General features: G+C 39.4%; 6 protein-coding genes and 1 non-coding gene across 20 annotated transcripts; 3 read left to right on the top strand and 4 right to left on the bottom strand.

The window, feature by feature from the left end:
• Positions 1–34,306: 34,306 nt before the first annotated feature.
• On the bottom strand, positions 34,307–64,813 carry LOC134542796 (cytochrome b5 reductase 4). 2 transcript variants are annotated; one of them, XM_063387328.1, is made up of 9 exons: positions 64,562–64,813; positions 55,806–55,976; positions 54,721–54,821; positions 51,827–52,004; positions 50,525–51,001; positions 48,483–48,789; positions 41,089–41,178; positions 39,069–39,233; positions 34,307–38,374 (listed from the first exon to the last, which is right to left on the bottom strand). In XM_063387328.1, exons 1-9 carry the CDS (start codon positions 64,701–64,703, stop codon positions 38,320–38,322), a joined length of 1,686 nt encoding a protein of 561 aa, XP_063243398.1. In that variant the 5' UTR covers positions 64,704–64,813; the 3' UTR covers positions 34,307–38,319. The 2 variants fall into 2 exon arrangements, with proteins under 2 accessions (XP_063243398.1, XP_063243399.1); XM_063387329.1 differs by lacking the exon at positions 34,307–38,374 and having other exon boundaries at positions 39,149–39,233; positions 48,483–48,869; positions 50,544–51,001.
• On the top strand, positions 35,537–37,543 carry LOC134542898 (uncharacterized). The gene is made up of 3 exons (XM_063387483.1): positions 35,537–35,727; positions 35,908–36,893; positions 37,485–37,543. Exons 1-3 carry the CDS (start codon positions 35,537–35,539, stop codon positions 37,541–37,543), a joined length of 1,236 nt encoding a protein of 411 aa, XP_063243553.1.
• Positions 64,814–68,009: 3,196 nt separating the features above from the next.
• LOC134542851 (protein aveugle) lies at positions 68,010–82,796 on the top strand. Of its 2 annotated transcripts, none has more exons than XM_063387421.1 (3): positions 68,010–68,150; positions 78,687–78,800; positions 81,070–82,796. In XM_063387421.1, the coding sequence occupies exons 1-3, from the start codon at positions 68,115–68,117 to the stop codon at positions 81,241–81,243; spliced, it is 324 nt and encodes a 107-aa protein (XP_063243491.1). In that variant the 5' UTR covers positions 68,010–68,114; the 3' UTR covers positions 81,244–82,796. The 2 variants fall into 2 exon arrangements, with proteins under 2 accessions (XP_063243491.1, XP_063243490.1); XM_063387420.1 differs by having other exon boundaries at positions 68,016–68,150; positions 81,043–82,796.
• Positions 82,797–90,143: 7,347 nt separating this feature from the next.
• Positions 90,144–349,526, bottom strand: LOC134542931 (sushi, von Willebrand factor type A, EGF and pentraxin domain-containing protein 1). 3 transcript variants are annotated; one of them, XM_063387537.1, is made up of 63 exons: positions 349,120–349,526; positions 278,250–278,342; positions 267,644–267,677; positions 223,454–223,535; positions 206,682–206,872; positions 203,461–203,601; positions 201,392–201,621; positions 194,322–194,515; positions 193,624–193,783; positions 192,780–192,984; positions 191,752–191,921; positions 190,364–190,532; positions 189,680–189,859; positions 188,110–188,292; positions 185,538–185,720; positions 183,618–183,794; positions 182,843–183,045; positions 178,569–178,736; positions 177,586–177,729; positions 176,933–177,051; positions 175,713–175,905; positions 175,106–175,229; positions 172,538–172,719; positions 166,474–166,664; positions 165,401–165,670; positions 163,703–164,016; positions 163,112–163,222; positions 156,463–156,714; positions 155,306–155,544; positions 154,231–154,352; positions 153,222–153,313; positions 151,706–151,923; positions 150,851–151,103; positions 149,486–149,620; positions 147,766–147,963; positions 146,231–146,446; positions 143,975–144,118; positions 142,947–143,095; positions 141,861–141,987; positions 140,102–140,302; positions 139,219–139,446; positions 137,809–137,942; positions 136,402–136,595; positions 135,647–135,894; positions 133,357–133,488; positions 132,625–132,790; positions 131,585–131,836; positions 130,572–130,704; positions 128,414–128,584; positions 127,026–127,263; positions 124,799–125,011; positions 110,648–110,803; positions 109,666–109,786; positions 108,864–108,932; positions 107,705–107,895; positions 106,500–106,673; positions 105,005–105,156; positions 101,479–101,790; positions 99,603–99,753; positions 97,233–97,431; positions 95,712–95,914; positions 91,963–92,079; positions 90,144–91,660 (listed from the first exon to the last, which is right to left on the bottom strand). In XM_063387537.1, exons 2-63 carry the CDS (start codon positions 278,319–278,321, stop codon positions 91,629–91,631), a joined length of 10,722 nt encoding a protein of 3,573 aa, XP_063243607.1. In that variant the 5' UTR covers positions 278,322–278,342; positions 349,120–349,526; the 3' UTR covers positions 90,144–91,628. The 3 variants fall into 3 exon arrangements, with proteins under 3 accessions (XP_063243607.1, XP_063243610.1, XP_063243609.1); XM_063387539.1 differs by lacking the exon at positions 90,144–91,660 and having other exon boundaries at positions 91,963–92,077; positions 349,120–349,497; XM_063387540.1 differs by lacking the exons at positions 201,392–201,621; positions 203,461–203,601; positions 206,682–206,872; ... (2 more) ...; positions 278,250–278,342; positions 349,120–349,526 and adding an exon at positions 200,217–200,871.
• On the top strand, positions 113,345–119,541 carry LOC134542933 (uncharacterized). Its single transcript, XM_063387541.1, has one exon. It carries the CDS (start codon positions 114,039–114,041, stop codon positions 119,223–119,225), a length of 5,187 nt encoding a protein of 1,728 aa, XP_063243611.1. The 5' UTR covers positions 113,345–114,038; the 3' UTR covers positions 119,226–119,541.
• On the bottom strand, positions 339,529–339,600 carry Trnad-guc (transfer RNA aspartic acid (anticodon GUC)). Its single transcript has one exon. It is a non-coding gene; the product is annotated as a tRNA-Asp (tRNA).
• Positions 349,527–375,448: 25,922 nt separating the features above from the next.
• LOC134542929 (phosphoinositide 3-kinase adapter protein 1) lies at positions 375,449–476,898 on the bottom strand. Of its 10 annotated transcripts, none has more exons than XM_063387531.1 (20): positions 476,630–476,898; positions 475,090–475,306; positions 447,963–448,083; positions 444,117–444,349; positions 440,761–440,930; positions 439,561–439,705; positions 435,464–435,615; positions 434,443–434,581; positions 430,154–430,344; positions 427,983–428,052; positions 425,074–425,274; positions 424,522–424,773; positions 422,660–422,829; positions 414,953–415,070; positions 414,055–414,183; positions 412,045–412,139; positions 409,058–409,243; positions 384,700–384,817; positions 378,928–379,224; positions 375,449–375,889 (listed from the first exon to the last, which is right to left on the bottom strand). In XM_063387531.1, the coding sequence occupies exons 2-20, from the start codon at positions 475,265–475,267 to the stop codon at positions 375,867–375,869; spliced, it is 2,988 nt and encodes a 995-aa protein (XP_063243601.1). In that variant the 5' UTR covers positions 475,268–475,306; positions 476,630–476,898; the 3' UTR covers positions 375,449–375,866. The 10 variants fall into 10 exon arrangements, with proteins under 10 accessions (XP_063243601.1, XP_063243602.1, XP_063243603.1 ...); XM_063387532.1 differs by having other exon boundaries at positions 476,745–476,898; XM_063387533.1 differs by lacking the exon at positions 476,630–476,898 and adding an exon at positions 476,570–476,587.
• Positions 476,899–492,754: the final 15,856 nt, after the last annotated feature.

The following is a 492,754-nucleotide window of genomic DNA, read 5'->3' as shown; positions in this document are numbered from 1 at the left end:
TTCAAATTCTCAAGTTCTTAATCGAAATGTCTGCTTCTTGTAATTCGTGACAATATTATTAGACAGGCATAGAAAGTAGTCATCTTTTAGAATGTATTGCTCAAATAACATTAAAAATTTTACGTAACACTCATCCATAGATGCTATTTTCAGTTATAGTTATTTTATTGTATTTAAATGTAAGCAGAGTATAGAAAGGTGAAGAGATCGTATGTATTTGTTTGCTACTTATGAGAACTATTATTTTACAGTTACATAATGCAATCTACTCTGTCTCTTCTTTTACACTTGCAGATATTCAGTATCTTTATTGCAACTCTTCATATTGAAAATAATTGTCATTTTGCTTATTGAGTCATTAGATTTTGGAATATTGCATTTTGCAAGTTAAAAGTTTTGTAAAGGAATTTGTACATAAAATATTGAAAGATTGGTTATATCTTACTATGGTTTTACCTGTAAAGAGAATTGTCAGAGCTCTTATGTGAAGAGTTCTAAAATTATTTAATAAAAACGACGCAAATGTTTTTATAAAGCCATGTGTTCTTTATTTCGCAAATGTTTTGCTAATACTGAGAGATGTCAACCTTAGAAGAACAAAAAAAAATTACTTTAAGAAATAATTTTTGAAAAGCCTATTGAACCACAAGGTTTAAAATAGTCACTCAAAATTCAAAATACCATATGTATAAAAGCTGCATATGATCTTTTGCAGCAATGCCACTTAGCTACAAAAATATAGAACCTTTTTGCATTTGATTGGACTTTGTATTGGAACAGGTGATGACATAAAAGATTTCGCCACCAAATAGAAATCACAAATGCCACTTGTAGCAGTAATACAAAGGTGAGGGAGGAAATGTAATTTTAGACGCACACGAATATCAAACCCACTCGAGTTCTACAGTCCAGACTGCAGTGCAAACAGTTTTATTTACGTGGGCTCTTATCAGAGGTCGCTGCGGTGTGAACGATAAGAGCATTCGCCTACCAATCAGGTGATCCTCAGTCGATCCCTGGCAGGATCAAGTCCGAAAATAATTCACAAGTGGGAAACATGGCGGACTTTACCGTCAGGCACGTGGGTTTTCTTGGGGCACTCCCGTTTCCTCCACCAGCGCATTCCGTCTCCCCCCCCCCCTCCTCGATGTCTCGAACGACCTCGATGTCACAAGACGTCGAAGCACCATTTTGGTCAGTCCATTCACTCCACGCACGGTCGGCAACAAAGTCACTGGAGATTTGAAGCACACGTTTCAAGAGTTGCCAGAAAAAACTACATCCAGCACTGTGATGAATTATTAAATTTCAAAATGTTTAATGTTTGGGAAAGCTCGGACCTTAAATAAACTTTGAAGGTGTGACATAATTTGAAACATGTTCGAGTTTATCTCTAAAACAACATTTGATGTAGAAAATGTCTGATTTTACCCTTCCAACTCTTGTCGAGCATAATTGGAGACAAAAATTTGACAGTGTGGCATGGTCTCTAGGAGCACGTTTTCACAACCTCGATCTGTAAAAGTACAAAATTAATAAAATTTTCAGTACTCACCAGTGATGTAAACATCTAACCTCGGTAACGAGCAAAATGTGTTTTCATGTTACCAATAAAATTATAATATGAAAATCGGACACGGGATTTAACGAAGATGCCTTTAAAATAATGCATTTAATACGTATAATTTACGAGCCAGGAAAAATTTGTTAGAACAAACATGACGTCAAAGAACAACATATTGTTGGTTCTCTAAAGCATTACAAACGCGGTGCTATCTTTTAAAGTATTTTTCAAACTAAAAGCTGCAGTTCAGTAGATATAATAAAACAAATTTAACCTGAAACATTTTAAAACAAATATTATAACATTTAGTTTAAGTATGTATGTTTATTTTTGCTTAATCGACTGAAAAAAGTCTGTAAATACTTCCTACAAACAAACCTTAACTAATTGAGCTGATACGACAGTTAATATCTAACAGTTAACATTAATTAAGAAATTATTTATCAAACATGGTGTCGAGCATATGAAGGCTAACAATTTGTTGTGTCTAAAGTATGATGAACGCTGTGCTATCTCTACCTACAATGAATACCTAAATCAAGATGTTTGAAACGGGATTCACCCGAGTTCGTAATACGAGTGAAACACCGCACCCACTGCAGCTACCAGGAGAGCGACAATAATATCTTAACAAATATGCTTGCTCGTATCGTACGCTATTATATTTCTTACAAGTGTCTAGAATTGCGAGAAATAGGGATGAGCCAATCAAGATCCTCAAAAAAAAAATACCCTTAAATATTTAGTACTCGAAGGTTTCGATGTTCGAGGAAAAATACTGGAAGAAAAATATTAGAGAAAATACAGTAAATTAAAAAAATTTCTGATGTTTAAAATTTTTCTTCGTATCTATCCCAATACCATTCACCAAGAAAGTGTACTTTTAACATTTAATTAGCTATATAAAAAATTATAATTAGTATAAATTCTGGAAGCTTAGTTTGTGAAACAAATTTTTAAAAGGTGAAATGTTTCAATACCATAGTTAATATTATTTTTTTTTCATTTATTGTACATTATTTTATTTTTGATCCTTTGGGAGACATAGATTCGGATTTAATGGGTATATTCGAGGTACTGTTTGGGATTAGAATTCGAGATTCAGATTAGATGAAGATGTTTTTACCCCATCACTAATTACTAACTACGGTTAAACGAGCGTACAAATAGATGGTGCATGTTTCCGTTGAAATATTAAATGCTTCATAAACATAGCTGGTTCATTATGATGACTATTTAAGAAGTCAGTAATGTGTCTGGAGTATACAACTCATCGTTATTTCATAGAAAGCCATACAAACCTTATTTCAATTATTTTTTATGTTCTAATTATGCTTTTTGTATGTTTAAATCATTGATTTCAGAAGTTATTTTCACACAATTCACTTTTTACATAAAAAATATTTTCATACGATATTCACATCAAAATTATTTTAGTTATTTCGCCCATGTGTTCTTCGCCATTTTGAAGATTAGTTGTGGCGGAAGCGGACTCTTTATTTTCATTTTCTCTGGGCGCGATTCTGATTGGCTGATTGCGAAATATCTTGGAACCCGTTCTACGCGCAGAGCATGAGACGGCCACCCGAGCCATCCAACTTGTTGTACGTAACATGGCTGCGCTGGTGACGTCACAACGCGCCGACGTCATCCGACCGAGCGTGTTGGAAGGTGCTGGAGGCGAATGTTCCACGGCGTGTGGCGGGATCTCGCGGCACTGAGAAGTGTGCGTGGGCGGATCAGCCGTCGACGTCATAGGAATTCGCGTCAGACGCTCGAAATTCCGCGTAGCTTTGATTTGCTGTTGTAAAAGTAAAGGGTAGGTTAGGTTAGGTGGGTTACATAAAAAAAAATTCTCACAAAATTCCAGAGGGTGGGTTTTTTTTTTTTTTTTTTTGGTTGCAAGTCTAGGTAATCGTAACTAAAATTAAATGTCGGTGTTGAAATTATTTCAAAAATTAGGGTAGGTTGAAGTAGCTCGGCTTCTGGGTTGTAGCCGCGTCCAAGGCGAATACATCACCTACGTTTCGATCGACATTGCGGTCGTAATCATGATGATGCAGATAACTCCACCCTGATGATGGCGACTGCAATGTCGACCGTAACGTCGGTTTGGACGCGGCTACAACCCAGAAGCGAAGCTACTTCAGAAAATGGCCGCGAAAGCCTGCGATCTTTATTAGCAGGGGCGCAACAACTAAATTTCCAAAATGGTGGGGGGGGGGGGGCAATATACCTTTTTATAAAGAATCATCGATCCCCCCTATTGAAGTGGGGGGTACGAAAGTCCTCCCCCGGGAAAAATTTGTATTTCAAGGTGGAAAATGGTGCTATTTAAGCAGTTTTATTATCTAAAAATTGATTACACAGCACTTTCTTTGCCCCAGTTTGCCCCTACTTCAAGGTGTCAGAAGGGAAGGGAGGGGGGGGGGCAAAATACCATTGCCCCCCCCCCCCTGTTGTTGCGCCCCTGTTTATTAGGGTAAGTTGTTAAGGTTATGTGAGCAACATTTAAGATACTCTGAAATCGTTAAAACTAATTTTAAAAATCTCGCCAGATGGTGTTTATTTCGGCCGAGAAGTCGCGCGGACTGACCAGGGGCAGGTGAGTGCTAGGCTGGGGAGCCGGCTGGAGGGCCTTGCCAGCTGCAGAAAGAGAGAGAGAGAGAGAGAGCTGGAGTTATCTCGGCGATAAGGCCGCGCGCGCCCAGGTGTGGAAAGAGAGCGATAAGGGGCGCGGCGCACCTGTGCTTGCCGGCAGATAGGCCAGCCGGGTGCTCCCAGGGCGGCTGCACCGGTCGCCTCTGCGGGCGCCAGCACCGAGATAACCACGCGCCGCAGTACCGCCTGCGAGTACCGCCATGCAGCCGACCGAGTCGAGTCATTTCAATTCCGTACGAACGATTCGTTCATTCCGTTCTTTCGGCCCTGACCACCGACAACGGGATCCGTCACATCTCAAGATTCATAACTAGAGACCGGAAAAATTCGCGGATTCATTTCGCGATAGTCTAGAATCCAAAAAAAAAAAAACGTTTGCCCATTTGCTGCATCAGTGATTGGGCCACAGTTTATCTGAATGATACTCGGCCAATGAAAAACCTTTAAGAAAAGAAGTATCGAATCGCTAGCGTCCCAGTTAACAGGTGTCACGAGTCAGTAGCCAATGAGCAAATGTAATTTTCCCGCGTGCATAGAGGATCATGCAGTATATGCTACAGGTCATTGAAATCGCGAATTTTTCCGGTCTCTAGTCATAACTCGTTCACCCATTCAAGTATTCGTAGGAACATGAAGATTTCGAGACTAGATTAAAGTTAAAACACTATAGCATCGTCCGTGTGTCGTGATTGGGTGACTTTCTCCCAGGTACATATCGATTGCAACAACACCAATCACAGTAATTTAATGCGTAAGCAAACGCGTCCTGAGTGGCTCGGTCGAAACAAGGCAACGACTTCTCTCGCAGACGGCCGCCAATGGTGCGGGTATACCTTGTTGCAGTCCAATATGCGTTCAGATCTTTTCACGAAAAATGCCTGCCCCTAAGTATTCGTTACGTCATCTAGGCGGCTGGTCTTGTCAGCTCGGGCAGTTGGAATTCCAGACGTCTAGTTGTATAGGTACTGTTAGAGAAAAATGTGCGTGGAAACATTTCGAAACCTTGACGATACATGGGTAATAACTAGGGGCAGGCATTTTTCCCGAAAAGATCTGAAAACATATTCGACTGCAACAAGGTATACCCGCACTTGTGGTTTCTTCCTTGTGATTGGCGGCCGTCTGCGAGAGAAGTCGTTGCCTTATTTGACCGAGCCACTCAAGACGCGTTTACTTCCGCACTGGATTACTGTGATTGGTGCTGTTACAATCGATATGTACCTGGGAGAATCTCACCCAATCACGAAACACAGACGATGCTACAGTATTTTAACTTTCATCTAGTCTCGAAATCTTTTCGCGAAATCTGCATGCCCATAGTAACAACTGTAGCGCTAACCCCATCTCCCACCCTTTTTTTTTTTTCCTCCGATCAGTTATCGTTCGCTCTTGCGAACACGCGCACGCTGCGGTCACTGATGGCTCTGGCTGCCGAGACGACACGGGTCATTTTTACGAACGAACGAATCAGACCGGCCGATTCACTTCTCTCGTTCCAACGTCTCGTTCTCTCCGCGTTTTACATTCTCCGCGATACATCACTGCGAAATAAGTGTTCGCAGTAACGCTGTGTTCGGATTCTTACCCGGGCATTTATGCTTTGCGCTGTCTTAGTATACATACCTGCAGTAGTTAAAAGTTATTTGCAAACCGTTCTCAGAATAGCTTGCCAGCATTAACTGCGCGCGTTAATAAGCATGATAAAACAAAAATAAAGTCCAAGAATTGAATTTTAGATTGTATTTTACATGGTTTTAAAAAATATATATGCTTGAATGAAACTCCAATTAAAATATAAAATTATTGCGCCAATTTTCGTGAGAAATTCTGAATATCATAACAAAAAAAAACGTAGTTCATAAACGTAGGGACCGGGAAAATTCGTGGGTTCAATGACCTGCAGGATGAACTCCATAGTTCTACGTACACTCGGTCAAATGCCACCCACTCATTGACTGCTGTCTTGTGAGACGTTCCAGCGTAGCAGCCTGTTATTCGATACAGCTTTGGTGGGGTGTTTCTCATTGGCCCAGAGTCATCTAGGTGAGTTGTGAGCCAATAACAGAGGCTGCATTGAGGTATAACTATTTGTATTTTAGCCTATCGCGAAATGAACTCGCGAATTTTTCCAGTCTCTACATATACGTAAAAGTAACCATAGCCATGAGTTGTACAAAGTTAATATATTTCTTTTAGTATTACAAACTTATTTCTTGGCAACTGGTTTCCAAAGGACTATTTTGTTAAAGAACAGAATTTTTTTTGTATATAGCGAACAATTTATACGCTTTCGTTCGCTCATTGTCTCACGCCTAGATTGCATACAGAATAAATGGCGCACACTGTTGTCAGATTGGTACTACCCAGCTAGCTAACACTAAGTATATTATTTTGTACATTTTTATTTTTAGTTTAAATATTTGTTAACAGTGTTTTTGCAGTTGGTCATTCGGAAAGAAAAAAAAAACTATTTCAGTGCTAAACAGCAAATATTTCACAGAAGAACTATCTGTACCAGCCCGATACTATTAAAAGCAAGTAATTGCATAAAATTATTTGCTAAGATCAAAAGGAGCAATTAAAAGTTATAACATATGTATTGACAAAACCGATTGAAACAAAGATGGCGTCTTTCAGTGGCGTATTTTTGTAAGTAAATATTGAATATCATTAGTTTATGCTACAGGTGAAATTCAAGAAAACGTATTTCCAATATTCTCAAAATTTTCTTTACAGAATACAATGTTTCAGATATATTTTAATTAATTTTTATTTCATAATTAATTTTTTCTGAAACATTTTTTTTTCTGTGGTGTACATTTGGCAAGAGAGCACGCCAAAACAAATGACAGAAATTGTGTATTGGAAAGAGAGAGTAAAGTCTCATTAAAATTACACTGCAAGCTAAGGATGAGCCTCACTATATCATGACTTGCAATGGTATCACCAGGTGGACGTATTTGAAGGCAAGATGACTGTCACGATTCTCAGCCGGGAATGTATTTAGTGTGGCCGTTCACCACCAGGAGCGCTTGCGTCGGTGGTTATAAAATAAATATCAAAGGATAAAACTAAAGCTGGCCCCGTGTCTATACAGGTATTACCTGGGCCCAACTAAGAATAGTTTTAAGCTAGTTAGGGGAGTTAGTCATGGCGCCAGTCGCTGCCCTGGCTGGCCAATCCCCGCACAAAGCATGCGACCCTTTCCCTGCATGGTTGATCCCAGCATGACTAGGCGAATAGGCTTCACCTAGGTCCCTCCCTAACCTGGAACCCTCCTACAAATAATTTATTTAGTTGTTGGCAACTTTTGTTTTTTGGCGTGGCAAAACCCATAAGCCATAGAAACACCGCACAACCGTGCAGTCAAATTATGTTTCGTAATGCCCGCCACAATCATGCAGTCGCGTACCGGGTGGGGATGGGAAATTCCGAGTTAGACAGTTTTTACAAGTTTAGACATGTTGGATCGAACCTTAGGTAAACCAAACTTCAGAAGCCCTTCTATGTTACTTATATTTCGACATTGCACACTATTATTACAACTTTTTTTTACATTTTTTATCATGTGTAGCACACCCTGAGTTTTAATCGAAAGGAAGACGTTATGGCTTGATGGTATTGGCTGACGTTATTCCTGGAATTCATCTAATTACGTGATCGTTATTTTTTTAGTGAAACGTCAGGGAATTGGGAATGCACTGCGCAAATACCACAAGTAGAGAAAGAATAACACTGACATGTGTTCCCTCGATCTTCCATCTTTGTACTACCAGTTATTGAAATGTTACATAGCCCAAGATGTAAATCACAGGCAGGGCCGGCGCGTCCATACAGGCGAACTAGGCAACCGCCTAGGGCGCCAAGTAGCTGGGGGCGGCGCAGCACGACACATAACAGCTGATATAATATGTTTAACGATTATTGAAACTAGATGAAAATGGATTTTTGTAACAGTTTGGAATGTTTATATTGATATAAGTAATTATTTAAAGTCCACGGTGACCTGTTTATGATTTGTAATAAGTAAAACAGTAAAAAAAACACAAGCCTGCTTACATTTGATTGTTGACAAAATCTTAGGCTTACGTGATGTATTTTGAGGCAAGGAAAATTTTTATTGTGGTGTCCGGGGGGTGGGGGGGGGGTGGGATTAAGGTTTTTCGCCTAGGGCGCCAATTTACCTTGCACCGGCCCTGATCACAGGGACGCTGCTATGACGTTTGTCGAGTCTGCGATCTCGTGAAGCGACTGCGAACGAGGAACGCGAAGATGCAGACCGCAGCCAGACGGGCCACAGTCGCCGACTTCCGCCCCCGCGCCGTCGTTTCAAAACTCGTAACAATCTGTTTTTAAAATACTGTTGTGGGATATTTTTTTTCTATTATACCAGCTGCAGTTCCCGGCGTTGCCCGGGCTGAACACAGGGAGAGATACATTGCCCGCGGGTCAAAGCGAAATGGATAGCGCTATATGGCAGTTTGGTGGACATAGAGAAATGACACACAGTTGCTGTTTGTATGTCTATGACATATGATTTTCTGTTTACCCATGGTGATTGGTTGAACTAAAATTTAGAAGTTGATGCGCTGCACAGCCATCTAGCGGCGACTTACAAAAAAAAATGGTTAGCATAAAAACCTTCTCCATGCCAACTTTCATGGCGATCGGGAAAAAAAAAGTGTCCTAGTTTATAGATTACGGATTAGCTCCACAATGCTCTTCCCTGACACGTTGCTCGGAGTACTTGGCTGCGGTGGTAGCCATGTTTATTTATATTCTAAATACGTTAAAAATTGCTCCAATTACAAGAATATCTAATGTTCTATTAACATTTTGTCGTTTATTTTTGTTATACATCTAAATTCTGCTCGTGCTGTTATCTCAAAAAATTTTAAAATTAAATTATTATTTCGTTACATTGAAATTCCTATCAATGTGTTACGTTTACGTGCACTGTGGAAGAAGCAGACGCGATAGTTAATTGTTCCGGGAAATCCGTCTCCGTTTCCGTGCCATTGTGGAACAGGGCTAATATGTAGTGAAGTTTGGGTTGCTGTTACGTATCAAAACTGTTACCGGAGTATTCTGTTGTTCCTTTTCGTGCTCATGCTACCGTGCGCGGCGAGTGTAAGGGCCTACTCGTGGAGTCCACAAGACGAGACCTCGGATAATCAACTAGGGCGTGGAGGCGGGGTGCCGCCAGCTGTCCCCGGGGGCCCAAGGCGGATGTAATAACGGCGGAAGGGGTAGGGGACCAAGCAGGCGCGGGGACCGCTGTTTCCGCGCGGGCAGGTGGCTGGCTCGCGCCACGGGCGCGCCGCTGTCGCAGCAGGCACACCCGGTCCGCCGCAGCAGGAGGTACATCAGTCCGCCATCACAACACTCTCATCCTGTACGCCGTCATAGCAGGTACACTCGGTCCGCCATCACAACACTCTCCCCCGGTACGCCGTCATAGCAGGTACACCTGATCTGTCGTCGCAGCAGGCACACCCGGTCCGCCGCAGCAGGATATACACTCAGTCCGCCGTCGCAGCAGGCACACCCAATCCGCCGTCATAGCAAGTACACTCGGTCCTCCGTCGCAGGAGATACACTCAGTCCGCCATCACAACACTCTCCCCCGGTACGCTGTCATAGCAGGTATACTCGGTCCGCCGTCGCAGCAGGTACACTCAGTCCGCCATCACAACACTCCCCCTGTACGCCGTCATAGAAGGTACACTTAGTCCGCCATCGCAGCAGGTACATTCAATCCGCCATCACAACACTCTCCCCCGGTACGCTGTCATAGCAGGTACACCTGATCTGCCGTCGCAGCAGGTACACTCAGTCCGCCATCACAACACTCTCACCCGGTACGCCGTTGCAGCAGGTACATTCGGTCCGCCGTCGCAGCAGGTACATCCAGACCGCCATCACAACACTCTCACCCGGTACGCCGTTATAGCAGGTACACCTGATCTGCCGTCACAGCAGGTACACTCAGTCCGCCATCACAACACTTTCCCCCAATACGCCGTCATATTTAACAAGTACACATGATCTGCCGTCGCAGCAGGTACACCCAGTCCGTCGTCGCAGGAGGTGCTCTTGGTCCACCACAAGTAAACCGCGCATGAATCCACCATGTTGGGCTATCCCATTTTTAAGGCATCAGTGTTGGTTTAGGACAATCCCTATGGATGCTTCACCTATCACAATGAACCTGGACGTCACTCAAATCACATAGTGGAAAATGACGTAGAAAAACATAATTATTTTGACTTATAGCCTAACTTGAATACTATTAGTGAATTAATAATATTAAATACTGTTATAACAACAGACCTCAGTCGCTAATCGTCCTTGATCATGACTGCAACAAAACACGCCGAAAGGTCAGGCACTTCATAATTTACAAGGACGTAGCTTTAAAACACAAACCAAAAAGTAGTAAGGCATGCGTATTGTTTTATATCATGCACATGACCATTCCATACGCTCTCCTAAAAAAATTCCAGAAACGTATGCAGTGTGTTTGCACAGGATCTTCACTCGTAATTTCCTGTAATGATACTTGGTACGAAGATGATAATTTTTTTGTTAACGACTTTAAAGTCATGGCCTTTCTCTGAATACTCAACTATTTAATTCGCGCGCTATGTTTAAGTTACATTGTAAAACCATTTACTTCATGGGAAAGAAAAAAAATATATAAAAATAATGTTTTACATTAACGACAATTATTATTTCTAGTAAATTTTCTTTAATATGGTTGGTTTATTAGGACATTAATATTTACTTGAGGTCACAATGATTTGGCATATTACGAAAACTTTAATGTGTAGCATTAGTGTGTAATTTTATTTCCAATAAACTTCCTTGTACTTGTGCTATTGTTAAAACTCTGTTCCGTGAGATCCATCTCAGTTTACGTGATCCGTCTCCGTTTACGTGTCATTGCAGAACGGGCCTTGGCAAAGAAATCGGCTTTCGTCCACGCAACGTATCCGAGGTCGTTGTTTGTTACGAGTTAGGGCAGAGTCACGCTGCTTACCATCTGGCCCCTCTCGTTTATCTGCACTTCGCTAGCTGATGCCTTATCTAAGGCTTCTCGGCAGCTTTCCCGTAAAGCCTAAATTGTGATACTATCTCACCACGGGGCAACGTGTCATGTGATTCGTTCCCATTGCAAAAAAAAATAAAAGCGCTTTTCATCACAAACAATTTCATCTAATGTAGGACTTACGCACCTACACTCCAGAATTAATTCACGTAACGTAAATAATGAAATTTTGGATCACTCTCGTGCTAATTATACAATTAATAATTTTAACTTTGTTCGAATTCTTGAAGGCTTTAAGCTGCGAATAGGGACAGACAATTTCCCTCAACATATCCATTTCGTCAAAGATCCATCTGCATCTCACTTCCTTACACAGATGGTGAAGATTGCGACGGAATGTTAAGCTCATTCCATTGCTACTTTCGAAGTCCATCTTCATAAAAATCTGAAATCAGAAGAATCAATATAAATAAATAATTTAAATGGTGGCATTTAACTTGGTTCCACACTTCATGTTAAATTATTGTGTTTTTATGCCGTTATGGTTTTTTTACATAGGACAATTTCTCCGGATGTTCCAACATGAAAGCATTGCATTTGCAATATTTGCTCCATATTATATGCTGGTATTTGCACAAAGTTAAACGAAAATTCATATCAATATTTTTATTAAAACCTTTTTTTTGTACATACGCCATTGCTGGGTTATACTGCATGTCATAGAGAAACCTCAAGAAAGGACAAAGAAATGAACCTGTTGGGATAATTATCAACTATTGGGAATAGCAATGCAGAGGATAAATGGCACAATAACAATAATTTAACTGATAACTAAATATTTATTATATAAATGTACAAATGATTATATGCATGGCTCAACGTAATGTTGACTTTACACTGCGTACATAATCGTCTCGCTCCATGCTCCCAAATATAGACACAGTGAGCCTCACATAGATATTTACCATACCGCAACTAATATAACAATTACTATTAAGGCCATGGTTCACGATTTTTGCAAAACAGTGTGTTACGTTATCAAAGTTTGATCGAAAATGATATAAAATTACACACTTTAAAGAGGAAAGCCAAACCTATTTGATGCGATATCGTTGTACGCAATACAATTTTCACAAAATTTTTATTAAATGTTTGAAATCAGACCCGTTTAAAAATTTAGTTCCTTCAGCATTAAGGAATATCTTCTTGCAATTTAAGTACCTAAACAAAAAGTGCATTTAAAATATCTTCAGTAATTTCACCACCGACCTGTCTAATTAAACTTATGATTACTTTGATAGATTATTTTGAATTAAAAAATTTTAATATGTGACATGAAAAATTTACTAGTAAAAATATTTATCTTTCAGGCGTTTTGATGTATAAATATGCGGATAATCGTGTATCTTACCGAAGGAATAAGGTTATCTCTTGACTTTGGTGTGACAAAAATTTAAGTCAAAGCACCAGACGCGCTGAGTAAACTAAAACAAACGTGACCTCGTGTATCTACCATGCTTACGGCCGCACTGCGGTCCTAAATCGATTGCCGTAAAACTAAGCGTAGCGAGTCCCTCAGGAAAAAAAAAACACGTTGTCGACTCGCTGCCTCGTTCCTCGAGCTTAAAAAAAATTAGTTGTCTGTAAAGTCGGTTTACGGACGATAGTTTAACGTGGCAACGTCATAACAAAACATTGGTGAAATGATTGCATACTTTTATGAATATAATTGCATAATTTTTATTGAATTATCACTATTTTGTATGGATACAAAGAAGGTGTGAAATAAAATCTACAATTTAATTGTTAAATTTACTTTTATTTGCACTCATTAATTCAAATGTGTTTATTACTTTACCTAAGAGATTATTTTAACTATAACTTTTATACATGTTTGCTATTTAACTTCTTCCAATCTGTGTTATTCTGTTAAGGATAGGACGATGATAGGAAAATAAGGAAACGAATGGGAGTGTTTCAAGTTTAATGTGCCTCGAAAAAAGTCAAATCGATGGTTTGTTCCAATCGAGTGGAAGAGAGACAGATGCGGCGCAAGCGTACAATGAGCGTAACGGGACAGCGCGTAACGGGACAATGTGCGTAACGGGACACTTTTTCGTGCGTGCAGCCGGCGTTCATCGATTTATTAGACGTTGTCACGTCAAAAAAAAAAAAAAGCAGTTGTGGAGGTTATCTCGGTCGCGGTGACGGAGATGGGCTTCGATCCGCCTGTTCCCGCCCGCGCGCGACGCGAGGGACTCTTGAGCTGAGCGGCGACTCCGCGGGAACCTCGGCGCCGACTCTCTGCTCGTGAGCGTGAGCGTGAGCGTGCACCCGCGCCGCTCACTCGCTCGCCGCCAGCGCAGCGCCTCCCCGTGCCGACATGCCGAGCCACACTGACCCCCCGCCCTTCTCAATTCTACAGTCACGTGCCACATGTATAATTTCGTGGTTATTTCTTACCTACACTCTTTTTACAATGTTATTTAACCTGAGAATATAGTGTATAATTATGGTTACTATTTCATAAGTACAAACTAAGCTTTATTTATAAAATATTCAATATGTTTTTTTTCTAGTTTGTAAAAAAAATAATAAAAGTCAAACATTTAAAAATAAACATGGCCGGGCCCTGGACCCAGGGGTCCACCCAGCCCCGCCCTTGTGGGGGCCATGGCCGAACCAATAAAAACACGTCTAATGAAAAAAAAAAAAATTAGGATTCTGCAAATCAAAATGGACAATGAACTTAAAAAAAAAGATGATCGATAAACTTCATACAAACACACACCCAATAACAAATAAATTATTATTTTTGACGTGACAACGTCTAATAAATCAATGAACACCGGCTGCACGCACGAAAAAGTGTCCCGTTACACACATTGTCCCGTTACGATGTGTCCCGTTACGCTCATTGTACGCTTGTGCCGCATCTATCTCTCTTCCACTCGATTGGGACAACCATCGATTTGACTTTTTTCGAGGCACATTAAACTTGAAACACTCCCATTCGTTTCCTTATTTTCCTATCATCGTCCTATCCTTAACAGAATAACACAGATTGGAAGAAGTTAAATAGCAAACATGCATTAAAAGTTATAGTTAAAATAATCTGTTCGTTGAAGTAATAAACATATTTGAATTAATGAGTGCAAATAAAAGTAAATTTATCAAATTGTAGATTTAATTTCACTTCTTCTTTGTATCCATACAAAATAGTGGTAATTCAATAAAAATGATTCAATTTTATTCATAAAAGTATTCAATAATTTCATCAATGTTTTGTTATGACGTTGTCACGTTTAACTATCGTCCGTAAACCGACTTTACAGACAACCAATTTTACTAAAGTTTTTATTGCTAGTTGTAGAGTGTGGCAATCCGCAGACAAGCTAACCAAACAAAGCGTCTTCGCAAGCAGCTTCACTCGCTGTGGGCGCACGAGTCTCGCCCCCCGCCGCTGTGGTCGCTTGTCGACGTGAGTGTCGCTCCCCCCGTCGTGTTCGACCCGCCTGCACTCGCTCCCCTGGGCGCTGTCACCAACCACTCGTCCGTGCCGATGTCAGAATGTCATTCACGTTATTAGTCATTTTTTAATAACGTGACCTGTGAAAAATGAAACCTGTAATTTTATTTCTTAACATGATTATTTCGACACGTAAAATAACTGTCCGAAATTATTAGCACATTCATAAGTCCACAGTTCACTCTCCCACTGTAGCTCGGCTCGACAGTGGTGATCTCTACTGATGGTCTCTCACCGCGCACCTCGGTCCCAACACACTGCCTCGCGCTGCTCACTCGTCCGCCGCGCACACAACACAGTCCCGCCACTTCACGCGACAGGGCTCCGGGAACCTGTCGAACCTTCTAGAGAAGCAGAGAGGCAACTGGGCTCTTTTGGAAGGTCGCTAGTGGGATTTACGCGTAGCGTCAGGGAAAGGGGAAGGGGAAGGTTCCAGCGCTACCTATGTCCAGGAGGAGGTGGGGGTGATCCTAGGAGTAGGCGGGGAGGGGGGGAGGGAGGTTAGATTTTCCAGGAGGGAGGGGGTAAGGGGAGCGAATGACCAGAACGTTTTGGATGGTAAGTTGATATACCTGCTAGTTAGATGGGGAGTCAGCAACTAGAAATTTTGAAAAGTAATAGCCAATATTTTAACGGATTTATGAAATTTTTGAAAGTTTTTATACCCCCAATTACTTTCGTTATGGTGGTATTTTTTGGGGTGGGTGAAATTGCTCTCATGTCCCTCCCATAGGACCACCACTGTGTGAGGAAATTTCGCAACGCGGGCAGCTAGAAAAGGTAACCAGTTTATACCGCACTCTTATATTCCAAGAGTGCTTGAGGGGAAAAAAAATGTTTCATCGGGACTATCTATAACCACTCGAGCGTTCCTAGAAAAGCATTGGGCCTGTTATCAGGCAGGCCCCGCCCATGCGCCGGAAGAGTGGCGCGGGCCGCTCCGTGATTCGCAGACCGTCCTGCCTGCCACTTCACTCGGCGCAAAGTGCGACAGCATCTCTTTCGAAACAGCACAAGCTTTGATTGCGTAATGCCGATGCTGATTCACGGCCAGCCGCTTCAGGTATCCGTCAGGCACTGCGATAGAAACCACTGTTTTTTTTTTTTCCCCTCGCTAGATGGGCCTTGCCGTGTGATGCCGATGACAAATTTGCTCCGAAGAAATGTTCCCTTCAAAAAATTGGATTATGCTTTTTTTTTTAATGCGGATATCTCGTGTAAATAGGAAATTTAAAAAAAAAGTTTATGCTGCGGGTGATCATTATCAGTGATGGCTGCACTCGTTGCGGGTATTTCGTCGTGTGGACGTCACGGCGACCTGAGCGCGTCGGACTCGACGTGGCGTTGAGACTCCAGCCGAAGTCAGCATGTGGAACTTGCCAGTTGTCCGAACGGAGATCTGGAGACATGAAGGGAGGGGGAGGATCGAAGAGGGGAAGCGACGCGGACGAAGGGCTCTCGCCCAAGACCGTCACACGGCCCGCAAGGCGGTGACAAGTGAAGGCAGACACGGGCCATAGTCCGTCCTACTCTAAAGATTGCAGTAGAGAGCAAACTCCACCCACATTCACACCACCCAGCCTGTTAAACATTAACATAGTTATATCGTATACTATCGATAATTATGATAAGTTATTAGTAGGTATATTTCAAATTTTACCAAATTTGTTGATTTTTTTAACGACCATAAAATATTTTCCTTTTATAGTTATTGCAGTTGTATAGGTACATTATGAAAGAAATAAATATCAATTCTAAACATCAATTTATGGAATTCCATTCATAGTCGACCAGGGTTCATATCTTTTTTAATATTTAAAGTAGTATAATAGTATCGATTTTTTCGATACATCAGTCTATTTTAAATTTAAATTTTTACTCAGGCTTTACTTATTATAAAATTATTATTTAATATAATTTGATATATACAATCTAACATGAATATAAACTCGGTTACTAGACATACGTCCACGTATCTACTTCCACGTCACCGGCTACTGCCCTTGTCCAACAGTCACCTGTCACTGCACTGAAAAATCTTCAACTAACCAACCTGTGAAATTCCTACTTTGAATTCTAATATTTACCCCCTTCCCCCCCCCCCTTATTTTAAATAATAATTTGTTCTTCCCGAAGCCTTTGGATCACAATTTCATTTTCTTTTTTCACAAAAAAATTTATTTACAGCTATTTTTAATGAAATTTTTTTATTTAAGTGAAAATATCGATATAAAAATAATCGATATTTTGGAACTTAAAAATTGATTTTTCAGATGTATCGATGTATCGCTGGTATTCCTAGCTGGGGGCGGGGAGTGTCCCCACACCGCCGTCAGTCGGCGCGCGCCTGGCCCGGGGGGCGCAGCAGGTCTACGCTCCGGTAATAAGCGAGGCGGTCCCTCCCCCAGGTGGCCGGGACGACCAGCAGAGAGCAGGTGTGTGTGTGTGTGTGTGTATGAGAGAGAGAGCGCCCCTCCCCCCTCCTCCAGCAGGAAACTACCATAATGACAGTATTCTGCCCGGCCTCTTCGAAAAAAGGCGGAAAAAGTACCATAACGGAAAACTGCCATAATTTTCAAAGGACGAGGCGGAACTCTGCCATATTTTCTTATACACTACATGGAATGAGTAGGTACAGCTGCTTTCCTCTCGAAGTAGTGTGAAGAATACATCGCTAGGTAGCGCTGTTAACCCCCTAGCTGTTTCTTAGGTTAACTTAAAAAGTTTAAAGATAGCGCTTCTGACGGTGACTTTCTGTAGTTCCAGTCATAAATCAACTCAACAGATCGCGCACTAATAGAAACAAATGCATCCAAAAATGGGTTATAGGAAGCAACACTGTATACTTATAACTACGATCTGTAAAAATAAAAATATGGTAGTTTTCCATTATAGCACATTTCCTCCTGTTTTGACGGGGGTCGACGGAAGACTGCCATACTGGAAGACTGCCATACTGGAAGACTACCATAATGGAAGACTGCCATACTGGAAGACTACTATAATTGAAGAATTCCGCAGGGGGCGACGGAAAAGTGCCATAATATAAAACTATAATAACGCAACCATACAGTCCTAATACTCGAAAGACATGATTAAATTATTTATATTATCTTAGAAATAATTTGTATAAATAAGTAGCATACAAAGTCTTGTGATTCTAATTGATGTTACAACTCCAGGTCACTAGTTAAAAATAAATGCAATCTAGTGACCGAAAATCACAATTACCTGACAACCGACGGTTAAGTTAGTAAAATATTGCATGATTTAAATCATGTTTGTAATTCCACGACAGATTATCACCATCAGGTGTATAGTCATCTATAGTACTGAGGTGGCAATTCAAATGAGTTTATTTTACGTCATGTCTATCAAAACTAAACTTAAGCAAGAATTATTTCACAAAAAAAAATTGGTTGTCTGTAAAGTCGGTTTACGGACGATAGTTTAACGTGACGTCATAACAAAATATTGATGAAATGATTGCGTACTTTTATAAATAAAAATGAATCATTTTTATTTTAATAATAAAAGAATAAATACTTGAAATTATACTAGAAATAAGATTTTTTAAATGCAAGAATAATTAACCTTTATTGCCGAAATTGTTGTTTTAATAAGCAATGAAAACCACATTAACTTTTCACTTCACTTTGTAAACAGTCGACGAAACAGGTCACGTGTAGATGACTTGTAATTAATTTTAAAAACTGGCATTTAGCTATAAAATTTAAATATAATTATGAACAAGTTTTCATATAAATAAACTGTAATCAAATATCTGTCATCAATTATATGAATCACCATAATTTTTTAGTCAATTGTAACATAACCTATTATTACTGCACTCGCCGACAGATGCTACTTTTTTAATAATAAAAGAATAAATAAATGAAATTATACTAGTAATCAGATTTTAAAATGCAAGAGTAATTAAATTTTATTGCCGAATTTGTTGTTGTAATAAGCAATGAAAACCACAGATTAAAATTCGTCGAGAATATTTTACGTTTTTATGTCTTCCAGTGCTCAAAATGATATGCAATTGTGGCCCCGGGCACGAAATTTTATTTATAATTCATTAATAATAACGCCCCTCGCGATAGACAAAGGAAAATATGTATTAACGAGTGCCTGATTGCCGCGAAAGGTGATAGATAGCACGATTCGTTCGGTTCGCTTCCGTCATCGTAGATGGCGACACCGTAGGGGAATAATATTATTTCCTTTTTTATAATACGTTTTTATAACAAATACGCATCCCAAATACACCAAACTTATTTATAATGTGTTACAATATTTTTTAAAACATTGTGCAAAAAATCCCGGGTGAATTTGAATTATTATGTGTAACTGTAAAACACCATTGTTCGTACAAAAAATAGTGTTAGAAAATTCAACATTACTTTTAAATAACCGTACCGATTGTGCTGAAAATCGGTGGACGATCGTTAAATTACATAATATTTATAATTCAAAAGACGAAAACATGATTGAAAAGTCAAATCGATGGTTGTTCCAATCGAGTGGAAGAAAGATACGGCGCATGCGTACAATGATCGTAACGGGACACATCCGTAGTGGGACAATGTGCGTTACGGGACACTTTTTCGTGCGTGCAGCCGGCGTTCATCGATTTATTAGACGTTGTCACGTCAAAAAGTTATTTTTTCTGTGGCTTTAAAACCAAATAAATAAAATGTATATACAATAACTTCATGCTTGTAACCTTTATTTCAAAATAACTTTATCATCGACACATATTTTTTTTTTTACTTTCTGTATAATTATTGTACAGCGGGACTGTAAGTTTGTTTTCAGATAATTAACTAAAAATTTGCCAGACTAGTTATACTGTTATTAAATTACATAATTTATGCTGAACGAAGAACATAAGAATACATAAATTTGTTCGTTACCGAAGTTAGATGTTACTGCACGTACTGCACGTGTTAATGACACACGAAACTACAGTAAACTCGTGGAATAACATCATGTCAGTGTTAAGAAGCCTGCAAGTATCAGCTCTACCACTCTGGTTCTGGGGTAGAGCGCCTGTCTTGTGACTTGTAGGACCCGGGTTCGCGCCCCGGCTCCTCCAAGGCGGATTGCCCAGACAAAATGGTGGCATTTTCTCTGGTAGGAATACAAAAGAGATCTTGGGAAGCTCAACGAAAAACAGAATAACTAGTTGCAGTGATTTTTCGCGATAAGATTTCCAGACCAGTTGTCTGTTAAAACACTGTAGTGTCTCCTGTGTTTCGTCATAGGTGTACCCACTAACGGCACACAAATCACGGCAATTATGCGCGGAAGCAACTGCTTTCTGATTGGCCTGGCCAAATAAGACAATGATTTGTGCTGCAGAAGGCTGTCAATCATAAGGCTTGGTTCGCCTTTACGTCTCTATGTTATGTTGTCCATTTAATCTTTTTTAGTATCATCGTTGGGCTATTCTGTTTGAGATTGTGATGTCCAAGAGGTTTTTTTAAATTTTTATTTAGGCCTACTGTTCTTTTATCGAAATGCTGTACGTCTTGTTAAAATTCACTAAAAAGTTAGTAATATAAAGTTTCCAAAACTCGTTAGAAGTTATAATTCTATAGAATTACTAAAATATTAACCTGAAATATTAAAAAAAAACACATTATAACACTAGGTATAAGTTTGTACGTTTGTTTTTTTTACGTAAACGTCTGAAATCTGTCTGTGAATACTTCCTACAAAAAACAAACCTGAACTTTACTGAGCTGATTCAAAATTAACATTATACCTACGATATCATATTTTAATGCTGTTAAAAAATAAAACACATTTTTTCCGGTGACGAAACTTGAACCACGTACCTTGAGGTCAACAAACGCTAGCTATGTGGCTGTGCTAATAAGCCTATTGGGAAATTAAGGACAATACGTTTTATCATCAGTGTAATGCCAGTTTTCTTTTTAAAACGTGTAATTACTTTTCACTACCATAAAGTTACATTTGGCACACCAAAGTCACGAAAAGGACTACCTATATACGGGTTTATGTCGCTACACTTGGGTCCGCCATCTTTGTGTCACAATTCCGTTCATCGACTTCCCTTCCAGTTTCAAGAAATTACTAATATCAAATGCCGTATACTGAGAGCTACGATATTAACAAAAAAAAACATTAATACAAATACAAAAATAAATATAGGATCAGACACAAACATTAAGGAGTAGTACGTGTAAATATAAATACGTGATAAAATAAGTATACAACGATAATATAATAAGATAAAAATTAAGATCTAGGGGATGTCAAGCAGCCATAAGTTCTTATGGTTGATAATGTTAATGTAAAATCCTAAATGGTTTATGTTATCATTGTCGATTTCACAAGGTGAATTCTTATCCGTGATGAATCTCTTAGGCAAAGTTTATGGAGCAGATGAAGGAGTCCAAGCGCGCCAGGAGACGCCGGGGTGGCAGCCGCGACGGACTCGAAGTGATCCTGCGATGGTCGGGCGTTGCCTTCCGCAGCACGGAGGTGGAAGGATGGCGCTACGCCCAGTCCTGGACCTAGGAGGGCCACTCCACACGCGCGCGCGCGGGAAATCCTTGAACCAGCCGAGAATCCAACCCGGAATCTTTTGGCTTACCACTCATACGTTTCGCTTGGATGAATGAACAAATTGTGTCTTAGAGTCTAAGTCAACATCTGGGTCATTAGTGACGATGAGGGGTGATCAGAATATGATAATGGATAATCGAAAGGAATGCATGGGCGTAATGCCCGAACAGGAGGAGGGGGGGGGGAATTAAGAAGCCCTCACAATGGAGACCCTCTTGCGCTTGCAAAATCGTGCTAAATCGTAACAATCGATGATAAAAGTAATTCCGTTGCCTCCCCTCCTTCTGGGAATTCTACAGATTTTCGCCCCTGACGGAATGAATGGTCGCAGCAACGTTGCTGCGAAAATTCCGGGTCTGGCCTTGTCATCGTGGGAGGCGAGAGGTCGGACAACAGTATTTCCCCCCCCCCCCCTTTTTTAATACAAAATTTTATTTGGCAGTTAACTGACTGTGTGGCAAGAGTCGCGACCGAATAAGTCGAATGCTAATCTGCACGTACGCCCTGGCCGGGACTCGAACCCAGAACCCCAGGAGCCACTGCGCTACGCCCGACCACAACTGCTGTCTCCACGAATGTTACAGAAACACTGACGTGTTTCAGTAAGTCGATGTCACGTTTACGTAAGGCATCAGACGACACGTCGTGTGACGCACGGACAGGACATCTCGACTTCTGGATGTGTTTGGAATTGTGTATGATTGGACTTGTGATGTTTTTATATTTGTGTAAATATGTTGGGACTTTGAGACATTCCTTATATCAAGACTGTGTTTGAACTTCCCGCGCTACTGGCTGCGGTAGCGCCACTAGCTGGCAGTGCCGGCAACTAGTCAGTCTTTGTTATCGCGTCGCCGCGGTAAGTCGTTCCGTCAGGAAGATGGTGTTATCAGTCCACAGTCAAAACAGGATGAAACTGCCAGACCATTCAAATGTAACCTAATTGTGGGCTAAATCAAAACATTTTTTTATAGAACCTTACTATATAAATTTTACTTGATGTCATAGAGAGCATGTATGCACTATCATATATTTCAGGTTTAAATTGTGGGAGGAAAAAAAATGTGTTCTCGTAGTAGTTGTGTCGTGTTAAGTACGAGATGAAGGTAAATAGTAAATTGAAAAGCTTTAAATGTATTTATTGACGCTGTTTTTTTCCACATGTGAGAAAAAATATTTTTTTTTTGTGTCTGGGCAAAGCCTTGTGGGATATTGTCGCCTAACGAGAAGTATAATTCTCGTGATTATACATTTCTGCAAAAACGTGTATTAATTTATTTACTTGTGACGTGTCCCGAGAGATGCCGGGCATGTGTCGTTTTGCCTAAAGGCGTTTTGCCTAATTTTAGGCAAAACGCCGTTAGGCAAAACGCCGTTAGGCATAACGCCGTTGGGGAAAACGCCGTTACGCTAATCGCCATTAGGCAATTCGCCGTTAGGCAAAACGCTTTTTCCTCTATTAGGCAAAACGCCATTAGACAAAACGCCGTTAGGCAAAACGCCGTTAGGCAAATCGCCGTTAGTCAAATCGCCATTAGGCAAAACGCCGTTAGGCAATTCGCCGTTAGGCAAACCGCCTGTTACTCGAGATGCCGACCACGCTGTAGTCCGCTCTGTGGTGGAGCGGGGAGAGGGGAGAGGTCAAGAAGACACACGGACCCCAGATGTGTCAGTCCCCGGGGAGCGTAGGGGAAAGGGGGGGGGGGCCCGGTGCTGCGTGGCGCCTGTTATGTGGCGCAGTGCGGGAGTCCGGGCGCCATAAAGCCAGATTGGACGGTCGGGCTTCATCCCCCTCTCCCCTCTCCTTCCCCTCCAACATCATCGCCCTGACCAACAACCCCCCCCCCCCAACCCCATCCCCGGTTCCACTTCTCTCTTCGGCGATGCACCCAGTCCGAGAGGTCGCGACGGCCAGTCGATGACGTGAGGGTTAAGCCTGTACCACACGTTGGACGGCTTCATACAGGCTCCGCTACTAGCTTCCAGCAAGACTGCTAGCCGAGCCGCCATGGCAGCAGGTTTCTAAGGGAGAAACTCTCACACGTGGAATTTTGACTGGTGTGGGCCCAGCTTGTGTGAATGGTTTTTTTATGATAGTTAATACATTTTTTTTGTACTGTATAAACATGGATTGTTCTCATAACTGTGTTCAAGATGGCAGACCCACGTGTTGCAACATGCACCCACACTTTCACGAACATCGGTGGATGTACTAAGCGTATTGGTGTGCCAAAGTAAACTTTATGGTAGTGAAACTATCCTGGAATACACTTTATAAACTTGAATAATCATAACAAAATATTAATAGCAAATTAAAAATACCTATAATTTACTAGCCAGGAAAATTGTTTTGGGACGAACATAGCGTCACAGATAATTAATGTTTTGTTGGTTCTGTAAAGCCTTACAATCGCGGCGTTATATTTTATGTATTTTTGCAGTCCAGCAGATATATTAAAACAAACTTAACCTGTAACATTTTAAAACACACATTTTATAAGTAGGTATGCATGTATGCATGTATTTATGTATATCAGTCTACATACTTCCTACAAACAAACCTTAACCTTATTGAGATGATTCAACATATAATATTTAACAGTAAAAATTTAATCACGAAATTCTTTTATTCAACATGGCGTTGAATATATGTTGGATAATAATTTCTTGTGTCTCTACAGTATGATGAACGCTGCGCTTGCCAGCATTTTGACGTGTTTTTAAAGTTGTTATTATATATTTTTTATGACTCTAAATCATAACACAGTATTAAAAGATAGTAGAACTATTTTAAAGTTTTATTTTTAATACATATGTGCGTTGTAAATTCTGCGTTGTTTACGAAAGCACTATATACGGATAAACCACGCAGGACCACAATATTTTCGAGATTTTTGAGACTTCCACAGTTGGCAGCACCGTGTTTACACACAGTGCTGGATGGATGATTTGAACTTATGATTTGTATGTAATTATTAACTTTTAAAGCAGTTATATATTTAAATTTTATTAATACTCGTAGCAGAGTGAAGCGAATGTTATGAATTTTTTTAAAACTTATAAAAACATTTTTTTCTAATAAATTAATATAAATACGACTATTCCACCCAAGGGGTGGCCACGTCTGCACGATTAATTACATTGTAAGTGTGCGGAGCCTTTCAGTCTTCGGGTAGGTAATTGGGGCGCGATATTGGTTAGAGCCCAAAACATTGACTGAAGTATAGTGTTTGCATTGTTTAAACAGTTTTTAATTATTTTTAATGTTTTTTAACGACGGTGGTTGTAATTCATCATCTGTCGCTATGCAAAGTTTTGTGCGGAACAATATTCCGAAGGCGGTCACAACATGCCTTTTACCTGACAGTTGCTAACACCAGCAAAGGTGTTGGAAGCGAAAGTTTGACAGTAAGACAGGGTCTTAAAATATGCAAGAAAGCAAGTCACGAGAAGTTCAATACCGGCGTTTTCAAATCTCCGTTTATAATTTGATCAAGACGTAAAAAATGCAACTCAAGCATCGGCCAACTTTCAAGTTCTTGCGTTTCGTCGTGCGTTTGTTTGCCTTCCATTTTTGAAGTGAAGTGATCCGAACACGTTTAAAGACGCACACGTTTTATGCACATTAAGAAACAATTGTGTTCGTATTATAGGCCAATGCATGAAGTTTTTTCTTGTTAAACATTTGCACAGTAAAGAAATTTACACTTTTTAATCAAAAAACTATAATTGAATATGTTTTCATGTAAAGCACGGATTATCAAAGGAATACCGGCGAATAAATTATTTTCTACGGTTTTATAGAATTTCAATTTGTAGGGTTGGTACCGTCTTGCGACTTTCGTGAACGGCCTAGGTTTTCTAGCGTTGGTTACGTGTTGCGTCGTTGCGTAGTTAAAACACGGCATAGTGCTCGTATCATGTGAACACACGCAATACATCAGTCTCTTGTTCTGCGCGTAACAATTGATGGATGTAATCCATACCGACACTGTGCGGATCATGTTCTATTTTGGCGTAAAATCACACAAGTGACCCATTAATAAAACTGAAAGCAACTTTATTAATGGGTCCATAACACGTGTTGCTTTTAGTTTAATTAATTACCGGGGGAAAAAAAAAGGACGGCAAAAGTGATGTCACGTCACAGCTAAAATGTCATTAATGTTGACCATTTTGTTTAAGGTTGAAATTACATCTTCACAGCGTACATACAAACAGCAATTATGTTTTTTGTATGCAGGTATTGGTAATTACATTGAACAATTTTCAAACTTATTATTGTTGTTATTAGCAAAAATATTAGCGAATCAAAAAATTAAAATCACAATACAAAATATTTACAACAGCTCTACTGAAAGAGTAACTACATCCTATGAAAATTCGGGCGTACTAAAAAATACATAAATAAGAGAGTGTGGTGTTAAATATGTGATCGGATAACTGGAATCAAAACTTTTACTAACATATGTATGTTACAGAAATGAAATATTCGAAATTTAATGGTATAATGTTGCATTGATCACTAAACGTTGGCAAAAAAAATTGAAGCTTAAAAGTAAAGATCAGACTTGGAGTAGGGGTCATAATTTTGTAAATTTAATTGTGGGGCTCGCTTCACTATAAACTCTTTTGACATTTCGAGAATTTTGATAAAGACACATTACTCATGTGGATCGATAGATGACAGAAGCCATTGAAAGCTTTTTGTGTGGTCCGAACATTGTTTTATGATAGTAGATATGGAGAAGACTCATTTCAAATATTTTTTTAAATAATTATAAGATAAAATTTTTTTGTTGAGAAACAGTAATTGAAAAGTGATGAAAAATAGCCAGTTATTATGTGTCATTTATAATAATAATAATGAAGTTGTGAAAATGGAATCTAAAAGTGTTGTTATTTACTCTGTCCCTAGGCAACAACTTGTGACTATTTTCCTGAATTCCTCATTTAAGGGGCAGTGTTGGGTGAGTACGAGGCTCGGATTCGAACGTCCCGGTATCTAGTGAACCTCTGTGTAAGCACGTCGGTTGGTGCAAGTAGTTCACTCAATGGCCGAAGAGCTGCGTTGTGGTTGCGCTCCGGCGTTTACGAGGCGTGTTCGGAAAGTAAAAGTTTGGTAATATAAAAATAATAAACCCATTAAAAAAAGGTTTCATTGAAAGTGTTCGTTTACTACATAGTATCTACATCACATTTTCACATATTCGCCATTCAGTTCCAAGCACTTTTCATTAATTCAACCAAAATGAAGCCCTTTTAGTCCAAAAAAAATGGTAGCCATAATTTTCCGACTCGAGTACGGAGTTCCCTTAAACATTTTCCGGAGATGTTTACTGAGCGCTTGTACTTAAGCTACACGCATTACGTATTGGAAGTCCATGATGCCTATGGCCAAGGCGTCCGTTCCATTCGCAGGCGGCGAACTTCTATGCAGAGAGGTTAAATAAACTGGTTGCGAAAAGTGCTTGGAAGAGAATGGCGACTATGCGAAAAAGTGATGTAGATATGTAGCAATATAAAACTTCCAATAAAACTTTTTTTTCTACGAGTATATTATTTTTAATGACCAAACGGTACTTACTTTCCGGACACGCCTCGTATATCTGCCGGCTTCGGCGGTGGTTTAAATTACACACTACATTGATAAAGATATGGTTGAGCTCCACTTGAACAGGCAGCGTCGCGCGCACAATATTAGTCGCAGTGCTGTCTCGGGGCTTGCTATTTTTAATGCTATGTAAGAGGTGTATTTGAACTGAAAGTAAATATGGCAGCACTGTTCAACCTGCTTAAAACTGTGCAACACTAAAAAATATTTTACTTATATTTTTAATATGTATGTACTTGACACAGCGGACTTTAGAGTAGCGGACCTCACCATATCATACACACGACATTACAACGACTGTTCTTAACATCTGCCAACCAATATATTTTAAAGTATATAAATACTTTCCTACGGTGCGATTCAGGATGTGCCACAGCGGCACGCGTGAGCGCTTGTAAACATAAAACGTGTAATCCAGGCCGCGGCTTTAACACACACATCTATACACACACACACACACACACACGCACACACACACAGATATATCCCAACTGTAGCCTCCAAAATTTATAAGCTTTCAAATTTCTATGAACAATGACGATTGTTGTGAAATCTGTTGTCAATTGTGGTATAGCTTTGCACAGTCACCAATTGTGTATATGTATTCTGAAACACTTTGGGTTTGGTGTAGAAAACATGTTGCAAGACAACTCGCTGTTCCGATCCATGACATTAATGTAGGTAAAATATGATTTATTTATTTTTTTAATGTTATCCACTGCTGCTGATGAATTTGATTTTACCTTACACTCACGAACACCTTATTTAGTAAGTACATACATGAAATTATAGGAAAACTTTTTCCAAGCTTCAGAACTAAGGTGGCGGTCGACAGCAGACTATGAAATGGTGGGTGAAGCCAAAATCTAATTTTAAACATAAAATTTGAAAGAAAAAAAAATTCGAAAAGCTAAATTTGGGTAGGTTAAGGTCATACAAGATAGCCGTTGGGCAAGGTAACGGTGATCCAAGATGTCAGCCATTATGTCAAAATCCAAGATGGTGGACATGTGCCTGCCGCAGAATCAGCTATTCATAACTACTTTCACTAGCTGCAACTTGATCCCAGTGCTGTTTCTGTTCCATCCCGTCACCCCTCCAGGCCTTTAGCACCTGGCACATTTCACTATGCATGTCTACCTTACTAGGCATACTATAGAATTCGTTAAGACATTCAATGCTGGATGCAGTATGTTAAAAAAATATTCAAAATAGTTTCACTGCATGGAATATGAGAAAATGTTAAATAAATCTTTTCTGAATATTGACAAACATATAGCAAGTTATATCGGCTACATTAAGTTCTTAAAATGTTCCAGGAGTTTATAGAAGTTTCAAAAATATTAAAAAAAAAAAAAAGTAATTTGATATCAACCATGCCTCTAGGCTGTGCCAAAAATTTTTTTTCTTATTTACGGTGTAACAAAAGTTAACAATGTTAAAATTACACCGTTTCTCCACCTACTCATAATGAAATTAATTAATACCTCAGATAAGATCATTTTAATTTCATCAAACATTTCTGCATATTTTAAAGAGTTTTATGTTGAGAGTCATCAGATATGCCTACCCTAATAAACTGTGGGGAAAAAACTAAAAAAAAATGAACATCAAACATTTTGGTAAATTGGGAAATATCACATCAATTACTGGTTTTTTAAAATCATTCCTGTACTAGTCCTGATACTGCTGTCAAACACTGGTGCAATGAGTTATGTTAATAAATAAATCATAAATTTAGCTACTAATTGATACAATGATGTGGGTTCAGTATTTGAAAGGGTATGAATAACTAGAGCATTACCTTTTCGAAGACTGGTGCTTATACGATTCAGGTAGTTATGTCGGTGAAACATAATATACTCCGGAGCAAATAGCCAATGTCATTCTTGAAGTGCAGCATGGATGTCCATTTGCTGCTGTTACCAGAAAATATTCTGTTCCAAGAGCTACCTTACTCTAAAAATGTTCAGGGAATAGCTTAAAATAATGCAAAATGAGTTCACCTACTATACTGTCTTCTTCAGAGGAGCAATTATTGTTGACTGGATATGTCTTTGGCTTCAAAACAATTTTCAGTTACAAAAGAACAGTTGCTTGATAGTGTTCAGAAAATAATGAGTGACCCTATAATAAACTCTATTTGCTGATGGAAACCAGGAAGATAGTGGTATGAAATATTGCATAAAGGTTTCACAGAACTAGAAAAATTAAAAAGTAACATGAGTGGACAACAAATTAGGCCAGGGTTTGAAGAAATATTAAAATATTTAGTTTTAAATGATCTTGAAAATAGTGTCGATAAACCTAACAGCGTATTGACTGAGGATGAATGTGATTTTTATCTTCTTCCCAAACGTGAAAAAGTTTTTACAGGAAAAAGTGATAAAATTGTATATTCTGAAGGGCACAATAATGAAAAAAAAAAAATTATATATATAATGTTGACAACGGCCAGTACAGGTGGGCAGTTAGTCCATCTTTAGTGGTTTGTGCCTATGAACGGATTTAAAGTTCAATATCTGAAAAGATTTCCTGAACATTTTGGCACAAGATAACTATAAGTCAAGTTGGGTGTGAAGATCCACCAACATTTTATGGGTATATTATATATTACTAATGCTTACAATTAATGGTTGACTGAAGTAAAGATTCAACACCCCATTGTAAATTTATTTGATGGTTATGCTTCACAATGACTTTGCACCTGTCTGAGTTTTGTTCTGAAAATGGATTACATCTAATAGCATTGTATCCAAACTCCACTCGTTCGTTCGTTCACTCACTCACTCACTCACTCAATGCAAACAATCGACATAGCTGTTTGTCACAATCTTAAGGCTTACTGGAAGAAAAGTGGCGTTTGGCATAATATCTATACTAATATTATAAAGCTGAAGAGTTTGTTTGTTTGAACGCGCTAATCTCAGGAACCACTGGTCCGATTTGAAAAATTCTTTCAGTGTTGGATAGTACATTTATCGAGGAAGGCTATAGGCTATATTATATTATCAATAACATTAGGGATCCTTACTAAAAGTCCAATTTAGAATCAAATGCGTTGGAGGGGGGTTAGATACAACATGCAGTACAAGTATGAAGTGTGTGTTAATGCAGCAGGCGCTATTGCCTATTAACATTGTTGCCACGCACTAGATGCCTTATCATTCTTAATTTTCCCATACAAGCAAAAAACACCCGTGTGATATTAACAACGAAGCAATCAGTACCCTCATAAGAGTACAATTAGTATTTAAATACTTTTTATCACTTTAAATCGCAAACCTAAACTATTTTTTTTTCCTCTCTCTGTGTTTAATTTGTTTTTTTATTGCCCTTTTTTTTCAAGTATATATATTTTACAGACTTGAAACTTCACAGTAATGTTCCTTATGTTACTCAGGATGACATTTTCTGAAAATTATATCCCATGGGTGGTTAAAATCAGGCAACAGTGGGTACTTTGTCTGCATGAGAACAGGATTTGCATTGTTCATGCCTTCTGCGTCTCCATGGCAACGGGCATCATGCGGCAGTGGCGTACCCACAAGGAGGGGCATGTATAATGAACGGCGCAAAAGTGATCTGCCTGTAGACTGCCGTAGCGAAGTACCGGTACATCAGTTGTACGTTGCGTTCACGAGTCGGGAAACCATCGGTGCTATTCATTTTCTCTCCGGTACATTATACAGCATTGTAATAAATTTTCACTGAATTTTTTTTAATTTACCATTACTGTAAATGGGAGATGTGGCTTAATTTTTTTCCATTAGTATAGCCGTGCGAAGCCGGGTCGGGCAGCTAATATGGTTATAAAAGGTCTGAACAGGTCTTTTTTAAGTCTAGGCCCTTAGCTAGGTTTTATCTGATTTTATATCAAAGGAAATTATTTGAATTTATTCAGAATATTAAGATTGAGTAGTAAGCATTTTACATCACACTATTGTGCTTAAGACGTAAGATGTTGGGACTTCCCAATATCACAGCCAGCTTTGTATCAACTGCATACTGAAACAATGATCACCTACTTCCCAGCGGTTGGTATCATACCTGTGGACACCACCCGCCCGTTAAGTGTACGGAGCACAGCTAACACGCATGTGCTCCACACACAGGCGCGGATCCAAGGGGCGATAGGGGCAATCGCCCCCCCCCCCCCCCTTCACCCAGGGAAGCAAAATCGATGATGTAGCCAAATACATAAAGACCCGCGGATTGTCTTACATGAAACCAAAATATTGATAGCTGTGTGCCACATTGACACAGAGTAACTTCACTCAGGGCATGTTTCCTTCATCCTTCAACTTTTCAGCTGCCCTGAGCTCAAGAGAAAAGCGTGGCTTGGAATGTTGGTAAGGGGTGGCGGGCGACAAGCTGGGCTGTCCTGTTACTGGAGTGGAGGGTGGAGTGAGGAGAGTTGCAGTGCGACCACAACCAACCCCCCTCCCCAACTATACGCCGCGCCAACAGACGACTGCCTTGCCTTCTCGTCAGTAACCTACTGTATAGTCAGTGAAAGGACAGTGTTCAGTAAAAGTAGCATCATGTTCGACAAAACTACTAATGCTTCACGAGTCCCAGTTGACACTTGTTTTGAGGTATGTACACATAGATTCAGTGCACGAAGATGTTTTACAATTTTTAAATGTTCGACAATTTGTGAACAGTGAGGACAAGGACCAATATGAAGTATATGAACCAACTGTAAGTGGCAAAGATATTGGGCAAGTAGTACTATCTGCTCTAAAGCATCACTGTCTTGACCTAAGCCACTGTGTTAGCATATCCACAGATGGGTGCAGTGTCATGGTGTCAGAAATTCGTGGTGCTGTGGCTGAAGTCAGGCGAGAAGCTGTGAATGCTGTTCACTGTCCATGACACAATGGTGATCTTAATTTGGGCATATCAAAATCTTCCAGCATCCAAGCAATTTGAAATACTATTGCAACAATGAAAACGATAATCTCGTTCTTCACTGCATCATCAAAACGCTCAGCTTTACTCAAGAAAGTTTTATGTCACTAACTCTCTGGACTGTGTGAAACTCGTTGGATCGAAAGACACGATGGTATTTTGCAGTTCCGAACATCTTTTCTGAAAGTAACTCAGACTTTAGAGTGTGCCGCATCTTGGAAAGATGCTGAAAGTGCTGCAAAAGCAAAGACTTTTTTGACTGCACTTTGTGAGAGTGAATTTATTGTCACAGTCATCTGCTTATCTAATATGCTGGGAGACACTCTTCCTTTTAGTAGACTATATCAGAAGACTTCAATAGACCTTAAGGTTTCCCAAGTTATTCTGGCAGATATGCTTTCTGTTCTAAATACAAAACATACACAGTGCGAAGAGCTATTTTCTCAACTTTTCAACAAAGCTGATGGTCTTGCTCAGGAGCTTGGTGTAGATTTAACTATACCTCGACTTGTGAGAAGGCAAACACACAGACAAAATTACCCATCAACGAACCCTGTTGAATATTTCCGAAGAGCTGTATTCATTCCCGTTCTGGAGCACATTGTCGAAGATTTAAAACATCGGTTTTCGGAAGAAACGCAACAGCTTCACAGCCTGTCAGCTTTGTTACCAACTTCCTCTTCTAGTCAAGTAAATGTCAAAAAAATTTCTACAAAGTATGGCTCTCTCCTTGGAGTGAATGGGCTAGAACAGGGGTCGGCAACCTTTTGAGTCGGAAGAGCCAAAAATTACAATTTACAAAATTCCAAAGTTCTTAAAGAGCCACAAAATTTTTTCTTGCCAACAATAAATAGTACTTGCATAAATAAAGATTTTTGATAAAAAAAATAATCTATTTTTTATTCATAAGAAAAATTTATTCATATATAAGTAGTGTTTTTTCACAACAAAATAGATAATATATATGGTTTTATTAGATAATCACTTATTATATTAGTAAAAAATTAAAACAATTAAACACTTACAGCACAGCCCGTAAGTACTAGTAAAACGAAAACCTCGGGCGGATGGATAGCTTTAAATTGATAATTTAACTGCTTGATGACATATTGTTTAGTAAAATATAATAAGCGTGGAAAAAAACGGGGCTTACTAATGGTTTGTAATAAAAAAGTATTTTCTGTATAAATGACCTGGTGATGCAGTATTTCTGGTACGGAACTAAAAAGCCGCAGCTTCACATCCAAAGAGCCGCATGTGGCTCGCGAGCCGCAGGTTGCCGACCCCTGGGCTAGAATATGTGGAAAGACAACTTAATGCCGAGGTTCGATCATGGGAGGCGAAGTGGACCCGTGAGAAAGAAATCAACAATACAATACCCTCCACAGCTCTCGATGTTCTCGCTTCGTGTGACGAGGAGCTGTATCCAGGCATCAACATTCTCCTGAAAATCTTAGTCACCTTACCTGTAAGTGTCACTTCGGCAGCGAGAACATTTTCGACATTGAGAAGACTTAAGATGTGGTTGAGATCTACCACAAAGGAAGACAGACTGACCGGACTTGCATTATTGCATATCCATTATGGCTGCGAGATTGATAAAGAAAAAGTCATTGATCGCTTTGCAAGCAAGAGAACCCGCAGGATGGAATTCATTCTATGATGGAGAAAAACTGTTGTTTTGCAACTTCTATTTATGCACAATCATTATATGTATAAGACATTTTAATTTTAGTTATTACTACAAATGTTATGCCCATTCTTTAGTTATTGTATTTTATTTATTATTTTCTGACAACTTTATAATTTACCAAAACTCATTTTCTGTGAAAAATTTTACCGACTATACCAAAAGTGTATTTGACAATTTAAGCACAAAATTGCTATAAAAAAACACCATTTTGCATGCGAAAATCTATAATCTTTCCGTGGGGTGGACCCCCGGAATCTCCCATTTTAATTACTTTTGAAACCTACATTCGCCTCCCCTGACATCAAACGCTGGATCTGCCCCTGTCCACACATGGCACTTAACTGACTGACTTGCCTTCCTTGTTCAGTTGTTTGTTTAACCCAGGTGTCTTTACATGGGGTAAGGCCACTAAAGTATAAACACAGGCGAGATAAGGTAAACAATCAAGTATGAATACAAGTCAGATACTAACAATACAATGCAGACAGGTGAGTTTGGAGTTGAGTTCTTTCACCATCTCATTATGAGTGTTTCTGCTGCAGTGGAAATACCATAAGACATAATGTGAAGGGTAGTTTTGATGCTTTCCTTGCTGTCATAGATAGATAATATCAGATAGAACACACAGCAAAGTAAAAACTGCATGATGTCTTTGCTAGAGGAATTTCCAACAAAAATGAGGTAGAGTTTGTATTAATCAACAAATGATACAATAAATTTAATCTTAAAATTAAATAAACATTTCAAAAACAAAACACTATGCAACAGTACAAACACAAAATACTCACATTTTTACTTTCATACAAAATGTATTTGTGAAGTACTTGGTACAACCTTTACAAGATGCAAATTTCCTTTAAGCACATAATACTTGATATAGGCAACCCCTATTTAATAAAGCCTTTAAGATTGTCAGAATTAAGTTGTATAATACTTACAAAAAATTCAAATTTCTTAAAGCTTGAAACAGACAGTAAAATTTTGTACTCTTCCATGATACATTCACAATAAAATTGCTGTGAAATAGGCCGAGCACATAAATCTTATTGGCGTGAATAACAAAGCTTTTGAGGGCTTTATCCTAAATTATTATGCTTCTACAACTATGAGTTGTTCTCATGAACTTAAATAAATTCATAATATAACAATCAAAAAATAAATTTATTAAGTGTCTATTTAATGGTTGTGAGAAAGTTCAAGACCTATCTACATTTTGATACTAGCATGAACAAAAAACATGTAATCGTTGGTAAGTTTTTAAATTAATGTTTTTATGTAGCCTTTTTTTGCAAATCCATTCATAAAACAATAAAAATTGACTCTCCCAAAAGCCTATGAACCTAAAATTTTCAATGTTTTGGAAAAACTGAACTTTTATTTATTTATTAATGATATCTTAACAAAGAGTTTTGCAATGAAGGTAACATACAAATGGTTAATTCAAAATTAAGAAGAGAAAAACTAGTTCATGCTCTCAATTCATGCAAGGATCTAAGAATAAATTGAATCGCTTATTTATGAAAGGGCATAAGTCAACTTTTTTGAAGAAATGAGTTACATACAGGATGCCAATCTGTGGGTGTATACGCATCGTTTAGTTACTAAAAGGCACTAGTCTGATGCATGGAAGTGGGTTTACCGACCGCCAGAAAATTTAGTTTAGTTATGAAAAGGAATTAGTCAGTGGACTTATGTCCTTTCATAACCAAATGATTACAGCTATTAATCAGTGGACTTATGTCCTTTCATAACCATATAATTGCAGCTAGTTACAAAGAGAAAACAAATAGCAGTATACTCTTCCGACCTCTTTGGCAGTATCATGCAGTGTTGCATGCTGGTATATTCTGCTATCATTTGTTTTGTTGTGTACTTTCAGTTACTTTTGGTTTGTTTACTAGTAGAAAATGAGTGAAATGGAGTCTAATAAGACTTGTGTGGAAAATGATTGTAACCATTCCATGAAACGTAAAAAAGGTGTGCGAAATGTGGAAGAATACAAATGTCAAAGAATTAAACGAGCTCGTCTGCAAGGAAAGGAGTATGCAAACTACAGAGGGAATGTTGTGAAAACTAAAAGTACTACCGAGTCGTGCAGGTAACCTAATTCTTCATATTATTTTCTTTTAAGATTTATATTCATTCATCTTTCAGATTTCACTCACGTAAACATAATTCAGTTTGTAGAAATGTATTAGTTAACTACCTATTATTGATAATTTGGAAATATTTAAAATAGCTCGCACGACTCATAAAAAAATTATTTTTATTGTTTTAGATGTGCAAGAAAATGCTATGACAAGATTGACATTGCACAGAGAGGGAAATTACTTGATGCTATACATTCCTTTTCATGCAAGAATGAGCAAGACATCTATCTTCAAGGTTTGCTTGACGCTGTGCCAATTAAACATCGCCGACCAAGGAATGGTGACAAGTCTGGAAAAAGGTCATCCTCCTTCACTTTCCATGTAGTTATTCAAGAACGAAGAGTGAAAGTGTGCAAGAAAGCATTCATTCAGTTATATGGAGTATCTGCCAAGAGGGTAAGGAGACTGCAAACATTGTTACTATGTGGACAAACTCCAAAAGACATGCGAGGCCAACAAAACAATAGGAAGTCGGTGCCTGTTGGTGATGTTCAGGCCATCAAAGACCACATATCTTCATTTCCTGTCAAGATAAGCCACCATGCATCCAAAGAATATAAATATCTTGATGCGCAGTTGGATATAAAGAAGATGCATACACTGTTCAAAGAGAATTTTCCTGATTGTAAAGTTAAGTATTCTTTCTATTACAAGATTTTCAGGGAAAATTTCAATCTCCACTTTGGGAGACCACAGATAGACACCTGTGGAGAATGTGAACAACTGAAGGTCAAGATAAAAAATCCTAATCTTAATGAATGTGCTAAGCGAGTTGCCATGGCCGAGCTGGCCATTCATGAAAGAAGGAGTAACAAGTTTTACACAAGCATGAAAGACACGAAACACATTTGCAAAAACAATGATAGTGTGTTAGGGTTAACGTTTGATTATATGCAGAACATTTCACTGCCCTGCATTCCAGTACAAGAGCTTTTTTACTATCGCCAGCTTTCGGTGTTTCCCTTTGCCATACATAACCTGAAAACAGATGAGGCGAGTTTATTTTTATATCACGAAGGGCAGGCAAATAAAGGGCCAAATGAAACATGCTCTTTTCTCCACAAATACATAAGTGACAACGTACCTCCATGTGTTAAAGAACTGCACCTTTACAGTGATGCTTGCGGAGGGCAGAATAAGAACAATTGCATGGTAAGATTCTTGTTATCACTTACTGACACCAACAGATTTGACATTATTATCCATCGGTTTCCGATACGTGGTCATTCATATCTTGCTTGCGATCGTGATTTTGCACTGGTGAAACGTGTTCTTAAAAAGACTGATAGATACTATGTACCCATGGAGGTCTGCCAACTTATTACATCTGCAGGAGTTCCTGGAAAATTCACAGTCAACATGGTAACATCTGATGACGTGTTGGACTTCAAGAATTGGTGGCCCAGCCATTACAAAAAGACATGCTTATCATTGGAAAGCCAGAGTAAAGCAGTTCCGCGAAGCCAGAAGCAAGACTTTGCTGTATCAAGGTTTGTAGAGTTCCAGTACAACAGTCGCCATAAAGGTACTGTAGTTGCTTCCGAATTCATTGGCGGCCTTGTGTCACATACTTTTGTGCTTCGTCAATCATCCGACAAAAGTTTGAATCCTACTATTCCTGTTCAAAAGGCGTATCCTGCGAAAAATGTGCCAATTAATGCAAAGAAGATTATTGACTTAAAGAAGGTTCTCCGTTATGTTCCAGGTGAACACAGAGACTTCTACGATGAGATTATCCAGTGGCCTACCAAGCAAACAGACTGAGCTACCATGCCATTGTAACAGGCATTGTTACATAATAACATACAAAGTGTGAAGTTATATTAACACCTTTTGTACATGTTTTCAAAACAATGTGTAGTCTTACATCACTGTTGTTTAAAGTGAAATGATGCTTTAGTACATAACTTTTGTGGTGTTGTTTAAAGAGGGTATGCCTGTGATGTTATGCATTATAAGGTCAGTGAAAATGGCGTAAAGTGTTCAATAATATGGTGTACACGTTTACTGAACTATATCTAGGTTGAATTACATCATTGTATTTCAATTGGAATATTTTATTACATAAGTTTTGTTGACTTGCAAGGTTAAGTTATAAAAGGGCCTAAGTCTGTGATATTTAACAATTTTTTTCTCGCAGGTAATGAAACACTTGCAAAGCATGCACTTGTCAATGTAGTGACATTTAGGTACAGAGTAGTAAAAAAATATTAATTTTGATGTATGAAACTTATAACAGATATGATATAGTTTTTTGCATATTCCCACAACTTTTAGTGAATTGACTTATACCTTTTCATAAATAAGCGATTCAATTAGTCTTTAAGGTTCTTTAAAACAATAACACTTATTGAAGTGATAAAACCATTATAAATTATAAACTATCCACCATATAGTCAAATTAAATCACTAGCTTAACAGCCAAATTAAAGATTCAAAATAATTTAGGAAAACTACCCCCCTAGCATTGGCATAAACGTGTGCAGTAATAATGCACACTTCATATTTGAACAACTCAGTTTCTGCCGATGTAGGAATGTTCAGCCATGAAAGCAGTGGTACTGGTTTCTCGGACACCCAAGTTCATCAAGCAACCTGGAAAAAAACAAAACAAATAAAATAAGAAATCAAGCAGTTTTGCTGCTGGAGAAAACTCATCCTAATTTTATAATTTAAAATGTGTGAGTAAAATAGTAAAATATTAAATTTTTATATGTACAGACATGATAATACTATCCAAAAATAATATTTTCTCAAAATCACAACACTGATCTTAGCAGTAAAGAATTATGCCATCACAACAATAAACTAAAAAAAAATATATAATATATATATATATATTTATTAATTTTTACAAGACATATTATTTTACTACATAAAAAAAATTCCCTAGGCACAGGCCAGTACATGTTTCTTGGCAGCCATTCAAATATGTCAGGGTTTTTAATAGTATAGTACCTTGAGAAACTTCTTAACAGAATTTAACTGTATATTCTACACAAATATGGGCAGTATGTAAGTTTGTATTTATGTAGGTGTTTACCACCTCTAGTTGTCTATCTATGTGGACAACTCATAAGGAAAGTTGCGTAACTTATTGGAGACCGTTTAGTGTTTTTCCAGTCCCTTCCCCCCCCCCCCCCCAACCGGTTATAACCAACAGCAGTTTGCGCTAGGTAAAAATTTTTTTTTATATTTTGTTTAAGATATATTATTTTTAATTTAATAACTGGGATACAGCCCTTTCTTGGGCAGGCTTGGTGCACACACAAGTGTAAACACAACTCACCGTCCCGTAAGTTCCGTGAATGCATCCGGACCGCAGATGCAGACGAACAGTTCCTTGTTAGCAGAAATGTTTGGCACAAAGCTTTCGAGGCACGCCTTATCCACTCGGCCTCTCTGGCCCGACCAACTGTCGTCTGGTTCCGACAGCCTGTACACAACTGTAAACCTGTGAACAATCACATTTCAATCATTTCACCTGTTTACGTGTTTCAAATTTTTTGAAACCTTCCAAACCAATGAAGGGGATCTGGTAGGGGAAATCTCTACAACAACATAATTCAAATCCGGACCTAACGAAATGTCTTGTAAGACAGATACGCCAGCATTCGCTCAAAGAAAATGGGCACACATTAAAAGACACATGGCAAACAAACCTCACGAAAAAATAAAATCCCATCTAAACTGGAAATTCACAAAATTTTTTTTTACAGAATTGGTCAAAAAGAAAAAAGAGAATCTCTCCTGCTCATAAAGTCAACACTTGATAGGTAAGTAAAATGCACTCACTGCAACATAAAAATTTAATATATGTGCCATCAAAGAAATTGTGGAAACATCTAAACTACTATGAGGAACAAGACAGGCAACATGAGTTCATGAGTTGTTAGCAGTAACATAAAACTGCCTGTTTTAAATTATTAGTACACTAGTTATTTAATTAAAAATGATTTCTATTAATTAATTTAAAAGTAAATCAATTTTTTACTCAAACCCATGGTAAATCTGTTTAGAATAATTACATGACTATCTAGGTACATCACAATTTTGTGGACACGATAACTGTCACAATTTTTTTACAAATCACTTCCAAACTGTGATAATTTAAATCTAGTGGTGGAAAATCTTGGTCACGTTCGTTAGTGGGCAATTTCCAACCAAAGGGGTAGAAATGAGAATATTTTTTGAAAAACAGAAAAATTGTTGTAACTTCCATAGTATAGAAAAAAATAATACAAACCTGAAGGTACCATAATTTTTTCACTTTGCAATAATGAGGTTTATAATAACCAAACTATTACAAAATTGAATCACAATTTTTATATAATTTCTAATTTAATTTCAAATAAAGTAACAAATTTTTTTCACATTTAGTATATGCATAATACACTTTTAATATTGATACAGCACCAAATGTTCTTTCTTTAGGGATTGTAAAATTACATTTTAAGATGGCTACATCCGTGACTCAAATTTTTTTTTATTGTACAACATTTTAAAGAATTCAAGACAGAAGAACAAAGAAAAGGTTTAGAAACTACCCACAAAAAGACATACCATCATTTTGGAAAAATATGTAATATGTAAGCTTTTCCTCCCCAAACCAAAATTAACCAAAGAAATGTCATCAGTATTATTTTTAATGAAACTTTACATTGTTTCTTTACATTGATCTGGGATATTTGTATTAACTATCCTTTTCTACATTGTACTTGTTCACCCTTGGAACAAAAACAACTTTGTACTAGGTACATAATAAACATACTTTTGCATTAAACAAATTACTTAGCACAATAAAGAATATGTAATTTTTAGGGACTGTGAAAAGCACTTGTATTTATGAGATTTTCTATTAAAATGGTTTTTATTAATGAGGTTTCACTATACTTGTAATTAATAACTTCCCAACACTGGAAATATAATATCAAATAAGGGTAGCAGAAATATAACCTCTTAATTAAAATTTATTCTCCGTTATTTAGTAAATATAATTTCAATAAATTTTTATTGCCATTTTTCACATTTTTTACTGGGAAATGTTGGGAATTAAAAAGTTTATTCTGTAGTTTTATTGATGGCATAAATAATCTTAGAGTAACTATGGTTGATAAGATTCTACTCAGTGAGTAAGTACTTAGTCGTTATAACTGAGACATTTTTTATATTGAATCCATGAGGTTTAGAAACTGAAAGAAATTTTATATTTTAAAATCCTATTGCTATGATACATGCACATTAAGCCAACTGAAATTAGCAGGAGAACACGAACAATATAATGACACTATACAATCACAAAATATTACCTATCATCCATTTCTTGTAGTTTATCAAGCTGATCTCGCCACAAGATGTCTTTCTGAGTGCGATTGAAGAACATCAGATTGATTCTCCGACTGAAATATACAAAACATAACACTGGAATCGCCACAGAGCTAAATATTCAACAAACACATGTTTTACATATACATAAACATGTACATAGCCTATTTAAAGGTTTTATCAATTGCCACTAGGCAATTCTATCTTCAAACAAAACACGTTAATGCAATAATCCCAATGTCTTATGACACCACCATGTTCCTATTTGGAATAGAAATATGTTTTATTAAATATTACTAATAGTCCAGTAAAAATTACAACAGATTTGAAATTTAGCACATGTACTAAAAGTGTCTAGTGATGAATTACACTAGTCCTGAGGAGTGAGCTCTAGTGGCAGTGATGTGAAACATGTCACTTTTTTTTTTCTTCCAGTTATTTGCTTTTTTCATGGAAATTCTTTGGCCAATTAAAAATATAGTCATACACAAAAATAAAGGTCATAACATTGATTACAAAATTGATACCTACTACGTATAAATATTTATTGTATCTGTAATTTATGGTTTTATTTTTAGGTCAGTTTAATTTTTAAAACAGCACAGTTCTGTGTTATTGAATGTATTATTCAACAAATATGAAACTAAAATACTTATTAGTACTTATTTCACCAAAATGGTCTTATTTTGAACTAGTCAGTCAAGATGCACTTGTACAACAAAATCATTAGTAATAACAATAAGCATGTTTAGAACTACTCAGAAAAATTTATCTGAAATCTGCCAACATCATTAATGTAAAAACATTTTACTAATAAAAGAGATGCAAGATAAAAAATATAATATTTTTCTCCGATCTCTTTAGTTGATATACTTTGGTATAAAATTCAGGCTAAAAAAATAACATCCAATGAATTAACCATAATAAAAAAAATGGTAATTTGAGTTAGTTTTGTCAGATTGTTGATTTTTTCATACATTTAGTTACCTTTTTGGAACTAAACTGTTTTTTAACTAGCATTTTGGTGTTATATGGTGTACTGTATTGACATGCTTTACGAAGTTATTCCCGTTAAATCACAACTCACCATCATATAATATTATTCCTAGTAATAATTAAATAATCATCTTGCACTGAAAATAGGTCTTCCTTTATGACTGCCAAACTAGTGGTGGTTTGCATGCATAGGCTATAAAAAAAAATAGTAACATGTTTTACATCATCACTGCCACTAGAGTTCACTGATTCATCAGAAAAAATCATATAATTCAACATTAGACACCACTAAGCAAAATGCCAAGTATAAAAATGGTTGGAATTATTTTTAAGCAGGGCCATTTTTTTTGCTTTGTATTTTCAGTCAAGAGCAATTAAATATGGCTATTCTAGGTATCATTCTCAAACTGTTTGGCAAACAATTCTAGTTTAACCATGCGTGAATTTTCAGCTTTGCCGCAAAATCGCAGTACCAGACTTGCCAACTTTTGAAACCCTCAATTAGTAAAATACATAAAAAATAATATAACACGCGTAAACTGCTCGCGGCAATTGAAAAATTAATAAACTTTGATGATATCACATTTTTTTCTAGTAATCGAAATTATGTAATCGTTTTAACATTCATTAACATTGCAGACCAACAATCATGCTCATTATTTACTATTATGGAAACATTTTTGCTTAGTATCACATAAAAGAAATAACTTCGTTCCTTGTGGTACCCTACAAATCAACTGAGTGTACCTTCGTTAGAATATACACTGATATCAGTTAACTTCCATGCTCCATATACACAAAGGATTTGATTAGAACTACTTGCCAGAAAAATATTAACTTTTTAAAATACAGTAAACAAAATTCCTAATTTGCAATGAATTAAATATAGGATATAACAGATATGTATAAATACACTCACCAATTGAGTCAGGAATGTTTTCTTCAAATATGACTGAGTAAGTATAAGTAAGCACAAATAAACAAAAGTAATAAAAAACACACAAAAATGAAAAAAACTATAAGTCTGCACACACACAATTGCCTAGATTATTCTTTTTTTAAAGACGCTGCAGTTGCTTTTTTGGCCTTTCTTAAGAATTCTTCAGAAAACTGCTGTTCATAACAGACTTCTGTTTGGCTGCACTTAATGACAAGCATGCTTTCCAAGGACTGGACTGAAAGCTATGACCTGAATTTTGTCTTATTTTTTGTCACAAGACTAAACACGCGCTCACACTCCGCATTGCTGTGCGGGATAGTCAGTATTGAAAGCATTATTTTGGCTACTCTGTCAAACTTTGGGAGTGTATCCAAGCCCACAATACCAGCTATTGTGGCCCATTTCACATCAACACGCTCATCTGTACTCACAAGAGAAGAGATGTCTTCTAGCTGGAGAGCAGTAAACTGTTTGTGCAGCTCATCCATTGCAGCGTCAACCGTCTCATTCCCTTTCACTGGCAATATAAAAGGAAACATATCTATGAAATACCTAACATTAGCAAAGGCAGCATTTTCAATATCATCAATATTTGCAATTTCTGCTTTTTCAACAACTTCATTCTTCAACGGAAATTTGTGATGGATGTAATCACAGGCAGTTGTGAAATACTTCCTTACTGCAGTGTAAAATTCAAGCTTCTCAGTATCAGCCAGTGAGTCAACAATTCTGGAAGTAGAGCAACCAATAACTAACTCTGAATCTTGTCTCTGATTTTCAAGTTGTTGATACCCAACTTCAAGTAGTGGCTTATTCTTGATTGCCACCGGTTTTACAAATTTTGAATACAGTTTCTGCAACAGGCCGCAAAGCAACTTTCTCAAAATATGTATTTGTGGTGATGCTGACTGCAAAAATACATTAACTTTGTCGAAAGTAGGTGTAACATTAACTAAAAACAAACAGAATGCTTTATTTGATGGTGTAGACAAAAACATGAACAATTTTTCCTCGCGTGAAAGAGTGCTGCATTTGTTTTTTAATGTTGATTTTGCTGATGAAACACTATTATTGAAGTTAGTGCACTTTTTTTGTACAGTCCCATCCAGTTTCTGCTTCTTTGCAGCAGCTTGTGAGCTACCAAAGCTTGCTTGCTTCACTTCACGTTTTTTTAAAAACAGTTGAGTACCTGATACAGATTTTCCACTCTCAGATGAATCACTAGAAGTTGCACACTTAGATTTCACTGGAACAATTTGTGTCGATATAGTACTCTTTCCTGAATCACAACTTGGAATTTTGTAAGTCATCAGTGATGACTGCTGTTTCTGGACAGATACTTCATCATTAAAAAAAACTCAACAGTGGCTCCCATTGCTCAAGTAAGCGAACTAAGCTTTTGCCAAGTGACAACCATCTTGTACATATGTGTTTCAATATCTTTCTTGCTTCTTTGCCGTGCAATACTTGGAACTTCTGCAATTTGTCTTTTCTTTTCACACTTTTTTCCAGAAAATAATAGATATCAACCAGAACATCTTCAATTTGACACGGGAGAGTAGCTGCTGCTTTCTCTGCGGCGAGATTGATAAGGTGGCATGGACAACCTACAACAACAAGTTCTGCCAGACACTCTTTTAAAACTGCTGCAACACCGTTTTTGTGTCCCAACATTGCAGGGGCATTATCAGCAGAAAACGCAATTAGATTTTCCAATGGAATATTCAAACGTCGCAATTCTGAAATAACTAACCCCCCAATATTTCTTCCAGTAGATTCTCCCTGGAGTACTGGTAATGAAAGCAACCTTGACACTATCATTTCCAAATTTGCATCAAAAAATGTTACTACTAGTGGATATATTTGGATTCAGAGTCATTGCTGCCATCGGTCGCGACTGAAAATGCCACAGTTTGTAAATTACTAACAATTTTATCAGTTGCATCTGTTGCCATTTCTTTCACAATAGCCGTCGACTTTGTTCTTGCGCAACCAAATTTTTTTGCTTCTTCAGAATTTGGAAACATTTTTCTGAATAACGGGCCGGCGTGATCCGAAACATTCAAAGGAATATTATGTTCAACCAAAAAGTTTGTAAACATACATTCTGCTCGTATTACAGCATTGTCTGTGCTGTTATTTTTAGCGAAATAATCACTAACCTTTGAACTAACTGCGACACTTTTAACATTTGCGAGATGTTTTGAAAAGTTCACGTGGAGATTGATGTCATATCTTCCGCCATGCCCAATGTTTATGTCGCATCTACACACTGAACAAAATGCGAACTGTGTTCCCTTGCTTGATTTAAGAATACACGGAAAATCCCATGTGTATGTATCACGAAATGCTTGAGAATAATGCGTATCACGTTTCGGGGGCATTTTCTTAATTTGATTCCACTTCCGTTAATTGTGCACATAACACGTTTTTAGTAAAAACATGCAATAAATTTGTTTCCTAACCTGTAATAAACAAATTCAAAATCGGCTCAACTTTAACTGAAGAATAGCATACGCTAATGCACGACACCATCTTGCCAAACTAAAAATGCTCTTTAAACTGGTTCGTGATTGGTTGTAAGCGCATCAATGTAACTCAGGCGGCCAATAAGGAAATAGATACAATAGAACAACAAATTACGTGGTTCGCTCGCCTTCGACCAATAATATAACTCAATTACCGCACTCGTTTCCACAGCAACAACACATGGCAACAGCTTTCACAAACCATACAATAAAACATTTAAGGCGGACGGTAAATACATGTTTTAATAAACGTCTCGTACTTAAAATTCGTAAAAAATGCAGACATCCTCGTACAATCGTAAAACGGACGTGATTTTCGTACATTTTACGAAAAATTCGTAAAGGTTGGCAAGTCTGCTGCTGATGTGATATCTTTTTGTGCAACCATTTGTAGTAAAAAAAATTTGACCCCTGGTTTTAAATATTATTATACAGTGAAGTTGCACCCATTATGCTTAAAATTGTGCTCGTTATGTATGTATGCAAGTAAGAATCTCCTTCCACATACTCCATGGGTATTTCAAGGTCACCAACGAAAACTATGCACATCTTAGCTGGAGATGTGACAGCTAACAGGTCCTGTCCAGCTGGTTGTTGAGTTGTTATAGTTTACACATTACAAGTAGTACTGTGAAACCCCATTAATAAGTACCTTCTTAACAAGAATTTCTCACTTTAAAATATATATTTTCAGATCCCTACAAGATGTTTTACATTATTAAGTACAAGAATTTGAGGGGTTTTTCATGTAGGTACATTGTAATAAGATTTCACTGTAAAACTTAAGAAAACTGTTGTTTACATTAAAGTGTAAGTTTGGAATTTAGAAATTATGAAAGGATTAAGTGAGTACTATAGATTTTTACAGTGAAATACCATGTACTCAAAATCTGTTTCATTCATTGGAAATTACATAGATGTGTTACTCATGTCATGCATGTAAAATGATACAGTTACAGATTGTGTTAATTTAGGAACTACATGTAAATTATGTCAAAACCTACACTCACTATTTAAAAAAAAAAGTATCAATTACATGCAAATAATTCTCACAACCTCTCTCATAACAACAAAGTACCGTGTTTTATCGCATAATTGTCGCACGTGCATAATCGTCACAACCATATTTTAGGCTGTCAAAATTGGGATAAAAAACTTCTCACGTAAACGTTGCATGATGTTTTTGGTCCCGCTAGTAGATGCCGAGCGCTTTGTGTAGGTATATTTTCCGTATAAAAAGATGTATTTTAAAGTATAAATCTAATATTTATTCGGTTATTACCACTTACTTAGTAAATTACCTAATGAAAAAATACGAAGTTGTTTGACGAGTAAATTTTCTTATAAAGACGTTTTTAAACGTTATTTCCTTTATCTGATCGTCTGCGTCGCCACGGTGTAGGTATAATCTAAAATTTAATTTCGGTCATTACCACTTATTTATCTAATTAACGGAAATACAAAGTTGTCTGAAGTGTAAATTTTCTTTTAAAGATGTTTTTAAACGGTATTTCCTTTATCTGATTGTCTGCGTTACCGCGGCGTACCGCTTATAAAAATGTAGCCAGCGCATCATTCATGTTTGGTTATGTTGCTTCCCATATAGAGCGTGCACACGTAGTCGAATATCGATATCTCGCCGATTGGATGCAACGCACGCTCTCTGTCAGGTGCCGAGTTAACTACATTTGATAGCCCGCATTCTTTCGTGGCAAGTGTGTACTATGACACGTTAGTTCATGTCAGATTCAAGTGGCTTGCGTTCGCGTTAGAGTTTTGGTTTTTCTATTTCAAGTTCAAGAAAGGTTTTTGTTTAAGGAATTATTAATATAGATTGTTTGGCATGCTCTTGTATACTCCACCTTTTTTAAAATAAACGTACTTTCCATGAACGGGTTTTGTTTTTATGAATAACTTTACCTAACAAAAGTTTTTTTTTTCTGCATAATCGTCGCACCCCTACTTTTCAAACTTAATTTTAGAATAAAATGTGCGACGATAATCCGAGAAAACATGGTATGACCATCTCCTAACACTTGTGTGAAATTAGTTTTAAGGCCAACACTGTTAAGTTGAATTTAAAAAAAAAGTGAAATTACACTGCTTTCAAACCTTTTTAAGGAGCTATAAAAAACAAAGTGTTTTGTTCAAGCCTTATTCACACACACCTTATCCCACCTCACATATTCCCCAGGCTAGCCGAAACAACAGAACTGTTCTCTTGGTAGGACAGACACATGTGGGAAACGTGTGGATCCATTGGTAAATCCATTAGCTCGTGAATGGATGATGCTAGTGTGTTCGGAAGCTCTCTCCTAAAAACTCAATTTATTCTGTGCTATTTCAGGAGAAAGGGGACTAACTAAAAAGCAAAATTCAAAAACACAATTCAAGAAATTTAGTTAATAACTTTTTCTTTGAAAGTACCGTGTGTTAAGACTACATACACATCATAATACATATTCGCTTATTCAAGTTCACGTAATTTATTTGTTCTATTAAAATTAATACGGATGTTTCACTCTAAAAGAACTGCAAATTACATTGTGTAGTTAATTTTTGGTCCAAGTAGGTCTGGCAAATATTCATAAAAAAAAAATTTATTCACTATGATCTGGAATAAAAAAAAAAAAAACACGAGCCTTAAGGTGGACTTCTATTTCTGTACCCTAGAGGTAAAGGAAACTATGTATGTCTATTTTCGTATGAAATAGAGTTAGCACGACTAACGTATCAAACTATATTATTTTTAAAATAGTACTTTTGTCAAACAAAGAATACCAAGAATAATGTGTTTTAAGATCCGTAAAGCAATTGCTATTACTGGCAAAGAATGCTCTCCTGGGACACTTGTGTCCTTTACCGCCGGAGCACATATTTTCAATTGCGAGCTGGGCGGGGCCGGGGCACGCACCACATGTTCCCCCTGGCGCGGAGGGCCCAGGCGATGAGTCCCAGCATGGGCGTGACGCCCGTGCCGGCGGCGACCAGGCACAGCTGCGCGGCGCCGCGCAGCAGGCACGCGCTGAAGGAGCCCGCGGGGCCCGACAGCTCCAGGGAGTCCCCGGGCGCCCGGCCGCACAGCCAGGGGGACAGCGCCCCGCCGCTGTACTCCTTCACCATCAGGCACAGGCAGTCGTCGGCCCAGCAGGCGGGAGGGGGCGGGGCGCGGCACGGCAGGCAAGGCGGCACCGGCGTGTAGCTGCGCACCACCTCCGTGCCTGGCCGGACATCCACACATCCGCGCATGCACGCACTTCGCCGACGCTACAGGCACCACCGAGCGATGCCGGAAAACAAACTGGTGCGTTTGAAGAAGAAAAAATGATACATCCTGAGGTCATCTTACATGCAACATTGACGATTTGATTTTTTGTTACATATATATTTTTCTTACTTCAGCTCTTTCCCTGCTTTATCTGTCACATTTAATATTTTTTTTTCTCTGACTCATCTGTCAATCCAGCAAAACAGCTATACTACTATACAGGAGCGCAACAACAGGGGGGAGGGGGGGGGGTTAGGGTATTTTGCCCCCCCTCTGAAACCTTGAAGTGGGGGCAAACGAGGGCAAAGAAATTGCTGTGTAATCAATTTTTAGATAATAAAACTGCTTAAATAGCACCATTTTCCACCTTGAAATACAAATTTTCCCGGGGGAGGACCCCCGTACCCGCCACTTCAATAGAGGGGATCGATGATTCTTTATAAAAAGGTATATTGCCCCCCCTTTGGAAATTTATTTGTTGCACCCCTGCTACTATACAAATTACTATAAAAAAACATTCCAACAAATGTACATAACATGCAAAATTGAGTATAGAATGTTTTCCTGAAAAAATATACAATTTTCATCAACACTATGTAACCAACACAGGCAGCTTTAAAAAGATATATTTTTTTCTTTTCATTTTGCCCATGTCGCAGTTTGTGACGACCCTGCGAATAATGATTTCCTGCCTATAACGTCATATTTTCCAAGTCCCGACATTTTTCCCATGAGGAAATTGTATATACTTACTTTGTATAGTAATACACAAAATATGTATTACCTGCTTATAATGTTTGTTTTCTAAATTTCAAGGAAAAAAAAACACTTTAAAACTTCTTTGTATTCTATATATCAAAGGTACAGGGTTCTACCGTAATAACTAAGTTATTGTGATACAAAAGAATAAGAAAGTAAAAAGATGTATAGCCTAACTATGGAGGTATTAGTTTTTAGAGTGGGGATATTTTGTAAAGGTGAAGCCACTCTGCTTAGCAAAATAAACTGTAGCTGCACAAGGCTAAATAATACTAGAAGTTTACAAAAATCTGTCTTAGATGGAGAACTTAGGAAGTTCATACAAAACCTAATTCTTACAGAAAAATGTACAGACTTTATATTGCCAACTGTGCAAGACACCTGTTGACACATATTTCGCTGCATGGCATGACTCATTGTTACAACCTGTAATGTCCCAGCAAACACACACTCGCTACTCAGATAAGTAACAACTTCGCAAACCCACAAAAAAACAATACTAAATCTTAATGCAATTCTTGCACGAAACTGGTTTATACAATACAAAATGTTTATTCGAACTTTTTAGCTCTATTAAAGATGGAGATTTGAGTTGGAAGGGGCAGAGTTAATGAATAAATTAATGAACTTTTGCTCAATATTTTAGAGAATATGAAGGAAAATGAGTAGAGAATAAAGCTGACGTAATGTAAGGATGGGGGAAAAGGAAGTATCCAAGAAATCCCAACGGCCCACTGGGAATTAAAACCAGTCGGGAATTAAACATGGATCACCGTGGTAACAGGCCAGTAACTCAACCACCAAAGGCCCCTTCAGGCGGCCACCTTAATAAGGTTCAACTTCAGGCTGTTTTCAAGACCGAGAGTTAATAATCCCCTGCTTATGAATTTACGACTGAAGCATCTTCCAGAGAGCCGCATTGTCGCTACCTTGTATATTTGAACGCACCCGTACGTGATGCCCGACGGGAACCACTCTGTGCACGTTGTCCGGGTGGCGCAGCACTATCAGTCTGGTGTCGTGCGTGACCGGGAGCACTTCCACCACTCGCCACGCCGCGAACAACCCTGCCGCGCTCGGCGCGCTGTCGTCCGTGCACACCGACCCCAGTCCCCGCCACAGCCTCGCGCACTTCTTCCGCAGTCGCACGTCAACCTTCCCCGTGTCGGCGTTCGCGACCACCCCGCACGGCCATGACACCTCCCCCTCCAGCCGGACGCGCGACAGGAGACGGTCCTCCCCCGCGGCGACGGACACAGTCAGGTCCGCGGAGTCCTTCAACTGCACGTCGACCCAGGGACACGGCGACCTGGTGTAGTACACCAGCGTCAACGAGTCCGTCGTCTGGAACCAGTCGAGTGGCACCGAAGCACGCCCGGAACTGCTCTTCTCCGCTGAAGGATTACCTGCGTATCACACGAATACATCTCACTAACTTCACAAATGCACGAACAACGGATTAACAAACACCGCCCACTCAACAGCTGAAAGCGATTTTGTAAACTTGATAACCCTCGCCGGAAATTTACACCCAATCTCTCTCTAACTGTACCATCTACAGGTACAGATACAAATTTCAATAGAAATAGAAAAATAGCTGTAACTCCTTTTCCCCCACCCCTAATTCGCACAAAATAATATATCTAGCTATACTCCTGGTGGTTTGTAATCAACACCTGTAATGATAGTTTTGTTCTTTAAAATATTTATTTGAAAACGTTTTTGTGATATAGTTTCAAAATAAATCCAACAAAATAAAAACAAAGATCTGTTACAACCATCTTGGCGCACTTGAGTAGTAGAGTCTGCCTGCTAAAAATTTGTAAAAGAAAGACTGTAATTATTTTAGACCAGTTGTTTTAAATTGGCAGCCTAAAATATACTATTTTACACCAAAACAAACCACATAGATTACAAAAATTAAGTAGCAGTTCAAAGTGCAACTACAGAAGCACGAAGGACTTTATACTAAGATTTACAGGATACTCTGACACTGGCTTCACCCCTGCCTTGAAACATGGCACACAACATCTACATATCAAGAAGACATTTGGTTTTGCCACATACCTATATCTCTCAAGACAGCGTACTTTTACAAAACTTTATGTGATTTGAAAAATTCAAATATACTACCGCCACCAAATCTTCACTGCAATAAATTATTGCACAGCTATATTGCAGGTTCAATTAATGGCCAGGCTAGGCAAAAGACATCTAGCATGTATGCTGACCTGCCGATGCGGTGTTGTCTGAGGAATAGTTTGGTTTGTTGTTCAGTGTCTCCTTGCTGTTCTTCTTGCTCTTGAAGAGCAGCAACCCGAGGTCTGGCAGGCGACTGCTCTCGCTCTTGCGAAGGTGGCCGACCTGGCACTTCTGCAGCAGCGACTCAAAGTTCACCCAAGCGTGCACCTTCAGAAAAGATTCAAACAAGAAATTTACGGTATTAAACTCCTCAAACCAAACACACTATAGCAGTGCATTAATTACTTTATTTAGGAAGATACATGAGTAGGGGCCATGCATTTTTCACGAAAAGATTTCCAGACCAATTGTGTGTTAAAACTTTGTAGCAGTGTCTGTGTTTCGTGGTTGGCTATGGGTTTATTTCTGGTACATGTCTACTGTCAGCACACCAATCACAGCCATCCAGTGCGGAAGCACACGCGTCCTAAATGGCCCGGCCAATTACAAGGGAACAATCGTTAGCACGGGCACACCGCATTGCAGTCTAATGAGCAACCAGATTATTTTAGCAAAATACATGCCCCTACACATGTGTTTCATCTCTCTCATACGTAAAAAAAAATTAAGCACAAATGTATAATTTTGAATATAGTACATTTAATAGTTATAAATAATGTGTGAATTTATTGCATGTGCTGCATTTATTAATTGGTTAATGTGATATGATTTAAAAATATTTATAGATATTGTTATAATGGCAGTTATAATAGAATATATTGTAAAATATATTATTCATAATGTTTCTCTAATTAAAATTGTTGCTATGATTCATCCATTATTTCTGATTCAAGAATACGCTATAACTTTACGAATTGAGGTTTGATTTAATCCTCCAATAGCTCCAAAAATAATTGATATTACTATTAAAGGGATTACTTTTAGTCATGTTATTTAAATAAGACATTTATTTCATCCCATCCTATTATTTAAGGTATTCAGAAATGGAAAGGTAAAATACCTCTTTTTATTAGTACTACTCTTAACAATATATACAATATTTATCTTATGGTTAAATTTTTTGTAATTTTTATTATTATTGTGATAATAGACATTATTAGGATTACTGATGCAATGGTTTCAAAAATTAAGTAAGTTAGTGCTGATTCTTTTAAAGTTATAAACATCTTGGTTCTCAGTACACGGGATTTGGTAGGAGTAATTTCGTGAAAATGGATAGGACACAAAGATGACGGAGCCACATGTAGCAATATAAACCTGTTTATAGTAACTTTTGTTAACATTAGGGTGCATACCAATAGTATTATTGTGTCAAATGAAACTTTATGATAGTGAAAATTCCCCAGAATATATTTTGATAAACTAAAATAGTCATAGTAAAAAGGGATCTCAAGTTTTAAAATACCTAAGAAAACTGGCATTAAAATGATTATAAGACAGATGCTCCTTGCAATATGTAAACAGGCTGGGTAGCATGGCAGTAAAGCACGCACTTGTTAACCTTAAGGGTAGTGGCTCAAATCTTTTACTGAAAAACTTTTTAATTTTATTTTAATAATAATAATAATAATAATAATAATGAATCAGCTCAATAGGTTAAGGTTTGTTTGTAGTAATTATTTACAGACTGATCTCAAGTTGTTTAAGATAAAACCCAAAGATACAAAGTGATGTCATAGAAGCATAACTTCTGTGTACAGAAACTTTTGAAGTATTAACTGTTTAGTGAATTTTAACAAGGTGGAAGGTATTTTAATAAAATCCATTGTCAATAATTTTATTTGCAACATGAACAACATGAGAACACATAAATTTGCTCATTGCCGAGGTTAGATGTTCACACATCACTGGTGAGAACTGAAAAACTCGCTCAATTTTTTTTTAACCAAATGATTTCTTAGGTATTATCTATCATCAATTGATTCCACAACTCCATAGTTATAAATGAGGTACACTGACTCTTATTAACTATTCAAACATCATATCACTACTAAATAAACCAAAATCAAATTATTGCACAGTTTTTTTTCCACTCTGATAGCTGGCACTGCCTACCATAAATTTCCATTCATGTAATTTTATTTCTCTATGCTACAAAACCAATTAGCACCATGTGTATATAACTTAATAATAAAAAACTTGCTTAGTTTTTTTAAAAACTGTACTACATTTGTAACATGTAAGTACATACATAAACCATTAGAGATGTAAGTGGGAACATTTTTTTGGAAAAATGTAATCATATATATTTTTCCAGAAAATTTTCCTTTTTCCATCATCAACATAAATGTACACAATTTAAGAGAGGTTGATATGCATTACATAAAATTTATGTTATGCAGATTGATAGATATGGTTTAAAACAACAATTTTTTGTTCCACCAGTTGGTAGAGGGTAGCAAGGGTCCTATTGAACTCTCAAATGTTAAGTAAGCCATTATGTGATAAAGAAATACAAAAGGTATATTTTATTTGGTTCTGTTTGCATTAAAAAGTTTATGAAATTTATTTGCGTGTTTCTCTGGAAATATAATCAGTTGGAAAATTTTCCAGTTCTGCAAAATATTTTACGGAAAATATCTCTAAATACCATGAATTTTAGCTAATCTGATTGTTTCAGAATAAACATATAACATTCAGTCAAAATTCAAACTGCAGAAAAATGCAATTTTTTACCTAGCCCACCTTAATGTTTTTCTAACTGATAACACAACGTACGAGGACAAACAGTTTGAAATTTTAGTACATTCTTGACTAAAATGAAGCACTCAACAAGAGTTAAAACGCGTTTACATAAGTTTAAAAGCACTCATTCTCCGAAAGTACTTTAATATAAAAATACTCCATGTATGATCGCAGTTCTGCATGCTGCTCACCGGCTGGAATAGCAACGAAGAAGAGAACTGATGCCTGCCGCGCTCACCTGGTTGAACAACTGTGTGGCATCCCGCCCCACTCCCTTCATCAGTTCCTCGGCCCCGCCGGGATGGAAGTCCATGTAGCGAGTCACGTTGTACACGCGCCCTGAACACACCCACGCACAACTCACAATCGTTATGGGTGACACAGGAAGCACAAACAGGTGATTATCACGAGGGAAAGAAAAAAAAAATGGGTGTGTGGGAGGCCATGCACATTATAACTACAACTTCACATGTAGAGGAATAGGAAATTTGTAAGGTACAACATATATTTGAAACACATGTAAGGTGTAAAAGCAATACAGGGGAGTGTACACGTAAATTATTGTATAGGAATTACAGAAGTATATATGCAAGTGTGATATACTTAATGCAAACAAAACATCAAGCTTGGTGCTGCTGCCATATCAGTTTTTGGCAAGTAATTTTGTACCTAAAATATGATAAATAAAGTTTGCATTTCACTTTTTGTTATCCTCTGAATGTTACACTTTTTAAAATTACACTCAACTTACCCAAAAATCTCCATGCAGCTAAGAATAAATTTGTAATTTTACTTCACTGGATTAAAATCGTGAACTTGATTCCTGTCTACCTAGTGCTTGCAACACGTTTGAAATATTTTTTGACGTATTAATAGTTGATATTTATTTGTACAATTTTAATTAGTTTATCGAAGATCAAGAATGTGATATTCATTACTACACTAATTTGAAGCACTAAAGTTTATCCCTCATGGAGTCAGAAATGACTTTTTAAGACTACTTAATCTTGAAACATACTTCCCAGATAGGTACATAAAAAATTTCACTGAACTTTTCTGCAGACTTTCCAGCTTCAAAATGTTAAGTTGACCGTTGGAAGTTCTGAAGCTGAACAATGTATGACAGTTCAGTAAACTGCATGCAGAGGTAACACGGTGATAGATACACCTGCAAGCGTAACCCTTCTTAGCTTATTGAGAATGTGGCCAACTCACACAAACACACCTTTCAGGCATGCTGGAACTATTGCCTGAACCCAGGCACTGGACAGTGCTCGATGTCGAAACTCAAGGTAGGGTTGGGAGCGGGGGACCATCACCCACCTCTTATCGCCAGCCAAGCATCGCTCCTCTTGTTGTGCCTCGCCAGCTGCGAAGGAGTCACCTCTTGCAACACGCCTTTCACCCCGGTCAGATCGATTCCCGACTGGCCCAGTCGAATCCAGTCCATCAAAGAGTGGCCTGGCTTCAGCGACACTTTGTTTCTGACATTGCCTGCACACACACACACAAAGAGCACGAGAGAGTCAACACTAACTGAAATTAATATATATATATATATATATATATATATATATATATATATATATATTAACGGAAAATATAAATCATTTGCTAAACAAACACTATTGAACCTAGATGGCTTTAAAAAAAAAAAAAAAAAAACTGGTTGTTTGTAAAGTCGGTTTACAGACGATAGTTTAACGTGACAACAACATAACAAAACATTGATGAAATGTTTGCATACTTTTATGAATAAAATTGAATCATTTTTATTGAATTATCACTATTTTGTATGGATACAAAGAAGGAGTGAAATGAAATCTACAATTTAATTGATAAATTTACTTTTATTTGCAATCATTAATTCAAAAATGTTTATTACTTTAACGAAGAGATGATTTTAACTATAACTTTTATACATGTTTGCTATTTAACTTCTTCCAATCTGTGTTATTCTGTTAAGGATAGGACGATGATAGGAAAAAGTAGGAAACGAATGGGAGTGTTTCAAGTTTAACGTGCCTCGAAAAAAGTCAAATCGATGGTTGTTCCAATCGAGTGGAAGAGAGACAGATGCGGCGCGAGCGTACAATGAGCGTAACGGGACAATGTGCGTTACGGGGCACTTTTTTCGTGCGTGCAGCCGGCGTTTCATCGATTAATTAGACGTTGTTACATCAAAAATAACTAAAACAAATATAACTTTAAATGATATAATTGGATGAGCTTAGTTTGACTTGATGGTGGCAGACCATCAACAGGAGGAAGGTCTGGTCAGTAGGTGTCGCAGCACGGACCACCGAGGGCGGACAGTGGAGTACCTTCTCCCCGGTCCAGCGACGGGCTGTTGGGCGCCGCGCGCAGGCAGTTCAGCGACGGCGGTCTCCAGGACATCGCGCACCCGCGCCACACGCCGCGTCTCCTGACGGCGGGAGACTGCGGGCTCTTCCCGTGCGCGGGAGAGGAGGCGCGCGTCACGACGGAGGGATCGATACAGCCCCCCTCCTTCAACCCACCCCCCTCGCGAGCCGGCACCGAGCAATCCATTTATAAGTCCGCCGACGCCCCGGGAGATAATTTACACCACCTGCCGGGGCCGCAAGGTTTACCCCGCGGCCGTGCAAAATAAAGAAATACGACCGGGGCGAAGAAGTACGAAGTGAGGTCTTGAAAATACCGCACAGGTACACAAACAACGTCTCTGCCCAGACGGCTGGGGCCCGTGCCGGTCCATATAAACCCGGGCCCTTTCCCCCCCCCCCCCCTCAGTTGGCAGACGTGGCGGACGTCGCCGGGAGCCCAGGGGAGAGGAAAGGGGAGGGATTCTCGGGATGGCCCCCCTTCCCACCGCTAGGCATTCAATCACTGCTGTATCTTACTGTTCCGTCTATAACGACCCCGACGTCGATGAGACGTCTAACTCCATTTCTTCCATACATCCATCCATCCATCCATCCATCCATCCATCCTTCATTCATTCTTTCATTCATTCCAATCCATCATCCCACCAGTCGAGACGGCATGACTGTTGACTACGTGATTGGAACGCGCAATCCCTTGCACCGAAGTTAGCGCTTCAACCAACTGTTGCTACCCTGGTCGGCACATTCGGAAAAATTCACGTACGGAAAGCAGATGAACAATGTCCATCACCCTATAGCCATTATTATAAAATCATAGAATATATTGACGTTTTATGATTTTGGTCTACTGCGTATAGATCCAACATTAGCTCAAATTTTTTTGCTAATATATCCACGGAAGTGTTTGACAATGGGGTGTCTGTTATCTGAAGTTTAAACCAGTCTGGTTTATAATTGGTTAGCAAAACAAATCATAGCTAAGTACAGGCCCAGACAGGGGCGTAGCCAGGGGGGGGGGGTTAGGGGTTCAAACCCCCCCCCCCCCCCTTAGCAACAAATCTTTAATTAATTTCTTATTCATCACTCAAACAAATTTCATATTAAAATTAATAAAATTTTTACCATTACAATATTTAAATTTAAGAACCGAAAACTGCTAAAATAGCACTATTTTACACCTTAAAATCCAAATTTTCCCGGGGGAGGACCCCCGGACCCCCCGCTTTAATACGGAGGAGCCATGCTTCTAACACCCCCCATACACAAATCCTGGCTACGCCACTGGGCCCAGATTCACAAACGGGCCAACCAGGCATTCGCCCAGAGCGCCAGTTTTCGAGGGGCGGGAGAATTTGAGTGCGAAAAACCTTACAACAAAAAAAATTTTAAGGGACGGGAATTATAAGTTTTTAACGTACGGTAATGATTTGATTTTAAAAAAATACATGTCAAGGGAAAATGATTGTTTGTACTAACTATTAGCTATTACAGTGCACTTTAAAATATTAAGCCTTAAACCAAATACTTGAGAAATATATTTAAAACTTGGTTAGCAATATACAGTATACATAAACTCATACTTTATATTTCAGTAGTTATAACAGCCGTAACTGCAACAACAATTTATTAAATTTAAATAAGGAAAAAAGACTAACAGCCCATGTCTTTGAAAAACCAGTTAGTTGCACCATGTTCTGTTTTAAAACCGATAATATATAAGCTTGATTTTGTAACTAGTAAAGGAAGGGGCGGCGGCTAAATATTACCTGAAATCGGGGCCTGGCTGTGTAAAGACTAATGCTAGAAGTGTGTTTAATTGCTTGGAAAGAAACTAGCTAGGGCTAATCTTAAAAATTACCACCATGAAGTGAGTGTTACACAGAGATGTTAACAACACATCAGAATCACTTCATTTTAACCATAAAACGTTGTGCTATCGAGATGAGAAACGGTTGTGGGAGGTCGTTCTTGACCCGACTTCAATAATTAACAAGGCAAAGCGTTCAATACCGGGCCCATGTGTTTTTTTTTGTTTATGCTCAATTATGTGTACACTAGTAAGTACATCGTCATAAGACTATGATTCCGTTCCCATTACAACCGCGGAGTCAGTGTGGAATTCACGTACACCTGCGTTTTATTTCTTCGAAAACTTAAATTTACCACCTGTATTATTCGCGTTATTTATGAGACAGGCTGGAATGCATAAAATTATACTGCGTTCTCATAGCTGTAGTTTTGACACGCACCGAAGAACACGAAACTAATAACATGAAAAAAAGTTTCATATGACCCAATGGCATCCTGTCCGGTCGGAAGGTGAAGCGAGGCAGGAGAAAACATGGCGCAAACACAACACGGCAGACACTCGATTAGGCTGGATCGACCCGCGGCCCAGGGCGACCCAGTGCCTCGTCTACGTTACCGTCGCGCTATAATTAGCCCGCGGTGGCGGCGGCAAAGACAGGTCGTCTCTGTACTTCGACGGCGAGTGCTGGGAGCGGTACTCGTGAGCGACGGCTCACGCACTTTGGAGGGGTCGTTACCACAACGCCGAACGTACAATAACGCCGAATGCCATAACGCCGAATGCCAAATTGACCGCAACGCCGACAGCTAGAAAACTGCTGTGTACCACAACGCCGAAATACAGTAACGCCGAAAAATGTTGCTGCGGGGAGGGGGGGGGGGGGGGGGCACAGGAGCAAAATGAAAAACAACTGAATGAATTTGTGTGCTAACCTTACCTAACCTAACCTTTGTGGCAGTCCTGCAATGCCATTTTTCGGCGTTAATGTATTTCGGCGTTGTGGTAAATCGGCGTTGTGGTACACAGCAGTTTTCTAGCTGTCGGCGTTGTAGTCAATTTGGCATTCGGCGTTAAGGTTTTCAGCGTTATTGTACGTTCGGCGTTGTGGTATTTCGGCGTTGTGGTATTTCGGCGTTGTGGTATATCGGCGTTGTGGTATTTCGGCGTTGTGGTGCGTCCCCGACGAAACCTATACGCCTGCCTAATAATGCAGAAAGGGTAGCTCTGTTCGGGGATTGGCCAGCCATGGCAACGAATGATGCCATGACTAACTCCCCTATCTTAGATATAGACCATAGCTAGTTAAGTTGGGTCCAGGGGAAACAAAAACTCATTTAATGTTTCTTGGCTGTCAAAATCGTAACAAATTTCAGAATTTTGAAATGCCAGGGAAAATTAATAAATATTTTCTGAAAGAAATTCAAACCATTTCTTGAAGTAGCCAGTGGTATTGCAGTTAAACCTAAAAAGTTTCATTTTTTCAATAAATTAAATTATCCTTATTTGTACAACCCAAAATCGTTACAAATGTAACTTTGGAGGCTAATTATGCAACAAGTATGCGCTGTATATATTTTTCATTTCGTGAAAGTTAAACAATTGAAAAAGTCTACAAGTTTATCTGTAATTACTGTAAATATAACATCTGGACCTGAAATGGGTTCAGTGCCTACAGGACAAGAAGGATGGTCCAGGAATAAGAGCTGGTCGGGGCAGAAAGTTCCAACCATGCTGGGGTCGGGAGCTTGTCGAATCCTGACGATTGATGTTTCAGGGGTGGTGAAAGGGGGAGAACGCAGCGGAAACTTCACCGCTGCAAGTTGTCCGTGAGAATCAGCCATTGTTTTCCGTGTCACGAGTGCACTAACGACACCCACACCAGAGAGAAACCACGCTCGTCGTTGTCGGGTGACGTCCCTTGGGGCCTTGGCAGACTGACCCAGGGGAGGTACCACAACAGCTCCCCAGCGGCGAAAACTGGTGCTGCAAATGCATGATGCGCAACATTACGATTCCCGTCATTTCCCTCCCTCCCAACCCCCGGGCCCTGCCTTTTCTGTAGTTCGGCCAGCCGTGGCCGATAAAAATTTGTTCCGCCTGGTTAATCCAGTGGTGTTTATTTTAGCTAGCTGCCAGGGAACTTGCCCAGGTTATTTTCGCGTGTCTTTTAGCTTATGAAAGTAAAAAGTAAAGGTTTATGAAAAACCTTGCGTTAAAAAAATAAATCAATAAAAATCCTTCATAACGCTTTTACTCATGCCCGAACACTAGGCTAGTAAACATCATGCTTTCTTCCAGACGAGTTTTTTTAGATTCAAATACAGTAAAACAAAACGGTAAATCGTGTACAAAATTAGACTGCCGCATTTTCGAACCTACTGATTCACAGAAAACCCAGGATAAGGAACCTAAATCAGGCACACATACAGTATGCACAATATTAAAAAGAACAAAAAAAAACTACGCGATTATAAAACTGCTCAAGATATCAATAAATAAAAATAAAATATCTAAGAATACGCTGAGAGCGGATGAGCAGATCTGTTTCCGAATTTCGTTTTTAAACTGTATTTTTAGACATGAAATACAGGTACAGATTCTTGAAAAAAACTCAAGAGACTTTCATAAAGCTTTTATCTTCATTTCTCCGCCATATAATTTTACGGTTACCGCTAAAATCTCATAGTTATCCTGTGCACGACGAGACGACTGCGCGCCAGTTCAGAGCCTTGCGCTTAGAGGCGATACCGCGCTAGAAGCACCAGCGAACGTCGCATTTATCATCCCTCCTCACTAACCCAAATACACCCCTGACTAGACGGACCCCGCCTACCAGGGCACACACACGGTGCGCAAAACTTCAGGAAAAATCAACGCGATTTGAAAAATACTAATGATGTCCGAGTGGGGTCTGATTACGAAAAAGTATTTTAAGAATTTTCTGAGGGCCGAAAAGTACTTTTTATTTCGGATCAAGTTTTTAAACTGTATTTTTAGTAGAAGAGTAAAAATGGCTAAAGGGCATGTTTTCAGAGTAATTTTTAGGCATAAAACAACCGGTACAGTTTCTTGAAAGCACTTAAGGGACTTGCATTACACATTCACCTTCATTTCTATGCCATATCATGTTACGGTTACCGCTTCTCATAGCTGCCTTATGTACGATGAGAAGACTGAGCGCATGTTCAGAGCCTTGTGCTTAGAGGCGACACCGCGCTAGAAGCACCAGCGAGCGTCGCGCTTATCATCCCGCCTCACTAACACATACATTCCTGACTAGCTAGACGGGCCCCTTAAAGGATCCTTGGTTATGGCTGCATCAGTAAAGGATGAAGTTAATTTGTTACTTTGGCAGTTCCAGCATAAAAAAAAAAAAATATTTAGTGTTATTTTTGAGCTAATGTTTCTTAAATGTCTCACAAAACAACATTTATTAGTTTAATGAGTAAATATCTATGAGTGTATTGAATACCAATAACAAGAAAATGTGTGTACTTATGTACGTGCGTTAGAAATAAACTTATTTTTTTAATTAATACACTAAACTATTTTGAAATAAACTGTTACAAAAATTATACAAATTTGGTGAAATAACTTTCGTAACAAAATATATTTTACAGCACAAAGAATATAGAGTTAACCATATGTATATGTTACCCGGGCTTCACGCAGAGAAAAATCATACTTCATTTAGGGGAAAGGGGATAGAATTATTTTTAATAATATGTGGACATTAATTTCCCTTTTGAACGTAAAGTGTGCAAAATCCCAAGAAGTAGCAAAATTTTGATTTAAAAGGGTGGGATGGATTGAGTTTTTTTCCCTTTAAAATCATGAATAAACAGTCATTTTCCCCCATATTTTGAACATCAAGTATGAAAAATTTTATCAAATAGTACCAAAATTTTGCTTTAAAACGTGGGAAAGGGTTGGGGGTTTATTTTACAAATTCAGTGTGAACAGGAGATAGTAGTTAGTTTTTTTAATTCATATGAAGACTATTATCTTATTATTTTGAATAAGGGTACAATAATACTTCAATTAGTACATAAAACTTGTTTTAAGATGTGGTAAAGTTGGATGAGGATGGCTTTTCGAAATATTGTATGGCCATGGAAATGTCTAGTTTATAATTTTTTTTTATAATCAGAAATTTTCTACAATAATGATGAAGTCATCAAACAAGGTAGCGTTGAAGTAATTACCTACTAGTTTTACATTTTTTTGTGACAAGTGTATGAATGTGGAAGTTTTAGGTGGTCAAAATTTACATCCTTGTTTAACACAAAATTGATTTCTTAAGGAAATGACATTAGGTACATGGTACTCTAAATAACATTTCAAATGAATATTGACCAATATCCATTTAAAATGGATAACCAATAAGGGTGAAAACAGTCTTGGCTCCGGCCTTAATGACCTGAAACATTAAAAATCCCTGTCTTTTTAAGAACAGCCTCTGCTTTGCTATATCCATAAGGATCTCTGGAGAACCATAGGTTAAGTTGCAGATAGTATTAAGTAAATTGTAGGGAGGCGACAACAGGATCAAGGATACCTCTCGTGGAAAACAGTCTAGGCTATGCTATTAAAGCACAACACAAACTATAATAAGGCCTACATTACAGGGTATGATTGTAATAAATTTTATACCAACCGATAAACACGTTTTAATTGTTTTAACTAACCTAATCATTATAACTGTCATTTCCTCTTGACTACTTAAATTATCTAATGTTGTTTTACACAGGTAAAGATATATAAAAAAATTTCAAATTTTTGATTGCCTTTGTTTGGATACACCCATATGCTGAATATTGGTAACTGTTCTGTAGCACTTAACAGAGTTTATCCCTTGATCCTGATGGCATGATCATGTATATATTGATCATGTGGTACTTACATGATGCTTACTGTTTCAATTTAGAATGATGAAAGATCCTGGACAAACAAATTAACTCAAATATCACAATACTAACAAATTATGTCAGGTCTTTCGTATTCTAATTATGATCATAATTTATATCATATCACAAGTTTTTGTTACGTCCAGGGATAAATTGTAAGGATCGCTGCTTTTCTGAAAGAAAAAAATGTTAATGTTTTTTTTGAACATTACAAAGGTTCCTCTATTTACCCTTTAAACTTTGTTAGAAAATGGGGTGTTATTTTGTGAGGTGAAGTGCGACAAATATGAAGCAGTTATTGAGTTGGCCAAGGAATTCATGTTCCATCAAAGGCATTTAGACGAAAGCGAACATCTAAATTTCCTCATCACAGCAAAGAAAATGTACCCGCCTCCTACCTATGTGAGTGTTCTTTCTTTCTTGAAGTTTTATTACATTGTCATCAACCTTTTTAACATATGTCTGCTGTGCATTATGTGTTTAAATAGCGTAGCAGAGAATGTTTTTTTCACAAGAGATTAACCTGATAGTTGTTGCCAGCTTACTGTTTATTTGGTACTAGCTGCAACTTGATCGTTCTCAAAGATCCTTCGGAATGTAGTGTAGCCAAGGCGTTTTCAAAAATATAGGGATGGGTAAAAGTTCCGTATCACATATCCAATTTTATCCCTTCATCCTGATGGCATGATCCTGTACATTTTGATCCTGTGGTACATGATGCTTGCTGTTTTAATTTAATATGTCGAAAGATTCTGCACATAACAAAAACTTTTGATATAACTATAAATTATGATTTTAAGTTGAATAAAAAGAAAATCTATTTTGTGTTTAACTCACGATCATTCATTGTTGGACATGTTTTTTGTCAGGCCAGAATCTTTCGGCGTACTATATTAAAATAGCAAGACTCATGTTTCACTGGAGCAATGCATACAGGATCGAGAGATTAATTTGGATACGTGATACGAGACTTTTACAAACACCGCCTTAACTAACCTGTTGCAGAGGAAGAACTTGTTGGGAGACTCTCTGAGGTTCCTTGGAGCTTTAGGCTGCTGACAGTTTCAGTAATATTTTTTGAAGAGGCAAAAATGTCACGTTGAGTATCCTCAGACTGTTTCAAATCACTCGGCTCCATTTCAATTAAAAATAAATAACAATAGTCTGATATAATTCTATTTGAATTAGAATGAATGAACACGTCATTTGTTTACAACTTTAAATAACAATAGGGAATTAATAACTGATTACCACAGAGAAAATGTTGAATGTGTATGCAGCGCTCCACGTGCCTAGGAAAATGTACTAATAAAATTATTGTTCCAAAGGTAGAGGTTGTAGTCAAGTATTGTTTCTTAGTTCGTATCCAGTTGTATTTTAACATAAAAGTTTCAAATGAAGAAAGGTATTGGATGTATTTGTAATGCAAAGTTGTATAAGCACCTAATTTTTTTATTTAAAAAATTTACGTAAAAAAACTTTGATGGACATTATTCCCGGGAGAAATTGTTTTGTGCAACATATCCAATTGTATTAATTATTAAAATGTAATAAACAGTTTATATGTGTTTGTGATTTGAAACTTTACAGTAAGCAAAATATTTTTATTTTATTTTGAATATATGTATTAAGAAGCTTTGATATAAACTGGATACGTGAAGAGGAAAATTGTCCATGGGCGAGCTTCAAACTTCTATAAACTTCCTAACTCTTCGAGCACCCATGATACATATAGGATTGGCCTAAGTAGAAAATGTTTTAAATAATAATAAAAAAATGTGTGGACGCAACGCGCGTCAGAAGAGTAAATTCACACATAGAAAGATGGCATGGCCTATGTAGTATACTGGCTTGTCAGATATGTAAAGGTTTTTTAATGTTCTGCGCACATTCATCACGTTGGAGGTACTGCAGACGATATTAGTGATAATCTAGCAGGGGTTTTAATGTTAATTTAATAATATGAAATGAGCAAATGCTTAATTGTGTATAATATGATGGCCCAAATGACAGTAAACGAATAAAGTGGATTAAATAAAGCATTACACTTTCTTTTAAAACTATAACTGGTAGAATTCAGTGTATTCGCGTTAAGACTATTTATAACAATAGTTAATCACAAAGCAAGCTATGTAGAGTTTGTTTTGAGAAAATACTTTTTCTTTTGTGTGGTAAACTAACAAATAAAATAATATTTGTTCAGCATTTAAAATTACAGTTATTTTCCCAGGAAGTAGTTTTTGCTACAGACAGTTTTTTTGTAAAATCATTTGATGTCGACCCAAGTGTCTCCTCGGCTCCTTCAGGCCGTTATGCCTCGTCAACGTCCTCCCTTGTTTCCCCAGTGAACCCTCAGTGCAGTGCATCGGCCAGGGACGCACCCGCGTGCGCCCTAGCATGCCAGTGGCTTCTTTTGTGCAATAATAATTCTGTGTTTGTATATTTTCCCAAATGGTCACGGGCCTCAACAAGTATGTAAATAATGTAATCGTAATTTATTAATTCTGTAAATTTGCTTGTGATTAATGTTTTCGTTTAGCTGTGTAAATATTCTGTGTTTTCTCAAGTGTGCTAGTATGTAATTGCAGCCTGACACGCCACGGGGCGGGACCTCTCCCACGCCGGCCGATTTCTCCTCACCTCCCCCGCAGCCCGAGGGCTCCGGCCCGCTGGCAGGCGGGGAGAGTCAGTCGTGTTCAGGGCTCGAACCGAGACAGTCGTGTACGCCGCTCCGTGCTGCTCGCGAGGCGCGTACCTTGAGCTCGTGGCCAGTCGTACGTTTTAGTTCACGGATTGTCGCGGCAGCCGAGCTGCCTCCGCGAGTCATTCGTCGTCTTACTGAATTTACGAGTCTTTCGAGGGACGTTACCAGTCGAGAGTTCCAGAACGCGGACGTGCAATTATGGGTCTCTGAACTTACGTCGTCTTTACAAAACGTTACGTAACGGGCCGCGCACGCATTGCGCTTCTTCGCGGAGTAACCTTAAACGGGGTCAGTATTACGTTGGAAAATTCCCAATCCGTGTCAGGATGTCTTAACGGACAGTACGGTCTTACGGGAGTCCGGGTCGCCGCGGGAGGGGCGCTTGTTCCGCGGCGGTTCCGCCAGGCTGCGGCAGGCTCTAAAACGTCAATAAAAGAGGCTCGTGAAATCGTCAACGCCGAGTTATCCTTGGAACAGCCTACTACTATCCCTCCTCACCTAACTCTCCCTCCAGGTCCCGTATTTCCCGGTCCCGGCCACGTCGGCCTGGACCCACACATAACCGACGAGAGCAGAACGGGCACAACAGGACTTTTACGTAAACGGGGAATCAGGGACCAGAAGCCGTGGGATGTCACATTAAACGATTTTATTACTATGTATTCATCGATGATTGGCACTAGCCATGGTTAAATGCAGTCAATGCTACAAATGTATGGTTTATTTTAGCCAAACTTGTGTATTATTTGTATTTTACTTAAAAAAAAAAAAACCTTCCAACTATATTAACAATTGGGAAAACTTAAATGCTCTTATTATTTTTAAACCTAGATCGGATGTAGAAAGAGAAAACCACCAAAAAATTTATTTAGATATAAATTAGGCAATTTAACTAATTAAGGTTATCAAATATATCTCATAATTTACTTATACAGATATTAAACTGCTATAAATTTCAACATTGCTGATGATTACCGTACAACATGTCAACATAGGGAATTAGTAGTAATAGTAGTAGTAGTAGTAGTAGTAGTAGTAGTAGTAGTAGTAGTAGTAGTAGTAGTAGGAGGTTTATTGTCCAAGTCGACTACAAAAATATACAATTATATTGTACATGTGTAGTATTATAGGACTCGGCTAGAATATTAAACACTATGAATACACATTTAAGTACAATCATATACACATAAACAAAAATAATAGAAAAAAATATACATCATATAATAATAATAATAATAATAATAATAATAATAAACTTTTAGCATAGTTTTGCTTCTATAAAATCATTAATAGAACAAAAACTGAATTCCAACAGCAATTTCACGGGTGTTCTTCAGGCCAAAACGCTAAGATCGCTTTCTGTCGGGTGTTGCCAGTTTTCGCCATGTTAAAAGGTCTGATTTTTCTATATTGTCCTATTAATAATTGTTTTTAAGTTAACGTTTCACAATTTTCACAAACGAGAGAGCCTAACGCCCGATTGTGCATCTTCGGTTTTTTTTTTTGTTCATTGTAAATGTGTTGGTAAAAGGATACTAATGGTCAATTAGGTTAGGTTAGCTACATTATAAATACTTTAAAACATTGTGGACGGTTGATTTGGTTGGGATCACGATTGTTGGGATAGCTACATTAAAGATATGGGGAAAAAAAGCGAGCATGAACTTCGGAAAACTTCGAGTAACTTCGGGTGTGGCTCTCTCGTCTGTGGAAAGACGGCTTCCTTTTCACAATCCACGGGGGTAAATAATTGTGCATGTCGAAAAGTCTATGTGCTCTTTGGCTTAACCTTTTTGCTGTCGAACGAAAAATAATAAAGTAATCATAAAAATATTGACATGAGAAATGGTGGAAGAAGTTGTGACTTATAGCAAACCTAAGGTAAGTTACTGTCTGTATTTAAATACTCCAATTTGCTCGTTTACGCTACAGGGTTATTAAGTGATTAAGGCCCTGTCACACTAAACAAAGGTAACATGGATAGTTTTAGCGATAAGCATTTTACAATTTTACAATACAAAACTAAGGCAGCGGTTTGGCTTTACAACGGGCATAAACTTAACGCCATTAGTTTGTTTATTTTGGTTGCTAATGCTACGGTATTGGGTAACTTAGTAGTGCGTAATTATATGGATAAAATTAGAACTAGTAGAATAGAAATCCATAGTAGCTCAGCAATTGTAAGTTACCTGCAGGGTAAATATGTAGAGTAGCGGTATTTGCGAAAAAAAATTGCTAAAAACCCGAAAATACTTTTATTATATGCTCTTTCACTTCCTCTTTTCAAAACAACCGGCGGAGATAAGAAATTCCAAATACTTTAGGAGATATCGAATTTTTAAATTTTGCAATACAAGACCTGTGCAACCATTCGACCGTTGAAATTTTTGTTATTTTGCCTGTGTTCGTGAATGCGTAATTAATAAAATGGTCGATTAAGTCAGGTCAGTTACATTATTAATACTTTCCAACTAAGCCGACATTAAAAATAATGTGAATTATTTTAATGGCTGTTTAGTTTTAAAATATTTATAATGTAACTGACCTGACCAAACAAACCGGGACAAAGGATGAACAGTAGGAATTAAAATGGTCGATTAGGTCAGGTCAGTTACATTATAAATACTTTCAAACTAAGCGGACATTAAAAATAATATGAATTAATTTAAATGGTTGTTTATTTAAAAGTATGGTAAATATGTAGTGTACGGATTAGCACCAAAAAAAATCGTACAAATATAAAATAACTTTCATTATATGCTCTTTTACGTCTTCTTTTCATAACCGCCTGCGGAGATAAAAAATTCCAATTACTTTTGGAGATATCGCCGTTCTTATTTTGCAATACAAGCCCTGTGTAATCATTCAACAGACGCCATTTTATATTTTGCCGTGTGCGCGTGAATGCCTAAATAACAGAAATTTTCCATTATGTAAGGTTAGTTACATTATAAATACTTCAAAATAAACGGAAATTAAAAATAATATCAATTAATTTTACTTGTATAGTTTTAAGTATTTATAATGTAACTGACGTGACCTAACAAAACGGGACAAAGGTAGATTAGGTCAGGTCAGCTACAGTATAAATACTTTGAAACTGAACGGACATTAAAAATAATAAAAATTAACTTTAATGGTTGTTTAGTTTTAAAGTATTTATAATGTAGCTGACCTGACCTAACAAACCGGGAAAAAGGATGAACAGTAGGAACTCATGTAATTTTCTTTTTACGTGATGTAGTCGTTCAACTACGACGCGAAAAAAAAAAAATCATACTTGTAAACAAGCAACAATGGTGAACGCGGGAAGCCTACGATTCACTCATCCTTCTGGACATACCCGAATACTCACGTTGGCAAGCCTTCTTTCAACAGACGAGAGGCAAATGCCCAATCGTGCATCTTTGGTTTTTTTTTTATTTTAAATAAATATGCAACTCATGAAAACTAATGGTCAATTAGGTTATGTTAGCTACATTATAAATACTTTAAAACATTGTGGATGGTTGATTTGGTTAGGATAGCTACATTAAAAATACTGTGAAATCATGTAAACGGTTTCCTAGCGCTGGATAGCTACATATTAAAAAGTTATTTGCTAAGCAACCATAAAATGATTTTACAGTTTTTTTTAATGTAGCTAATATAACCAACCATCCACAATGTTTTAAAGTATTTTTAATTACTTCTTGCTAATTTTAAGAAAAGAAGGCTTGCGAACGTGAGTATTTGGGTATGTCCAGAAGGATGAGTGAATCGTACGCTTCCCGCTGAACGCCGCGTCAGTGCACAGCATGAAAATTAAAAAATTCCATATCTGCTAAAGTATTTGGAATTTATGATCTCCGCCGGGTTTAATGAAAAGAGGAAGTTAAAGAGCACAGAATAAAGGTATTTTTGGAATTTTAAATTTTTTTTTAACAAATATTGCCCAAATATGAAAATTAAAAAAATTCGATATCTCCTAAAGTATTTGGAATTTCTTATCTCCGCAGGCGGTTATGAAAAGAGGACGTAAAAGAGCATATAATGAAAGTTATTTTAACCATGCTGTTTGGTTTCAAAATTTAAGTCACAATTTATTGAAATAAGTCAGAATTTCAGGTAAAAATCAAAACAAAGAAATGCTTTGATTAGATTGGTGTGCTGTGACATCACCATTTCGTTCATTACAATTCTTTATGATACACAACATTTTTTGTTTTGTGGTCTGGGGTTTAAACAACCAAAGCTGATTGTTTTCTGACACGGGAACAGGCGTCATACAATTGACCATGCGAGAAGCATGGATTTTAAAGGGTAATACTGCAAACATTCAATGACTGCCCTTGTGATTTGTTTATAGTCATTGCGAATGCAAGCCACACCAAAAATTGCAAGCATTTAAAGAAGAATGGCATGTCGGTTGGAATCATTGGAATTCCATGTATCAAAAGTCTTCTCTTTTATGAATTATTGCTTCGATGTTGGTGTTCATCAGGTTCGTCAACACAAGCTGGGTGCCATTGCAAAAAGTGGTTGGTTGATATTTGTGGAATGTGTGGAATGTTCCTTTTCCAGCAACCAATGAGTGCAATTACTCTAGTTGTGGGACCAATGGTGCCAATTTGACTTTGCCACTTGTGCAAAACAATCCAGGAGTTTCATTTATGTATTTCAATGCTTTGCAATGTGGGCACACACCGCGCATCAATGCAATAGCAGCGTATTGGTCTGCACTGTAATGAGTTATCACATTATAACAGAATGCAGCTCGATGAGTATGCAATGCAACATTTAATCGTCTTCTTCCACAACTACAAATTCATTGTCGAGAGATTGGTTTCTAATGGCATATGGTCACGTTTGATGCATATCATCTTCGGATGCATTTTCCCTTTCTTCTTGTGTACAAGCTGAACGTGTTTGTGATAATCAATTCCATTCAATTTCATTTCATTCTTCACTTTGCTCTGCAGTCAATTGTCTTTTTGAGCACTGCCAATGTCACTTGATTATCTTAGCAAAAAGGAATGTTTGTCAATTTACACTAGGTATTAGGGAGGGAATAAAGTTCAGAAGGTAATTCTGAAGGAATGCCTCTTTTCTTCAAAATAAAATTGAAATTTTTTTTTTTAAATTTCCATACATGTTTTTCAATAATTCTCTATGTAATATTCCATTAGTTTACCAGTTTGACGTGTCCCGGCAACAGCGTCCAGTGCTGGAGTGGCTTGAAGTGGGTTGAACACCCTCCTGGTTTTCAATAATTCTCTATGTAATATTCCATTAGTTTACCAGTTTGACGTGTCCCGGCAACAGCGTCCAGTGCTGGAGTGGCTTGAAGTGGGTTGAACACCCTCCTGGGGTGTGATGTCCTCAGTCGTCACTGTCAAACAGCTCCTGAAGGCGGGCAGTCTGCCAGGCAGAGCAGGGCTGCAGCTTTCCCTCTTGCTGGGCAACAAGGAGGAGGAGGGAGGGTAAAGTCCTAGAGCGTAATCCTCGAAAGGCCGCTCCAGAGGAAGAGGGATGCTAGAGCGTAATCCCAAGGTCCGCTCCAGCAAAGGATTTCAGAGCGTAATTCCGAAGGCCGCTCTGGAGGAAGGAGAGAGAGAAAGAATGAGAGGGGAGAACAGGAGAGCAGAAAGTAATACACCCAATTTTAGATTTCTGCTGTATTTCCCCAGATTTCTCTGGGGTAAGGATCTCTGACTGGTACAGTACAAGCCAAGCTTATATACAAGTCGTTTACATTATAATTACAGTCAATATTTACAGATTTAGCCTTTGCAGCATGTTCTATAAGATGTCACTAACTGTACTGATCATATGCTAATTTCTGACTCTCGGGATGCTCCCAACACGAGCCGAAGGCCGCTTCTTCCCTGAGTAATGACACAATGAATCCCACTTATTTACATTCTGCAGCAGGCACCATCTATTGGCATCAGGTGCATCATCATCTTACAGGATGACTAGCTTAGGCATAGAGATTAGGTAAAAAATACCTTGCGGTGTCCAGGCAGCCATGTTTGTTTCAGGGATGAGCATGTAGCACTCGCACAGGGGGCGCCGAGGCCAATTGCAGGACATGACAAGTTGTTTATAGTTTTAACTAGTGGTTATGTTAGCAGTGGCGTAGCGTGGGTGGGGCGGAGGGGGCGGCCCGCCCCGGGCGGCAGCCCGCGGGGGCGGGTCGCCAGTGAAGTGGATTGAGATCTGATCTATGATTCATTCATGACATGTGTCAGACACACTATAATGTTCCATTTTTATCTAAAATTTTGCGCACCAACTATTTTTTAATATTTATTTAAAAGAAAAACTGCGAAATCACTTACAGAGCTCTTTATAACGTTTGTTTGTTTACATACGAACGGCAACATCGCATCACGCCGCGCCGCCCGGCGCACGTGAGCCGAGTTGAGCGGCACTCCTTATTGTGTTCATTACTCATACAAAATCTTTTGTTTCACGCGTCGGCCCGTGTCGATGCCTCCCTTTCGCACTCATTGAATTTAGTACTACGCATTGTACTGTAAAGTTTGACCTTAACCCAGGGCAAACCAAACAACTTCCGCAAACCGGGACACAGTAAAACTCCTATATTGCCCCGTACCGCGAGCGCAGGTAAACCCAAAAAAATATTAAAAACCAAACTAATAGCAGGCTTAAAAAATACTAATAAGGTTGCGAACAGTGAGAGGAGGCAGCAACTTAAAAAGACGCAAAATTTATATGACAACATTTAATATATATATATATATATATATATATATATATATATATATATATATATACACATATATATATATATCATAAAATCGTTTCATCACAAATCGGCGCATCCATCATAAAATACATACCCTATTACTACTTATAAAAAATAGCTATATAATAATACTAAAAAATACTTTAACAATTCCCCCAAAAAATTATAATTTTATCATATACTTCGGAGCTCCGAAAATTAAATATAATTACCAAAAAGGCATTTAAAATATATAAGAACATACTAATACAAATACAAATACAGATACGCACCGGGCGTATCACCGCTGTAAATACCAATTAACATAGGCGAAATCTAGCAAAAAATTGACACACCTTAACATGCAAATAAATATACCAAAAATTTAGCAAATTAGAAATTATGGTTTTACAAGCCCTTCTCAGTTAAGTCATTTTCTAACGGTCGACGTCTTTTTTCTTCTAGGTCTGGCAGGGATTGGGTGAAACACGCTGAACGTAAAATCCCAGTGTCAGTTTTATTAGTCCGTTAATTTAAATCCCAAAAATCCACAAATTATAGTTTCGCGCCAGGGGCAAAGGGGTCAACGGGGCAGTGGCACGGCTGGCACTTACTTGCTTTTTGACGTCGTGATGTCCGGTCACCAAATACACTCGTTTGCTCACGAGTGTTTTTAATGGCAAACCCTTGCCATTATACGTTACCGTAGCTGCAGGTAATTGTACGGATATGACGAATCCTTCGCCATACCGTCTTGGAGTTTATTTCGGCGCACATAATTCATCCTTGGAAAATCCTCGCGATATTCACACACGCCTCACCAACCACTCGCGTTCATTGTACCAAAGCGTTCTAAATTATATAAATGAACCCCGTTCATATTCAAAAAGGAACACTCGTATACAGTTACTTCGATGAGGAACCATCACCATGGCCAACCCGCGTTTTACTTCACGTGCGCGCCCGCCTGGGCCTACCAGGCGACTCCGCTCGCCCGTCTCACCTGACGTCACACAATCAGCTGTTCTGCTCGCGCGCCGTCTAGCGCAGCGATTACCAACATATTCGGTATAGAGTCCTCGAACTTTCCAGACCAATTTTATAACTTAAAATCTTAAACTTAAAAATAATTAGACTAAATAATAATTACAAATTTCTTTTTTAAAACAACATATAACCAACTTAAATCTAAAATAACTCTTATTACCAGGGCATCCGAAAGATTAATAAAATACGTTAACCATTTCTGCCAACATAAACATTATCAAAGGTAGCAGCTGTAGCACACATGCTACAGTACTGATCTTTGTTTGTTTTAGTGCATCGTGAAGTACCGTTACGCAATCACGCTTTACTCGTATGTTTGTTTCGCGAGAGTTTCGGATAGGGAACGAAAGTCATTTTGATTGTGTTTCGATCTTTTAAATACTGTTGAATCTTCTAAAACTAAACATTTAGAACTTTACCCAATCTTTGAACTAGTTTTTGAAAATGAAAAGAGTCAAAGAAAGCGGTGCGGGATTCCGCAAAAAAAAAAAAAGGCTAAGAAAGAAGCAGATGCGAAGAAGTCTCAAGGTGCATTACTGAAATATTTTAGTTCCAGTTCTGGTTCGAAAGCCACGTTAACGTCTTCGGTGGCATCCTGCAGCAGCGGAAGTGATTCAAGTGTAAGTAGGTATATGATTCCTCCATCTAGAATCATGCATGGCCTAGAATTACTCCAGTTATTTATTATTATTATTATTTATTTATTGTTTACAGAAGTTACAATATTTCTTACATTAGTCTCGCAAACCCTATTCTCCTAGGTTTGTCTGCGAGTACGGAGTCACGCTCGTTCATTAAATCTTATTTTATAATACACTTAAAATTTCTCTAATAGCTGTTTGAACATTGATTATTGTTTAAAAAGTATGGAGTATATTAACATAAATTACATTGAGTTAAGGTACATCTTTTTAAGTTTACGACTGAATTTTGTCCTGCTACTTGAATTTAAAACTTCAATAGGGGATGTTTTGTAAATCTAGTAGTAATCAAGGAATATTTTTTTTTTGTTTTTGGATAACTTGATTATTTATGGTACCTGTCATACAAAGAAAACATAATTTTTCATTTAGCTCAAAAATGGCGCCAACGATTTTTCTCAAATTTCTCGTAATTTTATCTTTTAATAACATCTATAACATGGCTTACTCAGTCAGTTTTTACCGGGAAACTCTAAAAAAGGTAGCTGCCATACAAAATCAATTTTGTTCGAAAATTTTCCTATAAGCCCGGCAAACCGCGCCATCACCAAAACCACTTTTGTTTTGTGATAGATAAAATACTTATTTTAAATTCGAACGTGTCCTCCAGCCAATATTCATGGGAATACATAACTTATTTTACAGGTACAAGAAGAAGACGTACCTGCCGTCGCAGTTGGAAGTAGTTCTGGTCCCACCACAGAGCAGGGTCAAGACAAAGTCGACTCATCAAAAGGACCTCAAGCATCTAGTCATAAGCCTGCAGAAAAAGTGAATGTTGCCAAAGAAGACATAATTGAAATCGTGCCTTCTGCTCCTGCCGAAATCAAAGATGTGAATCTCGACGATGTAGGTTGCTAGCCTTCTCCTATGACCGAGGAAGTAAGAACGCTTCTAGTATGTCGCGGATCTGACTCAGTACAGCACATCAATTCCAAATTTGCCGATGTTGTTCGCTCGGGGACTTCAACGAAAGGCGGTACCCGAAAACTAACCAAAGAGCGGTTCTACAAACCATTATCTAATGGCGAAAAGGTTCTCCGAACATGGATGGTGTACTCGCCTTTGAAGCAATCCTTGTATTGTTTTTCTTGCAAGCTGTTTGGCAATTCCGGCTCTAACTTCGCATCTGAAGAAGGATTCAACAAATGGTGGAATCTAAATCCAAGAATAGGAGACTATGAAAATAGCCTGGGCCATGAACAGAGCTTCTTGAAATGGAAGGAGTTGGAAGTTCGCCTGAACTGTAAAGCAACCATCGATCAGAAACAACAAGAAGTTTTCGAAAGTGAGGAGAAGAAGTGGAGAGATGTACTGTACAGGTTGCTGAATATTATCCAGTTCTTAGCCAAACAGAATCTGGCCTTCAGAGGACATCGAGAAGACATTCGAGGAGATGATAGTGGCAATCGCGGGAACATTCTGGAGTTAGTGCACCTCCTAGCTAAATACGACCCTCTTCTAATGGAACACCTGACAAAGATAAAGCTGGGAGCAAGTGTCTCAGTTTCGTATCTATCTCCAGAAACCCAGAATAAATTTATAAACTTACTGGGACAGCAAGTTCGATCCACCATCATCCGTCGTATTCAAGAAGCTAAATATTATTACGTAATCTTCGAAAGTACACCAGACATCTCCCACAATGACCAAATGAGCCAAGTTCTGCGATACGTATATCGAAGGAGAAAAAGTCGCCGTGGTAGAATCTTTCATTGACTTCTTCGAACCAAAAGGAAAAAATGCAGAAGATCTCAGCAACGATATAATCGCGAAGATAACATCAGACGGACTGGACATACAGAATCTGAGAGGACAGGCTTATGACAATGCTGCCACAATGTCAGGGATCCACAATGGAGTTCAAGCCCGGATTAAAGCACTGAATCCGAAAGCTATATTCGTTGCATGCACAAACCACTCACTAAACTTGGCTGGGGTACACGCTGCTTCTGAATCAGTGGATTCCGTGACGTTTTTTGGAACTCTGGAGAAGCTGTTTGCCTTCTTTTCCGCATCAACTGTTCGATGGAACGCTTTGGTTGCCATCACAGGTCAAGCAGTAAAACGAGTCACTGAAACGCGCTGGAGCGCTAGACATGTAGCTGTCAAGATGCTTAAAAATAAGTTTTAGGTAGTTATTGAGGTACTGGAACAATTAACAGATTCATCTCAAACTTCCGAAACAAGATCGGGAGCCAGTCTTCTCCTGACAGCCATGCAGTCATTTAACTTCCTAACTTTTCATGGCTTTTGGGCTGCAGTGCTACCTGAAGTAGATGACGCACAGATTTACCTGCAGCAACGAGGACTAAGTGTGGATAAGTGTGCTCAGAAACTCTGCGCTTTGAAAACCCTCTTAGTGGAAAGTAGAGACCGTTTCGTGCAAGAAGCAATTGACTTTGCTAAGACTCTCTGCGAAAAACTCGGAATCGAACTCAAAACGAGAAGAATTCGTAGGAAAAAACGCATGCATGGCGATGAATCTTCTGAAGATGCAGCTTTGTCTCACGAACAGGAAATCCGTCGAGAGACTATCGCATCATTCGACAAGATCATTCAAGAAATGACGACTCGATTCCAGCAAATTCAAGAAATATCGGACAAGTTTGGATTTTTGATGCCAGCGAAACTTTTGGACAGCAAGTTCGAGTGTGATCTTTCCCATGTATTAGAAGACATCGACAAGGACGAGTTTCAGATGGAGCGGAAGCGTCTTCAGCAGTTTGTTGTTGTTGCCTGTTCTGAATCAGAGGAAGATATAAGTGGTAAAGGACCACTGGAGCTCCTCCAGTTCATTCAAAAACTGAATCTCGGAATTTCGGTTCCAAATATAGTCATCTTGATTCGTATATATTTGACTTTGGCGATTAGTGTTGCAAGTTGTGAGAGAAGTTTTTCGAAGTTGAAGCTAATAAAAAATTACCTCAGATCTACTATGAGCTCCGCTAGACTATCAAACTTGGCTATATTGTCGATTGAACAAGAATTGGCTGCTAATATTGATTTTGACAAAGTTATTTCTGACTTCGCTGCTCATAAGGCCCGAAGAATCCGCTTATAAAACCGCTCATCCTATTTTAACTTCAATAAAAGATACCTCATTGCATGTGAAATTTAATTTTAACTAAGCACCTATAGAATGGGGGCGGCAAAATGGGTCTCCCGCCCCAGGCGCCGAGATGGCACGCTACGCCACTGTATGTTAGCTAGGTATTTTTAAAATACTTTAAAGTAGTTAAGTGTGTCCACATTCTAGAGAGTCAGGGAAAAGTTTGGGAAGATTAAATTAGTCAGGGAAAATCAGGGAATTTACGTTAAAATTTGATAAGTCGTGGAAATCCTCGGTCATAGAATTTTGAGGTGGAAATGTCATGTTCCTGTTTCCCATCACCCAGACTTTGAACACATTATTTCCCAGATGGTGTTTTTGTGCAGTCATACACAATGTAAAGTGACGTATGCAAGGTTCTGTTTGAACTGGTACAGCTATAGGAATGGTGGAGGCTGGATTGTCTTTATTTCTTTCAGAAGATTGCAAGTTAGGTAAATTATTTTTAAAATTTCGCCAGTGAAATTTGTAATTATTGACATGGCAATGAGATAAATTTTTTTTCCCGATTTGAGTGACATCCTGGTAGCTGCATTTAAATTACTGTAAAAAGTAAGGACTATTGGTTAGGTTAAGTTAGCTACATTTTAACTAGGCCTACTGAAAAATCATTTAATGGGTTGGTTATGAATTAATTTTAAATTCAGCTATTTAGTGTAGCTTAACTAACCCTGTCTAACCTATCGTTAATAAGAGTTCAAAATTTTTTTATGTAGTTAACCTAACCAACATTCACACAATTTTTTTTTACTTACCTAAAACATTACAAAAATGTGTCCGAATCCTGTTCTGTGCGTAAGTTAAAGCTCTGTTGATTATTGCAGAGCAAGTCTGCAAGACCCAGGCCGGTGTACCTGTGGACTGTTTCTGAGGTGCAGAAGTGGTTGAGACGTCACTGCAGTGATTATTATCCTCTCTACGCAGACAATTTCCTTCAGGTAACTTGCTGAGTATGTTGGTTTTTTTTTAAGTTTAATTTTCATAATTTTTGGAGTTACCGGTATTGAAAATTTACTGAACACATAATAAAAATAACTGCCCTCATATGTAGTATGATCTCGTCAACACACATTCAGTATTTATATGACAAGTTCTCACATGATCAGTTTCTGTTTGGCCAAAAATGGAATTAGTAATTGCTAACAAGAAATCCATCTTACATTTTTAAATATTGGTTAAACTGACAAACATAGAAACATATAAAACAGTTTAACATACATGAAAACTATATATTAGTTATGTCTGATTAACATTTCTCACAATTTTGTAAACTTAAACTTTATATTAATTTATTTTTATTTTTGGTACAATGTTAAAATGCTTGAAAGTTGTTTTTTGCAGTCATATTAAAAAAAAACCCTATCAGAATAGTGTGTTTATGTATTCAATGCGGCCCCATATGTTCTTAAGATAAATAAAAGTTGCTGCCTGTATAACATACAAGTGCCAACTGGCTGGCAGACTGCTATTCAAGCTCACCTGCATGTGTACAGAGATGAGGAGGGAGATGGGACACAGGGCTGAAGTGGGCATAGTCCTGGACGATATCAAGATATTGATTAAATCAGAAAATTAGTTGTTTGTTTCAAAAATTGACTCAAGCCAGTCTATGAGTCTGTACAGATTCAGTATGTAGATGTTGTATTTAACTCTAATCAGGGTGTCCAAACAAATCAGTGATAAATTTCCCTGACTATTTTTTCTATTTACCTATATTGCATTTTCTGAAAGAAATAAAGATTATACTACCCTCACTCCCCCCCCCCCCCTTTTTTTTTTCCATCACCAAATCGCACCAAGTTCTTGCTCTACTTTATTTATTTACTAGCGACCCGCCCCCGGCTTCGCACAGGTGCAATGCTGATACTAAATATACTACAGAATGTCTATATACAACTTTTACACAGCTTTTTTGTCATTAGACAATACACATGTTTTCTTTAGAGGTTACTATTGAAAGAGCGACATATAATTGGCCATATGAAAAACACTCAACGCTCAAATCTAAGCCTGCAAAATTGAAAGTTTGACCCTGCGATTTATTAATTGTCATTGCGAAAGATATCTTTATCGGAAATTGTAGGCGTTAAAATTGGAATGGTAAATCCAATGGTATCAGAGGAATTCGGGGAACCAATACATCTTCTCCGGTACCACATCCGGTGAGTATTGTTTATAGGCATGCACCGCCTACCCTTGGCCGGTACCGCCGCAACCACTATGTTCTATGTCCCTGCATTTTAAATCTGTAATATCTTCGAAAATATTCATTTAAATTACATGCTGTAAAGGGGCATATTGATGTATATTAAATGCACAATGTATTTAAGGTACTTAATTGGAAAAGGATTAATGCTGTATTGTTTAAAATCACTTCGTAAATAAGCCATTATTTCTCATAAAAATTAAAGGATAAAAAATAATTATTGTATATTATCCCTAAGAGATTGACTTTTTTGTATACCTTTTTAAGGTGTACAATACTGTAGTACATTATTTAGATCTATCTCGCAGGGTTCAGCCAGCGTTTGCAATGTAAGCGCAAAAAAATGTGTTTATTTACGACATCACATTAGAAACCTCTAAAATTATCAGTGTTTCTCTACTATATTATGCACGTATTATACATGTAAACCTTCATCTTGAATCACTCTATCCATTAAAAAAAAACCGCATCAAAATCCGTTGCGTAGTTTTAAAGATCTAAGTGTACATAGGGACAGACATACAGCGGGAAGCGACTTTGTTTTATACTATGCAGTGATTTATTTTTTAACAGAGCTTTTGCTTTAGCTATTTTACAGTTGGTTTGACTGCACTAAAATACCATCTCTAACAAAAGCTTTCAAGTCTTGGGTGATAACGGACTGGAGCATCGCGTCGTCGAACTGATAACTTTTCCAGGATTTCAAGTAAATTAGTGTAAATTTTCCAACTTAATCGGACCTACAGGGATAAAACTCTGAGAGATTCTTCTTTTGGGGTAGGGGGGGAGGGTAATGTTTATCATACCCCCCACAGTTATGATTTTGCAAGGACAAGGAGGCCCCCTCATTGAGGAGTTGTTTATTTTTGGCTTTTCTGTCCCCATGCCTTTAAGGATTCACGCCCATGCCTGACCAGTTCCAACTTCGCTGTCTATTCAAAGTTGGGACATCCCGTGTGCTCCTTGTTTGAAAGCGAGACGACCGGCCCCTTGCCTTGCAGCACGAGATCACGGGCCGGACGCTCATCCGGTTCAGCGACACGACGCTGGCGCGACTGGGGGTGGAGGACCCGCGGCACAGGCAGGAGATATGGCGGGAGATCACCAAGCTGCGGCTGAAGACGGACATCATCGAGATCCGCGACCTGCAGCGTCGGAACAACAATGAGCCGTGAGCGGGGGCCTGGCGTCCGGCCGGCCATGAAGCTGGAGGACGAGGACGTGCTGGTGCTGTCGACCTTCCTGTCCGTGCTCTGGCTGTACGAGCGCAACCGCCGCGTCACCGCGACGCGCCTGTTCAGGCTGCGCAGGCGGCGACGTCTCCTGCGCTTCGCCATCTTGAAGTACTTCCAGCAACAGGTGTGACGCATCGCCAGGGTGCACTCCTTTTGGGAGTAACATATATTTTTATATTTCACGTGACACGTTTTAGGTGAACAGAAATGGTTTGAAGTACATACATACCAGTTTCACTCGTGAAGTGTATGCCGTTTCAAAGCTTCTTAAGTGTTTGACTGAGTGGTTTAAAGTTGGCCGGGGACTACGATTTCACTCTGGAGTTAAGTTGCCAGACACTTAGAGAGTGGCAAAATTTTGGTCTGTGAAATCATCTAGCTCTCTGTGCAGTAGCATTGTATGGAGGGCAACTTGTGGGTAGACTGGTCTTGAGTGTAGTTAGCCATCAAGTGGGGATTAATTTATTTTAAACTTTTTTTTTTTAATTTTATAATTTTTAAAAATTAAAAAAAAAAATGAATAATGAAATTGTTACGAAACTCAGAAATTTTGAATTGTAACTAGGATTTTACATCATGATATTTATTTTTTGAAATATATCATCTTTAATTGATATTTCATACTGGTTATTAATTGATCACTGTAAAGTAGGGTTGGCAGATATGTTATAAAGAAGGAACGTTTGTTGGAAACAAAGCATTTTCAACTTACCCAATTTTTTAAATGTGCCATAGTAAGTATTTTTTGACTGAAAGCACCTTTATGTTAAAAATACATGATTTTACATTGTTATTATTTAAATTAAAAACTAAACCGTCAAATAACTGATTTTATGTTCCCGTATTTTCATATTTTGATGTTAAAATTTATCTGTGTAAAAACAGTTGAATTGATAACACCTTGTACAAATCTTAGTAGTATTATCGCAAAAGTGCAAAGGAAGAATGCAGTTTTATTTAGTTATTATTGTAGTTATTAATTTTTTTTAGTTGGATTTATTTATAATATTTGTAGTAGAACAGAGAAAGATATGAGAGCAGACATAACAAAAAAGCACAAAAATGATCTTATTATAAATTTTTTTTTTTTAGACTGATGATTGCATGAGAGTTGTATAAATCATACATATTTCTTATTTAGAATTAATTTTTTATATTCTTTTAAAAAAAGTATTGGACTGTTACATAGTTATGTATAATTTTGTGTATTAAAAGCATAAATGCAGAATGACTGAATAGTAGGTATTGCCTGTATTCATCTGAAAATTCAAAATATTTATGTTTGAATTATGTATTTATTTATGTTTTCTGAAATACAAATGGTCACTTCTAGAGCTTCGGTTTTACTGCCAGGACTTATATTAATTGGTTAATTGAATCTATGACGTGTCTTTGTTATAAGCATCAAAGGTATGTATGTATTTTAGAGCTGGGCAAGAAAAGAATTTTGGTTCTATAAAATTTTAGACTGAAAAAATAAATTCTCAATTTTATTTTCATTTTTATTATGTTGGCCCAAATAGCGGCAGGTAATTTTCATGAACCGAAAAATACCTCAAAGTGTGTACAGAATTATTTTCTTTTACTCATTTACAATTCCACATTTCTAGTTCGGCACTATACAAAACCCATTTACAGCAAATTTCCACTTAAATGTGGCTTTTATACGTATGTTTATTTTGCTTTAGAGTTGCAGGTTGCAATGTCAGTTTCTGGTGCTATCACATCTGTAAGTCATTTACAGAAACACGGGGCAAGAATTAAGAAACAGTTGAACCATTCTCCATAGGATGGCACTACGGTCGCATGCCTGAGGCTACGTCTTTTTTCTTTTATTTTGTTGCCGCCTCAAGTCTTTTCTACCCCAACCCCAATAGCACGTGCTCATGCTCAATTCTCAGGTTCGCCCCTCTCTGTTTTCACGGAACTGCAGAATGAGCAAAAGAGTTTGGCGTATGGCCCAAATATACATGCCTGTCCGTTCTGCTGTCAAATTCACCTCATTCTGCACGTATACCTATTGTTTGAGCTACTGCAGAAAACATTGTCACTAATCGAGAATGGGTATTAATGGCAGTTTGATAATGTGAAATGACATTAGGTTAAACTTTGTGATGCATGTTTGGACAAACATCAAAGACAACGTTAAAGAACAAAAAAGTGGATAAAATAAAGCAATACAGTTCCTTTAAAAATTATTACTTGGAAGAATTGAGTGTATTAACACTAGCAAAGATATATTTAAACAATGGTTAGTGCACAAAGGCAAGGTTAAGTATATAAGGTAAGCATTCCTGTGCACTGCATTCATTGGCTGCAGGCTTCTGATGTAATGAGGAGATTGTAGAGCCGGGGGAGGGGGGGGGGGGTGAGTTGTCCGGCCACCGTCAAAGTCATTTAGAAACCTTTCAGAAAAATGCCAGCTCTAGAAACTAGCTGAAAACTTAACCAAATCAAAAACTAAGAACTTTTATTATGACGAATACCCATTTTTTCTGAATCCCACACATTGAAATACAGATTTCCCTTTACCACGGCACTCGCGTGCAAAATATCTGACCTTTCCTCTTTTGAAACAGGAGAGACCCTTACCAGATTTCTGCAAAGATCCTGCCTTCTCACCACATTGCCCCACCACGTTTATCTCTAAATGCAGTTGAAATTGAAAACTAGCAAGCTGACATTCTCCACCTTGACGTCGACTGGGGCTATGCCCTCCCTAAGCCTAATGTACTTCACCCCGCTGCAGGCCCCCTAACCTCCCGCCAACGAGTGTGTGTGCATGCGTGTGTTTGTCCGCCCCACAGGAGGCCAGTAGTGTCTGTGCCACACACCCCTCAAATAATACATACTTTAATTAATATACATTTCTATCCCCCTAGTGTCTTGTTTTATTTCAGCCTTAATAAGGATGGAGCAATGCAATGCACAGACATGGATTGAAGCCACAATGGCCTGCCATCCTTATTATAATTATAATTATAATTTATCGCAGTATGCTTCAAACAACCATATTTTGTTTGGATAACCATAACAGTAATAATTTATAATAAAAAAAGGATATTAGCACATTGTTTGGTAGGAATAAATAAGATACATATCTTCTTTTGTAAATGCATTTTTTTAATGAACAAAACTAATAACCAAGGCAACGAATGCAATAAGTGATAAAAAAAAAATTGACTTAATTAATTTTTTGGGATATGTTAGTCTATTATGACATCTTCTCATCACCCATTGCGAATTACAACCTGACTTAAGATTAGTAAAAATTATTTTAACACACTCAATACCCTGTATTGCTGGAGATTGCCTCGCCTCCAGTTGTCTAGGCCTTGTTCTGATACAAGTGCATCTGCAGGGACTATTTACTAACTTTTAAAGGTGACCTTATCTCAAGTTACCGTCAGACCTTAAATATTTTTGGATTGATTCTGTATATCTGTAAGCTTTATGGTGACCTTATCACGCATCGTACTGACCTTAACTTAATGACCCTGTTGAAGGTGTCATTAACTCAAAATGACCTAAAATGGCAGATGGATGAAATAAAATGTTCTCAAGTGAGGTAAAACATGTAAAATACAAATACTGTATAAGTAAATATTACTGAAAAATCTTTCAGAAGTTATATATATTGTTCATAAACATTGAATTCAGTGTTAACGTATTACAATATTTATTAACTGTACATGTTTTATTACATGAGAAATTTCACTAACATGTTTAATTATTTAATGCGCTAAGTTTTAATGGCTATATAGAGGTTAGAAAAACATGTTAACTAAAATTACTTTCAATTATTGTTGACAAAAGTAGTTCATAGTTCTCTATATGTATTTAACAATAACTAGCAAAATAAGTGTAAATGATAACGTATTAACTGAAAGAAACCTTTTGAAGTTTTTGCCAAAAATTTTTTTAACATCAGTGAACTAAGAAGATGCAGTAATTACTGCGGAAAAAAAAAGACAAAGTTCCCAAAAATAAAGAAAAAAAAAATATATGTTACTTCCATGATTACCAGAATTTTTTTAAACCTATGGTGGTTTTGATACAATGGTTGTGTGACAAGGAAGCCGAAATACTGTGTTGCCATTAACAACAGTGGTTAGAGAATATTGTTCTGGATAGTGTCGTCAGCTGGCGAATGTTAGTGAGGAGTAGCCCCCATGCAGCGCTGGCCTGAGCTCTCCGTACCAGCCCCTACACCACCTCCGGAGAACAGACCACGTGATTCACCGTCGCAGCTGAATACACTCCCCCCTGTCCACACAACCAGGGGAGGGGGAGGGAGAAGTGTGTGGCTGGTCCGAAAAGTGTCTCTTTGCCGCAAGGGAGCTGCACTGGACGGTCTCTGAACGTTAAATCTGTTTGAAGACTGCAAACTTTCATCTGAAGCTTCACCAGCGAGTAATGCGCAATCAAACTACAACATGGTTGAAGATATGCATTATTTAAATGTTCAAAAATGCCGTGATTAATCATTTCTACACCGTTTTGATACATAGCTCATTTTAATTTAGTGTTGAAAGTTGACGCTCAACTTGCAAAAAGTGTAATTGCATCATAATTTAAAACTCAATATTTTGCATTTTTAAAACACTGTTTAAAGAAACTTTATATGACGTAGCATTCAAGATACTTTATTATTATTATTATTTTACGTTTTGTTTTGTGAAGAAAATTTTGCATTTGCTTCATGCTGGAGTTTCTGCAAAACATTATTAGTCAAAATTAAATAACACATTTAAAAAATTGCATTGATAAAATGTTAATTTTTTAAAGTTATACTTCTTTAAATATGTTGTGAAAAAATTATTATAAGAGTGAAATTTTAAGATGTGTGCGCATCACTGTAACTCAAAATTAACAGGTTGAAGCTGCCTGCTGAACCGCTCATTAAGTCTCGAAAAAAAGCTACCAACAAAACAGAAATAGAACCTCTATTAGTCGCACATGTTGGCACGCTCGTCGCCTCTGATCACTGTTTTCATATTTACAATATTTATCCACATGTTTATAGTTTCTACATTCACAACACGTGTTTTAGTTTCGTACAAGTGCAAATTATGTATGTGCTAATAAATTATATTCAGTAGTGATTTAAATTGGATATTTTGATTAATATTATTTACTATACGTAAATATTAGTAAAAAAATTGTGCCTTTATACTTATTCAAGTGCTCCAATATAATTGAGGTTAACTATCCGTATGTATTATTTATTGATATAAATTAAAATATTATTTAATTTAATTAATACTAAATATTATAAAATTATTAATAATAAATATATATTATTGGTTATTTAATATTTACAAAATAAAAAAATAAATTTAACAAAAAATTTAATAAAAAATTAAAATTGAACATCAAATTAAAATATTATTTTTAATATTTATTATTAAATTGAATAAATAATAAAAATTTATAAAAATAAATGAACAAATTTAATGAATTTTTTTTTTGATAAAAATGAAAAGTGGATATAAAATTAAGAAAATAATAAATATTTAATTAGGTTACCAGTGTGCCAATATATGTCAGAACTAGTTAAAAAACCCAGCAACTAAATTAGCGATTTTATTTCCATTCTATCAGGGAGTCATAAAAAGGGAGGTGGTGTTATTAGGTTACCAGTGCGCTAATAGATGGCAGCACTAGTTCAAAAACGCAGCAACTAATCCAGCGATTTTATTTCCATTCTACCAGGCAGTCATAAAAAGGGAGGTGGTGTTATTAGGTTACCAGTGCGCCAATAGATGGCAGCACTAGTTCAAAAACCCAGCAACTAAAACAGCTATTTTATTTCCATTCTATCAGGGAGTCATAAAAAGGGAGGTGGTGTTATTAGGTTACCAGTGCGCCAATAGATGGCAGAACTAGTTTAAAAAACGCAGCAACTAATCCAGCGATTTTATTTCCATTCTATCAGGGAGTCATAAAGGAGGAGGTGTTATTAGGTTACCAGTGCGCCAATAGATGGCAGCACTAGTTCAAAACCCAGCAACTAATCCAGAGATTTTATTTCCATTCTATCAGGGAGTCATAAATAAAGAGGTGGTGTTATTATGTTACCAGTGTGCCAATAGATGGCAGCACTAGTTAAAAAAAACCCAGCAACTAGCCAGCATTTTTATTTCCTTTCTATCAGGGAGTCATAAACAAAGAGGTGTTATGTTACCAGTACGCCAATAGATGGCAGCACTAGTTTAAAAAAAAACAGCATCTAGCCAGCGATTTTATTTCCATTCTACCAGGGAGTCATAAACAAGGTGTTACTAGGTTACCAGTGCGCCAATAGATGGCAGAACTAGTTTAAAAACCCAGCAACTAATCCAGCTATTTTATTTCCATTCTACCAGGGAGTCATGAAGGAGGTGGTGTTATGAAAGATGGCAGTATTGCCAATAACAAGCATCTGACCTGGAAGTTATAAATGTAGAAGAGGTAGTATAACTTTAAATTACTCATTCCAAACATGTGCTAAACCCATTTTATGAATTTTATTAATACCTACTTGCTTGAATGAATGGTTTTTATTTCTAGTATTTCTATTTATTTTACTATGGAGTCATAATCAGAGGAGATGTTTACCAATTAATTTACTATAAAATTAAAGATTGTACCTGCAGGAATTCCAGCCAGTTTTACACATTAAGCAACCAGGCAGTTTCTTGCCAGTATAGGCTGCATTCTTCTAATGTGTGTTTAAATGTGGGTAAAATATGATTGACATGCCTCCTAGATTAACGATGAGGTCCTGGACGCTATGGACAAGGCCATGGAGACCCCACTGACGTCTCAGGGTGTGATACGTACGCAGAGTCTAGATCATTACCAGGGTGTCATTTAGGTTCAGTACGACCATCGATGCCCCACACGCGTGCTGCCAGAAGAGCTTCGCCCACTGGTAGTCTTGGCGTAAAGCATACATAGAATATCATTTGGGGAGGGGGGGGGGGGGAGGGGAGAATAGAACCACTTTTCTCACGGTTTGCTTCCAAATTCTCTCCATTTGTCTGGAGGAAACAATGTTTTGAGGATTTGTGGAGAAAAAGGGGGGGAGGGGATATATATTCCCTCCATGTCTCCCCTGCGTACATACCTTGTTCTGGACACTGTACGCACTCTTTGCCATGATCTTTTGCATGGTCAGTGTAGTTGCCATGCTTGACTGGTAGCGACTCACTCAGTGCTTGAACTACTGGATAGGGATGATGAACATGATTCACAATAAGTTAATTACATCTTACTTGAGTCACTTGGGCTCCTCATAGTTCAGGCTCATGTAAATAACTATGAAAGATAAATTTTTACATTTTATTACTGCAAGTAAGATATTTAATTTTCTGTGCCAAGTTTAATTATTCATATTTCAGAAAATTCAGCATAAAAAAAAATGAAAAATTCCACACTTTTCACTGAGGAATCATTTGTGTTTGTACAGCGTTGACTTTTGTAATTTGTATAATTTGTTTTGCATTAAAAGTTATAAATTATTACATAATATTTAATAAATATTTTAAATTAATGAACTAGGATAAACATTCTGCATACTTATTGATTTTCAGTGTGAATTAAAATTTAACTCGATTATATTACTAAATTAAATAATACATTTAATGCACGTGTTCATCTTAAAATTGAATACAGAGTATTTATTTAAATTTTTGACTTGACGTCTAATAAATCGATGAACGCTGGCTGCACGCACGAAAAAGTGTCCCGTTACGCACATTGTCCCATAACATTGCGTCTGTTACGCTCATTGTACGCTTGCGCCGCATCCAGTGGCATAGCCAGGATTTGTGTATGGGGGGTAATAAGAAGCATGCTCTCCCCCCACCCCACCCCCGTATTAAAGCGGGGGTTCCGGGGGTCCTCCCCCGGGAAAATTTGGATTTTAAGGTGTAAAATAGTGCTATTTTAGCAGTTTTCGGTACTTAAATTTAAATATTGTAATGGTAAAATTTTTATTAATTTTTAATATGAAATTTGTTAGAGTGATGAATAAGAAATTTAATTAAAATTTGGGGCTAAGGAAGGGGGGGGGTTGAACCCCTAACCCCCCCCCCCCCCCTGCCCACGCCCCTGACCGCATCTATCTCTCTTCCACTCAATTGGAACAACCATCGATTTGACTTTTTCGAGGCACATTAAACTTGAAACACTCCCATTCGTTTCCTACTTTTCCTATCATCGTCCTATCCTTAACAGAATAACACAGATTGGAAGAAGTTAAATAGCAAACATGTATAAAAGTTATAGTTAAAATAATCTCTTTGTTAAAGTAATTAACATATTTGAATTAATGAATGCAAACAAACGTAAATTTTTCAATTAAATTGTAGATTTCATTTCACTTCTTCTTTGTATCCATACAAAATAGTGATACTGTAATTCAATAAAAATGATTCAATTTTATTCATAAAAGTTATGACATCACGTTAAACTATCGTCCGTAAACCGACTTTACAGACAACCAATTTTTTTTTAAATTGAAGAGAAATCTAAACACTTTACTAGAAATTACAATGTGAAATTTTGTTTGAAGGTACCTAAACAACACTACAGTTTTGTTACTTAATAGTGCAATTGCTCTGTACCAAAGCTACTAAATACGTATAAAATATTTTGTTTGAATTTTTAAATGTATGCTTTAAAGAGATAAATCCTTTCTAATGGGGTCCCACTTAGAACATCACAGAGCATTAGGAGCTCCTAGATTTTTCTTCTTTATGATACGGATCTTGGAATATCAGTACACACATGGTTATATATATAAATAAAAAAAATAAATAAATAAATAAAAAAAAAAAAAAAAAAAAAAACCATCAATCACACAGCTTTGTATATAGCAAATACATACAACATGTTTACAGTCTCAGCATTACACACACACACATAATACACAATTATTTTAATTACACACTTTTACAGTTCATGCCACCTCACACATTTTTATCAATATGACTTTGTGAACTGACATAAAAATTCAGCATCTGTAAAACTATAGTATCACTAAAAAAAAGTACACTAATTATTACATGAAGTTTTTGTGCTGAATTACAATGAAAAATTATTGTAATTTTTAAATTCATCATGTTTTTATGTCTATTTTAAACTAAATGAACATGTTTGAACTAAAATAATTCTAGAAGTCAAAGATTTTCAATTACTGAATCTGTCCCTTGTTTTATTGCATGACAAAAGAGCAGTAAAATAATTTAAATTAACTTAAACATTTCAATTTTAGTGGATCTATATAGAGACTTTTTTATGGTATCTACTCTGTTATGTACATCTTTAATACAATAATACTTATACTACGTATTTACTATTTTTCATTGACATATTTTTTCCAGTTACAATGTAATGTGTGTAAATCAAACAAGATTGTCTGAAATTATCACGTCTAATGGTAATGGACAGATGGCACTAGGGTTTTGTGCATAAATAAAATTGATAAAATTATGAATAAATGTCAGTGTTTATTTGTTAACTCCTTTTAATTTTGTATTTAAATTATTAACTAAATCAACAGCAAATATTTACCTGAGTTTTTGTGAAGTGTTACGATTCATCAAATAAATTACTTCTTGATTCTACTAATAAATTGTTTGACATTGTAAATTAACATGATAACGTAGATCAAACATTTTTTGGCTGCCCCAAATTTTTTTTGCAAGTATGTATGGGGTTCATTGTAAATAATAATTGGAACTTCAAATTGTCATTGTCATTAACAAAATGTAAAAAATTAAGTTCAATAAATATGAAAATAATCTGTTCTATAGTCTGAATACTTAATTTTGCAAGATGCTTGTCAACTTCAAACTGATTTATGAGTATAAAATTAGAATTGAGCTCAAACATTTCAACAGAACTGTACAGTTATTAACTACAAACATCATTAACATTCACATACATCAACAAAATACATATTTTAATACTACATTTTATAAAAACAATAAAAAAAATCTTACAAATGTTTACAACTACACCTTCCCAGTCTGTTCGTTGTGATGTCATTGACTGGTTGCAAAGACAGAGTTTGACAATGATTTGTCACTAGCGTCCATAAATATTGTTCCAAACATGATCTATTCTACACCTAAACTCTATTTTAGCAACCAGCCTGTTAATAATAAACAATTCAGTTTTTTGGGAAACACTTTTGAACAACAAAGTTTTCCTTGGTTGATTTGTTCTAAGAATAGTTTTTATAGATTTAGTTATTTTTACAAAGTAAAAAACTGGTTTGAGCATTTTGTAGCAATGACCAGAAATATAACAATTCACGTGTTCTTCATTTGTTTTCACTGGCCTTCACTGTCACTGTCACTTTTGTCTGAAATCAGAAAGAAAATAATTTTGGTAATAAATTACAGAAAGATGATACAAAAGTTGTTAGATCATTTCCAAAAATTATCTTAATTAAAAAAAAAAAGATTAGTTGATGAGGTGGTGAAATATAGAATTTTTAAATATGTTTTCATAAAAAATGCTGTTCAGTATTTATTTCAACACATCTGTGTTAGTTCTAACTCAAGCAGCATATGATTTATTTCATATTAATAGAGTGAAATCATTAATTTGGTACAGGATTTTAATTAGCTACTACGAGTATTTTCACGAATGCAGCAAACATACCTTTCTTGCCAGAGTACGCGTGTCTCTTCAAACGGTCGTACAAGTCATCCTTGTTGCCATAGATGCTAGCGTTTGATCGTGCCAGGCTGTTCATTTTGCCTCCATTGTGCAGGCTCTCTAGAACACAACAATACTTGCCTATAGCATTTACCGAACTATTCACAGTATTCTGTGGCCACAGCAGCATTCAGCCAGTTGCAATAGCTAAAGATAGGGGATGAAGCTGGAGTCACAATGCCATGATGAATACGACACTGACATCGTACGGCCGAAGGCCACCCCAAAGCCCGACCTGCACCCGCCAGTACTCGGCTCCGCTAACGGAAAGCACCCCTAGCCATGGTCCACCTGAGTCAAGTGAGCGGACCGCAGCCCAAGGTAGAGAATAGCGAACCATTTTAATTACGCATGCAACGCACTCCCCGTGCCTACAAAATTCCCCACACAATAATAAAGTAATCAAAAACAAACAAAAGCCCCTAATTAATAGAGTGCGACGTAGGAGTGCCCGGGTCACTCACGTGTAGTTTTCTACTAAAACAGCTGTGAGTGCAACCCTTGCGGCCTTCAGCCTAAATTCAGTTGTGAAACGTGTGACGTAACGCAAACCGCCCCAAATTAGCATTATCATTCGCCACTGGAGTAGTTATCAAGAAACAGACAGTCTCCAGCTTGACTCTAATATTCAAACTTATTTTAGACAAACTTATTAAATGTCAATTCTAAAACATATATAGATATTAAGTTAATCGTTAAGTTTTATTGTATGAATTTAGAGCCACTTGCTTTTTATTATTATTGTAATTTTTTACGAATAACGGAACTTTAGAAACTCTGGCGCGACAGGGAGCTCACCCCTCCCCTCGCGCCAGGGCTGCACGCCAGTACAGCGCGACTCGCGGACCGGGACGGACGCACGTTCCACGGGGAGCCATCATTTCTTTGTGTTCATCGAACGTCCATCTGGTAATTATAGTCACAACCAAAACCTTTTTTAAATACTCCCCGTGTGCGCCCGGTCCTTTTCCGGTGTAGGGCCTATCCCAGCCGCGTCAATTTAACACGCCCCACACAAAGCATTACGTGGGGCCGTGCAGTATACGGTACGGGCCGTCTCCCGCCACCCCAGAACTTTAGTTAATCGCCCAGTGCACAGGCACAGGCTACATTCAAGCTTAAACGTGTTTTTAATTTAGTAGCGAGCCGCGGTCCACACAGGTGGGCCCGCGCGTCGCAAGTTACCGACTACGAGATTAGTCGATGCTAATCGAACGCTCTCCCTCGACTGCGACTGGCATGAGGACTTAATAAGTAAACACACGTAGAGGCACGCAGGTGGCCCTCTCAGATAACGTGTGCAGTGTAATCGTGTACGTAAAAGCACCACAGAGTGCCGTTTTATCAAGTGTAATTGTAATAATAGTGTAATCAAAACTTCTACGTGTTCCAACGCCCCATTGGCAGTCATGTACCGCCGAGTAAACCTCGCGCCCAATGTAATGAACCAGTGTCAATCGTGAACAATAAAAAGTCCACCCCGCACCTCCCGTGCACGACGTGCGACCCGTAGAACAACCAGAACAGTGTATGTAAATTAACCTAAACAACCCAACCTAATCAGGAAACAAATTCCATCACCGCCGACGGTTCTAGCGGACCACGCTGGGGCAACAAACCCACGACCATCACACGGTTAGACACCGAGCTAGCCTGGCGCCCCCCCGGAACAGAAATCTCTAAGAAAGCCAGCCACCCCGCTAGGACTTGCGCCCGACCTCGAACACGAGACCGCGGCGGACGGCAACACAACAATCTCGGAACTGTCATGCAGCATTCCAGCACGACAGATTTAATAGCGTTGGGTCACAATACCACAACAACATTAGCCTGACATGATAATTTCTGATTTATCAGTCGGCAAATGTTCCAAGCCAAATACTTCCATAAAATGCAGTGTAGAATGTACTAAAAATAGCATGGAAAAGAAAAAGAACATGCTATCTCAGCCCATGTTTTTTTTCTCTTTTTTTTGGCTGATTTCTGTATACCTTCAACCCAACGTCATACAAAACACCATGAGCCTGGGCTTTATTTATTAATTAAAAGTGCTATGCTGAACTCATCCATCCTTAAATTAAATCTTCACCTTCTACAATAACAACATTGACCATAAACACGATGATATCAATTTATATAAACAGAACAGATGAAGGCAATCTACAAATATTAATGTGTACCCACAAGTAAAAAGAAATTTCATTTTTCAGCATAAAGGTTTACTAAGTAGGAAAATGTTTTTGAAGTTTGGTTCTGTAAGGTTTCCATTTCTATTTGCTTTCTGTCGGGCAGCACGACTCGACAAAATTAGAAATATAATCTATTCCTTGCGAGCTGTCGGGGCGCATATTTTGTCAAGGTGACGTCACGGCAACCTTGTATTTCATTGGCTACTGAGGGTGTCGGGCCTGTAGTGTCATATCTGTCGTGGCATTGTGACTTCAGCTTAAGAGAGACTCTTACAGTGGGACAAAGCTCAACGTACAACGTAACAAAGTATAAGTCAGCAATCAGTTTGATTAGAGAAAGTACAAGGAATCCCTTAATATAGAGTTAACTTTTAATTTGGAGATTACCCATTTTTAGCCAGTCACCATGTAACTTGCAATATGGCAGAACCAAACCACCTTGATAAGGCTAAATATTTACTTTATTATATATTATAGTTTTTATTTATCTACACTACATAATGTTTAAGTATTTGGAACCATAATGGATTTTCAGAACTGGGAATTTCGGTACTAGTCCTAAACGGAACCGAGAATTCCCAGTACTTTCGATTCTAGATTTTTTTTTTATAAATGGTGCAGCAGTCTGTGATTTAAGTAGTAATGGTTAGTTTTGAACGATTGAATAAGTTTTAGTGACCAAAAGTAAAAATATATAAACATTTGTGTTACAATTTTTTATTACAAAAAGTATCTACTAATGTGAACAAATCACTATATTTTCAGCGTTACTCTCTATCTTAAACTTATGGAGATGGGGGGGAGGGGGGGAAGAACAATTTAAACAAATAATTGTTTGAAGGCATGCAAAATCACAGAACTTTTAATTTAAAATACCATTTATTCTTTTCATAACAAACTTAAAAGAAAAAATACCATTATTTAAATAATATCGGTGCAACAACCACAGGCACACACACACACAGCAGTCCTAACACCAACAGCCAACTATTGAGCGCCCGCCTGCCGCGGCAGACTCACTCCCCTCACTCCATCCACATTGATCGCCTCGTCAGAGGAGAGTATCAAATTAAAGTAACTTAAGCACGCAATAAAAAAAAAATTATGCTGTCAGTGTCAATTACAGAAAGAATCCAGAATCAGTTTTAAATTCTCGGTTCCTTTACTATAACAAGATTACTGGGAATTCCTGGTACCTTTGGAATGGGGATCTCCCGGTTATGAACTCTAATAATGCTGTATTTGATGCTGCTATATTTACGTTGTGCAGAAACTCTCAAGTCATAACGGCAGTGTTCACACTAGCCCAAAGTTGCATAAAAGAAATTACTTAGGCCTTTTCTACCAATGTTACTACATCATAAAAAAAAAATGGCCTGGATATGTTATTAATATTTTCAAGATGACTAGACTTATAATTTTGACACTGCAATATTTACCTATGTGAATGCAGCTGACAAGTAATTTATTTTTCCTGACTCAACAATGTTGATAAGTTTTTACCTTTCATGTAGGTTTCATTGTAGAAATTGGGCATCTCCCAGCCGTCCTCCTCGTCATCGTAGTAATGTGCGTACGTGGAGTGGTGCGAGGGGGCAATGGACTCTGCGTACGGTGTCTGAGCCCCGTAGTAGAAGTTGACCTGGGATCCGTTCTGATCTGTTGCCGCGGTGAGAATCTTCTTTGGTTCCTTCTTGCGAGATGATCTGTATCATGACGGAACACAATTGTTTTAATAATACACACAATCCGAAGTGTGCTTGCCCAACAAATGTTTTGCTTAGAGATAAATTTAAGGTTATTAACTTTCTATGGCATAATATATCCATGCTAGCAGTGCAAATTACTAACTTATTGAAATGTTAAACCTTAAACAATTTGTGATTTAATTCAAAGTTTAATTTTTTAAATTAAAAGTAAAAATGGAAATATTTAAACCATAAATGTCCATTTATATGATAGATTCACTCAAAAGTATTGCCAATAAAAGTGTCAGCTGTGTATAAATAATTCCATTTTATGGAATAATTACTTATGATAATTTCTGGGAAATGGCAAATTAGAAGCTGCATTATAAACAAAAATAATTAATTTGGATACATTAGCATCATACAACTACTCTAAGCTCATTAATTTTTTTAAAAATAAAATTGTGCATTGGTTATAAATTGTTAACCAGCATACCACATGAAAAACAGGTATTTTACTGAACTGTGGATAAATTACAATTACAATTTTTTTTTGGCAACATTAGTAGTAAACAAATAGTGTTAGTATTTCAAAGATCTTTATCAGTGTTAATATGTGTAAGTGTAAATTCTATACACATTCTTCAGTGCACACGTCTGTAGTTAAAAATGAAAGGTGAAAATAAAAAACTACTTTAAAATTTTACTGAACAGGCACAGATTTTGTTTTATGTTTGTGTAATAAGTGCAGTTTTATCAAGAATTACTTCTCAGATAGAACACATATTTTAATAAAATCCAGAATACACTTTTTTTTTTACTTAAAAAATTAAGGAAACATATTAACTAGGAGAGTCTGAATTAACCAAGTTAATGTGGATCGCAACAACCTCAAATAGGTAAAATCTTGGATGGCCGGATATGATACGAAAATGGGTGTTGGTTTTCATTTGGCCCAGTGGTATAATTTTTCCAGGTGATGTTATACAACTTTTCTTCAGTGTAGAATCTTACGTGTCACTTCACAAGTCAGCCCCCCAGTAAATTACATCTATGAGGTTAATTATTTTTAGGTTTCCGACAATAGTAATGTCATTTTTAGGTCAGCTTGGATAATACGAAACCTCGATTAATCGAAGCTCGGTTATTAGAGACTCCAATATGTAATTAAAAAAATATTAATGTGCAAGGTTTACAAAATAAATTTGTCTAATGAATAAATGAAGGCATTTTACTGTCAATATTCATGCTTATCTTCTGGTGAATTATTGCAAAATAGGCAAAAAAAAAAATATATGGAATAAATGCGTATTGTTTTACGAGACTGCATGCTTACCGCGCGCAGATCATCCAGATGAGGAGAACAGTGATGATGATGATCAGCACAGCGCCTGCGATGCCGCCGGCGATGTACGCGAACTCTGACTTGTCCGTGCAGTGCTTGCCGATGAAGCTGCCGATGCAGCGGCAGGATGGCAGGCCTCGAGAGTCCTTCACGCAGACGCCTTCGTTGTCGCAGTAGTTGAGGCACACGTCTGCAACGCCCACCACGGTTCTTTGGTGACAATACACAAGGCGACTGCGCTTGATAGGGTTTCATAACTGCAGTGGAACGGGCCATCTTTCTCTCACCAGCTTCTGCTGTTTGATTTTCGAAATTCAGTTTCTTTAAAGCTTCGTACGCGATCCAGTGGACTGCATGAAGTTAACCATGAATGGCTGCTCAAACAGTTTTCCTTGAGAAGTAAATTGGCATTTAGTTTTTAACCCATTTTAGGAAATGACTAATAGGCCTGTGCGAAGCTTCAATTAAGTGAATCAATCAAAGCTCTTTTTATATGTTTGATTTTACTTTGCCAGGAAATTTGCTATTAATTTAATTTGAAGCTTCGGTTGTCAAGCAAAGCTCCGCATATGATGTGAATCTTCACGTTTGTTGCAAAGCATTAAAACGTTGGAAGCCTAACATTTGCTTAAGAAATTATTTAGTTTTTTTTTATGGTATATATATGTTTTGCGTACATAAAGTTGGATACATAAAAAAAAATCAAAAGGTGGAACTCCGTTAGCTTTCATTATTGCTTAATATTATGCAGTGCAATATTATAATTTTTATTAAATGGTGCTATATATTTATGGTTCATTGGTTAATCACTTAATTAGTTCAAACATTACAAAAGTTAAACCATTATTTTTTTTGCTTCAATCCTGTATTTCATAAAATAATACAGCTTTACTGAGAACAATATTTGCAATTCAATTTGACTTTGCAAATGTTTTAAATACGTATCCAATTTGATATTTGCTTCGCATCAAAAAACTAACATTTGCACAGAACAAATGACTAAAACTGAAATAATAGAGGCAACAGACATATCATACTACATATATGAAAATCTCTTGATGTATGATCATGGCTTTAAATTTTTTATATAAAATTTTTTTTTACGAAATGTTAAAAAAATTGTTGTGACATTAAAACCTTATGGCATGGGATCTTTTAGTTTATATCTCTCCCCCCTTAAGGTTTCTCACCTGAAGGTATATTTTATTTTCCTTCATGTCCATACAAGAGTTTTATATTTAGTAACCATTCAGTATTAAGTACTTTCATTATTAAGTACAAAAAATGTTAGGTTTTTTAGGTACATTCTAAATAGACTCTCAGTGGAATCATTATTTATGCAGTAAGTGCCTAAAAATTAATGATTTAAAATAATTAAAACAAATTTAATAATAAAGTTTTTTTTCACTATAGGTAAAATCTCCTGACAATGAATTTTTAAATAACTATATTTAACCGCAAAAACATTAGCCAATTTCTGCTTCTACAGTTTTTAAAAATTTGTGTTAGATCTTTCTGTTTGGATTAGACTTTGAAAGTTTATATCCTAAACTCTCACTAATATAGGTAAAATCATTGGAGAATCAGTCAAGACTATGAATTTATAACACCACTTAAAAATTATTTTGGGACACACACAAACACTGATTTAAAACACTATGTTGGACGTATACACAATTGCTAGTTCATACTGTGTATCATAGAGAAAACCTGAAGAATGTACAAACAAAAAATTAATATGCAAACACACACAGAACATCAAGCCAAAATCAGCCAATGTCAAAGGTTAAATGACTTAACTTAAAAAAAAAAAAAAAAAGACACATAAAAATAATTTTTTTACTTACTACATAGTATTATATATTTAAATAAAAGTTCAAACTAAATAATTATGAAATGAGCTGTATATTTTAATAGAAAAAATTAGGTATAATTGAGGTGAATTTTTCTGCACTTAGTGTTCCGCTTTGCATTTCGGTTTAATGCGGAGTATTGTCTTCTGTTTATGTGATTGCCAGTGTATTCACTTAAATTTTGCTGTTAAGTATTTTTGTCTTATCGCTATTCAACATATAATCTTGCCTCCAGCAATGGCATATGTCCAAATTGTTTTAAATAAATCTTTATAATTGCAAAAATCACTGAAAGAACACACACAAACACTGTTGACAATTTACTTAAGTAATATTATTTTTATGTGTGTGTGTGTGTGTCTCTATATATCTATATCTGTGTGTGCGTGTGTGTGTGTGTGTACTTTTTTTCACGTCTGGCAAAATAACCAGAAAACATGCAGCTGAGACTGGAGGTGTCGCAACTGAAGGCGACCTTGAAATTGCCCCCGCGAGATTGAGGCCTCACCTGTGCAGACTTTGCCGGTCCCATTGTAGCCGGGCTTGCACATGCAGTCGAACTCATTGGTATCCTGCTGCAGCAGGCAGTGTGCGTAGGGGCTGCAGTGCATCTCCGGGCCGTTCATCTCGCAAGGGTTGGAGCACTCCGCCTTGCTCACCTGGGGGAAGGGGGGGACATCAACCGTCAACCTCCTGTGCTTTCCACTCTTACATTTTCTAGCACTTAAATTTGTTAAAAATTAAAAATAAATAAAAAATTCTGTAAAATAAATTCAATCCATCACTTTATGTTTTGACATAGTTCCAAACTGTCGAGAACTTACTCGTCTGTTTGGCTGGTTCAGTACATGAAATATATAAGTTTACTGAAAAATCTGGTACAAAAAATAAACTGTTGAAGTAGGTAGAGTATTTTTTTTTTTTGTACTTTAATGAATATTCTAGTTTTTCCAATATTTTCAAGTTTATCATGGCTCTTATTTAAGGGGTGTTAATCCTAGCCTTGTTTTGTTTTTCAATTTTTTTTTCCAATTAAAATTTTTAATTATTCATCCCATGTTATCTAAAAAAAAAAAAAAACCTAGCCAAATATTTGTCTACACAACACTTTCATGATTATGAACTAATTTATGGATTTGTACTTGATCTATAAAAACATTGTTTAACTATCCAAAATCGTAAAGGTCCTAATAGGGTGAATTTTTTAGGATTTTTACAGCCTTTTGAAACAATTTTCCTGTCTGATAAGCTTAAACTACGAGGGTTATTTTTTTTTTCAACCTCCGATCGGCTGTAATAAAAAAAACGTTTTAACAGTGCCCTGCAGTGTGATTACAGTTTCATTTCTCCATGGCATGCCCATTAATCGATACCCTAATCGCTTGTATACAAATCGACACGTCTCGTAGTGTTTACCCCCTTCCACCAACCATGTGGAGCGGCCAACTCACACCTCAGTTGAAGCTTGGTTATGGGAATGTCAACATGGCTGCAACGATAAACTGTACGGCGAAATGCGAGCTGCATGGAGTCATCCGTTTCTTACAGGCAGAAGGGCACACTGCAGCAGAAATCCATGAACTGCAGAGCACTGTTAAAACGTGGCTGAATAGGCAGGAGGCATCATTTTATGCAGAGGGTATTGGAAAGCTCGTGCATCGGTACGACAAATGCCTCAATCTGCATGGTGATTATGTGGAAAAATAGAGTAAAGATGTACGTTTCTTTTGACATTAAAATAATTTCCCAATTTATTCCCGTTTTTCTATTACAGCCGATCGGAGGTTGAAAAAAAAAATAACCCTCGTATTTAAGCCACTTGAGCAACTTTCTGACAAGAGTTTTACAGTATGTATTTGAAAAATTCAAGGTGGTGGAAACTTATCAATTTGACATTGTTAGTTGGTAATATTTATCAACACCATGTTGTTAACACACAAATATTTAAACATAACACAATAAAATAAAAAAAGACAGCAATATATAAATGGTAGTCACAGATTGTTTGCAACCTATAAAAAAAAATGTATGTAATATGTTGCAGAAAAAAAAATTCTAATAAATCTTTACGACTTTCTACACAATACATACGATAGTTTCCTTTGATTATTTTTGGCGAATGAATCCCACAAGCTGTATCCATCTACACTGAAGGAATCAGCGTGTCCTCCTAAACCCGAAAGGGGCCGGGTAACCCGTTGAACCTCCTTCGTGCTAGGGATCGGGGCTTGTAATTGTTCCCCCATGAACGAGGAATCCCCAGTAAGCGTGAGTCGTAAGCTCGCGTTGATTACGTCCCTGCCCTTTTGTGCACACCGCCCGTTGTAGTGAATAATTCGAAAAAATCAATTGTTTTGAAACTGTGGATGTTGGATTGTACTGACGGCGGCGGTGTAGTTGGTGCTGGTGTCGGGCGGGCAGGCCAGGCAGGAGGTCTGCTGGGGCTCCGGCTGGTACGTGCCCTTGCCGCAGGGCACGCAGCTGTTCTGCGAGCCGTTCAGGAAGGTGCCCGGGGGGCAGACGGGCAGGGAGCACTCCTCCACGCTGGCCGCGCCCACCCGGGGAGTGGTGCGCCCCAGCGGACAGGCCTGGCACGCTGCCTGCACGCCCTGCATGCGGTACGTGCCCCGAGGACACGGCTCGCACCTGCCCTCCACCGCCAGCTGCATGCCCGAGCCGCACTCGTCCCGGCACTCCTGGAGGACAGAGACGGAGGCGATCACGGCTAGCAGTGGCCGGGATGCTCTTAAATGCCAGCGCCGTTCTCACATCGACCCCTGCCCCAAGATCAGCGAGTAGCGCCGATGCGGCGGGCCCGCGCGAATACGGTACGCTCCCGATTACCCGGGGGATAGTGACCGGCCATCATTTAAAAATTCCACATACAGCAAAAAACCCCCTTATTTGCACTTTTCACGGGGACAAAGTAAAAAAAAAGCGTAAAACGCGGGGGAAAGTGTAAATAAGGAGAAAACCTAAGAAATACATTAAAGTTAATTAAAATACAGTCGCATCCTGCAGCGTTCATAACAAATATCGGGCTACATTATACGTACGCATTGCACCACAGTAAAAAAATTAAAAAAAAAAAAAGGGCCGCAAATTGAGTTCCCAGATTTTTTTAATGCTGATAGGACGAAAGTTACAATCCTATTTCTGATAGAATCCATAGGTATGCTTGCAAATAATGTGATGATGCACAAATCACACAGTAACATTTAAAATCTTTATACAAAAAGTGAGGTTTGAAAAGGTGTACATTATATAACGGAGATGGAGGCTCAACATAGATATTTTTCCCCTCAGACCTTGGTTTCTCTCAACTTATCATAAAAATTTGTTTTGAGTGACTTTTTATAGTTAGATGTGCAAAAAATACTAATGCACACTTTTATGAACACTCCTGTGAACAGCTATTATATTGCCTTCATTATATATATTAAGTGTATAGGTATGGTGTTTTTGCAGGTGTCTTTACCTACACATATGCCTTTGCTTAGAGCAATACGTTACCCACAAAGAGGAGGCTTACATATTTTGAACAACTGTCATTTTCTAGGAGGTTGTCATGGTTGTAAATCTTTCACCATAACTTTCTTGTTCTGGGTCGCAGAACTTAACTCTGGAACTGGCGCTTGGTGGCAGCCCACCCGCTACTTTCTCAGTGCCACGCGGGCATACCTCATTCATCCCTGAAAGAGGTAGGCTGCCTGCCAGGCATGACGTCATTGCCACATGGCCGGAAGTCCACCACAGTAGCGATCACAGAGGAGAGCAAATGTTCGTTACTCTCTGGGGTGTATATATAGGGGACCCAGTAAGGGAATGAGGAAGAAGTCATCCAGCTAGTACCACGCCATCGACGTTGAATAGCTGCATTTACACTGCCCCGACCGCCACCCCTCTGCCGCCAAGAACGTCCCGCTGCCCAATGGTACGCTTCCACGGCCACTACGGACTTGAACTTTGATCTGGTAACGCCATTTCAATATTCAAGAGAAGGACTTAGTTTGCCATCCACATTGGAGGACTGCAAAGCTCAGGACACAAGAGTGAAAAGAGTGAAGAGGTAACAGGCAAGTGTGGAGTACAGATCACTCGCTGAACGCGAAAAAGGTCCAACCCATTTGTCAGCAAAGCAACATAACTACCAGCTGACACCTATGGTATGGACTCATGGGAGCTGCGATCTGATGACACGAGTGACGTCAGGTTGAGACATCACTGCCGAAGACGGAGACGCCGAACACTGGGGCATTTACATCAAGCATGGGCTGGCTAGCAAAGGGGCAGGCAGCTATTATGGTGATATTTTGTTCGTCATGGAAATGGACAATGATAAATAGGAAGTTCCCAGTAGTCATGTTCAAAGAGTTGGTTTAGTTGTATGTATGCTGGCCGACTGCAGTTGTAAGCTCTCCAAGAAGACACCGGACAAGTTGGCAGCAAGAGCGCTGAGCGAGCCACCGGGGTTTTCGTCTAAGTGTCTGGAGCGAAGAGGAGGTTTTGCCAGCGAGGTCTGCGCGGAACAAGAGCTCGAGGCGAGCGACTGCCCTACTCGCTACACCATACAGTGGGGTGCAGACTACCAGCTGGGGTGAGCGTCAGCAGCGAGAGCGATGAGTGTGAAGGCGAGTGATATTTTATTTAGACCCTGAGGACCGAAGAGGTGTACACCTGAATTGAGTTTTAAGTGCTGCTACATGTCTCAGAAATAACATATTAACAGATAAAAACATTGCAAAGTTCTGTGCACAACCAAAAACTTGGAATGAAATACAGTCAAGACTTATTAACAAAAACTTGAAGGGAAAATAATTTTGATACTTTTTAATAACGAGATTTGTAGTAACAAAACTATTACATAATTACTTTAATTACTACACCAGACAATTTTTTTTTAAAAATACCCAAAATGAGTCATATTACTTTGGAAGTAGTAATTGATTTATAAGCCTTTTTTCCAAAAAGATGGCATCAACTGTTGCTTTTCATTTTGGGATGTTAATGTACTAACCATCCTTTAGTAGTTAAATGTTAGGTATATGTTATTGTTTACCTTCGGGACTTAAACAATTTGTATTATATAACAATCATGTTTTTGACGTGAAAACGTCTAATAAATCTATGAATGCCAGCTGCACGCAGGAAAAAGTGTCCCGTTACACACATTGTCCCGTTACGCTCATTGTACACTTGCGCTGCATCTATCTCTCTTCCACTCGATTGGAACAACCATCGATTTGACTTTTTCGAGGCACATTAAACTTGAAACACTCCCATTCGTTTCCTACTTTTCCTATCATCGTCCTATCCTTAACAGAATAACACAGATTGGAAAAAGTTAAATAGCAAACATGTATAAAAGTTATAGTTGAAATAATCTCTTTGTTAAAGTAATAAACATATTTGAATTAATGAGTGCAAATAAAAGTAAATTTATCAATTAAATTGTAGATTTCATTTCACTCCTTCTTTGTATCCATACAAAATAGTGATAATTCAATAAAAATGATTCAATTTTATTCATATAAGTATGCAATCATTTCATCAATGTTTTGTTATGACGTCACAAACTATCGTCCGTAAACTGACTATACAGACAACCAATTTTTATTTAAGTTATTATGTTTCAGAAATTTCTGTGTGTTCTTTGTATTTTAAAACTTAATTTTTGGTGCTGGCATTTCTCAACCACACTGATATTTTTTTTAATCAAACAAATAGATTTGCATTTATAACTCCTTATTTCTAGGGACTGTGAAAACCGTTTGTATTAACGAGGGTTTCGTTTCAACGAATGTTTCACTGTATTTCATATCCTCTTGATCAGGGTAACGAAGTATTGGCTGTGGTACTGCTGTTAAGGAGATGTGGCGAGTGGGGGTAGGGGGGGAGTGTTGGGCTCACCTCGACGGAGACGGCCTCGCTCGTCCGGGTGGTCTTGCCCAGACCGCACAGCAGGCAGCTGAAGCTGCCCTCGCTGGGCTGGTAGAAGCCGTGCCCACAGCTCCTGCAGAGGCCTGCCTCGTCATCGAAGTACTTCCCCGCCGGGCAGCGCTCTGCAGCAACCAACCATCATCTCCATCAGTTCGCAAGCTACTGCGACATCATCGTGTGTTTTTTATGCAGAAATTTGAAACACGAGCTTAAAATTAATAATAAAAAAAAACTTGCCATCTAAAAAAAATATTTATGCTGAACTTTATTTCCTCAACACGTAACTCTTAAAATTTTTATTTTGACATAGAAACAGCTGTTTATTTTTATCTTTTACATCATACTATTTATAAGCAAATCGCAGATATTTATAAACAATTGTCTGTTTACCATAATTATAATGAAAAAAAATTCAAGAGCAACATTATTGTATCTCCCAAATTTACAATATGACGCTAGTAGATGGATTCAAAAAATTTATGGATATAATAATTTAAGAATATGTATTGTAAAATAAGTGTAATACCATGATTAATAAAATAATAACCCTTTAAGATACTATGTAGTGTTGGTGAAATGAACAAGCTAAATTCATCATCAGCCAGTTAACATGTGCAGCACGGTGACTAATGTTTACAAGTTTGTTAATCATTTTTTACTAAAATATAAAATCTAGGTACACATATATTATAACGAATAAAGATTATATTGTAGATATGTAAATGATAAAAAAAAAAAAATTCTTTTCCCTCCTTTTAACATTCAGTTTTTCCATTTCAATCTTGACAAGTGTTTACAACAGTAAACGCTCAGTATAAAGTACCTCACTATAAATGATTTATCACTTATATATTTTCAGGTCCCAACAAAATGTTTTACATTTAGTAACAGTTCAGTATAAATTATTTTTATTACTAAGTACTAAAAAGATAGGTTTAACACACAATGGTTATGCAATTTTTTTTGTTTTGGTGTGACCCACTGAAAAAATGTGTGTGTCACTGAAGTACATTTAATGCAGGGGCGTAGCCAGGGGGGGGGGGGGGGTGTGGAGTTAAACCCCCCCCCCCCCCTTAGCACCAAATCCTTAATTAATTTCTTATTCATCACTCAAATAAATTTCATATTAAAATTAATAAAATTTTTACCATTACAATATTTAAATTTAAGTACCGAAAACTGCTAAAATAGCACTATTTTACACTTTAAAATCCAAATTTTCCCGGGGGAGGACCCCCGGACACCCTGCTTTAATACGGGGGGCCATGCTTCTTAACACCCCCCCATACACAAATCCTGGCTACGCCACTGATTTAATGTAAATTGATTGATTTTGTTATTACAAATTACTTACGTATGTGTAAATTGTTCAGAAACACAAAATTACATAACCAATCCAGAAAAATTCACGATCGCTCAGGTGGTGACTTCGGAGCGCTCACAGCCACACCTCCGAGGGTCGTACCTTTGCAGTCAGCCGCGCTGCGTGCGCCAGGGGCAACGGTGACGCCCTGCCGGCCCGCGATGACGGGACACTGACTGCACTGCAGCTGTCCGTACTCGCTCTGGTAGCTGCCCACGGGACACGGCACACAGGACCGGGTCGCCCCGTCGAAGAACGTCCCCACCGCGCACGGCACTGCGCACGCAAACACATCACTGCTTTGAATGGCACAGGGGATGCGGTCTTTGAACAGGTGGTCGAATGAAAAATTGTGTAAACATAGAAGCCATGGCAAAGCTGTGTAGTAGTCAAGGCTATCCTCCAAAAGCCACGTTATGGAAACGGAAATTATGTAATTTATGATAATTTCCCTCATATTTTCTCTCCTGTCTCACACAAAAGTTTTCTCTGTTATTTTATGAATATGAAAGCGAGAGTGCTGATATTTAAGTTATTTTATAATTTGATTAAATGACTTTTCAAATGTTAAAAAATATATTTTTTTCATAAATATTTAAGAAATATGATAAAGAAACCATAGCCTTTTCAATAAATTTGTCTTTTCTCAACATTGGGATAGCTATCATTATTTTCAGCCTAGAAACATACAAATTTCCTAGGTGGCAATCAATGATCCACTAACATTGAAACTCACTTTGTGGTGAAGGCTTGTGCAAGCTTATGAATAAGTCTATAATATACAATTTGAGCAAACAGGTTCTAACCTGTTTGTTTTTTTATAATATTGGAACCGAAGTATTACGCTTTTAACTAATTTTTAGCTTTACTTTGATAGATAAACAATATATAATTTTTTTAATTCACATCTTCTAGTTGTTTTACTTTGAGTTGTAGGCCCATGCCATTTCTTGGGTTTGTCGTGACCCAGGGGGGTGAAAATTTAAGGCACTGCATCTGTCGGTCCGGTTTCTAAGTGATTAGCATTTTCTGTACAAACAGTGATTTACTGAAAGGCAGTGTTGAGCTGTTAAGCAAGTTCCATTTATACTGTTTATGTTGAAGGGTGAGTTCAGGCAGAGTTGCAAAGTAAAACATACATTAACATCATTAATGCCACACGGTTGTGCACAGATGGCAAAGGAACCTCCAAGTTTATTGTGGACTCCAAACCACAAGTGCCACAGAGGACCCAAGTGTATGAGATGTGTTGGTGATGAAGCGATAGAGGTTTGTGGTGCTGGTGGCTGGCGCGGGACTCCACTCACCGCAGTCAGGAGCCACGACCACCTGGCCGGTGGGGCAGGCGTAGTTCGAGTCCAGCTGCAGGGAGGCCGGGTCGGGCACCGTGTTGGGCAGGATCTCCCGCACGTCGAACTGGTCCTCCTCCAGGATCAGCTTCTGCAGCAGCCGCTCGACCGTCGAGCGCTCGTTCGTGTTGGCGTTGATCACCGGGTCGCTGAAACGCACGCACGTCACGTCACGCGCCGGATACTAGAGCACGGTAGCACCTCATTAAGGCCAGACCGATTGGGACTGGAGCCATAAAAAAGGCCAAGTTCGAAGCAAGGCACGCACGTTACGTTACACACTGGATACTAGAGCACGGTAGTACCTCATTAAGCCAGACCGATTAGGACTGGAGCCATAAAAAAGGTCAAGTTCGAAGCAAGGCACACACGTTACGTTACGCAATGGATACTAGAGCACGGTAGTACCTCATTAAGCCAGACCAATTGGGACTGGAGCCATTAAAAAGGTCAAAGTACCTAACAGGAAATATCCTCTGTTTCCATCTGTGTAGTCACTAGTCACCTGACAACTCTGTCTTGCTGTGGCATGGACTCATTGCATGTTCGTGTACAGTCTCAGCAAACACGCTGTTTGCTCTGAATTACAGTTACGATTGTACACACCAATCAAAGCAGTAACCTTGCCTGCTATTATCGCACGTAATGCATTTTTACTTTCCAAAATGTTTAATTGTATGATTGAGCGCTCTCTTATTATTATGCAAGGCTTCATAATTATTTTATTTGTTTGTTTCTTTAAATTATTCTACCTTTAAATAATTCTGTGTTGGCCGGAGATCCGAGCTGAAAGGAGGTTGACTTGATGAGGTTCTACTGTAAAGAAATCCTTCTTAAAAATATCACACTGCAAGAAAAAAGCTACGTGAAGAACAACAAACAAGCTAGAGGAAAAGGAACAACAATCAACACCAGAAATTGAAGAACTTAGTTGTAATAGAGTACAAGAAGAGACAAATACCTGCACCAAAAATTGACCCAATCAAGATTTGTAGAAACACAGAGCTGATGTAGGAATCATCTCACCTTTCACAACAATATTCTCCCACAAAAAAAAAACAAAACAAAAAAAACACACAGTACAATGCATTGATTTATTTTGTGTAGGCCTACTTACTTAACAGCTGGGAAGGAAATCTCCAAGTTGTACATGTCGTTGTTGGCTTGGCGAGCTTGCCTTCCAGCCCTATGGACACAATACAACATGCATTCTAACTACGCTACCAAAAAAAAAAAAAAAGTAGAAAACTACAACAAATACTGCATGTCATCACAATGCGGCAGTAGTTCTGTCTCCAACTGAGAAAGGATACTGTTCGATCTCTTTACCACATGCAGAGACAAAGCAGTAGTACGGCTCCATGCATGACTTATACTCACACAGAAGCTAAGAAGCTAAGAACAAGCTACCCATAATCGCTTCACAGGAGCAAGAGATAACAGGACAAAGTTAACATGCATGAACATGTTTCTGTTGAAATTACTACTCAAAATATAACTATGAAAATCACCTGTATTAAAAAATTAACATGAGTTAGAATTTTTACGTATGTGCAAAACATTTTTTAATATTTTAAAAATATTTATGTCTAATAATTTAAGTACTTAAAGTGGTGCAGTAACAAATTTTCTAAAGTTAAAAATTACCACTTCAAAGTGCCAATGAACATGCTGAAAAATTTGTATCATTAGCAGCAACAAAATTCCCCACAAAAATTACTTCCAGTTTTTTAAAGTCACATATATTTTTTAAACACTTTTTCTTATTTAGTTTTGTACATGTAATGTTTATACTGCACAATACTAATGCTTACATTGTTTGTAAAATTTCATAGTTTCCTTACCACGTTTCAAGGAAGTTTGTATTGTTCAGACTGACACCAGACAAAAGCGAAAGTGGCTGTGAAAACACTGCTTACCGTTCTGCGGGGAACGAAGCTGCTACTACGTAGCTTCCAGCCTCCTCGCTGGCACTTCTCGTCGGTCGTGACCTGTGGTCGCACTTCACTTCGATGTTCAGATCTTTGCATTCTCGCGTTCCTGTGATGGCACGTTACAGCTTCAGTAAAACTTTTAGTTTCACCACAGAAATGATACACTGCAACTTCATTTTAACTGCTTGGTTTATATTAGTTTTCAACAAATTATAAATTGTATTCTTAATGGTATCTTTATAAAAAAAAAAGTGTTGGTTTTGAAGAACATTATTCTTTTCCCAGACCTATTTGAATAGTTTTGCCAGTATGTTAAATATCTTCTTTCCTATTCAAAAAATCAAAATCAATAAATTGGTCTTCAGAGAAGTCAATCTGTATCTGATGGCATCAGACAATATTTTTTTTATAATATGTTTTGTTGCTTAAGGAAATAGTACATTTATATACATATATAAAGTAAGACAATATATATAAACATTGATTTAAATTTTTTATAAGTTTTTTTTTTATGTTATGTCATATTTTGAAATGTGGTTTAAGTTTCTGAGCATGGAGAATACTTTAGATCACATATCAACATGTTTCTGTATATGTTATTCATAAATTGAATCAAATTTACTATAGCATTTTTGTTTGGATGATTCATAATGAATGACTAGTGAAGCAAAAAAAAGGGCAACTTTAGGTATGTTCCACGACATGTAATCTCACTAAATTGTAAACTTAATACACGCCATATATTGTTTTGATTTATATCTTATGTTAACTGCCACTTTGAATGAGTTTATAGTGCATGCCAGATATTTTTTAATATGTAGGTGTTTTTGGTATCATTTTTAATATTAATGGTGATAATATGAATTATTATAATTGATGCAATATTCTGTATTGTGAACATAGACCAAATCTGCCACTGCAGGACTGATAACCGTGAAATGTGGTAGCGGAACAGCGCGACACCGACCTTCCACGGAGTACGAGCAGAAGTTCCAGTCGCGGTTGACGGAGTTGACAGCCCCGCGCACCTTCTGTCGCAGCACCCCTTGGCCCGCGCTGTTGCACAGCACCGACGTGGGGAACATCATGCTGATCCTGAACACCCTCTGCGCGGGCTTGGCCGCTGCAACACAGACGGGCAAAATGACAACACTCAAGTGTCGTCACTCACCTGAAACAATGCGTCTACTTGAAAACACACTGGTGAATGATTATGACTACCTTGCGAGGAGACAACCGAACAAAAATGATACAGTTTTTCTCTTTATTTAATATTAACAAAAAAAAAATCCTAAACAGGACTCCTTTCTATCATAGTTTTAATCTATTATTTGCTATTCCCCCCCCCCCCCCCACCCCACAACTTATGATCAATAAACAACAGTTGACTCTCACTGTTAAACCAGAAAAGTATTTTACAATGAAATAATCCATTACAGTAAGTCCTCTATTTACGTCGTACCGATTTACGTCGTTTCGGATTAACGTCGCTAATGTTTGAGTACTCATGTTTCAATTTAAGTTGTCGCCGATTCACAATAACGTCGTTTACAATGACCGTAAATCTTTATTTTAACCAAAACACCGTATATAATTCGTTTATAATTCTGTTTCCTTCGGTAGTTAATTTATGCTATGTAGCGTAAGCTACACGTTCACCGCCTTCTCTTATCATACATCATGAGGGACGCTTCCTGCTCTCCGCTGCTCTCCGCGCGGTGATGCAATACTACCAGCCCGCCCGCTCGGCCACCCACGTATCTCGCACGTAGAAGTGTTATCTACTTCCCGCAACAACACAGCATTTTCTCCTACCCCTTTTCGTCCAACTCCTTGGCACTTCAGTAGAGGTGTAAAAGTAACTAAAAAAAGTGTACCCGTATGTATTCGTTACTATAACAATTAGTACTAGTTACTTTCGTATCGTTACTTCTGATACCGCATAACATGCTATCTTATGTAACAGCAACGAATCGAGTCGTATTTCGTACGCGTACAGTATGACGTCGCGTAAATAATAATAAATCGAATATAAACAATTAAAAGTATTTGATAATTAACAGCTTTTGTTAACCAAGAAACAATAAAATCTCATTATAGCAGCTTTATTATAATATATCTTTTAAGATAAGAACAAAAAACGTGAAAATACGTGATAATAAAAAACAAAAACATACATATTTATAATTTGTAAAAAATACTTTCTTACGTTGTTTCTGTTCCAATCCCAAACTTTGTCTACACACACAATACCTTTAATAAACAGTAAAAAACTTGGACGACGAATTTCCAAATTATACTTTTCTTAATAAACAAACATCGTTCTTTGTAACGAATAAGCGCGCGCATGCGTAAAACATACGAAAAATGCGAGTAACGAAATGCATTCGTGCGTAACGTTTCGTCACTCGTTACTAGATGCCGCACCCGTTACTCAGTAACGAATACATACGGATTGCTACAGCTCTACACTTCAGTCGCTATATCATTGAGTTGGCCGGAGTTTTAAACGTGCCGTTGTTAACTTTATCGTGATTAAATGCGTTTGTAGTAGGCCTACAGTATCAGCTCACTGCAATTTATGATTTTTTCTTCATAAGATGTCTTCCAAACGACTATATATCTGTTTTTATATTTCAATCAATAAAGGTAATAAAGCAGCTGGTTAAATAACCATTCTATAAAGCTGAGAAGTACTAGTTGGACTTGTTTCCCACGCTGTCGGTTGTAATTTGCTGATAAAATTGCCCGTTGTCACGTCTGTATGCCAGCGCTTCCGGTCGACCTTGGGCCGTGGTCGGCCGGTGGCATGAAACATGGCTCATTTTGCGTCGTTTCTATTTACGTCGCGGTTTTCAGGAACGTAACCCCGACGTAAACCGAGGACTTACTGTATAATGATGGAACATTAGTGTGCACTAAGAAAGTCAGTCACAAGAAGCACTGCTGCTTTTAGCACCTAGCAAGCCAAGCAAGATTATTCAAGTGTCAATACACATACAATGCGTTCTGTGAGGTTGAAGTGTCAGAAATTGTGAGCGTTGAAACCCAATACAAGGTGCTGTTGTAAGTTTCAATAAATGATGTAACCAACCTTTTGCTTTTAACTCAATCTCTATTTACTAGTATCGCACAGTACACACAGAGCTGACATGGCTGCAACGATAACTACATTCGTACACATACAAAAAACAAGATGGCACCTAAACAAAGGAAGTCAAATCAAAGTCTATGTAGCAAATACAAATAAAACATTATTACTTTCGTGACTTATGTGTCTCACAAAACATATCCAACACTTCCCCTTGAGACACTTAAGGTTAGAGAAACTAAGATTTCCTTCAGCACAGTATGTGTTCGTTGAATAAAACCTTCGGTGTGAACTTACAAAAAAAAACCATCAAACACTATTTGACTTAACTTCAGAACATATCCCCGTTCAAGTCATTCATAGCTCCTAGTTAAATCTCAAAATTTAACAATCATGACAGACACTCAAGGAACACGTGCAAGATTCAGTTTTTCACACAGGTACTTGATGCGCGCACCGTTCACTGCCTTGGTGAACAAATCAGCAGGGTTCTCCCTGCCAGTGATGTGCTTAACCTGTATCTTCCCCTTTTCCGTCATGTCCCTCACAAAATGTGTTTGGACTTGTAAATATTGTGTGTAATTTAGTGTATAGTGTTTGAAACATTTGAATTTTGAACTTCCCGCGCTGCTTGCTAGCAGCGCCAAGTTTTTCAAGTTGGCTGCCTGCCAAGGCAGGTAGCCCTGCAGCTTCCGGCAACGAAGCAACAGTTGTTGTTGAACCATCATGGCGGTAAGTTGTGCTATCGTGCACGCTTGCTGCCAATCGAGTTGTTCGCGAGTGAATCGTTATTAATTGTTTCGTTTTGTTTTATGGATTTTACAGTCTCGTACGTCTCTAGACAAAACATTTGGTCCTCCGGGCCGGATAGTTCCGGTTTTTTCTGGTGTTGTTTTAAACGTGATTCGTGTGCACGTGGTAAACAATTACACTTCGTTTTCACGTTATTTCGTGCGCTATACTCTCGTTAATTAGAGTATTTTCATGGTCAAGATTTCTTCGGCAACGTGTTTTAGAAGAAATTCGCAGAGATTTGGCGATCTAAGAAACTGTTATATCTTCTTTGTTTTTCGTGGAATATATTTCGTGTTGGGGTTATGTTGTATTATTTATCGGCGTCTGCTCATGTTTTTCGTTGCGTTAGGTGTTTTTTGCTGGATATAAATTTTGATTTGCTGTGTCTTACCTTGGTTATATTGGTCTTCGTTGTGTTTATTTCTTTGTTGTGTCTTTTTGGTTATTTCGTCCTTTGCGTCTGTGTGTGACCATGGCAGATATAGGCTCGGCACTCGTGCGTATCCGACTAGCAGAGGCTCGGCTCAAACGTGCTGTCGACCTGTCTCAAAGTGTTGTTGACGATGTTTCTAAGCAAGGATTGTTTCGTGCCACAGTTCGTGATCTACCCCAAGTTCGTGATAAGTTCGAGGCGGATTTTGTGGTTCTTGGGGCAACGCAAAATTCTGACATCGATCTCTCAGAACTGACTGCACGAATGGACGATTTCGAAGAGAAATATTTTGAAGTCATGGCGACGGTAAGTGCCCTGGAGGGTTGTTCGATGGAGAGCTCAACATCGTCAAGGCCCAAGGTGAGCAATTCTAGGGTAGCTTTACCAAAAATTACGCTTCCAAGTTTTGAGGGTAGCATTAAAAATTGGCCTAACTTCTCCAACCTATTTTGCACTCTCGTTGCTAACAATAGTGACCTTTCATCTGTTGAGAAACTGGCTTATCTGAAGACTGCTCTCAGTGGTGAACCCCTCAGCATGATTCAGGCCTTGCCCATGTCTGAAGTAAACTTTGATGTGGCTTGGAAACTACTTGTTGGTAGGTACGAGAACAAGAGGCTCATTGTGTCTGTGCATGTGGAGGCTTTACTTCAAGCACCCTCTGCATCAGCTGACTCTCCCAAGACATTGCGCCAACTGTTGAACACTGTTACAGAGAATGTGTCTGCTCTTAAGGCCTTGTCTGTCCCTGTAGACCAGTGGGATCTGATGCTGCTGCCCATTCTATGCAAACGGTTGGATGCTGCCTTACAAACACAATGGGAAATGACATTAACAGACGAGTTTCCCACTCTTAGTAGTTTCACTTCGTTTCTTGAAAAACATTGTCGTGCGCATGAGGCTGTGATAGCTTCCCGTTCTAGGAGTTCAGGAAATCAGGTTCCCAAACAGACGGCTCAAGGGCACCAAAACAGCTGGAGGCAGTCTCGAGGTCAGTCTGTAAACACATTAGTAAGTTCTCCACAGTCACAAAGTTGTCTCTTGTGTAGTGACATTCATGTGCTTAGGTCATGCCCTATCTTCTCGCAGGGTAGCCCCAAGGAACGATATGCAATAGTAAAGGAGCATAAGTTGTGTCTGAATTGTCTTTCCCCATCACATCGATCAAATTGGTGTCCATCTAAGTCCTCATGTCACCATTGTAAGGCACGTCACCATTCCATGCTGCATTTTGGGGGTCAGCGATCAGAGGAAGACTCCATCCCATCCAACTCAGACAAGGAACCACCATCATCTGACTCTAATCCTGCCACTGTTGCAGTAACTGCTGCTAAACCTACCTCAACAACAACAATATTGTTGTCAACTGCTCAAGTACAGATTTTTGATCGTTCTGGTGTGCCTTGTGTTGTACGTGCTTTACTAGACACTGCCAGTCAAGCCAGCTTTATCACCGAACAGTGCCTACAAAGGCTCCGACTGGTTCGCAGACAGGCTCATCTTCCGATACATGGTTTGTCCAGTACACCTGTGAATGTGGCTAAGTCCTACACATCAGTTGTCATCTCCCCAGTGGGCAATCCAGATAATCAGTTTGCCCTGGATGTATTTGTGTTACCACGCATTACCAATAACTTGCCGAGTGCCAAACTCTCATCGGATGTGCGGCGATCAGTGGCTCATCTGAAGCTTGCTGATCCTTCTTTCGACACCCCTGGTCCTGTTGACCTCCTTATTGGTGCTGACCTATTTCCTCTTCTCGTAACTGGAGGCAAGATTGAAGGGTCTCCAGTGGCTCTCGACTCTGTTTTGGGATGGATTCTCATGGGAAGGGTGGACACCAAACTTCCACCATCCTGCCTGTCATCGCATTGTGTCACACTGTTCACTTCTTACCCTCCATTAGATGATGTTGTACGAAAGTTCTGGGAAATTGAAGAATTCCCACGGGTAGAACACAAGTCTCCTGAGGATGTTTTTTGCGAAACCATGTTTGCCGAAACTCACGTCCGAAATGAAGAAGGCCGATATAGTGTGTCCCTGCCATTTCGCCACTCGAGACATGAGTTGGGCACCTCCAGACCCCAAGCTATAAATAGGTTGATGCGCCTAGAGAGACGCTTGAAAGGTGACTCAAAGCTCAAAATAATGTACTCAGAGTTCATGGAAGACTATCTTGCCATGGGTCACATGGAAAAGATTCCTGATGATCAGATTGATGTGACGCCAGCTTATTATATCCCCCACCATTGTGTCGTGAAGCCAGAGAGTTCAACCACAAAGCTGCGGGTAGTGTTTGATGGGTCTGCTAAGAGCTCATCTGGTGTCTCATTGAATGACACACTGCTAACTGGCCCCAAGTTGCAAAGAGACATTTTTGATCTACTGTTGAACTTTCGGCTACATGCCTTTGTGTTTACGGCAGATGTTAAACAAATGTACCGTCAAATATCTGTTCTGCCCCAGCACCAGGACTACCAACGCATTGTTTGGCGCTTTTGTGATTCGGAACCTGTGCAGGATTATCGATTGAAGACGGTGACGTATGGCGTCTCCTCAGCTCCGTTCTTGGCCCTTCGAACTCTTCAACAACTGGCGGTCGATGAGAAAGACCACTTTCCAGTTGCCTCAAGAGTTTTGCAATCCGATGTGTATGTTGATGATGTGGTTACCGGTTCTGACACTCTTGAATCTGCTCTGGCCATCCAAAAGGACCTTCGAGCTCTTCTTGCCAAAGGGGGCTTCAAGTTGAGGAAGTTCATGAGCAACCATACAGCTCTCATAGACTGGCTTCCGCCTGAAGATGTTGATATGCCCCAATCATTTGATCTGGATCCTGAGAGTCAAGTTGTGGTCAAGGTCTTAGGACTTCAATGGAACCCAGTCTCTGACACCTTCTCCTATGTAATCCGAGGCCACTCAAGTCTTGTTACGAAGAGGAGCATCCTTGCCAATGTAGCCAGAATATTTGATCCTCTAGGATGGCTTACTCCACTGTTAATGTTTGCAAAGCATCTATTGCAACTAATGTGGGTCCGGTCCATTGACTGGGATGATCACCTCCCCCCTGATCTTGCTTCTCAGTGGGATCATTTTAGCCGGGAGCTCCCTCAGTTGTCCTCTATTGCTGTCGCTCGGTTCATTAAAGGTCCAGAAGGCTCTACCTATCAACTGCATGGTTTCTGTGATAGTTCTGAGATTGGTTACGCGGCCGTGGTGTACCTGCGCATAGTGTGCCCGGATGATCGAACCATCATTCGTCTGCTGATCAGTAAGTCCAAGGTTGCACCAGTCAAAAGCCAAACCTTACCTCGTCTGGAGCTTTGTGGAGCACTACTGTTGGCTCGTGTGCTCAATCATGTGATTGAGACTTACCAAGAAGTTTTGCCCGTATCTTCCATCACAGCCTGGACAGACTCACAAGTGGTTTTAGCATGGATTAACTCATCTCCTCATCAGTTGAAGACTTTTGTAGCTAACCGGGTAAGCGAACTCCAAGAGCTTACCCGTCCCAGTTGGTGGAAACACGTACCGTCTGAGTTCAATCCTGCTGACTGTGCCTCTCGTGGTCTCTTCCCTCTTCAACTATTGGATCATCACTTGTGGTGGACTGGCCCACCGTGGTTAATAGAGTCACCTGGACAGTGGCCTTCCCAGTCACCAGATGCAGTGGAAGTGGATCCTGCCGTGATGGAGAAGAAGACTGTCACCTTGACCACTGTAACGTCCTCTGATGATCTTGGCCAGTTGGCAACGCGATTCAGTCGACTAACCAGGCTTCTGCGTGTCACATGCTGTTTATTGCGGTTTGCCCACAATTGTCGCGTGTCACTGAAAGAGCGCAAGACTGACAATATGTCTCCTGATGAGTTGAATAAGGCTTTACATTTTTGGCTCTTCTGGGTACAATCACATCATTTCAAAGAGGATATAAGTGCTCTGAAGAAGGGACAGTGCATTTCCCCTCAGATTCGCAAACTAGTACCCTTTCTTGATGACAGTGGCCTGATAAGGGTAGGTGGTCGTTTAGCTCACTCCAGTGTTCCGTTTGAGCAGAAGCACCCAGTGCTGCTTCCAAAATCTCACCATCTGACTGATCTCATTATTAACCATTATCATGAAAAGAATCATCATCCTGGAGTTCAGACTCTTAGAGGAATTCTTAGAGAACAATTCTGGATTCTTGCAGATAAGGATGCCATCTCTCGCTGCTTGCGTCACTGTGTTCCATGTTTCAAGCAAAGACCCGTAGCAAGTGCACCTCTCATGGGCGATCTTCCCTCTATGAGAGTGCAACAGGTTAAACCATTTGCCAAAGTAGGAGTTGACTATGCTGGTCCTTTTATGGTTAAGCTTGGTCGGGTCCGTGGGGCAAAGGTCTTGAAGGCTTACCTTTGTATTTTTGTCTGCTGCGCGACAAAGGCCGTTCATGCAGAACTAGCTTCAGACCTGTCCACAGATACATTTATTGGAGCCTACAAACGTTTTCTTGCCAGGCGTGGGAGAACATCTGATATCTACAGTGATTGCGGGACCAACTTTGTCGGAACTCACAATCGTCTTAAGGAACTTCAGCAACTTATGTCGTCGGCACCACACCAGCAGGCTGTCACTGATGCGTTGTCCCAGCTCGGTGTCATGTGGCACTTTAACCCTCCTGCTGCTCCCCATTTTGGTGGTTTGTGGGAGGCCGGGGTAAAGTCATTCAAGACTCACTTAAGTAAAGTTATTGGTGAACAAGTGCTCACATTTGAAGAACTTTACACCCTTCTAGTACAGGTGGAAGCTACGTTAAACTCGAGACCCCTGTGCCCTTTGAGCTCTGATCCCAATGACATCAGTGCTCTAACCCCTGGCCATTTCTTAACCCTGGAGCCACTGGTCACATTACCAGAGCCTAACTTGAGGGATGTACGGCTGAACCGCCTTCAACGTTGGCAACTTGTGGAACGCCTCCAACAGGACTTTTGGCATCGTTGGCACAGGGATTATTTACACACGCTCCAGCAGCGGCAGAAATGGAACGAGCAGGGAGTTAGTCCCACTGCCAACCAACTTGTGCTCCTGAAAGACGACAGACTCCCACCTCTACAGTGGCGCTTGGGGCGCATCGTGGAGCTCTATCCTGGGAAAGATGGTGTTGCCAGAGTGGCTACTATCCGGACTTCTAGTGGAACTTTGAAGCGTCCTGTGGTGAAGCTCTGCCCGCTACCATATGATTGTTGAAATGGGACATTTCAAGGCGGGCGGTAATGTTTGGACTTGTAAATATTGTGTGTAATTTAGTGTATAGTGTTTGAAACATTTGAATTTTGAACTTCCCGCGCTGCTTGCTAGCAGCGCCAAGTTTTTCAAGTTGGCTGCCTGCCAAGGCAGGTAGCCCTGCAGCTTCCGGCAACGAAGCAACAGTTGTTGTTGAACCATCATGGCGGTAAGTTGTGCTATCGTGCACGCTTGCTGCCAATCGAGTTGTTCGCGAGTGAATCGTTATTAATTGTTTCGTTTTGTTTTATGGATTTTACAGTCTCGTACGTCTCTAGACAAAACAAAATGATATTTGATATCTATATGTTTCGTCCTTTCAGACACTTCCCATGTCTTACACATGGCTATGGCCGTCTCGTTGTCAGAGAGTATCATGGAAGGGCTGGGCGCAGAGCCATCTTGCCCCAATTCAGACATGAACTGCGATAACCATCTTGCTTCCTTTGTTGCTTCGTAGATTGCATAATATTCCGCAACTGCTGTGGAATCAGCAACACAGGTCTGTTTTCTCGAAACCCAGATAACAGGACCTCCCGCTAAGGTTGCCACAACTCCTGTTATAGACTTTCTGTCACGCCTATCATTGGCTAGGTCTGCATCACAGTAGAATATGGCAGCACCATTTTGTTTGGTAAATTTCAACCTCCAGTCTTTGGTTTGTCTCAGGTATCTGAGCACATGTACAATATCTTGCCAGTCCCGAAGGGTTGGGGTCTCACATTTTTGACTAGACCTGCACACTGCAAAGCTAATGTCCGGTCTTGTTGTTTGCGACAAATGTAGTAGGCTCCCAATCGCTTTGCGGTATAAGTGCTTGTCAAAAGCTTTGTTTCCAGCATCTGTTCCATCATCACGGTTGATCTCTATGGGGGAACGCTTTTCCTCTTGCATTTGTCATTTGAAAAGTACGCAGCAGTTGCTCGATGTAGTGAGACTGATCCAGTAATACAGAGTCACCTGTGGAAATGATGTTCACTGAAAGAAAATTGGTCATCTCCCCCATGGCTCTCACTTCGATAGTCCCAGACAGCTTCTTTTTCATATACTCCACTTTCTCACGCGTCCCGAATATGCCCAGGTCATCAACGTAGACAAATACCACTAGTTCCTTGTGGTCATCTATATATACGCAAGGGTCTTTCTTCAACCTTCTCAAATCCCAGCCAGTTAGGATACCGTCAAGGGTGTCATGCCACTCCTTACCACTCTGTTTCAGGCCGTAAATACTTTTTAGCAGTTTACAGACCTTGTCACTCCCTTTTTGGTACATCGGCGGTTGCTCCATGTAAATTTCCTCGGTGAGGACCCCGTTCAGATACGCAGCCAAGACGTCCAGGTATTCCCTGACCCAGCCCAACTTCACTGATAAAGCTAGGAGGACACGAACTGTCTTTTTCTTCACCACTGGAGAGTAAGTTTCAGTAAAATCTATCCCCAGTATTTGGGAAAACCCACGTGCTACCAGTCTTGCTCTATACCGTACGGAGCTTCCATCCGAGCTCTCCTTTAATTTTAAGACCCACTTGCACCCTAAAACATTTTTTCCTTTGGGCCTGTCAACAATTTCATAAGTGTTTTTGCTTGTCAAATTTTCAATTTCTTCATCCATCGCTCTTTTCCAATTTATCGCATCACTGCCCCCTAAAGCTTCTTCAACACTCTTTGGTTCGTGGGAGCAAGACTCTGTAGACATAGTAATGCACCCGTATGGACAAGAAGGTGCTTCCGAGTGTCTTGACAGGAGTCGAGCAGACCTCCTGATTTCCACTACCGGTTCCTCTTCCCATCCCAAGAAGGGTTCTTCGTCTTCCGACAGGGTGTCATTGGAGTTTGGCTCATCGTTTGTTCTTGGTTCAGTGCCTTCTCTTACCTCCTCGTTCTCATGATGTTTCTCAGTTTCCAGCATGCCCTCGCAGTTTTCTTCCAGTACCACAATGGTTTTGTTCTCTGTTGACATACCACACGCATTGTACGGAAATTTGCTCTCCTGGAAAATAACGTTGTGGGCAATTTTGACCTTCTTAGCTTCTAATTGCCACAGTCGGTAACCCTTAATGTTTGTTTCATAGCCTATGAAAACGCACTCGACACCTTTGCTATCCAACTTATCTCTCCCATTCACATACATCCAGGCTCTGCAACCGAACACCCTCAGAAAATTGAATGTCTTCAGTTTCACCGTTTCCCCTCGCCACAGCTCCAAGGGTATCTGAAAATTTATGGCACGGGAAGGGCTTAGATTTTTCACGAATGCCACAGTATTTGCCGCCTCAGCCCAAAATTCCTTTGGTAGGCCTGATTCTGCAAGCATACACCTGGTGGAATTTATAATTGTTCTATTCGCTCTTTCTGCGACACCGTTTTGTTGCGGTGACGCAGCAACGGTTTTCCTGTGCACTATCCCACATTTTTTGAGATGCGCCTCGAATTCCTTGTTGCAATACTCTCCTCCTCCATCTGTCTGAAGTCCCTTTATCCGGATATCATGCTGCAGTTCAACTTCATTTTGGTATTCCTTGAATGCAGCAAACACATCACTCTTCTTCGCCAAGAATTTCACAGTAAGGTGCCTAGAGTAGTCATCTATGAAGGTTAGTAAATATTGAGCCTTTCCCAAGGACATAGGCAGTTTTCCCATTAAGTCAGAGTGTATTAGCTCCAGTGGTCCTTTAGATTTCCTTTCGCTCATTTGGGGAAAGCCCATTCTTGTCATTTTTCCTTTTATGCAAGTGTCACAAGCATTAAGCATCTTCCCCTCAATCTCCAGTTCAGGTATTTTTCTGATACTTTCTTCATTTAGGTGGCCAAGCCTTTGGTGCCACACCATTACACTCTTCAACGCTGTAGCATCCCTAATTTCACCGTCATGGTTTGGCATATTTACTACATTTGCGATACTGTCCAATTTCTTTTCAGAGTGTAGGACATATAAGCCATTTGAAACTGGAGCCTTGAAAAACATTTCGTCATGATCGTAAGCTATGGCTTCTCTGACATTCATTTCCAGACGAATACCCTTTTTTGCCATCTTGCTTACCGAGAGCAGATTGAAGTTAAATTCTGGCACGTACAGTACATCCGATACAGTGAGAGTCCACCCCCCACATTCATCAGTGATTTTTATCTCTACCATACCACATCCACTGACCTTCGCTGTACCTTTACCCATCGTTATTTCCCCTTTGCAGTCTTTCATGTTGAGGAACAGTTCCCTTTGATTTGATATGTGGTCAGTTGCAGCGGAATCTACAACCCAGTCCACAGTGTTTTTCATGGGTGAAACCAAGCCACATGCACTCACTAATGCCTTGTGTTTTAGCTTCCTATCCTGTTCTTTGCCAGTTGTGTTGTTATAAGGCTTTGACTGGTCATCCTCATTGCAGTCACTTGCCCAATGTCCATTATTTCCGCATCTGTAGCACTTTACTTTGTCACAAGTCTTAGCCATGTGACCCCACTCGTTACACCTGTAGCACTTTCTATCAGTGGGGGTACCAAATAACCTATCACTTCCTTGAGTATTTCTTTCAACATACCTGTTCTTCCAATACTCCGTTCCTTCATTTCCTTGTCTTCCTCCTCTTCCACGCCCTCTGAACGCTTGAGCACCTCTTAGATGACCATCGCCTTTTGCTGCAAGTGCTGAAACTTCATTTTCTTCCCGATCTTCATTACCTTCTTCTAAAAGTCTTGCTTTTACCAACCTGATCGATAGGTTAGGTTCCTTTCCCAACTCTTCCACCAGTCCGCCATATTTATCCCACTGGAGTCCAAGGAGGATGATACCCGCAATCTGTTTGTTCGTGTACACCCAACCAGCCGATTTCACTTTCTGGTATTGTGTTTGTACACGAGCCACATATTCATGCAGTTCCTCCCCTTCACCTTTAGAGATCAAAAACATAACTTTTAGTGATCTCAATCCCTGCAAAAAACTAACCTTCGTATGTATGTCCGCCAGTATTTCCCACGCTTCTTTCGCCAGTACACATTCCGCAATATCGTTAAGATATGAATCGGACACGTTTTTGTACATAAATGCCAAAGTCTTCCTGTTAACCCTTTCTTGATCCGCATTCATTGGTGGTACAAATCCTTGTTCTATAGCATTCCAACTGTTAATTTGTATAAGTTCGGCCTTTGCCCGTAACTTCCATGCAAAGTAATTTTTGGAATCCAGCCGCGGGATGTTGCTTCTATATTCTGTATTTTCGTGCAAAGCCATCTTGAACCACAGTTTGCCACGCGCGCCGATCGGCAACTTTACCGACTCACTGCCAATCACAGTCACAATCTCATCACTCGCAAAAAACGTCCTGGGCCCATAACCTGTTGTAAGTTTCAATAAATGATGTAACCAACCTTTTGCTTTTAACTCAATCTCTATTTACTAGTATCGCACAGTACACACAGAGCCGACATGGCTGCAACGATAACTACATTCGTACACATACAAAAAACAAGATGGCACCTAAACAAAGGAAGTCAAATCAGTCTATGTAGCAAATACAAATAAAACATTATTACTTTCGTGACTTATGTGTCTCACAAAACATATCCAACAGGTGTAAGTCGAGAGGTACCAAGGTCCTACTGCGTTGTGCATTCTTTGGTTCGTCATGACTCACAACACAGTGAAGGGTCAGAACAGTACCCCAGATGTGTATCAACACACTCAAACACCTCAAGAGTGACGACACAGTACATAGACTCGCAGACACACCGGCCAACTCTAAGCTGTAACTGTCTAGACCCCCAGCTGGCTCAATGGTCCGACTGTTACTTACATTGAACACTTGGAGAAATTTTGTGGGTGCCGAAAATACAGTTCAAGTTTCATTAAATGTTATTTTCAAAAATTTTTGAAGAATATTCTTTGTTTTTCATCAATCAATGAACGTGGCCGCCATTCCACGACGAAAAAACATTTACATGAAGACAAAACTTGCAGCACAAACAACTGCACTTGCACAAATATTCAGTTCATCGCTTCTAAACAAATTTTACTAACTGTCCAATGTTACTTCTTATGATAATGCAAAAATCCTGTGGTCGCTGGCAACACAAAGTATAAATGGCAGAGAGACCATTGTTTTCTCAGTGTGGCCACCAATTATTTAAAAGCCTCCACCAAGGCCTACGCTGCTGCTTGTGGTTGAATCTTCTAATTAAAAAAAAATATCCATAATAAACATTGAAACAGCAGGCGCAGGTCTATCGACATCCTAGAGGTAAATAATTTTGTCAAGCCCCCACCCTATTATTTAATGTATAACTATTTGAACACCCCAATTAAAAAAAATATATATATATTAAAGTGGCCCGTAAACACATTTTGCATTAATTTTAAATTGTAAGGTTTCCTATGAGTTCTTTTAAGATACTTGTTAATTTCATCCTATCAGGTACACCTAAGCATTATAAAAATCCTTAAACACAATGGGGCCTCCCTGATACCCACACCCCTTGGTAGGCTAATCACAGGCTACCTTCAAGCAAGCGACCTCACTGCTAGTGCGAGACGTGTCAGGTACCTGAGCAGGCGGGGTACTCCATGGGCAACTTGGGGTCGGCGGTGGGCCTCCAGAAGCCCTCGGCGCCGCACGTGTAGAACTTGGGTATGGGCTGCGAGAACTTCATGCCGGGGTTGCAGGCGATCTCGCACACTTTGAACTGTCCGCCGGAGCCCCAGTCCTTGCACATCTGCGTGCCTCCGATGGGGTCGGGCAGCTCCGGGCAGAATTCAGCTGTAGCATTTACACACAGTGCATGGAGACGGACCGTCTCAGGTAGCAAGATTGCTACATGTCAAGTTCCAGAAGAATGCTATTGGGTTAACAGAAAAAAACCTTAAAGGCGATTATATCAGAAGTTTGAATAATTACCAAAGACCTAAATAGACATCTAATAGAAACTTGAAATATGGTCACAAGTTCCATTTTAAAAGTTTGTTTGCGAGGCTTATTCTAGACTACAAATATGTTTGGTAATGGTCAAAATACATATTAGGGGTGCAGACTTATTCAAGGGTGCGACTTATTTGGCTAAATATAGTACTTGTAAAAAGTAGGGATGGGCTGGTTTAATCATTATACCCTCGAATACCATTTGAAAAATTTGAAATTCAAGAAAAATTTTAAAGAAATGTAAATTCAAGAATCCTACACTGTCAACTGTTAGTTTATTAGGTCTGTTTTTTTCCTTCTACATAACCTATTTCTGTTCCCTAATATAATGTAAGTACCTTTAATTTATAATTACGTAAAAAAAAAATATGATACAGGAAAACCCTTATTGATACTTTTCAGGGGGAACAAAGAAAAAAAGTATAAATTGCGGGAAAGGATAAATTGAGGGCAAACTCTAAAACTGTACTAATACATATGTACCTCATTTCTTGTATGTATTCCTTCTTCAACAAAAACCTTAACATTACATTAAAAAAAATATAGTTTGATACTACTAATATACCATCAATACTCAAGCCATGCCTAAAATACATCACATAAAAAATAACAAAAAGTTTAAATTTATTAGTGAATAAATTAATTATTACTTGATATAAGGTTAAATAAATATGCACAAAAAATTAATGTGTTTTAGAAGTTTCTGAAAGAGAATATGCACATGAACCAAATATTCCAGTTTTCTGTTTAAATAACCATGAAAGAGTGCAGGCTATCAAATATAGTTTACTTGGCATAAAACAGAGTACGTGCATTGAATGCAATTATCAAGATATCATTGTACCTTTACTTGCATGTACTATATACAGGTATCAACGTAAACAAACATAATGCCAACCCGTACTGGGTACACAGTGATGACATAACAGAAAACATGTCTGAAAGAGATTTTCATTTATACATCACACTAAGTTTTCAGGCAACTTCAACATGGCAAATAATGTAAATCGTACTTCTTATAGAGAAAAGAACGGGACCGAAACATTTGATTGTATTTTAAGGGAAATTGTACTGTGTGAGAATGTCTTCAATGAGTTGTTTTTTTTAAAAATAAAAACCAGTTTTACGTCGTATACGAGAAGAATAGCAAAGCTCCAGGGATGGATGAGCTGACTGTAGAAATGATAAGAGCAGCAGGAGAAGTAGGAAAACATTGGCTGTATGGAGTGATGAGGTGTATTTGGAAAGAAAAAAAACATACCAGAGGACTGGAGTAAAGGGGTAATAGTGCCAATGTCTAAGAAAGGAAACAGGAAAAGATGTGAGAATTATAGGGGGATCACTTTGTGCCACTGTGCAAAGGTGTATGAGAATATCTTGGAAAAAAAGTTATGGAAGGGCATGGCAGTCAAATGACGTGAGGAGTGGCATGGATTTAGAGAAGGAAGGTCTACCATAGATCTGATATTTGCCATACGACAACTGATGGGGAGAAGATACAAATTTGGGAAGGATCTAGTAATGATATTCCTGGATGTGGAGAAGGGATACGACAGCGTGAAAAGACAGTGTTTTGGCAGGCTATGGAAGAAGCTGGGATTAAGAAAGAGTTAATACGTAGAGTGAAGAGTATGTATAAGGGAAACAGTAGCAGTGTGAGAACTGGAAGAAGGATGACAAAGTGGTTTAAACAAGCCAATGGAGTGAAGCAGGGTAATGCATTGTCTCCATTTTTAGTTATTATAGTGATGGAGAGAATAATGAAGAGAGTGGAAGATAAAATTGGAGAAAGAAACCCTGAAGCAAAACTCTACTGTGATTAGCAACGCTGGCAGTCTCAACAGTTGTTACCTACCCAGCACGTAAACCTTGAACGAGCACGTGGCAGCGTTTCCTGCCTGGTCGAACGCCACGTACGCGATGGTGTAGCTGCCCCACAGGAGGGTCTGGCCCGGACGATGCCCGCTTCGCTCCTCGATCTTCACCACACCCACGTTGTCCGTGAAGTGGGGCTCGTCCCAGGACACGGTCGCCGAGCCATTCTTTGCGATCACCCACAAGTCCCCAGGGCAGTGCTCAACTTGTGGTGCGACCTACGAGCAAGGCAACAACGAAGCACAATGATCTCACAGCTTGTACTTAAAAATATTTTGGCTATTTTTAAACATAAGTTTTAGTGAAGATTTCAATTTTTTGCTATTGGGCCTTTTTGAAATGACGTAGTAAGATGAAATGCCACACCATTACCCCTAGTACATCACAACTAAGGACTCTGTTTAATTTGCATCCATGTTACAAATATTTGTTTTAAGTTTTAAATGTAGTGCAGAATAATCGGACAAGCATTTGTAGATAATCTTCAGGAATTAATAAAATATACATACACATATACCTACTAGTTTTTTTTTTACAGGCATAGATAACTTTAAAGTGTGATGATTATCTCTTGACACTAATGAATTCATTGCCTGCCCAAATTGGTTGTTTGTAAATTATATTTGTATTATCATTATGCAAATTATTTATTTCTGGCCTTGCCATCTTATAAATAATTAATGATGATGCAAATATCTTACAACAAACATGTAAAAAAAAAGTCCTTTTATTTATTGCCACATCTTAATACTGTGATTACTGTATTTCATTTAATAATATTAATATTTATTTGTCAAAGCATTAAATTTATATACTTTTATGATTATTGTGAATCTTAATTTAATGTTCGGAATATAATTTTTTTTAAACGAATATTTTTCTTATGTACTGAATTTATATTTGTACAGTATAATATAGGTAATATATTAAATCATATAAAAGAAAATTTTACCGACACCCAGAATCAACTATTAGTCCAATAAACATGATATTTGGAGGATCCCCTATGATGGTATCATTCAAAATCCATACCTTACAGGAGTCAAATTTGAGGTTTACAATTTTTTTTGGACTATGGAGAGAAAAAAAAACATTAGATGATCATATTTACTTTTAATTTCATGAATTACCTACTATAAAAAAATAAATAATTAACTACGTATGTGTCTCACAGATATTTAAAATTAACCCTTAAAGGGGTTAAACTGAGTTTCAGATATTGTTCGGAGAAGTAATATAAGGTGGTCCAATTAAAACGAAAATTTGTGAAAGCACTGTAAAAAAATTAATATAATTGTAGGGTTTTTGTTGATAATTCAGGCCAAAAAAAGAAGGTGCGAAGCCGCAACGCTGCGCAAGTGTACCAACCTTGTCGACCTGCAGCTGCTGGCAGCGGGTGCCACCGTAGCCCGGCGGGCAGATGCGCTGGCCGCAGTGGGACGGGACCACGCGCTCCACGCCGCCCGCAGTGTCCTCGTAGCCGGCCCACGTGAGGGCCAGGCCCCGGTGCAGCACAGGCTCCGTGCGGCAGTCTCGCACCTGCGGGGTCGCACGCATCACCCACCGGTCAGACAGCCGGCTACATCGTACATTGTTCCATATTGCATGTTTAAGAAATTTCGTTTTTCTAACTTCTGTGGGTGTGGCCACCCTGGTCTGAAGTAAAAAAAAAAAAAAAACTAGCGTGTGTTGTCAGTGCATCAAGATGGTCGGCAGTTGGCGGTGTGTGCGCGCGCGTGGTCCTCCGGAACTTTTTTGCCTCGTGGAACATGAATTTGTATAACATACATACTGCAACATTTCTCATCCATAGTGCGTTTTAATGGGCACTTACTCTCTCTCTTTTCAATGCACGACATCTGCTAACAGCGCTGTCCTTGTTTCGGTGCTCTCTGTTGCCAGATACATGCCATAGAGCACAAAAGTTGTACACACAACTTTGTAATGTAAAAGAAAATGTTTTAAAATGCACCTGAAATATTGCTATTTTCAAAAGGAAAATTTGAAATGAGAATTTCGGGAATTTCAATTTCATCAAGAGCGTCACCTGATAACATTCAATTTTAGCCTTAAAGGAGATGTAGCTGATGGACGCCATCTTGGTTTCACCTTTTTATTATTATATTTATAGTGACCGACTGCTACAAATAGTTTCTCCTGTAAAATTATAATTTGTATTTATTTTGAATTATTATTTTTTATTCAGAATGACTACAGCAGTAATTAATTATCGATCATCATTATTTTATGGTCTTAAAAAAAATCAAGAAAGAGTAAAATAAAAAATTCTGAAACTTATAATTAACAATGGTTACAAAATTTAATATTTTATGTTAACAAGCCGGGTAGCAACAGGCTGGCAACATTGTATACAATTTACTATGTACAGCAGTCTAAAAGTGAGACTCTCTACACATCAGGGTGTCTACAGATCCACCAAGGCACCTAAGTCTTGAAAAAGTGTCAGAACTAAACTAGTCACGAAAATCTCGAAAAAGTACAGAAACAAAAAATAATGGTGGTAGAAAGTAAAAAAATTTAATTTCCAGCAGTCTTTTGCTAGTTGCATTTTTTTTCCCTCATGCCTTATTTCAGTTTTTAGTTGCACATTAAATATAAATAAAGTGGAAAGTATCTCTGAAAATGTTTTAGCTTTCCAGTATAAAAATCTGTACCTTCCTGAAAATAGTACATCTATTTAATATTTTGTTGGCTTTTTCCTTATTTTTATATAAAAATTACCCTGTGATATAAATTTGTAAGAAAATTTTATAAAAAAGTCCTTACAAAGTCCTGAAATCGGTTCACTAGGTGGTATTTGTAGAAACCCACTATATGAAGTTACGTAGAAACAGACAAGACATTACACTTACAAAGGTATGAAAAGTTGGAAGATCAGTTATCATCTAAAAGCAAATTTCCTCATGTATGTTTAGTGTGAAGTTGGGTACACAGGAGAAAATTGGCAGATAAGGTTTGCATACTTCGTATGAATGCCTGAGATGCTTTGGTTACAAACTGAAGTTGTTGCTTTTGAATTACACTGGTTTTGTTCAAAAAGAATATCAAATTGCCAAACATTAGATTTTTCTCAGATTAATAAACATTGTAGTGATGAAGTTTTCATCCAAGATAAAGACAGGATGTATGCAGGACTACCAACTCTGACAAATGTTCACAGTATGTAAAAATAGCTACACTTGAATGTGATATATGTAAGCTTTTATGTTGCAGTCCTTTGAGAATCTGTGTACAGTACAATGTATTTGAATGCTACCTCATGGTACACAACCTAATGAGAAGAGACCATGTTTTAACATAAATAGCTAGAATCACCACCCATTCCCATTAGGTATGATTTAAATAATTAGTATATATGTAAATATATAAACATAGTACACATACAATTGTTTGAACCAGCAATGCACTGTAGGTAAAGAGTATGCAGGCCAAGTTAGTGAATTTCATGCTAAGGTGACATGTGGTGATAATGCTCACAGTGAAGCTAAAATATTTCCAGTCTTACCTGTTTCTGAATTTCGTTTGTGACATCAAGAGATCGTCCCCACACCTGCACTTTAGTCAAATGCCCTTGGAAGCCAGACTCCGTGTAAGCCTTAGGATTGTCCATTCTTGGTTTGCCGAGGGTAACCCATGCACTGAAATCATACATATTGAAGTTTCATAGCTGTAGAATAAATTTGTGTAACATGCACGTCGCAATGTTTGAACATTGTAATCAAACACTTGATGCTTCTGACTGCTTTTACTTTACATTTACTTTCAGTCTTAATACATCTTTCTTAGCCCCTGCATGTTTACAAATTGAAAGGTCAGCAAGTTTGGACCACCATTTAAAGTGGTACTCATTAAGTTCACTATTGGATGCAAAAGAATAATTTTTTTTAAGTTAAAAACTGCTTCTAGGTATTGTTGTTCATTTAGTAGACCTTTGATTAACAGAATAACTCATGTTTCTGTACACGAATCAATATCACAAATTTTCAGTTAAGAAGTCAGAATTTAAGGACTAAGATTATTAATCAATTCTACGTGCATAATCAAGTGCATCAGGCAAGACAAGAAAAGCAGGCAGCTGCGATTTGCTGGCCAAAGTAAACATAAATGCTAGCAAAACAGGAAGTGTTCAAGCTGCCATTGGTGCAGTACAGTTATATCCTTTCTACCACCTCGTGCTATTTATTCAAAAAACAACTTAATTAATAACAATTGCTAAAGTAAAATTTAAATTTAAAAAATAATAAAAATTAAATTTAGTCATTATAGTTTGTGGGTTTGTGCTATAAAATTTGTTTTAAAGATTTTTGGGATGAACCTTGAATCAGTTTCTCTTGGGGGCGTTGCTTGTAATAAGCAGTAGATTAAGGTAGCTGCGGGTCTAAAACATTTGAGAACCCATGAAGAAGTCAGGTTCCATCCTAGCATTTACTTGTTGTAATTTTGGGAAACTATGCAAAACTGTAATCAGAATAGTTGGACCGGGAATCGGGCTGGCCCCGTAAATGACGTAAGACTCACTGCTGCGGCAACTGCCGGCCCCCGCCGTAGCCTTCCAGCTTGCTCGCGATAAGTCCCTCGGTGATGAGCGTGAGCTCCCCGCCCTTCTCCCCGTCCCACACGACCGCCACGTGGTGCCACTGGCCGTCGTTGATGGTGGCGTACTCCTGGAAGCTGAGGTAGACGTCCTGCAGGTCGGAGAACAGCGACACCTGGACCCCGTTGCTGTGCGCCTGCAGCATCACTCTCCGCTCCACGGGCACCGTGGGCGACCTGCGGCACGATGCTTGGGCCTGAGGTCTCGTCGCCGGTTAGGTCGTTAGATTTGACAACACACGGAAACACACATCTGGGATATCGGGGAAATAATCAGCCACGGCCTACGGTATTCTAAAGCATAAATTTAATAAAATTTAAAAAAAATTTAAATAAATATATACTCAGTATTCAATATTAACATAAACATGTGCATAAAATTATTTATTTAATTTAGTAAAATAATTGAGATGAATTTTAATTAATAATGAAAATCAATAGAAATTTCAATTTTTTGATTTTAATAATTTATTAAATCATAAATTTATAATTTATAATGAATAAATTATTTATAATGAAAATAAATTATATATACGAGAACATAACCTAAGTTAATATAAATACACTTGAAAAAGTTTAGACCTTAACTTGACTCTAGTGGTGTATCTCCACTCCTGTTTTTTTTTCCTTTATCCGGTTAGTGTGTGAATGTCGCGGCCATTGACAATTTGCACTTATTGACCTATACCTTATTATCTAAACTGCATATACCCAATATTTAGTTATATGGACTAGTATTCAATATCAATCACTAAAGTATAAGATTTAAAAGCACATATGTAGTTTTTATTTGTATGTAGCTTTTTTTTCTACATAGCCTTTTCTTCATCCTGTGAAAATTTCTCTGTGTGGTTGTAAAAAATCTCTCATAATTTTTTTTATTACGCGTCTAAAGAAGTATAACTCCAAATAATTATATAATTTAGCTACCTCTAACTGGCTGAACTGCATGATGTTTTACGTACGAGACACTGTAGAGGGTGAAGAAGATCCCGCCCTCATCCTTCTGCGTGAACTGGACCCACATAGCAATGGTCAGACTCTTCCTGGAGCCCAGGAAGAACGGCACCACGAGCGCAGCGCTGCTCCTCGTGGGGTCGCTGAAGTACAGGTCGTAATCCACCTGAATGGCTAGAAACGACAACATGTTCGCCTTGCTGTGCGGTTTGCGTTACTGAGAATACATAAGAAATACACATTGGTAGAGCTATTCTGGTTATTTAAGTAATATTTGTACCACTAATAACAAGTACCCTTAAAGGAAACACAGGGGAGACTAACAGCGAATTGAAACACTGTGTATCTCAAGCTATTTTTAAATTTGTAACAGGGTGTCAAGCAAAACCTGCAACAGAATTCCTTGACTTTTTGCTCAGATTCGCAGATTTTTTTTACTGTTTTATTCTTTTTTACTGATCAAAACATGTTATGATTTAATAGAAAACAACAATATAAATGTTCCGCTCCTTCCTAAAACTGCCATGGTCGCCTTTTTATTCTGAACTGTGAAATGACTGTTTACTAGGTCACACCATGTTTGTAAAATAAAATAAAATAAAATAAAATAAAATACACACACACAAACACACACACACACACACACACACACACACACACACAGTGTGCCATTTGCCATTTATACATTTGATAAATAGTTCAGGCCTGGGCTTTGAATAGTTACCACTGCTAGTACTCACTCTTTCTGCAGTCATCTCCGGTGAGGTTGAAAGGACACTGGCAGTAGAATTTGCCTGTCAAGTCGATACACGTAGCAGCAGGGGGGCACGAGTTTTCTTTACAGTCCACGATATCCTCCTCACAATTCTTTCCTGGAAACAAAATTTAAACAAAACTTTACAAGAGCTGTTTTTATAATAGAGTAATTCTTGTTTATGGATATTAAATAGCAAGTAAGGCCTTCGGGCAGTTACATTTGGTCTCACGTCTCATGGACATGGTAGTTGTTAAAAACGGAAACATACAAGTAAGAGAAACTGAGGGCGGAATTGGCTATGATCAGTGGCGAGGCGTGAGGTTTACATGAGGGAAAGCAACAACTCCGTTCACCCCAAAACAAGGTGTAGGGGAGGGGGGGGGGGGGCGGTTCCGGGGGCCCTCCCCCGGGAAAATACGGATTTAAAGGTACAAAAGGGTGCTATTTAAGTAGTTTTCTTAACTGAACATTGACTATTCCACAGGTAGAAAAATTGACAAATTTTTTTTCAATTATAAACTATTTTTGAAAAATAATAATGTTTGGCATACATTATTCTGATAATAAAATACCTACTCTACATTATTTATATACTAAGTGGGAGTGTAGTATCATCGATATATGGTACAAAATATATAAACAGACAACACATGGCAAAGTAAGTACTTAAAATAAAGAGAAGAAGCTCATAAAAATGTACTAGAATAGTAAAAATTAAATGTTGGTATTTTTTGTACCAACACAAAAGAAACTATCTTCATGCGTGATCAGAAACTCTGTTAAATGGTACGTGGTTATTCACAGTCACTCCAGCGAGATTGCAACTCTCGAGCTGGGATCCCGTATCCGCCACCCGCGGGACGCAGTCGGTAGCAGTTGGCACTGCTAGGCCGCCTCCCGTACGCCCACAAATCCCCCACGCACTGCCAGCCTTTGGTTACCCAATAGGGCGCAGGGAACTCCCAGCCAACAGCCCGCGAGAGAGATGTGCGCGCCCCGAGAGACGACCGCCGACTGAAACGCCACCTCGCCACCTGCCCTGCCGAAATGTAGCGGACATAGCCGAAGCAGTCGGCGGAAGAATTCCACCGTCTGCTTCGGCCATGTTCGCTTGAGTTCGGCAAGAAAGCGCTACCTTTGTAGCTTCTATCACGTGGTTTTACAGCCAATCCCCTCCTCGAACCTTTGTACCATGCCACCCCCCTTCCGAAAGGAAACTAATGCGACAGCCTTCCTGCTGAAAGCGGTCCTTCCAGCGCTTCTAAACCTAGCAACGCTTCTAAAACAGCATGTTTTGTGTGTCAACGAGTTCTTTTCTTATAGCGCACAGCGCACAGTATTGGGTCCCAAGAAGATAATATAAAAAATACATACACCTAACTGCACGAGCCAAAGTAAATTACTATTCTGAATAAAATATTTCTTTAAAAAATACAATGTCTGGAAACTGCCTGGGCAAGCACTGCTTGCCTTGCTTGCCCTGACGAGACGCCACTGGCTATGATCCATGGTATGGAAGGAACCATGCCATCATTTTGAGTGGTTTTGGAAAATCGTGACAAACCAAAACCAGGATGGACGTAATGGGATTTGAATCTGGATCATCACATACAGGAATCCAAAACTTAACAGTTGTGATGGCTCTCTCAGTATGAACAGTAATTTTACATAAGATAAATTTTTGATTAGTTTCTTCTCGCTGTGGTGAGGGAAAGTTAGCATTAAGGGTAGGATGTACCAATGTATTTGTTTTAGAATCAGTACCAGCCGATATTACCAATTTTATGGATTTCCGATGTAATAGTTTCCAACCCATACAAACAAAAACCTGATACACATGGAAAAAGTACAGTTTCATCCATACAGATGTCATTCATCTTCTCTATTCACCTGCTTATAGTCCCGCAGGCATCTCTTACTCCCAATTTTTCTGTATTATATGTTTTTTGTTTGTTTATTATTTATTAGTTAAAGGCATAATGCGTATTGTGCTATGCACAAATTTTATACAGTAAAATACTTTTTTTAATCTCCAAAAAATCCTTTCAAGACTTAATACTAACAAATATTGAATCACACTTGCAATGTGATTATTTACAAAAAGTATTAAATCTGTTTTGAAGCGGTTATAGGATGTGTTAAAGAAATGTATCAGTAATTGGATCAGTATCTTTTTTATCCGTATTGCCCATCACTAATTAGGAGGGCAAGCTAGACCTATCAATACGCTTGAACAGCGTACGAGAAGAGAGGGTACGGAGTCTCTCGCTCACCGGTGTACCCGTGCGGACACACGCAGGTGTAGCCGGGGCCGTTGTCGATGCACGTCGCCCCATTCTGGCACGCCCGCGCCGCACAAGCGTCGTACTCATACTGGCAGCCGACGCCGGTGAAGTCGGTGGGGCAGGAGCAGTTGAGGCCGGAGCCGAAGTCCTGGCACCGCCCGCCGTGCATGCACGGCTCCCCGATGCAGCGCTCAGGCGCCGTCTCACAGTGCTTGCCGTCCGTGCCTGACGGACACCTGCACACACGCACGCATCCAGGCACATGAGCGCAAGGGTGTTTCGGTAGATCCTTGTTAACGGGCCGCATGGCCGGGCACTAAAAGTGACGCCGGCCTTGTGTAACTACTGCGATGAAATTACGGGGTTATAAACACAAACTTCAATTTCAATCAGCTGATCAGCCAATTAAACAATAACATGGTATAAAAACCACACATCCTTGTGATGAAATCAAATTTACTATTGTGAGCATTTGGTGTAAGTTGGGAAACCAGACAAATGATGTAGTGTGATTAAGTAGAAAGTGTAAATGAGTGGAATGTGAAACAGAGGTTATAGTATATTTACGAAAGAAGGCCTTAAAAAAAAAAATGTGTGGGCGTTTTATTGGAACCATGGGTCAGAGCAGTCTTATATTCATAACCAACTATAATAACTATTTATTTTTTTAATGCGCCATTTGTGAAACAGGAAGACTACTTATCATGGGCGTCTCATGTTTGCAGAGAGGGTGGGCAACTCACACGCAGAAGAAGTCGAGGAACAGGTCGATGCAGGTGGCGTCGTTCCGGCAGGGCACGGTCTGGCAGGTGCCTACGTCCGCCTCACAGCGGGCGCCCGCCCAGCCCGGCGGGCACTTGCACTGGAACCCTCCCACCTGGTCCTTGCACTCGGCACCGTTCAGGCACGGCCGGCCGGCGCAGTCGTCGATGTTCACCTGCGCAAGAGCGTGCCACTCTGCACCCCCCATCCCCCACGCTGTGCCCGATCGACCAGAGGACAGCTAACTGGCCAATTCAACGTGTCTACAAATACCTGATAAAGACCTTTAAAAATATATATATATATTTTTAAAAGTTTTTTGTGTTGCAGGGTAATTTTTAATATAAGCAACATTAAAAAAATACTGCTACACTACTATTTGCAGGAACGTACTAATATTTATGTCAGAAAGCTAAAATCTTTTCAGAGATGATTTCTACATGATTCAAGTGGACAGTCTCCAACTATGTATTTATATTTAATTTTAATGTGCAACAAACTGAAGTGAGGTGTCAAAACACAAAATGAAAATTAGCAAAAGGTTGCTGTAAATTAAAGTTTCATGACCTCACAACTTTTTTGTGTATTTCGTGATGGGTCCTTCTTTTTCATTTTTTCTCTAATGTCTCTGCTGACCTGTTAACACACTAAATTAAGCCATTTTGTCAATAAACAACTTTTTTTTTATAATAATTAATACATTAAAAATTAAAAAGAAAACTACTATTCTCTTGTATGGCATGGAAATACACCATACGCAATTAATCATCAGATTTGACTAAAACTAGAATTTGATGGGGGGAGTGTCTATAAAGCATGGTTCCATGGAAAACATATACACTAATTATGTGCCATATCCATACAGCTTAATTGAGGTGCATTCTTCAATTTATTAAAAATACTACATATGGTTTTGTGAAAGGTGACCACATCATCTTCTAGAATGTAAAAAAAAAAAAATTCTAGGAGAAAGTTATTAACAAATTCTCTATGGACCATTCATGCACTTAATTTTGAAGGAAACAAAACCAACTCAAATCCACAGGATGCTATCATTTTCACAGAAAGACAAGTGTAAATCTTGTTTCCAAAACAACTTAGTGGCTGTTGATGGTTTTTTTCTTCAGAGACTAAATGGGCTTATAATGTGACTAAATACCTATGTTTATGAAAATTCTTTGTCGCCAAAATTAGTTTATTAAAAAAAATTCATTCTCGCCGACCACAGTTTTGAAAGAGTAAATCACAAAGCTACGCACACCCATAAACCATCGCCATCCTTATCTAGGATTGTTTCTAGCCCGAATGCTGAATAGCACGCATGGAACACTAGAAGCTCCAACGTTGTTTTGCAATATCTTCTTGCCACCACGACGTCAGACACACACCTCGCACATGCTTCCCGTGAAGCCCTCCCTGCACTGGCAGTAGAACTTGTTGTCGAGGTCGACGCACTTCTCCGTGCCCTCGGCGCTGCACGGGTCGCTCAGGCACTCGTCTATCTCCGCCTCGCACTGCAGACCTGCGGTCAAAACACCACGAGGATTAAATCATATAAAACTACACTGAATTAAGTTACTTAACTATTCTGTAAAATATAAAAACCCATCTGAAATAAAGATTATTAAAAAAAAAAAAATCCAACACTACTAGCAATTTACACATATTGAATGGTGCTGGTAGCACTGTTACGTAACTTGTAATGTTGTAATGTTGGGTAAAATGAACAGTAAATTTTGAGTCACCAAAAAATTTAAGTGTTACTTTCAGCGGCAGATGCAAAGGTGGGTTGGAGATTATGAAAATACATGCTAGAGCTTGGTAAATGCAGTGTGTTATTTTTGATTATGAAAGGTGAGCTATTTCAAGACTTGGAACTTCAAACCACACAGGATGTGATGCACGTTGAGAATGATGATATAACTGTCCAAACCCCTTGGTGTAGACATAAATTTTTTAAACACATTGTTTTTAAATTTTTGTTGAATTTCCATTTCTAAAAATAATTCTGTATCTGCCACTTGTTATTATGAAATATGTATTTAATTCTAACTGGTAAAAATATAATGCATACTTTTGATGGAAATAAATTTTGTTTCCTAATATTCATTTAGTAAATACACATGGAAAACATTACAAATGTTTTACTGTAAAAACTGCCAACAGATTTTTTTTGTCAACCTCTTCAAAATGGTAAACTCACCACTTGAAATAAAGTGTAAAGCCCGCCGCACACGGTACAATATTCCTTACAATATTGTAAGCTAGGAGTCGTACTGGCTCTACAACTAGTTTCTTCACTCGAATTCAAACTGGATACTAGTAGCTGTACGAGCTGGGCTACTGGTTTTGCGTAATAGACAGCGTCCTATTTTCGTTGCTTGGTGTGTTCCAATATTTAAGGAGTGGCCAATCAGAACTCACGAAGACAGCACGAGGGGTTGTTTACACTTTAAAGCGCGCATGTCGTGATAAACATGGACGGAAAGAAGTGAACTGGTGACCAACTCCTCGTTTTGATAAATGCATACAAAGAAGAGCCTTGTTTTTATGCAGTAAGAAATGTGAATTATTATACTAAAAATTTGTTGTGGAGAATATTCTCTTAACAAAACTAGTAAGGCAGCTAGAATCATGTGCAGCAGAAACTTGTAGCGCACCTAGTGTTTCAGCTTGTAACCTACACAGTACAGAAACCAGTAGGCATTCTAGTAAGCAAACTAGTAGAAAATATTGAACCGTGTGCGGTGGGCTTAATAGAGTGTTAAGTGAAACTTGAGACGAGGAGCGACACTCACCCACGAATCCTGGGCGGCACTTGCACACGAAGCCGTCCAGCGTGTCGACGCACGACGCCCCGTTCTGGCACGGGCGGGACGAGCAGTCGTCCACCGTGTGCTGGCACCTGCTGCCCGTGTAGCCCGGCTCGCAGTTGCAGGCGTAGCCGTCCACCTTGTCCACGCACTGGCCGCCGTTCTCGCAAGGGCCGCTCGAGCAGTCGTTGATGTTCGTCTCGCAGAACCGGCCTGCACACGTCCAAGTGCAACGCTTCGGGGAACGACCAAGCATTCGTTTTATAATCAAATGGCGTTTGGTGTCTTTGGGGTAGTTTTAAACAACGAAAGTGAACAAATGTGAATCAAGCAGTGATGAAATGTGTTCGCCATTCACTAATATTGTATATATTACTGTAAACACAGAGTTGTTAGATTATATTGATGAACAAAAATTTAAAATTGTATTTTTGTTGCCAAGGTAGATTAGTGATTAGTGAGCAAATTGTTTTTACAGTGTCTTGTTCAGTAGATATTTAAAAAAATAAATAAAATATATACACACATATTTTATTATAAAAATGGATTATTAAATTTCCTTGTTGTTGCCTCCTACCACCATCAAAATACAAAATATTGATCAATGCTGTTCCTCCGACTGTCTAGCTCACTAAAAAAATACACAAACAGTCAACAATGGGGGCATTTTCCTGGTATATATGCTTATGCTCACTCTCATCAGACTTGCCAACATATAGAGAGAAATATTATTAAAAAATTTTAAACTTACATTAAATTCATTCCCAAGTTTCAACAAATAAGAATTTTCCATATTTTAATTAGTTTGGAAATACATGATTTACTGTTCTACACACTAGAGCGATCCCAGCGAAAAAGCAATACATACCTGACCATCCAGGGTGGCAAACACACTCGTGGCGGAAGAGTTTGTCCACGCAGACTCCGTGCTGGCAAGGGTTGGTGGCACAGAGATCAATCTTAGTGTGGCACCTCTTCCCCGTGAAGCCAGCAGGACACGAGCAACTGAAGTCTGCGACCTGGTCCGTGCAGTTAGCTCCCAGCAGGCAGGGCCGCTCCGCGCAGTCGTCTGAACATATTCAGTGCACACACTCCGAACTGAGATCACTTGTAAAAAATCTGTAAATATTGATGTAAACACAAAATGAACTAAGAATGATGTTGAAAAAATGTAGGTCATTTTTGAGAAAAATTTAAGAATGCCTACTCTTATTAAAGATTTTATTTAAAGAAGTATATTTCCATATCTCATATGTAATGAAAACAACTCTAGCAAATTTTTTATAAAGGTAAAATTTCTCTTCATACAATATATTTCTTTAAAATGTTTTAATAATATTATATTTTATATATTATTTATAATTATATATTATTTAAGTTTATTATTATTAAAAAAATTATTAATATTTATTTCAGAAATAGATGATACTGATACATATTTAATTAAATGCATACAGGGAAGAAATTTATGTGTATTTTAGGGATAGGATAAGCAATAAAATTCTCAAATATCATAAAATCCATAGTATTCAAAGGATTTGATATCTGAGGAAAAATATTTAAAGAAAAATATTAGCAGAAATAAAGTAAACTACAAAATTCAACACTCATATGTTCTCAAGTTTATAAGGTAAATTTTTTTCTTCACATCTATCTTGTTACTATTCCCCAAGATATTGTACTTTTAGTATGTAATATATAAATAAATTTACAATATGTACATTTTCTGGAAACATAGTTTGTAAAATAAAAAATTTAAAGGTTTCAAATCTTTAACACCATAAATAATATTCTTATTTATTGTATATTATTTTATTTTTGACCCTTGATACCTAGATTCAGATTCGAAAGGTACATTCGGTACTGTTTGGAAGTCGAATTCAAAATTTGTGTTCGAGAAAATTGGGACTTGACCCATCACTAATATATTCATATAACTTATATAATATATGATTCCATAATTAAATAATAGCAGCAAAACACAAAACTTCGCATACACATAACTAATTGTGGCATTGTCATGCCACTGGCATATTTTTTTCTTTTGTTTGTGGCATGTGAGTCGAGAGATAGAGATAGTGAGATAAAGAGAGATAGATACAGAGAAAGTGAGAGAAAGAAAGAGAGGCAGAGAGTGATGGAGTGAGAAAGAGAGTGATAGAGATAAAGAGTGACAGAGAAATACAGAGAGATGGAGAGAAATTTTGATATATAGATATACAGAGAGGTGTAGAGCTAGAAAGCTATATAGATAATGATATATAGATCAAGAGCAATAAAAATATATATGTACATAGAGGAGATAGATATTTAAAAAAATTAAAATAAAGGGTTAGAGGTATAGAGAATTATACAGCTATATTTATATACAGAAAGACAAATATATAGAGATATAAGATGATGCATATAGAGATATAGATACACATACACACACATATATATGGATAGATGGATAGATGGAGAGAGATGCTTTGTATTTGTGTACAAACTTAAAAAAAAATTACAAAATAGTACCAAGAGGCACTGCAACATTTGTTATAAATATAAAATAACCACAAATAAAAGAGCATATATGCATGTTTGGCAGAAGCATTTTCGCAATGGAGGGCAGCTGCAGCGTAGCTAACCTGTGTTCACTTCGCAGTTCTGCCCCTCCCAGCCCGGCAGACACTCGCACGTGAAGCGACCCTGCTGCAAGGCCACGCACGTCGCTCCGTTCGCACACGGGTTGCCGTTCGAGGTGCACGGGTTGATCTGCCAACACAACAGCCAGCTTTTAGTTTCATAATCCTACAGTGTAAACCAGGCCGATGCAAAAACTCTCATTAATACATGGTCCCTAGCACAAAATGTTATAAAGTAATACAAAGTTTCTTTCGTCCAACAAGAATACAATTACATGTATTAAAATTAAAACTCAAAGAATGGTTTATACAAACATTACAGAATAATGAAACAAAATATTATTAAGCTTCAACTAAAAATAATATTGATGCATTCACCTTTGTTTCAGTAGGATGAAAAAAATAGCAGAGAAAGTAAATATTTATCCTAAATGATATTATATCCACCATTTAGCTGATTTCTGAAATTTTGGTGTCTTTTGAACCAAGAAAGCACCTAAACTAAAATGTATTTTATCATTCCTGAGAGATATCTACATTTGGACCTGTAATAAAATTATGAGCATGTTTAATTAGAACAAATTAAATTTACGAATTTTATTTATAAATTACATAAAATTAGTGCATAAATTAAGTTTGCAATAGTTCAGGTAGAACCAACATTGTTATTACAAAATGATGCAAATATGTGTTAACAAAATTTGATCATATATTTATTTTATATAAAATAAGCTTGTAAACTGAAATATATATTAATTGGTAAATGAGTTATAATATACAGTGATAATCCAACATTATATGTAGTACTTGCATGAAAGATTATGCTTGTATGTTAGGTGTAACTTCCAGTCTTATCTAGATAGATGATTTGTATGCCTTAGCGATCACAGCCATCAAGGATACATCAGTACGAACTACAAAAGTTAGATTCCAAGATTAGCTTTCCTATGCCAGCGTTAGTATTGACCATAAGTATACAGTGAAAGAGGACCAAGGTTAAAGATTCCTATGACCTGAGGTAGTTCCTGAAAAAGAACTCTTAGACATCCCCACTTTAAAAAACAAACTAAAAAGGAAAAACCTCCTCACCGTAACATCACAGTTCAGCCCAGTGTAGCCCGAGCGACACAGGCAGGTGAAATTATTCAAGCCAGGCTCATCTTTGCACATGGCCCTTTCAGGACACGTGTCGTTTCGGCAGTCTGACTTTTCCTCCTGACAATTGACACCACTGTAACCTGGAAAACCACACAAAGATAATAACTCTGGTGTATCATCTCAAATGTGCATTCATTTGTATCATCTGATATAGTCAGATCATTAAAAAATCAATGCTGGCAAAATATGAGCAAGATACCAAATATTTATATGTATAAAGTGTCTCTGTGGGTTTATTTGTTTGTTTTACTCCAAGCTTGATGCAATTTTGCACAATTGACTTTCAAAACAAGAGGAAGAGCAGTATCTGCATGATTTAATAATAATAATAATAATAATAATAATAATAATAATAATAATAATAATAAAAATAAAATAGCCATTTTTTTTCTCAACCCTTAATGCTTTCAGTGCCTGAGCCCATTTCATGCTTCTTCCCTGTAGCCATAATTTATTTTTTCTTCATTCTGCGTAAAGCCCAAGCAACTCCAAGTGCTTCAGCTAGTTAACCACAATATCTCATATCTATGTGATAAAACAGTTCATATAAATTTATCTATATGTAGGTGCTTTAGCTAGTTAAGCACAATATGTATCTCATATTAATGTGAAATACAGTACATAATTTATCTAGATGTTAAAAACAAAACATGGAAGAAAAAAAACTTTTTCAGCATAAGTTTAAAGCTAATAATGATAGGCTCTGATGTACAGAACTAAGTGATACTTTTCCTAAAACAATTTATAATATTTTTAACTATGAATTCTCGGTAACTTATTTTTGATTTCCCAAATCATTATTTTAAATTATTAAAAAATTTGATAATCTGCAGAAACAGTTGCTTGCTTCAAAGGGAAACTAGATTACTGGTAGCTGTACTCAGTAATATTGGTACAGCCCTGATAATTACAGAGGTTATTCAGAGCAAGCGTCAGAGGAGAGGCTGTGAGCAGCTCACCGGGGGGACACTGGCAGCGGTAGCCTTGAGGGGAATCCTTGCACGTGGCCCCGTTGTAGCACGGCTGCGACAGGCACTCGTCTATGTCCACCTCGCACCTGCGGCCCGAGAACCCGGCCGGGCAGATGCACTGCACGCCGTGACCTGCGGTGGGAACAAAGGGTTGCAGCGCACCGGGTGTCGCATGCTTGACGGGCAGAGACCCGGAAACTTCGCTGATTCGTTTGATGACAGTCTGAATTGCTAACACTTGTGTATGCCATCTGCAATTGGTCCACAGTTGTTCTGACACGCCCCCAAGGTAGTCCAAACCAATAACAAACCAACAGCACGTGAACGGTCGAATCACATTCAAGTCATTCAAGAGTAAAATTTTTCCTTTCTTGAGTACATCTGCCAATGAACACCTGATTTAAGACTTGATAAAGCACAGCAACATCAAATCTATAGCTCGCAGTTCACTGAACCAGCAAATTTTCCGGGTCTCTAATGATAAGAGTCAAAATTGAAATATGTAATAATTTATTGTGGTTTATTATTTTTTTGTTTTCATATTTTTATCCAGCCAACAAGTTTGTGTAATTTACTGCCAATTACATTTTTCGACCATTATTTATACCTAGACCAGGAAATATGTTTCTGTAGGTATTATGTTGTTTAGAAAGTCAAATATTTTCATGCAATACAGTAAATACTTAAGAGTTTTAGAACCAAGGCTGCTGTCTAGAAGACTACATGAGAACCTCAGTATTTTACTATTAAAATTTGGAGGTACAGTGCACTAAAAATACAATCAAAGGTCAAAAAACAATGCCCTTGCTAGAGAGTAGATGATGCACCAATAAACCTGATACAGCCATCATATATTTATGAGGACAATTTACTACCCATTTAAAGAATTTTTTGTAGCTGTCAAATTTGTCATGATGTGGCTCTGCCTTTTCTATCAGTATGTATTTTTGTAATTCATATTTTTTATTTGCAGCAGTTAATAGGTAACGTATTTATTGAAGAACTGAAATAAAAAATAAGTTATGGACATCTGAGATTAATAATGAAGCTGATGCATCCAAGAATTATAAATATTATACATCTATGATTGAGTGCAAAACATAAGTGGCATTTTCATATCATAGTTTGTTGTGTATTGGATGCCATGTCACAAAACTCCTCATATTTGAGGCCATACTGCAATTAGTTGCATGTGGCACTTAAAATTTTTAGAACACAAATTTTTAACTGATGGAAAAAAAAGAATGTGAAGTAATCGTCACTCACTTACAAAGTGGCTTTTTAGTGATCTTTCCGAGACTGTTTGTACTAAAATTTAAACTGATGCAGACGTTGCAAATATCTGGCCTCAAATTTACATTACTTACCTTGGAAAACTTTGTTTTAAAACGGAGGGCAGTTCAAACTGCATTGGTATAAATCAATCACATCAACATTTAAACATTTTGTCTCTATAAGATAATCAAGAAGGCTCAACCAAGAGCAACCATTTTTATGACTCACTCTCTCTCTCTCTCTCTCTCCATATATACACATATGTATACACACACACAAACACATTTTAAGTGATTTAATATATATAAAAAATATAACTTCCACAACTGCCACTGATTGTTTCAGAACTTTGTTGTAACTTTTGCGGCATACAGACTGTTCTTTGTTTCAATGAATTTCTTCCGGAGGACCATAAATATATATTAAGAGTCTGATTTAGTGAATACAACTCTGACACCATCTTGCCGAACTGTTTATAAACAAAAGCCAAAAGGGGCACAAGTAACACTTCACACAACAAGGACATAAGTCACAAAGTCCGAACACAGACACCCTGACTAGTTAAAGGTTATTCTGGTGTGAGATAATGAGGTTTCACAATTCTGCGGCATGCAGACACCCTGCCTGGTTAAAGGTTATTCTGGTGTGAGGTAATGAGGCTTGACGGAGCCAATGCGAGGAATGCGAACCCACCGAGCGGCAAGCAGACACCCTGCCTGGTTAAAGGTTATTCTGGTGTGAGGTAATGGGGTTTGACGGAGCCAATGCGAGGAATGCGAACCCACCGAGCGGCAAGCAGACACCCTGCCTGGTTAAAGGTTATTCTGGTGTGAGGTAATGGGGTTTGACGGAGCCAATGCGAGGAATGCGAACCCACCGAGCGGCAAGCAGACACCCTGCCTGGTTAAAGGTTATTCTGGTGTGAGGTAATGGGGTTTGACGGAGCCGATGCGAGGAATGCGAACCCACCGAGCGGCACGCAGAGGCCGCCGTGCTGGCAGGCGTTGCTCGTGCACTGCACCAGCTCGCACTCCTCCCGGCCGGCTGCCCCCGCGTCCTTGGTCCTCATGCTGGTGGGGCACTCGGAGCAGGTGGTCTGGCCCGCGCTCGGCTGGTAGAAGTTGCGCGGGCACTGGGCGCAGGGAGCCAGCCCCGTGTCCGAGTACTGCCCCGGCGAGCACTTGGCTGCGGCACAGGTGAACACAGTCAGTCGTCGGTGGAAGCCTCCGTGGATTTTTTCTTTTTCAAATACTGTGTTTTTCAAAAGAGGGAGGGATAAGGAGGGGGGAGGCAAAATTTCCGTGACCCAGGCTAAGTTAAGTTTCCAGGTTATTTTTAATACTCGTGTTTTAAGTAATAGAATTCATATGAAACATTGCAAGTTATCCAAAGTAAAGATCACGTTAAAATTTATAGCCACGGTAATGTTTACAGTCCATAGATATACTTTTTTAAACTTGCACAATAAAAATTAAGTAGAGGGCCCGAAAAAATTATTTTCCCCAAGGTGTTTAAATTCTCTCAACGGCCTTGGTGCCAATACCATTCCTCATCACCTTAAAACTAGGAAATATTTTATAATCCCAACTTTAACAGTAAGTAACAACCTACTCTGAGATTTTTCAAAAAATACAATTTGTTGAAGAATTTTACCACTTATAAAATGTTGTATCCCTGGTTGACAATCTACACCACCACACAGAAACAATAAAACTGAAGTATGAACCTGACCCACCAATTTTGTGCATCATAAAAATAAATTCTTAAACATTTTTCAAAAGTTCCCACTTAAGAAAGTTTCCTGCCAAGAGAATTTAGATAATTTTGCACTTGACCTAAAAACGTAATGCAATTCAACCCTTAAAAGGAATTTTACTACTATCTAATAAGTCTAATTTATTTCAATCACTTGAGAAAATTCTGAACCATTTTACTAATATTGTTTCTTTTATTCACAGCATAGTGAATGTTTATATCAATATTACTCTACTTTTTTTTTTAAATTACAGGTTACAAGTATTGGCTGACACTAGATTAAAAAAAAAAGTGTGGGGGGGGGGGGGGGGGTATGTCCATATTATTCATCATCTAACTCTTGCAGCCAACAAACAGAGTTGATACTAAGAATATACTTTTCGTGATTTGTAATATGGTTGAAATTTTTTTTTTATTTCATGAATGGACCAGCATTTTGGTTGTTAATGGAGTATTTGGGTTATGTTTCATACTGAAACTGTTACCAGATAACACGAAAGTCAAAACCGATAGCCGAACGTCCGATGACGCCGGTACCAGACGAACCACTGAGTCTTTCCTGGTGGCCACCAGGATCGCTTGAGTTAATGGCAGCAAAATGGTGCCATATTTGAATTTTGAAGCGTCCAACACTTGGATTAGTTAATGTAAATCTAGGGTAAGCACTATTTACAAATCCAACAGTGTACACGGTGTACAAGTGCGGAACTCAGCTCGTGGAACCGGGCTGAGCCAAGGGGGGCACCCACCTCGGCAGTGCTCCTTGCCCGGGGGGGCCGGCTGGTAGGTGAAGGTGCTGGCGGGGCAGGCCTGGCACTCCTTGAAGCCCCCCGTGGGCGGCTCATCCGTGTAGCTGTTCCTGGGACACTCGAGGCACGGCACCAGCCCCGTCGGGGAGTACGTGCCGTAGCCGCACACCGGCACGCAGTCGCCCACGCTCTTCGACCCTGGCGGGGGAGGGAGGCGCCACTGTGACGCTTGCACGTATTTTTCAAAAGAGGGAGGGACAAGGAGGGGGGGAGGCAAAATTTCTGTGGCCCAGGCTAAGTTAAGTTTCCAGGTTATTATTAATGCTCGTGTTTACCCTGATAGGATGAAAGTATATTTTTAAGTAATAGAATTCATATGAAACGTTGCAAATTATCCAAAACGTAAAGATCACGTTAAAATTTATAGCCACAGTAATGTTTACAGTCCATAGATATACTTTTTTAAACTTGTACAATAAAAATTATGTAGAGGGCCCGAAAAAATTGCTTGCATGGCCAACTTCACTCTTTTTCAGGGCCACCAATCGTTTTTGGGAACAATCAGAGGGCCAAACATGTTTCAATAAATATTAATATTAAGTTTTTTTTCAAACATATATCTTTTAAGTGTCGTATTATTCTGTAGGATAACTAATGTATACAAAATATGGGATGTGATGAAAACCCCTCAAAAAAGTTACTTTTAAAAATTATATTTATAAAAAAATTAAACTTTAAATCTAGGAAGTAATACCATTGAACAATGTTTAGATTACCAAAATGTAAATAATTATTTTCAATATTTATGAGAGGACATCACTGCTTTACATCAGTGTCTGCTGACATATTATTAGTCTACAAATGCATAAAAAAGTTGATACATTACAGTTTACCTGATAATATTTGCTTGTTCAAAAAATTCTTTAAACAGGCCGTGCAAAAAAGATGCCGGAGCTCGGATGTGGCCGACGAGCCACTGATCTAGACATTTGTTGTCCAAAGGCATTTGACTGAATACGGTACATTTCCGCTCAGTTTCCATATTTAGGTAGCGTATTTACACTGAGTTTGTGTTCAGTGTGCTCAATATTCCTGCAAACTATTGCTAACAATAACATCACTTCACAAAATTGGTACACTACCTATCATTCAAATAATGTAAAAAGTAAATAAAATAATGGAGTAAATTATCAGTACTTCATTAGCAATTAATTCTATTAGATGATTCAGAAATAATGTCTCTTTCTTCTAAGACGAACCTTTCTGTGGTGGTTTGAAAAACTTAGTGAGATTATTATCTACATTCCTACTAAAATTCATACTGGTGCACAAAAAAATAAAAGCAAGTTTAAGAAGATGCAATTAGCAAACTAACCAATATCTAAATTCTACTGCAATAAAGTTAAAAAAAAAAAATCAAAAGCGGCATTTATATGCTTAACTTCAACTTAGTTTCACTGCTATTCAAGGGCGTATGTAGGAGAGGGGAAATACGAAGAAATCTATCACACCCCTTCCATTAAAACTCTGCGTAAGCTCCTGCTGCTATGTTCTTACATGCACTGAAAAAAAAAAATTATATCAAGTAATAACAGCGTTTACAAGTAGTATTAATTTTAAATATTGACATCATATTATGTTGATTGTCAGTGTTCAAAGCGAAAGTGTCTGCATTCGGTTTTGAACATTTTTTGATGATGACGTGGTTGTTTCACAGTACCTTCCTCGCGCGTGTATGTGCCGAGAGGGCAGCGCTGGCACGAGCCCTGCCGATCTCTGTTCTGGTAGAAGCCCTTGGGGCATGGCGTGCAGGTTCTCTGCTTCTCCCCGGCGAACGTGCCGGCGGGGCAGTGCACTGGAAAACAAGCACAGCATGTGCTTGTAACGACACAAAGGGATCACGTGCATCTCTGCAAGAAACGGTGAAGCTGCTTTTTTCCATGCAGCCAGAATTTTGGTACACAGACTGTACTGCCAAGTGGAATGAAATCCCATAAGCTCCGGTCAACTTGCGGCAAAAAAACTGTATGCATTCAGCGTTTGCTTATGGCGTCCTTGAAAATTATCTTTTGCCATTCTAAAAACACGAATTCTACAGCATCTGGGAAACTGCTAATTTTATTCCATATTTAAAAATAATCTCTTTCTCAATGTGCAAACATACTGCCATACTGTTTGGGGTTCTTAAGTTTTTGATAGTATAATAAAGACAATGTACAAGATTGTTTGCAAATAAATTTCTGATAGTATAATAACAAAAATAATAGATCAACTGATTATAAATTTTTGGTATTAAGTAATTGATAAGATGAACTCAACATCATTTAACATTTTAAGAGCTACCTTTGAGACATCAGTATGTTTATTTATTTATTATTTTATTTTAAGTTGTAACAGTTTTCATCTACATACTACAGTTTAGTTTATTATAGGACCATATTCTAATTTGGATCTCACCAAGGAAATTTAAACACCTACAGTATTATTAAAACTAAATTTGAAAAGAAATACGAACACATCAGTGAATCTATATTTCAAGCATTATAGGTAACATATCTTCGATAAGGGCACGTGTTCTATTGGCATTAGATATAATGGAATCAAAGTGATAAAGGAAAAAAAAATTTTTAGAATCAAGTGTAAGGGCAAAATATTTTTATGAAACTGTTTTTTACGTTTGTTTGGTGTTCTAATTTATATTCAAAAGCAATGGGTACCTAGCAGTGGCGTGCCCAGGATTTTGCTCTGGGGGGGGGAGGGGGGGTGTCAGGCAGAAGGCTAGGGCCTTTGCGGGGGGCCCGGGGGCCCTCCCCTGGGAAAATTTTGAAAAATACGTGTTCAATATTGCTGATTTAGGCTATCTAAAAATACTGTTTAATTAAACATTTATGCTTGTGTCATTGAACTTATTTTAATACCATACTAAATATTTATTTTTTTCATTTTATGAATTTAATATTAAAATATTTTTAGCCCTGGGGAGGGAGGGGGGAGTCCGGTCCCGTTCGTCCCCCCCCCGTAGGCACGCCCCTGGTACCTAGTGGAGGTTATCGCGAGGTTCGCCACGGAAGGGGACGGCACTCACGGCATCGGGGAACGTCGTTGGTGTCCATGTTGAGCACCTCGCCGACCTTGCAGTCGAAGCCGCGCGAGATGTTGGACTTGAGGGCGCGCAGGGGCGGGCACTGGTTGCCGATGGCCGACACGTTCAGGAGCGGCTCGATGACGGCGCTGGCGTACGGCACCGACAGGTCGAAGATGAGGTTCAGCGTGGAGCCGCAGAGGTCGTAGAGCTGCGGCTGCCTCACCGCCGGCACGATCACCAGCACAAAGTCCATCTGCCGACGGGGCGAGGGTCAGTTCCGACTCCACCGTTACAGACCCTGAGTACGTTTTACTGGAGAGCATGATGTTACCACTCAGAAGTAAATCAAGGCATGGGAAAGCCCACTAACACAGTAAAAAAATCTGTAGATCAGTCAATATTTGTATTAAAAAAATACTATTTTTTTCTATTTAAAAAGACTAATAATCAATGAGGCTGTAAAACATTTATTTATAACTTTTATTTATAAGAAATAATTAAAACAAAACAAAGTGTCATAATACTGTAATTGTGTTTAATTTGTTCCTTGAATTGTGTGTTAAGCATAATATAGGCAATAATATACTACATTATGTAGTAAATAAGTTTGTGTAGTATGGTGCAATTCTGTAGTAATGATGATTTTGCTTGGACATTTAGGTAGTATGCTTTATATCATTTACTGAACTGTGTCAGAAATGAATGAGCAGAAATGTAACAAATAAATTTATAAACTTTATTTGCAAACATAGTTTTTTTCTGTAAGTAGTCTTGTAAATCTTTAGTAATGCAAGTTGTCTTCCATACGGTAAAAAAAAAATCAGCAAGGAACATGATGCATGTGGATTGACTTACGACGACGACATTCTCGGCCATCATCTTAGGTCTGGCGTCCACGAAAGACACGTTCATGTTGACGTTGACGGCGGAGCACCGCTGGGTCAGCACGTTGTTCAGGCTGGAGTAGTACTGAGCCATCAGGTCTCGGTACTGGCTCAGGCACAGCTGGGCCACGGCTCCGTTGGCTCGGTACATGATGGAGGAGACGAAGTGGTAGTCTGCCTGCTGCGTGTCTGAAAAAAAAAACAAATCCATGCATTTGTTCAGCAGGTGCACAGATTTCCACACCCCATTCTTGCATTTTATTACATTTCCTTGAGGACAATTATAGTGCAATTTCTCTCAATTTTACATTTTCCATGTACTTTTTTACAACTTTTTTTCTGGTTTTGCAAAGACTACAAAAAGGAAATGGACTGAGTTTAACGCCTCGTCTACATTAAAAAAAAACAATGAAAGGAGATGAGATGCTAATGAAGCATTGATGGAATGAATGGGTGGGGTAGCAGAAGTACATCAAGAAAACCCAATGACTGACTGCAAAGTTTCCCACATGAGAAAAATCCGGGTTCAACCCAGCCAGAAATCAAATCCACATCACTTTGTTGGGAAGAGAGTCATTTGATGTTTTACTGTATGTATTTCTGTATCACTAAAAGATGTGATAAAAACATTTCTTTTTTACAGAAACTTATGTGCCAGCCAAATGGACCAGAAAATCCTTTATAAACATAAAAAGTACCTTAAACTGTATGATACAATTTTATTTCCACACAGACAATCTATTTGCACATGCAACTGGATGGCCCTAATTCGTGAAAAAAGACCTCCAGGCAGATATCTTAGATAGTATAGGTTCAGAAGTGGCGTAGGAAACAAGACATATGCGAGCAGAAGACGAAATCATAGGTATGAGTTCCTAAGGATGTTGGCCAAATGATTCTGCTTTCCTTTCAACTGCATTACTGCACTACCAACATGATCTGCTCTTTGTGCTACCAGGCAACTTTGTGTATCTGAAAACCAGATACAGTTTATTTCTTCTGTTCCAATTTTACTCTTGTGAACAGGATAGTTCCTCATCAATAAAACTGATTGCCGTAGAATAAACAAGAAGTGCCTGCACTGTGAGAATGATTGGAAATTTTTTTTTACATTTAAATTTTAAATGGATATGTTTGTGACAAAAGAATTTTAATTGTGAGTGTAGCCTGCTTAAATTCAGCTCTGTAGCTGATATTATGGAGAAAATTAATTTTTCTGCCAAGATTACTTAAACAATTGTAAATAAGCTAAAAAAGATTCAAATCATCAAAAATAGTTTTTCTCGCTTCTCAGTAATCACTTAGAAAAAGCTTACGGGCATGGAAAAAAAATAGTGCAACGAACTGCTAGTAAACACATTATTGGTTTGAATATTTTTCAGTACAATTCTGGTGGAGTCAAAACACATATTATCAATGTTAGTGTGTATTGCATTTCTTCCAGTACTTCGAATAGACAACCAAACTGCTTCAGGGCCGAAACTCACTCTCTGAAACACAGTCGGGAACCACAGAAGTTGGGGTCCATGGACTCTTCTCTTCGCAGCTGAATGTTTTCACAGGTTCTCCATCAGTGAATCTGCAACAACATGAACAACGCAATAGAACAAATGGTCAACAAAAAATATGGTAATTTTATTGCTGAAGATGAAAAAGACACCTTCAATTAAAAATTAATTTGTATAAAAGAGTATCTGATATTTGTGTGGAAATTTAGGTTCATTATCAGTATGAGAGTATTATTCCAATGATTAGTCTACTAAAGCCATATATTTATGACTTTACTAATAAAAATCATTAAAACAATATTAGCAATATTCAAGTTTACCATTCATTTTCTGTTAAAAATAAACTAAAATTTTATTCTAATAGAATAAAGCTGAGTACATATATTCAGTTCATTAAATGTTTTTTCTGTGACTAGTCTCATAGCGTTATATGTACACAATTCACAATTATAATTGATTGAGGTTCCACAACAAAAGGACCGAAGAGGAAACTTGCCCTTAACATACTGACAGGCTTATTGCACGCATGTAACATGAAGGTCTGATCATACAAACTAGTCTCCAGAATGATTTATAACTGATGAAACACTGAATTGGTAAATTATTTGTTTGAAGCTATCCATAATTTTAGAAGGCCCATCTCTTAACACTATCAGAACCATAAAAATTGCAATATCAAGTAAAAATTTCAAATACATTATAATGTCCCATGTTTGAATGCATCAATTTAAATTTGCCTACATGAAGCCTCTCCTAATAAGAGATGTTAGACAAGCTACTGGTCTTCAGGGTTACAACAAGAAGCTATGCCTTTCTCAGTGTTCCTGAACATTCACCCGGCTCCCACAAGCAGTAGGGTCTCATGCCTACAGCACCGCAACTTTCGAAACCAGACACACATTAGTTCGTGACCTGCTTCAATGTGTTGCGATGAAAATTTGCAAAAAATCTCTTGCTATTTAAAAAATAATATTTTCATGTGCCCCACCTGTAGCCTGGGTTGCACGTGGCGATGCACTGCAGCCCCTTGTCTCCCGGGAGGCAGTTGAGGGCCCCGTTGGCCGGCGGCGACAGCTCCCAGTCCACGCACGGGGTCGCTTGCACAGCCACCTGCGACAACACGTGGGCAACGTTCAGTGCTCTGTACGGTGAACAGACCAGCCGCACCTCACTCCTGCGTGAGAGGGCTCACTCATTTGAAACACTATCATATACACCACTACGTTCATCACACCACGCCCGGATGTTTCCCAGATTTACTGGGTTGCACACGTGTTTTTGATTGGACTACAGTTAATAAAGTCATGTACTTCAGGACCCGAGCATGTGATAAACATTTAGCGGTAAAGAAGCAAAATCATTCAGCCTAGCTGAAAATGCAAAAAAAGTTAAGCACAGAAAAAAAAATCTATCAGTGAGAAAGATAAAGTGGCTATCGAAGGTTTACAGAAAACAAAACAGCTCTGAGTTCACTTAGCCCTTCCCCCTGTAACGCCAACCTTTCAAACCTTTTGTTCCAACATAGCAATGAAGGAATGCAGAGAGAGTGATAATTTTATGAGCCCAGACATTGATGAGCAAAATAATTTTGTGATAAGTGGCATTTTAATCAGCAAATCATTGACAGAAGTTTTTGACAAAGTAATTCATTATTTTATTACAGCTGTAGTAAGATAAACCAAAATAATAGTTATATGTATTTTGTTCAAAACTTATCTCTTTATGAAAATCAAGCTATACATATATTTTTTTTTATTTTTGAGTAATTAAAAATGCTTGGCTTTCTGGAAGTTGGTTTCATTGTATAAAAAAATTTTTTTACACAATAATTTCTACAAAAATTTTTGCACTTTACAATTGAAGACTGATAAAATTAAATGATTATAATTATAATAAATTTAAACAGGAGTGTATTGTATTTACTATAAATTGCACACATGCAGATAAAAAGATATTTTGTTGTTTACTACATGAGCACATTACAACGTGGTGCACATAGACTGACTAGCAAGAATATATTTAAATGCTTCACGAATAATAAGTAGTCAACAAGACTGACTAACCTGGAAGTGACAGCTAGCCTGATTGCCAAACTTGTCCGTCGCCACCACCGTCACATTTTCAAACCCTCCAATCGGTATGGTCGCTCGCTCGGGTATGAAGGCAACCCTGACGTCTCCGGACGCATCGGACGTGTTGACTCGCCGACGAGTGTCGTTGAAGTTCACCACGTAGCTCTCTTGACGATCGACCAGCTCGATGACGTAGCTTTGCGGGCAGCTCAACAGAGGCGGGGTGTCATCTGCAATTGTGATGAGACACTCGACATGAAATACTAATCATTCATTTTGTTGCTGCAAAAATTTTAACTCACTGCTTATAATTAAATAAATTTTTTTCAGTATCATTAGCTAATTTTACTCAGTAAACAGAAGCCTTGCATCCAAAATATTATAGATTGAAAAATTATGGACATAGGCATTTCCACTCTAAACACCACCCATCATGAATCTTGAGACAAATTTACAGAAATGTGGCAGTGTGTATATAAAGACAAAGAAAACAGAAGCTGAAAACATGACAAAAAAAAAAATTGATTTAAGCAAATTCAAGCATTGAGTTAACCCATCAGTGGTTTTAACATGAAATTTGTTGACATAGCTAGATGAGTATATTGGTAAAATTTCAAATACTGTAAAGTGCTAATTTGACATTTCCTGCTTTTAAAGTTTTTCTTTTCCTCCTTGAGAAATAATATAACAGGGTTTTACACAATTAAGAAATATTTTAGTTTCATATTTGTTAAATAATACAATTATTTAAAAACAAAATTGACCTACAAACAATGCCATAAAGTCTTGTCCCTATAGACTAAATTGAGCAGTTTTACACAGGGGCGTAGCCAGGGGGGGGGGGGGGGTTTAGGGGTTCAAACACCCCCCCCCCCCCTTAGCACCAAATCTTTAATTAATTTCTTATTCTTCACTCAAACAAATTTCATATTAAAATTAATACAATTTTTACCATTACAATATTTAAATTTAAGTACCGAAAACTGCTAAAATAGCACTATTTTACACCTTAAAATCCAAATTTTCCCGGACCCCCCGCTTTAATACGGGGGTGGGGGGCCATGCTTCTTAACACCCCCCATACACAAATCCTGGCTACGCCACTAGTTTTACACATTAAAACTGCGAAAGAGGTTTATGTGCCCCACCTGGCACGGTGATGTTGATCTCGCAGATGGCCACATTGCCGTCGTAGTCGAACGCCACGTACTTGACGACCATGTCCTCAAACACCTGGATGGGGGTCCGGAAGCTCTGTGGCTTCACCTCGAGGCGAGCGATGCTGCCGCTGTTGTCGACGGCGACGGGCTCCGCGAAGGCGACCGGCTCCAGGCCGTTGGCGCCCTTCTGCACGACGATGGGCTGCTGCGGGCAGTTCTGGAAGACCGGGGGCTCGTTGTCTGCGACAGAGATTCAACCTCGACTTCAAACTTACCGTGGTGTGTGTCTAAAACATGCCTCACAGCTTCATACAGTAATAAAACCTGCAGCCCCTTTGTTTCCACTTGTAAATATTGTGTGTAATTTAGTGTATAGTGTTTGGAAACATTTGAATTTTGAACATTCCCGCGCTGCTCGCCAGCAGCGCCAAGTTTTTTTCAAGTTGGCTGCCTGCCAAGGTGGGTAGCCCTGCAGCTTCCGGCAACGAAGCAACAGTTGTTGTTGAACCATCATGAGCGGGGTAAGTTGTGCTATCGTGCACGCTTGCTGCCAATCGAGTTGTTTGCGAGTGCATCATAATTAATTATGTAATTTTTATCTGGATTTTACAGTCTCGTATGTCTCTAGACAAAACACCCTTAATGACATTGATAATGATGACTTTGGGTTTACACAGATATCAATTAATTTTTTCTTTACTTCATACTTCACAATAATTAAAATTATTACTAGCCCAACATCAAACTTAAAAATTTCCTCCGCTTCAACACTGACTAGAAATGCCGGCACAAAGAGTATTTTAGGAGCCAAACGTCATTGTGGAACACTCACAAAGTGCACGAGCGAAAATACTGCTTGAGACATGGTTTAAAATAAAATAATAAAGATCAACACAACAGTGTGTGTTTATGCAAGTGGAGTTTGACAGGACCCATAATAATATGTAGGAACATTTATGAGCCCCTCAAGCAATAATATAAAATTAAGAATTTGTGAAAGGATATTAAAGGCGCACGAACCCTGTACCCCTGTACATGGATTAAACAGTGCGCAGTACTGGTGGGTCCAGAAGCTGATGTATGAAAGTGAAGAGGGGAAGGTTTGAATTTCCCCCCCCCCCCCCCAGAAAATGTTATCTTATTCTGTGTAATTTGGGGTAAGCAAACTTCAGCCTCTAAAAGGCAACCCCCTCACATTGGTTCCATCACTGTATCATGATGTAAATAGTGAAATGATTTAATGTTTGGTGAGTTGGTGCATGTTATGTCTGTTCATTGTACTTCGCCCGATGGGCTGCCATTCTGGTTGCCCGACCTAACATACATCGGCCATTCGGTCCTGCACCAACAACAACAACCTAATCTATCTACACTTCCGGCCTCCACACTTCTTGGCATGGCTGCCAACCTAGAACTATTTTACACATACACTACACTCCTTCCCTCCAAGAATCATTCACCCTACTACATTAACAATTTGGTTCCTTCTGTAGACACAGAACATAGTCATTGAATTTCTTTGGCTTCTCTCTGACACGTGATGGCATCTGCTTCGCTGCTACTGGTGCTGTTCCCAGCTCTGGGTCCTGTTCCCTTGAGACAGGAACATCCTGTAGGGTGAACTGCAGACTCCTGTGCAGTTCGTCTTCTGGAGGCCCCAGCCACCCCTGGTCCTGTTCACGGGGTGTAGAAGCCCCCTGTATGACGGCTTGGGAATGGCTCTGCCTCTCCCTTGCCCACGGCCTGCTGGGAAAAACTACCTCTCTTGGATGTTTTTGATCATCCAATGCAAAACCCAAAAAAGGCTCCGCACTGTCTCCTTGCGAGACCAGCTGGGCTTCTTGTTGTAAGGGCGGCGTTATCGCCAACCCTAGGGTTCCTTCTTGTCCAGGCCTGCTACACCCTCTGCTGCTTCTGGATGCACCCCTGACTGAAGTGCGCCGCAGTAACTGGTCAATATGTCGTCTGGTGATCAGCCCTCTGTCCTCTCGAACCTGGTAAGTCACTGGGCCTTCCCTCCGCAACACAACCCCTGGGACCCACTTAGGGCCGGTAACATAGCTGCGAATTAGTACCGAGTCACCTTCTCGGAAGTAACGTCCAACGTTAACCCCCTTCTCCCTGGCTCCCCCATCCATCTCTTGACCTAATGAATGGGGAGACAACTTGTACAAACATGTACGCAGTAAACGGCCCATTAAGAGCTCTGCTGGTGTTTTCCCTGTCACCATACTGGGAGTTGTGCGCACCACAAATAACATTCTCTGTAGTCTAGTAGTCCAATCCCCTGATTTTAACTTCCTCAGCTTATCCTTGACCGTCTGGACCGTCCGTTCTGCTAGCCCATTACTTGCTGGATGATATGGAGGTGCGTAACGGAAGGTGATGCCGTTCCTATGCAAGAATGCCTTCATTTCACCCGATGTAAAGGCCGTTCCATTATGACACCACCATGTCCGGGATTCCATGGGTGCTAAAGATGCCTCGCAGCTCCTGTATCACGGCTGCTGATGATACTGTTGGCACCAGCTTCACCTCCGGCCATTTTGAAAACGCGTCCATCACAATAAGGAATGTTTTCCCTTGAAACGGGCCAGCAAAATCCACGTGCAGACGAGACCATGGTTTCTGAGGCACACTCCAAGCTGCATATGTCTTTGCCGGGGCTCTCCGTTCTGACTGACCGGTCTCGCAGATACTGACAACATGCTCTATTTTACTGTCAATTTTCGGCCACCAGAAGTAACTCCGTGCTACAGCCTTAGATCGCACTACACCATCATGTGATGCATGTAACCTTTGTAGCAGATCTGCTTGTAATTTGTGTGGAATCACCACCCGTGTCCCCCACAGCAAACAGTCTTGATAAACTGTGATTTCCACCCTTCTATTCCAATACGGTCGAAACTGCTCCTGTGGTAACTCCTGAGGCCAGCCCTGTAACACAAACTGTTTAACCTGTTTGAGGACTGGATCTTCCATTGTGGCCTGTTCGACTGCATGAGCGTCTAAGAGTGCTTCTGGCATTTCCTCCAACATAAGTACTTCTGCCACTCTTGGAATGGGCTGGTCTTGTCGAGATTGCGTAACCCTACTTAAGGCATCTGCATGTCCAATCTGTACCCCCGGCCGGTATGTGATTGTATAGTCGTACATGCCTAACAGCAAGCTCCAGCGTAGCATACGCGGTGACAAAATATCTGGAGTCGGGCGCCGTGGATCTAACAATCGCAGTAATGGTTTGTGGTCTGTTATAACTGTAAAGGACCTGCCTGCCAAATACTGCCGAAATTTTGTCACCCCAAATATCACGGCCAAAGCTTCTTTATCGATTTGAGCATAGTTACATTCACATTTTTGTAATGTGCGAGACCCAAATGCTACTGGCCGTTCCTCTCCATTGTCCATGACGTGTGCCAAAACCGCACCAACTCCATATTGTGATGCATCGCAGGTTAGCACCAAAGGCCGTGAAGGATCGTAATGCACCAATACACTGTCTGCCTGTAAGAGCTCCTTGGCCTTGGTAAATGCACTAACATGTTGTTCTCCCCACTCCCACGCAGCATTCTTTTCGAGGAGCCGGTGTAGTGGCTCCAGTACATTTGCCTTGTTTCCCAAAAATCTCTCATAAAAATTCAGTAACCCTAAAAATGCCTGCAGTTCTTTTACATTACAGGGCTCTGGCACATTGGAAATAGCTTTCACTTTGTCTTGCGTAGGGTGAATACCCTCAGCATCTATCTTGTATCCCAAAAAGTTTACTACTGTTGATGCAAACACACATTTAGCTTTCTTTAATCGCAATCCAGCTTTTTCAATTCGAGAGACCACCTCTGTTACTCTAGCCCAATGTTCCTCTTCATTTGGACCCGCTATCAACACATCATCCAGCAGTACCACAACACCACTTACCCCGGCTAATAGGGTTTCCATCAATCTTTGAAATACTGCTGGGCCACTACTCACTCCAAACTGCAACCTATGAACCCTAAACAGGCCCTTAATCGTGTTGACCGTTAGCAAATCCGCTGTTGAGTCGTCAACTCGTACCTGAAGATAGGCCTCCTCCAAATCTAATTTTGTGAAGTATTTTCCTCCTGCCAATGATGCCAGTGCTTCGTTGATCATCGGCATGGGATAACTCTCTGTCCTGCATACAGTGTTTACTGTACCCTTGTAGTCTGCACAAATTCGTATGGACCCATCTGCCTTCATTATTGGCACAATTGGGGTTGCCCATGCAGAGTAAGGGACAGGCTCATAAACTCCTCTTGCCACGAGTTTGTCAATTGCCACTCCTACCTTTTCTCTGATCGCAAATGGCACTGATCGACTTTTCCTAAAAATAGGCTTGGCTTCGTCTTGAAGGGTGATAGTTACTGGTGGACCATTGTACTGTCCCAGATCACCATTGTCGAACACACTAGGATATCGTAATAGTAGTTCCCGGACCCACCTGTTTTCACTTTGCACTGACTTTGACCCATTTACATCGACCTCATTCATGTTCCCTCTGCCCTCTGCCACTGTAAATATACCTTCAACTGAAATACCCAAGGGCTGAAACCAATTTCTCCCCAATAAACTGGGCCCATTACCCGCAGCTACCAACAAGGGAAGCGTCGCATTTCTGCCACTGCTCAATCTCACCTCAACCTTCTTAGTCCCTTTTACCGTCAACTGTTCTTGTGACCACGCGCACAAAGCAATGTTACATCTGTCCAAGACTGGCAGCTCCGGCCACACCAACTTGTAGGTTTCCCAGCTGATGACTGAAAAACTGGCCCCCGTATCAACTTCCATGCTGTGATTATGGCCATCAAGCCACAGGTTTACAACCATTGGTGCTCTAGTCTTTAACTCCTGGAGGTTGTACAAACTATACATTGCCAACATGCCCTCTTGCTCTTGCTCCTGTAGGCCCATTGCCGTATCAGAAAGCACATGTGTCGTACCATTATGAACTGTTCCTCCCGTCTTTTTGTGTATGTTCCTGTCTGTGTTTATCTTCTTTTTCTTTATGCATGCTCTTTCTAAGTGACCCCATCGTGAACAGTAACGGCATACTGTTGTTACATGTCTACACGATTCTGCTGAATGGGGCCCTGAACATTGCCAACATGGCTGCTTAAGGGGAAATTCTGGAAATTGTGTCTTTGTAACTACATGCTCCATACGCTTGCTCCGGTCTGTACCTCTTTCCCCTGCCACGACATGCACCGCATTGTGGTCACCATCAAGTGGACTTACCTCTGTGCTTGCATCACTTCTTACTTGCGAGACATTCCTCCCTGCTGCCTCTGCCACCATGGCAATGTCGACCGCCTCCTTGAAACTGAGCTTCTCCTTAGCCAACAAAGTATGCTGTACTGCCCTGTCACGCACCCCACACACCAGCCGGTCCCGTAACATTCTTTCCAAATTCAGGAAGTTACAATGCGCACTGAAACATCTCAACTCTGCTACATACACTGCTATACTTTCTCCCTCATTTTGATCTCGTTTGAGAAACTAGTAGGTCTCCACGATCTCGCTGGGCTTCGGCTCAAAGTGCGCCGTGAGCTTCGTAAACACTTCACTCAGTTGCACCGCATCAGTTCCATTAGGCGCGATTAAACACGTGACCAAGTCATAAAGCTCTGAACCACAAACTGTAAAAAACACCGCATGCTTTGCGTCGTCAGTTCCAATTTTATTTGCAATGAAATAAAACTGAATTCGTTCTCGATATGACTTCCACGTGTCCCGACCCGCCACGAATTCCCCAATCACTCCGATGGTAGCCATACTTGCTACAGCTCCAGTATTATTATTCTCACCCGCACACCTACAAAATATCCTCGTCGCCACTGTTATGTCTGTTCATTGTACTTCGCCCGATGGGCTGCGATTCTGGTTGCCCGACCAAACACACATCGGCCATTCGGTTCTGCACCAACAACAACAACCTAATCTATCTACACTTCCGGCCTCCACACTTCTTGGCATGGCTGCCAACCTAGAACTATTTCACACATACACTACAGTGCAGTTGGGTGAGACTTTGTGGAGTGCCAGATGCAAGACATCAAGTATTGTAAGTACGACCAGGTGTTCAAAGTGGTTCATAGTGGCTATTTGCATCACAAAAGATGCCGGACCAAGTGACATTGATATAAAATAAGAAAAATATAATTTTTTTTTTTAAATCTATACGTATTCTATATGCAGATGGCCATGAAATATCCTAAACATAGCCTTACCTCATTAGTGTAAATATATAGCCTTTTAGTTGTTAAAATTTTTCAATATTAATACAGCAAGAATGTGCCATGTTTCAAGGCTCAAAAAAGGAAAACGAATATCAGGTGTTTTGGGTGAATTGAAATTTTGTCCAGTGAACACGTATTTGCTTTGACCACTTGTCTTTTGGTTGACAGAGCAAAATAATTAGCTGTTTCCATTCTAAAACTACATCCTCATACATTTATTAACAGATTCATCAAATTACATAACTTCTGTATCACTTCCATCATCACACATTCACAAGTCAGTGAACCTGCTAACTTACCATAGATCTATGAGAGTTTACACGCAGGGTACAGAACACAACATGTTACGGTCTGCTTGGGTGGAACTACACAACAGTACTGACCTACACACGGAGAGTAACCATAGTCGTAGCCAAGCAGAGCTTCTGATGCAGGTTCCTCGCAGCCCATGAGCTCGAATTTGAGACAGGCGTTGTCCATATAACTGACGATACCTAAAACACAACATCATTATAAATTCCTTAAGCCTGCTGTATAATTGCTAGTAAAGCAATAACAAGAAAAACTTGAGGGAAAAAAAATCAGCATAGTACTTACATTTGAATGTTTGAAATATGACACAACAACATAAAATTGTCATGATTACCTGTGGCCTGTTCAGAATCAATTCCCGAAAAAGTACACACAATTTTTAATAAAGCTATTTTCTTTCTCGACTTTTAGCGAGCTGTCAAAAACCCTAGAAGTCAGATTAACTGCCCACTCTAAAATGGTTTATTTTGAAGGTTCCTTCAAATGTTACAGTTTAGTCCAGGGCATGTATAATTTTAAAACTTGTAGTAGTTACAATTCTTAAAATGAAGTTGCTTCTTGGTTTAGGCTGACGTGGGTGAAACAAGAATTTCCAATTTTATTTGGGAAGGACGGGGCATGAGGCCGCTGTGCTCTTGAAGATCACACAGTGAGACACTCACCCAAAATGACAAATCTGGCTTGCACGTATTTCGGCAGGGTGATCATCGCCAGCTCGCCGTAGTTCCCCGGGTCCCGCATGGTCAGGTTGAAGTTGGGGAAGTAGACGACGTAGTTCTCACTCTCGGCCTGCTTGTAGAAGAACCGTATCTCCGTGGGGCGCCCCACGATGTCGTTGGTCACCACCCCCTTCACCAGTATCGCCTTCACCCGGAACACCTGGCCCAGGTCGACGCTCACGTACGTGAACGCCTCCTGCTTCCCACACCAGCCGGTCACAGAGTTCAGGCGGATGTTGCGAGCCTCGTAGTTTGGCCTGGGAAAAATAGCATCAAATGTAGAGCAAAGTTAACCACGTGATTTCTCGACAAATCAAAATGTATAATGGAAATTTATAGATTTCATATTTTTAAATTGATGTATGATAAAAATACATAGTATTAATAATAATTATTAAATATTCATTAATTTTTTTTACATTATGGAATACTTATAAAATCTCCAATTGAAAAAAGACAAAGTTCTGCAGTTAAAAATTGTGTTTCTTTCCCTTAAAAACAGTACTTGGGAGTGAATGATAAGAGCTGTACCTATTGTCTAGACTCTCAAATGCCAACTTTTATTCATACCAATTATTCAACCAATAAAATAAAGGAGCATCACAATTTTTTGTAAATCAATTACAATGAAAACTTTAAAACAACATAAATTCTGTTTTAAGAAAAAAATTACACTCATATTCAGTACTTCAAATATTACAATTATCAGTACCAAAAAAAACTTCAAATCAGTGGCGGATGTGGAGAGGTTGATTGGGGATATATCCCCCCTTCCCAAAGTTATGAAAAAAATTTACAAAATATAAGTGAAGACAGATTGTCACTACTACTGTAGGCCCATATGTCAGTGAGTTAGTGTCAATAGAAATGTAAGTATTTATACACATGATCAAATTTTTTTTTCTTTTTTTTTTTTTTTCTTTCAAAATTACTATCCAAAAAATATTGTATCACCCACTGCCCAAAATAAAGCATTTTACCCCCCAACATCTACATTACTATTTCAGATACTTGTTTTCTACCAATAACAGCTATACTGGCCTACATAAATGTATGCATTTTTATGAACAAACATTCAAGTTCAAATATCTCATTGGCATCGTGGTGACATAGCGATGAGCGGAGCAACAGTGTGATGAGCAGCGGCGGAATGCTTTGGTAGTGAAAAAGCATGTAACAGACGAAACCCAACGACTCACTGCAATGTCTGTTACATTTCCCAATTGCTAACACCCCGAGTTTGACCCTGCTGGTGCCGAACCAGGTGGTGTAATGGTTAAATGCTGGATTTTCATTCGGGAGTACTTGAGTTCAATTTCTGGTTCACCCAACCTGATTTCGGTTTTCCAAGGTTTCTCTAAATTGTTCTAGACAAATGCTGGTATGGTATGGTATGGTGTGGTGTGGTGTGGTATGGTATGGTATGGTATGGTATGGTTAAGCCATGTTTGATTCCTACCTTGATTACCCTGATAGTAAAGTGGATGTGTATCTCTAATGATCTGTTTCTGATGAGATGTAAAATAAATAAATAAATTTACCCTGTCTGGAATAGAACAAATTGGAAGTGAGGGTCTCCGTGACCCCTGGTACTTGTGAGTTGCGTGGCAGTAAGCGGGACGCAGTGGAAAGTGGCATCACCTCTCTGACGTGGCGTTGATGGCAGAGTCGGGTATCCTCCCCGAGGTCAGCCCGAGGGGCTTAACCACCTTGCACTCCGGCTCCCTGACGCAGGTGATGGGCCGGGGGTTGATGAGGATGTAGCCCGGCCGGTTGCAGCCGAACTCCACCTCCGAGCCCTGCTCGTAGCTGCGGGCGACCTGGAAGCCGTCCGTCGGCCGCCCCGGATCCACGCACACCGGCCCCTCACACCGCAGGTCGCCGAAGTCCCATACGCCGTTCGCCTGGCATCTGAGGGGAAAACCATGCCATGATCAGGTTTCAAAACTCACGTTTAAGTTCCATGTCTGGACTAAATACCTACTAACAAAGGAAAAAATATATAAACGAAGAACCATTAGGCTTGGATATAATCTACATATATAGAAAAGATCAAGTTGTAGCAAATTTGCGCTTTTGCGGACAGAAAATGCACAATAAGTAGATGGACTATGAATGTTTGTAGTTGTAAATTTGTTTTAGCGACTTCAATCAGCTTCTTTAAGTGAAGGCATCTTGTCTGACAGATAAAGTAGTGCTTAGGCCACTGCCTACATGTAGCTGCTGTATTTTGGAAAAAAAATACTTTTGTTTTATACAAAAAACTACTCTTAACTGTACCATGCATATTTCCTATGCATTCTCCTTCACATATAACGGTTTCTTTGATATGACGGGTTTAACACGCCATTTACATAATAATATTGTTTGTAACTACTAAATTTGTAAATGATGTCTAAAGGATTAGTACTGTAACTAAACACCACGAAACTAAAGCATGTTGTGTGTATAGATGGATTCTTTCGTTTGATAATTATAAAATTTTAACGATAGTGTTTTAAAATGCTAGTCATTATTTTAAAAGAATTTGGGGGTTCATTAAGTACTGAGATATGTAGTTTATCACATAAATATGTAGAACATAATTATTTAGGATAGGAAGTGATACAGAGAAGTGTCAAACAACTTGCCAAAGAGACATTTAAAATAATGATTATTATAATTTGTGGAAGCTCAGCTGCATGGGCCAGCGCTTCGAGTGGCGGCGCACTCACCTGACGACGTTGTCGTGGCGGTTGGTCTGGCCGGCGAGCTTGAAGGTGTCCTGGCAGCCGAAGAAGAACGACGACTTGTACTTGGTGTCCTGGTACGTGCCGTACTCGGCGCCCGGGGTCGGCAGCGGCTCACCGCAGTCGACTCTCGGGCAGGCGGGTTGGAGTCCCGACAGCCAGTAGTCTGGCAAACCCTGGACGGACAAACGCTCGCTTCTGTTAACCCATTTGCATCTACAAGCATACTAGCACGCAGCTGTTTTTCTGGCCGATAACACCATAGGCGTACTGGTACGCAAAATGGCTAATCTGCCCGAAAAACTTGAAAAAATCCCTTTAGAATGAAAATAACCCCTCAGAGTAGCTAGTATTGTTATAACAAAGGTATATTATCGTGAAACTTAAACTATTTTTAAAATTTTATTTAAAGAATAAAAATACTTTAGGGTCTCGATAATCCGAGCTCCGATAATCCGAGTTCCCAATAATCCGAGTCAGTTTCGGGGGTTATGAGAAAGAAAAAAATATGAATTTTGCAAACACACATACATGTAGGGACGGCCAGGGCTACGTTGAGGAGCAATGCCTGATGGGGTGAGTTGGGTAAGTGACTGTACATAGCAGATAGCGGCCCACCCCTGTCAGAAGTCGCAAGAATATATTTTTAGAACATTGGGGGAAACCCCTTTTCTCCGTCGGCCTAGATCCTCCGCCCCCTCGTCACTTCCCCGCGTTCCCTCCAGAGGGCAATTTTTAGTTCCCATAAGTTCTTCGCCGTGAGCACATCTATGTAGTTACGTCCCAGTTATATTACGAACCAGTATGAGTAAAAGAAAACATACTGAAATATCATTAAGTGATAAATTAGAAGCGCTGACGCGGGTTGATAAAGGTGAGCCGCTAAAAACAATTGCGCGTGATTTAGGAGTGAGTGCTGTTACTGTGGGTGACTGGAGGCGCAACAGACAGAAATTGGAGTTATGGCAAACTCAAAAAAATCTTTCTCAGGCTACAACATCCAGATCTCGTATGAAAAAAAGTGAGTACGAAAAAACAAGTGAAGCTTTGTTTTCATGGTTTTTAGCACAGCGGCAAAAAGGTGTCCCTCTTTCTGGGCCTATATTACAAGAAAAAGCGCAGTATTTTCGTAATAAATTACAAGAAGGTGAAAGCAATTTTAATGCCAGTAAAGGATGGCTGGATAAATGGAAAAAAAGATACGGTGTGCGACAATTGCATATCACAGGAGAAAAGCTTTCAGCTGATGCTGCTGGTGCTGAAAACTATGTTCAAAAATTTCAAAGCATGATCGAAGAAGGGGTCTACACACATGATCAATTATATAACTGTGACGAGACTGGGTTAAATTTTAAAATGCTACCTGACAAGAGTCTAGCATCCAAAGACGAGATTTCCGCTCCTGGGCATAAAAAGAGCAAGGAACGAATTACTGTTATGCCATGTTCCAATGCCTCTGGGACACATAAGCTTCGTCCCTTGGTGATAGGAAAATCAAAAAAACCTAGAGCTTTTAAAAATGTAAATATGAACGCACTACCTGTCGCATACAAAAATCAAAAGAACTCGTGGATGAATACGACCATTTTTAAAAATTGGTTCTTCGAGGAATTTGTTCCTTCAGTAGAAACTTTTTTAAAAGAACGACAATTACCGAGAAAAGCACTGTTGGTTATTGACAACGCTCCATCCCATCCAAACGTAGAAGAGCTTTCAAGTGATGAAATTAAAACTGTTTTCCTGCCCCCAAATGTGACTAGCCTCATTCAACCTATGGACCAAGGCGTCATTGCGACAATAAAGAAAAAGTACAGACGCATGCTTCTGACATATATTTTGCAAGAAGAAGAAATTTCATTAGTAGATATGCTAAAAACAGTTAATATAAAAGACGTTATCTATTGGTTAGTTGATGCGTGGTCAGAAATTAAACAGGAAACTATACAGAAATCCTGGTCAAAACTTATAAAACCGAGAGTTTCACAAAGTTGTGCCGTTAATTAGTAATTTCGACACGATATATTTTAAATTTTTATTATGATTTTAAATTTTTTTGTGTGGAAATTTTATTTGCTCTACTATAGTGTGATTTTACTTTGTTAGTCTGGTGTACTCCTCTGAGTTAAACTTTGTCTCAGTGCTCTGAAGCCCCTTTCCCATCGGCGTATCAGATATTTTGCTGGCCTAATCCCTGACTGGCAGACAGTTTACCATTTACCCCGCCTTCAGTCACGCCTCAAGCCTGTAATATCATTTCTCTTCGTGACCCTAACTGCATAGACAAGCCTGTAGCTTGCAGGCGACCAGTTCTCAGAGACGAGCTGAGATTGGCCTTTTTCATCACGTATTAGTGTTAAGTTCGCTCCTCTGCAGCCACGACGGGACGTAGTTTCCCAGCAGCGTTGCATTTTACCCCCCCCCCCCCCCTTCTCAGTCCCAAGTAAGACCAATGACCGGTCGTAACCCCCTGGACAACAGTGACCGTCCCCAAGGTCTACTCGCAAAAACGAGTGCGCCAGAACTGATAGCAAGCGCTACCTAGCGACCAAGTCGCGAACTTCTCCGCTAGCCTACCCTCTAGGGCGCCAGAGAGCAGCACCTGCTTTCCCTTGAGTTATATGGACGCCGTGGGCGAGTCGATTGTTTTCAACTCAGACCCCTCCGACAGAGTTCTCTACTGTCGCCCAGTGGTGCCAACTTCAAAACTCCTGCCAGAGTTTTTTCCGCCCGCACTCGGGCAAGTTCGGAATCTTTCGGCGGCCCAGACCCCCCTCCACCTGTAAGAGCCGGCGCACACTTTTAATTACGAGACGCGGTTTGCCGCGACACAGATCAACTCGCGTCGCGTCTGCAGACAGATCTCCAGCGAGTATCGGCGAATCGGCAGACTCTGCAAGACTTAATCCGACCGCTAACGACTATGTAGTCGCTTTGCATAAGGGATGCTATCCCTCAAGTCAATCCTAGTAGATTAGTCTGTCTGCATAGTTTAATTATTTGCCTTCGAAATTTTTCTCTTTTAAATGTTATCATGAAGAAATCATCCGCGTCCTGCCGCGCAATTCGCGAGCTCCAGACCCTGGCTGACTCCACGACTGCAGCGTGCTGGGCAACCCCCCTGTTTTGGTGAGTGATAATTCGCGACCCCCCTTTTTTTTTTCCCTTAAATTTTTTTGGGCATTTTCTGCCCCATAGACTGCCTGTATACAAGTTCTAATCAGTTTTGATTTGGACTTTTGCAGACAGGGTCGATGACAGGGAGAGACTGATTGCTCCCATCTCGTGGCCCCCCCCCTCCTGTTCCGTGGATCACATTAGAAGAAACGTTTCTACTACCCGACGTGATCGTTTGAAGACCCCGGGTGGTAATGTAAATTCAACATTTCCCCCTTACCTAGCTACGAACTATCTTAAGCGGATGACCAACCCACCAGCGACCAGTGTTTTCCTCAAGAACATGTAGAACGAATAGAACTAATTATCAATGTAATCATCGGATCCATCCAATTTTGGGTGTGAAACTCATAATGCAAATGTTTATATTTCAAACTAAGAATGTAAATTGTTTTAAATAATCGCGGGCCGGCCCCTTTTCGTTTCTTTTTTTTTTTTTAATCTTTGAAACTTGTTAAAACCTTTTGTATGTAAAGTAATGGAAACAAGATAATTCATCAGGGCAAATAAAACAGGGAAACTATAGATCAAGTTAATCGTGTAGTTTTTATTTATTGATTTTAACTATCCACCAACTTCCTCCTTGCCTGTTACAGGAAGTTCCTAAATTTTGTTTGTTCCCCACCTCGTGTCGCCTCTGGTAAATCAATTTATTTAACTTATTTTTTTTTTATCCAGCAAGTTTCCAAGGCTCTTTTTAATTAATTCAAAATAATTCAATTTTGAGGCACCAGGGGTGTGACAAAGTGAAGAAGAAGAAACAGTTGAAGATGACTGTGATAATATGACTCTATTGAATTTAATGGTGGCAATCCCTGGCTGCGAAATGGAATCCAGTGCTGAAGAGGTTAAGAAGTGGTTAGACAGTGATGAAATTGAAGAATTGACGGATGAGAAAATTATTGAAATGGTCAACAACCGGGATGAGGACACCGAAAAAGACGAACAAGGGGAAGAAGAAACCAACAAAAAAATTAGCCATGCAGATGGGTTTCTACGCTTAGAAAAGGCACTCGAATACGTGGAGCAGCTAGATGACGTCACGCCAAATGACGTAATGTTTTTTAAGAAGTGGAGCACACGAGCAGCTGAGAAGCGAGGAGCATTAAAAAAACAAAAAAACAATAATAGATTATTTTAAAAAATAATAATTATGTATATATTTCTAATCTGCCTTTCAATATGTTTGTATTTTATTTTTATTAAAACATCGACATATGTATTAGAAATTGATTTTGCGTGTTTTTATTCGTATTTCCAATAATCCGAGGTTCTGATAATCCGAGTTGGCCCCGGTCCCATCCAGCTCGGATTATCGAGGTTCTAGTGTATAATGAAAATAGAAAATAACTTTAATAATAGTAATATATAAAAAAGTTTATGGATTCCATGGTATGTCTAACATTAAAGTGAGTGGATGCAAATGGGTTTAAGATGGTGCCTACGTCATTGTAAAACTGGGAGCTGGGAATTTGAAATATCTCAAGTCAGTGGAGCAGAAAATAGTTAGGTCTGATTAATTTGGACTGGAATAAATCCGGATTAGCGAAAATATGGTTCAGCTAAATAACCTGGGAAAAATAAATGTACAACTTACTTACAAAAAAATGCCTTTTATATTAGGATAGAAAAGAAAAATGTTTGATACACATTTCAGATTACAAGCCCGTTAATTTAGTAAACGTGATAAATACATGTGTACAAACAGTGGCGTCTCGTCAGGGCAAGCAAGGCAAGCAGTGCTTGCCCAGGCAGTTTCCAGACATTGTATTTTTTAAATAAATATTTTATTCAGAATAGTATTTAACTTTGGCTCGTGCAGTTAGGTGTATGTATTTTTTACACTATCTTCTTGGGACCCAATACTGTGCGCTGTGCGCTATAAAAAAAGAACTCGTTGACACAAAAACATGCTGTTTTAGAAGCGTTGCTAGGTTTAGAAGCGCTGGCAGGACCGCTTTCAGCAGGAAGGCTGCCGCAGTAGTTTCCTTTCGGGAGGGGGGGTGGCGTGGTACAAAGGTTCAGGGAGGGGATTGGCTGGAAAAATACGCGGTAGAAGCTACGAAGGTAACGCTTTCTTGCCGAACTGGAGCGAACATGGCCGAAGCAGACTGTGGAATTTTTCCGCCGACTGCTTCGGCTATGTCCGCCACAGTTCGGCAGGGCAGGTGGCGATGTCGCGTTTCAGTCGGCGGTCGTCTCTCGGGGCGCGCGCATCTCTCCCGCGGGCTGTTGGCTGGCAGTGCGTGGGGGATTTGTGGGCGTACGATGATACTACACTCCCACTTAGTATATAAGTAATGTAGAGTAGGTATTTTACTATCAGAATAATGTAAGTCAATCATTATTTTTCAAAAATAATGTATTTAAAAAAAATGTCAATTTTTCTACCTGTGGAATAGTCAATGTTCAGTTAAGAAAACTACTTAAATAGCACCATTTTGTACCTTGAAATCCATATTTTCCCGGCGGAGGGCCCCCAGACCCCCCCCCCCCCCAACCTCATCATGTTTTGGTGTGAATGGAGTTATTGCTTCCCCTCATGTAAACCTCACGCCTCGCCACTGTGTACAAAAAAGTCTACTTCTTGGAAAAGTAACTCGTAAGCTTCTACTGCAATAGTGAGGAGTACCGCTTGTGCTTCACATGATCATATACTTTTAAAAATTTGTCATAATTTTTTAATTTGTTTCTTTAAATTTGTCTAGGTTATCAGGAGATCCAATCTAAAGGGGGCACAGGAAATTAAATTCAAAAACCTACATGGAAGAAAAATTAAATTTTTGTGCAAAGATGATTTAACACTAAAAGAAAGAATTGAAAGTCAAAACAATTCTTATTCCTTACACTATTTAGACAGAAGACGACTGCTTACCGGTTTTGGATCATAGACACACTGCCGGAACCCAGAAGTAACAGTCTTTCTGAGGACCCTGCCGGTATTACCACAGGTGAGCGTCACATTCTCTCGGAACGGCACCAAAACACTTTCTGGGTCCTGGCGTATCACTTTCAACCCATCGTTCTTGTCATCTGGCAGTGATACACACTTTGCATCTGCAGGGACAAATAATTCTCAACATTAATTTGATATTGTTTTCTGTCATTTAATTTGCAAACCATACTATTAAGATAATTTATTTACTAATACTGAATGATTGACTGTATCAAAAGCTTTGGCTATATCAAAGTAACAAGCATCGATTTAGCCTCTGTTAATTGCTTCTTTGTAAATAGGATTTAAGAAAGTGATTAAGTTTGTGGTTGTGGATTTTCCAGCTGTAAAGCCACGTTGGTTGATGGATAATGTATTTGTCATTTGAAAATTTAATATTTAATATTTCAAAATTGTTTTGAATTAAGAAGCAATCTGATGTGATAGTTAGAGACCTTTAGTTTGGTACATACCACCTTTGTGAATAGTTATAACATTGGAAATTTCACATTTTTCAGGAAAAACATTGGTTTGAAGACTTGAATTAAATAGATTCTCAAGTAAAAGAACCAATACAGCAAAACCCCTTATTTGCACTTTTCATGGGGACAAAGTAAAAAAGTGTAAAAAGCGGGAAAGTGTAAATAAAGGGAAAAGTATAAAAAGGAGTACAGTTTACCTTATTTAGAATTTTTTTCCTTTTGTTTAATAGCACATACTACAATGCAGGTACAAACACACTAACAACAAATTTTACTTTAGTATTTAATCAATTATTAATTTACCACATTTGACAAAAATAAAAAAAGAATGAAAGCCAAAATGTTTTTCTGATTACTTCCTAAAAAATAAATTTGAAATTTTCTTCTGCTTGCTTTTTTGGCTGTTCAAGGAGATTATTTGCCTCTCCAAATTATAAATACAGTTGCAACCGGCAGGGTTTATAACAAATACGGGCTACATACACATTGCTCACAGTAAAAAAATTTTTAAGAAAAGGCCGCAAATTGATGAATGTTTACCGTCAATAGCGCGCCAAACGCGGAGAAAGGTCATTGTACTCGGTCAGCTGCTGTAACGACGCGGCGGCGCATGCGCACTCTATGCTCCGCCCAGACTCATGACGCCATCAGCCGCCAACCAATAGATGCGAGCTTAGCGGAAAAAAATATAAGCTCCACCTCCCGTGTACCAATTTTATCCAGTTCTAATACCAGTTTATTGGTATACGCACCAGTTTTCTCGCTGCCGTGACATGTTCAAGTTTATGTTTATATTATCATGATGTCTTGGTACCAATAATTAATTATTTACGATCCCCAGAAATAAATGGTTAGTTTAAAAAATATGGCGTCAACTGTACAATACTTCCCAAATTATAAAAGACGTATAAAACAGTTACCAAGACACCGCTCATTTTATCTTGTGAAGTTTATGTCTCGTACCAGTATTTCGGCTAAGTTGTGACATAAATACAGTATCAGAACTTACAAGCAGCCATGTTTGTACATTCATGAGTTTACGTTTTTCCCTCGTGCATTTTAGATTGTCTCCTGCTATAATTACTCGTACTTTTACACGCCTAGGCTTAAATTATTACATGTTTAGAAATAAAAGCAACTTTTCATGTTATAAAATATGTATATTTTGCTATTTAAAATGTTCATTGCCTACTAGCTCCACGGTATTTTCTGGTTGTTTATGGTTGTTACGTGACGTAAATAGCGGGATTGATTCGATTTTTGAGACGTAATTCGCGGGAAAGTATTGTATTGGACTATATGGGAACCAAACGGGACCTGAAGAATATAGTGCAAATAACGGGAAAACGTAAATAACGGTAACGTAAATAAGGGGTTTCGCTGTATATGCGAACAGCCTTTTAAAATAAATTTTTGGATCCCATCAGGTCCTGTACACATATATGATTTTAGTGGTTTAATTCCCCAAAGCACAAGGGATTTCGAGATGTGAGTGACAGATATTATATTATATATCAATGGTAGATAGGTGAGTTAGAGACTGGATTGATATAAGAATCTGGAACATAAACACTAGCAAAGTACTGAGCAAAGACATTTGACAATAAAGTTGGATCACAGGATACAGAACCATTAACATTGTGAATTGTTCATTACAACCATTTTTCATAATTTTTCACTTGATGTTAATGTTTCATATATTTACGAAACACAAATTGTGTTCATGTTCACCTGTAAATTGTTGATGGCTGCATGCACATTGTGTACAGAGGTTTTTTCAGGGTGCTTTGTTGGGATGCAAGTTAGCACAGAATAAATACTATTGATTGTTTTGAGATGGATTACTGCATAAAATAGGGGTGGTTCCTTATCCTTTCTACAGGCCGTGACTGATTCCTTCCAAGTTTCCCTGATATGAGTCATGTGTTACTGCCTATGATGACCTAGCTGACAAAATGTAAAGCATTTCAAGAAAAAAATTAAAATGATAATATCTCTTCTGAAAATAGTTGGAGCTTATACTTACACTGGCACTCGGGCACTGAGCCGTTCCAGATGCCACCGGAGGTACACAAAAGAGACGCTGAACCCGCCATGACGTAGCCGAAATTGCACTGGAAACTCACGAGATCTCCGAAGTGAAACTGCTCCTGTTGGACAACAAGTTCTTACATCAGAGGTATGAAAAAAAATCACCTGTTCGCAGTTACATGTAAGATTTGTGAAACAGCCATATAAATTTCTCAACAGAGAAGGCTTAAAAGTAAAAAAAATACTGACTGCTTTATGAACATTCAAACTTGTGATTTTGTTATGTCTTCTTGTAGTGGGTATTAATTAAAATCAATATTCTATACAAAAAGTACAAAATCATAAGAAAAATAAAGGTACCTACGAGTCAAATGTCTATAAAATTATAGCTTGCTATGTTTACTTAAAAAGCCGAAATAAGTAAGACGTAAATATAATTTTTATTTGTCAGCCTCTTACTAAAACATACATGTAGTACTATCTTTTGGGGTTTAACGTAATACGTCTGGTATATTTTCAATATCTAAAGCTAATCTTGTGTTTTAGCCTCAGTGACAAAAAAGAAGTCCTCCTCTATCTGCCATATTTAGGAGTCTGCTTACTTTGGTGGCCAGGATGAGTCCGTTCTCTGGAGCCTCCAGTCCTGGACACATTATGGGGACACATGTTTTGTTTCTCTGGAAGATATCACCATCTCGCTCGCCCGTCTCTGACTTATCGATGTAGAACCCGGCGGTTCCATTCCCCAGGAAAAGTTCGTAGCCAATATTACATGTGCACGAGAAGTTCCCAGGGCTGTGAACAATAAAAGATAAATGTAGCAATAAATCTTTTACAGTAGTACTGTGCTGTATGTATGCTTTAAATATTATTAGTAAAATATTGCTGTAGATATGGTTAAGTAAAGCATGTTTCATAACTTACCTAGGGAGAGTTACAAAAAATATTTTATATTTTGTATCCGTCAATCCTCCAACTAAACATGATAAAATCAATATATCCTGTAAAATGCCTCTCCTATTGTCTGCCCTATTGTTTAAATGTACTGTAACTAATCAAGAGACAAGAGTATATGGTGAATTGCAATAAAACTAAAATAACAAAGCAAAGCATGTCTATACAACATATAACTATGAAATGCAATTTGATACACCATTTAGCTATAAAATATAATTAAAAACATGAAATTAATCAATTTGAAAGAACTTAACTAAAAATTACAAAAATGTATTTTTTATTATTGTCATTGAAGGTAATTTATATACATATTAAAAAGCATGTTTTTGCAACAAAATTTATGAACTGTATTGATCGTAAAAATTAATATAATATTATGTTGTTTGGTCTTGCATTTCATTCATAATACATTTTTCAATACACTTTTCAAGCACACAAAAATTTGCAGATTTATTGACATTTTTCTAAGTAGTTCTGGAAATGCTTATTACTAGGGACATATGCAAGGGGGGATGGAGAAGAAAGAGATATATAACCAATAGCCCCCCACAAATCCTAAAATAAAATATCAATATCAATCATTCCCACCACCTCCTGTTTTGCAAAATTAATTTATCTAAAAATAAAACAATTATATCTTGTCCCTACAAATCAAGGATAGAATAATTTATATTTTATAATGTGTAAGTCAACCATATTTGAAACATTTTACCATTTTGTGATATTAATTTTTTAAGTTAATTTTTATTTTAACAATGTAATAAGAATTACTTTTAAGTGCATGTTATTTTTTAAGCCTACTATTTTGTGTTTATGCTTCTGTTTAATAAAGCCTTAAAATATGACCCAAAACATTTCCTCTCACCTATTTATGCATTTCTGATCGCATCCACCGTTGTTAACAGCACACTCATTAATGTCGTTACACTCCAGCCTCGTACATCCCATCACCTCCAGCCTCAGACACGGAGCTCCAACGTAATCCTGGGAATACCAGCACAAAGTTCACATTACAGTCATTGAATGGCTTTCATTAAAAATTAGGCTACATTTGCAATAGCACGCTAACAGCATACGTATAGCGCAGTTGCACACACACACAGGAAAAAAAGACAAAAAGCTATATTCTCTCACAACACAGAAGTTTCAATCACTTACTTCATTCAAAATTTTTAGTTTCAAATGTTTCAGTACTTTCAGTGATTATTTACAGATGCATTTGTTTACTTAAATCCAAGAATTTAATATCACTGTTTTATTTTTAATGTTTAGGAACAATAAACTAGAAAGAATTCCATGCAAAAAACTACATATTAATATTAATTACACACTTTATTTTGGAATGCACCGACACTTATTCTATGCCATGGCAGCAAACAGAAATCGGCGCACAGCACAAATAAAGAGATAAGTTAGAAGTTGGAAAACTTGCAGTGCACATGCTGTTGCAAATGTAGCCCAGCCGTAACCGGCTGAACGCAGTATGTACGTTGACGAGAGCATCGCCCAGCAGCATACCTGGATCTTGAAACGGACGTACTGGGCCTCAATGGACATGGGCAGATTCAAGACGGACAGGGTCGGCTCCAAGATTCGGAACTCCACCGGCGTGCCGTCTGGGTTGGTGTAGTCTTTGAACACGTCCGACAGGTCGTCCGTGTACTGCAACACATTGTTTTGGTTACGTACACAAAGTCTAAATCCATCTTCCTTATTACATAAAGTACTTTTACAATGCAACACACATAATAAACTCTGGTTTAAATTATTTTGGAGGTGTAAATAGTGACTTTGACATGTATGTAAATATAGTGCAGTCCTGTTAATCCATAAATCCAGCTAATCTGAATAAGTTTTGGGAAAATTATATATTTCAAAAAATTTATTCTTTGGTATTTCAAAAACTATTTTTGATGTCTTGGCTAAATTATCAACATGCTTAGTGATTTTGTGCTTGTAAAAATGTTCAAGTTTGTGTTACGTGACAACTAAACACTTACAGAGATATATTTTACTACACGCTGTTGCATTGCAGCAATTATTTGGCTAATCAGAATATGTGGTAATCCCCACATGTCTTGACCACAATTACCTAGTTCTGATTACCAGGACTCCACAACAGTACCATGAGTCAAGCTAAATTGGCACATCAAATTTCAACATGATGCCATTTTGGTGCCTTTACTCAGGCGTTCTTGGCGGCCACCAGGAAAGAAACCGAGATTGGCTAGACGCCGATGTCATCAGACACTGGGCGAACATCGTTGAATGATCATGCTACCTATAATAAGTTTCGGAACGAAACAAAGATATTTATACATAAACGCATATACACCACACAATGTTTCAGATATGTTACTGCAAACACAGTGATGTTAACTGCAACACTCCGTGATGTTTCTGCAACATGATAGTAAGGCATCCGAAACATTTGTATGAAATGGGAATTGCAATGAAAGACTAGAAGTGCACTTGTTTGCGAGGAGAGGTGGGTGACTCACCTGTATCCTGACCGCCGAAGTGAAGGCGAGGTTGCCGTCGGGCCGGGGAACGCTCTGGGTTCTGAAGCCCCGGATGATGGTGGGGGCCTTCAGGTCAAGGAGCACCCAGTTGACTCCAGGCTCGAGGCTGGTGCCGCACCAGCCGGAGCCGCTGTTCAGCCTCACCAGCTGGACAACCAATCAGCGCGGTCAACTTGCTGATACACGATAATACACCCTGTACATGACTTCCTCAAAAAAAAAAAAAAATAAGTGCCCTTTTCTACACAGGCAGTTTCTTTTCATTGTGCAGTGGCGTAGCCAGGATTTGTGTATGGGGGGTGTTAAGAAGCATGCCCCCCCCCCCGGTATTAAGGGGGGGCGGGGTCCGCGGGTCCTCCCCCGGTAAAATTTGGATTTTAAGGTGTAAAATAGTGCTATTTTAGCAGTTTTCGGTACATAATTTAAATATTGTAATGGTAAAAATTTTATTAATTTTTAATATGAAGTTTGTTTGAGTGATGAATAAGAAATTTAATTAAAGATTTGGTGCTAAGAGGGGGGGGGGGGGGGTTGAACCCCTAAAACCCCCCCCTGGCTTCGCCCCTGATTGTGACAAAATAGAGATGTTTAAATAAAAGCACAAAAAGTAAACCAGTAATGGTACTCCTATTTAGTTAAAAACATCACTTGCCACCCTTACAGAAATTATTAAAAATATATACATTTTTTAACATTAATATATAAAAGTTTTATACGTGATTATTTATTGAAAACCAAACAGTTATGCAAAAACAATGACAAATTTTTACATGCATATAAATATGTTTCTATAAGCAGGGCCGCAACTAGAGTCTCTCGCACCCGGGGCATGAATGGATTCATGCGCCCCCCCCCCCCCCTCTTTTTTTTTGCACATACCACACCAATAAAGCGGGGGGTCCGGGGGCCCTCCCCTCGCAAAAATGGTGCTATTTAAGCATTTTCCATACCTACATGTAACAGTTTCTGTGCTACTGTAACTTCCATGCATGAACCCACTATGTCCATAAAGTAGTCCGTATAATCACTAGACTTTTTCATTAAATTGTTGTCATAAATGTTTTTTAAAGATTCAAATTCAATTTTCGAGACCTTTTTGCAGCAAAGATTTTAATGACATCATCATAGCAAATAGATGATGCTCTTCCTCACTGCCAGTGGTACCACCCTCTCTGACAACATTGTACTGTATTCGTATAGAGAACGCATTAAAACTTTCTAACTTCTCCCTTTACATTTTTTTATGTTAATGATGAACTCAACATTTTTCTCAGAGTATTTTAAAATAAATATGTTGAGACGTTATATTATAATCAGATTAGACATTACTGGCATGCAAGTTAAAAAACTTTCTACCAGTTATCAGTTGTAGTAGGAATTACAATGCAAGCGATTTCGGCGCCCCCACAGCTTTGCGCCCGGGGCGTATGCCCCGCTTGCTCCCCCCTAGTTGCGGCCCTGTCTATAAGAGTCACATAATGCTAGTCAACAGGAATAAAGACTGTGTGCACTGTTTTAATGCATAGTCTACCTTGTCAGCTAATGTATGAAAACTACTAATTTATTGTACCAGTCTGTATACACATTTTATTGGCAAGTAATAAAATAATGAACTATTGACTGAGAGTTGGAAGGAATGAAAAAATCATGCTTATCCAAGAAATATGAGTTCTAAAAATACCAATCGCATACACATTAACGGTGACTTCCTGCATAAAATACTCTGATTGGTCTATACTAACTACTACACACAATCCTCCACAGTAGCATCTACTGCTAAGATTAGCTTGTATCCACAGCTGGTCCGACCAAACCAAGTTATAAGAATAGTTAGCATTTTCTTTTGCACTTCTGACCTTACCTAGACCTACTTACTCTCCAATACAGTAGTGGCCAACCTTGAAATAGCGAGGACCAAATGAACAAAATTATGCAATACAGAACCTACTGTCATTTCATAAATCTGGGATATCGAAGTAACACCTATTTGTCAACTACCTACTTTGAAAATAAATAAATAAATGTGGAAAAAAATTATGCCTAATTATGCAGCAGTGATATGAATGTTAAATTTTGTTCGTAAAGCTTTATGGAAATGATGACCATAAAGAAAGAAAATTATTTTACTTTGATTGGTTCCTTATTGCATAACTGCGTTCAAATATATCAACACTTAAAATCATAACTTTTACAGTTGACTTATTCCTAACCTCTCCCCCTCCTTTTGCTTTTATAACAATTTTGTTTGTGATAAAACATAAGCACAAGCATATCAGACGTATCAAAAACATTACAGCTCCCAAAAGCAATTTAAAAGTGTGGTATATTTGCGTACAGAAAATTGGCACACCAGCTGAGATGAGCCACAAACAGACACCAAGACTCCCTGAGAATGTACGGGAGTGTTGCTGGTTGTAAGAGTAATGTACCAAGGGAAACAAAGGAAGAGTTAAGACAAAAATTGTGGGATCTAAAATTTGAAAATTATTTTTGCAAGAACGAGTTATCATTCAGCATTCATGAAGTTGTTTCCTGTTAATGTGGCGGGCTACTGCACGAGTCTTGGCAAGCAAGAAATTGCTTGCTGGCCGCGGGCTGGCTGCCACTACTATAATATAATATATAAAATACTAGCTGATGCACTTGTGCTTCGCTACGGCAGTCAACAGGTAGAAAACTCTCACACTGCTCATTACGCATGCCCCTCCTCGTGGGTACGCCACTGCCGTGCCTCAAAAGAAAAGAAAAATAAAACTAAATAAAACTGTGAAAATCAACTTATGAAACAAAAGAAAATTGTTACAACTAATATAACCATGAAGAAATACCAAAGATGATTACAGAATGACTGGATTAATAAACGAAAGTGAATGAGGCATCAACAATGCAGTAGCTATTGCCAGGAGACGAAGAAAGCATCACCAGCAATGCAACGGCCGTTGCCTCAGGGTCAGACATTAAATTAAAAAAAAAAACTTTAGATGAATTTCCGCACTACGGTGACATCGTCCGGGTCTGCGACCCCTTTTAAGTCCGATATACCACCGCCCAAACACCACACACCCTCCATTCAAACCTCCCGCTTACCCGTGCGTACGTGTGCGTGCGTGTGTGTTCGCCCGGCAAGAGGGCGCTGTCGAGCCAGTGCGCCGCACCCCTACAATATAATTAAATGTAATTGTGTAATTTGTTTTAATGGTTCCTGAGTGTAACGTGACGGCAGATCGGCCGGGAGAGTTTTTTATGTACTTTTAATTAAAATTGTGTATTAAAATATAAGAGCGTTTCCGGACATTCCTGACGGAAGCTGACGCCAGACAATATTTAAATGTAATTCTTAATAATTGTAATTTGTATTATCCTTTTTCATTATTCAGAAAATGTCACGTAATTTTTCAATCATCCTTTTCATGTTACTTTAGTTTCCCGTGGCACGAATTCAGAAATATCTTTAACCGCAATTGTTTCGGCGGGAGGACGCCATGTTAGTCTAGCCGAGCCATGAGCTCAGCCCAGTCTTCCGCCATCAACGACCGAGAGCAGACGCTTCAGCACTCCGGGGACCTCACCGCTTGTTTTCACCGCTAAGTAATTCTGTTTAACTTTAATTCCTTTCCAAATCTTTTTCGCTTAGTCCTCGGAGCTCCTCTCGGTCGGAGAACTGCTTAATTAATTATCTTGCGACCAGTATCTGTCTTTATCAAATGTAATACGTAAGTCGAGGTGTCACCACGTGGGTGGTCACTAAACTTAAACAGATTCGTGCCGCGGGCATTTTATGCAGTTTAATCGTGTACGTGTATGATCGGAGTTGGCCGAATAAATCAGGTTTGTAAATATAACCGTATTATTTCATTCTTTAAATATGTGTGACCACGTGGAATGTGACGGCGTGTGGGACACCTAAGAGCCCACTGCGTAGGGGACAGCGTGCCCGACGCTGAGAGCGGGCAGGAATCAGTGCTAGGTTGTTTTCAAGGGGGGAATTAAAATCACGCCTCACATGGGCGACGTCACGACCCTGGTAAAGAGTCTCACATAGGTCCGTGCCCATGGCACGGTGGCGCCCATAAAATCCGAGCACGTGTCGAAAACCCAGTATTAAAGATCAGAGACTACGGCCCCCGTAACAACGGGAACTAAAGACAGACAGACAACTAACTCACTCCTTTATTAATGTATATAGTGCACACTACTAATTTAACACCCGAATCAGGGTCACACTAGGACGTTCCAGAGTCAGGCCCACTCACGGACTTCCTGAAGCCCGGCTCCTCGCTGGACACCGTGATGGACTCGTCAGGGATGCCGGCGGAGGTCAGCCCCAGGTCCCCGACGGGCCGGCACTCCAGGTTGGGGGCGAAGCCCTCGCGACAGCGGCAGTGGAACGACCCGGGGGTGTTGGCGCACTCGCTGGACGCCACGTCGCACTGGCTGCTGGCGCACTCGTTGATGTCTGCACGGGGGCAACGCGTGCGGTCGTTAGGGACTGAACACTGGCGACGGCTGAGAGCTACTGCCAAACACTTCCGAACTCAAAACTTTGAGTGAGATCAGTGACCATGATGACATAAATATTTCCTATTGCCTTGTATGCACAGTCACAGTTGTCTCTGAAAATTATATATATATATATATTTCCATGAATTATAATATTATAAAAGTTAATTTTTTAAAATGGTGACCAGTGTAGCTGGCTTGTGATTAATGAACTGTATTTTAATTAGTGGCATAATGGCCATTTGTGTAAGATTATCTGTTAAGATGAGACTACTTTGGTGAAATAAGTATTAGGAAATATTTTAGCTTCATATTTGTTGAAATATTCATCATTTTTTTATGAATAATATCTTAATAACCATGTAAAATAATGAAAACAATAACATACATATGGCTGTTTTAAAAATGAAATGTAGGTACTTAAAAATAAAACCATAAAATCTTGTCCCTATTTAATTCCTAATCCACAAATGGCGCTTCGCAGAAGGGGGCCCCAGCGACTAGTTTCTGTGGAGACGTGGAACCCACCTTCGCACTTGGGGACGTTGAGGAACCGCTGGTCCGCGCCGCACTTGACGACCGCCGAGCCGGCGAGCTTGAAGCCCTTGTGGCACTGGACTCGCGCCTCGTCCCCGAAGTAGTACTCGCGGGCCGTGTCCGTCACGAAACCGTTCTTCACGGTCGGGAACTGCATGCACTGAGCTCCTGCGCAGGAACAAAAGAAATGTTTTTTTTTACCCTGAACGTGGAAATGAGGATTCTTGCACACAGTTTAAAATACCAGTAAGGAACTTTCCAAAATTAAATTAACTTCTCACTTGTGCCAATTCGATTAGATAGTGATACGTCTATAAAACTTCAGTCAATGTAACAAATGTATACAATACAACAAAATCTCCTTACTTAAATGGCTCAGTTTTACATTTTGCTTACACTAGAAGACCACAGCAGTGCGTTTCTTCACAAAAAAATGTTTTTAATTGTCTATCCAAAATTTTAGTAAGATGGGGTATGTATAAACAACACCTTGCTAAGCTTTCATAAGTAGTTACAGAATAATAATAATAATAATAATAATAATAATGATGATGATGATGATGATGATGATGATGATGATGATGATGATGATGATAATAATAATAATAATAATAATAATGATTGTGTATATTTCAAATGATAAGAGAAAATAATTAAATAGTTCTTATATTCTTATGTGGGTGACTTCAAAATTTGTTCCTAGTTCTACTAGGCCGTAAATTTTGACTTTGTAAGCATTAAAATATTCATTCTATGTATGTGTATAACTCAACTACGAGATCTGTGGGAAATATGAGAAATGCATGGTTAGTTCTAACCTACTTTTCTCTTTCCAACACCTGCTTTGACCTACCTTTGCAGTGATAATGGAAAAATAGTGCTTCGCTTAAAGCGAATATAGAGATGTGACTATAACTGGTGGCCTCTCTGGATGTATGTATCTCGTGGTCAAATAAAGGGGTCGACTCTTTAAAAGATTCTGCAACGGGTATTGTGAAGTGGTCAAGCCATGAAATATGATACCATATTTGCAGAGAAAATCCTGTGTTTTTAAATTTGAATCAAATTTCAAATTGAATATCAAATTATTCTCTAATATAAAATATTTTTCAAATAATATTTACACATAGGGTGAAATTTGCTTTTCACACTTCAAAGGTGACCAAAAAAATCTATTCAAAATACAGTAAAATGAAAAAGAGAAAAAAAAATACTGGCTAAATCTTACAAGGAATCATAACATAGTGGTTAAAGTGCAAGAAAATAAAAAAAAAAACCTGACAATAGATTTTCTTAATACGTAATAGAGTATTTAAATCATTTCAACTTAATCACAGATTATTTCTTACAAATAAAAAGCATGTAAGTTTGTGTTAAGTTGCAGGTTGTAGAAGACACATTGAAATTTATGATTGAATCTTCTTGGCTTCATACATGTTACACACTTTTCAACTAAATTTCTTGTGAACGAGTACCACTTGCTGTATATATATATATATATATTGGTAACGATTGGTTCAAAATATTAATCACATTAAACTAGAAATTTTGAAATACGTACTCACAAAACACCTACTACACAACTACACATTAAAACACAAACAAAACAAATTGAGTCGTGTATTTTTCGAAAACTGGCCATCTCCCTCATAACAGTTTTGCGATAAATCAAGGAAAACTGTTTACTCAATGATTTGTAGGACTTATACTAAATATTGTTTGCATTTTTTTTTAACACACTTCTACATCACAACATCCTTGAATGCCACATCATGGAATTGAGTAAACAGTTTTCCCTCGATTTCTCGCAAAACTGTTCTGAGGGAGATGGCCCGAGTTTCGGAAATACACGACTCATAATATGCCTTGGGCTGCGTCGTCCGCGACCCGGGGCACGAGGGGCACACTCACGCGTGCAGGAGGGCACGTCGCCGGACCACGTGCCGTTGCTCATGCAGAGGATGACGGGGTGGCCGGATCGCACGTAGCCCACCTCGCACTCGTAGCGCACGATGGTGCCGTAGCTCCGCCCGCCCCCGTTCAGCACCGTCAGGTTCGTGTGGGGCGACTCGGCCAGCGGCGGGCACTGCGAGGCTGCAACACAACCATCGCTCTCCTCACTCTCCTCGTCGCCGTCACGTCGGCCCAACTCTCACGCAGGCAGGGCCGGTGCAAGGTAAATTGGGGCGCCCCAGGCGAAAAACCTTAATGCACCCCCCCCCCCCCCATCCGGCCGGACACACCAAAAATTTTTTTTCCTTGCCTCAAAATACATCACATAAGCCTAAGATTTTGTCAACAATCAAATGTAAGCAGGCTTGTGTTTTTTTTTTTACTTTTTTACTTATTGCAAATCATAAACAGGTCACCGCGGACTTTAAATAATTACTTATATCAATGTAAACATTCCAAACTGTTTCAAAAATCCCATTTTCATCTAGTTTCAATAATCGTTAAATATGTTATATCAGCTGATATGTGTCGTCGCCGCCCCCAGCTACTTGGCGCCCTAGGCGGTTGCCTAGTTCGCCTATACGGACGCGCCGGCCCTGCACGCAGGCTATCCCAATTTACATTCAGTGTTCCAGAAACATGCAAAGGCAAAGTCATTGAGTAAGTCACAAATTGTTATAGCCATATCTAGAGACAGGAAAAAAATTCGCGAAATTATCTCGCGATAGGCTAAAATACAAATATAGTAGTTATACCTCAGTGTCGCCTCTGCTATCGGCTCACAACTCACCCTGGATGACTCTGGGCCAATGAGAAACACCCGACCAAAGCTTTATCGAATCACAGGCTGCTGCTATGTTGGGACGTCTCACAAGACAGCAGCCAACGAGTGGGTGACATTTGACCGCAGTGTACGCAGAACTGTGGAGTTCATCCTGGAGGTCATTGAACCCGCCAGATTTTTCCGGTCCCTAGCTATATCTTAAAGTACAGTAGAATCACGATCAAACCAAGTTAATGTGGACCACAAAATCGTCTTTGTTTTCGTTTTAAGTTGGCCCGGAGGTATCATTTCTCAGGGTGATGTTTTTTTCCAGCTTTCCTTCGGTGCAGATTCTTTCACGTCATTCCATAACTAGCCCAACGAGGAAATTACATCTTTGAGGTTAAATTTATTTAGGCTTTCCAACAACAGTTAGAACACTTCTAGGTTCTCAAGCAAAAGTTTCAAAACATGGCTCAGGTAACACAGAAACTAGGTTATTCAAACTCTGCTGTAGTAAGAAGAACTTTTCAAGAAAGTTGATAGATGGCAGCATCATCCAAATTTATGATATTCATTTGATGTTCAATAGGAATGCCTTATTCAATTTTTGATATAGTGATGGTACTCCATGATTGTACGATGAAATAGCAGCATGTCCTAATGTGGCACAACAACACAAATAATTGTATACTGCTAGTATTAAGACACTGATAAAACGATGGGATGGGTGTATTAATTTTGGTGGAGGATATGTTGAAAAATAAAAATAGTTATGAAGTGATTATTCCTATTAAGTTCATTTTTAATTATCTTTTGTGACTTTCTTATTGACCTACCCTCATATATTGTAATTCATATGACCACATTGATTATAAAAAAAATTAATAATGTACAGTACATATTTTTACCTTCCTAGCATTAAAGTTTAAGTTTACTAATGGTTTATGTATTTTTTTTACAGAAGCAATGCATATTTAATGTGTATCTTTACTGTAGAAATTCCTCTATGTAAATATGCTATTTTATGAATAAGCAAATTATGTGCATAAGTATTTTTGAATTAAATATATTCTGTAGCTTACAAGCTTTTATTAATGGTTATAAATGTAAATTATTTAACAAAACAAATTATTTTAAGAAATTTTGGCTTTTAAGGATGAACTGCGTCACAGTGGTAGTGATTACCGATGTTTCGCTCTGCATTGTAGCAGGCATCTTCAGGGTTCAAAATCAATCTGTTGACTCTCAAATGAAGATGCGTACTGCAATGCGGAAGTGAAAACATGGTGGTGCCAAAATAGCTCATCAGACAATGCCACGAAAGCCTGCAATCTACTTTAAATAAATTACTGAAATGCATTTACTCTATTCTAAATGAATGTCAAGATCATTTTGCGTGAGGTAGATAGTGCTTACCTGCCATACTAAACTATCAAGTTGTTTTGAAAGATTTATTTATTTTTATTATATACATGCAGTACTTCAAACATAAAAACTGTGGTTCAACGAGCTGTTTCAATATGTTTTGTGAACATGGTTGAAGTACATCTATAATATATACCAGGGGCATACACCAGATGAGGGAGAAGGAAAAGGGAATGTATCCCCTCTGAAATCCTAAAAAAAATATATATATATCATTACCACCAAACAAATGGAAAGAATTTGAAAGTAAACAGCGAGCAAAGTGGTTTTATCCTTCCCCCCTCCCCCTGGGAGAATAAATTCTGCATATGCTTCTTAAGAACTGTTCGCAGCGCTCACCCAGACACGTCGGCAGTCTCTCCCAGCGACCGTCGGCGAGGCAGGAGACCCTCTCTATCGGCTGGCCGGTGGGGAAGGCGAAGCCGGCGTAACACTGGTACATGGCCTGGCCGCGGTACGTCACGTTGGAGGAGCCGATGGAGAAGCCGTTGTCGATCTGGGGCACCGGGCCGCAGTACACCTCTGAAGAAAAAAAAATTGTTACAATCTAGCAAAAAAAAAAAAAATTAGGGTAGGGTCAATAAATTCCTCAAATGCCTTTAAACCTTTATAATTCAAAATATTTGATAATATTAAGGAAAAGATTCAAAGAAAAAATTTCAGGAAGGAAAATTCATAAATTCAAACACTAACAGTTGTGTTTTGTGTAGTTGCAAAGGACATTTTTATTAACTCTACAGAAAAGAAGAAATTAATTTTTTGTATCTATCCCCAGCTACACTGCTCTGGAATTTTTTTTAAACACTTAATGGAACATTTTATATACAAAAATAATTTTTTTTCACCCCAAATATATATTTTTTTCAAATTGAGGGTTAAATTTTTTTCTAAAATTATATTTCTGTGGTTTTGGTTATATATTATTATATACTATATCTAGTTTTGGATTTGAGGTTACCCTTTTAAGATTCGAATCCTAGATTTGGATTTGAAAAAAACAAAAAAAACTGATAGACCTATTACTACTACAAACTCACTGTATACTTTACTGGTGTTTTAAAATGAATAAAATTGTTTACACTTCTGGAATGAAACACAGTAATTGCTCTATGTTTTATTAATACTTTATGTTTCACTTTATAATGGATAAGCATGAATAATATTTGAAACAACTGGATCCCTGATGTTTTTAATTATATGATACATACGTAGTTAGATTTTGTAAAAAATGTATTTGATTGCTTCATAATTATATTTTATGAATGTTTACATTGAAATAATTTTTTAATTAACACAGTTGTAAATACATTACAAAGCTAAATTACAGGAAGTAAACACCATACAGGGATATAATTTTAACTTGAACTTCTGGGAGACGTCCTGTGTATGAAAAAGTGGACGTAGCACACAGGGGGTGGCCACATCTGCATGATTACATGGTACCAGAGTGATCTACACAACGTTGGTTTAAGGCCCGAAACACTGGCCAAAGTATTGTGCTTGCATTTGTGGGAAAAAAGATACCAAATTACTTTCTATTCTATGGAAGTGACTGTTTAACGACTCTAATTCATACTCACTTACCATCCTCAAAACGTGGTCAAGCATAGTTTCCGCAATGTTTTGGGCGGAAAAATACGGAGATCGCGTGGTAAAAAAAGTGATGACTACACTATATCTTCTGTTAAGAAGTTTTTTTTAAGGTACTTAGAAATTTAGACCTATTTACCAGCAAAAATTCTATGAAAGGGGTAAAATTGTATTAATTAATAGATCCAATGTTAATTTTTTTAAATTATTAGACATGAAATATTCTTAAATTGGATTTTCTTAAAATGGTTTTATTGTACATCACAGTGTGCTGCCTCCTTGATAACTCGTGGCACGCTCCCCCCTCGCGACGACTGACCTTGGCAGGCGGGAATATACGTGATGGACCAGTTCCCGCCCATCATGCACTCCGTGGTGATGCGGGGCCGCCCGGTGGCGAACTCCTGCCCCACGGGACAGGTGAAGGTGACGGCGGTGCCGAACGCGGTGTCGCGGCTGGACGCGAGGGCGCCGGCGCCGGGCAGAAGCGGCGGGCAGTCTGCGCAAGGGGAAACACACACGTGTGAACAAAGCCCGTGGCAATTGAGGTGTGCTGTATTTTTTTTAAAATTTATTTAATTTACCATATACATACCTGAATAAAAGAAAGAAGGCAATTTTGGTTTTTAATAACTAATGTATTTTTAAACATCTGGTTTGGATTTGATAATGTAGAATGTATTAAAAAGTGAGTAATACACAGTCAAGTGCTTTACGATAACTTTCCACTGTAACTCATATTAGTTACACACTTATAAAAAAATAATATATATTTTTACAGTATGTTATAAGAATTTTACGACACATAAAAACCATGTTTTAAGTAAATTTATTATTTATTATATTTGTATATTCAAACACACTGCTGTGAAAAATCACAGGACTACAGGCATAATGCTTACTCTTAGAAGTAAGTGTCAACAAGCTGTTTGATAATATCAACAGTTACCTACATGTTCAGCGTAAGAGCAGTATTAATAATCGACAGAAGAGAGCATCTCACCGGCGGAGAACGTGGCCCTCCACCCCTTGCCGTTGTGGAGGGCGTCGGTAAGGAAGCGCACCAACATCTCGCCGCTGGAGGCGGTCAGCGTGATCTTCGGCACGGTGGTCCCGGTGAAGCCGTCCCCGGGGTGAAGCCGCAGGCCGCTCACGCTCGCCCCATCGTACACCTGGGACAGTGGCGTGGCGCACTCAGAGCCCGCTCCAGGGAGGGGCACGCAATGTCTATAATCCTAACAAACAAACTACCTGCCCACTCCTAATTACATTACTGCAGTGTATGCACCTACGTATTTGGCAGTATTTGGCAACAGAGCGTACTGTTGGTAATGGAATAGGTTGGCAGGGTGTGAAGGCAGAAACAATGGAGGTTTCTGGCGGCGAGGTCAGTGTGTAAGAATGTTGCATGTAGTACTTTGATATAGATCCAAATGTGTCTTAGTCACATTTATGGAATATATAGCAATCCGCAATCATCATTCATGCAGGCGAAAAATGGGCGGGATAAAACCTCTACAAATCTCTTAAAAGTTTAGATGTTCGAACCTTTAAAACGAGTACTAATATCTTTACGATTCAATACGCTTTAACCGTTATCAATGTGATAAACAATGAGATTTTTTCCCACATCATATGTTTTGATGCCGATAGAAAACTGACTCAGTCTTTCAATATACTAAGACCAAAGATCTTCATTGTTTGGGTCATATATGCCAGTGCATTTAAGAAGTCCCATCTTATACCAAAAAACATACAATCATTCACTACAGTAACCATTTTATTGGTTGCTTCAAAATTTACTCAATTATCTCATAGAATGTTTGTCTATTTTTTTTATTCACTAATAATTTCCAAACTGTTTATCATAGGTAAAATTCTTAGAATACAGTTTTAATTTACACTGGTTTGATAAGGAATCAAGTGAATGAATATTTTAGTTGGTAAAACAAGAGCACATGTCTCCTTTGCCACCTCCTTAAATAAGCAGTTGCACGTGGAAAAGTGGTGCATGAAGTATCAAGTCGCTTATGTCCAAGTTAAAAATTAAAGATTTTCAGGAAGAGCCTCAGTTTTTCTTGATTAATTTATTGCAGTAGGTACAGGCATACTGAAAATGTCAAAAAAATTAAATATCTACCTTCCTTTGCCAGGCGTTACCTACTAAAGCATTTGCTATACTCACTAAAAAATATTTATTCGTAAATACAAAACTTTAAACTTAGGTATGTAATTAGTAATATAGTTGATTTATGATTTTTTGACATAAAATTCATGATTTATCTAAAACCGCACAAACTATTTCAACTGTATCTTAAAAATAATAGTGATATTTTTTTTTCTATTGCTTTTATAGAAAGAAGGAATTTGGTAAATATTGTGTGCGTTTACCTGGACGAAATCTGAAGGATGCACACTGAATTCATTGAACTTGAGCGACAAGGCACCGCTTTTCGGCCTCCTTATCTTGTAGAGGCACTCCTGGTTGGCAGGATATTCCGCCAGCCCCAAAGCTGGGGATGTGAAAGTTCCGTTTGTGGCCGTGAGAGTAGCTTGGCATCCTGAAACACAACATGCAATGATACACTTTTATCAAATGTAATGTTCAGTGAGGAAAAATCATTTTTTTTTCTTCAAAAAATTTTGTTTTTCTTTACTGCGCTGATGATGCTTAAGTCACTATATATAATTAATTAACATTTTCACTGGCTTACGAGATGTTTAATTATTTTTACATCACAAATTTTAAAATTTAGTTTTGAAAATGCAGGCTTATTACAGAACAGTACTGATCAAGACTAAACATAATTTCATAATTTACAACAGTTAACTATGTTTGAAATAAAATTTAAAAATTATAATCAAAAAAACTGAAACACATCTGTTAACAATTTGAATCTTGTTCATATTCGCATAAAATGTTAAATAAATGTTTTAGATGTAAAATAAAGTACATCATGCATGATGACAGGCAACAACTGTAAACAAAAAAAAAACTCCATACCTCAGCATAAACTCCACAAAATGTGTTTTATATAAATATATAAAATATGTATTATATATTTATATATAAACCCCAACAATTTTAAATTTATTTTCCTTTTTATTTCATAGTTAATAATCACTACCCAGCTTTTAATCTTGCCTTTTAAAATTTAAGTGACATAATTTTGGGCAGAAACAGAGTCAGTAGCTTGTGTTTTTAAAAAAACCAAGCCATATATCTTTATATTTCTTCATCTCATAAAATCTTTAAGGATAATCAATTTATTGTTTTTTCTTTCTTATCTGGAAAATATCATCCAAATTGATTAAATTTCAGGGTTAAAATTGTTTGAAAGATATGTTGTAGTTTCTATTGAAGAATAAGATAAAACCAGCAGCTCTGACGCCGAGATGTGAGTGCCGCGGCAGTTCACCTTGGGAGTATTTAATCTTGAACCCCCGCCGCGAGTCTCCCAAGCTGGTCTTGAAGTATAGGTAGAGCTGGCTGCCCGTAGACATCACGATGGGCGGGTTGTCAGACGCGGCGCCCGTCAGCCGAGCCAGCGGCTTGCTCATGGGGTTGTCGCCGTTCCTTATCAGGATGGAGTCCCTGTTCGTCTCCAAGTCCAGGTCTTCAATCTGCGGAGAAAATCTTCCATTAGTGTTCAGAAGACATGTGACAGTTCTATCACCCCTTACCCTGTGACATACAGCATATCTATTTTTAACACCATGTCATTATGGTTGGTATTGATAATTACATGAGTGGTGGATGCAGGCGAGGGAATAAGGGAGATATATCCACCCCCTGAAGTTATGAAAAAACTATACGAGATCTCGGTGAAGACGGTATGTTATTTTGGGCGATACAATATATTGAAGCATGTTGAGAACGATAATGTAACTGTCCAAACCCCCTTTTTTTTTACATAATTTTTTTTTGGGTACAAAATAATTTTTTTTTTAATCGCCCATTGATATAAATTCAAGTGTCCGCCACTGATTACACGTACTTATCTTACCGGTGTTATCCAAATTTTAAATAATACATTAATGTACTTGAAATTATGTAAGATACCAAATTTTTCTTTTCTGTATTTGTGTTTCACATGTTATGGAAACTTATTGACTAGTTTACTACCCCTGGAAAAGTTTTGTTTTCAGTGAATATATATCTCATTGGTGACTGAAGAGAGTACAAAAAAAAACCACATACACTTGTTTTCAGTTTTACTGTTCTTGTCACATTCATGATAGTTTTCTGGTTGCGCACACTACCTGCAGAGTGATGATCCTCCCAATCTGTGCCGTGATGATGTAGAGACACTCCAGACCGCCGGGGTAGTCCTGGGGGTATCCGGGAGACGTCAGCATTTGACCTTGCGGAGTGGCTCGCAGGGTTCCCCCACAAGTCTGAGGCTCCGTCTTCCACGACGCTCTGCGGTGACAGGAAAGGTGTTATTAATATTTATTATGTAGCTTGGTTTGCTCTTTGCAGCCTTAGTCTTGTTTCTGTAACTGACTTAATTTCCAAGCAAAAGTTTTAAAATTTACAAAAGTAGATTTCTTAATACCGTAGGTATAGCACTGCGCAAGGGTGTAGCCAAGAGGGGTGATATTGAGATACATCCTTTCCCAAAATACAGGGAAGCAAGTAATTTTAGCTTTTACAGCCAAACTTCAAATATTTAATTTTAATGCTTAACATTAATATTATTTCTATAAAAAAAAGTAGTGTTTAGGCAATCAAAAAAAAATTTCATAAAACTTTAGCAGACAATGTAATGTGCACAGTGGCAATAACTACGTGTATATGTAGTGTTAATAATGGAACTATGATTACTAAACTTATTACCTAAAAAACTTTACTGCTAGTGGCTTCTAGGTTGTTGACAGGAAAACAAAAATTAGTTTTAAGTTTGTTTCATAAAAAGTGTGAGAAAATAATTTTAATGAATTATTTCCGAAATGCCTACCTGAATCCTTTCCTCTCGACTGTGGCGTCCGTACTGAACTTGATAATCATGAAATTTGATGCAGACACGAACAGCCTGCTGCTTAAATCCTGTTTTCCAGACAAAGTTGCTAGATTGACCGATTTGTCTTCTGTGCGGCCACCAACCAGAATTTGAACGGTGTCGAATGACTTCTCAGTCTCAAATTCTTGGAACTGAAAGAAAATTGTAGAAGCCACAGTTCATCATAATAATACTGCATGAGAAGTACATCTCATTAAACAGTATGATGTACTGTAGGGTAGGAAATGTACATTAAACATTTTAAATCTAAAAACTAAATTTATAATGTGTAATCAAGGGTCCTAAATACAAATGGGAAGTGTAGCTGATGTTGCTTTCAGCCTGTGTGTTTTCTCGGGTTGCTCCTGTTCTCCTCACTAATTAATCCCATCTCATTTCACCCTTCATCCATTTCTAATTACCTCTAAATCAATGTGACTTTAAACCTTAATTAATTCATTTGTGTAACTCAAACTAGAGCAAAATATCAACTAACCTTTAGCGGGTTCATGCTTAACTGAACATTTTCTGAAGAACTACATTAGTATCTACTTTCAGTGTGTTTCCTCCACATGCCATGTTGTAAGTCTAAATGACCTGTAGGTATATGTCAAGCAATTTTGAAACTGTTACATGTTGCATTTGAGCTAAATCCTTTTCCGCTGTACACAAATGAAAATAAACCAAATTAAGAACCTATAAATTTCAAATGTAGAACATTTATAAGATGTAAGGTTGAGGGACTTCTTCCTATTGATGCACTAACAACCCAACTCATGTGTACACCAGAGTGTGAAAATGAACTCTCATCCCCAGTTTATGAGCAGTAAAAGTTTTTTTACAATGGCTGATTTAAAAAAAAAAATATGTGAACGAGTCTTTCAGTTCTCACCATAGATGTGTAAAATCTAACTTTGGTAACAAACAAATTCAAGTGTTCTCATGTTGCAAATGAAATTATAATATGAAATGTGGCTATGAAATTTAACATTGAATCCTTTCAAAAAATAATGCCGAGTGTGATAAATATATGAATATTGTGTTTTCAAGTACATTTCTTGACACATATCCAATGTAGTGTCCACACCCGCTGTTAAAATTCGCTGTCAGAGCAGCTTTATCAACTACTGACTCATTCAATTTGCAGAGCAAAATGTTAAACTATATAATGAAATGGCAAAATGTTAAACTATATAATGAAATGGCACCGATAAAAACAAAATTGACTTAAAAAAATACTAAACCCTGGTGTTAGACTTTATTTTCAACAAGGAATTTTATTAAAATACTGCCCATCTTGTTAAAATTCTTTAAACATTTAATACTACATTGTTTCCCTTTCGCATTGTGAACTTTGATTAGCACCATCATTACAGTTGGCAGCACTGTGGTTACACATTTCCTTTTCCATGCGACTTCAGTTCCATTCACTAAGTTACTCCTACCAAATGCCATATACAAGAGCTAAGATGTTACACATAAAAAAAAAGTTCAAATAAGCTTGAATGTTGTGTGTGCATGGATATTTTGTCCTTGTAGAAACTGTTAAATAGCGTTATTTTCTTTGAATTTTGTTGATAACAAAGCTTTAATCATAGTATGAACCAGCGACATTACATTTTGGTTGCAACTCTATTGTGTTGGTTTTTAGTTCAGATCTAATGTCTCGTCAGAAGTGAGATCATCAGAGACAGCAAACAAACACAGACCAGGGATGTTAGGGGAGGAGTCGGCCATGACCTGTAGTCAGGTGCCATCACAGCATTTACCTGGAGCGACTTTGAGAAACTACGTCAAATTCAAGTCAGGATGGCCAGACCAGGATTCAAACCCAGGTCCTCTAGAATTCGAGTCCGTTGTTTTTGTTGTTATTATTTCACAAAAAAACGACACGCCATCATGCTGATAACCATATCCTTTTATTCACATAACAGTCATTTCTTCCACACTTCTTTTCCTCCATTTACTCACTCTCCAAACTAAAGCAGTGCTACCAACTCGGTAGCTACAACTATACCTACGACACAAAATATCTTTATTGCCGATAACACCTCCCCTCAATAAAATATTTTTATGAAACAAACAATCTTTTCCTAAATTTGTCAAACAGTACACCACCAAGAGGCTTAGTAAAAATATCACCTAGTTGGTCACTGGTATTAACATAGTCCAACCTAATGATGTTTTCAAACAGTTTCTCTTTTACAAAACACTTCTTAATCTTTAGATGTTTGACTCTAGAGTTGTCAGTGGCCATATGTGCCAGCTTTATAGTAGACTGATTATCCTCTAACAGAGTGATGGGACCAACTTCTATTTTAAAATCATGCAACAAGTCTTTTAACCAACAAGCCTCACTGGCAGCTTGACTAAGAGCAACAAATTCTGCTTCAGTGGATGACAGAGCCACTGATTGTTGTTTTTTTGAAAACCAGATAACAGTACAGCCAAAAACCTTAAAGCAACAACCAGTTGTAGACTTACAGTCATCACTGCCTCCCCAGTCACTGTCCACATAGCCTACTACATCATCATTCCTGTTTCCATAGTAATTTAAACACATATTTAAAGTACCCTTGATATATCTAAGAACATTTTGCAGAAGTTTGTAAAGTAAAGTGCTTGCACAGTTCTGATATCTACTTAAGATTGTAACAACAGCACACAAATCAGGTCTTGATCCCATTGCAGCATACATTAAGGATCCAACTAATTTTCTACACTTTGACTCTATTTCCTCATTTTCTGAGCATTCCTTTTTCAATAACTCAAACTTGAAGTTTCTGTCGATGGGCAAGGACAAAGGTTTGCATTCTGACATACCATACAACTCAAGTAAGTTCTGCAGATACTGTTTCTGACTTATGGTTGTACGATTACTAGCTAAATCCTGCTCAACATCAATACCTAGAAACCTTTTTACACAACCCAGCTCTTTCATTTTGAAGGTGTTACATAGTGCATCTCTAAGATGACTGAGCTCATTTTTACAATTTCCAAAATATAGAATATCATCAACATACACCAACAAAAACGTTTTGGTGTTGCCTTTACATTTAGAATAAACACATGCATCTTTGTCAGAACGTACAAAACCCAGTGATGACATTACTTTATCAAATTTTGAGTTCCACAATTTGGGAGCATTTTTAAGGCCATAAATAGACTTATTTAGTTTACCAACAGGATACTCTGAATTTACACCCTCTGGTAATTTCAAATAGAGTTCCTCATCAATTTCACTGTTCAGGAATGCACTGCATACATCCATTTGCTGTACTGGTAAGTTCAGTTTGGTGGCCACACTCATAAACACTCTGAAAGTTTTAAGTTTTGCCACAGGAGCGTACAAGTTATACACATCACATTCTTGCTCGAAACCTCTTGCCACTAGTCTTGCCTTGTATTTAGTTTCCCCAGTTTCAGTCCCCTTTTTTGTGAACACCCATTTTGAACTAACTACTTCTTTTCCTTCTGGCACCTGTGGTAAGGTCGTCCAAGTGTTGTTTTCATGTAACTGCTGAAGCTCGGCCTTAATTGCCTCCTTCCAACATTGTGAGTCTTCCCTATTCATTGCCTCTTTGTAACTCTTCGGTACCGCATCAGTTGCTACGAGTCCTAGATCGTACTCTGAGCACCACGCTGGCTTTCTTACACTCCGTCCACTTGCTGTTTTAGGTGGCTTATCTTTGGAGGTTTCTCTGCTTGACACTTCAACTGGTCTCCCCTTTCTTTGGTCTCCTTCAGTCACTGCATCCTCAAAACCTTTAAAGGGAGAAGACATTCCTTCACTTTGTACGTCTTCCTCATCAGTACTGGAATTTGATTTTATTTGTTCATCTTCTTGAGTCAGGTCTAAGCCAATCATTTCAATGTCTTCTACTTCAGTTTCAGTCCTTGTTTCACGTCCCTTTAGTCTCACAAACACCACATCCCTTTTTATTTCAACTTTCTTCTTGTCTTTGAAGTAAATTCGATACCCTTTGGAATCTTCGTAACCAACAAAAACACCTTTCTCTCCTTTTGGGTCCCACTTCAGTCTCTTTTCTTTCGGTATATGGACAAATACCTCTGTTCCAAACACATGAATTAGTTTTGTCAAATCAACATTTTTCCTTTCCCAGACTTGATATGGTGTCTTATTATTTTCTCGAGCCTTTGAGGTCCTATTTAACACATACACAGCTGTATTTACTGCCTCTGCCCATAGCTGTTTGTTAAGCCCTTTCCCACTGAGCATTGACCTAGCAGCTTCCACTAAGGTGCGAATGTCCCATTCTGCTCTTCCGTTTTGCTCTGGTGTATAAGGTATTGTTGTCTGGTGTTGTATCCCATGGTCCTCAAGCAGCGCTTTCACTTCCTGATTCACAAATTCTCCCCCATTATCACTTCTAAGCACTTTCACAGGCAGACCTGTAGCTTTTTCCGAAAACTGTATGTAGTATTTCAGCTTCTGGGACACCTCAGATTTACTCTTGAGAAAGTACACTTGCCGGTAATTTGAGTAGTCATCTTTCAGTAGCAGAAAGTATCGAGACCCTCCCACAGACTCTACCTCCATTGGTCCACACACATCAGCATGTACCAATTGCATTGGAGCATCAGTGTGTTGTTTGCTTTCACCAAATGGTAATTTCTTCATTTTTCCCTCCAGACATGCTTCACATGACTCACTGTTGTCTGAGTACTTAATATTGTTTTGATTCAAGACACTTTTCACATAGTCCAGGTTTTGATGACATAAACTTTCATGCCACTCTCTCAACGAGCGTACCACCACTAAGCAGTCTTGTTCCATGATTACGTCCAGAATATACAAATTTCCCTCCTTATTTGCCACCGCACGAATCTGGCTGTCTTTATATACATAGCAATGATCGCCAGCCATTTTAACAGTATGACCCTTTTCAATTGCACTTGATACTGAGAATAGGTTCATTTTCAGCTCAGGGACCCACAATACATGGTTCAAGGTACTTTGCACATAATTCTGTCCATTGTAGACTTTCACATTAACTTGTCCGATACCTTGCACCTGAAGACTACGTCCATCACCAACGAGAACACATTTATTCGATACTGGTGTAAAGTTCATGAGGAGGCCACGTTCGAATGTCATATGTTCACTTGCTCCACTGTCCATGATCCAAGAGGTGGATCTTTTATGGTCCTCCAAATCACTTACACTACGCAATACACTTTCTGACATTACAAAGGCATTTTCATGTTTAGGCCTATACCTTTGCTTGCACTGAAACTTCAGATGTCCTTTCTTGCCACATTCAAAACACTTTCGTAAGTCTTTATCCTCTCTGCATTGGTTTGCCACATGTCCCAAGAATCCACACTTGAAACACTTTAATCCCCCTGTCTTCTTGACAGTGTTCCCTTTATATGATCCTGCCACCATAGCCACATCCTCATCCTTGATTTTAGACTTTAACCTCTCTTCTTCCACTAGTAGTCGTGCCACCAGGTCATCAAGTTTTTGTTTACTAGTTTCTACAGATTCCCATGCTGTCACAAAGTGACCAAATCTCTCTGGCAATGACATTAATATTTTTGTAATCGTGAACTGTTCCGACACTTCTTCTCCTGCCTGTTTAAGCAAGTGACACAATTCTTGTATTTTTGACAAATATGTAGACATGTCAGAACCCTGCTCATACTTAAACTGAAAAAAACGTTGTTGCAGTAAGTGTACACTTATACTCGACTGCTGCTCATACACACTAAGAAGCTTCCTCCACATCTCGTTTGCAGTGGTGCAAGTAAGTATGTGCATCATTGCATCCTCACTCAAACGCATTACAATAATACTCTGAGCCTTTGCATCTTTTTTTTGCCACTCACCTTGATCTTTTTCCGGTTTAATGTCTGTTCCATCCACAACTGAAAAAAGATTCATTCCCCGCAACAACACCGACACCTGGAACTTCCACACGTTCCAATTCTTCTGCCCCTCCAACTTTATCGCTCCCACGGTATTCATCCCTAGCTGCTCCATTTTTCCGGAGTCAACAAGCACCGACGATAAATTGTTGACGACGAAAGCGACTGAATGTGTACCACACCCCGGTACCGCTACTCCACAGAAGCTTCCCACGCCGCCATTACCACTCTGCAGAGAAACACGTTGCCGGCCTACACAATTTAAACATCTCTGGTGCGAAGATCACTCATGACTGTTATAAGCATTCTGGGCCCATAACCTGTTGTTATTATTTCACAAAAAAACGACACGCCATCATGCTGATAACCATATCCTTTTATTCACATAACAGTCATTTCTTCCACACTTCTTTTCCTCCATTTACTCACTCTCCAAACTAAAGCAGTGCTACCAACTCGGTAGCTACAACTATACCTACGACACAAAATATCTTTATTGCCGATAACAGTTTTACCACTGCACCAATTCGCTCTTTGAGTGTTCTTTGAATGATTCTGGCAATGGGGAAGAATGGTCTAAAGCATTTTTATGGACAAAAGCCATTGCTGGTTTTCACGGTATGTCATAGAGTAACCACAGTAATGGACAATAAATATGAATACACAAACACACAGAAAAACAAGTCAAAAATCAGCTGATGCTAAATGTTAAAACGAATAGACACCACAGAGAATTTTGTGGAAGGAATCAGTCAGAAAAAAATATCAGAGCACAGATAAACACAGTGGGCTGATGAGACAGACAAACCACAACCTTAAACAACACAGCGACAAACAGATAAACCCAACGATGACACAAAACAGATAACAAGGACAACACAGAAGCACACTAGGCTTCCTAACACAAATCAGTTGCAATGTTTCGGGAATTGTTTTAAATCGCTCTATGTGTATTGTTATTCACGGTTGTTGGGAGTGTAGCCCTTCTATACCATGTTGGTGTCAAGTATAAACAGATGTATGTAAGGAAGTCATCATTTATACATGTGATCAAAACATGTTACAAATGCTACCCGTGAGCAACCGCACGACACAAGAATCGGAACCCAACCTTCGCCACCAGCGCAGGCACCCACCTGCAGCAGGATGTTGTGGCCCTGGGGGCCTTCGAGCGTCCACTTGCAGTTGGCCAGCGACGTGTACTTGTGCGGGTAGTTGGGGCTCTCCACCACATCCCCGCTGCTCGCCATGTAGTAGTGGCAGTTCCCGGGGCAGTCCAGCTCGTCCGACCAGTCCTCGCAGTCGTCCTGCTGGTCGCACCGGAACTTCTCGTTCACGCACCGCCCGTTCGAGCAGTGGAACGAACCTTCGCACCAGGACAACCCTTTTTTACTCGGCTGGGCTAGCTTCACACAGTCGTCTGCGAACTTCTCTGACTGCGCAGAACTTGGCACTCTTTCATAAAAACCTTATTTACAACCAGGTATTTTTAATTTCTTGCATTTTGGACAAAGATTCCAAGGTTCCTTATAATGAACACTAATTTTCCTCTGGTCAACAAAAAAATATAAAAAAAATGGTTCTGAAAATGCTTTAGTGTCCTATTGCCCAACTGAGTTTGTACTTTGTAACCACGAAAATTAAATTGTTGAAAACCATGAATTACCTTTCAATATCACAGTAAATGATGGTATATGGTATTTATGTATATGGTATGTATATTGTAAATGGTTCTCGACAGTAGTACCAGTGGCACCCGTTTTACCAACAGTCACTTGCAAACCATCACTGACAACCTAACACTGACAACCATATAAATTGTTTAAAAAAACTGTTGTCAGAACAACAGTGGAGGAAGGATAATTATCGAGAATTGTCAAATTGAGACAAATTACATAAAACACAGACTATTCAAGTATCATTAGTGTAGAAAAACATATTTTTATAGCTGAGGGTCCATCTGATGATACAACAGTCGGTAACTATGAAAAAAGACTGCAACCAAATTGATCAGTTTTCAAAAGAACATCATCATGATTCCAGTGGGGGAGTTCACATTGCACCAGTGAGGGACTGACCTCCATGACATCTACATTCATGATAAGTATATTAGATAAATTTGATTGAGTAAATGAGTTAAATCTCCATATCAAGTAAAACTACGAGTACACAGTACCGGTATCTACAAATAAGGAAAACAAATTTCACGACTCTTTCTCGCCTTTTAATAAAATATTTTACAATATTTAATATGATAGAGGTGCTTATTTACACAATAAGCAAAATAAAACATAATACAAAATAAATATAGCAGGCTTTCGCGGCCATTGTCTGGAGTTGCTTGGCTTCTGGGTAGTAGCTGCGTTGACGGCATTGCTCTGAAGATGGCGACAGCAATGTCGACCGAAACGTCAATGAAATCTTCGCCTTCGACACGGCTACAACGCAGAAGCCAAGCAACTCTATAACACAAAATAGACCTACGATACTGTTCACAGGAATGTGCAATATTTTTATTTTATTTTGAGAGCTAAAACATTTTTACAGATAATTTCCTCCTGATTTAAATGGACACTCCCCAAATATTTACATTTTAGACTGGGTCTCACAAGTTGTGTTAATTTTTCCACATTCTTGTCATTCCTATTTGTGAAGGGCTATTTCTGAAAATTTAACACCATAACTATCTTTCATTTTTTGTTCTGTCACAAATATTTCCATCCTGATTTCATTAATTGTAATATATGGGTGTAAAAAATGTGTGCAAGTCTTGATAATTATTATCACTTGTACTATCTTTTACATCCATTATATGAGACTTAGAAAACATCAGATGAAAATATTTGTAACAGAACAACAACTGCAAGCGAGGTATGGTGTTAAATTTACAGAAATAGCCCCTAACGTTAGTTAACACCATACCTCACTTGCAATGACGAGGAAATGAATAAAATGAACACGGAGTGAGAGATTGCGATTTGACAAGCGACTGTAAGTGGAAATGAATTGTTGTAAAAAAAAATCGCAAGTTAACAAAAGGCTGTTGAAAATAAAGTTTTGTGACTTGCAAACACCTCTACTGCTTAATTCGCAATTTTTTTTTTTTTTATATAATGGTTCTGTTGCCCAGCAGGCGCTGTGGAGCAATGTGAGGCGGCACTGACACCGGGCCGCTCGGTGCCAAGGCGTGCTTCTTGGCCCTGACCTGTGGGGCAGGCGGCAGCCTTGCAGAGGAAGGGCAGGAGGCTCTCGCACGTCGTCAGCTCCCACGACTGGTGCTCGTCCGTGAGTCGCACGTCCACGCACTCCCCCGCCTTGGGGTCGGGCTGCGTCAGCGCCCAGAAACCTACAAGCAGAACATGCACCCCAATGTTAGCCCTTTTTACTTTGGGTGCAGCCACTTATTTGAAAATGTGCATTGTTGACTGTTGCGATTCAAAATTATTTTTTTGTAAAAACACACAGAAAATAATGTCATTAGAACACTGTGTGCCATTATATGTGTATAATGTGTATATGTGTGTGTGTGTATGTGTGTGTGTATGTATGTATGTATGTAATGTATGTATGTATGTATATATGTATGTATGTATGTATGTGTGTATATATATATATATACACACACACACACATACATACATACATACATGAATGAGGCATGCATGCAAATACTACCCTAGTTAATATCAAATATCATTAAGTTGGATTGGAAACTATTCATACCATTTTAAGATACATGTCAATTTGTGACTTAATTAATTACTTCCTTTGCATTTAGAAACATTTTTTCCTTGTATCATGTATTCTTTCTGGTATTATTTGTGTTTTTAGTTTAATTCTATGTGGACATTTATTTCAGATTTAAATATTAAACTGTTATTTGCAAGTTCCTGTTAGTCCTTTTTGCTATCATAATTAGACATGCAATTGTATCAATGAAAAAGCATTTATTTTTGATTATTATTTATTATTGATGAATGCATTCTTTTTTATCCAAGTGAGATGAGACCTATTTAAATAGTGTATGGGTTTAATGCGTGAATCCTACATGTGATGAAACCAAACTGTTTGGTACCCTCCCCTGGTACCGGGTGGACCAGAAGCTACGTCCCTTAATACGGGGTTGTTACTTTTTCTGTTTCCAGGAAACTACTTGCTAGATAAAAAAAACAATATCGATCTCAACAGGTCTAACAAAAGAAAAATCGCTTGAATGTACATTTTTAATATTAAAATATGTAAACACAACCAGTACTCACAATGACAGTTACAACAATGGTCATATAGATAGATCTGGCAACTTACCTTCATTCTCCATTGGCTTAGTAAAGCTCGTTTCAGCCTGCGAACTAACGGTGCTAGTAGTAGGTGTCCCCTTTATTAAGGCCATTATTCAAGGTTTTTATAAATCAGTGTGTTGCATTATCAAAATTTGAGCAAAAAGGTATAAAGATATCCAATTACTCACCTTTAAGAGGAGAGTCCAACCTATTATATGCGATACCATTGGACAAAATACAAATTTTACAAAATTTAAGAAAAATGTTTAAAATAGCCTTTTTTAAAAATGTTATTTCTTCAGTATTAATACATATATTTGTGCAATTAATTTCTAACATATCCTCAGTAATTTCACCACCTACCTGTCTAGTTAAAATTATGATTACTTTAATAGGTTATTTTAAATTAAAAATTTTAATATGACAAGATAATTTACCAGTAAAAATATTTCTTTTTAAGACATTTTAATGTGTGTGTGTGTGTATATATATATATATATATATATATATATATATATATATATATATAAATTTATTCCAACATTTAAAAATGTGGTATTTTATTGGAAAATGTAAAAATGTTGTTTCTTCTGAAAATAAATAAAAAGCAGAGTAAATAATTACTTGCTAGAATTTTCGTAAATGTTTATTTTATTCAAAAGCTCACCTGATGACCATTTAATTTAACTACTTAAACATATTTAATTTCTGTAATTAATAGTTTAATTTTTCAAGAAATATTAAAATGAAATTGTGAAAAAAAAAATTGTAGCAGGTATCGAACCTGACAACAATGGAAGAAAAAATTTGTTAAATATATTCTTTGTTAAATTAAAATTTTAACTGACAATAACGGCAGAGTTACAAGTTATAGCTAGGTATGTATTAAAACCCTACAATAAATTGAAAACCCTAAACTTAACTCAACGTTTTAAACGAAAAAAAATCTTTAATTTTTTTAAATATGGAACTCCCATTTAACACAATGTGAATGATGGGTTCAACTTCTACTAGCGCCATTAGTTCACAAGCCGCCGCGAGCTTCACCATGCCGACGGAGAATGAAGGTAAGTTGCCAGATCTTATATGACCGTGGTTACAAAATGGGAAGCCTACGATTCACTCATCCTTCTGGACATACCCGAATACTCACGTTGGCAAGCCTTCTTTCAACAGACGAGAGAGCCAAACATCCGATCGTGCATCTTCGGGGTTATTTTTTTGTTCATTGTAAATAAATATACAACTCATGATAACTAATGGTCAATTAGGTTAGGTTAGCTACATTATAAATACTTTAAAACATTGTGGACGGTTGATTTGGTTAGGATAGCTACATTAAAAATACTGTGAAATCATGTAAACGGTTTCCTAGCGCTGGATAGCTACATATTAAAAAGTTATTTGCTAAGCAACCATAAAATGATTTTACAGTATTTTTTATGTAGCTATACTTACCTAATATAACCAACCATCCACAATGTTTTAAAGTCTTTTATAATTAATTCTTGCTAATTTTAAGAATGACATCTTATAAGTTAAACCCACGCATTTGGAGAATAAATGCTCGCGAATTCCCCCCCCCCCCTCCAAATAAATACACCTGTTGTGGTACGGAAAAAAAAAAGCATGAACTTCGGGGAATTTCGGGTTTGGCTCTCTCATCTGTGAAAAGAAGGCTTGCCAACGTGAGTATTCGGGTATGTCCAGAAGGATTAGGCTTCCCCAACAAAGATAGTTGGGAAGCCTATGATGTACATTCTATATTGCACATACCCGAACAAGCCCGAATATTTAACTTCGGCCAACGTCGGCATTAAAATGATTTGACAGTATTTTTAATGTAGCTATACTAACCTAACATAACCAACCAACAAAAAGACTGAGGAAGTTGGCCGAAGGTAGATATTCGGGCTTTTTCGGGTCTGTGCAATAAAGAATGTACATCATAGGCTCTTCAAGATAAATAAATTTATCTTGTGGATGTATACATTATAAAAAGAACCGAAGAACAGATAGCAGATACTAAATCATAGAGTTACGTATATTGGGGAATATGTACGGGTGTACATAATGCTTGTTTCACATTAACCACAGGGTCGAAATACATACGTAATTATGGAAGCCGTGTTAACTGCGCTCTCACCGGCGTACTGAGAGACTAGAATCCCGGCGGCGGACTCGAGCGTGTTGGTCCTGAGATCGTCGAGCGAGGCGAAGCCCAGCCAGTAGTGGTGCTGGTTCTGGCGCTCGAGCGGACCCATGCTGCGCACGGCCAGCGACGCCGTGAAGTTGTTCTCCGCGTACGTTTCGACGAGCACCATCTCGCTGCCGTACCTGCGTCACGCACGCACGCCGCTTCGCTCAGACAAAACCAGTGTTACGGCAAGTAATCTGTGTTTGCCACCTTTATGCATTAATAACAGCAGTGACCCCGAACAGAGATCTAACTCACCGCAATGTGAAAACTGTTTTCTACGGAATAGTGATCTATTATTAATAGGTAATACTTTAACTAATGTACAAAGTCCAATTTTCTACATAAGTTTTTTGTTGTTGTTGAAAAGTTGGCATTCCAGCGAAATCAGATCTGAGCTTTAGCAAAGGGTTATTATTACTTTTTTTAACATTGTGAATTTGTGGGTTGGATCCATATTCCAAGTATTCATATTAACGATTATTTAAGTAGTCTTTTTTTTTAAGAATTTTAATTACATTATAGTTTAAATAAGTTATAAATGCATTACCTACCATACCTATGAAAATTAAACTTTCGAAATCTTCTGCTTTACCAGAGACAAAAGAAATACAGGAACGAAGAACATTCAGTGCCTACACTTAAAGCATTGTGGAACACTTGCTGTTTACATGTCACGAAACATTGCTTGCTACTAGACTCCTAAAAAAACAAGAGAACGTTTACTAAAGAGTTTTATAGGAACTATAGTAACATTTAAGGACATTTAAAGGCCCTCAAGCAATACAAATCAAATAAGGAACTTTTTGATTATCCATTCGAATCCCGTCTATTCACCAGGCAGCATAGCTAAAATTGATTTTCACGTGGATTCTAACCCACACTCTCGAATATCATTCATTTAATTTCCATCCCGTTTCCGACATTCAGAGTAATATTATTTGCAACACATGTCGCAATACCGTTACAACTAAACAATTTCAGATTAGAGTTACACCAGTTTTAATGTCAAGAAGTTGTCTCCTACCTTACGAAAAACATTTTTTTGCTGAATTTAATATATTATCCATGCTACTTGACACGTATCACTTTTGCATTTTTTTTTTTAAAGATCTGCAGAAGAAGCAGAACAACAATACTACATTATGTATTATAGTTCTATTGCACGCAGGCTGCCACATGTGGAGAAATTACAGTTTTGCTTTGTTCAAGATGTTTCACAACAGACCACATATAGAAACGCGGCATTTTTACGTAGTTATAAATGCTAAGCAATAATGCCATATATTAAATTATGAGACCTTTTCTAGAAAATTATTACCGTACCTATGCCAGAATCATTAATGTGACAGTTTTTCATTTAAATTTATATGCATTTAACTGTCACAACAATGAAATTTCAGCTCCCAATAACAAAACGATAAGCACTATTGTCTGCAATTATAAATGATACAATAACACACACTTCCATAAAATTTTTAAGTGTTTCCATCATAGAAATAAGTAAAAAAGCTGATAATTACAATTTTGACAGGTCATTATCTCAAAACTAGCTGTTTGTGGGTTGTGGCAGTATTGTTTTAGATGTGCGACGTAGCGTGGGTTCGAGCTACGAGTGCTACCCCGCTAAACAAAACTGAAATGAATAATAACATCTCATGAACTCCTCTTTTCGCCATAATTATAACGTAAATTGTACACTTTTCGATACAGGTAAAGGGCGGCAACCTATAGCCTGGAACACTATGCACGCCCACTGTTCGATGGATCCGGCAGATTGACCACAAGGCACTGTTTGCGGAATGCCCTGCTGCGGAACTGTCTTACAAGCAACCGGTTAGAGCCGATATATATCTAAGTACATACAGTTTGCTGCTCAAGTCTCGTAGTAGAGGTGTGTCAATTCGATAACCTGCGAGATATGTACCTACTTAACTAATTAAAATGTATAAATTTCTAGAGCTCTTTACGAATCTTAGAATGGTTTAGGGTTAAAAGTCTTGTCGACTACGAATTCATTAGATGCAGAATACGATGAGAGGTAATGTGACAAGAATGGAGCATCCATGTAGTTCATTGGCTCACGACAATATCCCACTTACAGAAGAAAAAAAAATTCAAATTTAAGCTTACCGAGAATCGAACCTTGTATGTTGTTTCATGAGAAGCCACCTAGTCGGAACCCAAGTCGTTCGAAACCCACTGTAATCTTGGAGCTCGTCTTTCAAAAGAGATGTTTTCAATGGAACATAAAATAGAACCTAATGATCTAAGGGTGCTTAAATTTTTTCTCATTCTTTCCGAACCCACGTATTTCCCCCAAATTCATATCAATCACCATTGAACAGATCAAAAATTGTAACCTATCAAGAATATAGTGTTTTAAATCATATTAAAAAAAAAGACTAGATATATCGATCACACGAAAAATATCATTTCATATCATAATGCTGATACTTTCTTCACAAAATAAGACGAGGTAAAAAAACGTTCCTGCACCAAGATGCATGATGTAGTGATGTACTTCTGTTCTTAAAATTTAAAATCATTGTATACCACAATTAAAATAGGGAATGAGCTGCCACGGTTGTATTTCCAGTATCCAGGTATACCACTTCAAATCCTCTGTTTTGGAAACATCCACCATGTTCATTTTGATTTTCTTTGAAACATTTACATCCTAGTCACCTAGCGACCCGAGTTGCCTGTAGTTAAAGAGGGGAAGCCTACAATTCACACTGCACAGGGATGAGAGCCCTACCTGAACAGTTCTGAAGTTCTCCAAAGTTTTCCGATCGCTCGTGAAAAAAAAAGAAGAAACATATTGGCAAGGATTTATATATTTTAAAGTCATGGAGTGTTTAAATAATGCTAACCTAAACAAACTTTCATTATACATAGTTACAATAACCTAACCTAACCAATATTTCATTTTAGTCACGATAACATAACCTAACCACCTTTAATTTTAGTTACGACAACCTAACCTAACCAACCTTTCATTATAGTTACGATAATCTAATCTAATCTATCCTTCCGAAAAAAAAAATAAAGAACTGTTATTTATTACAGTGACCATATCTAATCTAACATTTTACTTCCGTGAACTTCGAAACTGTTCGGGTTGTGGTTGTGGCTTCCATCCCTGTGTGAGCGCTCCTGGTCATAATTCCGTCATTGGATAAAAATATGAAAGCGGACCACACGTCCAAAGTTACCAACCTCCCCGCATGGTAGACTCTTTTTTACTCTTTAACTTTTCATCTATACCAACCTCTGTATCTTGTACACCCTTAGGCAAATCAATGCATGCCCTTGCACATGGCCGGTCCTAGGGCGGTGCGAGCGGTGCGACCGCACCGGGCGCCATCAAGGGAGGGGGCGCCGAAATCAACCGACACATGAGACGAACGACGGTGACGATCGGTCTCACGGGAAAATGGACGAATTGAGGTACCCGCCCTCCGAAGTCACGGTGTCAGATCTCCAAATTGAATGAATCCAAATTAATAATGATTATGTGTACGACAGCTCTTTTAACGTGGCTCATTCGTATTACATTACTAGCAATTGTTTATTTACATCCTGTGTCCCACAGCTTACAGTGGCGCTTCATCCGGCCGTTACTTGAACTGCTTGGCGCCTGAGTCTTCCAATTTCCAGTCGTTCATTAGGGGCAAGTGGGGCGCGGGGTTAGATTTCGTCCGTCACTTGTTTCGCTAGGCAAGAATTGTCTTTTGAATTGCCAAGTCGTTCAAACATGCGCGAGTGTATATCTGTGTTGTACAGTGTGTGTGTGTGTGTGTCGTTAGATTATTGCAGAAGAATTCTTAATAGAAAACAGAAGTAGGTAAGTATTGTTTATATAAGTTCCTTTCTAGTAGTGGAGCACAGATGCGGATACCGATTAATCGCATATAAACAGCAACGTATCCAAAGTTTTGTAAATATGGCGTCTTCGTGCATGTTCGGCGATGTTTGTTTTAACGAATAAGAAATACATCATTATTGCGACAAGACGTTGGCGACACTTAATTTCCATACATATACATTGCATTGAAATGTTATTAACGTTTACTTGTTCTAAACGTTCACAATCGTTCTGAAATTATCTCCGTTATTTTAGTACAGTTATTTTCCGATAAGAATGTTAACTTATTTAAATGTTAACATATGATTATACACAAAGGCCAAACATGAATAGCGTAATAATTTATTACCATATAAAGCGGACGTTTCAAGAATCGGTAGGTAATCGGTAAAGTCATATCAGTGCACCACTACTTTCTAGTGTATTCTGTGGTACTGCGATAAGACATATCCACTTATCAACGAACGAAACCGCACGGCGAGATTAAACACGGTGTCTTAGGCATTTAATGATTACGCGCGTTTGTCGAGTACGTTTCTCCTTGCAGCCCGATGTACTGCGCTTTTGTAGTGTATTTATTATAGTGTATGTATGGTAGCTTTTGTATGGAAGTTATGTACCTGTTACGTAATAACTATTATTTAATCTTTGCCTATGCTGCGTTTTATAAATAAGGTGGTAAAGGTGTAGGTACTAGTTTGTTTTAACAAATTTGTATAGGCCTACTATATATTATATATCACTCTTGTTAAAGTTATTTATTTTTTGTCCAATAAATATTAAAAATCGTATTGTCAAAGGGCCTGTTTTACTGCCTTTATTTAAGTGACAATTAGCGTAACTGAGTTTTTACGTATTTTTAATGGAAAATAAATGAAAAATCAATCAGTTATACTAACTGCCAGTTAAATAAAGGTGGTTAAAAACAGGTCCGTAATTAATTAAAAGTGCAAAAAACGGGTTTTTTAAATAGTCCCTGAACTTAAATAAAGGAAAAAAACTTAATTGAATTATTTTATAACTGGCTACTGCCGGCGATTTCGATCGCGTGGGTCCGTGGTAATAGATTATCGCTCATCAGAATTTAAATCTTTAACTCAAGTATGTCCTATTCTATGTCACTGATTTCCTGATATCATGTATGTAACGAGTGATGGTTAAATGTGTCTTTTACAGATTAAAAAACATGTCACAGTCTTCAAAAAAATTGTCTGGTGCACAAAACTTAAAAAGGAAACGGATAAAGCAAACCGAAACTGAAAAATCTGCAAATATGCTATCAAAATTTTTGAGAGTCGAAAAGTTATCTGACCCTTCATCACCAGAACTTCTATATCAACAAGCAATAGAAGAAGACCCGCTTGAAAAAAGTTCTGATCTTGAAGATGCACAGCACCATTTTCAAGAAGATTTAGCTGTTCCTGGAACCTCATCTGCATCTCAAAATATTACAGAAGAAGTTGTAACAGATGAATCGTCATCATTCATCTTTTAAAGAGAGAAAACTAGATGATATTTCAAAATGGCCGCTTATTATTGACTCTGCAACAAAAGATGAAATACTTATTCGAGGCCCTGTTTGTAATGAAATGAACAACAAAAATTACCCAAAGAATTGTGACGGCCGTCATTTTTCAAATTCGCATTTTGAAAAAGTAATGCCAAGTGGGGAGATTTTTAAAAGAAGATGGCTCGTGTACTCTAAATCTGCAGATAAAGTATATTGTTTTTGCTGTCGTTTACTCAACACAAACCCCAACTATAATTTGGGAAAAGAAGGATTTGACGACTGGCGGCACTTATCAACGCGTCTCAAAACACACGAAACATCCTCAGATCACCGACGTGCTTTGAACAGTTGGATGCAAGCATCGATTAGGTTGAAGAACTGTAGCGGGATAGACAAACAATTACAAAAACAGATTGAAGATGAGAAATCGAGATGGGTTGCTATCCTCGAAAGAATGATGTCGATAGTGTTCTTTTTGGCAGGCAATAATTTGGTGTTTAGATGGAGCTCTGAAACATTATACACCCCTAATAATGGCAACTTCTTGGGTTTGGTGCAATTATTAGGAAAATTTGACAATGTGATGATGGAGCACCTCCGCCGTGTTGTAAATAAAGAGACTAATGTCCACTATTTCAGTAAACGCATTCAAAACGAATTAATTGGCTTACTTGGAAGTGAAGTTCGAAATAATATAGTGAATATGGTAAATTCAGCTAAATACTTCTCCATCATTATGGACTGCACTCCTGATGTAAGCCACATTGAAAAAATGTCACTAACATTCCGGTTCGTTGACGTTAATGAAAAAGAAGTGGAAGTGCGAGAGTGTTTTGTTGCTTACAAGCCAGTAAGTGACTCGTTGGGAGCAGGACTCACTGGCCTCTTTCTTGATTCGATTGTACAAGAATATGATAGGAGTGAACAAAGGTGTACAAACCAGAATTTTAAACCTATATCCTCGGGCATTTTTTAATCCATGTGGCTGCCACGGCTTGAATTTGGTGATAGCAGATGCAGCCAAAAGTTCCAATAAATCTGTTTCTTTATTTGGATTTCTCCAAAGACTATTTGTTTTATTCTCTGGATCAACCAAACGATGAGAAGTGATATCCAAGCACATAGACGGATTATCATTAAAAAAAGTTTGCGAAACTCGCTGGGAGAGTAGAGTTTCTAGTCTTGCTGCTGTTCGCTTTAACTACACTTCAGTTCGTGAAGCCCTTCAAAATCTTCATGAAGAAACTAATGACTCAGTTGCAGCATCAGAGGCATTGTCGCTTATTCAGAATATGGAGCAATTTGAGTTCATAATTACAATGGTGGCTTGGTATGATATATTGTTTCAAGTAAACATTGTAAGTAAAGCTATGCAGTCTGAAACTATGGACTTACCAAATGCATCGCAATTACTGAAAAAACTGTTCGGAATTCGTGAAAGAGTACCGTAGCTTTTCCTCAACTCTAATTACAGCTAAACAAATAGCGTCTCTAGCCGAAATAAACCAAGTTTTTAAGGCAGTCCGATCGCGAAGAAAAAAACTTTTTTGAATACGAAGCCTTAGATGAAACACCAACTGATCCGGAGGAATTATATAAAATGAACGTTTTTTACTACACGTTTTCAACAACTGTCAAAATTCAATGATACATGGTCATTTTTATACGACATTAAAATAATTCCAGAAAAATCCATGTTGGAAAAAGCCTGTGCTGAATTGCAAATCACTTTAACCGATGGAGAAAAATGTGACATATCTGGTCATGAATTAGTTGAAGAACTTGTGAGCCTGAACCCATTACTAAGAGATCTTCAGTCAGGAGAGCCAATAAAAGTACTTCGACTTATAAAAAAAATGATTGGCAAGATATTTTCCCGAATGTATGGACAGTGCTTCGTATCTTGCTAACTGTGCCTATAACTGTTGCCAAAGGAGAACGAAGTTTCAGTAAATTAAAACTTATAAAAACCTACCTACGGTCTACTATGTGTCAGGAAAGACTGTCCGATCTTGGAATTTTGTCTATAGAAAATGCTATTGCCCAAAAGTTGAATTATTCTGACTTGATAAAAAAAATTGCAAGTGCTAAAGCTAGAAAAGTGATTATCTAGGTATTTTTTTAATATTTTTACTACATGTCTTCATACTTTTTGATTAATGTTTGCATGGAACATAGAATAAATTAAAGTTGACAATCATTATATTTATTATTATTATTTGTCATTTGTCCACTACATCTATCACATATAGGTAATCGCACAAACTGGTCAAACGAACATTTCTAAGATCTGACATTTTAGACAGCAGTAATTCGGCTAAATAATCTGAGGCGGCTACTTTTTTTGGTGGAAAATTAAGCAACCAGTTTAACAATATTTTTTTATTTAGAGGGGCGCCATTTTTAGATCTCGCACCACCTAAAAATTTTGATAGGATCGGCACTGCCCTTGCATCCCGCATGTCTGTGCCGACAGTTTTCCCTGTGTCTAGGCAGGTTTTACCTGGGCCAAACTTAGCACAGTTTTAAGCTGGTTTTTAAGATAGGGTTTTTTTTAAGATGGCTGATACCAGCATGACTTAGGCGTATGGGCTTCGATCTGAGATACACCTAGGTCCTTCCCCTAACCCGGACTCCTCCAACAAAAAAAAAACAACTCAGTTTTTAGTTAGGTTAGAAGAAAACTCATCCCTGTGAACTGTAGGCTATCCGGTATAAAAAAAAATGTGGGTCAGCTAACACAGGGCTGCCGCTCGTTCTCCAGCAGGTAGCCCTTGGCTGTGTAACATTCCTCTCCCTCCCGCCTTCCCCGCCTCGACGGACTGTCGCTTGGTTGTGGGGGGGGGGGGGAGGGGGGGCAGGAATGCCGGCTGGGTGAGGCCGCCGCGGGCTAGCAGCGGGGGCCGACAGCGTGTGGTCGACCGCAGACCCTCCGTGCTGGCTCGGCGGAACCCGTCTAGTAGACACACCGCACCAACAGTCATGCTGAAACATGACTGGTAGGCCTCTCGAGGGTTCGACTGACCCCCGCCTACTTGAGCGAACACGTACGTGCAAAGCTCCAGAGAAAAAAACCCTTGCTATTTGAAAACTGCTTCAAGATATCCGAGTGACGGTTTGCTTGCGAAAATAGTTTAAGACTGCGCTGAGGGCGGATGGATAGTTCGGTTTTTTAAGCAGTATTTTTATAAGTGTGAAAACGGCAAATAAAAAAAAAAGCGTGTCTTCAGAATCATTTTTTGGGCATGAAACATCCTGTAAAGCTTCTTGAAAGAACTCAAGGGACTTGCATTGCGCATTTATCTTAATTTCTCCGCCATATGATGTTATGGTTGCCTGTGCACGACGAGCTTTGCGCTAGAAGCACCACCGAGCGCCGCACTTACCATCCCGTCTCTCCACCGTACGTACGCCCCTGTCCAGACGCGTTCCAAAGTGGAGAAATGACTGCTTGTTTATTGTAGTCGGAAGGAACAAAAATAAAACTTGCTCCTCACCCTGGTCCAAGGGAGCTATAAGGGCGACACCGACACGCACATCAATTGCTCAGTCGCCTCTACGCACAAGGCAGTAGCGGCAATGCAGTCTTTTAGCCGTGATGCGTGCCAAGCGCTGCACCACAGGGGAAAGTTCGAGGGGAGAGAGAGAGAGAGAGAAAAAGAGAGGAATAACCTCTCTCTCGAGCCCGAGTTTTATTGGCATTTGGTGGAAGTGATTTCGTGAATGCGACGGAAGTCGAGGAGCGGAAATGTGTAATACCACTGTGCTGCAATCTGTGGCGGATGGCGCGAACCAAAGTTAACAAAGAAAAAGAAAAAACTTCATAGTATTAATGGTTTAGTGAATTTTAACAATATGGGCAGTATTTTAATAAAATTCCGTGTTGAAAATCAGGTCCGAAGCCCGCGTTTGGTATTTTTTTCAAGTCTTTTTCGCTTTTATCTGAGCAGTTTCATTAAATAGTTTGAAATTTCGCTTTGAAAATCGAATGTTACGTTAGTTGGCGTAGCTGCTCTGGCAGCGAATTCTAGCGGCGGGTGCGGAAACCACGTGTGATTCGCGTCCAGAAAAGTAGTTGAACACAATTTGAGTTTATTTATCGTGCTTAGAAGAATTCTACGTTAAATTTCGTATCTGAGTTTCGTATTATATGTAAGTGTGTTTGGAACCTGAAAGCACATAAATTTGCCTGATACCGAGGTTATATGATACACATCACTGGTGAATACTGAAAGACTCACTCACTTTTTTTCCTCGCCAAAATTTGTACGAGACTTTAAATGTTCAGTATTTGAAACCACGAATTTATGAATACTCCAAGGCCAATCTCTGACTTATTTAATGCCATGTTTTTTGCTACGCATCCTTTCTTTTATACGACAGAACCTTCTGGAAAGCCTTCCTGAAGCCTCCTCTGGTGGATGCAAAAGAATTCAAGCGGAGACCCTTTTATTTCTATTGTCAGCGTCTGCAGCGCAGTTGGTTGGAGCTTAAGCGTAAAAGGTTCTGGGTTCGATTCCTGTGATATAACATGGAAGTGTGCGGCGAGTTGAGTACCTACTTACATCAAATTAAGTACGCTAACAATTATAACCCCTTACCCCTAAATGTTTAGTCCGAGGGTTTAAAATCGCTGTTTAAAACAAACCCAATAAAATATCTTAAACAATGCTATTTTATGATGATGAAAACATTTACGTAACAAAATGTACTGCGTATATCTTGGATAGTCTCGTAGATATTTAAATACAAGGTTTTAAAATAAGCTGCGTGTGAAAATACTCAATTTAGCCATATAGAATGGCTCTAAGTAATTATTTACCAAGCGCTAAACGTGTTGAAATGGGTATTGGGTGTAATCCGGAGGTTTTTATTTTTATTATAAAACGCATTGTGAATAAGTTCAGTAGTTTTAACTATACACATGTATTTCAAAAACCTATAATTGTATTGCAATCGATAATCAACAAATTCTTGTTACTCATTTGTACTAATTATAGCAGGGATTCATTTCATTGTTTCGTATCCAAATGTTGCAAAGAGAAGGACCAAAGATGACGCGAGCATCTGACTACGAAGTCAAGGTAATACAGTCCTGAGTAATGTTTTGCCATCGCCTATACGGCCTCGTCACAAATTACATGTATCGATACATGCTGCCGGGAAGCACCGAGGTACCACTCTGAGAGATAATTTATTGTTTCATCCAACCGAGTACCACTCAGAGAGATGATTGTTTCATCCAACCGAGGTACCACTCAGAGAGATGATTGTGTCATCCAAACGATGTACCACGCAGAGATATTATTGTGTCATCCAAACGCCGGTTCAAATGGTGGAAAACCATAAAAAAAAAAAAAACATTGCTGAGATAATCACATATACAGGATGTTTCAAAAATTTGTTCGTCTTACGTTGAACGCAACTAAACAAGCACAAGTCACCAGCATACAACATGTGCTCGGAACACAACCAGCGAGTAAGCTAGAGAGATATCAAATTCATTAACTCCCTTAATATGCACACTATCAAATCCGTTAAAATTGTTTGTAAACCGTATAAATATTATCTAAAACTTTTGTTTGAAATAATTTTTTATGCACGACAAACCATAACTGCAAGGGAGGGGGGGGGGACAAGGGTTGGCGGTAAAAAAAAAAACATAACTCCTTTAGCAAGGACCAATCGGATCCGCTATCTAAAATTTTTGTCTGAAACAATTTTAGATAAGACAAGCCATTGCTGCAGGGGGTTAAAAAAAAATGGGTAGAATTTAAAAAAAAATTAATTATTAACGTACCATGTACGCTAATCAAATTCGTTCTAATTTACTGTAAAACTAGAATTATTATATACAACTTTTGTCTGAAATAATTTTTTATACGACCTATAGGCTACCATGACTGCAAGGGGGTGGAAATAACAAGGTTTCAAAGTAAAAAAAATAGTTTTTTTTAATAGAAGTACTATTATATCCGTTATAATTTATTGCATGAATCCTAAACTTCATCTAAAACTTTAGCTGAAACAATTTTTGATGAAACGAATTATTACCGTAAAAACATGGGTAGAAATTTTTAAAAATTGAAAACTTTCATAGTATTAAATTTATTTGAATTTATTTTAAACCATCTTAATATTATCTTAAACCTTGGAGAAAAGAAAATTTTTATTCAACCACATCATTAGTGCAAGAAATGAAAAATAGTGTTTGAAGGTAAAAAAAAAATAATTACATAGTTGGCATATAATATGAAATTCGTTCTAAGCTTTTCAATTCTGCGTTTTATACTGTTGCATGCTGGGTACATCGAGTTAGAAATAATCGTAATATTTTTGCTGCATGGAATATGAGCAAATATTCAATCGATCATTTTGTAGTATTGGAGAACATAAATATGTTATGTACATTAAGTTCTTTAAATGTTCCAGAAGTTTACATAAGTTTCCAATTTATTTCCAGGATAACTTCGAAATCTTCTAAAGGATTTTTTTTGTGCTGTTGGCAGCGCAGTTTGTTGTAGAGCCGCCAAGTCCCATTACTCGAGAGCCGCTGACTGCTGACCCCTGACCTAGACGCCCGAAAACATAATATCCCGGAAATAAAAATTTGTAAGAGAAACTGATCCTTTTTTTTTTTTTTTTTTTTTTTGCGGGAGGTATGATTTGTGAAACAGGCAACACCTAACCTATTACTTTTAGAAAAGAAAGAAAAAAAAAAAAGAATTGTGTATGTGTGTATTCGAGGATGAACGAAAGCGGGTTATTCGGGTGTCTGGCTCTGGGCGAGTGAATCTTAGTTTCCTCGGCCTGGCGCGGCACCTCTGGCCCACGCACGGGCCACGGGCCGCCCAAGGTCACGACGGGTCAATCGCCCCGGGGTGCCCGTCCCCCCCCCCCCCCTTAACTTGGAGGATACTTTTCGGGGGTGGTTGTCGGCGACTCCTCCCGACCACCCCGAGGTGTGTGCCGACCGCGCGCAGCGGGTTCCGGAACATCCGCGGCGATACCTCTCTGGTGTCCACTTCCGTTCGCAACGACGGAACTACAAATTACCGCCATCTACAGACCCTGGTGATGTGTCGTTCGTGAACTTCGAGAGAACGTACGTAGGAATCGGTTCTGTCGAGAGTCGATTACTCGAAAGCTGAGCAACTATTCTGGAGAATGTAAAACGCGGAGAGAACGAGACGTTGGAACGAGAGAAGTGAACCGGCCGGTCTGATTCGTTCGTTCGTAAAAATGACCCGTGCCGTCTCGGGAGCCAGAGCCATCACGCAGAGATGCCAACCTTGTGGAGTGCCTGTCAGTAGTGAGCAACATTTGGCATAATAAAAAGTGAAAAGGGGGGGGGGGGGGTACGGGGGCCCTCCCCCGAGATAATTTTGTTTAGTAAGTGCAAAATGGTGCTATTTAAACCATTTTCCTGGTAGAAATACCAATATTATTTTAAGACACATTTTCTGAAATAGGAGACTGGGGAGGGTTGATACCGTATTTGAACAAATGATGTCTGCTAAACACATAAAACAATCAAAACACGGCCTAAATCCGTGTAATATCTCCGATACTGCTGATTCGGTAGCCCGCTAGATTTCTTCGAACTTGAAGGCTCGCACATATTTTCAGTGATAGAACTTTTACGTTTCGACATTTTCTGTCATTATATCGCAAATAACACGCCAAATGTAGTGTAGCATACACACGGAATCAATACACACATAACCGACACACCGGAAAATAACAAAGCAAAACGAAACGGCATAGATATATTGAGTCATTACTGGACACTTGAAAATAAAATGTTACGAAACGTGAGTCTAGGGCATTTTTGTTTCACAAGTGTGACATCACACATGCATATATCTATGGAACCACGAACACAACATACCGCATATTGCTGCGACGTGATGTAAACAAACCGAAAAACCATAAAATGCATTAAATCCGTAGTTTTAACCTACCATCCGTATTGCCGTAGTCAAGTAACGAAAATCGTAGAAACTACGGAAAATCCGTAGTACTTGGCATCTCTGCATCAGTGACCGCAGCGTGCGCGTGTTCGCAAGAGCGAACGATAACTGATCGAAGGATAAAAAAAGGTGTGGGAGAGGGGCTTGGCGCTACAGTTGTTATTCATGTATCGTCAGGGTTTTTAAATGTTTTCACGCACATTTTTCTTTAGCAGTATACGGTTTGGACGTCTGGAATTCCAGCTACCCGAGCCTACCAGACTGCGATAACCAGCCGTAACGAGTACTTGAATGGGTGAACGAGTTATGATTCTCGAGTCATGACGGATCCCGTTTTCGGTGGTCAGGACTGAAAGAACGGAATGAACGAATCGTTTGAACGGAATCGATTCAAATGAATCGATTCTGTCAACTGACTCGTTCTGCCCATCACTACTACAGACGCGACGCGAAGAGCGCGTGGCGACACGAAAATATCGCTTTTGTTGTGAACCTGCTTGTTTGTTTTTAAACACGGAACTAACAGAAACAAACTATCTGTACTAATAATAAAACTGTTTGAGGCTAAAAGTCTGTACATTGTATGAAATTATATAAAAAAAATTGCAAATGTCTATTTACATTATTGAGAACTCGAAAATATAGTTTTTAAAATTTTTGTCTGTTTGTATATTTGTTCGAGCATCAATAAAAACTACTGAACAGATTTTGATGAAGTTTTTTTAATGGAAAGGTCTTTAGCCAACTTAGATACTAGGCTATGTCTAAATACAGAATTCTAATCGTAAGGGGGCGAAAAAAGGGGGAAATATGGTTTAATGATAATTGTATCTCAGAAACTAATCAAGCTTAAGAAAATATAATGACTACCAATAATTAACATTTGAAAACCACCCACCACAATTTTTATATTTTGTTATTTTCATTCGCTAAAGGGTGAAAAAGGAGTAAGTATGTTTTAAAATTTAATAATATCGCCGAATTTAACTAACCATACCTAATGAATGATCTTGGGTACCAATAATACACATACAAAAACTTACAACAAAATGTTTTTTATATTTTGTGAAATTAAACTCCTAAGGGGTGAAAAATGAATAAGTTTTTATAAATTAATAATCATATCTCCGAATTTAATTATTAAGCTTAATGAATGATTTCGGGTACCAATAATGATCATTCAAAAACTCCCATCCACAATTTTTATATTATTTTAAATTCAACCCCCTAAGAGTAAATAATTATTTTGGGTATCAATAATAAACATACAAAAACATACTAAAACAATTTTTTATAATTTTTGAAATTCAACCCTAAAGGGTGAAAATATGTACGTTTTAAAAATTAATAATTATATCTCCGAATGTAATTAAGTGTAATGAATGGTTTTGGGTACCACTAATGAAAATACGAAAACTTACACCACAAGTTTTATACTTTCCGAAATTCAACCACTAAGGGGTAAAAAAAGGGGAAAGTTATTTTGAAGATTAATTATTATAACTCCGTATTTAATTAAGCGTAATGAATGATTTTGGGCACCAATAATAATAAATAAGTAAATATTATCTACAATTTTTATAGTTTGCGAAATTCATCCTTGTCTATCTCATGAAATGAAAAGGACGTAAGTGTGTTTTCATCAAGGTAAAATATATTTCGACCACTCTGAAACAGACGTTAAAAAATTAGGTAGTTAATCTATACTAAAAAAAAGGGCCTTCACATAACTTCTCCAAAAAATATATTTATAAAAGTGTTATGTTATGAAATAAATATTTTATGCATCTGACAATTTATTTTGTCTATTTAATCAGTAAAATTGTATGGAATTAATCACATTTCTGTAAGATTTTAGCAATACTCAGAAATAGTGCCAGCGAAGCCGCGGGTTATTAGCTAGTTAGATATAAAGAAAATCTTTATTGTTATTACATTCGCATTATATGAACGACTTCCATCAATGCATCAAAAATTACCTATGGTAGAATGAAGATGCAGTTTAAGTGTATAATATGGTACGCATTCCAGCCATAGGCGTAGCCAGGATTTGGAAACTGTAAGAATACAATTATTCTGATAGACCTAATTCTGTTTGGAGGGGATGGGGTAGGGTTAAGGAATACTCCCTAGACAAAAGGGGTGTACGCCCTCCCCTAAAAAGTTTTTTAAAGGATGATCCTTGGAAAGCTGTCTCAGAGTTCATAAGTGTTTTTTAAAGCTGTTATTCTTAAATAAAAAGTGCCACTGACGAAGGGTAGGCACTCAAAATACCACTGCTATGATTATGTCCTACGTGCATAGTCAGTGGCCGTGAATTGAGCAACACACAGGGGCGGATAAATCTGACCGCTCATTAGACTGCAGTAATGCATGCCCGCACTGTCGGTTGTTACTGTATGATTGGCAGCCTTCTGTAAGAGACTTCGCCCAGTTCGGCCGGGCCATTCAAGACGCGTTTGCTCTTCCGTACTGACTTGCTATGATTGGTGTGTCGACATAAGACATTACCCTAGTCTAATTGGTATATACATTATGATTGTGTAAATAGAAGTATTGCTCAATGAAGTGCCATGTGAACAATAACTGCATGAAAGTAAAGATCAATTGTGACTGTATAAATAGTTCATAGTGTATAACATAATACAAGTGAGTGAATTTTAACTATCATGTGAACTACGGTGACTAATGTGAATAGGACTAGAAATAGATTGATCTAATTTATCTAATATTCAACAAACTCTGCTTATTAATACTTATTTCCATTGTTTAACATAATATCCAGTATTAGAAATTTGTAATATAACGTTTATGCTAGCTAATGCATATATTGTACATATATTAGAAATAGTGTATGTAATCATATACATATTTATTTCATAAAAATTGTCACCATGTTGACAAGCCCTATATTCAGTGAGACACTGCTCATCAACTGAATCTATTGGGTGCTAAGAAAATAAATAAATAAATAAAACTGAAAGAAACTCAACCAGTCACAGACGATGCTACAGTGTTTTAACACTCGGTTGGTCTCGAAATCTTTTCGCGAAATATACATGGCTCTAGCGATACATTATCTGTTTGAACTGATTAATGAGATTTTTAGAGGAGCCATGACCCCCCCCCCCCCCCCCCTTTTGCCAATCCCTAAACACGCCCATGATTCCAGCCTCTATCCGAATGATAAAGCGAATTTACATGTGTCTGTCTATGAGTAAGGAACCATCCCAGCATCAGCCTGCAGATTCCCCCCCCCCCCCCCCGGGTGGGAAAGTATGGGGAGCAGAAAGGCGTTGGTTGTCTCGACTCCCCGAGAGATTATCCAAAAGCCTAAAGGACGTAAATTTTTAGTTTTTTTTCTCACCTCCTGCAGAGTTCGGCCGCCTTCTCCCACGAGTGTCGTATACTGAAGAATTTGTAACAGTGTAGACCCCGGAGCTCCCATCCTGAAACAAAAACACAAAGCGCACACGTGTAAATAACTGTTTTAGGTTATGGCTTTATGAAAAAAAAAATTGTGAGCGAATCTTTTAGTACTCGCTAGAGATGTGTAACATCTTACATCGGTAACGAGCTAAGTTTTGTGTTCTCATGTTGCAAAACACTTATAATACGAAACTAGAACACGAAATTTAACGTAGAATCCTTTCAAATAATGACGATCGTGATAAATATACGAAAATTGTGTTTTCAACTTAACTTCTGGACGCGAAACACACGTAGTTTCCGCACCCGTCGCAAGAATTCGCTGCTGGAGCAGCTTCGTTGACTGTTGGATAATTTGATTGGCAGACAGGATTTTTTTTTACATAGATAATGAAACGACTCCGATAAGAGCGAAAAGGACTTGAAAAATGACTAAACCCTGTCTTTGGGCCTGATTTTCAACAAAGAACTTTATTAAAATACAGCTCATCTTGTTTATATTCACTAAACAGTTAATATTATAAAGTTTCCCTTTGTCTTTGCGAACTTTATTTCGCCCCATCCGCCACAGAGGCAGCACTGTGGTTAAACATTTCCGTTTCATGCGACTTCCGTTCCATTCACGAAATTACTCCTACCAAATGCTGTATGCCGAGAGCTAATATGTTACACATCAAAAATAAAACACATGCTAAGACGGTTACATCATAAACTTTAAAACCAGAAGGATTAGATGTTTGTGGCGACCAGGAATCTATCTCCAACGTATTTTATGAACTATACTTTACTGCATAATTGTAACAGTAAATTCACATACACACTGTAAATGGAACTGAAATAATCATGTAAAAATACAGATATGTGTAAATTGGTACATTTACATAAAAGTAACTGTATCGCTACAAAATATTTTCTCAGTAGCACTGGGTTCAGATTATAGCCCTCGGACATTTTTGCTGAGTATTATCCTAGTACCCTAATTACTCTAAGTTGTTGGTTAGATTATCCCTGATTAGCTTTCCAGTATTTACTGCGCACATTAATAAGCATAATAAAAAAAAAGTTCATTATTGTTGAATGTTCGATTATCTTTGCATTGGTTTAAAAGATATTCTTGAATTAAACATTGATTAAAAAAAATATGTGCCAATTTTCGATAATGCACAGTATCATCTTGAAAATTGTATTTCATGTATGAAAAAATTAACCATAGCCATGAACTGTGCAAAGTTATAATATCTTTCTTGTAGAATTACAAACTATATCTTGGCAACTGGTTCCCAAAGCCGCTGGCCTAAACCGATGTCATCTTTTGGACTGGGTTACTCTTGATTGGGCAAAACTTCTCCTCCTTGATAGTTACCTACTGGCTCGGTACCATCCAGGGCGTGTCAAGGGCTCTGCGATCCATTAACGGATACCTGTAATATTGGCGTTATTATTCAGGGAGAGGCTGCGTTCTCCTTGGGCCATACATAGGTAGATTTGACACGCCCTGAATGACAAGAAACCAATAACAACATTACAAAATTCAAATGATCATCAGATGCAATCCGGTTGGAAGGCAAAGTGCGACAGAAGCCAGCGGACAATAGACACCGTCTTGTTTGTGTACTTTATGTGAAGTTCATCCTGGTAACAGAATTCCGCATGCCTAAAATATTTAACCAAGAAGCGACGATTATTATTATTTTTTTGACGTGATAACGTCTTATAAATCGATGAACGCCGGTTGCCTGCACGAAAAATTGTCATGTTCCGCCTGAGCCGAGCGTGCAAGAACCGGCCAACCACCGTCCGAGAAAATCTTCTATAATATCAAACAAGTTAAGGGGGGCTTTTTAACTAATTGTTCGTTTGAGAATGAAAAAGTATAAAATTTTTCATCAATGTTTTCTTATGACGTTATCACGTAAAATTATCGTCCGTAAACCGACTTTACAGACAACCCCCTTTTTTTAAGAATGCTCAGTGGTTTGAAACTCACTCCTCGTTTATTTCTTTCTCTCTTCTGCGCGTGGATAAGTGAGTTGGCGTAACGGCGCGGCGGGTGCGTGAGCAATGGCGTGGCAAACGGAGCGTCGTTTAGAAAGCCAACGCGAAAAGGAAGAATTCCCATCGGCGAGGCGCGGGCGACTTTCACTGCGGGCGCGGCAGTTAGCGCCGCAAAGAGGAAGTGATTCTCCCATTTCCGTCACGCGCGGAGGGACAGCTGCCGAAACGCGCCGTATTGTTTTCAATTCGTTTTTGTGCCATAACCGTTATTTTTGTATCGTCGAAATCCTTCCCAGTGACCGCATCTCGCCTCTGGTGCAGCCTCGACCAAGATGCAAGACACCAACGGTCTACTAAGATATTAAAAAAAATATTATTAAAAAATATATATTTCCTTTCTAAATTCACAGACACGTAACGTGTGTGAGAGAATTACATCATAAAAATTTTTAAAATAGTTTTTAACGATTTTTTTTGTATTTAAAACTATATTTAATATTTTTACTGTTTTAAGTATTTTATTATATTTTAATATTTTGTACTAAAAACAATATTTAATGTGTTTAGGTTTGTATGTGATTAGATTTGTATTTTTTATATGCAATATATTATTTTGTATGGTTTATGTTAGTTATAAACTTGGATGTTAAGTTGGTGGATGATTTGTCAGTAATTGCTGTAATTTTTTGCACGCACAAAATATTAATATGGCAGATGAAAAAAAAAAAATAATCCCGCGAAATAATACAGAATAATTATTACTTTCCTTCTCATATTCTTATTGACATAGGTACTACGAAGTGACAATTAGAATATTCTCATATCACACACGTTATTAATAATTAACCACAGAAAGTATAAACACTATTAAAAATTATTGTAGTTTTTTCTCAAGGAATTCGCATAAATGTGTCATAAGAGCAAATTAAACAAGTATACTAACACAAAAATTAGGCATATTTCATAACAAATTAATGTGTATGATATAGGTTTTAAAAATATTTTTTTTTGCTCTTCTGTGAAATTGGACAATGTGGACAGGTGTTCAATAAAACTTTTTAAAAAAATAAAAAAAAAAACATTTCTTATAATGCTTTAATTTAAGCCTACATAAAAATTTGCAATAATAGATAATTAACTGCCAGTCATTTGGACCCACCCATGTCTTTTCAAGGGAACAGGAAGTGAACATAGACACCTATCGTTTCGAGGATATCAGGAAATTACATTTTCCCCCTAAAAGTAGCCCTCGGCGGAGAAAATATCGCTTGTCGCGGTGGACACGTGAACCGGATAGTTGAGCTTTCAAGCCAACCTCTCCTTAACTTAATTATTTTCCACAAGGTCTCTAATTAAAAATAAAAAGAAAGAAGTTACAGGTACAGCGCTGATTATCAACTCTGATGTGTAAATGTGTTGTTAAAAACCACACACATTAGCAGAGGTACGGAAATATCGTGGAATCATTTGTTCGCAAGCTAGAATGCAAATCTTCATACTCTTGTAATGTGTTGCTGATTGGACCGCAGTTTATTTGGACACGCCCCTCTGCAACCGAGAGCCAACGTTGCCCAACTAGGAGAGAATTAATCTAAATCAGGTAGTGGCGACTAACCAGAACAAAATCAGCCAATGAAGCAAATATTGGCAGAGCAAACGCAGGGCTTTGAATTTTAGCCTGGCGTCAAACGAATTCGCAAAATTTCCTGGTCTATCATTAATTAAGTGAACAATAATGAACATAGAAGTCCATAATAGAACAAATAAACTGCGCTGTTAAAAAATGTTCGCCTTAAATTTCGGAATCACTCTGGTTACAAATTATCCAGGGATCTTTGCACATGTACAATTTCATACATTGACACTTATTAATGTTACTTACTTAGAAGGTGAACTTACAATAATCATATTGGAGTATGAAAACACCCGTAAAAGACTTGCAAACTCTCCTTCCATGAACTTATATGTTTTCCCTGTTTGCTACAGAACAAAAAAAAAAACTCGTAGACTCTAATATGGTATAGTTTATAAGAAGATCAAGTTATCTGAATCTACATGAATCTTTTGATTATTATAGGTGCATTGTTCATTAAAAAGTCAGTATTATTTTGCAATTTCTGACAGTGTGATTAGAATTGGAAACTTTAAACAAAGTAATAAACACAAAAAAAACCAAGCTAAGGTTAGCTGTTGTCCAAAATAAACAATTAAATACACAAGTAATTCCGAATGTATCAGCTGTTCATAATTTTTTACCTATTAAGTTACCACTCAATAGCACCAAATTTTAAAAATGCTAGAAAAATTGCAAAGCGTTTCGCTTGGTGCGTCTAGCAGCTTGGCTGGCGACCGTCCCCATCATCTGGCTAGGGTTACTTTTCTACCCCTCATTCACATTCCTGCGTGCGCCCGCGGGCACCCAGCTCTCCCAATAGAGAGAATACACACCAGGACAATCTCACGTTTCCCGCCATTAGTTTCTACTTCTCGTACGCACACAAACTCTCTCTTTGCCTTCCTCGTTACATCTTTCTCTTTGGAAGAAGAAAAAAGAAAAGACGCCTGCCTAGCATTTCGAAGTTTGGGGTGACTAGGATTCACTGCAATGGAGTCAGACGTCCGATCAGCTAGCTCCGTTCGCTTGTGCTGCTTCTTGGTCAGAATAAAAATAAAACCACAATTTTTTTGAATATCATTCAATTTAGCACTATTTTAAATGTTGCTGACTCAACCAAACCACACTTTTGTTTTTAATTACGATCACTTATAATTGCAAAAAATAAAAAAATCTGCCCTCCCCAAAAAAGTAAAGAAATAATTATTTTAAGAATTTTATTTATGTACACATCTAATATAACCTACCTTTGATTCAAAAGCAGAAAAAAAAAATCTCAAGATGCACGAACGCGAATTATTCGAAAGTGTATATAAAGTTTCACATTTTTATGTCTGAGTTCGCTCGGGTAGGGATATGATAAAAAAGGCGAACGCTGTATTATTATTGTAAAAGTTTTTAGGAATGACTAAAGCAAGCAACTATAATAGGTTCACTTATTTTACAGAAGCGGTAGTTTGATTCGTGATCAAATTTAATTAATACATCTAATTCAGTACTTTTGGAAAATTTGTAAAAGAAAGTTCCGAGCAGTAGTTGGCTATGGGGCTGCAGCCAGTAACAATCTTAAACTGCAAGTTATTTAAATTTAAAGACATACAATTTTGTGTTCGTTATAAAAGTTGTGCTGCGGAAATATAATTTCAACAATAAAAGGGGCAGTATTACTCGTGGTCCTCAATTAAATGCACAAATAGACTTGAGATAACAGGAAAGTCATAAAGTACAATGAATATGTTCCGTGTTTATTCCGTAAATGATGTCAGACATGGTTTTGAATCTGAATTTTTTTTCAATGTGTTTAAACAATGGAAAGTTGTTTTACGTGGCTATCAATTTTAGATTTTTACTTTCTATCTACTGTCTACGAGGATCATTTTAAAAGTGAAAGAATGTTTTGATGTGACTAGTCGCGCGGTTTCCACCCCCCCTCTGCCTTCCCCCCACCCGGGCCACGTCATGGACCATCCCATTCCTTCGCGCCAGTCTGACGCTAACAGCGAGCTGCGACAGTCGTTGAAGTTTATAGCGTGACCCTGAAACGTGTGACCAAACTAAAATATCCAGCCGAGTGTGATTGTTCGTGGTGTTGTACGCTGTTTGAATGCTGCGAGAAAAAAAAAACGTCCCGCCTTGCCCGGTGGAGTTGCCCAGCTATTATTATTCCTTGCGCGTTCGTGTCCTCTCACGTGTGCCGTTACAGATCATCTGTTCCGTGATTCACATTGACATATCTGAGTACGTTATCCGTAGGGACAGGAAAAATTCGCGGGTTCAATGACCTCCAGTATGAAATCCAGAACTCCATAGCTCTACGTACACTCGGTCAAATGTCACCCACTCATTGGCTGCTGTCTTGTGAGACGTCCCAACGTAGCAGCCTGTGATTCGATAAAGTTTTGGTTGGGTGTTTCTCATTGGCCCAGCGTCATCCAGGTGAGTTGTGAGCCAATAGCAGAGGCAGAACTGAGGTATAACTATTTGTATTTTAGCCTGTCGCGAAATGAATTCGCGAATTTTTCCGATCTCTAGTTATCCGTTCCCGCTTCTGGGTCTTCGTGGAGCGGGCCTCGCCCGAAGGAGGGATGGACGAATGCTACTACTCTCTACATAGCAAGGAGAAACAGGAGGAACAGCCGCGGGGGAAAAAACAAAAGATCCGAAGCAAACCTGTCTCCACCACAGACCCGTTTACTAGAGCTCTTACTAGGAGAAGGAAAGCTTATCATCGACGTCGACAGAAAAAAAAAGAACGACCGCAGTGTAAAAAGGTGGGACAATGAGAAGGCAAGGTATGATTCATCACCTGTCTTCACGAGTACTGTTCTATCAAAAAAAAAATGTATTCGTCTCACAAAACCTCACTGTCTTGTTTACTACAGGTGAAACCATGAGCAGAAATATTGAAACAACGTGGTGGAATTATTGTTACTGTTCAATATGATTGCGCGGGATGCTTTCTAAGCATATTGTTTAAGATTGGGATGATATGTCCACAATTAGGCCTGTGCGGTATAACAATTATGCGTTTTCATGTACTTATAGTACACTCCTGCTTAACTGCACATTTGAAGGCAATTTATGAAAGTCATCATATTTCTTCATAACTTCATCTCTTAAGCTTTGCCTGGGCTACAGCTGAAGCAGTTAAATACAAATGAAGATTAAAGAAAAATGGACGCCACGCGCATAAGTGTAACACCACACTTCAGTAATTCATGTTGAAACTAAACAATCAAGTAGGTATATTATGGAAGTTCACATTAGTGATTCACGAGCGTAAGATACACGGTAACGAAAAAAACTGCAGAGGTCCTATATTTGTTGTTTGGTTGTTATTTTTCCTCTCCTCCTTATCACCACCATGAGGTGCCCCACTTATGGGCGTTTCAATTTTCGTTACGTTTTGATGAGTCATGGGATACTCACCCCACCTACTGTAGAGAAGTTACTTAAAAAAAATAATATTTTAAAATGTTACTGTCTGAAGGTAAACACGAACGAGGTATATGTATATTAGTGCTTAGTTTATCTGGCGTAGCGTAAGTTCATAATTCCCTCGGCTGCCGTTACTCTACAAGAAGCATGTTCCTCGGCTTCAGCCACGTCGCACGGACTTCTCGGAACGACACACCCGGCCCCTCTGGTGTCGCTCTACATTGCCGACACGTATGAGGGAACTCGGTCAGCTGTCGGGTAGCCAAGTTCGGCAGAGAAAACAAGCGTGCTACCACAAAAAAATTAGTTGTCTGTAAAGTCAGTTTACGGACGATAGTTTAACGTGACAACGTCATAAAAAAACATTTGCATAGTTTTATGAATAAAATTGAATCATTTTTATTGAATTATCACTATTTTGTATGGATACAAACAAGGAGTGAAATGAAATCTACAATTTAATTGATAAATTTACTTTTATTTGCACTCATTAATTCAATTATGTTTATTAATTTAACGAAGAGATTATTTTTACTATAACTTTTATACATGTTTGCTATTTAACTTCTTCCTATCTGTGTTATTCTGTTAGGGATAGGACGATGATAGGAAAATTAGGAAACGAATGGGAGTGTTTCAAGTTTAATGTGCCTCGAAAAAGTCAAATCGATGGTTGTTCCAATCGAGTGGAAGAGAGATAGATGCGATGCAAGCGTACAATGAGCGTAACGGGACAATGTGAGTAACGGGACATTTTTTCGTTCGTGCAGCCGGCGTTCATCGATTTATTAGACGTTGCCACATCAAAAAAATACAGTTTGAAACGAAATCCAGAAACAGAACTACCAATCCGACCTGGGCGTATTCCTAAATGCGTTTTCGTAAACGGACACCACTCGGACATCCTGGGCGGTTTTCAAATCGCGTGGGTTTTATCTGAGGCTCTGCACACCGCACAGCGACCGGTCTGAGCAGCACGTGACCTACTCTCGTTTACTCTTGTCATTATTAGAGACCTGTAAAATTCGCAGATTCATTTCGCGATAGGATAGTCCAAATAATTTTTGACATTATTTTGCTTCAGTGATTGGGCCACAGTTTATCAGAAGGACTCTGGGCCAATGAAAAATCTTTAACAGAAGAATTAGCGAATCACAATCATTCCAGTCAACAGGTGTTACGAGTCGGTAACCAATCAGCAGATGTAATTTTCACGAGTGCATAGAGGATAATGGAGTCTATCCTGTAGGGATTTGAAATCGCGAATTTTACAGGTCTCTAGTCATTATGCTTTGATGCACATGAAATTACAAGAGCATATTCAGATGAAGCTGAGGTAAAAGTGACTTGAGCTCGAGTGAAATGGGTCCACCTGGTTACTTACATATTTGGGTGTTACTTTAACGTATACATATCTATATATTTGGACGAGTTTTAATTTTCCCATTTAGTTCATATATTGATCGAGGTAGGCTACATAGTAATTTCTCGTCATTATTGTTTAAGTTTATCAAGTACTTCAGTTTTTTTTTGTTTGTAAATATAGTTCTGTCTGGTTGTCTGTCTCAAATTTAGCTACCATTGTCCTGTTGAGGTGTTTGCAAAACAATTCGTAAAAAAAAGTTTTTCTTTGCAAGTGACATTTGGTAAATAGTGGCACAATGGTACTAGGTACTTTTGTGAACAATGAAATGTTGGACAGGTTACGCGACACAGACTTTAACAGTAACTAACATACTTAAAATCCAAATGGTAATCACACAGAAACTACGAAGCTGAAATTTTGGTGTCGACGAATGTGGCATTAATTATTACAATGACACAGTGCATTATCTTTCCGTGTTTAAGAAAACGGAATATCAGTTTTCACTGTACACGTGGGACTAGCTTTGCCCATGTTCGCACAAGATTTCCGAGACGTGAATCGAATGGAAAGTGAGAACACGATCGAAGAATGAGATTTGTAATCTATCGAGCAGTCAGTATTTTCTTACCCTGATGGGATAATAGCCCTATATTTACAAGGCCTGTCGGAAATGACTTAACCACGCGGGCTAGCGTCACGAAACTTTCTTCCAAGCTTACAATTGGTTGGGTTTACCTTGGACGGCAGGAAAAAAGAACTTGTAAGTATTTCCGTACTCGCCAGAAATGTGTAACATTTAAACTTTGTAACGAGCAAATTCATGTGTCCTCACGATTTCAAGTATACTTACAACACGCGAAATTCGGACACGGAATTGAACGTATATTTCTTTAAAATGATGCCGAGCGTGATAAATACACGCAAGTTGTGTTTCAAACTAAATTTCTGGACGCGAATCATACGTATTTTCCGCAAACGCCACTAGAATTCGCCGCTAGAATGCCCAATCGCTTCTTAACAGAACTCACTGACATGGCATATATTCAACCTGTAGTTTAGAAGTCACAATTTATTAATGTATTTATGCGTTCCTTAAGCGATATTTCTGGCTAGGAAAAAAGTAAGTTATCTCATTCTAGGACTTACAAATAAAGTTTGGACTTTAATACGAAAGGCATATGAATACAAGTACCTATATTCCAAATTATTGTCGTTACATGAATTAACCGATTTGAAATAAACAATTGTTTTTATTGTGTGGATGTTTAATTCATAGGGATGCCTTTAAATAACATTAAGCTAAACTGAAATCCAAAATTATTATGTTGTCACTAATGTTACCTAACTGAGACTTCAAAATTTAAGCATACTAAATCTCACTTAAGAGCAAATTTTTTTTTTTAAATTGTAAAAAAAGGGGGGAGGTACATAAACCGAACGCAGCATTGTTTCATAATTTTTTATTCCATAGTTTTATTCCATAGCAATTTTTTATAGTTTCATAATTAATATTTGCCTTCGCGTAAGCAGAGATCACACTTCAAGATACTTACAGAGACCATAACACAGAGTCATTACCGGTATTATGAAAGTTGTAGTCTTTCCATAAAATAAGTTATAAAAATTGATATGGCCCAAAAGCTATCGAAACCAACTCTCCCCCTTCGTAGTTCTGGAGTAGGTACTTTTATTGGTAGCATGTCCACCTTTGCTTTAACTGCGACATGCATTTCAGCTCCCGCGTGCGCGCTCCTTACTTTCCCCGCAACGTGTGCATTGTTCCTGGCGAGAGATCGAGGGCAGGGCAGATCTCGAAGCACGTCGTCGCGCACAATGGAAGCTCATCGCCCCGTGTCACACGCCGCGCGACGGTCGGGCGACCGCTGCGCCTGACCCGTCCGACTCTTCATCTCCATTCCCCTGGCAGAGGCTGCGGTGCGTTCCGCTGCTTTATGACTAGGGGCATGCAGATTTCGCGAAAAGATTTCGAGACTAGATGAAAGTTAAAACACTATAGCATCGTCCATGTGTCGTGATTAGGTGACTTTCTCCCAGGTACATATCGATTGCAACAACACCAATAACAGTAATTCAATGCGTAAGCAAACGCGTCCTGAGTGGCTCGGTCAAACAAGGCAACGACTTCTCTCGCAGACGACCGCCAACAACAAGGAAGGAACCGCTGGCGCGCGTATACCTTGTTGCATTCTAATAAGTGTTCAGATCTTTTCGCGAAAAATGCCTACCCCTATTTATGACTAGAACCTCACTGGGTAGCGAAGTAGACTGCAAGCGCATATACTTAATACCTGCTTCTAGTTGCTGACAGCGGCTCTTGACACGCTCTTGTCGACCCTGAGCCGGTCACGAACAAGAAGTGTCGTCTCCCAATCACGTGTCATCCACCGAAGGACGTGATCTTGTCAAGGACCAATGAGCATTATAAAAAATGTTGAGTCTAGCCTGAAGTGAAATGGATTCGAGAAAAAAAAATATTGTGGCATCATTATTTTCAAGCGATTAAATCGTATTCAACTTCCATTGAATTCAAATCCTTGAATGGTACATGACGTCACTGGAACGTCTTAACCTTGGCCATCCGATTCCTTCAAATATTTTTTTGTTACGTGTTCTAAATTTTCTTTGGGTGCATATTTCATTTTTATTTTCAATGGCGTAAGGGGATTAAGGTCTCGACATATCGCAATTTCCGTCCTAAATTTTTTGGGTCGACATGGCATAGGACTTAGCTTTGGCTACTCGTTGAAGTACACTACACTACACTTGTGAACTGGTGTGATTATATGATAGTTGTAGTCGCCCGCGGCGCTTACAGACTAGAGACCTGTTGGTAAATATGTGGTTGCAATATGGTACAGAAGGTCTGGGAGATATTATTTATGCCTTTACATGCCAAAAATTGTGATAAATAGTTCAAAATTATCACTATAAAAAAATTATGTAAAAATCCAAGATGGCGGCGCCCAATACCCATTAAGGGGCCGGTATAGTCAGGGGCGTATATGTGTTAGTGAGGCGGGATGATAAGTGCGAAGCTCGCTGATGCTTCTAGCGCGGTGTCGCATATAAACACAAGGCTTTAGACTGGCGCGCAGTCTTCTCGTCGTGCACAGGGCAACTATGAAATGCAAGAGGTGACCGTAACAATATATGGCGGAGAAATGAAGATAAAGGTGTATCCATATCGGTAGTTTTATCTCTTAAAAATTACTCTGAAAACACTCTTCTAGAAACACAGTTGAAAAAGTTAACCCGGTAACAAAACTACTTTTCGACCCTCGGCGAATCATCTGCTTTCCGTAAACAGACCCCACTCGGATACCTTATGTAGTTTTCAAATCGCCTTGTTTTTCGTGAAGCTTTGCACACCGTGTGTGTGCCCGTGTAGGCTTGTATCCCGGAAGAAACCTATTTCAGAAATGTTCTTTAGACAAACTTAGTAAAAATAAAATATAAAAGTTAATGAAATATTAGCACGTTTTGAATGGTCATAAAGATGTTTGAACGCAGTTTCGTTATCGAAAAATAACAATAAACAAGGATTACATAATTATGAAAGAATATAAACGTTTTATTATTAAAACATATTACCTGAAACTATTCCAGAACCTCAATAGTGTTGGAAATACCTTTTAATGCAAACCTTTAACCACCAAACAACGAGCACGTGGTTTTCGTGTCCTTGGATCGAAGGAAGAAAATAAAAGATGTGTTAACTGCACGGTTCGTGGCGATGATTTCACTTCTGTATACAGTAGACCATAAAAGCAGAAAGCTTTCACTTCATCTGCCGTGCACGTGAAAAAAAAAAAAAAAAAAAAAAAAAAACGGGTAGCAGAAAAAAATTCAAAAAATATGGTTTTTCATTTCTGTGTTTGCGGTTGGCATCACGAGGAAATGTTTCAAAATTTGGACTACAGAAGTAAATATGTAAGCATTTCTCAACTGTAAAAAATTATACAAAATGAAAACTAGTGAGTAGAGCCACTATTATTTCGCGGATTCATTGGCAAAAATGTAACTCTTTTTTTTTGTAAATGGAACATAAATATTCATGTCAAATTACAGATATATGTAAATTTGATTATTTACATGAAAACAGCTGTATCACTACAAAATAGTGTTCGCATTAATGCTGGGTTCGGATTCTTACCTGGGCATTTATGATGTATGCTGTCCCAGTACATCCAATAGTTTAAGTTATTTGGTAAAACGTTCCCTGAATAGCTTTGCAGTATTAACTGCGCACATTATTAGTAAGCACAATAAAACAAAATAAAGTCAAATGAAAGAATATTCGAAATTCTTATTCATGGTTACAAAAAAAATGCTTTAATGAAACAGAAATTGAAATATAAAAGATTGCGCCAATTTTCATAAGAAAAACTCAGTATTATCTCCAAAAACGTATTTTATACATGCCGAAATAACCATACCTACGTGTTGCACAAATTTACAATATATTTCTTGTAGTATTTATTATAAAATATTTTTGGCAACTTACTTCCAAAGGAATCTTTTGTAACAGTACAGAAAAATAATTCTGTGTAGCAAAGTAGATCTTGAATCACGCGCTCCAAACACACACACATATATATAATTCACGTTGATTATTGGACTCCATCTTTGTTTGACACGCCCTTGACGACTCTGTGCCAATTATAAACAAGGAAAAGATATGGTTACGTAATCACGTGTAACCCGCCAAACGACGTGACTTTATTTTCGACCAACGACCATTCTAAAAAAAAAAGTTTCATTATACGTAAACAAGTTGAGTCTAGCCTGAAATTTGTTCGCGCAACTTTGTTTTTTCTGTATGTCACTTCTTTCTGTCAAGGAATGTTATTGGTTTTTGCCGCCTACGTCTCGCGGATAAAAAAAAAGATTTTCCAACATTTGGACAAAACGATTTCCTTCTCGTGATCAAGAAACTGGAAGTCAGTCAATGAGAGTCATTGATAGGAAAATAGAAAATCTTGCCGTTTTACGTTGAAGTTTACTTATCTTAATAGCAGTTTGGGTGATTTTTGTGATTGCTACTATGCAGAAAACACGATATTTGTTTTGAAAATTTTTTTAGTGTGTGGAATGTGGAATTCTTTATGCAAATGTCTCCGTTGCTACGGGAACACTATGTTTCCCGCACTTTGGATGCGAGCCAGAAATCTCTGACGAAATTTAAATGTTTAACCTCGCCTTCAGGACGTTCGGAGATGCTTTCCCAAAGTCACGTTTAAGCTGGACTCACAATCGTCCGTCTCATCCGTCCGACATCCGTCCGTCCATCAATCACGTGACCAGCAGCCAGTCAGATGGCCCGGAAAATTCCATCTGTCCGTCCGTCAAAACTTTTACCAAGCTTCAACTTTCGGCGGACGGATGAAACAACGTATTGCCGGCAACCTTTTTAAATTTTGTTTTTATGTTCAGCTGCTTCCAACGGCTATTGCATTGTTAATGATATATTCACTTTCGGATCTAAATCCAGTCTTTATGTGACTTTGTCATCGTATTGACACGGTATTGGTTTAATTAAGTAAAAGGGAATTTGAAGGCCTTTAAAAAACTGTTGAATAAAAAAATGACGTCTTTGGCATGAATTTATTCCAGTTTATCTTAGTTTCAACAATATTGTTCGAGGCGCGGCAGTGGCGTGCCCTCTAGGAGAGACGCGCACAATGAGCAGTGCGAGAATGTTCTGCAGCAACCAGCATGCAGTAAACAAGAGGCGGCGGACGCGGCGGATGCTAGGCTGTTGTCGCAAGCGCTCCCCCAAAGGTCAGACGTCTTCGCTTTCACCGGGCGGGAGACTGGAATCCCGTCGTGTTTGTCCAACCTCCGGGGGGGGGGGGGGGGGGGGGGGGGGCGGCCGCAGCCTTGGGGACGGAGCCGCCGCCGCCGCCGCCGCCGCCGCCGCCGCTCCCGCCTCGGGCACGCAGCCTGCTTCCTGCGGCGATCCTCGTCTTCTCCCGCGAGGCGCCGTCGTTGACTCGCGATTATTTGCCGGCAGAGCTGCCAGAATCGGGAGGCCCAAGTTTCACCGTCTGCGAGTCAGACGCCTGAATAATACGTGTCCGAGCATCTACGAACACCCCCCACCCCACACGCACAAATACATCCCCTCCCCTCCCACACACAGAGCCGTTGTGGCATTTAAAGCTATCGCGAGCGAGCGGCGAGCTTATAGTTACGTTCGAGACTGATCAGGGGTTCAGTGAATCTTACGCTTCCGGTAAACAGCAAAGTAAGACCCTTGAGTGTTTGTCTGCAAATGATACTTCATATTTTTGTTAACAACTCGCTGAATTTAAAAAAAAGTTATTTGAAAACTCAAAAACTCATTTAAATGCACTGGCAATGCTGACATCCAAAGCGAGACGATATTATATTTATAACCTCAACTAAGTAGCAAAAGGACCAAAGAGGACCGTCGTGATGCGTGGTTTCTGTCCGTTAATGTTGGCAAACGGAGTCGTTCAGAGGATTCATCACAGCTGCTAAAATTGTGTGCTGCAGGGTCTCGCGGTTCCAAGTCTCAATGGCGTAATTTTAATACTGAAAAGAAATAAAAATTTTTGAAAAATATAGAAAGGTATAAGGAAGGTTTCTATTGAATAATTTTTTTATATTTTTTTTATTAAATAAGTTTTATCCCGCATTGAAAGTACTGTTTCTGAGCTGTTTTCAGTGTGATTTTCAGAAGTTTTAATTGAATATTTCATAAATATTTTTCATTGGAAACATAGTGTTAACCTTATAAAATAAATTTCTTTCTGTGTTTTCACTGTCGTAATTGAGATATTTGATGAAAATTATGTATTTCTAAAGTAATGCACACATTGCTGGGCCAAAAAGATGATCGTCGCGCGGGAAACTGGGTGGGAGGCAGAGAAGGGAAGAAGAGGTGTAGACAGCGAGAGCCCTCCCCCCTGTGGAGCTGCTAAGCTGACCCCTGCTGGGCGCAGGCCTCTGCCGGAGCCTGACAACAACAATAGGGAAGAGTGCAGGGGGTGGGGGTTACTACCTGCTGTGGAGCTGTCCCAAAACTGAGGTTCGCAACTCGCCAGAAGAAGGAATAGCCCAGGAAACAAAGGTTTCAACCTGTGAAAAATTTGTCCAAAGCTGAATTTTTGCACAGTGGTAGAGTCGACTATGCTTAATAACATACCGAAAGTTTACCGCTGTAGACCTTGTGCGTATCACTGAAAATTTGCAGTTAAGTCCTAGATGACAGCGACTTGCAGCAGTTCATTAAAATGCGTCTTATTTTCGCACTTTTTACCGTAGACTCTCGATAGCTATATGAAAATAATCTTAAAGCACTACTACTCACATTAATAATGAATAAAGTTCTAAAAGTTAATATTAAAGGTAAGAAAAAAAAATGTTAAATTAATGAAATAAGTTTTTTTACATCAGTCAAGGCAATAAAAAGACAATTCACTTAAAAATAAAGGGTCTTACGCAAATATTCCTTTAACAAAAGTTGTTGTTTAGTTCTTAAGCTTTACAGGGACATATCTCTCAAAAGTCTAGCTCAATTTATAGGATCACTAGAGACTCCAAGCTTATCAATGTCGTCTACGCACTGCGACAGTCACAGCCGCAAGCGCTGTGGCCACTCTCACTCCCACGAAATCGAAGATTTTTAATCTTTGTAAAATTTGCTTCTAACTGAAATTTAAAACAGCGGTTACATTCAAGATATCTAGCAACATTTGAAATGTTTACTTCCGCAAACCTTGCGCGGAACACCGAAAACGAGAAGTTAATTCCTAAATAATACTTTATTGACCACTCAACAATATGGCACTATAACGTAATTACTATAGTATACTTTCAGAATAGCAAACCAAAACATTATTCTCAATGATTAAATTTAAAAATCTTTCACTACGTTTTACTAAATATGATATTTATTCAACAATATTAGAAGAGTGGTGTTCTGAAAAAAAAGGGCACAAATGAAAATACGTATTACAAAAACACGTAGAACCCGATGTGAAAACATTAAATAAAAGTAGTTGCAAAGTTCTTAAACTTTAAATTAGTTTATTTGTTGAGAGCTTGGTACAATGTGTCCGAGCCGCGTAGTGTATACAACTGCGAGGTTGTCGAAGTAGGCTCGGGTCGGGACGAATTTCGCCGTAAAGAAACAAAGGTTTTTAATACAGGGAAAATTATCCCAAAGAAAAAACTTTGTACAATTGCAGAATGAACGTTTCTTAGTAACATATCAAAAGTTTACCGATGCAAACCTTGTGCGTCACACCAAAAACGAGCAGTTAAGTCCAAAATGTCAATTTTTTGCAACGATCCATAATAATGGATATTGCAAATGCAGTTTATGGAGTAGACTGACAGTATGGAACCCAAAATAATCTAGAAACAATGCCCTATCTGAGGATAGTGATAACAAGTACAAAGTTTAAACATATTTCAATAAAATAGACAATTTAAATCATTAAAGTTAACGAATTCACTTTCATTCAATTTTTAGGAAATATAAATACATTTTACATAAACTTAAAGAGCCCAAAATGGAAATCGCTTTTTATAAACGTTGTTGCATATTTATTCTTCTTTAAATTGGTATATTTTTTAAGTGTCTCATACAATTAGTCTGACCGCTGAAGCGATCCGAGCCGCGTAGTGTATACTACTGCGATGTTGTCGAAGTAGGCTCGGGTCGGGACAAATTTCGCTGTAAAGAAACAAAGGTTTTTAATACATGGAAAATATCCCAAAGAAGAAACTTTGTACAGTTGTAGAATGAACGTTTCTTAGTAACATATCAAAAGTTTACCGATGAAAACCTTGTGCGTCACGCCAAAAACGAGCAGTTCAGCCCAAAATGTCCATTTTTTGCAACGATCCACAATAATGGATATTTTAAATGCAGTTTAAGGCGAACGCTGGCAGTATGGAACCCAAAATAATCTAGAAACATTGCCCTATCTGAGGATAGTAATAAAAAGTACACAGTTTTAACATCTTTATATAAAATAGATAATTTAAATCATTAAAGTTGAGAAATTCATTTTCATTCAATTTTACGGAAAAGTTAATATATTTTACATAAACTTAAAGAGCCCAAAATGGAAATCGCTTTTTATAAACGTTGTTGCATATTTATTCTTCTTTATATTGGTATATTTTTTAAGTATCTCATACAATTAGTCTGACCGCTGAAGCGATCCGAGCCGCGTAGTGTATACTACTGCGATGTTGTCGAAGTAGGCTCGGGTCGGGACGAATTTCGCTGTAAAGAAACAAAAGTTTTTAATACATGGAAAATTATCCCAAAGAGGAAACTTTGTACAGTTGCAGAATGAACGTTTCTTAGAAACATATCAAAAGTTTACCGATGCAAACCTTGTGCGTCACACCAAAAACGAGCAGTTAAGTCCAAAATGTCAATTTTTTGCAACGATCCATAATAATGGATATTGCAAATGCAGTTTATGGAGTAGACTGACAGTATGGAACCCAAAATAATCTAGAAACAATGCCCTATCTGAGGATAGTGATAACAAGTACAAAGTTTAAACATATTTCAATAAAATAGACAATTTAAATCATTAAAGTTAACGAATTCACTTTCATTCAATTTTTAGGAAATATAAATACATTTTACATAAACTTAAAGAGCCCAAAATGGAAATCGCTTTTTATAAACGTTGTTTCATATTTATTCTTCTTTAAATTGGTATATTTTTTAAGTGTCTCATACAATTAGTCTGACCGCTGAAGCGATCCGAGCCGCGTAGTGTATACTACTGCGATGTTGTCGAAGTAAGCTCGGGTCGGGACAAATTTCGCTGTAAAGAAACAAAGGTTTTTAATACATGGAAATTATCCCAAAGAAGAAACTTTGTACAGTTGTAGAATGAACGTTTCTTAGTAACATATCAAAAGTTTACCGATGAAAACCTTGTGCGTCACGCCAAAAACGAGCAGTTCAGCCCAAAATGTCAATTTTTTGCAACGATCCACAATAATGGATATTTTAAATGCAGTTTAAGGCGAACGCTGGCAGTATGGAACCCAAAATAATCTAGAAACATTGCCCTATCTGAGGATAGTAATAAAAAGTACACAGTTTTAACATCTTTATATAAAATAGATAATTTAAATCATTAAAGTTGAGAAATTCATTTTCATTCAATTTTACGGAAAAGTTAATATATTTTACATAAACTTAAAGAGCCCAAAATGGAAATCGCTTTTTATAAACGTTGTTGCATATTTATTCTTCTTTATATTGGTATATTTTTTAAGTATCTCATACAATTAGTCTGACCGCTGAAGCGATCCGAGCCGCGTAGTGTATACTACTGCGATGTTGTCGAAGTAAGCTCGGGTCGGGACAAATTTCGCTGTAAAGAAACAAAGGTTTTTAATACATGGAAATTATCCCAAAGAAGAAACTTTGTACAGTTGTAGAATGAACGTTTCTTAGTAACATATCAAAAGTTTACCGATGAAAACCTTGTGCGTCACGCCAAAAACGAGCAGTTCAGCCCAAAATGTCAATTTTTTGCAACGATCCACAATAATGGATATTTTAAATGCAGTTTAAGGCGAACGCTGGCAGTATGGAACCCAAAATAATCTAGAAACATTGCCCTATCTGAGGATAGTAATAAAAAGTACACAGTTTTAACATCTTTATATAAAATAGATAATTTAAATCATTAAAGTTGAGAAATTCATTTTCATTCAATTTTACGGAAAAGTTAATATATTTTACATAAACTTAAAGAGCCCAAAATGGAAATCGCTTTTTATAAACGTTGTTGCATATTTATTCTTCTTTATATTGGTATATTTTTTAAGTATCTCATACAATTAGTCTGACCGCTGAAGCGATCCGAGCCGCGTAGTGTATACTACTGCGATGTTGTCGAAGTAGGCTCGGGTCGGGACGAATTTCGCTGTAAAGAAACAAAAGTTTTTAATACATGGAAAATTATCCCAAAGAAGAAACTTTGTACAGTTGCAGAATGAACGTTTCTTAGAAACATATCAAAAGTTTACCGATGCAAACCTTGTGCGTCACACCAAAAACGAGCAGTTAAGTCCAAAATGTCAATTTTTTGCAACGATCCATAATAATGGATATTGCAAATGCAGTTTATGGAGTAGACTGACAGTATGGAACCCAAAATAATCTAGAAACAATGCCCTATCTGAGGATAGTGATAACAAGTACAAAGTTTAAACATATTTCAATAAAATAGACAATTTAAATCATTAAAGTTAACGAATTTACTTTCATTCAATTTTTAGGAAATATAAATACATTTTACATAAACTTAAAGAGCCCAAAATGGAAATCGCTTTTTATAAACGTTGTTTCATATTTATTCTTCTTTAAATTGGTATATTTTTTAAGTGTCTCATACAATTGGTCTGACCGCTGAAGCGATCCGAAGCGCGTAGTGTATACTACTGCGATGTTGTCGAAGTAAGCTCGGGTCGGGACGAATTTCGCTGTAAAGAAACAAAAGTTTTTAATACATGGAAAATTATCCCAAAGAAGAAACTTTGTACAGTTGTAGAATGAACGTTTCTTAGTAACATATCAAAAGATTACCGATGCAAACCTTGTGCGTCACACCAAAAACGAGCAGTTAAGCCCAAAATGTCAATTTTTTGCAACGATCCACAATAATGAATATTATAAATGCAGTTTATGGCGAACGCTGGCAGTATGGAACTCAAAATAATCTAGAAACATTGCCCTATCTGAGGATAGTGATAAAAAGTACAAAGTTTAAAATATGTTTATAAAATAGACAATTTAAATCATTAAAGTTAACGAATTCACTTTCATTCAATTTTAGGAAATATAATTACATTTTACATAATCTTGAAGAGCCCAAAATGGAAATCGCTTTTTATAAACGTTGTTGCATATTTATTCTTCTTTAAATTGGTATATTTTTTAAGTGTCTCATACAATTAGTCTGACCGCTCAAGCGATCCGAGCCGCGTAGTGTATACTACTGCGATGTTGTCGAAGTAAGCTCGGGTCGGGACGAATTTCGCTGTAAAGAAACAAAAGTTTTTAATACATGGAAAATTATCCCAAAGAAGAAACTTTGTACAGTTGTAGAATGAACGTTTCTTAGTAACATATCAAAAGATTACCGATGCAAACCTTGTGCGTCACACCATAAACGAGCAGTTAAGCCCAAAATGTCAATTTTTTGCAACGATCCACAATAATGGATATTATAAATGCAGTTTATGGCGAACGCTGGCAGTATGGAACTCAAAATAATCTAGAAACATTGCCCTATCTGAGGATAGTGATAAAAAGTACAAAGTTTAAAATATGTTTATAAAATAGACAATTTAAATCATTAAAGTTAACGAATTCACTTTCATTCAATTTTAGGAAATATAATTACATTTTACATAATCTTGAAGAGCCCAAAATGGAAATCGCTTTTTATAAACGTTGTTGCATATTTATTCTTCTTTAAATTGGTATATTTTTTAAGTGTCTCATACAATTAGTCTGACCGCTCAAGCGATCCGAGCCGCGTAGTGTATACTACTGCGATGTTGTCGAAGTAAGCTCGGGTCGGGACGAATTTCGCTGTAAAGAAACAAAGGTTTTTAATACATGGAAAATTATCCCAAAGAAGAAACTTTGTACAGTTGTGCAATGAACGTTTCTTAGTAACATATCAAAAGATTACTGATGCAAACCTTGTGCGTCACACCAAAAACGAGCAGTTAATCCCAAAATGTCAATTTTTTGCAACGATCCACAATAATGGATATTATAAATGCTGTTTATGGCGAACGCTGGCAGTATGGAACTCAAAATAATCTAGAAACATTGCCCTATCTGAGGATAGTGATAAAAAGTACACAGTTTTAACATCTTTATATAAAATAGACAATTTAAATCATTAAAGTTGAGAAATTCATTTTCATTCAATTTTACGGAAAAGTTAATACATCTTACAAAAATATAAAGAGCCCTACGTGAAAATCGCTTTCAATAAACGTTGTTTCATATTTATTCATCTTTAAATGGGTATATTTGTTAAGGGTCTCATACAATTTGTTTGACCCCTGAAGCTATCCGAGCCGTGTAGTGTGTACTACTGTGAGGTTGCCGAAGTCGGCTTGGGGTCGGGATGAATTTTGCTGTTAAGAAACATGGAAAATTATCCCAAAGCAGAAACTTTGTACAGTTGTAGAATAAACGTTTCTTAGTAACATGTCAAAAGTTTACCGATGATTTTTTGTGATCACACCAATAATGAGCAGTTAAGTCCTAAATGATAATTTCCCAAACGATCCACAAAATTGTGTTTCGTAAATAATTTAATAACTCTATAAATACTTTTTTTAAGTAGGCTCCCAGTATACAGCAAACTTTGTTTGTCCTCAAACGCCATATTACTACGGTAATAGGAATATGAAATCACTACAGACAAGATTTTGTTCCGTTTACTATGGTGAAACCAGAGCTAACCGAGAAATGACCTAACGTCCCGGAAAGTTGTGATTTTTGACGATATTGCGCGAGTAGCACACCCGTACGTGACTACAGAGAATGGATAGTTTCCTTAACCGTTAGGATTTCTGGTACGAACACCCTCTCACAGGGAGGGTCATAAAATACGGTCAAACTCTTGCAAAAACATCCACCACCGCTCTTTGCCACTAGCAATCCAACGACGTCAGCTAGGCGCAGCACTCAAATACATTAACTTATTAAAAAAAACTGAATATGTAATGCTACCTATACGTTTTACAACACAACTCGTGTTTTGTTTATTTTCTGGAAAAAAAAACCCTATTATTATAGGAATTATGTTGTAAAAGTGAAAAAAAAAAAAAAAAAAAACTCAGAGTACATTTACGATGTATCGTTTTATTCAATTTTTATGTAGTAAACTGATTTTAAAGAAGTAAATATATAATTTTTCATTTTGTCGAATACAGGCTACATTAAAATTTTGCATTGTTCTGATCTAAAATAAAACGATGTATCAGAAATAAAAAAAAAATTTGTTGCTAAAAACATAATTTTCAATAATAAAATTTTTTAAACATAATAAATCCATGCAGATATAAAACCAGAGGTCCTCTAGAGTTTTTCTTTTACAAGTTCCAAGCAAAATCGTTTTTTGTTAATTTTATTGTATCAAAAAACATTCATATAAGAAAAAAAAATGCATATCTCATTACATGTAACATACACCCTCTCATATGAATTAGCTATGTTTTAAGTAATCCCTAAATAAGACCCAGTTGAATGAGTGTCGCAGTACGCAGTGTGACGCAATGCCGCGCTGGAACGGCGCGGCGGTGGCCGTGAGAGATCAGTACGGCCGCAGTACACTGCAACGCTCGGGACGCTTTAATGAGCCAACTAATTACGTTAGACTCTTTATAAATATACTGTCTTAAATCTAAAGGAATAACCAAAAACATTTATTTGGACATTTTTCGCATTGGACTCTTCAAATTGGTGTAAATAGTATTTTTATCTGAGTGGCAAAGATAAAAAATAATATGTCATGAATTAATCGCTTAATATCACATCTTTAATATTAACAATTTATGCTTTTTACAACATTAATAGCTGTATTAGAGTCTCAAGATTATTTTGGTAGTTTTATGGACAGTCTAAATTAAAAACTGTACAAATGGGTAGCATTTTAATGGACTGATGTAAGTCACTGTCATCTAGGACTTAAATGCAAATTTTCGGTGATACGCACAAGGTCTACAGCGGTAAACTTTCGGTATGTTATTAAGCATAGTCAAATCTACAACTGTGCAAAAATTCAGCTTTGGACAAATTTTTCACAGGTTTGTGCCTTTTTAAGTCTTGGTTTCCTGGACTAGAAGTGTAGCTATCAATGGCTCGGAAGTCTAGCAAAGCCAGATTGTTTTTATCAGCATACAGGAAAAAGAGGCGCAGGCCAGAGGTACTAATAAGTCTGTATTTGTGTCTGTATTTGTAAACTATGTATGGTAAGTTTGAAATTGGCTGGCACATTCTGTGAGGTAATTCCTCTTGCAAATTTAATAATGTTTGGCCAATGATAAACATGATAAGATGTCGGAGTCATTGATAATCGAGATTTCAAGCGACTTCATAACAAATCAGGAACATTATGGTAATAATCAAGAATTTACTAAAATACTTTAAGTTATCAAATCAACTAGAAACATTTTAATAAATGTTCTTGTCTTCTGGGTTCTAGCCGCGTCACAATGGAAGTTCTTCCCGACGTTTCGGAGTGCGTTGTAGCCTCCATCTTCAGGGCAGCAGCAGAAGTCGCTTCTTACCTACTGTTACTCTCAGTAACCTACTACCTACTGTTCGTCAGTAACCTACTACTTACTGTTACTGACAGTAGGTAAGAAACGACTGCTGCTGCTTCCCTAAAGATAGAGGCTGCAATGCACTCCGCAACGTCGAAATAACTTCCAATGTGACGCGGCTAGAACCCAAAGGCAAAACAAAAACCGTGAAAGCGCGCGATATTTATTTTAAAGTGTTGTTTGATAATGTTAATATCTTTAACAATTAAAATTGCCATTCTGTAATGGTTTTTATAATTTACAGTTTCATGTTTTTCTCTCAACAAATAAAATAAAGGGTAATAATACAAGTTTACAAAATAAGTATAATTGATTTATTTTTACATGCTTTATATTAGCTTCACCTTTATGTTTGTATGTTTGTAACCGACTCCTTTGGGTGCGATTTTGACCCACTTTAAACGGCCAGATTTCATTCAAACTTTGTAGATTTATCGAAGAACGATGACAATACACTAATTTGATAAGATTATTCCATTATTCAATTTGCAAAATAAGATTTTTGTCAATTTATAAAATTTCACAATATTTAGTAGGCTTTTTTTATATCGCGCCAAAGACAAACTGAAAGAAAAGAGTTCGCATTTCGCTCATGTGCGAACTATTTTCTTTCAGTTTGTCTTTGGTGCGATATAAACAAAGCCTACTAAATATTGTGACATTTAATTAAATGAAAAGTGAGAGTGGGTTATGATTATTGTGAACAATATACTTTCTTGAAGAGAATATTATCTATATTTGTAAAAATATGAAAACAAAATTCCCTGAAATAAGGGCTTTAAATGTTGTTTCTTTCGTTAAATAGAGAAACACAATTATGTATTTGTTTCATTTTACCAATTAACCAAGAGTGAAACATCATTATAAAACAACATTTTCTGCAAATATTTCACGAAACATGGAAAAATTGAGGTTTAATTTTGCTGTGAAACCAACAGCAGATGGGAAATCAAACACCATATGCATAACCTCAATAGCTACACCTGATGGCAGATTTTTGAAATTACACTCGAACACCAACCTGCAAATCTACACCAAACAGTTAAAAATATTCCAAACTATGCCAAAGTCAGTAAATCATTAAATAAAAGACATCAAACACGGAAAGTATGGATAAGTTTGACAGATGATATATCAAAAATATATTTGGATAAAGAGCAAAACATACAGTTTAAGGATTTTTACCTCGACGAAATTGAGGAAAAAACAAAAAGTGTTGAATCTATACCTAGTGGATCAAATAAAAAATTGGAAAAACTGTTAGAAAAATTTCTTGAAGAAAAAAAAACTATATCTGAAACTCAAAATTTAGGGAAAATTTGCATACGATTTCATGATTGAGAAATTCACGGGCAGAAACTCAAATGCTTACCAGTGGATTAAAGATTTCAAAAAAGAATGTAAATGTTTGCTAATCTAAGAAGACAAAAAGAAAATAGAAATTTTAAAACATTTCTTAGAATACTCCAGTGTAGTTTGGTACAACTGCATGCAAATGAAACTTACAGTGGAATCGGACCGGAACAAATGGGAATAAATGTTTTGTGAGACATTTGAAAACAAAGGATGTCACCCATCAGATATGCTGACTTAGAATAAACATCAATGACTTCCCGAATATATTGATTTTCATAGCAGTATATTGAAATTATTTAGTACTGTAGTTCTTCAACACGATATATTGGATATATATTTTAGAAGCAGCCAATATCTACTCATCACTTTAATAGTAAAGTCATGTAATAAATAAAAAATTGAGCCACATCTAGAGACACTCCTGAGATAAAACAATATTTATCGATTTTATTTTAACTGCAGCCAATATCTATTCAAAAACTACTTTAATAGTAATTGATGTAATAACTATCAAGTTTTTTTACATTGTTATAAAATTTCTTTCATACGTCGATAAAGAAGTATCACTTTAAATTATAAATAAACCAAACTAAAAAGTAGAAAATAAATAATAGTTTAAAAAAACTAAAAAACGCGCTTTTATAGAAAATTGAACTAAAAAAATAGAAAAGAAATTTTAATAAAATTGAATTAAAAATATTGTAAAAAAAGTATTTTATTTAAAAAAAAAAGCGTGGGGTGCTTTTTAATATATTATCAAAATGATAATCCTTCTACTCATATCTGTCAATAAAATAATTATAACTATTGACACCATGCACCCCACGCTTTATTTTTTTTTAAATAAAATACATTTTTTACACTATTTTAAATTCAGTTTTATTAACATTTATTTTCTATTTTTTAGTTCAATTTTCTATAAAAGCGTGTTTTCTAGTTTTTTTAAACTATTATTTATTATTTGGTTTAATGCAAAAGTGTCTGGTACTTTAATAAACGTTAATGATATACTAGCTGCAATACCCGGCCTTGCCCGGGCTGAACACAGGGCGTAGTTAGTAATTGTCTTCTTGATTTGAATGTCAAATGTGAAAATTAATTTAAATCACTTTCAGATCCCGACAGACGTTGTTCTGCCAGTTTATACTTATTTACCTGGTCTGTATGTAATTTAGACTTTATAAAGCAATATATAAAAAAAGCTAAAAATAAGAGATTACTAATATTGAAATGATTACATTATCTAGCTAATGCTCGGCCTGCATTGCAATGCCTCATTCAGTTTTGTTTTGTAATATGTTTGAAGTAGTTCCACATATACAAATCATCTATCCATCTCTCTATATATATTTATCTCTATCTACATCTATATACATCTATGTATCTATCTATCTCTATTTATCTCTTTATAGCTACATACAGACCTGCCAACATTCAAATTTAAAAAATCATGAGGTACTCGATAAAAATTTTCAGACCCATAAATACAGGTTAGATATAAAAAAAACACATGAGAATCTTTAAATTTAAGTGACACACCTGTACATATGTTACATGGTCTCTGCTTCAAAATTTATTTCAACAAATTATAGGTTGCAGATTTAATTTAGTTGAACATAATTTAGCGCTGTCGTGTAGTGATCATGCAGGGCCGCAACTAAAAAAGATGTAAAATAACATTCTGCTCGTGTAACATTATTATCACTGTTCACAGCAAAATTAATTTTTTTTATTGGAAGCAATACACTTCACGTGTTAGTTGTGTTTTTTTGTAGTGACATGTTTCACAATGTCTCCTCTTCCACTATGCGAGATAGAAAAATCAGCACGGCACACGCTACAAAACGCAAAATTGCTTCCTTTACGTGACTCGAGTATTGATGGAAACTCGTTACTGTAAGCTTTCGTAAGACTTGTTTTGTAACTTTTACAAACAAAATCTTGGGGCCCCGAAAAATCGTGAGGAAACACTATTTTGGCGTGAGGGCGTGAGATGGACCTTAAAATCGTGAGCCTCACACCAAAATCGTGAGAGTTGGCAGGTCTGTACATATATACTTTCCACTATCTCTATATCTTATATAAATAAGTCTCTATATAGCTCTATACATCTATAGGTATATCTCTTTATCTAACCCATTTCATTATCTATACCTCGCTCTATCTCAACTTATCTCTCCGTCTCTATCTCACTATATATATATATATATATATATATATATATATATATATATATATATATATATATCAATCACTCTATCTGTCTCTCTTTTATATTTAAATAAATTGTGTCATGCATGCGCACTTATACAACAAAAACAGATGAAGTGTCGCTATATAAAAAGAAATAAACACATATTTTGACACGATTCGTACTCCAACTATTGAAAAATAGTTATACCGTCTCAGTAACCTTCATGGGCATGCGCATAACTAATCACCAAAATTTCATCGCAATCGGATGAATGGCATAGGAACGCATACGGCACAAACAAGCGAAAATTAAAGACATGACAAACGCATCAAACGATGGTGCGTTTAAAATTCAAGGCAACTCTATCTATTGACGAAGTTAAGAACAAAACTGTTATTAGCGCCTTTATTTTGCTAGCCGCTGCGAGCTCCACTAAGCGGACTGGTCTCACCAAGGAGAAAAATATTAATTTGCCAGACCTTACTATGTGTATGAACGTGTGTCAGACATAGAGAAATGACACTCACTCACTATTTGTATGTCTATGACCTATGATTTTTTCTGTTATAAAATGAAATTATCACTTTTTCACTTCCTTAGGGATGGAATTTCATATTAATATGGTGTCTATGTGTTAATCCAGGTTATAAGCTATCTGTAGGCCAAATTTCATTCAAATCCATTCAGTAGTTTTTACGTGAAAGAGTAACAAACATCCATCCATACTTACAAACTTTCGCGTTTATAATATTAGTAGGATTTTTTTACAAACATTCTTTAACACAGATAATTTGCACAACTATAGATTGTGTTATTGTTATGTAAAGTGTATGGTTTGAATATTGTACACAAAGTTTTTTTCACTAGTTATGGAATTTATTAAAAACGTATAGTCAACAAAATTGTATATCTATTTATATGCATTTTTTACTTTCACAACTGCGTAGGCGATTTTTAAGTATATCTGTAAGAGAAGTGTTGTACCCGTTTCTATTATAAAAGGTCCGCAAATGTATTAAATCTAAATAATATGTTATGAAACAATGTTTTGACATATTTTTTTTATTTTGAATATAATTTTTAAATTTTATGTGATTATTTTTCATTTATCACATCATGCATTACAGATACCTTATGGAAAGCTTTGAATGATTCACAGATTTATTTATTGTGCGGCGGTAACTAAAGATGATACAGAAAACTACAATCTGGTGCAGGGAATAGAAACTTTGGGACCTTCCCCCCCCCCCCTTTTTCTTCTTCTTCAAGGTCATCCTCAACCACTTTACCTAAGCCATTGTAAGACCTTTTCAAACCCCCCTGCACCCCAGACCACCCGCTGATTTTACAGCTCATCCTCGCCTGCCTTGCTCCCCACTGACTTTCTCAACCTTCCTCCCACCACGTCACGTACGAAGACTACCGAAAAGGCAGAGCAGAATTATTTTCCCTATGATGAATCCTCTTCAGTGTCGGACACGAAACGTGCGTGGTCTGTATCCGCACTTAACGCCTGATGGAATCACAATAGCGCGATGAGATGAACGCGACGCTAATAAAACACGTGTTTCTAACCAATCACGCACGACACTTCACTGACGTCAGCGCGAAAAAAATGGCGGACGCGAAACTCTCCCCGATTATAAATATGTTTCTATTTTCATCGCGTCGCGGGCACGACGTTATTGAAAAGAATGGCAGAATTTTTTTTTTTTACAAAGATGGCGGGAAATTAAATAGTGTGAAAAAATATATATGATGGCAATAGAGGACTATAAAAATAACTTATCACAGAGTAGTCTTTCCCTAAAGATCTTTTTTTAAACGAAGTATTGAAGACATGACACTGTAAATATCCTGATGAGAAAAATGAATCCACTTGTTTTCTTTGATATAATCGCAGTTAAAGGGGAAGGATTGGAAACGATAGACGCCATCTTGGTTTCAAAGGTTTTCAGACCAAAAGAATTTCATATCATTTGATTTTTCAAAATGCGGCTTCGTGGAAGTATAGTAAACAATTTAATGGAATGCCCGTATTTAATGTTGAATAGTTACTACCCAACGAAGTCAGTGGCAATTATTATATAATTTTATTTTTGGGAATGGCTACAATTGTAATAATACTATCAATATACATAAACGCACAGTGTCTTGATCCTTGCAAATCTCGTAATGTGTGAAGAATTCTTTAAAGAATGCTTTATTTCAATATGAAAAGATACCAAAAAGAGTGTCATGAAAACTTTTTGAAACCAGCATGGCGTCTTTGTGTCCTTAAAGAAAAGAAACCAAATGTTCGCAAGTGGAGTGACTTGTGCGTATTGTGTACACGTACCGGCAGGAGAAAGTAGACTACCTGGTGTACAGTAAGGTAAACAGTTTGCGTTTGCGGTTCGCATTAGCAGGTTCGAGGCGTCATGCGGCCCTAATGCTCTTTAGTTTGGCATATGGTTATTTCGCAGCGTACGGAAGGACAGTCCTCGTATGATCTTTGCAAGATTTTTTTTTGCGCACGTGTCCCGTGTATCGAATTCTTCTACAAAATATAATGACTTGTTCACTACTAGCCTAGGACCAGAACATAACGTTAATTTCGCAAGTCTACAATACCCGATTAAAAATTATATCATAGACATACTAGTGCTAGTTTACACTGGTTTTTGAAGAAAAACCTCAAGAATGGACAACATATATGAATAAAAAAAGAGACAGCGTACAAGGTACATGAGCAGACAGCACCGATAATTCCGTGGAAGGAATTAAGTCAGAAAAATATTACAGCACAGAAGAACACAGTGGGCTGACAACAACGATACAGTTGCACCAAGAAGAGGAAAGACAGAAAATCAAAAACCCTGGCAACACGGCCACTCGCTGTCGAACCCAACGATGAATCTTAAACAGAAAATCTCAAAATTTCTGTGTACATTTAGAAGTATCACTAAACTCTCTATTCCTTTGTGACAGTTCGAATTCAAGTAGTATTCGGTTTACATTTCTTCCCATCTGCTTTGTCGAAAAGTGTTAAGAGAGACGTGATGATTTTTGTCACTTCTTAAAAAGGAGCATTAACTACAAAGAAAAAAAAATAAGGTAGGGAAACAATGCACTAGAAAATGACAATTTGTCGAATCACAGTGATTGTATTATCGGGACATGTATCTATTTTTAAATATGAAAAAGAAACATGTTTTCGGAATTTAGTTGTTTTCCTGCGACCTTGGATCTGAAGCATGTAACGTGTCACCTCGCATGGTTGTTTTTCCACTTTTGAGGAAAATTCCAAGATTTCAAAAGTTTCGCCAGAGATGAAATCGTTGTTCTGAGTACTATTGACATCGTTTGGTATCATTCTGGCAAAATAACACTCCGAGGTGTCATGGAGAAAATTCAAAGCGTAATGTGTTTCCTCTAGTAAGCAAGTATCGTCACAATTAGTGAATTTTATTAAGATAAAGATTGACTCTTCTCAATCAAGAAAAAAATTACGAACTCGTAAATAACAATTACAACAGAAAAAAAAATTTAAACTGCAAAAAAAAGCGATTTGTCAGTTGATTTTAACACGTATTTTTAAAAATGCTAACGAGCTCGTTAAACCTTATATTTAACACTTGTACGCAGGTAAGTCGGATTTTATTGCCCATTGGCTGCTGCCTCATTTTACCTTCCAGCCGAATTGCATGTGATTGGGTGATTTTTTGTTTTGTTTTGTAATGCTGTAAACAGTTTCGCTTCCAAAGGGGTATGTCAAAATACCTATGGTATAATGACAACGCAGTTCAAATACAGGTGTCCCAAAGTAGTGTACCTACCCCTTTGAAACTCAAATAAACCGGGAACCATAGTAGTTATAATTATTTTGTTTTTTGCTGATTGTTGCTGTGATATTGGAGATTTATCATGAATAGGTGGAGCCCGAAAGAACGAGTGTACATAGTTGAACTTTACTTCACGCATGGGCATGGTGTTGTGCAAGCCCAGCGGGCGTACAAATGAAAACTTAATGTTCACACCGCACCATCAAAACATGTCATAAGAAGATGCATGTAACATTTCCGAGATAATGTAAATGTTGCTGATATACCCAGAAGTGGACGTCCAAGATCGACGCGAAACGCAGCCAATATTGACAATGCCCGCACATCAGTGCCAAACAGTCCCAAGAAATCGCTTCGTCGTTGTTCTCAAGAACTTGGCATATTGAAATCTTCGTTACACAGAATCTTAACTGCTGACTTACACACATATCCACACAAAATTCAAATTGTCCAACGATTATTGCCTACCGACCTGCCCAGAAGACTGCAGTTTGCGAATGAATTTCTTCAACTGGCAGAAGAACCCAATTTCCACATGAAACTTCTCATGAGTGACGAAGCCCATTTTCACCTGAGTGGCTTTGTCAATAAACAGAACTGCCGCATTTGGGCAACTGGACACCCGGAAATGATGCATGAAAGACCCCTCCATGAGCAACGTGTTACAGTGTGGTGCGGGATAATGGCACATCGTGTTTTCGGCCCTTTCTTTTTTTGAAAACGTTGACGGGGTGGCCGTCACTGTGAATGGTGAACGCTACCGTGACATGTTGAGCACATTTCTCAGACCATTATTGGCTATGGAAAATGACGAGGTCTGGTTTCAGCAAGACGGTGCAGCCTGCCATACCGCTCGGCTGACCATGACACTTCTTCAGGAGATGTTTCCAGGTCGGGTCATGTCCCGTAATGGAGACATTAACTGGCCGCCGAGGTCACCGGATCTCACCGCCCCCGATTTCTTTCTGTGGGGTTTTCTCAAGGACAGTGTCTACAGAAATAAACCATGGACACTTGCTACCCTCAAAAACAACATTCGCGTGGCAATCCTCGACATTTCCCAAGAAATCTTGGTGAAGATCATGCAACATGTAGTGCTAAGGATTCGTCACTGCCAAGATGTGAATGGTGGGCATATGCCCAATGTTGTTTTTCATGAATAAACCCCTGACTATAAGCTGCAAAGCGATATAAACAATTCCGTTGTAACTGCATTATTAACTATAGTATCTGTATTTTAAATGGGTACACTAATTATGGGACATTCTGTATATAAATGGTAGGCATTCTAAACTCTCCAAATGGTCACACGGGGAATATATATAAAAAAATATCGCTGTTTCAGTGACCTCTAGACTAGACTCCACAAGCCTGTACGTACTCGGGCAAATGCCACTTGCTCATTGGCTAATCGCTTGTGAGACCTGTGATCTGGGTTGCTTTGTGATTCGTTAAGGTTTTTAGTTCGAGGATATTTTCATTGGCTTCGAGTCCTTCCACACAGCAGTGGTCCAATCCAAGGAGCAGGAAAAAGCCTTTCTGTGAAAAGAATCCACGAATTTTTTCCCGGTCTCCGGTTGCGAATGTCGCAAGCAGGCCTCCTGGCTATTAAGTAATTTACGGGCGGGCGAGACAAGACAAAGTGCCTGCTGGACTAAACCAGCCGTCCCTTCTTCAGAGGACGGTGCGCGCGCAGTCGCCGTGTCGTAACCCTGGTTGCTGGCACGACTGGCGTGGTAAGGCGTTGGCGCGGTGATGAAGGGTAAGGTGGGGTGGAAGGGGGGGTAAATGAATTCCCCCGACGACCTTCTGCGCAGACGATCGGCTGTGCGGGGAGTGTCCACGCCGAGTCCTTGACGAGATGCCATTGCGCGGCATCCCACGCTGGAGCAGCGCCTTCCTCGTCGTCCTGTCCGGCGTAAAGCACGTATACATAGAGACCTGTAAAATTCGCGATTTCAAATCCCTAAAGGATAGACTCCATGAACCTCTATGAACTCGTGCAAATTACATCTGCTGATTGGTTACCTACTCGTAACACCTGTTGACCGGAATGATCGTGATTCACTAATTCTTCTGTTAAAGATTTTTCATTGGCCCAGAGTCCTTCAGATAAACTGTGGCCCAATCACTGAAGCAAAATAATGTCAAAAGTATTTGGACTCTATCCTATCGCGAAATGAATCCGCGAATTTTACAGGTCTCTACGCATACATACTTCGCGGTGCGTATACAGATACCGGTTTGGGGGGGGGGGGGGAGGAGGTGGATTGCTGTCTTATTGCGCGATAGGCTGACAATTCAAATTCGAATTCTTGCACCTTCGTGCTGGTCATGCTATTAGTAGGGGCAGGAATGTTTCGCGCAAGGAAAAAAAAAAAAAAAACCTCCACTTTAGACCGCAATATGTAGAGACAGGCATTTTACGCGAAAAGATCTAAACACTTATTAGACTGCAACAAGGTATATACCCGCACGTTTTGGTTTCTTCCTTATGGTTGGCGGTCGTCTGCGAGAGAAGTCGTTGCCTTATTTGACCGAGCCAATCACAGGACGCGTTTGCTTACGCATTGAATTACTGTGATTGGTGTTGTTGCAATCGATATGTACCTACTTGGGAGAAAGTCACCCAATCGCGACACACGGACGATGCTTATAATGTTTTAACTTTCATCTATTCTCGAAATCTTTTCGCGAATTCTGCATGCCCCTAGCAATATGGTGTGCCTGAGCCAGCGGTTTCTTCCCTGTGAATGGCGGCCGTCTGCAAAAGAAGCAGTTGCTTTGATAAAGTTTCTAGGAAATACGCCACTGCAGTTTTGCACTGTTTGGCATGGAAAAAAAAATATTTCAAGAACGCAAACTAAGAAATAAAAATGAAAACATAAACCCACAGAGAAAATGCCTAAATCAACTGATGTAAAACATATAAAACCAACGACGTACCTACCTAAACAGCTATTATGGATAACAGGAAGACGGCAACACCGGTTTTGTCATAGCAAACTCGTTGTGTTCGTCGGTGTTGTCGTCGTTGTGTTATCCATAACATCTGTTTATCTTCATCGTTGTGTTCGCATATTTCCCGCGTTTCCCACGTTTTGCTGTCTGCCTTCATTTACTGTTATTGTTGAAAATGTCGTTGTTAGCCTACTATGTTCATCTAGGCTGTTATTATTTTTTTCAACACAAAATTTATTCCACGGAATTCTTGTGTTGCCTGATATTTAAGTTCGAAAGTGTTTCTTGAAGGAAAATAAACCAATAAGCAACATAATAAATATTAAGATGATACAGTCACTTGCAATTCGGTCGTGTCCTGAGATGCATGACACATAAAAAATAATTTCTGTCGTTTTAGAAAAAAATTCTTTGGAAACCAGTTGCCAAGAAATAGTTTGTAATACTATAAGAAAAATATTGTAACCTTATACATTACATGGCTTTGGTTATTTTTGCATATACCTATGAAATACGTTTTACGAGATAAAACTGAGTGTTTCTTACGAAATTTGGCACATTATTATATATTTTATTTGATGGTTAATTCAGGCATTATTTTTTAAAACCATGAAAAAGGTAATCGAATATTAAAAAAATGACTTTAATTTGTTTTATTATGCTTTTTTAATGTGCGCAGTTTTACTGTAAAGCTATTCAGTGAACCGTTTACAAATAATTTTAACATATGGAGATACTGGGACAACACAAAGCATAAATGCCCGATTAAGAATCCGAACCCGGTATTACTGCGAACACTATTTTGTGATGATACCGTTATTTTAATGTAAAGGTACAAATGTACTAATATCTGTAATTTTATACGAACTTGTCTGTTCGATTCACGAGAACAATTTACGGTGTACACCCCTGAGTGGTTTCTTTGCGCGACCAGACTCTATGGTCCCGCTAACCGGACTGCCTTGGCTCTGGTGTCGGCATCCGGACGCCCACAGCCGCTGACTCAGCAAGGACAGCCTCTTTGTCGTTGAAGCGGCGACCTTTCTCCGAGCATTTTACCTGTTTCTAACAGAGATTAGGAAAGGATACAGATGGAACATTAGCTCTCAGACGTGAAGCCATTTCCCTCTATCTCCCCCCATTTTTTTTTATTGATTTTCGCATACCGATATGGCGGACGTTTGTTTGTATTTGCATAAGCTGTTCCATCTTGCGTGTATTAACGACTGTAGTTAATATTACTAGTTAATAATCATCATCATCTTTAACTGCTTCCAGCCTGAGGCCGGTACGGCAAAGTAAAATGCCTTCATCTTCCTCTGTCCCTCCATTATTCCTCGTCCTTAATTTCACTCAAATCTTCTCATCTCTCTTGCACTCTTTTAACTATCTACTCTTCCCATCTCCTCATCGGTCTTCCTTGGAGGTCTTTTTTTCCCTGTATGCTTCAATTCCATCATGTTCCTAGGCAGTCTCACTTTTCCCATTTTCTGCACATGTCCACACAATCTCAGTCTTGCTTTTTTCAATGATCTCATTCAAGTCTTGTACTCCTGCTCTTGCTTGTACAATCTCATTCTTGATTTTGTCTCGCCTCGTAACTGCCACCATAGGAATGAAGTTTATGAGTATGTTGGAGTTACTAGGTAATATGTTTATATATTAAAAGTCCAAAAAGAATTTTCATACTACAAATTTAATGATATCAGTTGACATTTTTCTCCAGTTGAATCTCCAATACAGGTACAGCTGATATATTTGTAAACAAACGGCCGCCATATTGGTACGTGTAGGCATCGGATTTGAGCATCACGCAAAAACTCCCGGATCAATTTCTGTGAAACTCTCTAGAACACGAAAGACGCTCGAAAATGTTAATATTTTATTTACAAAAGCAAATTTAAAAGTAATCTTTCTCGTTTGATTGAACTTTATTTATAATATGGTGGAAAAATAACTAACAAAAATTTTGCAAAACTTCGCGACCCTGGAGAAACCCCCGGATGGCCTCAGCATGGGAAGCCCTAGCAAAGAAACGAGCTCCCCATTTGGAAGCCACACTAGAGGTTTTTTTTTTTTCCACCTACCGTCTCTTTGGTAACCTGACTTGTTGCAAGGGAATGTATTCCTGTCAGAAAAAAAACACCATCTGCCTGAGACAATCCACTTCGAAGGAGCCGAGCCGCGAACCCGGGTCCTACAAGTCACAAGTCAGACGCTCTACGCCAGAGCCAGAAGGTAGAGCGGTGCAGTGGTGCAATATCAGCTATATCCTGGTGTTGCCACTAGCGAAGCCGTGGGTTATAAGCGAGTGTCATATAAATGTGGGTTCAATCAACGTTGACGGAGTAATTCGACGGATTGGAAATGCCTTGCAATGAACAGCTTATTGCGCAAGGGGATGGATGAAGGACATTGTTCACCCAAAGGAATGCACAAACACGTATCACGCATGCCACTACAGTAATCATAAGCAGCTATACTTAGAGGGGTAGAGTTATACACGAGTGTGTGTGAAAGTAGAGCTGTAGGACGGGAACATTTTCGAACATATTTTATAATCTGGTTGCGCGCAATTGTTACGCCCGCGCTAGCGATTGTTCCTTTGTAATTGGCGGCTGACTATGAGGAGCCATTGCCCTATCTGGCCGGGCCATTTGGGACGTCTTTGCTTCCGCACCGGATGGCTGTGACTGGCGTGCTGACAGTAGTCATGCACCTGAATTAAACCCAGCCAATCACGACACACAGACAATGCTACAAAGTCTTTTTGCGAAAAATGCATGGCCCTAATTATTAGTACAGATACGAAAGTTGAGTCCATCCTGGAGTGAATTAATTACCAATGAGTAGGGGCAGGCATTTTTCGCGAAAAGATCTGAACACTTATTAAACTGCAACAAGGTATACCCGCACCTGTGGTTTCTTCCTTGTGATTGGCCATTCAAGACGCGTTTGCTTCCACACTGAATTACTGTGATTAGTGTTGTTGCAATCGATATTTATCTGGGAGATTCACCCAATCACGAAACACAGGCGATGCTACAGTGTTTTAACTTTCATCTAATCCCAGAAATTTTTCGCGAAATATGAATGCCCCTACCAATGAGAAAAAGAAGCAGGAGATGTGTTATATTCGTGATCATTCTTGTTCACACGCTGCAGTGTTATATCAATACTACCAACTCACATTTGCAATAAGTGCTACGGATTCTAACGCCATGTAACTTGATGTGGGGCTCGAATCGTTAATAAAATCCAAATATTTGTTGAGTATATTTCCAATAGGTTTTTTTTTTTAATCAAAATTACTGCAACATATCGCTGGATGGTTGAATTTCTGCCAGAACTGTTATTGATTTTATTACTTTATGATTAGGGGCATGAATATTTTGCGAAAAATTCCGAGACCATCTGAAAGTTAAAATGCTGTGGAATCGTCTGTGTTTCGTGATTGGGTGAGTTTTTCTCAGGCTCACGTCGATTGTTACAACACCAATCACAGTAATTAAGTGCAGAAGCCAACGCGTCCTGATTGGCCCGATCAAACAAGGCAACGACTTCTCTCGCAGACGGCCGCCAATCAAGAAACCACTGTTGCAGTCCAATAGGTGTTCAAAATTTTTGGCGGAAAATGCCTTCCCCTAACTATGGTTGATAAATAAAAGGGCCAAAATTATTCAAGAATTTTTTTATTATTTGTATTTATACATTTTTTTTAAAGTTATTCCATTTTACAGTTGTCCAGGAAGAGTGAACATTCGAGAAACGCCTTCATAGCGGACCGGTCACGAATGTTCCGCGCACACTTCCTCACGTGTCAGAGTCTTTCACACCTCCTTTATTATTACCTCTCAGTTTATCAGTGATTCTGTCCACCAAGCCTGGGAGCAATGGCGTTTCTCTCGGTTCCCCCCGCCAATTAGTGAGATGCAGTCTTCTGTTCCTGCTCCGGGAAGATCCGAGTGGTGATTGGCTACGCCTTCTCCGAGGTTACACTCTCGCGTCGTAACGCGTGGTTAGTTGCGCCGGTAAAAAGAAGCGGACTCTGTGGTTACGCCACTGACGATGTTCCCGCTCGTAACGAGGCCGAGTGAAAAGGAGCACTTGAATCACGCGCAGGTTTTGATGTGTAAATTTGTGTTGTGTCAGGAAGCATGGACACAAAAGCGTCTCAGTAGAAATGAAAAAAAAAATAGGTGTTTTGACCACCACGCGCGTTAGGAGTAAATCTTCACAGGCAGAGGGATAGAACAATTCTACCCTGAGGCCAGACGAACCCGCGAAAAAACCCGGGTCTTTATCCATGATGCGCGACAGACACGGTAAACACGACCGCACTCTTCAGGCTGTAATAGCCGACTTTCAAGTCACAACTTGTTCAAGATTGACACTATCTCAACGAATCAGGCTACTGGGCTTATTACTTGAAATATTTCGATCTCTCCTTGTACATTGAACCTCTTAGTTCGGTCGTTCGTTCCAGCAGTTTCAAGCTTCACGGAACCGTTTAACCTACAAGAGTTTCCGTGGAACCTTTTGTGCCGTTATAGACTCCAGGCGATGCGATGTTCAGCGGGTCACGGATATGTCATTTTCACACAGTTGCGTCACGGCACCAAAGGGGAAAGAAGTGGGATGGGGAGAGGCCAAGCCATTATCCGGATGAACGGAACCTTTCGCCTGCCTCCAGGACAATAAGACGACCCTGCAAAGGTTTAGGTTACGCGACCTACAACAACAATGGCATTTACCCCTCACGCGTGCAATAACCTAACACGCATAGCTCGGACCGCACGTCTCGCCAGCTGGGCTCAGTGGTTCGACGGCAGCAGCTTCTCGGACCAGCGGAGCCCTGCGCCAACATCCACACCTGTTCTAAACAACTTCTCTGTTGGTTCTGCCACGCTTACAACTCGGCGACATCGCTTGTTTGGCCACGGAGGTAAGTAGTTAAGGGAGCCGGTGTCTGCAATCTTTGCCATGTTCACACTTGAAGTCGAAATTAAAACTTACGCCCCCCCCCCTCCACACTTTTTGTTTACCATATACATAGCAACACCTTTTTTTGGTTATAATGAATTTTAACGCTTATTCCTTGCAGATGTGTTGTCATTATGCTTGTTTAGCAATATTCACTACATGATGACATTTATACGATTATGTCATACTAGCTGCAGTACCCGGCGTTGCCCGGGCTGCACACAGGGTGAAGGGGACCTTTTTCGAAATCAGATGTAGTTAGTAATAGTCTTCTTAATTTAAATGTCAAGTGTGAAAAATAATTTATATCACTTTCAGATCCCGACAGACGTTGTTATGGCAGTGTATAGTTATTTACCTGTATATATCTAAACATTGGTGGTCTGTATGTAATCTAGACTCTATAAAGCACTATAGACAAAAGCTGAAAAATAAGAGATTACTATTATTGAAAAGATTCCATTATCTAGCTAATGCTCGGCATGCATTGCAATGCCTCATTATATACCTCCCACTATCTCTATCTTTTCTATATATAAATCTCTATATAGCTCTATACATCTATATATCTATTTATCTAACCCATTTCATTCTCTATTCCTCGCTCTATCTCAACTTATCTCTCTGTCTCTCTCTCACTCTATATATATCACTCTATCTCTGTCTCCCTTTTATATTTAAATAAATCGTGACATGCGTGCGCACTTATACAACAAAAACAGACGAAGTGCCGCTATATAATATAAAATAAACACATTTTTTGAAACTATTCGTGCTCCTACTATTGCAAAATAGTTATACCGTCTCAGAAACCTTCCCGGGCATGCGCATAACAACTCACCAAAATTTCTTCGCAATCGGATGAATGGTATAGGAACGCATACGGCACAAACAAACGAAAATTAAAGACATTGCAAACGCATCAAACGATGGTGCGTTTAAAATTCAAGGCAACTCTATCTATTGACGAAGTTAACAACAAAACTGTTATTAGGGCCTTTATTTTGCTAGCCGCTGCGAGCTCCACTAAGCATGCTGGTCTCACCAAGGAGAAAAATATGAATTTGCCAGACCTTACTATGTGTGTGATCGTGTGGCAGATATAGAGAAATGACATTCACTCACTATTTGTATGTCTATGACCTATGATTTTTCTGTTATAAAATGAAATTATCACTTTTTTACTCCCTTAGGGATGGAATTTCATTTTAATATGTGGTCAATGTGTTAGTCCAGGTCGTGAGCTCGCTGTAGGCCAAATTTCATCCGGATCCGTTCAGCCGTTTTGGCGTGATTTAGTAACAAACATCCATCCATCCAAACTTTCATATTTATAATATTAGTGGGATTGGCCTATATACAGCTACGATTTATTTTACTGTACAATAGCTAAGCAGTTTACTTCAGCTTCTGAACAGACACTCACTTCACTTTCTACTTTTTACAAGGAAAATTCTTGGATACCCCATTGCCAACGATATGATTTGTAAAATTACAAGTCAGAGCTTTGTAAAATTTCCAATGGTACAAAGCTCTTCCTTCTGTTTTACTAATGACATCGTTGGCAACTGAGTTTCCAAAGACTATCCTTGTAAAACAAAAAAGAAAAACAGTGTAATGAGACCTGACGGCCAAGATAAAGAGCCGGAATACAGAATGTGCCGAACCAAAGAATGCCGGATCAAAGACCTTTCAAGCATATTTAATCGTCTTCGAAGCAACATGTCTGCTCTGCCTACGAGCTGATTTTCCACGATGAACAAGTTACGAAAGTTGTTTTATCGCCCTCCATTTGTGTGGTTACGTGCGCTGTCTCGCGTGAATGAGCAGACCAGCATCTCTTGCACCTTGTCTTTTTTTATACTTTGGTGTTGGGCCGGGTTTTTATCCATTAACTACCGTTAGGATAGGAAAATGGCGGGGTTGATTGCGCTAACTGTAAAATGGAAAACACGTTCCTTTTCTTACCCACTAGAAATTAAAAAAAAAATTACAGCTAAGGTTCCAAGGTCTCAAAATATTCTTTAAAAATGTAAACATTTAATGTTAGGTTAATAAATCATAGAAATAAGTTTAAACTAAATTCAAGAGGAGACTAGACGCTTTACAAATCAGTCAGTTAATGATAGTGATTTCGAGACTGGTCGTGTGCTAAAAACACACGTAGCATCGTCTGTGCTTTGTGATTGGTAGAGTCCGGAAACATTTTGCGGATTCATTTCGCAAAAGGCAAAAATTCAAATACTTATACCTTCTTGCCAGTTCCGCTGTTGGTTCGCAGTTGAACCGCAGGACTCTGGGTCGATGAGAATCTCTCAACCAAAGCAGTGTCGAATCACAGGCCACCCAGTGGAGATGCCTTACAAGTCAACAGCCAATGAACAGGTGACATCTGCCCGATAATGCAGAGGATTATGGAGTCTCCCAGAGGTCACTGAACCCGCGAATTCTTCTAGTCCCTAATGACTGGTTGAGTCTACTGTCGCCATTCGGTAAACAGCAATCTAGTGCAGAAACAAACGCATCCTGATGGGCCTATGGACAGACATTTTACGCGGAAAAAAAAAAACTCTTAACGCCTATTGGACTGCAACAAGGTATATACCCGCACCAGCGGTTTCTTCCTTGTGATTGGCGGCCGTCTATTAGCGACGTCGTTGCCTTGTTTGACCGAGCCACTCAGGACGCGTTTGCTTCCGCACTGGATTACTCTGATTGGCGTTGCAACAATCGACACGTACCAGGAAGAAACTCACCCAATCACGAAACACAAACGATGCTACGATGTTTTTAACTTTCAGCTAGTCTCGGAATCCTTTCGCGAAATATGCATGCCCCTAGTTATCAACCAATTTTTTTTTTTTTTTTTTTTTCCCGTGGTGAACTACTTTCAGCCGAAGGTCAGTCGGTAATATTCGGACTCAAGCTGTGCACATGTTTCCAAATCAGCGCCACAGCTGTGAACACAACGCGAGTATTGCGTGGGAGAGGCTGGGAGCTGTGCAAGAGGAATGCAGATGCGCGCGCAGGCCCTCGGGCGCTCTCAGAGAGAGAGAGAGAGAGAGAGAGAGAGAGATCGCGGGAACGCACGGCCCGTCTCGGTGATGCGGTCACTGCTGAGTCATCACCTCCGGGGAAGATGTAAAAAAAACACACAAGGTCAAGTGGGATCCTGCAGGCGGTGAGGGCTGGGTTCAGGAAGACACGCGGAACCTCGAACACGTGTAGCAGCGACGCCGCCATCGACACGTGACTTGTCAGGTCTGGAGTACGCAGAGAGAGAGAGAGAGAGAAAAAAAATTGGTTGTCTGTAAAGTCGGTTTACGGACGATAGTTTACCGTGACAACGTCATAACAAAACATTGATGAAATGATTGCATACTTTTATGAATAAAATTGAATTTTTTTATTGAATCATCACTATTTTGTATGGATACAAAGAAGGAGTGAAATGAAATCTACATTTAATTGATAAATTTACTTTTATTTGCACTCATTAATTCAAATAGGTTTATTACTTTAACGAAGAGATTATTTTAACTATAACTTTTATACATGTTTGCTATTTAACTTCTTCCGATCTGTGTTATTCTATTAAGGATAGGACGATGATAGGAAAAGTAGGAAACGAATGGGAGTGTTTCAAGTTTAATGTGCCTCGAAGAAGTCAAATCGATGGTTGTTCCAATCGAGTGGAAGAGAGATAGATGCGGCGCAAGCGTACAATGAGCGTAACGGGACACAGTGTAACGGGACAATGTGCGTTACGGGACAATGTGCGTTACGGGACACTTTTTCGTGCGTGCAGCCGGCGTTCATCGATTTATTAGACGTCACGTCAAAAAATTCTGTAATTTTTTACAAAAAGTTTTTTTTGAAACTAGTTATCAAGAAATAGTTTGTAATGCAGGAACGATATTGTAAAGTTGTACAACACATGGCTATGGTTATTCTTGTATATATCATATTATACGTTTTTCGAGATAATACTGAGTATTTCTTACAAAAATTTATGTTTCATTCAAGTCTATTAATTTAACCATGGAAAAAATAATTGAATAATCTTTCATTTATTTCATTCTTTGCAATATAAATTAAAGTTTAATAGGCCTATTCAATACATTTTCTAATATTACTTCAACTACACTAATATTATCATTTCTCTTTAACAGATACAAAAAATTATTTTGATAAAAGAAACGAAATTTGGTTTTCAATGATAGACGATAAAAAAAAACTTTTATCGCCTAATAAATGTAGAATAAAAGAGGCGTCTTTCTCGCGTAAGTTTTTTTTCTGACAAGGATGTTAGAGCTCTAATTAATATTTTTGTAATTTTAAATTACATGGATTATGACGGTTGTGCTAGACAATTTGAAATTTTTAACTTAAAAAAAAAAAAACATTCAATTGAATTCCGGGGAATTAAACCTTAAGTTTAGTCAATGTGAAATTTGAAAATAATTTTTAATAGGTTAAAGAAATTTTAACAAACATTATGTATGTGTCTCTTCAAATTTTATCCAGGGAAAATTAATGCTATTGTTTACTTCACGGCCAAAGTTTTACTTATGTTATGTTATTTAATTTATTTAATAAATTACCAAATAAATTCAAAACAATTCGCAAAAAAAAAAAACTAACAATGTCCGTCTTGGTTGATAAAATAATTTGTTCTATTGACCTTCATAATTATTCATGAAGGAAAATATATTAGTTGATCATACATGTATGCATGCACGGGTGTCAAAAATTAAAGTGAAAGTATGCACACTCAATATGTAAATACGATGAAATTATATCATGGAGCTGTAGTTTATAAATCTAGACGAAGTATTTTCAGGCACTTGTTTCCCTTAGCAAGAAATACCATGCATACTGTAACATTTCTCTACTAATTTTAACATCTCAAAAAATATATATTAAAAAATATATTTTTTTTAATTTTATAGCCCAATTATTATAATAGAGACAAGCAAATAAAACAAATTAACATTTGTACTCACCATTTGGACACGAAAATAAATTACTACTGGATCCCTGAAAGAAAATAAAAAAATCACATAAGTCACAGTTGTGCACAACTCTGTAGACATATAATACAGACCAATACCATAATTTAAGCTCTAACTAAGCCATATCTTGGCATAGTATGCGTCATGTGACTTTTCTCAAATTTGAGGGTTTTTAAAAGAAATACCAGTGGTACTAATTTCCAACTGTCACTTGCAAAGCATCACATTTTTTTTTCTTTTACGAACACTGGCAACTACCTGGAGTTATTTACAAACACAATTGAGATAACAACAGTGGCAGAAGGATATGTAGACAATTGGTACTAAATTTGAGAACCGTCGAATCTGAGACAAGTCACGTGACACATATTATGACAGGTTTTATTGTACAAAACCGTTACTTGGTTCCAAAAACTGTGTCGGTGCAATTCTCCTCCAAATTACCTTATCTACAGCTTACTTTTCACACGCACACATTCATACAGTGCATGTCTACTGCTAGACTGCTTCCTGTGAGAAATTGTAATAAATATTATTTCACGTAATGTCTCAACTCCAAAAATAACGGTTTCATTGACGGTGGGACTGCAGGTGACACAAGGAAAATTTTCAAAGTACATAGAGTTAACATTATTTACAAATTACTTAAGTCATAATATAAGGCTAATGATAAACAAGTATGCACCAACCCACTTTTTATCCTTAAAATTGTAGAATTCGTTTCAAAAGATTTTTCTTACAATAATTATTGGGGATTTCTTTTTGTAAATCCTACCCAAGCTACATTTAACAATAATTTTCAATTAAGTGACCTTATTTATTTTTTTCACGAAAATCTGAGGACCCTGACTATTGTAAGACTCTTCACGGGTTTTCTCGTTGCCACGTTCGTTACAATAAATTGTGATTGTCCAGTGTGAACCTCCACTGTGTACTCTATTGAACGTGAATTTATGAATGATAATTGTAGCTATGAATTACTAGCAGCAGCAGCAGCTCTCGAGGGCATGTTTTATTGTAGCTCATTTACTTCTTTCATACGTGTGCACTTACATACTTGCGCACTTGTGTACTTGTGCACTCGTATATTTGCTCGCTCGGATACTTGCACACATCCTTCCTTACATTCTTGCGTACCTGTACACTCGCGTGTACGCTTGTATACTTGTACACTTGTACGCGTGTTGAAAATATCTTTGTATCCTACAAATTTCCCATTTCTCTAAGTAAATGCCTGAGAAATGTCACTTCTAACAATAGTGGTGCCCAAGCACGCATATGTTCCACTAGATGAGCATTATTTTTAAAGCAATTATTTTACCAGATATATATATGCTGTTAGTAAGACAAGTCAGGTAAATATTCATTATGTCTAGAGACCTGCAAAATTCGCGGATTCATTGGGTGATAGGCTAGAATTCAAACACATATACCTCTTAGATAATTTTGTTATTGGCTTACTGTTCATCTGGATGAATCTCAACCAGTTATAAACCCTCAACCAAAGAAGGATCGAATCACAGACAAACCAGCTGAGACGACTTACAAGTCGGCAGCCAATGCAATGAACTTGCGTTATCTGCCCGAGTGTACAGGGGTATTGCAGTCTATCCTGAAGGCCATTGAAACCGCGAATTTTGCAGGTCACTAGTTATATCTTGTGCCTGATCACTAGTGACTGGAAAAATTAACCAGTTTCAGTGACCTCTGGGATGGACTCCACAAACACCCTGCATACTCGTTCAGATGTCACCTGTTCATTGGCTGTTTACTTGTAAGGCATCTCCACTGGGTGGTCTGTGATTCGACACTGCTTTAGTTTCAGAGTTTCTCATTAACCCAGAGTCCTCTGGTTCAACGGTGAGCCAATGGCAGAATTGGCAAGAAGGTTTTAAGAATTCGAACTTTAGGCCATCGCCAAATGAAACCGCGAATTTTTCCGATCTCGAGTAATCACACGCTAGAATACAGTAGAAGTCATTGACTGAATTTCAGTGGTTAATAAAGGCATGCGATACTGCTCCCGTATACGTGTTTAAAATATTTTTTTTTGTCACAGAAATGAACAAAATTATTATTATTATGCGTGAGGCCGAGCTTAAACACTAGCGGTCAAGTCCAATTATTTAGTGGGTTCATACCACTCCAGGCTGAGCTTAACTTGTGAATATACGGCCTTTTAGAATGTTCACTGGGGGTCAAGTTGAGAACGCGAAACCATACATTCTTTACTTAGGTTAAACTTTTAATTTCAAAGTTAAGTGAATAGGTTTTTCAATAGGTTAAGTGAATAGCCTAGTTTTATATGTTTAGGTGAGGTGAAAAGTTAAATATTATAGGTATGGGTAGGAATTTTTTTAAAAAAAGAACGCTCATTAGAATGCAATAATAAGGTATAACTACGCTAGCTGTTTCTTCCTTGTAATTGTGGACCGTCTGCAAGAGAATTCATCTCCTTATCCGGCCGAGCAATTCAGGACGCGTTTGCTTCCGCAAATAATTATTATGATTGGTGTACTGGCAATTAGACATATACCTGAAAGTAACTCGACCAATCACGTAACACTGACGTTGCTACAATGTTTTGTCGCTCAATTGGTCACGAAATATTTTCGCGAAAAATACACCCCCCCGCCTCCTCCCAAGTTATAGGTTAGAAAATTCCATTGCTTAGTTTAGGTGAAACGTTTAATTTCCTAAGTTGCGTTTGCACTCGTTCAGGTTGGTTATGTTAGGTCAAGCACATTAAGAATATTTTTGTGAAGTGGGAATGGTTTTTAGGTTGATGATTTAACCACACAAAAACAATTTCCACAATCTTTGGTATCGTGTTATATACCAGTCCCCTAATTGGACGATAGCAAGATCACATTCTTTGGCTGGTTTAGAGTGACTGGTAGAGACCGGAAAAATTCGCGGATTCATTCGGTGATAGGCTAGAAGTCAAATACATAAACCTTTTATATGATTTTGCTATTGGCTTACTGTTCATCTGTACGAATCTCAACCAATTATAAAACCCTCGAGCAAAGAAGGATCGAATCACAGACAAACCAGCTGAGACGACTCACAAGTCGGCAGCCAATGAACTGGCGTTAGTTGCCCAAGTGTACAGGGGAATGTGCAGTCTATCCTGAAGGCTATTGAAACCGCGAATTTTTCCGGTCCCTAGTGATTGGGTAACCACTCCATATTGGTTGTAACTGGCTCAGGGTCGTCAAGAGCGCTGTAGTCCAATCCACGTGAAGCAGACGTGTACGTGCTTCAAGTCTGCCTCGCTAGCGGACGACACGCGAAGCTACTAGCATGCCTGTACGTCCTCGTCGACTCGGGGGGAGGGTCCGGACTTTAGGCGCCGGCTGTACCGACCGCTGGGGAACACGCCGCCGCGTGATTGGCCCGAGGGCCGGGGTCACGCGCACAAAAGAGCGCGGCCGAAGAGGCACAAAAAAAAAATATAGTCCCGTCTCCCGCTCCTGCGGGCCACAAAGCAGCGAAGGTCCCGACAGGTAGGTCTGTTCCTGGCGAGTAGTGCCGTGGTTGGTGGAGGAACTGAAGGAAGAAAACCAAGAGAGAGAAAGAGAGAGAGAGAGAGAATAAAAAGATAGAACAAAAGAAGCCACCTGTTTCGAAAGACAGGCTCCGTTCTGACGCACTAACCCAGTAAAGTCTGGGCCATGTAACTTGTAGGGACTGGACAAATTCGCGGTTTCAATGACCACTAGGATAGACTCCACGATTCTCTATGTACTCGGGCAACTATCACCTGGTCATTGGCTACCGACTCGGGACACCTGTTTACTGCGATTCTTATGATTCGATACTTCTTTTGTTGAATGTTTGTCATTGGCTCAGAGTCCTTCAGGTAAATTGCGGTCCAATCACTGACGCAACATTAAGCTAAACGAGTTTGGATTCCAGCCTGTCTCGAAAGGAATCCGCGAATTTTTCCGGTCTCTAGTAACTTGTCTCTAAATTAAAATTTCTCAAAAGTAATAATAGTGGTGTGTAGACTATATACTCAGGGGCATGTATTTATTTTGCGAAATAATACGACCGCTCATTAGACTGCAATAAGGTATGCCTGCGCTAGGGATTGTTTCCTTGTGATTGGCGACTGTCCCGACTATCTGCAAGATTGCCCTATTTAGCCGGGCCATTCAAGAAGCGTTTGCTTCCGCACCGGATGGCTATGATTGGTTTGCTGACAGTAGACATGCACCTGAAATAAACCCAGCCAACCACGAAACAAAAACCAATGCTACAAAGTTTTAACGCACTGCTAGTCTGGATAACTTTCGTGGAAAAAAAAAAAGATCTACATATACTCATTTCCAAGTGTCATTTACAGAGCAACAACATTAAGTTTTTTTTTTTTTTTTTACAAAAACTGTTGACAAAACATTAGTGGCAGGATACGTAGACCATTTGCAATTTGTCTGAGAACTGGCAAAATGGCCTGACTACATATTTTTTATTTATATAAATATCATTAGAGACCGGAGACACTCACGGTTTCATTTCGCGATAGGCCATAATTCAAATACTTATACCTTCTTGCCAGTTTTGCTATTGGCTCACAGTTGAATCGTAGGTATCTGGGCCAATGAGAATCTCTCAACCAAAGCAGTGTCGAATCACGGACTACCCAGTGGAGATGCCTCACAAGTCAACAGCCAATGAACAGGTGACATCTCTCCGATAATGCAGATGATTGTGGAGTCTATCGTAAAGGTCGACTAACCCCCGCATTTTTCCGTTAGTGGAACCCCGGAAATTTCGCCTGTCTAGAATATGAACTATTATTCCACAAGGTATAAAAAACTGTAAAAATTCCAGCGCAAACTTTAAACGGCGTTGTTTATTTTCTTTATTTGATCAACTTCGTTGTAAAAATTAAAGAATTGGTGTTATCTTTTTTTTAAAAAAAATAGTTTTGTACTATAGTAACTAGTATCGCGTATATTTACATTAAATTAATCAAATTGTAACGTAAAAAAATATTCAATGTCGCAAAACAAGATACAATTTTATTGGGAATAATAAACCTATATACTTATTTTTTATTAGCAGCAGACAATAATATTATTGAATTCACGTTTTAAATTTAACTACGGTGCCAACATGACTAAAAAATTTAAATCTTTCAATTTGGTCATTGTACTTTTCTTATTAAATATTATTAATATGAATCAAAGACTTGAAATGCAATGCAGGCCTTTAGTTATATTTGTGTGGTATCAGATATTTACTTTTATTTATTCATCTGCTAGTTAATTTATAATATTTTTTTATATTTTGTTTAATTTCTTTTCAGATATACTTAATAACCATACCTACACTAGAAACAATTTTTTTGTACCATTACATGATGATTTAATTTTTTTAGTAAAAGCCTTGGATATTACAAAATTAGGTAATTCGGAAGAATTACGTTGCTTTTCGTGTTTTGCCTTGGACTTTGGTGTTAGGCTGTTTCGACGTTGTTTCGGTTTTTATCGCCTCCGCTTATTGCATCTCAAGACATAATTCAGGGAGTTGGTTCGCCATAAATCGTTCCTTTTTTTTATTTTTTATTTTAAGTTAATGTTCCCCAGAATGCGGTTCTCGGTTGGATCCGAACGCCGTGGTCTCGGAGGATCGAGGAGCGGGTGTGTTGTGCGGATGGTCCGAGGGGCTTTCCAGTCTCCGGACTTGTTGGAATCTCCGATGACGTCATTCCGGGTGGTCCGGCAACTTTTTTTTTTTGAAATTTATTTCCGTGGACGCGCGCGGACCGCGGCAGAGGTCGCGCGGTGACGGCGATGGCTCGCACCTGGCCTCCGGGGCGGGACGACAGAATTGTATCCCCTTGGAAAGGGTACCTTTCAGACTTATGGTGGCTGTAGTGTAGCTGGGTAGAAACTGGAAAGGTACCCTTTCCGATTTCTTAAAATGTTTTGGTTTTAATGCAAATATGCACTGGAAAGGTATCCCCTCGGAAAGGGTACCTTTCAGGATTTTCTGTACAATGACACAGCAGAAAATAAACTGGAAAGGCACCCTTTCCGATTTATTAAAATGCATATTATTTTCTGCTTAAAAATCGTAAAAGTTATCCCCTCTAACCAAACCTTACCTAACCTAATCTAATCTAATCTAACCTAATCTAACCTAACCTAACCTAAACTAACCTAAACTAAACTAACCTAAACTAACCTAAACTAAACTAACCTAAACTAAACTAAAAAAACCTAACCTAACATAACCATTCCGAGCACAAACATGTCGCAAACTGGAAATTTTACCTTTCCAAGCATGGCAGGGTTCAACCTGAGCCGCACGCCGCCACGTGGAGCCCGCGACCTATTCTCCGTCCTTTTCGCATCAGAAACTTTTCACGAAAACGTTGCATTAAAATTCTGACGGGAAATTTTACTCCCATCGCGCTCAAAGAAGTTTCAATTAAAAATTTAAAAAAACCACGTACAATAACAAAAAAAAATCATACACAGTATGGTGCTGTCTAATCTTAGAAACACACAACTTACAAACAAATAACTTAGAAAAACACAAGATAGAGTTTTTTTAAGTTATGCTTGTTCTAAGTCGCGTGTCTCTAAGTTATGGCGATTTTAAGTCATGTAGTTCGGCTTTGTGTTTTATGTGCTCATATATTATGACAGTTTTGAGTTGTATGTTTCTAAAATATGTGTTAATAAGATATGATTGTTTTAGCTTATGACAATTCTAAGTTATGTGAATTTTTTTTCTAGAAGTATATGTTATCACAGTTCTAAGTTATGTTATGTTTTTAAACTGTATTCTTAGAAGAATAAAAAATGCTAAAAGGCGTGTTTTCAGAGTAATTTATAGGCACACAAAAACAGGTACAGATACTTGAAAGCACATAAGGTACTCTCATTACACCTTTATATTCCTTTCTCCGTAATATGTCACGGGCACAGCTCGAATTTCATGGTTGTCCTGTGCACGACGAGAAGACTGCGCGCCAGTTCAGTGTCTTGCGCTTAGAGGTCACACCGCGCTGGAAGCACCAGCGGGCATCGCGCTTATCATCCCGCCTCACTGACACACATACACCCCTGACTGGGCGCTTCAGAAGAACGATTGTATCCAACAGCGGAGTTGCCTCCCACGCCACCGTCAAGAAACTGCAGAAAGAGAGAGAGAGTTTAATTACGGCCATAAAGGACACCTAGAGTTTAGAAACACCCCCTTTACTTGTTTCCTGCACTCGGACAGCTGGACGAAATAGCCGCGCCACTTGGAAGGGAGGCCACAGATCTAGCACAGCACGCTGTGCGCTTGCACAACTCGAGACAACCGAAACTGTGGCTCAGTGGCACTTTTCTGCAATCCACCGGCGGAGCAGGAAGCCGCTAAACACGCGTACTTGTCTCGTAAGGCGGCGGCGAGGGGTGCGCGGCAACGTGGGATACGTTTATTTTTTCCGTTCAGGTGCTCTGCTGTTAAAAAAAAAAATGGTTTTCTGAAAATTCGGTTTACGGACGGTAGTTTAACGTGACAACATCATAGCAAAACATTGATGAAATGATTGCATACTTTTATGAATAAAATCGAATCATTTTTATTGAATTATCACTATATTGTATGGATACAAAGAAGGAGTGAAATGAAATCTACAATTTAATTGATAAATTTACTTTTATTTACACTCATTAATTCAAATATGTTTATTACTTTAACGAAGAGATTATTTTAACTATAACTTTTATACATGTTTGCTATTTAACTTTTTCCAATCTGTGTTATTCTGTTAAGGATAGGACGATGATAGGAAAAGTAGGAAACGAATGGGAGTGTTTCAAGTTTAATGTGCCTCGAAAAAATCAAATCGATGGTTGTTCCAATCGAGTGGAAGAGAGATAGATGCGGCGCAAGCGTACAATGAGCGCAACGGGACACAGCGTAACGGGACAATGTGCGTAACGGAACACTTTTTCGTGCGTGCAGCCGGCGTTAATCGATTTATTAGACGTTGTCACGTCAAAAAAAAATTCGTACCTCAAAGCTCGGTCTTGTACGCTATGTTAAATTTAGTTTATTTCGTCATTACTTTTTTAATTTAAGGACTGCATTTGTTGTTCTGTGAAAAGTGGCCAAAGAAATAGTTTGTAACACTACAAGAAAGATATTGTAACGCATTGCTATGTTTATTTTTTCATATATATGAAATAGGTTTTTCGAGATAATACTGAGTATCCTTTTTACGAAAATTGTTTGCGTATTTTTATATTTTAATTAATTCTTCATTTGAGCAAAACAAATTAATGCACGGAAACGTTGATCGAATATTCAACAATTTGCCTTATTTTGTTTTATTTTGCTTACTAATGTGCGCAGTTAATACTGCAAAGCAATTCCGGGAACATTTGATAAATAACTATAACTATTGAAGGTACTGGGACAACACAAAGCATAAATGCCCGGGTAAGAATCCGAACCCAGTATTACTGCGAACTCTATTTTGTAGTGATACAGTTGTTTTCATGTAAATGTACAAATTTACAAATATGTGTAATTTGACGTGAATATTTTTGTTCCATTTACAAAAGAAAAATTACTGCTACGGATATCTTCCAAAGGTGATGGGTAGAGACCGGAAAAATTCGCGGATTCATTTCGTGATAGTCTAGAATCCAAAAACGTTTGCCCTTTTGCTGCATCAGTGATTGGGCCACAGTTTATCTGAATGATACTCGGCCAATGAAAAACCTTTAAGAAAAGAAGTATCGAATCACTAGCGTCCTAGTTAACAGGTGTCACGAGTCAGTAGCCAATGAGCAAATGTAATTTTCCCGCGTGCATAGAGGATCATGCAGTAGCCTATATCCTACATGTCATTGAAATCGCGAATTTTTCCGGTCTCTAGTGATGGGTGATTGACGCTGAGGTTACTGACATTGAACGCAAACTCACAAGAAACATTATATGGAGTGTTAAAAAAAAAAAAATTCAATAACTCGTGGTCCTTGTTTTTTTTCGACGGCCCTGGTTGTACGAGGAGGAATTATTGACATTTAAGACATGATGGAGTTGATGGTTCCCACCAAGACGGTCCAGGGTTCGAGCCCTGGTGTGGTTTTCTCAGGGCACTCCCTCACCCATTTATTCAGTCAGTCCTCCATACAATGTTAGACGTTACAGTAAATTTACAGACTTTTCAACGAATAAATCAACTCAAATAAACCAAGAGTTCTTTGCAATCTTCGTAGAAACTACGCCGTATTTCGACTCCGGAGTTGTGTGTTTCGTTCCAAACAACATTAAAAAAACACACACGTGAACAAAAGAAGTAGTCATGACCAGTTTTTTAATGTTTTGTTAGTACACCGAGAAAAATCTTTTGGATCCGTGTTCAACGTAAGTGAACTCAGTAGGTACATTTTACGAAGATCCCTGCATAATTTTGTAATCACGGTTTTTCGTAAATTGAAGGTGATATACATATTTTTTTAACGTTGTAATCATCTCGTCACCGTCAATGTCCGTTTTCGCCGAGACGCACAGCTCTAATCAAGCAATTCATCCTTTCGTTCTTCATGCGGGGCAGGCTGTCCCACTAGAAAAAGACGGAGATCTTCTGTAGAGTTAGGGACCAGGGGCGAAAGAGACGAGTTTCTGATGTGGGGAATTGATGGAATGCGAAATCAGTGGAACCTGGAGTACTCGGATGATAATCCACAGCAATATCCACGACGCTTCCCGCTTTGCGAGCAATCTCCAGGAGTTGTCAGTCGGGAACAGAACCCGACCCGACTCCAAGGAAGAGTGATTCGATCGCCAGACACCACCGCGGCAAATAGTAATGATTCACTTTAGGGGTTCGAATCCTATTATTTATTTTATTCTTGTACTTAGTGTTATTGCACATGATTTTAATTAAATTAATAGTATAAACATGTCAATTTTTTTTTTTTAAATATTCTACTAAGCATGTGTTTATTGAATGGTTTTTAGGAACAGCGTATACTGAAACCATACAGTTTTAAGTAAACTGTTCGATTATATATATATATATAAAATTAAGTTTTCAAAAAAAAATTTTGCAAACTTAGGTTACCATAGTTGTGGAAAAACTTAATTTTTATTGATTTAATGAATGATTTACTGAAAATGAGTTTTAAGACGAAGGATAAATACTAACGGTTAATCCAAAACTGTATATACCACATGATTTCATGCTTTCAGTACACGCTAGGACTGACGTAGAAATTTGCTATTAAGTTCCTAACAAAAATGTATTAAGGACCTGTGTAGTACTAAACACCTTTTATAACAAACTAAACATGGTTATATTATGACTAATTTTAAAGTTTTAAAATATTGGAAGCAAAATAATTGATGATAATACAACTTTAATGTTATATCACGTTTTTTTGGAATTATAAGAGCCCCCACTTTTATTCTGTTGGGCAGCTCACAAAATGAACTTATTTTCATGTTGCAATTTAAAATACTAGGTACTCATATCCAGGCCTTGGCCGAGATTCGAACTCACAAGCCCTCGCAACAAAACTGATGCTGGAAACCAACTGTAACACGTGGGTACACGCAGCGCAGGATCACTCACCTGGGATAACGCTATCCTGGTCAAATATCCTAGGATGGCGACCAAGATGGCCGTCGGGCGTCGTATCAGCATGGCGCTGCCACGTCACGCAGTCTGCAACAAGACAAGAGACGGAGGATTGAGTTTCTTTCGAAATTTACACCGAAATGTTACAATAATTACTTACTGAAAACAATACAAACAAACAAAAAAAAATCTGGTCAACGGGAACTTAAAAAAAATAAACTAGGAATTTATATTTCTGTGTTTGTGATAACACGTATAAACACCCAGCTATGGTTTCGCATGTATATTCTTGTATATTTTCATGAAAAAAATGTTGTGGACTTTTTTTAAAAAAATTCTAAAATATGGATAATTTTCTTTTCATTCCAAAAATGAGGTAACAGTTTTAGTTACAGTTAGAAAACTGTCAATTTGTTTTATATTGTTCATGTAAAACTCTCAGTCGAAGTTATTCTTACAATTTTATTATGTACGAATTGCAGATAATACATTTATTTTGATAGCAAGATATATTTATAAACCAATACGTGTTCATTCAGAAAGAAAAATTATATCCATATAGCCTAAAAATCACAGCATACAAGAAACAAATTACTCCTTAGTCGCAAAATGATTTTATTTTATAATGATTTTTATTTATTTTACGCGGATCTAAGTGGCACAGTCGTAGAACTATGGTATCGCATTTCGGGGGGGGGGGGGGGGGGGGGGAGTGGGGTTTAAATTCTTGCATAACCAGCTATGTTCCAGCTTATGGTTTCTCCAAATCATTCCAAGCTAGGAAGGGGGCGGGGATTGGTGTTCAGAACTATAACGCCTATAAAGACCTGCAAAGTTAGCGTAGTTTAATTTGAACAGTGTCTTCTGGAGTGCTTACCATAATACACTTGAACTGCGTTATCATGTGAGCATATTTAATTTTAAGACACTCCCAGGAATAACAATAAGCCAATAAAAAAAACATTACAAAACTCAAAAGACCCAATAACATGCAATCCGGCCAATGGAAAATATGCACCGACTAGTTTGTGTACAAGTGCGTGGAGTTCATTCTGGTGCCAGAAAATAACGGTAAATATCGAAAGCCTTTCCCGGTCACATGTGTGTCTCTTAAGCGGTGCTGTGCGAAGCGACGGAATCCAGATGGCCTACTTACATTAATTTAAAAAAGTTTTATCTTAGACATACACCGTTGTTGGCTTACACTGTACCTATGTCGAAAAGAAACCTTAAGAACGGACAAATATATGATTACACACACAAACAGATAGAGAAAGTCAGTCGATGTAAAAAATTAAATACATAGACGCTCAGAGAATTCCGTGGAAATAATTTAAAAATATATATTAAAGCGCCGACAAACACGGCGGGCTGACGACGAGGCAGTTCAATAATAACAGTAAGTACAGATCTTTGAATATATATACTGTATAGAAGTCGCGAGTGGATAGGATTTACTCTACGTTTTTCAGAAGCGTATGATGAGCAGCTTGGGAACTTCACCGCTGCAGTGCGCTGCCGTAACGCCCTGTATCGTCTTAGTTGTTATTTACACGTTAGAGCGCAGCACTGTCGCCCGCTGTCATTCCCCGCACCCCTCATCCATCATTCACTGCAGCTCAACGTCGTTCTAGAGGAGGGGGAAAGGGTGTTTGAAGAGTTCGACACTTGTCCGCTAGGGACCACCACAAGTCGATGCCCTAGAGATGGTGGCGATTGCAGCGGTGAATTAACCAACTACCTCAAAACCGTATTAGAAATTTTAACCTGGGCTGGCGACTTCTATACAGTATATATATTCAAAGGTACAGATAAAGAAACGACCTTTGCAAACACAGACGAACACAATCTTGCCCACGGCAAGGATCATTCAAAGAACCCACTTACGTAAAGACCCACAGGAAGTGATTGGGTCCGATCAGATGCGCAAACAAAGCATGTACTCTAAAAATTGCTGTTACGCCGCTTGTTCACGCCATTGTAAGCAGGATTTACCGAGCGGTAAAGCAACCGTGCTAAGTTGCGTAACCAGCAGAGAAGTCACCACCACCAACTGCTATTGTTAAGTTCTCAGGCGCTTCTTATATACAAACCCAGTAGCGGTAATATTTGGGGAATTTTTGGCAACTTATCTATGCAAGTCGCATTGACCTTCATCACCCTTTCATATGGTTTATTCCATCGGTATTGGGAAAAATATAAACGTCTAAGTCTTATGAATGTTTGAATTAATCAATCTGATTCCTATCTGTTTGGATTGCATTTTTGTAGAAACTGTGGAAATGTAAAACCTAGACAATTTCTTGCCACCATTTATGATACATATATATTATAAACGATTCCCAAAATGGCAGCCTACTCTGCACTTTTTAGCTGTTTCGGCATGCGTCCGAAACAGAAATAAAATATTCTTATTCATTTCCCTTTTATGAATACGACCTCTCTCCTATTCACAAGACCATAATATAAGTTATGAAACGATAGGTTCGAAAACCTTGGCGGTCCAACGTTGTGCGCATTGTACATGTAGTATGTTGCATTTTTTTTTAAATGTGTAACATCCTAGCTCTCGGTATTACGGCATTTGGTAGGAGTAATTTCGTGAATGGAACGGAACTCGCATGGAACGGAAATGTGTAACCACGGTGCTGTCATAGCATATGTGGCGGATGGCATGAACCAAAGTTCACAAAGTCAAAGGGAAACTTTATAATATTAACTGTTCAGTGAATTTTAACAAGCTGGGAAGTATGAAAAAAAGAATTCCTTGTCGAAATACAGGCCCAAAGCTGGATTTTCATACTTTTTTCGAGTCTTTTTCTCTTTTATCGGATCCGTTTCATTAAATAGTCGGTCTGATTCAATAGTCGACGTAGCTGCTCCGGCAGCGAATTCAAAGAACGCGTGATTCGCGTCAAGAAATATAGTCGAAAACACAATTTGCGTGTATTTACCTCGCTTGGCATTATTTTTTAGAATACTACGTAAAATTTCGTGTCCGAGTTTCGTATTATAAGTGTATTTTGCAACACGAGAGCACATGAATTTGCTCGTTAACGGGGTTATAAGTGCGATACTCATCTTTGCGAGTACTAAAAGACTTGCTCACATTTTTTTGACGTGACAACGTCTAATAAATCGATGAACGCCGGCTGCACGCACGAAAAAAGTGTCCCGTTACGCACATTGTCCCGTTACGCTGTGTCCCGTTACGCTCATTGTAAGCTTGCGCCGCATCTATCTCTCTTCCACTCGATTGGAACAACCATCGATTTGACTTTTTCGAGGCACATTAAACTTGAAACACTCCCATTCGTTTCCTACTTTTCCTATCATCGTCTTATCCTTAACAGAATAACACAGATTGGAAGAAGTTAAATACCAAACATGTATCAAAGTTATAGTTAAAATAATCTCTTCGTTAAAGTAATAAACATATTTGAATTAATGAGTGCAAATAAAAGTAATTAAATTGTAGATTTAATTTCACTCCTTCTTTGTATCCATACAAAATAGTGATAATTCAATAAAAATGATTTAAATTTTATTCATAAAAGTATGCAATCTTTTTATCAATGTTTTGTTATGACGTTGTCACGTTAAACTATCGTCCATAAACCGACTTTACAGACAACCAATTTTTCTTCTCGATTGTGAATCTACCTTGACGCCAGTCACCCAAGCCCTCGACGTGTGGCGATTCGACCCCAATACCGATGCCTTGACACGCGACGTCGGCAGTCACTCGTTATCCTCGAGCCCCGTCAAGGCGCCGCGCAAGGCTCTGCGGTCGGCGGTTGTCGTAGTCGCGGTCCAAGTCGTAACCGGCGCTTGCGATCCCGACCCGCTTTCACGCGAGCGTGTTACGTACGAATCCTGCGATGAAAAAAAAAATTGGTAGTCTGTAAAGTAGGTTTACGGACGATAGTTTAACGTGACAATGTCATAAAAAAACATTGATGAAAGATTGCATATTTTTATGAATAAAATTGAATCATTTTTATTGCATTATCACTATTTTGTATGGATACAAAGAAGGAGTGAAATTAAATCTACAATTTAATTACTTTTATTTGCACTCATTAATTCAAATATGTTTATTACTGTAACGAAGAGATTATTTTAACTATAACTTTGATACATGTTTGGTATTTAACTTCTTCCAATCTGTGTTATTCTGTTAAGGATAAGACGATGATAGGAAAAGTAGGAAACGAATGGGAGTGTTTCAAGTTTAATGTGCCTCGAAAAGTAAAATCGATGGTTGTTCCAATCGAGTGGAAGTGAGATAGATGCGGCGCAAGAGTACAATGAGCGTAACAGGACACAGCGTAATGGAACAATGTGCGTAACGGGACACTTTTTCGTGCGTTCAGCCGTAGTTCATCGATTTATTAGAAGTCACGTCAAAAAAACCGGTCACTAAATGTAACCTAGAATTCTTTAAAAAAATAATGCCTAGCGTGTAAAATATACGCAAATTGTGTTCTCAACTACATTTCTTGACGCGAATCACACATAGTTTCCTCACCCGCCGCTAGAATTCGCTGCCGGAACAGCTAAGTCGACTATCGGATCATTTGTTTGGCAGACAGAAATTTTAAACTATATAATGAAACAACTCTGATAAAAGCTGAAAAAAAAAAAGCTTTAAATATACTAAACCCCGGTTTCGAACATGATTTTCAACAATGAATTTTATTAAAATACTGTACATCTTGTTAAAATTCAATAAAACAGTTAATACTATGAAGTCCCCCTCATACTCCGTGATCTTTGGTTCACGTTATCCGCCACAGATGGAAGCACCGTGGTTACACACACACAAAAAAACCCATCAAATGTCACCCCCCAAACACTCCGGCATGATTCATTCGTGTAGCTACCAAGTGGTTCGGGCCCACTATAATACGGGAGGCCCGCCATTTATTTATTTCTTTTTACAATTTCTTATTATTACTTGCTGAGCGCAATTCTGAAAAATTCAACATTACTTAGACCTCTCTTGCATTTGTTGTTCTATCATAAATATTTTCAACGGATTTTTACTAAGTGTAATATAACGGGTGTAAAAATTCACACAAGTGATAATAGCTAACAATTTTGGCGCAAAATTGTTCAACCTATTTATAAAACCTGGCTGGGTTCTTAGTACAATTTTTTTTGTTTTTGTTAATCAGCACACCAGATTCGCTTACTTCTCTTATAGTGGGACATCGTTTACTCGCGTACACAGGGGAAAAAATTTTTTTTTTCCCTATATAAAAATTCCTTTGGAAACCATTTGCCAAGAAATCGTTTGTAATACGACAAGAAATTGGGTTTAAAATTGTACACAACGTGGAAAAGCTAATCGAGTATTCAATAATTGGACTTTATGTTCTTTTACCGTGCTTATTAATGTGCGCAGTTAATACTGGGAAGCTATTCATGGAACTGTTCACTTACAACTTTAATTATTGAAAGTACTGGGACAAAAACAAAGAATCCGAACCCAGTATTACTCCGAAGACTATTTTGTAGTGATAAAGTTGTTTTCATGTAAATGTACAAATATCTGTAATTTTTCATGAATATTTCTGTTCCATTTACGGAATTGAAAAAAAAAAAAAACTTTTACAGTGGCACTTGCAGGCAACCTGCGAAGTTTATTTTCGCACTCCTGAAAGGAAGCCAAGTTTCATTTGTCGTGTTTGTTCGAGGGGAGTTGGCGACCCTGTCGGCGCGCGTGCTGGCTCGCCCTGCGTCCACGAGCCAGGGTCGAGTACGTGCCCGGAGCCGGGGCGAGGGCGTTCCCCCGAGTCGTCGCGTGACGTCACGCGCGCGCGACAGTCGGCGAGACGAGCCGCGACTTTTAGACCGGTCGGCAGCGCTCGGAGACCTGCAGCTGTCATGTCGTGAAGCCGTTACCAGAGAAGGCTGCGTTCATCTGAAATTGTTGAGTGGCGTGTTCAACACATTTATTAGACGCAGAGTCAGATCTTGCCTTCATAAAACACAAATTTAAAAATAACCTTTACAACAAAACGAACTCGTAAGAAAAAAAAACCGCTAACGCTAATGACTTGAAACTCAAGTTGGCTTGTGTGTTCCAGACGCATCGAAGGCGAAGATGGCGACTGCAAAGTCGACCGAAACGTCCGTGAAATATATATTTGCCCACAAAAAATAATCCCAGGATTTGGTCTTTATTTAGTTGCGATATCTTAACGTTTAAGCAATTATTATGTTTGTATTCTGATTTATATATTTTTTTTCAAAACGTGGAGATATAAAACATATGTTTTTATTTACTATGCGTGCGTGTGTGTATGTGTGTACAGAAACAATCTTTCTACCTCTATGCTAACTAAAGCAAAATTGTATAAAAGAATTGATGACCTTCAAAGGAATGAACAGATTTCCATTAAACATAGCTAAAAACCATCAAATAGAAAAAAAAAAGTTGAAATCGGTCCAAAAATTTTGGAGCTACGATGCCACAGATAACCACACAGTCAAACAGGCTTCAAACTAAAAAAAAAAAAAACCTTATGGATAGCAATAGTTATCTCAGGAACAATATAAATCATGTGCGTCTAGAAACATAGTTCCTAAAATATGGACTCTCTTAAATAATAAACGATATTAATCGCTACATCAGTGTCAAATTTATTTTCAAACACAACTCATGAACTATGTATGTGTTTTTGGCGTTTGTTTCTTGAATAATCTAAGCTATAACATTCTACGTTACGACGGTTCTAAGTTGTGTGATTCTGCGTTGCGTGTTTCTAAGTTATGTGTTTCTAAGTTATGACAATTCTAAGTTATGTGTTTCTAAGTTGTGATAGTTCTAAGTTATGACTTTCTATGTTACGACGTTCTAAGTTGTGTGGTTCTGCGTTGCGTGTTTCTAAGTTACGTGTTTCTAAGTTATGATCGTTCTAACTTATGACAGTTCTAAGTTACGTGGATTTTTTTCGAGCTTTCTAAGTTATGACTGTTCTAAGTTGTGTGTTTCTAAGTTATGTGTGGTTCCCCCTTAAGTGAATATTATGAATTAAATATTTGGTAAAATTGGCAAGAAAAAAACTTAATAATGAGTTGCATTGTTTAGTGACCATTAATTGACATTTGAACGCAATAAAGTGAAAGAGGTAACTGAACTGCAAAACAGGTCTCAACCAATTCCATTATATTAGCTCACTAAAATACAATTTTTTAAATGATTTGTTTAAAGAGCTTCTTAAATTTACTTACAAAAATCTAGGAGAAGCTAAGAAAACAAAATGTTTGGCTTGTGGGCGAAGTAGGTAACTGCTACCTAGAAGATGACTATCGTAAGTTCGACCGAAACGTCGGCGAAACCCTCGCCTTCGACCCGGCTACAAACCCACACAAGCCCGCCAACTTCAGACAACGACCTGCGCTCCTGTTTGAATATAAAAGGAAGTGAAAATAAAGATGGCGGGTGAGGCGTCGAAGAACGTATGACCCTGGCGGGAGATGGTGTTTTTTTTTCCGCGCCGAGAGAATGACAACCCGCGGTGGGGTGGCTGGGGAACCACACATAACTTATAAAGTCACAACTTAGAACTGTCATAACATAGAAAACTTGGAAAAATTCCACGTAACTTAGAAACACACAACTTAGAAAGATCATAACTTAGAAACACACAACGCAGAACCACACAACTTAGAAACGTCATAACGTAGAAACTCATAACTTAGAACTAACACAAGTTAGAAACACACAACTTAGAACTGTCATAACTTAGAAACACGCAATGCAGAACCACACAACTTATAAACGTCATAACGTATAAAGTCAAAACTTAGAAATACACAACTTAGAACTGTCATAACTTAGAAACATGCAACTTAGAAACACGCAACGCAGAACCACACAACTTAGAAACGTAATAACGTAGAAAGTCATAACTTAGAAAATTCTAAGTTATGTGTTTCTAAGTTGTGTGTTTCTAAGTTATGACAGCACCCCGGGTGGCTGATGGAAGGAAGGGAGGGGGAAGCTACTCGCGGAGTGTGCATTACGCGGGTCAGCGACCGGGCAGCGGCTACGCCCGGCGAGAACAGCCCGGCCGAGGTCTGGACCTGTCCCAAGCCGCGCCAGCACCGCCGGGCCTCGGGACCGTTAGGCCCCCGCCTGCCCGGGCACACACGCGCACACACGCGCACAGATCCACGTGCTCAACATACCCGAGTTCACGCGAAAAGCATCTAGGAACGCGCTCAGGGTGGTTGGATAGTTTTGCTTCCGTATTTCGTTCATGAACTGTATTTTTTTTTAGAAGCGTGTTTTCAAAATTATTTTGAGGCATGAGACTCGTGGTTCAGATTCTCGAAAGCACTCAAGAGATTTCAATTCAATCTGTATCTTCGTTTCTCCTTCATATATAGAGACCGGAAAAAAATTTGCTGATTCATTTCGCTATAGGCTTGACTTCAAACTCGCTCACCTTCATGCTGCTTTAGTGATTGGGCCACAGTCACCCTGAAGGACTCTGAGTTAATGAAAAAAAAACCTCTACAAAAAACTGCAGGTGGTCAAAAGAGAACCAGATTCAAGTGTATAATAGTATGCAATCCAGGCTGTAATAAAATAAAAACCGCGAATTTTACGGATCTCATAGCTGAGCGCCAATGGGCAGACTTCTCATTTTAATTATCACAGTAAAGAATTTTTTTATTTCCATTAACTAAAATTTATTTTTAGCATTGTAACTAATAGAAAGTCTTGAATTTATGTTATTTTTTATATTGTCGGTTACAAGTTGCATTTTGTGTCCAGAATAAAATTTTGGGAATTAACGCATGTGTTAATTTGCGATATTTTCTCCTTCGTTATTGCTACCGTATATATATATATATATAAACTTTCACGTGCGGTTGCTTAATATTTTTATCCATTTAATGCTATTAAAAGTAGAGAGTTACTGGTCTAGTACGGCGCGGCGCCAACTATGCTGAGCCGCTGAAGACATGTGGGTTCTGTTGTGCAGTCCATAGTGCGGCACATTCTATCATCAGACACCAATAGAACAGCTTGCGTTTGATATTATAGGGTGTAGTCCAGCTGTTGCCCTTGGTTGCTCTATTGGTTGTGTGTTTCTACAACTGGCGCCGTCAGATCGCAAGCCGCACATTCTTGATTAACGATAAGCTCATTGCTCAACGTGTGCGAATAGCCGTGCAATGAACCGACACGGAGGATTATTCACCAGAGCACGCGTGGGAGATGGGTCGCAAAAAACATAACCCGCGATTCAGTCGCTGATTAAAAAAAAAAGACACGATCAGTGTCTGTGATTCATCACGCCAAGTGTCTGTGACCAGAGTATTTAATTCATCATGATGGACTCACAATAGCGAGAAGGTCACGATGCGCTGGACGCGAATACTTTTCTAACCAATCACGATCGACACATCCGTGACGTCAGTGCGAAATAAATTACGGAAGCGACGTTAGTAACATGAACACCTAACTTTTGTTTTTCGAAAGACGGCTAAGCTGAAGCGTTGGTAATACTATTTGTGTAGTTCTTAAGGTTTTGTTTACAAAATTTGTTTGTGAAATATTTGAAATGTGGTCGCTCATGGTGATTTTTTTTCCAATGGAACGTTAAATTCTTTATTAAACACGTTTATCTCAAACACGTCGATTAGAAACAAAAAGAACACTGTAAGCGCTGATGGCCGTCGCACTGCTGCCATGCCAGCATCTGCCGCAGTCTCGTGGATAGCTGCTGCTGCTACCTCGTGGGTGACGTGACGAGCGCTTCAGCCGATGTGGCAGATACTGGAGTGTTTGGAAACACCGTCATCTTCATCCTCCAGATCAGCCGAAACTCCGTGCTGCCCGCATCTGCAGTGCGGCACCACCACCAGGGGCGCAACAACAGGGGGGGGGGGGGGGGCAAATGTATTTTGCCCCCCACCCCCCGAAACTTGAAGTGGGGGCAAACGGGGGCAAAGAAAGTGCTGTGTAATCAATTTTTAGATGATAAAACTGCTTAAATAGCATCATTTTTCACCTTGAAATACAATTTTTCCCGGGGGAGGACCCCCGGACCCCCCGCTTCAATAGGGGGATCGATGATTCTTTATAACAAGGTATATGCCCCCCCCCCCCTTTGGAAATTTAGTTGTTGCGCCCCTGACCACCACCACCACTAGTCTCCCCCCGGCAGTCCAACGAAGACGTCCTCCCAACACACAACAAGGAGCTGAGCTTCAAAACCGGTGACGTCGGAGGAGCTACTTCGCCACCGTCACTTAGCATCACTGTCACCCTTCAGGTCTTGCGCCCATGTAACAAGTAGGGCCATGCATACTTCGCGAAAAGATTCCGAGACTAGCTGAAAGTTAAAACACTGTAGCATCGTCTGTGTTTTGTGATAGGGTGAGTTTATTTCAGGTACATGACAGTACGGAAGAAAACTCGTCCTGAGTGGCCCAGCCAAACCAGGCAAACTACTTCTCTCGCAGACGGCCGCCAATCACAAGGAAGAAACCGCTGGTGCACGTATACCCGTTGTAGTCTAATAGGCGTTCAGCTTTATTCGCGAAAAATGCCTGCCCCTAGTAAAAAATTTTTTTTGTTTGCTTTTGTGTTATGATTTATTAAAGATGTCTTTTTGAAACGGGATTCCGTAATCAGGGTGTGTCGTGTCAGCGTTTCAGGAAAGTCGTCAAAACAAACGGAGGACGGGCGCACGGCTAGTGATGAGAAGGGACACCTGTATTTCGCGAATACATTTCGTGTCTAGGTACATCGCAAAACACCGTAGTTTTTTTCTTGTAGTTATTGGTAGGGACCGGAAAAATTCGCGGGTTCAATGACTTGTAGGATGAACTCCATAGTTCTACGTACACTCGGTCAAATGCCACCCACTCATTGGCTGCTGTCTTGTGAGACGTCCCAACGTAGCAGCCTGTGATTAGATAAAGCTTTGGTTGGGTGTTTCTCATTGGCCCAGAGTCATCCAGGTGAATTGTGAGCCAATAACAGAGGCAGCACTGAGGTATAACTATTTGTGTTTTAGCCTATCGCGAAATGAATTCGCGAATTTTTCCGGTCTCTAGTTATTGGCTGTGGTCGGCGAGAGGTGTTTTCCCGCACTTGACGGGACCAATGGGAATGTGGATACCGTACTACTGCACGCACACGATTCGCCATTACTCTAAGAAAAAGCTACAGTGTTTTGTGACATACCTTGACACTAAATGTATTCGCGAAATACAGGTGTCCCTAGTGACTTTGAATATATATACTGTATAGAAGTCGCCAGCCCAGGTTAAAAATTCTAATACGGTTTTGAGGTAGTTGGTTAATTCACCGCCGCAATCGCCACCATCTCTAGGGCATCGACTTGTGGTGGTCCCTAGCGGACAAGTGTCGTACTCTTCAAGCACCCCTTCCCCCTCCTGTTGAACGACGTTGAGCTGCAGTGAATGATGGATGAGGGGTGCGGGGAATGACAGCGGGCGACAGTGCTGCGCTCTAACGTATAAATAACAACTAAGACGATACAGGGCGTTACGGCAGCGCCCTGCAGCGGTGAAGTTCCCAAGCTGCTCATTATACGCTTATGAAAAACGTAGAGTAAATCCTATCCACTCGCGACTTCTATACAGTATATATATTCAAAGCTAGTGATGAGTGAAGACGCGCTGCGCCCCAGCCACCAGGCGCGGAGGCCATGTCGCGGGGCAGCGGGCTGCCGCCGGTCTCCCCGGCTCCGAGAAGCGACGAGGAAGGAGCTAGCGCGCCCGCGTGCGTGCGAGAGCGACAGCTGGAGATCAGTGTGTGGAAACCTGACATTCCAGTCCGGCTAACGGGGCGGGCTTCGGGAGCTTTGTGGCGGGACCGTTACGAGAGAGACCCCGCCGGAGTTTAAACACATTCCTCCCAGGGTCGGCAACACGACGCGCACGCACACACACACACACACAAAAATTGCAAATTACTTGAGGCCGGAAAAAATATAAGCTGTTTTTCTTCTCGATATGATATAATTCAAATACTTTGTACGTTGATATTGGTTAACCGCAGGACTCTCGCCCTGTAAAGATCTCGCAACCAAAACAGTGTCGAAACCGCATCCCACCCAGTTGAGGCGCCTTTACAAGTCAACATCAAATGAACAGGTGACATTTGCCCGTGTGGTCATTCAACCCGCGAATTTTCGCACTCCCTACCCATTACTAGAGACCCGAAAAATTCGCGGGTTCATTTCGTGTTATGCTAAAATTAAAATAATTATACCTTATTGCTGCTTCTGTCATTGGTTCACTGTTAATCCGGAGGACTGAGGGCCAATGAGAGACCCTCACTCATGGAAGTGTCGAATCACAGGCCACCCAGTCGAGACGACTCACAAGTCAGCAGCCAATGAACAGTTGGCATTTGCCCGAGTGTGTAGATGATACTGGAGTCTATCCTGGAGGTCATTGAACCCGCGAATTTTTTGGGTCTCGACCCATTACACTTCTATTAGGGTCCCGCACCTAAAGCCACGATTATTTAGCAGTTTCATTAGGTAGCAAAGTAGACTTGAAGCACATATGCATCTGCGTCGCGTTCCTGATTGGATGACAGTGCTCTTGTCACGCTCTTGACGACCCCGAGATAGCCATAAACAAGGCGAAGTAACGCGTAACCCACTAAAGGTGGTGAACTTGTTGACGACAAATAAACATTCTGAAAGGGTTGAACTGTAAGTAATCAAGTTAAATTCAGCCTAGAGTGAAATGAAAAGTCAAGTAACCAAATGATACCAATGAGTAGAGACCTGCAACATTCGCGGATTCATTCGGTGATAGGCTAGAATTCAAACACATATACCTCTTAGATAATTTTGCTATTGGCTTACTGTTCATCTGGACGAATCTCAACCAGTTAAAAACCCTCTACCAAAGAAGGATCGAATCACAGACAAAACAGCTGAGACGACTTACAAGTCAGCAGCCAATGAACTTGCGTTATTTGCCAGAGTGTACAGGGGTATGTGCAGTCTATCGTGAAGGCCATCGAAACCGCGAATTTTGCAGGTCTCTACCAATGAGTTTATTAGTCACCGTGACGTCAACCACTACTGGATGTCACAAATTTTGCTGTCTTACAACTAAGCCTACAATTCGCCACTGCATCCATCCCTAAACAGACATTCTTCAGCAACAAGCAGAAAGTATAGAATAAATACGTAGATTCATTTCACGATGCGATAAAATGCAACTAGGCACTAACAACTTCATGCTACTCGCAGTTTATCTGGGGGACTCTGTACCAGATGAGATATTCTTAATCAATGAAGAATAAAAAAAATTACGGGACGTTGGACTGCAATAAGGTATGCCCGCGCTAGCGATTGTTCCCTTGTAATTGGTGGCCATCTGCAAGAGAAGTCATTGCCTTATTTGACCAGACCAATCAGGACGCATTTGCTTCCGCAATGGATGACTATGACATATACTTAGAATAAACCCAACCAATCACGAAACACAGACAATACCACAAAGTTTTAACACACAGCTGGTCTGAAAATCTTTTCGCGAGGAATTTTGGCCCCACGAATCACTCAAAAGCCAGCAGCTAATTAGCACGCAGAGAACCGTAAGGGGTGTATCCTCTTGGTCACTGCTTCCTGTCCCTGGCAACGAGCCCGCGCCGTGTGACGTCAGAGGAATCGCACGAATCACGTGGGTGCTGGGACAAGCTCAGCGGCAAGGCAGAAAGTTCCGCATGAGACACGTTGGGACTAAGTGCGCTGACGTCGTTTCCTGACGTGATCATCAGGCTCGCGAAATAAGGCGTGATGGCATCGCCGGCGCAGTCAGAATAGCGATGGACACAGTCCTGCGAAGTTCGTGTTTATTTCCTGGTTCCAGGATGAACTCCCCACGCACTTGTACACTCACAGATCGGCATGCATAGCTTCCCATCGGCTGCTGCCACATTTACCTTCCGACCGGAACGTATGTGAAATAGTCATTTGAATTTTGTAATGTTGTTATTGTTTTTTTTTGTCCTTCGACACGTGTCAAAGCTATCTATGGTCCAATGAGAATGGAAGTGTATAATGTTATGCATTCCAACCTCTCTCCAAATAATATAAACGGGTATATTGCTGGTATGTAACTTCATTTCACGAACCAAGAAATAAGCTTACATCAGATATACTCTCCTCGTCTGAGTTCTCAGCGAGAACATTTTTATCTTTATTAATTGAAATTATCTCATTCGCTTACTTCTTTCCTAGCTGGACATCGTTTGCTCACGGTCGTAGACGGGCGTGTCCAAATAACTGCGGTCCAATCATGAGCAGAGTGCGAAAGTGTGACGGTTTGCATTATAACTTGCTACTAAATGAATGCGCGGAATTTCATTGTCTCTACCTGTGAGTCAAATAAAAAGGCTTGATTATCTATGGGCAATTTGAGTCTATCGTTGTGAGAAGTGATTCCGTCAAATAATCGTGGCTCTACTGAATTATGACTAGGGGCATGCATATTTCGCGAAAAGATTCCGAGACGAGATGAAAGTTAAAGTACTCCAGCATCGTCTATGTTTAGTAATTGGGTGAGTTTCTTTCAGGTACATGTAGGTACACCAATCACAGTGATTCATTGCGGAAGCAAACGCGTCCTGAGTGGCTCAGTCAAACAAGGCAACGACGTCTCTCGCAGACGGCCGCCAATCACAGGGAAGAAACCGCTGGTACGGGTATAGCTTGTTGCAGTCCAATAGGAGGTCAGATTTTTTTCGCGAAAAATGCCTGCCCCTAATTATGACCCGTGCTTAGGGTGTAGGAGCAGGAAGAGTTATGTCGCGTTGGGCGAACGGGACTGTAAGGGGCGCCCTCTCCTGCCAGTCAGTCCGTCTCGGAACCTGCTGCTGCAGTCCCACGGGTTTTGCCGGGAGGGGAGGGCTGTGGTTGGCTAAAAGCGACCAGAAGAGTGCGCAACAGTCGCGAGAAGTCAGCCCGCGAGAAGGCCCGTCTTTGTGCGATCGTGCGCGGGAGTGAAAGTGGCTTTCCCGCCAAAAACAAAAAAAAAACACTGCCCGTGACGCAACGACCCGTGCGCGCGTGAGCACACGTGTCCATCATCACACGGGTGCCTTTGTTCGTCGTCGGGACGCGCTAAACACCTGCACTGACACGAAGACGAAAGTGACCGTTCCCCGGCGCCAGGATTTCCAGAGAAACTTTCAAATTTCCTATTCCCACAAGACCGGAGATCGTGAATGCACACAAGCACAACGTTTTTTTTTTTTTTTTTTTTTTTTTTTTTTAATTTTTGCGAGACAGCTACAGACGAGGCCAGCTCGGCGCGCCTCCCTGCAACAACCTTCTTCCCCCACCCCAGCACTTTCCCATTGAGTCCGGCGGATTCTCTGCGTCTCTGGAGGGTTCTGCGCGTTCCCAGAGTCCTGTATGCGGGAAGTGGCTAACTAGGACGCCATTGTTCAGGGGACCTTTTAGGGCTACGAGACCTTTCTACGGTACGAACCAGCAGGTATGAAAGAGAGGTCTACCTGCGGGCTGCAGTGAATTGAAAACGGGCGAGTGGCCGTTTGGCGAGCGATAGCGGGCGACGAGCGATGGGCTCCGTGTGCGGAGATCGAAGCATCGGGGAATTAACCATCTGTATTGTGTGTGCGGTGGACGTATGGGTAGTTTGAGGTGCGTAGTAAGATATGGGCATTAGAGAAAGCCACTGTCGAGCTGAGATCCATTGGGGAGAATAAATAGTGAATAACAGAATGTGATTAATTTGTGGTCGTACGTTTAGCTTGTTGTAATAGTGTAGTTATAAGTTAATAAATAAAACTGCAATTAAATAACTGGACAATCCTTTTTAGGGCCTGTTTTTCCCACTCGATATGCAGAGACCTGCAAAGTTCACGCTATTATTTGGAGGGAGACTAGAATGCATACCATTATACATTTTAATTGTGTTCTTATTGGCCCGTAGGTAGTTTACACACAATAAACTAATAATTATATAGTACAAAAATTTAAATTATCAAATGACCTGCAATCCACCCGCGAGGTAAATGTGGTAGGTAGCGTCAGTGGTTAATAGACACTGACTTATTTGTGTACAAGTGTGAGGAGTTTAAACTCTCATCTACATTTTATCTACTTAACTTCTGAAATATAAATGTTTGTACGTATTTATACGTATTTAATATGAGAGAATTACCCCTTCCCAAATGCAATCACTTACTTGATCACAGCCCACCAAAATGTTCTTCGAAGGTATTTCCATTATTCTCACAGACCAAGTTTTCAGTGCCAGGCATAATGAAAGCTCTGCAAAACTGGAACTTCGTTTTTCAGATAACTGCCAATGATTTGGTTCATGCAAAATTAGAAGGATTAATTTTTTTTTGTGTGTTTGGTATCGTTATGGTTCGAAGTCCAGTGAAACATTGAAGCAATAAATCCAGCGTTAAACATGTTTGATTTAAAGCCGAGAATATTTTACTTAAAATACGTTAGTTACTGATAAAATAAATCGATTTAATAGATAGTAAACGGTGGGTTTTTAAGGATGGAGGGGGGGGGGGGGAGAATAGTAACTGAAAGAATCTATCCTGGTTAACAGTTTTGATTCCACGCGATATTTCAGTCGTTTCTATTTAAAAACTTGTCTTCGTTATAGCAGTGTAAGGTAACCCGGGGGAAGATGCCTGTCGGGGGAAGATGCCTGAGGCGGACGTATTTCCGAACAAAAACACAGATAGCAGCTCCAGCCGTGTAGCGCAATAGCACTGAATGTGTACAAGAAGCCACGAGGAGTCACGGCGTGTAGGACCATTTTTCATTGTTTCATGGTTAAATATTCGAAGATATTGAAAGGTGAGTACGTATCTTATAATATTTTATTACCATCTCGTAAGACATAAGAAATGTAATTTATATTTATGCATAAAGCAAGTGGTATACATAGATTCAACACTCTTTAACGTTTTTGATGTAAAGTATGGCGATTCCCGTGGAGAATATTGGTGTTAAAAAATGTCAGTGGTGTGTTACCCCATTACGTGGGGTAAAATGCCACGTCAAGTGGCATCTTCCCCCATGATAATGTATTATAGTTCCATGATGATAACAATCAATATTATTTCTGTGCATTAACTACTTTTTAGCAAAGCCGTTAATTCTACACCTTTTCCCAAGCAGGTTATGCCCCGTAGGTACGAGAGGAAAACGGATCTTGCGTCCTGGACGGAAGGAAACTTATTTCTTGCTTCTAAAGATGTGAAAAACGGGAAAATGAAAGTATGGGATGCGTCCCAGTTTTATCAGATACCCTACAGAACATTGAAAAGATGAATTGATGCTGGAAATGTTACTAAAGGAGCACACTGAAACGAAATTAGCTGGATACGACTGGCCACAACTGTTTTTGAAACGTCATCCTGAAGTAACACTAAGGAAGGCACAGGGTATCTCCATCGCATGTGGACTTAGAATGTGCCGTAAAGAAGTTGACAACTATTGTCAAGTGCTTTTGCATGTTTGTGAAGAAAATTACTTTCTAAGTGCCCCAAGGAAGATTTACAACATGGGCGAGCGTGGCCTTGAAATCAACAATAATCCAGTTCGAGTGATAGCTACCAAAGGTAGTAGAGATTTTCATCATGTTACAGTTGGAGAGAAAGGTGAGACGATCAACCTAATTGCTTTTTGCAATCCCGAAGGGAACTTCTTGCCCCCATACAGCATTTTTAAAGGAAAAAGAAAGAAGCCTGAATTTGAAGATGGCGTGCCACCTGGCTCACTTGTCAAAATGAAACAAAGTCTGCTTATGTAAATACTGAGATATTTTTTGACTGGTTAAAAACATTTTTTAACTCGAAAAGAAGCAGGAAAGTGTTTGCTTGTTTTGGATGGTCATAGTTCCCACTGCTCAGATGTTGATGTACTGGACTTCGCTGCAGACAACGACATAATACTAATCTGTCTTCCAAGCCACACAACCCAGTATTTACAACCCTTAGACCGGTCGTTTTTCAAACCTTTTAAGACATTTTGGCAGCAAGCTGTAAACACTTGGATACACGGCAACCCCGGAAGAAAACTGATACGTCTCCAATTTGGGACATTGTTAAATTCAGCTTGGAGTCGAGCCGCAACAATTGGCAGTGGTAGTGCAGGATTTTCTGCTTGTGGCATCTATCCTTACAACCCGCAAAACATTCCTGCACACGCTTTCGCTCTATCAAACAATGCTTCTGGTACCAACATAAACGCAGCAGCATGTGCTGATAATGTTGTTACAAGTGAAATTTTTTCTACTCTTGCAGAAAATGTCCCGATGCCTATTGCATCGACAACTGCTTCTTGCTCCTATTCTCCTGAAAACGAGACAACTGATCCTGCCAATGATGTGTCAAAACATTCCATAAATACAGATAGCAGCATGAGTTCCTTCGAAGAAATATCGCCTGTTCCTGTTCTTAGTATGCCTAAGCCAAATGGTAGTAAGAAGCAAAGAGCAGTGGTGCTGAATTCACCAGCAAGACTATGGGACATGCGGAAATCACAACTTCAAAAGGAAATCAAGATAAAAAACAAGATGAAACAACAAACCAAAGAAAAAGCGACCAAGCGTGCTCCCCAACGAAAAAGAAAGAGGAAAGTGAGCTCGTAGACTTCGTGTAGAGACGCAACTTACCAAGATAGTATGAGTGACAGTGAACTAGATTATATCAATGGTAGTGATGATTTTTGTGCAGTATGTAATGGGTACTTCTATGCTAAAAAAAAAGGTCCTAAGTGCGACTGGATCCAATGTGTTGCATGTGGAAAATGGTTGCATGAAGATTTTAGTTCAGACAATTTACAGTGTGATAAGTGTTAGGTATGCCATTATGTTCTTTAACGGAGTTTTGTAACCCAAGCGTTATTTTGTGTAATTCTGTATGTTATATTTACTCTATAAACTAATATAACAACTTTTTTTAACGCACTCATCATATTTTACTATCACTATTTAGTTGAAATATGGTGGCATTTTCCCCCATATCAAGTGGAATCTTACCCGCACAATTGGTGGAACATGCCATTCATACGGGCTTTAACATTTCGTTAACTTTAATTTCCATTTATTTTTTTATGAAACTTTTCGTCCATTTATGATGTACACAAATGTCCAACGAAAATGGTATCATATTGCTACATTTTTTGTCAAGTGTAATTCGAAATTTGTGAAGGGAAAAACCCTTAAATGTGGCATCTTCCCCAGGGTTACCTTATATAATTTAATGGAATTCCTGACGTTAATAGAAAGAGTGCCAAGGGGGACCTGCAGGATATTGTTTATCATTATAATTTTACAGTTACGATTTTTGCAAGAGCAAGCAGGTCCCCTTACATAGGGGCTTTTTGATTTCAGGGGGGCCCGAGCCCCCATGCCTTCCCCCCAAATCCTTTCCAAAGATCTACGCCCATGCTAGCAGGCACAAATAGTTTCGCCGGTGAAGTCATTGGCTTTTAGTATTGAATTCATTGTTTGGAAATTACTACACATATAATAATATTCTCAATATGCGTTATGTTATAGTTAGGGGCAGGCATTTTTCGCGAAAAAACCTGAACGTCTACTAGACTGCAACAAGATATACCCACACCAGAGGTTTCTTCCTTGTAATTGGCTGTCGTCTGCAAGAGAAGTCGTCGCCTTGTTTTACCGAGCCACTCAGGACGCGTTTGATTCCGCACTGACTTAATGTGATTGGTGTGGTGTTGTAACAATCGACATGTACCTGTGAGAAACTCACCCAATCACGGAACACAGATGGTGCTACATTGTTTTGACTTTCAGCTAGTCTCGGAATCTTTTCGCGAAATATGCATGCCCCTAGTTATAGCCTTTCCATGTCTCTTAACTAGAGGCACAGAATTTTCGTGGATTCAATTGGAGTCAGGCTAAAATTCTGTCATATGTACATTGTACCTTCTTATGACTCACTGCTAGATGATGGTTGACTGGCCCACAGTTATAGAGAGGCGTGACGAAACAAAAATTAAATCTATCATCAAAACAATATTATGAATATAGGTTTTCAGTAGAACTGTTGACCAAAATAACCCGCGGAAATTTTTGGGTCTGCCTCGACGAAATAAAATGTTCAATATCAAACTAGACATATTCTTATAGTTTGAAAACTGTTTAAACAAATAAGGCGTCTTTTTATTCCTTTATCTCCTTTAATCGGTGTTTGGGGTAAGCTATTGGGGTGAGAAGGTGATAGGTAGGGTCTATTCGCGGTTTCAGCATTGAATATATATAATGGTTTCAGTGATCTCGAGGATAGACTCCACGATTCTCTATGTACTCGGGAAAATAACACCTGCTCATTGGCTACTAACTCGTGACACTTGATAACTAGGATGTTTGTAATACGATACTTCTTTTATCGTTTGTTTTCATTGGCTCAGCGTCCTTCGGGGTGACTGTGGTCCAATCATTGAAGAAGTTTGAAGGTGAACGAGTTTGGAGTCCAGCCTATCGCGGAATGAATCCGCGTATTTTCCCAGTCTCTAGTGATAAGTAGGGGCAAGCATTTTTTCGCGAAAAAAAAATCCGAGCACATATTAGACTGCAACAAGGTATAACCCGCACCAGCGGTTTCTTCCTTGTGATTGGCGGCCGTCTGCGAGAGAAGTCGTTGCCTTGTTTGACCGAGCCACTCATGACGCGTTTGCTTCCGCACTGAACCACTGTGATTGGTGTTGTTACAATCGACATGTATCTGGGGGAGAAACTCACCAAATCACGGAACACAGATTGTGCTACAGTGATTTAACTTTCAGCTAGTCTCGGAATCTTTTCGCGAAATCTGCATGGCCCTAGTAATGAGTAGAGACCGGAAAAATTCGCGGGTTCAATGAACTTCAGGATAGACTCCAATATCCTCTACACACTCGGGAAAATGCCAACTATACATTGGCTGCTGACTTGTGAGTCGTCTCGACTGGGTGGCCTGTGATTCGACACTTCTATGAGTGAGGGTCTCTAATTGGCCCTCATTACTCCAGATTAACAGTGAACCAATGGCAGAAGCCGCACTAAGGTATAATTATTTGAATTTTAGCATAACACGAAATGAACCCGCGAATTTTTCCGGTCTCTAGTGATGAGCGACCCGGCACCTCGGCGAGCCACGGGAACGACAGGCGAGCCGACAGCACGGGAGAGAGGCGACCTAGTCACAGGCCCGCACGGCGGTGCGACCCTTATCTCCGCCATGCGGGCTGCAGGGCAGTCGACCCATGGAGCGCCTGTGGGGCCCTCGCCGGCTCTGGTTCCCGTTTTTCACAACACCAGGATGAACTACACTCGCTCGTACGCAAACAAGACGGTGTCTAGAGGCATGCAGATTTCGACAATCAAATTTCGAGACTAGATGATAGTCAAAACACTGTAGCATCGTCCGTGTGGCTTGATTGGGTGACTTTCTCCCAGGTACATATCGATTGCAACAACACCAATCACAGTGATTCAGTACGGAAGCAGACGCGTCCTGAATGGCTCGATCAAATAAGGCAACGACTTCTCTAGCAGACGACCGCCAATCACAAGGAAGAAACCATCAGGGTGCGGGTGTATCTTGTTGCAGTCTAATAAGTGTTTAGATTTTTTCGCGAAAATTGCGTGCCCCCTAACGGTGTCTATCGTCCACCGGGAAGAAAATCTGCGGATTCAATTCCGCAACACGCTAGAGTCCAAACTCCTTCACTTTCATACTGCTTCACTGATTAGACCACAGTTTAACTGTCTGACTCTAAGCCAATTAAAATCCCTCGATAAAATAAGTATTGAATCAACAAGCGTCCTAGTTATCAGGTGTCACGAGTTAGTAGCCATTGAGCAGGTGTAATTTGCCCGAGTACATAGAGAACCGTGGAGTCTATCCTAGAGGTCATTGAAACTGCGAATATTTCCAGTCTCTAAACACACATCTGCTTCACGTTGATGACGTCGCTCTTGACACGCCCTCGGTGACCCTCACCTGTTTATAAACAAGGAAAAGTGGTCACCCAAACACTAGGAGCATATATATTTCGCGAATAGGTTTTCGAGACTAGCTGAGACACTGTCGCATCAGCATCGTATATGTATAGCCCGGAAAAATTCGCGGATTCATTTCGTGATAGGCTGAAATTAAAACATGTATATAATTCTGCTGGTTCTGCTATTGGCTCGCGGTTTAACTGGAGCTCTCTGGGCCAATGAGAAACTATCGACCAAAGAAGCGTCGAATCACAAGCTACCCAGTGGAAACGACTCACAATTTAGTAACCAATGAACACGCGTGTTTACTTGAGAAGTGCAGAGGATAATGGAGGCTATCCTAGAGGTCATTGAATCCGCAAATTTTTCCGGTCCCTAGTATATGTTTCGTGATTGGGTGAGTGTCTTCTATCAGTTACCTGTCTACTGTTAGAACAACAAACCAAAGTAATTCAGTGCGTAAACAAATGCTTTGAGAGTGGCTCGGTCAAATAAGTAAATGGTTTATTTTGCAGACGGTCGCCAATTGAAAGGTAGAAACAGCTGTTACGGGCATACCATTTTGCAGTCCAATGAGGACATTTAGAATTTTTTCGTGAAAAATGCCTGCCCCTACCAATCACGTGTAATCCGCTAAATGATGTTACCTTGTAATCAAACATCGATTTCTTTCTTGTGGTTGGCGGCCGTCTGAGAGAGAAGTCGTTGCAACAATCGACATGTACCGGAAGAAATTCACCGTCACGAAACACAGACGATGCTACAATGTTTTAACTTTCAGCTAGTCTCGGAATATGCATACCCCTCAATGAGAACTCTAAAAAGGCTTTATATATATAGTGGACAGGGGATTCTACCCTGGAGTGAAATGGATCAGCGAAATGATCGCATCTCTATGGACGATCCGTCCGCCGATTAGCCTAGTAATTAAATGAAATTTAAAATTTTCTCTCTCGCGTTAGTTTTGGAGTGGTCAATTAACTCCGACCCGGCTGCCAGACGAACGGGCCGCCTGTAAACAAACCTCCACGTGTGACTGGAGTCGCGATGTTGCCGGAGGGGGAGGGGGAAACTTTCTTCGCCCCGGGAGATCATCTCGCTTGGTCGGCCGCACTTTCTCTGAATCCGCGCGTCGCCTGGTCTAGCGAGGACCCGGCGCGAACGTCTGATTACGTCACCGGCCTTCCCCCCCTCCCCTGCCCCCTTCTTTGACCACGCCCTGCAGCTTCTCTCTCTCTCAGCCATGGTCTAATTTTGACATGTTTCGTGTCATTTAACTTGTATTCAAATTTGACAGTTCTCAAAACTAGTACCAATGTTTTGGGGCATGCAGATTTCGCAAAAAAGATTTCGAGACAAGCTGAAAGTTAAAACACTGTAGCATCGTCTGTGTTTCGTGATTGTTAGAGTTTCTCCCAGGTACATTCATATCAATTGTAACAATACCAATCAAAGTGATTCAGTACGGAAGTAAACGCGTCAAATAAGGCAACGACTTCTCCCGCAGACGGCCGCCAATCACAAGGAAGAAACCAAAGGTACTGGTATACCTTGTTTCAGTCTAATAGGCGTTCAGATCATTTCGCGAAAAATGCCTGCCCCTACCAATGTTCCACGCATCCTTCCGCCATTGTTGTTCTGTCAACAGGTTTTGTAAATGTTTTCACGTGGTTGTCAGCGCTTGTAAACAGACAGCTTATGATGCTTTGCAAGCGACAGTTTGTAAATGAGTACCGCTTTTTGAAGAAAAAAAAAATGTAAAATTTCAGACAATTTACATGTCACAGACTAAACTTAAAGGTAGGGGGACCGGAAAAATTCGCGGTTTCAAAGATCTGTAGGATACACTCCACAGACCTCTACATACTTGAGCCTATATCTCCCTGCTCATTGGCTGCTGACTTGGCAAACGTTTCAACTGGGTTGCTCGTGATTCGATACTTCTTGGACTGAGAGTCTCTCATTATCCCAGAGTCCTGCAGGTAAACCGTGAGCCAGCAGCAAAAGGATCGCAAAGGTTTTAATATTGCGAAATTAATCCGCGAATTTTCCCGGTATCTACTTGTAGATAGACTGGAAAAATGCGCTGATTAATTTTTTTTTGGGATTTGCTTAAAATTCAAATAATTCTACCTATTTGCTGTTTCTGCTATTGGTTCACTGTCAATCTCGACAACCTTTGAGAGACCACAAGTCAAAAAAGTATCGTTTCACGTGAAGAGGCGACGTCTGCTTAAGTATGCAGAGGATCGTGGATTCCACCCTGGAGGTCACCGAACTCGCGAATTTTTTCCAGTCCGTACTCATAAAAAGACACACAAGGACTTTTAGGATTCATTAAGAATCAAAGTAGACTTAAAGAGCTGCGTTACTCCAATGACTGAACTCTTGAAGCAGTAAAAACCTGGAAAAGACGTGTTTAACCAACAATGTGTAACCCGTCGAATGCTGCGACCTTAATGTTGGCCAATGAGAACTAAAAAAAAAAAAAAAGTTAATTATGAATGGAACAGTTGAGTAAAGCCTGCAGCGAAACGAATCCACGAAATTAAAGTGTCTTACTCATAAATAAAATAGTTGTGAAAACTGGATTGCACTAACGGAAACCATCATAACACCTGATGTCTCACACCACCGGTCGCGCAACAGAAACTCGAAAGGTTAATTGAGAAGAGCCACAAATCAAATTTAATAATGCATTAGTTTTAATTGAAGTTAGCTGATGCTATCACGTTGTAGGGGTTTACTCAGTCGAAGCATAGTGTGTAGATCACGTTGCACAGTTACAATCACCTTTTGCTTGAAACTGCAATCCGTGCAGGAATGTATGATATTGCATGACATAAAACTTTAGTTAAGTTTCCAACTTGATTCGCCGCAAGGTGTTGTGAAAGCCGGATCAGTGGGTGAACAACTAATGCATCTTTCATTCAAAAAATATAGCTCTATGTGTTTGAGTTGCGTACACCCACCAGAAACTAGACTCGGAAAAATAATCAAATATAATTTTTTTTTGTTTTTTTACATTTCTTTAGAAAAATACATTTTATAAACGGAACTCGGAAATATTTATTTATTTTTAGGGGCGTGAAAAAGTTATTGAATTGAAACCACAGACAAAATTAATCTGTTCCAAACAGATAGGCTAATTTTTTTACGGACTTCATTATTGCACAATGGCTTCCGTCGACAGCGTGTTTCGCAGGGTGATAAATAATTTTCCAAACGGGATGTAATCATGGTTAATACCTCATGCAACTTGTTTGTTAAAAGTGCAGTAGTTTCCTGGTGTTGAAGCTAGCGCTCTTTTACCAGTTCCATTGGCTGGCTTTACGTACGGAGGGTGCCCCCGCGGCACTAAAAGATTTCAAGGAACTTCAGAGCGAAAGATACACCTGTCTGACGGCGTTTTTTCAACATTAATGTGATCGAGATCCGAGAACCGGCTGGATCGCACTTGTCTACACATAGCTAGAGGCAGGAAGATCTACGAACTGATCTCGTAAAAGAAGGAATAACAATATCTTCAAACATCTTGAAGTATCCAACAAGCCATTTTCCTTTCTGTGAAAGCAGTGAGTTATTTTGCAACACACTTGTCTCTACTTACAGGCCATAGATATAGACCTTACCCATACCATGGTTTCTTCGACTATTCAAACAAGTACTCTAGAAATCGTGAACTACTCATTGGCTGTTGCTTGGGTAACAAATACATCATCTTAGTCTTTAACTCCAAACTAGAGCCCATTAAAATTCGCAATTATTCTCTAGTACCAAAATGAATTCCACACACCTTCATCAAATTGCATGTGATTGGGTTATTTTGAAATTTATAGAATTGTTATTGTTATATTGTCCTTCGATGTGTGAAAACTCTACCTACGGTCCAATGAAATAGTGGTTTAAGTATAGGCTTCCTTAAAATAATGTCCCAGTTTCAATGGTATATTATAACAGTTAAATTTAGACTATTTACAACAAATCATCCATAAAATTGAAGGTTAACTAACCTAGTTTTTCTTACAAATGTTCAGTATGTGCACCTATAGTTATACGGCACAAATCCAACCATAAGTCCAATTCTTCCACACTTTGGTTAACAAGTCTGGGGTAATGGCAGCAATAGCCTCTTCAATTCTGTGTCTCAACTCTGGAAAATTATTAGGTAGCGGCGGAACGTTGACACGATCGTCTATAAAGCCACAAAGGAAGAAAAAAACGCATGGCGTTATTTCAGATGAACGTGGAGGCCAGCGAAAAAGGGCTCTGTCGTCCCGAATTGCCTATACCTATAGAGACCTGTAAAATTCGCGATTTCAAATCCCTAAAGTATAGACTCCATGATCCTCTACGCACTCGTGCAAATTACATCTGCTGATTGGTTACCGACTCGTAACACCTGTTGACTGGAATGATCGTGATTCGCTCATTCTTCTGTTAAAGATTTTTCATTGGCCCAGAGTCCTTCAGATAAACTGTGGCCCAATCACTGAAGCAAAATAATGTCAAAAGTATTTGGACTCTATCCTATCTCGAAATGAATCCGCGAATTTTACAGGTCTCTACCTATACCATGTTTTTGCAACACGGGGGATCACAATACAATTTAAACGAAACCCACGTGGAACTGAAATTACAGATCACCAAACGCTTTACACTGAGGAGTCGCCAATTTGCATAGGTGGCGCTGCAAGCGAGAAATCATCAAAGCAGTAGGCCTACTTGCACTTGTGCTTATATAAAACTGTTTGAGTTACTCTTTAATTGGAACCTCGAACCAAAACTCTACAATGCTTACTGTTGTTACTATTAAAATATATAACTGGAACGATCCTTTATGTACGTACTGTATATAAACTGTATGCATTCCAGACTTTCTAAAAATAACGTGAATTTTGCAGATATCTATTTGGAAACAAACTAAATTCGTACACCCGATAACTAAATGTTTACGTCCGCAAGAGGTGTTTTAGAGAATGTCAATCAAACAATATTCTTGTTTCTAAAGGAGAAGACTCAGTTATATATATATAGAGTATCTATGCATAGTTATAAATAGAGACCTGCCAAATTCGCGGTTTCGATGGCCTTCAGGATAGACTGCACATACCCCTGTACACTCGGGCAAATAACGCAAGTTCATTGGCTGCCGACTTGTAAGTCGTCTCAGCTGGTTTGTCTGTGATTCGATCCTTCTTAGGTTGAGGGTTTACAACTGGTTGAGGGTTTATAACTGGTTGAGATTCGTCCAGATGAACAGTAAGCCAATAGCAAATTTATCTAAGAGGTATATGTGTTTGAATTCTAGCCTATCACCGAATGAATCCGCGAACTTTGCATGTCTCTAGTTATAAACACTATTATTTCCCATCTTAATTTCACTGCACGATAGACTCAAATGGTCTATGTATAATCAACAGCATTTTTCAGAAGACTTATTGAGCTTTAACAAGGCCACATTCTTTGACGAGTTTCACGTGATTGGGTACCCGCTTCTTCTCCTAGTTTATAGCTGGCTCAGGCTAGTCAAGTGCATGAGAAGAGCTCTGTAGTTCAATCATCAACGGTATGCAGATGTATATGTGCTTCAAATATACTTTGCTACCTATTGAATCACTGAATGATTGTATTACTACGCATTAATTAGCTAGGGGCAGGTATTTTTCGTAAATAAATATAGCAGCTCATTAGACTGCAGCAAGGTATGCCTGCTCTAGCGATTGTTCCCTTGTGATTGGTGGCCGTCTGCAAGAGAAGCGATTGTTTTGTTTGGCCGGGCCATTCAGGACGCGTTTTCTTCCGCAGTGTTTGACTATAATTGGTGTGCTGACAAGTAGACATATACTTAGAATAAACCCAGCCAACCACGAAACACAAATAATGCTACAATGTTTCAACACACAGCTGGTCTCGGAATATTTTTTTTCTCGATGAATATATGGCTCTATCGATAGCGTGTGTATGTAATCTAGGGTTTTTCCATCTTTTTTGCTGTAATTATAATTTTGAACTATTTATCCCAATTTAAGTATGTGAAGACATAAATCATGTATTTCCAGACCTACTAAACCTTGTTGCAACCACATATTACTAACAGGCTTTAGTCTGTAAGCACCGCAAGGCAAGGAAACAAGTTATTACTTCACGCGGCCGACTACAACTGTCACGATAGTCACACCAGTTCACAAGTGTTGACTTCAACAAGTAGTCAAAGCTAGGTCCAACCTATGCCATGTCAAACAAAAAAAAACTTGTCACGGCAGCTTTGGTGCAAGCGGTATCAAATTGTTGAAATTGCAAAATGGAGAGGCCTAATCCCCCTTAAAAGGCCCACCTAGTCATGGCTGTATCTGTGTTAGTGAGGCGGGATGATAAGTGAGACGCTCGCTGGTGCTTTCAGCGCGGTGTCGCCTCTAAGCGCAAGGCTCTGGACTGGCGCGCAGTCTTCTCGTCGTGCATAGGACAACCGTAACATTGTATGGCGGAGAAACGAAGACGAAGGTGTAATGCAAGTTCTTTATAAGTGCTTTCAAGAAAATGTACCTGTTGTGTTATTCAGGGGCGCTACAACTTAATTTCCAAAGGGGGGGCAATATACCTTTTTTATAAAGAATCATCGATCCCCCCTATTGAAACGGGGGGGGGGGGGGGGGGGGGGGTCCGGGGGTCCTCCCCCGAGAAAGTTTGTATTTCAAGGTGGAAAATGGTGCTATTTAAGCAGTTTTATTATCTAAAAATTGATTACACAGCACTTTCTTTGCCCCCGTTTGCCCCCACTTCAAGGTTTCAGAGGGGGGGCAAAATACCCTTGCCCCCCCCTGTTGTTGCGCCCCTGGTGTTATTCCTAAGTATTACTCTGAAAACGCGCCTTTTTAGCCATTTTAACTCTTCCGGAATCACAACTACTTTTCGGCCCTCGGCGAATTCTTAAATTTCTTTTCGGACATCTTGGGTAGTTTTCGGATCGCGTGGTTTCGTGGTTTCTTCTGGAGCTGTGCGCGCCGAGCGGGGCCCTCGAGGGCAGTTTCTGTCCGCTCGCCGCAGCGCCGCGCCGCGACATGAGCAAGGTCAGCGTCGAGCGGCGGGGCCCGCGGTGCTGCCGGCCGAGCGCAGCCTCCCCCCTCCCAGCGACCATCGGAGGCGGCGGACGACATTCCAGCGCCGCGGCCCCGGTTTTATGGCCCGAGCTGTACAGTTAGCCGCCCCCTGGACTATCCGGGTCACGAGGGACGGAGAGGCGCGGGCTGGGGGGGGGGGGGGGGCGGTCCGCCGCCGCCGTCCTGCGCGTGAGGGGTCGTGAAAACAAAGGAGAGACGTTATCAACGGAGGAGCCTCCTTCTTCACTTTCTGCGGTTTATGAATCGACCGTCGACGGCAGCTCGATGACCGCGGAGGAGGCTGGAGGGGGAACGAGGGAGGCTTTTAACTTTCATTTCCCCAACAACTCTCTTGTCTGATTCGAGGATGATATCGCGTTACATCACGTGGACCATAGCTCTATTCTCTCTCTCCCCTTACCCCTCCCTTTTTTTTAACAGGTGAACCATTGTGTTTGGATAAGCAAGCGGAGAAAAGGACGTAATGACTAGACGGTGAATTTCTTTCCAGATAAAACGAATCCATTGATTCTACTTCTGTAAATCATCTCTGTCTGCAGTCGCACACAGTTTACTGAGACTTTACTGCAAACATAATATAACTAAACCTAAATATAAAAAAAGTGAATTAAAAAATTTATTTATGGAGACCTCTAATAATTAGAGATCTTTACAATATTTTAGTTATTGGCTTACGGTTTATATGCAGGGCTCTGGGCTAGTGAGATGATCTCAGTCTAAAAAGTATCGAATCACGAGCAACCCAGTTTTGACGTTTGGCACATCAGCAGGAAATGAGCCAGGGGATATTGGCTCAAGTATGTAGAGGTCTGTAGAGTCTATCCGAGAGATCATTGAAACAGAATTTTTCCAATCCATACTAATAATACTTGTACTCCATACACTTGTACACAAAGAGGTCGGTGTCGAATACATTGGCGGTTGCCACATTTTACCTTCCCGCAGAATTTACATGAGATTGTGTCATTTGAATTTGGTGATGTTGTCATATACTTTTTGTACTTCGAAGCGTGTTAACAATACCTATGATCCAATGAGAACGCAGTTCAAATGCAAAATAGCATGAATTCCAGCCTCTCTCTTCACATAACGTGAATTTAGCCTTAATCGCGTAGAATATCCTCAAGAGTGCCCTTAATATTTTTTCAACAAGTTTATCTCACGAGGCATGTGTTGATTTATTTCAATTATTTCCGCATGAACCCACGAAACGCGAATAGGAGATCTCAACCGATGTAATCCGATGTTTTTCCTCAATATCTCCAGAGTAGTTGTGCAGTAAGAAGAGCGGCAACGCTGTGTGCAGTTCGTTTTTATTTTTTGCGGCGTGGTTGTGTTGCTTTTGTAACCTTGGGAGAGGAACTTCAAGGTTGATTTTCAACATGTACATGCTGGTTTTCATTATGTGCGAGAGTTTTTTTACAACTCATCCGCGTCAGTCACCTTCACCTCAGAACTGCGGAAAGCGACCTTAAACCATGACTGAAACATCCTACCAAGGCTATGTTCAGAGTATTTGAACCAATGAATTCCTCCTAGTTTTCTCCGCATGAATAGGAGGAAGCATTTATTGCGGGAAAAAAAATCCTGAACGCCTGTTAGACTGCAACAAGGTATACCCGCATCAGCGGTTTCTTCCTTGTGATTGGCTGCTGTCTGCAAGAGAATAGTCTTTGTCATATTTGACCGATCCATTCAGGACGAGTTTGCTTCCACACTGAATTACTGTGATTGGTGTTGTAACAATCAACATGTACCTATAAGAAACTCACCCAATCACGAAACACAGAAAAGTGTTTTGACTTTCAGCTAGTCTCGGAATCTTTTCGCGAAAATGCACGCCCCTACGCATGAAGACAAAACTTGACTTAGGCGAGTGTGTCATGCATGGGTAGAGACAGAAATTTCGCAGATTATTTTGGCTAGACTAAAACAATATAAACCTTAGCATTGCTTTGACGATATGTTCACAATTTCTCCGCCACTCCCCTCTACGACTGTGGGCCAGTCAACTGCCACATGACAGTAGAGAGACAGAATCACAAGAACCCACTCCAAAGAAGGAGGGGTTCTCCATAAGAAGTCAGCCAATAGGGACGTATGAGAGGGTACATAGCACTGTGAATTTTAGCCTAACACCAAATGAATCAGCGAACTTTCCGAGCCTCTAGTCATGGGGAAAAAAATATTCACGAATAATATATCTAGAAACTAGAAAAATTCTCGTTATTATTTGTGTAGAGGCTGGTACGCATACAACTAACTTAAATTGTCTTCTCATTGTACATATGTATTTTCGACAAACACAGAATGACCATTAACCAAATGTAATATTGCCAAATTCAAATGACTCGAGACCCAGAAAATTCGCGGGTTCAATGACCTCCAGGATAGACTCCAATATCCTCTAAACACTCGGGCAAATGCCAACTGTTCATTGGCTGCTGACTTGTGAGTCGTCTCGACTGGGTGGCCTGTGATTCGACACTTCTATGAGTGAGGGTCTCTAATTGGCCCTCAGTCCTCCAGATTAACAGTGAACCAATGACAGAAGCAGCACTAAGGTATAATTATTTGAATTTTAGCATAACACGAAATGAACCCACGAATTTTCCGGGTCTCTACAAATGACCCAGTCATGTGAGATCCGGCCGGGAGGTAAAATGCAGCAGCAGTAAATGGATAGAGGCCGGGAAAAGCGGATCCATTTCGTCATAGGCCAAAATTCAAACATTTATACCTTCAAGCTGCTTTCGCTGTTGGTTCACTTTTCATCGGGACGACTCTGGGCCAATGATAAACCGTCAACTAAAGGCGTTTTGAATCACAGGCAAAGCAGATGAGATGACTCAAAAATCAGCAGCCAATGAACTTGCGGTATTTGACCGAAAGTACAGAGAACTGTGCAGTAGGTTACAGTGCCAGTGTTTTTTTTTTGTTCGTATGGAAGGGGAAAAAAATGTGCAGTTTTCTGTGTTTTCCTCGGTTTGCTACAATTTTCTCCAGCGTTTCATGCCCGAAGGTCGCATATGTTTGCAAAATCGAGGAAGTGGAACTGCCGACATCGTTGAAGAGTCCTTGGGCAAAACTTTCACTGCATGGTACGTCGATCATCTAACCGGACAGACAACACTCCTTTACGATGGCCGTGAACCAATTTAGTGCACGCAATATACCATTTGTGTGATATTTGTCTGTTCGCGAGTTTTTTCTTCCTGTTTGCTGCTGACCATATTAACGGAAATTTCGATTGGGTAGGCTATAGTGTTTTGTAGTAGCTTGTCGTAAGCTTTGCGTTATTTTTCTTGTGTCGGGCTAGACTACACACAATTGTACATACAAACAAGTCGTGTTTTGTTCGTTTATCGGTAGAGACTGGAAAAATTCGCGGTTTCAATGACCCCTAGGATATACTCCACTATCCTCTATGTACTGGGATAAATTGCACCTGCTCATTGGATACTGACTCGTGACACGCGTTTCTTGGGATTCTTGTGATTTGATACTTCTTTTGTTGATGGTTTTTCATTGGCTTAGAGTCCTTCAGATAAACGGTGGTCCAATCACTGACTCAGCATAAAGGTGTACGAGTTTGGAGTCTAGCCTACCTCAAAATGAATCCGCGAATTTTTCCGGTCTCTATTTATCGGTATAGCAATGGATTCATTTCGCCCAAGCCAGAGTAGCGTTCTTATCGGCAACTAATACGGTCAGAGGACTTCCATCAAGTCGTCTTGATTGCACATAATTCTTTCACAATGTTCCTAGGACTGTGGGCCAACCATCGAGGTGAATAAGATATACGAGAGTTTCAAGTCTACTTTGCCACCGAATGGATAAGAGAAATATTCTTGCTTCTATTCATTGGATGCTGCAACGTTTTACATTTCTTTCTGAATTAAATAGGATTACATCGCATACAGGTAGGGCCGTGGATTTTTTTTTTGCTAAATGATTTGCATACCAGCAGTGTGTAAAAACGTTGTATCATTGTCTGTTGGGTTTATTTCAAGTACATGTATACTGTACAGCACACCAATCACAGCCAACTTTGCGTAAGTAAACGCGTCCTGAATGGGCCGGTCAAATAGGGCAATGGATTCTTTACAGACGGCTGCCAATTACAAGGGAACAATCGCTAGCGCGGGCATGTCTTATTGCTAGGGACACCTGTATTTCGCGAATGCATTTCGTGTCAAGGTATTTCACAAAATACTGTAGCTTTTCTCCTGTGGCTTTTGGCTGAGGTCGTTGAGAGGTGTCGTTCCGCTCTTGACGGGGCCAATGAGAATGTGGTCACCGTACTGCTGCACCCTCACAATTTGCCATGACTCTTAGAAAAAGCTACAATATTTTGTGAAATAACTTGACATGAAATGAAATCGCGAAATACAGGTTTCCCTACTTATTGCGTCTAATGAACGATCACATTTTTTATAGCAAAAAAATACATGCCCCTACATATAAGGGGGCTGGGTGTATTTTTCTCGAAAATATGTCGTGACTAGCTGTGCGTAAAAACACTGTATCATCTCGTGTGTTTCTTCATTTGGTTGAATTTTATTCCGGTAACACACTCACTGTCGGCACATTCAATCTCATAGGATCATGGATAATATTAACACTCTCTTAAGGACAAGGAACCTACAAAGACATTATCACACACCGGAAGGTAAAATATTGCACTAGCCAATGGACAGCATAATTATTTGTGTACAAGAGTCACGAGTTTATCTTGGTGCCAGAATATACAGCTGATTTTTCGGGTCTCCAACCATAAGAAAAATAAGAAATTACAGCGGTTTGGAGACTTTCTTGGCGCAAAAACATTTTCAATAATAAATAACCTTATCTCGTGTCAGGACTGTAGGTTAGCTGCCTTTGAAGACCTCGAGCCAGTGGTACTCAGCTATCGGGTGTACGAATCCACACGATTCCAATCAAAAAGTAAAATGACACGAGTCTCGGAAATTTCTTGAACTCGTTTGGTGACATATGCACACCGTATCCTGAAACTGCTTCCGTATTGGCTGATGTCTAAAGCATTCTTTTGAGTGGGTCATGTGATTATGTCTCCTTTCTGCCAGCTGGTAGCTGACTGGTCCGCAGTCGTTAGACGGGAGTGGCGGAACTATTGTGAACCTACCTGTATGTCATGAATACAGTTCGAGTCAAAATACTTCGTGAAACATTGTAGCTACTTCTTAGAGTTGTGGCGAATTGTGGGCGTGCAGCAGTACGGTACCCACATTCTCATTGGCCCCGTCAAGTGCGGGGGAACACCTCTCACCAACCTCAGCCAATAACGATGAGAAAATGCTACAGATTTTTTTTTTTTTTTTGTGAAATACCTTTACACGAAATGCATTCGTGAAATACAGGTGTCCCAACCCATGAACACGGCAATACGGCGGAATATATATATATATATATATATATATATATATTCAGTATAATTGGTTACCAGAAGAATCCGCAAAACTTCCCGGGGGTCCAAAAATGACGCACCACTCAATGCAGCAGTCGAAGGGCGGTTACCCGTTTTGTCGGAGTGGCTGGCCTGCGTGCAGGAGCGAGGACTCTCGTCTGACGGTCAAGCGTGAGGTCACCGCGGCTATCCACCTGCGACCGCGGTACGTTTCCGCAACACCGGGTGTCCGGGTTATCGGCGGTGCCGTTCGGGGTAACGGCTTCTTATCGCCGGCCGCCGCGGCGACAGCTACCGCGCCCCACTTGTGGCTCCCCCCCCCCCCCCCCACCACCACCCCCAGCAGAAGCACGCTCGTCGCGATACGCCGGAAACAACAACCCCCCCGACCCCGAGACACGGATGTCTTCCTCGACACCGGACAACACGCAGCTTGAGTGCCGGGGCTCTGACCCACATCCGAGGCGCCTGCGCCCGCTTGACACGTCCGCTCGGCCGATCACAACACCGACGGAGGGTTTCGGAAACGTCGGGGATTCATTTTTCCGCAAGCTTGCACTATCGAGACACTCCCCTCTAGCGACCGTGAGCCAATGAAGCAGCCCAGCTAGGAGAGAAGTAAGCGAATCAGGAAGCACTGACTAAGAACAGCCAATGGAAAAGCAAACAATGGTGGAGCAAATACAGGGCATTGTATTTTTTTTTTTAACAGCATTTTGAATGAGTTGGACAGATTCATCCCTCTCGCGCGACAACGCCAGTGAGAGTATTTAGTATTTTAAAATTCAAATGGTTTAAATATGGTGACTTTTAAACATATACTCAACTGCAGCCTGTGACCGACACGCACGGAAGGAAAATCGAATAATAATTTTTAAAATTTGTGTTGCCGAAAGTAGCTGGTAAAAAAAAATATTAGTTTCTAAATTTTTTAGGGAGCAGAAAGCGGGGACAATTAAAAACCGCCAAACATTGAACTTTCTTTGAATGATATAACGCGAGCGATAAATGGCTTTGTATGGAAATGACCTTGCCTTTACTTTTTTTTTTTTTTAATTGTTGGCAAACAAGTTTCTCGACTGCATAATGAAGAAGCGCTGCCCGGAGACGGAACGATGGTCACGGCGGAGGAGGCGGAGTGGAGCAGTCGAGGTGGAACTCGGAGAGCGAGAGTAAACACGGCCACGAGTTTATTTATACAAAGGCTCTCAAGTCGAGTGAACAGAAATCACACAGAAAAAAAAAAAACACACGAAGGCCTACTTTCACTATTTTTAATGACCCGCCAGTTAATTAATTATACACATTCGACAAGGTTAGTACCTACTTCGTGCCGAATTTCATCCTTTGTGCGTTCACTCTGTACGAATTCTCCGCAGATTTAAAAACAACCATCTGCATTAACATAGTTGTTGAGGTAAAGTTAGAGTTTATTAAACATTCACTGAAGATCGTCCTTAAAAACTGCAGTATTAAGTTACCTTGAAAATATATCCTGCCACTAATAAGCCTCTTCGAAGACACTACCAAAGAAGGGCGGCCAAAAATAGTTGTTTTAGTGTTACATGCCCCCCCCCCCCCTCCCCCAACCAAGTACGTCCTGCAGATATTATATCTCAGACATGTAACAGGCGTATTCAGGTTAGTCCACGTGTGGGAGCCGTGCGGTAAGTTAAGAGTGATTCTATGCACTCAAGAGACCCGGAAATTTCACGGATTCTTTTGGATGCCAGCTAGAATGCAAGCATAAATACCTTAGCATTCCCTCGATGTTCCGCCAATCCCCTCTACGACTGCGAGCCAGTCAACTACCAGCTAGTAGAAGAGAGGATGAATCACATCGACCCTCTAATTAAAAAAGAGTGTTTTTGCATTGCATTAGAAGCAGCCCACAGGGAAGAATATTAGGGAGCAGTTGTATAGGATTGTAATTTTAGCCTGACCTTAAATTAATCCACGAAATTCCAGGACCCGCCATCCCGTTGGCTGCTGCGCACAGAAAAATATTCTTTATTTATTTAAAAAGATTCCTTTGGAAACCAGTTGCCAAGAATTAGTTTGTAATACTACAGGAGAGATATTGTGACTGTGCAATACATGACTTTTTGAAATAATACCGAGTATTTATTACAAAAATTCGTAAATAAATTTAATTATGTATTAATGCATAATTAAAAAAAAAAATCACGGAAAAGATGACCGGTATTCGATAATTTGACTTTATTTAGTTTTATTATGCTTATTAATGTTGCGCAGTTAGTACTGTAAATCTATCCAGGGAACGGGTTACAAATATCTTTAACCATCGGAGGTGCTGGGACTAACACACAGCATAAACTGCTCGGGTGAGAATCCGAACCCAGCAATACCGCGAGCACTATTTTGTAGTGATACAGTTGTTTTCATGTAATAATGTAAAATTTTACAAATATCTGTTAATTTTACATAGACATATTTATTTATTTTATTTTATACATGAACAAAATTCAGCACTAGGCCGGTTTGCAATTTACTCGTGTTATTACACTACATTATAAAAATAAAAACACTTTTACACTGAACATTGGGACCACACTATTGAATACAATAAATTAAGGAAGCTTAATGAATAATAAAAATTAAGGAAAAAAAAACATTAGAAACTATTCCAAAAAATCACTTGGAAAAATAAAACATGAATGTAAGGATTCGAAGCTATAATATAAAACATTATGCCACATCTGTAAATATAGTCTGTTGTAATATTTAATGGGTAGGTCACATTTCCAGTGTGCAGTCACCATTATTGTGTCATTATTGTATCTGTTCCATTTACAAAAAAAAAAAAAAATCAGTGCGTTTGGTGTAGCAGACAGTGCGACGAGGCAGCGGCACCGTGGAATGCCAGGAGGCGGCTCCGGTCATTGTTCGAGGATCCACCCAGAGACATGGCGGCGGGGGAGGGGGGCGAACAAAGAGCCGGCGACAGATAACGCCGTCCACGTGATTGGTATTCTCTTCTGTGATCCCCGGCGAGCGAGCGGACTGCGAGACAGCAGCATTAGGAACCGGTAAACATTTGCCACGTGTATACAACCAAGCAACAGAGCTACTTTTTAAATGCTTGGTCCGGGTTTGTAAACTATGCAAGAAACGTAAAAACCGACCTCTATAAAAATGTTAAATCATGCGTTAATTTTCGTAAGAAATACTTAGTGTTATCTCGAAAATACGTATATTTCATATATGTAAAAATAACCATAGCCATGTGTTTTACACAGTTACAGTATATTTCTTGCAGTATTACGAACTATTTCTTGCCAAGTGGTTTCCAAATGAATTTGTTTTGTAAAAGTTCAGGATTTTTTTTTCCATGCACACATTGTGCATGATTCGAGCTATGTTTTGGCGAGTTTCACTTGACCCAGCAGTCCCAGCAGTCTAACAAACCATCCATGTAGTGACCTGGAGATATGACAATCGGCAGAACGATCTGCTGCAGCTGCTGGCTACAAAGAACACTTTCACCCGCTGTTCGGTAAGGCGGTCGGAGCCGTGGCCTGGCGAACGCATGGGGCAAGATTCCAGTTCCACCGCGCCACGCCCAAACTGCTGCCTCTGCATCGCAGCGAGGCAGTTCTGCCAACCTCCAGAGCGAGGGAGCTGCGGCCTCGATCGACAGTAGGTTATGTCGAGCAGCGTTCATCAATCGTCTCTGATTTATACGCCACGTACTCATTATAAAAATTATCCTTGAAGGCCGGCTGCTTTGCCAGCGTATCGATGGTATATAGAGAGAGTTTCCTGCCCACTTTTCACTATCCGCAGATGGCAATTCCAGTGTGTAGAACGTTTAGGGACTTATCTTGGCACGAATGTGCTTAGTAAAATTTGTTTGTATATGTTTACTGATGTGAAAAGGAGGCGTAAATTTGGTTTTAAAAAATATGTATGTATATATCAAATGTTGTCGCGCATTATTGTTTGTATAAACATCAAAAACATGACTAGGGACAGGAATTTTTCTCGAAAGTATCTGAATACTGATCAGACTGAAGACATCTGAAAAATATCCCATTTCCCTATTTGGCCAGGCCATTCAGGACGCATTTGCTTCCGCATAAAAACTGTTGTGATTCGTGTGCTGGAAAAAAAAATTCAACCGAGAATTTTACTACAGTGTTCTAACGCACAGCTATAGTCTCGAAAGTATTCGTGTCTTTAGGGGCAGCTGCGGCGCCAAGCAACCACCCAGGACCACGCTGGCCCTTTTAATTCTTGTTTTCCTTGTTTGTCTACAGTTCTGTGTAAAATATCAACATTTATGGCAAAAACGAGGTGTTCAAGCTTTATGAACGTGTGTTTTAGGGTGTTGGAGGATACAATATAGATTCAGAATTTAAAAAAGAACTTACAAATAATTTTTTCTGCTCATAATTATGCGATTTCATCGGAATTTGATCGTTAAAATTTATAAAACTAACCCGAGTATAATTTGACAGGGAAATATCAACATTTGTAAAGATAAATGAGAATATCATCGCCGAAATTCATGATCCAGTTTGGCTTAAAACATTGTTTTAAAGAAATTATTTAAAATTTTCCGGGTAGGCCTTCCTGTTTCGAGGCTACTTCATGCCCGTAGGTCTTCCACTAAGGGGAAGCAGGCCCCGCCATCTTAGATTTTGTCATCTTTTTGCCAATATTATAATTTTAAACTCTTACCTCTATTTTTGCCATGTCAAGCCATACATCATACATATCTCCTTCTATACCTTGATGCAACCACATATTTACTAATAGGTACTACTCTGTAAGCGCCGCGAGGAAGCAACTTATTATTTCACGCGGGCTACTACAGCTACCATGATAAGCTCACCAGTTCACAAGTGTTGACTTCAACACGTAGCCAAAGCTAAGTCCTATGCCATGTCAAACATAAAAAAAATAGCACCAAAGCTTTAATGCTAGTGATATCAAAATATTTGAAATTGCAAGATGGCGAGGCCTAATCCCCCTTAAGGCACTTTCTAAAATTTAGGAGAACAGAAAATTCTGGGTAGGCTGTATTTTGGACTACAACCGCCAGGGGTTAGTTTCATGGTTTTCCATCGCCCTGAACTGGAATGTTGTGTATGAAATAAATAAAATAATTTAATAAAATTGATGTTACTTTTTTTTTTTATGTGAATTTGATGAACGTCTTACTTGACGGTCGAGCGGCCACGCCAGAAAAAAATTCTACACCAAAAGCCACCTCAGAATCATCAGAGAGCATATCCACGTGCATTAACAAACGATTTTCTGCATTCCCCGTCGCTTCTCGCGAGGCAGACGGCTGAGGCTCGCTCCAGCGCAAATTTCGCGCCTGGTTTGGGGGCTCGTTTTGCCCCACTGGTTCATTTCTCTCGGTTACTTTCTGCCTGCGACACTTCTCTGCATTTTTTTAGTTGCTTCTGCTCGGGAGATTTTGCTTGTTTTCTTTCTTTTCTCCAACATAACCGGTTTTTTCGTCTAGGCATTTTGCGATTAATGGCTCCAAAAACCAAAGTTAGTAGCTTTATAGATGTTCCACTCAACCAGCAGAAAGCACCCCTAAAAGCTCACTCAAGTTCAAATCACGCAAATCGGTCTATTACTCTCAGAGCTTACAGCTGTCACTGACTTCAAATCGACGCTCCCCACCAACGCTCATTACGTCATCACTGCAAAAATGTTAACCGGGTGAGTCATACGTAACGACCGCGAGAAAGGTCTGCTCCACCAAGCTATATCAGCTTCCACTCTGTACCTTTCATAGTTCACGAGTTTTAAGCGGTGTGGAATCCTCAGCCCCGAGTGACAACCAACCCCAGATTAAAGACAATCATGTTCCTGTCGGGAATTCATGTCAAAATGTAGATCCGCCCCGCAAAGTCCAGGGCCGCCACTGCTTGTCCCCGTATTCGTCCATCTTTACTGGGAACTGCCTGTGGGAGTAATCGTGCAGTTCAGCCATGTTTGAGGTCTTCACTTATCGCACGAGCCACTCGGTGTTCAAGATATGACGAACATCTCGAGCGAGGACTTGGTTTTCCGCCTCACGCTCGCGTGCGGAATGGAGCCAGCCGCCCGAAGGAACCGGCCGGGCGCACGGACCTTAATTTCCACTTAGCCTGCGCAGATGACCGAGACGTGAGGAGGGGGGAGAAAAGGGGGGGGGGAAAGGCAGTGGACGGGGAGAAGCCTTCACGCGGTTCCCCGCTGCACAGACTTCCGACAGCGCCGTCGACAGACCGTTACCGCACCAGCACGAGAAACACAGCATTCACCCGTCCCGAGTCGGACGCGCCTGAATAATCCTAGCTCGTCCATCTTCGACTTTTATTAGTGACAGGGACGTAACTCAACCAGTTTCCACGCGGAACAAGAACTCATCTTGGCGCCCCCTTCCCCCCCCCCCAAACCAACGGAATCAACAGCTTTCCCGACAACACCTCATATCGCCACCACATATTAATTTCATTATTCCAAATAGTTTTGATTAAACTTAGATGGGAATTAAATATAGTTATTCCTAGTCATTTCATTTTTAATACATCACAAGTTGGATAGTAGGCAAAAATTTTCAAGATTTTAAACATTTGAGAATATACGTTATTTTTTTCTTTCAATACAATAATTCAGTTCATCTGCCATCTTCTCTAAAGTGTAAATCTTCGTGAATTTGGTGATTCGTAAACATGTGTCGTAAAAGAATACGTTTGAGCTTGTTGGTGAAGTGAAGAAGGTGAGTGATCCCTTCGCCTTTGGACCTGAATCTTGTACCGCTGTTATTTTTTTTTTGTCCTTCGGGGGTTGTCAAGAAGTCAAAACTACCTGAAGGTCCAATGAGGACGCAGTCCAAGTGTATAATGGAATGCATTCCAGCCTCTATCCAAATAATGAAGCTAATTTTAAAGGTCTCTGTCGATTACATAACTGTAATACAAACGCGTGGTCTACAAGCAAATGCTGATTAAAAGTCTCGATAGGTAGTGACTAGAAAAATTCGCGGATTAATTGACCACTCAGATGGACTCCAAAGTCGTAAACATTCTCGGGCAAATGTTTGAATTTTAGCCGATCGTGAAATGAAACCGGGAATTTTTCCGGTCTCCATTGATAGGTAGAGACCCCGGAAATTTCGCGAATTCGTTTGACGCTAGGCTAATAATCAAAGCGCTATGTTTTCTCTACCAACGCTTGCTTTTCCGTTGGCTGATTTCTTATGGAAAACCTTTTTTTCCCCCTTGTTTGTCGGCCCTTTCTGATTCGCTTACTTTTCTCCTAGCCGGGCAAGTCCAAATTCGTCCAAATAGGCGACTGCATGTGGCGACATTAACCTTTTTGGTTTATTTTTCCGGGAGAGCAGGTTTCCGCACGTCTGCTAGATCGTTAAATGAAAAATTGATTAGGTAAGGTCAGCAACATTGAAAATAATCTAAAATCGTGTGTGTGTGTGTGCGTGTATATATATATATATATATGTGTGAGAAAGGATATTTTTTAAATTCCGAATACGATGTTGCAGATGTGATCGGTGATATTCGGGATTGGTCGGAACTGTAAGGGCGTCTGACTTAGTCCTAGTGAATTTTATACTTTCACGCCTAGACACAGAACACATGATCTCACAGAACCGCGATGCGTATCCTACGATAGTAACCTACCCATTCGTTTACTCATTATAAAAAAAAATTGTTTATAGCAAAATACGCCCCAACAATTTCTTGATTAAATTATATATTTTTATTTTGATCGGGATTATTTACGCCTATTCTTCCAGATTATTGATTGAAACCCTTTATGAATGGAAGGGAATGACTGACTACGCTCTAGACGTGTGCTTTTAAATTAATATAATTTAAAACCAACGATATTATCAAATAAGGACATTGTTATTGATAACAAAATTGATTTTTTGTTTATTTTTAAAATTAATATTTCTTTTTGTGCTTACAGTTTGGTTCATGTAGCCAACATCACCATTGCGATAGTTTTTGCACTATTTTAATGACAACGCAAGCTTAGTTTTAGTGCTTAAATATTATTTAAACAAAATAACTTTGAAGTCAAAACTTTTTTTCTTTGTAAAAACAAATAATTTGTTATAGCAAAGAAAGTTGTTTTATGGAGCTGGTACCTGGTAGCGCGTGACTTCAGAACCAGAACCGGTCTAGTATCTGATTGTACACTGCACGCTGTGTTGGATTTCGCATTGGTTGTCTCTGCCACCTGGCGAGCTAACCACTCGACACTGATTGGAAAACTGTGTTCAGCCATGTTGTGGAACCAGTTCCGCCATTTTGTAGCGTGTGCGGCGAGCGTGTTCGATAAACCGGATAGTTTGTTTATTTGAATGACAGGCAGGTATTCCGTGACCTGGCGGTGTGCGTATGCGCAGCGCTCCGCGTGGCTGAGCTATAGACTAACGATTCTTCTTGTCTTCTGCGTATCATGGCCTATTGTTTTCCAATGCAACTGTCAGAATCGGCGAAAATAGGAATAAGTTTTCAAATGGTACTCTCCCGGTACACATTTATTATAAATATTCCTTTTAAAGTTGTATTTTGGTGTAGACACAAATCATGGAATATCAAACACTAAACTGCATCAACTGGAGCGTGCAAACATAACCTCAACAATATGCCTGCCGCGTACGCTGTGACACGCGTGATTGACGATTAGGTTTGTGAACAAACCGGTGTATGTCGAAACCACATTTTTTTTTTCATTTTACTGAACATTTTAAGCAAAAAAAAAAAAAAAATCCTTAGGTTTCATCACGCTGCGATAAGATATGTGCGCACCAGCGGTTTCTTCCTTGCGATAGGAGGCCGTCTGTAATTTACAATAGAAGCCATTATCTTTTTTTTTTTTTGCCGAGACATTCAGAACACGTAGGCTTCCACACTAAATATCTGCGACTCGTGTGACCACAGCAGACATGTGGTGGGGAAAAAAAAAAACCAATCCCACTTGCAATCGACCAAAGGTAAAATGTAACAGCAGCCAATCAACAATGAATGTGGAGCTAATCCTGGTGCTGTAACGTATCACGAACGGTGTTTTAACGCGCAGGTACGTAAATCCATCTCCGTCTTCACTCTGTGGGCGGGGCGCGCCAGGGTTCATTCACTGCAGTGACGTGTGCGCGTGTGTGCGTGTGTGCGTGTGCTCGTGCGAAACTTCCACGTCGCTCTTCACACGGCTCGCTCACGCGACTTGCTCCGTTGTTTTACGTAACCGCTGCGACGTTTCCGCGTCCCGTGGACTAGCGGGGTACTGTAATTGCTAAGGGTATTTCGGATGTAAAGCATCTTAGCTCTCGGTCTAAGGCTGAAGTGTTGTGTTTGCATCGCGGCAACAGGTTCAAAGGACTGTTTGTGGAAGCGACTGTTTAACGACGGAAATTTCTAAACCGTATTTATTAACGGTTCATCAGGTGTGGTCAAACACCATTTCTGCAATGTTGTGGGAGTTGCAGTATAGCGATTGTGTGGTTTAAATTGACTAAAAATATTCTTAATTTCATGCCTAAAGTATAACGAACAAACAATAATCATGAAATAAATAAAGTTGTATACAAAAAAATTTAGATGATTAAAAAGTACCAATTCTAGGGAGAACACACAACTAGAGTTGATATCGGAAGTTAACTTACAGGCAAAAACATCGAAAATACGACGCACGCAGGCCTCCTTCCAAAGGAAATCTTCACATACGTACAAAAACAATTGGAATGCGACCAACAGAACTGACGAGTCTCTTCGTCGACGACACGTGACCGCTTCTTGCACGCAGCTTGACGGAACGAAGCGAGCAGCGTGTTCTCTGTCTGGCACGCAGAGGCGAAGGCGCGCTCGATGCACGAGCCGTTGTCGCCTCTATCGCTCCTTTGCTCTTGAGTCACGAGTCACAAACGCGCCGAATACCTCCAGGTTTGGCGGGCCCCTTGACCGCGAACATATTAAAACTTCACCATGAGGATTCTCGTTAGTGCCAAGGGTTGGTGTTGGTGTTAGCGTGACTGGCGGCGCGCGCGTCGCCGAAGCGCGACCTACGCCTGACGAGGAAGGATGCGCCATGCATATTCGCTCCGGTTCGAAAACGGAGTTAACGAATATGAAGACGTGACTTTCATTCCTCTTGTTTTGCTGCATTGTGGCGGAACTCATTGCCCGCGATATCAACCCCTCGGATTCTCCTCGGGCGTTTGTTAATCTGATTGGTGGTTCCAGGCCCGCCACCAGCACAAAGAGCGATTGCATGACTTTAAGTTGACCGCTCGCTGGTGCTTCTACCCCCGTATCGCCTCTAAGCGCAAGGTTACGGACTGGCACGCAGTATTCTCGTCGTGCATTTGGCAACTGTGAGATTTGAGTTGTAATTATTTCACTAAATGCGGCGATACATAAAAAAAAGTGAAATTAGAGTCCCTTGAGTGCTTTCAAAAATCTGTTCTGGGCGTTTCATGTCTAACATCCTGAAAACACGCGTGTTAGCCATTTTACTCATACAAAAATTACTGTTTGAAAAAATAAATATGGAAACAGAACTACTCATCCATAGAGACCGGAAAAATTCACGGATTCATTTCGTGATAGGATAAAATTTGAATATTTATAACTTAAAGATGCTTCCGCTATTTGCGCACAGCTTGTCATGAAGACTCTTGGCCAGTGAGAAATACTCAACCAACGAAGCACCGAATCACAAGCTACCCAGTAGAGACTTCCCACCAGTCAGCAACCAATGAACAGGTGACTGACAGAGGACTGTGGCGTCTATCCTGGAGGTCACTCATCCACCCTCGTCGTATTCTTAAATGTTTTTCGTAATAGACGCCACTCTGATATCTTGAGCAGTTTTCAAATCGCGTGTTTATTTCGCAAGCTTTGCACACCGCATTCGAGTGCCCACGTAGGCGGGGGCATTAACGTAGTTTATTGCACGCATTAGGCTACTACATGAATACCACGTGAAGCCGCTCATTGTCCAGTTGATGGTCTGCAGCATGTCTGCATGACATCCAACACATTAAATGAAGCGTGTTTCTGTTTGCATTGTGCTAACCTTTTAAAACGTCTGCACTTTTAATGGCAGCGACTGTGTAAGACGGCAGAAGTCGTAATCATACTTACTTGCCACCATAAGGCGTTGTCAAGCACCTCTTCCGCAAATATTGAAAGGAGAAATTTTTTTAAAATCAACTGAGTCTTTTTCGCAAAACAAAATGATTTTTTTGGTTAAATTGTATCCCGTCTTTAGATCTATTCGACACAACTGTCATCATGGACGGACATACAGTTGACACAAAGCAGGGAACGTTAGTAAGGAATGACTTACCCCTTGAAACCCCTTAAAACTGAAGTTACGATGGCTGCACTGGATTTTGTACACGGGTCATTTCGAATGCAATTCTAACGGTTCACAATTGCGTCACCTTTTATATATCTATGTGTTTGGCTTCTTGGTAATTTTTAATTGCCAACGAGCCAATTTTTTGAATAATTATTTTCTTCGAGGTTAACTCAACCATTTATCATTTTGATGATTCAGTGACCGTGACAATGCTGTGACTAATTAAGACGAGGCAAATTTACATTCAATGCCTCGCCCAAGGCTTTTCCTGGAACCATTCGTAACGAAAGTAGACGTGTATCGAACTGCACCATAGTGATCGGCTACTCGCTTGGAAACACTGGACGAATAAAATATTCTGTGCGGACCACATTTTTGTTTTAGCGATTATGCATTATTTCTTAAGGCTGTCACACTGTCAAAATTTAGTCTCAAACTATAATTGACAACAGAGTTGGAGGGTAAATATTATAATAAATAATGGCTTCTGATTATCTCCAGATAAAGTTGAAAAGATAGCCTCAGGATATTCGAGCAGTGTCTGTTTGCGAAGAGCATTTAAGAATACGCTGAGGTCTTATAAGTAGTTCTATTTTCGTACTTCGTTTTAAACTGCATATTTATAAGAGTTAAAAAATGGCTAAAACGCGTGTTTTCAGAATGATGTTTAGGCATGAAACACCCGGTAAAGATTTCTGAAAGCACTCCAAGGACTTGCATTACAACTTTATCTTCAGAAGACTGCGCGCCAGACCACAGCATTGCGCTTAGGCCCTTTCTACAATGAAACGGAGACGATAACGTAAACGAAAAGAGACGTAGCCTATCTCCCGGAACATTCCACTATCGCGTCAAATGCTCCCACTAAGTACGAAAACGTGACAACTGGCAACCAGTGAGATTACATTATAAAGTTACTATACAATAATTTAATTTTAAAAAAAATAATGCTTCGAGATCATAGCACGGGCACCCTTTAACATATAAAATAAAAATAAACCACGAAGTAATAATAGAACACTAGATATTCTTGTAATCGAAACCATTAATAACGTATTTAGAACATAAACAAACACCGCAGCCAAGTACTCGGCTTCTGTTGGTCGCACGGAGCCAACGTAAACGGAAGAGCTCAGCATTGCCGAGCTAATCCGTCTGCGTGCTATTGTAGAAACTGCCGTTCGGTGAGATACGTATGCGTAGGTTTATGCAGATTTCGCGAAAAGATTCCGAGACTAGCTAAAAGTCAAAACACTGTAGCATCGTCTGTGTTTCGTGATTGGGTGAGCTTCTTTCACGTACATGTCGATTGTTACCAAACCAATCACAGTGATTCAGTGCGGAAGCAAACGCGTCCTGAGTGGCTCGTTCAAACAAGGCAACGACTTCTCTCGCAGACGGCCGCCAATCACAAGGAATAAACCGCTGTTGCGGGTATACCGCGTTGCAGACTAATAGGTGTTCAGATTTATTCGCAAAAAAAATGCCTGCTCCTACGGTATGCGTTTACGTGATCCGTCTCCGTTTCCGTGTGATTGTAGGACGGGGGTTAGAGGAGACACCGCGCCAGAAGCACCGGGAGACGTCGCGCTTATATATCCCGCCTCACTGACACTGTACATGCGGGTTCCCAAGTTGACATACACGTGCAGGAGCGTGAGGTAACTTTTAGTCGGGATTGATTCCTCCACCCCCCCCCCCCCTTCCCCGGCGGCGAGAGAGGCGCGCGTCGAGGCTGCTACGAGCCACATGGCCACCGCGGCGTGGCGGCTGGCCATCCAGGTCACAGCTGCGTTCCGTTACCCCGGCCGGCGCGACTTGAGGGGAGCTCGCCGGCACGGACCAGTCGCCCGTCCAGGGGCGTCGTCCGGGTGCCACTCCGAGCACAACACACTAGCGGACATGCACGACACCCACTAAACCTATTGACGACTTATAGAATTTAGCTTGTAATTACAGTAAAAGACAAGGAGTTTATAAGATGTTATCGATTCAAACCGGGAAACACTTGTGAATGCGGTAGAATCCTAAATCATTTGGTTCCTAATATTTCATGTTTTTGCTCGCGATCTTAAAATCTTAAATAAGTTGATACTATAAATACATTAATTTTTTATATACGGTTTTTTCCTTCTTTACCATTCCTTATTTAATGTTTTTTTTAAATGAACTTCAAGGCAAAGTTTTTTTTTGTCAGACCTACCATATAATGAGAGCATGAAATCATCTGTTACAGAGCCTTCGTCTTACAAATCTTTTAATTTATTATTGTACATCATTTATAAATCAATAATAATTAGGTGTTCCCAAGTCAATATAAAACTGAATTTTTCAGTTATTTTTTTAAAAAAATATTTTTATTTATTTAGTAAATGATATATAAAAATAAAGATATTTGAGACGAAGACTACATAGGATGGTTAATGCAAAACTGTATACCACATGATTCATGCTTTCATTCAATGCTAGGACTGATATAAAAATTTTAATAAAAAAAATCAAATAAGGATTTTTTAGTTGAAAGAAAGTTTTATACACATTTAAAAAAGAGTTATATTATGAATTGTTTAAAAATCATGTGAACAATCATGAAATAATAGAAGCAAAATAATTTACGATACAACCCTCATAAGTGACAGATAAGATTGAAAGCCGTAACTTCGCTAGAAAATTTAAAATAGAAAATTTTTTATAAATGTACGTGAGTCTGAGATGTTCAACATCTAACCTCGGTAATGAGTAAATTCATGTGTACTCATATTGCAAATACACTTACAATACTAAACTTAGACACGAAACTTAACGCAAAATTCTTTAAATTAATGCCGAGTGTTATAAATATACGCAAATTGTGTTTTCAGCATTTTTGAAGCGAATCTCACGTAGTTTTCCCGTCCACCGTTAAAATTCGCTGCCGAAGCAGCCACGTCGACTATAAAATCATTTGATTAGTAAATCATACCTAAACAATGAAACAGCTCTGATAAAAGCGAAAAGAGCTTAAAAAAATAATACTAAACACCGGTTTTGGGCATGATTTTCAAGGAATTTTATTAAAATAATGGCAATCTTGTTAAAATTCATTTAACAGTTAATACTTTGAAGATTCCCTTTGTCTAGCGCCATCCGCCACAGATGACAGCACAGTGGTTTACATATTTCCGTTCCACGCGACTTCAGTTCCGTTCACGAAATTACTCCAACCAAATGCCGTACACCGAGAGGCTAAGATGTTAACGCTACAATAAATAACTGTTATGTTTCTCCGTGCGGACCAGACACACAGCCATGTGGAGTCTCCAGCGCACGGGTCCAGGAAGCGGGCTGTGTCGTGGCGGAGGACGCAAGTAGGCTGCCGCTCCATTGTTCCAGCCACCAGGACCCCCCCCCCCCCCCCATTCCATCCCTTCCCAAATGGGTGTTTCGTAATCCCACAAGGGGCCCCGATAGCTTTGATGGGAAGGGACCGTGGGGAGGGGATGTGTGTGAAGGCAGGAACTTTCCCAATGATGCGAGCAGAGATGACGTGCCTGACGCAACCACTCACGTGACAGGTATCTTCCTGACAAGCTTCTCTGCGGTCGTCGTCAGTTTTCACGTCGTCGGAAAACACCCTTACAACGTTAGTTACCGGCAAAGTCAACGTTGTTATGTGGATTAGAGGCCGGAATGCATACCATTGCAGTCTTTCTTGAATTGCGTTCCCGTTGGACCACCGGTAGTTAGTTCTGTCACGACCCCGAAGACAAGTTACCAATAAGAATTCCTTACGACACAGCATACAGGTGCAGATAAGAGTTCGAAGTTCCTATTTACTTTGGAACGTTCTGGAAACTTCCCTGATCATTCAAAAAAAAAATTCTGGAAAATGGTAAAAATTTATTTTACAGAAATGTATATTTATATGTTTCCCAATATTCTCAAAACAAAATGTGAACAAATCTTTTAGTACTCGCCAACGATGTGTATACATCTATCCTCGGTAACAAGCAAATTCGTGTGTTTTCATGACGTTCATTTTGCAAATAAATTTATAATACGAAACTCGGACACAAGATTTAACGTAGAATTCTTCAAAATAATGCCTGATTAATAAAATATTCGCTTTTCAAATACCAAACTTTCTGGATGCGAATCACACACATACTTTCTGCGCCCGCCGTCATAATTCGCTGCTTGAATCGTAAACATTGCTTGCATCTATGAGATGCAAATAGCCGCTAGGGATGAGCGAAATGGTCATACCAGTTATGGCATTTATGGTTATAAATGAATAACTCGTTATTGAGATTGTTGTTATCAGTTATTGGGCATGAAGGTCTGTTTTCATTCATTCACTATTCCAATTGCAAAGTGCTACTAAAAAAAATTATTACAGCCATAAAAATTATGGCATGGTGTTAATACTGATATAGTTATTTTCCATTTTTTTATTCAAATGAAAAGAATGTTTTGTTGTTGTTGCAGATGTAATTATGTATAATTTTATCCGAGCACCTATTTATTTGCATAATTACGAAGAAATATTTACTGGCTGAATGAATGACACATCTATATAATTAAGCTTATATTCCGCTTATCTTTGACGTGCGGACGCTATATATTATTAGCGCACACATGAAACAACCTTAAACTGTTGATCTGTTGAAACCAAACAATTATGAAATAATATAACTGTCTTTACATGAAGCTTTAAAACAACTGAATATTGGTTAAAAATGTCTAACGCAAGCACAGAACTGTTTACGTCGATCACGAGCAGAGAACTCTGATATATAACGTTACTTTGGAAGATTTGCTATTACTTGAAGAACTTAAAAATTGCTTTCAACTGCTAAACGATTATTTTATAATCGAGAACTCTGTAAACTCCCGATTTTTTTCATCCTTTGCAGTAATAGTTCCTTTGATAAAAAATTGTTTCCATGATGATTTCAATAGGTAAGTTTCTTCGATATATGCCTAAGATTACAGAAATTCAAATGACCCAATCACTTTCAACTCAGCCCGAAGGCGAAGTGTGGTAGCAGTCAGTGGACAACAGACGCCGACTTGAGTTCATCCTATGGCACCAGAAACCAGCGCCAATCCCGCGAGTCTCTAGAAACCTCTGTTCCCTCCATACGCAAACGCCGAATGCTCCGTCAGGAGACACACGAGGAAGTAATTAGCCCCCGCCCATCCCCCGTCAGCCAGAGCCGGGTTCCTTCCCGACTGCCAATCAACACCGCGCAGCGCGCTAACGAGCCGCTCCCCTTCCGGCGAGCTTCCGGTTCCGGGGCGAGAGCTTTCGGGAATCACTTCCCCCGGGTGTGCTCCGCGGTCCCGCGAACACAATGGCCGCGCGCCGCGGGTCTTGAACTTGCGGCGCCTCTGATTGTTTGCCTCGGCGGAGCGGCTCCGCGCAAGGTCGTGCTCGCCAGCGCGTCTCACTGCCGCCGTCTGAGTGAACTCTCACACGCCTTTGCTCGTCTTCGACAGTTGTGTCACCAAGAGCCCCACCTAACACGGCACACACGTGTGGCGTGCAGACCGCCAGAAAGAAAAAAAAAACCCACGTGATTTGAAAACTTCTCGAGATATCCGGGTTGCAGTGGCGGATCCAGAAGTTCACCTTGGAGGGGGGGGGGGGGGGCACCCTAGGATTTCAGAGTAGCCAGAGAAAAAAATGTCTTAAAATTACTAAATTTGTATTTAATCTACTCACACTACACATAACATCCAACCACTAGATTTTATGATTCCACAAGAACTTCATTAATTATATTAAAATATTTTATTGGTTTCAGAAACAATCATTTTTGTCGGCAATATTAATGTAGCAGACAACTGGTTTTTCGGGGGGGGGGGGGCACTTGCCCCTGGTGGGCCCCCCCCCCTGGATACGCCGTTGTGTCTGTTTACAAAAAAAGTAACTTAATAATACACTGAAGGCAATGATAAATCTGTTTCCATATTTCTTTTTTGATACTGTATTTTTATAAGAGTGAAAATGGCTATAACGCACGTTGTAAAAATAATTTTCCTAAAAATTCTTACAAGCACTCAAAAGGACTTGGAATACGCCTTTATCTCAATTTCTCTGCCTTATAATGTTATAAGTTAACTTTCAGATGATGCAGTTGCTCTATGCACTACGCCAGTAGATACGATATCACACAGGATATACTGGCTAGCATCGCATTTATCATCCCGCCTCACTAACACAAATACACACCTGACTAGGCGGGTTCACTTAACGCTGTATTCACAACCTAGCACGCCAAGAGAGATTTAACACCATTATTTCATTCCACCGTACGTACCTACGTCGAATGTTATTTCGAAATAAACTTTTTCGAAAGTATGGATGTCTTTACGCGCACTTCTTTTTTCCACTGATGGAAAAGTGAATGCAAAAACATTTGTGACACTAATGTTTGGCATTTGCGTCCTTCTTATATTATTTGAGTTGAATGGGCTGGTTTATCAGTATATTGATGTTTTTTTTAGTGGGTATGTTTGTAAGTTAGACAACTATTATTTTAATATTATTTACGTCACGTTAATATTTATCGTCGTAAGTAATATCTTATACAGTAATATCTAATACAGTAAATTTTGAATATTTCCTGAGAAAATATCTATATTTTAAACTTTTATTACATGGATACGTCCAATAAAGCTACGCAAGCTAATTGGAGGTTATAAATCCACATTTGGGGATAGAAACATGCGTGAATACGTAAAATTATCTAGCATTCAGCCACTTATTGTTATACGTCCCCTCAAATCAAATTTTATAAAGAGAACTCAAGAGAATGAAATTTTCCAAAAAAATCCTGTAAGAGGGAAACAGTTCACTATAGTTTTTTTTTTTAAATCGATGGCATGCAGTTATAAACTGTTGAAAGATACTTTATGCATGGTAAGTTCAGTTCCGTACATTTAAGTTAAACGGAGTACTTAAACATTTAAGCTAAATCTCTTCTTTATTCAGTTACATAGTAGATTACAAAAATTCTTGTTCGAATACTTCGTCAGTTGGAATACTAGTTAAGCCGGCTTGGTTCGAGTTAAATTTTGAATAATTTTTAACAGGGATGACTATCATATGTTGATTAAAAAATGTACATTTGGCTGATAATGCGCTACATTTTTTCAATTCACCTCAAATATGAAAAGACACAATTCTGTTGCAGTTGGTTATAGGGAATTTAGTTTGTCTATCGACGGATTTGAGTACTTTCTTGCATCCGCATTGTCCTGTAAAGAAAAAAGAGGTTGATGGGTCACCCAAGCCCGTGGTTTCGGTCAGAATTGCGAGATGGCCTCGCCACCTCCACGTTAGTTTAACGGTGTCCAGCACTCAAACCACCGCGCCGCAATGAAAAGAAGAAAAAAAAGTGCCCAAGCAAAGAAGGGCGAGGAAAGGTCGCAAGTCGCGACCCCGCGCCTTGAGGCTCCACGTCCACACGGGGGGTCCCGTTATGCGGCGCGCCACGACCTGGAGACTTGAATGCGTTTCTCCAGCACAGACGAGTAACCCACAGCACAGACGAGTAACCCACTGCAAGCTGGGGGGCGACCGCGGGGTGGGCGGGCGAGTCACGCCACATCCCACGACACACGGTTTGACTTTTGTGCTCGCTCCATTTCACAGTCGTCTGCTGCCGGTCCCTTGAGAGAATGGGTTCTATACCCGTCTGGTAAGTAATATGTAGACATCTATTTTAATATTCGCGCTATTATCTGAAGAGAGTCTGGAACGTGTGCGTTTTAACTGTGTCCTCACCGGATCAAAGGTGGTTTTTACACGCCGCGATAAACCAGAAACCAATAAAGACGTTAAAAATTTCAAACGGCATAATCTGCCCGGAATGGACAACATACCTTGGCATATTTGGGTAAAGGTTTGTGAATTTCGTCCTGATGTACCAGAAAATAACGCGAATCTTGCAGGTCTCTGGTAATAAAATATCTAGCAATCGAGTTTGTCGTCGTTATTTTCTAATTGCTCCCAGTAAGAGACGTAACACGTTTCTCCAGGAAAAAAAAAGGACGATAAATGTACTAAATTTTCTTCACCAGTCTTAACAGTCCGTGATACCATAAACAACGAGGGTTGAAGACAACTTGAATTTCTTAAAGTTCAAGCCTATTCGTGTTACCTACGTTAAATCTAGGTTTTCATTTAGTTATTTTCACAATTTTGATGGCGTAAAAGGAGTTTATGGAAAATACAATGATCATTAACGCATCTGTGATTAAACATTTTTCTAACACTAGTTTTTAGGAGGTGTACGTGTTAGGGAGGGACTTAAGATTTAAAACAATTTCGTGGACAAACACCATTGCAGTTTTGCACTGTTTTTCATGGAAAAAAAATAATTAAATAATGCTAATTAAGATTCAAAAAATGGAAACACAAACACACAGAGAACAAGCATAAAAAAAGGTTGATGTCAAACAGATAAACCCAACGATAAAACCAAACAGGTATTGTTAAGAAGAATATTAGTTTTATTTTATTCATTACGTTGCACACGTGTCCCAGCAGAGGTGGAGGGTATCGATAAATCCGAACTTACCCGAGCGACTGTAGTGTCGTAACGATTGTCTACTTAGAACACAATTTTCTTACGATATTCTTTGTCGTTATGAGCGTGATCGAGTCAACGCGGCTGCAACGACGTCGGGTGTTGCCGCGTGGAGGCGGGGGGGGGGGGGGGGGGGGGCGTGGCGCAGTCGCAAGAACGCGGCGGTTGGCTCGCGCGAGGCCACGGCGACGCACCCACGGTTGTCTGAATCACAGCATTCCATTCCCCCGCGCGCGGCTTCCAGGGGCAAGCCTTGAGGTTCACCGCGCCCCGATCAGTCCCCAAACACAACTGCAATTCGCCGGCTCGCTCGTGCAGATCCGCGGCCGGTACAAGCGGGGACGCACCACAACGCTGAACGTACAATAACGCCGAAAACCATAACGCCGAAATGCCAAATTGACCACAACGCCGACAGCTAGAAAACTGCTGTGTACCACAACGCCGAAATACATTAACCCCGAAAAATGTCATTGCAGGACTGCCACAAAGGTTAGGTTAGGTAAGGTTAGCACACAAATTCATTCAGTTGTTTTTTATTTTGCTCATGTGGCCCCCCCTCCCCGCAGCAACATTTTTCGGCGTTACTGTATTTCGGCGTTGTGGTACACAGCAGTTTTCTAGCTGTCGGCGTTGCGGTCAATTTGGCATTCGGCGTTATGGTATTCGGCGTTATTGTTCGTTCGGCGTTGTGGTAACGACCCGGTACAAACACCTACTTTAATAATATTTGCAGGAATTTTAAAAGCTTACTTTAAAAACAATTTTACGTATTTTTGAAGTGTAATTTCTTGTTTTGAGGGAGCTACAATTTTCGAGCGTTTCGACAATTCCGATCACACGAGGGGAATAGTTGGGTATTTGGTTTTGGAACCTGAAGATGAGGGGAATAGTTAAGGTACATGGTGGGAGAACCGTTAGAGGAGGAGACGTCAATGGGAGAGAGGTAGAAATGACGCAGCGTACTTGCACGCTTGTACACTTACATTCTTGCACACTTGCGCATGCACACTCGCATACTTTCACACTAGCAAACTTGCGCAATAGCATACTTGGATATTTTACACTTGCACACATGCCAGCGTACTTTCACACTTGTAAACTTGCGCAATAGCTTAATTTAGCGTTCGCATACTTGCATATATTTTTTTTATCTTCGACCTCAGCCAAAAAGAATTATGTTTTTTTTTACCAAATAATAAAATAAGCAAGTAGTTTCACTTCTGTAGCGCGTGGACTCCATGCATATTTTTTTTTCCATGTAAACCTAAATGAAACAAATTTTAATCTTAGTTACCATCGCCTATACCTTCCCGGGAAAATAAAACGACGAAAGAATTTTTGTGAGTACCACACCTAACCTAAACTCCATTTTACTTTTAGCTACAACAACAAATAAATACTGATGGTCTAAACGTGGATTATTCAGGCGTCTGACTCGGGGTCAATGAATGTTAGGTATTATAAGATAACGCCACTCTCTGGAGCAAACCGGTAGCCAGGGGCAGCCTCGCACCTATCATTTACACTGCGTTGCGCTGGCGTTTCCGAGTCCCGCGGCTAAGGGAAAACGTTTCCCGTCGAACCGAATGACTTTGCCCGAAGTCGTTCGCGCAGAAAAATTCCTTCGCAGCGGCGGTGCAGGTGTACCAAACACCTCGAAGCAGCCCTCTTCCATATCAGACCTAATCGTTAGGTCTGCGTCGACACACGTTCGCGTTAACATTAGATATTTCTGAACAATCCAATGAATATATTTTTTTCCCCCAGAATAAAAAAAAGACTTTTCGGAGTTGAAAAGCACAGGCTCTAAATGTGCCGGGTACGCCACTAAATACTGTCCATCTTGTTAAAAATTCACTAAACAATTAATACTTCAATACTACAATACACTTACCTTTGACTTTGTGAACTTTTATTCGCGCCATCCACCACAGATGGCAGCACCGCAGTTGTTAAACATTTCCTTTCCACGCGACTTCCGTTCCATTCACGAAATTACTCCAACCGAAAGTTGTATGACGAGAGCTAAGATATAACAACACATCAGAAATGTTGAAACCAATATTGCATCTTTTGGTTCCTCATAAGAAAACAGAGAAGTTGTTGAGACCAGCGGTTCCCTTTTTTTTTTGACGTGACAACGTCTAATAAATCGATGAACGCCGGCTGCACGCACGAAAAAATGTCCCGTTACGCACACTGTCCCGTTACGTCATTGTACGCTTGCGCCCAATCTATCTCTCTTCCACTCGATTGGAACAACCATCGAATTGACTTTTTCGAGGCACATTAAACTTGAAACACTCCCATTTGTTTTCTACTTTTCCTATCATAGTCCTATCCTTAACAGAATAACACAGTTTAGAAGAAGTTAAATAGCAAACATGTATAAAGGTTATAGTTAAAATAATCTCTTCGTTAAATTAATAAACATATTTGAATTAATGAGTGCAAATAAAAGTAAATTTATCAATTAAATTGTAGATTTCATTTCACTCCTTTGTATTCATACAAAATAGTGATAATTCAATAAAAAGGATTCAATTTTATTCATAAAAGTATGCAAACATTTCATCGATGTTTTGTCATGACGTTGTCACGTTAAACTGTCGTCCGTAAACCGACTTTACAGACCACCAATAATTTTTTTTTTTTTTTTGGCCAGGGAACCCTATGATTGACTTTCCTTTTGGCGGAACTCCAACCCCTTCAAAGGAAGTTATTCGACAATAATTGTGGCTGCTCGACGTGACACTCGTCCTGAACCACGGAACCCCGCTGCTCTGCACGAGGTTCGCGAGCCGGGGAACGCTCGGGCGGAAGCCAGGCCCGCGAATCAGCTATTCCAGGCGGGCGTCGCAGGGGCCCGGTGCCGTTAGCGGGGCGGCCGCGGGCTTCCGCGTCGGACCAACATGGACGCGCCCCGCCGCGCCGGAAACACGCGACGCCCAGCGTCCGAGGCCGTGCCGACGACCAGCTCCGCTTCCAAGCCGGTGCACAGAGGAAAAGGTTTGTTTGAATCAAACAAATATCTGTTTACATATGGCGAAACAAATATTTACTTGGTGGAACAAAATATTTTGTTAGTTTAACCAAACTCGGTAAGTAACAAAAATAATTTGTTACACCTAACCAAATATACATTTTAGTTGACAAAATCATTTTGTTGGGTCAACAGACTCTTTCCTACTACAGAATATTTGTTTGAATTAACAAAATATATTTATTTCGCCATATATAAACAAATATTTTGTTGAGGCAAACAAACCTTTCTCTCAGTGATGGACTAGGGCCGGGTTCATGAATCACGCAAGGTACACGAGTTTTTTTTTTTAACGTGAATACGACTTTAAAATTGCTTCCGTAGCGGGAGGCAATTAAAAAAAAAACGAATGATAACAAAATTGGGGGATACAGTTTGGTGTTACAGCTACACATCTATAATCTCCATCCAAAATTGAATTACACCACTGGATAGCTAAAGGATCAAAAAATTCGTTTACGCTGAGGACTGTGACGCATCGCACGCGGTGGAGGGGGAAGCACCGCCATTTTGAGGTCATTTTACTGCGTTACTAGATTTACATTTAGGATAAATTTTGACTCGGAGAAGCTACGACGATCGTTTGAGTTTCAATCGTCAGCTCTCATCAAAATCTATCGATTGCATATATAAAAAATTAGTGTAAAATAGTTACAGTGAATATATATGGTGCTAAAATAAACAAATATAATCAAAAATATATAATGTCGGCCTATACGCGACTTCTTAGTGTTCAAACATGATTATAACATACAATAAATAGCGTATTTTATATTCTGTATAGAAAATATTACCTGTTACGTACACGTACTCACGTACAACACACGGCCGTGTCCATGACACAGCCACGCCCCAATTTTTTTTGTAAATGAAACACAAATATTCATGTAAAATTACACAATTTTGTAAATTTGTACATTTACATGAAAACAATTGTATCACTACAAAATAGTGTTCGCAGTAATACTGGGTTTGGAATTACCCTGACATTTATGCTTTGTGTTGTCGCAGTACCTCCAGTAGTTAAAGTTATTTGTAAACCGTTACCTGAATAGCTGTCCAGTATTAACTGCGCACATTAATAACCGTAATAAAACAAAATAACTTCCGATTATTGAATATTAGATTATCTTTTGCATTGTTTAAAAAAATGCTTGAATGAAACATAATTTAAAATATAAAATTGTGCGCCAATTTTAGTTCTAAATACTCAGTATATCTGGGGAATAAACGTATTTCATATGTGCAAAAATAACTATAGCCATGTGTTTAAAAATTTACAATACCTTTGTTGCAGCATTACGAAATATTTCTTGGCAACTGGTTTACAAAGGAATGTTTTGTAAAAGTACAGAAATTTTTTTTCTGTGAACGTAATAACACAGCCAATACAATAAAACCACAGTCTTTATAAAGCACGCAAGTCACAATATATAACTTAAAATTTGAAAACAGTGGAAAACATATTTCTACTTCAGCGTTTTTTATCTCATAATTATTACGAAAAATAAACAAAGTTTAAATAATTAGTTTTAAAGGCGTTATTTTCATTCACTGAGTGAAAGTTTAACAAGCGAAAACGTAACGTTCGTTGTATAAATTACATTGTGGTTTTATATGCACATAACGTTTGCGTCTTTAAAAGTTTTCGAAACACTTCTCTTCAAAAATGACCGTCGTAAAGGCAAGCCGAAAATCCAAGAAGTTACGTTTGCTGTTGCGTGCGTTTTTCTGCATCTTGCGTAGATTATAAACGGGTATTTCAAAACGTATTTATTCAACTTTTTACCCTTTTCTTTCGTTTTTTCCCCCCTAGATTATAAACCCGACCTAGGTCACTGGAAACTAAGTAGAAGCCTAAACTAAACATCTATGAATTTAATTTTACATTTTTGTAGAAAAATGAAGTAGTTCAGGTGAATTTTTTTTTTGTGTATGGTGTTTTGCCCTGCATTTCGTTGTAATGGAGTGTACTGACTTCCATTCCGAAGTTATTTCGGTTTTATCGCTATTCACCACAAAATATTGCCTATACTGATTATTAAAGTACACATATGCGTGAGAGATGGTAGGGTTTTAAAAAATGTAATTTATAAAGGTTTATTATAATTTTAAAATTCAGATTCTATAAGTTAGGAGCTTGGCCAGACGTCCTTAGTGATCACGGTCCTCTTAAACTTGGGAACACCTTACATGTCGCTGAGAAGGCCCCTTCAAACCAAGCCAAGGTCATCAGCTTCCCAAGACCAGAATATTGTCTTTCCATGTCACCCGTTTGCCATATTTTACAACGTAGTCCCCCCCCCCCTTTTTTTTTCTTCTAGTTTTTAATTTGTTATTCAGACTTTACGTCTCTTCGAGAACGAGGTCGAGGCGTGTTAAAACCACCTGCGGACCAACGAGAACGCAGGGAGGGAATATTTATGTTAAATATACTTAAATTTATTTCTTACACTTTTTTTTCGTCAAAAGTTTAATGGTACTATCTATTAAGTTCAGTATCCGTGACCTATCTCTCTAACATGTTTAACGCCATGTTTTGAAGCTGCGTCCATTCTTTGTACGATAGCCCCTCCCAAAAAATAAAAGGTCTTCCTGTAGCCGCCTCAATGTACAATGACGTGGATTCCAGCCTCTCTCCAAATAGGCAATACCGCGAATGTGGCAGATCACTATATAATACTTACTGTAAAGGGCATCGAACCAGGAAACGGTATCTGACGACTATGAAACGGAGCGAGCACAAAATACAACCGCGTGTCGTGGAGTGTGGCGTGGCTTGCCCACCTACCCTGCGGTGACCGCAGCTTGCAGTGGGTTACTCGCTAATGCAGATTTAAAGCATTCAAGTCTCCAGATTTCAATGTTCCACCATTGCGGCGCGCCACCTTCTTTTTTTAAAAAAGTATTTATTTAAAATTATTGGTAAATGGTAATCGTTATTTTTCAGCACATGCGTGACTTTTTTTATTTACACACACATACATATATTTAAATTGAATATTTGTAACTCAATACGAACACAAATTCTGCCTTAGCCGTGACTCGAACCGGTAGCTGTCACGCATCCAACTGCGCTGCGGAGGTCGGCCAGTACCTCTCTCAAGTCCCGGCGCGCAACTGCCACCGCGGCGTAGTGCGTCGCACTTGAAATAAACACTCATTAGTCGTTAAGAATTAAATAGGGAAAAAAAATCTAGCCTCAAACGTGAGTGCGACGCAGATGCATTTGCCGTTGCGTAACATTTTATTTTAATTCACCTTGAAAGATTTTGACTTTTTAAAACCTGCAAGAAAAACAAGCACCAAAAACCTGTTGTTCAGGTTTTGTTGTTTCCAGTCGTGCGAGTAGCTGCCAATATATTATAAAAAAAAAAAAATAAGTAATAAGAAGCCCACCAACAACAAAACCTTTGGTGGCAGTTGAAGATTTCTGCCACATTACTTTTAAGAGCGATTGTTTTTACTATATATATCATGTTTTGTTTGTATTAATTTAAGTTCGTGTTATTTGAGGCAGATGAACGGAAAAAAATTGACAGATAATTATATAAAACCTACGGGCCTAGGATAGTGTTATTGTATGGAAATAGTCTGGATTATCATGCCTTAAAATTGCGCACTAATATAAAGATATAATTTTGAATGTATCTAACTATTTTAGACACGAGTATACTCATCGCGCAAAAAAAAAAAATTTCTCCCCGGCGGGGAATCGAACCCCGGTCTCCCGCGTGACAGGCGGGGATACTGACCACTATACTACCGAGGACATGCTCGTTACTCTTAATAATTACAAGGATAATAATTCAGTATATAAATTTTTTAATATTAGCTAGTAAATCATGTCGTAAGTGCACGAAAGATAAATGCCTAAATTAAATTAAAACAAATACGTTTTGTTTTCGAGAATTTAAATATTATACGTATTATTAATGTAGCTAACCTAATTAAACTCATTTAGTCGCTATTCGACTTATTTCCCTGATGAGCCACCAGGGGGTGGGCCAATTCTGCATGATTACTTGGTAAGTGTGCATCAAGCCGTTTTATTTCTTCAACTTATTATTTTTTCTATGCGCATAACGTTTGCGTATTTAAAAGTTTTCTAAACACCTTTCTTCAAATGTTACCGTTGTAATGGCAAGCCAAAAACCTAAGAAGTTAAAAAGTTTGCTGCTGCATGCGTTTTTCTGCATCTTGCATAGATTATAAACTGGTATTTCTAAACGTATTTATTTATTAAACTTTTTACGTCTTCCTGTGTAGTGTAGTGTAGTATTTGAAATGTGGAAACAGTTTTAATTTGCCATTTATTTTTATGAAAGTGACTGTTTATAGCGACGAAGATTCTCATTCAAACTTACTAACCGTCATCAGACGTGATCGAGCTCCGAGCAGTGTTTTGGGCGGAGCAATATGGCGATGGCGAGGTTAAGTAGTGACTACAACTTCGTCACGGCATGCCGTATCCTGACAACTCCTAACTCCGTGGAAGCAGCGACTCTACACAATTAACTTGCGTGACAGTTCAACGAAGAAAAAAAAAAGCACGGGCTACAACTGCCTCTTACGTGTAACGTCAGGGTCACGGTCGTAACGGACTTATGCGTCAGGCAGAGTCGGCCATTAAGCTGGGTTTACGATTGATTTCCTTAAGAATTAGAACTTAACATCGAGCACACGATTAAGTCAAAACTAAATTTTCCAGTTAATGATTGACATAGAAGTCGTTAATTCCAACCAATCACCGCAAAAAACACATGGTCGGCCATTGTTCGAAATGGAGAAGCAGGTTTGAAATAGGTTATTGACAAATGGGATATCTATTTTTCGAAATGGATGATGATTACAAATTACAAATATACGAATTCTAACCAAAAATACTGCCTCGCTCGGTACAATACCAAGACATAAACTTCCGGCTGAAAGGTTCCGGTTTGTTGTGATTGGTCGCTTCCCTTAAGTCTTAACGAAAAATATAAAATATAACCATTTATGTTAAGTCTTAAGTGATCATATGGTTCACACACGACCCGTCATAAATTCACACACGACAATCATAAACCATTCCACTAGTTTACATAGAGTCTTATGGTAAGTAGACGACTAAGTCTTAATTCTTAATTTTCAATCGTAAACCCACCTTTACTACTGTGACAGTCTATCCGGACTAAGAGTGAATTTTGTTTACGAATTGCACACTACATAGCCCCGCGCCTGCCTTTTTCATTTTTTTCTTACTTTTATTATTTAGTTTTCTGTGAAAAATTGTTTGCATTACTTTTTATTAATTAGGTTATTCTCTTATGATGTTCCATAGCCTGGTTTTAATGTTAAGTGTTGAAATGCTGTTTTATATCTTTTTGCACTGTGTAATAAAATGATAAAAATTTTAACCGGCTTAATGCTTGCTGAATTTTGTCCTTGTATAAAAAATTATGTAGTTAAGTATATGTTATGAAAATAATTTGTCAATATATAGTAACGCTCAGGTAATCCCTGGTTTTAAATTAAGTTAATGCAATTACTTAGAAAAAGTGTCTAAATGATAAATGTAAATAAAAAACGAAGAAAAAAACGGTTTCGGGTTAGAATTGTTAAACAAAATTAACTTAGCTATAAGATTTAAAACTGTGTAAACAAACTGCTGGTCAGCTGTCACGGTATAATCGCATGGTAGCTAATATAGTTATTTACCAACGCTGTCAACATATGTCGGATTAATTGCGAAATTTCATCCATTTTAAAATTTCATTTCATTTCATTCATCAAGATTTCAATTGTGAACCGATTTCGCACAGGTCATGTGCATACCCTTTTTTACACTTTTTTTTTTAAATTGTGAACCCGCTTAACTCGTGCTTGAGGACTTGTAGCTTGGGTGTACTTGCAGTTTCTTGGAACAGAACCGTACACTGTACATTTTTTATCATTTCTAAATTGAACAGAAATATTCGTATAAAATTACAGATATTCGTAAGTTTGTACATACATTTTCCTTGGTTTAAAATATATGCTTAAATGAAACATCATTTTTAAAAAAAAATTGGTTGTCTGTAAAGTCGGTTTACGGACGATAGTTTAACGTGACGTCATAACAAAACATTGATGAAATGATTGCATACTTTTATGAATAAAATTGAATCATTTTTATTGAATTATCACTATTTTGCATGGATACAAAGAAGGAGTGAAATAAAATCTACAATTTAATTGATAAATTTACTTTTGTTTGCACTCATTAATTCAAATATGTTTATTACTTTAAAAAACAGATTATTTTAACTATAACTTTTATACATGTTTGCTATTTAACTTCTTCCAATCTGTGATATTCTGTTAAGGATATGACGATGATAGGAAAAGTAGGAAACGAATGGGAGTGTTTCAAGTTTAATGTGCCTCGAAAAAGTCAAATCGATGGTTGTTCCAATCGAGTGGAAGGGAGATAGATGCGGCGCAAGCGTACAATGAGCGTAACGGGACAAAACGTAACGGGACAAATAGTAACGGGACAATGTTCGTAACGGGACAATGTGCGTAACGGTACAATGAGTAATCCTTTTTCGTACATGCAGCCGGCGTTCATCGATTTATTAGACATTATCACGTCAATATAAAATTATTCGCCAATTTTCGTAGAGAAATACTCAGTGTTTGCTTGAAAAACGTATTTCATGTATGCAGTATCTTTCATGTAGTATTAAAAAACTGTTTCTTGGCAACTGGTTTCCAAAGAAATCTTTTGCAAATATACAGAATTTTTTTTTTCCGCTGTGTGGTGAGCCGTCGACGAGCAAAGCTTGTTGCTGGCGGTGTGCGATGGGCTCTGCGCCCGGAAGGGGCGGCAACCACGTCGCACACCTCGAGGGAATTGACCCGCGCGGCATGCCTGGTGCAGGTTCGCACCGGGCCGTTCCCACCGTCATATCGGCGCAGCCTGTGACCGCTGCCGGCAGGGGGGCTGTTCACTCGCTCTTTGAGGTGACCATGTCTCGGGGTACAGACCCCCGCCCACCTCAGCACACAGACGGTGTGCGGAACTTCAGAACAAACCACGTCATTTTAAACCAGCTCTCTCTCTCTGTATATTGTTAATACGTTGACTGGAAGTGTTTACACATATTTTTGACATTTAATGAGCTTAAACATGCAATACATATAAGTGAAATAAAGTTTTAAAAGAAAATAAGTTACTTATTCACTATTTTCGAACAACTTTGGCTGTTTCTTACAAAGGTTAAAATGTCAAGGAGGTAATGATGCTCTGCTACCATATCTTCTAACCTTTACTTTTATATGGTTGGGAACTTTGCTTAGAGCATGGCGATTTTATGTATAACTAGCTGACCTGGCATACTTCGTACTGCCTAATTAAATTGCAATAAAGTCCTGTCAAAATGATTTGTAAGTGACATTTTTTTGTTCCTACATATTTTATAGTCGGGGCAAAAAATTCTCCTGAACAGAACCGTCATCCTGGTGATAGGGTGTTGTGAATAAGAAATATAATTAAATAAAACATATAAATAAAAAATAAGTAATATCTTTATTGTTAATCATGTGAAACATAATAATTTTTATTTTCATTGTAGTGCATGATTAGATCGGTAATTAGCTTGGTTTGTAGCATTTCGGGTTCTTCTACCTAAACTAATTCGTCTAATAGGAGGCATATCTATATTATAGATTATTTTGTCACATGCAATAATTAGCGATCATAGGTAAATGAACACTGCACAAAACACTATATAGGTAAGAATTTGTTTCGTGTATAAGTTGACAAAAGCAAACTCATTAGGGTAGGTAACCTAAAAAAAAAACCACTGACATTGACAGTTTGTTGTTGTTTCAACTTTTTTTAATTTGATATGACTTGGAGTCAAATTCTTCAAGCCGTATTTAAAATAGGGAAATGAAATAATAAAAACTTAAACTTATGAAATACTTTTGGTAAAGCTGGTTTTGTTTGACTGATGTAATGAATTGAAAACTGATGCATTTTAAAGAAAAAAAATGAAATAATATCGCGAAGCCGACCAAATTGAACTATTCGATTTCGGTTTATTTTTGTTTTGTTTATCTGTGCTCCAACGCACACTGTTTTGATAGATATGATTGAACTTTGTACAGAGGTAATAAAGTGCAAATTAACTCTTTGACGTTAGGAACATACCTACATTGTTTAAACAACAATGAGTGCTCGTTTTAGTTAGAAAACGTTTGTATGGGAAAAAGAAAAGGGCTGGTTTTAGGGTTTTTCCGGCAATTATTCGAATTTTTCTCGCCGTAAAAACCATCTTTGAACTTCAACGAACATTAAAAAAAAAAAAAAATTGGCCAAATTGGTCCAGGCGTTGTTGAGTTATGCGCTTACCAACACATTTTGTGATTCATTTTTATATTATAGATAGATGTTAAGAGAAGCTGAAAGTTAAGGCTAGTGTTGTTAAATGAAGAAAGTAATTGAACAGCGCCCCCTCCAAAGTTCCGCGAATGAATATGTATATTTAAGAAACTGAGAGCTGATGATTAGTTCTGTGTCCAAATTTCTTTTTGATCTGTATTATTTTTAGAAGAGCGAAAAGGGCTTAAACGCGTGTTTTAGAACAATTTCAAGGCATGAAACTTCTTGTACAAAATTCTTGAAAAAAAGCCATTTTGTTCGCCATAACGGCCACCACTCAAAATCTCAGAGTTGTCCTATATGCACGACGAAAAGACTTGCGCTCCAGTTCAGATGCTTGCGCTTACAGGCGACACCATGCTGGAAGCAACAGCGAGCTTCGAACTTATCATCCCGCCTCACTGACAAAAATACACCTCTTACTAAATGTGGGATCCCTTAATGTGAGTAGCCGTGCTACTGATGTTAAATTATTTCAGAGCTATTCTTTAAGCTCTATGGTGACCTTATCACGCATCCTACAGTTCTTACCTTAATGGTTGGTACGAAAATGAAGTTAAGACGTGAAATACAAATGTTTATGTAAATGTTTCTAAAACAAATATCGGGAACTTATTTTTATTGTTTATAGAGGCAGAAGTTTATTTTAAAAAGTATTAAATTGGGTGTAAAATCATGATAATATTTATGTAGCCTACTGATGTAATTACATTTTACGATATAATTAATTTTAGCAAAAATAGGTAAGATTATATTATTTAATCAAATTATCAATTATACTGTTATATTTAATATATTATGTGCCTTTGTTTTAAAGGACAATTAATTTTTAAATAACTAATAATAACTTTTATTTTCATTTTATTTATAATAAAAGTAGTATGCATTATCTTTGTAATGAGTAGAAGAGAATCATTAGGGATAAAAGTACTTTTAAGCTAAAAGAAACCTTTTGAGTCTTTGAAAATATAAAGTTTTTCTCATAATATATTTACCGGGTATTTCATAATTGTTAATAAGTGGACTGGAAGGGTTTACAAATAATGTTGACATTTAATGAGCTTTAATATATATATATATATATATATATATATATATATATATATATATGTATGTATGTGTGTGTGTGTGTGTGTGTGTGTGTGTGTGAAATAAAATTTTCCGAGAAAAAACAAAATAAGTTACTTATTCACTATTTTTGAACAACTTTGGCTGTTCCTTACAAAGGTTAAATGTCAAGGAGATCATAATGCTCTGCTACCATATCTTCTAACCTTAGCTTTGGTATGGTTGGGAGCTGTGCTTAGAGCATGGCGATTTATGAATAATGTTAAGAAAAGCTGAAAGTTAAGGCTAGAGTTGTTAAATGAAGAAAGTCATTGAACAGGTCCCCCCCCCCCCCCCCCCCCATTTTTTTTCTCCAAAGTTCAGCGAATATATTTCCAGTATTAACTAAGCATAATAAAACAAAATTAAGTTCAATTATTGAACATCAATTATCTTTTTCATGATTTAAAAAAAATTTGAAACAATAAAACTATAAAATTATGCGCTAATTTTCGTAAGAAATACTCAGAATTATCTCGAAGCACGTATTTCATATGTGAAAAATTACCACAGCCATGTGTTGTCCAAAGTGGCAATATCTTTCTTATAGTATTTCAAACTATTTCTTGGCAATTGGTTTCCAAAGGAACATTTTGTAAAAGTACATATTTTTTTTCTCTTTCTGAGTCACTTATTTAATGTCATGTTTTGCAACTGCGTCCTTTCTTCGTACGATAGCTCATCCTGAAAATCCTTCCTGTAGCCGACCCTGGGTTTTTTCTTTGTTGGAATTAGCATTTAATATGCGTGTAGGTATATATTTAACCGTTCCAACTGAATGGCTTCAAAATGAAAGGAAAAAAATAACACTAAACGCAGTTTACCAAGTGCCAGATCAATTGCAACGCGTCCCGGAAAGGTCAGTTAAGTTACGTGACACCTTTCTACAAGGATCGAGGTGAGCCGTAATTTCCAGAAACATTATTTTTTTTTTCCTTTCCATTAACGTTGGGGGATAAAAAGTTAAAAATTAGTCCAACCTCGCCGCCTCCACGCCTCCTGTAATTGCCGACGTGACTTTGTGCTCTGATTGTTCGCTCTGTTCTGGACCGGCCCGTACGTGCTCCTGGAGTTGCGCGCTGCGCTCCGGAGCGCAGAGTTGGTTGCCTTGAAAGCAGAGCCGCGGGCGATAACGCACAGCCTGCGCCTGCGCGCCCAGGGTGAACCACAGACAGCCGCGCTCGCGTCACGTTGCCTCGGTCTGGCTTCAGTTCGCCGTCCAGCACCCGCGCACAGAAGCACGTGCTGTGCACTTTTATACAAAAGACGCCTTTGCGAACCACTTGCCAAGAAATAGCTTGTATTATTGTTACTTTGTGCAGCACATGGCTATGGTTATTTCTGCTTATATTAAACTGAGTATTTCTTACGAAAATTGACGCAAAAATCTAATTTTTTGACGTGACAACGTCTAATAAATCGATGAACTCCGGCTGCACGCACGAAAAAGGATGATTCATTGTCCCGTTACGCACATTGTCCCGTTACGCTCATTGTACGCTTGCGCCGCATCTATCTCTCTTCCACTCGATTGGAACAACCATCGATTTGACTTTTTCAAGGCACATTAAACTTGAAACACTCCCATTCGTTTCCTACTTTTCCTATCATCGTCCTATCCTTAACAGAATAACACAGATTGGAATAAGTTAAATAGCAAACATGTATAACAGTTATTGTTAAAATAATCTGTTCGTTAAAGTAATAAACATATTTGAATGCAAATAAAAGTACATTTATCAATTAAATTGTAGATTTCATTTCACTCCTTCTTTGTATCCATACAAAATAGTGATAATTTAATAAAAAAATTCAATTTTATTCATAAAAGTATGCAATCATTTCATCAATGTTTTGTTATGACGTTGTCACGTTAAACTATCGTCCGTAAACCCACTTTACAGACAACCAATTTTTTTTTAAATTGAATTTACATTCAATTTGTTTTAAACCATGGAAAAAGATAATCAAATATTCAATGACTGGACTTTATTTTGTTTTATTATGTTTATTAATGTGCGCAGTTAAAACTGGTAATATATTCAGGGAACGGTTTACAAATAACTTTAACTATGTCTCGGTAAGAATCCAAACCAAGTATTACTTCGAACAATATTTTGTAGTGATAAAGTGGTTTTTCATGAAAATGTACAAATTTCCAAATATCTGCAATTTTGCATGAATATTTATGTTCCATTTACAAAAAAAAATTAAATTAATAAAGTGTAGCGCCGTGGCACCCGTCGTTAACGGGTTCCAGTTCCATTTACGTCACGAAGTATTCTGATGCACTCCGTATGTATGTGTGTGTGTGTATATATATATATATATATATATATATCGCTAAGAAAATAACGTATACACCCAGTATCATCGTCATATAGCAATGGTGAAGAATAAAATAAATTATGTTTGTCTATTTTTTTAGGAAATTCATATTAAACAATAATTAAACAAGGTTTTTTTTTTTGAAACTTAAAACACAGGCAGCAGGTCAATCCCTATTATTATCGCTATTGAGGCCCGTGTTGCAATATATTATAACGATATAGATCGATATATCTGAAACAGTTTACTCAAGGTAGGTCAATAAAACCGTCAATCTGGTTGGTTTATCCCGGTTTTAGTTACAAATATCCCTGTATCTCATGGAATATAGCTTTAGTTAACTGAATATAACGTAGCATTATATTCGTAACATAATTTTGTAGTGTCCGAGTTTACGTCTTACAAACGAACAAACACTCTCGATTTATGAGTATAGTAGCTTACTTAAATTAACGAATGCCTTCGTTTGTGACACACACACACACACACACACAAGTGTGAGTAAAATTTAAGCGCACCGTAATATGACGGAGAACAAATAACTACAGATAAATACGTAGATTTAAAGTTAAGTGTGAGATTATAAGTGGTGAGATATTAAACTGATGTAAATGAGACGTCAGCAACACTATGTTTTAATGTTTCACTTAATATTTTTAATAAGTTCACAACAACAATTTGGTTAACTGTTTATAAATGGTTTAAAGTATTAATAAATTTATGTTTAAAGGTTTCGAGATATTTAAAAACCAATTATATTTTAATCCTAGCATGAGTTAAGAACATGAAATCGAGAAATTGAATTAACTGTCCGCACGATGTCTTTGTCGTATAGATTTATTTTCAGGATATCATTTATAAATAATAAAAAAAATTGGTTTTTACTATTCTAAATATGAATAAGGTTTTTGAAAAAAGACATACGAACGGTTAGTCATAGTTCTAAATTAAATGCGCTCGATTTAGTGATCATAGTTCATGATAGGAATGAAATGTGAAATGCCCTAAAGTTTCTTAGAAAATCGTAAAAGATGATATAATAATACAAACATTCATAAACAATTAAACACTGTTATAATGAATTTAATTAAAATTAAAGGCAAAAACACGAAATTGTAGAAGAAATAATTTAGGAAACTACTCTCTTAAACAAGGATCGTGTGTTCCCTTTCAAACCAAGCTTCAATCCACGGCGTCTATGTTTTAAATTTAATTTCAAATGTCAATGTGTGCCGTTCCTCCCCGACGTGACAAAATAATGTATGAGCACAGTTTATCTCGGAGGTTACGTCACCTGTCACCTTAAGTCTCTGTGTGACGTAAAAACCTTAGAACACCAAAATTAACTTGTAAGAAGAAAAAATTGTTGCACGCAGACTGTGAAAAGAAATTTGGAACTTAACTGTGAACACGTTCCATGATAGTAAGCCTGTAAGTTGTACTCACCTTGTAATGATACTAGCAATTCTCCGCGCTCCCGCTCATGAACACAGTTTTCTTGTTTCCTTCGGCGCCAGCAAGGAAAAGTCAGGTTATGTGAATGATCCGTCCCGGTAGATCCGTTACAGCCAGTTGTTCGCACCCGCTACGCACACACACACACACTGTCACTCGGTCAGTGTTCAGACGCGAAGCGAACGCGAAAGCGGAGGCCGCCTCTCCTTCAACTTGCCGCGGCGGCACCTCTCGAGCACACTGGACGCAGCGATCAAGCGACCGCACCCGCCACGGAGACTGCAACGAAGGGGCAGGACACGAACCCCGCGGGGTCAGCCGGGCGATAAGGACGAGTGCCACGTGGGCCGAGTCGCTATTCCCGTCCTTACCGAGTCCCTTTCTCCCACCTGCCCGAGACACTCCTTCGAACAGCTTCAAGCGGCAAAGACACTCCACTCCGCCCGTTAAAAAAGAACGTTTCTCCAACGCCACAGGAGGGGAAGGGATGACGAAGAGAGAAGTGACGGAGAGAGGGGAGAGAGAAAAAAAAACTCCGAGGCAGGTGGCGGCTCTTCCCAGGTAGTTTCTAATTAAAATCATGACATATTTTCAGAAACCTTTCCGTTTTCTTATGCTTGCCTGACGTGAATAATAATGTCCTCTCCGTCTCATCATAGTCCAAGCTAAGGTACTGGTTTCATCCCATGGAAAGTAAAGAAACTCGATGTACGTTCAATCGAAGGTAACAAATACGTAATTCAGAACTAAAAAGAACTCGATCAGATATTCAAAGCTTGAAATTACAACTAGAGTGATTGTGATAGAACGAATAAATTAAAGACGCTAATGCCGACTCGTGTATCTTCGGTCATTGGGAGCTGCCTCAGATTTTTTTTAAAGAAAAATAATAACCATCTTACTCTGGCATGTCATTAGGTAGCGGCGGAACGTAGACACGATATTTTGTAAAGACCCAAAGGAAAAAAAAAAATCGCATGGTGTTATGTCAGGTAAATGTGGAGGCAAGCGAAAAAATGGTCGTCTCGACCATTACGACCAATCCAACGATCAGGGACTTGGACGTTCAACCACTCTCGAACAAAGAGATTTCAATGGAGAGGAGCTCCATCCTGTTGTCAAATAAAGTTCACGGGTTCACCCTCTACTATATGGTGAAATTACGCTCAGGAGTCGCATTTTGCGTAGGTGGCGCTACAAGCGAGAAAACGAAAACGCAGTACTCGCGCATTCGCTTATCTAAAACTGTTTGAGTTACTCTTTAATTGTGACCTTGAACTAACAGTAGTTGATACTGTTAAAATATATAACTGGGACATTGTTTCATGGACATACTGTACAAGGGAAATAGTTTTCGCCGCATGGACACACGTAGACAGATTTACAAGGATGCTAGTTTGGACATTTGAGGAAAGGATATGCTGTACGTTGTCTTTATGTATGATGTTTTTTTGGATCGTTGTCGCGTAAATGCGCATGAGTTAGCTCTAGAAGTTTTTTGCAATCAGTTTTTTCCAATGGCAAACCCAAGAATATCCGTCGTGGCTGCCATTCCCTGCCCTGAAATGATCTAACATATTGCAGTTTTATGAGTTTGTGACTTATTGAAATTTCGTTGGGTAGGTACGTAAATAAATGTAGTCTTTAATTGATATAAATTGCTGCTTCTCTACGAGACACATAATAGCTTTTCTGTACTGCTATATTTTAATTGAAATTGTGAACTGAGATGGTAATGGCAGCCCCGACGTATTTTCTTGGGTTTGTCATTATATTTATAGGTAGATGAATATGTGTAGTGCCTATATTTGATAGTATTGCTGTGTCTATCTCTACGAGAAACGAATAGGCACATGAAGGTAGGAAGCACTAAGAAAATACATAATTATTTGTTTATATGACAGTCTTCGCAACGAATCAACCATTTTTAAAATGCGTTTTATTTTTATCTTTTTGTTACTTACTTCCTTTTAGTTGTTTTTTTTTTTTTATTATTTCATCTCTTTTGATTACAACGTTTACATCCGTCGTGGTTTCTTTCAAAATAATATTTTTTTAACTTTTTTTGTGAGGTACCCGTTAAAGTCCTCTTCTTCTCGAGCTCGTACGTATTTCCTCTTCTTTGCAGTTGACACATCGCCATCAACTTCGGTCTTCACGGTGATGAGTGGTTCTTCCTTCTTTATAAGTTCGTCAAGGCGACTAGTGATTGGTTTAAATATATATTCATTTTCCATTTTACGTGAATGTTTGGCTCGTCTAGCAAGTATATATTTTACTCGAACGGACTTAATAGCACGATGAAGGTCACTGGACAAGTCCGTCATTGTCATTGATTAAAACTTATTCTTTTTATTCGTCTGCATTAACATTTTTTTTTCCCCAGACGATGGTCTGAAACATGTTTCCGGGACACTCAAATTATTGGTTGAAGTGTAGTGTTTGCAGCATATCGTGGTGACAGTTTTGAAAGGACTGTGTTTCGTGGAAGTGACCGTAACTAGCGACAGAGTTCTCATTACTACTTATTGACCATCAAAGGGAGTTTTCAGGCACGTAATCTTCGCGATGTGCTGGGTGTCGCAGTACGGCCACGGCGAGTCAAGTAGCCATCGAAGCCCGAGACTGCTCGGTGAGCACAGCGGTCCGCGCCAGTAGCAGCCGGCGGCAGCGTGCGCGAGGGAGGAATCACCTCGCTCTCCAGGGAGGCGGGGCCGTCGTGACTCAAGGTGAAAGTGAGGCCCGAGGTGGCTCGCTGACGAGCCTGCGTTCGTTCCCGGGAAGGTGACCCGGAGGACGACGGCCGCCCCGCAACTTAGCGGTGACGACGATTAGCGCCGCAGATGCGGGCCGGATGACGCTGACGAACAGCTTACGGAGGTGAGGTAGGTGTGGACGGCCCGGATGTTGGTCGCGACCACCCCCCCCCTTGGCCATCGGGGTGTTTAGAAACAACTTAGAAACACACAAGATAGAATCTTCTACGTTAAGCCTGTTCTGAGTCGTGTGTTTCTAAGTTATGACAGTTCTAAGTTGTGAATGTTCTAAGTTATGACTTTCTACGTTGCGACGTTTCTAAGTTGTGTGGTTCTGCGTTGCGTGTTTCTAAGTTACGTGTTGGTTCTAAGTTATGACAGTTCTAAGTGGTGATAGTTCTAAGATATTACTTTCTAAGTTGTGTGGTTCTGCGTTGCGTGTTTCTCAGTTACGTGTTTCTATGTTATGCCGGTTCTAAGTGGTGTGCTTCTATAAGTTGTGATAGTTCTAAGTTATGACTTTATACGTTATGACGTTTCTAAGTTGTGTGGTTCTGCGTTGCGTGTTTCTAGGTTACGTGTTTATAAGTTATGACAGTTCTAAGTTGTTATAGTTATAAGATACGAATATCTAAGTCGTGATTGTTCTACGTTATGTGTTTCTAAGTTACGTGTTCCTAAGTTATGATCGTTTTAACTTATGAAAGTTCTAAGTTACGTGGATTTTTTCTAGGTTTATAAGTTATGACTGTTCTAAGTTGTGTGTTTCTAAGTTATGTGTGGTTCCCTTGGCCATCGCCCCGAGGAGCTCAGAGTATCAGCTGGACAGCGGTCCCGTCGCACAGCGAAGCCGCGAGCGGGCTATCACCACAGCTATTGCTGACCTCTGGGGCTAATGCTAGAACAAAGGGCTTCGAACCCCCGAGCCCGCCGGGAGTAACAGGCAGTGGAATGCAGTCCAGAAACTCTTGTTTTGAAGTTAAAATAATAGTTTTTTTTTTTTTTTTAAGTTTTCTCTCTTTCTCTCTCAACCTTACCCCCCTTCCCACCATGTTGTGACCAATGCCGCATTCCTAAAGCTTTCAGTTTTAAAGTTTTCAATACTTCGATTTATAGCTTCATTTTGTCAATACCGATAAAATATCGGCCTGAAAATATCGATATTTTTGATATATCGGTCTATTGTAATAAACAAACTTTTACACGTGCTTTACTCATTATAAAATTAATATTTAGGTACATGTTGTCTTGAGTTCTTGATGTAAATATCTAAGCTAATGTAAAGGAACTGCCTAATACAAGTTTAACTCTTTCCAGCAAATTGAATGCAAATTATTTGGATTTTTTTTTTTTAATTTTTAAATACTTTCGCTGTATGTTTCCGTGGTTTATTTTCCAACATTTTTTTTGTTTTTTGTTTTTAAGTAAACTTGATTTTTAAATTTTAATTTAAAGCCTCCACACGTAACGTTTAGGTGCCATACCGTCATGACACTTAATAAAAAAAATCACTCCGCCACATTAAAACACTGGAAACACTCAATACGAATATAAAATCGGTTACTAGACATAGGCTACATACGTCCACGTATCTCCTTTCACGTCACCGGCCACTGCTCTTATCCAACATTTGACCTGTTACTGCTTTACCAACCTAAATTACCTACTGTAATATTTACCTTCCCCCCCCCTCCTTTTATAATATTAATAATTTGTTATTTCCAAAGCCTCATGTAACATTTTATTATTTTTTTTCCTGCCAAATGTTTTTTACTGGGAAAATATTATTCGATATAATCGAAACATAATATCGATGCAAAAATATCGATGGTAAACAATCGATGATACGAACCTGAGATATGTACCCCATGTATCGTTGCCGGGAGCGGGCCTAAAGGTCGACGACCTCCGGGAAGGACCTTGTCCGGGCAAGTAGGCCTCGGTGCTCCTCGTGGCCCGGGGCGGGTGAAGGGGGGGAGGGGGGGAGGGAGAGGAATCTTGGTCACCGACGCGACGCGACCGGCCGGGTCGTGGGGACTTTCGCCGCCGGGGCGCGCCCGAGCCAAGTGAAGTGGCGTGCTGGCGTCCGACGACACGAGGGTTCCGCGTCTCTCCCCGCATCGAGGTCGCCAGACACGGACCAAGGACGAGACGGTGAGAGATGGGTCGTTACCACAACGCCGAAATACCACAACGCCGAACGTACAATAACGCCGAATACCATAACGCCGAATGCCAAATTGACCGCAACGCCGACAGCTAGAAAACTGCTGTGTACCACAACGCCGAAATACAGTAACGCCGAAAAAATGTTGCTGCGGGGGTGGGGGGGGGGGGGCACAGGAGCAAAATGAAAAACAACTGAATGAATTTGTGTGCTAACCTTACCTAACCTAACCTTTGTGGCAGTCCTGCAATGACATTTTTCGGCGTTAATGTATTTCGGCGTTGTGGTAATTCGGCATTGTGGTACACAGCAGTTTTCTAGCTGTCGGCGTTGTAGTCAATTTGGCATTTGGCGTTATGGTTTTCGGCGTTATTGTACGTTCGGCGTTGTGGTGCGTCCCCGTGAGAGATTACACACACACACACACACACACACACACACACACACATATATATATATATATATATCGTTTGCATTTACATGACATCAACCGTCGCAGTAATGCTGTGTTCGTATTCTAACCTGGGTCGTTTATGCTTTGTTGTTGTCCCAGAGTACCTTTAGTAGTTAAAATTATTCGTAAACCGTTTCATAAAGAGCTTTCCAGTATTAACTGCGCGTATTAATAAGCACGGTAAAACAAAATAAAGATAAATAGCTGATTGTTCGATTATCTTTTCCGTGGATTAAAAACAAAAATATGATTGAATGAAACATCAATTAAATTATAAAACTATGCAGGAGTTTTCGTAATAAACACACAGTAGGTATTATCTGGAAGTATGTGTTTCATTTACTTACGCAAAAAATAACCATAACCATGTGTTGTATAAAATAACATAAATTTTCTTGTAGTATTACGAACTATTTCTTTGTAAACTGGTTCCTAAAGGAATACATTTTCTTTGTAGAAGTACAGATTTTTTTTTCTGTGCAAGACGTTGAAGGTGCTGCTATGCCATATGACTGTCTTGGGACATGACACTAAGTGTTGCTCCCGATTCTGAAAGCTGTGTGGATGTGACGTCACTCTGGCGTGCCGTGACGCTAAGGTTGCGGTGGCAGATTTTTTTTCTAACCCAACTAAAAACTGAGTTGTTCGGGTGCCTTGAAGGGCCCAGTTAAGCTGGATTTAAGACGCACGTGATTCGCCGTGTCTTTGTGACGTCATGAATGACGAAAGACGCAGGCTAAACCATACATATAATATATACTTGATGCAAAAAAGGGATAATGGACAATACCTGGAGTCACTGGAAATACATTCCATGAAATTAAAAAAAAAAAACATGAAAAAAAAGTTATTTTGTTAAACAATCTCACTCATAAACGATCGCACTGCCATCTGTATTAGGGTGTGGAACTAGGTACACCGTTCAAGCACTGGCATCTGTTGTAGCCTAAATTATTTTGCTTCTATTTTGATAATAATTTTAAATATTATTGTTTATTAAAAGTTTTTTCTACTAAACAAGTGATTATCATGAGCTTGAAGGTAAATTTCTATGCCTGTGTTGGAATGTCTTTGTATTTTTCTATTTAATAAGAATGTATTTTATCTATGGAATCAACATTGAGTATGTTGGTTGTTGTGACAAAGGAAGTAAGGAATGGATGTATATAAGATTGAATTAAAATAGGAGAGATGCGGTTTTGTATCTTGAAATAATGATCGTTTTCTTTTCTTTATTCGTGGCTCTGATGTGATTGTCTTACAAGGAAGAAGAAATACTAACAGGTTATGGGCCCAGAGGCGTTTATAAGAAGAGAAGAAAAATGACTAGAGACGAGGTAAAACGAGTGACATTAAATGGTGGCATCGTCTTATGAGAAAAATGGCGTATTCAAATGGAGAAAAAACGGTAAATATAACTGTAGCTAAACTTACTACGGACAATTATTTTTCATGGGCACTAAAGGTTAAACAAGAATTGTTGTTGAAAGATGTATGGGAAGCAGTAATCGGCTATGAAGATGTGCCAGGATTTATGTTGACACAACAAGAAACAAGACGACGAGCACGAAATAATGTGATAGCATTGGCAATTATTTTTAAATATGTTGGTGAGAACTTCGAATGTGACATAGCAGATATTGATTCAGCGAAAAAGGCATGGAAGAAACTGGACGAGTTGTGCAATGATGGAGGGCTTATCAATGGTGCCATGAACTTGAAACAGCTAACTCATTTTGTCAAGCCTAAGGACATGAGTGTACAAGAATATTTTGCAAAGGTTAACCAACTATGGAAAAGGACGACGAAGACTGGATATGAATTCACTGAGCGACAAGTTGCGGGAATGATTATTGGAAATCTCCCAGAAGAATTCTTAGGGTGTGTACCCTCTTTGGAAGCTGAAATGACGAGTTTGTCACTATGTAAGGTGAAAGCACGACTTCTAACAGAAGAGAGAAGGAAGGAACTTAGGTTAAGTGAAATCAAAGCTAACTCTTCAAAATGTCATGAGGATGAAGTTCAGGCAATGAAAGTGAGACATCGTGACAAGAAAGAAGATAGCTGGCAACCCCCTGTCAAGACAGATGGTAGACAGTACAGTTGCTACAATTGTGGGAAATCAGGACACGTGTCAAAATACTGTCGCAATACATCAAAGTGTTTCAACTGTGGTAAGTCTGGACATATTTCCAAGGTATGCAGAGAACCACGAACAAATGAATCTTCTAAAGAGAGAAAACCAGTAAATGCTAGTAGCAGAGTGGTAAATACGGAAGTCCTACATATTGTAGACAAAGCCATGAGTATGAAAGTGTCTGTAGGAAGTGGAGAAAAAGGGGATTGGCTATTTGATTCATGTGCATCACATCATATGTGTCCTTCAGAGGAAATGTTTGTAGATATATTAAGAGATGTATCTGGTAGTGTAGAAATTGGAGACAACAGTAAGTTAGAGGTTAAAGGTATAGGTAAGGTAACAGTAAGAATGGCATCAGGTTGGGTGATAACATTTACAGATGTGTTGTATGTGCCTAACCTAGGAACAAATTTGATCTCTGTGGGAAAGTTAACGAGCAAAGGGTTTAGGGTAGAATTTTCAGGTGAGACCGCTGTGGTACTAGATCAGAAAGGTAAGGAAATATTATTTAATGCCAACAGAAAAAAATGATGTTTATATTGTGCAAACAGAGAATAGACAAAATTATGCAAATATCTATAAGTCTAAATGTAATGATGCAAGAGTGCAAAAATTTAGTGCAAACAGCAGTAACATTGCATACAAGTGTGTTGGAGAGGTTAAGTTGTGGCATGAGAGGTATGGTCATGCACATAATGAAGCTTTATTTAAGTTACAGGTGTTAAAGTTACAGAGAGATAGTAAGTTAGAAACATGTTCTGTTTGTATCCAAGGGAAATTGTGTAACAAAGGGGTTCCTAAATATTGTGAACGTAAAGCAGAAAAACCACTTGATGTGGTACATACAGATGTAATTGGTAAAATTAGTCCACCTTCTTTAGGGCAAGCTCAATATGTTGTGACGATGATTGATGAATATTCCAGGTATAATGTGGCTATTTGTGTAAAGACCAAGGATGAGGTGCTGAATGTATTCTGTAAATATCAGGCAAATGCAGAAAAATTGCAAGGTGTTGGTATAAGAGTGATACAGTCTGACAATGGGATGGAGTACACTTGTAGCGATTTTCAAAAGCAATTAGAAAAATCAGGAATTACTCACAGGAAGACTGTACTGTACACTCCACAGCAAAATGGGATTGCAGAGAGGCAAAACAAAACCATGTTTGATACAGTTAGATGCCTATTAATTCAATCTGGTTTACCAAGAGAGTTTTGGGGGGAGGCAGTAATGACAGCAGTTTATGTTAGAAATAGGTGTCCATCGTCTGCAATAAATTTTCAGGTACCATATGAGTTGTGGTATGACAGGAAGATGGATGAGGAGGAGATTAATAGGTTAAGAGTATTTGGGTGCCAAGCATGGGCATTAAGAGCAAGAAAAAGGAAGTTAGATTCTAGGGCTGAATCATGTGTTATGGTTGAGTATGAACTGGGTACAAAAGATGGGTATAGACTATGGAGTCTTGAAAGAAAACAAATAATCGTGCGTCGAAGTGTAGTATTTGAGGAAGGAAAATTCCCATTCAAGAAAATGGGCATAGTTAATGAGTTAACAGGAACACCTAGATTTAAGTCAATAGGAGAAGGGTCATACTTTGACATAACACAAATAGAAGGTCCAGAAATAGAAAAGGGGGTTGGGATTGGATGAATTAGACAACGAGAAAGATGACACATTGGGGGTAGAATCACTAATAGACAGTTACAGTCTCAAATTGAATCATGTTGAGGAACCAGTACCCAATCTAAGGAGATCGGTTAGACATAGGACAGAAAAGACTTGTGCATGTTGTCATGTAGTAAATACTGTTGATGAAATGAAACATGAAAGATTGATAGAACCTATAACGATTGATGAAGCCATGTCAAGTACAGAGCATGATAAGTGGATGAAAGCCATGAATGTTGAAATGAGTGAGATGAAAAAGAAAGAGGTTTGGGAAATTGTTGAACGACCAGAACATGTACAGGTAATAGGTTAAAAATGGATATTTTCTTTCAAGTATAACAGTGAAGGTAACGTTCAGAAATATAAGGCAAGGTTGGTTGCTCAGGGATTTAAGAAACAGATGAATTTCAGTTATGATGAGACATTCAGTCCTGTCATAAAGAGAAAATCATTGAGACTAATCATAGCTATAGCAGTAGAGAAAAATTGGATAGTGGAACATCTTGATGTTACCAATGCTTACTTGAACAGTCACATTAACTGCACTGTGTACATGGAACAACCAGAATTATTTGAAGAAGGGGATCCACAGAATTTTGTTTGTAAATTAAACAAAAGTATATATGGTCTCCCAAACTCAAGTAAGGATTGGAATATTTGTGTTGATACTGTACTGAGAAAGCTTGATTTCAAGAAATGTATAAAAGAGCCATGTGTGTATGTAAAGGGTAATTGTATCTTAGGGCTGTATGTAGATGATATTATTGTGACAGGGTCAGTAGAAACAGTGAAGTCAGTGAAAGATAGATTATCAGATGAGCTGGAAATCAAAGATTTGGGGAAAGCCACAAATGTGTTATCCATTAAGATAATACAGACAGAAGGAAAGGTTATGTTGAGTCAAAAATTGTACATTGAGAAAGTAATTAATGATTTTGGTATGAGTGACTGTAAACCTAGTAAAATAATTTTACCATCGGGGTATACAGCAGCTGAAAATGATGAGCAAAGTTTTGATTCCACTACTTATCGAAGTGCAGTTGGAAGTTTGTTACATTTGTCAAATAACACAAGACCTGATCTAGCATTTGCAGTAAGTAAGGTTAGTCAATATTGTCAGAATCCTAAAGTCAGAGATTGGAAAGAGGTGAAGCACATAATAAGGTACTTGGGTGAGACAAAGGATTTACAGTTATGTTTTAAAGGTCATGATAAGTTTGTGCAGGTGTTCTGTGATGCAGATTGGGGAGCTGACACTGAATCAAGAAAATCAGTTAGTGGCTACGTAACCATTGTTGCAGGGGGAGTGATGTCATGGTATAGTAAAAAGCAGAGTTGCATAGCCAGGTCAACAATGGAGGCGGAATATATGGCTATGGCTGAAGTTTCTCGAGAAGTGATATGGGTAAAAGACTTACTTTCAGAATTAGGAATGGAAACACTCATAGACACACCATGTAAGATCTATACTGACAATGCAGCAGCAATTAAATTGAGTAAACATGATAATGTTAGTGAAAGATCAAAGCATATTGACATAATGTTTCATGTTTGTAGGGAACTTGTAGAGAAGCAACTAATTAATTTTTCATATGTAGCATCAGAGAACAATGTAGCAGATCTATTTACAAAGAATCTTGCAAGCAAAAAAAGTTCAAAAATTTTGTAGTTTGGTTGGACTTGTGTAATTCTTTCTTTTGTGTTGCATTATCATTTTTGTGATAGAATAGAAAAATAAGGGGGAGTGTTGGAATGTCTTTGTATTTTTCTATTTAATAAGAATGTATTTTATCTATGGAATCAACATTGAGTATGTTGGTTGTTGTGACAAAGGAAGTAAGGAATGGATGTATATAAGATTGAATTAAAATAGGAGAGATGCGGTTTTGTATCTTGAAATAATGATCGTTTTCTTTTCTTTATTCGTGGCTCTGATGTGATTGTCTTACAAGGAAGAAGAAATACTAACAGCCTGTCCCAGCAATAAATCATGGGATATACAGTTCTGGATTAACCGTTCGTATATGTGGCCTTCGTCTTGAAACTCTTTCTTGTTTTTAGTTTATAATTCATACATAAATCAAAATAGATTTTCCCAAAACCTTAAAAAAAACTCACGTTTATATGGTTTTGGAAAAAAAAACTATTTTTATTGAGTAAATTAATAGTGTACTAAAAATAATTTTTAAAGAGAAGGCTACATACGAACGATAATTCCAGAATTGTACACCCCATGATTTCATGCTGTAAGTAATTTTATGTAAATTCAACAAAAATATTCATGTAAAATTACAGATATTTGTAAATTCCTACATTTACATGAAACCAACTGTATTACTACAAAATAGTGTTCGCAGGAATACTGGGTTCGGATTCTTACCCGGGTATTTATGCTTTGTGTTGTCCCAGTACCTTCAATAGTTATAGTTATTTGTAAACTGTCCCCTGAATAGCTTTCCAGAATTAACTACGCGTATTAATAAACAGGGTAAAACAAAATAAAGACAATTTGTTGATTGCTCGATTATCTTTTCCGTAGTTTAATGAAATATCAATTAAAATATAAAACTATGGATTATTTTTCGTAATAAATACTCATTATTACCTCGAAAAACTTATTTCATATATGAAAAAATAACCCTAGTAATGTGTTGTACAAAGTCACAATATTTTTCTTGTAGTATTACAAAATATATCTTTGGAAACTGGTTTCCAAAGGAATCTTTTGTGAAAGTAGCCTACAGAAATTTATTTCTGTGTAGGTTTTCATTGCTTTTCGAGCACAACGTTACTGAAATGAGAGGCAGAATTTCGTTTTGGAAATATGCTTAAACTTGTACATTGGTAATACAATTACACTTTACATCATTATTTTACGCCAGGTTCCAAGGCCTTTTAAAGTTTACGTTTTTAATATCCCTGACAATGGATATGGTTTATACCTATGTTTCTCGATCACAACTCCTAAAAACGTTTGGAGCAAAACAAGTGTCTAGTTAATCACAAATAAACATGTCTAAAAATATATAGCTAATCATTAGAACTGTGAATAATTCTTCCTGGTTATGTCATTTCATGTATATTCATCAGGTTGGATAATCAACACAAAAATATCATTTGACCTGTTTATTAAAAAAAAATATGATTATGAGAGTAAGGGATAAAGAAGAAGAGTTGCCTCAGGAAGATGGACGCGGTGTGAAAATACGCGATGATTCTTCGATGGTCCGCAATTGCCTTCCGTCGGAAAAAGAAATTTTTTACGAGTGAAAATCCCCGCCCTTCGGGTATCGAACACGGGACCTGCGAGTTCTTTAAAAGCCAGAAGGGTCACACGTAGTCTGACCTAAAGACCCTTCTTCCGAACGTAGGACGAACGACGTTTAGGGCAAGAAGCTCTTCAACACTGAGCCAACATATATTACATTTTAAATGGCTTGTAGAAAGATTTTTCATGACACAAGTAAAAAAAAAAAAAAAAAAAATAGTAAGGATCGCAGGCTATCGATGCCGTTGTCTGAAGCTGCCTGGCTTGTGGGTTCTAGCCGAGTCCAAGGCAAAGATTTCACCGACGTTTCGGTCGACATCGCAGTCACCATCTCAAGGGTAGCAGTTCCGCATGTGACCGCAACGTCGACCGAAAATTCGGTGAAATTATCGCCTTCGACGCTGCTAGAACACACGAGTCAGGAACTTATTTAAAAAAAAAAAGTTTTAAAGCTTACGCATGTTAGTAAGGCTTGTGGCACAGACGGTTTTAAACACATGCCGATTGTCTGACTGTCAGCTGGTGACGTCGACCCAAGCAGCCGATACGCAAACCAGCGTTGCGGGGAGGCAGTATCTAAGTGAGGAGGTAGTTTGACAAAAGGAAGAACTGGAAAGGGGGGGGGGGACCTGTGCCGGCTGTGGAAGGGGCACCTCCTTCTGTCGTCGGCGAGCCGGGACTAACGGTACCCGGCGGCGAATTCTCTTCTTCTCCCCCCTCCCGCGGTGTCGCTGCTCCCCCCCAATCAAACTTGCCGCGAGTACGTATCGGGAGTCCCGTTCCCTCGCACCTCGGCGTGCCCCAATTCTCGCCGCCTGATTGGTCCCGGCGCTCTGCGTGGCTCTCTTCCTGCCGCGACGCACCGGCGCGTTTCAGCCCCTCCTCTACCCCTTTTTCCTACTAACTGCCCGCTGATTGGTTGGGACGTGCGGGCTTCCCTGGTTCGAGGCCTACCAGGATGTGTTGACGTTCTGCGCTGAAGTATTGGCAGGCATATTTCGTCGAAAAGATCCCGAAACTATCTGAAAGTTAAAACAATGTAGCATCGTCTTGTGTTTCGTGATCGGGCGAGTTTCTTCCAGGTGAATGACGATTGTTGCAACACCAATCACACTAATTCAGTGCGGAAGCAAAACGCTTCCTGAGTGGTCCGGCCAAATAAGGCAACGACTTCTCTCGCAGACGGCCGCCAATTGCAAGGAAGAAACCGCTGGTGCGGGGTGTCTATAACAATTTTGGCCTCTGCTTGTGGATCGCAACATGCCACCAGAAAATAAAACACGGTCATCGTGCCTCCAATGCCTGGCAATGCTAAAGACCAGTTGCAGGAGTGCAAAGTGTGTTGCAAACCGTATAGTCTAGTCATAGTTACAACGGGAAAAATGAAAAGGGGGAGATAGTAAAATTAGTGATACTTGGTTTATGAGTTAGTAGAGTCTTTACTGAAGGAGTTTCTGCGTTGCTGTCTGCCAGCGTGCTTCGTCAGTAATGGGTAGAGCCGCGATTATTTCGAGGATTCATATCACCTCAGGCTAGACTCAACTTGCCTGAATACAACCAAGCCATTTTACAATGCTGAATGGTCGATAATAAGTCACATCCTTTTGTGGGTTACCCTTGATTGTGTGACCACTTCTTCTCTTCGTTTATAACTAGCTCAGGGTCATCAATCGTCAAGAACGTGTCAAGAGCACTGTAGTCCAATCATCAAAACGTTTACCATACATGTATGGCTTCAAAGTGTACGTTTCCACCCAATGAACCAGCGCAATAATCGTGACTCTGTTTATGGCAAGTAATTTTTCACTGCAAAATCAGAAAGCTCACTAGACTGCGATGAAGTATGTCCAAGCCAGCGGTTTCTTCCGTCTGCAAGGGAAGCCATTGATTGCCTTATTCGGCCAGGCCATTCGGGGACGCGTTCGCTTCGGCGCAGAGTTGTTGTGATTCGTGTACCAGCTGCGGACGGGGCATATGTCAGAAACTCAACCAAACACGAAACACAGACGATGCTACAGTATTGTTAACAAAGCAGCTAGTATTGAAATCAATTCGCAAAAATTACTTGACCCTATACTCATCACCTGCGTTCTTCAGCTGTCGCGCGGATACTCAGGATGAGAGCCGGATCAAAAGCCTCCAAGCAGCGCGTCCCTGGGCCGTTTACTTTTGAGGGGCAGAACCTCCGTGAAGGGGGAAACGGGAGCGCACCTCGAAACAATTTGAAAAGATACATATATATTTTAAAACAATTTTTAGTTCAAGCCATCCTGCAACTTAAATTTGTACCTTGGTTTTGTTAATTTATCTTTAGGGTTATTTTTATAAATGCTAACGATCAAAGTCCAGTGAAAACGCACCATATTGGCCAATATAATCTTTGAAGGATATTCTTATACGAAATCGTGAAAACTCAGTTCATATCTAAAGAAAGAGACATTGACCAACAATTTAAATTACACAATAATAAAAATTCAATTCTTCCGTTTTCCATTAATGTATATATTTTTCACAGAAACCCAAACAAACCAGGAAAATAAAAATAAAAAGGCTGGCGTGGGGCCCTTAGGCGTGGGACCCTTTAGGCACGGGGCCCTTTAGGTGCGGGGCCCTTTAGGTGCGGGACCCTTTAGGCGCGTGGACCTTTAGGCGCGTACCTTTCTTTTTGGCGTGGGACCCTTTCGGCGCGGGGCCCTTTAGGTGCGGAATCCTAGACGATATCCACACCCCTAGGCCGCCCCAGCCTCCAAGGACCCCGGCTCTACCTCGAAAGATGTCCCTCTATTATTAATACAGCCACATTATTTCCCAGATACACGGAATAGCGTTTTAAACACTTGTCGGTAAAACTGATTTTTTTTTTCGAACAGCGAGAGGCATCGAAAGCTTACGATAGAATAAAAGAGAAACTAATAATAAACTACCAGAACAACATCGGGTTAGTGTATACGCAGGCATTCATTTAGATATGTGTAATTTTTAAGATATCATTTTAGATTAAGTTTAGTATAATCATAAGATTCTGTAATGTGATTTTGTGTAGTTCATGGTTAAATGTAAAATAAGGCTAAAAACCTTAACTTCACCATGAAATAGGCAATAAAATAAATGACTGGACTACAGTGTTCTTGATACGTCCTCGGCGACCCTGAGCCAGTCATAAACAAGAAGTCTCATAACCCGCCAAAGGATGTGACCCTGTTATCGACCAATGAGCATTTTAAAGAGCTTGATTTTATAAAATATTCGCTTGCACGGAATTTCAGAACTGGCTCCCAGAATGTGTGCCTTTCGGTAGACTTGGGTAACAACCAGACATTCGAGCAGTGCAGATCTTGTACAGAGACCGATAACCGGGACTACTGGTCAGACAGTGGGGCATCCTCCCTAACGTCAAAGAGTACCCCGGTCGGGGCTTTCGTATGTGGGCAGGAGAAAACCTTTGGCGACCAACCTCCAACTCACTGCACCAGCCCTCACACCCTACCAGAACCCCTGCTTGAGTCTCACCCAGAGCCTTAGACCCACCCGCGACCAGAAGGAGATACACTCCTTCCAATCGCAGGCAGGAAAGCCGTTAGGCCGGTATTCCACTGTAAAATATTTTATAAAACATATTTTATAAAACTTCCTTGACCAAGACACCATTCAAGATGGCGCGTCTCATGTGTCCCAAACAATGACGTAGAGAAAGGGTGGAGGGTGTGGAGGATATATCCTTCCTCAAGCAAACCCCTAAAATACCATCCCAGCATCGACACCACCAGGTACCCTCTATCTCACTCAGCTATCCAGGAAGTTGACCGTGATAGTAAACCCCAATTCACAGTACTGCTCGCGCCTACCCCGATGTGCCACTTGCAGGCAAGTAGAGACTAGCCTGGAGTGCAATGAACCCCGGAAATAATCGTGGCTTGACTTCAAAACTAAAAGGGCTTACCGCCTCGCCGTGAACTTTTTTTTTTTGACTAAGGTCAACGGTTGGAGGGTTTACGTATGCATCCTACGTGCGCGGGCAATGAGCGCCCGTTATCGACTGCCGTATAAAGAGCGCGTGCTTTGTTATAACGGCTCCCGCGGGCAGCTACGGCATGCCGAGACGCCCACTGGCTAGCGGCGCACGGGTACCAACACTTGGAAAAGTTACAGTCCAGCAGAGAGGCCGAGCAAGTGTTCCGTTTCCAAACCTGTAGTTAGGGCCACGTATTTTTTCTCAGGGAAAAATATGTTCACTCTTCAGACTGCAGCCCGCGCTAGCGATTTTTACCTTGTAATTGGCGGCCGTCTGCAAGGGAAGCCATTGCCCTATTTGGCAGGACCATTCATGACGCGTTTGCTTCCGCGCTGAATTATTGTGATTGGTGTGTTGACAGTAGACATATACCTGAACTAAACCCAGCCAACAGCGAAACACAGAAAATGCTACAAAGTTTTTTAACACACAGATGGTCTGCAAAGCTTTTCCCGCAAAAAAATGCATGGCCCTACCTATCGGTAAACACAGGGCCTACGCTTGACTTGTACAAAAACGATTCCGTGTATATTAGAGGCATGCATATTTCGCGAAAATGATTTCGACTAGCTGAAAGTCAAAACACTGTAGCATTGTCTGTGTTTCGTGATTGGGTGAGATTCTCTCAGGTACATGTCGATTGTTACATCACCAGTCACAGTGATTCAGTGCGGAAGCAAACGCGTCCTGAGTGGCTCGGTCAGATCAAGGCAACACTTCTCTCGCAGACGGCCGCCAATCACAAGGGAGAAACCGCTGGTGCGGGTATACCTTGTTGCAGTCCAATAGGCGTTCAGATTTTTTCGCGAAAAATGCCTGCCCCACGTGTATTCTAACATCAGAGTGTCATCACATTCAAAGCTGAAGTATAATTATAGTATAAACGTTTTATTATTAAGTTTACAGTTTACCCTAATTCCAACTCTTTGTGAACATAACTTTGATAAACAAAATTAATTTACTACGTTACACATGTAACTTATTTTTCTTTATAGTCTTTTCTAAACCACTTGATTTGTTTCAGAGATATATGATATTTTATTGTAAAATTAATCTTACCCTATTTTCACCCCCAAAGCAGTTAAATTTTTAAAATATCTGTGAATCCTCACGTGCGTTAATCGTGCTTAATTCCTTATCTATAGAGACCTGAAAAATTCGCGGATTAATTTCGTGAAATGTTACATTTCAAATAAATATACCTTAGTGCTGCTTCTGCCATTGGTTCACTGTTAATCTGGAGTAATGAGGGCCAATTAGAGACCCTCACTCGTATAAGTGTTGAATCACAAGCCCCCCAGTCGAGACGACTCACAAGTCAACAGCCAATGAACAGTTGGCATTTGCCCGAGTGTGTAGAGGATAGTGGAGTCTATCCTGGAGGTCACTGAACCCACGAATTTTTCCGGTCTCTACTTATCTACTATTATGATAGATTAAAATATACTTATTTTTATAAAACAAATGTTCTACTTATACCCCTTGGATAATGGATATATATACATAAAGCCTAGTGTAAGTTAGCCAAAACTCCTACCGGCAAAATGTTTAGTTTAAACTCGCTCCGTAGTTTCGCATGTTGCAGGAAAAATTAGATCAACGAAAATATAGTAAATGGGGTAGTATCCTTAATTATTTTGCTTTAATTTTTCGTGTTTTTGCACATTATTTAAAATAAATTCATAATATAGCGTATTATATTATTTTTAAAATGTGACTTTCTACTGAACAAGTACTCTTATAATAGTTTTTAAGAACTTAGCAATTTTTTTTTTCAGTTCTAGCATGTACATGGATAAACGTTTCGTATGTATTTTTCTTCTTAAAACTCTTCATTTTTAGTTTATCAATCAATAAAAATTAGGTTTTCCTAAAATCATGATTCATTCCCGTTTCTATAGTTTTGGGAAAACCTAGGTTTTTTTTATTGATGAATGTATTTATTATATACTAAAAATAGTTTTAAGACTAAGGATATTAGCGAATGGTAAATCCAAAACTGTATGCCACATTATCTTATGCGCTCAGTAAATACTAAGATTAACATAAAAAATTAGGCTTTACGTTCATAAAAACATTAATTAAGAAATTATTTAATTAGAAAAAAAAATATTTTAATAAATAATTTAAGTATATAGAGAATATATTTAGTTTTGCGTGTAAAACATGAAATATTATAAGCAAAATAATTTAGAATCCACCCTTTTAAGACGTAGAGTAATTTTTATTGACACTTTTAGTAGTATTAGGTTGACTAAGTCAATAATTTTAATACTTCCTCTCTAGTCCTAATAGCCGAATACTAACATAAATGATCCTGCTCGCTCAAAACGTATTTACAAAGACCGGGTTCCGCTACCAATAATCACTGAGAACATTGATTGATCAATCAACGGAACAATAAAAGGTAAACAAAACTGTATTTGCTTTTATCAGTCATTCCGGAATGCATAATATCTAGAGACCGGAAAAATTCGCGAATTCATTTCGCGATAGGCTAAAATACAAATAGTTATACCTCAGTGCTGCCTCTGCTATTGGTTCACAACTCATCTGGGTGACTCTGGGCCAATGAGAAGCACCCGACCAAAGCTTTATCGAATCACAGGCTGCTACGTTGGGACGTCTCACAAGACAGCAGCCAATGAGTGGGTGACATTTGACCGAGTGTACGTAGAACTATGGAGTTCATCCGGCAGGTCATTGAACCCGCGAATTTTTCCGGTCCCTAATAATATCGTCTGCACTTTGCTTTTTTTGTTTATGGTCCAAATTTGTGCCAGTGTGATATCAGGAGATTATAAGATTCGGGCAGGCGGCTTTGTTGTGTATCGTTTATTTATTTCGCGATAATAATGTCTACCTCTTCTCGTATCCTAACAGCCTGGTACTATCATATGACGCGACTCGCTCAAAAAGCGTGCTTTCTGTTTGTGCCAGCGTGATGATATCAGGAATATAAGGCAGCATTGTTATTGTAGCCTTTATTTATTAGGTGTACACCTCTTCTCTGATCCTACCAGACTGGTGAAGGGATTGTGTGTAGTATATAATATAGTGTATATTCTGAAGAGTGTAGTTAGTATTTAGTGTATATATAGTGTTTGTTATTTATTGTAGTTGAATAGAATTAGGCCTACAGATATTAACGATAATATTATATATTATTGTTATGGGGAAAAATAATAATTATCACATTAATATAATCAAGAATGGATTTACTAGCTCAGAAATTACGCTGATTCTCTGTATCTTAAAAGTTCAAAAGTTGACTAAACATATTTCTTTAAGTAATTAAAATAACATTAGGTGCTTGACATAAATTTTTAATTCTCTGGTTTCCGGCAAAAATAACTATGAAATTTTAAATAGCTCAGTCGGTTCGAGCCAGTGTGTGTTTTGCATGGCCAAGGACTTAGCTTTGACTATTTGTTGAAGTCAACACTTGTGAACTGGTGTTTATTATCATCATGATAGTTTTATTCGCCCACATGAAATTAAAAAAAAGGTTCTCTCTTCGGGGCTCTTAACAGACTGGAGCCTGTCATAACAACATGCGGTTTTCAACAAGGTATGGAAGGTCTGGGAGATTTGGTTTATGCATTGATACGCCGAAAAATTGGGATTACTAGTTCTGAATTATAATTACAGGGAGAAAAAAAATATGGGAAAAAAAATTCAAATTGGCGCATCACATGTGCGTAGAAAAAGGGCGTGAGAGTTGTGGAGGGTATATCTTCCTCCTGTAAACCCTAATATGTATCATTTAAAATTATAATAAATTACAAGGAAAAATTCAAGATGGCGCGTCTCATGTGTCCCAAACAATGACGTAGAGAAAGGGTGGAGGGTGTGGAGAGTATATCCTTCCTCAAGCAAACCCCTAAAATATATATACATACATATATATATATATATATATATATATGATTCCCTAAAAAAAAATTGAAAGCAAACAACGTGCAAAGTGGTTCTACCATAACCCCCTAAATGAAATCTTGCGTGCGCAGGGCCGGTGCTAGGTAAATTGGCGACCTAGGCGAAAAACCTTAAAGCGCCCGCCCCCCCCCCCCCCCCCCCAGGCGGACACACCAAAAAAAATTTTTCCTTGCCTCAAAATACATCACGTAAGCCTTAGATTTTGTCAACAATCAAATGTAAGCAGGCTTGTGATTTTTTTTTTACTTTTTTACTTATTACAAATCATGAACAGGTCACCGTGGACTTTAAATAATTACTTATATCAATGTAAACATTCCAAACTGTTACAAAAATCCATTTTCATCTAGTTTCAATAATCGTTAAACATATTAGGTATATGAGCTGTTATGTGTCGTGCTGCGCCGCCCCCAGCTACTTGGCGCCCTGGGCGGTTGCCTGGTTCGCCTGTACCTTTGAATATATATACTGTATAGAAGTCGCCAGCCCAGGTTAAAAATTCTAATACGGTTTTGAGGTAGTTGGTTAATTCACCGCCGCAATCGCCACCATCTCTAGGGCATCGACTTGTGGTGGTCCCTAGCGGACAAGTGTCGAACTCTTCAAACACCCCTTCCCCCTCCTGTTGAACGACGTTGAGCTGCAGTGAATGATGGATGAGGGGTGCGGGGAATGAGAGCGGGCGACAGTGCTGCGCTCTAACGTATAAATAACAACTAAGACGATACAGGACGTTACGGCAGCGCCCTGCAGCGGTGAAGTTCCCAAGCTGCTCATCATACGCTTCTGAAAAACGTAGAGTAAATCCTATCCACTCGCGACTTCTATACAGTATATATATTCAAAGCCTGTACGGACGCGCCGGCCCTGTGCGTGCGCTCCTGGCGCTGGCAGATGCACGCCCCGCGCCGAGAGACTGCGTCTCCGCGGGCCCAGCTTTCTCCCGGGCGCTCCTCCTGGTCGGAGACAAGAGTCCCCGTGCTCCTGATCGTGGTTCTCGCTTCCCGGAACCCGCCCTGGACCCCGGGCCCTCGGCGTCCGGAGTGAAGCCGAACATCCACTCACCCACGAGCAGGCACCGAACATATGCCAAGTTCGCCGCTGGTTCGTGCAACTTCGCTGTCGGAATTTAAAAAAAAAAAGAAAAAAAAGTGAGCGATTCTTCCAGCACCCACCAGAGCTGTGTATTTTGCAGGACGTGTCCGGACTAGGGATGGACGTAAGAGCGTCTCAGGCCGAAGCCTATAAGTAGGAACACCTGTATTTCGCGATTTCATTTCATGTCAAGGTATTTCACAAAACACTGTAGCTTTTTCTAAGAGTCATGGCTAGGGACACCTGTATTTCGCGATTTCATTTCATGTCAAGGTATTTCACAAAACACTGTAGCTTTTTCTAAGAGTCATGGCAAATTGTGAGGTTGCAGCAGTACGGTGACCACATTCTCATTGGCCCCGTCAAGAGCGGGACGACACCTCTCACCGACCTCAGCCAATAACCACAGGAGAAAAGCTACAGTATTTTGTGAAATACCTTGACACGAAATGTATTCGCGAAATACAGGTGTCCCTACCTTTAAGCCTAGCCATGCAGGGATAGGGTCGCATGCATCGTGTGCTTTTTTTTTTTTTTTTTTGCGAAGATTTGCCAGCCATGGCTGAATTGGCGCCGTGACAACAACTCCCCCATCTTAAATCTAGATTAAAACAATGTTCAGTTGGGCCCATGGACTCAGGGAAAACCCTGTGAGCACAGGCATTAATAATGTAACAGTGCACGGGAGGCAGAGGATGGTATATAGATTAAGAGTTGGTTAGAGTAGTAAAGAGTCTACCATGATGAAAGTCGGGCCCTGGGACTCGATGTCTGTTTTCATATTTCAACTCCGCACATTAATAAGCATAAGATAAATCAAATTATTGAATAGTCAATTATCTTCTCCATGTGTTTTTTTTTTAAATATGCATGAATAAATCATCAATCAAATTATAAAATTACGTAACAATTTTTAAGAAATACTACTCAGTTATGTCTCGAAAACGTATTTCATATCTGCCATGTGTTGTACAAAGTTCTTTCACGCGGTATATAATTTGTTACGTTATTCTTTTCCATTTCGCTGTACCGATTTTATGAAATGTTTCACGTACTTTATGATTATCCTGTATTTCTTGTAGTATTACAAACTGTTTATTGGCAACATGTTTCCAAAGGATTTTTTTTTGAAAGTATATATATATATGGTTTCTCTGTAGGGAGGAAATAAAACACGAAGATGCACGAGCCAGAATACTCAGGCGTCCGACTCGGGGATCAATGAATGGTTGGCAGGTTTGTTTGTCTGTCCGTGCGAGAGTTCGCGGTCGCAGATTGACATGCTGTCCGTGGAACGCGGCGCGCCGGCGCGCTTCCAGCTCACGACGCACACGTCCAGAGTCGCAGCTCTCTTGAGATGCTTCCCCGTCTTCCACGATCCTCCCCCCGCTTCACCCTCCTTACACCCCTTTGTCGCATTCCAGTCCGGCCATCCCGGGGTTTGCCTGAAGTGACTCCAGGCAAAAGCTGAGGTGTAACCTCACTGCAGGCTTTTAATATATATACTGTATAGAAGTCGCGAGTGGATAGGATTTACTCTACGTTTTTCAGGAGCGTATGATGAGCAGCTTGGGAACTTCACCGCTGCAGTGCGCTGCCGTAACGCCCTGTATCGTCTTAGTTGTTATTTACACGTTAGAGCGCAGCGCTGTCGCCCGCTGTCATTCCCCGCTCCCCTCATCCATCATTCACTGCAGCTCAACGTCGTTCAACGGGAGAGGGAAGGGGTGTTTGAAGAGTTCGAGACTTGTCCGCTAGGGACCACCACAAGTCGATGCCCTAGAGATGGTGGCGATTGCGGCGGTGAATTAACCAACTACCTCAAAACCGTATTAGAATTTTTAACCTGGGCTGGCGACTTCTATACAGTATATATATTCAAAGCTGCAGGTCAACGCATGGCCCCCACAAGGGTGGGGCTGGGTGGAACCCTGGGTACAGGACCCAGCCACATTTATTTTTAAATGTTTAACTATTATAAATTTTTACAAACTAGAAAAAAACATGTCGAATATTTTATAAATAAAGATTATCTTGGACTTATAAAAAATAATTACCATAATTATACCCTGTATTTTAAAAATAATGTAGGTAAGAAATAACTATGCAATTATAGTGTAGCACGTGACTGTAAAATGGGGGGGGGGGGGGCGCGTCTCTGATCTTGGGTACAGGGCCCATAATCGAATGTGGGGGCCATGGGTCAATGCCCCTTGACCTAGCCTCACAGATAGAATTTTTCTGTACTTTCACAAAAGATTCCTTTGGAAATCAGTTGCCAAATAAATAGTTTGTAACACTACAAGGAAGAATTTGTAACTTTGTACAACACATGACTATGGTTTTTTCTGCATACATTATATACGTTTTTCGAGATGATACTGAGTATTTCTTACGAAAACTGAAGCATAATTTTATATTTTAATTGAGGTTTCATTCAAGCATATATTTTTTTTAAACCATGGAAAAGATAATTTAATATTTAATAACTGTACTTTATATTGTTTTACTGTGCTTCCTAATGTGGGCATTTAATACTTGAAAGCTATTTTGAGAACGGTTTACAAATAACTTAAATAATAACTGTAATCGATTAACGGAAATGTGACACAAATATGACGGACGTATTGCAACATAAACCCGTATATAGTCACTTTCGTAAATATTAGGATACACACAAAACGTATTGGTGTGCCAAATGAAACTTTATGTTAGTGAAACTACCCTGGAATATGTTTGTTGAACTAAATTAGTTATAGTAAACAGTAATCACAAGTTTTAAAATAACTGAGAAAACTGGCATTACATACGTTGATTATAATACATATTCTCCTTAAACATTTCCAATAGGTTTAGTAGTTAGTGGTAGAGAGAGTGGTTCAAATCTCTTCAAAAATATTGTATATATTTTTGATAACATTATAGTATAATAATGTTGATTCAGCTCAGTAAGTAAACGGATTGTTTTTAGGAAGTATTTACAGACTGATTTCTGTCGTTGCAAAAACAAATGTACAAACTTATACTTAGTGTTATAGTATGTGTTTTAAAATGTTTCAGGTTAATATTTTTTAATAGTGCCACAGAAGTGAACCTTCTAATGTGTGCGGAAACTTTATAGTATAAACTGTTTAGTAAATTTTAACAAATGAGCAGTATTTTAATAAAATTCCTTGTCGAAAATCAGGTCCAAAACCGGGGTTTTATCTGAGCGGTTTCTAATAGTTTCACATTCCCAGTTCTTTTGTGCTGCTAATTGCCATCTGCGTTTATGATTCAGGCAGCGAATTCTAGCGGCGGGCACAGAAAGTATGTGCGCGATTCGTATCCACAAGTTTTAAGATTTGAAAAGCCAACTATTTTATATAATCACGCTAGGCAATACTACGCAAATTTCGAGTCCAAAATTCGTATTATAAGTTTATTTGCAACATGAACACGAGAACACATGAGTTTGTTCGTTACCGAGGTTAGGTGTTTACAACTCGCTGGCGAGTACTGAAAAACTAGCTCACAATTTTGTTTAAAAAAAAAAAAAAAATGTAATTAATAATACGTAACCTTGAAACACAATCGCATTGGTCGTCATTTGTTACGTATTGTGGACGCAACAGACGCGACAGTGTAAATGTTCCGTGTTACCCGTCTCCGTTTGTGGAACACACACGGGCCTAACAGCGGTGACGGTCTTCGGCGTTCGACCCGCGGAGGATGCGCTCGTCTGGCGAGGAATGTGGACACCGACGAAGGTCAACATGCTGCCTCGGACGGGTCGCCCCTTCCCACCACTCCCCCCCCCCCCCCCTCCCCATCCCCTCCCCCAACACGCTGGCCAAACCTCACCAGGCTGTCTTTTACCGCTGCGGCTCGACAGCGCACCTACTCCTACACTCCGCTCCGCCAGATGTCGGTCGCAGCGACGTGCCGATGACTTGACTTATTTCTCAAGTGAAGCCCCTTTGGGCGCCATGGGAGTAAAAAAAAAATTTTCATGGACGAGTTTCAAAGCAACGTTTTCGTGAAACATTGTTGTTGAAACGATATCCGACGCCAAAAGCACAGAGAACTGGTACTTGGCCAAAGAGATATAAAGAGAGCAGTATGCTACATACGTTGCTGGGCTCGTTTTCCTCTTTGTGCGATGATTCGTCCCCCCACGCAATAATAATAATAATAATAAGAAGAAGAAGAACCAAGAGAGATAGATAAACGAAAGAATAACACAGAGAGAGAGCGCTTGCGCTTGTTTCGGAAAATAGATATAGGTACCCTATACAGTCAGCTGTGAGGGCCTTGAATTCTATATTTGTTACCAGCGCGCTCGAATTCCTCCTTGTTCAAACCAGCAGCGTCAAGAGCGCTGTTAAGAAAGTCCCTGCATTTCTCACATAGATAGCACTACCTGTTATGAATTTCGTACCTATTTCCTTCAGAGATCTGGGATGTTACAAATGGCAGAATTGTTTGAAGAAACAGTAACATGCACACTTTCTATTTATGGTGTGAGTATTACAACAGTGAGTAATATTTATTGTTAATTAATCATTATTGATTAATCAATAGTTATTGATATCCTGGGCAGTTATTTTGAAGTGAGTAATAATTTTAATGCATGTTTATTTAGAAATAGGTATTCTCTCTCTCTCTCTCTCTCTCTCTCTCTCTCTATCTCTCTGCCATTTTACCCCTTAAAATATACTTAATAGTAGAGCAGAGGTTTGAATTGCCAAAGATGTCTCATTTCTATCAAGTGTACTCAGTTACACACATTCTTATTTTTATTACAGACAATCTGGGGAAAAATTCAAAACTATATATACATTTTTCAAAATTTATTTTCTAGCAATATACATATCATGCATTTTAAATAGCAATAATTTACATTTTTCAATATATTTAAATCAAATGGTAAAAAAAGAATACACGCAGTCATTGGCTGCAAACAATACAAGAAAATTCTTAATTAAAAATGTTTAGACACAGCACATTGTACATAAACATCAACAATTTAATTTATGAAATATTTACACTATAAACATACGAGAAACTACAGCATTTTGCTATATTTCACAGGTACATTTGTCAATAAATATTTCACAAGAACTGCTTTCACATACAGCTATCTGAAGTTCAAATCACACACATTCACACAGTTTATATTACATTCCATCCACTAGCATGACTTCAGCATGGTCAGTTTGATGCTCTTCTGCAGCAGCATCGAAAAAACCGCCGTCATTGCTTCCTGCTCGAAGAAGCTGAAAATAAAGGAAGTCCATCTCAATTAGCAATTTAATACAGAATTCAAGTGACATAAAAAAATTAGGGTACAACTTGAAGATGTGAAAAATAAAATATATCAGCAGATATTTAATTTATAATTTTATCTGAAACTCAACTAGCACATTGACATTGTAAATGAACAATTTTATTTTCAATAATTTGCACTGATAAAATACACTTATATATTATTTTCTAATTTTCAACCCTCATAATGAATTGCTTCCTCTTGATTTGTGTATACCAAAACATTTAGCAAAATTAAAAGATATCCTCCACATAACTTTGTGCAACACAGTAACAACAAAGAAAACTAGATGATTTGTTTACATGAAAATGCAGCTCCTGTGGGTTTATTGGCAATAATACAATTCTTAGATGATTGGAATTATTTTTTGCAATGTCTATAAATACTCTTGGGTTGACGGGGTATGATTTAAAAGTGAAGATATTTCCTGTGAAAATACTAGAATTTTGGTTACTATAAAATGATTTATGTACAAATGATAAAATGTAGACAAAGTTTGAATAATGGACAGTGCCTTAAGAGCCCTTTTAATTATGATCATTAACAGTAAGTAGTGTGTCCGATGCATAGAGTGAGCCTAGTCCTGTGGCTGGACGAAAGGGGCAACTTTGAGTCCTGTACCCACATGGGTCACATTACGGCCCTGTTACGCAGTATCTACCGGGTACGCGTGTCCTTTCATGTGGTGGCGCTCATGCTAACCGACCTACGACACCCAACGTAGTGAAATTCCTTAAACACCTAAAATTATCAAGTAATGCAGTCTGCCTCCCAAGGCAGGCCACGAGGATATTAAAACAAGTTTTTAATGGCATTTACGACGAGAAAAAAGAATTACTAATCAGTGATGGCAAGCGATCACATCCTTGAGGTGTTGGCATGACCTACCTCGGTCGGTGATAACTTCAGACTAAGCTGGATATAAGTAAATGGCCACTGACCAGTGCCCTTTGCACATTCGCTGATGACCATTATATTATAATGGATTCATGCTGCATACTTTAAGAACCTACTACATTAAATGATTCCAATAGTTACCACATATTATGTTATTTCATGAATCTCTTTATAATAGTTGTATTTAAACATATTGATACAAGAACTTTAGCGACGATGTTGGCCAGCCAGTCCGCGCAATCCATTATTGCTACACACCAAATCTGATTTGCAGTGATACATTGATAACCCCCTTCTCCTTCCCCAGAACTTTGCCACTGAGCCTGGAGATACTCTGCGTCTCTCGAGAGTTCAGCACGTTTCCACAGCCTCGTCTGCGTGAAGTGGTGTAACCAGGATGCTATTGTTCTCGAAGTTTCGAGTGTTGAGTCAGGATACTTCGAAGAGTGTGTATTTAAGACAGAAGACTGACCTGCAAAGGCAGTGAAGTGAAGACAGTTTGTGACCCCTTGGTGAGCGATAGCGGACGATGAGTGGCGGACTTGTGTGCGAAGATTGGTGCATCGGGGACAGAAGCAACCGGGTGTTCTATGAGGCGGACGAGTGAGTACTGTGAAGCAGTTAGTTGAGACCGAGGTGTGTGGTAAGCGAAGAGCAGAAGAGAGGGTCACTGTTAAGTCAAGCTCCAATGGGAAGAGTAAATTGTGGATTTAATGAAAGTGTGATTAATTTGTGGACAGAAAATTAATTTGTTATAATTTAAAGAATAGTGTTAATATTAAGTAATATATAAATCTGTATTTTATTAATTGAGCTATCCTTTCCGGATCTGTTTTCTCCACATGTAACAATATAAAGTTTGGAAAACTTAATTGTTGTCGAGGGATGTGTTCAGAAATATCTAAGTTCGCCTGGAAGCAATAGGACAATTTAAAGTTATTTATTTAATAGTCGATGCATGTAACTAGAGAGAACAAACTCCTTAAAGAATAAAAATAAAAGTTACAATAACATTTCATATTTATAGGAATGTCACAAAGAATTTTAAAGCATTTAATCACCCCTTCTTCTGGGTTAGTGGCACGCTATTTTAAAAACAACACCACCCACAGCACATGTAATGTTGAGCATGTAAAAAAAAAAAAAAAAGAGAGGTTGCGGGTAAAGGGTAAGGACTTGGCGTATTGGCGTGACCATAGTGAGTGTAGCCATGGACGATTACAGTCTACCACTGTTGACATTATTAGGTAACTCAAAACTTGCTTGAAAATTGTAAAAAAAAGCTGTCTTTTGGGCATTGTATGTTAGGTCAACCTGGTTTTTATTTGCCAATTTTTATTATTAAATGGTTGTATCTGATGAACAAGAACATAATTTTACCCTGAACATGCATCCCTAAAAGAAAATCAATATCAATGCATTGAATGTACAAATTTTTGTGCAGCATATTTATAAACATGACTTCAAGAAAATTTTCAGTATTAACTCAATTTTATTATTTTGGTCCTAAGCAAAAATTAAATGACATAAAATTGGTTAAAATATAAATTATCTAAGAAATTGTATTTATGACTTCTAAACAAAAAAAAACTGGTACCTATACCCTAGATTTTATAAAATTTCCTGATTCAAAATTTTTTTTAAGTATAAATAAGTTACACTATCAAGAATAACTACAGATTTTCATTTGCTTTTGTTTCCACCCAAGGCAGTGTTAATGTGGGTGGGAGAAGGCTACTGCTCAATGGAGACAGTGTTAATGTGCTGAAAGACCAGATGTTAAGGTAATGAAGCTTATACCACAGGAAAATTACTAAAAAGGTTTTGGTACAATTACTAACCCTTTGAACTCATATGTTGAGCCAGGTTTGCTATATTTAAATTCCTATTGCAATTTCTTTGTTGCGTCTGGCTCTCCAATATCCCTCAAATCACGTGATCGTTCTATGCAATGTGATTCAAAGGATTGGCGAGCCCGACCCTAAAAAAGATTGGAACAGACAATCAAAGTTGGCGAGTCTGGCTTGACGTAGGAGTCCGAAAGGGTAATTTGTTTGCAGAAAGTGAAGAGAAACTGTTGTTGAAACTCACGCCTGGGAGGAACCGGAGGGGCTCCAGTAGTGCTCTTTTCAGAGGGAGCAGACACGTTCATGTACTCCCGGAGATTTTCTGATTCGCCGCCTGGGCAGGGGAGGGGGTCCGTCCCGTGCGAAGCAGGCGTGCTCTGCGGGCCAGACTGTGCGCCGACCTCCGTGCTCGGGGCGTCCCCGCCCTCGGTCGAAGCTGTGTTGCCGTCGCATGTGCCACTGTCCGACTGCAGGTCGAGGTACTCCGAGCAGCATTCGTCTCTGGCGGCATTTCCCCCTTCCTTCGCCAGCACAGGTTTCCCTGCAAACACAATATCTTACTGGCTGGTTCCAACCATGCGCAAATTGATCGCTGGAGTCACGATTATTTCAGCTGATTTATTCCACTCTAGGCTGGACCTAACTTGCCCATGTTTAATCGGGAATCCTCTCTGACCGATAACAGTGTCACATTCTTTGAGGGGGTTTCACGTGATTGGGTAACAAATTCTTCTTGTTTATAATAGGCTCAAGGTGGTAAAAGGCATATCAAGAGCACAGTAGTTCAATGTGAATCAGATGTATATGTGTTTCAATTATGTTTTGCTACCCTGTGATACAGCAAAATAAACGTGACTTTATTTATTTAATGACTCAGGTGAGCAGTCACCACTGTTTACAACTGCATTTACCATCCTCCCTCATGCCTGTTTTTTGTCTAAATCTGAGGGTACAAAATAATATAACAACTGGAAATAGACAAAATAATAATGAATAAACAGAATTAGAAAAATAAACACCAAGATTTTCAAATTGTGTTTGGCATGAATGAATGGGCTAGAGAAAATCTTCTATAAAAATCATTTCTGTTGTGTATTGGTGTGTTTACTTTGATTGTTTCCTGGCCTATCATTATCAACAAATATTTGTTAAGTATACAGCAAAAATACTGTTAAAATAAAAGTCTCAAGAATTTACAAATTTTTTTTCTAATATTGATTACTACTATGTGTATTTTGTGTGTGTGTATGCAACCATTATAATAATTATGATGGTACAAATTGGTACCAATTATCAAATCCAAATTTTCTTTAATCCAAATCTCAAATTCGAATCTCAAAGAGTATAGGCCTACCAATGAGTCCAAAATAAAACAATGTACAAGGAAAAATATATTAACTATAGTGTTGAAACATTTAACCAAGGGCGCCCATACCCGGGGGCAGGGGGGGGGGCCGTGGCCCCCCCCTAGCTTTCAGGGAAGGAAAAAATATATAGTGTAGTCAGGTGTTTTACTTTAAAGAAAATTATTTAAATTCGGTATTATGTAGAAGTGGTTCAACACGAATCTATTATTTTATATCGTTTTTTACATGTCTACTTCATTTTTTGTTAGTTCAAGCATTAGTTTCTGCTGCTGCGATATAAGGTGTTGTGTACAGGGAGAAAACGCTGTTCAAGCGCAACGCCCGTGGCGAGTCATTCCCCTTCGTAATCCTGCCCAAGCTCACTCGATAACACAACACAACAGATTTAGACCAGTCAGAGTTAGACGACGCGACAATTGACATGTGCTTGCAGACGGCGAAATGTTTTGCTACTTTTTCGTCATAATAATGTGTATGTTCACAAATAACATCTCAAAACAGAGATTTTTCAATAGTCTTTAGATCTACAGTTTTATGCATCTGGTCTAGATTTAGTTTAGTGTATTCAGTCAGTATAAATAACTTAATTGTAAATAAATAAGTGAAAAGTGTAAAGATAAAAACCATTGTTATTATGTAGTGCTTCTTAGTTTTCCTCATTCATCACATCCGCTCAGAATATTCACAATAATTTTTAAGGTAAGCTTACACCATTAAAGTTACTCAAATAAGAATTATTGTTCAGAAAAGTTTACAACGTAAAATTTATGTTGGAATTTTGAACTTAGAGGAAAACTTTATTTTTTCCTTCAAAAGTGTTTAAAAGGATAAGGATTCCGCTACCTTCAGTAGACTCGGAAGCAATTCACACTGGAATCCCGATTTTACGTACGCTCACGGTCGCTTGGATTGCATTCGTAAAAACGTTATCTTCATAAAATTTTAAACACCCCACCCCCTGAAGATACATGTTATAATTTATTGAACGGAATATATATAATATTAAATAGTAAAAACAATGACTGCCGTCCGCCCTCTGCCCTCCCCTGCGTTCCCCTTATTTATTATTTTTTTAACATTCCATAACTTGCCTCATTGCACGAGTGATATAAAGTGACCTCACAGCCACTAACCACAGCTGCACCACGCACTGCATCATGTTAACTTTTGTGTGGTGACAGATACATCAATACTGACCTGCTAGAAAAATTTCAAAAGCAGAGAGAAAGCAATGACGAATTCAAAACCATTTTCGAGGCAGTAAAAGAAGACTGTAATGAGCTTGACATAGATATAAAAATCCCAATATTGGCTGGAAGACAGACCCACAGATGTAACGTGAATGTCCAGTGCTCATCACCTGAAGACTATTTCAAAGTTGCAATTTACAATCCGTACATGGATTCTATAATTATGTCTCTTACTACAAGATTTGAAAGAGATAAAGGCATACCTCTCAAAGGTGGAATTCTTCAACTACATTTGATGAAAAAGGAGACGAAAGATTTCATGAGAAACATAAAAAGTTTGCAAAAGTTTTATCAAATCGACAACTTGGAAGCAGAAGCCAGAGTATGGTATGACGTCTGGACGAATACGGAATGTTTGGAAAAAACAAAGCTCCATGATATACTTTCAGAAACAATGTTTTACCCATCAGTACCTAAGGAGACTGCTTATATTCTACCAAACCATACCCCCACAACTTGCACAATAGAGCGTTCTTTCAGCACACTGCGTAAAGTGAAGACGTGGCTGAGAAGTACTACTGGCGAGGACCGTCTGTCCAGCTTGTGCCTTCTAAGTGTCCACAGGAAAAGAGTGAAAAACCCTGGTTTCGAGGACAAAGTGCTTGACTTGTTCGGCAAAAAGAAAATAAATTTACAGTTTGCTTTTTCAGATAAATATTATAGTCAAATCCGTAATCAAACTTATGCATATTAATTTATATTAAAATTTGCTTTTTATGTCAATACTAGTGAAAAATTGTGTGATGTGTGCATTTTTAATTTGTTTTCTGTATTAAATTATGAAGGTAGAGAAGCATAAGATACTGAAATTTAAATTCTTATACTTTATTCATACTTAACAATTCTGTTAACTTAAATTAGGTTAATCCTCTATGATTGTGTTTAGACACTGATATGAAATTCCTCTTTTTTATCTTTGCTTGTTTCATAAAATGTTCATATTTTATAAATAACCCATTGACATTCATGTGTTGAACAATAAATTTAATTATTATAAGAAGATGAACTTGTAAGAAAGTTAATGATTGGCTAGCATATCCAGCGAATAGCGATAGCTAGGACATTCAGCTTATGTTTTGTGTTTTGACATCTGAAAGTCGTTTAAATAGCAAAGGAAAAGTACATTCTTTAGAAAAAAGGAGTATTCGTTCTACCACGGTTTTGAAGAGACATCGTTATTACCTACTTTTGATTATCCACGACATAACAATTTTGCACGATTTTATTATAGTTTCGACTGACATTCAAGTTTTTACTAATAAAGCTATGTGGCAGAAGTAGTATTAATGAATTAAATTATTGTGACATCAAATTTTAATCATCGTAGGCGATAAACTGCAACCACGATAGGGTTACTTCACGATCTATTGCTTGCTTTGAAACGAACTATCAAATTTTCACGACGGAAACGAATGAAACCAGTCAACTAAGTTTACAGCCTGCAAGACTGATTCCTGACGCTGTTCAACGTGCTGTAATGCCAGCGATCAACATTTTTGGCTAAAGAGAATCGAGCTGAGGAGAATAATTTCTGCAAGTTCATATCAAAACCGCTCCAGCCGGAAGGAAGGAAGGCCAACGATTGACCGACAGTGGCGATATAGAAGCAGTTGAGGGCGCTGTGTTTCACACAGAACTTCGAAATCGACCATTGGTGCGTACCGAACAAGACCTTTCCCACTGCGAGGAAGGAAGCAGCGGCAGTGAGCAGCCATATTTCCCGGACCACGCACAGCTCTGTTTCAGAGCCAGGGGTCATCTGTGTCGTCATACTTTCGCATGTACTGACGGAGGTTGGTTGCCGTCGTATTGAATAGCATTTGAACAATTTTCGGGAGTCCCTTGAACTATCGATTATCAAGTACCTAAATCAATTTATTTTCATATAATCTGAGATCACACTAATTTTCCAGAAGTTCATCTTCAATTTAATTTTATTGTGAATAATTTTTGGTATGAACTAAATTTTAATTTGTTCTAACTATAATGTTGATTTTGTGTCTGATCAGATGGAATTAGAAGTTGCTGTTTGATTAATAACTTAACTTTGCAATTTACTTTTGAGAATTTACCTTGTCCCTTAAGTGTAGTTCATATCCAGTGGTCCAATTTGCTGACACCATTGAGCAAAAATAGCCGTAAGCACTGTTTAAAGGCACTCATTGATAACATGATCTGAGCTGATAATATTAAATTGAGTTTGAAGTTACATGATTTGAAACAATTCCTTTTTTAGTAACTTATATCTTATTTGAATATTGTAAACAGATTTCACATTTGTAATTTGAAGCTTTACTATCACTAAATAAACTTATAGTCCTCGACTACTGAATCCATCTGTGCTAATTCTAAATGATAAGCAATTATGATTTATATCAAAACATACTAATATTCATTTAACTGTGAACGAGGGAATATTTTGTGTGATACAATATCGCCGTGGTAAAGGTAAACAACAGTTGAAAAAAAATTGACTATAATTATAAGCATAGTTCAGGCGTTACATTTAAAAACAACTATTTTCCTACTGTGATAACATATTTAAATCGTTTCTCTCCCAAAGTTAAATCTTTTGACCAACACGTTTAATCTTTATAATTATTTTAATTTAATTTGTACGCGACATTTATTTAGGGGTAAAGAGAGCAATGAGTTGAAGGACTGTATTCTTGATATTCGTGTTCCCGAGACGCTGCAAAAATATAAGAACTGTATTCCTGCATTTGTGTTGCTAAAAATTCACTTGTTACAATAAAATAGTTATTATTTAATTAATAAAGTAGCCAATAAAGCTTTTTTTTATGGCGAATGAGTACTGTGGTCTATTATTTTAGTAACAGGACAAAAAATTTTAACAGGGTCAGAACTGGAACTATTTTATGGCTAGTAACAGGCCGCAGTTAGTCTTCCAAAATATTAAAAATACTTCATACCCCTAAGTCTGGCCCCCCCCTACAAATTATCATATGGGCGCCCTTGCATTTAACCCTTTAAATGCTTTATTAATGAACTAAGTTTCCAGAATCAATATATATTGTAAATTTGTTTATATTTCAAATTGAAAGTACAATATCTTGAGGAATGGTAACAGGATAGTATAAAGAAAATAAATCGACCAAGTAAACTTCAGAGGTTGTCAGTGTTCAATATTTTTAATTTAGTTTTTCCTATAATATTTTTATTTGAATCTTTTCCTCGAATAATGAATCCTTCGAATACTAAGGATTTGATGGTATTTGAGGATTTGATTGACCCATCCTTAACTAAGAATAGAGAGGGTTGTTATTGTTTGTTTCCTTCCGTCCCACCCATCCTCTTGACTGAGATTTAACTAATTTGTGATTTCACAACTTGTAATTCCACCCCTGATGACATGACCGTAAAAAATAGTATGCAGACCTTCTTCTGTATCGCCGCCTGTAATGCTGATGTAGGCTTCCCCCTCCTCCAGTGGGATGTCTGGCCGTGGGACGGGCTGTGGGGGTCTGTCCTGGATGTTGAAATGCTGAGGTTGGTTCTGCAGACACAGACAGCTTATGTTACGATATTCGCATCACTTGGTTACATTGATAATGCTGTACCTCCGAGGTACAGGACACCATGTCACAAATTGTAACTTTACAAGAGAGCAAATTAATTCAAATTTTATTTATTGTGAGGTTTACTCACTAGTTGCAAGAATTGCTTTACAAAACTTTAAAACACTATTCTTAAAATTATTAATTAGCAAAAAAAAAGTTTTAAAAAAGATTAATTATTTACTTAAATAAATACTGTTGCAAGCCTTTGTATATAAAAATTTCACTTCAGGCATAATGGTATGAGTGCTCTATATCAATACAAAAGGTGAAAAAATTTACATTTTGGACATGGTGCCAACTATATTTCATGAAAAATGGACATGGTAGTTCTTTAACTCTGAGATACAGAATGATAAATAAAGTATTCATGGGCCTACATACCACTAGAAGCTGGTAATAATTTATTAAATATTAATATAACTAGAAATGTTAAGGGATTTTTATCATACTGTACATAATTTTTTTATTTACGTAAAAAAATACTTTGGGACTACTATTGCACACACATGGTGTGTTGTAGTCAAATGTGTGAGGTGTTATATGGATGAAGCAGGGGATCAAAATTAAAACATAATCTGCTTTTCAATTAGATTATTTTTACGAATTAACAGATATAATTTGCCCACTAAAAAAGGGCAATGAAAAATAGTACAAGAGGTCTATTCCCGCACCTCTGCAAATTTCGTTGTTACCTCTAGTCCCGTTGACTGACAAACAACATCATTAACATCTCAGTTCCTTGGCTTCATTAAACAAACGTCCACTACTTTCATGCTCAAGGCACAAGAGTCAAAGAGAGAGCCATTGCATTGTTCAGGTTAGCGCTGCGACATCGTAACAAGCCGTGACAGATATAAACCACCGGCCGTCTTCACATTTTCCATACATTTCTTCATTTGGTTACTATGTCCCATATCCTCGCAGGTCTCAGGCAAGTTGACGTCCCTCGGCTTCAGGTCCCCGTTTTCCCGTTGAAATAAATGTCCTGTTATGCCCGTACTGCCCTCGTCGGAGAGGTGTGGGTCCAGGCCAACGTGGCCGGGACCGGGAAAGGCGGGACCTGGAGGGAGAGTGAAGTGATTGCGAGGAATGTTGGTAGGTTGTCGCAAGCAGAACACGGCATTAACGAATTTCACGAGCCGTCTTTTATTAACGCTTATAAAGTCCTGCCGCAGCCTGGCGGAACCGTCGCGGAACAAGTGCCCTACCACGGCGACACGGACTCCCTGATGACGGGGCGGTTCTCAAATACGTTTCGGCGCGAATCGTAAAGTTTATTAATGCTAGGCTGACCCAGTGAGAAAGGGCCCGAAGACGGAACGCTGTACATACGCGGCCCGTTACGTAATGTTCCGTGGACGGCGAAAAGTTCAGAGACTCGTAGCACCACGTTCGCGTTGTAGAAACTGCCCGCTAGACACGTCTCCCGATGACTCGTAAGTTAACAATGCTAAGCTGATTCGCGGTGGCAGCTCAGCTGCCGTGACCGACTGCGGACTGAGCGAACGTTCAATCCCGAGCGCAACGTGCGCGGCTCGCGGAGCAACGAACACGTCTGTCTCCGCTCGAGACCAGGACGCGACTGCCTCTCCCCGCTCGCCCGCGGGCCGGCGCCCGCGGGTGGCGGGGAGGGAGGGGAAAATCGGCCGGCGTGGGAGAGAGCTCCGTCCCGCGGCGCGCCAGGCTGCAATTACATACTACGGCGAAACACTTCAGAAAAAGTTATTGAATTATTTACAAAGACATACACGAGACATTAATTACACAGCGAACTTGCACAATGAATAATAAATAAAATAAGTTAATTACACACATTCAAATCCCTTAATCGTTTACAAATATATACACACTGAAATAAAAGATAAAGTCACATAGAAAAAACACTCGTTGGCATGCTAGGGCGCACGCGGGTGCGTCCCTGGCCGTCGCACACACTGGGGTTCACTGGGGGGAAAATAGGCCCCCTCAGGCCCGCGTCGGTGGCCAGGTACGGCCTCTGTATCTGGGAGGGTACGACGACTGTCGTCATATGCCCCCCCTCTCCCGAGGCCGTCCTGGCCCCCGACGCCGACCTAGACCGGCAGCTGCGTCCGCGTCCGGCCACTTGTCTGGTCGTCGGAGCTCGTCACGTCATTCCGTCCGGGTCGGGCAAACTGGGGCAGGAGCTGCATCACGCTGCAGCGTAACCCCCCGTCGGTCGTTTGTCTTACGTCGCGGGGTTTGCGCTGACTCCCCCACTCGTAGTCCCGGAGGTAGTGGGGGGCCGTCTTCTCACGCGTGGACCGGCGCAACGCCGGTCCCCTCCCCGCGTGAGCGGTCATCCTCGGCTCCCCGGAAGGCAAGTCCAGGACCACCTGCTGGGCCCTGTCGACATCGCCCTCCCCACTGAGGAGCCGGACCGTTACCCCGTCTGTCACGTCCTTGCTCACGTCCGTCCCCGTCACCCGCCGTTCCCAGGAGTGGACGTACCTCCGTCCACGTCTCTGGGTAGGCTCCGGCAACGTCACCACTGGTTCACTCAGGTCGACCAGGTCGCCCTGAGCAGTGTTGTCATGTGTTACGTCCTCGATGAGCGGTCCATCAGTGTCGTTGGCGTAGGCGCTGACGTCATCAGGCGGGAGCACCCGGTCCACAAAGCGCTCCAGCTCTGCCATGCTTGCGCCACGCGGACCCCTTCCGCCCCTTCTGACGGGCGTCCGTTCCCCGCCCCCTCTTGCCAGTTGCCAACCACCGTTCCCCTTTTGCTGTCCCCCCGTAGGAGGCTGAGTCGGTGTCGTCGTGGGGGCCCGTCCATGTGTCGTGCCCCAGGTGTCGTCGTCCCTGTCAACGTTCCTGCCAACCCCCCGCAGTGACTTGGGGTGGGCGTGTCCTCGTCGACGTCCCTGATCCGGCTCCGGTGGCGTCACCACGGGGTCACCGAGGTCGACCAGGACTCCTACTGCGACGTTGTCATCGGTCCTGTCCCGTGTGTCACCGTCCCCGTCAGCGTTCTCGCCTGCCACTCGCCGTGACCCGGGGTAGGCGTGTCCCCGTCGACGTCCCTGATCCGGTTCCGGTGGCGTCACCACGGGGTCATCGAGGTCGACCAGGACTCCTACTGCGACGTTGTCATCGGTCCCGTCCCGTGTGTCGTCGTCCCTGTCAACGTTCCTGCCAACCCCCCGCAGTGACTTGGGGTGGGCGTGTCCTCGTCGACGTCCCTGATCCGGCTCCGGTGGCGTCACCACGGGGTCACCGAGGTCGACCAGGACTCCTACTGCGACGTTGTCATCGGTCCTGTCCCGTGTGTCACCGTCCCCGTCAGCGTTCTCGCCTGCCACTCGCCGTGACCCGGGGTAGGCGTGTCCCCGTCGACGTCCCTGATCCGGTTCCGGTGGCGTCACCACGGGGTCATCGAGGTCGACCAGGACTCCTACTGCGACGTTGTCATCGGTCCCGTCCCGTGTGTCGTCGTCCCTGTCAACGTCCCTGCCAACCCCCCGCAGTGACCTGGGGTGGGCGTGTCCCCGTCGACGCCCCAGGTCCGGCTCCGGCGGTACCACCACAGGGGCGCCGAGGTCGGCCAGTACACCTTCGGTGACGTCATCCTCGGCCTCGTCACCGTCCACTGGTCCGCTGTCGTCGTGGTCGTACTCGTCGTGCGGGTCGCCTATCAGTCGAATGTCGTCCCTGTGCACCTTAGTTGTCCGTCCGTCGGCGCGACGCACGAGGTACGAGGTGGTGCCCAGTCTGTCTACGATCTCCTGTGGCCCCGCCCACTTAGGAGCCAGACTGGCGCAAAAGCCCCGCTCGCCAGCCGACAGGTGATGACACTTAACAAACACCTGCTGGCCAGGCTCTAGTCGTGCTGGGGGCTGGTGCGTCTGCGGCGTACGTCTAGTCAGGTAGTCAGCTTGGCGACGTCGGGCGTCTTCGCGCAGATCGTCCGTGGTCATGTTGTGCAAGTCGGGGGTTGCGCGCGCTTCCCCGGGCAGGGCGAGGTTCCGGCCCTGCACCAGTTCAGCGGGGGAATGGCCCGTGACCGCGTTCGTCCGACGGCGCAGGCAAAACAGCAGCGTCGGCAGGTGCAGGTCCCACTTGGTGTGGTCCTCGTCCAACCGGATGCGCAGCTGAGTTTTAATGTCCTGATTCCGCCTTTCGGTCGGATTCGCGCGCGGATGGTAGGTGGGCGTCGTGTGATGCTCCACCCCCCAACCCGCGCAGGACACTCGCCAGCTTCTCCCCGTGAACTGCACCCCGTTGTCCGTCAGCAGGACCGCGGGGTACCCGTATCGCGGGAAGAACTCGCGCTCGAGCAGGGCAATCACGGTGCCGGCCTTCACGTTTGGTACTGCGAACGCCTCCGCCCAGCGGGTGAAGACATCCGTGACCACAACAATGAATCGCCGACCACGGGACGTGCGAGGATACGGCCCCATAATATCCACCGCCACAGTGTGGAAGGGATTCCGGGGCCGTCGTGGGACCTGCTGCTCCCTGCCGTCGGGTCGCCTGGACTTCCGCTCCTGGCAACGCAGGCAGGCCCGCACGTAGCGTCTTACTTCTGCCGCGTCGCCAGGCCAGCGGAACGTCCGTCTGACCTCACGCAGCGTCTGCTCCGCGCCCGGGTGTCCCGCCAGGGGGTGGTCATGCAGGTAGCTCAGGACCCAGCGCCTGGCCTCGGGCGGCACGTGGGTCCGCCACCCGCTCGACCTGTGAGCCCCCCTGGTCTGGAGCACCCCGTTCAGGCTCCGGCAGCCCGGTATCACCCCCTCCCCACACTCTGTCAGTCGGGTCCGGGTGTCGGGGTCCCGGAGTTGCGCCGCGTGGACCCACGCCAGCAGGTCAGTCATAGTCTCGGGTCGCGCGTCAGGTGCAGGAGCAGTGGGGCTTGTCAGCGCGTACAACGCGCACGGTCGCGGCACCGAGTCCTCTACCCCGCGCTCACGCTCAGGGAGGAGCACTTCCTCCCAGCCCTGGTCGTCGTGGAACTCATTCTCAGGGTCCGGATTCCGGGACAACTCGTCGGCCAACTGATTTTCACGTCCAGGAATGTGCTCGACCGTGAACGAGAATTCCTGGATCAGCATGGCCCACCGAGTGAACTTAGACTTCCGGCCCTGAGCGGAGTCCAACCAGCGGAGGCATTGGCTGTCGGTTCTCAGCGTGAATGAGCGGCCCTCGACGTGGTGACGGTACCTCTGTAGGGCCCAGACCACCGCAAGGCACTCTTGCTCATTCACGTGATACTTCCGCTCAGCCTGCCCAAACTTGGCGCTGGCGTACTCGATCACGCGCCTCTCGCCCCGGTCATCCATCTGGTACAACACCGCCCCCATCCCCTCCTGACTCGCATCCGTCTGGATGAAGATGGGGCGGCTGGGCACCAGGCGTGAGAGCGTGTGACAGTTCCTGAACCGGCGCTTCACCTGTCGCAAGGCCTCGTCCGCGGCGGGGGTCCACCGGAACTTAGTCTTCGGCGACAGTAGGTCCGTCATCGGGGCCGTCACCGTGGCGAAGTCGGGGACGAAGGACCGCAGCCAGTTGAGCAGCCCCAGCAGCTTCTGGAGCTGCTTCCTGGTCTTCGGTGCCCCCTTTCCCTCTATTAGCTCCAACTGCTCAGGTCGGGGGCGGCACCCCTCCGCCGTCACTATGTGTCCTAGGAACTCTATTTCCGTGGCCCCAATGTGGCATTTCTTTGGGGCGCACGTCAGTCCGTGTCTGGCCATACGTTCTAGCACCAATGCCAGATGGTGCGCGTGTTCCTCCCACGTCCTGGACCAGATGATAACGTCGTCCAGATAGGCACTGGCGAACTCACCAATGTACCCATCCAGAACACGTACCATCAGGGCCTGGAACGTGGCAGGGGCGTCCATGAGACCAAACGGCATGGCGCAGAACTGGTAACGTCGACCGTCTGGTGCCGTAAATGCCGTCTTAGGGCGGTCCTCCAGACATACCGGCACCTGCCAGTAGCCTGATTTTAAGTCTAGTGTCGTGAAAATAGTGGCGTCCCCCAGTCCTGCCAGTGCGTCTGTGATATTGATCTGCGGGGGCGGGGCGGGAATGGTCAGTTTGTTTATCGCCTTGAAGTTTACGCAAAAGCGTAGACTTCCGTCTTTCTTGGTGGCCAGCACCACCCGTGAGTTATACGGGGAGGTGCTGGGTTCCACTACCCCGTCACGTAACATCTCGTCAATTTGAGTCTGTATGGCCTCCCGTTCCCGGATGCCAAATCCGTATACCTTCTCAAAGGGAGGGCGGTGCGGTACCATCGGTATCCGGTGCTCCGTCACGTTTGTCCGTCGTAGCCGGTCCGCGGCCGCAAATACCTGTGCCTGAGAGGTGAGGACATGGTTGATGACATCGACGTACTCCTCTGGAACACCGTGCTGAAGGTCTTCTAGGCGAATGACTGACTGAGGGGGACTGGGGGGAACCTGGTGCACGCCGTACACCGTCCAGCGCCCCTGGGTGCCGAAGTGCATCCGGCCAGCTCGTACTTCCACGGTGGCGTCGACCTCGTGCAGCCATGGGACCCCCAGAATCAGCCCCTCGCGGAGCTCGGGGACCACCCAGGCCTCGACGTGGCTAACGTGACCAACGATGCTCATTGTTACCTGAGTGATGCCCCCTGCTGCAACGACGGCATCCCTGGTGGCCAGCTGCACCAGCTCCCTCCACGGTGTCACTGCCTCCGCTCCCACCAGGTGGGCCGCGATGTAGGTTCGGCTGGCGGCGGTGTCCACCAGGGCCAGCATCTCCCGCCCGTTAGCGCGGACAGGAATTCGCAGCAGCTCCGGCTCCTCGGGGCCGACCTGCCCCAGCTGTGCAGTCGTCTGTCCCCCACCGCCCCCGGCCACCTGGCCGTCCGGGCGTGGGGAACTCGCGGCGAGGTCCGCGGCTCGCTCCGGCGCCGACGTGTTGACGTTCCGGTGGTCCACCTCGTCGACGACAGGTCGACGAGGCGGCTGGTCCGGCCCTGGTATAACCGGCCTCAGGGCCGCGGCGGTGGCGCCGGCAGTCAGCTGTCCCTGCACGGAGATGGCCGGCGGGATGCCTGCGCTGATGCTCTGGTTGTCCGCCCCGTCGACGGCGTATCGACGAGGCGGCTGGTCCGGCCCTGGTATACCCGGCCTCAGGGCCGCGGTGGTGGCGCCGGCAGTCAGCTGTCCCTGCCCGGAGATGGCCGGCGGGACGCCTGCGCTGATGCTCTGATTGTCCACCCCGTCGACGGCGTGTCGACGAGGCGGCTGGTCCGGCCCTGGTATAACCGGCCTCAGGGCCGCGGTGGTGGCGCCGGCAGTCAGCTGTCCCTGCACGGAGATGGCCGGCGGGATGCCTGCGCTGACGCTCTGGTTGTCCACCCCGTCGACGGCGTGTCGACGAGGCGGCTGGTCCGGCCCTGGTATACCCGGCCTCAGGGCCGCGGTGGTGGCGCCGGCAGTCAGCTGTCCCCGCAGTTGCCTCGGCATGGGGACAGCTGATGAGGAGTAGTCCCGTTGTCCCCTGCTTCCCGGCGGCATACAGGACGTTAGTGCGGTAGGCGCCGGTGGTGGTCGACGTGTTCTGTCAGTTACTGGGACTGCCGGTGGCTGGCGGGCCGGGGAGCGGCACCCAGTTGTCCCTCCGCCCCCGGTCCTGCGTTTCCCGCCTGCGACGTGTTGCCTTCGCGCGCCTCCTCCCACGCGGCTCTGGTGGGGCAGAGGCGATGCCAATGGTACGCGTCCGGGCAAAAACGGCATCGCGGCGGACGTTCGTCCCTCTCTCTCGTATCTGTCCGCTCGTGACGTCCTCCTCCTGTCGCAGCTGGTTCCGGGCGTTCCCTGGTGCCACCGCGGTCTGTTGTCCTGCGCGGTCCCGCGCCGCCGGCGTAGCTCACCACGGTCAAGTCACTGTCCGTGACCTCTGTGACGGTGACCCCTCGCGGCCCCGAGCGAGCACGGGGAGCTCTCGCGCCCCTGAGTGCCGTCCTCCACTGCGACATGTCACGTTCGATCACGCGGGCGAGGGCCACGAACTCCTCCGTGTCACGACCAGCAGCCGTCCTCATGAAGGGGCGAAACTCTGGCAGCAATTGTTCGACAATGGTTGGCAACGCCGCACTCACGTCCCCACTTGTCCCCAATCGGCGGAACATGCGTAACTTCTCGTAAATGAACTGCTCTGCACTCTCGTCCTCCTCCTGGTTTCGGCAATAAAATGTCCGCAAACACATTGCCCGCGCCTGATCGTTATCAAACCTAGTTTTGACTTGGCGCACAAAATGTCCCCACTCGGTATCAAAACTCCCGGCCATTGACCACCAGTTCCTTGCCTCGCCGCGGAGCTGTCCCGCCACTCGCGGCGTCCACTCCGCCCGTCGCACTTCGTACAGTTTTAGGAGGTGTTCACACTCCCGCAAAAACTCCCGCGGGTCCTCGTTGTCTCTCCCCGCAAACTCTGGCAACTCAAACTGCGTGCTCACGTACCGCACTACCGGCCCATCTGCGTCCGCGTGCCTGTCCCCCTGTTCCCGTTTACTGTCCTCAACTGTGCTGTCCGTGCTGTTTGCGCCCTCGGCCGCGCCGCCGGACCCGCAAACCTCGTTTTTTACGTCCATTTTCGCGGAGTCTCCCTCCTCACACAAGTCCGTTTCGAAACTGATTAGATCGTATCTTTCTTGTCCCGCCTGTTTCCACGCCATCCTGTCCTCCTGTGCTACTGATCCGCGGATCGTGAACACAATCTCCCCCAGTAATACAATACGATCCTCCCCAGCGCGTTATCTTCAGTCCGGGATACCGCTGCACCGCCGTCTTGTATTTCTGTCCCCCACGACGCGCTATCTCTCGCCGAAACGTCTCGTGTTCGCGCCGTTCCCGCGCTGCGTTATCTCCCGCCGGCGCGCCGGCGCGACGTCTCGAATTCGAGCCGCTCCCACGCCGCGCAGCCGCACCTGCTTCCGTTCTGTCCTGCACCTGCGCGCTTGCGTGCGCTTGCGTGCGCTTGCGTGCGCTTGCGTATGCTTACGGCCACACTAGTTGGGCGCCAAATGACGTCCCTCGGCTTCAGGTCCCCGTTTTCCCGTTGAAATAAATGTCCTGTTATGCCCGTACTGCCCTCGTCGGAGAGGTGTGGGTCCAGGCCAACGTGGCCGGGACCGGGAAAGGCGGGACCTGGAGGGAGAGTGAAGTGATTGCGAGGAATGTTGGTAGGTTGTCGCAAGCAGAACACGGCATTAACGAATTTCACGAGCCGTCTTTTATTAACGCTTATAAAGTCCTGCCGCAGCCTGGCGGAACCGTCGCGGAACAAGTGCCCTACCACGGCGACACGGACTCCCTGATGACGGGGCGGTTCTCAAATACGTTTCGGCGCGAATCGTAAAGTTTATTAATGCTAGGCTGACCCAGTGAGAAAGGGCCCGAAGACGGAACGCTGTACATACGCGGCCCGTTACGTAATGTTCCGTGGACGGCGAAAAGTTCAGAGACTCGTAGCACCACGTTCGCGTTGTAGAAACTGCCCGCTAGACACGTCTCCCGATGACTCGTAAGTTAACAATGCTAAGCTGATTCGCGGTGGCAGCTCAGCTGCCGTGACCGACTGCGGACTGAGCGAACGTTCAATCCCGAGCGCAACGTGCGCGGCTCGCGGAGCAACGAACACGTCTGTCTCCGCTCGAGACCAGGACGCGACTGCCTCTCCCCGCTCGCCCGCGGGCCGGCGCCCGCGGGTGGCGGGGAGGGAGGGGAAAATCGGCCGGCGTGGGAGAGAGCTCCGTCCCGCGGCGCGCCAGGCTGCAATTACATACTACGGCGAAACACTTCAGAAAAAGTTATTGAATTATTTACAAAGACATACACGAGACATTAATTACACAGCGAACTTGCACAATGAATAATAAATAAAATAAGTTAATTACACACATTCAAATCCCTTAATCGTTTACAAATATATACACACTGAAATAAAAGATAAAGTCACATAGAAAAAACACTCGTTGGCATGCTAGGGCGCACGCGGGTGCGTCCCTGGCCGTCGCACACACTGGGGTTCACTGGGGGGGAAAATAGGCCCCCTCAGGCCCGCGTCGGTGGCCAGGTACGGCCTCTGTATCTGGGAGGGTACGACGACTGTCGTCAAAGTGATCTCAAAGTCTGGCGAACAGCTGGGTCCTGGTGATGGAGCTTAAGAAGCCTGACCAGTCAGAGGTGTGTTCGTGTTAGTACGGCAGTATGACAAGCAGCATGTTATGGCTTCTAAGTGCAATACCCTTGAATAGCATGCAGAATTTGCATCATGCATAGGGCAACTATGATATTTGAGTAATAACTGCAACATTATATGATGGAGAAATGAAGATAAAGGTGTAATGAAAGTCCCTTGTGTGCTTTCAAGAATCTCTAGTGGGTGTTTCAGGTCTAAAAATTATTCTGAAAACATGCCTCTTAGCCATTTTCATTCTTTAAAAAAATACAGTTTAAAACCATAACCTGGAAACAGTACTATTTATCCGCCATCAGTATATTCTTGAAATTTTTGTATAAACAGACACTACTCGGATAACTTGAGTAGTTTTAAAATCACGTTTGAAGCTCTGCACTCCGTATGTGTACCCGGGTAGGCGGGGCCCTTAAGGCTCAGCTACACATCACATGTTCGGTTACAGGGTTCGTGCTATTACTTTCTGCAAAGGTGTAGTATTTGGCTAGTTATTTTTGCAATTAGAATTTTTACATTATTGCTCCCGTGTTTTTAACTAATTTAAGAGGAATTAGGTCCAATCATCTTGGATTTCTCCATTTCTTTTTCTATAGATATAATTTTGATCTATTTATCCCATTTTTTTTGGCATGTCAAGGCAGAAACCATATCTTCCAGAACTTCTATATCTTGTTGCAAGTACATATTTACTAACAGGTTCTAGTCTGTAAGTGCAGCGAGGAAATAGCTTATTATTTCACGCAGGTGACTACTCCTGTCACAATAATCACACCCGTTCACAAGTGTTGACTTTAAAAGTCTATGCCTTGTAGACCCAAAATATTGAGCATGAAAGATTAATTGCATGCGGTATCAAAATATTTGAAATTGCAAGATGGCGAAGCCGAATCCTCCTTAACGGCCAGACGTGTCGGTAGGTTGTTTGTGGTGGCCTGTTCTACACCAGACCTTTTGACCATCAGCTTGAGGCGACACTTTAACATAACAGTAACTGAACTGCCTTTATTTCTTTGCTACGAGAACATGTGTAGAGTCATCGATAATTCTCCACTTCATCTGAATAAGCACTACACAGTGGCAGCGTTGTAAGGCTGAGCTCTCCCCCATGTGCATGTATTAGCCTTGCCTACACTCACCCACACTGAGAACTATTTATACATAATGATAAAGTGAAACTATCTCCTACAAAGTTGTAGTATTCTGTGACCTTGCTTTTTGTAGCATTGGTCATTAAGGTGAGACCACACAGAAAGCTATGCTATGTTTGCTATGTTCGCTATGTTTGCTGCACCAGGTGGCAAGACAGATCAGTCTAGTTCGAGTGACGATTCCGACGATGATAATGTCCAGCTGGCTCTCACAGTATGTAAACGTAAAAAATAAATGGTTTAATAAAGTCAATTTAAAAAGAAAATAATTTGGAGAAATTCATCATTTGATGAAGCAGGTGCATGAGAATGAAGCCAAATTTATGGATTATTTTGGAATAAATAAAACTCAGTTGAATATCATTTTATTTCTTATAAAAAATAATATTGAGAAGAAAAATCTAGATAACAGGGAAAGTATTTTAGCAGAAGAATGATTGACTAGTTGCTTAAAGGCAGCCAACAAAAATGTCATGATAATATAATTCTTAAATGATTAATTGTCAATGAAAAAGGAGAATTAAGAACAATGGGAATTCGCACCAATGCTTATTATTTCCTTAACACACAACATTGGTGAATCTCCCTAGAATTTAAATCCCAGGAATTATCTCGCTTATCCTGCTTTCTATATTCTTCTATTGATTTATTACATAAACACTGGTATTTTTGCAATTCATCAATGAACTTTTCCATCCACATAGTACTAATTTAAAGCAAACAGAAGTGCAGCACAATTCCGTGCAAAAAAAAAATTATTTTATCTGCGCATGCGCGAAGCTAGCCACATTTTAGTCAAATAGCCGAGAGCCAAACACCTGGCGACATCGCCAACACAGCGAACATAGCAAACACAGCTCTGTGTGGCCAGTGACACCTGAGATGCAGCGGACTGTATTTTACTTGCATAGTGAACATAGTGAGCATAGCGCCCTGTGTAATCCTTAGATTATTAATGACTGTAGTGTTAAGTATTCAAGAGGACAGGATATAGATTGGCAGGCCTGCGAGGACAGTTATGGCGGCGGGCCCGGCACTTGGACAAGAGGGTTTATGTGATCTTGGAAATATGCGTACCAATACCGACATAACATGGTGGCAGCGGTATTTCCTACGCCGGTATTAATCGTAGTGTTTTCCGCAGTGTTAATCTTCGGGCCGACATGGTAGTCGGCGTGTGCGCATCATTCAAGTGCCAGTAAAACCGGGACCCACGCATCGTGTTTTGGAGGTGTACAACATGGCAACTTCGGCGCAATTTCACATTGTTCCGCCAGAAAATTTTGATTTTCGTGCGCTGGCGGACTGGCCAAAATGGATCAAACGTTTTGAACGTTTTCGGGTGGTGTCGGAACTTTGCAATAAGTCGGAAGACAGCCAAGTCAACATGTTGTTGTATTGCATGGGTTCCGAGGCGGACGAAATGCTAGAATCATTTGCATTGTCTGCGGAAGATATCAAGAAGTACAGTGTAGTGAAGTCACGGTTTGATAAGTTTTTCACGGTAAAGAAAAACATAATCTATGAACGGGCAAAATTTTTTAAGCGGCGTCAACAGAGTGGTGAGCCGGCCGATGTATTTATAAACAATGTTTTTAAGATGGCCGAATCTTGCAACTTACGGGATCTTAAGGACGAGCTCGTAACGACGGTATTGGTGATAGGTGTTGCGGATGATAAGCTGTCAGAGTCGCTCCAGATGGACCAAGATCTAACGTCAGCACGAGCGGTCACACGGATTCGACAAGCGGAACTGGTACGAAATCAGCAAACCCTTGTTCGGGCACAGGATGCCATGGTCGAAACAGTCCAACACAGCAAAAGCCAACCCGATTTTAAGCGGCGTTACAGATGGAATAAGGAGACAGCGCAGCAAGAGAAAGCAGGTACAAGTAATGTAAGTGGTTCCAGTCCCAACATAACCACTAAATGTTCCAAATGTGGAGGCAAACGGAATCATCATTGGTCTAAGTGCCCAGCTAACAAAGTAAAATGCTATCGCTGTGGACAAGTAGGGCATTATGGTAGGTGCTGTGCTCATGGGGAAGTGCAAGAGTTGGAAAGTGAACACAGTCTATGTCATGCATCTTCACAGCAGTCACCATCAGGTCCACGGGAGTATTACTTGGGAGAAGTGGCACTGGAAATATGCTCACAACCATGGTATGTGAAAGTGAAGTTATTTGGGACAGAGCTTTCATTCAAGGTTGATACAGGGGCCGATGTAACGGTAATTGGAGAGCATGTCTGTCGGGATCTAAAGGTAACAATTGGTTCGACGAACAAGAAATTGTTTGGGGCAGGAAAAAATAGCATTGATGTGGTGGGTACTACAATGGCAACACTGTCCTATGGAAATCAGGAAGTGACACAAGAAATTTTTGTGGTCAAAGAGCAAATGGTACCGTTACTGGGCCGTCCTGCAATCAAGGCGCTCGATATTATGTCTGTTAAGAAGGCAGAGGAGGTGACAGAGTCAAAACCCTGTTGTGTTGACAAATTCTTGCCACTCTTTGAGGGTCTTGGCCAGTTTCGACGGGAGTACAACATTCAGCTGCAGGAAGGGGCTAAGCCATATGCTGTCATAGCACCACGACGTGTTCCATTTCCCTTAAGAAACAAGGTAAAAGAAGAACTTGACAGAATGGTTCACGAGGGTGTGATAACTTCAGTTGAGGAACCAACCGAATGGTGTGCACCTATGGTCGTGGTACCCAAAAAGGATGGTTCGGTAAGGATTTGTGTCGATTTTACTCAGTTGAATAGATTTATACTCAGAGAGAGGCTACAGTTACCGTCTGTGGAAGAGTCGCTAGCGCAACTGCAAGATGCCAAGTGGTTTTCAGTTTTGGATGCGTCCAGTGGGTTCTGGCAGATCCCGTTGTCACCAGCTAGTGCGCCATACACAACTTTTATCACACCATTTGGGCGGTTTTATTTCAATCGGCTGCCATTTGGGATAAAATCAGGCCCGGAGCACTACCAGCGACAAATGCAGCATCTGGTGTGGGGGATGCCAGGTGTGGTGAACCAGGCAGATGACATTCTTGTTTGTGGCCGCACAGCAGAAGAACATGACCAACGGTTGGAAGCGGTACTAGGTAAATTAGTGGCGCATGGTGTTACCCTTAACAAGGCTAAATGTCGGTTTCGAGTGAAGACTGTGAAGTTCCTAGGTCATGTCATATCAGAAGGTACGGTGGGGCCTGATGCGGACAAGACCAAAGCTGTTAGTGACATGCCAGAACCGACTAATGTGACAGAAGTAAGAAGATTTTTGGGCATGGTGACGTATTTAATGAAGTTCATTCCCAACCTTGCGGAAAAAACTCAGCCACTTCGAGTCTTGTTATGTCAAGATACAGATTGGGTGTGGGACGCACCACAGCGGCAGGCAGTGAGGAACCTGAAGGAGGAAATAGCCCAGCTCTCCAGGTTAGCTCTTTATCAACAGGGGGCACAAGTGAGAGTTTTGGCAGATGCATCTTCCTTTGGCTTAGGAAGCGTATTGGAGCAATATCAACAAGGTGCATGGAAACCAGTGGCATTTGCATCTCGAAGTCTGAGTGAGGCAGAATCACGATACGCTCAAGTGGAAAAGGAGGCATTGGCACTTACCTGGTCCTGTGAGAAGTTCAGAAATTATGTGTTGGGCACACGGTTCATAATATTGACTGACCACAAACCGTTAGTGCAACTGCTGACTTCTACACCACTGACTGAGTTAACAGCGAGGCTGCAGAGGATGAGGATGCGTCTTATGTGTTATGACTACACTATTGAACATGTTGCAGGGAAAACGTTCTTTGTTCCGGATGCATTGTCAAGAGCTCCTGTGGATCAGCCAGGTGAGGGGACCTCTGACATTGTGGAAGAAGAGTTGTTTGTGGAAGCAGTCGTACGGGAAACACCATTTTCAGACGTTGCACTTCAAACCATCACAGAAGCACAGGACAGAGATGATGAATGCCAGGTTCTGAAGGATAATATATTGCAAGGCTTTAGTAGCAAACACTCCCACTTCTGGCAGTACAGAGGACAGTTAACATATAGTAGAGGACTTATTATGAAAGGCTCACGCATATTTATCCCCAGACATTTACGTTCAGACATGCTCAGTAAAATACATGAAGGCCACATGGGGGTAGTTAAGTGTAGGCGTCGGGCACAGGAGTCCGTATGGTGGCCAAGTATCACTACAGATATCAAGAGTATGGTCGAAAACTGTCAACAGTGTTTACAACAGAGGACCCAGCGAGCTGAGCCATTACAGCCTTCGGCACTGCCAGGTGGCCCATGGATGCTGGTCGGAATGGACATCTTTGAATTAGCCCGTGCACACTATCTTGTGTTACAGGATTATTTTTCAAGGTACCTGGAAGTAGTGCGATTAGATCAGCTGACGGCAGAGGCAGTAATTGCACGTGCGAAGAACATATTTGCTCGCCATGGGATACCTCAAACTGTGCATACAGATGGGGGTACCCAGTTTACAGCCAAAGAATTCCAACAGTTCGCAAAGGAATATGGGTTTAGGCACATTACATCGAGCCCAAAGTATGCGCAATCAAATGGCGAAGCAGAGAGTGCAGTTAAAATAGCAAAGAAGATTTTGTCCAAAACAACTGATCCAAATTTAGGGTTGCTCGCTTATAGGGCCACTCCATTGGAATCCGGCTTTTCACCATCGGAACTATTGTTTGGGAGAAAGCTACGGACCACATTACCCCATACCGTGGCGTCCCTACAACCACAGTGGAACCCATGCATTCTGAAAGAATTTCGGAAAAGGGATCAGCACATCAAAGAGAGATCAAAACGCAACTATGATACAAGGCATGGTGTGTATGAGTTGAATCCATTACAGCCAGGGGTGACCGTGTGGATTACCGACCTTGCCAGATATGGCAAGGTACTACAGCCCGCAGACCAGTTCAGATCATATTTAGTCGAAACGGGGGTCCGCAATGTGCGCCGGAATAGGAAACACTTGATCGAAGTACGGCAGCCCGATGAGCAGATCCGAGGACATGGGCGTGGGCCATACCAGGCATCAACAACAGGGTCAGGAGTGACACATGCAGTAAAAGAGAAGCGACTAACTCCCCGAACAGCAGAGGAAGCAGATGGGGCTGATAAGCATAAGTCATCTTCTCCTCGGAACTCACCAACGCAGGGCTCACCACAAGAGGACCTTCAAGGGCCGGGATCTCCACAAGAAGACTTTCGAGGGTTCACAGAGGAAGAAATACAAGGGTCAGAGAGGTGTAAGGGGATTTGCAAGACCAGGAGTGGAAGACAAGTGGTTAGACCAAAACGGCTGGAGCTGTAGAGGTGTAGTGCAATAGTGCAGGTCATACAGTAGTGAAAACAGTGTGGGCACAAAACAGTATAAAGAAAGGGAGATGTAGTGTTAAGTATTCAAGAGGACAGGATATAGATTGGCAGGCCTGCGAGGACAGTTATGGCGGCGGGCCCGGCACTTGGACAAGAGGGTTTATGTGATCTTGGAAATATGCGTACCAATACCGACATAACAATGACATGCAAAAATTAGCATATGGAGAGTGTACAAATGTTTGCAGAAAAATGTTTATCAGGACTAATGAAAGCTGTACACAAAATTGGAATGAAGGTAATTTTATTTACTTTTTTTAATAATTAAGTTATTGTTGTCAGATAATTCACATATTTTTGACATCAGGGTCACTATCATAGGTTGGTGAAAGTGTGTGAACGTATTGTTATGGGTGCCACCATAAGGTTAAGGGAAAAACTCTTGGCTTAGGGAGTGATGTAGCCCAAGTGTGGCAAAATAATAGACATAACCCCTAACAGTAATGTCTTGAGCAAGAACCTCGTTCGCTTACAGTCAAACACATGAGATGTTATTAATTACGTGGGCTCTTGCCCACACGCCTCTATGCCTCCACGCACTGCCAATGGTCAAAGGGAAACACATGGTTCTAGTAAGATACATTTAATCCATGCTTCATGCTTCCATTCCTCACGGCCATTAAAAATTAAACAAAATAATATTAAAGCAGTTAAAAAGTCCTTGGGCATGAATCGGTTTAGTTGAATTCCAGTACACCTGCATGGTTGAATGGTGCTTTCGCATTTATGACCAAGTCCCTGGTAGGGTTAAAACAGTCGATGTTCCGAGGCAGTCCCCAAGGAAATCAGAAAGAGATTAGTATAGTTTAAGGACAGTCAGAATTGGTCAGTCAGCAATGGGTAATTATGATTACCCCGGGGTGCTGAGAGCGTCTGGCCTTGGGCGGCGATGAAGTTCGACTAGGGTGGGCAATGGCCGTTGAGCACATTGGATGGCATTCCCACGCCACGACAAAAAAGCAGTTGGGTCATTTAAAACCGTGCCACAGACATTAAAGCACCAAGCATCAAACAGTTCACAAAAATTAAGACACAATTTTAAATGAACGTAAACCCTTTACATTATTTGTATTTTGGAATATAAAAAAATTATGAGACTTTATCATCATCCAGGGAAGCATTCAGAACGTCTTAAGTCCGGATGGAGACAAATAAATAAAAATGTAAAACATTTAGCTGGCCGTTCGTAACTGAAAAGACATAACACTTGTAAATACAAACAAAAAAAATGGCCATTATTACTTCAGAGGCACTGACTCTAACATGCTGCCTCCTCCTCTTCATCACGAGTGAAGGCAAGCTGTTTGAAAATGATGTTACACACATCACGAGCACATCGCTGGCGGGAGGTTTGAAGCCTGGAGTTGGCGTGCGGGGAGTCACAGGGAGATGGAGGGACGCATTGGGCTCACACGAGGTGAGTAACCCCTGATAGACACTAGTTTAACATTCCGTCTTCCTGATATTACACCTGAGTCTAAATATGAATATAAACTTATTTCAGAGTAAACATCATCAATATTGTCTAGTTTAATTTTTAGTGTTTTGAGATTGTATAGTAATATTAATCTATACACATTGTCATAGTTTCTCCATGTCGTTACGGGAAATATATGTTGGTGAAATAGGCTCCACAATGACGCCAAAAAAATTGAAACTAAGCAATAAACAATATGTAATAAACTTATAGTTAAAAAAATGAAAAAAAAAATTATTGTGAATGAAAGAAAAATTAAAAATAAAATTTAAATTTAAGTTTTTTGTTTAACAGCCAAATAATGCACCACAACTCTGTATAAATAAAAGCGTGGGGTGCGCTCTTCTTTCAAACTTGTGATGACTATATCCTAAAATTTTTGTAATGACTATATCCTAAAATTAGTGATAGAAAATTTAAGACAAAATGATTTCCAGCACCCCACACTTTTAGTTATATACAGAGTTGTGGTGCATTATTTTGCTGTTGGACAAAAAACTTAAATTTAAATTTAATTTTTTAATTTTTAGTTCATTCAGTGAAAAAAGTGTTTTTTTTTTTAAACTATAAGTTTATTTTTTTTTTTTTAGTCTTAAAATAAAATGTCCCCATGTTTGATACAATTCTCATCACCCATTTCGTACTTGATTGTTTATCATGGAACGTTAGCTCTACAGCACTACCACAGAACTCCAGACATTAACTAATTAATAAAAACTAAGCTTGCCAGTTAAAAACTATTACAAAATTAAATAAACATTTATGGTTTAGAAAATTTTCCACCATAAACCGATCTATTGGATCGAAAACACCCCAAATCAAAAAATAATACATTTAAAAATATTTTGAATTTTAGGGTCATTAACCCCTTCCCCCTCCGAGGGGAAGAATGTTGAACTCCGGGCACATTTTTCACCATAACCCTACCTTTTGGAGCGGACACACTCCAAATCGAAAAAGGATTTATTTTTTAAAACTTTCGAAATTTTGAGTTTTTAACCCCCCCCCCCCCCCCCCCCCTTCCCCCTCACTCCTACTTAACACTAAGGTCTTAAGTTATCAAAATATTGTATTGTCAGAAGTTATTTATTTGTATGCAAAATTTCAACACATTCGGACGTTGAAAAGTTGGTAAAAATCGAATGGAAAGATTTTATTACATAGTCCATTCACACATACAGGTCACGCTAATAAAAGCGTGGTAAAAACCCATAAATTTGAAATTGTAGATTCAGACTTGGCAGGCAAATGCCTTCAAATGCTGGTCAAAAAACTGAAGCGGAACCGAATCCTCGACAAGTTACTGTAATTCTTAAGAGCACCCAGTGCTATGAAGTGATAGCATGCAAAATGTCTGAACGGTATCATTTGCTCCTGGTTGAAGTTCCTTATCAACAGAGCTTCAGCACAGAAAAGAGGAGGACTGGGAAATTTTGGAAACATTACTAACAGCGATAAACTGTTTTCACCGAGTGTTTCAGTGGAGAGAGCAGAACTTAAGGTCTACGTATATTTCAAGCTTTCTAAATGCATCTGAAATGTCATGCCCATGCACTTATTGGATGAAAATTTTTCACAGATATTATAGTCACAGTTATTATTTTTTACTATAGAAAATAAAAAAAATATAGTTATAAAGCATGCAGTAGCATATTTATAATGTTGTTCATAGTGTGCTGACCATGTCTTCACAGAGACATTTCCTTAATTATGTAATTTTTTTTATTTTTGTAATATTTTTATAACTATCTGTACTTATACAACGGTGGTTTTATGTAAATAGATGCTGTTTGTTAGTGTTTGCAACATATTTGTTGATAAATGACTTAAATATGATAGACCTTCTTGGAATAGATGTTCAGACTTCTCCCTGGTGACAGGATCCCATCACAGAACTTTGTTTTTTTCTGCAGTAACTGTTTTACACAAAGCCTCTCTCATATTCACACACTTCACGTTTCAATCCATGGTCCCCTGGACAGATAGTGAAGTTTTTATAAATCTCTTATAGGTGATATCATTCTTTACACCTGGTTGTGCCTTCAGATTTACGTGTTGTCTGCTGGTATTTAGGTCGGCCACACTGCTTGGGGAGCGCCGAGTCTGGCGGACGTGTCTAGCATATGTTGTGCCGCAGAGCCGTGCTGGCAATGAGAGATATTGACTGGAGAGCGGGAGAGAGAGGAGTCTCACGTGACGACTGCCTATTGGACGGCCCAGTCTGCTGGGAGAGTCATCGTGGGGACACTGCAGACTGGGCCTCGAAGCAAGACGGTCGTGTGTCGCGACTGGAAGTGTGTGTGCTGAGCGCAGGAACCAGACAGCCGTGTGCAGTGTCCGACAGCGGGATGTGCTGTGATTCAACATGGTCGTCTGCGGTGGCTTGTTGGCGTGAGCGATGTGATTTTTCAGGCTTTTGCTGCAAGTTATCTTTTTTTTTTTTTTTTTTTTTTTTTTTTTTTTTTTTTTTTTTTTTTTTTAGCCGCGAGCGCAAGCTGACTGCCACATATTTCATGGACCCTGGTGGCAGTCGAGTTTTCGTGTTTGATGGTAACTTCAAAGATGAATTTTTTTTTTAAGGGAAAACGTGTTTTTAAAGTAAGATTTTACTGCCTGGTTGCAGTAAGAATTTAGCCCAGTCAAAATGCTGAATGAAGGAAAACAAACAGAGGAAAGTATAAATTGTGGTTGCTCTTTTTGGTATTGGGCAGCTGCGGAACGAGTTTGAAAGATGAAAAAAAGAAGAAGAAAAACTTTGACTAATCCGCAAAAGTAGGATCTGCTGATATCTACCTCTTTTGTATCATTTTAATATGTATTTGATATACATTTACATCCAACATAGGGAGACTATGGGAACTCTGTCTCACAAATAATGGTTTATTGTTTTAAAATTCTTTTGCAGTCTTAAATTCTTAAAAAAAATATTGTTAACTGAAAGTGCAAGCCCATCTTGTAATTTGTGAGTAATATTTTGTAACAGTATTTTTTGTTTGTGTTATAAATGTTGGAATTTTGCTGAAGAAAATTAAAATTCTAGTACGTTTATTCAGTAGCACTTTCTTAACAATAATCTAAGTGTTCTACACTTGTGGTGAACACATGCACACACTGACTAAATAGAATCAGATAAAAGAGAATACTTGGGTATAAGATATATTTTTGACTATGTAGAGGAAGTAAAATTTTGTGTTATTTTTAAATCTCAATATTGTAATTTATCATTATCTAAATTATCTATCTATAGCAGAAACAAACATGCTGGCCATTTAACAGGGATATCAATCAACGGTTTTTGCTTTTTTGAAGTTGTGAGAAAGCCATGCAGATAAAAACGTATTCTGTAGGAGAAAGCAATTAAAAGGCAGAGGATTTTTTTATTTATTTATTCAACACAAAAGGAAAAGGTACACAGTCTTTAACAATAAAATTAACAAAATAAAAAAGCTACAATACAACACAATCAGCCTTAGACATGCCAGCATGCAAAGAAATCATGCAATAGAAAAGGGATTTATACAGTCAATAAAAGACATTCACAACCAGCTGGAACCAACATTACGGATGCACCCAAATTCTGAGAACAATTAAGATACTTTATATGAAGATGATCAATATGTTACCACAGCAATTAAATACTAATCATATATGTTATTTAGAACAATCAAGACAGAATTCTTAACAATTTTTTAACTATAGTTTTATTGTGGCAGTTACAACAGGCAAGAATTTTGCAGTATCTCACAATAAAACCAACTTTTTTACTTGTAACTAGAAATTACAATTTTGCGTAGCATTTAAATTGTTTAGTTGGATATCTTCCATCTGCAGTACCACTTCATAATTTTACAGTACAATGAAAGGTCTGTAACCCAACATGTTTGGAACCACGGTCATGCTGGATTAGCGATTTTGCTAGATTATCAAATGTCAATACCAAATAAATATTAATATACAAGGATTGATAAAATGATAACGGTGAATAAATTTTTATAGCAGCAACTGCTGATGCTACACCTACTTGAAGAAATAATCCCAACAGCCTGATCCGTTGAGATAGTGAGTGTCAAATCTCATCAAGTCAGTTTTCGTTCTATGGGGAACAACTGTAAACTCCGAATACATATTACAAGGGTGTACTGCAACGTTTGCAAAACAATGTACGGAGAAAGGGATCAGAAAAATGGGCCAATGGCTCCCTCCCCCATCATGACAACTCGTCATGCCACGCCTCACTTCTGATCTGCAAGTTTTTGGCTAAACAAGTGGGTTCCTGAAGAATTTAGCACCATGCCACTTCTGGCTCTTCCCCAAAAAAAAGAAAAAACTGTGGTAAAATAAAAACATTTTGACACCATTCCTGACATTCGACGACAGACCAGTTGAAGGTGCTTCTGAAAGAAGCCTTCCAGAAATGCTCCAATCATGGAATAAATATCAGGATAAGTGCATCGCTAGCCAAGGAGAGAAATTCGAAGCAGATTAGTTCCAGTTTGATGTAAGCTTTTATTACTTTGTTCGTAATAAAATTATTCATAATATTTTTTGATCACACCTCATACAGTACAATAGCATTTAAAATAAGTTGTAATAAGTAGAGACCTGCAAAATTCCCGGATTCATTCGGTGATAGGCTAGAATTCAAACACATATACCTCTTAGATAATTTTGCTGTTGGTTTACTGTTCATCTGGACGAATCTCAACCAGTTATAAACCCTCAACCAAAGAAGGATCGAATCACAGACAAACCAGCTGAGACAATTTACAAGTCGGCAGCCAATGAACTTGTTTTATTTGCCCAATTTCACAGGGGTATGTGCAGTCTATCCCGAAGGCCATCGAAACCGTGAATTTTGCAGGTCTCTAGTAATAAGCTGTTCTACAAAAAAAATTTAAAAAAAAAATCACTATGGAAATATACCTAGGTACCTGTAAAATGTTACTAGAAAACAGGAACACTGTACTGAAATGAAAACCAATAGTATTGATGAACTTTGAGCAAACTAAACATCGGCATCACAGTAATGTGATCTTGTGGCCAAGATCAACAGCATGAACTTACATATAAAAAAAAAATTAATGTGAGCAATTTGATTTGGTACTGAATTACAGAACGTGCTGAACCATATAAAGCTGGATTTTAGACCTTTCACTGTACTATGTACTAACTAACTTGAAATATTGCAAAAAAACATTGAAATGTCTCAGGAAGGCAACATATTTGTGAAATGTATCGGAAACATATTTTGCAGTAATGGGATTGTGACCACATAGACGCCCTATTACTAATAAAAAAAAGAGGGCCAGCTAGAAAATATAAGGGCCTGGGGGCAAAAAATTTTTGTCTGGCTATCACCCTATTATTTAATGCACAAGTGAGTCGTGTATTTCCAAAACTGGCCATCTCCCTCAGAACAGTTTTGCGAGAAATTGAGGAAAACTGTTTACTCAATTCCATGATGTGGCATTCAAGATGTTGTAATGTAGAAATGTGTTAAAAAATGCAAACAATATTTAGTAAAAGTCCTACAAATCATTGAGTAAACAGTTTCCCTCGATTTCTCGCAAAACTGTTATGAGGGAGATGGCCAGTTTTAGAAATACAAGACTCAAGTTTCAAATCCCGTTTAAAAAAAATTCTAACGACTGTAAAAAGTTACTGCGCTTATCACATTACTTGCAAAATTTCCTACGAAATCTAATAATAGATTTGTAATTTTTTCTTACTAAAGTGAACCCAGGCATTAAAAAAAAAATACCTCTAAACTCAGCCGCTGCTCCTCTGGTGCTCTGGCCCCCCTGGGACTTTATACCCCCCTCCCCGATCCGGTCCCCACCCCCTTCTCAAAGGCCCTCATGAAGAGATTAAAATCTCTCTCAGTTGCACAGTTTCTTGTGGTCCCTGGACATGGCACACATCTTCCTGAGCAAGCTACCCTCCCGGGCCGGGCGTGGCAGTACCTCGGGCTGCGTCTCGGGCGCCGGCGACGGGGGCTTGGCCGAGCGCACGGGGGCGGTGATGTACCGCGGAGGGGACAGCCTCTGCTGGAGGGGGCGGTGTGGGGAGAAGAGCGGGCGGGGCGCCGGGGGGATCTCGTAGTTGGAGATCGCCCCGCCTTTGCCAGTCCTCCCTCTTTCAAGCATTTGCTGGAACACGTTCACTTCCATTAGGTCGTTAAAGTTTGTCAAATTTATGCAACTTAGATAACATTCAGATATGCCAACCTGAAAAAAAATATAAATTAAAAAACTAAATAAACAAAAAAAAATCTTTTTATTTTTTTTATCATTCAACTTACTACAACATATGACCAAAATGGAGAAAACAGTAATAAAAAAGAAATTACTACAGTATTAGTATTATACTGAACCACAAAGAGCATGATACGAGCTGCCACGGAGCGAGAAACAAGTGGTTCTACTGTAAAATGTGCCTAGCAGGATTAACTCTGGGTGCATATATATAAACTTTGCAAGGATATAAGGCTGCAACAAGCAACAAACAAAAGAAAACTAATGCAGTTTATATAAAACAATCAATTCAAAAGACAGTACCTAGCTGAACATAGGTTTTTAACAGCTTGAAAGAAACTCACCAGGAATAATTGTAAAATTCCATCATGAAGTGAGAATTGTCAGGGCCGTTGAGAAAATCTAAAGGCCCAAGGGCAAAAATATCTGTCAGGCCTTCTTCCCATTACATAATGTACAACCCCCCCAAATAAAAAATTGAATAACTGTACTCATTACCATGGTATTAACTATAAACATGATCTGCGGTTATCACATAACTTGTTAGGTTTCAAGCCATCTATTAGCTATATACTTGTAATTTATGTACCTCTATCAGGGAAACATAGAGCATAAAAAAATCTAAACCAAACCATTTGCTACCCCCCCCTCCCCCTCCCCCTTACCAGGTCATACGATGGTCCTGAGTGTTGTTAAACACAGATTTTACCAACATATCAGAAAGGAACTTTAATTTTATTGAGTTGATTCAATTTTGTATCATTAATTCATTATTAAAAAAAGGGGAAAAAAATTTGTGACTAGGTTTGACCCACATCTGAAATTCGCTCTTGAGCTTTTCAAGTGTCAGCACTACCGTTGAGCTATCAAGCCTATCAGTGTTTAGCAAGGAGAATATGTAATATAATCTTTGTAATGCCTGTTTTATTACCTATGTATTTTAAAACTTGAGATTAACTTTTACTATGATTACTTTGGTTTACCAAATATATTCCTGGGTAGTTTCACTATCATAAAGTTTCATTTGGCACACGTCCCCTAATGTTTATGTTTGAGGGTGTACCGGTGTTGAGGTTGGGATATTGGTGGAAATTAATGGGCGCCACCACGTGAGTGGGCACGTGGACCCGGCTGGAAAACTCTAACTCAGGGCGTTACGTGGCCCGTGTGCGGCGAGATATTAGCCCTCCTGATTTTTTACGCAGCACCTGTCCCTAACTAAGCCCGCTCTCAGCGTCGGGCACACTCCTAATTATCGCAGTGGGCTCTTAGGGCGTCCCACACGCCGCTGACCAGGTTAAGGACCCACGTGGCCCCCTGAACACAAAACACGTGACTCAGTTAATTGGTTTTTATTTACTCACGGTACACGTCCTTACACGATCCTCCGTTGATACAGCTATAAACGCCCGAGGCACGAATCAGATTAGGTGAGGAGGCGAACCACGCATGTGGCCGCCTCAAGCCGTTACTTAATACACAGATGAGAGAAAACTCCGGAGAGTAAATAATTATTAATTAAGCAGTCTCTCCGACCGAGAGAGGCCCCGAGGATGAAAAGAAAACGATTTGAATAAATTAATTTACAGAACTACTTCTCGGTGAAACAACGGTGATGTCCTCGGGGTGTCTGCAGAGACGTCCGCTCTCGGCCGGCTGTAGAAGGAGACTGGGGGGAGACCAGGGCTTGCGGGAGTCAACATGGCGCCCTTCGCGCCGAACACAATTACCGTTACAACTTAGCTATGGCGTGCCCCGGGTTACTATTGAAAAATACATTAATCTTTTTACAAAAATTAGTACATTACATCCATGCCCAGACCGTCTGTAATAATTACTTATATGATATAAAATGGTTCAAATGAAGTTGCATGCTAGTTCCTCCGTCGCCCGCTAGGGAGCGTACTTGTTCGTGCTTGCACTTAATAAATAACAAAACATCATGAATTAGTTAAATAAAAGACACTCACATACATAGCCGTCGTGACACTATTTAGGGGCGAAAAGAAAAGTATTACAATATTTATTGATACCAATTAGGGGTGCGGCGCAAAGCAGCTAAGCGCCCTCTTGCTGGGCTAGCAACACACGCACACACGCACGCACAAGCGGGAGGTTTGAACAGATGGTGGCGTTTGGGCGGTGGCATATCGGGCTCAAAGGGGGCCGCAGGCCCGGACGACGTCATGTTGCTACACGTTAGTCCTCCATGTTGGTGACTTTGGCACCGTGGTTACACATTTCCGTTCATTAGAGTTCCATTCCATTCACGAAATTATTCCTACCAAATGCAGTATACCTACATCAAAAGTGTTATGGTATCCAGATGGGGAAAAAGAGGATGAGTGATCATTCTCATTTTGACTTCAGTTATCAGCCTGGTAATAATTGCACACATCAAACTACTTTGTATGTAAAATAAAGTGGGACAGAAAAAATTGGAAGTTGTTATTTCAGTTTATTTCTACTATGTCTTGTATCATACTGCTACTATTTAAACTTTTTTTGGTACAGAAAATCTTGTTAGTATTTCAGTTTATTTCTACTATGTCTTGTATCTTACTGCTGCTATTTAAACTTTTTTTGGTACAGAAAATCTTGTTAGTATTTCAGTTTATTTCTACTATGTCTTGTATCATACTGCTACTACAGAAAATCTTGTCGGCTGAGACAGTGCCGACCGGCTGTCTACTCACCTTCCTGTCGTCCGTGTCAGAGTGCGTGCCGCTGTCGCCCAGGCTGATCCCGCTGCAGCCGCTCGCCGTGCTCATGCGACCCGATGAAGACGAGCCTGCCGACAATCACACCTCGCGGTGAAACATTCACCGGCTCTTTCCGACGAGAGCGTCACCTTCCAACAAATGATCTCACGTGTAGGGGAGGCAGAGGCAAAGGCATTCTAACATAGCAGTAAATGAAATGGGGACTTGCATTCGTCATCACAGCGGTGTGACAGTGTGGTTTTCTCTCGCTCAAACAAAAAAAAAAACTTTGATCGGCAAAAAAAAAAATTAGCTTTAAAACGATGAAAAATTCAAATAGCTTTATAACTGACATATGAACATTTCATTGTTTTAAATATGACAAATGCTTGAGCTAATTTTTTATTAACTGTTTGGTGAAAATGAAATGCTTATAGGCTGTTGCATTGAATTCATTGTCTGTTTTGTTAATAAACTCTTGCTTAAGTACAGTGACCAGAACATCTGTCTACTAATGAAAATACCAAACTTTAAATGGTAGTGATCCTCAGGATTTCTTTAGCAGAAGCCAGAAATGGTACATAATGCTACACGAACCACGTGTGGTCCCTCATCATTTATGATTTGCCCAGAAACGACATGTGCACTCAAATATTTAGCCACAATTATTTATCACAGGAAAAAAGGAGAGAGCAAAAGTGTGTGTGAGTTATTTATTCCTGCTAAAAATTCATAGTAGCACAAAAAGGTTTATAAAACAAATTTTTTTGAACTTGACAGCAAAACAATGATTTGGTTTTTTTTGTGTATAGTCTAAGAATACATGGGCTGCTTCAGGAAAACTTCTCAGAAGGGGCTATTTACAAAGAAAGGATGCAATTGCAAAACATTACATTAAATAAGTCAGGGATAGGCTTTGGAATATTTACGAATTCATGTTCTCAAAAACCAAAATAGTTCCAAAAGTTTCAAACAATTTTTGATGAAAAAAAAAAGGCTTGTGCGAAGCTTCGACTAAGTGAATCAATAGAAGCTCTTTTTAATATTTGATTTGACTTTACCAGGAAATTTTCTATTTGTTTTATTTGAAGGCTCGGTTGTGATCCAAAGCATTGCGTCTGATGTGAGGCTTTGTAATTGTTGCAAAGCTTTAAAATAATGGAAGCCTAGATTCCCTCATGAAAATATTTAATTTTTTTTTGTATTTTGCACTTGTTGCTTGAAAAAAGTTTGCTACTTAAAAAGAACAAAAGAAGACACTCTATTTGCTTTTATGAAAGCTCAATATTAATATTATGCATTGTCATTTCATCATTTTTATTTTTATGATGGTTACTCACTCAATCAGTTCAAACATTACAAACGTTAAATGGTTTTCTTTTTTACTTCAATCCTGCATTTTTGTAAAATAAGTGTGATGCAGCTTCACGGTGCCTGATGAAAGAAATGTTTAACACATGAATTTTTGTATTTAAGTGAACATGACTAAAAATAAATGAATAAATAAAAATGCAACCACAGAAGGGGGCTATCAACCTCCCTGCAGCCATGCTTGCTAAGGCAAACCAAGCATGTTACAAAAAAAAAAATTTGAAATGCAACTAAAAAATCAAACTGTACCAGGGGCGTAGCCGGGGGGGGGGGGGGGAGGGGGGTTTAGGGGTTCAAACCCCCTCCTTAGCACCAAATCTTTAATTAATTTCTTATTCATCACTCAAACAAATTTCATATTAAAATTAATAAAATTTTTACCATTACAATATTTAAATTTAAGTACCGAAAACTGCTAAAATAGCACTATTTTACACCTTAAAATCCAAATTTTCCCGGGGGAGGACCCCGCTTTAATACGGGGGGGCCCATGCTTCTTAACACCCCCCATACACAAATCCTGGCTACGCCACTGAACTGTACCACACCATTCTGCAGAATTGAGGAAGGATGGATGGGTACTTCTTCCCGGTTCCTGGCCCCTATTGGACCCCGGTGTGCTCTCGTACTCACTGCAGCTGCTCTGGAGGCTGAGACTGCTGACTGGCCGCAGGCACAGGGGCAACACGCCATCCGCAACACCGACCTTGGTCACGTCCGCCGGGCTTGGCGACGAGATTTCCGCACACGAGTCCTTAGCTTCTGGAGGAGAGATGGGAAAAAAAAAAAAAAAAGGGAACGTTTATTAATTGTTGTTGGACAAATGTTCTTATGTTGAACATGACCAAATATCAAAGGATTACCTTTTGAGTGTAAGGTAGTACTGTATCTGTACAAATATAAAAACATTGGTTGTCTGTAAAGTCGTTTTACGGACGATAGTTTAACGTGACAAAGTCATAACAAAACATTGATGAAATGATTGCATGCTTTTATGAATAAAATTGAATCATTTTTATTGAATTATCACTATTTTGTATAGATACAAAGGAGTGAAAATGAAATCTACAATTTAATTGATAAATTTACATTATTTGCACTCATTAATTCAAATATGTTTATTACTTTAACGAAGAGATTATTTTAACTATAACTTTTATACATGTTTGCTATTTAACTTCTTCCAATCTGTGCTATTCTGTTAATGATAGGACGATGATAGGAAAAGCAGGAAACGAATGGGAGTGTATCAAGTTTAATGTGCCTCGAAAATGTCAAATCGATGGTTGTTCCAATCGAGTGGAAGAGAGATAGATGTGGCACAAATGTACAATGAGTTAAACGGGACACAGCGTAATGGGACAATGTAAGTTACGGGACACTTTTTCATCAATTTATTAGACGTTGTCACATCAAAAATTGTAGTTGAATCTACAAGTGGTGCTTTGTCATGAGTGTCATTGCACATAACATATACCTTGTAATTTCTAGATTCAGATTTTTATGTAAATGTGTCAACAATTTTGCTTACCTTTTGATTTTCCTTTGAACAACTTCCTTATACGATCGAAGGGTGTTGGTTTCTTCATGCTTTCCTTCATTTCACGTTGTATCCTCTCGTATTCTTCCCGCATCTTGCTAAGCTGCTCCTAAAGTGAGAACCACCTTATGATTAGAGCACAATTTTTGATGCTTTTATGATTAATTTTTTTTTCAGGAGTAATTCTAACTGTGCATTTAATTAAAGTTCAGTATTCCATTGAAAGTTGTTAATACTTTCCTAGTTATATGCACGAATAAATGGAGACAAGAGAATAACAACATCCATCTTGGATACTTTATTTACCTCCATGCACTCTGGTGGCATGATACCACACTAGTAGGTTTGTTTACAATCTCGTAACACCCCCTGTCAATTTCAAGTATAGCATTAACATTCTGACAAACAGACATAACTTGAAATTGTATAACAATAGACCATGCACACAAAGTCAACCCTCCACTACAAAGAAAAAGTTTGCCATACACATTATTTTAAACATAACATTTCTCTGTACACACTAAATTTGGTAGCAGTTAATGGTTTGGTGAGAATGTCTGCGACATTTCTGCTTGACTCTACATAGGCCACTTCTATTAGTTGCTTATCAACAATGTCTTTTATGAAGTGGAATTTTATGTCTATATGCTTTGAGCGCTTGGTGTTTTCATAATTCTTCATCATATGAATAGCGCCCTGATTATCAACCATGAGACAACCCTTAACTTCACCCACAAACTCTGATAGGAGCCCCTTCAGGTACAGCAGATCCGATGCTGCGATGCTGCACGATGTGTACTCTGCTTCTGCAGAGCTTAAGGCAACGATGGGCTGCTTTTTCGAATTCCAGGATACCAGATTGCCTGAATGGAATGATGCCACCCCACTCACACTTTTACGGTCTGTCTGGTCACCCCCCCAGTCTGAATCTGCATATGTGATTATCTGCGATAACTGGTCTGGACATTTGTGGTATGTTAGTTTCTTGTCACTTGACCCCTTCACATACCGAAGCACTCTCTTTGCTGCATTCCACAAGACCCTAGTTGGGCGGTCCAGAAAGTGACTCAAATATGCTGTGGCGAATGCTATCTCTGGCCTGCTGATTTGGGATAGGTAGGTAAGGCTACCGACCAGTTCTCGATATGGTACCTCAATCACTGCATCTGATTCGCTGATTTCCGGTCTGTCTTCCATAGGAGATGAAGATCCTTTGCAGTTCTCTAAGTTAAATCTCTTCAACATTTTTTCGATAAGCTTATGCTGTGACATTTCAATTCTGTCATCTGATATACTTAATTCTGTACCAATGAAGCACTGTACTTGTCCCACATCTTTTGCATTAAATTCTTCTTTTAGTTTTACTGACAATTGTTCTATTTTAGCTCCTTCACCCATCAAGAGAATGTCATCTACCCATATCACCAGCCACAATGCATCTCCCACATACAAACATGCATCAAAAACTGACCTTCTTAAATCGTTCTTGGTTGCAAACTCGTTAAACCTATTGTTCCAGCATCTTGGAGACTCACGGAGTCCATATAGAGCACGTTGTAGCTTCAGAACCTTCTCCCCCTTTTTCACTCCCTTTGGCGGGAAAATATATACTTCCGTGTCAAGTGTACCATTGAGAAAGGCGGTTGGTACATCCATCTGCTTAATGCTCCAATCCTTCTGAAGTGAACAGGACAAGGCTAATCTGATGGTAGGTAATCTGGCGACCGGTGCATACACTTCTTCCTGTGTGTCTGTTTGAAACCCTTTGGCCACTAATCTGGCCTTTTTAGTTCCATCTGCTTTAGTGTGAAATACCCATTTTGTCTCGATAGGCCTGACATTCTCTGGTAGGTCCGCTAGTTTCCAGGTTCCGAACTTATTGTGTGCTTCCAGTTCCTTATTGATGGCCTCTCTCCATTCTCCACTTTCTTGCACTGCTTCCTCATAGGTTTGAGGATCTCCCTCACTTACCAGGCAGTAGGCAACATACAGTTCGTAGTTCTCCAGGTGCTTTGGTTTTGTTGATTTTCTCTTTGGTCTTGTTAGTGAGTGATCGTCGTCCTTGTTTTCAAACCCATAAAACTCTTCGTCGCTTTCTGTCACTGTCGGTTCTGTACTTATCGCTCTTGTCACACCTTCGCATTTATTCTCATCTCCATTGCTGATCTTCAATTTTGTTGCACCTGGTTTTTCCTCCTCCTCGTACACCACGTCAGTCTCATCGAATGTCACATCTCTTGACACTTGTACGTTGCCGGTCACAGGGTCCCATACCCTATAACCATTAGGGCTGTAGCCAACCATTCTTGTCAGCTTAGCTCTAGTGTCCAGCTTGTCCTTCTGTGGCAACTTCACCGCCCATGCCTTGGTTCCGAAAATCTTCAATTTTGTAAGGTCAATCTTCCCAAGAAAGAGCTCTGCTGGGATTTTCCCTTCAAGTGCCGCTGTAGGGGACCAATTGAGCTGATATGCTGCGGTGCGTACTGCCTCACCCCATAAATATTTTGGCAGGTTTGTTTCTGCGAACATGGTTCTCACTTTGTCCAGTAATGTTTTGTTTAGTCTCTCACTTAACCCATTCATTTGCGGCGAGTACGGAGCTGTGTATTCCAGTTGGATGCCATTCTCCGTGCAGAATGTTCTCAGTTTTTTTGAAGAGAACTCTCCTCCATTGTCGCACCTCACCCTGCTTGTGCACTTTGTTCCGAACTGGGATTCTAACCGTTTTATGTAATTCATTAGATTTCCCGCAGCCTCATCTTTGGTCTTGAGTAGGAATATCACACAAAAATGTGAGTGGTCATCAGTGATAGTCTGATAGTACCGCTCACCACTGTTCGTAGGTGGAGTGACAGGACCCCCTACGTCTGTGTGAAGTAATTCTCCAACTCTGTAGGATCTCGGTGCATTACGTTTTGGAAATGGTAGTCGACTGGCTTTTCCTTGCCGGCAAGAGTCACACACTTTATTTGAATGGGGCAACCCCATAGACTTCAAACTCGCCCTGTTCAGGTGTCCAAGTCGCCTGTGCCACAGATCTTCTATCTCCCCTAAACAACAACGTTCCAGCTTCTGCAATGAAAACGTGGCTTCATATAGCTTTCCAGATGCGTAGCATACAACATTTAGGCCATTATCATCCACTATTTCAGCTTTCTTAGCACTAAAAGTAACTTGTTTGCCTGAATTGACCACTTTTGTCACCGATAGCAGGTTAAACGTAAGGCTCGGTACAATAAGAGCTTCCAGTTTTATTTTTACACCGCCTTTGACTAGTCTTAGTGTTCCCCTTTGGTTTGAAGTCAGCTCTTCCCCATTGGCCACCTTTATCTTTATAGGATTTACAAGATTTTCAATGCTTTCCAAGCATGACTTTAGGCTTGACATGATCAGATGGTCTGTACATCCTGAATCTAATATAAAAGTGATTTCACTTACCCTTTCTTCACCTTGAGCTAGAGCAGCTTCTTTTGTTTCCGTTGTGGCAACAAAGGTGACTTCTGTTTCATCGGAGCACAAATATCCTGAGTTATGTTCACTTCTCCCAATATCACTGTTTCTCTGATTTCTACCTCGATATCTATTCCCCCGATCATGGAAAACATCTCTGTTAAAATGCTTTTCCACCTTGGGACAATTTGCCACAAAGTGACGGGTATCTCCACATCTAAAGCACTTCTTGAGTGATCTTGATGCAATAAATGATGATTCTTTGCTCATATCTTCTGCTTGCATATGGTTCAATTTAATTTCTGCATCAAGTAATCTCGATTTCACGAAATCCATTGTTAATTCGGTGTCCATAGTTTCAAGGACTGTGATGACATTCTAATAACGTTCGGACATGGTTAGCAACAGATGACAGACTTTGTCATCTTGCTCTAGGGCAGACCCCATCCCCTCAAGATCGCTTATCAAACTGTCAAACTTGTTGAAGTGTTCTTGCAAAGGTGTGTTACATTTCAATGTTAAAAGTTTCTTCCTAATCAACAGCTTTGATATTGCACTCTTCCTGTCAAAGATCTTGTCCAATGCGGTAAACATGTCAGAGGCAGTTTTCGCATCCCTGACATAGTCAATGTGGCGATCTGTCACACAATTAATAACCAAATTCTTAGCCTTTTTGTCTGCAGTATTTGCTTTCTTCAGCTCTTCTCCCACCATATCCATCATTTTTACTCCTCCATCGACCACCCATCTCACCTCTTTTTCATCCAATAGTGAAAGAACGCGAAATTTCCAATTTTTATAGTTCGTGTCGGTTAGCTGCGGGTATAATGTGGAAGTGCTGGCCGCCATGTCATCAACGCTGCAACCCGATCACTTAAGATTTTAATTTTTTTTAAACCGAATGTCTCAGAAATTCACTTCCCGATCGCGCCACGCACATTACCTACTTGTCTCCTCTTTCTTAATTACCAGTGTACTACGCCTGGGCCCATAACCTGTTAATACTTTCCTAGTTATATGCACGAATAAATGGAGACAAGAGAATAACAACATCCATCTTGGATACTTTATTTACCTCCATGCACTCTGGTGGCATGATACCACATGTGGCATGATACCACACTAGTAGGTTTGTTTACAATCTCGTAACAAAAGTAACATATAGGAACAGCTCTGAATAATGTAAGTGTAAGTGATTACAGTGGCACCTCAATACTAAATACCACCTCACTTTAGGGTATGATTTTAAGATCCGTACACAATGTTTTACATTTTGTACCAATTCAATATAAAGTAATTTCATTACTAAGTACCTACAAAAACTAAGACAATTTTTGTTACACTGTAATAAGATTTAATGTAGTAATTACTGACAGTGTCACAAGTCTTGACATGTTGGAAATTGATAAGCATGCATTAAATTTCAGAGAAAGCATTACAAAAGAAAATTTTATAGGTACTAATACACATAAACAAGTACATAAATACATATTTATTAAATTCACTTTTGGGATTTTTGCTTAATGTTTATTAGGTGTGTAACAAACTCAAAACCATACGTTACTACAACAGCCCTTTTTTTATATTTTCAAAATAATATGTATACCAATTTATAACTAAAAAAAATCATCCTGCCACATACACACTGTTCATATCGGCCCAACTGTACTTACAAGGTGTAGTACAGTTAATCCAGCATCCTCCGTTTTGACACATTCTGTACTTCGTCAGTGAGTGAGCCGTTTTGTGTTCAGATTTTTTTGGGTGGGTGGTTTGTTGAGCTTCACCACAAAGTCAAGTTAATGTGCTGCCAAATTGTTTAGTTCTCAGTGTTTATCATCACTGTCACACCTGTGCAGCAGCTCATCACAAATTTTAAATATGTATCATTGTACTGCATATTAGTTTTTCTTTGGTATTCCTGCTAGAGTTATAGTGTGATTATTCAGCAAAATTGGTAATCCTGCATGCTGGATTAAAAATCATTTACTGTAACTTTTTACAATGTTGTAAACACTTTGTGGCACCGCAAGACCTCTCACAACCGCAGTTTTGATAACTATTTTTTTGAGATGAATAAATATCATGTTTTTGTCATTCAGATGGATGTGCTGATTATATAGTTCAAGATTATGAAAACCTAGTTTTGAATTGGTGTTGATTTGAAAATTCCTGTACCGTACATTCAGTTTTAATTATTTTATTCAGAAAAGTCATTTAACCATGTTTTTTTTACTGGTTTTAGTATTGTTTGCCAGGTTAATGAAAGTAAATGCATTTTTCAGTGTGTTATTTACTTATGATATTATTTTTATGTCTATATTTACATTTGATTTAGTTGGAAGCTATAATTATGATTCTATAACATCATATTTTGTGTTGGTAAAATTAAAGAATCAGAGACAGGTGAGCAACTCAGCTGTGCCAATATTTTTAGACATTTTTTTTTTAGCTGCGAAGATGTTCTGGTGTGTTCTGTATGTATTCTTGTGATGGGGACCAGGTCCCCCCACATCATTCTGTGGGCCCCGTTGCTAGAAGTCATGATGCCGCCCCGCTTTTTTTTCTAACAGAGATAAAAAAATGTTTTTTCCTTTATGTACATTGTAATTTTTTTTTTTTTTTTTTTTTTTAACCTTTTCACAATTATTTTTAAAACACATTAAATCTAGTTTTAAGTCAATGTTTCGATTGTCAACATAAATTTATTTTGAATAATGGCAAATAAATGAGTGTAAGTGTTCTGCACTGTCAACACGGTGTCACGTCAATTGGTGGTGGTTTTGTTACTCACAGTTGTAGATTCAGACATGTTCTGTACGCACAGCATATTCCAAATAATATTACTCTGGTGTAATATTTCATCGGTAACGAAATTTAGGCCTTACTGTTTAATTTTTTTCTATGATTTATTTAAAATTGTCTGCTTTTTTGTTTTAAGTTTTTTTTCTTTCCTTTGCAGGCCCCCTAGACCCATGGGCCCCGTTGCCATAGCAACGGTAGCACCGGTCATGTGGGGGCCCTGATGGGGACATCGGAACATGTTTGCTTCCACATGAGATAATAAAGTTCTCACGTTTTTGCACCAACCAATCAGAAAGAACTTTGTGATTTTCCATGTTTTATTTTTTTTGCAGAAAAGCATTGTTGCAAGAGTAAGGAAATTTGTATACTGCTGTGTCTTTGTACATTGTTGTGCTGTGATTGGTCGTTGAGGTCACATGACTGCTTATTTCCTGCTTGTTGTGGGCAGTCATGTAGCCTCGTTTATCATTCAAGTGCTGTGCCAACAGGTCGTGCAAAAATCATTTCACGAGTCCTTATGAGCAGATAATTTTACGTCTGGTTGTTGGTGCCATGCTGCATTAAGTTTTAACTTGTTTTCTTCTGCAAGTTTCAGTTGCAGTTGCAAGTTGCAGTTGCAGCACAGGACCGGGTGATCTGTTGGTCCACTGGAACGTTAGTTCCCGTTTATTTCATACTTAAAAGACATAGTTGCTAAGTAAATTATTTCCTGAAGGCACAGGACTGTGGGTAGTGATCTGCAAAAATGGGTGAGTGTTTTCTTCCCAACATATCATGTAAAGGACACATATTTTCATCAGGAAAAGAATAAATTTCAAAATTCATTTAAAACTCTTTTATGTAAATTCAACTAGTAATAGTCTTCAAATAATTGAATAACCATAATCAGAACATAACACCCAACTACCTGCCATCTCTGATAAAATATTTTTTTTCACGTGTTTACGTATGTGCGAGGACCAGTTGTCGTCTTAGCTGGGCACGATCGTAACTTGTTACAACTTCAAGCACACTACCTTAAAGTCACCTAGCCAACATGAGAACCTGCATGGCACTCCGTAGCTACCAACTTACCAAACACGTACATACGATTAAGTAGAGACCTTGAAATTTCATAAATTGGTTTGGCGTCAGGCTAAAATTCACAGCTTTTTTTGTTTGCTCAGCCAATGTTGGCGATTCCACTGGCTGATTTTTAAGTGAGAACTTTTTTATTCTTGTTAGTATAATAGCAGTACCTGACTCTCAGAGCTGGGCATCATTGGTTGACGGTCGTAGAGGGGCGTATCATAACAACTGCAGTCAAATCACGAACACAGTGCGAAAGAACAAAGCTTTAATTTCTAACTTGCGACCAAACAAATCCGAGAAATTTCCATGCCTGAGCATTGTTTAAAATCTACGTACTGTAACCTACAGTGTCTACACATGACACGGACCAACCTGCTTGTCCTTGAACGACTGCTGAACATCATTTCTGTTTCGCCAGCAATCGACAAGCTTCTCCACCTCCGAGATGGTGAGGACATTATCCTTAAAGTCATTGATTATCTCCAGCAGCTCGTCCTGGGCACCTTGCGACAGCTGGTCCTGCGACTTCTTGCTGTCCGCGGCTGTTAAACAAGAAGCATTCGGGACACCTTACTAACAATTAGCAATTTTACATTCAGCTTTGCAGTTTTAGGCCCGGTCTCACACAGCATTATCGCTTCTGAATTCTAGCCTAGTGGACTATAAGTGCAGCCTTCTTTGAGTTTGCTTTCGAATACTCAAAAAACAATGACGATGCATCCATGCATGAGTCCACTATACTCAGGATTCCTAAGAATACAACTCACACCTACCACTGATGCACCCCTACATCCATTAACTTTGGAATAGGATTGCGTTTTGTTTGTACGTAATACAGTAAAATTCGCTTAAGACGTTCCCGCATAATACGTTTGCATTTATAGATGGTTCTCGCATATAACATGCATTATTTCAGAAAAAAAAAAATGTAATAAAGTTTATCTTTACACTCTTAAACTTTATTTATAGTTAAACTTCTAGAAAATTGTTTCAAAACAATAAAAAACATGACCATCAAAACCTTTGCCCCAAGCAGCACGCTGTTACAAAATATTTTTCGACCAATCATCTGCTTACATTCGTATTCTTTGTGAGGCTGTTCCATCTGTACACCATTTCCCTCATTCGACAATACATCCAGAAAATGCCCTTTTCACAAGAGGAGAGGATAACCACATCGGCCACAGTGTTTACAGAAAGCCAACCTCCACAGACAGGTATCTACAGGCGAGTCCACACCACACTCCATCTCAGAAGAGAACAGTCACCTCTACTTTGGTCAACAGAACTAGAGGCATTTGTGAAGAAAACACTACGGGGGGAAAAAAAATGAAACATCCAACAATTGCTCTTCAAGCAAACGGTTATTAAAAATCAGAAATTAAGTAAGCTTTGAAGCCACTTCAACAGCAAAAGAAAGAGCAGCTTCCTAATAAAGCCTTCATTCCTTATGTCAAAGGAATTTTAGACCAAGTGGCAAGAATTCTTAGGAAGCATGAAATTCATACAATTATCAAATCTATAAACAAGATTGAGTGGTCTCTGACATCTGTGAAAGATAAAACTCCAACCGAAAACCTAACTGGTGTGTACAAGATTCCATGCTCTTGTGGCAAGGTATGTAGGACAAACTGGCAGACGAATAATCACAAGGGTTAAAGAACACATCAGTGACTATAAACATGAAAACCCACAATCAGCTATGGCAGAACACTTCTTGGAAACCAGACACAGCATTGAATTTGACCAATTCCACACCATAGCCGACATCCAACAATACAAGAAAAGATGCATTCAAGAATCTGTATAAATAAATATTAAAACACCCCGCAAACATAAATAGAGAAGATGGCTACAAATTAAGCAGAATATAGGATCCACTCTTCAGAAAAACCAGAATACCTCAAAACCTAGCTCTGCATCTGGCTGAGGTCACAGATAAAAAAAAAAAAACACATGCAAGCATGTGAGTGCTAAATTATACTATGAAACAATGTGAAAGTATGTAAGCTTGCAAGTGTGGCAAGTGTGCAAGAATGCAAGCATGTAAGAATGCAAGTATGCTGCATCATTTCTACCTCTCCCCTGTCATCTCCTCCTCTACTGGTTTCTCCACCACGTACCCAATTATTCCCCTCATGCAATCGGAATTTTCGTAACCATCGAAAATTTTAGCCCCCTCAGCAAAGAAGTTTCACTTAATAAAAAAAAAAAAATCACATTAGTGGCAGTACCTGACAGCTGCCGCTCCTCGTCACTACGGGACGAGCAGACGCTCATCTGGTCGAGCTGGCGTCGGCTGTTGGACTTGCCCTGCGGTGTGGCGCCCTTGGGGGACGGGGATCGCGGGACGTGGGCGGAGCCGTTGGCCGCCTCCCCCGGCGGCGGGTCGGGAATGGACACGATGGAAGCTGCCACAGTGTTCAGAATGTCCAAGCTCGGTTTCAACTGCTCGGGCAGAGTCGACGCTTGGTTCGTTGCTGGTGCTGCAACGCACCCGAAAAAGATCCAATCAGTTTTATTCCGATACTCGAAAAAAGTCCACAGAAATTTATTTTCCATCTCTGACCATATTTATTTCCCAGCATCATTATAGCTCCCACCAACCCGTAATTTCTAGAGAATGTGGAAACACTTAGTATTAATGAGAGTTTTGTGTCAACAGGGTTTTTAATAATGAGGTTTCACTGCATCTTAGCTTTCGAGGTTAAGCCGTGTCAGCAGACGTCTTCAGGACAGGGTGTTGGCGAACGAGGTTTCGACCCGGCCCGACGAGAGGGACGCACCTGAGGAGTGCATCTCCATGTAGCCAGCGAGGGCCTCCGCGGGCGTGTCCTCCGGCGCGACGGGGGAGGAGGGCACGAAGGGGCGCGCCGCCGGCGGGACCTGGTAGTTGTCCATCACCGGCCTCGGCACCGACGGGGGCACCTGGTACGTCTCGTTCAGTGGCCGCGGTTGCTGGTAGTTGCCCCTGGGGCTGTCCCTGGCTGGAACAGCGACACGGCCCTTGACACTTCGGGACTAAAACACATCTATTCTGAAAACAAATCTGGACTTCCACATACCACATCAAATGAAAATATCGCCAAAATAAATACTATACTAACTGGATGCTTCCCTTTCAAAAACAAAAGTTTGCTATCTTTATTCTGTTCCGTCTGTATTGCAAAGAAAGTCTTCCTTTCGAAGTTGTTACCATGGTGCAACATTCTGAAAATTTTTACCTAACTTTTAGTTTCATGGTCCCAAGACCCCAAAACCATCATCAAACTGAAAGTTTATGAACATACATATTTATATATCTTTATAAATATATAATATGCTGTTTCTTGATGGACAATGGGCATCTTGCACGTGGTTTGAAAGTGTGTGTTTTTTTTGTGAGAAATGAATACCGAAGGTTTGTAGTAGCAGTCATTTATTGCTGCTGAAAAATCATAAAATGTTTAAAAATGATGAGGAAATGGGAAATCGTACTGCGGGAAGAAATTACTTTGTCATGGAAATTTGTATACATGACGGGAGGAAATTATAAGATTTGTTTTTGAATGATAATGTTTTTCAATAATTTTTTTTTGATTAAAAATTCATCACATGTGCTTCCTTAGCAGTTCCAGATTTATTTAGTTTACCTGTATAGTCCTTGTATTGTAGCAATGATTTTGGTCATTCATGATCGAGATGTTATTGGCGCTTCACTGTAGTAAACAAAAAGTCTGTGGTCAATAGTCATTTGATATTCATTAAATTCCCTTTATTTCCTCGCATCATGGTAAACATGTTACAGTTATGCCATTAATAAAATATTTACTGCCTGATATCTTTAGGGACATGTATTTACATAATGATTTTTAATGAAAACAGTAATAAATTTAATTGTACTTTTGTAGCAAGAATAAAGTGATAAAAATAATTAATATACAAACGTCAATCCCGGTACCTAGAGTGCTATTATTTTTATGGAAAACACTGAAGGCAAATTATAATTTTGGATGTTTACGTAAGTTGAGAATAAACATGTAATAGAAATTTAAATATGGTCCTAAGATCTGGTTTTAAAAGTTTGTTGCAAGGCTTAATCTAAACAAAACATATTTTTTGCTGTAGTCTAAATATTTTTGTTGCAAGGCTTATTTGAGGGATGGGCTTAGTCAGGTTTTTATGGTAAACCATATTTTTAACCACAATAATGTGTGATGTAAGTTTCTCCTAAAATTATCTATAAAAATATATAACTTATTTAATTATTACATATTCTAAAGCTAAATATGTGTATGTTGTATAAAAATTTATAAAATCATTCATGGTATGGTTATCATCACTTACATGTTTACCTATAGTATGAGAATTTTAGGATTTTGCATGATTAACGAGAACCAAAAAATTTTACTCACTAGTAATTGCAAAGTATTAAAGATTTTACTAACTATGTTGTGTTAAGTGAAATAAAGGACTTTAATCATAAAAGCCATGCATGCAAGGAAATCTAAACTTCAATTTTGACTTTCATCCACAAAGCTGAAATAGTATTTAATAAAGAAATAGCACATAAGCAGATAAATGGTGATTCGAAAAGTAGGTATTGTACAGATGTTAATGAATACCACTTTAAAAGAACTTTTTAGCCTAAAGAATCCATGAGAAATTGCTTCTTTAAACAATTCTGTTGATTATCCAAATATGTAGTTGCAAGAATCTTCACAGAATCACTGATACAGCCTTTTGTGAAACGATGAGTCACATCCATCCTTTCATACATCCCTGTGGCTTTTAAGAGGTTTGTGGCGCTATCTCTTAGGAAAAATGTAACGAAAGTCTTTTGCTAAGCCAGTCAACTGCTATCTACACACTTTAAAGTTCATCTATTAGCCTAGTGTCAAATGATTAACTTGAACAAGTAAATTTGAAAATTGCCTGAAAATAGGATGTCAAAAATTTGTAAACATACACAAATGTCTGCTGAATAATTATTTCTTTGTTGATACACCAGGTGGGTCTGTGCAAATACAATTTTTCTGATGTGAACCAAACACAAATGTTTAAAATATTTGTGAAGTCGAGTGAAATTGCAAATATCGTTCTTGGCGAAGATCTATTATACTTATTTTGCAAAATACATGATTGAAGTAAAAATAATTGTTTAAAGTTTGTTATTTTGAACTGATTAAACTATCAACCAATTGGGCCCTATATATAACATCATTCAATAAAAATTATGAAATAATGCATAACATTAATATTGAGCATTCATAACAGCAAATGGATTGCATTCATTGTTCTTCTTCTTTTTTTAAAGTAACCAACTTTATTGAAGCAAAACATACACAAAATAAAAAATTAAATATTTTCATGAGCGAATCTTAAGTTTTCAATGCTTTAAAGATTTGCGACAAACGCGAAGCTTCACATCAGATGCAAAGCTTTGCATCACAACTAAAGCTTCAACTAAAACGAATAGTAAATTTCTGGGTGAAGTCAAATCTAATATTGGAAACGGCTTCTACTGATTCGCTGAGTCGAAGCTTTGCACAGGCCTAACACCATGTTGCGTTAAGAGTCTAAAGAATTAGTATACATATTCTTCCATGCCTGGGTTTCTCCCTACACACAGCCTTGAAATTAAAGGATAGTTTGTTAAGATTCCATCTGTAAAAGACAGAACCTCACTATTCGGAAATAGCAAATGCTCACTAACCTGCGGTCTTGTGGTTGCCTTCGCTCATTATCTTCAGATAGCTGTACATGCTTGTTAGCTCAGTCATTTGCTGCCCAGTGGGAACAAAACAAACTCAAGTTATTGCAACAGCACTTCACACAAAGCAAACAAGTTTAATACTTCACACAGCTACAAACGTCATAAAAGTGACCTATACTAAACCAGGAACATTCTCGAGAACTGTCCAAAGCTAGATCCTTATGCCTTGTTGAGCCATAAAAAGTACTGTTCTTTAATCCAAAACGTTCAGGACCTAGGCCAAGCCGTTTTAGAATTTTGCAGGTTTAGAATTAGGCCCGAGTAGAGATTTTACCAAATTATCGAGCATCAATACATTTTAATGTGTATACCAAATCAAAATTAATAAACAGTACAATGATATTTAAAATAAGTTGTAAAAAGCTGCTCGATCCATAGCAAGAAAAAATACACACGAGTGTTGCTGTTAAAAAACCCCTGACATCAAAATGCTTCCACGGTCAACAAATGCCCGAATCCACGAAAAAAAAAAAAATACAAGTGGCTCAATTGGTGGTAAATTTAAGAATCTACAGAACCAAATAATACTGAATTAAAGAGTGTGACTGTAATAAAAAGTGTAAACCTAATATAGCGACCAAATGTATCGAAAATCCAAGAAGGTGAGGATCACTATTCTCGCCTTCTCTTTATAAATTTAACCAGAAAGGAAAGATTTAACTACATACGTGAATCAGAGCCTCTAGAGAGAATATCAGTAGTGAATTTATCTGTACAATCCACAATATCATTAAAAAAAAAACATGATGAGAGCAGGCCAGGTCAGGTCCAGGTATCAGTGGTATTGCGCTGAGGGGGATACAAGTCACGCTCCCACACTGGCGACAACAGGGCCCAAAGGACAGTGTCTCTACCGGGTCTGTGCCCCTTAAAAACGTTTCGTTTTGTTTAACAACTGAAAGCGAATCACCTCAAACACATCAAATGTTTTATCTTTTAATCATATACAGTTCTACATCGCATTGGAGGATATAGCTCTGGCACTTCTCTGAGTCAAAGTTCAGGTACTATTTAAGTTTTTAGTCACCAGCATGCAGGGCTGTAGCCAGCATAACATTGGAAGGGTGGGGTGAGAACTCATAGGTGGAGGTGCTATGTTCCAGATGGAAAATTACACCAGCCAGGGATATAGCCAAGGGGGAGGATGTAGAGATTCATCATACCTCAACACCTTGCAGAATACGAACACTCTACTTTTGTAATTGCACTCAAAAACTATGCACTAACAAAAAAAAAAAATTCCATTCCGGAATAAAACCCTGGCTACACCCCTGACATGAGCAATTAATTACTTGCAAACATATTTGGTAAAAAGTTGGAATTTGCATGTGCTTCAAATTTTTAGAATAAAATTTTTATAACTTTTTTTTATTGATTCATTACCAAGGAAGAGTCAATCACAAACATTTTTTAATGAAAGTGTAAAATGTATAAAGCCAAAAAGACTTATCCAGATAATTTTATTTGTTTTCTAAAAGTTCCTACCATAATAAAAGGCTCACAGAATGTTTGACTGAATAAAACAACATAACACATAAATAATTCTTATAAATATGATTTATATTTCTCTCTCTTTAAAATTAAACTTTTTTTTTTTTTGCATTTATCTTGGCCTCCCATGAAGTATAAAATTAATGTTTCACCCTGTGTTTGGAATTTATAAAAAAAAAAAAAGTAATAATATGATATAAAATTTTTTACATTCAATTTGATTAAAAAAAAAAAGAAAAATATTTGCAGAAGCAATATAAAGACGCAGCATACCATGTTGTATTACTAAAGTGCCTAATGGAGGTTCATGTTGGAAGTTCACAATAGTAAGGACAAGCCCAGAAAGAAACTTACACATGTCAACTACTTTATTCATTATTCCCTCACCCCCTTTCCTCCATCCATCACCCCACACCTCAGCGTGGCACTTTTTGTTACCCTCTAACAAATCATCGCCTCAACCCACCCTCCCGAATGTAAAGGTATTTCAGTTCAGAAATCAAAATTCCAACACGGGCAGGTGAAGCCGACTCCACGCATGCAGCGCGCACACGACCGCCGGGAGAGAGAGGAGCCGGGGAAGAGAGCGAAGAGAGAGACCGCGCACGCGTGTGTTTTACCATGTATCCGCGCAGCGCGTTGGCGAGCCTGACGTGGCCGGCCGCCTCTGCCATCTCGGCGGGCGTGAGCTCGCAGGCGTTGCGCATGTCGCAGGCCTGCTCCCCGCCGGGACACTCCAGCAGTTGCCACGCCAGCTTCTCCAGCCCGAACTTGGCGGCGAAGTGCAGCAGCGTGGGGTACTCCTCCGAGCCTGCCACACACATCCCCTCACTTCACACCAGGGGCTAGCCAGGAGGGAGGGGTGTTTAGGGGTTCAAACCCCAACCCCCCCCCCCCCCCCCCCTTTAGCACCAAATCTTTATTTGAATTTCTTATTCATCACTCAAAACAAATATCATATTAAAAATTAATTAAAAATTTTTATCAACCATTACAGTATTTAAATTTAAGTACCGAAAACTACTAAAATATGTAGCACTATTTTTTACACCTTAAAATCCAAATTTTCCCCGGGGGAGGACCCCCGGAACCCCCCACGCTTTAAAACAGGGGGGGGGGGGGGAAATGCTTCTTAAGAACCACCCCCCCCCCCCCCCCCCAGCATCGTACACAAATCCTGGCTACGACACTGCTTCACACATCCTGACTTCACCTGTGTTCCAGGGGGGGTCTGCGACCGTTACAAGATTTCAATTACAAACAACGTTATTCCGCATTCAATTCGACACTTCAAATTTAATAATATTTTGAATTATTCGTTACGACAGATACAGCAAGTAGTATTCATCCAAATATTTTTTTTAATGAAATAGTGTAACATGTACTAAGCCAAGAAGATTTATTCAGAAATTTTTATTTCCATTCTGCAAAAGACACATACTAAATGTTTTTTATGTGTAACAAATAACCCACGATAAAGAATTTTATATTTATTTATTATATATTTTTTCATTTTATTTTACTGTATTTTACATCAAATCTATCCAGACATAAAAAAAAGTAGAAGATGAAGGTACTAGTAAATGTAAAATGTGGCTAAAGAGTATTCAACACACATAATTATTTAATACCACAAACTTACAGCAGATGTTTTAAGTGGCTCTTAAAGGAAAAACTTCCTCCAGAAGGAGTAAATCATGTGCTATTACCTCTACTCTTGACCACTGAGTTAACATTTCTCAGTAAATTTTACGTAGTCAGTCAGTGGTGGTCCTATGGAAGGGGCAATCAAACCGATCACTCCCACATCAATAACCCCAAAGAAAAAACACAAAACTGTAAAATAATAATAAAAAAATCTACTTCATAGTTTTGATAATGACTTTTAATACATCTCAAATTTTCTGAAGTAACATTTTCCAGGGTTGTTATTTTTTAAAAATTTCAGACTCCCCATGTAACTGGAAGTTACTCGATATTCAAAATTAAAAGGGGTGTGCCACTTGAGTCAGTACAATCAAGTACAGAACTGATCAGCCAGCCCCGGTGGCGCCCGGTTAGAAGGGGCATAGAATGAGCCGACAAATGTTTTATTAGCCCTTGAATATGTGTAGTATATAGGTTAACAAAACAGTGAAAGTAAATTTAGATTCTATACTTTGTTAAATAAATTTTGAATATTGTAATTTTACAGTGAATAAAATTAAAAGTATGAGAATACATGAAATAAACCGTACACTTAAAAGATAAACACTAGTAAGTACACAGGGTTTGATGAAATTTAACTTAAAATTTTACATAAGATGTACATAGAGGAAAAGAAATTATGTCTGATATAATTCTTGCTGTTGGGTTGGCTGGAGGGTGGGGCCAGGGGGGGGGGGGGGGGGAAGGTCTGTCATTAATCACAAGTTCTGCCCTAAGCTAAAGAAAGCCACATCCATTCCTGGAATTGATTCAATAATACAACAAACCTTTTTGAGACATTTTGTGCTCAGATAATAGGATGCCTATTACCACTTATGGTGTCTTAAAGATCCTCTATAATACATGGGAACAAGAGTTTTGGTGAATTGAAATTAAACCAAAATAACATTTAAATGAATGCCAAAACACCATAAATACAACAAAAAAAAAAAAACAAGTAGTAAACACACCACTTAACAACAAAAAGCTGGTTGATTTGTAAGGAGAAAAAAAAACAGTATTTGAACCAAATTTCATAGAAATCACTTAAAACAAATTCACTGGCATCCAATATTTATTGAATGCTGTTATTTTATTATAAGTAGTTCGTAACAAAATATTTAAATCAAGCAGCTTCTAAATGATGTTCCCCAATTGATAATCTAATTTTCACCTTATAGTATTGCCGTCCGCCGCGGTCTCGTGTTCGAGGTCGGGCGCAGGTCCTAGCGGGGTGGCTGGCTTTCTTAGAGATTTCTGTTCCGGGGGGGCGCCAGGCTAGCTCGGTGTCTAACCGTGTGATGGTCGTGGGTTTGTTGCCCCAGCGTGGACTGCTAGAACCGTCGGCGGTGATGGAATTTGTTTCCTGATTAGGTTGGGTTGTTTAGGTTAGTTTACATACACTGTTCTGGTTGTTCTACAGGTCGCACGTCGCGCACGGGAGGTGCGGGGTGGACGTTTTATTGCTCACGATTTACACTGGTTCATTACATAGGGCGCGAGGTCTACTCGGCGGTACATGACTGCCAATGAGGCATCGGAACACGTAGAAGTTTTGATTACACTATTATTACAATTACACTTGACAAAACGGCACTCTGTGGTGCTTTTACGTACACGATTACACTGCACACGTTATCTGAGAGGGACACCTGCGTGCCTCTACGTGTGTTTACTTATTAAGCCCTCACACCAGTCGCAGTTGAGGGAGAGTGTTCGATTAGAGTCGGTTAATCCCGTAATTGGTAAATTGCGACGTGCGGGCCCACCTGTGTGGACCGCGGCTCGCTACTAAATTAAAAACACGTCTACGATTGGATGTAGCCTGTGCCTGTGCACTGGGCGATTAATTAAAGTTCTGGGGTGGCGGGAGACGGCCCGTACCGTATACTGCACGGCCCCACGTAATGCTTTGTGTGGGGCGTGTTAAATTGACGCGGCTGGGATAGGCCCTACACCGGAAAAGGACCGGGCGCACACGGGGAGTATTAAAAAAAAGGGTTTCGGTTGTGACTATAATTACCAGTTGGACGTTCGGTGAAACAAAGAGATGCTGGCTCCCCGTGGGACGTGCGTCCGTCCCGGTCCGCGAGTCGCGCTGTACTGGCGTCTGGCCCTGGCGCGAGGGGAGGGGTGAGCTCCCTGTCGCGCCAGAGTTTCTAAAGTTCCGTTATTCGTAAAAAAAGTACATTAATAATAAAAAGCAAGTGGCTCTAAATTCATACAATAAAACTTAATGATTAACTTAATATCTATATATGTTTTAGAATTGACATTTAATAAGTTTGTCTAAAATAAGTTTGAATAATAGAATCAAGCTGGAGACTGTCTGTTTCTTGATAACTACTCCAGTGGCGAATGATAATGCTAATTTGGGGCGGTTTGCGTTACGTCACACATTTCACTACTGAATTTAGGCTGAAGGCCGCAAGGGTTGCACTCACAGCTGTTTTAGTAGAAAGCTACACGTGAGTGACCCGGGCACTCCTACGTCGCACTCTATTAAGGGCTTTTGTTTGTTTCTGATTAATTTATTATTGTGTGGGGAACTTTGTAGGCACGGGGAGTGCGTTGCATGTGTAATTAAAATGGTTCGCTATTCTCTACCTTGGGCTGCGGTCCGCTCACTTGACTCAGGTGGGCCATGGCTAGGGGTGCTTTCCGTTAGCGGAGCCGAGTACTGGCGGGTGCAGGTCGGGCTTTGGGGTGGCCTTCGGCCGTACGATGTCAGTATGTTCTTGAAAAAAATTTATTTTTGCCAGGTATTATTTTGTTCCAAGTATGAAATGTGGTTCATAAAACTAACAAAAGACACTGTATTGCTAGAGACCGGAAAAAATTCGCGAATTCATTTTTGCGACAGGCCAAAATACAAATATAGTCATACCTCAGTGCTGCCTCTGCCATTGGCTCACAACTCACCTGGGTGACTCTGCGCCAACGAAAAAAACCCAACCAAAGCTATATCGAATCACAGGCTGCTGCGTTGGGACGTCTCACAACACAGCAGCCAACGAGTGGGTGACATTTGACCGCAGTGTACGTAGAACAATGGGGGAGTTCATCCTGCAGGTCATTGAACCCGCCGAATTTTTCCAGTCCCTATGTATTGCTAACAGAAATATTATTAAATGACTTTTTAAACGTGTGTGTTGGATACTGAGCTAACAGTTCAAGCGACAAACAGAAGCAGAGCTGGTAACGGGGCGAGGCCGGCACTCACTGGAGGTGCGACTGGGAGGGCGGTGGGGCTGGCCCCCGGGCGAGTGCAGGAGGTTGAAGTGAGGGGGCAGGTTCCTCTGCAGCGCCCCCACCAGGAAGCTGTCCAGGTGCTCCCGGTCCGCCGGGCTGAACCCCAGCGTCTGCAACGCGACAACACACATTCGCTCTCGCTACAGCTACAGCAGTGCGACACGTACAGTGGCGGTAGCCTGGATTTGTGTATGGGGGTTGTATTAAGAAGCATGCCCCCCCTCCCCAACCCATTTTCCATTCCCTTTCCTTCCTCGTCCACAAATCCTGGCTACGACCATGCAGCAAAATAAAATACATGATGGATGCAATAACACTAGGAATGGGTCAATAAAATCCAGAAATTCTCAAATACCATCAAATCCTTAGCATTCGAATGATTCAATATTCAAGGAAAAATATTTGAAGAAAAATATTATTGGAAATAAAGTAAATTAAAAATTCAAGTCTGATAAGATAACCTCTGAAGTTTATTAGGTAAATTTTTTTTCTTCATACTTATTCTGTTATCATTCCCATAGCTAATGACATTTTTTTAAATTTTGAACCCCTGAGTAGCCAGGGGGGGGGGGGGGTTTAGGGGTTTAGGGGTTCAAACCCAACCCCCCCCCCCCCCCTTAGCACCAAAACTTTAATTAATTTCTTATTCATCACTCAAACAAATTTCATATTAAAATTAATAAAATTTTTACCAATACAATATTTAAATTTAAGTACCAAAAACTGCTAAAATAGCACTATTTTACACCTTAAAATCCAAATTTTCCCGGGGGAGGACCCCCGGACACCCCGCTTCAATACAGGGGGGGGGGAGGGGGCGGCATGCTTCTTAACACCCCCCATACACAAATCCTGGCTACGCCACTGCCCCTGAGACCTAAATTTGGATTCGAAGGGTAAATTCTAGATACGCTTCGGGATTCAAATTGTAAGTTTGCATTCGAGAAGATTGTGAACCGACCCATCATGGTCAGGACCGGGCCCGGGCTCACCTGGCACATGAACTCGAGGGGGTTGTCCCTCGACCGCAGGATCTGGTCCAGCTCCCTCATCTTGCTCTCGCACTTGACCTGGCGGCAGCCGAGCGCCTCCCCATTCTTCTCCACGTACACGCTGACCAGCATCGACACCTCCAGGCAGCACGCTGGGGGAGCGGGGAGGACAGAACGGCTCGTTTACCAACTTAACTGGCACAAACTCTTGTGAGCAGCTGGCGCTCGGTTGAGGTTACGAAAGCAATCGGCAGGCAAAGTATGTAGTTATGTCTCCACCACCACCACTACCACCCCCTTACACCAACTGAAATGAAAATCTGCATTCACTCCTGTCTCACATTTATTTGTTTTCTTTTTCAAAAAATTTTAATGTCGTTGGTGAATTTTACTTGTGCTTTTTAATACAGTTTATGTGAATTACTGCTTTGTGTTTGCTAATTTTGACAAAATATTAAGAGTAACATTTTAATTGTTCTTTTCCGAAAGGACCAAAAACCGTATTTGTACGCAAAAAGGGTTTATGTATACCCAGGAAAGCTATTTCAGAAATGGAAAAAAAACATTTTCCACAACCAAAGAGCTTCAGTTTTGTTATATTGATGTATAAAGTAAAAACCGAAGGCATTCAAATTCCAATCATTTATGAAAAGAACCCTTTTTTCCACTTTTTCCAACTTTTCTAATATATTTTGGATCAAGATTTACTACAACAATATTTAATTTCTGTACAAAATTATTGCACATTAAAAAATGGGAATATCTTCATTCCATGTGATAGTTTTTCAGGGTACCACCACTCTGTGCTATTCTACATGTTGTAATATCAAGTTCATCACAAAAAGTACTAAAAGAAATTTAGCCTAAGTTACACAATTAAGGGGTAAAAGTTTGCACGTTGTGGTAAATCAATTGAAAGTGAAAGATTTTTAATCCTTGTAACAGGTAGTCGTAAATAAATTATGTAATCATCACATTTTTTTCAAATTTCACACAAACCTTTTTACTATAATATATTACTTTGTATTAAAAAAGCATTTACTGCTTATTTAAGAATAAGCACAACAGAGCAAAATACAGTAGAACCTCTGTAAGTCGAACTCGAAGGGAGACACCAAAAAATTTGAATGATAGAGTTTTTAACTTATGGAGGATTTCGACTTAAGCGGATTTTGATTCAACATAAAGAGGTTGAGATTCATTCTTATACATTTTGAGTTAGAGAGGTTAAATAAATAAAAATTCAAGTTGCAGAGGTGACAAATCTATTTTTATTTATTATAAATCAACATTATTTCTAAACATCCTTAAAATAAAAAAAACATGGCATTAAAAAAAGTCAGTTTTTTTTTGCTTTAGATAATTTGGTTGTTCTCTTTCTATATAGCATTGTCTAAGATATAAAGAGCAGGAAATTCTTGTTCTTCAGAGTTGCTGGTTTGCTCTATAAAATTCCGTAAAGTATTCAATGCGGTTCTTGCCTCTTTGATGGAAACCCATGGAGCACATGTAGTATTGTTCGAGTCTTCTATGTCATCTAAATCATTAGTATAGTTTTTCTGAGCTACTGAATCGATGATTTCGTCATCAGATAATGTCCCAGCAGTCATAACTCCATCATCGCACTTAACAAATTCCTTAAAGGATATTCCTAATATAAGGATATTGAGACACCACTATAATCCATTCTGCAGGAGGTGAAATAGAAAAATCTTCTGTTTCAGCTTCTTCTGTTGACGACAATGAAAAACCAGTGTACAAAACAGTTTTTTATAGTAGTTGCAGTTACATTTCGCCAAGCTTTATCAACCATTCTCATGGCTTGCAATACATCTATAGAATAATTCTTTTTTTCTTCCATATTATCCAACATGTTCCTGACAACTTCTTTCCGATATAATGACTTAAAGTTTTTAATGATACCTTGATCCATAGGCTGTAATTTTGATGTGGTATTGGCAGGCAGATATTGGATTTTAACAGCTTTCATTTGTGGAATATCATTATGTGCTGTACAATTATCAAGGAATAACAAGATATTATTTTTTTCTTTGGCCATTTTCTTATCAATATTTATGAGCCAGTTTTTGAAAATTGCAGAAGTCATCCATGCTTTTGTATTTGCTTCATATTGCAAAGGTAGTGATTTACATCTTGAAAAACGAGGTTTTTTAGATTTGCCGATGACCAATGGTGAGAGTTTTTCTGTGCCCAACATGCTTGCTGCTAGCAGAATAGTCAAACGTTCCTTGCTGTGCTTCGCACCATGGCATTTATCATTTTTAAAGTTAGAGTTTTATCAGGAAGACATTTAAAAAACAGCCCCGTTTCATCAGCATTAAAGATATTGTCAGGTTCGTAACCATGTGACAAATCTTGCAATTAATTTTTTCATTTGTTACAGGTTTCAATGTTGACACTTGCACTTTCCCCACAAACGTTTTCGAAAACAAGTTCATGTCTTCTTTTGAACTTTTCTAGCCATCAATTACTGGCCCTGAAATCAGTGAGTCCCAATGATTTAGAGTATGTTTCCGCTTTTTCTTGTAACAGTAGTCCACTAACACTGATATTTTGGCTCCGACACTGCTCAAACCATTTAAGTAAGCACTTATCCAAGCCTGGAAATTCTGCAATTCGTCATCTTTTGCAGGAAAAACTTTGACCGTTTTGTATTTTTCTTATGATGTCTGATTAATTTTTTATTACTGTTGACAGAGTACTCATTGGCAGGCCAACTTGTTCAGCAACATCTTTCTTCTTTTGACAGCTCTTCACAGCTTCGAGCACTTCCAATTTTTCAGCGAGACTCAAAGTTTTCAGTTTACGTTTCACAGCACTCATATTTTAACAATTTTATTTGTAAACTGTTGTACAAATTGATGTGAAACAGACGACAACAAATGACTTGCTTCGCTAAAGATCAAATGAAATCAAAAATAATAAAATTGAACACCTGACAGCAAGCAGGCAAACACTGAGTCATAAATTCTTGGTAATCCTATTTATTGTATACTCCTAAATTGATTTCTAAGAATCAATGGTGTACTTACATTGTCGACAAATTCTTAAAAGTCGGTAATTTTTCTTCAAACTATAGAGGTAATAAATTTCAAATAATCGAGTTATGGATGGAAAATCTGTACCAAAATGGCTTGGAGGGACTCACTGATTATTTCTACTAATAGAGGGTTGAGATTTCGAGCAATGGAGGTTTTGGGGCTTGAATGGAAGGGAACACAACATTTTTTTGAGTTAGGGAGGTTTTCGACTTATCGAGGTTCGACTTATCGAGGTTCGACTTAAAGAGGTTCTACTGTACATCCATTTCAATTTAACTTGCAACTTGAAGAAACCAGAACCATTGATAACAACTAAGGGCCTAGGCGAAAATAATTTTGTCGGGGCTCCTTCCTCATTAAGTAATTTTTTTTTACTCACTACTTCCAACTGACCAGGATCATCTGGAGCCACTAAATCTTGTATAATGCCAAGCGTGTGTTTCCCAATCTCCGAAAGTCACACCGCTACTTGCTTTTTTTTCCAGTACCGAATTAGAATCAAATTTGTGACGTATCCGCATTAAATATGAGACAATATCATCCAAATGTTCGTCAAAATTTTCCATATATCCAAACGATATAAAAATCATTATAATACCACACTTCCGGTCAAAATAAACACCTCTTGCACTGTATGTAACTTGTTCAACCACCATCCTCCACACATACAGTTGCCAAAATTCGATAACCAACCCATTTCTACACTACAGTGGCCATAACTATAAACATGATAATTGTATGTGCATTATCACATAACTTGAATCGTTTCTCATGGATTCTATGAAAAGAAACCTTGTAATTTTCATCCTATAATGGTAAACACAAGCATTAAAAATTTTGAAACTTAACAGGGCCCCCCTGGTGCCCTGCCCCCGGGAATTTTGTAAACCCCCCCCTCCCCGACCCCTCTCTCTTTATGACCGTGAAAGAAACACAAAGCACCGTAAGTCCACCACCCTGCCATAAACAACTGACCGTCATCGCCATTACTAGCTATTTCATGCAAACAAAGGTGGATAAGAGTGGAGACATTACGTGGCATCTGGAAGTGGAGCGTGTAGGGGTTCCTCCTCTTAACACCCGCGACCGCGAGTCGCTCCCCGTTCTTGTCCACCGACACTTTCAGCTTGTCCTCCTTCGAGATTGGGTCGTTCAGCAGCACAAGGACTTTGTTCTGACCCTGGAAACAAGGAAAAAATAATTACAGACCCTCGTGACAAATGCTGCTACGCGTAACCAGTGAAGCTCGATTACGATGAAATGAGTCATAACGAAATAGTGGAAAAAAATAAAAATACATTCAGCTCAAAATATTTTCTTATACATACTCTTATTACTGAGAAAACTCACAGTCTCTTTTTGACCTTTTAACTCTCAGGGCGCCCTTGAGCATTTTACTAGCAAGGAACAGTGTGGCGGATGGCCGTTTCATTCGAAGGGGCAAAAAGCTCTCAGGTCAAGCAGGTCATGCCCTCGATGCGCCTCCTCTTGAGGAAGAGTTGCGAGGGCAAGTTGTCTGCTGGTTGTTTATATACTTCTGTGTTGTTCGTATTGTATTGTGATTTTAAGGACAGTGAATAACTTATGTATCACGTTACAAATTACAATGATGATCGTATATTTATATCTCACGATATTTTAAACAAAGTATTTTTGTTAACATGAATTTATTTATTTACTACAAGTTATGGTGGTGTATAATCGTAATGATGATTTTACTTTGAAACACATAAAACATAATTTGATTAAACTCTCGTCATTTGTGGCATGATATTAACATATTAAGTATTGCCTAACCAGTTTCATCTTCAGACCAGTCTTAATTTGCAATTTTGTTTTAAAAGATATCTGCTTTTGTGCTGGGTTAAAAAAAAAATTTAAAAAATATATATAAATAAACCTCAAGTCAATTTCTTCACATATATGAGAGTTACCAACTCTTTTTGACACAGGTTCATTTTCTCCCAACTCTTCAAACTCGTGGGGAGCACAAGAGACGGAGAGCAAAACAAACCCAGTGTTCGTGAAAAAAAACATCATGTGATGCTTTGCAAGTACAGTTGGGAAACTGGTACCCCAGGCACTACTTCTGAGAATCGTCAAGTTTCAGAACAGTTACGTGACCTAAACTGTAACAGGGAAAAGCAATCCTTTGCACACAAACAGCTGTATTTTTATATAATGCAGTAACAGTAATTTTTTTATTATTATTATTAAATTTAGCACAATCCTAACCTCTTTCACTTTCTTTGGCAGCAGAGAAAACATGGCCTTCTCCACGTGGGCAGCTGTCTGTCCCCAGACTCTCGCCACCATGCTTGTTGCAATCTCGAAAAATTCGCCGACAAACGACTCATCCTGGTCTCTCACTTGCACGCGACGCCACTGCTGATATGACATCAGGTCTGTCAACAGAAACATTTTATTGAAGTACTGTATGGCAATGTTGAATAATCTGTGAATAAACTTTTCATAAATTTGCTGTGAGCCTTACATCTGACACATGCAGACGACAATAATTATACATGAGTGTTACAAAATGGGCACTATTGTTAAATCACATGTGACAAAACCTCTTTCATAAGTAATTTAAACTACAATACTTGAGCATCTTAGCTTGTAGTGTGGCTGATAGAAAAAAATTAAGATATCTAAAATGTAAATAGTAGCTGGCTGAAAAATATTTTTAACACTCCAATAGAATTACTAAGAGTTTAAAATATTTTCACTTCTATTTTATTTTTTATACAAAATTAAATTAAACTGAAAAGCTTGTTGAAGTCAATATCATGCTGCAATCCTAATATCAAGAAATACATTACTGGCAATGCTTTGGCCAATAGTTCTGCTTAGATTCCTTAACATTTTGCTATTATACATTTATTCATATAAAAAATTTAAAATTCTAAGACTTAGTAAAATTTTTATTGGAACAAAAATTAAGCTTCCTGCTTTAATATGTCTCAGGAACAAATAAATCATTAACTTAACTGCTACTATTTACCTTTTACAATAAAATGCACTTGCACTTACATCAATAGTATATAATATATGTTTACGCCTGCAGTGAAGTATTTTAATTTACAAAGTTGTACAGTGAAACCATTTATTCCTATAGTTGGAACATAGGTAGATTGATTCTCACTCCCCAAAACAGCTAATCACAAAATTCAACTGAATTGCTTGTTTAATAATAAAGGATTTTTTTAGGGTCTGGAAGTATTTGAAAAATTCAAATTCAAATTGAATATTTTGATATTCAAGTTAAAATTTTGAATTGAATAATTTTTTTAAATTATTTGTAACCAATGCAGCAGGTAAGACTCATTTACAAAGCATTTAAATGAAAATAATGTAATATGTATGAAGACAAAAAGATTTATTAAGAAATTTTCAAATTTAGATTGATTTATAACATAGCATCTACATACATTTTTTATTTGTAACAATTTATGATTGTAATTCAGAATCACATTAATTAATCTCATTAATTTTAGTGTATTTTGTATCAATATTTCTTCGACTTCCTTGGAGAAAATTATTTGGCATTAAGTTTAAACTTAATTAATTATTCATGAATAATTTTATGTTTGATACAAATTTAAAAAAAAAAATAAAGAAACAGGATTCATAAAAGCTTGGATATTGAACAGAGATAGCCTGAAGCAACTGCTACACACTGACTTGACTAATATTAGCCGGGACCAAAGCCGTCCAGAGAAACTAAGGGCCCTCGGGCAATTACATAACGTACAATTTTTCAAATCCCACAGTTTAAAAAAAGTATCTAAAGACTAAACATTACAGTGGTCATAATTGTAAGTGTGGCTCGTGCATATTACATAACCAGGGGTGCCCACAAGGGGGGGTATCGACGCAGACTGCGTCATTAAAATTTCGAGGGGGGGGGGGGGGGGGGGGTTTTAAAAGACGAGAAAAATGTATATATTATTTACATAATTATAGCTTCTAATGTGAAAATACGTTTCTGGTGCTTTGATAATTGAAAGGGATCTTGTATATCAAATTGGCAACCCCGCACTTTTCTCAACAAAAGCAGTTTGGCATCTGTCGGTTCAGGATGGAAATATTACCTGATATGACCAAAATTATTATTAGAAAATCAGTTTTAATTAATGCAAAATGTGATAAAATATAATACTAAAAAAGTATAATATTATAAAATAATTGAGTAAATCATTGAGAAAATGGCATAAAAAATTTCGGGGGGGGGGGGGGGGGGCGCATCATTAGGTTAGGGGGTGGGGGTGAGTCATAGTGTTTGGGGGGGTGGGCACCTCTGACATAACTGATAAGGATTGCAATGAATTCTGTTAGCAACAGACCTGTTATTTTGTCCTACGCTCAAGGTAAACTCATGCATTGTAAGAATAGAATCTCGAATCTTACCCGAGCCCCGCTGGTACCCGGGCCCGGGGATTTTAATCTTGGCATAAGCATAGAGCATAGCTTTGAATTAAAAGTTTGTATGTGGCCTTTGTTTTAATTTTTAGGATATCATTTATAAATCAATAAAACAATGGTGTTTCTGAAATATGGAAATCAGAGTTTTTCAGGGTTTTGAACGACGATGTCCGGTGCCTGTGACGCTCATTGTGCAAGTGAGAGGAGCTGTGGAGTCATGAATTAGTTACCGAAACTTTCATTCACGATGAAGTTGGCATTAATCAACCACCTTGTAATTATTTGTGCTAAATATTTTTTTTTTTTTCACTGCAGACTGCACAGTAAAAACCTGGTGAGGTATTTCAGAATGACCTGATCAAACTAAATATACATTCAAAAGACCGAATTGCTACGTATTTATTGGTAACGTCATCCTAAAAAACAAAGGGTTTTACGACCAAACGACGGACTGGGAACTGGGAACAGGCCCACGACATCCTAAAAACAAAGGGTTTTGCGACTGAGCGACAGACAGGGAACTGGGAACGGGCCCACGACATCCTAAAACGGAAAGGTTTTACGACCAAACGATAAACTGTGAACTGGGAACGGGCCCACGACATCCTAAAAACGAAGGGTTTTGCGACCGAGCGACGGACTGGGAACTGGGAACGGGCCCACGACATCTTAAAAACAAAGGGTTTTACGACCAAACGATGGACTGGGAGCTGGGAACGGGCCCACGACATCCTAAAAACAAAGGGTTTTACGACCAAACGACAGACTGGGAACTGGGAACGGGCCCACGACATCCTAAAAACAAAGGGTTTTACGACCGAGCGACGGACTGGGAACTGGGAACGGGCCCACGAAATCCTAAAAACAAAGGGTTTTACGACCAAATGATGGACTGGGGACTGGGAACTGGGAACGGGCCCACGACATCCTAAAAACGAAGGGTTTACGACCGAGCGACGGACTGGGAACTGGGAACGGGCCCACGACGTCCTAAAAACAAAGGGTTTTACCACCAAACGACGGACTGGGAACTGGGAACGGGCCCACGACATCCTAAAAACAAAGGGTTTTACCACCAAACGACGGACTGGGAACTGGGAACGGGCCCACGACATCCTAAAAACAAAGGGTTTTGCGACCGAACGACGGACTGGGAAGGGACGCACCGGCCCCGTGCTGCTGCAGGAAGTGCTCCTCGGAGACGCCCAGCAGCATGGCGAGCACGCGGTCGGGACGCAGCAGCCGCGCCAGGGCCACCGAGACGCCCCGGTTCGCCGCCTGCTCCAGGAACTGGGGGCACACGATCACGATCTGCAGCTTGGCTCCGGCGAGCTTTTCCTGCAGCGCGGGCGGGGTCGGCCGGGGGCCCGCCACCTCCTCCAGCCCCACGCTCACCACCCTGCGCACACAACACGCACACATCAGCGACATCCTCGACTGAGCTGACCTGAAGCACGTTCGCTCGAGGACCTACAAAATGATCCAACTGTTGACGAAAGCCTTAAAGATAATTAACATCAAAGATGCCATGTACTGGTCAGGGCAGTCATGGTCAGTGGCGTAGCCAAGATTTGTGTATGGGGGGGTGTTAAGAAACATGGCCCCCCGTATTAAAGGTACTCCCCCGGGAAAATTTGGATTTTTAGGTGTAAAATAGTGCTATTTTAGCAGTTTTCGGTACTTAAATTTAAATATTGTAATGGTAAAATTTTTATTAATTTTTAATATGAAATTTGTTTGAGTGATGAATATGAAATTAAATTAAATTAAAGATTTGGTGCTAAGGGAAGGGGGGGGGGGTTTGAACCCCTAATCCCCTCCCTGGCTACGCCCCTGGTCATGGTGCAACGTGAAACAATCCACATAGAAGAAAATCTGGGAAACACATTGCCCCGCATTTTTTTTTTGGGGGGGGGGGGGGGGCGTAAACTGGCAGAGCAATTTTTACTTGAATAATGCAGTGTTAGAAATACAAAAAATATGTTTTGGAGGGCAGATGAATTTAATTAATTTTATTGAAAGATGCATAGGTACATGAATATATTCACATATTTAAAAACTTTTATTTTTCGTGCACTATCTAACTTGCGATGTGTTAAGAATGAAATGACCGCAAATGAATGTATTTATTTACCATCTAAGTTGATTAAAAAAAAAAAAAGGGAAATATTTGGGGGGGAGGGGAAGGAGGCAAGACAAGTTCTCTTCTCGAGTGGAAACTAGTCAGTTACGTCCCTGTTAGGTGCAAATCTATAAAGAAATAAAATCTAATGCTAGCTTAACCAATAGGTAAGTAAATAGATCTATTCTTAATATTCTCCTTGTGGCTGAACTTTATGTTAAAGGTAATATTCGAACTAACACCTCACAATGTTCCATTTTTATTGACTTTGTTTTAACCCCATAACTAACTACTAATATTTGCAATGTAATCTACAACCTAACAACCAAATACAATAAAAAACAATAATAACTGAAGAAATTTTTAAAAGTTAACACAACTAAAACATTTCTACATAGGTAGTAAATATAATTTTTTTACATTTAATTGCTTGTTATTTTCTTTAGTTTGCTTTGAGGCATCCAGTTATCATTATCTCTACGGACACTATCCACTTTGGATTCCAAGTCAGAAATTAAAATTAATGTGTTTGTTTTTGAAAGCTATTTGTGTGTTTATCCAATACAGGTACTTATATCTAAAACTCCTCCACCATTTTTGCTCAAACACAAACTTAAAAATTCCATTGGCCATACCTAGCTACCCACCAAATTTCACGAATATCCAATTAATGGTTCAAATTTTATCATCGGACAAAGTCACATTCATTCATACAATCTCTGAGCGTTCTAGTTGCTGCGGAGACTTCGTTTTGCTCAGTCATTCAATCAAAAATTTTCAAAATTAAAATTCAAAGCTGAGGTCACATTACGCATTATCAGCATTGCCAGCAGACAGGATGCCAAAGCAATTATAGATGTCTTCAAGAAGGAGAAGCATGTCTGGTATGCAGGCCTATTTGCAAACAATAGGGCAGCGTCACAAGGTCGGGAATGAGGGTCGGGTCGTCAGTGAGTCAACAGGAGAGGTGTGGTTACCAGCAACCAGGTGACTAACCAGTGAACTTGTGATTACTGTGGCTAGCAGGTTCTACCATGCCAAGCTGGTTATTTCATTTTGCTGCCGCTGTCTACTATTATTTGAGGGCTTATCCTGCAAGTGCATCACAACTAGGAGATTGTAAGGCACCTGTTGAAAAATGATGAATATAACAAACGCTTTAATTTAATATACACAAAATATTATTTAAAAATTCAATTCCTTTTAATATTGTGCAAATGAAAATTATTTCTGATGTTACATACACACAAACACACCCCAACACACACAACATATAAAATGTGCATCTGTGCTATTTACTGATAATTTAACAGAGAGAAATTAAATGACCAAAAGAGAAGAATATAATATAAAAATTCAAAAGGGCATAACTACAAAAAAGCAAATCTGCCAAAAAAAACTATCGGGCATACAAACATATTAGTTATACATAAAAGACAAAAGTACTATCAGATATAGTATATTTAAAAAATAAAAACAAATCTTTTCTAAAGGACATAAGTACAAAAATAAAAATATCATTAAAAGATTCCCAATGATGCAAACTTTGATTTTCAAAAAGAGAAATTTTTTTACAGTTTTTTGTTTAAAGCTCAACTTTTTAGTAATTATAAGCATAATTATTCATAAGGTGCCTAATGTGTCCACTGAAAAGTTAGGAATATAACAAACATTTAAATTTAATAATAATATGTGTTCCAATTATGGGGCTCTATTTCAAATGTTACTCTATTGTTACCCATCCATTTCTATTTTATACACATCTCTATGAAGTTAATACAAAACTCTCACTAGTACAAAGCGTTTACAGTTGCCGAAATTACATAGAGTTATAGTGCTAAGGAATTTGTTTTACAAGAGTATGGTTTATATGTAATACAAGGTGGTTTTTGATCCAAGGGTTCTGAAGAATGGTTCATACAAATATTCCAGAAAATTACAAAAAAAAAAAGTGAAAGTTTATCTAAAATAATACTAGTATTGATCATGGGCGTCGCAACCGGGGGGGACGGGGGGGATACGTCCCCCCCAATAATAAGTCTTCAATTTCATCCCCTCCAATAATATATTTAGTTTCGTAGTTATACTAAAAATATGATTTCTGTGATACAACCCATATGTTGTGCATGGTGCATTTAGTCCAATCATGGTAATGTGAGCACTTTTTAATTCGATCTTTGTGTAAAATCAAAATCAGGTCCGATACCGAATACAGATATGTTAACCTTGTTTTTACAAATTTGTTCTCTGAAAATATTTTTATAAAAAATAAAATATATATTGCAACCAACTATAATTAGAATATTTAGGGGAAAAAAATGCCTAAAAACCACCTTTTTGCACCTTCAAACCCCAAAGTTTCCCGGGGGAAGACCCCCACTTTTTTCCAGGGGATGGATATTCCTCAACACTAAATCAATTGAAGTCCCCCCCAAAAAATATATTCTTGCGATGCCCATGGTATTGATGAAATTGCTTTGATTCATTGTAGGTTTGGGTAAAAAGCTTAGATATTACAAAATTATGTTAAATCTTTTGTAAGCAATTTCTAAACCTTTTCTTAACTCTTCTGTTCTATGATGAAAGTACGATAAAAAATACTTTTTTGAGCCACAGGTATAGACATCCTAAATTTTAATATTACATTCCTTTAAAAAAAATACATTAGGTGCTGTATAAAAATTGTGTGCAAGTTTCCTTGGAGCACATTATATTTTTAAGTTGTGTTATGCATGTACTAAAAGAAATATTTTTTTTTTTAACTTCATTTGAATTTGATTTAGAAATCAAACAAAAATTGTAAGTTTTGTAATCGTTTTGATAATACTGAAGTGGTTACTGCAAAGGTTTTGTGTTGTCGAGGTTTGAAAGCTGCGACCCCAGGACCCACCTGCGACACTGGGTGCTGAAGCGCTCGAAGCAGGTGGTCAGGTAGCTGACCCACAGAGCTGCCGTCTGGCTATCCTGGCTCGACACTATCAAGATGTCTGCCATGTCTGCCGCGCGGGTCCCTGCACACAACGGAACACACACGGCTCGCAGACAATCTCGCAAACACCGTCGCGCATTGTGAATACAGCTGTTTCACTGTCCAGCACTGGAGTGTGAAAGGTAAAAAATAAATTTGGTGATAGATTAAAAAAAAAAAAAAAAAATCTATAAAAATAAAGTATTAAGTATTTTTATACTCAAATTTTTACAAAGAATATAAATAGTAAAAAAAATCAATATGAAACATTTCCAATTCTTTTTATTTTCAAAGCCTGAAAATTGTCTAGACATTATTTAATAAAAATAAACACTTTCCACTTCTGAAATGAAATGCTATGAATTACAACTTTAAGCTATCTTATGGATACAAATAAAACAGTACTCTCTCTGAACTGGGCAGTTATATTATGAAGGAAATTTCTCTCACAGCAGCTGATTTTACTCTGTGTTTTTACTGTTGCACCTATGTACTTTGTTCTACAAACAGTTATAAAATCTTAAGAGTTTAGCTCTCTTAGGGTAAAAAACAGTTAATAGAATTTTAAAAAATAAACAATATGCATTGTACTCATATTCAAGAACTTAACAAATTAAATAGGTAGGGGCCAAAGGAAATAATTTGTCAAAAACCAAATAAGCCAGAATGACACAAACTGTATTACAATAAATGAGACCCAAAAAGGTAGAAAAAAATTTATCACTTTTAATACCATCCTTTGGAAGAAGATGAACAAATCACAGACATATACAGAAGGTGGAGGTCCTCTTTGGTAACTTGTAGATAGTAGATTACTCGTAGTTCTTACAGATAACACGATGTTACTAAACAATGATAGAATCAAACAGCAACTGTTGCAAAATAAATCAAAGTTCACATAAACTTTCCCTTATATTTGAAATGATGTCTCTCAATAAGTGGCATCCTCAGCTCCTCAAAAACAATCATGAGCTAGAGAACAATGATCATGTGCCAACAGCAATAAATATTCAGAAAATTGCAACAAACTGTAGCGCCGGCCAAACATCCTGCTAGCTTGGACCCATAGCTCAATAGAAGCCATTGCTCGGAGCGGATCCGCAGAGACAAATAGTAGGCAGAGCTGTACAAACCATATTAGTGCAGGCTCGGCTTTGCCCGGTCACACAACTGTTGTAAAAACATCCCTCATCGTAAGGATACTGGTGAGGTGTGCATATCTACATTTTGCTTGTTGAGAACTTGAGGGCACCATTAAAAAAGTTTCTGCACCCAAAGAGATTTCATTAAAAAAAATTGTGCACGTGGAATTCGCACACGACAGAAGTAAAACTTCTTGCTTTTTAGGTTTAGATAGAGATAAAGAGATAAGTTATTTTCATTTTTGATCAAACTATCCCCATAAAAATGAATGATGATTATAAACTCAATTGCACAAACAATAACTCTTTTCCATAGGAATAAATTGTAGATTCTTTAAATAAAATAAAATAAATGTGGCAGCGTCAATCGTCGGCCATTACGAAAACTGAGGAGTAGACAAACACAAGCAGCAATACGAGAATTCCCCTTTCTGGCTGTTACAACTAGCATATAGCATGCTACATATTGACGTCGTCCCAAGTGCTCCCTTCGCTCGCACAGGTCGTTATGTCCCCTCGTCGCCTCACCAATGTGGGGGCGCTTGGGACGTTTTTGCGGGAAGCGGGCTCCGGGTGACGCGCAGCGATGCGGAACGCGGCAGTCGAGCTTCAGACCTGGACCAGGCAAGTTGTGTGTCGCGCATCGCAAGTGAACAGTTCCGCCGATAACTGAGCAACTCCGCCCGCACCGGGCCACCACCTCTATACCGATCCAGCTCCCTGCCAGCCACGTGGCGCCGTCACGACCCCGAGGATCTCCGCTCTACCTGTGAACTGGCCCGCAGGGTCTGAACTTAGGCTAGTTGGCGCCCTCAGCGACGGCAACATCGTAGCAGGGACAATATCTATCCCTCCCCCTTGCCATCTTCCCATTCGATCGCTAGCGCATGCTTTGGAGTGGCATCACCGCTGACGAACTCTCCTCTACCGGTTCCCAACCACATACCTAACTATATTTCCTTCATGCAATCAAAATTTTTGTAAAACTAAAAAAAAATTGTTGCCCCCTCAATAAAGAAAAGTTTCACTTAAAATTTTTTTTTCGAAAACCCAATCTGGGCCTGAATATTTTGCCCCCTTGACTGCACACCCCCCCCCCCCCCCCCCCACCCACCCATCTCTGTGGCCCTGATTACTTCTCACACTCCTACCTCTGAGCTGACAGTTCCCAAGACTCTGGCCTGCACTTTAACTGAAAATGCTTGAACATGGAATACAAAAAAAAAAATGTTAACCGGGAAAATTGGCAATCTGAGCAAGTCACAGATAATCTTGTTAAAGAAGTGACGGGAAACACGTACTGAAACTTCTGCAGATGTTTACGCACATTCTTTTCACGCTTTTGTTTTTATCCTCCGCACCACCCTCAGCCGAGCAACAACCCATTAGTACGAAGCTCTAGTGCATTTCGATGGAGGAATTCGGGTGGATAAAATGGTTGCACTTCAAGAAAACCCACGTCTGCTATGTTTTCCTGCTTGTAAAAAATATTGGGATTTCATCCCGCCGGGAATCGAAACTAAATCACCTTGGTTGGAGGCCGGAGATAATATGACTTGTTTTATAGCTTTATTAATTTTCACCATTAGGTACAAATCTATTCGAAAAATATTTCAAAAATTAATAAATAAACAAATCGATAAGTAAATAAGACCAACCAGTATGGCTGCAATCAGGACTATCAAGGGGGCCGGCTGAGTTCCAAAATAATTTTTTATGCTTGTTGCCCTGATAGTAAGACAAAAATTACAATTCTTTTGCTGATAAAATCCACTGGAAGCCTTATAACTTATGCCAATTTTTTTTTGAGACGAGGTTTACAGTAATGGCTTTGGTAACATTTAGTTTTATTTTTTTTTAAATTGTGGGTTTTGAGAAAAATTACATTAATGATTTGCCCCAGGGCCAAAGTTTCTCTCGATGGTCCCAACTGCAATATCATTAAGAATTAAACTTAAATTAAAATAAAAAATATCACAATCGCATTCCCAAGTGATGATATTTCATACTACTTTTGTCTGTAAATTAAGTATTGTTGAAACACCTGGTTTTAATGCTTTTCAGGTATCGGATTCACATGTTAAAAAAAAGTTTTTGTTGCAGTCATTGGTCGGTGTCCGATGGTATTTGGCTTGGTTTGTGCTTGTTGTTTGATTGGAACATAATGATCTATGTATTGTTGAGGGATTCAATTGTTCTTAAATTTGTCTGCATTGATTTAATTGTATTGCAGTTTTTGCATCCACTGCTGGCTTGTCAACGTGTTGCAACATGAATAAACAGAATCTAAAGTAACAAAGTCATAGGATTCTTAAATACAACAGAATTTAAATGCGAAACAATTAAAACTGCTGTTGAAAAAAAAACTGACAATGAGAGCTAATAGAGACATAAACCAAAACCAACACAGTATCTACTCAAACTACAGGTAACAGTAGGTAACAAGTAAATGAATTCTGTAGTTTGCTGCAGTTTCTTACGCATGTGAGTTATTGCCGGGGATATGACGTAAGGTGGTGTAGGCTTATGTTATGTGAGAGGAAGTGTGCACTCGAGTATGAGGTATTTTTGTGTACGGCCATCACTTCTGGTTTTGTTTGTTTAGGTACATGTGTTGTAACTTTACACTGCCTTGCAAATGAACAAATATTGTCTTTCCTCTAGGATGGTGCGAGGACATGTTCCATTTAGAAAGCGTGCGAGGAATTTCCCACCCGAAAGCAAAGTTGTTTACCAACATACAATAATGGTTATAGAACACGTGTCATGAATGTAACCAACCTGCTTGCTAAATGCATGATTCTTGCACCCTCATGAAAGAACCCAGGGTTTGTCCTGTGTCTAAGCAGGTTTTGTCTGGGCCCAAATTATATAGTTGTAGTCGAGAGTTAAGAGTGAGGGGAGTTAGGCACGGCATCAATCGCGGTCATGGTTGGCCAATCCCCTCCTAGCACATGATGCATGTTATCCCTCCTCATGGCCATGGCTAAACCCCAGCATGATAAGGCATACAGGCTTCGGCCCGAGACACACCTAGAGTCTTCTACCTAGACCAATCCCAAATTCACATATTTTAAAGTTATATTAGGGAAAAAAATCAATTTACAAATGTATTTATAAGAACTAAATATTAAGTATCTATCTGAGATTCAACTAAAATTTATATATAACTATATAGGGATTAAATTTTTAAATCAAAATGTATGACGTTTCTTTGAAATTAATAACTTTAATCAATCTTGTGTCTCATTAGGACTTAAAAATTCCTGAACACTGCAGCTTCCCATAATATATGAGTATGGATAACATAGGCCCTGATTAAAATAAAGTCAATAGTGGTTGTAACAGATTTTATAGCTACGCAAAATCGAAAAATTATTGGAATTTCATGATAAAGAGCAGCTGGACACAAAAGCTGCAAATTTCTTTAAACCCAAATGATAGCAGCTGTTTTCATGAGCACTGTTATCAGTGTTACATAATCTTGAAGATTATATTACCTTTGAATTCAGAGATAAGTTCTGTGTAAATGAGCAGACTACAGTACCAGTGGGAAAAATAAGAAAACCAAGTAAGATTTGCCCATATATTAAGTTAGAAATAATTATCCTCACAAACAAATCATTAACAGGTACCAATGCAAGGTAGAGTAAAGGCTGACTTCGAATATGAATTTATATTAGCTTCATTATTTGTTTGACAAGGAGTTGACTAGACCCGTGATAACATTTTTTTCATTTGAAGGTAGGTACTTGCATCCTAAATACATTTGATAAAAAAATTTAAAGAAACAATGAAAAGGACTGTTAACTGATGCATTATTAAATACATAAATAAGTAATACTATATGCATTATAGTAGAAACACATCTCAAAGTTGATTTGCCATGTGACAATATAGGTATGTACTATTTAATGCTTTTGTGCGAAAGCAACAACTGAATTCCATTAAAACTGAACCATATCTTAGTTATTTATACAGTAATCACAAGCCTTGCAGACTGTGTCCTAGGAGGAAATCCACCCTATAAAGCATATAGTATACATAGTGATTCAACCCTTTAAATAATATATCACAAATTCTAAAACATTCTGCATGTGATTATCCCACAAAAAAGCGTCGGAAACACCTTATATTGAGTTTTGGGATGTCAAAAGCACTTTGGAAAGTCTAAAACCTTCCTTTCCTATTGAAAATGCTAGATGTATGAAGATTCTTGATTACTGTTTCTGTGCTAGTTAAAAAAAAGTAAAGATAAAATAGTAAGATGTTATATCACACAGTCATGCACAGAGTGTTAAATCCACAGGAGCCATGATATAGCAGGTTTTGAACCACTGAACCATGAACTCGATTCGAGTTCACTCGAATCATGACAAGGGGCCAGGATCAGACCCATGACTCTCCCCACATGGGCGCAAATGCTTGAATCATGACACTTACAGAACCTTTAAGAAACTCGCCTCAATCTTGGAAGGTCCTGTCATCCTGACCCATCACCATTTAAACACACACATCAAACCTCCAGGGATGTCGCCAAAAATGTGTTTCAGGGATGCCCCAACATTTGAACAACTACTGTTTACTTAAATTTTGTGCCACTCACATAAAAATTTTAATACTATAATTTTACAACCAAAAATAACTTTATAATTATTCTTTATTTGAATACCTTCTAATTACAATAACAGTATGGATACATCCCAAAATGATGATGCTTCCATAAAAATTAAAAGTTCACTGTCACTGGGTCCTTTTAAGTTTTATATAAATCTGTTTCATTCTTCAGCATCACTGAAAAAATAATTCTTGTGCATGTGAACTGTTGTACTACGACTCTTTAAAATGATGATTCAAAATTGATGTTAACTTCATTGTTTCAAAAAATTTGGATCCCTGAATCATGATATCCTCCAAACGGCAGCGCACCTGAAACTCCTTCCACAAGGATTCAAACTCACACGCAAACTCAATTTATTTTCCACCCCATTTCCCACAATTTACAATAACACTTGCAACCCGCATAGGTAGTGCTGCCCAGAATGTGGCAGCACCTAGTCGACAATAGACAAGATTTATTTTGTTTACGAGTGTGGAGTTTATCCTGGCACCAGAAAATAATTCTCCGATCAGAGACCTGCAAAACTCGTGTTATTTTCTGGCAGCAGGATGAACTTTGCACACAAGTACACAAAAATTTCTGTGTTCCATCTCACATTTGGCTACTGCAACATTTAATCTTCCAGTCGGATTTTATTTTTAAAAGTAGTAATTGGTTCCTAGTGCAAACTACGTGTGGTAAAAAAGAACGCAGTTAAAATGTATAATGGTATGCAATACAGCCCCCCTTCAAATAGGGATAACAGACAGTATTCCATTGCTTAGAACTCTCCACGGCACAGCGGTTTGAAGCCCGGATCACGGGGCCCACAACTATCGTGACGACAGTACAGTTTGCTGCTCACCTGCAGGGGTATTACCTGCAGGCAGGGGCGTAGCCAGGGGGGGTTTTTAGGGGTTCAAACCCCCCCCCCCCCTAGCACCAAATCTTTAATTAATTTCTTATTCATCACTCAAACAAATTTAATATTAAAATTAATAAAAATTTTACCATCACAATATTTAAATTTAATTACCGAAAACTGCTAAAATAGCACTATTTTACACCTTAAAATCCAAATTTTCCCGGGGGAGAACCCCCGGACCCTCCGCTTTAATACGGGGGGGGGGGGATGCTTCTTAACACCCCCCATACACAAATCCTGGCTACACCACTGCCTGCAGGCCATCCAGAGAGAGGCACACACCACGGTTGGGTTTTGATGTACGTTAATGCTTAGGTTTACTCTGATATGACGAAGATTTCAAGTCAGATGTTCATGATACACAGGAAACGTTCTCAAGCTATGCGATGCACACACATCATAAACAGTTATGGCCAATGTTAACGTTTACAAGTTCTGGGGGTTTGAAATTAAATAATATGGAGAGGGGGGAGCCCCCCAACATATTTATTTTCCCTCCGGTGCCCCTTGGTTTCTCTCGATGGCCCTGGCTGTGACGTCTGTGCGACGCGAGTACCTGGCGACGACGGAGTCGGAGGAGGCGCGCGCTGACCCACGGGAGACGAGCACGGCGAGGCTCCACGGACGACCGCCTCGTCACTGAACAACGCGCGCCGCCCGCGAGACGGCGAGCGAAAGCGAGGCGCAGCCAAGTCCACGACGACGCGACGCGACGCGCGTGGGGTTCGCGCGAGAGCGCCACGGCGGAGGGGGAGCGCCTAGTACGAGCTAAGAGAGGGAGGGGGGAAGCTTGGCTGAGTCAACAACAGCACGGACCAACAAAGAGGAGGGGGGGGTGGAGAAAAGAGTAGACGGGAGGAGAGGGAACGGCCCATTTGTCTGTCTCTGACCGTGTACGCATGGGAAAAACAGGGGTGGGGGGGGGGGGGAGGGGGCAAGGAGGTGGCAAGTGTAGCGACGGCACAATTCCATCAGCCAAACACGCATACGCAAGTCCTCCTCCCGCCAGACACACACACACACACCCGGGGCCACCAACAAACAACTCCCGCCCAGAAGACGTCCGGCGCCGGTCGCGTGACTCACCCGGGGGAAACCTCGACCCTCCTCATGGTTGAGGCCAACCCTTCACCTAGGGCCAAGTCCAGTCACAGCCAGCTGGCAGCCCGCCTGAACAATCATGAATCATCCAACAATAGGAATATTTGCCAGTGGAACCGAGTTGTCAGCAGACAGCGTTAGGAAGTCAAGACACTCTCACAGAAATACTGGATTGTTGTAACCTATAAATTGTTTCATAGCAAATATTCTTGATTTTAAAGATTTGTATTTGTATTTTTAATTTTAGTAAAACAACATTTTTAAGAGAGTTATTTTTTCGAGTCAAGGGCGTCGCCAGGGGAAGGGGGTGGTAGGGAGGGGCAGTTGCACCCCCCCCCCCCCTTAAGACCTGGAGATTAAAAACAATGTAGCCAAATGCAAAAAAAAGATACACACTTTTCCCACAACTTGCCCCCCCCCCCCCCTTCCGGCCATCGGCTGGCCACGCCCTTGTTTCGAGTCTACATTACATGCCATTTATTGCATTTATTGGTTACTCCACAGAATACACCAGAAAAAAAAAGTCTTGTAAGATATTTACTGTAAATTAATTTGACTCTGGATTGGTTTCAAAAACGATATCCGTCCCTCGAAATTAGTGAAGTTGGCCATCACTGGTGACCATGAAAATTCGCGGTTTCATTTGGCGAAGGGGCCAAAATTCGAATACGGCGCACCTTCGTGCCAGTTCTGCTGTTCCTTCTGGGTCAGTGAGAAACTCTTATACTAACCAAAGAAGAATCGAATCACAGACTGACCATCCACCTGTGACGTGTTACAGGTCCAGTAGCCGATGAACAGGTGACATTTGCCCGAGTACGCAGTCCTCATACATCACCGTTCCAGGGGAGCGTCCAAGGCGTGACGCCGACAGCACGCCAGGGGGAGAGAGGGGGGAGGTCCGGCGTCACCCAACACCACTCGAGAACATGGACTCGTCCTTCGGTCCGGATCGAACCGCGACCCTCCACGTCGGAAAATTCACGTCATTGTTTTAGTTTCATCGCAATTCCTACGGTGGTTACATTGAACAACGGGAAAAATTTTGGCCTTTACAAAAGATTTCTTTGGAAACCAATTGACAATAAAAAGTTTGTAATACTACAAGAAAGATATTGTAACTCTGACAACTCATGGCTATGTTACGAAAGTTGTAGATCATATTATTAGTTTTTACAATAAAAAGGAATGGATTTAATATTGTAAACGGAACGAATTTAATTTATTTTTTGTTTCCACCCCTTTTTAAAACCCTTGCTACAAAGATTTGACTTATCAAACATTGTTTGAGACAAAAGTTTTAGATTAAAATTATAAGATTTACAAACCATTTGAACGGATTTGATAGTGTACCTGCTAAGGGAGTTATGCTTTTTTATTATTATTTTACGTCTCATTTTTTCAACTCCTTGCAGCAATGGTTCGACTAAACAAAATTTGTTTCGGACAAAAGTTTTAAATAAAAACTATAAAATTAATACAAAATTTGCAAGAAATCGATGATGTTCCTATGAAGGGAGTTATGTTTTTTTTTGTCCTCTGACCCTTGTTTTTTTAACCCCTGGCAGTTATGGTTAGTCGTATCAAAAACTTATTCAGACAAAAGATTTTGGTATTACTCCTACAAGTTATAATACTTTCAAACGGATGTGACATTTTCCATATTATGGGATTTACAGCGAGTTTTCTGTATTTTTTTTAAACTACCCCAATTATATATACATTTCAGATATTGCCTATTAACGAACTCGACCGAGATTTTACACAACTAGATTTTATGTATCAGTTTAAAAGTTATTTGTGAAAAATTGCGACGGTTATCGTGTTGAGTTAGCGATGGTTTTGGGGTCTGTGAACCATGAAACGAAAAACTATATAAAATTTTTTCGAAAGTCGCATTATGATCACGCCTACAATATGTAGTATTACTTTGAAATATACCTAAAAAGGTTACAATACAAATAAAAATTATATATAGGTGCTTTTAAATTTTATACTTTAGTGATTGATATTGAATACAGGTCCATATGCCTGAAAGAATTTATTTATTGTGAATATTAGTGATATAAATTGTGTGCATTAACTTTTTCATGTGTAGTTTCAAGTGTATTTATGTGAGGTTATGTTCCCATATGAAAAATTTATTTTCATTATAAATTGTTACATTATTATTTAATAAATAATTCAAATAAATTACTATAAACATTTATTGATTTTCATTATGAATTAAAATTCACCTCTATTAATTTACTAAATTTAATACATAATTAATTTCATATACGTGTTTATATTAATATTGACCACTGAGTATTTATTGAAATTTTAAATTTGATTGAATTTATACTTTACCAAACTTATTTATAACATCACTCCAGTCCTTTTTTTTTATTTTTCGTATTAGTTATTTGCATATAAAATTAAAGCTTGTTTTTATTACGCCAAGTAAGTATAACTTCTAACGCGCGAACGTAAGCACACGCATCCATTTTGTTTTTCCATATCAAGTCTTCTTTGGCGGCGTCCTGCAAGGATCGGCCGCTTTCTCCGCGGTGACATTGACCGGGGTGAAGCGTGCTTCGCTGGCGTCTCGGCGGCAACTGGTTGTGAAAGCTGACTCGGAAAAGGTTGCGTTAGAGCAGGAGGAACCGGCTGCTATTATGCACTCTTGTTAACCAAACAGTTCACTTTCCGTTTCTACCGGCTTTAGAAATTGCTATTCAAGGCCCGACTTCCGACTTCGTGCTGAGTTATGGCTAGAGACCCGGAAATTTCGCGAATTCTTCTGGCCTCAGGATAGAAGTCAAAGTTATAGGTGTGCACGACCCATGTTTACGTTCCCATTGGTTGATTTATTAGCGAGAACATTTTTATCCTTGTTATTTGGCACTACTTGATTCGCTTACTTCTCTCCTAGCTGGGCATCATTGGCTCACGGTCGTAGACGGGCGTGTCCAAACAGCTGCGTGCCAATCATGAACACAGTGCGAGAGTGTGAAGGTTTGCATTCTAGCTTGCGACTAAATGAATCCGCGAAATTTCCGGGTCTTTCTTATGGCTATGGCCATGTATTTTTAGCGAAAAGATATTCATGGACCAGCGGTGTGTTAGAACTTTAAAGCATTGTTGCCTGTGTTTCACGGTTGGCTGGGCTTACTCCAGGCGCGTGTGTACTGTCGGCACACCAATCACAGCCATCCATTGCGGAAGCAAACGAGTCCCGAACGGCCCGGCCAAACAGGGCAATGGCTTCTCTTACAGACGGCCACCAATTAATTACAAGGGAACAATCGCTAGCGCAGACATACCTTACTGCAGTATAATAAACGATAATTTTATTCATAAATAAATACATGCACCTTTTTATGGCATTTTTACATCATTACTTTAGTGACTAGCAAAAATTCGCGTTATTTTTACCACGATTTTATTAGCTTGACCTGTATGTATGACTGACAGGACAATGTAATAAAATCTTTCCATTAAATTTTTACCCACTTTTCGACGTCCGAATGTGATGAAATTTTGCATAAATATAAAGAACCTTTGACAATATAATATTTTGATAACTTAATTTCGAACTATGGGTTAATAACCATGCTTTTTGTGTATCCATGAGGTCGCGGCATGGTGGGAATTTGCCCCGGGGTCGACTGTGCCCCTAGGGGGTAGGGGGAGTTAAATATCCAAAATTTTGAAAATTTAATAAATCAATGCTTTTTAGATTTAGAGTTTTTCCAATCCAAAGGGTGAAAAATGTGCCCGGTGAAGGAGGGGGGGGGGGGGACATAAGGCCCTTAAATTTCGAAAATTTTAAAAATATATTCCCCCCTTGAAGGGGTGAGGGATTACTGACCATAAATTTCGAAAACTTTAAAAATGTTTTTTTTCTTTCGATGTTGAGTTTTTTCGATCCAAAGGTCGGGCTATGGTGTAAACTGTGCCGGGGTAGGGGTTAAAGCCCCAAAATCCTGAACGCTCCCCTAATCCGCCTTGGAGGCTGATTTTAGGAAACCCCGTGCTCAGTTAATGTGTTTGTAATATAAAGAAAATCCCTGCCGAGTTTCAAGTCTGTAGACATATACTTGAAATACGGTCAAGAGTTTTCAATTTACCTAGAACTCACAAATTTAGATCAGTCTTCCATTAAATAAGATTTTCAAAATGATACAAATTTGTTATTTTATGTCATAATAATTTTTAACTGGCAAGCTAAAACAATTGTCATCTTAATTTTTATTAATTAATGTCTGCAGTTCTGTGGTAGTGCTGTAAAGCTAATGTGCTGTGGTAACTATAAAGTAAGAAATGGGTAATGACAATTGTATCAAACATGGACGAATTGTCCATTTGAACAAATAAAGATTATAATAATTCATATTTATTACTTTTTAATTTGTTTCAATTACTCATACTCAATATTTTTATTTTATTTTGAAACTAAAAATAATAAAATAAAACTATAGTTTAAAAACTAAAAAAAAAAGCATTTAACGTTGAATGTACTAACTGTATAACTAAAAGCATGGGGTGCTTGAGACCATTCGTCTTAAATTTTCTATCAGTAATAACAATATGATTTGTAACGGATTTTCTATCACTAATCTCAAGATAAAGCCAATACGAAAATTTTAGGATATATTCATTACAAAAATGACTAAGTATATGAACGTAATAACATTAATGAACTTAAAATTCGTAATGGGGTGCTGGATATCATTTGTCTGAAATTTTCTATCCTAATTTTAGGTCATAGTCATTGCGAAAATGAAAGAAGAGAGCACACCACGCTTTTAGTTATACATAGTTGTGGTGTATTATTTGGCTGTTCGACAAAAACTTAAATTTAAATTTTATTTTTTAATTTTTAGTTCATTCAACAATAAAAGTTTTTTTTTACAATAATGTTTTTATGTGTAACATCTTCGCTCTCGGTATACGGCATTTCGTAGGAGTAATTTTGTGAATGGAACGAAGTCATATGGAACGAAAATGTGCAACCACAGTGCTGTCATCTGTAGCGGAAGAGTGACCCAGAGTTTACAAAGCCAAAGGGAAACTTTACGGTATTTACTGTTAAACGAATTTTAAGAAGATAGACAGTATTTCAGTAACATACATTGTCGAAAATAATGTCAAAAGCCAGGGTTTAGTATTTTTTAAAAATAGTTTTCTGTTTTATGGAGCCGTTTCATTATATAGTTTAAAATTTCGGTTTGTTAATAAAATTATTCAATAGTCGACTTAGCTGCTCCGGCAGCGAATTCTAGCGGCGTGAGCGGAAACTAGGTGTGATCTGCGTCAAAAAATGTTGTTGAAAACCCAATTTGCATATATTTTGCACGCCCAGCATTATTTTAAAGAATATAACGTTAAAATCCGTGTCCGAGTTTCGTATTACGTGTAATTGCAACATGAGAACACGTGGATTTGTTCGTTAACAAAATGAGTACTGAAAGAACTCGCTTGCATTTTTTTTTATATAAACAGCTTGGCAGTATTCTGCGTTATTATTGTTATCAGACGTAAGACGGCAAGTACGTTGACACACACGGTGCTCAGGGCTATAAATGAAAGCTTGCTTGCCGGACCAAAACGCGGAAACTGCCGAGGATTTCCGGACAAGTGACCGCATCGAAAAGCGTGCGAAAACATGACAATCAGCCGAAACGAAGGACAGCAGGAACTACTAACTATAGCAGCAGACGTGCATGACCTGAAATCGAGTACGATGAGTTCCCTGCCGGGGGGGGGGGGGGGGGGGGGGGGGGAGGGGGAGGCAGAACTGTGACCGGGAAGTGGCGTTGACCTTAGCCTACATGTCCACCACTGCCAGACCGAACAGAACAGCGACAATACATGAAGATAACGGGCGAAAGGGAGAACGAGAGGGGAAGAGAGAGGTCACCGCCGAAGCCACTATTCACTAGTGATTGGCAGAATCGATTTTTTAAACATTCGATGGGTAGGTTTTTTTTCCCGCTGTGTAACTCAAATGCATCGATACTTAAAGAAAATATCGATCATATCCCTTCCTCCTTGTCCATCAATGTCTCAAGCGCAGTACATATCTTAGTTGTTTTTTTTTTTGTATTTTATTTTAAATACAACTTTATTTGTGCTACCAGATGTTAGGCAATTAAGAAATAAAGATACATATTATTAATTGTATGGTCTAATGCATGCTTAAAATAAAGAGTTATATAATTACAAAACAGACAAAATTGGTTTGAAAATTACGCACAGCGATAATAGTTCCAGCCTTTTTAAAATCACTGTCAACCCAAGATTCTGTATTAAATACGTAAAAAAAAAAAATGTGTTCTGCAATTTCAAGTGTGTAATCGAATTTTCTCCTTTAAATAGATTTCATGATCGATTACGAAAACCACGCGAATTTAGTCATCATTTCCATTCACACCAGGGAATTTGTTGTGCAGCAGAACATACGAAGCTACTGAAATGGATGCTCGGTGGCTACAATCATAAGGGTAAAATGTTCGATTACAGTCGTTGGCATCTCTCTACGAGCACCTACTCGATGTAAAGCTTCGGTGCGAAAACTGTTCGACTTAATACTTCTCATTAAAACTACATTCAATAATCTAGCGAAATCACTTGGGGCCTGCATATTTCGCGAAAAGATTCCGAGGCTAATTTGAAAGTTAAATCACTGTCTGTGTTTCGTGATCGGGTGAGTTTCTTCCAGGTACATGTTGATTCTTATACATCACCAGCCACAGTAATCCAGTGCGGAAGCAAACGCGTCCTGAGTGGCTCGGTCAAAACAAGGCAGCGACTTCTCTCGCAGACGGCCGCCAATCACAAGGAAGAAACTGCTGGTGCGGGTGCGCATACATTGTTGCAGTCTATTAGGCGTTCAGATTTCTTTATTTTTTTCGCGAATAATGCCTGCAAACACGAGGAGCTGGAATACTAAGGGGAATGATTACTGCTATAGCAGTATTGCCATACAAGAACTATTTTTGTATGTGTATCTCGCTACGAACAGCAAAGCAAACGCCCAGTCATGCGTTCGTAAACCATACGCACAATCACCTGCGAGAAGTTAATGTTGACGTGAAGCTGTTTCGAGACCCGTCTGTCGCAAAAACATGTGAGTCATCTGGCCATCTGGAACCCACTAACCTTGGACCCAATGTCTTCGCTTCGCTCTACAGATAAGCTACTGTGTAGATAGCAAGGAGCTTAACACAGGCAGTGCCAGAAGCTACCCGGATGAGAAATGCGCATTGTTACATATTTCCTTTGTAAATAGAACAGATAGATACATTCGTGTAGAATCACAGATATTTGTATATTTACAAGAAAACAACTGTCGCGCTGCAAAATAGTGTTCGCATCAATACTGGGTTCGGATCCTTACCCGGTCATTTATGCTTTGTGTTGCCCCAGTGCCTACAATAGTTATTAAAGTTATTTGTAAACCGTTCATTGAATATCTTTCCAGTATTAACTGCGCACATTAATAAGCATAATAAAACAAAATAAAATAAAATTATTTAAACTTTTCCATGGTTTAAAAATAAATCATTATGCTTAAATGAAACATTAATTAAAAATATAAAATTATGCGCCAATTTTCGCAAAAAAAAAAACTCAGTATTATCTAGAAAAAACTTATCTCATATATACGAAAATACCTATATCCATGTGTTGCACAAATTACAATCTATTTTTGTAGTATTACAAACTATTTCTTGGCAACTGGTTTCCAAAGGAATCCTTTGTAAAAGTGCAGAAAATCTTTTTCTGTATGCTAAGACCCTGTCACACACTGTCCAACTTTCACTTCCAACGCCTTCTAATATGTTAGTAAAATAATTTTAAAAAGCTATGCCGTCACCGAAAATATCACTAGCGCAGCCAATTTTGCTTTACAGGTTGAATTAATTGAGGTTCCATCAAATATTTTGTGTATATGACCGGTTATAAAATATTTTCGATGTTGGACGAAATCAGTCAATCGGTATAACGCCCGGTGAAAACATAAATTACGTCCGTTTCCGCCAGAACCAATAAATTAAGATGGCGGGAAGTCCATAGGTAATTATGAGGTTACATAGATGAAATAACTAAAAAAAAAAAAGCATAATGAATGTCGCACGTAAAATAATTTAAATGTAAAAAGCAAATGATGTGTTAATGATCTTTAAAAATAAAAACATTAATTTTCTTGAGTAACTAGTAGATATTAATTTTAATTTACAATTTGTTTTAAAGTTAGAATGTGCTAAAAAATCATAGAAAATTCAAAATTTCCATCCATCAATTTGATGTAGGCCTATTATTCTTTAAAACACTATCGTCAAATATTTATGGAGACGAAAATTTGACATTATGATAGGGCCTTTACCAACAAGCCCGTATTGCATAAGGAGGAAGGAGAAAAGTTACCAACAAATACAATTTCGACTGCACACGAACATATTCTCAAGCCGTAACGCTGAATCACTCTTTAAGACTTGCTTGGAGGTGCGCGACTGAACCTTCAATGTTTCTCAGCGAAAGGTTTCGGCGACGCACTGAAACAGTCTAGTCCTGAGCAACAATTACTTTAGATTATCGCGAATAAATTTTGAGATTAGCTATGAGTTAAAACACTGCAAATTCGTCTGTGTTTCTTGATTTTTTGAGTATTTTTTATCTCTCCATATACGTGTATCCTGCCAGCACACCAATTGCACTCATTAATTGAAAGTAAACGCGTCATAAATGGCCTGACCAAATAAGGCAATGGATTCTCTTGCCGTCAGCACCAAATCAAAAGCACAGTTGATGAGGACATGCATTTTTTCAGTCAACTGGGCGTTCAGATTATTCTGCGAAAAATCCTTGCCCCTAAGTGTTTTCCGCAAGTGATTTTCTAAATAGCTAGCACGGAATAAACAAAAATACCACCTAACCATGAGTAACTAGTTTTAATCGTCGTTATTTAAAAATAAATAGGTACTTCACTAACTTCCGCTGCAAGAAAGCCTGCAAACTTTTTATTTTCGTGTTTCGGTTTTTTAAAAAATAAACCTTCTAAGAATTCGGGTCAAAGCTGTTTTATATCCGTGGGTGTTCCGACATAAAATCCCAAACACAGGGAGAGCATTCAGTGGCTAGGGTTTAAAGGTCAGTTCTTTTCCGCTATAGACCCACCACACATGAAAATTACGCTTCTTTCCTTCTGGTTGGTAGAGTGGTTATAATCGGAAGTTAGGCTTCTGTGGCTGGCTGGAGCTGCTGGTGCAATCGGTGGCCACTTGTATTCTGGTTGACTGAAATATCTGGTCACTCAGGGGCGAAACACTCAGTTCTCAGGCGAAAGTATTTAAAAGCTGGATAACTGCCAAGACTCTCCGTAGAAGAATTTCACCCTGATGATGGCGACTGCGATGTCAACCGAAACTGTGAAATTTTTAATTTGACCGCGTCTAAAACCCACATGGAAGGAACTAAAGGGTAGTAGCATAAATTAATTTCTTTTTAATAATTTTTTTTCATAATATTTTTAATAAATTCATAATCCCACCAAACATATTGTATTATTTATACAAGGCTTTTTATAATAAACAAGCCATTATTTAATGGTTTTTCATGAACTTAATGGCAAATATTAATGTCCAGTCAAACATCTAATGATAACATGGAATCGTGTGGTATACAGTTTTGGATTAATCTTTCGTATGTAGCCTTCGGTTAAAACGCTTTAATTTAGTATATCATTCATAAATCAATTATAAATTAAGTTTTCCCAAAACCCTGAAAAAACTAAGGTTTCAGTGGGTTTATGGAGGCCTAATATTTATTGATTTATGAATGATACATAACTTACATACTATCGTGTTTGAACATGAATGATGTATATGAATGGTTAATCCAAAACTGTATACCACACGATTCCATGCTATCAGTAGATGCTAGGATTGTCATAAATATTTGCCATTAAGTTAATAAAAACATTAAATAAGGTCTTGTTTAGTAGAAAAGTCTTTTTATGAACAACCAGCCTGAGTTCCCCTCGCTGCTCTCGGACAAAGCTAACCAATACCTATCAAACCGGAATCGGAGGTCCCTTCGAAGATCCAGAACCTTCTGGGACATTCTAGAATATTTTAGAACATTCTGAACCAAAGAGAATATTCTGGAACTTTTGGAACATTCTAACGCAGTCTCGAACCTTATGGAATATTCTATAACATTCTACGACATTATAGAATATCTGGAACATTCTAGAACATTCAAGAACATTCTGAACAGTCTCGGTCACTTCGGCACTCGATTCCCAGCTGACATCTCATAAGAAGTCCATTGGTGCGATACCCTCTTTTGACACCCATATATCCCCGAACCCAACCCCTGCAGTTCCAAACCGAAGCCTTCTTCATGGATGGGGGATGGAGGGCTACCACCCCATACACCCCCATGAGGCTGCGGGGTTGGGTTGCGGAGTTATAGCGTCACGCAATGACAAACCACTGTTACATGTATTGTGTAGATTTATTAAGTACGGTTGAATTATTGATTTAGCTTGGCTTCTTATTTGTAGCCGTTTCCTAGGCGAATCATTCACCGACGTTTCGGTCGACATTGCAGTCGCCATCGTCAGGGAGCAGTTACCTACTGAGGTTCTTACAAGTTATCCTGCCTTTACACACTCTCGCCTGAGGGCAGGGCCGGTGCAAGGTAAATTGGCGCCCTAGGCGAAAAACCTTAATGCCGCTCCCCCCCCCCCCCCCCCCCCCGGCCGGACACCCCAAAAATTTTTTCCTTGCCTCAAAATACATCACGTAAGCCTAAGATTTTGTCAACAATCAAATGTAAGCAGGCTTGTATTTTTTTTTTACTTTTTTACTTATTACTATTACAAATCATAAACAGGTCACCGTGGACTTTAAATGATTACTTATATAAATATAAACATTCCAAACTGTTACAAAAATAAATTTTCATCTAGTTTCAATAATCGTTAAACATATTATATCAGCGGTTATATGTCGTGCTGCGCCGCCCCAAGCTACTTGGCGCCATAGGCGGTTGCCTAGATCGCCTGAATGGACGCGCCGGCCCTGCCTGAGGGGAAGGTGCTTCCTGATTGGCTGCGAACATTATGCATTATTGATTTGTTTAAAAATCACGAAATAGTATGAGCAGAACGATTTAGGATGGTTACTGCACTGTTAGTAAGGTTCTGCCACGTAGCTGGGGCGCGGACTGTCTCCATGCCTGGTCCACGGACTTGATTGGCTGCTCGCACTCCCGCCGGGGGCCCCGCGGATGGGGCGCAGTCGCCGGTGATGAGGGGATGCCCCCAGCGCGCTATCGCCCGGAATCTCCGCGGCGGAGGGGCAGGAAGCGACCGTCCGCGGCGCCCAAGCCGTGGACCGGCTACCAGCAGAGCCGCCATTGTCAAGGCCCGACTGCAATCGCAAAGTCCAAAATTGTGCGTGAGCCTCTGACGTGATGGATGGCGCGGACGATGGTCCTAATCTCCCCGTGCTTGAATACACTCGTCAACTCGAACTTTTTTTTGTGCCCCAATCTGTGTCCTTTGGAAGCGTATAAGGAAAAAAAAAACGCTCGTAATATTGGCTGTTTCCTGTTCCCCGTTTCAAAAAAAGGCAAACAGAGGATAACGGACGATGCGGTAGGAACAGGAACCCAAAAAAAAAAAAAAAACCAAAACGCTGTCCGTTTGCGACCGGCGGTGTTTCGAAGGCCGAACACACAAATTTATTTTTGGCACGTGGTTATAATTAATTTATTAGCATTTACTTTTGCCTTACCGGATACGAGAACTAAATATTAATGAACTCTTACAACCTTCGCAGGTTAAATTAATATTCTAAACTAAACCGCATTGTGATTTACAATGCGTGAAAACAATAAACAAAAAACATCGAAAAACAGATATTTTGGCGGTCTATATTTACTGCGTTCTGATGACTACTTTAAAAATCAGTGGATTTAGACGACAGTGCAGTTTTCCGTGCGGCAATGTGACGTAATTCATATTAGGATGACACGTGCCGCTCACAGGTTCGGACTGTTGTAGACGGGTAGTGAAGCACATCCACACCTGCTTCACGTTGATGAATGTGCCATAGTTCTATGACGACCCTGAATCAGTTATAAATCAGGATACATGGGCATCGTCAGAGTGGGGTGGATGGTGCCATGGCCCCCTTCTAGATCCAAAATGTTTCTCAATAATAATGCAAATCATTAACCACCTTTAAATGAATCAAGCATGGCTCAATTTTTGTTAGTTTAATATGCGATATGAAATAGTAGCCGTGCCATTAAACACGCATTAAGACTTAAAAACCATAAGCAGTGGTACATAGTCTAAAGATCTGTCTTTCTTAAATATCAACTTTCATCTAAGAATGTTCAGCTGCAGCTTTAAAAGACATACTTATAACTGCCCTGGGAAGCACTTTAGACCATAAATCGTACAAATGTTTTCAACTTATTTTGTCGCGATAAACCAGCAGCTGAAGTTTGCCCTAGTACGAAAGAATTAGGAAACCAGGAAATACCTGAAATAAAATTGCACGAATTATAAAAAGACCTCTAACTGGAATTTTTGTTTTCTTTTATGATATAAGTAATAATTATTCTAGTGTATTTCTGGTTAGTTTTTGTAACTAAACGATTCTATAAAATGAAATTATATTTACAATCCATGATTATTATTTTTAACTATACAGACATTTTATGTTGGCTTGAAATAGATATTAGCATTGCATGAAAAAGTATTTACACTAAAGTTAAATATATATGATTCTGATTTGGGTTAGAATTCCGGGTTGCGAACTGAAATTTTGCAAATTTTAGGTTCAATCGAAGCCGCATGTCTGGTATTTCAATAAGACACGTAACCAATTTCACCATGGGCAAAAATGCTACATAGAACAAATTATTAATACGCAACGACTCCTAACCGAAATGGATTTCAAAATGCAGACGACCTACAAACACAAAAATTCCACGTGTATAACCTGGTTACATTCTCGCCCGTTTTCACTGGCTGGAATTAATGACCGCTCAGTTCATGCAGATTTCGCGAAAAGATTCCCAGACTAGCTGAAAGTCAAAACACTGTAGCGTCGTCTGTATTTCGTGATTGGGTGAGTTTCTTTCACATACATGTAGATTGTTACAAAACCAATCATAGTGAGTCATTGCGGAAGTAAACGCGCCCTGAGTGGCTCGGTCAGATAAGGCACCGATTTCTCTCGCAGACGGCCGCCAATAACAAGGAAAAAACCGCTGGGGCGGGTATACCTCGTTGCAAACTAATAGACGTTCGTAATTTTTTTTGCGAAAAATGCCTGCCCTTAACGACAGATAATCCAATCATAAACTGTGTGTAGCTTGGCGAATCGGTTAAGTTAACAATAGCAAAGTTTTCAGTTGCAAACCCACCTTTAGTCACGGCTTTAGTCACGGCCGTGACTGCATAAAAAAAAAGTGTGGCGCCCGAGCCACAGCTCCGTCCAGAGAAGGAGGAAGAAGGGGCCATGTGTCAGAGAGAGAGAGAGAGATAGAGAGAGAGAGATCAACCCACCGGACGTGGTTAATGAGACGTCGCAATTAGAGGCGATGACCACTGCGCTTCAACCAGTCGGATTGTGTTACCTTGCAAGACATATGACACGGGAGGCGGAAATACATGTTTATGCGTTGAGACTGAAAAAAATTTGTGGATTCAACGACCTCTAGGGTAGACTCCACAATCCTCTGCATACTCGGGCAGATGTCACCTGTTTATTGGCTGTTGACTTGTGAGGCATATCAACCGGGTAGTCTGTGATTGGACACCGCCTTGGTTTGAGAGTTTCTCATCGGTCATCGGCTATGGTTATGGGGCAAACATACATAGGGGCATTAACATTTCGCGAAAAGATTTCGAGAGCACCTGAGAGTTAAATCACTGTAGCAATGTCTGTGCTTCGTGATTGGGTGAGTTTCTTTCAGAGTTAGAAACCAATCACAGTAATTCGGCGCGGAAGCAAACGCACCCAGAGTGACTCGGACAAAACAAGGCAACGACTTCTCTCGCAGACGGCCGCCAAGCACAAAGACAAACCGCTGATGCGGATACACCTTGTTACAGTCTAATAGGCGTTCAGTTATTTTTTTTTTGTGAAAAATGGTTTCCCCCAACCATACAACATGAAACAAGTCTGTAATTTAATTTATGAATAAATACGGTAAGCATACACTTACGCCAATAATTACTTTATGCCAATATGGATCCCAACAAATATGTTCGTGGCGAAAAAAAACTTTTTTTGTAGTCTTAATGACCTCAATATTTAGTGACAAAAATTTATCTTTCATTAATAACAAGAAACCTGAAAATTTCGTGATTTCATTTCGCGATATGCTAAAATTAAAACAAACATACCTTCTTTCCAGTTCTGTTATTGGCTCGCAGTTTAACCGAAGGACTCTGGGTCAACGAGAATCTCTCAACCAAAGCAGTGTCGAATCACAGACCACCCAGTTGAGATGCTTTACAAGTAAACAGCCAATGAACAGGCGACATCTGCCCGAGTATACAGATGATTTTGTTGGAGTCTGTCCTAGAGGTCATTGAACCCGCGAATTTTTCCAGTCCCTACTGATGAGTAGAGACCTGCTACTTGTACACCAACAAGTCGGTGTCTATCGTCCACTTGATTATGCCAAATTTGAATTTTGTAATGTTTTAATTGGTTTCTTGTCCTTCGGTACGTGTCATAACTATGGTCCAATGATAAAACAGTTCAAGAGTATAATGGCAAGCATTCGATCCTCTCTCCAAATAATAATTTTAATTTTGAAAGTCTCCACAAAAATAAAGCCCCCTTTGTGGACTAAACAAATTGATTTTGCTGTAAACGCAAAGTGTTTTGTGGAGTATATATAGACAAAAGTATTTTGTAGCGGCCACATGACAGTTACTTTATTTTGTTTCAGTTTACACGGAGGGTATTAAAATATATTACATAGTTTCCTTGCAAGACTAATTCTTTCACATATAAAGAACATTGCCAAACTCTTAAAACATAATTTCAAACATTTTAAACAATCTTTCAGGATCATGACTAGAGACCCGAAAATTTCGCGGATTCTTCTGGCCTCAGGATATAATTCAAAGTTATATGTGTGCTTGACCCATGTTTACTTTCCCATTGGTTGATTTCTTAGCGAGAACATTTTTATCCTTGTTATTTGGCACTACCTGATTCGCTTACTTCTCTCCTAGCTGGGCATCATTGGCTCACGGTCGTAGACGGGCGTGTCCAAACAACTGCGTGCCAATCATGAACACAGTGCGAGAGTGAGAAGGTTTGCATTCTAGCTTGCGACTAAATGAATCTGCGAATTTTCCGGGTCTCTAATCATGACGAAACAACTCGAACGCCAGCTGGCGTTCCACAAGTGACGTGTTCCGTCATTACGTCACTGATTCGATATTAGCGCGGCCCATCGCTTGGACTTTGGTGTGTCGGTATTTTCCTCCCCGTGACGTCATCAGACCTACCACGTCACTACATGCGCTTTCTGGGACGGGTCCTAGCAACAGACCATGGCCGATTCCTGAACTGCACGACCACGTGTGCGACGAGACGTTAAAACTAAAATAAACAATATCAAGGCAGAAGATGCGCTTGTACGTCGTCGCCGGCGCAAGGCCGAGTTCACGCCGAGATCCGCAACAGAAACGCAAGACCATAACCGCAGCGAAAGTAAAGAGAGACTGAGACATCACTCCCATGTCAGTTAAGGCCCTGTCACATTGTCAAAACTTCGCTTCCAACACCTTCCAACATAACGTTCGCAGGCTTTCACGACCATTGTCTGAAGTAGCTTGGCTTTTGGGTTGTAGCTTGTGCTTCCTTTTTCGTTGAATGTGCGTAGTAAAATCTGTAGTGACTGAATATTTACTAGTTCAAAACCTCTTGGTGTTGCTAAAAGATTTTTCAAGGTCTCTTGATCCTTTAGTATGTATAAAAAATTTCACGATGGTCTAATTGACTGTAATTAGCTAACGACGAAGAAGTTCATGACGTCCGGAAATGACTAGCCTATGCGTCTGATATTGTTCATGACTCGGTCTCGTGGTCCGGAGACGCTTGGCCTGTATGTATGGCTTTGTACATGAACGGTTTAGAGGTTATTCAGATTATCGAAAAACTAGAATTAAATGTTAGGTAATGCGACAACGTATTTAATTCGTCGGACAGGTATATTGTATTGAGTTTTATTTTTGTAGAGTGAATGATTAATAAACTCCGCGAAAGGTAATGGAAAAAAGGAATCTAAAATTTATTTTATATTTCGTTACACTTGTCACTGGTCCAGTATCGAACCAAGGACAGGAACTGATCGAATCAATTTGTATATTGATTGTACAATTTTTTTGGTGAATTTTGGAATTTATCCCGAATTTCTAGCTAAATAATTACACGATTCCAAGATGGCGCCCAAATTTCAAGATGGCGGGCACCTCAGTAATAATAAATGATTACTGCACTCTAGCGGGTTGGAATAAAACTAGCGTGATGGTAATGCACTCTATAAGATGAGTACACACACAATATGGTGTCCTCCAGCAGACGAAAACAAGATGGTGGCAATGTCCTCGAGCAGGTGGTAGCTACTGGTAGCATGTACTAAACTCAAAATGTCGGACCCATGATGGTCGTCAAGGTCAAAATCAAATTTCAAGGTCAAGGTCAAAGTTCAATGTCAAATGTCAAGGTCAAGATCGAATTTCAAGGTCAAATTTCAATTTCAAGGTCAAGGTCAAAGTTCAATGTCAAGGACAAATTTCAAGGTCAAAGTCCAATGTCAGCAGTCGAAGTCAAAGGTATGGTGAACATAAAATTATACTAACATGGTGTCAGCACACTATAGCAGACGAAAACAGGATGGCGGCCTCCAATGGACGAAGACAAGGTGGTGGACATGACGTCATACCAGTTGACGATATATACCTTGGTATTGTTGGTGAGAGGTCAGTCTAGGTGGCATTTTTTATTTTTTGCTCTTACCAGTTTCGAACCAAGGACGGGAATCGATCAATCAGTATTCTAATACGTTAATTTTTTGATGAATTTGAACTTTTTTCATTAAAAATGGATCAAAAATAAAGATTTTCAAGATGGCGTCCGTAATGTTAATAGATACAGTGGTGAAATATTTTCAAAATGTCGGGTGTGCCATAAGAAATTTTTATTACTTTTAATTGGGAATTTTTTAATACATTAATTAATTACTGGTTTACTCTCACCGGAAATCGAACCGAGGACCGAAATCGTTTAAATAAATAAACATTTGAAGTAAGCGATTTTTTAAATATATATTTTTTGGAATTTTTTCGGAATTTCTAGCATTGAAATTACAGATTTTCAAGATGGCGGCCATAACGATAATTGCTACAGTTACGTATTAATACAAGATGGCGGTTATGTCTCGAACAAGTGATGATATTATTACTTCAAATTTTAAAAAAAATTACAAGTCCGAATATGCATGAAATTTCTAAATAAACCTTATTTAATTCTCAGTTTGGTAACTGTCTCGATGGCCGTGCGGTTAAAGGCGTATGTTTTTCAACCTAAAGATCAGAGCGGTAATGGTTCGAATCACAGCACTACCATTGTATTTTGCAAGAAATATTACATTTAATATGTAGATAAGGACCATATTAGCTCTGGTAGGTAATGGAACATCGACCTTATGTGATGATACAGAGTGACGCTCACGCTCTCTAGGAACAAACAGCAGACACAATGTCGGTGGTATCCAAGATGGCGGCCTCCAGCGGAACAGAAAAAAAAATCAAGAACGATGCTGGCGCTCTCTAGGAACAAACAACAGATACAACGTCGAAGGTATTCAAGATGGCGGCCTCCAGCAGAACAGAAAAAAATCAAGAGCGATGCTGGTGCTCTCTAGGAATAAACAGAAACAAAGTCGACGGTATCCAAGATGGCGGCCTCCAGCGGAACAGAAAAAAATAAATATGGCGGTTGTGACGAAAATTTCATCAAGTGTGAGTGGGGCGCTCTATTTAAAGATTGCGTGTCCAATATGGCGGATCCAAGATGGTCGCCAAGGTCATCATAGTCAAAGGTCAAGGTCATCCAAGTAGGCCCTCGCGACGTCATCGGAGATGTAAGTTCCAAGGCAGCAGAAACCGCCACACAGAAAAAAAAACCTGTACACTCGCTCCTCGCGCCAGCGCCATGTCTCCCGACATACTTTCCTATACTACTCTGTACATTTATTTTTATTTTGTAACGAATATTATTGAGAGTTAAATTTATACATGTAATTAGTATATAAAAGTTCCTCCTGGCACAGGGTTCATAGTTTCAAGCTAGTTTTAAGATATGGGAGTTAGTCATGGAGCTGGCCCGATAACCGATCAAAGCACACGATACATGCGACCCTCTCCCTGCGCGGCTAATTCCAGAATGACTAGGCGTGTAGGCTTCGGGCTGAGACGCACCTAGGTCCCTCCCTAACAAGGGCCCCTCCTACAATACACTTAAGTTTTTAGTTATACTAGAGAGAGAAAAAAACAGCAAAGAATTTATATATTTTACCACCATAGAGTATTTTAAATAACGCTTTCCTAATCAACCTTTCATTTGAGTTACAATAACCTAACTTAAATCTACCTTCCTGAGAAAAAAAAAAAAAAAGAACTATATTATTTAGTACACTGACCGAAGCTAACGTTGCCTAAAATTTTACTTCAGGTAAACTTCGGAACTGTTTCGGGGGTTGTGGTTGCGGCTTTCACCCCTGTGAACTGCAGGCTGTCCAACGACTGGACAGCGCGTGCATACAACCACCTCGGGCAACACAGCGACAGGAGGAGCTCACACGACGATACTATAGTCAAAAGCGTAGCCAGGGGAGGGGGTGGGGTTTAGGGGTTCAAACTCCCCCCCCCCCCTCCCTTTTGCACCAAATCTTTAATTAATTTCTTATTCATCACTCAAACAAATTTCATATTAAAATTAATAAAAAATTTTACCGTTACAATATTTAAATTTAAGTACCGAAAACTGCTAAAATAGCACAGTTTTACACCTTAAAATCCAAATTTTCCCGGGGGAGGACCCCCGGACCCCTCGCTTTAATACCGGGGGGGGGGGGGGGCATGCTTCTTAACACCCCCCATACACAAATCCTGGCTACGCCAATGACTATAGTAGATAGTGTAGAGTTGCAGGCAGACGCAGTCGGCCCGCTGGGGCCTACCTTCGGCTTCCTCTCCTCCACCGACGGCGGCGAGGGTGTCGCCGGCAGACATCCTCCGGCGACCGACGAACACGTCCGCCGAGTGGCCATCCCCGCCTCGGGTGGGGGGTGGCGCGGGGAAGGAGGGGAAGAAGGGGCGGAGCTCAGACGGCGTCGTCGGCGTCGTCGGCGACGTCATGGCCCGCGGTTCACGCGAGTTCCCCCTTGCCGCGTGGACCTAGAGATCACGCTCACGCTCACGCTCACGAGAGCGACAGTTCCTCGCGTCGCGAATCACTCCAGGGTCTCCACCGCAAGAACCATGCGACCACGACTCACCAGCGGCCGTTTGTCACTATGAAATACCTACGTGTCGAGAGAGAACACGCGTCGAGCGGCAGTTACTTACGAACAGGCGTGCATGTTAATGACAAAACTGCACCAAAAGTTGTCATCGGTTTCAGTGCCGGCCACACAGACTAAAAAAAAAAAAAAGAAGGCGCAGATGTCGAACGAACCCCAGCCTGTGTTACGTCCGCGAGGAAGAGAACAGTTTATGAACATGTACCAGATCATGTACATTTTATAGATCGTCTATTGTTCTTATTTTTTTTTTTCGGTGCGCTTACCCACAAATTTAGTACGTTTTTTTCCCCCTTACTCTGTAGGAGAGCCAATGTTTCCTCCCTAAACAATGCCAGTCAAATCTGTTCTGGGCCTTTATTTTCCATCACCAACGACTTTAAGAACATTTTGAGCAGTGACATTAAACGAAAGTAAATTAAGAAATGAACTACAAACTTGTTTGTTTAAGTTAAATGGACCACTTTTAACAAAAAACAAAAAAAAAAAAAATATTTGATACATATTACCGTTTCAGATCACATTAATTTAGCAAGCCGTGATAAAAAAAAAAGAACGAATACATTCTGAGTTTTTTAATCGTGAGTTAGAATGACATGAAAGTGTAAACATTATATAAAATAACTGACAGTTTAATCTAATTCATATAAATGTATTACTTTGAATAGTAAACATTACATAGTAAATTAATAAACGTGTTATGTGGAAGCATTACAATTCTGGCTTTGTTTTATAGACTGCAAGCTGAGACCTAAAAATTAAAGATGTTTACAACACCTAAGTATATATAGGTAATTTTACTTTTAATATTTGATTTTAGTTCAGAAGCTTTACATTTCGAGTTGATTTACAAGAGCGCATCAATATTGCAAAAATTATCTAAGTAGTTGAAAACAACAGATAATAAAATTCAATCACTTTTTTCCTTCTGATCTAGTACCGTCTCCCTGCCAAAGTTGATACGAAATAGTTTCGCGCGGTGAAGACCCTGGTGCTGTCGCGTGCAGAGCCACGCACTTAAGTCAACTTAACTATGTAGTCACCCTCTTTTCCTGCTTGTTTAAAGTAAAAAAAAAAAAAAAAACAATAAGCATGCCACAACGGACGTTCGGATTTGGTTTTTTTTTTTTTTACAAACTTTTAACTTAAAAAAAATCGTATTGTTTAGCGATTGTGGATTTTTTTTTTTTTTTTTTACGTTGAAAAAGACGGAGATGTTCTTAGCAGAAGCGCGCACACTGAATTTGAAATTAAAAAAAAACAGTTTTTCCCGCAGTTTATATGTCCTCAAACATTTTACAGTAATTTCTCACACGGAATGTTCAGTAACTACACTCGAAGCAGAGCGTTGTAAGAGGTCCCAGTTCCACCGGCAGGCGACGCGAGCGCAGCTCACGGCGCTAGTTCACCGACTGGCCGCTCGAGGGCGACACGCGCTCGCCGCAACTCGCGGGGAGTCCCGAACGTCTGAGCGCGCGGAAGTGCGGCTCCGGGCAGCAGACGGGGAAAAGATGGCGGGAACTGTGGAGGAAGAATATTGTGGGGAGGAGGGGCTATCCCGGACGACAAGGGTTAACAGGAAGTGGCGACCCTCCGTCGCCGCTGATAGCGGTCGCTGACAAGACAAGGAGATGGGGAGGGAGGCAGCCACGAAGAACACGGCCACACCAAGGACGTTTCAACCACAATTTAAATTTTTTATAATTTTTATTTTTATTTTTTGCAGTTTTGCGTGTTTCGAAAATGGGATTACAGACACAATTTTTGTACGCCGTTGCCCAGCTGTAGAAAAACAGAAAATGAACTTCTAGTAAACGACCATCAGGGGCGGACTTAAAAGGATATGGGGGGGGGGGGGGTAGGAGGGAGCCGTGGTTTTTATGGAATGTATCCCATCCCGAATTTGGGGAAAAAATTTTTTTTTTTCAATATATAAGTGAAGACATTATGATATTTTGTGTGATGCAAGGTGATCTGTTACCTACAACACTTGCAATGTCAACTGTGTGAGAAACCTTGTCGCCTACGGTTACTACTGTCAGTGGATTAATGCAGTACTGTAATTTAAATATGTAACACAATTAAAACTATGTGTATTTTCTATCTTTTGTTACGCCCTCGAACTTTGAATAGTATATTATTTCTTGAAACACAGTACTGAAATAAAACTTAAACAGTAAGTAGTAAGTACACGGTGCATGAAAAATTTCATTTAAGATATCGTATTAATGAACACTGATGCAATGAAAATTATGCCTGGTACGTTTATTGCTGTTGTTAAAAAGGCTGGAGGGGAAAGGGGGGGAATCACAATTTCTGTCCCCGAGCGAAATAAAGCCCTGAGAGCGTACACAGTAAAAGAAAAAATTGTAACGCTACTAATCATGAACTCGGATTTAGATGGTTTCAATAATTCCATGATACATTTCTTACATTTTTTTTTTTTTTTTAGGAAAACGTAAATTTTATATTCAATATGTAGGTTAATGAATTCCATAACATTTTTAAAATTTTACATTTATTTTTCGTGTTACTGTGTAGCTATGCGAGGAATCTTCCTTTCCTTTGGTGACACGAGAGGAAAAAGTGCTTGACTACAACTGTCAGGTCGGGAGGGCTTTGTTTAGACACGAGGAAGAGAAAAAAAAATCCTCTCTCTCTCTCTCTCTCTCTCTCTCTCTCTCTCTCGCGTGGCACTGACCTATCGGATCCCATCATTCTCCCGATGCCAGAAATACCAGCCAGCTGCACGATGGGAAAAAAACTAAAATACTCTAAATAAAAAAAGTTGTAACTTTACAAAGAAATATTTAAGAACATAGTTGCTATTATATTTTATTATATATCCACTAGTAGAACAGTGTAATTTGTGCACTACATTTTTTCCTGTAGATTGTATATAATACTAATGGTATATATTAAAACTGCAATATTAAATATTATGATGAACACGGAGTTCACCGTACATATTGTATGTTCCACAGCAGTGTGTTACACTATATATTACTTGTAGCATTACGATTAGATACTTTTACAACCTGTTTCCTAAAAAAAGTTCTTCTAAGTGAAAATTCTTTAGAGCTGTAGCAAACCGTATGTATTCGGTACTGAGTAACGGGTGCGCCATCTAGTACCGAGTAACGAAACGTTACACACGAATGCATTTCGTAATTTCGTTACTCGCATTTTTCGTATGTTTTACGCATGCGCGCGCATATTCGATGAATTAAAAAACGTATGTTACAAACAACGATGTTTGTTTATTAAGTAAAGTATAATTTGGAAATTCTTCATCCAAATTTTACTGTTTATTAAAGGTATTGTGTGAGTAGACAAAGTTTGAGATTGGAACAGAAACAACGTAAGAAAGAATTTTTTACAAATTAGAAATATGTATGTTTTTGTTTTTTATTAACGTGTATTTTCGCGTTTTTTTGTTCTTATCTTAAAATATATAATATAATAAAGCCGCTCTAATGAGATTTAATTGTTTCTTGGTTAACAAAAACTGTTAATTATCAAATATTGTTAATTGTTTATATTCGACTTATTATTATTTACGCGACGTCATACTCTACGCGTACGCAATACGACTCGATTCGTTGCTGTAACATAACATAGCACGTTATGCGGTATCAGAAGTAACGAGTAACGTAACGATACGATAGTAACGAGTAACGTAACGATACGATAGTAACGAGTATTAATTGTTATAGTAACGAATACATACGAGTACGTTTTTTTTTTTTTTTTTTCGTTACTTTTACACATCTAAAATTCTTTGCTGAGGGGACTAAAATTTCGAGAGTTACGAAAATTCCGATCGCATGACGGGAATACGAGGAACGTGGAATACGTGGAGGAGGATTAGGTAGAGGAGGAGGGTGCGCTAGCGGTCGAATGGGAAGACGGTAAGGGAAGGGAGGATAGGTTCGTAGCGCAGCATGCTGTATGCTAGTTGTAACAGCAGGAAGGGGAGACGACAGGGGAGAGGTAGAAATGACGCAGCAGTGATGCTACGGAATTCTCGTAACGCTGCTCGTGTTTGTCTACTCCTCAGTTTTCGTAACGGCTAACGATTAACGGTACCATATTTCTTTTATATTATTTTAAGTATTTAAAATTTATTTATCACAGTAGAAAATAGTTATTGTTTTATAATGTGAACACTGTGATTTAAAATGTAAAAAAAAGACGTATAGACTTAAGACATTAGCTTTACAAGTGAAATTATTTTTTTGTTATGTGAAAACGTGATTTGAAATGTCAAAAGGACTTAAAAGACATATGAGACAGACTTTACAAGTTTACTTTATGTTAGATTGGATTGTTTATTTTTGTTCTTTTATTTTATTTAGCTTGAGGTCGTGATTTAACATCATGCCCTAAAAATAATTTAAAAAAAAAAACAGAAGCAAATGAGAAGTATTATCAAAGGCAACGTGAGAATAAACTGCCAAAAGAGGCGCAACAAAGTGCCAGTGAACGGTCGCGAGAATTATAGAGTACAGGACGTGAAAAAAGTTTTTTTTTTTTCATTTGAGATCATACCCGCATCTTTTTTTTTTTTACTGTGAAGGGTTCCACTAGTATCATAAAAAAAAATTCCCTTTTTTCCATGGCATTGCTTCAGCGAAGGCGTCGCCTTTCCTACAAACGATTTCGATGACGCGAGACTTTGGGTGTCTCTTTCTCCCCCCCCAATAACACCTACTTTTTTTTTTTGTCGCCTCTCCCGGCTGCAGTTCGGAGAACTCCGGAGCAAGGGCGTAACGCGGCATCAGCAGACAAGAAGACGCTCGGGAGAAGAGTATTTCCTTGATGCGAGATGAAACGGGCGGAGAGTCCCCGAACTTCTATGATTGACGGGAAGAGACGGAAGGGAAAAAGAAGCACTATACAGAGAGACGAGGAAACACGTGTAACCGTTACCCAAAGCACGTCAGAACGTGACGGCCAACCTTCATCGTAGACTAATGACGGAGGAGGACCTGGTGCGTGGTCGACTGGAGCTGCATGTCCGACCGACAGAACTGTCGGGGAACCTCCCGTCATGACGGACGCGGCCGGCACATCGTCTTTGAAGGGTGGCTGCCGAATTCGTGCCCCTCAAACTGCTGACTGCAGAACAAAAAAAAACGACGTCGCGTGGAAGCACGCTGTGCTTTGAAAGAAGAATTCCGAAATCACGTCCCGTACACATATATCGGTTCATGCTAGAATTTAAATACCAACTATCTTCGAATTGTGTTGAAGAAGGTTTAACATATCAAACGTTGTTCGGTTTTCTTGGACGGGACGACGTCGACGACGTCGGAGTCGCCCGCGGCGCCCAACCCGCTGTCGACCGCCAGGCGGCTGTTCTGCTCCTCGTCGACACTGCCACACCCGTCCTCCAGGCGGGACGTGCCCGCGACGTCTGATTAGGCCGAGGGGACCTCTCCCCCCCCCTCCTAACATACCACTCCCCAGAGCCGCGCGGACAATGGACCGCCGGGGCTGGTCCATCTGGAGCCCCCGGCGAGGGAGCTTCCATCGACGGACAACCCCCCACCCCCCTTCCCCTTACTGGTAGTTGGTATTCTTGGAGGGGCGTGGGCCAGAGGCGTCTGCGCAGCCCACGGGAACCCACGGCGGATGCTCGAGAAGGAGTTACGACCGAGCTGGCACAATGGTTTATCACACATCTCTACCCATCCCCTCCCTTCTACACACCAGGTACCAGGCAATCCCAGCACCTTCTCTCCCCCCCCCCCCCCTCCCAGGGTCAAACCCTCCACAGTGCTGACAACCCGCGGGTGTCGGCAAGTCACGCCGGAGTGCGGTCTGTTGGGCTCGTGTGTGCGCTTGATCCCCCCCCCCCCCCCTAACCTAGCTAAATCTTAAGTGTATTTTGTAGGTATTATCTTTGAAAGATTTGTGCAATGGGAGTGCATGACATGATGAAATCTTTTGGACATACGCCATTGCTAAGCACACGCATGTCTGTAGAAGAAAACTACAACAGCAATTTTTTGCTTAATTTGTGTTTTTGTGTTTTGGTTTTTTTTGTTGTTTTCTTCTACATACATACATATGCTTAGCAATGCCGTATGTCCAAAAGATTACATCAAGTGTATTTTGTAGGTGTTTTCTGGGTTAGTCTGTTCTAGTAGTTCTGGCCATTATCAATGGAGAGAGAAGGTCGCATGCGTCATGTGTTGGATTTGACCAGCCAGGACAACGACTGAAGCCATGACCAAGTTCCCCTATTTGATATCGGGCCCAGATAAAGTTCTGCATATACGCAGGGAAAAAACGCTGGGCTTAGTCATGCGGGGTGCAATGGGCAGGGGGATGAGGCCTCGTCATCTTGCATTTTTCAAACATTTCGATACCCGCTTGCACTAAAGCTTCCGTGCTAAATATTTTGGTTTCACATGGCGTAGGACTCGGCTCTGGCCACTTGTTTGAGTCAACACCTGTGAACTGGTGTGATTATCGTGATATAAGTTATTTCCTCGCGGCGCTTACAGACTAGAGCCTTATAGTAAACACGTGGTTGCAACAAGGTACAGGAGGCCTGGGAGACATTATTTATGCCTTGACATGCCAAATATTGCGATAAATCGTTTCAGTTTGGAATTATAGCAAAAAGATGAAAACATCCAACATGGCGGGGCCTAATCCCTCTTAAGCACGGGACTAAAGAGGATAGTCCAGAGAAGAGTTGGGCCGGGCAGAAAAGTTTCTACCATGCGTTCTTTGGTTGCTTGGACACGAGGTCCCCATTAGGTTTGCATCAGCATCAGGATATGGTATAACACTACGTATAGGACTATATACACACACACAACTTTAAAATGACAGTCGAAATTTTCGTTATTGCATGGTACCAGAATGAACCGCACGCATTGGTACACAAATAAGTCGGTGCATATTTTCGATTGGCCGGATTGCATGTGATTGTGTCGCTTGGATTTTGTAGTGTTGATATTCGGAACGGGTCAAAACCACCTACTTATGGTTAAATGAGAACGCAGTTAAAGTGTACAGTGCTTTTCCATTAACATACCATCTCAGCTCTCTAATATTTACAATGTTTTCAGTTTCTCGCCTCAATGGCATGATACGAGAAAGCTGATCAGAATTAACCGACTGGTTATCTTCGTCTGGGCGTCTGCCAAATCCCCGTCTTTCTTTTCGCTCTGTCGCGTGTATCATCTCGCGGACAATGAGACACTGGATATAATAACCGCCTCGTCGCGGCCCACGTGACTGAAATCGCATTAACCGAACTTTTGCAGGCGCGAGCGACGTCGCGCATGGTCAAGTGACCCGCTGACGCGCTGCGATCAATACATTTATTCTAGACCTCCCCCCCCCCCCCGGGAACCACAACCAACAACATATTCGGCGCTTAAACCTTTCCCCAAGGCCTCCGAAACACCGCCGACGGGGTCGCCGTATCACTCCGCGCCACTCGCTGCTCTTAAGCCCTTCTTTTGTTTGCCCTGCACGGCGCGTCGAGAGCCGAGAACAAAGAGTCGTGCGTACGCTCCCACCTCCCTCGTCGAGCGAACCTGTTGGCGGCCGTGCTCGCTTCCACACAGTGTAGTGTGTGTGTGTGTGTGTATGTGTGTATAACGTGATGCTTTACGAGTGACAGTGTGACATGGACAGAAACTTGGCACTTCTTTTTTTTTTTTTTTATGAGAATTGTCAATAATTCTGGAATAGGCTGCACGGACACAGACACGCCAACACACACACACACACGCGCGCGCGCGCACACACATATATATATATGACGTGTAAACATTTTAGCTCTCGGTTTACGGGTTTTGGTAGGAGTAATTTCGTGAAGTAAAATGAGCGGAAATGTGCAACCACAGTGCTGCCATCTGCGAAAGAGTATAAGATATTTCGAAAAGATGGCGGACCCAAGTGATTCATCCCTCCATGTTGTTTTCGTGAACACCGCAGGATTTACACCGCGTATAGGCATTAAAAGTATAAAACTTCTATGACAGTACAACTATCATTTAATACGTTATGTCATACTTTATAGTCATTAATAGAAAAAAATTACAACAAAAATAAATTAGAATCCTGGTATTACAATTTTTACAACTCTTTGTTAACTTTGAAATGTAGATATAGCGCAGCGTTCATCATACTGTACAGATACAATAAATTGTTAGCCTACATATATTCGACGCCATGAAAAATAAAAGAATTTCGTAATATTTGTTTTACTTTTACATCTTTAGTGTTGAATCAGTTCAATAAGGTCAAGGTTTGTTTGTAGGAAGTATTTGCAGACTGATTTCTGTCGTTTAAGCAAAAACATATATGCATATACTTAGTGTTATAATATGTGTTATAAAATGTTTCAGGTTGATATTTTAGTAATTCCATAGAAGTATAAATTCTAACGTGTGTACTTTACACACTCTTGTATTTTTACGAACACTGACAGTTGACAGAACATTAGTGAGAGGAGGATACGTACGCCACTGGTACTTCTGTCGAGGACTGTCAAATTGTGACAAGTGACATGACACAGACTGTATGCAGGAGCGGCCAAAACTTTAAGGCTCGGCTTCAACTGCCATTTTGAATAATTTTTTGTGCTCGTTTGAGTGTTTTGTGAATAAAGATTTCTAAAATGAGACTCTAAATTATACTTTTTACGCGTTGGTTTTCTGAGAAAATCCAGAACATGGTCTTCTAGTGAATTTCCACCAAGCAATTAGTCAGGGAAAACATATTTAAGTGCCTAACATTTTTATAATCAACATAAAGCAATTTTACTAGATAAAAAAAACAAACATGAAATGCAACTACCAAAAACGGCGGATAAAGCCTAGCCTAAGGGGTTGAGAAAGACACAGAAATGCGCCATATTGTATTACACCGTTTATTGGCCATAACAATTAATTATTGCATTTTATTATTGAAGATTAGGCTTCATCAAGGCACAGCTTATATGTTTAATGGAATGTCTGAAGTTAGGCCTATCAATGATTGACTGCAACAAATTAATTCATCATTGATTGGAAGCTCAGAGCTATATTGATTGGGAATAATGACTAGGTCAGGGATTGCCGGATTCCATTTAATTAGTTTTATATATCATGAAGTGGTCTTCGAAGTCTGTCCATTACATTGCGATAGATCCGTTAATTCCTATACAGCTTTAAACTGATTGTTTGTAACTATAAAAGAAGGACTACCTCAAAAAAGAATACCGCGAAAATTACAACTGCCAGCGAAATAAATGAAAGTTATTACCTACTATACACAAAAATCCAAAAATTGTTTTATTTGCTGTACATTAATAGAGCCAAATACTTTCTTGAAAAATTTGCTTTCTATTTACAATTATTGTTTTTTTATCCAACGAATATTAACGGACTTTGATACGGTTTTTACTAATGGAAAGGGCGTTAAACGATGAAGGTTTGTTTATATAAGTTGTAGATATTTTGTACAAAATGTCTGACCCATAACGGTGTTTGGCAGCGCCTCCCTCTATTGCAACGAACGATGAGTAAAGATAACGCGATTTCTTTTTTCCTGTATTTATTTACTCTCTAAATTGTATAAAAACGTCGTTGCATATTTATTGTCCCTGTTGTGCATGATCCGAGTATTAGCAGCTCCTTTTTAGTACGTAGTTGAGTTCATGATGTTTATTTTCTTTCGTTTGTTTACTAACGTAGTGATTATTGATTATTTGTGGATTTAAGTTCTTTTAATTATTTTTTTTCAAGAATAAAATTTATTATAATTTTAAAGTTATTAGTTTCTCATTTTAATAACATTTTACTTTTATTTTTCACGGAAAATTGTAACATTATTGGGTTGTACATATTGCGTGTATTGGGATTTTTTGTTTATTTATTTACGTAGTGAATTGTTTCAAATGTAATGTAATGTTGATTATTTGTGAATGTAAGTTCATATTTTGATTTTTTTTCAATGATAGAACTTCATTTCTTCTAAAGATATTATTTTTTCCAATGTAATTATGCCACAAGGAAGTGGTCCAAATAGAAGTCGTAGTAACTTTTGACAAGACGTGGAACTGGATAAATTGTGTTAATTCCCCGGATTCAATTAATATCAATATATATACTTTTTAAATCTAAACGAATGCCATTTCCAATTAAATTGTCATTTGCAATGACGATCAACAAATCACAAGGCCAAACATTCAACTTTGTGGGCTTAGACCTAAGCAGTGAATGTTTTTCGCACGAACAGTTATATGAAGCCCTTTCGCGTGTCACTACCAAACAAAATTTATTCGTATTGTGTAACGAGAAGTCAGCTGTTAACATTTTATATAAAGACATTCTATAATAACTGGCAGTAACTATAAAATATATTCTGGTTTAGAAGAAGTAAGAAGAGAAACAGGAAGAAACAGACAGCGACATTGTTTAATACTATCTAGAGACTAGAGAAGAGAAAATTTTCATTTGTGACATTCTTATTACCCATTAAAATAAATAATTAATAATTATACTTATTTTTCCTAAATATATGCCGTGTGATGTCGGAACGGGTCGCTATTTTGTAATATATGTATAGGTAAAACTCACAATTTTACGAACTTCGGTCGCTATCAACAGGAGAGCACGCAGAATTTCATTTCGATGAGGTAAAAGAGTTAGGGAGGGGATGGTGTATAACACTTTGCCTACTGTTTGCTTTCAAATACTTTCCTTTTGTTGGTGGGGATAATATATTTATTTGAATTTATTAGGATTTTGGCCCTTTCCCCCCCCCCCCCCCTCCACTTGCGTACGCTCCCAACTTAGAGAACGGCTGGTTATGACCAGGGGCGTAGTCAGGGGGGGGGGTTAGGGGTTCAAACCCCCCCCCTTAGCACAAATCTTTAATTAATTTCTTATTCATCACTCAAACAAATTTCACATTAAAATTAATGAAATGTTTACCATTACAATATTAAAATTTAAGAACCGAAAACTGCTCAAATAGCACTATTTTACACCTTAAAATCCAAATTTTCCCGGGGGAAGACCCCCGGACCACCGCTTTAATACGGGGGGGGGGGGGGGGGGGCGCATGCTTCTTAACACCCCCCATACACAAATTCTGGCTACGCCACTGGTTATGACGTCACACGTTCGTGCGAACCGGCGATGCGCAGTCCGGCGGCGTGTGAAGCGCGCTCTCTGCGGCGGGCGGCGGGACCCGGGTGAACGCCGCTTCCCGCACGCGTCGCGCCGGACGGTGCTGCCTCCCGGCGGGCGGCGGGCGAAGCTGAACGACTCGCGATGACGCACATCGCAGGAGGAGGAGGAGGAGGAGGAGAAGGAAAGGATGACGTGTGGTGATGTCGGGGGGGACAATTCCGCGAGAACGGACGCTCGCCAAAGCGGCGGCGGGGTGACACCTCCCCTTACACTACTGCCAACCGTCCCAACTCCTCGAAATACACGACAAGGAGACGGAGATTCACGAGACAGCGCAGACTCTTCGCTCGGCAAAACTGTCACGTGACCGACCGGGTTCGCTCACTCGATGGACTGCGACGCGGGCACGCGCCGGTCGAGCGCAGGCATCTGCCCAGAAAATAATTTCGTTCAGGAAGTGGTTAGAAAAGGGGGGGAGGAGGGGGGGGGGGGGAGAGTCCTCGATGGTCTTGCTCTCTATCGTGAACCCATTTATTTGCTTACTTATAAGCCGCCAAATTCTGCCCTTTGCTGTTCTGAAATTTTTAAACAAAATACAAATCTGCTTAAAGAATGTCAGTACCTAAGTGAATTTCAAAAACAGTGTAGTCCATTGAATAAAATTTCAACCGACAAACAAGATTTTAAATAATAAGTAAATTAATTAAAGATGTAGTTTCGGACATACACTATTACTCATTAAACTGTAGAGGTGTAAAAGTAACGAAAAAAAGCGTACCCGTATGTATTCGTTACTACATCAATTAGTACTCGTTACTATCGTATAGTTACGCTACTCGTTACTTCTGATACCGCATAACATGCTATGTTATGTTGCAGCAACGAATCGAGTCGTGTTGCGTACGTGTACAGTATGACGTCGCGTAAATAATAATGAATAGAATATAAACAATTAACAATATTTGATAATTAACAGTTTTTGTTAACCAAGAAACAATTAAATCTCTATTAGAGCGGTTTTATTATACTTATTATCTCTTTTAAGATAAAAACAAAAAAACGTGAAAATATGCGATAATAAAAAACAAAAACAAACATATTTCTAATTTGTAAAAAATACTTTCTTATAAACAGTAAAAAAAACTTGGACGACGAATTTCCAAATGTCTTCTTAATAAACAAACATCGTCCTTTGTAACGTAAATTCATCGAATATGCGCGCGCAAAAACATACGAAAAATGCGAGTAACAAAATCCAGCCGTGTGTAACGTTTCGTTACTCGTTACTAGATGTCGCACCCGTTACTCAGTACCGAATACATACGGTTTGCTACAGCTCTATTAAACTGTATGCCATGAGAAACCTCAGTCTGTTTGTGCCTTAAGAAGGGAATAGGTCTCTCTCCCGGAACGTCGCAACTGTTGTCTTGGGGAAAAAACATACTGTGTTATTCTGTGCTACCATCGTTGTGGTTTTCAAAATATCTGTTTTGTCGCTCAACTGTGCTTACGGTGTTGGTCTGTGCTGTCGTCACTGTTTTGTAATATCGCTGTGTTCACCTGTGTGTCTCTGTATAGCCGCTGTTTTTTTGTTTGTAAATGGAACAGAAATATTCATGTAAACTTACATATTTGTTAATTTGTACATTTACATGAAATTTTATGTTATTAGGTGTTCCGCAAAGTAGTAGTTTATCTCAACTACTCTTTAATATTTAATAAATTATATTACAACTGTAATCTAAATTGATCAAGAAAATATGCTGATGGAAAAAAAGGAAATATGTTTGTGAAACTATTCATCAAGATATTTCAGCTGTCCAGATCTGGTTTTCAAGTTAACAAACGTCTCTGAATTACGATAGCATTTATTGTATAACATTTAGTAAAAAACTAATTCAATTAATTAGAATTATCACATAGTAAAAAATTACATTAAACGTGGTGTCTACTTTTAATACCTTCGAGTTATATTGGATGCCAAGTTTTTATTTTTCATCAACATGTTGCACTCGAAGATCTTAGGTCTTTTTAAATTTATAACTTTCTCTGCATCAATACCTGATTGTATACTTTGTTCTTTAAATTGATAAGCTATGAAGTAGAATATTGTGTCGTAATTTGGAATTAAATAACTAATTTTGATTGTAACAGAATTGAAAGTATGCAGAAAAAAATTCTTAAATTATATATTTAAAAATTTCAGTCTTTTAAATTCCTTTTAAATATGCTACAGTCAATTTGCATTTTCTATTTACTAGACGTTCAATCAGTGATACACATTTTATTATATACGTTTTATTACCATTTTTGATGCTTCAGACCAAATATCTCGGTTTGGATTAAGAATTTTTCAACTTCAAACTATAGAATTAGTGACACTTTTCAAATCATTAGTAACCATAAAATTTGAAAAAATTATAACTCTTTTTGAATAATTTAGAAACATTCATTGGTAAAAAACTTAAGCATAAAGTTATTTAAAATTTTTATAATCTACATATTTATTTTGTAAACACCATTTTAGTTTCTGTTTAAGATTTTTGTGAAAACCAAAGTAACCAATTAATTACTATTAACTTTATCAATCTTTATATATCTGTGTGTTGTTTCGTGTAAAGTTATTGATATGTATCTTTGTATGTCTTGTGTTAATGTGTTATTATTCTATGTGCTTATATGGTACATATTTTGTAATGTATGTATGTGTCATATTTCGTTTATTTTATTTTATCCGACAGTTTTAAAGAAGCAGAATAATATGCTACGCAGAGTAATATTTTTTTATTTCGTAATAGCCCACCAACATTCGATGTACGAGCCTATGTCTCCCCTAGAACGCCTGTGCTGCTTGACCTGTGCCAACAAACCACACTACACAAAAATATTTCCCTCGAATTTCAGCATCTTAAATATACATTTTATAGACTTTTATTTAATATGGACATTAAAAACCTTAATATCTGAGATTTTTGTGTTCTATTACAATAATGAAAAGATTGCATAAGAAAACCCTTGAATATTTGAGTTGTATTTGCACTCATTAAATAATGATCTAGGATTACTTCAACTATTCTAGTGTGCAAAAATGTAAATTCTATGAAACTAGTTACATTACGATTTTATGAGTAAGGCCGTTTTCCTCATTCCGTGGAATGTATAAGAAATGTTGGCAGAATTCCCCTTCGTCCCTTTTTGTTATGGAGGTCTTCCATTATGGTATTTTTCCGTCGCCTTCGACAATTTATTTTAATCGTCATAATAAGAATACAGTGCTGCTCCCTATAATACATTTTGGGAAACATTTCTTCCTTCTCGTCCGCGATCTGGAAATGGTTTGTTATTGCTAAGAAAGTATGGCAGAATTCCATCTCGTCATTTGAAATTATGGTAGTTTTCCGTTATGGTACTTTTCCGTCTTTTTCGAAAAGGCCAGGCGGAATACTGCCATTGGTAGTCTTTCAGAATGGTAGTCTTCCAGTATGGTAGTCATCCGCGCCCCAACCACGAGACGATGTTGAAGTGGAATACGGGAATACGGTGCGAGGAGAGAGACGGAAGCATATTGAAAACACCCCCAGGCCCTCTGCAGACACCACCGAATTTCCTCAAATACGAAGACACACTTAATTTCGGTGCAAATCACTGTGACAGGAAGTCCAGTAACGCCAATCCCACTGCCTTCTGGCGATGTCTCATGAACGGTGATACGATTGGAGGAGATAAAAATTAGAATAATTATTCTATAGTAAAACTGTCGGAAGTTAAAGTCACGAAATATCCTGGACACTAGTAACAGCAATTAATCAGCTAACTTCGCAATTATTGACTTGTTGCTTTCAGTCTGAATACAAGACTGGTTTCATCCTAGTAAGCACTATTCTATGTCATACCAATGCTATAATTATTTCGGAGATTAATTGGGTAGCAAATCAGACTTGAAACACACATACAGATATATATATATGCTTCACGTTGATGATTGGACTATGAGAGATGTATAAACAAGGAGAAGAAGCGGTTATTCAATCACGTGTAACCCATTAAAGGATAAGACATTGTTGTCACCAATAACCATTCCATGTATATATATATATATACATACATACATGTAAGGCAAGTTGTGTCTAGCTTAGAATGAAATGAATCCGTGAAATAATTGTGGCTCTAGCAATCTAGTCCATCACATTAATGTTTGTAACATTTAAAAATAACAATATTCGTACATACTGTATTTGTTCTTCTATATGAACGTAATTTTTGTTATTGAATTAAGAAACAAAAAGTCTTAAAATTTAATTAAACTACTAACGGCTTGGTACTGTCATCTTTATTATTTAACCCTTAATTATTTGTATGCTTGTAACTCCCCCCACAAAAAAAATATTTATTTTAAATTTATTTGGTAGCAAATTCAGTAGGGACTGGAAAAATTATCGATTTCAGTGACCTCCAGGAGAGATGCCACAGTGTTCTGCATAACCAAGAAATTTTCACCTGTTCATTGGCTGCCGACTGGAGAGACTAAAATGGTTAGCTTGTGGTTAGATGCTTTGTTGGACGAGGATTTATTACTGACCAAGAAATAGTCTTCATGACAAGTTGAGTGCCAATAGCGGAAGCATATTTAAGCTGTAAGTATTCGAATTGTATCCTATCGCGAAATGAATCCGCAAATTGTTCCGGTCTCTAGTCATCAGATAAATATTTAGCTGACGTTATCGGAGACGTGAAAAATGACACGCCTAAGTTTTAGCTGTTATTATAATAACACTTAGCAAGTATCGTATGACAAAATGTGTGCCCAAACATAAAATGCAAGAGATCTATTGTAAAATATCTACAAAATAGCCCTTCGACAACATCAATTATACGAAAATTAAATACCTAACCAATACTTAAATACCTAACAAAAAGCGCGTTAATTTGTAAAAGAGGCATATCAATATTCACTTGAACTGCGTTTTCATTGGACCTTAGGTAGTTTCGGCACGCCTCCGAAAGTCATGAAACCAATAACGACATTTCCAAATTTAAATGACCCATCACATTAAATACGCCTTGAAGGGAAAATGTGGCAGCAGTCAATGGACAGTACACATAGACTTTTTTTGTAAACAAGTGTTTGAAGTTCATCCTAGAAATATACGCGAATTTTGCAGGTCCACACCAATATGGTGAGTGAATCACAGCCATTAAGGACCCCACCACCTAGGCACACATACCAGATAAAATTTTCGCGATTTTCAAACTGGTCGAAGTATCAGAGTGGTGTATGTTTACCAAAAAAAGGACGAGTAGTACTTCGTTTTCAGACTATATTTTTAGAATAGTGGAAATGGCTGCAACGCGTGTTTTTAGTTTATATAATGTTATGTTTACCATTCGAATATCATGGTTGCTCCATGCACGACTGGAAGACTGCGCGCCAGTTCGCACACCCTTGCTCTTAGAGGCGATACCGCGCTAGAAGCACCAGCGGGCGTCGCACTTATCACCCCTCCTCGCTAACACAGACACGCCCCTGACGAGGCGGCACTGACCTCACGCCACCCCCACCCGCTTCACAGCGGCCGCCCGTGATTATAGTATCGATTGGAAGCTACCCCAGCTGGAGGGCACAGCGGTGATTGCGAATCAGCTAGCGACTGATCGACTGATCGACTGCTCAAGTGATCGAAGGGGGAAAACGAGGTCACTGGAGAACTATGACCGGCCGCCATTTTGGATGAATTTGACCTTCGACCCTGACCTGACTCCCACTGAAATATGTGAACCACGTTTGAATGACCTGCCACAATGGCAAATTTTCGTCTTCAAGTATATTTCACAACCAGGCTTGAGGGGTGATGTTGGTCGAAATATAGCATCCATGTAATGTCTCCTTTAAGTAGGGCAATGTATATTTCGCGAAAAGTTAAAACACTGTAGCATTGTATGTGTTTTGTTAGTGGAGCTTTAGGTACATGTACAGTAATTCAGTGTGGAAGCAAACGCGTCTTGAGTGGCTCGGTCAAACAAGGCAACGACTTCTCTCGCAGACGGCCGCCAATCACAAGGTAGCAGCCGCTGGTGCGGGTATACCTTGTTGCGGTCTAATAGGCGTTCAAAATTATTTTCGCGAAAATCGCCTGCCCTTACCTTTGAAAAATGTTTGACAGATAACCTTAAAC

This window comes from Bacillus rossius (genome assembly GCF_032445375.1).
Source record: "Bacillus rossius redtenbacheri isolate Brsri chromosome 9 unlocalized genomic scaffold, Brsri_v3 Brsri_v3_scf9_2, whole genome shotgun sequence".
NCBI lineage: Eukaryota > Metazoa > Arthropoda > Insecta > Phasmatodea > Bacillidae > Bacillus > Bacillus rossius.
Note: the sequence above shows the minus strand (reverse complement) of the source record. Positions and strands in the feature narration are given on the sequence as shown.

Bases quoted from the DNA above. Each gene is read 5' to 3' on its own strand.
- LOC134542898 (XM_063387483.1), top strand. From the start codon at position 35,537: ATGAGTGAAATGGAGTCTAATAAGACTTGTGTGGAAAATGATTGTAAC. The intron at 35,728-35,907 runs GTAACCTAATTC...TTATTGTTTTAG, and splicing joins AGTACTACCGAGTCGTGCAG to ATGTGCAAGAAAATGCTATG. The intron at 36,894-37,484 runs GTGATGCTTGCG...GTTATGTTCCAG, and splicing joins TAAAGAACTGCACCTTTACA to GTGAACACAGAGACTTCTAC.
- LOC134542933 (XM_063387541.1), top strand. From the start codon at position 114,039: ATGGCAGATATAGGCTCGGCACTCGTGCGTATCCGACTAGCAGAGGCT.
- LOC134542931 (XM_063387537.1), bottom strand. From the start codon at position 278,321: ATGCTGATACGACGCCCGACGGCCATCTTGGTCGCCATCCTAGGATAT. The intron at 185,721-188,109 runs GTGAGCGCTGCG...GTTGTGTTGCAG, and splicing joins GAGACTGCCGACGTGTCTGG to CCTCGCAGTGCCCGCCGCTG. The intron at 177,730-178,568 runs GTGAGTCACCCA...AATGTGTTGCAG, and splicing joins CTTCGGCGGTCAGGATACAG to TACACGGACGACCTGTCGGA.
- LOC134542851 (XM_063387420.1), top strand. From the start codon at position 68,115: ATGGTGGAAGAAGTTGTGACTTATAGCAAACCTAAG. The intron at 68,151-78,686 runs GTAAGTTACTGT...TGATTATTGCAG, and splicing joins TGACTTATAGCAAACCTAAG to AGCAAGTCTGCAAGACCCAG. The intron at 78,801-81,042 runs GTAACTTGCTGA...CTTGTTTGAAAG, and splicing joins ACGCAGACAATTTCCTTCAG to CGAGACGACCGGCCCCTTGC.
- LOC134542929 (XM_063387527.1), bottom strand. From the start codon at position 476,525: ATGCTTATTGTTTTTTTTTTTTTTTTTACTTTAAACAAGCAGGAAAAG. The intron at 444,350-447,962 runs GTGGGTCCTGGG...TTGTGTGCGCAG, and splicing joins TTCAGCACCCAGTGTCGCAG to GGTGGTGAGCGTGGGGCTGG. The intron at 430,345-434,442 runs GTGAGTGCCGGC...TGTGTGTGGCAG, and splicing joins CCCTCCCAGTCGCACCTCCA to GCTCGGAGGAGTACCCCACG.
- LOC134542796 (XM_063387328.1), bottom strand. From the start codon at position 64,703: ATGGAGCCGAGTGATTTGAAACAGTCTGAGGATACTCAACGTGACATT. The intron at 55,977-64,561 runs GTTAGTTAAGGC...GTGTGTGTGCAG, and splicing joins AAGTTCTTCCTCTGCAACAG to GCAATGTCAGAAACAAAGTG. The intron at 51,002-51,826 runs GTCAGCATACAT...TGTGATACGCAG, and splicing joins AGACAACACCGCATCGGCAG to GTAATCCTTCAGCGGAGAAG.